Raw genomic sequence first — 488,891 nt, 5'->3', positions numbered from 1 at the left:
AACCCTAACCCTAACCCTAACCCTAACCCTAACCCTAACCCTAACCCTAACCCTAACCCTAACCCTAACCCTAACCCTAACCCTAACCCTAACCCTAACCCTAACCCTAACCCTAACCCTAACCCTAACCCTAACCCTAACCCTAACCCTAACCCTAACCCTAACCCTAACCCTAACCCTAACCCTAACCCTAACCCTAACCCTAACCCTAACCCTAACCCTAACCCTAACCCTAACCCTAACCCTAACCCTAACCCTAACCCTAACCCTAACCCTAACCCTAACCCTAACCCTAACCCTAACCCTAACCCTAACCCTAACCCTAACCCTAACCCTAACCCTAACCCTAACCCTAACCCTAACCCTAACCCTAACCCTAACCCTAACCCTAACCCTAACCCTAACCCTAACCCTAACCCTAACCCTAACCCTAACCCTAACCCTAACCCTAACCCTAACCCTAACCCTAACCCTAACCCTAACCCTAACCCTAACCCTAACCCTAACCCTAACCCTAACCCTAACCCTAACCCTAACCCTAACCCTAACCCTAACCCTAACCCTAACCCTAACCCTAACCCTAACCCTAACCCTAACCCTAACCCTAACCCTAACCCTAACCCTAACCCTAACCCTAACCCTAACCCTAACCCTAACCCTAACCCTAACCCTAACCCTAACCCTAACCCTAACCCTAACCCTAACCCTAACCCTAACCCTAACCCTAACCCTAACCCTAACCCTAACCCTAACCCTAACCCTAACCCTAACCCTAACCCTAACCCTAACCCTAACCCTAACCCTAACCCTAACCCTAACCCTAACCCTAACCCTAACCCTAACCCTAACCCTAACCCTAACCCTAACCCTAACCCTAACCCTAACCCTAACCCTAACCCTAACCCTAACCCTAACCCTAACCCTAACCCTAACCCTAACCCTAACCCTAACCCTAACCCTAACCCTAACCCTAACCCTAACCCTAACCCTAACCCTAACCCTAACCCTAACCCTAACCCTAACCCTAACCCTAACCCTAACCCTAACCCTAACCCTAACCCTAACCCTAACCCTAACCCTAACCCTAACCCTAACCCTAACCCTAACCCTAACCCTAACCCTAACCCTAACCCTAACCCTAACCCTAACCCTAACCCTAACCCTAACCCTAACCCTAACCCTAACCCTAACCCTAACCCTAACCCTAACCCTAACCCTAACCCTAACCCTAACCCTAACCCTAACCCTAACCCTAACCCTAAACCCTAACCCTAACCCTAACCCTAAACCCTAACCCTAACCCTAAACCCTAACCCTAACCCTAACCCTAACCCTAACCCTAACCCTAAACCCTAACCCTAACCCTAACCCTAACCCTAACCCTAACCCTAACCCTAACCCTAACCCTAACCCTAACCCTAACCCTAACCCTAACCCTAACCCTAACCCTAACCCTAACCCTAACCCTAACCCCAGGGTTAGTGTTATTTAGTGGTGCTTTTTAAATATGCTATTCCCCCAGGCCTCCCCCCCCAAAAGCCAACCATCCCCTGCCACACTCTCTGAAACTTCTTCCAGCCACACAGAGAACCCCTTTGGAATCCCAGAGCACTCCATGTGTGTAAAATGTATAACAGCCTTCTCTTCAGGGTTGGCTTTTAGCATGAAAGATCCAAAATTAATAATTTTTGTTATTTTAATAAACCCATACTTGTACACTGAGTGTAGAGGGAAGAAATGCAGAGGTGCTTTTATATATGCACTCCCTCGAGCCCCTCACCCCCGAAAAAACCCCTACCATGACCTGACACGCTCTTTGAAACTTCCTCCAGCCACACAAAGAGCCGCTTTGGAGTACCAGAGCACTTTCATCATGCCATGTTTGGATACTGAGTGTAGAGAGAAGTGCAGAGGTCCTTTTTTACATGCACTCCCCTGAGCCCCCCCCAAAACCCTACAATCCCCTGACACACGCTCAGAGACTTCTTCCAGCCACACAGAGAACCCCTTTAGAGTCCCAGAGCACTCCCTATGTGTAAAACTGTACAACAGCCCGCTCTGCAGGGCTGGCTCTTAGCATCAAAGATCCAAAATTAATTCATTTAATTATTTTAATGAAGCCATGGTTGGATACTGAGTGTAGAGGGAAGAAATGCAGAGGAGCTTTTGTACATGAAATCCCACAAGCCCCCCCCCACCAAAAAAAGCCCCTTCGATCACCTCCATACTCTCTGAGACTTCTTCCAGAGAAACAGAGAACACCTTTGGAGTCCTAGAGCATGCCCTACGTGTAAAACTGTACAATAGCCAACTCTGCAGGGCTGGCTTTTAGCATCAAAGATCCAAAATTAATTCATTTTATTATTTAATCAAGCCATGTAGGATACTGAGTGTAGAGATGAAATGCAGAGGTCCTTTTTTACATGCACTCCCCCGAGCCCCTCAAAACAACCCCCTTACTGTCCCCTACCATCTCTCTGAAATATCTTCCAGCCACACCGAGAACTCCTTTGGAGTCCCAGAGCCCTCCCTATGTTTAAAAGTATACAAATTCATAAATGCAGAGGTCCTTTTTACATGCACTCCACCGACCCCCCCTAAAAAAACCACCACCATCCTGTGACACACTCTTTGAAATTTCTTCCATCCACACAGAGAACCCCTTTAGAGTCCCAGATACTGAGTGTAGAGGGAAGAAATGAAGAGGTGCTTTTTTACATGAATTCCCCCGAGGCCCACCCAGAGAGAACTCTACCGTCCCCTTCAGATTATCTGAGACTACTTCCAGCCACACAAAGAACCCCTTTGATGTCCCAGAGCTGACCCTAGGAAAGAAAGATAAGCCCTTTCCTCACATACAGTGCCACTCCTCCACATCTTTGATCTATTCTGTTTTTTCTGAACAGTTCATATCCATCCACTATTACATTCCAGTCATGAGAATCATTCCACTAAGTTTCTGTGATGCCCACTAGATCATACCTTTCCATCAGCATGAGAAGTTACAGCTCTTCCTTCTTATTGCCCATGCTTCGGGCGTTAGTATAAAGGCATCTGAATCCTTTTACTTTTGGTTCCCTATGAGCTGACCTTCCTGGTTGGGCCACCCCTGATTGGTCTTCTTCCTTACACTCCCTATGCTGAACGTCTCCTTCCCTTGTGGCTTCAGTTAAAAGCTCTCCTGATGAATCTCCCCAGGTTCCTGCCAAACACATTCTTCCCCAACTTGGATAAGTGCAGTCCATCAGGTGCTAGTAGGCCTTCCTCAAGAAAGCCTATCCCATGGTCCCAGAAACCAAATCTCTCCTGCCGGCACCAACTACGCAACCACTGGTTCACCTCCATTATCTTCCTCTCCCGACGCATTCCTCTTCCCTTGACAGGCAAGATTGAAGAGAATACCACTTGTGCCCCCATTTGCTTGAGCTTCCTCCCTAGATCTTGATAGTCTGTTTTAATAGGAGCGATGGTATTCATGGACATGTCATTCGTACCCACATGGACCATCACAAATATACAGCATCCCGCTCTGCACGGCTGGCATTTAGCATCAAAAATCCAAAATTAATTCATTTTGTTATTTTAATAAACCCATGGTTGGACACTGTGTGTAGAGGTAAGAAATGCAGAGATGCTTTTTTACATGCACTCCCCCGAGCCCCCCCCAGAAAACCCCTACCATCCCCTGACACACTCTTTGAAACTCCTTTCAGCCACATAGAGAGCCCCTTTAGAGTCCCAGAGCACTCCCTAAGAGTAAAAGTGGTACAGCAGCCCGCTCTGTAGGGCTGGCATTTAGCATCAAAGGTCCAAAATTAATTCATTCTGTTATTTTAAGAAACCCACAGTTGGACAATGAGTGTAGAGTGAAGAAATGCAGAGGTCCTTTTTTACACTTATTCCCCCGAGCCCCCCCCAAAACCCCTACCATGCCCTTCACATTCTCTGAGACTACTTCCAGTGACACAGAGAACACCTTTGGAGTCCCAGAGCACTCCCTATGTTTAAAACTGTACGACAGCCCGCTTTGTATTTTAATATGAAAGGCTTTTAATATGAAAGATCCAAAATTAATTCATTTTGTTATTTTAATCAACCTATGGTTGGGTACTGAGTGTAGAGGGAAGAAATTCAGAGGTGCTTTTTTCATGCACTCCCCTGAGCCCTCCCCATGCCCCATCAGTCCCCTGATACCCTCTAAGAAACTTCTTCCAGCCACAAAGAGAACCCCTTTGGAGTCCCAGAGCACTCCCTAGTGTAGAGGGAAGAATCATAGAATCATAGAATCATAGAATCATAGAGTTGGAAGGGGCCATACAGGCCATCTAGTCCAACCCCCTGCTCAACGCAGGATCAGCCCTAAGCATCCTAAAGCATCCCCAAAAGTGTGTATCCAACCTTTGCTTGAAGACTGCCAGTGAAATGCAGAGGTGCTTTCTTACATGCACTCCCCCGAGTCCCCCGCAAAAGAAAAACCTTAACATCCCCTTCACACTCTTTGAGACTACTTCCAGAGACACAGAGAACCCCTTTGGAGTCCTTGAGCACTCCCTAAGTGTAAAACTGTACAACAGCCTGTTCTGCTGGGCTGGCATTTAGCATCAAAGATCCAAAATTAATTCATTTATTATTTTAATCAACCCTTGGTTGGATACTGAGTGTAGAGGGAAGAAATGCAGAGGTGCTTTTTCACATGTCCTCCCCCGAGCCCCCCCTTCCGAAACCCCTACCATCCCTTGACACACTATTTGAAACTTCTTCCAGCCACACAGAGAACCGCTTTGGAGTCCCAGAGCACTCCATATGTGTAAAACTGTACAACAGCCTGCTCTGCCGGGCTGGCTTTTAGCATGAAAGATCCAAAATTAATAATTTTTGTTTCTTTAATAAACCCATGCTTGGACACTGAGTGTCGAGGGAAGAAATGCAGAGGTACTTTTTATATGCACTCCCTCGAGCCCCCCACCCCCAAAAAACCCCTACCATGCCCTGACACCCTCTTTGAAACTTCCTCCAGACACACAAAGAGCCGCTTTGGAGTCCCAGAGCACTTTAATCATGCCATGTTTGGATACTGAGTGTAGAGAGAAGAAGTGCAGAGGTCCTTTTTTACATGCACTTCCCCGAGGCCCCCCCCAAACCCCTACAATCCCATGACACACGCTCAGAGACTTCTTCTAGCCACACAGAGAACCTCTTGAGAGTCCCAGAGCACTCCCTATGTGTAAAACTGTAAAACAGCCCGGTCTGCAGGGCTGGCTTTTAGCATTAAAATCCAAAATCAATTCATTTAATTATTTTAATCAAGCCATTTTTGGATACTCAATGTAGAGGGAATATATGAAGAGATGCTTTTTTACATGCACTCCCCCGAGTCCCCCCCCCAAAAAAACCCTACCGTCCCCTTCACATTCTCTGAGACTACTTACAGCCACACAGAGAACCCCTTTGAAGTCCCAGAGCAGATCCTATGTGTAAAACTGTACAACAGCCCACTTGGCAGGACTGGCTTTTAGCATCAAAGATCCAAAATTAATTCATTTTGTTATTTTAATCAATCCATGGCTGGATACTGAGTGTAGAGGAAAGGAATGCAGAGGTGCTTTTTTACATGAATTCCCCCAAGGCCCACCCAGAAAGAACTCTACCGTCCCCTTCAGATTCTCTGAGACTACTTCCAGCCACACAAAGAACCCCTTTGATGTCCCAGAGCAGACCCTATGTGTAAAACTGTTCAACAGCCTGCTCTGCAGGGCTGGCTTCTAGCATCAAAGATCCAAAATTAATAATTGTTGTTATTTTAATCAAGCCATGGTGGGATACTGTGTATAGAGGGAAGAAATACAGAGGTGCTTTTTTACATGCACTACCCTGATCCCCCCCAAAACAACCCCCAACCATCCCCTGCCAAACTCTATGAAAGTTCTTCCAGCCACACAGAGAACCCCATGGAAGTCCCAGAGCAGACCCTATGTGTAAAACTGTTCAACAGCCTGCTCTGCAGGGCTGGGTTTTAGCATCAAAGATCCCAAATAAATTCATTTTGTTATTTTAATCAAGCCATAGTTGGATTCTGAGAGTAGAGGGAATAAATGCAGAGGAGCTTTTGTACATGCACTCCCCCGAGCCCCCCCAAAACAACCGCCGAACCATCCCCTGCCACACTCTCTGAATGTTCTTCCAGCCACACAGAGAACCCCTTTGGAGTCCCAGAGCACTCCATATGTATAAAACTGTACAACAGCCCGCTCTGCAGGGATGGCTCTTAGCATCAAAAATCCAAAATTAATTCATTTTATTATTTAATCAAGCCATAGTTGGATACTGAGTGTAGAGGAAAGGAATGCAGAGGTGCTTTTTTAGATGCACTCCCCCGAGTCCCCCAAAACAACCCCCCTTCCGTCCCCTGCCATCTCTCTGAAATTTCTTCCAGCCACACAGAGAACTCCTTTGGAGTCCCAGAGCCCTCCCTAAGTTTAAAAGTATACAAAAGCCCACTCTGTAGGCCTGGCTTTTTGAATCAAAGATCCAAAATTACTTCATTTTGTCATTTTAAGCCAGCCACGGTTGAATACTGTGTGTAGAGGGAAGATATGCAGAGGTGCTTTCTTACATGCACTCCCCCTAGCCCCCGGAAAACAACCACCCTACCATCCCCTGCCATCTCTCTGAAACTCTGCAGAGCTGGCTTTTAGCATCAAAGATCCAAAATTAATTCATTTTGTCATTTTAATAAACCCATGGTTGGACACTGAGTGTAGGGGTCAGAAATGCAGAGGTGCTTTTTGACATGCACTCCCCCAAGCCACCCCCCTAAAAAAACCCTACCATTCCCTGAAACACTCTTTGAAACTTCTTACAGCCACACAGAGAGCCTCTTTAGAGTCCCAGAGCACTCCGTAAGAGCAAAAGTGGTACAACAGCCAGCTCCGCAAGGCTGGCATTTAGTATCAAAAACCCAAAATTAATTCATTCTGTTGTTTTAATCAAGCCATGGTTGTATACTGAGTGTAGAGGGAAGAAATGCCTGACAATTGAACTGAGGCTCATGGAGTGGGGTAGTCTTTTGTCAAGGGATGTCACTGCCGCCTGAGCTCCTGGTCCTCTTGCTTTCCCACTGGCGCCCCTGACTTACCTCCACCTGCTGGGGAGCGCTGCCAGTAGCAGCTGCGCAGTGCCATGCTGAGGGGGAGCCACAGCCATGGTGGCCGCTGGATAGTACCAAAGGCAAACAAACCGGGCCGTCCTAGAGGAGATCAGCCCTGACTGCTCCTTAGAAGGCCAGATCTTGAAGATGAAACTCAAATACTTTGGCCACCTCATGAGAAGGAAGGACTCCCTGGGAAGAGCCTAATGCTGGGAGCGATTGAGGGCAAAAAAAGAAGGGGACAAAAGAGAATGAGGTGGCTGGATGGAGTCACTGAAGCAGTAGGTGCAAACTTAAATGGACTCTCGGGAACGGTAGAGGACAGGAAGGCATGGAGTATCATTGTCCATGGGGTCACGATGGGTCGGACACAACTTCGCACCTAACAACAACAACAGGTTGAAAGCAGCAAAGACTTAAAGGGGACCTCCAGGGTCATTTAATCCTACCCTGGTTTCATGAAGGGGTCTAGGTTGGAAGTGTTAAACCTTGAAGGGGTTACCCCAAGGTCATCTAGTCCTACCCCGGCTTCGGGAAGCGGTCTAGGTTGGAAGCAGAAAAGAGTTGAAGGGATTCCCATGGTCATCAAGTCCAACCCCGACTTCAATATGCAGTCTGGTTGGAAGTAGCAAAGAGCTGAAGCTGACTACCAGGGTCATTGTCCAACTCCGGCTTCCATATGTGGTCTTGGTCGGAAGTAGCAAAGAGTTTACGGTTCACAGCCAGGGTCATCTAGTCGAACCCTGGCTTCAGGAAGCGGTCTAGATCAGAAGTACCAAAGAGTTTATGGTTACCCTCAGGGTCATCTACTCCAACCCCGGTTTCAGAAAGAGATCTAGGTTGAAAGTAGGAAAGACTTAGGTGGTTATGCCCCGGGTCATCTAGTCTAACCCGATGCAGTAAGTGGTCAAGGTTGGAAGTAGCAAAGAGTTAAATGGGCACACGCAGGGTCATCTAGTCCAACCCCTGTTTCAGGAAATGGTCTAGGTTGGAAGCAGCAAAGAATTGAACGGGACACAAAGGGTCAATTTTATCCATTTTATCCACATCCTTGAAATGAGGCCTCCAGAATTGCACACAGTACTCCAGGTGTGGTCTCACCAGTGCCGTATACAATGGGACTATGACATCTTGTGATTTTGATGTGATGCCCCTGATGATACAGCCCAAAATGGCATTCACCTTTTTACTGCTGCATCACGCTGCCTGCTCCTGTTTGGCTTACAATCCACAAGTACCCCAAGGTCTCGTTCACACACATTGTTACCTAGAAACGTATCCCCCATCCAGGAGGCATGTTTTTCATTTTTCTGACCCAGATGTAGAACTTTACACTTGTCTTTATTAAAGATAAAGCATCTTGTTCTAATTTGCCCATATTTCCATTGTGTTCAGATCTCGTTGAACTCTGTCTCTATCTTCCGGAGTATTTGCCAGTCCTCCCAATTTGGTGTCATCACCAAACTTAACGAGCAGTCCCTCCACCCCATTATGTAGATCAGTGGTCCCCAACCTTCTTGTAGTTGCGGACCGCCTCTGAGGGTGGGAGAGAGCCGGCGGCCTGGCTGCTGCAGCTGCATGTAAATGCACACACTCAGTTGCTGCGCATGCACGTTTTTGCCACTAGGTGGCGCTAAAGCGAGTGCGCAGAGCTGGCGTGCGTGCACGTTTTCGGTAGCAGGGGGCGTAAACACGCATGCGCAGCAGCTCCGCGCGTGTGCGTTTGCATCGCTGGTGTGCCGGCAGCTGTGCCTGCCTCTTCCCCCCCTCTCGCTGCGGCCCGGCACCATGGCCTTTGAGGCCCGGTGCCGGGCCGCGGACCGGGGGTTGAGGACCCCTGATGTAGATCATTAATAAATATGTTAAAAAGTACCAGACCGAGCACCGAGCCCTGAGGTACCCCGCTACTCACCTCCCTCCAGTCTGATGAAACACCATTGACTGTGATTCTCTAACCAATTCCATATCCTAACTATCTGAAAATCCAGATTGCAATCCTTCAATTTATCCATCAGAACATCATGAGGAACCTTATCAAAAGCTTTATTAAAATCCAAGTATCCCTCTTGCTCCAGACTTTTAAATAACATTTTGTCACGTTATTCCATCCCAGATGACCTGTTAAACTCTTCAGGAGATAATAACCAACTCAGAGACTGGGTATTTATCTCAGATGCCTTGATTGATAGATCATCAATCCTGCCATCTAAAAGTTCACCCTGGTACAAATTATTCAAAGCAAACCATTTGAGATCTTCCTATCTAGTCTATCTTTCAACTCATAGTCTCAGAGTAGCTTTTACCTCCATGCGATTTCAAACAATGCCAACAACTGTACTGAGTGGACGATACCATAAAACACCAAAAGATCAATGCTTCTGTATTTGTGGAGCTTTAGTCCTGGAGGATCTCCCACATTACATTCTCACTTGCCCATTGTATACAGATCCTAGGGCCAAATTTCTAGCTGGCCTACTAGATGGGCTAAATGATAAATCTGACCAGGAAAAACTTGTGTTTTTGTTAGCGGATACTAATTCATTTGTTTCTAAAAAATGTCATTATTTGCCCTTGCAGCAAAGAAAATAAGGGCCAGAGTGGTGCTGCAGAGAGCAAGTACCTAGAGGAGCTTTAGGATAGGTGGACATATGTAGTCTGGAAATGTTTTTATGATGTTAAGTGATTGTTGTCTGAGATTGCACATTGTTTTTATTACTGATTTGAAATGTTTTAAATCTTGTTATATTTTCCTTTTGTATTGTAATGGCCTATGGCACTGGTCTGTAGTTTCCCGGATAATCTTCCTCCCTTTTTTGAAGATCGGAATAACGTTTGCTCTCTTCCAGTCCTCCGAGACATCGCCAGTCCTTAAAGAGGTCCCGAAGATGATTTTTTTTTGATTGCTTCCCCCTTCTTCCCCTCTGCGCTTCCTTGCCTTACTAAGGCGCTCTGCTAACTTTCAGGATATTAAGTCTTTACCATGAGTCAACCCATACTTGGGGGGGGGGGGGAGAACAATTGCCCTGAGAGCTTGGCCAACCAACCGGTGTCATACACACTTAAGAATGATGTCGAGACCCATGGGAATATGTGAATTCCCAAACACTGTGATGCCATTGTGCTCAGAGGCACCCTCTTCTCAGTTCACGGCTTGAAATCAGTGGGAGGTCACGCTGCTTAGGGCAGCATTACTGAGTGCTTATTCTTTTTTAAAAAACCTGGTGTCTACAACACCAAGGTTTAAATGAGGGAATCTAAGGGGACCCTCTACCTCCACCTTGTTGGATGGCTTGGAGATTGGAAAGAGAGCAAACACTACAGATCTCTCTCCACAGACCCTCTCCCAAATAACCCTGAATCTCTCCAATGACATCAGAACCCTCAAACATCATCCAGTGTCCAAAGCATCAATTTTCCTCAAGGGAACTGATGTCTTAGACTGGAAAGAGACGGTCATCCCAGGAGATCCCCAGGTCTCACCTGGGGGCTAGGAATACTACTCAGGAGGGGCCTGGAACTCTCCTGGGATCAGCCATATATCTGTGTCTCTACTGTTCCATAGTAGAAAACCAAAGTGGAAGTAGGGACAGTCGGGATCTCCATTCAAGCCTGAAGGAGTCCCAAGTCTGGAGGAAAAAATTCTGAGGGAAGCAATGCTTCACGGAATCAAAACTCCCCAGAAGAAGCAACATCTGTCACTTTAAGAAGAAGAAGAAGAAAAGAACATTTGGTCCTTATATGCTGTTTTTCTCCAGCAGAGGGAATTTCAAAGTGGCTTACATTCGCCTTCCCTTTCCTCTCCCCACCACAGACACCCTGTGAGGGAGGTGAGGCTGAGAGAACCCTGAGGTCATTGAAGAAGAAGAGTTGGTTCTTATATGCCGCTTTTCTCTACCCAAAGGCGTTTCAAAGTGGCTTACAATCGCCTTCCCTTTCCTCTCCACACCACAGACACCCTCAGTGCTGTGACGAGCCCAAGGTCACCCCGCTGGCTGCATGTGGGGGAGCGCGGGATAGAACTCGGCTCGCCAGATGAGAAGTCCGTGCTTCTAACCCCTCCCCCAACCCCTGAATTCCGTGGCGGTTGAGGGTCACTTGGCAACCCCAGCAGAACTCGCAGACGTTCTCAGCCTTGATGGAGGCAGGACTAGACTGGGGGGCTGAAACAGCCCCCAAAGGGCCCTGGTTCATTGATGCCCTGATGCAGGAGGCCTCACCAAGGAAAGTCCCAGGAGCCACTTCTGGAGATGCACCCCTGAGAGGACCAGACCTGACTTTGCAGAGGGGGCTCAAGCCTAGGCCAAGAGAGGCACACAGCGGGCACCTGCCTGGAGGTGGTGACCACAAGGCCACCGAGGGAGACCTTTTGTGGGGAGACCATGCAGGAGAGAACAGCAGGGGGGAAAGCTAAAGACAGGGGACCCCCGAAAGGTAAGTTGGATGGTGAATAGGAAGGAGAAAAGGGTTGAGGTTGTGACATTCCTAGGTTTGACAATGGCTTTTTAAAGTGTGTTTTGAGAAAGGTGAGGTTATATTCCTGGTCAAGGGATTCCTGGCCCACTAGAGGCCTTTTCGGTCCTGGCCCCGACTTGGTGGAACAAGCTCCCAGAACAGCTGAGGGCGATGCAGGACCAGTAAAAAGGATTTTTTCCCCCAGGTCTTCTGTTGTGGCCTGGGCATGGAAGATCGTGGGGCCCCTCCACAGCTAAGAACTATCTTTAACTTGTCAACTTCTGGAGTCACCCTGCAGTAATGATATACAGGGCTTGAGCGCTCCTCTGTCTGGACGGACAGGGCTTGCGAGCCCATCCGTTCGCAGGGACACAGTTTGATTGCCGGTCCACACAGATGAACGGAGCACAGTCCCCGACCCTTCAGATGGCCGGACAGAACCTGTGTGTGTGTTTTTTTTGTCCCGTGCCGCTGTTTTACGCGGCCTCCCCGGGGACACTTTTTATATTTTCGTTTTGTATTGTAATGGCCTATGGCTACATGCAATAAAATCTGACTTGACTTGACTAAAATCCAAGTAAACGACATCAACCGAATTTCCACGATCTAGCAAACCTGTTACTTGGTAAAAAAAGGAAACCAGGTTGGTCTGATAGGACCTGTTGGAGACAAATCCATGCTGACTTCCGTGGATCACCAAATTGTCCTCCAGATGTTTGCAGATTGCTCCCTTTAATATCTGCTCCATTATCCTCCCCACAACAGAGGTCAGACTCACTGGTCTGTAGTTTCCTGGATAATCTTCCTCCCTTTTTTGAAGATCGGAATAACGTTTGCTCTCTTCCAGTCCTCCGGGACATCTCCAGTCCTTAAAGAGGTCCTGAAGATGATGGACAAGGGTTCTGCAAGTTCTCCGGAAACTTCTTTAAGCACTCTCGGGTGCATTTCATATGGCCCAGGGGATTTGAACTCATACAGTACAGCTAAATGCCTCTCGACAACCTCTCTGTCCATGTCAACCTGCCACCCAGATGCTATCCCTTGGCTACTGCCAACTCTGGATGTGCCTAAACCTTTTGTCTTGCGGGAAAAAACAGATTTCCCTCCCCCGCTCTTGCTCCGAACTTCCGGAGAAGCGATCACCATTTTTTTCCCTTAGACCTGCGAAAGCAACCAACGAGCGAGGCTTCACTGGCTAAAGTCCTTCTACAGAAGTGATTTAAAGTAAAATAAAGCTCCCTAAGTTCCCAAGCACAACACAGCCCCCTGTTCGGCATTGCTTGTAATTTTGGCCACAAATCGCACCTGTGGGGGGGGGATTTTTGTTTCTACTTGAGGAGCGTGGAAACGATTAATCGCCAGCTCCTACGCCAGCAAAAAGGTCTTTCCGATGCAACGATTGAACGCATATTCGTTGCAACGGGTGTGTTTGGTAAAAAAAAAAAACGGTTCTTAAAGGGAAAGTTTCCTTTTGGGAGCATGAACACAATAGCCCATTGGCTGTTCTGTTGGATTGAAGGCCAGGGGCGGGAAGAAGCGCAGAAAAAAAACGCTTCCTTTGTTGCGATTTCAGCGAGACCGGAAACCTGTGGGGAATGAATGAAACACTACTGGGACTTCTATATTCCACTAAAAAAAAAGGTATGCGGAATGACGAAATTCCACTATTTAATATAGCGTTTCTGCATTCTGTGAACAATTGGCAACATTGGTCCTTGTGCAGAATGGCCCCAAGTTTTCACCTTTCAGTTACGACACATCAATTGCTCAACAATGTTCTATACAGCAGTGGGAACATGCACACATGTGGGCCAATTCCTTAAAAGCCAGGGGATGTTGTGGGCTGGGGATCAAGATGCAGAGCTGATTTTTACTACTCCGCTTTTGACTACGTGGTTGGCCTTGCTGAAGCAAACTCCTCTGTGACTTCAATGCCAGCGTTGTGGGTGTGCTGTTATTTGTTTGTTTGCTTCCCCCTTCTTCCCCTCTGCGCTTCCTTGCCTTACTAAGGCGCTCTGCTAACTTTCAGGATATTAAGGGCCATTTCGCACAGAGCTCAAAGTTGCTATTTGGTTGCCGTTTGTGAAATCGCTACTTTAACTAGCGAAATGTAACTAGCTGTGCCCGTAACGCACAGCTGCGGTTTTTGCGGAATTTGGCACTTTCACTTCTCGCCACTTTCGTAACCCACAGGCTTCCGGTCTCCGTCTTATCGCCACAAAGGAGGTCCCTTTTTAGCGCTTCTGGTCTCCCGTTGCCGTCAATCAAACTGCAGGGACACCTTTGACCTCGACCCTAAAGCCGAAATTGTTGGGGCTCCCTTTTTTTAAAAAAAACCCAGGAAACCCCGTAGCAACGCGTCATCGTCAAATCATTGGCGCCGTTGGAACGGGTTTTCTATTGTTTTCTATGAACCAGAGGTTGATGCATTGATATGTTTGATTGGTTAATCCCCGCCCACAGTACATGCCCACAGGTTACCTGCTTATATGCACCTAGGCAGATACGTGGTCGGCCTCACTCTTTTGTTTGCGTAGCCTACTGCCCGCAGCACAGGTTAACGTTGCAATGGAGAGGATTATTTTTCAATTGTTGGCTCAGATGCTTGCGGTAGTCCAGCGTATCCATACCACCGTGTCGCGTAGGAGGGCTGCTATCGAGGACTACCGACAACGTATGGCCGGAACGATGACCACCAGCAGAAGACGTTCTCTAAGGGCAACCATGGCGGCTAAGAAACGCTGGCAAGCTCTGGCAGAGGTCCGGTTCCCCAGACAGTTCTGGGTGGATGAAAGATCCTCTGACTGGTGGGAAAATTTTGTGTGGTCTCGCTGGGATGATGACCACTGGATTGCCAACTTCAGGATGTCGAGGGGGACATTTTTTGAACTCGTGGAGGCTCTACGTGGCCGCATGGAAAGGCAAGTCACTGGCATGCGGCGCCCCGTTCCAGTTGAAAAAAGGGTGGCAGCCGCATTGTGGTACTTGGCCACCCCTCAGTACTTCCGGACAGTAGCCCAGCAATTCGGACTCGGAGTCACAACGGTTGGCGATATCCTTCAGGAGTTCTGCCTCGCCATGGAGGCGGAATTGTACAGCAAAGTGGTGTGCCTCGGAGACCGGCTTGGAGCGGTGAGTGTCATTCTATCCCCTTTTCCCTTTAAATTTTTTTTTCTTGTTTGACAGGTGAGCAACGAATACGCGATGCACCCCACGCTAACATGCCATGGTTTCTATTCTTTTTTTTCAGAGTATGGACGGGTTTGCCAGGCTAGGATTTCCGCACTGTTTCGCAGCCGTCGATGGAAGCCACATCCCTATCCGTGCACCCGGGGGAAGCATAAAGGAGTACGGGAACAGGAAGGACTTTTGTTCTGTTCTCCTGCAAGGAACTGTGGACTTCTCCGGATGGTTTATAGATGCCGAGGTGGGGTGGAGCGGGAGGAGGCATGATGCCCTTGTTTTCAGGGAATCTAACCTCAGGAAAGCCATGGACGAAGGGGTCTTTGTTCCAGGAAACCCCACCGTCACCATTGAGGGCGTGCGTGTGCCGGCGTTGGTGCTCGGGGACGGAGCCTACCCATTACGCCGCTGGCTCATGACTCCCTATAAGCGGCCAAGGACAGACGTGCAGAGCCACTACAACCTCAGTCACTCCCGGGCAAGGAATGTAGTGGAGCGTGCCTTTGGACGTTTGAAGTCTCGGTTCCGTTGCTTGATGTCACGACTCCATGTGCATATAGACAATGTGACTCCGTTGATCATCGCATGTGTCATTTTGCACAACATCTGCGAGGACAAGGGACATAACATCCCCTTCCCTGTGGCTGAACCTGAACCTGTAGTCCTTCAGGATACACAAGACATCCCTGAAGCCAGGAGAAAAAGGATCTATGCGGAGGGGTGCAAGGTTCGGGACGCTATAGCCACTCACCTCTACAGAAATAGGAGGCGTGTTTGATTGTTTTTTTCTACTCTGTTGTAAAATAAAGGTTTATGTTCTTTGTTTAACCTTGTCTTGTGCGGTTTGTCTATTTAGCCAGCCAAAAAACGGGGAATCTCTGGTCCAAAAGCACTTTGACAGACCTTAATGCTAACTCCACGCTGAAGTTGACAAACACAGTACGGAAGCGCTGAACAGGGAAAGGTTGGGGAGGCGGGTAGCCAGGAAGTATTGGCGACCCCTGTCAAACTGGAGGATAAAACCACTGATGTTCCAAGGAATAATTTTATTGGTGGGCAGCTTTGATACATTTAAAATTGGGGTGGTTGATCGGAGCAACGCATTTTCGTTGCCTAACCGTCATTCCGAAGATGCCGAAGCCACGGAAGGGCTCCTTCTGGCAGCGCGCCGAGGCTGAGGCACTTCTGGAGCTGGTTCTCCAGTCCAAAAGCGTTGGCCGCCTTATGGCCAGCACCCACTGCCACACCAAGGGTGCTTACCTGGTGTTGGCATCCAAGCTGAGGGAGAGGGGCTACGTCCGGACCTGGGAGCAGGTCCGGACGAAATTTAAGCGGATTAAGCTGGACTTCCTCAATAGTCTAGAACAGTGGGGGGGGGGGTTCCGCAGCCAAGTGGAAGAACAGTCTTCCACGATCTGATGGTCCAGATATGGGAGAAGGCTGGGAAGCCCCCCCTGGACATGAGGAGGCATATGGGTGAGTGCTGCCCTCGTTATGTTTTACCCTAAAGCATGCATGGACTGTCTAGATGCCTCTTTCCCCAACTGTCTCCATGATATTTGAGAAAGCATTAAGATGCTGTCAACTCCTTCTGACATCGCCAGCCAGTACTGTCAAACCACTTTGGTAATGCACTTTGGCTCTGATTGTGGTGTGGCCATCAGCTGTGTTTTATCTTTGGTTTGTGTGCTTTTACTTATGAATTCTCTTTTTCTTCGCCCAGCCACACAATCACCAACAAAACTTGCCCTGGCCAAATTACCTGAGCGTGAGGAAGGGGAGGAAGAGGGGCCTTCCACCTCAGCACAGGCTGCAGGTGAGAGTTTTATTTCTTTGAGGGAGACCCATGTGTGTGTGCCCCCATGAAGCCATAAGGGAGCCTGCTGTGACGCTTCCATTAGAACTGTGATTGAATTCTTTTTATTTGATTTCTATAGCAGAAACAATGGAGGCCAGGATGCGTGCCATGGAGGCCAGGCTGGCATCCTTGGAGGGGCTCGTAGAGCAGCAGCAAAGGGACTGTGAGTACTGCACCTGTGCTTGGGTGTGGGTTTTGTCGCTTTAGCCTACATATATGGCTTACCATTTGTTTTTAACCCATTTGCAGGGCAGGCAGAAGTGGCTGACCTGAGAGGGGAGCTGGAGAGGCAGAGGCAGCAGAGGGAGGCGGAAGAACGTAGGTTATGTTCCCCACCGCCCAACTCTCCGCATACTGTGGCTAAGGCCACTAAAAACTGTATCCATGTAAACTCCAGATTAAAAAATATCTGTGGCGCTAATGTGTACCTGTTTTTCCTCCCCACACAGTGAAGAAGAAGGAGGAGGAAGACCTCTTCAAGCGAAAAGTCAGGGGCACAGTGACCCGGTTGAGCAAAAGGCTGAGGGAGATGACAGAGGGCGGAGGGAAAGGGGCTGGTGAGGGGAGCAGTGGGACTTGAGTTTTGTTTTCTGTGTGTGTTTTGGGGTGGGGGGTGGTGGGGGGGTCCAAGTTACATTCCCTAATGTTTTTCCCCTGTTAAATATATACATTTGTTTAAAAAAAATTGGTTTTCCAGGGGGGTGGGGGGTGGGGGTGCTGGTGGGGCTCCAAGTTACATTCCCTAATGTTTTTCCCCTGTTAAAATGTTTTTGAAAATAAAATGTTATTGCAAATTTTCTTAAAAGACTCCAGTGTGACTCCTTACACTCGCACACCTTTCACCCCACACTCTTAAAACTCCTTGAACTGACACCCCTCCAACCTCCAACCCACACAACAGTACCAGAATATACACAATCACTAGAGAGGCCGCTTTCGGCCTTCCTGATTCTACAGTAGGGTATACAGAGACAGAGTCAAAAATATAAACTTTATTTAACAAACAACAACAAACACAGATAAAATTAAATAGAAAAACTGGCCCAAACTAGGAGGGGGAGTACTTGTCCGCTGGTTTTATTATTCTCTTCCCGAGAATAGTCCTCCTTCTTGTTTGGGTGGCGGCATTCTGAGACGGGGTCGGTGGGGTGGGTGCTGGAGGTGGTGGTGTTGGTGTGGGTGGGGGGGGGACGTGGACGGTGATTTGTGGAGGGTTGGCCGTTTCCATTACCACGACCACCCTCTCCATCAGTCTCCTTATCAGTCGCACCTCCTCCAGGCTTTCGCGTAGGATTTGGTTCGACTCCCTAAGGATTGCCCTCAATTCTTTCCCCTCCTGGGCAATGAGGGTGAGCATGGCTTGGTCGGCGGCTGCAGCACGCCGTGTCTCCTCCTGGCAGTGTTCAAGGAGCCTCTCTCCCACGTTGGTCAAGAGGGAGACGCGCCTCAGCCTGCCGCGTTCCCTCATAAGCCTCTCCTCTGCTGGGAGCGCACCTCTAGGTGGTGGGCTGGCTGGACCCAGGGGTGGTTCCTCCTCATCTGAAAGAACCTCTGTTGGCAAAAAATGAGAAACAGAACTGTTAGTACCATCGATACAATCAAAACCTACCATGGTGCCCATGGTGGGCTTTTTTGTTTCCCTGTTTTCACACCAAGACTCTGAACAATGCCCGGGGAGCACATGGTTAGTGTTTGTTTGCCCATGGTGGGCTTTTTCGTTTGCCTACTTTCACAGCAAGACTCACAACAATGAAAAGGGAGCACATGGTTAGTGGCTTGCGACATTGTCCTGCAGCTATGGCTCGAAAGGAACAGTTCATGCACGCTCACCATCTTGAATCTGTATCCGCCTGCGCTGGGCAGGAGGTCCAGGCACCCCACGCTGTTCCTCCTCCTGTGTTCCGGGTATGAAATCTGCAAAAAAGAAAAAAACAGATCTAGGACCGAAGGGTGGCAAAGCAAGCTTCAAAGGCTACACCAGCAACGTAGAGGGACTCTCTTCTTTCTCTTAGCAGTGCTGCTGCCCCCTGCACAAACAGAAAAGCACAAAGCAGTTAAAACAGCACCCCCCCATTATTGTAACTAATACTTACCAATGTTTGTTGATGCCCCCGAATCGCTATCCACGTCCACCGCTGCTGGAGACTCGAGGGGCCCCGTCCCTGGCATCTGTGTCTCTGTGGACAACAGCAGACAATAGTGAAAAAGGAGCAAGCATACAACCTGAACCACACAGCATGCTCCCAAAGTAGTGAACCAAAGTACTGCAGAAGGCCTATAGCTGAGGCATGCTGCAAATCTTTTGGGGTTGTTGGTTAAACATAACCGTTTCAAATAGTAACCACAGCAAGCAGTCCACAAACAGCCTAGCATATTATGCGTTGCAACGAATACACGAGAAAACGATTCCCAAACGTCAGAACACACATTTGCACAAAATTAAATATAAAATTAAAATAAAAGTGCTTACCGGAGGCAAGGGGCGTCTGCTGCGCATTGTCCTCTGGCTCCCCAGGAACGATGGCAAGTAGGTCCAGCGTGATGAGGTCCGCACCGCCTTGCTGGACATGGGGTGGAGGCTGGACGGTCGACGAGGTGCCCTCTCCGGGATCCTCCGCAGCGGGTGGTTCCTCCACTGGGGCAGCCGGCCTACGGATGACCTTCAGGCTCCTCCCGACGCGCTTTGGCCGGCCGTCTCCGTCCTCCTCGCCGTACAGTGCCCGCTGCTCCTCGAAATACGGGCAGGTTACTTTAGCGTTGCCGGAACCCTTATTGTGGTTCATGGCCTGCATGTACTCTGCCCGCATAGTTTTTGTTTTGGACCGGCATTCAAGGCCGGTCCTTTGGTGGCCCAGGGCGCGCATCCGAATCGCCACCTGTTCGAACACCTCCCGGTTCCGATGTGAGGATCGGAAGGCGTCCTGTATTTTCTCCTCTGTGAAAATCGCCATGGGGTCCCTTATCTCGGCGTCCCTCCATGTTGGCCCCCTGCCGGTTGCCTGGACGGACGACGACTGTGAACCGGAGTCCATACTGCCTTCGCGAGTAGCTAAGCAAAATGGAGGTGCGAGGTGCAGGGTGCAACAGAAAGACAAAGGGACTAGCCAGCTCCTGATTGGTGGTGGGCAGTAGGGGACACGCACATTCGCCACACGAGGTCACATGTCACGTTCAAAACTCCTCGCGCGGGAACAGGATCTGCCCCTAATGGCCAGATTGGCGCTCTTGTTGTTTGACTTCTCGCATGCGCTGATTCGTTTACACGCAAGAAGAGCAGTATGGACATGCGGCAGGAGCCATTTTACTGAAATGTCCGTCATTACACAAACGCATGCCGGTGTTCAACCGAGAGCAAGTGCAGCAGTACTCGACAGTTCCCCAATAATATTCACCAGCCACAGCATAAATCAACCAAACATGACATGTTACTGGCGAACTTTCGTTGGCACGCTCAGAGGAAAGTTTTTTAAAATGAACGGGGAACGGCGACTCCGCTAGCCGGAGGTCTAGCCGCCGATGGAAGGGGTTGTCCGCACCAAAGCACAACCACACACCCGGAACCACACAAAGACCCACTACACATAAACCGCCCCTCATGATATCACATCGCATCATATCTATTGAACCGCTCTAAGCTAAGCAGGAGACTGCGAGCGGCGAACGTTCGTTGGCACGCTCAGAGGAAAGTTTTTTAAAATGCTCCCTGTACGTTGACTCCGCTAGGACTGGCCGATGGTAGACAGGGTTTTAAGCTTTGGGCATATTTTGGGACCGTGACGGTGTGTGCTACTGTGCTTTTGAAATACTATTGTGGTGTTCGGGCACAATTTCCGATAGCGATCGTGCTAGAAACCCAGTCGCTGTCTCGTTGCCTCGTTGATCTGAGCTCGGTCCGAGAAAAAAAAATGGCGAACAGTTCGCCGGAAGTTTGGAGGACAGGCTCAGGAGGAGGGACTTTGAAGAAACCGCAACAATGGTAACGCACAGGTCTTTATCGCTAGTGTTGCAGATTGGTTGCAGGAGTGTATCGCTTTCCGGAGGGTGAATCCACTTTTTGGGATTTCCCTAAAAGCGCTACAACGAAGCGCTTTTTGCGGGTCGGTTTCAGGAGTGTTGCAGATTGTCTACGACGTCGTGCGTTATTCAAAATTAGTAGCGTTTTCAATTAGCAACCATTGTGCTATTTTGAAGCCGTGCGAAATGGCCCTAAGTCTTTACCATGAGTCAACCCATACTTGGGAGGGGGGGAGAACAATTGCCCTGAGAGCTTGGCCAACCAACCGGTGTCATACACACTTAAGAATGATGTCGAGACCCATGGGAATATGTGAATTGCAAAGTTATAAGAAAGGAAAGTTATTGAAAATCTTTGCCAGCTGGGATAGAGATCTGCATTTCAGCCCTGTTGCTGTGCTGTCCCCATATTGGCAAATATATTTTATTTCTGCTTCCCCTGGGACTCTTGTCTGTTTCATTTGGAGTTTTGGGTTTTGCTGACTCTCACACCCGCAACTAGGTTTCTCAGTCCTGTGATGTCCTCTTCACCATCGGAACCTTCTCAGCTGTCCGGTGAGAACAAATTACACGCATTGCCATGATCCAAGGCTGAGCAAGTCTCTTCTGGGGAAGCGGGTTCAGATCCTTTCTTCCGAAACTGGCTGAGTAGCCTTGGGCCAGCTGCTCTCGCTCTCTTTCTCTCTCTCAGCCTAATACAAGGGGTTTTTGATGGGGGAAGGTGGAAGCACATATCCTGTTTCTGAGATCCTGGGAGGCAGGGGGAGATAGAACTGTGCGACCTGTTAAGGCAGCCTCTCTCCCCTTTTTTAATCCTGAGAAACCCCAGAAACCTTCTTCAGGCTTCGAGACACCCCAGCAGTGACACAGTCGTGCAGAAGATGGTTGGGAAGCAGAGCTGTGGACATGCCCTAGGGCGGCTCCCCTCCCATATATGGTCATATCACCTGGTCAATGTTTAACAGATTTTAAAATGCATATTCCCCCTTCAAGGATCACTGCCTTGCCATGGCAAGGGGACTTGCGTAGCTCAGTGAAGCTATGAGCTATGCTGTGCAGGGCTACCCAAGTTGGACAGGTCATAGCTGAGAGCTCTGAGAAAAGGTGATCCACTGGAGAAGGAAATGGCAAACCACTCCAGTATCCTTGCCATGAAAACCCAAAGGACAGTTCCAAAAGGCAAAATGATATGACGCCGGAAGATGAGCCCCTCAGGTCGGAAGGTGTCCACTATGCTACTGGGGATGAGCAGACGGCTAGTACGAGTAGTGCCAGAATGAATGAAGCGGCTGGGCCAAAGCTGAAAGGATGCTTGGTTGTGGAGGCAACTGGAGGCGAAAAGACAGTCCGATGCTGTAAAGATTTTTATTCCATAGGAACCTGGAATGTCAGATCCATGAATCAAGGCAACCTGGACATGGTTAGACAAGAGATGACAAGACTGAACATCAACATTTTAGGAATCAGTGAACTAAAATGGACAGGAATGGGTGAATTTAATTCAGATGACCATCAGGTATTCTACTGTGGACCAGAATCTTGCAGAAGAAATGGAATAGCCTTCATAATCAATAAGAGAGTAGGAAAAGCAGTCTTGGGATACAATCCCTAAAATGACAGAATGATCTCAGTTCGAATCCAAGGCAAACCATTCAACATCACAGTAATCCAGGTCTATGCCCCAACCACTGCTGCTGAAGAGGATGAAGTTGACCAGTTCTATGAAGCCCTACAACACCTTCTAGAAGCAATGCCAAAAAATGATGTGCTTATCATCATGGGGGATTGGGATGCTAAAATAGGAAGCCAAAAGAAAACCGGGATAATAGGCAAGTTTGGCCTTGGAGTACAAAATGAAGCAGGGCACAGGCTGGTAGAATTTTGTCAAGAGAATACAATGGTCATAGCATACAAAAATACATATTAAAAATTAATGAACTCCCACCCCTTTGGGAAACCCTTTGTGGGCCATCAAGAAACCCATGTATGAAGGGATGGATTTACTTTCTTTGCTTTTATGTATGTAACGCTGACATGTCCACCTTTCCCCTGAGCATCAGTTTTCTAGAGCCCGTTATATTATTATTATTGTTGTTATTTGTTGCTAGCAATATAATGAAACAATAACGCCAGGGAAAATTTGAAGGCTGCAGGAAAAGAGGTGAGGAGACTCAAGGAAGGAAGCTACGACCCTCTGTTTGCAGGACCGGAGCAAGGCGGTTCAGGACTGGACGTTTTGGAGGATATTGATTCATTGGGTCACCCTAAGTCAGAAAGAATGGCTCTCATCCATACACACCTTTTATTATAAGGAGGAGGTCCCAAGTTCTCTTCTAAGTGTGATTCTACAAGGCACAACAGCTGGGAATCCTGCCCTTTGCATCCAGGTTGGCTGCTCCTCTGAGCAAGGGATGCAATCCGGAGTTGGCCGTCAATCCATTTCAGAGAATGGGGCAAATAAAGACATTATTTGCCTCGTGGGATAAACATTTTTAAATTAGTTCTGTCACTTCAGACCATGGGTTATTGACAGGCAAAAATCCCTGAAGGTCAAAGGTGGTTTAAAAGCTGTGGGGGGAAAACAGGAATCTAGGCAGAACAGCACTGCCTTCTCAGAGGAAGTCGGGCCCTCCTTGTGGCCTTCCTGGCAGAAGCTAGGTTTTGTGTGACCCAGAGGGTTGGACTGGATGGGCCATTGGCCTGACCCAACATGGCTTCTCTTGTGTCTATATCTGGGGCAGTGGCAATCTGTGTTTTTGGTGCTTGTGAAGCAACAACAGGAAGACTCCTGGAATTCTAGCTACTTCCTCTTCTCTGGGTTTTGGCCACGGTGTGACGCAATGTGTTGGTCTGCATAGGCCTACAGTGGGACTGCTTCTGGAGCTCTGGCCCTGCGGTGAACCTCCTGATGGCCCCTTGGTTTTGGCCATTGTGCGAGACAGAGTGTTGGACTGGATGGGCCATTGGCCTGATGCTTTTAACTCTCGGTCATGCCTGCCAGATATAGAATCATAGAATCATAGAATCATAGAGTTGGAAGGGGCCATACAGGCCATCTAGTCCAACCCCCTGCTCAACAGAGGATCAGCCCTAAGCATCCTAAAGCATCCAAGAAAATTGTGTATTCAACCTTTGCTTGAAGACTGCCAGTGAGGGGCAGCTCACCACCTCCTTAGGCAGCCTATTCCACTGCTGAACTACTCTGACTGTGAAATTTTTTTTCCTGATATCTAGCCTATATCGTTGTACTTGAAGTTTAAACCCATTACTGCGTGTCCTCTCCTCTGCAGCCAACATAAACAGCATCCTGCCCTCCTCCAAGTGACAACCTTTCAAATACTTAAAGAGGACTATCATTTACCCTCTCAACCTCCTTTTCTCCAGGCTGAACATTCCCCAGTCCCTCAACCTATCTTCATAGGGCTTGGTCCCTTGGCCCCAGATCATCTTCGTCGCTCTCCTCTGTACCCTTTCAATTTTTTTTTGTTGTACAGGCAACAAACACTGTGGTGCCATTGTGCTCAGAGGCACCCTCTTCTCAGTTCACGGCTTGAAATCAGTGGCCTTAGGAGGTCACGCTGCTTAGGGCAGCATTACTGAGTGCTTATTCTTTTTTAAAAAACCTGGTGTCTACAATACCAAGGTTTAAATGAGGGAATCTAAGGGGACCCTCTACCTCCACCTTGTTGGATGGCTTGGAGATTGGAAAGAGAGCAAACACTACAGATCTCTCTCCACAGACCCTCTCCCAAATATCCCTGAATCTCTCCAATGACATCAGAACCCACAAACATCATCCAGTGTCCAAAGCATCAATTTTCCTCAAGGGAACTGATGTCTTAGACTGGAAAGAGACGGTCATCCCAGGAGATCCCCAGGTCTCACCTGGGGGCTAGGAATACTACTCAGGAGGGGCCTGGAATTCTCCTGGGATCAGCAATATATCCGTGTCTCTACTGTTCCATAGTAGAAAACCAAAGTGGAAGTAGGGACAGTCGGGATCTCCATTCAAGCCTGAAGGAGTCCCAAGTCTGGAGGAAAAAATTCTGAGGGAAGCAATGCTTCACGGAATCAAAACTCCCCAGAAGAAGCAACATCTGTCGCTTGAAGAAGAAGAAGAAAAGAACATTTGGTCCTTATATGCTGTTTTTCTCCAGCAGAGGGAATTTCAAAGTGGCTTACATTCGCCTTCCCTTTCCACTCCCCACCACAGACACCCTGTGAGGGAGGTGAGGCTGAGAGAACCCTGAGATCACTGAAGAAGAAGAGTTGGTTCGTATATGCTGCTTTTCTCTACCCAAAGGCGTTTCAAAGTGGCTTACAATCGCCTTCCCTTTCCTCTCTGCACCGCAGACAGTGCTGTGGCGAGCCCAAGGTCGCCCCACTGGCTGCATGTGGGGGAACGCGGGATCGAACCCGGCTCGCCAGATGAAAAGTCCGTGCTTCTAACCCCTCCCCCAACCCCTGAATTCCGTGGCGGTTGAGGGTCACTTGGCAACCCCAGCAGAACTCGCAGACGTTCTCAGCCTTGATGGAGGCAGGACTAGACTGGGGGGCTGAAACAGCCCCCAAAGGGCCCTGGTTCATTGATGCCCTGATGCAGGAGGCCTCACCAAGGAAAGTCCCAGGAGCCACTTCTGGAGATGCACCCCTGAGAGGACCAGACCTGACTTTGCAGAGGGGGCTCAAGCCTAGGCCAAGAGAGGCACACAGCGGGCACCTGCCTGGAGGTGGTGACCACAAGGCCACCGAGGGAGACCTTTTGTGGGGAGACCATGCAGGAGAGAACAGCAGGGGGGAAAGCTAAAGACAGGGGACCCCCGAAAGGTAAGTTGGATGGTGAATAGGAAGGAGAAAAGGGTTGAGGTTGTGACATTCCTAGGTTTGACAATGGCTTTTTAAAGTGTGTTTTGAGAAAGGTGAGGTTATATTCCTGGTCAAGGGATTCCTGGCCCACTAGAGGCCTTTTCGGTCCTGGCCCCGACTTGGTGGAACAAGCTCCCAGAACAGCTGAGGGCGATGCAGGACCAGTAAAAAGGATTTTTTCCCCCAGGTCTTCTGTTGTGGCCTGGGCATGGAAGATCGTGGGGCCCCTCCACAGCTAAGAACTATCTTTAAGATCAATCAGACAAAAGACCTAGAGGTATCTGGAAAAGTCAGCACCTCTCGGAGTTTGTGCTGGAGTATGGTGATTTTTAATGTCTTAATGTATGTGGGGTTTTTATCTTTTAAGGTAACTCGCCATGAGATGGCTTCTGAGAATGGAGGGTAAAAAAATCTAAATGCAGACGAACATACATAGATACATAAAATATAATAAGCTGCCTTGAGTTCCACGAGGCAAAAAGATGGCTTACAAATGTGTTCAATAAATTGAAAAATCAAACAGGGGCAGTTCTATAATGCGAATAAGGAAATGGCAGGGAAGGGGAGGGGCTAATTGGCAAAGGAGATGAGCAGGGAGATCTCAGCCAGCCCATGAATGTCGAAGGACAGAAATGACAAAAGATGTATGAGTAAAATATCACCATGTTTTTTTAACAAGCGTCATGAGAAATTGAGGCCTTCCCTGGTGGGGAAGAGGGAGAAAACACTGAGGTTCATGCCTGGCACAAAACAGTCTGTGAGGGGGGGATCCTTGAGTCCTGGTCCCTTCAGATGGAAGGACCATCCGAGGGTGGGAGAGTGAGTGAGTAAGTAAGTGAGTGGGACCGTGTGTGCCCGTACATTCCTACGGACAGGGCTTGCGTTCCCATCCGTTCCCAATGGACAGGGCTTTTCTGCACTTCCGTTCCAGTGGACAGGGCTTGTGAACCCATTAGTTCGCAGGGAAACACTTTGAGTTACGGTCCCTTCAAAAGAATGGAGGACGGGAGTGGAGTGAGCTGACGGGTATGAGTGGGGTCTGTGTGTGATTGTGTGTGGGAGGAGGAGCTTCTTCTGGTACTTCTCCCTAATGCCATAGATGACAGACTGCTTCTCCTCTGCCCAGTCTTAAAGAGCCAGTCCGACATTTGGGAACGGGAGCGGATTCCCAGCATTGGCCGATAGGAGTTTTTGCCATTCCTGCTCTACCTTGGGAAGCAGCAAGCTACCTAAAAAGCATCTTATCCCCGTTTTCTGTTAACATCTGACATTCAGTGTCCCCACAATGACTCCCCCTGGGCCAGGCTTCTCTTTTTTCCAAGGCTTCAAGCCCATTGTGGCACGCAGTCTTTAACTTGTCAACTTCTGGGGTCACCTTGCAATAACGATATATTTTGAATGTCCCGCTAGCAAATGAGCATAAGCAGGCGTCCTACAGTCACTGGTTATTCCCTTGTAGAGCCTGCTGGAGAGTAAATTAGCCAAGCTACAGTCTTCCCTTCAGCCTTAATAATTTGCCGTTCCTTCCCCTCTCCAAAATTACACTGTCTCATTCTGTTTTTTTTCTTTTGAAGTTTGCGTATCGAAGGCATTGGCCAAAGCGATGGGCTTGGTCTCTTTTGACACTGAAACGATATGTTTAGCAAGCAGCCTCAAGCTTTACTCTTGATCTTTCCTCTGGATCATTCTCAGCAGTTTTTTTTTTTTTAAATCCTCAGTCCTTATGAATGGCTTCCTTAGGGTCCATTCTCTCTGTTTTCACACTGCTTCCTTCCTTGAGGGTCCGGAATCCAGTCCGTACTCTCAACCGGTGCTGCCGCTGGTTTGTAGGACTTCATATGCGAAGCTGCAAGGCAACTCCTAGTCCTCTTCGGCCCCTTATTTCTCCTCCCGATGCACCGTTCGGATTGCGGTTCCATTCCTAGTTCATCCAGGAACCTAACCGCATATCCCTGGTTGGTGCCCATGCCTAGGGGATGGTTTGAGTGGGGCAGGGAGTGGTGTGAATGGAGTGGTGTGTGTGTGTGTGTGTGTGTGTGTGTGAGGAGGGGCTCCCTTAGTTAAGGTATGAAGGGGAAGTAGTGCACAGGTTGAAATAGATGTACTCGGGCTTGCAGCTGCCAGTTGATGCTGGCCAACCGAAGGCAGTGAAGGAGCCTGGAGGAGGCCGGTGGAGGGAAGGGCAGGATTCGTCCGTGCTTACAACTGAGGTTCATGACGATTTTTAGCCTGCCGTCACAAACTTCCATGAACTTTTTAAGAATTGGTGGCGGTTCGTGTTTTGAGCAGAGAGGAGGGCTTTAAAGACACTCAGGACCGTCCCCTTAAACCTCTGCTTTCTTTTTTTGTCCCGTGCTGCTGTTTTTCGCGGCCTCCCCGGGGACGGGAACGCAGGGGCCGAAAGGGACTCCGAGCCCTTTTCTTTTTTTACTAGACCGTTTTGGTTCAGTAAAGAGAGAAATGCTACAGCTTGCATATTATAGGACTACTATTCCAAGATAAGGAAAAAACAAAAAAACACACACACATCAGGCTGCCATTTCCCTATGCTTCTGTTCTTCTTGTACATCTCCCTAACGCCGTAGATGACATACTGATGCTTCTTCCCCCCAAGCTTACATAGCCAGTTTGAAAGTCGAGGATTTCTCTCCACCTCCTTCCCCCCCGCCCCAATCTGATCTCCTATGGCAGTGGTCCCCAACCTTTGTGAGGTTGGGGACCGGCAGGGCATCGGGGCGCGGCCCATGGCCCGCGCGGGCCATGCCCACAAATTGGCCGCGCCCGCGCATCGGGCCGCACCCGCGGGCCGCGCCCACGCATCGGACCACACCCGCGGGCTGCGCCGACGTGCCGCGCCCACGCATCGGGCTGCACCCACGGGCCGCACCTGCGCATCGGGCCGCGCCAGCACGGGCACGGCCGGCCAAGATTCCCTGTCCCCGTCCTCCCGCAGTAAGAAACTTCCCGGCTTAGGAAGTTTTTTACTGCGGGGGGGCGGGGGGCGGGGAGAGGGAGCCGCGGCCCGGCGCCATGGCCTTCACGGCCCGGCACCGGGCCGCGGCCCGCATGTTGGGGACCACTGTCCTATGGGACTCCGCTTTCTTCTGGATTGCAAAGTTCTTGCATTTTGCTTCAAGAACGCAAGTGTTGCTGGTGTCCCATATTCCAACGCTTTGTCTAATCAGTCAGTAGTAGCTGGTCAGGATTCTGTTTTCCATCTTGTTGCATGAAGGATCCTAGCAGCTGCTTTTGCCATGAATTGAACAAAGTAGCTAGACGTGTGGGGGAGTTTTCTTGTTCTGTTTCCTTACGTCCAAATTGTATACTGTGCTAATTGCCCTTTCAATCTCTTTTGCCTCTCCTCATGAATCATATTCCAGCATTCCCAGGCTTTCTAGCAAGTCCTCCAGATGCGAAAAAACCATGCATCTGTCTCCTGCTGTTCCCAGCATTGGCTGATAGGAGTTCTTGCCATTCCTGCTCTACCTTGGGAAGCAGCAAGCTACCTAAAAAGCATCTTATCCCCCTTTTCTGTTAACATCTGACATTCAGTGTCCCCACAATGACTCCCACTGGGCCAGGCTTCTCTTCTTTCCAAGGCTTCAAGCCCATTGTGGCGCGCAGTCTTTAACTTGTCAACTTCTGGAGTCACCCTGCAATAACGATATGTTTTGAATGGCCCGCTAGCAAATGAGAATAAGCAGGCCTCCTACAGTCACTGGTTATTCCCTTGTAGAGCCTGCTGGAGGTTAAATTAGCAAAGCTACAGTCTTCCCTTCAGCCTTAATAATTTGCCGTTCCTTCCCCTCTCCAAAATTACACTGTCTCATTCTGTTTTTTTTCTTTTGAAGTTTGCGTATCGAAGGCATTGGCCAAAGCGATGGGCTTGGTCTCTTTTGACACTGAAATGATATGTTTAGCAAGCAGCCTCAAGCTTTACTCTTGATCTTTCCTCTGGATCATTCTCAGCAGTTTTTTTTTTTTTAAATCCTCAGTCCTTATGAATGGCTTCCTTAGGGTCCATTCTCTCTGTTTTCACACTGCTTCCTTCCTTGAGGGTCCGGAATCCAGTCCGTACTCTCAACCGGTGCTGCCGCTGGTTTGTAGGACTTCATATGCGAAGCTGCAAGGCAACTCCTAGTCCTCTTCGGCCCCTTATTTCTCCTCCCGACGCACCGTTCGGATTGCGGTTCCGTCCCTAGTTCAGCCAGGAACCTAACCGCATATCCCTGGTTGGTGCCCATGCCTAGGGGATGGTTTGAGTGGGGCAGGGAGTGGTGTGAATGGAGTGGTGTGTGTGTGTGTGTGTGTGTTTGTGAGGAGGGGCTCCCTTAGTTAAGGTATGAAGGGGAGGTAGTGCACAGGTTGAAATAGATGTACTCGGGCTTGCAGCCGCCAGTTGATGCTGGCCAACCGAAGGCAGTGGAGGAGCCTGGAGGATGCCGGTGGAGGGAAGGGCAGGAGCCGTCCCTGCTTACCACGGGTTTTCCTTGTAGGGATACCCCGGGGGAGTTTTGATGAGGTTCTCCTGCAAGCCCTCAAGGGAGTCGTGGCCACTGAAAGAGGTGAGCGATGTTCCCCAACTCCTTCGCTTGCCTCTCTGCCCCTCCTGGTCCCCAGTGGGTGGGTTGGGCAAGGAGGGCTTGTGACCTGTATGCCAGCAACGGGGAAGGCAGTGTCTGGGAGAGCTAAACCTTTCGGCTCACTGTGTGCTCTTTCGGGAAGTGGGAAGGGGAGCGGGCTGAGGTGGAAGGGGCCCTGAGTTCTCAGACTGGCCTTGTAGACTTGTTGTCTGTTTCTTCAGCAGACTGAGGAAGCTTGCAGATCGAGGCCATCCAAAGAGGAGGAGAGCTGACCGGGAGAGGAGGGCCACGTGCGAAGAGACGGGGGAGCATCCAGAAGGCAAGTTCTTCCGCGGAAGCGGAAGGGCTTGCTAAGCAGGGGGCACCAGGCGACCCGAAGCCTGGCGTGATGCCACGCCTGAAGCTCCTGATGACGTTGGCTGGCAGAAGCTGGCGGCAGTCGGCCGGGGGGTGGGGGTGGGCATCAGTGGCAGGTAGCTGGGGGGAGGGGGTTGCGTAGGGATGCAGAGTGAGAGTGTGAGTGAGCGAGTGAGTGAGTGCAACCCTGCGTGCCCATCCGTTCCGACGGACAGGGACCAAACGCCCATTCGTTTCGACGGACAGGGCTTGAGTGCCCATCTGCTGCGGCGGACAGGGCTTGAGCGCTCCTCTGTCTGGACGGACAGGGCTTGCGAGCCCATCCGTTCGCAGGGACAGAGTTTGAGTGCCAGTCCACACAGATGAACGGAGCACAGTGCCCGACCCTTCAGATGGCCGGAGCACGGGTGCACGTCCCCTGAAGTGGACGCAGCTGGGGTGCCCGTCCCTTCGCAGGGACGGAGCCGGGGGCCTCGTCCCTTCGTGTGGACTGAGGTGGGGTGCCCGTTCTTTCTGGTGGACAGAACGTGTGTGTGTGTGTGTGTCAGTGTGTGTGTGTGTGTGGACGGAGAGTGAATGCGAGGGGTAGGCATGGGCACCAAGCGGCTCACCAACTGAAGTTCATGACGATTTTTAGCCTGCCGTCACAAACTTCCATGAACTTTTCAAGAATTGGTGGCGGTTCGTGTTTTGAGCAGAGAGCAGGGCTTTAAAGGCACTCAGGGCCGTCCCCTTAAACCTCTGCTTTCTTTTTTTGTCCCGTGCCGCTGTTTTTCGCGGCCTCCCCGGGGACGGGAACGCAGGGGCCGAAAGGGACTCCGAGCCCTTTTCTTTTTTTACTGGACCGTTTTGGTTCAGTAAAGAGAGAAATGCTACAGCTTGCATATTACAGGACTACTATTCCAAGATAGGGAAAAAACAACAAAACACACACACATCAGGCTGCCATTTCCCTATGCTTCTCTTCTTCTTGTACATCTCCCTAACGCCGTAGATGACATACTGATGCTTCTTCCCCCCAGGCTTACATAGCCAGTCTGAAAGTCCAGGATTTCTCTCCACCTCCTTCCCCCCCGCCCCAATCTGATCTCCTATGGGACTCCGCTTTCTTCTGGATTGCAAAGTTCTTGCCTTTTGCTTCAAGAACGCAAGTGTTGCTGGTGTCCCGTATTCTAACGCTTTGTCTAATCAGTCAGTAGTAGCTGGTCAGGATTCTGTTTTCCATCTTGTTGCATGAAGGATCCTAGCAGCTGCTTTTGCCATGGATTGAACAAAGTAGCTAGACGTGTGGAGGAGTTTTCTTGTTCTGTTTCCTTACGTCCAAATTGTATACTGTGCTAATTGCCCTTTCAATCTCTTTTGCCTCTCCTCATGAATCATATTCCAGCATTCCCAGGCTTTCTAGCAAGTCCTCCAGGTGCGAAAAAACCATGCATCTGTCTCCTGCTGTTCCCAGCATTGGCTGATAGGAGTTCTTGCCATTCCTGCTCTACCTTGGGAAGCAGCAAGCTACCTAAAAAGCATCTTATCCCCGTTTTCTGTTAACATCTGACATTCAGTGTCCCCACAATGACTCCCACTGGGCCAGGCTTCTCTTCTTTCCAAGGCTTCAAGCCCATTGTGGCGCGCAGTCTTTAACTTGTCAACTTCTGGAGTCACCCTGCAATAACGATATGTTTTGAATGGCCCGCTAGCAAATGAGAATAAGCAGGCCTCCTACAGTCACTGGTTATTCCCTTGTAGAGCCTGCTGGAGGTTAAATTAGCCAAGCTACAGTCTTCCCTTCAGCCTTAATAATTTGCCGTTCCTTCCCCTCTCCAAAATTACACTGTCTCATTCTGTTTTTTTTCTTTTGAAGTTTGCGTATCGAAGGCATTGGCCAAAGCGATGGGCTTGGTCTCTTTTGACACTGAAACGATATGTTTAGCAAGCAGCCTCAAGCTTTACTCTTGATCTTTCCTCTGGATCATTCTCAGCAGTTTTTTTTTTAAATCCTCAGTCCTTATGAATGGCTTCCTTAGGGTCCATTCTCTCTGTTTTCACACTGCTTCCTTCCTTGAGGGTCCGGAATCCAGTCCGTACTCTCAACCGGTGCTGCCGCTGGTTTGTAGGACTTCATATGCGAAGCTGCAAGGCAACTCCTAGTCCTCTTCGGCCCCTTATTTCTCCTCCCGACGCACCGTTCGGATTGCGGTTCCGTCCCTAGTTCAGCCAGGAACCTAACCGCATATCCCTGGTTGGTGCCCATGCCTAGGGGATGGTTTGAGTGGGGCAGGGAGTGGTGTGAATGGAGTGGTGTGTGTGTGTGTGTGTGTGTGTGTGAGGAGGGGCTCCCTTAGTTAAGGTATGAAGGGGAGGTAGTGCACAGGTTGAAATAGATGTACTCGGGCTTGCAGCCGCCAGTTGATGCTGGCCAACCGAAGGCAGTGGAGGAGCCTGGAGGATGCCGGTGGAGGGTAGGGCAGGAGCCGTCCCTGCTTACCACGGGTTTTCCTTGTAGGGATACCCCGGGGGAGTTTTGATGAGGTTCTCCTGCAAGCCCTCAAGGGAGTCGTGGCCACTGAAAGAGGTGAGCGATGTTCCCCAACTCCTTCGCTTGCCTCTCTGCCCCTCCTGGTCCCCAGTGGGTGGGTTGGGCAAGGAGGGCTTGTGACCTGTATGCCAGCAACGGGGAAGGCAGTGTCTGGGAGAGCTAAACCTTTCGGCTCACTGTGTGCTCTTTCGGGAAGTGGGAAGGGGAGCGGGCTGAGGTGGAAGGGGCCCTGAGTTCTCAGACTGGCCTTGTAGACTTGTTGTCTGTTTCTTCAGCAGACTGAGGAAGCTTGCAGATCGAGGCCATCCAAAGAGGAGGAGAGCTGACCGGGAGAGGAGGGCCACGTGCGAAGAGACGGGGGAGCATCCAGAAGGCAAGTTCTTCCGCGGAAGCGGAAGGGCTTGCTAAGCAGGGGGCACCAGGCGACCCGAAGCCTGGCGTGATGCCACGCCTGAAGCTCCTGATGACGTTGGCTGGCAGAAGCTGGCGGCAGTCGGCCGGGGGGTGGGGGTGGGCATCAGTGGCAGGTAGCTGGGGGGAGGGGGTTGCGTAGGGATGCAGAGTGAGAGTGTGAGTGAGCGAGTGAGTGAGTGCAACCCTGCGTGCCCATCCGTTCCGACGGACAGGGACCAAACGCCCATTCGTTTCGACGGACAGGGCTTGAGTGCCCATCTGCTGCGGCGGACAGGGCTTGAGCGCTCCTCTGTCTGGACGGACAGGGCTTGCGAGCCCATCCGTTCGCAGGGACAGAGTTTGAGTGCCAGTCCACACAGATGAACGGAGCACAGTGCCCGACCCTTCAGATGGCCGGAGCACGGGTGCACGTCCCCTGAAGTGGACGCAGCTGGGGTGCCCGTCCCTTCGCAGGGACGGAGCCGGGGGCCTCGTCCCTTCGTGTGGACTGAGGTGGGGTGCCCGTTCTTTCTGGTGGACAGAACGTGTGTGTGTGTGTGTGTCAGTGTGTGTGTGTGTGTGGACGGAGAGTGAATGCGAGGGGTAGGCATGGGCACCAAGCGGCTCACCAACTGAAGTTCATGACGATTTTTAGCCTGCCGTCACAAACTTCCATGAACTTTTCAAGAATTGGTGGCGGTTCGTGTTTTGAGCAGAGAGCAGGGCTTTAAAGGCACTCAGGGCCGTCCCCTTAAACCTCTGCTTTCTTTTTTTGTCCCGTGCCGCTGTTTTTCGCGGCCTCCCCGGGGACGGGAACGCAGGGGCCGAAAGGGACTCCGAGCCCTTTTCTTTTTTTACTGGACCGTTTTGGTTCAGTAAAGAGAGAAATGCTACAGCTTGCATATTACAGGACTACTATTCCAAGATAGGGAAAAAACAACAAAACACACACACATCAGGCTGCCATTTCCCTATGCTTCTCTTCTTCTTGTACATCTCCCTAACGCCGTAGATGACATACTGATGCTTCTTCCCCCCAGGCTTACATAGCCAGTCTGAAAGTCCAGGATTTCTCTCCACCTCCTTCCCCCCCGCCCCAATCTGATCTCCTATGGGACTCCGCTTTCTTCTGGATTGCAAAGTTCTTGCCTTTTGCTTCAAGAACGCAAGTGTTGCTGGTGTCCCGTATTCTAACGCTTTGTCTAATCAGTCAGTAGTAGCTGGTCAGGATTCTGTTTTCCATCTTGTTGCATGAAGGATCCTAGCAGCTGCTTTTGCCATGGATTGAACAAAGTAGCTAGACGTGTGGAGGAGTTTTCTTGTTCTGTTTCCTTACGTCCAAATTGTATACTGTGCTAATTGCCCTTTCAATCTCTTTTGCCTCTCCTCATGAATCATATTCCAGCATTCCCAGGCTTTCTAGCAAGTCCTCCAGGTGCGAAAAAACCATGCATCTGTCTCCTGCTGTTCCCAGCATTGGCTGATAGGAGTTCTTGCCATTCCTGCTCTACCTTGGGAAGCAGCAAGCTACCTAAAAAGCATCTTATCCCCGTTTTCTGTTAACATCTGACATTCAGTGTCCCCACAATGACTCCCACTGGGCCAGGCTTCTCTTCTTTCCAAGGCTTCAAGCCCATTGTGGCGCGCAGTCTTTAACTTGTCAACTTCTGGAGTCACCCTGCAATAACGATATGTTTTGAATGGCCCGCTAGCAAATGAGAATAAGCAGGCCTCCTACAGTCACTGGTTATTCCCTTGTAGAGCCTGCTGGAGGTTAAATTAGCCAAGCTACAGTCTTCCCTTCAGCCTTAATAATTTGCCGTTCCTTCCCCTCTCCAAAATTACACTGTCTCATTCTGTTTTTTTTCTTTTGAAGTTTGCGTATCGAAGGCATTGGCCAAAGCGATGGGCTTGGTCTCTTTTGACACTGAAACGATATGTTTAGCAAGCAGCCTCAAGCTTTACTCTTGATCTTTCCTCTGGATCATTCTCAGCAGTTTTTTTTTTAAATCCTCAGTCCTTATGAATGGCTTCCTTAGGGTCCATTCTCTCTGTTTTCACACTGCTTCCTTCCTTGAGGGTCCGGAATCCAGTCCGTACTCTCAACCGGTGCTGCCGCTGGTTTGTAGGACTTCATATGCGAAGCTGCAAGGCAACTCCTAGTCCTCTTCGGCCCCTTATTTCTCCTCCCGACGCACCGTTCGGATTGCGGTTCCGTCCCTAGTTCAGCCAGGAACCTAACCGCATATCCCTGGTTGGTGCCCATGCCTAGGGGATGGTTTGAGTGGGGCAGGGAGTGGTGTGAATGGAGTGGTGTGTGTGTGTGTGTGTGTGTGTGTGAGGAGGGGCTCCCTTAGTTAAGGTATGAAGGGGAGGTAGTGCACAGGTTGAAATAGATGTACTCGGGCTTGCAGCCGCCAGTTGATGCTGGCCAACCGAAGGCAGTGGAGGAGCCTGGAGGATGCCGGTGGAGGGTAGGGCAGGAGCCGTCCCTGCTTACCACGGGTTTTCCTTGTAGGGATACCCCGGGGGAGTTTTGATGAGGTTCTCCTGCAAGCCCTCAAGGGAGTCGTGGCCACTGAAAGAGGTGAGCGATGTTCCCCAACTCCTTCGCTTGCCTCTCTGCCCCTCCTGGTCCCCAGTGGGTGGGTTGGGCAAGGAGGGCTTGTGACCTGTATGCCAGCAACGGGGAAGGCAGTGTCTGGGAGAGCTAAACCTTTCGGCTCACTGTGTGCTCTTTCGGGAAGTGGGAAGGGGAGCGGGCTGAGGTGGAAGGGGCCCTGAGTTCTCAGACTGGCCTTGTAGACTTGTTGTCTGTTTCTTCAGCAGACTGAGGAAGCTTGCAGATCGAGGCCATCCAAAGAGGAGGAGAGCTGACCGGGAGAGGAGGGCCACGTGCGAAGAGACGGGGGAGCATCCAGAAGGCAAGTTCTTCCGCGGAAGCGGAAGGGCTTGCTAAGCAGGGGGCACCAGGCGACCCGAAGCCTGGCGTGATGCCACGCCTGAAGCTCCTGATGACGTTGGCTGGCAGAAGCTGGCGGCAGTCGGCCGGGGGGTGGGGGTGGGCATCAGTGGCAGGTAGCTGGGGGGAGGGGGTTGCGTAGGGATGCAGAGTGAGAGTGTGAGTGAGCGAGTGAGTGAGTGCAACCCTGCGTGCCCATCCGTTCCGACGGACAGGGACCAAACGCCCATTCGTTTCGACGGACAGGGCTTGAGTGCCCATCTGCTGCGGCGGACAGGGCTTGAGCGCTCCTCTGTCTGGACGGACAGGGCTTGCGAGCCCATCCGTTCGCAGGGACAGAGTTTGAGTGCCAGTCCACACAGATGAACGGAGCACAGTGCCCGACCCTTCAGATGGCCGGAGCACGGGTGCACGTCCCCTGAAGTGGACGCAGCTGGGGTGCCCGTCCCTTCGCAGGGACGGAGCCGGGGGCCTCGTCCCTTCGTGTGGACTGAGGTGGGGTGCCCGTTCTTTCTGGTGGACAGAACGTGTGTGTGTGTGTGTGTCAGTGTGTGTGTGTGTGTGGACGGAGAGTGAATGCGAGGGGTAGGCATGGGCACCAAGCGGCTCACCAACTGAAGTTCATGACGATTTTTAGCCTGCCGTCACAAACTTCCATGAACTTTTCAAGAATTGGTGGCGGTTCGTGTTTTGAGCAGAGAGCAGGGCTTTAAAGGCACTCAGGGCCGTCCCCTTAAACCTCTGCTTTCTTTTTTTGTCCCGTGCCGCTGTTTTTCGCGGCCTCCCCGGGGACGGGAACGCAGGGGCCGAAAGGGACTCCGAGCCCTTTTCTTTTTTTACTGGACCGTTTTGGTTCAGTAAAGAGAGAAATGCTACAGCTTGCATATTACAGGACTACTATTCCAAGATAGGGAAAAAACAACAAAACACACACACATCAGGCTGCCATTTCCCTATGCTTCTCTTCTTCTTGTACATCTCCCTAACGCCGTAGATGACATACTGATGCTTCTTCCCCCCAGGCTTACATAGCCAGTCTGAAAGTCCAGGATTTCTCTCCACCTCCTTCCCCCCCGCCCCAATCTGATCTCCTATGGGACTCCGCTTTCTTCTGGATTGCAAAGTTCTTGCCTTTTGCTTCAAGAACGCAAGTGTTGCTGGTGTCCCGTATTCTAACGCTTTGTCTAATCAGTCAGTAGTAGCTGGTCAGGATTCTGTTTTCCATCTTGTTGCATGAAGGATCCTAGCAGCTGCTTTTGCCATGGATTGAACAAAGTAGCTAGACGTGTGGAGGAGTTTTCTTGTTCTGTTTCCTTACGTCCAAATTGTATACTGTGCTAATTGCCCTTTCAATCTCTTTTGCCTCTCCTCATGAATCATATTCCAGCATTCCCAGGCTTTCTAGCAAGTCCTCCAGGTGCGAAAAAACCATGCATCTGTCTCCTGCTGTTCCCAGCATTGGCTGATAGGAGTTCTTGCCATTCCTGCTCTACCTTGGGAAGCAGCAAGCTACCTAAAAAGCATCTTATCCCCGTTTTCTGTTAACATCTGACATTCAGTGTCCCCACAATGACTCCCACTGGGCCAGGCTTCTCTTCTTTCCAAGGCTTCAAGCCCATTGTGGCGCGCAGTCTTTAACTTGTCAACTTCTGGAGTCACCCTGCAATAACGATATGTTTTGAATGGCCCGCTAGCAAATGAGAATAAGCAGGCCTCCTACAGTCACTGGTTATTCCCTTGTAGAGCCTGCTGGAGGTTAAATTAGCCAAGCTACAGTCTTCCCTTCAGCCTTAATAATTTGCCGTTCCTTCCCCTCTCCAAAATTACACTGTCTCATTCTGTTTTTTTTCTTTTGAAGTTTGCGTATCGAAGGCATTGGCCAAAGCGATGGGCTTGGTCTCTTTTGACACTGAAACGATATGTTTAGCAAGCAGCCTCAAGCTTTACTCTTGATCTTTCCTCTGGATCATTCTCAGCAGTTTTTTTTTTAAATCCTCAGTCCTTATGAATGGCTTCCTTAGGGTCCATTCTCTCTGTTTTCACACTGCTTCCTTCCTTGAGGGTCCGGAATCCAGTCCGTACTCTCAACCGGTGCTGCCGCTGGTTTGTAGGACTTCATATGCGAAGCTGCAAGGCAACTCCTAGTCCTCTTCGGCCCCTTATTTCTCCTCCCGACGCACCGTTCGGATTGCGGTTCCGTCCCTAGTTCAGCCAGGAACCTAACCGCATATCCCTGGTTGGTGCCCATGCCTAGGGGATGGTTTGAGTGGGGCAGGGAGTGGTGTGAATGGAGTGGTGTGTGTGTGTGTGTGTGAGGAGGGGCTCCCTTAGTTAAGGTATGAAGGGGAGGTAGTGCACAGGTTGAAATAGATGTACTCGGGCTTGCAGCCGCCAGTTGATGCTGGCCAACCGAAGGCAGTGGAGGAGCCTGGAGGATGCCGGTGGAGGGTAGGGCAGGAGCCGTCCCTGCTTACCACGGGTTTTCCTTGTAGGGATACCCCGGGGGAGTTTTGATGAGGTTCTCCTGCAAGCCCTCAAGGGAGTCGTGGCCACTGAAAGAGGTGAGCGATGTTCCCCAACTCCTTCGCTTGCCTCTCTGCCCCTCCTGGTCCCCAGTGGGTGGGTTGGGCAAGGAGGGCTTGTGACCTGTATGCCAGCAACGGGGAAGGCAGTGTCTGGGAGAGCTAAACCTTTCGGCTCACTGTGTGCTCTTTCGGGAAGTGGGAAGGGGAGCGGGCTGAGGTGGAAGGGGCCCTGAGTTCTCAGACTGGCCTTGTAGACTTGTTGTCTGTTTCTTCAGCAGACTGAGGAAGCTTGCAGATCGAGGCCATCCAAAGAGGAGGAGAGCTGACCGGGAGAGGAGGGCCACGTGCGAAGAGACGGGGGAGCATCCAGAAGGCAAGTTCTTCCGCGGAAGCGGAAGGGCTTGCTAAGCAGGGGGCACCAGGCGACCCGAAGCCTGGCGTGATGCCACGCCTGAAGCTCCTGATGACGTTGGCTGGCAGAAGCTGGCGGCAGTCGGCCGGGGGGTGGGGGTGGGCATCAGTGGCAGGTAGCTGGGGGGAGGGGGTTGCGTAGGGATGCAGAGTGAGAGTGTGAGTGAGCGAGTGAGTGAGTGCAACCCTGCGTGCCCATCCGTTCCGACGGACAGGGACCAAACGCCCATTCGTTTCGACGGACAGGGCTTGAGTGCCCATCTGCTGCGGCGGACAGGGCTTGAGCGCTCCTCTGTCTGGACGGACAGGGCTTGCGAGCCCATCCGTTCGCAGGGACAGAGTTTGAGTGCCAGTCCACACAGATGAACGGAGCACAGTGCCCGACCCTTCAGATGGCCGGAGCACGGGTGCACGTCCCCTGAAGTGGACGCAGCTGGGGTGCCCGTCCCTTCGCAGGGACGGAGCCGGGGGCCTCGTCCCTTCGTGTGGACTGAGGTGGGGTGCCCGTTCTTTCTGGTGGACAGAACGTGTGTGTGTGTGTGTGTCAGTGTGTGTGTGTGTGTGGACGGAGAGTGAATGCGAGGGGTAGGCATGGGCACCAAGCGGCTCACCAACTGAAGTTCATGACGATTTTTAGCCTGCCGTCACAAACTTCCATGAACTTTTCAAGAATTGGTGGCGGTTCGTGTTTTGAGCAGAGAGCAGGGCTTTAAAGGCACTCAGGGCCGTCCCCTTAAACCTCTGCTTTCTTTTTTTGTCCCGTGCCGCTGTTTTTCGCGGCCTCCCCGGGGACGGGAACGCAGGGGCCGAAAGGGACTCCGAGCCCTTTTCTTTTTTTACTGGACCGTTTTGGTTCAGTAAAGAGAGAAATGCTACAGCTTGCATATTACAGGACTACTATTCCAAGATAGGGAAAAAACAACAAAACACACACACATCAGGCTGCCATTTCCCTATGCTTCTCTTCTTCTTGTACATCTCCCTAACGCCGTAGATGACATACTGATGCTTCTTCCCCCCAGGCTTACATAGCCAGTCTGAAAGTCCAGGATTTCTCTCCACCTCCTTCCCCCCCGCCCCAATCTGATCTCCTATGGGACTCCGCTTTCTTCTGGATTGCAAAGTTCTTGCCTTTTGCTTCAAGAACGCAAGTGTTGCTGGTGTCCCGTATTCTAACGCTTTGTCTAATCAGTCAGTAGTAGCTGGTCAGGATTCTGTTTTCCATCTTGTTGCATGAAGGATCCTAGCAGCTGCTTTTGCCATGGATTGAACAAAGTAGCTAGACGTGTGGAGGAGTTTTCTTGTTCTGTTTCCTTACGTCCAAATTGTATACTGTGCTAATTGCCCTTTCAATCTCTTTTGCCTCTCCTCATGAATCATATTCCAGCATTCCCAGGCTTTCTAGCAAGTCCTCCAGATGCGAAAAAACCATGCATCTGTCTCCTGCCGTTCCCAGCATTGGCTGATAGGAGTTCTTGCCATTCCTGCTCTACCTTGGGAAGCAGCAAGCTACCTAAAAAGCATCTTATCCCCGTTTTCTGTTAACATCTGACATTCAGTGTCCCCACAATGACTCCCACTGGGCCAGGCTTCTCTTCTTTCCAAGGCTTCAAGCCCATTGTGGCGCGCAGTCTTTAACTTGTCAACTTCTGGAGTCACCCTGCAATAACGATATGTTTTGAATGGCCCGCTAGCAAATGAGAATAAGCAGGCCTCCTACAGTCACTGGTTATTCCCTTGTAGAGCCTGCTGGAGGTTAAATTAGCCAAGCTACAGTCTTCCCTTCAGCCTTAATAATTTGCCGTTCCTTCCCCTCTCCAAAATTACACTGTCTCATTCTGTTTTTTTTCTTTTGAAGTTTGCGTATCGAAGGCATTGGCCAAAGCGATGGGCTTGGTCTCTTTTGACACTGAAACGATATGTTTAGCAAGCAGCCTCAAGCTTTACTCTTGATCTTTCCTCTGGATCATTCTCAGCAGTTTTTTTTTTTAAATCCTCAGTCCTTATGAATGGCTTCCTTAGGGTCCATTCTCTCTGTTTTCACACTGCTTCCTTCCTTGAGGGTCCGGAATCCAGTCCGTACTCTCAACCGGTGCTGCCGCTGGTTTGTAGGACTTCATATGCGAAGCTGCAAGGCAACTCCTAGTCCTCTTCGGCCCCTTATTTCTCCTCCCGACGCACCGTTCGGATTGCGGTTCCGTCCCTAGTTCAGCCAGGAACCTAACCGCATATCCCTGGTTGGTGCCCATGCCTAGGGGATGGTTTGAGTGGGGCAGGGAGTGGTGTGAATGGAGTGGTGTGTGTGTGTGTGTGTGTGTGTGTGAGGAGGGGCTCCCTTAGTTAAGGTATGAAGGGGAGGTAGTGCACAGGTTGAAATAGATGTACTCGGGCTTGCAGCCGCCAGTTGATGCTGGCCAACCGAAGGCAGTGGAGGAGCCTGGAGGATGCCGGTGGAGGGTAGGGCAGGAGCCGTCCCTGCTTACCACGGGTTTTCCTTGTAGGGATACCCCGGGGGAGTTTTGATGAGGTTCTCCTGCAAGCCCTCAAGGGAGTCGTGGCCACTGAAAGAGGTGAGCGATGTTCCCCAACTCCTTCGCTTGCCTCTCTGCCCCTCCTGGTCCCCAGTGGGTGGGTTGGGCAAGGAGGGCTTGTGACCTGTATGCCAGCAACGGGGAAGGCAGTGTCTGGGAGAGCTAAACCTTTCGGCTCACTGTGTGCTCTTTCGGGAAGTGGGAAGGGGAGCGGGCTGAGGTGGAAGGGGCCCTGAGTTCTCAGACTGGCCTTGTAGACTTGTTGTCTGTTTCTTCAGCAGACTGAGGAAGCTTGCAGATCGAGGCCATCCAAAGAGGAGGAGAGCTGACCGGGAGAGGAGGGCCACGTGCGAAGAGACGGGGGAGCATCCAGAAGGCAAGTTCTTCCGCGGAAGCGGAAGGGCTTGCTAAGCAGGGGGCACCAGGCGACCCGAAGCCTGGCGTGATGCCACGCCTGAAGCTCCTGATGACGTTGGCTGGCAGAAGCTGGCGGCAGTCGGCCGGGGGGTGGGGGTGGGCATCAGTGGCAGGTAGCTGGGGGGAGGGGGTTGCGTAGGGATGCAGAGTGAGAGTGTGAGTGAGCGAGTGAGTGAGTGCAACCCTGCGTGCCCATCCGTTCCGACGGACAGGGACCAAACGCCCATTCGTTTCGACGGACAGGGCTTGAGTGCCCATCTGCTGCGGCGGACAGGGCTTGAGCGCTCCTCTGTCTGGACGGACAGGGCTTGCGAGCCCATCCGTTCGCAGGGACAGAGTTTGAGTGCCAGTCCACACAGATGAACGGAGCACAGTGCCCGACCCTTCAGATGGCCGGAGCACGGGTGCACGTCCCCTGAAGTGGACGCAGCTGGGGTGCCCGTCCCTTCGCAGGGACGGAGCCGGGGGCCTCGTCCCTTCGTGTGGACTGAGGTGGGGTGCCCGTTCTTTCTGGTGGACAGAACGTGTGTGTGTGTGTGTGTCAGTGTGTGTGTGTGTGTGGACGGAGAGTGAATGCGAGGGGTAGGCATGGGCACCAAGCGGCTCACCAACTGAAGTTCATGACGATTTTTAGCCTGCCGTCACAAACTTCCATGAACTTTTCAAGAATTGGTGGCGGTTCGTGTTTTGAGCAGAGAGCAGGGCTTTAAAGGCACTCAGGGCCGTCCCCTTAAACCTCTGCTTTCTTTTTTTGTCCCGTGCCGCTGTTTTTCGCGGCCTCCCCGGGGACGGGAACGCAGGGGCCGAAAGGGACTCCGAGCCCTTTTCTTTTTTTACTGGACCGTTTTGGTTCAGTAAAGAGAGAAATGCTACAGCTTGCATATTACAGGACTACTATTCCAAGATAGGGAAAAAACAACAAAACACACACACATCAGGCTGCCATTTCCCTATGCTTCTCTTCTTCTTGTACATCTCCCTAACGCCGTAGATGACATACTGATGCTTCTTCCCCCCAGGCTTACATAGCCAGTCTGAAAGTCCAGGATTTCTCTCCACCTCCTTCCCCCCCCGCCCCAATCTGATCTCCTATGGGACTCCGCTTTCTTCTGGATTGCAAAGTTCTTGCCTTTTGCTTCAAGAACGCAAGTGTTGCTGGTGTCCCGTATTCTAACGCTTTGTCTAATCAGTCAGTAGTAGCTGGTCAGGATTCTGTTTTCCATCTTGTTGCATGAAGGATCCTAGCAGCTGCTTTTGCCATGGATTGAACAAAGTAGCTAGACGTGTGGAGGAGTTTTCTTGTTCTGTTTCCTTACGTCCAAATTGTATACTGTGCTAATTGCCCTTTCAATCTCTTTTGCCTCTCCTCATGAATCATATTCCAGCATTCCCAGGCTTTCTAGCAAGTCCTCCAGATGCGAAAAAACCATGCATCTGTCTCCTGCTGTTCCCAGCATTGGCTGATAGGAGTTCTTGCCATTCCTGCTCTACCTTGGGAAGCAGCAAGCTACCTAAAAAGCATCTTATCCCCGTTTTCTGTTAACATCTGACATTCAGTGTCCCCACAATGACTCCCACTGGGCCAGGCTTCTCTTCTTTCCAAGGCTTCAAGCCCATTGTGGCGCGCAGTCTTTAACTTGTCAACTTCTGGAGTCACCCTGCAATAACGATATGTTTTGAATGGCCCGCTAGCAAATGGGAATAAGCAGGCCTCCTACAGTCACTGGTTATTCCCTTGTAGAGCCTGCTGGAGGTTAAATTAGCCAAGCTACAGTCTTCCCTTCAGCCTTAATAATTTGCCGTTCCTTCCCCTCTCCAAAATTACACTGTCTCATTCTGTTTTTTTTCTTTTGAAGTTTGCGTATCGAAGGCATTGGCCAAAGCGATGGGCTTGGTCTCTTTTGACACTGAAACGATATGTTTAGCAAGCAGCCTCAAGCTTTACTCTTGATCTTTCCTCTGGATCATTCTCAGCAGTTTTTTTTTTTAAATCCTCAGTCCTTATGAATGGCTTCCTTAGGGTCCATTCTCTCTGTTTTCACACTGCTTCCTTCCTTGAGGGTCCGGAATCCAGTCCGTACTCTCAACCGGTGCTGCCGCTGGTTTGTAGGACTTCATATGCGAAGCTGCAAGGCAACTCCTAGTCCTCTTCGGCCCCTTATTTCTCCTCCCGACGCACCGTTCGGATTGCGGTTCCGTCCCTAGTTCAGCCAGGAACCTAACCGCATATCCCTGGTTGGTGCCCATGCCTAGGGGATGGTTTGAGTGGGGCAGGGAGTGGTGTGAATGGAGTGGTGTGTGTGTGTGTGTGTGTGTGTGTGAGGAGGGGCTCCCTTAGTTAAGGTATGAAGGGGAGGTAGTGCACAGGTTGAAATAGATGTACTCGGGCTTGCAGCCGCCAGTTGATGCTGGCCAACCGAAGGCAGTGGAGGAGCCTGGAGGATGCCGGTGGAGGGTAGGGCAGGAGCCGTCCCTGCTTACCACGGGTTTTCCTTGTAGGGATACCCCGGGGGAGTTTTGATGAGGTTCTCCTGCAAGCCCTCAAGGGAGTCGTGGCCACTGAAAGAGGTGAGCGATGTTCCCCAACTCCTTCGCTTGCCTCTCTGCCCCTCCTGGTCCCCAGTGGGTGGGTTGGGCAAGGAGGGCTTGTGACCTGTATGCCAGCAACGGGGAAGGCAGTGTCTGGGAGAGCTAAACCTTTCGGCTCACTGTGTGCTCTTTCGGGAAGTGGGAAGGGGAGCGGGCTGAGGTGGAAGGGGCCCTGAGTTCTCAGACTGGCCTTGTAGACTTGTTGTCTGTTTCTTCAGCAGACTGAGGAAGCTTGCAGATCGAGGCCATCCAAAGAGGAGGAGAGCTGACCGGGAGAGGAGGGCCACGTGCGAAGAGACGGGGGAGCATCCAGAAGGCAAGTTCTTCCGCGGAAGCGGAAGGGCTTGCTAAGCAGGGGGCACCAGGCGACCCGAAGCCTGGCGTGATGCCACGCCTGAAGCTCCTGATGACGTTGGCTGGCAGAAGCTGGCGGCAGTCGGCCGGGGGGTGGGGGTGGGCATCAGTGGCAGGTAGCTGGGGGGAGGGGGTTGCGTAGGGATGCAGAGTGAGAGTGTGAGTGAGCGAGTGAGTGAGTGCAACCCTGCGTGCCCATCCGTTCCGACGGACAGGGACCAAACGCCCATTCGTTTCGACGGACAGGGCTTGAGTGCCCATCTGCTGCGGCGGACAGGGCTTGAGCGCTCCTCTGTCTGGACGGACAGGGCTTGCGAGCCCATCCGTTCGCAGGGACAGAGTTTGAGTGCCAGTCCACACAGATGAACGGAGCACAGTGCCCGACCCTTCAGATGGCCGGAGCACGGGTGCACGTCCCCTGAAGTGGACGCAGCTGGGGTGCCCGTCCCTTCGCAGGGACGGAGCCGGGGGCCTCGTCCCTTCGTGTGGACTGAGGTGGGGTGCCCGTTCTTTCTGGTGGACAGAACGTGTGTGTGTGTGTGTGTCAGTGTGTGTGTGTGTGTGGACGGAGAGTGAATGCGAGGGGTAGGCATGGGCACCAAGCGGCTCACCAACTGAAGTTCATGACGATTTTTAGCCTGCCGTCACAAACTTCCATGAACTTTTCAAGAATTGGTGGCGGTTCGTGTTTTGAGCAGAGAGCAGGGCTTTAAAGGCACTCAGGGCCGTCCCCTTAAACCTCTGCTTTCTTTTTTTGTCCCGTGCCGCTGTTTTTCGCGGCCTCCCCGGGGACGGGAACGCAGGGGCCGAAAGGGACTCCGAGCCCTTTTCTTTTTTTACTGGACCGTTTTGGTTCAGTAAAGAGAGAAATGCTACAGCTTGCATATTACAGGACTACTATTCCAAGATAGGGAAAAAACAACAAAACACACACACATCAGGCTGCCATTTCCCTATGCTTCTCTTCTTCTTGTACATCTCCCTAACGCCGTAGATGACATACTGATGCTTCTTCCCCCCAGGCTTACATAGCCAGTCTGAAAGTCCAGGATTTCTCTCCACCTCCTTCCCCCCCGCCCCAATCTGATCTCCTATGGGACTCCGCTTTCTTCTGGATTGCAAAGTTCTTGCCTTTTGCTTCAAGAACGCAAGTGTTGCTGGTGTCCCGTATTCTAACGCTTTGTCTAATCAGTCAGTAGTAGCTGGTCAGGATTCTGTTTTCCATCTTGTTGCATGAAGGATCCTAGCAGCTGCTTTTGCCATGGATTGAACAAAGTAGCTAGACGTGTGGAGGAGTTTTCTTGTTCTGTTTCCTTACGTCCAAATTGTATACTGTGCTAATTGCCCTTTCAATCTCTTTTGCCTCTCCTCATGAATCATATTCCAGCATTCCCAGGCTTTCTAGCAAGTCCTCCAGATGCGAAAAAACCATGCATCTGTCTCCTGCCGTTCCCAGCATTGGCTGATAGGAGTTCTTGCCATTCCTGCTCTACCTTGGGAAGCAGCAAGCTACCTAAAAAGCATCTTATCCCCGTTTTCTGTTAACATCTGACATTCAGTGTCCCCACAATGACTCCCACTGGGCCAGGCTTCTCTTCTTTCCAAGGCTTCAAGCCCATTGTGGCGCGCAGTCTTTAACTTGTCAACTTCTGGAGTCACCCTGCAATAACGATATGTTTTGAATGGCCCGCTAGCAAATGAGAATAAGCAGGCCTCCTACAGTCACTGGTTATTCCCTTGTAGAGCCTGCTGGAGGTTAAATTAGCCAAGCTACAGTCTTCCCTTCAGCCTTAATAATTTGCCGTTCCTTCCCCTCTCCAAAATTACACTGTCTCATTCTGTTTTTTTTCTTTTGAAGTTTGCGTATCGAAGGCATTGGCCAAAGCGATGGGCTTGGTCTCTTTTGACACTGAAACGATATGTTTAGCAAGCAGCCTCAAGCTTTACTCTTGATCTTTCCTCTGGATCATTCTCAGCAGTTTTTTTTTTTAAATCCTCAGTCCTTATGAATGGCTTCCTTAGGGTCCATTCTCTCTGTTTTCACACTGCTTCCTTCCTTGAGGGTCCGGAATCCAGTCCGTACTCTCAACCGGTGCTGCCGCTGGTTTGTAGGACTTCATATGCGAAGCTGCAAGGCAACTCCTAGTCCTCTTCGGCCCCTTATTTCTCCTCCCGACGCACCGTTCGGATTGCGGTTCCGTCCCTAGTTCAGCCAGGAACCTAACCGCATATCCCTGGTTGGTGCCCATGCCTAGGGGATGGTTTGAGTGGGGCAGGGAGTGGTGTGAATGGAGTGGTGTGTGTGTGTGTGTGTGTGTGTGTGAGGAGGGGCTCCCTTAGTTAAGGTATGAAGGGGAGGTAGTGCACAGGTTGAAATAGATGTACTCGGGCTTGCAGCCGCCAGTTGATGCTGGCCAACCGAAGGCAGTGGAGGAGCCTGGAGGATGCCGGTGGAGGGTAGGGCAGGAGCCGTCCCTGCTTACCACGGGTTTTCCTTGTAGGGATACCCCGGGGGAGTTTTGATGAGGTTCTCCTGCAAGCCCTCAAGGGAGTCGTGGCCACTGAAAGAGGTGAGCGATGTTCCCCAACTCCTTCGCTTGCCTCTCTGCCCCTCCTGGTCCCCAGTGGGTGGGTTGGGCAAGGAGGGCTTGTGACCTGTATGCCAGCAACGGGGAAGGCAGTGTCTGGGAGAGCTAAACCTTTCGGCTCACTGTGTGCTCTTTCGGGAAGTGGGAAGGGGAGCGGGCTGAGGTGGAAGGGGCCCTGAGTTCTCAGACTGGCCTTGTAGACTTGTTGTCTGTTTCTTCAGCAGACTGAGGAAGCTTGCAGATCGAGGCCATCCAAAGAGGAGGAGAGCTGACCGGGAGAGGAGGGCCACGTGCGAAGAGACGGGGGAGCATCCAGAAGGCAAGTTCTTCCGCGGAAGCGGAAGGGCTTGCTAAGCAGGGGGCACCAGGCGACCCGAAGCCTGGCGTGATGCCACGCCTGAAGCTCCTGATGACGTTGGCTGGCAGAAGCTGGCGGCAGTCGGCCGGGGGGTGGGGGTGGGCATCAGTGGCAGGTAGCTGGGGGGAGGGGGTTGCGTAGGGATGCAGAGTGAGAGTGTGAGTGAGCGAGTGAGTGAGTGCAACCCTGCGTGCCCATCCGTTCCGACGGACAGGGACCAAACGCCCATTCGTTTCGACGGACAGGGCTTGAGTGCCCATCTGCTGCGGCGGACAGGGCTTGAGCGCTCCTCTGTCTGGACGGACAGGGCTTGCGAGCCCATCCGTTCGCAGGGACAGAGTTTGAGTGCCAGTCCACACAGATGAACGGAGCACAGTGCCCGACCCTTCAGATGGCCGGAGCACGGGTGCACGTCCCCTGAAGTGGACGCAGCTGGGGTGCCCGTCCCTTCGCAGGGACGGAGCCGGGGGCCTCGTCCCTTCGTGTGGACTGAGGTGGGGTGCCCGTTCTTTCTGGTGGACAGAACGTGTGTGTGTGTGTGTGTCAGTGTGTGTGTGTGTGTGGACAGAGAGTGAATGCGAGGGGTAGGCATGGGCACCAAGCGGCTCACCAACTGAAGTTCATGACGATTTTTAGCCTGCCGTCACAAACTTCCATGAACTTTTCAAGAATTGGTGGCGGTTCGTGTTTTGAGCAGAGAGCAGGGCTTTAAAGGCACTCAGGGCCGTCCCCTTAAACCTCTGCTTTCTTTTTTTGTCCCGTGCCGCTGTTTTTCGCGGCCTCCCCGGGGACGGGAACGCAGGGGCCGAAAGGGACTCCGAGCCCTTTTCTTTTTTTACTGGACCGTTTTGGTTCAGTAAAGAGAGAAATGCTACAGCTTGCATATTACAGGACTACTATTCCAAGATAGGGAAAAAACAACAAAACACACACACATCAGGCTGCCATTTCCCTATGCTTCTCTTCTTCTTGTACATCTCCCTAACGCCGTAGATGACATACTGATGCTTCTTCCCCCCAGGCTTACATAGCCAGTCTGAAAGTCCAGGATTTCTCTCCACCTCCTTCCCCCCCGCCCCAATCTGATCTCCTATGGGACTCCGCTTTCTTCTGGATTGCAAAGTTCTTGCCTTTTGCTTCAAGAACGCAAGTGTTGCTGGTGTCCCGTATTCTAACGCTTTGTCTAATCAGTCAGTAGTAGCTGGTCAGGATTCTGTTTTCCATCTTGTTGCATGAAGGATCCTAGCAGCTGCTTTTGCCATGGATTGAACAAAGTAGCTAGACGTGTGGAGGAGTTTTCTTGTTCTGTTTCCTTACGTCCAAATTGTATACTGTGCTAATTGCCCTTTCAATCTCTTTTGCCTCTCCTCATGAATCATATTCCAGCATTCCCAGGCTTTCTAGCAAGTCCTCCAGATGCGAAAAAACCATGCATCTGTCTCCTGCTGTTCCCAGCATTGGCTGATAGGAGTTCTTGCCATTCCTGCTCTACCTTGGGAAGCAGCAAGCTACCTAAAAAGCATCTTATCCCCGTTTTCTGTTAACATCTGACATTCAGTGTCCCCACAATGACTCCCACTGGGCCAGGCTTCTCTTCTTTCCAAGGCTTCAAGCCCATTGTGGCGCGCAGTCTTTAACTTGTCAACTTCTGGAGTCACCCTGCAATAACGATATGTTTTGAATGGCCCGCTAGCAAATGAGAATAAGCAGGCCTCCTACAGTCACTGGTTATTCCCTTGTAGAGCCTGCTGGAGGTTAAATTAGCCAAGCTACAGTCTTCCCTTCAGCCTTAATAATTTGCCGTTCCTTCCCCTCTCCAAAATTACACTGTCTCATTCTGTTTTTTTTCTTTTGAAGTTTGCGTATCGAAGGCATTGGCCAAAGCGATGGGCTTGGTCTCTTTTGACACTGAAACGATATGTTTAGCAAGCAGCCTCAAGCTTTACTCTTGATCTTTCCTCTGGATCATTCTCAGCAGTTTTTTTTTTTAAATCCTCAGTCCTTATGAATGGCTTCCTTAGGGTCCATTCTCTCTGTTTTCACACTGCTTCCTTCCTTGAGGGTCCGGAATCCAGTCCATACTCTCAACCGGTGCTGCCGCTGGTTTGTAGGACTTCATATGCGAAGCTGCAAGGCAACTCCTAGTCCTCTTCGGCCCCTTATTTCTCCTCCCGACGCACCGTTCGGATTGCGGTTCCGTCCCTAGTTCAGCCAGGAACCTAACCGCATATCCCTGGTTGGTGCCCATGCCTAGGGGATGGTTTGAGTGGGGCAGGGAGTGGTGTGAATGGAGTGGTGTGTGTGTGTGTGTGTGTGTGTGTGAGGAGGGGCTCCCTTAGTTAAGGTATGAAGGGGAGGTAGTGCACAGGTTGAAATAGATGTACTCGGGCTTGCAGCCGCCAGTTGATGCTGGCCAACCGAAGGCAGTGGAGGAGCCTGGAGGATGCCGGTGGAGGGTAGGGCAGGAGCCGTCCCTGCTTACCACGGGTTTTCCTTGTAGGGATACCCCGGGGGAGTTTTGATGAGGTTCTCCTGCAAGCCCTCAAGGGAGTCGTGGCCACTGAAAGAGGTGAGCGATGTTCCCCAACTCCTTCGCTTGCCTCTCTGCCCCTCCTGGTCCCCAGTGGGTGGGTTGGGCAAGGAGGGCTTGTGACCTGTATGCCAGCAACGGGGAAGGCAGTGTCTGGGAGAGCTAAACCTTTCGGCTCACTGTGTGCTCTTTCGGGAAGTGGGAAGGGGAGCGGGCTGAGGTGGAAGGGGCCCTGAGTTCTCAGACTGGCCTTGTAGACTTGTTGTCTGTTTCTTCAGCAGACTGAGGAAGCTTGCAGATCGAGGCCATCCAAAGAGGAGGAGAGCTGACCGGGAGAGGAGGGCCACGTGCGAAGAGACGGGGGAGCATCCAGAAGGCAAGTTCTTCCGCGGAAGCGGAAGGGCTTGCTAAGCAGGGGGCACCAGGCGACCCGAAGCCTGGCGTGATGCCACGCCTGAAGCTCCTGATGACGTTGGCTGGCAGAAGCTGGCGGCAGTCGGCCGGGGGGTGGGGGTGGGCATCAGTGGCAGGTAGCTGGGGGGAGGGGGTTGCGTAGGGATGCAGAGTGAGAGTGTGAGTGAGCGAGTGAGTGAGTGCAACCCTGCGTGCCCATCCGTTCCGACGGACAGGGACCAAACGCCCATTCGTTTCGACGGACAGGGCTTGAGTGCCCATCTGCTGCGGCGGACAGGGCTTGAGCGCTCCTCTGTCTGGACGGACAGGGCTTGCGAGCCCATCCGTTCGCAGGGACAGAGTTTGAGTGCCAGTCCACACAGATGAACGGAGCACAGTGCCCGACCCTTCAGATGGCCGGAGCACGGGTGCACGTCCCCTGAAGTGGACGCAGCTGGGGTGCCCGTCCCTTCGCAGGGACGGAGCCGGGGGCCTCGTCCCTTCGTGTGGACTGAGGTGGGGTGCCCGTTCTTTCTGGTGGACAGAACGTGTGTGTGTGTGTGTGTCAGTGTGTGTGTGTGTGTGGACGGAGAGTGAATGCGAGGGGTAGGCATGGGCACCAAGCGGCTCACCAACTGAAGTTCATGACGATTTTTAGCCTGCCGTCACAAACTTCCATGAACTTTTCAAGAATTGGTGGCGGTTCGTGTTTTGAGCAGAGAGCAGGGCTTTAAAGGCACTCAGGGCCGTCCCCTTAAACCTCTGCTTTCTTTTTTTGTCCCGTGCCGCTGTTTTTCGCGGCCTCCCCGGGGACGGGAACGCAGGGGCCGAAAGGGACTCCGAGCCCTTTTCTTTTTTTACTGGACCGTTTTGGTTCAGTAAAGAGAGAAATGCTACAGCTTGCATATTACAGGACTACTATTCCAAGATAGGGAAAAAACAACAAAACACACACACATCAGGCTGCCATTTCCCTATGCTTCTCTTCTTCTTGTACATCTCCCTAACGCCGTAGATGACATACTGATGCTTCTTCCCCCCAGGCTTACATAGCCAGTCTGAAAGTCCAGGATTTCTCTCCACCTCCTTCCCCCCCGCCCCAATCTGATCTCCTATGGGACTCCGCTTTCTTCTGGATTGCAAAGTTCTTGCCTTTTGCTTCAAGAACGCAAGTGTTGCTGGTGTCCCGTATTCTAACGCTTTGTCTAATCAGTCAGTAGTAGCTGGTCAGGATTCTGTTTTCCATCTTGTTGCATGAAGGATCCTAGCAGCTGCTTTTGCCATGGATTGAACAAAGTAGCTAGACGTGTGGAGGAGTTTTCTTGTTCTGTTTCCTTATGTCCATATTGTATACTGTGCTAATTGCCCTTTCAATCTCTTTTGCCTCTCCTCATGAATCATATTCCAGCATTCCCAGGCTTTCTAGCAAGTCCTCCAGATGCGAAAAAACCATGCATCTGTCTCCTGCCGTTCCCAGCATTGGCTGATAGGAGTTTTTGCCATTCCTGCTCTACCTTGGGAAGCAGCAAGCTACCTAAAAAGCATCTTATCCCCGTTTTCTGTTAACATCTGACATTCAGTGTCCCCACAATGACTCCCACTGGGCCAGGCTTCTCTTCTTTCCAAGGCTTCAAGCCCATTGTGGCGCGCAGTCTTTAACTTGTCAACTTCTGGAGTCACCCTGCAATAACGATATGTTTTGAATGGCCCGCTAGCAAATGAGAATAAGCAGGCCTCCTACAGTCACTGGTTATTCCCTTGTAGAGCCTGCTGGAGGTTAAATTAGCCAAGCTACAGTCTTCCCTTCAGCCTTAATAATTTGCCGTTCCTTCCCCTCTCCAAAATTACACTGTCTCATTCTGTTTTTTTTCTTTTGAAGTTTGCGTATCGAAGGCATTGGCCAAAGCGATGGGCTTGGTCTCTTTTGACACTGAAACGATATGTTTAGCAAGCAGTCTCAAGCTTTACTCTTGATCTTTCCTCTGGATCATTCTCAGCAGTTTTTTTTTTTAAATCCTCAGTCCTTATGAATGGCTTCCTTAGGGTCCATTCTCTCTGTTTTCACACTGCTTCCTTCCTTGAGGGTCCGGAATCCAGTCCGTACTCTCAACCGGTGCTGCCGCTGGTTTGTAGGACTTCATATGCGAAGCTGCAAGGCAACTCCTAGTCCTCTTCGGCCCCTTATTTCTCCTCCCGACGCACCGTTCGGATTGCGGTTCCGTCCCTAGTTCAGCCAGGAACCTAACCGCATATCCCTGGTTGGTGCCCATGCCTAGGGGATGGTTTGAGTGGGGCAGGGAGTGGTGTGAATGGAGTGGTGTGTGTGTGTGTGTGTGTGTGTGAGGAGGGGCTCCCTTAGTTAAGGTATGAAGGGGAGGTAGTGCACAGGTTGAAATAGATGTACTCGGGCTTGCAGCCGCCAGTTGATGCTGGCCAACCGAAGGCAGTGGAGGAGCCTGGAGGATGCCGGTGGAGGGTAGGGCAGGAGCCGTCCCTGCTTACCACGGGTTTTCCTTGTAGGGATACCCCGGGGGAGTTTTGATGAGGTTCTCCTGCAAGCCCTCAAGGGAGTCGTGGCCACTGAAAGAGGTGAGCGATGTTCCCCAACTCCTTCGCTTGCCTCTCTGCCCCTCCTGGTTCCCAGTGGGTGGGTTGGGCAAGGAGGGCTTGTGACCTGTGTGCCAGCAACGGGGAAGGCAGTGTCTGGGAGAGCTAAACCTTTTGGCTCACTGTGTGCTCTTTCGGGAAGTGGGAAGGGGAGCGGGCTGAGGTGGAAGGGGCCCTGAGTTCTCAGACTGGCCTTGTAGACTTGTTGTCTGTTTCTTCAGCAGACTGAGGAAGCTTGCAGATCGAGGCCATCCAAAGAGGAGGAGAGCTGACCGGGAGAGGAGGGCCACGTGCGAAGAGACGGGGGAGCATCCAGAAGGCAAGTTCTTCCGCGGAAGCGGAAGGGCTTGCTAAGCAGGGGGCACCAGGCGACCCGAAGCCTGGCGTGATGCCACGCCTGAAGCTCCTGATGACGTTGGCTGGCAGAAGCTGGCGGCAGTCGGCCGGGGGGTGGGGGTGGGCATCAGTGGCAGGTAGCTGGGGGGAGGGGGTTGCGTAGGGATGCAGAGTGAGAGTGTGAGTGAGCGAGTGAGTGAGTGCAACCCTGCGTGCCCATCCGTTCCGACGGACAGGGACCAAACGCCCATTCGTTTCGACGGACAGGGCTTGAGTGCCCATCTGCTGCGGCGGACAGGGCTTGAGCGCTCCTCTGTCTGGACGGACAGGGCTTGCGAGCCCATCCGTTCGCAGGGACAGAGTTTGAGTGCCAGTCCACACAGATGAACGGAGCACAGTGCCCGACCCTTCAGATGGCCGGAGCACGGGTGCACGTCCCCTGAAGTGGACGCAGCTGAGGTGCCCGTCCCTTCGCAGGGACGGAGCCGGGGGCCTCGTCCCTTCGTGTGGACTGAGGTGGGGTGCCCGTTCTTTCTGGTGGACAGAACGTGTGTGTGTGTGTGTGTCAGTGTGTGTGTGTGTGTGGACGGAGAGTGAATGCGAGGGGTAGGCATGGGCACCAAGCGGCTCACCAACTGAAGTTCATGACGATTTTTAGCCTGCCGTCACAAACTTCCATGAACTTTTCAAGAATTGGTGGCGGTTCGTGTTTTGAGCAGAGAGCAGGGCTTTAAAGGCACTCAGGGCCGTCCCCTTAAACCTCTGCTTTCTTTTTTTGTCCCGTGCCGCTGTTTTTCGCGGCCTCCCCGGGGACGGGAACGCAGGGGCCGAAAGGGACTCCGAGCCCTTTTCTTTTTTTACTGGACCGTTTTGGTTCAGTAAAGAGAGAAATGCTACAGCTTGCATATTACAGGACTACTATTCCAAGATAGGGAAAAAACAACAAAACACACACACATCAGGCTGCCATTTCCCTATGCTTCTCTTCTTCTTGTACATCTCCCTAACGCCGTAGATGACATACTGATGCTTCTTCCCCCCAGGCTTACATAGCCAGTCTGAAAGTCCAGGATTTCTCTCCACCTCCTTCCCCCCCGCCCCAATCTGATCTCCTATGGGACTCCGCTTTCTTCTGGATTGCAAAGTTCTTGCCTTTTGCTTCAAGAACGCAAGTGTTCCTGGTGTCCCGTATTCTAACGCTTTGTCTAATCAGTCAGTAGTAGCTGGTCAGGATTCTGTTTTCCATCTTGTTGCATGAAGGATCCTAGCAGCTGCTTTTGCCATGGATTGAACAAAGTAGCTAGACGTGTGGAGGAGTTTTCTTGTTCTGTTTCCTTATGTCCATATTGTATACTGTGCTAATTGCCCTTTCAATCTCTTTTGCCTCTCCTCATGAATCATATTCCAGCATTCCCAGGCTTTCTAGCAAGTCCTCCAGATGCGAAAAAACCATGCATCTGTCTCCTGCCGTTCCCAGCATTGGCTGATAGGAGTTTTTGCCATTCCTGCTCTACCTTGGGAAGCAGCAAGCTACCTAAAAAGCATCTTATCCCCGTTTTCTGTTAACATCTGACATTCAGTGTCCCCACAATGACTCCCACTGGGCCAGGCTTCTCTTCTTTCCAAGGCTTCAAGCCCATTGTGGCGCGCAGTCTTTAACTTGTCAACTTCTGGAGTCACCCTGCAATAACGATATGTTTTGAATGGCCCGCTAGCAAATGAGAATAAGCAGGCCTCCTACAGTCACTGGTTATTCCCTTGTAGAGCCTGCTGGAGGTTAAATTAGCCAAGCTACAGTCTTCCCTTCAGCCTTAATAATTTGCCGTTCCTTCCCCTCTCCAAAATTACACTGTCTCATTCTGTTTTTTTTCTTTTGAAGTTTGCGTATCGAAGGCATTGGCCAAAGCGATGGGCTTGGTCTCTTTTGACACTGAAACGATATGTTTAGCAAGCAGTCTCAAGCTTTACTCTTGATCTTTCCTCTGGATCATTCTCAGCAGTTTTTTTTTAAAAATCCTCAGTCCTTATGAATGGCTTCCTTAGGGTCCATTCTCTCTGTTTTCACACTGCTTCCTTCCTTGAGGGTCCGGAATCCAGTCCGTACTCTCAACCGGTGCTGCCGCTGGTTTGTAGGACTTCATATGCGAAGCTGCAAGGCAACTCCTAGTCCTCTTCGGCCCCTTATTTCTCCTCCCGACGCACCGTTCGGATTGCGGTTCCGTCCCTAGTTCAGCCAGGAACCTAACCGCATATCCCTGGTTGGTGCCCATGCCTAGGGGATGGTTTGAGTGGGGCAGGGAGTGGTGTGAATGGAGTGGTGTGTGTGTGTGTGTGTGTGTGTGTGTGTGTGTGAGGAGGGGCTCCCTTAGTTAAGGTATGAAGGGGAGGTAGTGCACAGGTTGAAATAGATGTACTCGGGCTTGCAGCCGCCAGTTGATGCTGGCCAACCGAAGGCAGTGGAGGAGCCTGGAGGATGCCGGTGGAGGGTAGGGCAGGAGCCGTCCCTGCTTACCACGGGTTTTCCTTGTAGGGATACCCCGGGGGAGTTTTGATGAGGTTCTCCTGCAAGCCCTCAAGGGAGTCGTGGCCACTGAAAGAGGTGAGCGATGTTCCCCAACTCCTTCGCTTGCCTCTCTGCCCCTCCTGGTTCCCAGTGGGTGGGTTGGGCAAGGAGGGCTTGTGACCTGTATGCCAGCAACGGGGAAGGCAGTGTCTGGGAGAGCTAAACTTTTTGGCTCACTGTGTGCTCTTTCGGGAAGTGGGAAGGGGAGCGGGCTGAGGTGGAAGGGGCCCTGAGTTCTCAGACTGGCCTTGTAGACTTGTTGTCTGTTTCTTCAGCAGACTGAGGAAGCTTGCAGATCGAGGCCATCCAAAGAGGAGGAGAGCTGACCGGGAGAGGAGGGCCACGTGCGAAGAGACGGGGGAGCATCCAGAAGGCAAGTTCTTCCACGGAAGCGGAAGGGCTTGCTAAGCAGGGGGCACCAGGCGACCCGAAGCCTGGCGTGATGCCACGCCTGAAGCTCCTGATGACGTTGGCTGGCAGAAGCTGGCGGCAGTCGGCCGGGGGTGGGGGTGGGCATCAGTGGCAGGTAGCTGGGGGGAGGGGGTTGCGTAGGGATGCAGAGTGAGAGTGTGAGTGAGCGAGTGAGTGAGTGCAGCCCTGCGTGCCCATCCGTTCCGACGGACAGGGACCAAACGCCCATTCGTTTCGACGGACAGGGCTTGAGTGCCCATCTGCTGCGGCGGACAGGGCTTGAGCGCTCCTCTGTCTGGACGGACAGGGCTTGCGAGCCCATCCGTTCGCAGGGACAGAGTTTGAGTGCCAGTCCACACAGATGAACGGAGCACAGTGCCCGACCCTTCAGATGGCCGGAGCACGGGTGCACGTCCCCTGAAGTGGACGCAGCTGGGGTGCCCGTCCCTTCGCAGGGACGGAGCCGGGGGCCTCGTCCCTTCGTGTGGACTGAGGTGGGGTGCCCGTTCTTTCTGGTGGACAGAACGTGTGTGTGTGTGTGTGTCAGTGTGTGTGTGTGTGTGGACGGAGAGTGAATGCGAGGGGTAGGCATGGGCACCAAGCGGCTCACCAACTGAAGTTCATGACGATTTTTAGCCTGCCGTCACAAACTTCCATGAACTTTTCAAGAATTGGTGGCGGTTCGTGTTTTGAGCAGAGAGCAGGGCTTTAAAGGCACTCAGGGCCGTCCCCTTAAACCTCTGCTTTCTTTTTTTGTCCCGTGCCGCTGTTTTTCGCGGCCTCCCCGGGGACGGGAACGCAGGGGCCGAAAGGGACTCCGAGCCCTTTTCTTTTTTTACTGGACCGTTTTGGTTCAGTAAAGAGAGAAATGCTACAGCTTGCATATTACAGGACTACTATTCCAAGATAGGGAAAAAACAACAAAACACACACACATCAGGCTGCCATTTCCCTATGCTTCTCTTCTTCTTGTACATCTCCCTAACGCCGTAGATGACATACTGATGCTTCTTCCCCCCAGGCTTACATAGCCAGTCTGAAAGTCCAGGATTTCTCTCCACCTCCTTCCCCCCCGCCCCAATCTGATCTCCTATGGGACTCCGCTTTCTTCTGGATTGCAAAGTTCTTGCCTTTTGCTTCAAGAACGCAAGTGTTCCTGGTGTCCCGTATTCTAACGCTTTGTCTAATCAGTCAGTAGTAGCTGGTCAGGATTCTGTTTTCCATCTTGTTGCATGAAGGATCCTAGCAGCTGCTTTTGCCATGGATTGAACAAAGTAGCTAGACGTGAGGAGGAGTTTTCTTGTTCTGTTTCCTTATGTCCATATTGTATACTGTGCTAATTGCCCTTTCAATCTCTTTTGCCTCTCCTCATGAATCATATTCCAGCATTCCCAGGCTTTCTAGCAAGTCCTCCAGATGCGAAAAAACCATGCATCTGTCTCCTGCCGTTCCCAGCATTGGCTGATAGGAGTTTTTGCCATTCCTGCTCTACCTTGGGAAGCAGCAAGCTACCTAAAAAGCATCTTATCCCCGTTTTCTGTTAACATCTGACATTCAGTGTCCCCACAATGACTCCCACTGGGCCAGGCTTCTCTTCTTTCCAAGGCTTCAAGCCCATTGTGGCGCGCAGTCTTTAACTTGTCAACTTCTGGAGTCACCCTGCAATAACGATATGTTTTGAATGGCCCGCTAGCAAATGAGAATAAGCAGGCCTCCTACAGTCACTGGTTATTCCCTTGTAGAGCCTGCTGGAGGTTAAATTAGCCAAGCTACAGTCTTCCCTTCAGCCTTAATAATTTGCCGTTCCTTCCCCTCTCCAAAATTACACTGTCTCATTCTGTTTTTTTTCTTTTGAAGTTTGCGTATCGAAGGCATTGGCCAAAGCGATGGGCTTGGTCTCTTTTGACACTGAAACGATATGTTTAGCAAGCAGTCTCAAGCTTTACTCTTGATCTTTCCTCTGGATCATTCTCAGCAGTTTTTTTTTTTAAAATCCTCAGTCCTTATGAATGGCTTCCTTAGGGTCCATTCTCTCTGTTTTCACACTGCTTCCTTCCTTGAGGGTCCGGAAACCAGTCCGTACTCTCAACCGGTGCTGCCGCTGGTTTGTAGGACTTCATATGCGAAGCTGCAAGGCAACTCCTAGTCCTCTTCGGCCCCTTATTTCTCCTCCCGACGCACCGTTCGGATTGCGGTTCCGTCCCTAGTTCAGCCAGGAACCTAACCGCATATCCCTGGTTGGTGCCCATGCCTAGGGGATGGTTTGAGTGGGGCAGGGAGTGGTGTGAATGGAGTGGTGTGTGTGTGTGTGTGTGTGTGTGTGTGTGTGAGGAGGGGCTCCCTTAGTTAAGGTATGAAGGGGAGGTAGTGCACAGGTTGAAATAGATGTACTCGGGCTTGCAGCCGCCAGTTGATGCTGGCCAACCGAAGGCAGTGGAGGAGCCTGGAGGATGCCGGTGGAGGGTAGGGCAGGAGCCGTCCCTGCTTACCACGGGTTTTCCTTGTAGGGATACCCCGGGGGAGTTTTGATGAGGTTCTCCTGCAAGCCCTCAAGGGAGTCGTGGCCACTGAAAGAGGTGAGCGATGTTCCCCAACTCCTTCGCTTGCCTCTCTGCCCCTCCTGGTTCCCAGTGGGTGGGTTGGGCAAGGAGGGCTTGTGACCTGTATGCCAGCAACGGGGAAGGCAGTGTCTGGGAGAGCTAAACCTTTTGGCTCACTGTGTGCTCTTTCAGGAAGTGGGAAGGGGAGCGGGCTGAGGTGGAAGGGGCCCTGAGTTCTCAGACTGGCCTTGTAGACTTGTTGTCTGTTTCTTCAGCAGACTGAGGAAGCTTGCAGATCGAGGCCATCCAAAGAGGAGGAGAGCTGACCGGGAGAGGAGGGCCACGTGCGAAGAGACGGGGGAGCATCCAGAAGGCAAGTTCTTCCGCGGAAGCGGAAGGGCTTGCTAAGCAGGGGGCACCAGGCGACCCGAAGCCTGGCGTGATGCCACGCCTGAAGCTCCTGATGACGTTGGCTGGCAGAAGCTGGCGGCAGTCGGCCGGGGGGTGGGGGTGGGCATCAGTGGCAGGTAGCTGGGGGGAGGGGGTTGCGTAGGGATGCAGAGTGAGAGTGTGAGTGAGCGAGTGAGTGAGTGCAACCCTGCGTGCCCATCCGTTCCGACGGACAGGGACCAAACGCCCATTCGTTTCGACGGACAGGGCTTGAGTGCCCATCTGCTGCGACGGACAGGGCTTGAGCGCTCCTCTGTCTGGACGGACAGGGCTTGCGAGCCCATCCGTTCGCAGGGACAGAGTTTGAGTGCCAGTCCACACAGATGAACGGAGCACAGTGCCCGACCCTTCAGATGGCCGGAGCACGGGTGCACGTCCCCTGAAGTGGACGCAGCTGGGGTGCCCGTCCCTTCGCAGGGACGGAGCCGGGGGCCTCGTCCCTTCGTGTGGACTGAGGTGGGGTGCCCGTTCTTTCTGGTGGACAGAACGTGTGTGTGTGTGTGTGTCAGTGTGTGTGTGTGTGTGGACGGAGAGTGAATGCGAGGGGTAGGCATGGGCACCAAGCGGCTCACCAACTGAAGTTCATGACGATTTTTAGCCTGCCGTCACAAACTTCCATGAACTTTTCAAGAATTGGTGGCGGTTCGTGTTTTGAGCAGAGAGCAGGGCTTTAAAGGCACTCAGGGCCGTCCCCTTAAACCTCTGCTTTCTTTTTTTGTCCCGTGCCGCTGTATTTCGCGGCCTCCCCGGGGACGGGAACGCAGGGGCCGAAAGGGACTCCGAGCCCTTTTCTTTTTTTACTGGACCGTTTTGGTTCAGTAAAGAGAGAAATGCTACAGCTTGCATATTACAGGACTACTATTCCAAGATAGGGAAAAAACAACAAAACACACACACATCAGGCTGCCATTTCCCTATGCTTCTCTTCTTCTTGTACATCTCCCTAACGCCGTAGATGACATACTGATGCTTCTTCCCCCCAGGCTTACATAGCCAGTCTGAAAGTCCAGGATTTCTCTCCACCTCCTTCCCCCCCGCCCCAATCTGATCTCCTATGGGACTCCGCTTTCTTCTGGATTGCAAAGTTCTTGCCTTTTGCTTCAAGAACGCAAGTGTTCCTGGTGTCCCGTATTCTAACGCTTTGTCTAATCAGTCAGTAGTAGCTGGTCAGGATTCTGTTTTCCATCTTGTTGCATGAAGGATCCTAGCAGCTGCTTTTGCCATGGATTGAACAAAGTAGCTAGACGTGTGGAGGAGTTTTCTTGTTCTGTTTCCTTATGTCCATATTGTATACTGTGCTAATTGCCCTTTCAATCTCTTTTGCCTCTCCTCATGAATCATATTCCAGCATTCCCAGGCTTTCTAGCAAGTCCTCCAGGTGCGAAAAAACCATGCATCTGTCTCCTGCCGTTCCCAGCATTGGCTGATAGGAGTTTTTGCCATTCCTGCTCTACCTTGGGAAGCAGCAAGCTACCTAAAAAGCATCTTATCCCCGTTTTCTGTTAACATCTGACATTCAGTGTCCCCACAATGACTCCCACTGGGCCAGGCTTCTCTTCTTTCCAAGGCTTCAAGCCACTTGTGGCGCGCAGTCTTTAACTTGTCAACTTCTGGAGTCACCCTGCAATAACGATATGTTTTGAATGGCCCGCTAGCAAATGAGAATAAGCAGGCCTCCTACAGTCACTGGTTATTCCCTTGTAGAGCCTGCTGGAGGTTAAATTAGCCAAGCTACAGTCTTCCCTTCAGCCTTAATAATTTGCCGTTCCTTCCCCTCTCCAAAATTACACTGTCTCATTCTGTTTTTTTTCTTTTGAAGTTTGCGTATCGAAGGCATTGGCCAAAGCGATGGGCTTGGTCTCTTTTGACACTGAAACGATATGTTTAGCAAGCAGTCTCAAGCTTTACTCTTGATCTTTCCTCTGGATCATTCTCAGCAGTTTTTTTTTTTAAATCCTCAGTCCTTATGAATGGCTTCCATAGGGTCCATTCTCTCTGTTTTCACACTGCTTCCTTCCTTGAGGGTCCGGAATCCAGTCCGTACTCTCAACCGGTGCTGCCGCTGGTTTGTAGGACTTCATATGCGAAGCTGCAAGGCAACTCCTAGTCCTCTTCGGCCCCTTATTTCTCCTCCCGACGCACCGTTCGGATTGCGGTTCCGTCCCTAGTTCAGCCAGGAACCTAACCGCATATCCCTGGTTGGTGCCCATGCCTAGGGGATGGTTTGAGTGGGGCAGGGAGTGGTGTGAATGGAGTGGTGTGTGTGTGTGTGTGTGTGTGTGCGTGTGTGAGGAGGGGCTCCCTTAGTTAAGGTATGAAGGGGAGGTAGTGCACAGGTTGAAATAGATGTACTCGGGCTTGCAGCCGCCAGTTGATGCTGGCCAACCGAAGGCAGTGGAGGAGCCTGGAGGATGCCGGTGGAGGGTAGGGCAGGAGCCGTCCCTGCTTACCACGGGTTTTCCTTGTAGGGATACCCCGGGGGAGTTTTGATGAGGTTCTCCTGCAAGCCCTCAAGGGAGTCGTGGCCACTGAAAGAGGTGAGCGATGTTCCCCAACTCCTTCGCTTGCCTCTCTGCCCCTCCTGGTTCCCAGTGGGTGGGTTGGGCAAGGAGGGCTTGTGACCTGTATGCCAGCAACGGGGAAGGCAGTGTCTGGGAGAGCTAAACCTTTTGGCTCACTGTGTGCTCTTTCGGGAAGTGGGAAGGGGAGCGGGCTGAGGTGGAAGGGGCCCTGAGTTCTCAGACTGGCCTTGTAGACTTGTTGTCTGTTTCTTTAGCAGACTGAGGAAGCTTGCAGATCGAGGCCATCCAAAGAGGAGGAGAGCTGACCGGGAGAGGAGGGCCACGTGCGAAGAGACGGGGGAGCATCCAGAAGGCAAGTTCTTCCGCGGAAGCGGAAGGGCTTGCTAAGCAGGGGGCACCAGGCGACCCGAAGCCTGGCGTGATGCCACGCCTGAAGCTCCTGATGACGTTGGCTGGCAGAAGCTGGCGGCAGTCGGCCGGGGGGTGGGGGTGGGCATCAGTGGCAGGTAGCTGGGGGGAGGGGGTTGCGTAGGGATGCAGAGTGAGAGTGTGAGTGAGCGAGTGAGTGAGTGCAACCCTGCGTGCCCATCCGTTCCGACGGACAGGGACCAAACGCCCATTCGTTTCGACGGACAGGGCTTGAGTGCCCATCTGCTGCGGCGGACAGGGCTTGAGCGCTCCTCTGTCTGGACGGACAGGGCTTGCGAGCCCATCCGTTCGCAGGGACAGAGTTTGAGTGCCAGTCCACACAGATGAACGGAGCACAGTGCCCGACCCTTCAGATGGCCGGAGCACGGGTGCACGTCCCCTGAAGTGGACGCAGCTGGGGTGCCCGTCCCTTCGCAGGGACGGAGCCGGGGGCCTCGTCCCTTCGTGTGGACTGAGGTGGGGTGCCCGTTCTTTCTGGTGGACAGAACGTGTGTGTGTGTGTGTGTCAGTGTGTGTGTGTGTGTGGACGGAGAGTGAATGCGAGGGGTAGGCATGGGCACCAAGCGGCTCACCAACTGAAGTTCATGACGATTTTTAGCCTGCCGTCACAAACTTCCATGAACTTTTCAAGAATTGGTGGCGGTTCGTGTTTTGAGCAGAGAGCAGGGCTTTAAAGGCACTCAGGGCCGTCCCCTTAAACCTCTGCTTTCTTTTTTTGTCCCGTGCCGCTGTTTTTCGCGGCCTCCCCGGGGACGGGAACGCAGGGGCCGAAAGGGACTCCGAGCCCTTTTCTTTTTTTACTGGACCGTTTTGGTTCAGTAAAGAGAGAAATGCTACAGCTTGCATATTACAGGACTACTATTCCAAGATAGGGAAAAAACAACAAAACACACACACATCAGGCTGCCATTTCCCTATGCTTCTCTTCTTCTTGTACATCTCCCTAACGCCGTAGATGACATACTGATGCTTCTTCCCCCCAGGCTTACATAGCCAGTCTGAAAGTCCAGGATTTCTCTCCACCTCCTTCCCCCCCGCCCCAATCTGATCTCCTATGGGACTCCGCTTTCTTCTGGATTGCAAAGTTCTTGCCTTTTGCTTCAAGAACGCAAGTGTTCCTGGTGTCCCGTATTCTAACGCTTTGTCTAATCAGTCAGTAGTAGCTGGTCAGGATTCTGTTTTCCATCTTGTTGCATGAAGGATCCTAGCAGCTGCTTTTGCCATGGATTGAACAAAGTAGCTAGACGTGAGGAGGAGTTTTCTTGTTCTGTTTCCTTATGTCCATATTGTATACTGTGCTAATTGCCCTTTCAATCTCTTTTGCCTCTCCTCATGAATCATATTCCAGCATTCCCAGGCTTTCTAGCAAGTCCTCCAGATGCGAAAAAACCATGCATCTGTCTCCTGCCGTTCCCAGCATTGGCTGATAGGAGTTTTTGCCATTCCTGCTCTACCTTGGGAAGCAGCAAGCTACCTAAAAAGCATCTTATCCCCGTTTTCTGTTAACATCTGACATTCAGTGTCCCCACAATGACTCCCACTGGGCCAGGCTTCTCTTCTTTCCAAGGCTTCAAGCCCATTGTGGCGCGCAGTCTTTAACTTGTCAACTTCTGGAGTCACCCTGCAATAACGATATGTTTTGAATGGCCCGCTAGCAAATGAGAATAAGCAGGCCTCCTACAGTCACTGGTTATTCCCTTGTAGAGCCTGCTGGAGGTTAAATTAGCCAAGCTACAGTCTTCCCTTCAGCCTTAATAATTTGCCGTTCCTTCCCCTCTCCAAAATTACACTGTCTCATTCTGTTTTTTTTCTTTTGAAGTTTGCGTATCGAAGGCATTGGCCAAAGCGATGGGCTTGGTCTCTTTTGACACTGAAACGATATGTTTAGCAAGCAGTCTCAAGCTTTACTCTTGATCTTTCCTCTGGATCATTCTCAGCAGTTTTTTTTTTTAAAATCCTCAGTCCTTATGAATGGCTTCCTTAGGGTCCATTCTCTCTGTTTTCACACTGCTTCCTTCCTTGAGGGTCCGGAAACCAGTCCGTACTCTCAACCGGTGCTGCCGCTGGTTTGTAGGACTTCATATGCGAAGCTGCAAGGCAACTCCTAGTCCTCTTCGGCCCCTTATTTCTCCTCCCGACGCACCGTTCGGATTGCGGTTCCGTCCCTAGTTCAGCCAGGAACCTAACCGCATATCCCTGGTTGGTGCCCATGCCTAGGGGATGGTTTGAGTGGGGCAGGGAGTGGTGTGAATGGAGTGGTGTGTGTGTGTGTGTGTGTGTGTGTGTGTGTGTGAGGAGGGGCTCCCTTAGTTAAGGTATGAAGGGGAGGTAGTGCACAGGTTGAAATAGATGTACTCGGGCTTGCAGCCGCCAGTTGATGCTGGCCAACCGAAGGCAGTGGAGGAGCCTGGAGGATGCCGGTGGAGGGTAGGGCAGGAGCCGTCCCTGCTTACCACGGGTTTTCCTTGTAGGGATACCCCGGGGGAGTTTTGATGAGGTTCTCCTGCAAGCCCTCAAGGGAGTCGTGGCCACTGAAAGAGGTGAGCGATGTTCCCCAACTCCTTCGCTTGCCTCTCTGCCCCTCCTGGTTCCCAGTGGGTGGGTTGGGCAAGGAGGGCTTGTGACCTGTATGCCAGCAACGGGGAAGGCAGTGTCTGGGAGAGCTAAACCTTTTGGCTCACTGTGTGCTCTTTCAGGAAGTGGGAAGGGGAGCGGGCTGAGGTGGAAGGGGCCCTGAGTTCTCAGACTGGCCTTGTAGACTTGTTGTCTGTTTCTTCAGCAGACTGAGGAAGCTTGCAGATCGAGGCCATCCAAAGAGGAGGAGAGCTGACCGGGAGAGGAGGGCCACGTGCGAAGAGACGGGGGAGCATCCAGAAGGCAAGTTCTTCCGCGGAAGCGGAAGGGCTTGCTAAGCAGGGGGCACCAGGCGACCCGAAGCCTGGCGTGATGCCACGCCTGAAGCTCCTGATGACGTTGGCTGGCAGAAGCTGGCGGCAGTCGGCCGGGGGGTGGGGGTGGGCATCAGTGGCAGGTAGCTGGGGGGAGGGGGTTGCGTAGGGATGCAGAGTGAGAGTGTGAGTGAGCGAGTGAGTGAGTGCAACCCTGCGTGCCCATCCGTTCCGACGGACAGGGACCAAACGCCCATTCGTTTCGACGGACAGGGCTTGAGTGCCCATCTGCTGCGGCGGACAGGGCTTGAGCGCTCCTCTGTCTGGACGGACAGGGCTTGCGAGCCCATCCGTTCGCAGGGACAGAGTTTGAGTGCCAGTCCACACAGATGAACGGAGCACAGTGCCCGACCCTTCAGATGGCCGGAGCACGGGTGCACGTCCCCTGAAGTGGACGCAGCTGGGGTGCCCGTCCCTTCGCAGGGACGGAGCCGGGGGCCTCGTCCCTTCGTGTGGACTGAGGTGGGGTGCCCGTTCTTTCTGGTGGACAGAACGTGTGTGTGTGTGTGTGTCAGTGTGTGTGTGTGTGTGGACGGAGAGTGAATGCGAGGGGTAGGCATGGGCACCAAGCGGCTCACCAACTGAAGTTCATGACGATTTTTAGCCTGCCGTCACAAACTTCCATGAACTTTTCAAGAATTGGTGGCGGTTCGTGTTTTGAGCAGAGAGCAGGGCTTTAAAGGCACTCAGGGCCGTCCCCTTAAACCTCTGCTTTCTTTTTTTGTCCCGTGCCGCTGTTTTTCGCGGCCTCCCCGGGGACGGGAACGCAGGGGCCGAAAGGGACTCCGAGCCCTTTTCTTTTTTTACTGGACCGTTTTGGTTCAGTAAAGAGAGAAATGCTACAGCTTGCATATTACAGGACTACTATTCCAAGATAGGGAAAAAACAACAAAACACACACACATCAGGCTGCCATTTCCCTATGCTTCTCTTCTTCTTGTACATCTCCCTAACGCCGTAGATGACATACTGATGCTTCTTCCCCCCAGGCTTACATAGCCAGTCTGAAAGTCCAGGATTTCTCTCCACCTCCTTCCCCCCCGCCCCAATCTGATCTCCTATGGGACTCCGCTTTCTTCTGGATTGCAAAGTTCTTGCCTTTTGCTTCAAGAACGCAAGTGTTCCTGGTGTCCCGTATTCTAACGCTTTGTCTAATCAGTCAGTAGTAGCTGGTCAGGATTCTGTTTTCCATCTTGTTGCATGAAGGATCCTAGCAGCTGCTTTTGCCATGGATTGAACAAAGTAGCTAGACGTGAGGAGGAGTTTTCTTGTTCTGTTTCCTTATGTCCATATTGTATACTGTGCTAATTGCCCTTTCAATCTCTTTTGCCTCTCCTCATGAATCATATTCCAGCATTCCCAGGCTTTCTAGCAAGTCCTCCAGATGCGAAAAAACCATGCATCTGTCTCCTGCCGTTCCCAGCATTGGCTGATAGGAGTTTTTGCCATTCCTGCTCTACCTTGGGAAGCAGCAAGCTACCTAAAAAGCATCTTATCCCCGTTTTCTGTTAACATCTGACATTCAGTGTCCCCACAATGACTCCCACTGGGCCAGGCTTCTCTTCTTTCCAAGGCTTCAAGCCCATTGTGGCGCGCAGTCTTTAACTTGTCAACTTCTGGAGTCACCCTGCAATAACGATATGTTTTGAATGGCCCGCTAGCAAATGAGAATAAGCAGGCCTCCTACAGTCACTGGTTATTCCCTTGTAGAGCCTGCTGGAGGTTAAATTAGCCAAGCTACAGTCTTCCCTTCAGCCTTAATAATTTGCCGTTCCTTCCCCTCTCCAAAATTACACTGTCTCATTCTGTTTTTTTTCTTTTGAAGTTTGCGTATCGAAGGCATTGGCCAAAGCGATGGGCTTGGTCTCTTTTGACACTGAAACGATATGTTTAGCAAGCAGTCTCAAGCTTTACTCTTGATCTTTCCTCTGGATCATTCTCAGCAGTTTTTTTTTTTAAAATCCTCAGTCCTTATGAATGGCTTCCTTAGGGTCCATTCTCTCTGTTTTCACACTGCTTCCTTCCTTGAGGGTCCGGAAACCAGTCCGTACTCTCAACCGGTGCTGCCGCTGGTTTGTAGGACTTCATATGCGAAGCTGCAAGGCAACTCCTAGTCCTCTTCGGCCCCTTATTTCTCCTCCCGACGCACCGTTCGGATTGCGGTTCCGTCCCTAGTTCAGCCAGGAACCTAACCGCATATCCCTGGTTGGTGCCCATGCCTAGGGGATGGTTTGAGTGGGGCAGGGAGTGGTGTGAATGGAGTGGTGTGTGTGTGTGTGTGTGTGTGTGTGTGTGTGTGAGGAGGGGCTCCCTTAGTTAAGGTATGAAGGGGAGGTAGTGCACAGGTTGAAATAGATGTACTCGGGCTTGCAGCCGCCAGTTGATGCTGGCCAACCGAAGGCAGTGGAGGAGCCTGGAGGATGCCGGTGGAGGGTAGGGCAGGAGCCGTCCCTGCTTACCACGGGTTTTCCTTGTAGGGATACCCCGGGGGAGTTTTGATGAGGTTCTCCTGCAAGCCCTCAAGGGAGTCGTGGCCACTGAAAGAGGTGAGCGATGTTCCCCAACTCCTTCGCTTGCCTCTCTGCCCCTCCTGGTTCCCAGTGGGTGGGTTGGGCAAGGAGGGCTTGTGACCTGTATGCCAGCAACGGGGAAGGCAGTGTCTGGGAGAGCTAAACCTTTTGGCTCACTGTGTGCTCTTTCAGGAAGTGGGAAGGGGAGCGGGCTGAAGTGGAAGGGGCCCTGAGTTCTCAGACTGGCCTTGTAGACTTGTTGTCTGTTTCTTCAGCAGACTGAGGAAGCTTGCAGATCGAGGCCATCCAAAGAGGAGGAGAGCTGACCGGGAGAGGAGGGCCACGTGCGAAGAGACGGGGGAGCATCCAGAAGGCAAGTTCTTCCGCGGAAGCGGAAGGGCTTGCTAAGCAGGGGGCACCAGGCGACCCGAAGCCTGGCGTGATGCCACGCCTGAAGCTCCTGATGACGTTGGCTGGCAGAAGCTGGCGGCAGTCGGCCGGGGGGTGGGGGTGGGCATCAGTGGCAGGTAGCTGGGGGGAGGGGGTTGCGTAGGGATGCAGAGTGAGAGTGTGAGTGAGCGAGTGAGTGAGTGCAACCCTGCGTGCCCATCCGTTCCGACGGACAGGGACCAAACGCCCATTCGTTTCGACGGACAGGGCTTGAGTGCCCATCTGCTGCGACGGACAGGGCTTGAGCGCTCCTCTGTCTGGACGGACAGGGCTTGCGAGCCCATCCGTTCGCAGGGACAGAGTTTGAGTGCCAGTCCACACAGATGAACGGAGCACAGTGCCCGACCCTTCAGATGGCCGGAGCACGGGTGCACGTCCCCTGAAGTGGACGCAGCTGGGGTGCCCGTCCCTTCGCAGGGACGGAGCCGGGGGCCTCGTCCCTTCGTGTGGACTGAGGTGGGGTGCCCGTTCTTTCTGGTGGACAGAACGTGTGTGTGTGTGTGTGTCAGTGTGTGTGTGTGTGTGGACGGAGAGTGAATGCGAGGGGTAGGCATGGGCACCAAGCGGCTCACCAACTGAAGTTCATGACGATTTTTAGCCTGCCGTCACAAACTTCCATGAACTTTTCAAGAATTGGTGGCGGTTCGTGTTTTGAGCAGAGAGCAGGGCTTTAAAGGCACTCAGGGCCGTCCCCTTAAACCTCTGCTTTCTTTTTTTGTCCCGTGCCGCTGTATTTCGCGGCCTCCCCGGGGACGGGAACGCAGGGGCCGAAAGGGACTCCGAGCCCTTTTCTTTTTTTACTGGACCGTTTTGGTTCAGTAAAGAGAGAAATGCTACAGCTTGCATATTACAGGACTACTATTCCAAGATAGGGAAAAAACAACAAAACACACACACATCAGGCTGCCATTTCCCTATGCTTCTCTTCTTCTTGTACATCTCCCTAACGCCGTAGATGACATACTGATGCTTCTTCCCCCCAGGCTTACATAGCCAGTCTGAAAGTCCAGGATTTCTCTCCACCTCCTTCCCCCCCGCCCCAATCTGATCTCCTATGGGACTCCGCTTTCTTCTGGATTGCAAAGTTCTTGCCTTTTGCTTCAAGAACGCAAGTGTTGCTGGTGTCCCGTATTCTAACGCTTTGTCTAATCAGTCAGTAGTAGCTGGTCAGGATTCTGTTTTCCATCTTGTTGCATGAAGGATCCTAGCAGCTGCTTTTGCCATGGATTGAACAAAGTAGCTAGACGTGTGGAGGAGTTTTCTTGTTCTGTTTCCTTATGTCCATATTGTATACTGTGCTAATTGCCCTTTCAATCTCTTTTGCCTCTCCTCATGAATCATATTCCAGCATTCCCAGGCTTTCTAGCAAGTCCTCCAGATGCGAAAAAACCATGCATCTGTCTCCTGCCGTTCCCAGCATTGGCTGATAGGAGTTTTTGCCATTCCTGCTCTACCTTGGGAAGCAGCAAGCTACCTAAAAAGCATCTTATCCCCGTTTTCTGTTAACATCTGACATTCAGTGTCCCCACAATGACTCCCACTGGGCCAGGCTTCTCTTCTTTCCAAGGCTTCAAGCCCATTGTGGCGCGCAGTCTTTAACTTGTCAACTTCTGGAGTCACCCTGCAATAACGATATGTTTTGAATGGCCCGCTAGCAAATGAGAATAAGCAGGCCTCCTACAGTCACTGGTTATTCCCTTGTAGAGCCTGCTGGAGGTTAAATTAGCCAAGCTACAGTCTTCCCTTCAGCCTTAATAATTTGCCGTTCCTTCCCCTCTCCAAAATTACACTGTCTCATTCTGTTTTTTTTCTTTTGAAGTTTGCGTATCGAAGGCATTGGCCAAAGCGATGGGCTTGGTCTCTTTTGACACTGAAACGATATGTTTAGCAAGCAGTCTCAAGCTTTACTCTTGATCTTTCCTCTGGATCATTCTCAGCAGTTTTTTTTTTTAAATCCTCAGTCCTTATGAATGGCTTCCTTAGGGTCCATTCTCTCTGTTTTCACACTGCTTCCTTCCTTGAGGGTCCGGAATCCAGTCCGTACTCTCAACCGGTGCTGCCGCTGGTTTGTAGGACTTCATATGCGAAGCTGCAAGGCAACTCCTAGTCCTCTTCGGCCCCTTATTTCTCCTCCCGACGCACCGTTCGGATTGCGGTTCCGTCCCTAGTTCAGCCAGGAACCTAACCGCATATCCCTGGTTGGTGCCCATGCCTAGGGGATGGTTTGAGTGGGGCAGGGAGTGGTGTGAATGGAGTGGTGTGTGTGTGTGTGTGTGTGTGTGCGTGTGTGAGGAGGGGCTCCCTTAGTTAAGGTATGAAGGGGAGGTAGTGCACAGGTTGAAATAGATGTACTCGGGCTTGCAGCCGCCAGTTGATGCTGGCCAACCGAAGGCAGTGGAGGAGCCTGGAGGATGCCGGTGGAGGGTAGGGCAGGAGCCGTCCCTGCTTACCACGGGTTTTCCTTGTAGGGATACCCCGGGGGAGTTTTGATGAGGTTCTCCTGCAAGCCCTCAAGGGAGTCGTGGCCACTGAAAGAGGTGAGCGATGTTCCCCAACTCCTTCGCTTGCCTCTCTGCCCCTCCTGGTTCCCAGTGGGTGGGTTGGGCAAGGAGGGCTTGTGACCTGTATGCCAGCAACGGGGAAGGCAGTGTCTGGGAGAGCTAAACCTTTTGGCTCACTGTGTGCTCTTTCGGGAAGTGGGAAGGGGAGCGGGCTGAGGTGGAAGGGGCCCTGAGTTCTCAGACTGGCCTTGTAGACTTGTTGTCTGTTTCTTTAGCAGACTGAGGAAGCTTGCAGATCGAGGCCATCCAAAGAGGAGGAGAGCTGACCGGGAGAGGAGGGCCACGTGCGAAGAGACGGGGGAGCATCCAGAAGGCAAGTTCTTCCGCGGAAGCGGAAGGGCTTGCTAAGCAGGGGGCACCAGGCGACCCGAAGCCTGGCGTGATGCCACGCCTGAAGCTCCTGATGACGTTGGCTGGCAGAAGCTGGCGGCAGTCGGCCGGGGGGTGGGGGTGGGCATCAGTGGCAGGTAGCTGGGGGGAGGGGGTTGCGTAGGGATGCAGAGTGAGAGTGTGAGTGAGCGAGTGAGTGAGTGCAACCCTGCGTGCCCATCCGTTCCGACGGACAGGGACCAAACGCCCATTCGTTTCGACGGACAGGGCTTGAGTGCCCATCTGCTGCGGCGGACAGGGCTTGAGCGCTCCTCTGTCTGGACGGACAGGGCTTGCGAGCCCATCCGTTCGCAGGGACAGAGTTTGAGTGCCAGTCCACACAGATGAACGGAGCACAGTGCCCGACCCTTCAGATGGCCGGAGCACGGGTGCACGTCCCCTGAAGTGGACGCAGCTGGGGTGCCCGTCCCTTCGCAGGGACGGAGCCGGGGGCCTCGTCCCTTCGTGTGGACTGAGGTGGGGTGCCCGTTCTTTCTGGTGGACAGAACGTGTGTGTGTGTGTGTGTCAGTGTGTGTGTGTGTGTGGACGGAGAGTGAATGCGAGGGGTAGGCATGGGCACCAAGCGGCTCACCAACTGAAGTTCATGACGATTTTTAGCCTGCCGTCACAAACTTCCATGAACTTTTCAAGAATTGGTGGCGGTTCGTGTTTTGAGCAGAGAGCAGGGCTTTAAAGGCACTCAGGGCCGTCCCCTTAAACCTCTGCTTTCTTTTTTTGTCCCGTGCCGCTGTTTTTCGCGGCCTCCCCGGGGACGGGAACGCAGGGGCCGAAAGGGACTCCGAGCCCTTTTCTTTTTTTACTGGACCGTTTTGGTTCAGTAAAGAGAGAAATGCTACAGCTTGCATATTACAGGACTACTATTCCAAGATAGGGAAAAAACAACAAAACACACACACATCAGGCTGCCATTTCCCTATGCTTCTCTTCTTCTTGTACATCTCCCTAACGCCGTAGATGACATACTGATGCTTCTTCCCCCCAGGCTTACATAGCCAGTCTGAAAGTCCAGGATTTCTCTCCACCTCCTTCCCCCCCGCCCCAATCTGATCTCCTATGGGACTCCGCTTTCTTCTGGATTGCAAAGTTCTTGCCTTTTGCTTCAAGAACGCAAGTGTTCCTGGTGTCCCGTATTCTAACGCTTTGTCTAATCAGTCAGTAGTAGCTGGTCAGGATTCTGTTTTCCATCTTGTTGCATGAAGGATCCTAGCAGCTGCTTTTGCCATGGATTGAACAAAGTAGCTAGACGTGAGGAGGAGTTTTCTTGTTCTGTTTCCTTATGTCCATATTGTATACTGTGCTAATTGCCCTTTCAATCTCTTTTGCCTCTCCTCATGAATCATATTCCAGCATTCCCAGGCTTTCTAGCAAGTCCTCCAGATGCGAAAAAACCATGCATCTGTCTCCTGCCGTTCCCAGCATTGGCTGATAGGAGTTTTTGCCATTCCTGCTCTACCTTGGGAAGCAGCAAGCTACCTAAAAAGCATCTTATCCCCGTTTTCTGTTAACATCTGACATTCAGTGTCCCCACAATGACTCCCACTGGGCCAGGCTTCTCTTCTTTCCAAGGCTTCAAGCCCATTGTGGCGCGCAGTCTTTAACTTGTCAACTTCTGGAGTCACCCTGCAATAACGATATGTTTTGAATGGCCCGCTAGCAAATGAGAATAAGCAGGCCTCCTACAGTCACTGGTTATTCCCTTGTAGAGCCTGCTGGAGGTTAAATTAGCCAAGCTACAGTCTTCCCTTCAGCCTTAATAATTTGCCGTTCCTTCCCCTCTCCAAAATTACACTGTCTCATTCTGTTTTTTTTCTTTTGAAGTTTGCGTATCGAAGGCATTGGCCAAAGCGATGGGCTTGGTCTCTTTTGACACTGAAACGATATGTTTAGCAAGCAGTCTCAAGCTTTACTCTTGATCTTTCCTCTGGATCATTCTCAGCAGTTTTTTTTTTTAAAATCCTCAGTCCTTATGAATGGCTTCCTTAGGGTCCATTCTCTCTGTTTTCACACTGCTTCCTTCCTTGAGGGTCCGGAAACCAGTCCGTACTCTCAACCGGTGCTGCCGCTGGTTTGTAGGACTTCATATGCGAAGCTGCAAGGCAACTCCTAGTCCTCTTCGGCCCCTTATTTCTCCTCCCGACGCACCGTTCGGATTGCGGTTCCGTCCCTAGTTCAGCCAGGAACCTAACCGCATATCCCTGGTTGGTGCCCATGCCTAGGGGATGGTTTGAGTGGGGCAGGGAGTGGTGTGAATGGAGTGGTGTGTGTGTGTGTGTGTGTGTGTGTGTGTGTGTGAGGAGGGGCTCCCTTAGTTAAGGTATGAAGGGGAGGTAGTGCACAGGTTGAAATAGATGTACTCGGGCTTGCAGCCGCCAGTTGATGCTGGCCAACCGAAGGCAGTGGAGGAGCCTGGAGGATGCCGGTGGAGGGTAGGGCAGGAGCCGTCCCTGCTTACCACGGGTTTTCCTTGTAGGGATACCCCGGGGGAGTTTTGATGAGGTTCTCCTGCAAGCCCTCAAGGGAGTCGTGGCCACTGAAAGAGGTGAGCGATGTTCCCCAACTCCTTCGCTTGCCTCTCTGCCCCTCCTGGTTCCCAGTGGGTGGGTTGGGCAAGGAGGGCTTGTGACCTGTATGCCAGCAACGGGGAAGGCAGTGTCTGGGAGAGCTAAACCTTTTGGCTCACTGTGTGCTCTTTCAGGAAGTGGGAAGGGGAGCGGGCTGAGGTGGAAGGGGCCCTGAGTTCTCAGACTGGCCTTGTAGACTTGTTGTCTGTTTCTTCAGCAGACTGAGGAAGCTTGCAGATCGAGGCCATCCAAAGAGGAGGAGAGCTGACCGGGAGAGGAGGGCCACGTGCGAAGAGACGGGGGAGCATCCAGAAGGCAAGTTCTTCCGCGGAAGCGGAAGGGCTTGCTAAGCAGGGGGCACCAGGCGACCCGAAGCCTGGCGTGATGCCACGCCTGAAGCTCCTGATGACGTTGGCTGGCAGAAGCTGGCGGCAGTCGGCCGGGGGGTGGGGGTGGGCATCAGTGGCAGGTAGCTGGGGGGAGGGGGTTGCGTAGGGATGCAGAGTGAGAGTGTGAGTGAGCGAGTGAGTGAGTGCAACCCTGCGTGCCCATCCGTTCCGACGGACAGGGACCAAACGCCCATTCGTTTCGACGGACAGGGCTTGAGTGCCCATCTGCTGCGACGGACAGGGCTTGAGCGCTCCTCTGTCTGGACGGACAGGGCTTGCGAGCCCATCCGTTCGCAGGGACAGAGTTTGAGTGCCAGTCCACACAGATGAACGGAGCACAGTGCCCGACCCTTCAGATGGCCGGAGCACGGGTGCACGTCCCCTGAAGTGGACGCAGCTGGGGTGCCCGTCCCTTCACAGGGACGGAGCCGGGGGCCTCGTCCCTTCGTGTGGACTGAGGTGGGGTGCCCGTTCTTTCTGGTGGACAGAACGTGTGTGTGTGTGTGTGTCAGTGTGTGTGTGTGTGTGGACGGAGAGTGAATGCGAGGGGTAGGCATGGGCACCAAGCGGCTCACCAACTGAAGTTCATGACGATTTTTAGCCTGCCGTCACAAACTTCCATGAACTTTTCAAGAATTGGTGGCGGTTCGTGTTTTGAGCAGAGAGCAGGGCTTTAAAGGCACTCAGGGCCGTCCCCTTAAACCTCTGCTTTCTTTTTTTGTCCCGTGCCGCTGTATTTCGCGGCCTCCCCGGGGACGGGAACGCAGGGGCCGAAAGGGACTCCGAGCCCTTTTCTTTTTTTACTGGACCGTTTTGGTTCAGTAAAGAGAGAAATGCTACAGCTTGCATATTACAGGACTACTATTCCAAGATAGGGAAAAAACAACAAAACACACACACATCAGGCTGCCATTTCCCTATGCTTCTCTTCTTCTTGTACATCTCCCTAACGCCGTAGATGACATACTGATGCTTCTTCCCCCCAGGCTTACATAGCCAGTCTGAAAGTCCAGGATTTCTCTCCACCTCCTTCCCCCCCGCCCCAATCTGATCTCCTATGGGACTCCGCTTTCTTCTGGATTGCAAAGTTCTTGCCTTTTGCTTCAAGAACGCAAGTGTTCCTGGTGTCCCGTATTCTAACGCTTTGTCTAATCAGTCAGTAGTAGCTGGTCAGGATTCTGTTTTCCATCTTGTTGCATGAAGGATCCTAGCAGCTGCTTTTGCCATGGATTGAACAAAGTAGCTAGACGTGTGGAGGAGTTTTCTTGTTCTGTTTCCTTATGTCCATATTGTATACTGTGCTAATTGCCCTTTCAATCTCTTTTGCCTCTCCTCATGAATCATATTCCAGCATTCCCAGGCTTTCTAGCAAGTCCTCCAGGTGCGAAAAAACCATGCATCTGTCTCCTGCCGTTCCCAGCATTGGCTGATAGGAGTTTTTGCCATTCCTGCTCTACCTTGGGAAGCAGCAAGCTACCTAAAAAGCATCTTATCCCCGTTTTCTGTTAACATCTGACATTCAGTGTCCCCACAATGACTCCCACTGGGCCAGGCTTCTCTTCTTTCCAAGGCTTCAAGCCACTTGTGGCGCGCAGTCTTTAACTTGTCAACTTCTGGAGTCACCCTGCAATAACGATATGTTTTGAATGGCCCGCTAGCAAATGAGAATAAGCAGGCCTCCTACAGTCACTGGTTATTCCCTTGTAGAGCCTGCTGGAGGTTAAATTAGCCAAGCTACAGTCTTCCCTTCAGCCTTAATAATTTGCCGTTCCTTCCCCTCTCCAAAATTACACTGTCTCATTCTGTTTTTTTTCTTTTGAAGTTTGCGTATCGAAGGCATTGGCCAAAGCGATGGGCTTGGTCTCTTTTGACACTGAAACGATATGTTTAGCAAGCAGTCTCAAGCTTTACTCTTGATCTTTCCTCTGGATCATTCTCAGCAGTTTTTTTTTTAAAATCCTCAGTCCTTATGAATGGCTTCCTTAGGGTCCATTCTCTCTGTTTTCACACTGCTTCCTTCCTTGAGGGTCCGGAATCCAGTCCGTACTCTCAACCGGTGCTGCCGCTGGTTTGTAGGACTTCATATGCGAAGCTGCAAGGCAACTCCTAGTCCTCTTCGGCCCCTTATTTCTCCTCCCGACGCACCGTTCGGATTGCGGTTCCGTCCCTAGTTCAGCCAGGAACCTAACCGCATATCCCTGGTTGGTGCCCATGCCTAGGGGATGGTTTGAGTGGGGCAGGGAGTGGTGTGAATGGAGTGGTGTGTGTGTGTGTGTGTGTGTGTGCGTGTGTGAGGAGGGGCTCCCTTAGTTAAGGTATGAAGGGGAGGTAGTGCACAGGTTGAAATAGATGTACTCGGGCTTGCAGCCGCCAGTTGATGCTGGCCAACCGAAGGCAGTGGAGGAGCCTGGAGGATGCCGGTGGAGGGTAGGGCAGGAGCCGTCCCTGCTTACCACGGGTTTTCCTTGTAGGGATACCCCGGGGGAGTTTTGATGAGGTTCTCCTGCAAGCCCTCAAGGGAGTCGTGGCCACTGAAAGAGGTGAGCGATGTTCCCCAACTCCTTCGCTTGCCTCTCTGCCCCTCCTGGTTCCCAGTGGGTGGGTTGGGCAAGGAGGGCTTGTGACCTGTATGCCAGCAACGGGGAAGGCAGTGTCTGGGAGAGCTAAACCTTTTGGCTCACTGTGTGCTCTTTCGGGAAGTGGGAAGGGGAGCGGGCTGAGGTGGAAGGGGCCCTGAGTTCTCAGACTGGCCTTGTAGACTTGTTGTCTGTTTCTTTAGCAGACTGAGGAAGCTTGCAGATCGAGGCCATCCAAAGAGGAGGAGAGCTGACCGGGAGAGGAGGGCCACGTGCGAAGAGACGGGGGAGCATCCAGAAGGCAAGTTCTTCCGCGGAAGCGGAAGGGCTTGCTAAGCAGGGGGCACCAGGCGACCCGAAGCCTGGCGTGATGCCACGCCTGAAGCTCCTGATGACGTTGGCTGGCAGAAGCTGGCGGCAGTCGGCCGGGGGGTGGGGGTGGGCATCAGTGGCAGGTAGCTGGGGGGAGGGGGTTGCGTAGGGATGCAGAGTGAGAGTGTGAGTGAGCGAGTGAGTGAGTGCAACCCTGCGTGCCCATCCGTTCCGACGGACAGGGACCAAACGCCCATTCGTTTCGACGGACAGGGCTTGAGTGCCCATCTGCTGCGGCGGACAGGGCTTGAGCGCTCCTCTGTCTGGACGGACAGGGCTTGCGAGCCCATCCGTTCGCAGGGACAGAGTTTGAGTGCCAGTCCACACAGATGAACGGAGCACAGTGCCCGACCCTTCAGATGGCCGGAGCACGGGTGCACGTCCCCTGAAGTGGACGCAGCTGGGGTGCCCGTCCCTTTGCAGGGACGGAGCCGGGGGCCTCGTCCCTTCGTGTGGACTGAGGTGGGGTGCCCGTTCTTTCTGGTGGACAGAACGTGTGTGTGTGTGTGTGTCAGTGTGTGTGTGTGTGTGGACGGAGAGTGAATGCGAGGGGTAGGCATGGGCACCAAGCGGCTCACCAACTAAAGTTCATGACGATTTTTAGCCTGCCGTCACAAACTTCCATGAACTTTTCAAGAATTGGTGGCGGTTCGTGTTTTGAGCAGAGAGCAGGGCTTTAAAGGCACTCAGGGCCGTCCCCTTAAACCTCTGCTTTCTTTTTTTGTCCCGTGCCGCTGTTTTTCGCGGCCTCCCCGGGGACGGGAACGCAGGGGCCGAAAGGGACTCCGAGCCCTTTTCTTTTTTTACTGGACCGTTTTGGTTCAGTAAAGAGAGAAATGCTACAGCTTGCATATTACAGGACTACTATTCCAAGATAGGGAAAAAACAACAAAACACACACACATCAGGCTGCCATTTCCCTATGCTTCTCTTCTTCTTGTACATCTCCCTAACGCCGTAGATGACATACTGATGCTTCTTCCCCCCAGGCTTACATAGCCAGTCTGAAAGTCCAGGATTTCTCTCCACCTCCTTCCCCCCCGCCCCAATCTGATCTCCTATGGGACTCCGCTTTCTTCTGGATTGCAAAGTTCTTGCCTTTTGCTTCAAGAACGCAAGTGTTCCTGGTGTCCCGTATTCTAACGCTTTGTCTAATCAGTCAGTAGTAGCTGGTCAGGATTCTGTTTTCCATCTTGTTGCATGAAGGATCCTAGCAGCTGCTTTTGCCATGGATTGAACAAAGTAGCTAGACGTGAGGAGGAGTTTTCTTGTTCTGTTTCCTTATGTCCATATTGTATACTGTGCTAATTGCCCTTTCAATCTCTTTTGCCTCTCCTCATGAATCATATTCCAGCATTCCCAGGCTTTCTAGCAAGTCCTCCAGATGCGAAAAAACCATGCATCTGTCTCCTGCCGTTCCCAGCATTGGCTGATAGGAGTTTTTGCCATTCCTGCTCTACCTTGGGAAGCAGCAAGCTACCTAAAAAGCATCTTATCCCCGTTTTCTGTTAACATCTGACATTCAGTGTCCCCACAATGACTCCCACTGGGCCAGGCTTCTCTTCTTTCCAAGGCTTCAAGCCCATTGTGGCGCGCAGTCTTTAACTTGTCAACTTCTGGAGTCACCCTGCAATAACGATATGTTTTGAATGGCCCGCTAGCAAATGAGAATAAGCAGGCCTCCTACAGTCACTGGTTATTCCCTTGTAGAGCCTGCTGGAGGTTAAATTAGCCAAGCTACAGTCTTCCCTTCAGCCTTAATAATTTGCCGTTCCTTCCCCTCTCCAAAATTACACTGTCTCATTCTGTTTTTTTTCTTTTGAAGTTTGCGTATCGAAGGCATTGGCCAAAGCGATGGGCTTGGTCTCTTTTGACACTGAAACGATATGTTTAGCAAGCAGTCTCAAGCTTTACTCTTGATCTTTCCTCTGGATCATTCTCAGCAGTTTTTTTTTTTAAAATCCTCAGTCCTTATGAATGGCTTCCTTAGGGTCCATTCTCTCTGTTTTCACACTGCTTCCTTCCTTGAGGGTCCGGAAACCAGTCCGTACTCTCAACCGGTGCTGCCGCTGGTTTGTAGGACTTCATATGCGAAGCTGCAAGGCAACTCCTAGTCCTCTTCGGCCCCTTATTTCTCCTCCCGACGCACCGTTCGGATTGCGGTTCCGTCCCTAGTTCAGCCAGGAACCTAACCGCATATCCCTGGTTGGTGCCCATGCCTAGGGGATGGTTTGAGTGGGGCAGGGAGTGGTGTGAATGGAGTGGTGTGTGTGTGTGTGTGTGTGTGTGTGTGTGTGTGAGGAGGGGCTCCCTTAGTTAAGGTATGAAGGGGAGGTAGTGCACAGGTTGAAATAGATGTACTCGGGCTTGCAGCCGCCAGTTGATGCTGGCCAACCGAAGGCAGTGGAGGAGCCTGGAGGATGCCGGTGGAGGGTAGGGCAGGAGCCGTCCCTGCTTACCACGGGTTTTCCTTGTAGGGATACCCCGGGGGAGTTTTGATGAGGTTCTCCTGCAAGCCCTCAAGGGAGTCGTGGCCACTGAAAGAGGTGAGCGATGTTCCCCAACTCCTTCGCTTGCCTCTCTGCCCCTCCTGGTTCCCAGTGGGTGGGTTGGGCAAGGAGGGCTTGTGACCTGTATGCCAGCAACGGGGAAGGCAGTGTCTGGGAGAGCTAAACCTTTTGGCTCACTGTGTGCTCTTTCAGGAAGTGGGAAGGGGAGCGGGCTGAGGTGGAAGGGGCCCTGAGTTCTCAGACTGGCCTTGTAGACTTGTTGTCTGTTTCTTCAGCAGACTGAGGAAGCTTGCAGATCGAGGCCATCCAAAGAGGAGGAGAGCTGACCGGGAGAGGAGGGCCACGTGCGAAGAGACGGGGGAGCATCCAGAAGGCAAGTTCTTCCGCGGAAGCGGAAGGGCTTGCTAAGCAGGGGGCACCAGGCGACCCGAAGCCTGGCGTGATGCCACGCCTGAAGCTCCTGATGACGTTGGCTGGCAGAAGCTGGCGGCAGTCGGCCGGGGGGTGGGGGTGGGCATCAGTGGCAGGTAGCTGGGGGGAGGGGGTTGCGTAGGGATGCAGAGTGAGAGTGTGAGTGAGCGAGTGAGTGAGTGCAACCCTGCGTGCCCATCCGTTCCGACGGACAGGGACCAAACGCCCATTCGTTTCGACGGACAGGGCTTGAGTGCCCATCTGCTGCGACGGACAGGGCTTGAGCGCTCCTCTGTCTGGACGGACAGGGCTTGCGAGCCCATCCGTTCGCAGGGACAGAGTTTGAGTGCCAGTCCACACAGATGAACGGAGCACAGTGCCCGACCCTTCAGATGGCCGGAGCACGGGTGCACGTCCCTGAAGTGGACGCAGCTGGGGTGCCCGTCCCTTCACAGGGACGGAGCCGGGGGCCTCGTCCCTTCGTGTGGACTGAGGTGGGGTGCCCGTTCTTTCTGGTGGACAGAACGTGTGTGTGTGTGTGTGTCAGTGTGTGTGTGTGTGTGGACGGAGAGTGAATGCGAGGGGTAGGCATGGGCACCAAGCGGCTCACCAACTGAAGTTCATGACGATTTTTAGCCTGCCGTCACAAACTTCCATGAACTTTTCAAGAATTGGTGGCGGTTCGTGTTTTGAGCAGAGAGCAGGGCTTTAAAGGCACTCAGGGCCGTCCCCTTAAACCTCTGCTTTCTTTTTTTGTCCCGTGCCGCTGTATTTCGCGGCCTCCCCGGGGACGGGAACGCAGGGGCCGAAAGGGACTCCGAGCCCTTTTCTTTTTTTACTGGACCGTTTTGGTTCAGTAAAGAGAGAAATGCTACAGCTTGCATATTACAGGACTACTATTCCAAGATAGGGAAAAAACAACAAAACACACACACATCAGGCTGCCATTTCCCTATGCTTCTCTTCTTCTTGTACATCTCCCTAACGCCGTAGATGACATACTGATGCTTCTTCCCCCCAGGCTTACATAGCCAGTCTGAAAGTCCAGGATTTCTCTCCACCTCCTTCCCCCCCGCCCCAATCTGATCTCCTATGGGACTCCGCTTTCTTCTGGATTGCAAAGTTCTTGCCTTTTGCTTCAAGAACGCAAGTGTTCCTGGTGTCCCGTATTCTAACGCTTTGTCTAATCAGTCAGTAGTAGCTGGTCAGGATTCTGTTTTCCATCTTGTTGCATGAAGGATCCTAGCAGCTGCTTTTGCCATGGATTGAACAAAGTAGCTAGACGTGTGGAGGAGTTTTCTTGTTCTGTTTCCTTATGTCCATATTGTATACTGTGCTAATTGCCCTTTCAATCTCTTTTGCCTCTCCTCATGAATCATATTCCAGCATTCCCAGGCTTTCTAGCAAGTCCTCCAGGTGCGAAAAAACCATGCATCTGTCTCCTGCCGTTCCCAGCATTGGCTGATAGGAGTTTTTGCCATTCCTGCTCTACCTTGGGAAGCAGCAAGCTACCTAAAAAGCATCTTATCCCCGTTTTCTGTTAACATCTGACATTCAGTGTCCCCACAATGACTCCCACTGGGCCAGGCTTCTCTTCTTTCCAAGGCTTCAAGCCACTTGTGGCGCGCAGTCTTTAACTTGTCAACTTCTGGAGTCACCCTGCAATAACGATATGTTTTGAATGGCCCGCTAGCAAATGAGAATAAGCAGGCCTCCTACAGTCACTGGTTATTCCCTTGTAGAGCCTGCTGGAGGTTAAATTAGCCAAGCTACAGTCTTCCCTTCAGCCTTAATAATTTGCCGTTCCTTCCCCTCTCCAAAATTACACTGTCTCATTCTGTTTTTTTTCTTTTGAAGTTTGCGTATCGAAGGCATTGGCCAAAGCGATGGGCTTGGTCTCTTTTGACACTGAAACGATATGTTTAGCAAGCAGTCTCAAGCTTTACTCTTGATCTTTCCTCTGGATCATTCTCAGCAGTTTTTTTTTTAAAATCCTCAGTCCTTATGAATGGCTTCCTTAGGGTCCATTCTCTCTGTTTTCACACTGCTTCCTTCCTTGAGGGTCCGGAATCCAGTCCGTACTCTCAACCGGTGCTGCCGCTGGTTTGTAGGACTTCATATGCGAAGCTGCAAGGCAACTCCTAGTCCTCTTCGGCCCCTTATTTCTCCTCCCGACGCACCGTTCGGATTGCGGTTCCGTCCCTAGTTCAGCCAGGAACCTAACCGCATATCCCTGGTTGGTGCCCATGCCTAGGGGATGGTTTGAGTGGGGCAGGGAGTGGTGTGAATGGAGTGGTGTGTGTGTGTGTGTGTGTGTGTGCGTGTGTGAGGAGGGGCTCCCTTAGTTAAGGTATGAAGGGGAGGTAGTGCACAGGTTGAAATAGATGTACTCGGGCTTGCAGCCGCCAGTTGATGCTGGCCAACCGAAGGCAGTGGAGGAGCCTGGAGGATGCCGGTGGAGGGTAGGGCAGGAGCCGTCCCTGCTTACCACGGGTTTTCCTTGTAGGGATACCCCGGGGGAGTTTTGATGAGGTTCTCCTGCAAGCCCTCAAGGGAGTCGTGGCCACTGAAAGAGGTGAGCGATGTTCCCCAACTCCTTCGCTTGCCTCTCTGCCCCTCCTGGTTCCCAGTGGGTGGGTTGGGCAAGGAGGGCTTGTGACCTGTATGCCAGCAACGGGGAAGGCAGTGTCTGGGAGAGCTAAACCTTTTGGCTCACTGTGTGCTCTTTCGGGAAGTGGGAAGGGGAGCGGGCTGAGGTGGAAGGGGCCCTGAGTTCTCAGACTGGCCTTGTAGACTTGTTGTCTGTTTCTTTAGCAGACTGAGGAAGCTTGCAGATCGAGGCCATCCAAAGAGGAGGAGAGCTGACCGGGAGAGGAGGGCCACGTGCGAAGAGACGGGGGAGCATCCAGAAGGCAAGTTCTTCCGCGGAAGCGGAAGGGCTTGCTAAGCAGGGGGCACCAGGCGACCCGAAGCCTGGCGTGATGCCACGCCTGAAGCTCCTGATGACGTTGGCTGGCAGAAGCTGGCGGCAGTCGGCCGGGGGGTGGGGGTGGGCATCAGTGGCAGGTAGCTGGGGGGAGGGGGTTGCGTAGGGATGCAGAGTGAGAGTGTGAGTGAGCGAGTGAGTGAGTGCAACCCTGCGTGCCCATCCGTTCCGACGGACAGGGACCAAACGCCCATTCGTTTCGACGGACAGGGCTTGAGTGCCCATCTGCTGCGGCGGACAGGGCTTGAGCGCTCCTCTGTCTGGACGGACAGGGCTTGCGAGCCCATCCGTTCGCAGGGACAGAGTTTGAGTGCCAGTCCACACAGATGAACGGAGCACAGTGCCCGACCCTTCAGATGGCCGGAGCACGGGTGCACGTCCCCTGAAGTGGACGCAGCTGGGGTGCCCGTCCCTTCGCAGGGACGGAGCCGGGGGCCTCGTCCCTTCGTGTGGACTGAGGTGGGGTGCCCGTTCTTTCTGGTGGACAGAACGTGTGTGTGTGTGTGTGTCAGTGTGTGTGTGTGTGTGGACGGAGAGTGAATGCGAGGGGTAGGCATGGGCACCAAGCGGCTCACCAACTGAAGTTCATGACGATTTTTAGCCTGCCGTCACAAACTTCCATGAACTTTTCAAGAATTGGTGGCGGTTCGTGTTTTGAGCAGAGAGCAGGGCTTTAAAGGCACTCAGGGCCGTCCCCTTAAACCTCTGCTTTCTTTTTTTGTCCCGTGCCGCTGTTTTTCGCGGCCTCCCCGGGGACGGGAACGCAGGGGCCGAAAGGGACTCCGAGCCCTTTTCTTTTTTTACTGGACCGTTTTGGTTCAGTAAAGAGAGAAATGCTACAGCTTGCATATTACAGGACTACTATTCCAAGATAGGGAAAAAACAACAAAACACACACACATCAGGCTGCCATTTCCCTATGCTTCTCTTCTTCTTGTACATCTCCCTAACACCGTAGATGACATACTGATGCTTCTTCCCCCCAGGCTTACATAGCCAGTCTGAAAGTCCAGGATTTCTCTCCACCTCCTTCCCCCCCGCCCCAATCTGATCTCCTATGGTTCTCCGCTTTCTTCTGGATTGCAAAGTTCTTGCCTTTTGCTTCAAGAACGCAAGTGTTCCTGGTGTCCCGTATTCTAACGCTTTGTCTAATCAGTCAGTAGTAGCTGGTCAGGATTCTGTTTTCCATCTTGTTGCATGAAGGATCCTAGCAGCTGCTTTTGCCATGGATTGAACAAAGTAGCTAGACGTGTGGAGGAGTTTTCTTGTTCTGTTTCCTTATGTCCATATTGTATACTGTGCTAATTGCCCTTTCAATCTCTTTTGCCTCTCCTCATGAATCATATTCCAGCATTCCCAGGCTTTCTAGCAAGTCCTCCAGGTGCGAAAAAACCATGCATCTGTCTCCTGCCGTTCCCAGCATTGGCTGATAGGAGTTTTTGCCATTCCTGCTCTACCTTGGGAAGCAGCAAGCTACCTAAAAAGCATCTTATCCCCGTTTTCTGTTAACATCTGACATTCAGTGTCCCCACAATGACTCCCACTGGGCCAGGCTTCTCTTCTTTCCAAGGCTTCAAGCCACTTGTGGCGCGCAGTCTTTAACTTGTCAACTTCTGGAGTCACCCTGCAATAACGATATGTTTTGAATGGCCCGCTAGCAAATGAGAATAAGCAGGCCTCCTACAGTCACTGGTTATTCCCTTGTAGAGCCTGCTGGAGGTTAAATTAGCCAAGCTACAGTCTTCCCTTCAGCCTTAATAATTTGCCGTTCCTTCCCCTCTCCAAAATTACACTGTCTCATTCTGTTTTTTTTCTTTTGAAGTTTGCGTATCGAAGGCATTGGCCAAAGCGATGGGCTTGGTCTCTTTTGACACTGAAACGATATGTTTAGCAAGCAGTCTCAAGCTTTACTCTTGATCTTTCCTCTGGATCATTCTCAGCAGTTTTTTTTTTAAAATCCTCAGTCCTTATGAATGGCTTCCTTAGGGTCCATTCTCTCTGTTTTCACACTGCTTCCTTCCTTGAGGGTCCGGAATCCAGTCCGTACTCTCAACCGGTGCTGCCGCTGGTTTGTAGGACTTCATATGCGAAGCTGCAAGGCAACTCCTAGTCCTCTTCGGCCCCTTATTTCTCCTCCCGACGCACCGTTCGGATTGCGGTTCCGTCCCTAGTTCAGCCAGGAACCTAACCGCATATCCCTGGTTGGTGCCCATGCCTAGGGGATGGTTTGAGTGGGGCAGGGAGTGGTGTGAATGGAGTGGTGTGTGTGTGTGTGTGTGTGTGTGCGTGTGTGAGGAGGGGCTCCCTTAGTTAAGGTATGAAGGGGAGGTAGTGCACAGGTTGAAATAGATGTACTCGGGCTTGCAGCCGCCAGTTGATGCTGGCCAACCGAAGGCAGTGGAGGAGCCTGGAGGATGCCGGTGGAGGGTAGGGCAGGAGCCGTCCCTGCTTACCACGGGTTTTCCTTGTAGGGATACCCCGGGGGAGTTTTGATGAGGTTCTCCTGCAAGCCCTCAAGGGAGTCGTGGCCACTGAAAGAGGTGAGCGATGTTCCCCAACTCCTTCGCTTGCCTCTCTGCCCCTCCTGGTTCCCAGTGGGTGGGTTGGGCAAGGAGGGCTTGTGACCTGTATGCCAGCAACGGGGAAGGCAGTGTCTGGGAGAGCTAAACCTTTTGGCTCACTGTGTGCTCTTTCGGGAAGTGGGAAGGGGAGCGGGCTGAGGTGGAAGGGGCCCTGAGTTCTCAGACTGGCCTTGTAGACTTGTTGTCTGTTTCTTTAGCAGACTGAGGAAGCTTGCAGATCGAGGCCATCCAAAGAGGAGGAGAGCTGACCGGGAGAGGAGGGCCACGTGCGAAGAGACGGGGGAGCATCCAGAAGGCAAGTTCTTCCGCGGAAGCGGAAGGGCTTGCTAAGCAGGGGGCACCAGGCGACCCGAAGCCTGGCGTGATGCCACGCCTGAAGCTCCTGATGACGTTGGCTGGCAGAAGCTGGCGGCAGTCGGCCGGGGGGTGGGGGTGGGCATCAGTGGCAGGTAGCTGGGGGGAGGGGGTTGCGTAGGGATGCAGAGTGAGAGTGTGAGTGAGCGAGTGAGTGAGTGCAACCCTGCGTGCCCATCCGTTCCGACGGACAGGGACCAAACGCCCATTCGTTTCGACGGACAGGGCTTGAGTGCCCATCTGCTGCGGCGGACAGGGCTTGAGCGCTCCTCTGTCTGGACGGACAGGGCTTGCGAGCCCATCCGTTCGCAGGGACAGAGTTTGAGTGCCAGTCCACACAGATGAACGGAGCACAGTGCCCGACCCTTCAGATGGCCGGAGCACGGGTGCACGTCCCCTGAAGTGGACGCAGCTGGGGTGCCCGTCCCTTCGCAGGGACGGAGCCGGGGGCCTCGTCCCTTCGTGTGGACTGAGGTGGGGTGCCCGTTCTTTCTGGTGGACAGAACGTGTGTGTGTGTGTGTGTCAGTGTGTGTGTGTGTGTGGACGGAGAGTGAATGCGAGGGGTAGGCATGGGCACCAAGCGGCTCACCAACTGAAGTTCATGACGATTTTTAGCCTGCCGTCACAAACTTCCATGAACTTTTCAAGAATTGGTGGCGGTTCGTGTTTTGAGCAGAGAGCAGGGCTTTAAAGGCACTCAGGGCCGTCCCCTTAAACCTCTGCTTTCTTTTTTTGTCCCGTGCCGCTGTTTTTCGCGGCCTCCCCGGGGACGGGAACGCAGGGGCCGAAAGGGACTCCGAGCCCTTTTCTTTTTTTACTGGACCGTTTTGGTTCAGTAAAGAGAGAAATGCTACAGCTTGCATATTACAGGACTACTATTCCAAGATAGGGAAAAAACAACAAAACACACACACATCAGGCTGCCATTTCCCTATGCTTCTCTTCTTCTTGTACATCTCCCTAACACCGTAGATGACATACTGATGCTTCTTCCCCCCAGGCTTACATAGCCAGTCTGAAAGTCCAGGATTTCTCTCCACCTCCTTCCCCCCCGCCCCAATCTGATCTCCTATGGTTCTCCGCTTTCTTCTGGATTGCAAAGTTCTTGCCTTTTGCTTCAAGAACGCAAGTGTTGCTGGTGTCCCGTATTCTAACGCTTTGTCTAATCAGTCAGTAGTAGCTGGTCAGGATTCTGTTTTCCATCTTGTTGCATGAAGGATCCTAGCAGCTGCTTTTGCCATGGATTGAACAAAGTAGCTAGACGTGTGGAGGAGTTTTCTTGTTCTGTTTCCTTATGTCCATATTGTATACTGTGCAAATTGCCCTTTCAATCTCTTTTGCCTCTCCTCATGAATCATATTCCAGCATTCCCAGGCTTTCTAGCAAGTCCTCCAGATGCGAAAAAACCATGCATCTGTCTCCTGCCGTTCCCAGCATTGGCTGATAGGAGTTTTTGCCATTCCTGCTCTACCTTGGGAAGCAGCAAGCTACCTAAAAAGCATCTTATCCCCCTTTTCTGTTAACATCTGACATTCAGTGTCCCCACAATGACTCCCACTGGGCCAGGCTTCTCTTCTTTCCAAGGCTTCAAGCCCATTGTGGCGCGCAGTCTTTAACTTGTCAACTTCTGGAGTCACCCTGCAATAACGATATGTTTTGAATGGCCCGCTAGCAAATGAGAATAAGCAGGCCTCCTACAGTCACTGGTTATTCCCTTGTAGAGCCTGCTGGAGGTTAAATTAGCCAAGCTACAGTCTTCCCTTCAGCCTTAATAATTTGCCGTTCCTTCCCCTCTCCAAAATTACACTGTCTCATTCTGTTTTTTTTCTTTTGAAGTTTGCGTATCGAAGGCATTGGCCAAAGCGATGGGCTTGGTCTCTTTTGACACTGAAACGATATGTTTAGCAAGCAGTCTCAAGCTTTACTCTTGATCTTTCCTCTGGATCATTCTCAGCAGTTTTTTTTTTAAAATCCTCAGTCCTTATGAATGGCTTCCTTAGGGTCCATTCTCTCTGTTTTCACACTGCTTCCTTCCTTGAGGGTCCGGAATCCAGTCCGTACTCTCAACCGGTGCTGCCGCTGGTTTGTAGGACTTCATATGCGAAGCTGCAAGGCAACTCCTAGTCCTCTTCGGCCCCTTATTTCTCCTCCCGACGCACCGTTCGGATTGCGGTTCCGTCCCTAGTTCAGCCAGGAACCTAACCGCATATCCCTGGTTGGTGCCCATGCCTAGGGGATGGTTTGAGTGGGGCAGGGAGTGGTGTGAATGGAGTGGTGTGTGTGTGTGTGTGTGTGTGTGTGAGGAGGGGCTCCCTTAGTTAAGGTATGAAGGGGAGGTAGTGCACAGGTTGAAATAGATGTACTCGGGCTTGCAGCCGCCAGTTGATGCTGGCCAACCGAAGGCAGTGGAGGAGCCTGGAGGATGCCGGTGGAGGGTAGGGCAGGAGCCGTCCCTGCTTACCATGGGTTTTCCTTGTAGGGATACCCCGGGGGAGTTTTGATGAGGTTCTCCTGCAAGCCCTCAAGGGAGTCGTGGCCACTGAAAGAGGTGAGCGATGTTCCCCAACTCCTTCGCTTGCCTCTCTGCCCCTCCTGGTTCCCAGTGGGTGGGTTGGGCAAGGAGGGCTTGTGACCTGTATGCCAGCAACGGGGAAGGCAGTGTCTGGGAGAGCTAAACCTTTTGGCTCACTGTGTGCTCTTTCGGGAAGTGGGAAGGGGAGCGGGCTGAGGTGGAAGGGGCCCTGAGTTCTCAGACTGGCCTTGTAGACTTGTTGTCTGTTTCTTCAGCAGACTGAGGAAGCTTGCAGATCGAGGCCATCCAAAGAGGAGGAGAGCTGACCGGGAGAGGAGGGCCACGTGCGAAGAGACGGGGGAGCATCCAGAAGGCAAGTTCTTCCGCGGAAGCGGAAGGGCTTGCTAAGCAGGGGGCACCAGGCGACCCGAAGCCTGGCGTGATGCCACGCCTGAAGCTCCTGATGACGTTGGCTGGCAGAAGCTGGCGGCAGTCGGCCGGGGGGTGGGGGTGGGCATCAGTGGCAGGTAGCTGGGGGGAGGGGGTTGCGTAGGGATGCAGAGTGAGAGTGTGAGTGAGCGAGTGAGTGAGTGCAACCCTGCGTGCCCATCCGTTCCGACGGACAGGGACCAAACGCCCATTCGTTTCGACGGACAGGGCTTGAGTGCCCATCTGCTGCGGCGGACAGGGCTTGAGCGCTCCTCTGTCTGGACGGACAGGGCTTGCGAGCCCATCCGTTCGCAGGGACAGAGTTTGAGTGCCAGTCCACACAGATGAACGGAGCACAGTGCCCGACCCTTCAGATGGCCGGAGCACGGGTGCACGTCCCCTGAAGTGGACGCAGCTGGGGTGCCCGTCCCTTCGCAGGGACGGAGCCGGGGGCCTCGTCCCTTCGTGTGGACTGAGGTGGGGTGCCCGTTCTTTCTGGTGGACAGAACGTGTGTGTGTGTGTGTGTCAGTGTGTGTGTGTGTGTGGACGGAGAGTGAATGCGAGGGGTAGGCATGGGCACCAAGCGGCTCACCAACTGAAGTTCATGACGATTTTTAGCCTGCCGTCACAAACTTCCATGAACTTTTCAAGAATTGGTGGCGGTTCGTGTTTTGAGCAGAGAGCAGGGCTTTAAAGGCACTCAGGGCCGTCCCCTTAAACCTCTGCTTTCTTTTTTTGTCCCGTGCCGCTGTTTTTCGCGGCCTCCCCGGGGACGGGAACGCAGGGGCCGAAAGGGACTCCGAGCCCTTTTCTTTTTTTACTGGACCGTTTTGGTTCAGTAAAGAGAGAAATGCTACAGCTTGCATATTACAGGACTACTATTCCAAGATAGGGAAAAAACAACAAAACACACACACATCAGGCTGCCATTTCCCTATGCTTCTCTTCTTCTTGTACATCTCCCTAACACCGTAGATGACATACTGATGCTTCTTCCCCCCAGGCTTACATAGCCAGTCTGAAAGTCCAGGATTTCTCTCCACCTCCTTCCCCCCCGCCCCAATCTGATCTCCTATGGGACTCCGCTTTCTTCTGGATTGCAAAGTTCTTGCCTTTTGCTTCAAGAACGCAAGTGTTGCTGGTGTCCCGTATTCTAACGCTTTGTCTAATCAGTCAGTAGTAGCTGGTCAGGATTCTGTTTTCCATCTTGTTGCATGAAGGATCCTAGCAGCTGCTTTTGCCATGGATTGAACAAAGTAGCTAGACGTGTGGAGGAGTTTTCTTGTTCTGTTTCCTTATGTCCATATTGTATACTGTGCTAATTGCCCTTTCAATCTCTTTTGCCTCTCCTCATGAATCATATTCCAGCATTCCCAGGCTTTCTAGCAAGTCCTCCAGATGCGAAAAAGCCATGCATCTGTCTCCTGCCGTTCCCAGCATTGGCTGATAGGAGTTTTTGCCATTCCTGCTCTACCTTGGGAAGCAGCAAGCTACCTAAAAAGCATCTTATCCCCCTTTTCTGTTAACATCTGACATTCAGTGTCCCCACAATGACTCCCACTGGGCCAGGCTTCTCTTCTTTCCAAGGCTTCAAGCCCATTGTGGCGCGCAGTCTTTAACTTGTCAACTTCTGGAGTCACCCTGCAATAACGATATGTTTTGAATGGCCCGCTAGCAAATGAGAATAAGCAGGCCTCCTACAGTCACTGGTTATTCCCTTGTAGAGCCTGCTGGAGGTTAAATTAGCCAAGCTACAGTCTTCCCTTCAGCCTTAATAATTTGCCGTTCCTTCCCCTCTCCAAAATTACACTGTCTCATTCTGTTTTTTTTCTTTTGAAGTTTGCGTATCGAAGGCATTGGCCAAAGCGATGGGCTTGGTCTCTTTTGACACTGAAACGATATGTTTAGCAAGCAGTCTCAAGCTTTACTCTTGATCTTTCCTCTGGATCATTCTCAGCAGTTTTTTTTTTAAAATCCTCAGTCCTTATGAATGGCTTCCTTAGGGTCCTTTCTCTCTGTTTTCACACTGCTTCCTTCCTTGAGGGTCCGGAATCCAGTCCGTACTCTCAACCGGTGCTGCCGCTGGTTTGTAGGACTTCATATGCGAAGCTGCAAGGCAACTCCTAGTCCTCTTCGGCCCCTTATTTCTCCTCCCGACGCACCGTTCGGATTGCGGTTCCGTCCCTAGTTCAGCCAGGAACCTAACCGCATATCCCTGGTTGGTGCCCATGCCTAGGGGATGGTTTGAGTGGGGCAGGGAGTGGTGTGAATGGAGTGGTGTGTGTGTGTGTGTGTGTGTGTGTGAGGAGGGGCTCCCTTAGTTAAGGTATGAAGGGGAGGTAGTGCACAGGTTGAAATAGATGTACTCGGGCTTGCAGCCGCCAGTTGATGCTGGCCAACCGAAGGCAGTGGAGGAGCCTGGAGGATGCCGGTGGAGGGTAGGGCAGGAGCCGTCCCTGCTTACCATGGGTTTTCCTTGTAGGGATACCCCGGGGGAGTTTTGATGAGGTTCTCCTGCAAGCCCTCAAGGGAGTCGTGGCCACTGAAAGAGGTGAGCGATGTTCCCCAACTCCTTCGCTTGCCTCTCTGCCCCTCCTGGTTCCCAGTGGGTGGGTTGGGCAAGGAGGGCTTGTGACCTGTATGCCAGCAACGGGGAAGGCAGTGTCTGGGAGAGCTAAACCTTTTGGCTCACTGTGTGCTCTTTCGGGAAGTGGGAAGGGGAGCGGGCTGAGGTGGAAGGGGCCCTGAGTTCTCAGACTGGCCTTGTAGACTTGTTGTCTGTTTCTTCAGCAGACTGAGGAAGCTTGCAGATCGAGGCCATCCAAAGAGGAGGAGAGCTGACCGGGAGAGGAGGGCCACGTGCGAAGAGACGGGGGAGCATCCAGAAGGCAAGTTCTTCCGCGGAAGCGGAAGGGCTTGCTAAGCAGGGGGCACCAGGCGACCCGAAGCCTGGCGTGATGCCACGCCTGAAGCTCCTGATGACGTTGGCTGGCAGAAGCTGGCGGCAGTCGGCCGGGGGGTGGGGGTGGGCATCAGTGGCAGGTAGCTGGGGGGAGGGGGTTGCGTAGGGATGCAGAGTGAGAGTGTGAGTGAGCGAGTGAGTGAGTGCAACCCTGCGTGCCCATCCGTTCCGACGGACAGGGACCAAACGCCCATTCGTTTCGACGGACAGGGCTTGAGTGCCCATCTGCTGCGGCGGACAGGGCTTGAGCGCTCCTCTGTCTGGACGGACAGGGCTTGCGAGCCCATCCGTTCGCAGGGACAGAGTTTGAGTGCCAGTCCACACAGATGAACGGAGCACAGTGCCCGACCCTTCAGATGGCCGGAGCACGGGTGCACGTCCCCTGAAGTGGACGCAGCTGGGGTGCCCGTCCCTTCGCAGGGACGGAGCCGGGGGCCTCGTCCCTTCGTGTGGACTGAGGTGGGGTGCCCGTTCTTTCTGGTGGACAGAACGTGTGTGTGTGTGTGTGTCAGTGTGTGTGTGTGTGTGGACGGAGAGTGAATGCGAGGGGTAGGCATGGGCACCAAGCGGCTCACCAACTGAAGTTCATGACGATTTTTAGCCTGCCGTCACAAACTTCCATGAACTTTTCAAGAATTGGTGGCGGTTCGTGTTTTGAGCAGAGAGCAGGGCTTTAAAGGCACTCAGGGCCGTCCCCTTAAACCTCTGCTTTCTTTTTTTGTCCCGTGCCGCTGTTTTTCGCGGCCTCCCCGGGGACGGGAACGCAGGGGCCGAAAGGGACTCCGAGCCCTTTTCTTTTTTTACTGGACCGTTTTGGTTCAGTAAAGAGAGAAATGCTACAGCTTGCATATTACAGGACTACTATTCCAAGATAGGGAAAAAACAACAAAACACACACACATCAGGCTGCCATTTCCCTATGCTTCTCTTCTTCTTGTACATCTCCCTAACGCCGTAGATGACATACTGATGCTTCTTCCCCCCAGGCTTACATAGCCAGTCTGAAAGTCCAGGATTTCTCTCCACCTCCTTCCCCCCCGCCCCAATCTGATCTCCTATGGGACTCCGCTTTCTTCTGGATTGCAAAGTTCTTGCCTTTTGCTTCAAGAACGCAAGTGTTCCTGGTGTCCCGTATTCTAACGCTTTGTCTAATCAGTCAGTAGTAGCTGGTCAGGATTCTGTTTTCCATCTTGTTGCATGAAGGATCCTAGCAGCTGCTTTTGCCATGGATTGAACAAAGTAGCTAGACGTGTGGAGGAGTTTTCTTGTTCTGTTTCCTTATGTCCATATTGTATACTGTGCTAATTGCCCTTTCAATCTCTTTTGCCTCTCCTCATGAATCATATTCCAGCATTCCCAGGCTTTCTAGCAAGTCCTCCAGGTGCGAAAAAACCATGCATCTGTCTCCTGCCGTTCCCAGCATTGGCTGATAGGAGTTTTTGCCATTCCTGCTCTACCTTGGGAAGCAGCAAGCTACCTAAAAAGCATCTTATCCCCGTTTTCTGTTAACATCTGACATTCAGTGTCCCCACAATGACTCCCACTGGGCCAGGCTTCTCTTCTTTCCAAGGCTTCAAGCCACTTGTGGCGCGCAGTCTTTAACTTGTCAACTTCTGGAGTCACCCTGCAATAACGATATGTTTTGAATGGCCCGCTAGCAAATGAGAATAAGCAGGCCTCCTACAGTCACTGGTTATTCCCTTGTAGAGCCTGCTGGAGGTTAAATTAGCCAAGCTACAGTCTTCCCTTCAGCCTTAATAATTTGCCGTTCCTTCCCCTCTCCAAAATTACACTGTCTCATTCTGTTTTTTTTCTTTTGAAGTTTGCGTATCGAAGGCATTGGCCAAAGCGATGGGCTTGGTCTCTTTTGACACTGAAACGATATGTTTAGCAAGCAGTCTCAAGCTTTACTCTTGATCTTTCCTCTGGATCATTCTCAGCAGTTTTTTTTTTAAAATCCTCAGTCCTTATGAATGGCTTCCTTAGGGTCCATTCTCTCTGTTTTCACACTGCTTCCTTCCTTGAGGGTCCGGAATCCAGTCCGTACTCTCAACCGGTGCTGCCGCTGGTTTGTAGGACTTCATATGCGAAGCTGCAAGGCAACTCCTAGTCCTCTTCGGCCCCTTATTTCTCCTCCCGACGCACCGTTCGGATTGCGGTTCCGTCCCTAGTTCAGCCAGGAACCTAACCGCATATCCCTGGTTGGTGCCCATGCCTAGGGGATGGTTTGAGTGGGGCAGGGAGTGGTGTGAATGGAGTGGTGTGTGTGTGTGTGTGTGTGTGTGTGTGTGTGAGGAGGGGCTCCCTTAGTTAAGGTATGAAGGGGAGGTAGTGCACAGGTTGAAATAGATGTACTCGGGCTTGCAGCCGCCAGTTGATGCTGGCCAACCGAAGGCAGTGGAGGAGCCTGGAGGATGCCGGTGGAGGGTAGGGCAGGAGCCGTCCCTGCTTACCATGGGTTTTCCTTGTAGGGATACCCCGGGGGAGTTTTGATGAGGTTCTCCTGCAAGCCCTCAAGGGAGTCGTGGCCACTGAAAGAGGTGAGCGATGTTCCCCAACTCCTTCGCTTGCCTCTCTGCCCCTCCTGGTTCCCAGTGGGTGGGTTGGGCAAGGAGGGCTTGTGACCTGTATGCCAGCAACGGGGAAGGCAGTGTCTGGGAGAGCTAAACCTTTTGGCTCACTGTGTGCTCTTTCGGGAAGTGGGAAGGGGAGCGGGCTGAGGTGGAAGGGGCCCTGAGTTCTCAGACTGGCCTTGTAGACTTGTTGTCTGTTTCTTCAGCAGACTGAGGAAGCTTGCAGATCGAGGCCATCCAAAGAGGAGGAGAGCTGACCGGGAGAGGAGGGCCACGTGCGAACAGACGGGGGAGCATCCAGAAGGCAAGTTCTTCCGCGGAAGCGGAAGGGCTTGCTAAGCAGGGGGCACCAGGCGACCCGAAGCCTGGCGTGATGCCACGCCTGAAGCTCCTGATGACGTTGGCTGGCAGAAGCTGGCGGCAGTCGGCCGGGGGGTGGGGGTGGGCATCAGTGGCAGGTAGCTGGGGGGAGGGGGTTGCGTAGGGATGCAGAGTGAGAGTGTGAGTGAGCGAGTGAGTGAGTGCAACCCTGCGTGCCCATCCGTTCCGACGGACAGGGACCAAACGCCCATTCGTTTCGACGGACAGGGCTTGAGTGCCCATCTGCTGCGGCGGACAGGGCTTGAGCGCTCCTCTGTCTGGACGGACAGGGCTTGCGAGCCCATCCGTTCGCAGGGACAGAGTTTGAGTGCCAGTCCACACAGATGAACGGAGCACAGTGCCCGACCCTTCAGATGGCCGGAGCACGGGTGCACGTCCCCTGAAGTGGACGCAGCTGGGGTGCCCGTCCCTTCGCAGGGACGGAGCCAGGGGCCTCGTCCCTTCGTGTGGACTGAGGTGGGGTGCCCGTTCTTTCTGGTGGACAGAACGTGTGTGTGTGTCAGTGTGTGTGTGTGTGTGGACGGAGAGTGAATGCGAGGGGTAGGCATGGGCACCAAGCGGCTCACCAACTGAAGTTCATGACGATTTTTAGCCTGCCGTCACAAACTTCCATGAACTTTTCAAGAATTGGTGGCGGTTCGTGTTTTGAGCAGAGAGCAGGGCTTTAAAGGCACTCAGGGCCGTCCCCTTAAACCTCTGCTTTCTTTTTTTGTCCCGTGCCGCTGTTTTTCGCGGCCTCCCCGGGGACGGGAACGCAGGGGCCGAAAGGGACTCCGAGCCCTTTTCTTTTTTTACTGGACCGTTTTGGTTCAGTAAAGAGAGAAATGCTACAGCTTGCATATTACAGGACTACTATTCCAAGATAGGGAAAAAACAACAAAACACACACACATCAGGCTGCCATTTCCCTATGCTTCTCTTCTTCTTGTACATCTCCCTAACGCCGTAGATGACATACTGATGCTTCTTCCCCCCAGGCTTACATAGCCAGTCTGAAAGTCCAGGATTTCTCTCCACCTCCTTCCCCCCCGCCCCAATCTGATCTCCTATGGGACTCCGCTTTCTTCTGGATTGCAAAGTTCTTGCCTTTTGCTTCAAGAACGCAAGTGTTCCTGGTGTCCCGTATTCTAACGCTTTGTCTAATCAGTCAGTAGTAGCTGGTCAGGATTCTGTTTTCCATCTTGTTGCATGAAGGATCCTAGCAGCTGCTTTTGCCATGGATTGAACAAAGTAGCTAGACGTGTGGAGGAGTTTTCTTGTTCTGTTTCCTTATGTCCATATTGTATACTGTGCTAATTGCCCTTTCAATCTCTTTTGCCTCTCCTCATGAATCATATTCCAGCATTCCCAGGCTTTCTAGCAAGTCCTCCAGGTGCGAAAAAACCATGCATCTGTCTCCTGCCGTTCCCAGCATTGGCTGATAGGAGTTTTTGCCATTCCTGCTCTACCTTGGGAAGCAGCAAGCTACCTAAAAAGCATCTTATCCCCGTTTTCTGTTAACATCTGACATTCAGTGTCCCCACAATGACTCCCACTGGGCCAGGCTTCTCTTCTTTCCAAGGCTTCAAGCCACTTGTGGCGCGCAGTCTTTAACTTGTCAACTTCTGGAGTCACCCTGCAATAACGATATGTTTTGAATGGCCCGCTAGCAAATGAGAATAAGCAGGCCTCCTACAGTCACTGGTTATTCCCTTGTAGAGCCTGCTGGAGGTTAAATTAGCCAAGCTACAGTCTTCCCTTCAGCCTTAATAATTTGCCGTTCCTTCCCCTCTCCAAAATTACACTGTCTCATTCTGTTTTTTTTCTTTTGAAGTTTGCGTATCGAAGGCATTGGCCAAAGCGATGGGCTTGGTCTCTTTTGACACTGAAACGATATGTTTAGCAAGCAGTCTCAAGCTTTACTCTTGATCTTTCCTCTGGATCATTCTCAGCAGTTTTTTTTTTTAAATCCTCAGTCCTTATGAATGGCTTCCTTAGGGTCCATTCTCTCTGTTTTCACACTGCTTCCTTCCTTGAGGGTCCGGAATCCAGTCCGTACTCTCAACCGGTGCTGCCGCTGGTTTGTAGGACTTCATATGCGAAGCTGCAAGGCAACTCCTAGTCCTCTTCGGCCCCTTATTTCTCCTCCCGACGCACCGTTCGGATTGCGGTTCCGTCCCTAGTTCAGCCAGGAACCTAACCGCATATCCCTGGTTGGTGCCCATGCCTAGGGGATGGTTTGAGTGGGGCAGGGAGCGGTGTGAATGGAGTGGTGTGTGTGTGTGTGTGTGTGTGTGCGTGTGTGAGGAGGGGCTCCCTTAGTTAAGGTATGAAGGGGAGGTAGTGCACAGGTTGAAATAGATGTACTCGGGCTTGCAGCCGCCAGTTGATGCTGGCCAACCGAAGGCAGTGGAGGAGCCTGGAGGATGCCGGTGGAGGGTAGGGCAGGAGCCGTCCCTGCTTACCACGGGTTTTCCTTGTAGGGATACCCCGGGGGAGTTTTGATGAGGTTCTCCTGCAAGCCCTCAAGGGAGTCGTGGCCACTGAAAGAGGTGAGCGATGTTCCCCAACTCCTTCGCTTGCCTCTCTGCCCCTCCTGGTCCCCAGTGGGTGGGTTGGGCAAGGAGGGCTTGTGACCTGTATGCCAGCAACGGGGAAGGCAGTGTCTGGGAGAGCTAAACCTTTTGGCTCACTGTGTGCTCTTTCGGGAAGTGGGAACGGGAGCGGGCTGAGGTGGAAGGGGCCCTGAGTTCTCAGACTGGCCTTGTAGACTTGTTGTCTGTTTCTTCAGCAGACTGAGGAAGCTTGCAGATCGAGGCCATCCAAAGAGGAGGAGAGCTGACCGGGAGAGGAGGGCCACGTGCGAAGAGACGGGGGAGCATCCAGAAGGCAAGTTCTTCTGCGGAAGCGGAAGGGCTTGCTAAGCAGGGGGCACCAGGCGACCCGAAGCCTGGCGTGATGCCACGCCTGAAGCTCCTGATGACGTTGGCTGGCAGAAGCTGGCGGCAGTCGGCCGGGGGGTGGGGGTGGGCATCAGTGGCAGGTAGCTGGGGGGAGGGGGTTGCGTAGGGATGCAGAGTGAGAGTGTGAGTGAGCGAGTGAGTGAGTGCAACCCTGCGTGCCCATCCGTTCCGACGGACAGGGACCAAACGCCCATTCGTTTCGACGGACAGGGCTTGAGTGCCCATCTGCTGCGGCGGACAGGGCTTGAGCGCTCCTCTGTCTGGACGGACAGGGCTTGCGAGCCCATCCGTTCGCAGGGACAGAGTTTGAGTGCCAGTCCACACAGATGAACGGAGCACAGTGCCCGACCCTTCAGATGGCCGGAGCACGGGTGCACGGCCCCTGAAGTGGACGCAGCTGGGGTGCCCGTCCCTTCGCAGGGACGGAGCCGGGGGCCTCGTCCCTTCGTGTGGACTGAGGTGGGGTGCCCGTTCTTTCTGGTGGACAGAACGTGTGTGTGTGTGTGTGTCAGTGTGTGTGTGTGTGTGGACGGAGAGTGAATGCGAGGGGTAGGCATGGGCACCAAGCGGCTCACCAACTGAAGTTCATGACGATTTTTAGCCTGCCGTCACAAACTTCCATGAACTTTTCAAGAATTGGTGGCGGTTCGTGTTTTGAGCAGAGAGCAGGGCTTTAAAGGCACTCAGGGCCGTCCCCTTAAACCTCTGCTTTCTTTTTTTGTCCCGTGCCGCTGTTTTTCGCGGCCTCCCCGGGGACGGGAACGCAGGGGCCGAAAGGGACTCCGAGCCCTTTTCTTTTTTTACTGGACCGTTTTGGTTCAGTAAAGAGAGAAATGCTACAGCTTGCATATTACAGGACTACTATTCCAAGATAGGGAAAAAACAACAAAACACACACACATCAGGCTGCCATTTCCCTATGCTTCTCTTCTTCTTGTACATCTCCCTAACGCCGTAGATGACATACTGATGCTTCTTCCCCCCAGGCTTACATAGCCAGTCTGAAAGTCCAGGATTTCTCTCCACCTCCTTCCCCCCCGCCCCAATCTGATCTCCTATGGGACTCCGCTTTCTTCTGGATTGCAAAGTTCTTGCCTTTTGCTTCAAGAACGCAAGTGTTGCTGGTGTCCCGTATTCTAACGCTTTGTCTAATCAGTCAGTAGTAGCTGGTCAGGATTCTGTTTTCCATCTTGTTGCATGAAGGATCCTAGCAGCTGCTTTTGCCATGGATTGAACAAAGTAGCTAGACGTGTGGAGGAGTTTTCTTGTTCTGTTTCCTTATGTCCATATTGTATACTGTGCTAATTGCCCTTTCAATCTCTTTTGCCTCTCCTCATGAATCATATTCCAGCATTCCCAGGCTTTCTAGCAAGTCCTCCAGATGCGAAAAAACCATGCATCTGTCTCCTGCCGTTCCCAGCATTGGCTGATAGGAGTTTTTGCCATTCCTGCTCTACCTTGGGAAGCAGCAAGCTACCTAAAAAGCATCTTATCCCCGTTTTCTGTTAACATCTGACATTCAGTGTCCCCACAATGACTCCCACTGGGCCAGGCTTCTCTTCTTTCCAAGGCTTCAAGCCCATTGTGGCGCGCAGTCTTTAACTTGTCAACTTCTGGAGTCACCCTGCAATAACGATATGTTTTGAATGGCCCGCTAGCAAATGAGAATAAGCAGGCCTCCTACAGTCACTGGTTATTCCCTTGTAGAGCCTGCTGGAGGTTAAATTAGCCAAGCTACAGTCTTCCCTTCAGCCTTAATAATTTGCCGTTCCTTCCCCTCTCCAAAATTACACTGTCTCATTCTGTTTTTTTTCTTTTGAAGTTTGCGTATCGAAGGCATTGGCCAAAGCGATGGGCTTGGTCTCTTTTGACACTGAAACGATATGTTTAGCAAGCAGTCTCAAGCTTTACTCTTGATCTTTCCTCTGGATCATTCTCAGCAGTTTTTTTTTTTAAATCCTCAGTCCTTATGAATGGCTTCCTTAGGGTCCATTCTCTCTGTTTTCACACTGCTTCCTTCCTTGAGGGTCCGGAATGCAGTCCGTACTCTCAAGCGGTGCTGTCGCTGGTTTGTAGGACTTCATATGCGAAGCTGCAAGGCAACTCCTAGTCCTCTTCGGCCCCTTATTTCTCCTCCCGACGCACCGTTCGGATTGCGGTTCCGTCCCTAGTTCAGCCAGGAACCTAACCGCATATCCCTGGTTGGTGCCCATGCCTAGGGGATGGTTTGAGTGGGGCAGGGAGTGGTGTGAATGGAGTGGTGTGTGTGTGTGTGTGTGTGTGTGTGTGTGTGTCAGGAGGGGCTCCCTTAGTTAAGGTATGAAGGGGAGGTAGTGCACAGGTTGAAATAGATGTACTCGGGCTTGCAGCCGCCAGTTGATGCTGGCCAACCGAAGGCAGTGGAGGAGCCTGGAGGATGCCGGTGGAGGGTAGGGCAGGAGCCGTCCCTGCTTACCACGGGTTTTCCTTGTAGGGATACCCCGGGGGAGTTTTGATGAGGTTCTCCTGCAAGCCCTCAAGGGAGTCGTGGCCACTGAAAGAGGTGAGCGATGTTCCCCAACTCCTTCGCTTGCCTCTCTGCCCCTCCTGGTCCCCAGTGGGTGGGTTGGGCAAGGAGGGCTTGTGACCTGTATGCCAGCAACGGGGAAGGCAGTGTCTGGGAGAGCTAAACCTTTTGGCTCACTGTGTGCTCTTTCGGGAAGTGGGAAGGGGAGCGGGCTGAGGTGGAAGGGGCCCTGAGTTCTCAGACTGGCCTTGTAGACTTGTTGTCTGTTTCTTCAGCAGACTGAGGAAGCTTGCAGATCGAGGCCATCCAAAGAGGAGGAGAGCTGACCGGGAGAGGAGGGCCACGTGCGAAGAGACGGGGGAGCATCCAGAAGGCAAGTTCTTCTGCGGAAGCGGAAGGGCTTGCTAAGCAGGGGGCACCAGGCGACCCGAAGCCTGGCGTGATGCCACGCCTGAAGCTCCTGATGACGTTGGCTGGCAGAAGCTGGCGGCAGTCGGCCGGGGGGTGGGGGTGGGCATCAGTGGCAGGTAGCTGGGGGGAGGGGGTTGCGTAGGGATGCAGAGTGAGAGTGTGAGTGAGCGAGTGAGTGAGTGCAACCCTGCGTGCCCATCCGTTCCGACGGACAGGGACCAAACGCCCATTCGTTTCGACGGACAGGGCTTGAGTGCCCATCTGCTGCGGCGGACAGGGCTTGAGCGCTCCTCTGTCTGGACGGACAGGGCTTGCGAGCCCATCCGTTCGCAGGGACAGAGTTTGAGTGCCAGTCCACACAGATGAACGGAGCACAGTGCCCGACCCTTCAGATGGCCGGAGCACGGGTGCACGTCCCCTGAAGTGGACGCAGCTGGGGTGCCCGTCCCTTCGCAGGGACGGAGCCGGGGGCCTCGTCCCTTCGTGTGGACTGAGGTGGGGTGCCCGTTCTTTCTGGTGGACAGAACGTGTGTGTGTGTGTGTGTCAGTGTGTGTGTGTGTGTGGACGGAGAGTGAATGCGAGGGGTAGGCATGGGCACCAAGCGGCTCACCAACTGAAGTTCATGACGATTTTTAGCCTGCCGTCACAAACTTCCATGAACTTTTCAAGAATTGGTGGCGGTTCGTGTTTTGAGCAGAGAGCAGGGCTTTAAAGGCACTCAGGGCCGTCCCCTTAAACCTCTGCTTTCTTTTTTTGTCCCGTGCCGCTGTTTTTCGCGGCCTCCCCGGGGACGGGAACGCAGGGGCCGAAAGGGACTCCGAGCCCTTTTCTTTTTTTACTGGACCGTTTTGGTTCAGTAAAGAGAGAAATGCTACAGCTTGCATATTACAGGACTACTATTCCAAGATAGGGAAAAAACAACAAAACACACACACATCAGGCTGCCATTTCCCTATGCTTCTCTTCTTCTTGTACATCTCCCTAACGCCGTAGATGACATACTGATGCTTCTTCCCCCCAGGCTTACATAGCCAGTCTGAAAGTCCAGGATTTCTCTCCACCTCCTTCCCCCCCGCCCCAATCTGATCTCCTATGGGACTCCGCTTTCTTCTGGATTGCAAAGTTCTTGCCTTTTGCTTCAAGAACGCAAGTGTTGCTGGTGTCCCGTATTCTAACGCTTTGTCTAATCAGTCAGTAGTAGCTGGTCAGGATTCTGTTTTCCATCTTGTTGCATGAAGGATCCTAGCAGCTGCTTTTGCCATGGATTGAACAAAGTAGCTAGACGTGTGGAGGAGTTTTCTTGTTCTGTTTCCTTATGTCCATATTGTATACTGTGCTAATTGCCCTTTCAATCTCTTTTGCCTCTCCTCATGAATCATATTCCAGCATTCCCAGGCTTTCTAGCAAGTCCTCCAGATGCGAAAAAACCATGCATCTGTCTCCTGCCGTTCCCAGCATTGGCTGATAGGAGTTTTTGCCATTCCTGCTCTACCTTGGGAAGCAGCAAGCTACCTAAAAAGCATCTTATCCCCGTTTTCTGTTAACATCTGACATTCAGTGTCCCCACAATGACTCCCACTGGGCCAGGCTTCTCTTCTTTCCAAGGCTTCAAGCCCATTGTGGCGCGCAGTCTTTAACTTGTCAACTTCTGGAGTCACCCTGCAATAACGATATGTTTTGAATGTCCCGCTAGCAAATGAGAATAAGCAGGCCTCCTACAGTCACTGGTTATTCCCTTGTAGAGCCTGCTGGAGGTTAAATTAGCCAAGCTACAGTCTTCCCTTCAGCCTTAATAATTTGCCGTTCCTTCCCCTCTCCAAAATTACACTGTCTCATTCTGTTTTTTTTCTTTTGAAGTTTGCGTATCGAAGGCATTGGCCAAAGCGATGGGCTTGGTCTCTTTTGACACTGAAACGATATGTTTAGCAAGCAGTCTCAAGCTTTACTCTTGATCTTTCCTCTGGATCATTCTCAGCAGTTTTTTTTTTTAAATCCTCAGTCCTTATGAATGGCTTCCTTAGGGTCCATTCTCTCTGTTTTCACACTGCTTCCTTCCTTGAGGGTCCGGAATCCAGTCCGTACTCTCAAGCGGTGCTGTCGCTGGTTTGTAGGACTTCATATGCGAAGCTGCAAGGCAACTCCTAGTCCTCTTCGGCCCCTTATTTCTCCTCCCGACGCACCGTTCGGATTGCGGTTCCGTCCCTAGTTCAGCCAGGAACCTAACCGCATATCCCTGGTTGGTGCCCATGCCTAGGGGATGGTTTGAGTGGGGCAGGGAGTGGTGTGAATGGAGTGGTGTGTGTGTGTGTGTGTGTGTGTGTGTGTGTGTCAGGAGGGGCTCCCTTAGTTAAGGTATGAAGGGGAGGTAGTGCACAGGTTGAAATAGATGTACTCGGGCTTGCAGCCGCCAGTTGATGCTGGCCAACCGAAGGCAGTGGAGGAGCCTGGAGGATGCCGGTGGAGGGTAGGGCAGGAGCCGTCCCTGCTTACCACGGGTTTTCCTTGTAGGGATACCCCGGGGGAGTTTTGATGAGGTTCTCCTGCAAGCCCTCAAGGGAGTCGTGGCCACTGAAAGAGGTGAGCGATGTTCCCCAACTCCTTCGCTTGCCTCTCTGCCCCTCCTGGTCCCCAGTGGGTGGGTTGGGCAAGGAGGGCTTGTGACCTGTATGCCAGCAACGGGGAAGGCAGTGTCTGGGAGAGCTAAACCTTTTGGCTCACTGTGTGCTCTTTCGGGAAGTGGGAAGGGGAGCGGGCTGAGGTGGAAGGGGCCCTGAGTTCTCAGACTGGCCTTGTAGACTTGTTGTCTGTTTCTTCAGCAGACTGAGGAAGCTTGCAGATCGAGGCCATCCAAAGAGGAGGAGAGCTGACCGGGAGAGGAGGGCCACGTGCGAAGAGACGGGGGAGCATCCAGAAGGCAAGTTCTTCTGCGGAAGCGGAAGGGCTTGCTAAGCAGGGGGCACCAGGCGACCCGAAGCCTGGCGTGATGCCACGCCTGAAGCTCCTGATGACGTTGGCTGGCAGAAGCTGGCGGCAGTCGGCCGGGGGGTGGGGGTGGGCATCAGTGGCAGGTAGCTGGGGGGAGGGGGTTGCGTAGGGATGCAGAGTGAGAGTGTGAGTGAGCGAGTGAGTGAGTGCAACCCTGCGTGCCCATCCGTTCCGACGGACAGGGACCAAACGCCCATTCGTTTCGACGGACAGGGCTTGAGTGCCCATCTGCTGCGGCGGACAGGGCTTGAGCGCTCCTCTGTCTGGACGGACAGGGCTTGCGAGCCCATCCGTTCGCAGGGACAGAGTTTGAGTGCCAGTCCACACAGATGAACGGAGCACAGTGCCCGACCCTTCAGATGGCCGGAGCACGGGTGCACGTCCCCTGAAGTGGACGCAGCTGGGGTGCCCGTCCCTTCGCAGGGACGGAGCCGGGGGCCTCGTCCCTTCGTGTGGACTGAGGTGGGGTGCCCGTTCTTTCTGGTGGACAGAACGTGTGTGTGTGTGTGTGTCAGTGTGTGTGTGTGTGTGGACGGAGAGTGAATGCGAGGGGTAGGCATGGGCACCAAGCGGCTCACCAACTGAAGTTCATGACGATTTTTAGCCTGCCGTCACAAACTTCCATGAACTTTTCAAGAATTGGTGGCGGTTCGTGTTTTGAGCAGAGAGCAGGGCTTTAAAGGCACTCAGGGCCGTCCCCTTAAACCTCTGCTTTCTTTTTTTGTCCCGTGCCGCTGTTTTTCGCGGCCTCCCCGGGGACGGGAACGCAGGGGCCGAAAGGGACTCCGAGCCCTTTTCTTTTTTTACTGGACCGTTTTGGTTCAGTAAAGAGAGAAATGCTACAGCTTGCATATTACAGGACTACTATTCCAAGATAGGGAAAAAACAACAAAACACACACACATCAGGCTGCCATTTCCCTATGCTTCTCTTCTTCTTGTACATCTCCCTAACGCCGTAGATGACATACTGATGCTTCTTCCCCCCAGGCTTACATAGCCAGTCTGAAAGTCCAGGATTTCTCTCCACCTCCTTCCCCCCCGCCCCAATCTGATCTCCTATGGGACTCCGCTTTCTTCTGGATTGCAAAGTTCTTGCCTTTTGCTTCAAGAACGCAAGTGTTGCTGGTGTCCCGTATTCTAACGCTTTGTCTAATCAGTCAGTAGTAGCTGGTCAGGATTCTGTTTTCCATCTTGTTGCATGAAGGATCCTAGCAGCTGCTTTTGCCATGGATTGAACAAAGTAGCTAGACGTGTGGAGGAGTTTTCTTGTTCTGTTTCCTTATGTCCATATTGTATACTGTGCTAATTGCCCTTTCAATCTCTTTTGCCTCTCCTCATGAATCATATTCCAGCATTCCCAGGCTTTCTAGCAAGTCCTCCAGATGCGAAAAAACCATGCATCTGTCTCCTGCCGTTCCCAGCATTGGCTGATAGGAGTTTTTGCCATTCCTGCTCTACCTTGGGAAGCAGCAAGCTACCTAAAAAGCATCTTATCCCCGTTTTCTGTTAACATCTGACATTCAGTGTCCCCACAATGACTCCCACTGGGCCAGGCTTCTCTTCTTTCCAAGGCTTCAAGCCCATTGTGGCGCGCAGTCTTTAACTTGTCAACTTCTGGAGTCACCCTGCAATAACGATATGTTTTGAATGTCCCGCTAGCAAATGAGAATAAGCAGGCCTCCTACAGTCACTGGTTATTCCCTTGTAGAGCCTGCTGGAGGTTAAATTAGCCAAGCTACAGTCTTCCCTTCAGCCTTAATAATTTGCCGTTCCTTCCCCTCTCCAAAATTACACTGTCTCATTCTGTTTTTTTTCTTTTGAAGTTTGCGTATCGAAGGCATTGGCCAAAGCGATGGGCTTGGTCTCTTTTGACACTGAAACGATATGTTTAGCAAGCAGTCTCAAGCTTTACTCTTGATCTTTCCTCTGGATCATTCTCAGCAGTTTTTTTTTTTAAATCCTCAGTCCTTATGAATGGCTTCCTTAGGGTCCATTCTCTCTGTTTTCACACTGCTTCCTTCCTTGAGGGTCCGGAATCCAGTCCGTACTCTCAAGCGGTGCTGTCGCTGGTTTGTAGGACTTCATATGCGAAGCTGCAAGGCAACTCCTAGTCCTCTTCGGCCCCTTATTTCTCCTCCCGACGCACCGTTCGGATTGCGGTTCCGTCCCTAGTTCAGCCAGGAACCTAACCGCATATCCCTGGTTGGTGCCCATGCCTAGGGGATGGTTTGAGTGGGGCAGGGAGTGGTGTGAATGGAGTGGTGTGTGTGTGTGTGTGTGTGTGTGTGTGTGTGTCAGGAGGGGCTCCCTTAGTTAAGGTATGAAGGGGAGGTAGTGCACAGGTTGAAATAGATGTACTCGGGCTTGCAGCCGCCAGTTGATGCTGGCCAACCGAAGGCAGTGGAGGAGCCTGGAGGATGCCGGTGGAGGGTAGGGCAGGAGCCGTCCCTGCTTACCACGGGTTTTCCTTGTAGGGATACCCCGGGGGAGTTTTGATGAGGTTCTCCTGCAAGCCCTCAAGGGAGTCGTGGCCACTGAAAGAGGTGAGCGATGTTCCCCAACTCCTTCGCTTGCCTCTCTGCCCCTCCTGGTCCCCAGTGGGTGGGTTGGGCAAGGAGGGCTTGTGACCTGTATGCCAGCAACGGGGAAGGCAGTGTCTGGGAGAGCTAAACCTTTTGGCTCACTGTGTGCTCTTTCGGGAAGTGGGAAGGGGAGCGGGCTGAGGTGGAAGGGGCCCTGAGTTCTCAGACTGGCCTTGTAGACTTGTTGTCTGTTTCTTCAGCAGACTGAGGAAGCTTGCAGATCGAGGCCATCCAAAGAGGAGGAGAGCTGACCGGGAGAGGAGGGCCACGTGCGAAGAGACGGGGGAGCATCCAGAAGGCAAGTTCTTCTGCGGAAGCGGAAGGGCTTGCTAAGCAGGGGGCACCAGGCGACCCGAAGCCTGGCGTGATGCCACGCCTGAAGCTCCTGATGACGTTGGCTGGCAGAAGCTGGCGGCAGTCGGCCGGGGGGTGGGGGTGGGCATCAGTGGCAGGTAGCTGGGGGGAGGGGGTTGCGTAGGGATGCAGAGTGAGAGTGTGAGTGAGCGAGTGAGTGAGTGCAACCCTGCGTGCCCATCCGTTCCGACGGACAGGGACCAAACGCCCATTCGTTTCGACGGACAGGGCTTGAGTGCCCATCTGCTGCGGCGGACAGGGCTTGAGCGCTCCTCTGTCTGGACGGACAGGGCTTGCGAGCCCATCCGTTCGCAGGGACAGAGTTTGAGTGCCAGTCCACACAGATGAACGGAGCACAGTGCCCGACCCTTCAGATGGCCGGAGCACGGGTGCACGTCCCCTGAAGTGGACGCAGCTGGGGTGCCCGTCCCTTCGCAGGGACGGAGCCGGGGGCCTCGTCCCTTCGTGTGGACTGAGGTGGGGTGCCCGTTCTTTCTGGTGGACAGAACGTGTGTGTGTGTGTGTGTCAGTGTGTGTGTGTGTGTGGACGGAGAGTGAATGCGAGGGGTAGGCATGGGCACCAAGCGGCTCACCAACTGAAGTTCATGACGATTTTTAGCCTGCCGTCACAAACTTCCATGAACTTTTCAAGAATTGGTGGCGGTTCGTGTTTTGAGCAGAGAGCAGGGCTTTAAAGGCACTCAGGGCCGTCCCCTTAAACCTCTGCTTTCTTTTTTTGTCCCGTGCCGCTGTTTTTCGCGGCCTCCCCGGGGACGGGAACGCAGGGGCCGAAAGGGACTCCGAGCCCTTTTCTTTTTTTACTGGACCGTTTTGGTTCAGTAAAGAGAGAAATGCTACAGCTTGCATATTACAGGACTACTATTCCAAGATAGGGAAAAAACAACAAAACACACACACATCAGGCTGCCATTTCCCTATGCTTCTCTTCTTCTTGTACATCTCCCTAACGCCGTAGATGACATACTGATGCTTCTTCCCCCCAGGCTTACATAGCCAGTCTGAAAGTCCAGGATTTCTCTCCACCTCCTTCCCCCCCGCCCCAATCTGATCTCCTATGGGACTCCGCTTTCTTCTGGATTGCAAAGTTCTTGCCTTTTGCTTCAAGAACGCAAGTGTTGCTGGTGTCCCGTATTCTAACGCTTTGTCTAATCAGTCAGTAGTAGCTGGTCAGGATTCTGTTTTCCATCTTGTTGCATGAAGGATCCTAGCAGCTGCTTTTGCCATGGATTGAACAAAGTAGCTAGACGTGTGGAGGAGTTTTCTTGTTCTGTTTCCTTATGTCCATATTGTATACTGTGCTAATTGCCCTTTCAATCTCTTTTGCCTCTCCTCATGAATCATATTCCAGCATTCCCAGGCTTTCTAGCAAGTCCTCCAGATGCGAAAAAGCCATGCATCTGTCTCCTGCCGTTCCCAGCATTGGCTGATAGGAGTTTTTGCCATTCCTGCTCTACCTTGGGAAGCAGCAAGCTACCTAAAAAGCATCTTATCCCCGTTTTCTGTTAACATCTGACATTCAGTGTCCCCACAATGACTCCCACTGGGCCAGGCTTCTCTTCTTTCCAAGGCTTCAAGCCCATTGTGGCGCGCAGTCTTTAACTTGTCAACTTCTGGAGTCACCCTGCAATAACGATATGTTTTGAATGGCCCGCTAGCAAATGAGAATAAGCAGGCCTCCTACAGTCACTGGTTATTCCCCTGTAGAGCCTGCTGGAGGTTAAATTAGCCAAGCTACAGTCTTCCCTTCAGCCTTAATAATTTGCCGTTCCTTCCCCTCTCCAAAATTACACTGTCTCATTCTGTTTTTTTTCTTTTGAAGTTTGCGTATCGAAGGCATTGGCCAAAGCGATGGGCTTGGTCTCTTTTGACACTGAAACGATATGTTTAGCAAGCAGTCTCAAGCTTTACTCTTGATCTTTCCTCTGGATCATTCTCAGCAGTTTTTTTTTTAAAATCCTCAGTCCTTATGAATGGCTTCCTTAGGGTCCATTCTCTCTGTTTTCACACTGCTTCCTTCCTTGAGGGTCCGGAATCCAGTCCGTACTCTCAACCGGTGCTGCCGCTGGTTTGTAGGACTTCATATGCGAAGCTGCAAGGCAACTCCTAGTCCTCTTCGGCCCCTTATTTCTCCTCCCGACGCACCGTTCGGATTGCGGTCCCGTCCCTAGTTCAGCCAGGAACCTAACCGCATATCCCTGGTTGGTGCCCATGCCTAGGGGATGGTTTGAGTGGGGCAGGGAGTGGTGTGAATGGAGTGGTGTGTGTGTGTGTGTGTGTGTGTGTGTCAGGAGGGGCTCCCTTAGTTAAGGTATGAAGGGGAGGTAGTGCACAGGTTGAAATAGATGTACTCGGGCTTGCAGCCGCCAGTTGATGCTGGCCAACCGAAGGCAGTGGAGGAGCCTGGAGGATGCCGGTGGAGGGTAGGGCAGGAGCCGTCCCTGCTTACCACGGGTTTTCCTTGTAGGGATACCCCGGGGGTGTTTTGATGAGGTTCTCCTGCAAGCCCTCAAGGGAGTCGTGGCCACTGAAAGAGGTGAGCGATGTTCCCCAACTCCTTCGCTTGCCTCTCTGCCCCTCCTGGTCCCCAGTGGGTGGGTTGGGCAAGGAGGGCTTGTGACCTGTATGCCAGCAACGGGGAAGGCAGTGTCTGGGAGAGCTAAACCTTTTGGCTCACTGTGTGCTCTTTCGGGAAGTGGGAAGGGGAGCGGGCTGAGGTGGAAGGGGCCCTGAGTTCTCAGACTGGCCTTGTAGACTTGTTGTCTGTTTCTTCAGCAGACTGAGGAAGCTTGCAGATCGAGGCCATCCAAATAGGAGGAGAGCTGACCGGGAGAGGAGGGCCACGTGCGAAGAGACGGGGGAGCATCCAGAAGGCAAGTTCTTCTGCGGAAGCGGAAGGGCTTGCTAAGCAGGGGGCACCAGGCGACCCGAAGCCTGGCGTGATGCCACGCCTGAAGCTCCTGATGACGTTGGCTGGCAGAAGCTGGCGGCAGTCGGCCGGGGGGTGGGGGTGGGCATCAGTGGCAGGTAGCTGGGGGGAGGGGGTTGCGTAGGGATGCAGAGTGAGAGTGTGAGTGAGCGAGTGAGTGAGTGCAACCCTGCGTGCCCATCCGTTCCGACGGACAGGGACCAAACGCCCATTCGTTTCGACGGACAGGACTTGAGTGCCCATCTGCTGCGGCGGACAGGGCTTGAGCGCTCCTCTGTCTGGACGGACAGGGCTTGCGAGCCCATCCGTTCGCAGGGACAGAGTTTGAGTGCCAGTCCACACAGATGAACGGAGCACAGTGCCCGACCCTTCAGATGGCCGGAGCACGGGTGCACGTCCCCTGAAGTGGACGCAGCTGGGGTGCCCGTCCCTTCGCAGGGACGGAGCCGGGGGCCTCGTCCCTTCGTGTGGACTGAGGTGGGGTGCCCGTTCTTTCTGGTGGACAGAACGTGTGTGTGTGTGTGTGTCAGTGTGTGTGTGTGTGTGGACGGAGAGTGAATGCGAGGGGTAGGCATGGGCACCAAGCGGCTCACCAACTGAAGTTCATGACGATTTTTAGCCTGCCGTCACAAACTTCCATGAACTTTTCAAGAATTGGTGGCGGTTCGTGTTTTGAGCAGAGAGCAGGGCTTTAAAGGCACTCAGGGCCGTCCCCTTAAACCTCTGCTTTCTTTTTTTGTCCCGTGCCGCTGTTTTTCGCGGCCTCCCCGGGGACGGGAACGCAGGGGCCGAAAGGGACTCCGAGCCCTTTTCTTTTTTTACTGGACCGTTTTGGTTCAGTAAAGAGAGAAATGCTACAGCTTGCATATTACAGGACTACTATTCCAAGATAGGGAAAAAACAACAAAACACACACACATCAGGCTGCCATTTCCCTATGCTTCTCTTCTTCTTGTACATCTCCCTAACGCCGTAGATGACATACTGATGCTTCTTCCCCCCAGGCTTACATAGCCAGTCTGAAAGTCCAGGATTTCTCTCCACCTCCTTCCCCCCCGCCCCAATCTGATCTCCTATGGGACTCCGCTTTCTTCTGGATTGCAAAGTTCTTGCCTTTTGCTTCAAGAACGCAAGTGTTGCTGGTGTCCCGTATTCTAACGCTTTGTCTAATCAGTCAGTAGTAGCTGGTCAGGATTCTGTTTTCCATCTTGTTGCATGAAGGATCCTAGCAGCTGCTTTTGCCATGGATTGAACAAAGTAGCTAGACGTGTGGAGGAGTTTTCTTGTTCTGTTTCCTTATGTCCATATTGTATACTGTGCTAATTGCCCTTTCAATCTCTTTTGCCTCTCCTCATGAATCATATTCCAGCATTCCCAGGCTTTCTAGCAAGTCCTCCAGATGCGAAAAAACCATGCATCTGTCTCCTGCCGTTCCCAGCATTGGCTGATAGGAGTTTTTGCCATTCCTGCTCTACCTTGGGAAGCAGCAAGCTACCTAAAAAGCATCTTATCCCCCTTTTCTGTTAACATCTGACATTCAGTGTCCCCACAATGACTCCCACTGGGCCAGGCTTCTCTTCTTTCCAAGGCTTCAAGCCACTTGTGGCGCGCAGTCTTTAACTTGTCAACTTCTGGAGTCACCCTGCAATAACGATATGTTTTGAATGGCCCGCTAGCAAATGAGAATAAGCAGGCCTCCTACAGTCACTGGTTATTCCCTTGTAGAGCCTGCTGGAGGTTAAATTAGCCAAGCTACAGTCTTCCCTTCAGCCTTAATAATTTGCCGTTCCTTCCCCTCTCCAAAATTACACTGTCTCATTCTGTTTTTTTTCTTTTGAAGTTTGCGTATCGAAGGCATTGGCCAAAGCGATTGGCTTGGTTTTTTTTTTACACTGAAACGATATGTTTAGCAAGCAGTCTCAAGCTTTACTCTTGATCTTTCCTCTGGATCATTCTCAGCAGTTTTTTTTTTAAAATCCTCAGTCCTTATGAATGGCTTCCTTAGGGTCCATTCTCTCTGTTTTCACACTGCTTCCTTCCTTGAGGGTCCGGAATCCAGTCCGTACTCTCAACCGGTGCTGCCGCTGGTTTGTAGGACTTCATATGCGAAGCTGCAAGGCAACTCCTAGTCCTCTTCGGCCCCTTATTTCTCCTCCCGACGCACCGTTCGGATTGCGGTTCCGTCCCTAGTTCAGCCAGGAACCTAACCGCATATCCCTGGTTGGTGCCCATGCCTAGGGGATGGTTTGAGTGGGGCAGGGAGTGGTGTGAATGGAGTGGTGTGTGTGTGTGTGTGTGAGGAGGGGCTCCCTTAGTTAAGGTATGAAGGGGAGGTAGTGCACAGGTTGAAATAGATGTACTCGGGCTTGCAGCCGCCAGTTGATGCTGGCCAACCGAAGGCAGTGGAGGAGCCTGGAGGATGCCGGTGGAGGGAAGGGCAGGAGCCGTCCCTGCTTACCACGGGTTTTCCTTGTAGGGATACCCCGGGGGAGTTTTGATGAGGTTCTCCTGCAAGCCCTCAAGGGAGTCGTGGCCACTGAAAGAGATGAGCGATGTTCCCCAACTCCTTCGCTTGCCTCTCTGCCCCTCCTGGTCCCCAGTGGGTGGGTTGGGCAAGGAGGGCTTGTGACCTGTATGCCAGCAACAGGGAAGGCAGTGTCTGGGAGAGCTAAACCTTTCGGCTCACTGTGTGCTCTTTCGGGAAGTGGGAAGGGGAGTGGGCTGAGGTGGAAGGGGCCCTGAGTTCTCAGACTGGCCTTGTAGACTTGTTGTCTGTTTCTTCAGCAGACTGAGGAAGCTTGCAGATCGAGGCCATCCAAAGAGGAGGAGAGCTGATCGGGAGAGGATGGCCACGTGCGAAGAGACGGGGGAGCATCCAGAAGGCAAGTTCTTCCGCGGAAGCGGAAGGGCTTGCTAAGCAGGGGGCACCAGGCGACCCGAAGCCTGGCGTGATGCCACGCCTGAAGCTCCTGATGACGTTGGCTGGCAGAAGCTGGCGGCAGTCGGCCGGGGGGTGGGGGTGGGCATCAGTGGCAGGTAGCTGGGGGGAGGGGGTTGCGTAGGGATGCAGAGTGAGAGTGTGAGTGAGCGAGTGAGTGAGTGCAACCCTGCGTGCCCATCCGTTCCGACGGACAGGGACCAAACGCCCATTCGTTTCGACGGACAGGGCTTGAGTGCCCATCTGCTGCGGCGGACAGGGCTTGAGCGCTCCTCTGTCTGGACGGACAGGGCTTGCGAGCCCATCCGTTCGCAGGGACAGAGTTTGAGTGCCAGTCCACACAGATGAACGGAGCACAGTGCCCGACCCTTCAGATGGCCGGAGCACGGGTGCACGTCCCCTGAAGTGGACGCAGCTGGGGTGCCCGTCCCTTCGCAGGGACGGAGCCGGGGGCCTCGTCCCTTCGTGTGGACTGAGGTGGGGTGCCCGTTCTTTCTGGTGGACAGAACGTGTGTGTGTGTGTGTGTCAGTGTGTGTGTGTGTGTGGACGGAGAGTGAATGCGAGGGGTAGGCATGGGCACCAAGCGGCTCACCAACTGAAGTTCATGACGATTTTTAGCCTGCCGTCACAAACTTCCATGAACTTTTCAAGAATTGGTGGCGGTTCGTGTTTTGAGCAGAGAGCAGGGCTTTAAAGGCACTCAGGGCCGTCCCCTTAAACCTCTGCTTTCTCTTTTTGTCCCGTGCCGCTGTTTTTCGCGGCCTCCCCGGGGACGGGAACGCAGGGGCCGAAAGGGACTCCGAGCCCTTTTCTTTTTTTACTGGACCGTTTTGGTTCAGTAAAGAGAGAAATGCTACAGCTTGCATATTACAGGACTACTATTCCAAGATAGGGAAAAAACAACAAAACACACACACATCAGGCTGCCATTTCCCTATGCTTCTCTTCTTCTTGTACATCTCCCTAACGCCGTAGATGACATACTGATGCTTCTTCCCCCCAGGCTTACATAGCCAGTCTGAAAGTCCAGGATTTCTCTCCACCTCCTTCCCCCCCGCCCCAATCTGATCTCCTATGGGACTCCGCTTTCTTCTGGATTGCAAAGTTCTTGCCTTTTGCTTCAAGAACGCAAGTGTTGCTGGTGTCCCGTATTCTAACGCTTTGTCTAATCAGTCAGTAGTAGCTGGTCAGGATTCTGTTTTCCATCTTGTTGCATGAAGGATCCTAGCAGCTGCTTTTGCCATGGATTGAACAAAGTAGCTAGACGTGTGGAGGAGTTTTCTTGTTCTGTTTCCTTATGTCCATATTGTATACTGTGCTAATTGCCCTTTCAATCTCTTTTGCCTCTCCTCATGAATCATATTCCAGCATTCCCAGGCTTTCTAGCAAGTCCTCCAGATGCGAAAAAACCATGCATCTGTCTCCTGCCTTTCCCAGCATTGGCTGATAGGAGTTTTTGCCATTCCTGCTCTACCTTGGGAAGCAGCAAGCTACCTAAAAAGCATCTTATCCCCGTTTTCTGTTAACATCTGACATTCAGTGTCCCCACAATGACTCCCACTGGGCCAGGCTTCTCTTCTTTCCAAGGCTTCAAGCCCATTGTGGCGCGCAGTCTTTAACTTGTCAACTTCTGGAGTCACCCTGCAATAACGATATGTTTTGAATGGCCTGCTAGCAAATGAGAATAAGCAGGCCTCCTACAGTCACTGGTTATTCCCTTGTAGAGCCTGCTGGAGGTTAAATTAGCCAAGCTACAGTCTTCCCTTCAGCCTTAATAATTTGCCGTTCCTTCCCCTCTCCAAAATTACACTGTCTCATTCTGTTTTTTTTCTTTTGAAGTTTGCGTATCGAAGGCATTGGCCAAAGCGATGGGCTTGGTCTCTTTTGACACTGAAACGATATGTTTAGCAAGCAGTCTCAAGCTTTACTCTTGATCTTTCCTCTGGATCATTCTCAGCAGTTTTTTTTTTAAATCCTCAGTCCTTATGAATGGCTTCCTTAGGGTCCATTCTCTCTGTTTTCACACTGCTTCCTTCCTTGAGGGTCCGGAATCCAGTCCGTACTCTCAACCGGTGCTGCCGCTGGTTTGTAGGACTTCATATGCGAAGCTGCAAGGCAACTCCTAGTCCTCTTCGGCCCCTTATTTCTCCTCCCGACGCACCGTTCGGATTGCGGTTCCGTCCCTAGTTCAGCCAGGAACCTAACCGCATATCCCTGGTTGGTGCCCATGCCTAGGGGATGGTTTGAGTGGGGCAGGGAGTGGTGTGAATGGAGTGGTGTGTGTGTGTGTGTGTGTGTGTGTGAGGAGGGGCTCCCTTAGTTAAGGTATGAAGGGGAGGTAGTGCACAGGTTGAAATAGATGTACTCGGGCTTGCAGCCGCCAGTTGATGCTGGCCAACCGAAGGCAGTGGAGGAGCCTGGAGGATGCCGGTGGAGGGTAGGGCAGGAGCCGTCCCTGCTTACCACGGGTTTTCCTTGTAGGGATACCCCGGGGGAGTTTTGATGAGGTTCTCCTGCAAGCCCTCAAGGGAGTCGTGGCCACTGAAAGAGGTGAGCGATGTTCCCCAACTCCTTCGCTTGCCTCTCTGCCCCTCCTGGTCCCCAGTGGGTGGGTTGGGCAAGGAGGGCTTGTGACCTGTATGCCAGCAACGGGGAAGGCAGTGTCTGGGAGAGCTAAACCTTTTGGCTCACTGTGTGCTCTTTCGGGAAGTGGGAAGGGGAGCGGGCTGAGGTGGAAGGGGCCCTGAGTTCTCAGACTGGCCTTGTAGACTTGTTGTCTGTTTCTTCAGCAGACTGAGGAAGCTTGCAGATCGAGGCCATCCAAAGAGGAGGAGAGCTGACCGGGAGAGGAGGGCCACGTGCGAAGAGACGGGGGAGCATCCAGAAGGCAAGTTCTTCTGCGGAAGCGGAAGGGCTTGCTAAGCAGGGGGCACCAGGCGACCCGAAGCCTGGCGTGATGCCACGCCTGAAGCTCCTGATGACGTTGGCTGGCAGAAGCTGGCGGCAGTCGGCCGGGGGGTGGGGATGGGCATCAGTGGCAGGTAGCTGGGGGAGGGGGTTGCGTAGGGATGCAGAGTGAGAGTGTGAGTGAGCGAGTGAGTGAGTGCAACCCTGCGTGCCCATCCGTTCCGATGGACAGGGACCAAACGCCCATTCGTTTCGACGGACAGGGCTTGAGTGCGCATCTGCTGCGGCGGACAGGGCTTGAGCGCTCCTCTGTCTGGACGGACAGGGCTTGCGAGCCCATCCGTTCGCAGGGACAGAGTTTGAGTGCCAGTCCACACAGATGAACGGAGCACAGTGCCCGACCCTTCAGATGGCCGGAGCACGGGTGCACGTCCCCTGAAGTGGACTCAGCTGGGGTGCCCGTCCCTTCGCAGGGACGGAGCCGGGGGCCTCGTCCCTTCGTGTGGACTGAGGTGTGGTGCCCGTTCTTTCTGGTGGACAGAACGTGTGTGTGTGTGTGTGTCAGTGTGTGTGTGTGTGTGTGGACGGAGAGTGAATGCGAGGGGTAGGCATGGGCACCAAGCGGCTCACCAACTGAAGTTCATGACGATTTTTAGCCTGCCGTCACAAACTTCCATGAACTTTTCAAGAATTGGTGGCGGTTCGTGTTTTGAGCAGAGAGCAGGGCTTTAAAGGCACTCAGGGCCGTCCCCTTAAACCTCTGTTTTCTTTTTTTGTCCCGTGCCGCTGTTTTTCGCGGCCTCCCCGGGGACGGGAACGCAGGGGCCGAAAGGGACTCCGAGCCCTTTTCTTTTTTTACTGGACCGTTTTGGTTCAGTAAAGAGAGAAATGCTACAGCTTGCATATTACAGGACTACTATTCCAAGATAGGGAAAAAACAACAAAACACACACACATCAGGCTGCCATTTCCCTATGCTTCTCTTCTTCTTGTACATCTCCCTAACGCCGTAGATGACATACTGATGCTTCTTCCCCCCAGGCTTACATAGCCAGTCTGAAAGTCCAGGATTTCTCTCCACCTCCTTCCCCCCCACCCCAATCTGATCTCCTATGGGACTCCGCTTTCTTCTGGATTGCAAAGTTCTTGCCTTTTGCTTCAAGAACGCAAGTGTTGCTGGTGTCCCGTATTCTAACGCTTTGTCTAATCAGTCAGTAGTAGCTGGTCAGGATTCTGTTTTCCATCTTGTTGCATGAAGGATCCTAGCAGCTGCTTTTGCCATGGATTGAACAAAGTAGCTAGACGTGTGGAGGAGTTTTCTTGTTCTGTTTCCTTATGTCCATATTGTATACTGTGCTAATTGCCCTTTCAATCTCTTTTGCCTCTCCTCATGAATCATATTCCAGCATTCCCAGGCTTTCTAGCAAGTCCTCCAGATGCGAAAAAACCATGCATCTGTCTCCTGCCGTTCCCAGCATTGGCTGATAGGAGTTTTTGCCATTCCTGCTCTACCTTGGGAAGCAGCAAGCTACCTAAAAAGCATCTTATCCCCGTTTTCTGTTAACATCTGACATTCAGTGTCCACACAATGACTCCCACTGGGCCAGGCTTCTCTTCTTTCCAAGGCTTCAAGCCCATTGTGGCGCGCAGTCTTTAACTTGTCAACTTCTGGAGTCACCCTGCAATAACGATATGTTTTGAATGGCCTGCTAGCAAATGAGAATAAGCAGGCCTCCTACAGTCACTGGTTATTCCCTTGTAGAGCCTGCTGGAGGTTAAATTAGCCAAGCTACAGTCTTCCCTTCAGCCTTAATAATTTGCCGTTCCTTCCCCTCTCCAAAATTACACTGTCTCATTCTGTTTTTTTTCTTTTGAAGTTTGCGTATCGAAGGCATTGGCCAAAGCGATGGGCTTGGTCTCTTTTGACACTGAAACGATATGTTTAGCAAGCAGTCTCAAGCTTTACTCTTGATCTTTCCTCTGGATCATTCTCAGCAGTTTTTTTTTTTAAATCCTCAGTCCTTATGAATGGCTTCCTTAGGGTCCATTCTCTCTGTTTTCACACTGCTTCCTTCCTTGAGGGTCCGGAATCCAGTCCGTACTCTCAACCGGTGCTGCCGCTGGTTTGTAGGACTTCATATGCGAAGCTGCAAGGCAACTCCTAGTCCTCTTCGGCCCCTTATTTCTCCTCCCGACGCACCGTTCGGATTGCGGTTCCGTCCCTAGTTCAGCCAGGAACCTAACGGCATATCCCTGGTTGGTGCCCATGCCTAGGGGATGGTTTGAGTGGGGCAGGGAGTGGTGTGAATGGAGTGGTGTGTGTGTGTGTGTGTGTGTGTGTGAGGAGGGGCTCCCTTAGTTAAGGTATGAAGGGGAGGTAGTGCACAGGTTGAAATAGATGTACTCGGGCTTGCAGCCGCCAGTTGATGCTGGCCAACCGAAGGCAGTGGAGGAGCCTGGAGGATGCCGGTGGAGGGTAGGGCAGGAGCCGTCCCTGCTTACCACGGGTTTTCCTTGTAGGGATACCCCGGGGGAGTTTTGATGAGGTTCTCCTGCAAGCCCTCAAGGGAGTCGTGGCCACTGAAAGAGGTGAGCGATGTTCCCCAACTCCTTCGCTTGCCTCTCTGCCCCTCCTGGTCCCCAGTGGGTGGGTTGGGCAAGGAGGGCTTGTGACCTGTATGCCAGCAACGGGGAAGGCAGTGTCTGGGAGAGCTAAACCTTTTGGCTCACTGTGTGCTCTTTCGGGAAGTGGGAAGGGGAGCGGGCTGAGGTGGAAGGGGCCCTGAGTTCTCAGACTGGCCTTGTAGACTTGTTGTCTGTTTCTTCAGCAGACTGAGGAAGCTTGCAGATCGAGGCCATCCAAAGAGGAGGAGAGCTGACCGGGAGAGGAGGGCCACGTGCGAAGAGACGGGGGAGCATCCAGAAGGCAAGTTCTTCTGCGGAAGCGGAAGGGCTTGCTAAGCAGGGGGCACCAGGCGACCCGAAGCCTGGCGTGATGCCACGCCTGAAGCTCCTGATGACGTTGGCTGGCAGAAGCTGGCGGCAGTCGGCCGGGGGGTGGGGATGGGCATCAGTGGCAGGTAGCTGGGGGAGGGGTTGCGTAGGGATGCAGAGTGAGAGTGTGAGTGAGCGAGTGAGTGAGTGCAACCCTGCGTGCCCATCCGTTCCGATGGACAGGGACCAAACGCCCATTCGTTTCGACGGACAGGGCTTGAGTGCGCATCTGCTGCGGCGGACAGGGCTTGAGCGCTCCTCTGTCTGGACGGACAGGGCTTGCGAGCCCATCCGTTCGCAGGGACAGAGTTTGAGTGCCAGTCCACACAGATGAACGGAGCACAGTGCCCGACCCTTCAGATGGCCGGAGCACGGGTGCACGTCCCCTGAAGTGGACTCAGCTGGGGTGCCCGTCCCTTCGCAGGGACGGAGCCGGGGGCCTCGTCCCTTCGTGTGGACTGAGGTGTGGTGCCCGTTCTTTCTGGTGGACAGAACGTGTGTGTGTGTGTGTGTCAGTGTGTGTGTGTGTGTGTGGACGGAGAGTGAATGCGAGGGGTAGGCATGGGCACCAAGCGGCTCACCAACTGAAGTTCATGACGATTTTTAGCCTGCCGTCACAAACTTCCATGAACTTTTCAAGAATTGGTGGCGGTTCGTGTTTTGAGCAGAGAGCAGGGCTTTAAAGGCACTCAGGGCCGTCCCCTTAAACCTCTGTTTTCTTTTTTTGTCCCGTGCCGCTGTTTTTCGCGGCCTCCCCGGGGACGGGAACGCAGGGGCCGAAAGGGACTCCGAGCCCTTTTCTTTTTTTACTGGACCGTTTTGGTTCAGTAAAGAGAGAAATGCTACAGCTTGCATATTACAGGACTACTATTCCAAGATAGGGAAAAAACAACAAAACACATACACATCAGGCTGCCATTTCCCTATGCTTCTCTTCTTCTTGTACATCTCCCTAACGCCGTAGATGACATACTGATGCTTCTTCCCCCCAGGCTTACATAGCCAGTCTGAAAGTCCAGGATTTCTCTCCACCTCCTTCCCCCCCGCCCCAATCTGATCTCCTATGGGACTCCGCTTTCTTCTGGATTGCAAAGTTCTTGCCTTTTGCTTCAAGAACGCAAGTGTTGCTGGTGTCCCGTATTCTAACGCTTTGTCTAATCAGTCAGTAGTAGCTGGTCAGGATTCTGTTTTCCATCTTGTTGCATGAAGGATCCTAGCAGCTGCTTTTGCCATGGATTGAACAAAGTAGCTAGACGTGTGGAGGAGTTTTCTTGTTCTGTTTCCTTATGTCCATATTGTATACTGTGCTAATTGCCCTTTCAATCTCTTTTGCCTCTCCTCATGAATCATATTCCAGCATTCCCAGGCTTTCTAGCAAGTCCTCCAGATGCGAAAAAACCATGCATCTGTCTCCTGCCGTTCCCAGCATTGGCTGATAGGAGTTTTTGCCATTCCTGCTCTACCTTGGGAAGCAGCAAGCTACCTAAAAAGCATCTTATCCCCCTTTTCTGTTAACATCTGACATTCAGTGTCCCCACAATGACTCCCACTGGGCCAGGCTTCTCTTCTTTCCAAGGCTTCAAGCCCATTGTGGCGCGCAGTCTTTAACTTGTCAACTTCTGGAGTCACCCTGCAATAACGATATGTTTTGAATGGCCCGCTAGCAAATGAGAATAAGCAGGCCTCCTACAGTCACTGGTTATTCCCTTGTAGAGCCTGCTGGAGGTTAAATTAGCCAAGCTACAGTCTTCCCTTCAGCCTTAATAATTTGCCGTTCCTTCCCCTCTCCAAAATTACACTGTCTCATTCTGTTTTTTTTCTTTTGAAGTTTGCGTATCGAAGGCATTGGCCAAAGCGATGGGCTTGGTCTCTTTTGACACTGAAACGATATGTTTAGCAAGCAGTCTCAAGCTTTACTCTTGATCTTTCCTCTGGATCATTCTCAGCAGTTTTTTTTTTTAAATCCTCAGTCCTTATGAATGGCTTCCTTAGGGTCCATTCTCTCTGTTTTCACACTGCTTCCTTCCTTGAGGGTCCGGAATCCAGTCCGTACTCTCAACCGGTGCTGCCGCTGGTTTGTAGGACTTCATATGCGAAGCTGCAAGGCAACTCCTAGTCCTCTTCGGCCCCTTATTTCTCCTCCCGACGCACCGTTCGGATTGCGGTTCCGTCCCTAGTTCAGCCAGGAACCTAACCGCATATCCCTGGTTGGTGCCCATGCCTAGGGGATGGTTTGAGTGGGGCAGGGAGTGGTGTGAATGGAGTGGTGTGTGTGTGTGTGTGTGTGTGTGTGTGAGGAGGGGCTCCCTTAGTTAAGGTATGAAGGGGAGGTAGTGCACAGGTTGAAATAGATGTACTCGGGCTTGCAGCCGCCAGTTGATGCTGGCCAACCGAAGGCAGTGGAGGAGCCTGGAGGATGCCGGTGGAGGGTAGGGCAGGAGCCGTCCCTGCTTACCACGGGTTTTCCTTGTAGGGATACCCCGGGGGCGTTTTGATGAGGTTCTCCTGCAAGCCCTCAAGGGAGTCGTGGCCACTGAAAGAGGTGAGCGATGTTCCCCAACTCCTTCGCTTGCCTCTCTGCCCCTCCTGGTCCCCAGTGGGTGGGTTGGGCAAGGAGGGCTTGTGACCTGTATGCCAGCAACGGGGAAGGCAGTGTCTGGGAGAGCTAAACCTTTTGGCTCACTGTGTGCTCTTTCGGGAAGTGGGAAGGGGAGCGGGCTGAGGTGGAAGGGGCCCTGAGTTCTCAGACTGGCCTTGTAGACTTGTTGTCTGTTTCTTCAGCAGACTGAGGAAGCTTGCAGATCGAGGCCATCCAAAGAGGAGGAGAGCTGACCGGGAGAGGAGGGCCACGTGCGAAGAGACGGGGGAGCATCCAGAAGGCAAGTTCTTCCGCGGAAGCGGAAGGGCTTGCTAAGCAGGGGGCACCCGGAGACCCGAAGCCTGGCGTGATGCCACGCCTGAAGCTCCTGATGACGTTGGCTGGCAGAAGCTGGCGGCAGTCGGCCGGGGGGTGGGGGTGGGCATCAGTGGCAGGTAGCTGGGGGGAGGGGGTTGCGTAGGGATGCAGAGTGAGAGTGTGAGTGAGCGAGTGAGTGAGTGCAACCCTGCGTGCCCATCCGTTCCGATGGACAGGGACCAAACGCCCATTCGTTTCGACGGACAGGGCTTGAGTGCCCATCTGCTGCGGCGGACAGGGCTTGAGCGCTCCTCTGTCTGGACGGACAGGGCTTGCGAGCCCATCCGTTCGCAGGGACAGAGTTTGAGTGCCAGTCCACACAGATGAACGGAGCACAGTGCCCGACCCTTCAGATGGCCGGAGCACGGGTGCACGTCCCCTGAAGTGGACGCAGCTGGGGTGCCCGTCCCTTCGCAGGGACGGAGCCGGGGGCCTCGTCCCTTCGTGTGGACTGAGGTGGGGTGCCCGTTCTTTCTGGTGGACAGAACGTGTGTGTGTGTGTCAGTGTGTGTGTGTGTGTGTGTGTGGACGGAGAGTGAATGCGAGGGGTAGGCATGGGCACCAAGCGGCTCACCAACTGAAGTTCATGACGATTTTTAGCCTGCCGTCACAAACTTCCATGAACTTTTCAAGAATTGGTGGCGGTTCGTGTTTTGAGCAGAGAGCAGAGCTTTAAAGGCACTCAGGGCCGTCCCCTTAAACCTCTGCTTTCTTTTTTTGTCCCGTGCCGCTGTTTTTCGCGGCCTCCCCGGGGACGGGAACGCAGGGGCCGAAAGGGACTCCGAGCCCTTTTCTTTTTTTACTGGACCGTTTTGGTTCAGTAAAGAGAGAAATGCTACAGCTTGCATATTACAGGACTACTATTCCAAGATAGGGAAAAAACAACAAAACACACACACATCAGGCTGCCATTTCCCTATGCTTCTCTTCTTCTTGTACATCTCCCTAACGCCGTAGATGACATACTGATGCTTCTTCCCCCCAGGCTTACATAGCCAGTCTGAAAGTCCAGGATTTCTCTCCACCTCCTTCCCCCCCGCCCCAATCTGATCTCCTATGGGACTCCGCTTTCTTCTGGATTGCAAAGTTCTTGCCTTTTGCTTCAAGAACGCAAGTGTTGCTGGTGTCCCGTATTCTAACGCTTTGTCTAATCAGTCAGTAGTAGCTGGTCAGGATTCTGTTTTCCATCTTGTTGCATGAAGGATCCTAGCAGCTGCTTTTGCCATGGATTGAACAAAGTAGCTAGACGTGTGGAGGAGTTTTCTTGTTCTGTTTCCTTATGTCCATATTGTATACTGTGCTAATTGCCCTTTCAATCTCTTTTGCCTCTCCTCATGAATCATATTCCAGCATTCCCAGGCTTTCTAGCAAGTCCTCCAGATGCGAAAAAACCATGCATCTGTCTCCTGCCGTTCCCAGCATTGGCTGATAGGAGTTTTTGCCATTCCTGCTCTACCTTGGGAAGCAGCAAGCTACCTAAAAAGCATCTTATCCCCGTTTTCTGTTAACATCTGACATTCAGTGTCCCCACAATGACTCCCACTGGGCCAGGCTTCTCTTCTTTCCAAGGCTTCAAGCCCATTGTGGCGCGCAGTCTTTAACTTGTCAACTTCTGGAGTCACCCTGCAATAACGATATGTTTTGAATGGCCCGCTAGCAAATGAGAATAAGCAGGCCTCCTACAGTCACTGGTTATTCCCTTGTAGAGCCTGCTGGAGGTTAAATTAGCCAAGCTACAGTCTTCCCTTCAGCCTTAATAATTTGCCGTTCCTTCCCCTCTCCAAAATTACACTGTCTCATTCTGTTTTTTTTCTTTTGAAGTTTGCGTATCGAAGGCATTGGCCAAAGCGATGGGCTTGGTCTCTTTTGACACTGAAACGATATGTTTAGCAAGCAGTCTCAAGCTTTACTCTTGATCTTTCCTCTGGATCATTCTCAGCAGTTTTTTTTTTTAAATCCTCAGTCCTTATGAATGGCTTCCTTAGGGTCCATTCTCTCTGTTTTCACACTGCTTCCTTCCTTGAGGGTCCGGAATCCAGTCCGTACTCTCAACCGGTGCTGCCGCTGGTTTGTAGGACTTCATATGCGAAGCTGCAAGGCAACTCCTAGTCCTCTTCGGCCCCTTATTTCTCCTCCCGACGCACCGTTCGGATTGCGGTTCCGTCCCTAGTTCAGCCAGGAACCTAACCGCATATCCCTGGTTGGTGCCCATGCCTAGGGGATGGTTTGAGTGGGGCAGGGAGTGGTGTGAATGGAGTGGTGTGTGTGTGTGTGTGTGTGAGGAGGGGCTCCCTTAGTTAAGGTATGAAGGGGAGGTAGTGCACAGGTTGAAATAGATGTACTCGGGCTTGCAGCCGCCAGTTGATGCTGGCCAACCGAAGGCAGTGGAGGAGCCTGGAGGATGCCGGTGGAGGGTAGGGCAGGAGCCGTCCCTGCTTACCACGGGTTTTCCTTGTAGGGATACCCCGGGGGCGTTTTGATGAGGTTCTCCTGCAAGCCCTCAAGGGAGTCGTGGCCACTGAAAGAGGTGAGCGATGTTCCCCAACTCCTTCGCTTGCCTCTCTGCCCCTCCTGGTCCCCAGTGGGTGGGTTGGGCAAGGAGGGCTTGTGACCTGTATGCCAGCAACGGGGAAGGCAGTGTCTGGGAGAGCTAAACCTTTTGGCTCACTGTGTGCTCTTTCGGGAAGTGGGAAGGGGAGCGGGCTGAGGTGGAAGGGGCCCTGAGTTCTCAGACTGGCCTTGTAGACTTGTTGTCTGTTTCTTCAGCAGACTGAGGAAGCTTGCAGATCGAGGCCATCCAAAGAGGAGGAGAGCTGACCGGGAGAGGAGGGCCACGTGCGAAGAGACGGGGGAGCATCCAGAAGGCAAGTTCTTCCGCGGAAGCGGAAGGGCTTGCTAAGCAGGGGGCACCCGGAGACCCGAAGCCTGGCGTGATGCCACGCCTGAAGCTCCTGATGACGTTGGCTGGCAGAAGCTGGCGGCAGTCGGCCGGGGGGTGGGGGTGGGCATCAGTGGCAGGTAGCTGGGGGGAGGGGGTTGCGTAGGGATGCAGAGTGAGAGTGTGAGTGAGCGAGTGAGTGAGTGCAACCCTGCGTGCCCATCCGTTCCGATGGACAGGGACCAAACGCCCATTCGTTTCGACGGACAGGGCTTGAGTGCCCATCTGCTGCGGCGGACAGGGCTTGAGCGCTCCTCTGTCTGGACGGACAGGGCTTGCGAGCCCATCCGTTCGCAGGGACAGAGTTTGAGTGCCAGTCCACACAGATGAACGGAGCACAGTGCCCGACCCTTCAGATGGCCGGAGCACGGGTGCACGTCCCCTGAAGTGGACGCAGCTGGGGTGCCCGTCCCTTCGCAGGGACGGAGCCGGGGGCCTCGTCCCTTCGTGTGGACTGAGGTGGGGTGCCCGTTCTTTCTGGTGGACAGAACGTGTGTGTGTGTGTCAGTGTGTGTGTGTGTGTGGACGGAGAGTGAATGCGAGGGGTAGGCATGGGCATCAAGCGGCTCACCAACTGAAGTTCATGACGATTTTTAGCCTGCCGTCACAAACTTCCATGAACTTTTCAAGAATTGGTGGCGGTTCGTGTTTTGAGCAGAGAGCAGGGCTTTAAAGGCACTCAGGGCCGTCCCCTTAAACCTCTGCTTTCTTTTTTTGTCCCGTGCCGCTGTTTTTCGCGGCCTCCCCGGGGACGGGAACGCAGGGGCCGAAAGGGACTCCGAGCCCTTTTCTTTTTTTACTGGACCGTTTTGGTTCAGTAAAGAGAGAAATGCTACAGCTTGCATATTACAGGACTACTATTCCAAGATAGGGAAAAAACAACAAAACACACACACATCAGGCTGCCATTTCCCTATGCTTCTCTTCTTCTTGTACATCTCCCTAACGCCGTAGATGACATACTGATGCTTCTTCCCCCCAGGCTTACATAGCCAGTCTGAAAGTCCAGGATTTCTCTCCACCTCCTTCCCCCCCGCCCCAATCTGATCTCCTATGGGACTCCGCTTTCTTCTGGATTGCAAAGTTCTTGCCTTTTGCTTCAAGAACGCAAGTGTTGCTGGTGTCCCGTATTTTAACGCTTTGTCTAATCAGTCAGTAGTAGCTGGTCAGGATTCTGTTTTCCATCTTGTTGCATGAAGGATCCTAGCAGCTGCTTTTGCCATGGATTGAACAAAGTAGCTAGACGTGTGGAGGAGTTTTCTTGTTCTGTTTCCTTATGTCCATATTGTATACTGTGCTAATTGCCCTTTCAATCTCTTTTGCCTCTCCTCATGAATCATATTCCAGCATTCCCAGGCTTTTTCGCAAGTCCTCCAGATGCGAAAAAACCATGCATCTGTCTCCTGCCGTTCCCAGCATTGGCTGATAGGAGTTTTTGCCATTCCTGCTCTACCTTAGGAAGCAGCAAGCTACCTAAAAAGCATCTTATCCCCGTTTTCTGTTAACATCTGACATTCAGTGTCCCCACAATGACTCCCACTGGGCCAGGCTTTTCTATTTTCCAAGGCTTCAAGCCCATTGTGGCGCGCAGTCTTTAACTTGTCAACTTCTGGAGTCACCCTGCAATAACGATATGTTTTGAATGGCCCGCTAGCAAATGAGAATAAGCAGGCCTCCTACAGTCACTGGTTATTCCCTTGTAGAGCCTGCTGGAGGTTAAATTAGCCAAGCTACAGTCTTCCCTTCAGCCTTAATAATTTGCCGTTCCTTCCCCTCTCCAAAATTACACTGTCTCATTCTGTTTTTTTTCTTTTGAAGTTTGCGTATCGAAGGCATTGGCCAAAGCGATGGGCTTGGTCTCTTTTGACACTGAAACGATATGTTTAGCAAGCAGTCTCAAGCTTTACTCTTGATCTTTCCTCTGGATCATTCTCAGCAGTTTTTTTTTTAAAATCCTCAGTCCTTATGAATGGCTTCCTTAGGGTCCATTCTCTCTGTTTTCACACTGCTTCCTTCCTTGAGGGTCCGGAATCCAGTCCGTAATCTCAACCGGTGCTGCCGCTGGTTTGTAGGACTTCATATGCGAAGCTGCAAGGCAACTCCTAGTCCTTTTCGGCCCCTTATTTCTCCTCCCGACGCACCGTTCGGATTGCGGTTCCGTCCCTAGTTCAGCCAGGAACCTAACCGCATATCCCTGGTTGGTGCCCATGCCTAGGGGATGGTTTGAGTGGGGCAGGGAGTGGTGTGAATGGAGTGGTGTGTGTGTGTGTGTGTGTGTGAGGAGGGGCTCCCTTAGTTAAGGTATGAAGGGGAGGTAGTGCACAGGTTGAAATAGATGTACTCGGGCTTGCAGCCGCCAGTTGATGCTGGCCAACCGAAGGCAGTGGAGGAGCCTGGAGGATGCCGGCGGAGGGTAGGGCAGGAGCCGTCCCTGCTTACCACGGGTTTTCCTTGTAGGGATACCCCGGGGGAGTTTTGATGAGGTTCTCCTGCAAGCCCTCAAGGGAGTCGTGGCCACTGAAAGAGGTGAGCGATGTTCCCTAACTCCTTCGCTTGCCTCTCTGCCCCTCCTGGTCCCCAGTGGGTGGGTTGGGCAAGGAGGGCTTGTGACCTGTATGCCAGCAACGGGGAAGGCAGTGTCTGGGAGAGCTAAACCTTTTGGCTCATTGTGTGCTCTTTCGGGAAGTGGGAAGGGGAGCGGGCTGAGGTGGAAGGGGCCCTGAGTTCTCAGACTGGCCTTGTAGACTTGTTGTCTGTTTCTTCAGCAGACTGAGGAAGCTTGCAGATCGAGGCCATCCAAAGAGGAGGAGAGCTGACCGGGAGAGGAGGGCCACGTGCGAAGAGACGGGGGAGCATCCAGAAGGCAAGTTCTTCCGCGGAAGCGGAAGGGCTTGCTAAGCAGGGGGCACCAGGCGACCCGAAGCCTGGCGTGATGCCACGCCTGAAGCTCCTGATGACGTTGGCTGGCAGAAGCTGGCGGCAGTCGGCCGGGGGGTGGGGGTGGGCATCAGTGGCAGGTAGCTGGGGGGAGGGGGTTGCGTAGGGATGCAGAGTGAGAGTGTGAGTGAGCGAGTGAGTGAGTGCAACCCTGCGTGCCCATCCGTTCCGACGGACAGGGACCAAACGCCCATTCGTTTCGACGGACAGGGCTTGAGTGCCCATCTGCTGCGGCGGACAGGGCTTGAGCGCTCCTCTGTCTGGACGGACAGGGCTTGCGAGCCCATCCGTTCGCAGGGACAGAGTTTGAGTGCCAGTCCACACAGATGAACGGAGCACAGTGCCCGACCCTTCAGATGGCCGGAGCACGGGTGCACGTCCCCTGAAGTGGACGCAGCTGGGGTGCCCGTCCCTTCGCAGGGACGGAGCCGGGGGCCTCGTCCCTTCGTGTGGACTGAGGTGGGGTGCCCGTTCTTTCTGGTGGACAGAACGTGTGTGTGTGTGTGTGTCAGTGTGTGTGTGTGTGTGGACGGAGAGTGAATGCGAGGGGTAGGCATGGGCACCAAGCGGCTCACCAACTGAAGTTCTTGACGATTTTTAGCCTGCCGTCACAAACTTCCATGAACTTTTCAAGAATTGGTGGCGGTTCGTGTTTTGAGCAGAGAGCAGGGCTTTAAAGGCACTCAGGGCCGTCCCCTTAAACCTCTGCTTTCTCTTTTTGTCCCGTGCCGCTGTTTTTCGCGGCCTCCCCGGGGACGGGAACGCAGGGGCCGAAAGGGACTCCGAGCCCTTTTCTTTTTTTACTGGACCGTTTTGGTTCAGTAAAGAGAGAAATGCTACAGCTTGCATATTACAGGACTACTATTCCAAGATAGGGAAAAAACAACAAAACACACACACATCAGGCTGCCATTTCCCTATGCTTCTCTTCTTCTTGTACATCTCCCTAACGCCGTAGATGACATACTGATGCTTCTTCCCCCCAGGCTTACATAGCCAGTCTGAAAGTCCAGGATTTCTCTCCACCTCCTTCCCCCCCGCCCCAATCTGATCTCCTATGGGACTCCGCTTTCTTCTGGATTGCAAAGTTCTTGCCTTTTGCTTCAAGAACGCAAGTGTTGCTGGTGTCCCGTATTCTAACGCTTTGTCTAATCAGTCAGTAGTAGCTGGTCAGGATTCTGTTTTCCATCTTGTTGCATGAAGGATCCTAGCAGCTGCTTTTGCCATGGATTGAACAAAGTAGCTAGACGCGTGGAGGAGTTTTCTTGTTCTGTTTCCTTATGTCCATATTGTATACTGTGCTAATTGCCCTTTCAATCTCTTTTGCCTCTCCTCATGAATCATATTCCAGCATTCCCAGGCTTTCTAGCAAGTCCTCCAGATGCGAAAAAACCATGCATCTGTCTCCTGCCGTTCCCAGCATTGGCTGATAGGAGTTTTTGCCATTCCTGCTCTACCTTGGGAAGCAGCAAGCTACCTAAAAAGCATCTTATCCCCGTTTTCTGTTAACATCTGACATTCAGTGTCCCCACAATGACTCCCACTGGGCCAGGCTTCTCTTCTTTCCAAGGCTTCAAGCCCATTGTGGCGCGCAGTCTTTAACTTGTCAACTTCTGGAGACACCCTGCAATAACGATATGTTTTGAATGGCCCGCTAGCAAATGAGAATAAGCAGGCCTCCTACAGTCACTGGTTATTCCCTTGTAGAGCCTGCTGGAGGTTAAATTAGCCAAGCTACAGTCTTCCCTTCAGCCTTAATAATTTGCCGTTCCTTCCCCTCTCCAAAATTACACTGTCTCATTCTGTTTTTTTTCTTTTGAAGTTTGCGTATCGAAGGCATTGGCCAAAGCGATGGGCTTGGTCTCTTTTGACACTGAAACGATATGTTTAGCAAGCAGTCTCAAGCTTTACTCTTGATCTTTCCTCTGGATCATTCTCAGCAGTTTTTTTTTTTAATCCTCAGTCCTTATGAATGGCTTCCTTAGGGTCCATTCTCTCTGTTTTCACACTGCTTCCTTCCTTGAGGGTCCGGAATCCAGTCCGTACTCTCAACCGGTGCGGCCGCTGGTTTGTAGGACTTCATATGCGAAGCTGCAAGGCAACTCCTAGTCCTCTTCGGCCCCTTATTTCTCCTCCCGACGCACCGTTCGGATTGCGGTTCCGTCCCTAGTTCAGCCAGGAACCTAACCGCATATCCCTGGTTGGTGCCCATGCCTAGGGGATGATTTGAGTGGGGCAGGGAGTGGTGTGAATGGAGTGGTGTGTGTGTGTGTGTGTGTGTGTGTGTGTGTGTGTGTGTGTGTGAGGAGGGGCTCCCTTAGTTAAGGTATGAAGGGGAGGTAGTGCACAGGTTGAAATAGATGTACTCGGGCTTGCAGCCGCCAGTTGATGCTGGCCAACCGAAGGCAGTGGAGGAGCCTGGAGGATGCCGGCGGAGGGTAGGGCAGGAGCCGTCCCTGCTTACCACGGGTTTTCCTTGTAGGGATACCCCGGGGGAGTTTTGATGAGGTTCTCCTGCAAGCCCTCAAGGGAGTCATGGCCACTGAAAGAGGTGAGCGATGTTCCCTAACTCCTTCGCTTGCCTCTCTGCCCCTCCTGGTCCCCAGTGGGTGGGTTGGGCAAGGAGGGCTTGTGACCTGTATGCCAGCAACGGGGAAGGCAGTGTCTGGGAGAGCTAAACCTTTTGGCTCATTGTGTGCTCTTTCGGGAAGTGGGAAGGGGAGCGGGCTGAGGTGGAAGGGGCCCTGAGTTCTCAGACTGGCCTTGTAGACTTGTTGTCTGTTTCTTCAGCAGACTGAGGAAGCTTGCAGATCGAGGCCATCCAAAGAGGAGGAGAGCTGACCGGGAGAGGAGGGCCACGTGCGAAGAGACGGGGGAGCATCCAGAAGGCAAGTTCTTCCGCGGAAGCGGAAGGGCTTGCTAAGCAGGGGGCACCAGGCGACCCGAAGCCTGGCGTGATGCCACGCCTGAAGCTCCTGATGACGTTGGCTGGCAGAAGCTGGCGGCAGTCGGCCGGGGGGTGGGGGTGGGCATCAGTGGCAGGTAGCTGGGGGGAGGGGGTTGCGTAGGGATGCAGAGTGAGAGTGTGAGTGAGCGAGTGAGTGAGTGCAACCCTGCGTGCCCATCCGTTCCGACGGACAGGGACCAAACGCCCATTCGTTTCGACGGACAGGGCTTGAGTGCCCATCTGCTGCGGCGGACAGGGCTTGAGCGCTCCTCTGTCTGGACGGACAGGGCTTGCGAGCCCATCCGTTCGCAGGGACAGAGTTTGAGTGCCAGTCCACACAGATGAACGGAGCACAGTGCCCGACCCTTCAGATGGCCGGAGCACGGGTGCACGTCCCCTGAAGTGGACGCAGCTGGGGTGCCCGTCCCTTCGCAGGGACGGAGCCGGGGGCCTTGTCCCTTCGTGTGGACTGAGGTGGGGTGCCCGTTCTTTCTGGTGGACAGAACGTGTGTGTGTATGTGTGTCAGTGTGTGTGTGTGTGTGGACGGAGAGTGAATGCGAGGGGTAGGCATGGGCACCAAGCGGCTCACCAACTGAAGTTCATGACGATTTTTAGCCTGCCGTCACAAACTTCCATGAACTTTTCAAGAATTGGTGGCGGTTCGTGTTTTGCGCAGAGAGCAGGGCTTTAAAGGCACTCAGGGCCGTCCCCTTAAACCTCTGCTTTCTTTTTTTGTCCCGTGCCGCTGTTTTTCGCGGCCTCCCCGGGGACGGGAACGCAGGGGCCGAAAGGGACTCCGAGCCCTTTTCTTTTTTTACTGGACCGTTTTGGTTCAGTAAAGAGAGAAATGCTACAGCTTGCATATTACAGGACTACTATTCCAAGATAGGGAAAAAACAACAAAACACACACACATCAGGCTGCCATTTCCCTATGCTTCTCTTCTTCTTGTACACCTCCCTAACGCCGTAGATGACATACTGATGCTTCTTCCCCCCAGGCTTACATAGCCAGTCTGAAAGTCCAGGATTTCTCTCCACCTCCTTCCCCCCCGCCCCAATCTGATCTCCTATGGGACTCCGCTTTCTTCTGGATTGCAAAGTTCTTGCCTTTTGCTTCAAGAACGCAAGTGTTGCTGGTGTCCCGTATTCTAACGCTTTGTCTAATCAGTCAGTAGTAGCTGGTCAGGATTCTGTTTTCCATCTTGTTGCATGAAGGATCCTAGCAGCTGCTTTTGCCATGGATTGACCAAAGTAGCTAGACGCGTGGAGGAGTTTTCTTGTTCTGTTTCCTTATGTCCATATTGTATACTGTGCTAATTGCCCTTTCAATCCCTTTTGCCTCTCCTCATGAATCATATTCCAGCATTCCCAGGCTTTCTAGCAAGTCCTCCAGATGCGAAAAAACCATGCATCTGTCTCCTGCCGTTCCCAGCATTGGCTGATAGGAGTTTTTGCCATTCCTGCTCTACCTTGGGAAGCAGCAAGCTACCTAAAAAGCATCTTATCCCCGTTTTCTGTTAACATCTGACATTCAGTGTCCCCACAATGACTCCCACTGGGCCAGGCTTCTCTTCTTTCCAAGGCTTCAAGCCCATTGTGGCGCGCAGTCTTTAACTTGTCAACTTCTGGAGTCACCCTGCAATAACGATATGTTTTGAATGGCCCGCTAGCAAATGAGAATAAGCAGGCCTCCTACAGTCACTGGTAATTCCCTTGTAGAGCCTGCTGGAGGTTAAATTAGCCAAGCTACAGTCTTCCCTTCAGCCTTAATAATTTGCCGTTCCTTCCCCTCTCCAAAATTGATGTCAGACGCACAGGAAACTCACAACAAAACTTATTCAAAAGAAAATAGTGAGCCCACAACAAGATAAGGTTGCCCTGTGAGCCCACAACAAGATAAGGTTAGAATAACATCACTATTCTATTTTATTGCTTACAAACTACAAGGACGGGGCTAGCAGGCGCCAGGTCCCATTAAACAATATAACTGACATGGAGGAACTCAGGCTAAATTTATGACAGAGATTCTACAATCCTGACATCCCTCCGCATTAAAACTAACTTCACTCCTCCATCTAGCCGGCATCTACCGGGCGAGGACAATCAGGAAATGCTCGATGGAAAGCCCGGAGAAGGCGGGGTGCCTTCACATTCCCTGCCTCCACCCACTCTTTGTCCCCGGAGGGGAAATCTTTCCACTCAATCAGATATTGAAGGCGACCCTTGTGCAAACGAGAGTCTAAAATCTGGTTGACTTCATAGTGGGTGTCTTTGTCGATGTAAATTGGCACAGGCTGGTCTGGAGGAGGGTGCCACTCGTCTGGGACCGGAGCTCTTCGCAGCAGGCTGGAATGAAAAACCGGATGCACATTCCTATAAGTCTTTGGTAAAGCTAGCTCAACAGTCACAGGATTAATCAGTTTTATCACTTTAAATGGCCCCACATATTTAGGGCCAAGTTTCTTAGATTTCTGCTGGCACCTCAGGTTCTTAGTAGACAAATAGGCCAGGTCTCCCACTTTCCAATCAGGTGCAGGTACTCTTTTCTTATCTGCTTGAGCTTTATAGGCCTGTTTCGCCGCTTTGAGGCTAGCAACAATTTCTGGCCAACCTGTACTGATGGTCGATGCCCATTTATTTATGTCAGGAGTCTCCGTGGAGCTGAGTTCCCAGGTGGGGGTTGTTGCCAAATCAGTCCCATATACTACTTTAAAGGGCGATACCCCTGTTGAGGCATGAACCCCATTGTTGTAGGCAAATTCAGCCAGCGGCAATAAGGCGACCCAATTGTCCTGCTGGTGATTGATAAAACACCGCAAATACTGTTCCAGGATTTGGTTTACCCTCTCGGTCTGGCCATTAGATTCAGGATGGTAACCCGAAGTGAGGGCTTGCTCCACCCCCATTTGCAGTTGCCTCCTGGTGCGGGGAGGTTCCCAGGCTAGCAAGTCGCGCACCTTGCCAGGATCCATCTCAATCCCAGCCTGGGAGACACGGAACCCCAAAAACTCCACCGCATCGCGGTGGAACTCACATTTAGACAGTTTAGCAAACAACTGGTGCTTCCGCAAGCGGTTGAGCACTTCGCGGACCAGATCAGCATGACTCTCAACGTTCTCAGAGTACACAAGAATATCGTCAATATAAACCAACACCCCCTGGTACAATAAATCATGCATAATTTCATTAATCATATTCATGAACACGCCCGGAGCGCCGGCGAGGCCGAACGGCATTACGGTGTACTCAAACTGCCCCAGGGGGGTATTAAAGGCCGTTAAATATTCGTGCCCCTTTTTGATCCGAACTCGGTAATAGGCTTCCCTCAAATCCAATTTCGTAAAAATCCGTGCCTTCCCCAAGTGGCCCAACAAGTCTTTGATCAGGGGGAGTGGGTAGGCATTGCAGGTAGAGACCGCGTTCAACCCACGGTAGTCAGTACACAAACGTAGCGAACCGTCCTTCTTTTTTACAAAAAGGACCGGAGCCGCCAATGAGGACGTGGCCGGTCTAATAAAACCCCTCGCCAGGTTCTTGTCCAGAAAATCCCTAAGCTCCGCCATTTCCCGGGGGCTCATGGAATAAAGTTTGGCTTTGGGGAGTGGCTCCCCTTTCTTCAATTCGATGGCACAGTCAGTTTTACGGTGGGGCGGAAGTTGGTTGCACTCAACCTCCGCGAACACATCCGCAAAGTCCCGATACTGAGGAGGGAGCGCAGCCCCCCCCGATCCCAAAGCGGCCACAATCCCCGTACTTGGGGGATCCCGCGGTCGGGAGTGCTGTTCGCAGGCGGGAGAAGTAAAGTCCACAGTCCCTTCTTTCCACTTCACTAGGGGGTCATGCTCCTTCAACCAATCCAACCCCAACACACAAGGGAAGGCGGAATGAGGGGCTACCAAAGGCTGGATTTGCTCCCAATGTTTTTTTATGTCCAAGTCCATTGGGCGCGTTTTCGCTGTGGCCTCCCCTCCGGGAGCACATTTCCCGTCTAATTGGGTGATTGGCAAGGGTTCCCTCAGCGGCACCTTTCCCACCCCCAAAGTCTCGGCCAGTGCCGGGCTCACCAGGGATTGGGTGCACCCCGAGTCCACGATACACCGGACTCCCACTGTTTTCCCCGACTTAGGGTTGGAGAGCTTGGCAGGCAGGAGTAGCAAGGGGGAATCACTCACCACGCATTTGCCCCTGTTGGCGGCCTGCTGGCGGGGCGCCTTTACAGCAGACCGTCCTCGTTTCCCGACTGCTCCTCGGCTTGATCTTCGTCCTCCAGCCCGCTTCCCGCATCCGAGTCATCCGCTGCTGGCACGGTAGCCACTGGCACCAGGAGGGACTTGGCACTTTTCTTTGGGGCGGTTTTCTTGGCCGGCTGGGCTTTCGGTGGGGCGCTGCTCACGGCCCTCGGGGTCGCTGTCGCTTTTGTCGGGCAGTGTGCGAGAAAGTGCCCCGCTTGGCCGCAACCCAGGCACAGCCCCTTTTCCATGCGCCGGGTGCGCTCAGACGGCTCCAACTTGGCTCGGGGCTTGGTTTTCGCCGGGGTGGAAGTTTTCGCCGCGGTCTTGCCTGCCAGGACCTGCACCATCGAAGCTCGCTCCAATCGATTTTCCATCTCCCCAGCCAATTGGACCCACCCTTCGACTGTAAGCGGGTCTTCCAGGAGGAGACATTTGTCTGCCAGGGTAGGGTTGAGGCCTCCCACAAACGACAGCACGCGTTGGGGTTCCGTCCAGTCCGGCACCGAGGAAGCCAGCTCCTTAAACTCCCTGGCGTACTCGACCACTGACAACTTCCCTTGCCGGTGAGCCCTGAGTTTTTTCTCCGCGGTCTCTCGCTCGAACGGTTCCACGTACATCTGGCGCAGGGCTCTCATAAAGTGGTTGTAGTCACGGATGGCTTGGGGGTGATAACGGTACAAGTCCACGAACCACTTGGCTGCTTTGCCTTCTAGGGCTTGACCCACGAAACGCACTTTCTCAGCGTCGTCCTGGAAAGTGAACCCCATTTCCATCATGTAAGCCTGGAGGTGCACCAGGAACGTGGGGAAGTCGGAGGGGTCTCCGGAAAACTTAGCCTTGAATTTATAGGTGCTCCGCATCTCCACACCCCGGAGGTGGGCCGGTAGGCGCCCCGGGCCCCAATCTGCCGGTGCAGGGGCCGGCGCTGGGGGTCTTGCACCACGGCCGATGCCTCGTCCTCTCCCCGCCGCCGCTCTTGCTCGCTCCGCTGCCCGTGCCGCCTCTGCTGCTCGCGCTGCCGCTCGCGCCGCTTCGCGCGCCGCTGCTGCCGCCGCCGCCTCGGCTCCCGCAACGTCCGCCGCCGCCGCTGCTGCTGCCGCCGCCGCTGCATCCTCGCCTCCGTCCGCGCCGTCCCCTCCGGCTCCGGCGCCGCCCGCGCCGCCTTCGTCCTCTCGCTCCTCGTCCTCGCCTTCTTGTTCACGCTGGGCTCTCGCTCGAGCCTCTGCCTCCGCCTCGATTTCCAGCTGCGCCCTGGCCCTGGCCAACGCCTCAGCATCCGCTGCCGCTTGCGCGTCCGCCATGCCGTGCTCCCGCAGTGCGAGCCCTCCACTCACTCTTCGCAGGCTGGTATCGTGCGTACCACCACCGAGCACCTCCTTCAGCAGGCGTTGTGTTCGGCGCTTCTCCTCCGGATCCAACCGACCCGAAAGATCCTGCAGCCAGTTAGTCACCCTGTCCAGCTTGTACTGCAAGTCCTGTGTCTCACCCACAGGCTCCAGCGCGTAGCTAGGCAGTCCCAGGTGCTCCGGCCACTTCTCATCCCCAGTAGGGCGGTCGTATTTAGACAATCGCCTGCGTTGGGTGACGTGTCGTTCCAAAAATTCTTCGGGCCCCGGGGTTGTCCCCGAGATTGCCCGCATCATGCCCGAGCTGTGCGGGCCGGCACTCGCGCCGTCGCCCTGGGAGAGGTCCCAATCCAGGCCCTCTCCCTGCTCAGAAAAAGTATGTCCCTCGCCCTGCATTTTGCAGGTGAAAGGAGTTGTGAGATTTGCCTTGATGTCAGACGCACAGGAAACTCACAACAAAACTTATTCAAAAGAAAATAGTTTTATTGATTAGCACTATACGCATTGGACTGAAAGTCAAATCTGACTCGAAGCCAGATTTGCCTCAGCTTATCAATACATTTCTCCCGCCCAAAACTTGACAGTTCCCAAGGAGGGGGGTTAGTGAAGAAAGACATATGTGAAACAAAAACAGGATTCCAAACTCCCATCCTTGAGAGAGGTACAAACAGCCCTGTGAGCCCACAACAAGATAAGGTTAGAATAACATCACTATTCTATTTTATTGCTTACAAACTACAAGGACGGGGCTAGCAGGCGCCAGGTCCCATTAAACAATATAACTGACATGGAGGAACTCAGGCTAAATTTATGACAGAGATTCTACAATCCTGACAATTACACTGTCTCATTCTGTTTTTTTTCTTTTGAAGTTTGCGTATCGAAGGCATTGGCCAAAGCGATGGGCTTGGTCTCTTTTGACACTGAAACGATATGTTTAGCAAGCAGTCTCAAGCTTTACTCTTGATCTTTCCTCTGGATCATTCTCAGCAGTTTTTTTTTTTAATCCTCAGTCCTTATGAATGGCTTCCTTAGGGTCCATTCTCTCTGTTTTCACACTGCTTCCTTCCTTGAGGGTCCGGAATCCAGTCCGTACTCTCAACCGGTGCGGCCGCTGGTTTGTAGGACTTCATATGCGAAGCTGCAAGGCAACTCCTAGTCCTCTTCGGCCCCTTATTTCTCCTCCCGACGCACCGTTCGGATTGCGGTTCCGTCCCTAGTTCAGCCAGGAACCTAACCGCATATCCCTGGTTGGTGCCCATGCCTAGGGGATGGTTTGAGTGGGGCAGGGAGTGGTGTGAATGGAGTGGTGTGTGTGTGTGTGTGTGTGTGTGTGTGAGGAGGGGCTCCCTTAGTTAAGGTATGAAGGGGAGGTAGTGCACAGGTTGAAATAGATGTACTCGGGCTTGCAGCCGCCAGTTGATGCTGGCCAACCGAAGGCAGTGGAGGAGCCTGGAGGATGCCGGTGGAGGGTAGGGCAGGAGCCGTCCCTGCTTACCACGGGTTTTCCTTGTAGGGATACCCCGGGGGAGTTTTGATGAGGTTCTCCTGCAAGCCCTCAAGGGAGTCGTGGCCACTGAAAGAGGTGAGCGATGTTCCCCAACTCCTTCGCTTGCCTCTCTGCCCCTCCTGGTCCCCAGTGGGTGGGTTGGGCAAGGAGGGCTTGTGACCTGTATGCCAGCAACGGGGAAGGCAGTGTCTGGGAGAGCTAAACCTTTCGGCTCACTGTGTGCTCTTTCGGGAAGTGGGAAGGGGAGCGGGCTGAGGTGGAAGGGGCCCTGAGTTCTCAGACTGGCCTTGTAGACTTGTTGTCTGTTTCTTCAGCAGACTGAGGAAGCTTGCAGATCGAGGCCATCCAAAGAGGAGGAGAGCTGACCGGGAGAGGAGGGCCATGTGCGAAGAGACGGGGGAGCATCCAGAAGGCAAGTTCTTCCGCGGAAGCGGAAGGGCTTGCTAAGCAGGGGGCACCAGGCGACCCGAAGCCTGGCGTGATGCCACGCCTGAAGCTCCTGATGACGTTGGCTGGCAGAAGCTGGCGGCAGTCGGCCGGGGGGTGGGGGTGGGCATCAGTGGCAGGTAGCTGGGGGGAGGGGGTTGCGTAGGGATGCAGAGTGAGAGTGTGAGTGAGCGAGTGAGTGAGTGCAACCCTGCGTGCCCATCCGTTCCGACGGACAGGGACCAAACGCCCATTCGTTTCGACGGACAGGGCTTGAGTGCCCATCTGCTGCGGCGGACAGGGCTTGAGCGCTCCTCTGTCTGGACGGACAGGGCTTGCGAGCCCATCCGTTCGCAGGGACAGAGTTTGAGTGCCAGTCCACACAGATGAACGGAGCACAGTGCCCGACCCTTCAGATGGCCGGAGCACGGGTGCACGTCCCCTGAAGTGGACGCAGCTGGGGTGCCCGTCCCTTCGCAGGGACGGAGCCGGGGGCCTCGTCCCTTCGTGTGGACTGAGGTGGGGTGCCCGTTCTTTCTGGTGGACAGAACGTGTGTGTGTGTGTGTGTCAGTGTGTGTGTGTGTGTGGACGGAGAGTGAATGCGAGGGGTAGGCATGGGCACCAAGCGGCTCACCAACTGAAGTTCATGACGATTTTTAGCCTGCCGTCACAAACTTCCATGAACTTTTCAAGAATTGGTGGCGGTTCGTGTTTTGCGCAGAGAGCAGGGCTTTAAAGGCACTCAGGGCCGTCCCCTTAAACCTCTGCTTTCTTTTTTTGTCCCGTGCCGCTGCTTTTCGCGGCCTCCCCGGGGACGGGAACGCAGGGGCCGAAAGGGACTCCGAGCCCTTTTCTTTTTTTACTGGACCGTTTTGGTTCAGTAAAGAGAGAAATGCTACAGCTTGCATATTACAGGACTACTATTCCAAGATAGGGAAAAAACAACAAAACACACACACATCAGGCTGCCATTTCCCTATGCTTCTCTTCTTCTTGTACATCTCCCTAACGCCGTAGATGACATACTGATGCTTCTTCCCCCCAGGCTTACATAGCCAGTCTGAAAGTCCAGGATTTCTCTCCACCTCCTTCCCCCCCGCCCCAATCTGATCTCCTATGGGACTCCGCTTTCTTCTGGATTGCAAAGTTCTTGCCTTTTGCTTCAAGAACACAAGTGTTGCTGGTGTCCCGTATTCTAACGCTTTGTCTAATCAGTCAGTAGTAGCTGGTCAGGATTCTGTTTTCCATCTTGTTGCATGAAGGATCCTAGCAGCTGCTTTTGCCATGGATTGACCAAAGTAGCTAGACGTGTGGAGGAGTTTTCTTGTTCTGTTTCCTTATGTCCATATTGTATACTGTGCTAATTGCCCTTTCAATCTCTTTTGCCTCTCCTCATGAATCATATTCCAGCATTCCCAGGCTTTCTAGCAAGTCCTCCAGATGCGAAAAAACCATGCATCTGTCTCCTGCCGTTCCCAGCATTGGCTGATAGGAGTTTTTGCCATTCCTGCTCTACCTTGGGAAGCAGCAAGCTACCTAAAAAGCATCTTATCCCCGTTTTCTGTTAACATCTGACATTCAGTGTCCCCACAATGACTCCCACTGGGCCAGGCTTCTCTTCTTTCCAAGGCTTCAAGCCCATTGTGGCGCGCAGTCTTTAACTTGTCAACTTCTGGAGTCACCCTGCTATAACGATATGTTTTGAATGGCCCGCTAGCAAATGAGAATAAGCAGGCCTCCTACAGTCACTGGTAATTCCCTTGTAGAGCCTGCTGGAGGTTAAATTAGCCAAGCTACAGTCTTCCCTTCAGCCTTAATAATTTGCCGTTCCTTCCCCTCTCCAAAATTACACTGTCTCATTCTGTTTTTTTTCTTTTGAAGTTTGCGTATCGAAGGCATTGGCCAAAGCGATGGGCTTGGTCTCTTTTGACACTGAAACGATATGTTTAGCAAGCAGTCTCAAGCTTTACTCTTGATCTTTCCTCTGGATCATTCTCAGCAGTTTTTTTTTTTTTAATCCTCAGTCCTTATGAATGGCTTCCTTAGGGTCCATTCTCTCTGTTTTCACACTGCTTCCTTCCTTGAGGGTCCGGAATCCAGTCCGTACTCTCAACCGGTGCGGCCGCTGGTTTGTAGGACTTCATATGCGAAGCTCCAAGGCAACTCCTAGTCCTCTTCGGCCCCTTATTTCTCCTCCCGACGCACCGTTCGGATTGCGGTTCCGTCCCTAGTTCAGCCAGGAACCTAACCGCATATCCCTGGTTGGTGCCCATGCCTAGGGGATGGTTTGAGTGGGGCAGGGAGTGGTGTGAATGGAGTGGTGTGTGTGTGTGTGTGTGTGTGTGTGTGAGGAGGGGCTCCCTTAATTAAGGTATGAAGGGGAGGTAGTGCACAGGTTGAAATAGATGTACTCGGGCTTGCAGCCGCCAGTTGATGCTGGCCAACCGAAGGCAGTGGAGGAGCCTGGAGGATGCCGGTGGAGGGTAGGGCAGGAGCCGTCCCTGCTTACCACGGGTTTTCCTTGTAGGGATACCCCGGGGGAGTTTTGATGAGGTTCTCCTGCAAGCCCTCAAGGGAGTCGTGGCCACTGAAAGAGGTGAACGATGTTCCCCAACTCCTTCGCTTGCCTCTCTGCCCCTCCTGGTCCCCAGTGGGTGGGTTGGGCAAGGAGGGCTTGTGACCTGTATGCCAGCAACGGGGAAGGCAGTGTCTGGGAGAGCTAAACCTTTCAGCTCACTGTGTGCTCTTTCGGGAAGTGGGAAGGGGAGCGGGCTGAGGTGGAAGGGGCCCTGAGTTCTCAGACTGGCCTTGTAGACTTGTTGTCTGTTTCTTCAGCAGACTGAGGAAGCTTGCAGATCGAGGCCATCCAAAGAGGAGGAGAGCTGACCGGGAGAGGAGGGCCACGTGCGAAGAGACGGGGGAGCATCCAGAAGGCAAGTTCTTCCGCGGAAGCGGAAGGGCTTGCTAAGCAGGGGGCACCAGGCGACCCGAAGCCTGGCGTGATGCCATGCCTGAAGCTCCTGATGACGTTGGCTGGCAGAAGCTGGCGGCAGTCGGCCGGGGGGGTGGGGGTGGGCATCAGTGGCAGGTAGCTGGGGGGAGGGGGTTGCGTAGGGATGCAGAGTGAGAGTGTGAGTGAGCGAGTGAGTGAGTGCAACCCTGCGTGCCCATCCGTTCCGATGGACAGGGACCAAACGCCCATTCGTTTCGACGGACAGGGCTTGAGTGCCCATCTGCTGCGGCGGACAGGGCTTGAGCGCTCCTCTGTCTGGACGGACAGGGCTTGCGAGCCCATCCGTTTGCAGGGACAGAGTTTGAGTGCCAGTCCACACAGATGAACGGAGCACAGTGCCCGACCCTTCAGATGGCCGGAGCACGGGTGCACGTCCCCTGAAGTGGACGCAGCTGGGGTGCCCGTCCCTTCGCAGGGACGGAGCCGGGGGCCTCGTCCCTTCGTGTGGACTGAGGTGGGGTGCCCGTTCTTTCTGGTGGACAGAACGTGTGTGTGTGTGTGTGTCAGTGTGTGTGTGTGTGTGGACGGAGAGTGAATGCGAGGGGTAGGCATGGGCACCAAGCGGCTCACCAACTGAAGTTCATGACGATTTTTAGCCTGCCGTCACAAACTTCCATGAACTTTTCAAGAATTGGTGGCGGTTCGTGTTTTGAGCAGAGAGCAGGGCTTTAAAGGCACTCAGGGCCGTCCCCTTAAACCTCTGCTTTCTTTTTTTGTCCCGTGCCGCTGTTTTTCGCGGCCTCCCCGGGGACGGGAACGCAGGGGCCGAAAGGGACTCCGAGCCCTTTTCTTTTTTTACTGAACCGTTTTGGTTCAGTAAAGAGAGAAATGCTACAGCTTGCATATTACAGGACTACTATTCCAAGATAGGGAAAAAACAACAAAACACACACACATCAGGCTGCCATTTCCCTATGCTTCTCTTCTTCTTGTACATCTCCCTAACGCCGTAGATGACATACTGATGCTTCTTCCCCCCAGGCTTACATAGCCAGTCTGAAAGTCCAGGATTTCTCTCCACCTCCTTCCCCCCCGCACCAATCTGATCTCCTATGGGACTCCGCTTTCTTCTGGATTGCAAAGTTCTTGCCTTTTGCTTCAAGAACGCAAGTGTTGCTGGTGTCCCGTATTCTAACGCTTTGTCTAATCAGTCAGTAGTAGCTGGTCAGGATTCTGTTTTCCATCTTGTTGCATGAAGGATCCTAGCAGCTGCTTTTGCCATGGATTGAACAAAGTAGCTAGACGTGTGGAGGAGTTTTCTTGTTCTGTTTCCTTATGTCCATATTGTATACTGTGCTAATTGCCCTTTCAATCTCTTTTGCCTCTCCTCATGAATCATATTCCAGCATTCCCAGGCTTTCTAGCAAGTCCTCCAGATGCGAAAAAACCATGCATCTGTCTCCTGCCGTTCCCAGCATTGGCTGATAGGAGTTTTTGCCATTCCTGCTCTACCTTGGGAAGCAGCAAGCTACCTAAAAAGCATCTTATCCCCGTTTTCTGTTAACATCTGACATTCAGTGTCCCCACAATGACTCCCACTGGGCCAGGCTTCTCTTCTTTCCAAGGCTTCAAGCCCATTGTGGCGCGCAGTCTTTAACTTGTCAACTTCTGGAGTCACCCTGCAATAACGATATGATTTGAATGGCCCGCTAGCAAATGAGAATAAGCAGGCCTCCTACAGTCACTGGTTATTCCCTTGTAGAGCCTGCTGGAGGTTAAATTAGCCAAGCTACAGTCTTCCCTTCAGCCTTAATAATTTGCCGTTCCTTCCCCTCTCCAAAATTACACTGTCTCATTCTGTTTTTTTTCTTTTGAAGTTTGCGTATCGAAGGCATTGGCCAAAGCGATGGGCTTGGTCTCTTTTGACACTAAAACGATATGTTTAGCAAGCAGTCTCAAGCTTTACTCTTGATCTTTCCTCTGGATCATTCTCAGCAGTTTTTTTTTTTTAAATCCTCAGTCTTTATGAATGGCTTCCTTAGGGTCCATTCTCTCTGTTTTCACACTGCTTCCTTCCTTGAGGGTCCGGAATCCAGTCCGTACTCTCAACCGGTGCTGCCGCTGGTTTGTAGGACTTCATATGCGAAGCTGCAAGGCAACTCCTAGTCCTCTTCGGCCCCTTATTTCTCCTCCCGACGCGCCGTTCGGATTGCGGTTCCGTCCCTAGTTCAGCCAGGAACCTAACCGCATATCCCTGGTTGGTGCCCATGCCTAGGGGATGGTTTGAGTGGGGCAGGGAGTGGTGTGAATGGAGTGGTGTGTGTGTGTGTGTGTGTGTGTGTGAGGAGGGGCTCCCTTAGTTAAGTTATGAAGGGGAGGTAGTGCACAGGTTGAAATAGATGTACTCGGGCTTGCAGCCGCCAGTTGATGCTGGCCAACCGAAGGCAGTGGAGGAGCCTGGAGGATGCCGGTGGAGGGAAGGGCAGGAGCCGTCCCTGCTTACCACGGGTTTTCCTTGTAGGGATACCCCGGGGGAGTTTTGATGAGGTTCTCCTGCAAGCCCTCAAGGGAGTCGTGGCCACTGAAAGAGGTGAGCGATGTTCCCCAACTCCTTCGCTTGCCTCTCTGCCCCTCCTGGTCCCCAGTGGGTGGGTTGGGCAAGGAGGGCTTGTGACCTGTATGCCAGCAACGGGGAAGGCAGTGTCTGGGAGAACTAAACCTTTCGGCTCACTGTGTGCTCTTTCGGGAAGTGGGAAGGGGAGCGGGCTGAGGTGGAAGGGGCCCTGAGTTCTCAGACTGGCCTTGTAGACTTGTTGTCTGTTTCTTCAGCAGACTGAGGAAGCTTGCAGATCGAGGCCATCCAAAGAGGAGGAGAGCTGACCGGGAGAGGAGGGCCACGTGCGAAGAGACGGGGGAGCATCCAGAAGGCAAGTTCTTCCGCGGAAGCGGAAGGGCTTGCTAAGCAGGGGGCACCAGGCGACCCGAAGCCTGGCGTGATGCCACGCCTGAAGCTCCTGATGACGTTGGCTGGCAGAAGCTGGCGGCAGTCGGCCGGGGGGTGGGGGTGGGCATCAGTGGCAGGTAGCTGGGGGGAGGGGGTTGCGTAGGGATGCAGAGTGAGAGTGTGAGTGAGCGAGTGAGTGAGTGCAACCCTGCGTGCCCATCCGTTCCGATGGACAGGGACCAAACGCCCATTCGTTTCGACGGACAGGGCTTGAGTGCCCATCTGCTGCGGCGGACAGGGCTTGAGCGCTCCTCTGTCTGGACGGACAGGGCTTGCGAGCCCATCCGTTTGCAGGGACAGAGTTTGAGTGCCAGTCCACACAGATGAACGGAGCACAGTGCCCGACCCTTCAGATGGCCGGAGCACGGGTGCACGTCCCCTGAAGTGGACGCAGCTGGGGTGCCCGTCCCTTCGCAGGGACGGAGCCGGGGGCCTCGTCCCTTCGTGTGGACTGAGGTGGGGTGCCCGTTCTTTCTGGTGGACAGAACGTGTGTGTGTGTGTGTGTCAGTGTGTGTGTGTGTGTGGACGGAGAGTGAATGCGAGGGGTAGGCATGGGCACCAAGCGGCTCACCAACTGAAGTTCATGACGATTTTTAGCCTGCCGTCACAAACTTCCATGAACTTTTCAAGAATTGGTGGCGGTTCGTGTTTTGAGCAGAGAGCAGGGCTTTAAAGGCACTCAGGGCCGTCCCCTTAAACCTCTGCTTTCTTTTTTTGTCCCGTGCCGCTGTTTTTCGCGGCCTCCCCGGGGACGGGAACGCAGGGGCCGAAAGGGACTCCGAGCCCTTTTCTTTTTTTACTGAACCGTTTTGGTTCAGTAAAGAGAGAAATGCTACAGCTTGCATATTACAGGACTACTATTCCAAGATAGGGAAAAAACAACAAAACACACACACATCAGGCTGCCATTTCCCTATGCTTCTCTTCTTCTTGTACATCTCCCTAACGCCGTAGATGACATACTGATGCTTCTTCCCCCCAGGCTTACATAGCCAGTCTGAAAGTCCAGGATTTCTCTCCACCTCCTTCCCCCCCCGCACCAATCTGATCTCCTATGGGACTCCGCTTTCTTCTGGATTGCAAAGTTCTTGCCTTTTGCTTCAAGAACGCAAGTGTTGCTGGTGTCCCGTATTCTAACGCTTTGTCTAATCAGTCAGTAGTAGCTGGTCAGGATTCTGTTTTCCATCTTGTTGCATGAAGGATCCTAGCAGCTGCTTTTGCCATGGATTGAACAAAGTAGCTAGACGTGTGGAGGAGTTTTCTTGTTCTGTTTCCTTATGTCCATATTGTATACTGTGCTAATTGCCCTTTCAATCTCTTTTGCCTCTCCTCATGAATCATATTCCAGCATTCCCAGGCTTTCTAGCAAGTCCTCCAGATGCGAAAAAACCATGCATCTGTCTCCTGCCGTTCCCAGCATTGGCTGATAGGAGTTTTTGCCATTCCTGCTCTACCTTGGGAAGCAGCAAGCTACCTAAAAAGCATCTTATCCCCGTTTTCTGTTAACATCTGACATTCAGTGTCCCCACAATGACTCCCACTGGGCCAGGCTTCTCTTCTTTCCAAGGCTTCAAGCCCATTGTGGCGCGCAGTCTTTAACTTGTCAACTTCTGGAGTCACCCTGCAATAACCATATGATTTGAATGGCCCGCTAGCAAATGAGAATAAGCAGGCCTCCTACAGTCACTGGTTATTCCCTTGTAGAGCCTGCTGGAGGTTAAATTAGCCAAGCTACAGTCTTCCCTTCAGCCTTAATAATTTGCCGTTCCTTCCCCTCTCCAAAATTACACTGTCTCATTCTGTTTTTTTTCTTTTGAAGTTTGCGTATCGAAGGCATTGGCCAAAGCGATGGGCTTGGTCTCTTTTGACACTAAAACGATATGTTTAGCAAGCAGTCTCAAGCTTTACTCTTGATCTTTCCTCTGGATCATTCTCAGCAGTTTTTTTTTTTAAATCCTCAGTCTTTATGAATGGCTTCCTTAGGGTCCATTCTCTCTGTTTTCACACTGCTTCCTTCCTTGAGGGTCCGGAATCCAGTCCGTACTCTCAACCGGTGCTGCCGCTGGTTTGTAGGGCTTCATATGCGAAGCTGCAAGGCAACTCCTAGTCCTCTTCGGCCCCTTATTTCTCCTCCCGACGCGCCGTTCGGATTGCGGTTCCGTCCCTAGTTCAGCCAGGAACCTAACCGCATATCCCTGGTTGGTGCCCATGCCTAGGGGATGGTTTGAGTGGGGCAGGGAGTGGTGTGAATGGAGTGGTGTGTGTGTGTGTGTGTGTGTGTGTGAGGAGGGGCTCCCTTAGTTAAGTTATGAAGGGGAGGTAGTGCACAGGTTGAAATAGATGTACTCGGGCTTGCAGCCGCCAATTGATGCTGGCCAACCGAAGGCAGTGGAGGAGCCTGGAGGATGCCGGTGGAGGGAAGGGCAGGAGCCGTCCCTGCTTACCACGGGTTTTCCTTGTAGGGATACCCCGGGGGAGTTTTGATGAGGTTCTCCTGCAAGCCCTCAAGGGAGTCGTGGCCACTGAAAGAGGTGAGCGATGTTCCCCAACTCCTTCGCTTGCCTCTCTGCCCCTCCTGGTCCCCAGTGGGTGGGTTGGGCAAGGAGGGCTTGTGACCTGTATGCCAGCAACGGGGAAGGCAGTGTCTGGGAGAGCTAAACCTTTCGGCTCACTGTGTGCTCTTTCGGGAAGTGGGAAGGGGAGCGGGCTGAGGTGGAAGGGGCCCTGAGTTCTCAGACTGGCCTTGTAGACTTGTTGTCTGTTTCTTCAGCAGACTGAGGAAGCTTGCAGATCGAGGCCATCCAAAGAGGAGGAGAGCTGACCGGGAGAGGAGGGCCACGTGCGAAGAGACGGGGGAGCATCCAGAAGGCAAGTTCTTCCGCGGAAGCGGAAGGGCTTGCTAAGCAGGGGGCACCAGGCAACCCGAAGCCTGGCGTGATGCCACGCCTGAAGCTCCTGATGACGTTGGCTGGCAGAAGCTGGCGGCAGTCGGCCGGGGGGTGGGGGTGGGCATCAGTGGCAGGTAGCTGGGGGGAGGGGGTTGCGTAGGGATGCAGAGTGAGAGTGTGAGTGAGCGAGTGAGTGAGTGCAACCCTGCGTGCCCATCCGTTCCGACGGACAGGGACCAAACGCCCATTCGTTTCGACGGACAGGGCTTGAGTGCCCATCTGCTGCGGCGGACAGGGCTTGAGCGCTCCTCTGTCTGGACGGACAGGGCTTGCGAGCCCATCCGTTCGCAGGGACAGAGTTTGAGTGCCAGTCCACACAGATGAACGGAGCACAGTGCCCGACCCTTCAGATGGCCGGAGCACGGGTGCACGTCCCCTGAAGTGGACGCAGCTGGGGTGCCCGTCCCTTCGCAGGGACGGAGCCGGGGGCCTCGTCCCTTCGTGTGGACTGAGGTGGGGTGCCCGTTCTTTCTGGTGGACAGAACGTGTGTGTGTGTGTGTGTCAGTGTGTGTGTGTGTGTGGACGGAGAGTGAATGCGAGGGGTAGGCATGGGCACCAAGCGGCTCACCAACTGAAGTTCTTGACGATTTTTAGCCTGCCGTCACAAACTTCCATGAACTTTTCAAGAATTGGTGGCGGTTCGTGTTTTGAGCAGAGAGCAGGGCTTTAAAGGCACTCAGGGCCGTCCCCTTAAACCTCTGCTTTCTCTTTTTGTCCCGTGCCGCTGTTTTTCGCGGCCTCCCCGGGGACGGGAACGCAGGGGCCGAAAGGGACTCCGAGCCCTTTTCTTTTTTTACTGGACCGTTTTGGTTCAGTAAAGAGAGAAATGCTACAGCTTGCATATTACAGGACTACTATTCCAAGATAGGGAAAAAACAACAAAACACACACACATCAGGCTGCCATTTCCCTAGGCTTCTCTTCTTCTTGTACATCTCCCTAACGCCGTAGATGACATACTGATGCTTCTTCCCCCCAGGCTTACATAGCCAGTCTGAAAGTCCAGGATTTCTCTCCACCTCCTTCCCCCCCCGCACCAATCTGATCTCCTATGGGACTCCGCTTTCTTCTGGATTGCAAAGTTCTTGCCTTTTGCTTCAAGAACGCAAGTGTTGCTGGTGTCCCGTATTCTAACGCTTTGTCTAATCAGTCAGTAGTAGCTGGTCAGGATTCTGTTTTCCATCTTGTTGCATGAAGGATCCTAGCAGCTGCTTTTGCCATGGATTGAACAAAGTAGCTAGACGTGTGGAGGAGTTTTCTTGTTCTGTTTCCTTATGTCCATATTGTATACTGTGCTAATTGCCCTTTCAATCTCTTTTGCCTCTCCTCATGAATCATATTCCAGCATTCCCAGGCTTTCTAGCAAGTCCTCCAGATGCGAAAAAACCATGCATCTGTCTCCTGCCGTTCCCAGCATTGGCTGATAGGAGTTTTTGCCATTCCTGCTCTACCTTGGGAAGCAGCAAGCTACCTAAAAAGCATCTTATCCCCGTTTTCTGTTAACATCTGACATTCAGTGTCCCCACAATGACTCCCACTGGGCCAGGCTTCTCTTCTTTCCAAGGCTTCAAGCCCATTGTGGCGCGCAGTCTTTAACTTGTCAACTTCTGGAGTCACCCTGCAATAACGATATGATTTGAATGGCCCGCTAGCAAATGAGAATAAGCAGGCCTCCTACAGTCACTGGTTATTCCCTTGTAGAGCCTGCTGGAGGTTAAATTAGCCAAGCTACAGTCTTCCCTTCAGCCTTAATAATTTGCCGTTCCTTCCCCTCTCCAAAATTACACTGTCTCATTCTGTTTTTTTTCTTTTGAAGTTTGCGTATCGAAGGCATTGGCCAAAGCGATGGGCTTGGTCTCTTTTGACACTAAAACGATATGTTTAGCAAGCAGTCTCAAGCTTTACTCTTGATCTTTCCTCTGGATCATTCTCAGCAGTTTTTTTTTTTAAATCCTCAGTCTTTATGAATGGCTTCCTTAGGGTCCATTCTCTCTGTTTTCACACTGCTTCCTTCCTTGAGGGTCCGGAATCCAGTCCGTACTCTCAACCGGTGCTGCCGCTGGTTTGTAGGACTTCATATGCGAAGCTGCAAGGCAACTCCTAGTCCTCTTCGGCCCCTTATTTCTCCTCCCGACGCGCCGTTCGGATTGCGGTTCCGTCCCTAGTTCAGCCAGGAACCTAACCGCATATCCCTGGTTGGTGCCCATGCCTAGGGGATGGTTTGAGTGGGGCAGGGAGTGGTGTGAATGGAGTGGTGTGTGTGTGTGTGTGTGTGTGTGTGAGGAGGGGCTCCCTTAGTTAAGTTATGAAGGGGAGGTAGTGCACAGGTTGAAATAGATGTACTCGGGCTTGCAGCCGCCAATTGATGCTGGCCAACCGAAGGCAGTGGAGGAGCCTGGAGGATGCCGGTGGAGGGAAGGGCAGGAGCCGTCCCTGCTTACCACGGGTTTTCCTTGTAGGGATACCCCGGGGGAGTTTTGATGAGGTTCTCCTGCAAGCCCTCAAGGGAGTCGTGGCCACTGAAAGAGGTGAGCGATGTTCCCCAACTCCTTCGCTTGCCTCTCTGCCCCTCCTGGTCCCCAGTGGGTGGGTTGGGCAAGGAGGGCTTGTGACCTGTATGCCAGCAACGGGGAAGGCAGTGTCTGGGAGAGCTAAACCTTTCGGCTCACTGTGTGCTCTTTCGGGAAGTGGGAAGGGGAGCGGGCTGAGGTGGAAGGGGCCCTGAGTTCTCAGACTGGCCTTGTAGACTTGTTGTCTGTTTCTTCAGCAGACTGAGGAAGCTTGCAGATCGAGGCCATCCAAAGAGGAGGAGAGCTGACCGGGAGAGGAGGGCCACGTGCGAAGAGACGGGGGAGCATCCAGAAGGCAAGTTCTTCCGCGGAAGCGGAAGGGCTTGCTAAGCAGGGGGCACCAGGCAACCCGAAGCCTGGCGTGATGCCACGCCTGAAGCTCCTGATGACGTTGGCTGGCAGAAGCTGGCGGCAGTCGGCCGGGGGGTGGGGGTGGGCATCAGTGGCAGGTAGCTGGGGGGAGGGGGTTGCGTAGGGATGCAGAGTGAGAGTGTGAGTGAGCGAGTGAGTGAGTGCAACCCTGCGTGCCCATCCGTTCCGACGGACAGGGACCAAACGCCCATTCGTTTCGACGGACAGGGCTTGAGTGCCCATCTGCTACGGCGGACAGGGCTTGAGCGCTCCTCTGTCTGGACGGACAGGGCTTGCGAGCCCATCCGTTCGCAGGGACAGAGTTTGAGTGCCAGTCCACACAGATGAACGGAGCACAGTGCCCGACCCTTCAGATGGCCGGAGCACGGGTGCACGTCCCCTGAAGTGGACGCAGCTGGGGTGCCCGTCCCTTCGCAGGGACGGAGCCGGGGGCCTCGTCCCTTCGTGTGGACTGAGGTGGGGTGCCCGTTCTTTCTGGTGGACAGAACGTGTGTGTGTGTGTGTGTCAGTGTGTGTGTGTGTGTGGACGGAGAGTGAATGCGAGGGGTAGGCATGGGCACCAAGCGGCTCACCAACTGAAGTTCATGACGATTTTTAGCCTGCCGTCACAAACTTCCATGAACTTTTCAAGAATTGGTGGCGGTTCGTGTTTTGAGCAGAGAGCAGGGCTTTAAAGGCACTCAGGGCCGTCCCCTTAAACCTCTGCTTTCTTTTTTTGTCCCGTGCCGCTGTTTTTCGCGGCCTCCCCGGGGACGGGAACGCAGGGGCCGAAAGGGACTCCGAGCCCTTTTCTTTTTTTACTGGACCGTTTTGGTTCAGTAAAGAGAGAAATGCTACAGCTTGCATATTACAGGACTACTATTCCAAGATAGGGAAAAAACAACAAAACACACACACATCAGGCTGCCATTTCCCTATGCTTCTCTTCTTCTTGTACATCTCCCTAACGCCGTAGATGACATACTGATGCTTCTTCCCCCCAGGCTTACATAGCCAGTCTGAAAGTCCAGGATTTCTCTCCCCCTCCTTCCCCCCCGCCCCAATCTGATCTCCTATGGGACTCCGCTTTCTTCTGGATTGCAAAGTTCTTGCCTTTTGCTTCAAGAACGCAAGTGTTGCTGGTGTCCCGTATTCTAACGCTTTGTCTAATCAGTCAGTAGTAGCTGGTCAGGATTCTGTTTTCCATCTTGTTGCATGAAGGATCCTAGCAGCTGCTTTTGCCATGGATTGAACAAAGTAGCTAGACGTGTGGAGGAGTTTTCTTGTTCTGTTTCCTTATGTCCATATTGTATACTGTGCTAATTGCCCTTTCAATCTCTTTTGCCTCTCCTCATGAATCATATGCCAGCATTCCCAGGCTTTCTAGCAAGTCCTCCAGATGCGAAAAAACCATGCATCTGTCTCCTGCCGTTCCCAGCATTGGCTGATAGGAGTTTTTGCCATTCCTGCTCTACTTTGGGAAGCAGCAAGCTACCTAAAAAGCATCTTATCCCCGTTTTCTGTTAACATCTGACATTCAGTGTCCCCACAATGACTCCCACTGGGCCAGGCTTCTCTTCTTTCCAAGGCTTCAAGCCCATTGTGGCGTGCAGTCTTTAACTTGTCAACTTCTGGAGTCACCCTGCAATAACGATATGATTTGAATGGCCCGCTAGCAAATGAGAATAAGCAGGCCTCCTACAGTCACTGGTTATTCCCTTGTAGAGCCTGCTGGAGGTTAAATTAGCCAAGCTACAGTCTTCCCTTCAGCCTTAATAATTTGCCGTTCCTTCCCCTCTCCAAAATTACACTGTCTCATTCTGTTTTTTTTCTTTTGAAGTTTGCGTATCGAAGGCATTGGCCAAAGCGATGGGCTTGGTCTCTTTTGACACTAAAACGATATGTTTAGCAAGCAGTCTCAAGCTTTACTCTTGATCTTTCCTCTGGATCATTCTCAGCAGTTTTTTTTTTTAAATCCTCAGTCCTTATGAATGGCTTCCTTAGGGTCCATTCTCTCTGTTTTCACACTGCTTCCTTCCTTGAGGGTCCGGAATCCAGTCCGTACTCTCAACCGGTGCTGCCGCTGGTTTGTAGGACTTCATATGCGAAGCTGCAAGGCAACTCCTAGTCCTCTTCGGCCCCTTATTTCTCCTCCCGACGCGCCGTTCGGATTGCGGTTCCGTCCCTAGTTCAGCCAGGAACCTAACCGCATATCCCTGGTTGGTGCCCATGCCTAGGGGATGGTTTGAGTGGGGCAGGGAGTGGTGTGAATGGAGTGGTGTGTGTGTGTGTGTGTGTGTGTGAGGAGGGGCTCCCTTAGTTAAGTTATGAAGGGGAGGTAGTGCACAGGTTGAAATAGATGTACTCGGGCTTGCAGCCGCCAATTGATGCTGGCCAACCGAAGGCAGTGGAGGAGCCTGGAGGATGCCGGTGGAGGGAAGGGCAGGAGCCGTCCCTGCTTACCACGGGTTTTCCTTGTAGGGATACCCCGGGGGAGTTTTGATGAGGTTCTCCTGCAAGCCCTCAAGGGAGTCGTGGCCACTGAAAGAGGTGAGCGATGTTCCCCAACTCCTTCGCTTGCCTCTCTGCCCCTCCTGGTCCCCAGTGGGTGGGTTGGGCAAGGAGGGCTTGTGACCTGTATGCCAGCAACGGGGAAGGCAGTGTCTGGGAGAGCTAAACCTTTCGGCTCACTGTGTGCTCTTTCGGGAAGTGGGAAGGGGAGCGGGCTGAGGTGGAAGGGGCCCTGAGTTCTCAGACTGGCCTTGTAGACTTGTTGTCTGTTTCTTCAGCAGACTGAGGAAGCTTGCAGATCGAGGCCATCCAAAGAGGAGGAGAGCTGACCGGGAGAGGAGGGCCACGTGCGAAGAGACGGGGGAGCATCCAGAAGGCAAGTTCTTCCGCGGAAGCGGAAGGGCTTGCTAAGCAGGGGGCACCAGGCGACCCGAAGCCTGGCGTGATGCCACGCCTGAAGCTCCTGATGACTTTGGCTGGCAGAAGCTGGCGGCAGTCGGCCGGGGGGTGGGGGTGGGCATCAGTGGCAGGTAGCTGGGGGGAGGGGGTTGCGTAGGGATGCAGAGTGAGAGTGTGAGTGAGCGAGTGAGTGAGTGCAACCCTGCGTGCCCATCCGTTCCGACGGACAGGGACCAAACGCCCATTCGTTTCGACGGACAGGGCTTGAGTGCCCATCTGCTGCGGCGGACAGGGCTTGAGCGCTCCTCTGTCTGGACGGACAGGGCTTGCGAGCCCATCCGTTCGCAGGGACAGAGTTTGAGTGCCAGTCCACACAGATGAACGGAGCACAGTGCCCGACCCTTCAGATGGCCGGAGCACGGGTGCACGTCCCCTGAAGTGGACGCAGCTGGGGTGCCCGTCCCTTCGCAGGGACGGAGCCGGGGGCCTCGTCCCTTCGTGTGGACTGAGGTGGGGTGCCCGTTCTTTCTGGTGGACAGAACGTGTGTGTGTGTGTGTGTCAGTGTGTGTGTGTGTGTGGACGGAGAGTGAATGCGAGGGGTAGGCATGGGCACCAAGCGGCTCACCAACTGAAGTTCATGACGATTTTTAGCCTGCCGTCACAAACTTCCATGAACTTTTCAAGAATTGGTGGCGGTTCGTGTTTTGAGCAGAGAGCAGGGCTTTAAAGGCACTCAGGGCCGTCCCCTTAAACCTCTGCTTTCTTTTTTTGTCCCGTGCCGCTGTTTTTCGCGGCCTCCCCGGGGACGGGAACGCAGGGGCCGAAAGGGACTCCGAGCCCTTTTCTTTATTTACTGGACCGTTTTGGTTCAGTAAAGAGAGAAATGCTACAGCTTGCATATTACAGGACTACTATTCCAAGATAGGGAAAAAACAACAAAACACACACACATCAGGCTGCCATTTCCCTATGCTTCTCTTCTTCTTGTACATCTCCCTAACGCCGTAGATGACATACTGATGCTTCTTCCCCCCAGGCTTACATAGCCAGTCTGAAAGTCCAGGATTTCTCTCCACCTCCTTCCCCCCCGCCCCAATCTGATCTCCTATGGGACTCCGCTTTCTTCTGGATTGCAAAGTTCTTGCCTTTTGCTTCAAGAACGCAAGTGTTGCTGGTGTCCCGTATTCTAACGCTTTGTCTAATCAGTCAGTAGTAGCTGGTCAGGATTCTGTTTTCCATCTTGTTGCATGAAGGATCCTAGCAGCTGCTTTTGCCATGGATTGAACAAAGTAGCTAGACGTGTGGAGGAGTTTTCTTGTTCTGTTTCCTTATGTCCATATTGTATACTGTGCTAATTGCCCTTTCAATCTCTTTTGCCTCTCCTCATGAATCATATTCCAGCATTCCCAGGCTTTCTAGCAAGTCCTCCAGATGCGAAAAAACCATGCATCTGTCTCCTGCCGTTCCCAGCATTGGCTGATAGGAGTTTTTGCCATTCCTGCTCTACCTTGGGAAGCAGCAAGCTACCTAAAAAGCATCTTATCCCCGTTTTATGTTAACATCTGACATTCAGTGTCCCCACAATGACTCCCACTGGGCCAGGCTTCTCTTCTTTCCAAGGCTTCAAGCCCATTGTGGCGCGCAGTCTTTAACTTGTCAACTTCTGGAGTCACCCTGCAATAACGATATGTTTTGAATGGCCCGCTAGCAAATGAGAATAAGCAGGCCTCCTACAGTCACTGGTAATTCCCTTGTAGAGCCTGCTGGAGGTTAAATTAGCCAAGCTACAGTCTTCCCTTCAGCCTTAATAATTTGCCGTTCCTTCCCCTCTCCAAAATTACACTGTCTCATTCTGTTTTTTTTCTTTTGAAGTTTGCGTATCGAAGGCATTGGCCAAAGCGATGGGCTTGGTCTCTTTTGACACTGAAACGATATGTTTAGCAAGCAGTCTCAAGCTTTACTCTTGATCTTTCCTCTGGATCATTCTCAGCAGTTTTTTTTTTTTAATCCTCAGTCCTTATGAATGGCTTCCTTAGGGTCCATTCTCTCTGTTTTCACACTGCTTCCTTCCTTGAGGGTCCGGAATCCAGTCCGTACTCTCAACCGGTGCTGCCGCTGGTTTGTAGGACTTCATATGCGAAGCTGCAAGGCAACTCCTAGTCCTCTTCGGCCCCTTATTTCTCCTCCCGACGCACCGTTCGGATTGCGGTTCCGTCCCTAGTTCAGCCAGGAACCTAACCGCATATCCCTGGTTGGTGCCCATGCCTAGGGGATGGTTTGAGTGGGGCAGGGAGTGGTGTGAATGGAGTGGTGTGTGTGTGTGTGTGTGTGTGTGAGGAGGGGCTCCCTTAGTTAAGTTATGAAGGGGAGGTAGTGCACAGGTTGAAATAGATGTACTCGGGCTTGCAGCCGCCAATTGATGCTGGCCAACCGAAGGCAGTGGAGGAGCCTGGAGGATGCCGGTGGAGGGAAGGGCAGGAGCCGTCCCTGCTTACCACGGGTTTTCCTTGTAGGGATACCCCGGGGGAGTTTTGATGAGGTTCTCCTGCAAGCCCTCAAGGGAGTCGTGGCCACTGAAAGAGGTGAGCGATGTTCCCCAACTCCTTCGCTTGCCTCTCTGCCCCTCCTGGTCCCCAGTGGGTGGGTTGGGCAAGGAGGGCTTGTGACCTGTATGCCAGCAACGGGGAAGGCAGTGTCTGGGAGAGCTAAACCTTTCGGCTCACTGTGTGCTCTTTCGGGAAGTGGGAAGGGGAGCGGGCTGAGGTGGAAGGGGCCCTGAGTTCTCAGACTGGCCTTGTAGACTTGTTGTCTGTTTCTTCAGCAGACTGAGGAAGCTTGCAGATCGAGGCCATCCAAAGAGGAGGAGAGCTGACCGGGAGAGGAGGGCCACGTGCGAAGAGACGGGGGAGCATCCAGAAGGCAAGTTCTTCCGCGGAAGCGGAAGGGCTTGCTAAGCAGGGGGCACCAGGCGACCCGAAGCCTGGCGTGATGCCACGCCTGAAGCTCCTGATGACTTTGGCTGGCAGAAGCTGGCGGCAGTCGGCCGGGGGGTGGGGGTGGGCATCAGTGGCAGGTAGCTGGGGGGAGGGGGTTGCGTAGGGATGCAGAGTGAGAGTGTGAGTGAGCGAGTGAGTGAGTGCAACCCTGCGTGCCCATCCGTTCCGACGGACAGGGACCAAACGCCCATTCGTTTCGACGGACAGGGCTTGAGTGCCCATCTGCTGCGGCGGACAGGGCTTGAGCGCTCCTCTGTCTGGACGGACAGGGCTTGCGAGCCCATCCGTTCGCAGGGACAGAGTTTGAGTGCCAGTCCACACAGATGAACGGAGCACAGTGCCCGACCCTTCAGATGGCCGGAGCACGGGTGCACGTCCCCTGAAGTGGACGCAGCTGGGGTGCCCGTCCCTTCGCAGGGACGGAGCCGGGGGCCTCGTCCCTTCGTGTGGACTGAGGTGGGGTGCCCGTTCTTTCTGGTGGACAGAACGTGTGTGTGTGTGTGTGTCAGTGTGTGTGTGTGTGTGGACGGAGAGTGAATGCGAGGGGTAGGCATGGGCACCAAGCGGCTCACCAACTGAAGTTCATGACGATTTTTAGCCTGCCGTCACAAACTTCCATGAACTTTTCAAGAATTGGTGGCGGTTCGTGTTTTGAGCAGAGAGCAGGGCTTTAAAGGCACTCAGGGCCGTCCCCTTAAACCTCTGCTTTCTTTTTTTGTCCCGTGCCGCTGTTTTTCGCGGCCTCCCCGGGGACGGGAACGCAGGGGCCGAAAGGGACTCCGAGCCCTTTTCTTTATTTACTGGACCGTTTTGGTTCAGTAAAGAGAGAAATGCTACAGCTTGCATATTACAGGACTACTATTCCAAGATAGGGAAAAAACAACAAAACACACACACATCAGGCTGCCATTTCCCTATGCTTCTCTTCTTCTTGTACATCTCCCTAACGCCGTAGATGACATACTGATGCTTCTTCCCCCCAGGCTTACATAGCCAGTCTGAAAGTCCAGGATTTCTCTCCACCTCCTTCCCCCCCGCCCCAATCTGATCTCCTATGGGACTCCGCTTTCTTCTGGATTGCAAAGTTCTTGCCTTTTGCTTCAAGAACGCAAGTGTTGCTGGTGTCCCGTATTCTAACGCTTTGTCTAATCAGTCAGTAGTAGCTGGTCAGGATTCTGTTTTCCATCTTGTTGCATGAAGGATCCTAGCAGCTGCTTTTGCCATGGATTGAACAAAGTAGCTAGACGTGTGGAGGAGTTTTCTTGTTCTGTTTCCTTATGTCCATATTGTATACTGTGCTAATTGCCCTTTCAATCTCTTTTGCCTCTCCTCATGAATCATATTCCAGCATTCCCAGGCTTTCTAGCAAGTCCTCCAGATGCGAAAAAACCATGCATCTGTCTCCTGCCGTTCCCAGCATTGGCTGATAGGAGTTTTTGCCATTCCTGCTCTACCTTGGGAAGCAGCAAGCTACCTAAAAAGCATCTTATCCCCGTTTTCTGTTAACATCTGACATTCAGTGTCCCCACAATGACTCCCACTGGGCCAGGCTTCTCTTCTTTCCAAGGCTTCAAGCCCATTGTGGCGCGCAGTCTTTAACTTGTCAACTTCTGGAGTCACCCTGCAATAACGATATGTTTTGAATGGCCCGCTAGCAAATGAGAATAAGCAGGCCTCCTACAGTCACTGGTTATTCCCTTGTAGAGCCTGCTGGAGGTTAAATTAGCCAAGCTACAGTCTTCCCTTCAGCCTTAATAATTTGCCGTTCCTTCCCCTCTCCAAAATTACACTGTCTCATTCTGTTTTTTTTCTTTTGAAGTTTGCGTATCGAAGGCATTGGCCAAAGCGATGGGCTTGGTCTCTTTTGACACTGAAACGATATGTTTAGCAAGCAGTCTCAAGCTTTACTCTTGATCTTTCCTCTGGATCATTCTCAGCAGTTTTTTTTTTAAATCCTCAGTCCTTATGAATGGCTTCCTTAGGGTCCATTCTCTCTGTTTTCACACTGCTTCCTTCCTTGAGGGTCCGGAATCCAGTCCGTACTCTCAACCGGTGCTGCCGCTGGTTTGTAGGACTTCATATGCGAAGCTGCAAGGCAACTCCTAGTCCTCTTCGGCCCCTTATTTCTCCTCCCGACGCACCGTTCGGATTGCGGTTCCGTCCCTAGTTCAGCCAGGAACCTAACCGCATATCCCTGGTTGGTGCCCATGCCTAGGGGATGTTTTGAGTGGGGCAGGGAGTGGTGTGAATGGAGTGGTGTGTGTGTGTGTGTGTGTGTGAGGAGGGGCTCCCTTAGTTAAGGTATGAAGGGGAGGTAGTGCACAGGTTGAAATAGATGTACTCGGGCTTGCAGCCGCCAGTTGATGCTGGCCAACCGAAGGCAGTGGAGGAGCCTGGAGGATGCCGGTGGAGGGAAGGGCAGGAGCCGTCCCTGCTTACCACGGGTTTTCCTTGTAGGGATACCCCGGGGGAGTTTTGATGAGGTTCTCCTGCAAGCCCTCAAGGGAGTCGTGGCCACTGAAAGAGGTGAGCGATGTTCCCCAACTCCTTCGCTTGCCTCTCTGCCCCTCCTGGTCCCCAGTGGGTGGGTTGGGCAAGGAGGGCTTGTGACCTGTATGCCAGCAACGGGGAAGGCAGTGTCTGGGAGAGCTAAACCTTTCGGCTCACTGTGTGCTCTTTCGGGAAGTGGGAAGGGGAGTGGGCTGAGGTGGAAGGGGCCCTGAGTTCTCAGACTGGCCTTGTAGACTTGTTGTCTGTTTCTTCAGCAGACTGAGGAAGCTTGCAGATCGAGGGCATCCAAAGAGGAGGAGAGCTGATCGGGAGAGGATGGCCACGTGCGAAGAGACGGGGGAGCATCCAGAAGGCAAGTTCTTCCGCGGAAGCGGAAGGGCTTGCTAAGCAGGAGGCACCAGGCGACCCGAAGCCTGGCGTGATGCCACGCCTGAAGCTCCTGATGACGTTGGCTGGCAGAAGCTGGCGGCAGTCGGCCGGGGGGTGGGGGTGGGCATCAGTGGCAGGTAGCTGGGGGGGAGGGGTTGCGTAGGGATGCAGAGTGAGAGTGTGAGTGAGCGAGTGAGTGAGTGCAACCCTGCGTGCCCATCCGTTCCGACGGACAGGGACCAAACGCCCATTCGTTTCGACGGACAGGGCTTGAGTGCCCATCTGCTGCGGCGGACATGGCTTGAGCGCTCCTCTGTCTGGACGGACAAGGCTTGCGAACCCATCCGTTCGCAGGGACAGAGTTTGAGTGCCAGTCCACACAGATGAACGGAGCACAGTGCCCGACCCTTCAGATGGCCGGAGCACGGGTGCACGTCCCCTGAAGTGGACGCAGCTGGGGTGCCCGTCCCTTCGCAGGGACGGAGCCGGGGGCCTCGTCCCTTCGTGTGGACTGAGGTGGGGTGCCCGTTCTTTCTGGTGGACAGAACGTGTGTGTGTGTGTGTGTGTCAGTGTGTGTGTGTGTGTGGACGGAGAGTGAATGCGAGGGGTAGGCATGGGCACCAAGCGGCTCACCAACTGAAGTTCATGACGATTTTTATCCTGCCGTCACAAACTTCCATGAACTTTTCAAGAATTGGTGGCGGTTCGTGTTTTGAGCAGAGAGCAGGGCTTTAAAGGCACTCAGGGCCGTCCCCTTAAACCTCTGCTTTCTTTTTTTGTCCCGTGCCGCTGTTTTTCGCGGCCTCCCCGGGGACGGGAACGCAGGGGCCGAAAGGGACTCCGAGCCCTTTTCTTTTTTTACTGGACCGTTTTGGTTCAGTAAAGAGAGAAATGCTACAGCTTGCATATTACAGGACTACTATTCCAAGATAGGGAAAAAACAACAAAACACACACACATCAGGCTGCCATTTCCCTATGCTTCTCTTCTTCTTGTACATCTCCGTAACGCCGTAGATGACATACTGATGCTTCTTCCCCCCAGGCTTACATAGCCAGTCTGAAAGTCCAGGATTTCTCTCCACCTCCTTCCCCCCCGCCCCAATCTGATCTCCTATGGGACTCCGCTTTCTTCTGGATTGCAAAGTTCTTGCCTTTTGCTTCAAGAACGCAAGTGTTGCTGGTGTCCCGTATTCTAACGCTTTGTCTAATCAGTCAGTAGTAGCTGGTCAGGATTCTGTTTTCCATCTTGTTGCATGAAGGATCCTAGCAGCTGCTTTTGCCATGGATTGAACAAAGTAGCTAGACGTGTGGAGGAGTTTTCTTGTTCTGTTTCCTTATGTCCATATTGTATACTGTGCTAATTGCCCTTTCAATCTCTTTTGCCTCTCCTCATGAATCATATTCCAGCATTCCCAGGCTTTCTAGCAAGTCCTCCAGATGCGAAAAAACCATGCATCTGTCTCCTGCCGTTCCCAGCATTGGCTGATAGGAGTTTTTGCCATTCCTGCTCTACCTTGGGAAGCAGCAAGCTACCTAAAAAGCATCTTATCCCCGTTTTCTGTTAACATCTGACATTCAGTGTCCCCACAATGACTCCCACTGGGCCAGGCTTCTCTTCTTTCCAAGGCTTCAAGCCCATTGTGGCGCGCAGTCTTTAACTTGTCAACTTCTGGAGTCATCCTGCAATAAAGATATGTTTTGAATGGCCCGCTAGCATATGAGAATAAGCAGGCCTCCTACAGTCACTGGTTATTCCCTTGTAGAGCCTGCTGGAGGTTAAATTAGCCAAGCTACAGTCTTCCCTTCAGCCTTAATAATTTGCCGTTCCTTCCCCTCTCCAAAATTACACTGTCTCATTCTGTTTTTTTTCTTTTGAAGTTTGCGTATCGAAGGCATTGGCCAAAGCGATGGGCTTGGTCTCTTTTGACACTGAAACGATATGTTTAGCAAGCAGTCTCAAGCTTTACTCTTGATCTTTCCTCTGGATCATTCTCAGCAGTTTTTTTTTTAAAATCCTCAGTCCTTATGAATGGCTTCCTTAGGGTCCATTCTCTCTGTTTTCACACTGCTTCCTTCCTTGAGGGTCCGGAATCCAGTCCGTACTCTCAACCGGTGCTGCCGCTGGTTTGTAGGACTTCATATGCGAAGCTGCAAGGCAACTCCTAGTCCTCTTCGGCCCCTTATTTCTCCTCCCGACGCACCGTTCGGATTGCGGTTCCGTCCCTAGTTCAGCCAGGAACCTAACCGCATATCCCTGGTTGGTGCCCATGCCTAGGGGATGGTTTGAGTGGGGCAGGGAGTGGTGTGAATGGAGTGGTGTGTGTGTGTGTGTGTGTGTGTGAGGAGGGGCTCCCTTAGTTAAGGTATGAAGGGGAGGTAGTGCACAGGTTGAAATAGATGTACTCGGGCTTGCAGCCGCCAGTTGATGCTGGCCAACCGAAGGCAGTGGAGGAGCCTGGAGGATGCCGGTGGAGGGTAGGGCAGGAGCCGTCCCTGCTTACCACGGGTTTTCCTTGTAGGGATACCCCGGGGGAGTTTTGATGAGGTTCTCCTGCAAGCCCTCAAGGGAGTCGTGGCCACTGAAAGAGGTGAGCGATGTTCCCCAACTCCTTCGCTTGCCTCTCTGCCCCTCCTGGTTCCTAGTGGGTGGGTTGGGCAAGGAGGGCTTGTGACCTGTATGCCAGCAACGGGGAAGGCAGTGTCTGGGAGAGCTAAACCTTTCGGCTCACTGTGTGCTCTTTCGGGAAGTGGGAAGGGGAGTGGGCTGAGGTGGAAGGGGCCCTGAGTTCTCAGACTGGCCTTGTAGACTTGTTGTCTGTTTCTTCAGCAGACTGAGGAAGCTTGCAGATCGAGGCCATCCAAAGAGGAGGAGAGCTGACCGGGAGAGGAGGGCCACGTGCGAAGAGACGGGGGAGCATCCAGAAGGCAAGTTCTTCCGCGGAAGCGGAAGGGCTTGCTAAGCAGGGGGCACCAGGCGACCCGAAGCCTGGCGTGATGCCACGCCTGAAGCTCCTGATGACGTTGGCTGGCAGAAGCTGGCGGCAGTCGGCCGGGGGGTGGGGGTGGGCATCAGTGGCAGGTAGCTGGGGGGAGGGGGTTGCGTAGGGATGCAGAGTGAGAGTGTGAGTGAGCGAGTGAGTGAGTGCAACCCTGCGTGCCCATCCGTTCCGACGGACAGGGACCAAACGCCCATTCGTTTCGACGGACAGGGCTTGAGTGCCCATCTGCTGCGGCGGACAGGGCTTGAGCGCTCCTCTGTCTGGACGGACAGGGCTTGCGAGCCCATCCGTTCGCAGGGACAGAGTTTGAGTGCCAGTCCACACAGATGAACGGAGCACAGTGCCCGACCCTTCAGATGGCCGGAGCACGGGTGCACGTCCCCTGAAGTGGACGCAGCTGGGGTGCCCGTCCCTTCGCAGGGACGGAGCCGGGGGCCTCGTCCCTTCGTGTGGACTGAGGTGGGGTGCCCGTTCTTTCTGGTGGACAGAACGTGTGTGTGTGTGTGTGTCAGTGTGTGTGTGTGTGTGGACGGAGAGTGAATGCGAGGGGTAGGCATGGGCACCAAGCGGCTCACCAACTGAAGTTCATGACGATTTTTATCCTGCCGTCACAAACTTCCATGAACTTTTCAAGAATTGGTGGCGGTTCGTGTTTTGAGCAGAGAGCAGGGCTTTAAAGGCACTCAGGGCCGTCCCCTTAAACCTCTGCTTTCTTTTTTTGTCCCGTGCCGCTGTTTTTCGCGGCCTCCCCGGGGACGGGAACGCAGGGGCCGAAAGGGACTCCGAGCCCTTTTCTTTATTTACTGGACCGTTTTGGTTCAGTAAAGAGAGAAATGCTACAGCTTGCATATTACAGGACTACTATTCCAAGATAGGGAAAAAACAACAAAACACACACACATCAGGCTGCCATTTCCCTATGCTTCTCTTCTTCTTGTACATCTCCCTAACGCCGTAGATGACATACTGATGCTTCTTCCCCCCAGGCTTACATAGCCAGTCTGAAAGTCCAGGATTTCTCTCCACCTCCTTCCCCCCCGCCCCAATCTGATCTCCTATGGGACTCCGCTTTCTTCTGGATTGCAAAGTTCTTGCCTTTTGCTTCAAGAACGCAAGTGTTGCTGGTGTCCCGTATTCTAACGCTTTGTCTAATCAGTCAGTAGTAGCTGGTCAGGATTCTGTTTTCCATCTTGTTGCATGAAGGATCCTAGCAGCTGCTTTTGCCATGGATTGAACAAAGTAGCTAGACGTGTGGAGGAGTTTTCTTGTTCTGTTTCCTTATGTCCATATTGTATACTGTGCTAATTGCCCTTTCAATCTCTTTTGCCTCTCCTCATGAATCATATTCCAGCATTCCCAGGCTTTCTAGCAAGTCCTCCAGATGCGAAAAAACCATGCATCTGTCTCCTGCCGTTCCCAGCATTGGCTGATAGGAGTTTTTGCCATTCCTGCTCTACCTTGGGAAGCAGCAAGCTACCTAAAAAGCATCTTATCCCCGTTTTCTGTTAACATCTGACATTCAGTGTCCCCACAATGACTCCCACTGGGCCAGGCTTCTCTTCTTTCCAAGGCTTCAAGCCCATTGTGGCGCGCAGTCTTTAACTTGTCAACTTCTGGAGTCATCCTGCAATAAAGATATGTTTTGAATGGCCCGCTAGCATATGAGAATAAGCAGGCCTCCTACAGTCACTGGTTATTCCCTTGTAGAGCCTGCTGGAGGTTAAATTAGCCAAGCTACAGTCTTCCCTTCAGCCTTAATAATTTGCCGTTCCTTCCCCTATCCAAAATTACACTGTCTCATTCTGTTTTTTTTCTTTTGAAGTTTGCGTATCGAAGGCATTGGCCAAAGCGATGGGCTTGGTCTCTTTTGACACTGAAACGATATGTTTAGCAAGCAGTCTCAAGCTTTACTCTTGATCTTTCCTCTGGATCATTCTCAGCAGTTTTTTTTTTAAAATCCTCAGTCCTTATGAATGGCTTCCTTAGGGTCCATTCTCTCTGTTTTCACACTGCTTCCTTCCTTGAGGGTCCGGAATCCAGTCCGTACTCTCAACCGGTGCTGCCGCTGGTTTGTAGGACTTCATATGCGAAGCTGCAAGGCAACTCCTAGTCCTCTTCGGCCCCTTATTTCTCCTCCCGACGCACCGTTCGGATTGCGGTTCCGTCCCTAGTTCAGCCAGGAACCTAACCGCATATCCCTGGTTGGTGCCCATGCCTAGGGGATGGTTTGAGTGGGGCAGGGAGTGGTGTGAATGGAGTGGTGTGTGTGTGTGTGTGTGTGTGTGAGGAGGGGCTCCCTTAGTTAAGGTATGAAGGGGAGGTAGTGCACAGGTTGAAATAGATGTACTCGGGCTTGCAGCCGCCAGTTGATGCTGGCCAACCGAAGGCAGTGGAGGAGCCTGGAGGATGCCGGTGGAGGGTAGGGCAGGAGCCGTCCCTGCTTACCACGGGTTTTCCTTGTAGGGATACCCCGGGGGAGTTTTGATGAGGTTCTCCTGCAAGCCCTCAAGGGAGTCGTGGCCACTGAAAGAGGTGAGCGATGTTCCCCAACTCCTTCGCTTGCCTCTCTGCCCCTCCTGGTTCCCAGTGGGTGGGTTGGGCAAGGAGGGCTTGTGACCTGTATGCCAGCAACGGGGAAGGCAGTGTCTGGGAGAGCTAAACCTTTCGGCTCACTGTGTGCTCTTTCGGGAAGTGGGAAGGGGAGTGGGCTGAGGTGGAAGGGGCCCTGAGTTCTCAGACTGGCCTTGTAGACTTGTTGTCTGTTTCTTCAGCAGACTGAGGAAGCTTGCAGATCGAGGCCATCCAAAGAGGAGGAGAGCTGACCGGGAGAGGAGGGCCACGTGCGAAGAGACGGGGGAGCATCCAGAAGGCAAGTTCTTCCGCGGAAGCGGAAGGGCTTGCTAAGCAGGGGGCACCAGGCGACCCGAAGCCTGGCGTGATGCCACGCATGAAGCTCCTGATGACGTTGGCTGGCAGAAGCTGGCGGCAGTCGGCCGGGGGGTGGGGGTGGGCATCAGTGGCAGGTAGCTGGGGGGAGGGGGTTGCGTAGGGATGCAGAGTGAGAGTGTGAGTGAGCGAGTGAGTGAGTGCAACCCTGCGTGCCCATCCGTTCCGACGGACAGGGACCAAACGCCCATTCGTTTCGACGGACAGGGCTTGAGTGCCCATCTGCTGCGGCGGACAGGGCTTGAGCGCTCCTCTGTCTGGACGGACAGGGCTTGCGAGCCCATCCGTTCGCAGGGACAGAGTTTGAGTGCCAGTCCACACAGATGAACGGAGCACAGTGCCCGACCCTTCAGATGGCCGGAGCACGGGTGCACGTCCCCTGAATTGGACGCAGCTGGGGTGCCCGTCCCTTCGCAGGGACGGAGCCGGGGGCCTCGTCCCTTCGTGTGGACTGAGGTGGGGTGCCCGTTCTTTCTGGTGGACAGAACGTGTGTGTGTGTGTGTGTGTGTCAGTGTGTGTGTGTGTGGACGGAGAGTGAATGCGAGGGGTAGGCATGGGCACCAAGCGGCTCACCAACTGAAGTTCATGACGATTTTTAGCCTGCCGTCACAAACTTCCATGAACTTTTCAAGAATTGGTGGCGGTTCGTGTTTTGAGCAGAGAGCAGGGCTTTAAAGGCACTCAGGGCCGTCCCCTTAAACCTCTGCTTTCTTTTTTTGTCCCGTGCCGCTGTTTTTCGCGGCCTCCCCGGGGACGGGAACGCAGGGGCCGAAAGGGACTCCGAGCCCTTTTCTTTATTTACTGGACCGTTTTGGTTCAGTAAAGAGAGAAATGCTACAGCTTGCATATTACAGGACTACTATTCCAAGATAGGGAAAAAACAACAAAACACACACACATCAGGCTGCCATTTCCCTATGCTTCTCTTCTTCTTGTACATCTCCCTAACGCCGTAGATGACATACTGATGCTTCTTCCCCCCAGGCTTACATAGCCAGTCTGAAAGTCCAGGATTTCTCTCCACCTCCTTCCCCCCCGCCCCAATCTGATCTCCTATGGGACTCCGCTTTCTTCTGGATTGCAAAGTTCTTGCCTTTTGCTTCAAGAACGCAAGTGTTGCTGGTGTCCCGTATTCTAACGCTTTGTCTAATCAGTCAGTAGTAGCTGGTCAGGATTCTGTTTTCCATCTTGTTGCATGAAGGATCCTAGCAGCTGCTTTTGCCATGGATTGAACAAAGTAGCTAGACGTGTGGAGGAGTTTTCTTGTTCTGTTTCCTTATTTCCATATTGTATACTGTGCTAATTGCCCTTTCAATCTCTTTTGCCTCTCCTCATGAATCATATTCCAGCATTCCCAGGCTTTCTAGCAAGTCCTCCAGATGCGAAAAAACCATGCATCTGTGTCCTGCCGTTCCCAGCATTGGCTGATAGGAGTTTTTGCCATTCCTGCTCTACCTTGGGAAGCAGCAAGCTACCTAAAAAGCATCTTATCCCCGTTTTCTGTTAACATCTGACATTCAGTGTCCCCACAATGACTCCCACTGGGCCAGGCTTCTCTTCTTTCCAAGGCTTCAAGCCCATTGTGGCGCGCAGTCTTTAACTTGTCAACTTCTGGAGTCATCCTGCAATAAAGATATGTTTTGAATGGCCCGCTAGCATATGAGAATAAGCAGGCCTCCTACAGTCACTGGTTATTCCCTTGTAGAGCCTGCTGGAGGTTAAATTAGCCAAGCTACAGTCTTCCCTTCAGCCTTAATAATTTGCCGTTCCTTCCCCTCTCCAAAATTACACTGTCTCATTCTGTTTTTTTTCTTTTGAAGTTTGCGTATCCAAGGCATTGGCCAAAGCGATGGGCTTGGTCTCTTTTGACACTGAAACGATATGTTTAGCAAGCAGTCTCAAGCTTTACTCTTGATCTTTCCTCTGGATCATTCTCAGCAGTTTTTTTTTTTAAATCCTCAGTCCTTATGAATGGCTTCCTTAGGGTCCATTCTCTCTGTTTTCACACTGCTTCCTTCCTTGAGGGTCCGGAATCCAGTCCGTACTCTCAACCGGTGCTGCCGCTGGTTTGTAGGACTTCATATGCGAAGCTGCAAGGCAACTCCTAGTCCTCTTCGGCCCCTTATTTCTCCTCCCGACGCGCCGTTCGGATTGCGGTTCCGTCCCTAGTTCAGCCAGGAACCTAACCGCATATCCCTGGTTGGTGCCCATGCCTAGGGGATGGTTTGAGTGGGGCAGGGAGTGGTGTGAATGGAGTGGTGTGTGTGTGTGTGTGTGAGGAGGGGCTCCCTTAGTTAAGGTATGAAGGGGAGGTAGTGCACAGGTTGAAATAGATGTACTCGGGCTTGCAGCCGCAAGTTGATGCTGGCCAACCGAAGGCAGTGGAGGAGCCTGGAGGATGCCGGTGGAGGGAAGGGCAGGAGCCGTCCCTGCTTACCACGGGTTTTCCTTGTAGGGATACCCCGGGGGAGTTTTGATGAGGTTCTCCTGCAAGCCCTCAAGGGAGTCGTGGCCACTGAAAGAGGTGAGCGATGTTCCCCAACTCCTTCGCTTGCCTCTCTGCCCCTCCTGGTCCCCAGTGGGTGGGTTGGGCAAGGAGGGCTTGTGACCTGTATGCCAGCAACGGGGAAGGCAGTGTCTGGGAGAGCTAAACCTTTCGGCTCACTGTGTGCTCTTTCGGGAAGTGGGAAGGGGAGTGGGCTGAGGTGGAAGGGGCCCTGAGTTCTCAGACTGGCCTTGTAGACTTGTTGTCTGTTTCTTCAGCAGACTGAGGAAGCTTGCAGATCGAGGGCATCCAAAGAGGAGGAGAGCTGATCGGGAGAGGATGGCCACGTGCGAAGAGACGGGGGAGCATCCAGAAGGCAAGTTCTTCCGCGGAAGCGGAAGGGCTTGCTAAGCAGGGGGCACCAGGCGACCCGAAGCCTGGCGTGATGCCACGCCTGAAGCTCCTGATGACGTTGGCTGGCAGAAGCTGGCGGCAGTCGGCCGGGGGGTGGGGGTGGGCATCAGTGGCAGGTAGCTGGGGGGGAGGGGTTGCGTAGGGATGCAGAGTGAGAGTGTGAGTGAGCGAGTGAGTGAGTGCAACCCTGCGTGCCCATCCGTTCCGACGGACAGGGACCAAACGCCCATTCGTTTCGACGGACAGGGCTTGAGTGCCCATCTGCTGCGGCGGACAGGGCTTGAGCGCTCCTCTGTCTGGACGGACAGGGCTTGCGAGCCCATCCGTTCGCAGGGACAGAGTTTGAGTGCCAGTCCACACAGATGAACGGAGCACAGTGCCCGACCCTTCAGATGGCCGGAGCACGGGTGCACGTCCCCTGAAGTGGACGCAGCTGGGGTGCCCGTCCCTTCGCAGGGACGGAGCCGGGGGCCTCGTCCCTTCGTGTGGACTGAGGTGGGGTGCCCGTTCTTTCTGGTGGACAGAACGTGTGTGTGTGTGTGTGTCAGTGTGTGTGTGTGTGTGGACGGAGAGTGAATGCGAGGGGTAGGCATGGGCACCAAGCGGCTCACCAACTGAAGTTCATGACGATTTTTATCCTGCCGTCACAAACTTCCATGAACTTTTCAAGAATTGGTGGCGGTTCGTGTTTTGAGCAGAGAGCAGGGCTTTAAAGGCACTCAGGGCCGTCCCCTTAAACCTCTGCTTTCTTTTTTTGTCCCGTGCCGCTGTTTTTCGCGGCCTCCCCGGGGACGGGAACGCAGGGGCCGAAAGGGACTCCGAGCCCTTTTCTTTTTTTACTGGACCGTTTTGGTTCAGTAAAGAGAGAAATGCTACAGCTTGCATATTACAGGACTACTATTCCAAGATAGGGAAAAAACAACAAAACACACACACATCAGGCTGCCATTTCCCTATGCTTCTCTTCTTCTTGTACATCTCCGTAACGCCGTAGATGACATACTGATGCTTCTTCCCCCCAGGCTTACATAGCCAGTCTGAAAGTCCAGGATTTCTCTCCACCTCCTTCCCCCCCGCCCCAATCTGATCTCCTATGGGACTCCGCTTTCTTCTGGATTGCAAAGTTCTTGCCTTTTGCTTCAAGAACGCAAGTGTTGCTGGTGTCCCGTATTCTAACGCTTTGTCTAATCAGTCAGTAGTAGCTGGTCAGGATTCTGTTTTCCATCTTGTTGCATGAAGGATCCTAGCAGCTGCTTTTGCCATGGATTGAACAAAGTAGCTAGACGTGTGGAGGAGTTTTCTTGTTCTGTTTCCTTATGTCCATATTGTATACTGTGCTAATTGCCCTTTCAATCTCTTTTGCCTCTCCTCATGAATCATATTCCAGCATTCCCAGGCTTTCTAGCAAGTCCTCCAGATGCGAAAAAACCATGCATCTGTCTCCTGCCGTTCCCAGCATTGGCTGATAGGAGTTTTTGCCATTCCTGCTCTACCTTGGGAAGCAGCAAGCTACCTAAAAAGCATCTTATCCCCGTTTTCTGTTAACATCTGACATTCAGTGTCCCCACAATGACTCCCACTGGGCCAGGCTTCTCTTCTTTCCAAGGCTTCAAGCCCATTGTGGCGCGCAGTCTTTAACTTGTCAACTTCTGGAGTCACCCTGCAATAACGATATGTTTTGAATGGCCCGCTAGCAAATGAGAATAAGCAGGCCTCCTACAGTCACTGGTTATTCCCTTGTAGAGCCTGCTGGAGGTTAAATTAGCCAAGCTACAGTCTTCCCTTCAGCCTTAATAATTTGCCGTTCCTGCCCCTCTCCAAAATTACACCGTCTCATTCTGTTTTTTTTCTTTTGAAGTTTGCGTATCCAAGGCATTGGCCAAAGCGATGGGCTTGGTCTCTTTTGACACTGAAACGATATGTTTAGCAAGCAGTCTCAAGCTTTACTCTTGATCTTTCCTCTGGATCATTCTCAGCAGTTTTTTTTTTTTAAATCCTCAGTCCTTATGAATGGCTTCCTTAGGGTCCATTCTCTCTGTTTTCACACTGCTTCCTTCCTTGAGGGTCCGGAATCCAGTCCGTACTCTCAACCGGTGCTGCCGCTGGTTTGTAGGACTTCATATGCGAAGCTGCAAGGCAACTCCTAGTCCTCTTCGGCCCCTTATTTCTCCTCCCGACGCACCGTTCGGATTGCGGTTCCGTCCCTAGTTCAGCCAGGAACCTAACCGCATATCCCTGGTTGGTGCCCATGCCTAGGGGATGGTTTGAGTGGGGCAGGGAGTGGTGTGAATGGAGTGGTGTGTGTGTGTGTGTGTGAGGAGGGGCTCCCTTAGTTAAGGTATGAAGGGGAGGTAGTGCACAGGTTGAAATAGATGTACTCGGGCTTGCAGCCGCCAGTTGATGCTGGCCAACCGAAGGCAGTGGAGGAGCCTGGAGGATGCCGGTGGAGGGAAGGGCAGGAGCCGTCCCTGCTTACCACGGGTTTTCCTTGTAGGGATACCCCGGGGGAGTTTTGATGAGGTTGTCCTGCAAGCCCTCAAGGGAGTCGTGGCCACTGAAAGAGGTGAGCGATGTTCCCCAACTCCTTCGCTTGCCTCTCTGCCCCTCCTGGTCCCCAGTGGGTGGGTTGGGCAAGGAGGTTTGACCTGTATGCCAGCAACGGGGAAGGCAGTGTCTGGGAGAGCTAAACCTTTCGGCTCACTGTGTGCTCTTTCGGGAAGTGGGAAGGGGAGCGGGCTGAGGTGGAAGGGGCCCTGAGTTCTCAGACTGGCCTTGTAGACTTGTTGTCTGTTTCTTCAGCAGACTGAGGAAGCTTGCAGATCGAGGCCATCCAAAGAGGAGGAGAGCTGACCGGGAGAGGAGGGCCACGTGCGAAGAGACGGGGGAGCATCCAGAAGGCAAGTTCTTCCGCGGAAGCGGAAGGGCTTGCTAAGCAGGGGGCACCAGGCGACCCGAAGCCTGGCGTGATGCCACGCCTGAAGCTCCTGATGACGTTGGCTGGCAGAAGCTGGCGGCAGTCGGCCGGGGGGTGGGGGTGGGCATCAGTGGCAGGTAGCTGGGGGGAGGGGGTTGCGTAGGGATGCAGAGTGAGAGTGTGAGTGAGCGAGTGAGTGAGTGCAACCCTGCGTGCCCATCCGTTCCGACGGACAGGGACCAAACGCCCATTCGTTTCGACGGACAGGGCTTGAGTGCCCATCTGCTGCGGCGGACAGGGCTTGAGCGCTCCTCTGTCTGGACGGACAGGGCTTGCGAGCCCATCCGTTCGCAGGGACAGAGTTTGAGTGCCAGTCCACACAGATGAACGGAGCACAGTGCCCGACCCTTCAGATGGCCGGAGCACGGGTGCACGTCCCCTGAAGTGGACGCAGCTGGGGTGCCCGTCCCTTCGCAGGGACGGAGCCGGGGGCCTCGTCCCTTCGTGTGGACTGAGGTGGGGTGCCCGTTCTTTCTGGTGGACAGAACGTGTGTGTGTGTGTGTGTCAGTGTGTGTGTGTGTGTGGACGGAGAGTGAATGCGAGGGGTAGGCATGGGCACCAAGCGGCTCACCAACTGAAGTTCATGACGATTTTTAGCCTGCCGTCACAAACTTCCATGAACTTTTCAAGAATTGGTGGCGGTTCGTGTTTTGAGCAGAGAGCAGGGCTTTAAAGGCACTCAGGGCCGTCCCCTTAAACCTCTGCTTTCTTTTTTTGTCCCGTGCCGCTGTTTTTCGCGGCCTCCCCGGGGACGGGAACGCAGGGGCCGAAAGGGACTCCGAGCCCTTTTCTTTTTTTACTGGACCGTTTTGGTTCAGTAAAGAGAGAAATGCTACAGCTTGCATATTACAGGACTACTATTCCAAGATAGGGAAAAAACAACAAAACACACACACATCAGGCTGCCATTTCCCTATGCTTCTCTTCTTCTTGTACATCTCCGTAACGCCGTAGATGACATACTGATGCTTCTTCCCCCCAGGCTTACATAGCCAGTCTGAAAGTCCAGGATTTCTCTCCACCTCCTTCCCCCCCGCCCCAATCTGATCTCCTATGGGACTCCGCTTTCTTCTGGATTGCAAAGTTCTTGCCTTTTGCTTCAAGAACGCAAGTGTTGCTGGTGTCCCGTATTCTAACGCTTTGTCTAATCAGTCAGTAGTAGCTGGTCAGGATTCTGTTTTCCATCTTGTTGCATGAAGGATCCTAGCAGCTGCTTTTGCCATGGATTGAACAAAGTAGCTAGACGTGTGGAGGAGTTTTCTTGTTCTGTTTCCTTATGTCCATATTGTATACTGTGCTAATTGCCCTTTCAATCTCTTTTGCCTCTCCTCATGAATCATATTCCAGCATTCCCAGGCTTTCTAGCAAGTCCTCCAGATGCGAAAAAACCATGCATCTGTCTCCTGCCGTTCCCAGCATTGGCTGATAGGAGTTTTTGCCATTCCTGCTCTACCTTGGGAAGCAGCAAGCTACCTAAAAAGCATCTTATCCCCGTTTTCTGTTAACATCTGACATTCAGTGTCCCCACAATGACTCCCACTGGGCCAGGCTTCTCTTCTTTCCAAGGCTTCAAGCCCATTGTGGCGCGCAGTCTTTAACTTGTCAACTTCTGGAGTCACCCTGCAATAACGATATGTTTTGAATGGCCCGCTAGCAAATGAGAATAAGCAGGCCTCCTACAGTCACTGGTTATTCCCTTGTAGAGCCTGCTGGAGGTTAAATTAGCCAAGCTACAGTCTTCCCTTCAGCCTTAATAATTTGCCGTTCCTGCCCCTCTCCAAAATTACACTGTCTCATTCTGTTTTTTTTCTTTTGAAGTTTGCGTATCGAAGGCATTGTCCAAAGCGATGGGTTTGGTCTCTTTTGACACTAAAACGATATGTTTAGCAAGCAGTCTCAAGCTTTACTCTTGATCTTTCCTCTGGATCATTCTCAGCAGTTTTTTTTTTAAATCCTCAGTCCTTATGAATGGCTTCCTTAGGGTCCATTCTCTCTGTTTTCACACTGCTTCCTTCCTTGAGGGTCCGGAATCCAGTCCGTACTCTCAACCGGTGCTGCCGCTGGTTTGTAGGACTTCATATGCGAAGCTGCAAGGCAACTCCTAGTCCTCTTCGGCCCCTTATTTCTCCTCCCGACGCACCGTTCGGATTGCGGTTCCGTCCCTAGTTCAGCCAGGAACCTAACCGCATATCCCTGGTTGGTGCCCATGCCTAGGGGATGGTTTGAGTGGGGCAGGGAGTGGTGTGAATGGAGTGGTGTGTGTGTGTGTGTGTGTGTGTGTGTGTGTGTGTGAGGAGGGGCTCCCTTAGTTAAGGTATGAAGGGGAGGTAGTGCACAGGTTGAAATAGATGTACTCGGGCTTGCAGCCGCCAGTTGATGTTGGCCAACCGAAGGCAGTGGAGGAGCCTGGAGGATGCCGGTGGAGGGTAGGGCAGGAGCCGTCCCTGCTTACCACGGGTTTTCCTTGTAGGGATACCCCGGGGGAGTTTTGATGAGGTTCTCCTGCAAGCCCTCAAGGGAGTCGTGGCCACTGAAAGAGGTGAGCGATGTTCCCCAACTCCTTCGCTTGCCTCTCTGCCCCTCCTGGTCCCCAGTGGGTGGGTTGGGCAAGGAGGGCTTGGGACCTGTATGCCAGCAACGGGGAAGGCAGTGTCTGGGAGAGCTAAACCTTTTGGCTCACTGTGTGCTCTTTCGGGAAGTGGGAAGGGGAGCGGGCTGAGGTGGAAGGGGCCCTGAGTTCTCAGACTGGCCTTGTAGACTTGTTGTCTGTTTCTTCAGCAGACTGAGGAAGCTTGCAGATCGAGGCCATCCAAAGAGGAGGAGAGCTGACCGGGAGAGGAGGGCCACGTGCGAAGAGACGGGGGAGCATCCAGAAGGCAAGTTCTTCCGCGGAAGCGGAAGGGCTTGCTAAGCAGGGGGCACCAGGCGACCCGAAGCCTGGCGTGATGCCACGCCTGAACCTCCTGATGACTTTGGCTGGCAGAAGCTGGCGGCAGTCGGCCGGGGGGTGGGGGTGGGCATCAGTGGCAGGTAGCTGGGGGGAGGGGTTGCGTAGGGATGCAGAGTGAGAGTGTGAGTGAGCGAGTGAGTGAGTGCAACCCTGCGTGCCCATCCGTTCCGACGGACAGGGACCAAACGCCCATTCGTTTCGACGGACAGGGCTTGAGTGCCCATCTGCTGCGGCGGACAGGGCTTGAGCGCTCCTCTGTCTGGACGGACAGGGCTTGCGAGCCCATCCGTTCGCAGGGACAGAGTTTGAGTGCCAGTCCACACAGATGAACGGAGCACAGTGCCCGACCCTTCAGATGGCCGGAGCACGGGTGCACGTCCCCTGAAGTGGACGCAGCTGGGGTGCCCGTCCCTTCGCAGGGACGGAGCCGGGGGCCTCGTCCCTTCGTGTGGACTGAGGTGGGGTGCCCGTTCTTTCTGGTGGACAGAACGTGTGTGTGTGTGTGTGTCAGTGTGTGTGTGTGTGTGGACGGAGAGTGAATGCGAGGTGTAGGCATGGGCACCAAGCGGCTCACCAACTGAAGTTCATGACGATTTTTAGCCTGCCGTCACAAACTTCCATGAACTTTTCAAGAATTGGTGGCGGTTTGTGTTTTGCGCAGAGAGCAGGGCTTTAAAGGCACTCAGGGCCGTCCCCTTAAACCTCTGCTTTCTTTTTTTGTCCCGTGCCGCTGTTTTTCGCGGCCTCCCCGGGGACGGGAACGCAGGGGCCGAAAGGGACTCTGAGCCCTTTTCTTTTTTTACTGGACCGTTTTGGTTCAGTAAAGAGAGAAATGCTACAGCTTGCATATTACAGGACTACTATTCCAAGATAGGGAAAAAACAACAAAACACACACACATCAGGCTGCCATTTCCCTATGCTTCTTTTCTTCTTGTACATCTCCCTAACGCCGTAGATGACATACTGATGCTTCTTCCCCCCAGGCTTACATAGCCAGTCTGAAAGTCCAGGATTTCTCTCCACCTCCTTCCCCCCCGCCCCAATCTGATCTCCTATGGGACTCCGCTTTCTTCTGGATTGCAAAGTTCTTGCCTTTTGCTTCAAGAACGCAAGTGTTGCTGGTGTCCCGTATTCTAACGCTTTGTCTAATCAGTCAGTAGTAGCTGGTCAGGATTCTGTTTTCCATCTTGTTGCATGAAGGATCCTAGCAGCTGCTTTTGCCATGGATTGAACAAAGTAGCTAGAGGTGTGGAGGAGTTTTCTTGTTCTGTTTCCTTATGTCCATATTGTATACTGTGCTAATTGCCCTTTCAATCTCTTTTGCCTCTCCTCATGAATCATATTCCAGCATTCCCAGGCTTTCTAGCAAGTCCTCCAGATGCGAAAAAACCATGCATCTGTCTCCTGCCGTTCCCAGCATTGGCTGATAGGAGTTTTTGCCATTCCTGCTCTACCTTGGGAAGCAGCAAGCTACCTAAAAAGCATCTTATCCCCGTTTTCTGTTAACATCTGACATTCAGTGTCCCCACAATGACTCCCACTTGGCCAGGCTTCTCTTCTTTCCAAGGCTTCAAGCCCATTGTGGCGCGCAGTCTTTAACTTGTCAACTTCTGGAGTCACCCTGAAATAACGATATGTTTTGAATGGCCCGCTAGCAAATGAGAATAAGCAGGCCTCCTACAGTCACTGGTAATTCCCTTGTAGAGCCTGCTGGAGGTTAAATTAGCCAAGCTACAGTCTTCCCTTCAGCCTTAATAATTTGCCGTTCCTTCCCCTCTCCAAAATTACACTGTCTCATTCTGTTTTTTTTCTTTTGAAGTTTGCGTATCGAAGGCATTGGCCAAAGCGATGGGCTTGGTCTCTTTTGACACTGAAACGATATGTTTAGCAAGCAGTCTCAAGCTTTACTCTTGATCTTTCCTCTGGATCATTCTCAGCAGTTTTTTTTTTTTAATCCTCAGTCCTTATGAATGGCTTCCTTAGGGTCCATTCTCTCTGTTTTCACACTGCTTCCTTCCTTGAGGGTCCGGAATCCAGTCCGTACTCTCAACCGGTGCGGCCGCTGGTTTGTAGGACTTCATATGCGAAGCTGCAAGTCAACTCCTAGTCCTCTTCGGCCCCTTATTTCTCCTCCCGACGCACCGTTCGGATTGCGGTTCCGTCCCTAGTTCAGCCAGGAACCTAACCGCATATCCCTGGTTGGTGCCCATGGCTAGGGGATGGTTTGAGTGGGGCAGGGAGTGGTGTGAATGGAGTGGTGTGTGTGTGTGTGTGTGTGTGTGTGTGAGGAGGGGCTCCCTTAGTTAAGGTATGAAGGGGAGATAGTGCACAGGTTGAAATAGATGTACTCGGGCTTGCAGCCGCCAGTTGATGCTGGCCAACCGAAGGCAGTGGAGGAGCCTGGAGGATGCCGGTGGAGGGAAGGGCAGGAGCCGTCCCTGCTTACCACGGGTTTTCCTTGTAGGGATACCCCGGGGGAGTTTTGATGAGGTTCTCCTGCAAGCCCTCAAGGGAGTCGTGGCCACTGAAAGAGGTGAGCGATGTTCCCCAACACCTTCGCTTGCCTCTCTGCCCCTCCTGGTCCCCAGTGGGTGGGTTGGGCAAGGAGGGCTTGGGACCTGTATGCCAGCAACGGGGAAGGCAGTGTCTGGGAGAGCTAAACCTTTCGGCTCACTGTGTGCTCTTTCGGGAAGTGGGAAGGGGAGCGGGCTGAGGTGGAAGGGGCCCTGAGTTCTCAGACTGGCCTTGTAGACTTGTTGTCTGTTTCTTCAGCAGACTGAGGAAGCTTGCAGATCGAGGCCATCCAAAGAGGAGGAGAGCTGACCGGGAGAGGAGGGCCACGTGCGAAGAGACGGGGGAGCATCCAGAAGGCAAGTTCTTCCGCGGAAGCGGAAGGGCTTGCTAAGCAGGGGGCACCAGGCGACCCGAAGCCTGGCGTGATGCCACGCCTGAAGCTCCTGATGACGTTGGCTGGCAGAAGCTGGCGGCAGTCGGCCGGGGGGTGGGGGTGGGCATCAGTGGCAGGTAGCTGGGGGGAGGGGGTTGCGTAGGGATGCAGAGTGAGAGTGTGAGTGAGCGAGTGAGTGAGTGCAACCCTGCGTGCCCATCCGTTCTGACGGACAGGGACCAAACGCCCTTTCGTTTCGACGGACAGGGCTTGAGTGCCCATCTGCTGCGGCGGACAGGGCTTGAGCGCTCCTCTGTCTGGACGGACAGGGCTTGCGAGCCCATCCGTTCGCAGGGACAGAGTTTGAGTGCCAGTCCACACAGATGAACGGAGCACAGTGCCCGACCCTTCAGATGGCCGGAGCACGGGTGCACGTCCCCTGAAGTGGACGCAGCTGGGGTGCCCGTCCCTTCGCAGGGACGGAGCCGGGGGCCTCGTCCCTTCGTGTGGACTGAGGTGGGGTGCCCGTTCTTTCTGGTGGACAGAACGTGTGTGTGTGTGTGTGTGTCAGTGTGTGTGTGTGTGTGGACGGAGAGTGAATGCGAGGGGTAGGCATGGGCACCAAGCGGCTCACCAACTGAAGTTCATGACGATTTTTAGCCTGCCGTCACAAACTTCCATGAACTTTTCAAGAATTGGTGGCGGTTCGTGTTTTGAGCAGAGAGCAGGGCTTTAAAGGCACTCAGGGCCGTCCCCTTAAACCTCTGCTTTCTTTTTTTGTCCCGTGCCGCTGTTTTTCGCGGCCTCCCCGGGGACGGGAACGCAGGGGCCGAAAGGGACTCCGAGCCCTTTTCTTTTTTTACTGGACCGTTTTGGTTCAGTAAAGAGAGAAATGCTACAGCTTGCATATTACAGGACTACTATTCCAAGATAGGGAAAAAACAACAAAACACACACACATCAGGCTGCCATTTCCCTATGCTTCTCTTCTTCTTGTACATCTCCCTAACGCCGTAGATGACATACTGATGCTTCTTCCCCCCAGGCTTACATAGCCAGTCTGAAAGTCCAGGATTTCTCTCCACCTCCTTCCCCCCCGCCCCAATCTGATCTCCTATGGGACTCCGCTTTCTTCTGGATTGCAAAGTTCTTGCCTTTTGCTTCAAGAACGCAAGTGTTGCTGGTGTCCCGTATTCTAACGCTTTGTCTAATCAGTCAGTAGTAGCTGGTCAGGATTCTGTTTTCCATCTTGTTGCATGAAGGATCCTAGCAGCTGCTTTTGCCATGGATTGAACAAAGTAGCTAGACGTGTGGAGGAGTTTTCTTGTTCTGTTTCCTTATGTCCATATTGTATACTGTGCTAATTGCCCTTTCAATCTCTTTTGCCTCTCCTCATGAATCATATTCCAGCATTCCCAGGCTTTCTAGCAAGTCCTCCAGATGCGAAAAAACCATGCATCTGTCTCCTGCCGTTCCCAGCATTGGCTGATAGGAGTTTTTGCCATTCCTGCTCTACCTTGGGAAGCAGCAAGCTACCTAAAAAGCATCTTATCCCCGTTTTCTGTTAACATCTGACATTCAGTGTCCCCACAATGACTCCCACTGGGCCAGGCTTCTCTTCTTTCCAAGGCTTCAAGCCCATTGTGGCGCGCAGTCTTTAACTTGTCAGCTTCTGGAGTCACCCTGCAATAACGACATGTTTTGAATGGCCCGCTAGCAAATGAGAATAAGCAGGCCTCCTACAGTCACTTGTTATTCCCTTGTAGAGCCTGCTGGAGGTTAAATTAGCCAAGCTACAGTCTTCCCTTCAGCCTTAATAATTTGCCGTTCCTTCCCCTCTCCAAAATTACACTGTCTCATTCTGTTTTTTTTCTTTTGAAGTTTGCGTATCGAAGGCATTGGCCAAAGCGATGGGCTTGGTCTCTTTTGACACTGAAACGATATGTTTAGCAAGCAGTCTCAAGCTTTACTCTTGATCTTTCCTCTGGATCATTCTCAGCAGTTTTTTTTTTAAATCCTCAGTCCTTATGAATGGCTTCCTTAGGGTCCATTCTCTCTGTTTTCACACTGCTTCCTTCCTTGAGGGTCCGGAATCCAGTCCATACTCTCAACCGGTGCTGCCGCTGGTTTGTAGGACTTCATATGCGAAGCTGCAAGGCAACTCCTAGTCCTCTTCGGCCCCTTATTTCTCCTCCCGACGCACCGTTCGGATTGCGGTTCCGTCCCTAGTTCAGCCAGGAACCTAACCGCATATCCCTGGTTGGTGCCCATGCCTAGGGGATGGTTTGAGTGGGGCAGGGAGTGGTGTGAATGGAGTGGTGTGTGTGTGTGTGTGTGTGTGTGTGTGTGTGTGTGTGTGAGGAGGGGCTCCCTTAGTTAAGGTATGAAGGGGAGGTAGTGCACAGGTTGAAATAGATGTACTCGGGCTTGCAGCCGCCAGTTGATGCTGGCCAACCGAAGGCAGTGGAGGAGCCTGGAGGATGCCGGTGGAGGGAAGGGCAGGAGCCGTCCCTGCTTACCACGGGTTTTCCTTGTAGGGATACCCCGGGGGAGTTTTGATGAGGTTCTCCTGCAAGCCCTCAAGGGAGTCGTGGCCACTGAAAGAGGTGAGCGATGTTCCCCAACACCTTCGCTTGCCTCTCTGCCCCTCCTGGTCCCCAGTGGGTGGGTTGGGCAAGGAGGGCTTGTGACCTGTATGCCAGCAACGGGGAAGGCAGTGTCTGGGAGAGCTAAACCTTTCGGCTCACTGTGTGCTCTTTCGGGAAGTGGGAAGGGGAGCGGGCTGAGGTGGAAGGGGCCCTGAGTTCTCAGACTGGCCTTGTAGACTTGTTGTCTGTTTCTTCAGCAGACTGAGGAAGCTTGTAGATCGAGGCCATCCAAAGAGGAGGAGAGCTGACCGGGAGAGGAGGGCCACGTGCGAAGAGACGGGGGAGCATCCAGAAGGCAAGTTCTTCCGCGGAAGCGGAAGGGCTTGCTAAGCAGGGGGCACCAGGCGACCCGAAGCCTGGCGTGATGCCACGCCTGAAGCTCCTGATGACGTTGGCTGGCAGAAGCTGGCGGCAGTCGGCCGGGGGGTGGGGGTGGGCATCAGTGGCAGGTAGCTTGGGGGAGGGGGTTGCGTAGGGATGCAGAGTGAGAGTGTGAGTGAGCGAGTGAGTGAGTGCAACCCTGCGTGCCCATCCGTTCCGATGGACAGGGACCAAACGCCCATTCGTTTCGACGGACAGGGCTTGAGTGCCCATCTGCTGCGGCGGACAGGGCTTGAGCGCTCCTCTGTCTGGACGGACAGGGCTTGCGAGCCCATCCGTTCGCAGGGACAGAGTTTGAGTGCCAGTCCACACAGATGAACGGAGCACAGTGCCCGACCCTTCAGATGGCCGGAGCACGGGTGCACGTCCCCTGAAGTGGACGCAGCTGGGGTGCCCGTCCCTTCGCAGGGACGGAGCTGGGGGCCTCGTCCCTTCGTGTGGACTGAGGTGGGGTGCCCGTTCTTTCTGGTGGACAGAACGTGTGTGTGTGTGTGTGTCAGTGTGTGTGTGTGTGTGGACGGAGAGTGAATGCGAGGGGTAGGCATGGGCACCAAGCGGCTCACCAACTGAAGTTCATGACGATTTTTAGCCTGCCGTCACAAACTTCCATGAACTTTTCAAGAATTGGTGGCGGTTCGTGTTTTGAGCAGAGAGCAGGGCTTTAAAGGCACTCAGGGCCGTCCCCTTAAACCTCTGCTTTCTTTTTTTGTCCCGTGCCGCTGTTTTTCGCGGCCTCCCCGGGGACGGGAACGCAGGGGCCGAAAGGGACTCCGAGCCCTTTTCTTTTTTTACTAGATCGTTTTGGTTCAGTAAAGAGAGAAATGCTACAGCTTGCATATTACAGGACTACTATTCCAAGATAGGGAAAAAACAACAAAACACACACACATCAGGCTGCCATTTCCCTATGCTTCTCTTATTCTTGTACATCTCCCTAACGCCGTAGATGACATACTGATGCTTCTTCCCCCCAGGCTTACATAGCCAGTCTGAAAGTCCAGGATTTCTCTCCACCTCCTTCCCCCCCGCCCCAATCTGATCTCCTATGGGACTCCGCTTTCTTCTGGATTGCAAAGTTCTTGCCTTTTGCTTCAAGAACGCAAGTGTTGCTGGTGTCCCGTATTCTAACGCTTTGTCTAATCAGTCAGTAGTAGCTGGTCAGGATTCTGTTTTCCATCTTGTTGCATGAAGGATCCTAGCAGCTGCTTTTGCCATGCATTGAACAAAGTAGCTAGACGTGTGGAGGAGTTTTCTTGTTCTGTTTCCTTACGTCCATATTGTATACTGTGCTAATTGCCCTTTCAATCTCTTTTGCCTCTCCTCATGAATCATATTCCAGCATTCCCAGGCTTTCTAGCAAGTCCTCCAGATGCGAAAAAACCATGCATCTGTCTCCTGCCGTTCCCAGCATTGGCTGATAGGAGTTTTTGCCATTCCTGCTCTACCTTGGGAAGCAGCAAGCTACCTAAAAAGCATCTTATCCCCGTTTTCTGTTAACATCTGACATTCAGTGTCCCCACAATGACTCCCACTGGGCCAGGCTTCTCTTCTTTCCAAGGCTTCAAGCCCATTGTGGCGCGCAGTCTTTAACTTGTCAACTTCTGGAGTCACCCTGCAATAACGATATGTTTTGAATGGCCCGCTAGCAAATGAGAATAAGCAGGCCTCCTACAGTCACTGGTTATTCCCTTGTAGAGCCTGCTGGAGGTTAAATTAGCCAAGCTACAGTCTTCCCTTCAGCCTTAATAATGTGCCGTTCCTTCCCCTCTCCAAAATTACACTGTCTCATTCTGTTTTTTTTCTTTTGAAGTTTGCGTATCGAAGGCATTGGCCAAAGCGATGGGCTTGGTCTCTTTTGACACTGAAACGATATGTTTAGCAAGCAGTCTCAAGCTTTACTCTTGATCTTTCCTCTGGATCATTCTCAGCAGTTTTTTTTTTAAATCCTCAGTCCTTATGAATGGCTTCCTTAGGGTCCATTCTCTCTGTTTTCACACTGCTTCCTTCCTTGAGGGTCCGGAATCCAGTCCATACTCTCAACCGGTGCTGCCGCTGGTTTGTAGGACTTCATATGCGAAGCTGCAAGGCAACTCCTAGTCCTCTTCGGCCCCTTATTTCTCCTCCCGACGCGCCGTTCGGATTGCGGTTCCGTCCCTAGTTCAGCCAGGAACCTAACCGCATATCCCTGGTTGGTGCCCATGCCTAGGGGATGGTTTGAGTGGGGCAGGGAGTGGTGTGAATGGAGTGGTGTGTGTGTGTGTGTGTGTGTGGATGGAGAGTGAATGCGAGGGATAGGCATGGGCACCAAGCGGCTCACCAACTGAAGTTCATGACGAGTTTGAGCCTGCTGTCACCTATTTAAAGGTATTCAAGCTGAAGCATTTCTCACCGGTTGCAGGAGCCGTCCCTGCTTACCACATGTTTTCCTTGTAGGGATCTCCCGGGGGAGTTTTGATGAAGTGAGCCCACAAGTCCTCAAGGGAGTCTTGACCGTGAAAAGAGGTGAGCGGCGTTCCCCCAACTTTTGTGCTTGCATCTCTGCCGCTTCTGATCCCCCTTGGGTTGGTTGGCCAAGGAGGGCTTGTGACCTGCGAGCTCTGCATCCCAGGCACGGGGAAGGAAGTTATCTGGGATAGCCACACATTGGGCTCACTGTGTGCTCTTTCGGGCAGTTTGAAGGGAAGTGGTCCAGGGTGGAGTTCTCAGACTGGCCTTTTGCACTTTTTCTCTGTTTTTTCAGCAGACTGAGGAACCTTGCCAACCCAGTGGAGGAGCCTGGGCGATGCCGGTGGAGGGCAGGGTAGGGGCCGTCCCTGCTTATGGCCAGTTTTCCTTGCAGAGATTTCCTGGGGTGCGTTTTGATGAAGTGCACCTGCAAGTCTTCGAGGGAGTCGTGACCGTGAAAAGAGGACAAGGCTTGATTGCTCCTCTGCGACTTCCATGAACTTTCCAGGAATTGGTGGTGGTTCATATTTATAGCAGAGAGCAGAGGTTGAAAGGCACTCAGGGACGTCCTCTTAAACCTCGGCTTTGTTTTTTGCCCTGTTCCACTGCTTACAGAGCCAGTCTGTCATTTGAGCATTTCTCTCTACCTTCTCCCCCCCTAACACGGCCCATCTGATTTCCTGTTGGAATCCACTTCCTGATTGCTAAATTGTTATATTTGGCTTCACGTATGCGAGTGTTTCCAGCGTCCCATATTCCAATACTTTGTCTAACCCATCAGAATTACCTGGCCAGGCTTCTGTTTTCCATCTTGTTGCATGAAGGACCCTAGAATAGATGCTTTTGAATTATGGTGGTGGAGACGAATGCTGCAACTACCATGGACAGCCAAAGTCTCCAACAAGGTCGTTTTGGAGAGGAGCAGGTCAACTGTGTCCTTGGAAGGGAACATATTATGGTTATATCTCACTTACTTTGGACACCTCATGCGATCAGAGTCGCTGGAAAAATCACTAATGCTCGGCATGTGCGGGTGGCAAAAGGAAATGTGGTCGCCAAAGGATCTTCTGGTTCGACACGATCAAAGCCGATACAGGGATGACCATGAACCAATTAAAAGAAGCAGTCAGTGACAGGGACGCATGGCGAAGACTTTCCTATAGAATTGCCGAGGGTCGGGCACCACTGAACAGATAACATCATCATCATCATCATCATCATCATCATCATCATCATGTTTGTATTTTAACTATCATGAGGTCTTATTAACTGGCAGGCCGGAACTTACTGGACCGCGCGGAGCAACCCATTGAATGACACAAGGCAGTATATTTATTTGGCAATAACGTGGCCACAGCTTTATTAAAATGTGAGCGGAGGCATACCAAGGAGGGGATCCGGGGCAGGAATGGCTCGTACCCCCATTTAAAGCCAGACCGCCCGCTACGCGCTAAACTCCGGCAGGCCAATCCTTTTCCAACCAGGCCTGCTGAGTCCCACGGGAGGGTGATGTTGGTGGGGGCCCTACGGATGTTAATCTCTCTTAAGGCACCCACCTTCACCCGCACAGCGATGCCGTTCCCCTTCCCCTTTAAGGGGATGCTGTTTCGCGTGCACCCAGCCTCTTACGGAGGCTCCCGATAACCTCAGAGTCCGGCACGTAGGCGCAGACTCCCCAAATCTAGGATCCGCCCCATCCAAAAACCTCCACTGAGCGGAACTGCTGCTTGATAAAGCAGCCCGCTCCCGCCAACGCTCACTAGCCAGAAAGGTCCAACAGGGCCTGGCGGATGTCATCCAGCCAAATGTCCATGCCCCACTCCGACAGATGTACACCGTCCTCCCTGTACAGTGCTGGCAGCCAAAATGCAATGTCTGGATGAGTGATAATCCCGCAGCAACTGGATACGCAATTCCTGGCGACTGCCCTACACAGCTTCCTCCTTGCCAGGTCGACTTTACGTGGGTTCTGCGCCCCCTTCCACGACCTGCGCTCCAGCAGCTCAGCCCATAAAATGTGCGCTCCTGGGCACCTCTGTTGAACGATGAGCAGGTCGCGCTGAATGGCAGTTGCTAACTCCAAGGCTGCAATCCCTGGCAGATCATTGCCACCTAGCTGAATCATGAGTACCGAAGTGTCCCGTGTACTCGCACCAGGCTGAAGAAGGTCTTTAACATCGATTCCCAGCACATGCCGCGCTGCCCGGCCCAAACTATGGAGAATGCATTGCCAATGCCGAGGTCAGGACCCCATCCAGAAGAGGCTGCATACCGTGCTGACCAGTGGACGATGCTATGACCCAAAATGAAAACAGTGCGGCAGGGGGCCAGCCAACCTAGGAACAAGGAAATCAGGCAGACAAGTCAGTGCGTACGTAGGACCTATGACCGCCAGTGACCTACTGCCATGATGGCCTCGGGCCCCGCCCCATCGGCCGCCGCCTGTGTGGCTGCCCCGATTCGGAATGAATGAATGCTGTAGCTCTTCGCTGGTAGCCCTATCCCTTCCAAGCAGGCGCGAAGAACTGCCGTAAAGTGGTACCGAGACAGACAACTGCCATCCTGGTGGATCAAAAAAGGCCCGGGTAATGGGGGCCTTGCTGCCAAATAGCCAGTTATACACTTCACCGGGCATGGCCCTGTTCCCGCTGAAGGGGTGAATGCGATGTGAGTCCCCTTTCCACGCTGCTCTGTCTTAGAACGTGTCAACATGACCTGCACCCGTGTCCCTTCCACATGAATGTCCCGTATTCCCAGGGGCCTGCCGGACTGGTTGCTCCGGGATGCAGCTAAGAACTCTCCCCCCTAAAGGCCCCAAAGAACGCCATTGCGAAAGCAGCCTGAAAGAGAAGGAACTCAAAATCAGAGGAGCACACCACCCGTAGCTGGGCCATCAATCCTTGTAGCGTGGCTCTAGAAATAGGGCGCCTGTGATCTGGCCCGCGTGGGCTGCTCCTACACCATCCCTAGAGGACCCTGTGTGCCAGGAACGATGAACCAGGGTCCCACCAGCCGCGCAGTTTGCAGTAGGCCGATAATCCTGCCAGATGCACGGACAGCGTCCGTGCTGTGAGGCCCTCTAAGTGAGCCTTGGCCAAGTACCGCAAGACTAACTCTTCCATAAGGGGCAACGGTTTTGCGCATCCGCAGGCTTCACAGGCTGTTAGGTAGCGATCCATTACTCCTTCGTATGTCCGCAGTGTCGCAGGGGCCCAGGAGCTTAGCAAGCCTTCGTGTATGTGTTGCTGCCAAGGTTCCACAGGTCCTCCGGAAAGTTCTCCGGGCGCTGGTTCGCCGGTGGGGCGAGAGCCCTGAACCGATCCATGAGGCCCCGGGACAAAGCATCTGCGACCGTGTTGTCGACCCCTGGAATGTGCTTGGCAACAAAGGAGATGTTAGAAACTAGGCATGTAAGTACCATCTTTCGCACTAGACGCATGACCCACTCGGAACGCGAAGACTGCCGGTTGATAATCCTGACCACGGCCATTTTGTCACACCAAAAGGTGACCTTCTTGTCCCTGAAGATGTCCTGCCACATAAATACGGCTACCACGATGGGAAATAGCTCGAGAAAGGTGAGATCCCTGATCACCGGGCTCCCCTACCAGGCCTTTTCGCACCAGCGGTCCCCATAAATCAAACCGAAACCCCAACTGCCCACCGCGTCAGAATATACTTGTAAATCGCCCGCCACCAATAAAGGGGATTGCCAAATGGCCACCCCATTAAACCCCTGGAGGAAGTCTTGCCATACCCCGAGATCGGCCTTGACTCCCCGGGTCAGCCGAATATGATGGTGGAGGGCGAGCCCTTTTCCCACCAGGGAGCGTGCCATGCGAGCGCAGAAAGCCCTCCCTGGCTTCACCGCTTTGCACGCAAAGTTGAGGTGCCCCAATACCACCTGCATGTCTCTCAAAGTGCATTTTGCCCGTGTTTGCATGTGCCTAATGAGTTCCAATAGTGCCCGAACTTTGCTCAGCGTCAACCTGGAAAGGCCAGCCGCCGAATCAAGTTGGATGCCCAAATAAGTCAGGCAAACCGTGGGCCCCTCTGTTTTTTCCGGAGCCAGGGGAACCCCAAATTCCCCCATCAACCCCTGAAATGTGGCCAACCGGTCCTGACAAGCAGAGGATCCCGCAGCGCCCACAAAGAAAAAATCATCGAGATAGTGCGATATACACGGGGAGCCGCTCCGACCCTTTGCCACCCATTCCAGAAAGGTACTAAAAGTCTCAAACGCCGAACAGGCTATGGAGCAGCCCATAGGCATAGCCCTGTCGACGTACCACCATCCCTGAAACTTGAAACCTAAGAGGCAAAAATCATCAGGGTGTACTGGTAGGAGCCGGAATGCCGAGCGGACGTCGCACTTTGCCATCAATGCCTCCCTACTGCAGACCCGGACTAGCGCCACCGTGTGATCCAGTGTGGCATATGTGACCGAGCACAACTCGGGTGCAATGCCGTCATTCACCGACGACCCTTTCGGGTATGATAAGTGGTGGATAAGACGGTACTGGCCTGGGTCCTTCTTACGAATGACTCCCAAGGGAGAGACCCTGAGATTTTCTAAAGGGGGTGCCGGGAAGGGGCCCAAAACCCTCCCCGCCTCAAGTTCTTTGCGCAGCTTCTCCCACACCACCTCTGGCAGTGCAAGTGCCGATTTAAGATTGGCGCACTCCGTGGCAACTCGGGGGCCACGGTAAGGGATACGAAAGCCTGAACGAAAACCTTCTTGTAAATAAACTGCAGCAAGCCTGTCCGGGTAAACTGATAAATAAGGCAACATAGCATGCAAGCGAACTGGGGTTGGCGCCATTGAAAAAAGGCCATTATTGGCTGGGTTGGGCGAGACCCTCCCAAGAGCTGTTTCCTGACCCCGATCCACCTCCCCTCTTGGAGGTGGACCGGCCTTTCCGAAAGGGCGTCTGTGTCCCGGCTGGTCTGGAACATTCTGACCTGGGGTGACCCCCCCACAGGCCTCACACCAATGCTCATACCTGCACCTGCGTCGTGAGCAGCCGCCCTGGTTAAAATCCCAACAAATCCCCCGGGAATCCTTGCGGGCCACGAAACGAGGTCTGCTGTTGGCGCCCGAGAAACGCGAGCGTGTACCCACCTTTACCATCCATACATCTGGGTTTTTCCGATCCCAGCAAGCAGACACATTGTTAGACGCCCGTTTCCTAAAGGCACTGTCGTAGGCCAAGGCCGCAGCGTCCCCCATCAGGGAGTGGGCCTCCAGAACATTAGTTTGGTGCCGGACCAGGTGCCAGGCCCGTTCTGGATACGTACCGCGTATCAGGCACAAGTACTCCGACCACCCCGCATCCAATTTTCAAAGGACCGGTCCCCTTGCCCATTTTCCTTGGATTTTTTGGCCCCCCGAGAGCCGGTGCGAGGTGCCTCCTCGTCTGGTTTGACTAATTTTAAAACGTCGACGTACAAGCCGTCCAATGCCCTCTCCCTAAGCTTCTGTGGGAGGTGTGATCCGGGGGGCTCATCCTTATCGGCAAAGCCAATGGGAGGTTCTGTCGGGGTCCCAGCCCCCTCCCCTTTCCGGAAGAATTCTCTCGCATCCCCCTGCCTTTTTGCCATCCAGTCTGGCACCCCTGGTGTGTGCATCCCCCGCAACCAATAAGTCTTATCCTGGACCCCCACTTCTGATTCGTCCTCAGAAGAAGAAAACTCAACCACCAAGAGATCCCCTGCCTGCTGAGAAGGTGCGCGCGCTCGCTTTTTCCCGCGCGGCTGGCGCGATGCATATTCGACGAGTTGTCTAAGGCCTTCCACCGCAGCCTCCACACCCGACGGTTGTCTCTCTCCACGAGCCACCTGGCTCTCCTCTGATGCCGCCACTGAGCTTGCTGTTCCCGCGTCCAGAGCCGCCACTGCAGTATCGGGAAGATTCACCTGGCCCGCCTGTGCCAGCCCAGCCAGCAGAGCCGCCCCGGCCACCGGGGTCGGTTCGGCAGCCGCAGAGCTCCCCAATGGAGGGCGGCCTGAGCCCCCGGACCCTCCCGGGTCACTAGCGGGGGGCAGCGACATGAAGGGGTGCCCCCCCGAGCGTGAGAGCAGACTGTCTGCCAACTGCCCTGCCAGCCGCTGGACCCTCCAGCCCAGCCGCCGGGCACCCATACGATGGTGCACCCACTGACTGACCGAAGGGGCCCACCGGGCCGGTGAATGGGAAAGCAGCAGTGGACTCCCCATACCCTGCGGCCCATCCGCTGCTGCCACACACTGGGCCCCCCCCTGTGGAACCCCTGTACTGCCCCGTTCATGAGCCCCATGGGTGCTCCCTGGAACTGATAAGCCATGGCCGGGGGCATATGCACCCCCCCGTAAGGGGAAAATGCTCCTGTAAATAGCGCCGGCGAGGGCCAGTAAGCATTACCTTGCCCTGGCCATGTGGCGAACTGCTGTGGTCTCCGCCTCAACTACGGGAGGGGGGTGACACTCTCTACGGCCAGTTTGTGAGGGGGGGCTGATCTTCTTACCACCCGGCCTCAACTATAAGCCTGGCGGAAGAGCTCCGTCTTGCAGGCCCTGTGGAATGATGACAATTCTCACAGGGCCCTCAGCTCTTCCAGGAGCTCATTCCACCAGGTTGGGGCCAGGACCGAGAAGGCCCTGGCCCTGGTCGAGGCCAGGCGGGCTTCCTTGGGGCCGGGAACGACCAATAGGTTAGCCCCCGCAGAGAGTAAAGCCCTGCTGGGGGCGTAGGGCGATAGGCGGTCCCTCATATATGCTGGGCCTAAACCACGGATGGCCTTGAAGGTCAAAACCAAAACCTTGAACCTGATCCGGAAGGCGACCGGTAACCAGTGCAGCTGCCTCAGAACTGGCTGGATATGAGCCCTCCACGGTGTAGCTGTGAGGACCCTAGCAGCCGCATTTTGGACGAGTTGCAGTTTCCGGATCAAGCCCAGAGGCAGGCCAGTGTAGAGTGAGTTACAGAAATCTAGTCCGGAGGTGACAAACAAATACAAACAAATACAAATATATATAAATATATACAAATACACACAAATAAATATAAGTATAAAATAAATAAATATTTAAAAATAAATAAAAAGAATAAATAACTAACTAAATAATTAATTAATAAAATAAAGAAATTAAAGAAATGGATACATTTAAATAAGAACGAAATAAACTATAAACAAACAAAAAACATATTTTTCCGCAATCTTTCTTCAGCCTCCACAACACTCCTCCAAGGCTCCTCCAACAACCAACCAAGCCCCCTCCGGGGAGCTGCAGCCCAGGGCACCAGCAGGGGGTGACATCACAAAGGAGACCTTGTCCCCACCTGCCCCCCAGGTCACAATGGTCCCCACCCTCAGGTCAGGGTCCACACCCTCTGATGCCCTGGAGGAGAGACGGCAGGGAAGAAGAGCAGATGAAGGAAAACATTTTTCGCTCTTGAAAAGCTCATGTTTTTAAAGCCGCTGCACCATATTTTCAAAACAGCAAAAAATGTTAAATGGGCATGGCCAATTTTGTGAGCAAAAAAGTCACCATCCAGAGCAAGACGAGAACCCACCGATCCAAATCCAAATCATTTCTTGGCATATGAAAACTGTGTTACAGGTGGAAGTGGAATAAATGGACAGAAAAGCAAAATTAAGTAAAAGACACAGTGAATACATAAAGCCCTCCTAGGAATTGATAAGAATACAATAAAATTGTCTTGAAAAGCAGTCGGGATGGAGTTTAATGGCGCCTCGCAAAAATCTGGCGTTATTCCTCTGATGATGTTCTACAGAAGGAGAGAAAACTTTAGATGGCCGGGAGGTCCTTGCTTATGGGTCAAATTGGGCTCAAACATTTTCTATGAAGCTGCAACTATGTCCTCTCTTTCCAGACCCAAATATGGTTGAAGGGGCAGGGAGCGAAGAAACACAACTTTGACTTTTTCAAAAATAGAACTTTATTAACAACGAGGTTCTTCTTAAATAAAAGGGGATTCAATGGCTTGTTGTGAGGCAGACATTCATTCATTCATTCATTCATTCATTCATTCATTCATTCATTCATTCATTCATTCATTCATTCATTCATTCATTCATTCATTCATTTATCTATCGCCCTCCCTGGGGGCTCAGGGCAGTTTACATAATAACATAAGAACAATACATGGAACAGTCTATAAAACATTTGGGTAACTGTGCAATAATAACTGATAATTGTAAACATATCTGTAAACCGCCCGTGGCGCCGCGGGCGCCACGGACTAAATAAGACAGTAAGAGGTTCTGGGGCGGGATGTGTCCGGGATGAGGAAGGGTCCAGATTGGACCCTTCCTCATGACAGACAATCAGAGGGACCAATCGGCAGGCGCTTCGTCCCTCTGATTCCCGCCACCAGCAACTACGAGCCGCGCGCAGCGCGGCTCGCAGTTGCTCCTTTGCCGATGGCCTGAAGCAGCGTCAGGCCGGGGAAAGGCTCCAGAGAGCCTCCGGTGGGGGGGGGCCGGGCCTGCCTTTCCCCGGACGCAGGAGCGGCTTCGCAGCGTCGCAGACGCTGCGAAGCCGTTCCTGCGGCTGGGGAAAGGCTCCAGAGAGCCTCCGGTGGGGGGGGGGGCGGGCCTGCCTTTCCCCGGACGCAGGAGCGGCTTCGCAGCGTCGCAGACGCTGCGAAGCCGTTCCTGCGGCTGGGGAAAGGCTCCAGAGAGCCTCCGGTGGGGGGGGGGGCGGGCCTGCCTTTCCCCGGACGCAGGAGCGGCTTCGCAGCGTCGCAGACGCTGCGAAGCCGTTCCTGCGGCTGGGGAAAGGCTCTAGAGAGCCTCCGGTGGGGGGGGGCGGGCCTGCCTTTCCCCGGACGCAGGAGCGATTGGTCGCTCTGATTCCCGCCGCCAGCAACTGCGAGCCGCGCGCAGCGCGGCTCGCAGTTGCTCCTTTGCCGATGGCCTGAAGCAGCGTCAGGCCGGGGAAAGGCTCCAGAGAGCCTCCGGTGGGGGGGGGCCGGGCCTGCCTTTCCCCGGACGCAGGAGCGGCTTCGCAGCGTCGCAGACGCTGCGAAGCCGTTCCTGCGGCTGGGGAAAGGCTCCAGAGAGCCTCCGGTGGGGGGGGGGCGGGCCTGCCTTTCCCCGGACGCAGGAGCGGCTTCGCAGCGTCGCAGACGCTGCGAAGCCGTTCCTGCGGCTGGGGAAAGGCTCCAGAGAGCCTCCGGTGGGGGGGGGGCGGGCCTGCCTTTCCCCGGACGCAGGAGCGGCTTCGCAGCGTCGCAGACGCTGCGAAGCCGTTCCTGCGGCTGGGGAAAGGCTCCAGAGAGCCTCCGGTGGGGGGGGGGGCGGGCCTGCCTTTCCCCGGACGCAGGAGCGGCTTCGCAGCGTCGCAGACGCTGCGAAGCCGTTCCTGCGGCTGGGGAAAGGCTCCAGAGAGCCTCCGGTGGGGGGGGGCGGGCCTGCCTTTCCCCGGACGCAGGAGCGGCTTCGCAGCGTCGTAGACGCTGCGAAGCCGTTCCTGCGGCTGGGGAAATGCTCCAGAGAGCCTCCGGTGGGGGGGGGCGGGCCTGCCTTTCCCCGGACGCAGGAGCGGCTTCGCAGCGTCGCAGACGCTGCGAAGCCGTTCCTGCGGCTGGGGAAAGGCTCCAGAGAGCCTCCGGTGGGGGGGGGCGGGCCTGCCTTTCCCCGGACGCAGGAGCGGCTTCGCAGCGTCGCAGACGCTGCGAAGCCGTTCCTGCGGCTGGGGAAAGGCTCCAGAGAGCCTCCGGTGGGTGGGGGGCCGGGCCCGCCTTCTCCGGGGAACTGCGATGGCCGAAGACCAGCAGACAGCAACCAGGACCAGCGCAAGGGCGGTAAGTGGACCTGGGGTTCTGACTGGCCTTGGGAGGGAGCACCGCGGCGCTGCTTCTCGGGGGGGGGGGGGTTCTGAGAGAGGGGGTGGGTGGGTGGCTGAGAGTGTGTCCCTTACCCTGCCCCCTTCTCCCCTTTCAAACCCCCTCCAAAGACTGCAGGTATTCCCCCCCCCCCAAACCCACACTCACTGCTAGCGCCCATTGCATTTACAACTGCAATGGGCTTGATTACTAGTAACATTATAATTGTATAACCAATAAACAGTACAACGTTGCAACATACAAACAGGTCCAGAGTGTATAGGTGGCGTCCTGAGGGGGGGTGGGGAGCAGGGGCCCTTTGGTCGCTGTTGGTTATATATATATGGTCTCAACCGAATGCCTGGCAGAAGAGCTCCTCCTTGCAGGCCCTGCAGAACTGTTTAAGGGCCCTGATCTCCCCTGGGAGCTCGTTCCACCAGGTGGGGGCCAGAACAGAGAATGCTCTGGCCCTGGTTGAGACCAGGCGGACTTCTTTAGGGCCAGAGACCTTTAGCTGGTTGGTAGCAGTGGACCTCAGGGCTCTTTTGGGGGCGTAGGCAGGGAGGCGAACCCTCAGGTACACTGGGCCTGACTGCGTATGGCCTTGAAGGTAATTACCAGAATCTTTAGTCTGATCCGGAATTCAACTGACAACCATTGCAGTTGTTGGAGAATGGGCCGGATGTGGGACCTCCACGGTGATGCAGTGAGGATCCTGGCCGCTGCATTTTGAACCAGCTGGGTCAAGACTAAGGGCAGGCTTGCGGAGAGTGAGTTACAAAAGTCCAGTCTAGAGGTGACCGTCGCATGGATCACTGTGGCTAGGTGTTCTGGGGCCAGGTAGGGCACTAGTAGCTTGGCTTGGCGGAGGTGGTAGAAAGCCAGCCGCGCTACCTTTGTGATCTGGGCTTCCATTGTGAGGGAAGTATCCAGAATCACACCTAGGTTCCTGGCGGAGTCAGCCATAGAGAGATGCACACCATCCAGGGCAGGCAGGCGTGCTTCCTCGCATGGTCCCTTCCTACCCAGCCACAGGACCTCCGTCTTTGAAGGATTGAGCTTCAGACGACTCTGCTTGAGCCATCTCGTCACTGCTTCTAGACAGCTGGCTAATGCTTCTGGGGGAAGTATTTCCACACAGAACGTCGTCCTTTTTCCTCTGGGAAAGCCTCACAGCCTTGATCTGGAGGAGAAAAATAGGAGGAATAAGAAATGTGCAGTTTTTAGTTGGGAGACCTCTAAGGATTTGGGGACGAGTTCCTCCAAAATGCATCAGGGGGTCAGGACACAGAGGCAGACAATGGCAAATGGCCGCCCAAGGCCCCTGCCTGGCTGCCAGACCATCTCAGTTTCTTGGAACCAAAGGAGGGCCAACCTTTGTATGGGAGACCTCCAAAGACCTGGGTGTGAGTTCCTCCCAAATGCATCAGGGGGTCAGGACACGGAGGCAGACAATGGCAAATGGCTGCCCAAGGACCCTTGCCTGGCTGCCAGACAATATGAGTATCTTAGAAGCCAATCACGACCAACCCTGGTGTGCATTTCGACAGTAGACCTCCAAGGATTTGGGTGCGAGTTCCTCCCACATACGGTATCATGAATTGGAGGCAGACAATGGCAAATCACTGCTCAAGGTCCCTTGCCTGCCTGCCAGAAAGCCTCACAGCCTTGATCTGGAGGAGGAAAATGGGAGGAAGAAATGTGCAGAATGCAGAAACAGGATGCAAACTGGAGGGGCTTCAGTTCAGTGATAACCAGAATCAGAAGAGGCCTCAGTCGTTCAAAAGCAGTGGAGAAAAATGTGGTGAATCAGGAGTGTCTGCAGAAGAGCCCCATCAGGCTTATCGCAAGAAGGCGGGGCACCTCCTGAGGGTGTCCGACTGGACGGGCCAAAGGGGGGCAACAGTGGGAGGGCTCTGGGCCTCCTGATGGCCCCTGGGTTTTGGCCACTCTAGGACACAGAGAGGCTGGCATCCCACATGGAGGTTGGCATCCCTCCTCAGAAGAGCCCTAGAAGTCTCCTGGGGCCAGACAGAGAGCTGGGTCTCACTCTGCCGTCGCAGAACCGCAAACTTGCAGGGGGAAAATATGAGGGAAGGAATATGTCATGGAATCCAAACTCCCGAAAGAACAGAAACACACCTGTCACGTTAAGGAGGCCACTGGATTCTGTGGCTGTTGGGGTGTCCCTTGGGAACCACAGCGATACTCCCAAACTTTCGAGGCCTTGATTTGTGGAAAGCTGTGGGAGGGAGGGAGGGAGGGAGGGAGGGAGGGAGGGAGGGAGGGAGGGCAGACGTGGACTGGGGGGGGGGCAAGCCAGTGTTATGGACCATGCAGTGTAAAATTTACAAGACCACAACAAAGACAGCTAAGCAGCAAGAGGATTTATTTAGGATACATGTTTGCAAGCATGGAGAGAAAGCTAATTGGTGCATTCTCTGAAGTCTGCATCAGTGCAGCTCATTTTTAAGACCTTGATACGTCATCATGAGGTATCCTGACGCTCACTCCCTCACTGTCCCTTTGACCAATCAGGTCAACGACGAAGGGCGTACAATCTGACCTATCACGGATGGCTATATATCTTATTACAATTTTCTCGCTCTTTGTTCCAAAGAATACATTCCTTTATATGGAGGGATGCTACTTTCAGGAGCTATCTGCTTTTGACAAACTCAAGGTTACTTTGAGAGACAAAGAAATAACTATACACATAGTGCCACAATGAACTCAAGATACATTCTGACTGACCTAAAAATAAACCATAGACAGACTGTGTCTAAAGTGTGTTCCACAAATCTGTATTTGTGTTCTCAATTGTGTTCCACAAATCTATATAACCTATATCACCAGCCCCAAAAGGCCCCTCCCTCCCTTTAATCCCCCGAAAAAGGAGGACCATGCAACGAAATGCCCAGGAGCCACTTCTGGAGAACCACGAGCAAGACTATTGAGCGTGACTTAGCTGCGGTGGCTATGGAGCCTTAGGCCTCAGCTGGTGGCAGCAGCAGCAGCCACCCCCTACCGGGACCTGTCAGGACCTGGTGACAACATGCAACAGCGCCAGACTTTTCACGGGGAGAGCACGAGAGAGAGAGGGAAGGGGGGAAGCTCAAGACAGACAAACAGGGCAAGGAAGGCAGGCTAGGAGTGGGAAGAAGGAGAAAAAGAAAGGGGTGAGGGCACAATCTGAAACATTTTTAGGCTTTATTACGTTGCTAATGTTCTCTTTTGATAATATTCTGTTTACATTGGAAGCTTCCTTGAGTTCCCTGAGGCAGAAAGGTGGCTCACAAATGTTTTAAATCCTTATCCATGTTTCCTCTATATATTTGTGAAACAGCCTGGGAGGTGGAAAGTGTCCAGCAGTCCGAGTTGGAATATGGCCAATCAGGGTGCAGCCAGCAATGCATGCTCCACCCTGACTGGCCCTGTCCCTACAGCTCTTGGCCTCCCTCCCTGGACGCTAGCCACGTTCCTCTCAGCTGCGCCACAGACAGAGACAGACATACAGAGCCCTGCCAGACCGAACATGAGCCAGCCCTGCTTCTCTCCTAAGCATGAGCCCTGATTACCTGCAGTGAGAGGGAGAGAGAGACACAGGGCCGTTCCACACTCGTCCAAAATAGCACAATGGTTACAAATTGAAATCGCTACAGTTTTGCCATTATGCACAACGTCGTTGACAATCTGCAACACTCCTGAAAACAATCCGCAAAAAGCGCTTCGTTGTAGTGATCTCAGGGAAATCCCAAAAAGTGGATTCACCCTCCGGAAAGCACTACACTCCTGCAACCAATCTGCAACACTAGCGGGAAAGTTCTGTGCGTTACCATTGTTGCGGTTTCTGCAAAGTCCCTCCCCCTGGCTCTCTCCTCTGATCTTCCGGCGAAGCGATCGCCATTTTTTTTCTCTGAGCGAGCTGAGATCAACGCACCGGCAAGCCTTCGTTTACCCAGCGAGGCTTCCCCGGCTGCAGTCCCTCTGTTTAAAGTCACCAAGCACAAGCAACAGAGGCCCGTTTGCTGGTTTATTTTCCCTTTATTTTTCACACTATTTTCGGCCGAAAATTGCGCCCGTGAGGGGGGGTATTTTTTTTTCACTCGGGGGGTGAGTGGCAATGATGAAATGGCAGCTCAAACACCACCTGCTAGCTGGATGGGTCTCTGTTGCAACGAATCAACGCAGATTCGTTGCAACATGTGTGTGTTTTTTTTTAAACCTTCCTTAAAGGGAAAGGGGCTGTTTGGGAGCATGATAACGGCCGCCCATTGGCTGCTTGACGGCCAGGGGTGGGACACAGCTCGGCAATATCTCTTCCTGGCTAGCGATTTTTGCCGAGACCGGAAACCTGTGGGAAACGATAGAAACGCAATTGGATTCCACTACAAAGGCAGGCATGCATAATGACGAATTCCACTATTTACAGTAGCGATTTTTCATTCCGCAAACAATTTGCAACATGGATTCCGGTGCGAAATGGCCCACAGAAAGAGGTCTGCACCTCCCGGTGCCCCCTGGGTCCTAGCACCCTTTGCATTCCTGGTTGAAATGGCCGTTCTTGCTAGTCAAATAATGAAATGGGGGCAGTCCAGGATCCATAGAGTGGAAGCAGCAGGGAAGGAGGATACAGTGTCAAACGGGAGGATGGGGTTGCATCTGTGTCAAAACCTGAAAGTTGAAGCCCAGGAAGTTCAGCTCATCTCCAGGCTGTTGAGCTAAAGGGAAAGCTCTTCCCCCTCATAAGGAATACAGGCAGCCAGAGATACCCCTCTGCTAGCATGGTGGTGTCTGCATTTCTGAGGCCAGAGGTCTGCTGCTGGTGACTGAAGTCCCTGTTGTTGTCTGCAAGGCCAAGTCATTGCCTCATAAAAGTGGATCTCCTAGTTCCCCCTGAAGTCTCACTACCTACTCTCCTGTAATGATAACTGTACTTGAAATTCTGGGCCACTTATGCCTTTGATTTGGTAGGATCTTCCTGGAAAATCCTGATTTTTATTTACCAGGCCAAGCTTGAGAAAAGTCACTTCAGTTCCTATGTCTCTCCAGCCATTTACGTTTCACCTTTGACAGTTTCAGAATGTAAATATTCTTTACTTAGATCTCCCTGCACTTTCCAGACTCGCAGGAACCATGCTGCTTTGTCTGTCTTTCTGTCCATGCCCCAAAATACAAACAGCTGCTGGGAAGGGCTGGCCAAAGCCCATAACCCAGGCGGGACCCACCCGCATCACTCCGCCTGCAAACCTCTACCATTGTCTCTACTCTCGCTGCTCATCTCCAGATGATAATGATCAGCTCGGCAGGCAAAAATGGCTACTTGGGAGGGTGGATTCTGAGGCATCGTACCATTTTAAGGCCCTCCTCCAAACCTCTAGGAATATTTCCAATCCAGGGGTAGCTAACCTCCAGGTGAGGCCTAGAGAGCTCCTGGAATTGCTGCTCATCTCCAGATGATAAAGATCAGATTCCCAGATATAAATGGCTGCTTGGGTGGGCGGACAGGGTTGTTGTGCAGAAGAAACATCTAAGGACTCCCACACAGGTTGTTGTGGAGATGAAACCCTTGAGGCCTACTGCACAGGGTTGTTGTGCAGATGAAACAGGAGGGGAAAGAACATCTGCAACAGCATCCCGTTTCATCTGCACAACAATCTTGCACAGAGAGTTGTGGAGAAGAGACATGCACGGCTTGGCTGCATCTGCCCTTGCGCGTCGAGGGTGGCCACAGCAGTATTTTAAGTGAGAAGGAGCTTTTCTGTGGCCTCCCTGTCAGCCATCGGTTAGGCAGGAGGGGAAAGCTTTTGCCCCTCAAAGCCAGTTCTCTAGAGGCTGCCGCTGTTACCCACGACACCATGCTGGCTGTGCAGGACCCCAGCTGACAGAGTGGGAAATGCCAGCCTTAAATCCCCTGTGTAGCTTATGAGTTTCGAAAAAGCAGGATGGGAAGAGATGAGGTTTTTGGGGAAACCAACAGTATCTCCCTGCTTCTTCTTCAACCTTGCACTTGAGAGCCAGCTTGGTGTCGTGGTTAGGAGTGCGGACTTCTAGTCTGGCAAGCCGGCTTTGATTCCCTGCTCCCTCCCAAGCGACCAGCTGGGTGACCTTGGGATTGCCACAGCACTGATAAGGCTTTTCTGACCAAGCAGGAATATCCGGGCTCTCTCAGCCTCACCCTCCTCACAGGGTGTCTGTTGTGGAGAGAGGAAAGGGAAGGCGACTGGAAGCCGCTGTGAGACTCCTTTGGGTAGAGAAAAGCGGCATCTAAGAATCAAGTCTTCTTCTTCTTCAGTAATCTCAGGGCTCTCTCATCCTCACCAGGCACGAACTGGGGTGATAAGACCAGGCTGCTCCTCCCCCTCAAATGGCTGCTCCCCCTCTGTTCTTGACAATCTTTTGACATTCCTCTGTCATTTATGAGGTCTATGTCAGCAGCGCTTTTATGCAGTGTTCTTATGAGATCAAGGCTCAGTGGATGTCATCAGATAGTATTTGCACCGCCATTGGATTCAAATCTTTATTATTAGAATGTTTTTCTTGAATTTATATGTATGGTTTTTAAATCTTTGGCCTTAAAGTAGCCCACCTAGCCTCAACCAGGGCCAGAGCCTTCTTGGTCGTGGCTCCCACCTGGTGGAATGAGCTCCCGGAGGAGTTCAGGGCCCTGACAGAGCTAAAACAGTTCCGCAGGGCCTGCAAAAGGGTGCTGTTCCTCCAGGCATTTTGTTGAGACCAGGCGTAACCAACAACATCTGCAGGGGCCCTGCTCCCTCCCTCCCTCCTAAATAGTCCACCCACGCGTTCTGCTCTGGACCTGTCCACATTGTTATAGTTTGCACCTGTGTTACAGTTTAATGTTCGTATTATTACTGTTGTACATAAGTTGTTATGAAAACTATGGTCTCTGTACCGTTTCTATGTTTTATGTAAACCGCCCTGAGCCTCAGGGGAGGGCGGTATATAAATATAAATAAATAGAATTAAATAAACCACCACAACCCAGTATTTCTGGGAGTAACGGTATATGTGATTATAAATAAATACTAATAATACTACTACTAATAAACACAGGCAGGGAGACGCCGGCGAAATGGGGAACAAGTTAGTCCTTTGTTGCTGCAGCCTAGTTCTTGCCTAGCAAAGAGGTAGAGACCTTTCTGGTGAGTCGAGGCGTTCCAAGAACCTCGGACCCTCTCCATTGGAGCATGATAAGCACCTGATCCCCATGGCTTGCACACTTCACCAGAGCATTGAACGTCCTCAAGGCAGACCTGCGCCAAAAGCCAAACCTTCTGTTCACGAGACCCTTGGGTGTGTTGCAGGGAGCTGCAGGGGCTTCACCAGTGTGCTGCAGGGAGATACAGGGGCCAAGCATTCTGCCAGGGGATGAAGGCCTGAAAGTTCTGCTCTATTGCACACATCAGCATAGGATGCTGAGTCTGGTGAGGGATAATTGGGGAAACGCCCCATGAGAGATGCTAGAAACCTTAGAAACTGGAGGGGAAGAGACACTGAAGAGAAGACGGCATTTGGGAACCTTTATACAGAATCAGTTCAACTCCTGGAAGGGGCAGAGAAGGCAGGGCAAATAAAGGAAGAGGCAGGGAGGGCAGGGCAAGTAATGGAAGAGGCAGAGGAGGCAGTGAGGGGTGGGTTGCCTGGAAGGGAAGAGCTCGAGGCCCGCTCTGAGCACTTGAATGGGACCAAAATCGCCCAAAATCCAAACGGAAATCGCATTCTGTGTAGAGGGCAGGGAGTGAATCGATCTGGGGTTGGAATAAAAGCTCCGTGCAGTTTACACCTAGGTGGTCCACAGCACCAGCCCCTTGGTTATATGGAAAACTCAAGTTTCTTGAGCTATTTACAACCAGACAGATCAATGCACACTCCCTCCAGCCCACCCCGTGGACTCCAGCCACAGCAGGAACTTAAAGGGACGAGTCAACTCTCTCCCTCCACTGCCTGCTGAAGAGGGCAGAGGCTCCTGGGGACCCCTGCCTGCCTGCCTGCCTGCCTGCCAGGCTCCCTGCCCACCGGCTTGGTGGCTGCTTCTCCTGGGGTCAGGCCAGGCCTTGTCCCTCTGCCCTCTCTGCAGAGCAGATCTGCCCCCTTCTCCCTTGGGGACCCTGTAGAGACTGCCCCCCCCCTCCCAGGAGGTCTGGAGCCTAAATACCCGCAGGCTCCTCCCCCTGGTGGAGCCTGACTCCTCCCTTCCCATTGGGGCATGTGACCCTCTCCCTTCCCTGAGGCTCCTGGGAAGTGTAGGCAATCACAGCCTATCTCTCCCCCCCCCCCCCCGCCCAGCACCCTTTTGAACCAGCAGGCCCAGGGCAGCCATTTCAGAGCACCCATCCCCCTCCAGGCCTCCTTTGGCCCAATGGTGCTTCCTTTAGGAAGAGCGCCTGCACTGCAAAGCCCACCCCTGCAAGGAAGCCTTGCTGGTCTTCCAGGGGCCTGATGGGACTCCATTGTGCCCAGCATGGTGGCTGTTATGCAGCAGACCCACGTTGGGGCCTTCTGTGTGAGACGGAAGGAAAGGCGTTTCTTATTAATGCTTCTCGGGAGCCAGACTGCCCACTTCTCTCCCGGGAGTCTCCTGCCTTGTCCCGTCTCAGCCTCTCTGCCCTATGGCTGGCCATGCAGAGGAACTGGCTGGCCCCTGTAGAAGGGGAAACTGGACTGGAGGAACCCTCCCTGGCCTACCCAGCAGGGCTCTTCTGATACTCTTATGAAGGCCTTGGCCTCTCTGCCCTGTGGCTGGCCATGCAGAGGAACTGGCTGGCCCCTGTAGAAGGGGAAACTGGACTGGAGGAACCCTCCCTGGCCTACCCAGCAGGGCTCTTCTGATACTCTTATGAAGGCCTTGGCCTCTCTACCCTGTGGCTGGCCCTGCAGAGGAACTGGCTGGCCCCTGGGTGACACGGGAGGCTGGACTGGATGGACCCTCCCTGGCCTACCCAGCAGGGCTCTTCTGATACTCTTATGAAGGCCTCGGCCTCTCTGCCCTGTGGCTGGCCCAGCAGAGGAACTGGCTGGCCCCTGTAGAAGGGGAAACTGGACTGGAGGAACCCTCCCTGGCCTACCCAGCAGGGCTCTTCTGATACTCTTATGAAGGCCTCGGCCTCTCTGCCCTGTGGCTGGCCCTGCAGAGGAACTGGCTGGCCCCTGTAGAATGGGAAACTGGACTGGAGGAACCCTCCCTGGCCTACCCAGCAGGGCTCTTCTGATATGAAGGCCTTAGCCTCTCTGCCCTGTGGCTGGCCCAGCAGAGGAACTGGCTGTCCCCTGGGTGAGACGGGAGGCTGGACTGGAGGGACCCTCCCTGGTCTGACCCAGCAGGGCTCTTCTGAGGGTCTTCTCAGGGGAAGGCCTCGGCCTCTCTGCCCTGTGGCTGGCCCCTGTAGAAGGGTAGGCTGGACTGGAGGAACCCTCCCTGGCCTACCCAGCAGGGCTGATACTCTTATGAAGGCCTTGGCCTCACAGCCCTGTGGCTGGCCCTGCAGAGGAACTGTCTGGCCCTGTAGAAGGGGAAACTGGACTGGAGGGACCCTCCCTGGTCTACCCAGCAGGGCTCTTCTGAGGGTCTTCTCAGGGGAAGGCCTCAGCCTCTCTGCCCTGTGGCTGGCCCTGCAGAGGATCTGGCTGGCCCCTGGGTGGAGGGACCCTCCCTGGTCTGGAGGGACCCTCCCTGGACTGGAGGCTGGACTGGAGGGACCCTCCCTGGTCTGACCCAGCAGGGCTCTTCTGAGGGTCTTCTCAGGGGAAGGCCTCGGCCTCTCTGCCCTGTGGCTGGCCCCTGTAGAAGGGTAGGCTGGACTGGAGGGACCCTCCCTGGCCTACCCAGCAGGGCTGATACTCTTATGAAGGCCTTAGCCTCACAGCCCTGTGGCTGGCCCTGCAGAGGAACTGGCTGGCCCCAGTAGAAGGGGAAACTGGACTGGAGGGACCCTCCCTGGCCTACCCAGCAGGGCTCTTCTGATACTCTTATGAAGGCCTTGGAACCTCCCTGGTCTGACCCAGCAGGGCTCTTCTGAGGGTCTTTTCAGGGGAAGGCCTCAGCCTCTCTGCCCCATGGCTGGCCCTGAAGAGGAACTGGCTGGCCCCTGGGTGAGACGAGAGGCTGGACTGGAGGGACCCAGTCAGGGGAAGATGCAGAGAAAGCAGAAAGGCTTAGTGCCTCTTTTTCATCTGGTTTTTTCCCACAGGTCAAAGGGTTTAGGCACATCTAGAGATGGCAGTAGCCAACGGATAGTATCTGGGTGGCAGGTTAACATGGATAGAGAGGTTGTCGAGAGGCATTTAGCTGCACTGGATGAGTTCAAATCCCCTGGGCCGGATGAAATGCACGCGAGAGTGCTCAAAAAACTTTCCAGAGAACTTACAGACCCCTTGTATATCATCTTCGGGACCTCTTTAAGGACTGGAGATGTCCCGGAGGACTGGAAGAGAGCAAACGTTATTCCGATCTCCAAAAAAGGGAGGAAGGATGACCCGGGAAACTACAGACCAGTGAGTCTGACCTCTGTTGTGGGGAAGATAATGGAGCAGATATTAAAGATAGCGATCTGCAAACATCTGGAGGACAATTTGGTGATCCAAGGAAGTCAGCATGGATTTGTCTCCAAAGGGTCCTGCCAGACCAACCTGGTTTCCTTTTTTGAACAAGTAACAGGTTTGCTGGATCATGGAAATTCGGTTGATGTAATTGACTTGGATTTTAGTAAAGCTTTTGACAAGGTTCCCCATGATGTTCTGATGGATAAGTTGAAGGACTGTAATCTGGATTTTCAGATAGTTAGGTGGATATGGAATTGGTTAGAGAACCGCACTCAAAGAGTTGTTGTCAATGGTGTTTCATCAGACTGGAGAGAGGTGAGTAGCGGGGTACCTCAAGGCTCGGTGCTCGGCCCAGTACTTTTTAACATATTTATTAATGATCTAGATGAGGGGGTAGAGGGACTACTCATCATGTTTGCAGATGACACCAAATTGGGAAGACTGGCAAATACTCCGGAAGATAGAGACAGAGTTCAACGAGATCTGAACATAATGGAAAAATGGGCAAATGAGAACAAGATGCAATTTAATAAAGGTAAGTGTAAAGTTCTGCATCTGGGTCAGAAAAATGAAAAGTATGCCTACTGGATGGGGGATACGCTTCTAGGTAACACTGTGTGTGAACGAGACCTTAGGGTACTTGTGGATTGTATACTAAACATGAGCAGGCAGTGTGATGCAGCGGTAAAAAAGGCAAATGCCATTTTGGGCTGTATCAACAGGGGTATCACATCAAAATCACAAGATGTCATAGTCCCATTGTATACGGCACTGGTCAGACCACACCTGGAGTACTGTGTGCAGTTCTGGAGGCCTCACTTCAAGAAGGACGTAGATAAAATTGAAAGGGTACAAAGGAGAGCGACGAAGATGATCTGGGGCCAAGGGACTAAGCCCTATGAAGATAGGTTGAGGGACTTGGGAATGTTCAGCCTGGAGAAAAGGAGGCTGAGAGGGGACATGATAGCCCTCTTTAAGTATTTGAAAGGTTGTCACTTGGTGGAGGGCAGGATGCTGTTTCTGTTGGCTGCAGAGGAGAGGACACGCAGTAATGGGTTTAAACTTCAAGTAGAACGATATAGGCTAGATATCAGGAAAAAAATGTCACAGTCAGAGTAGTTCAGCAGTGGAATAGGCTGCGTAAGGAGGTAGTGAGCTCCCCCTCACTGGAAGTCTTCAAGCAAAGGTTGGATACACACTTTTCTTGGATGCTTTAGGATGCTTAGGGCTGATCCTACGTTGAGCAGGGGGTTGGACTAGATGGCCTGTGTGGCCCCTTCCAACTCTATGATTCTATGATTCTACGACCCTCCCTGGCCTGACCCAGCAGTGCTCTTCTAGGATCCTTATCAGGGGAAGGCCTCAGCCTCTCTGCCCTGTGGCTGGCCCTGAGGAGGAACTGGTTGTCCCCTGTGTGAGACGAGAGGCTGGACTGGAGGGACCCTCCCTGGCCTGACCCAGCAGGGCTGTCCTTATGAAGGCCTCAGCCTCTCTGCCCTGTGGCTGGCCCTGCAGAGGAACTGGCTGACCCCTGTGGGAGGGGAGGCTGGAGTGGATGGACCCTCCCTGGTCTGACCCAGCAGGGCTCTCCTGAGGTCCTTAAAAAGTCCTCGGCCTCTCTGCCCTGTGGCTGGCCCTGAGGAGGAACTGGCTGGCCCCTGTGGGAGGGGAGGCTGGACTGGAGGGACTCTTTTCTTGCCTGACCCAGCAGGGCTCTCCTGAGGTCCTTCTCAGGGGAAGTCCTCTATCCCTTTGTAACAAAATCACGTCCTCCTTTCCTGCTTTCCAGGAGTGCCAGGATCTAAGCATCCTTTTCCACCTGTTCACTGGGGCCGCCAAAAATGTCTTGCCCCCCTTTGTGGCCAGGCATGGAATTGGCCAGGTAGTGACCGATTTTGCCCCTCTCCGTGTTCCCAGGCAGTGGCCGCACGATGTCCGCGAGAGGCTCCCGACAGATGTGCCGTTGGTTCGGGTAGGAGAAGGAGGACAAGAAAACCTGTGTTTTCATACCGTGGCTTTCTCTACCCGAAGGAGTCTCAGAGCGGCTTGCAAGCCCCTTCCCCTGCCTCTCCCTGCAATAGACACCTTGTGAGGGAGGTGGGGCTGAGAACAGTGCCTAGCCCAGCTCGCTGCAGAACAGAACTGGTGCAGTGGGATTGCCACTGTATGAACATTTTGTCAAATTGTTTGTCTTGCCACCCGTTGTTCACTGCTGTGCATATATCACCTGACGTGTCCACTCTGTGCTTCATGCATCTCAAGATTCCCGTAAGACTCGCTACCACATTAAATATTCTAGCGTGGGATGTGTTTGGTAGCACCACGGACACAGCGGCATTAAAGAGGAAGCTGTGTGCACAAAAAGCCAAGCTCTAGAGCCGTAAAACATCAAAGCTTGGGAATGATTGCAGGAGGCGATGAAAACGGCTTCCCTTGGTGCCTAAAACGCCAAGGAACAGCTGCCAAGTGAGCCTGCAGCTGATGAGCCCCCCCCCCCCCCCGAAGGAGGTCCTGGCTGTTTCAGCCGCCCTTCTTGCCTTTGAAGAGGAGGCACACCAAGGGAAGGATCGGATGTCGGTTTGCACACTTGGAATGGGCCATGTAGGCAAAGCTGATTTTGGGGGTCTTGAGGAGTCACGTTTAGCCATTCGGAATCGCAGGTGTCTGAGGAAGTGAGCCGTGACTCACAGAAGGTCTTCCCTGCCACAGTTCTGGTTAGCCTGCAAGGGGGTTGCTGGAGTCGTGTTTTCTGCTGACTCATACTTAACGCAGTGACATATTTTTTTTTTAAAAAAAGCTTGATATGGGGAAGGTGGGGGGCAGTTCAGCAGCCTTCCTTCCTTCCTTCCTTCCTTCCTTCCTTCCTTCCTTCCTTCCTTCCTTCCTTCCTTCCTTCCTTCCTTCCTTCCTTCCTCCCTCCCTCCCTCCCTCCCTCCCTCCCTCCCTCCCTCCCTCCTTCCTTCCTTCCTTCCTTCCTTCCTTCCTTCCTTCCTTCCTTCCTTCCTTCCTTCCTTCCACTCCCGAAAAGGCTCGTGGCGGATTACAATATACATAAAATCCCCAATAAAATTAACGCCTAAAACTATAAAATGCACCGCAATCCAACACAAATCCCCCCAAAAAAGGCGGTGAAAAAATCGACTGAAAGCCCCCCCGCTATCCCCTCCGGGGGTGGACAAAGGGGGTTATTGATCTTGCTCCGCCAACAGAGTGACTGAGGAGCTGACTCAGAGCTGTGCCCTTGAAACCTTCCAGAGAAGGTCACGGGATCTGTCTCCCATTCCCCTTCCCAGGTTGACGCGCACAACATTGTCCCTTGCTGGGTGGCGTCTGACAAGCAGGAGCATGGCGCCCGGCGTGTTTGGCGGAAGATTCATGACCAGCTGGCGGAGTTTCTGACCGAATTCCCACCAGTCGTGAAGCACCCTTACCCCGGCCCCGTCCAGGGAGAGGTAACCGTCCCCTCTGGGTCTGGGAAACGGGTGGGTTGTGTGCGATTGCTGCTGTCATGGCCAACTCATGCCGACCCTGCAGGGTTTGCATGGCACGAAATGAACCGAGGGGGCTGGCCCTTGTCTGCCACTGGACTTCCTTGGTAGTCTCCCTCCCAAGTGGTGCTGATCCTGTGGACTCAGGCAGATGGTGAGTGGGTGGGCAGAAGGGATTGTGTCTGAGCTTGGCTCTCGTGGCCCTTTCTTGCATCCCCAGGGAAATGCTGATCGCCACTTTGGGGTCGAGAGGTGGATTTCCTCTGGGCCAGACTGGCCAAGGAATTCTGTTTTTTGGCTGGGGAGTGGGGGGCCTATCATGTAATTGGGGTCATTGAGGGTGGGCAGGTGGTTGTGAGTTCCCTGCAATCTGCAGGGGGTTGTACTAGATGACCCAGGAGGTACCTTCCAGCTCCATACTGCTACTAACCAGGGGCAATCCTAGTATGCAGAGGGGCGTTTGGCCTAATAGTAGCGTGCTGCCAAGTCAGAGCAGGCTGACGGCACAGTCCTGTTCGTTTCAGAGGCCAGTGATTTTCAGAGGTGGCTTGCCATCGCTGGCCTCTGCTGAGCAGCTCCCATGGTGGTCTCCCTCCCAAAAACTTTCCCTCTCTTTCCTATTTTTCTCTTTTTCCCCTCCCTCTTCTCCCTCTCCCTCCCTCCTCTTTTCCAAAGTTTTGTGCCTTTGGATTTCTGTGTGTGTGTGTGTGGGGGGGGGGGGTTGGGGAATTGTGTTTGCTGTTGTTATTGTGTTTAAAGTGTTGTTTGGTTTTCTTTAAAAGTATTTTTGGGTGGGGGTTGGGTCTTGTATTTTGAAGTTGTACTGTTTCTGGTTGTTTTTTTGGGGGTTGTTTGATTGTTTTTGTTTTTTATACCCAGGTTTTCTCAGTTGCCACCTTTGGGCTTGGTGCCCTGGGTGGCTGCTGGTTGTTTGGTGGGGGGCAAGTTTCAGTTTGGGGGGGGGGCTGTGTTTGTTCTTAGGTTGGTTTAGCTGTTAGGGCCTTGCAGGACCAGTTTTTCTGGATTGCCAGGCACCTTTGGGGGAGTGCCCTGGGTGGCAGCTGGTAAGGTTGTTTGTTTGTTGAAGCTGTTTCTTTGGTTAGCCTAGGTAGAGTTAGCTTGTTTGGTTAGCTGTTAGGGCCTTGCTGGGCAGGTTTTTCTTGGTAGCCACCTTTGGGGGAGTGCCCTGGGTGGCTGCTGGTTGTTTGTTTGTTTAAGCTGTTTCTTTGGTTGGCCTAGGTAGAGTTAGCTTGTTTGGTTTGGCAGTTTGGGCCTTGCAGGGCCAGTTTTTCTCAGTTGCCACCTTTGGGGGAGTGCCCTGGGTGGCTGGCAGCTGGTTGGTGTTTTATAGATTGTTTCCTGGGGGGGAATTGCTGCGTTCTTCTTGGGGTGCCCAATTAGTGACCCTTTAAATAGGAAGTAAAATCCATAGTTTCAGGAAAAATTTTAAAGTGCTACTAATTTTTTAGAATAGATAGTTTCTTTCCTAAGTAGCTAGATAGGACTGCATTATAATAAGATAAAAGTGATTTGGGATCTAGGCTAAAAAGAACTTTCTTAGTAGTTTAAAAAAATTTAAACCAGCAGGGGCTATGCCTTATTGAAGGCCGGCTTTCTTGGTAGAGACAGGAATTGATTTAGAGGCCAACAGATTTAGGGGTTCTTCTTAGCATATCAGGTGGGGGCTTGGTGCACAAATCTGCTCCAGCCTTCCTTCTAGCTAGTTACACTCAGGTAGCTTAAAACACTTTAAAAGTGTAAAAAGGTTTTTATCTAATTTTTCCCTGCTGTAGGTTAGGTAGGGCCAGTTAAACTTAGCTAGGACCAGACAGGTTCCTTAAGTTTAAAGAGAGAGAGAGAGAGAGAGAGAGAGAGAGAGAGAGAGAGAGAACAGGGAAAACTCCATAGAAGTCAGGTCAGCTTTTTTGTTGTTGTTAGGTGCGAAGTCGTGTCCGACCCATCGCGACCCCATGGACAATGATCCTCCAGGCCTTCCTGTCCTCTACCATTCCCTGGAGTCCATTCAAGTTAGCACCTACTGCTTCAGGGACTCCATCCAGCCACCTCATTCTCTGTTGTCCCCTTCTTCTTTTGCCCTCAATCGCTCCTAGCATTAGGCTCTTCTCCAGGGAGTCCTTCCTTCTCATGAGGTAGCCAAAGTATTTGAGTTTCATCTTCAGGATCTGGCCTTCTAAGGAGCAGTCCGGGCTCATCTCCTCTAGGAATGACCAGTTTGTTCGCCTTGCAGTCCAAGGGACTCGCAAGAGTCTTCTCCAGCACCAGAGTTCAAAAGCCTCAATTCTTTGACGCTCGGCCTTCCTTATGGTCCAACTTTCGCAGCCATATATTGCAACTGGGAATACCATAGCCTTGACTCAACACACTTTTGTTGGCAGGGTGATTTTTAGGATGCTGTCTAGATTTGCCATAGCTTTCCTCCCCAGGAGCAAGCGTCTTTTAATTTCTATGCTGCAGTCCCCATCTGCAGTGATCTTGGAGCCCAGGAAAATAAAGTCTGTCACTATCAACATTTCTTCCCCATCGATTTGCCAGGAGTTGAGAGGGCCTGATGCCATGATCTTTGTTTTCTTGATGTTGAGTTTCAAGCCAACTTTTGCACTCTCCTCCTTTACCCGCATCAACAGACTCTTTAGTTCCTCTTCACTTTCTGCCATTAGAGTGGTATCATCTGCATATCTGAGGCTGTTGATATTTCTCCCTGCAATCTTGATCCCAATCTGTGACTCCTCTAATCCCGCCTTTCTCATGATGTGCTCCGCATACAAGTTAAATAGGCAAGGCAACAGTATACAGCCTTGCCGAACTCCTTTCGCAATTTTGAACCGATCAGTGATTCCATGTTCAGTTCTCACTGTTGCTTCTTAACTTGCATATAAGTTTCTCAAGAGACAAATAAGATGCTCTGGTATTCCCATCTCTTTAAGAACTGGCCACAATTTGTTGTGCTCCACACAATCAAAGGCTTTAGCATAGTCAATGAAGCAGAAGTAGATGTTCTTCTGGAACTCCCAAGCTTTCTCCATGATCCAGCTTATGTTGGCAATTTGATCTCTAGTTCCTCTGCCTCTTCGAAATCCTGCCTGCACTTCTGGAAGTTCTCGGTCCACATATTGCTGGAGCCTAGCTTGTAGGATTTTGATCATAACTTTGCTACCATGAGAAATGAGTGCAATGGTGCGGTAGTTTGAACATTCTTTGGCATTGCCCTTCTTTTGGATTGGAATGTAAATGGACTTTTTCCAATCCTGTGGCCATTGTTGAGTTTTCCAAATGTGCTGGCATATTGAGTGTAGCACTTTTACTGCATCGTCTTTTAAGATTTTGAATAGTTCAACTGGAATGCTGTCACCACCACTAGCTTTATTGTTGCTCAGACTTCCTAAGGGCCATTTGAATTCACATTGCAGGATGTCTGGCTCCAGGTCAGTAACTACCCCATTGTGGTTATCATGGATTTTAAGCTTGTTCTTGTATAGTTCTTCTGTATAATTTTGCCACCTTTTTAAAATCTCTTCTGCTTCTGTGAGGTCCCTACAATTTTGGTCCGTTATCATACCCATCTTTGCATGAAACGTTCTCTTCATATCTCCAATTTTCTTGAAAAGATCTCTGGTCCTCCCCATTCCATTGTTTTCTATTTGTTTGCACTGTTCATTTAAGAAGGCATTCTTATCTCTTCTAGCTATTCTCTGGAATTCTGCATTCAATTGGGTATATCTTTCTCTTTCTCCCTTGCCTTTCACTTCCCTTCTCTCCTTAGCTATTTGTAAAGCTTCCTCAGACAGCCATTTTGATATCTTGCATTTCTTTTTCTTTGGGTTGGTTTTAGTTGCTACCTCTTGTACAATGTTGCGAACCTCTGTCCATAGTTCTTCCGGCACTCTGTCTATCGGATCTAATTCCTTAAATCTGTTTGTCACCTCTACTGTATATTCGTTGGGGATATGATTTAGTTCATACCTGAGTGGCCTAGTGCTTTTCCCTACTTTCTTCAATTTAAGCCTAAATTTTGCAACAAGAAGCTGATGATCTGAACCACAATCAGCTCCTGGTCTTGTTTTTACTGACTGTATAGAACTTCTCCATCTTTGGCTGCAGAGCACATAGTCAATCTGATTTCTGTGTTGACTGTCTGGTGATGTCCATGTGTAGAGTCATCTCTTGGGTTGTTGGAAAAGAGTGTTTGCTATGACCATTGTATTCTCTTGACAAAATTCTACCAAACTGTGCCCTGCTTCATTTTGTACTCCAAGGCCAAACTTGCCTGTTATCCCAGTTAGAATCGTAGAGTTAGAAGGGGCCATACAGGCCATCTAGTCCAACCCCCTGCTCAACGCAGGATCAGCCCTAAGCATCCTAAAGTCCCTCAACCTCTCTTCATAGGGCTTGGTCCCTTGGCCCCAGATCATCTTTGTCGCTCTCCTCTGTACCCTTTCGATTTTATCTACGTCCTTCTTGAAATGTGGCTTCCAGAACTGCACACAGTACTCCAGGTGTGGTCTGACCAGTGCTGTATACAATGGGACTATGACATTATCTTTTGGCTTCCTACTTTAGCCTTCCAATCCCCTTGATAAGCACATCATTTTTTGGCGTTGCTTCTAGAAGGTGTTGTAGGGCTTCATAGAACTGGTCAACTTCATCCTCTTCAGCAGCAGTGGTTGGGGCATAGACCTGGATTACTGTGATGTTGAATGTTTTGCCTTGGATTCGAACTGAGATCATTCTGTCATTTTGGGGTTTGTATCCCAAGACTGCTTTTCCTACTCTCTTATTGATTATGAAGGCTACTCCATTTCTTCTGCGAGATTCTTGTCCACAGTAGTATACCTGATGGTCATCTGAATTAAATTCACCCATTCCTGTCCATTTTAGTTCACTGATTCCTAAAATGTCGATGTTCAGTCTTGTCATCTCTTGTTTAACCACGTCCAGCTTGCCTTGATTCATGGATCTGATGTTCCAGGTTCCTATGGAATAAAAATTTTTACAGCATCGGACTGTCTTTTCGCCACCAGTTACTTCCATAACTGAGCGTCCTTTCGGCTTTGGCCCAGTCGCTTCATTCATTCTGGCGCTACTCGTACTAGCCCTCTGCTCATCCCCAGTAGCATAGTGGACACCTTCCGACCTGAGGGGCTCCTCTTCCGGCGTCATATCCTTTTGCCTTTTGGAACTGTCCTTTGGGTTTTCATGGCAAGGATACTGGAGTGGTTTGCCATTTCCTTCTCCAGTGGATCACCTTTTGTCAGAGCTCTCCACTATGATCTGTCCGTTTTGGGTGGCCCTGCACGGCATAGCTCATAGCTTCACTGAGCTACGCAAGCCCCCTTGCCATGACAAGGCAGCGATCCTTGAAGGGGGCAGGTCAGCTTAGGGTCAGGTCAGCTTAGGGTTTATCTAAAAAAAAAAACAGGTTGCTGGTGGGGGGTTTTATAAGTTGCAATGTTTCCTTAGAAACAGGTGTTAGGGCAGTTAGTGGTAGGGCCTCAAATGTCCTTGTCTCTTAGATTAGAAGAAACAGTTTGTCCAAGGGAACATGAGTGGCAAGAGGGAAGGTCAAGCTAGGGGCCCTGGGGGAAAGGCCCAACGGAAAACTAGAGGGGTGGAGGGGACTGAGAGCGTCCTTCCCCCCGCCTGAGAAGAGGCCTGTCTTGGGTCGAGCTTCCACCATTCCGACCTCTGGCTGACCCAAGACCTCTGGCCGGAGTGGTGCAATAAAGAGTGTCCACAAGGGTCTCTTTATTGAGGCGGCTGCCGGGGCACCCCCTTCTAAGGTGCATCAGACAGGGGTCTTTGCTGGCACTTCTGCAGGGCCTGCTGATCAGGCAGCCCCTCATGTCGCTCCTTATGCTAGTGAGGCATTGGGGCATCAGGAGGAGTTACCTGATCTCTCCCTTGGGGTGAGCCTTGGGGACATGAGTGGCTTGTCCTTCATGTTCCCAAGCATCACCTCAGGGGTGCAGAGAGCCAGTCTACTCCCCTTTCTCCTCCAGGATCCAGCAGGCTTCAATTGGGGGGGGGGGAACAGGAGCAGGTGGTAGAGGTGGTGCAAGAGGGAGAGATGGAGGTGGCACCCCCTGCCCCGCTATCTTGACCCCTTTCCCCTCTCTCACCTCCTTCTGTCCCCACCTCAGGACACGGTGTGTCCGGCCCAAGCTCCTCACAGGAGGCAGCTCAGAGGACTTCGCAGGCTGCGAGCCAGCCTGCATCATCCAAAGGCTCCAAAGTCTGGAATTACTTCCAGACAGTGGAGGGAACCCACCTAGCAGAGTGCCAGCTCTGCAGGCAGAGGGTTAGTTGTGGAAGGCTGGAGCGCCACTACACGACTAGCGGCCTCATGAACCACCTGAAGAGGCACCACCAGGCTGTCCTGCTTCAGGGGGAGAGACAGGCTGGCAGTGGGTTGCCTACGCAGGCACAACCTACCAGCACGGGGCTGGAGAGTCTCCCTGGGACCTCCACCTCGAGAGCTCTCCCTAAGAGTTCTGCTCAGGGGGCGGGTGGAGTTAGAGGGAGGCAAGTGACCATGGTGGTGCTGTGCTCATGCCTAGCTGTGCTCATGGCCGTGGCTGGGTACCCCTTTCGTCTGGCTGACGATGTGTACCTCCGCCGACTATGCTGTCGTATATCCACCTGGTACACGCCTCCTAGTCGTACCACGATTAGCAGGACAGTGTTGCCCTCTCTTTATAGGGCAGCCAGGTACCACGTGGAGGTAGAGATGTCCCGAGCTTCAGGGACTGTACACTTCACGTCGGACATATGGACGTCATGTCATGCGCAGGATGCGTACATCTCGCTGACTGCGCACTGGTGGGATATACGGGAGGTGCTGGGTGGGGTTGAGCCTGTTGGGCAGGGTGAGGTCTGCCGGGCAGGCTATCGCCATGCCTTGCTGCACGTCGAGCCCTTCGATGTGCGGCACACGGCAGACAACATCGAGGGCACCATCCTTAGAATGGTAGATGGCTGGGTAGGCAGTGGGACGGGGGTCACCAAGGGCTTCTTGGTGACAGATGGTGCCCTCAACATGACCAAGACGGTCAAGGACATGGGCTTGAAGCACATCTCCCGTGTTTCCCACCTTCTCCACCTCGTGGTTAAGGATGCCCTTGGGATCGGCTCCAAGGGAACCAGTTCATCCGCCAAAGCCATTGACTTCCGGCATCTCATCGAGAAGTGCCGGAAGATCGTGGCGCATTTCTCTCACAGCTCATACGACGTCTCGAGGCTGGAGAGAAAGCAGGTCCTGATGGGCATGCCGCAGCACTGCCTTATCAGAGACGTCAGCACGCGCTGGAACTCCACCCGCGCCATGCTTGAGCGCTTGGTGGAGCAGAGGAGAGCCTTAGACGCCCTTGTCCAGGAGACGAGGATGTTTATGCCTGGGGAGTGGCTCACCCACCGAGAGTGGGAGATCATTTCTCAGAACGTGGAAGTGCTTGGGCCCTTCAAGACTTTCACGGAGATGCTCTCGTCTGACACAGCAAGTTTGGGTCTGGTCGTGCCCATGGTCCACAAGGCCCGTGTGGTGCTGGCCCCCTTCCTGGACCCGGCTCTAGGAAGTGCAGACGCTGTTCCAGCCGTGCGCGCGCTTGCGAGGAGGCTTCTGAGAGGGCTTGACAGCCACTTTGAGCCCCTCTGCAAGTCTGTGACATACAGGCTCGCCACCATGTGTGATCCACGCATCAAGGGCAGCATAGCAGAGAGGGAGCGGAGCCTTCCTGAATGGCGCGAGCTGCTCATTCAAAGGCTTGCCTGCTGGACGTCCAAGGAGGCTGAGGTGTCAGGCCAGGCAGGGGAGGAAGGAGCCAGCACGTCCGCTGCTCCTCCCCCTCCCAGCCTCTGCTGGCACATCAGCCACTGCGGGCCACCCCAGCGAGAAGACTGAGCAGGGCAACTTCTTGCTGGGGTTCCTCCAGCCCACTCCTACTCTTGAGGGCAGCGGGCGCCCGAGGGAGGACAGTGCATCTGGGATGATGAGGGCTTACCTCGGTGAGCCCCAGGAGTCCGAGAACGCCTGTCCCTTGAGATACTGGGCCAGGATGGAGGCGGTCTGGCCGGCCCTCTCCCGTCTGGCCCGTGTCTACCTTTCATGCCCGCCAACGAGCGTCCAGAGCGAGCGGGCATTTTCTCATGTGAGCAGCACCGTCTGCGAGTATCGCTCCTGCCTGGCGCCCGAAAGAGTCCAGCAATTGGTCTTCCTCAAGGTCAACTTGCCGGCTCTTGGCCATCCAGAACTATTCTTGGAGGAGGTGAGCATAGAATTGCTGTGACTGCATGCCCTCTGAGTCTGTTCTGGGTGGCGGGGATGAAAAACGCTCGCCCAAGGTAAAAATTCAGACAGGACCAGTGCCCTGGCCAATCTAAATTGCCCCCCACCCCCCACACAGAAATTCTGCAAACACCAGAGGGCCAGAGATCAAATCTGGGTCCCTCAGTCATGCCACCCATTTGGAAAACTTTTCCCAGTCCCAAAGTGAGCCTTAGAGCTCATCTTAAACCCAAGAAGTAACTGAGCATTTCTCAGAGGGTGCCCAGGAGGAGTTTGTTGTTGTGCGTGCACTGATTTGTCTTTTTGCTGCTGCCAGGGCTGTGGTGGTTTGAGGCGGTGGCCTGTTGATGTTAAGTTGTAGGATTCCCCACCAGTGTTCACTGGGCCGTGTGTGGTCATCTGGGGGGGGGGTGTATGTGTCTTTTTGGATTAGAGGTGGTTTAAGGCGGTGGCCTGTTGCTGTTAGGGGTCCAATCCTAGGGGCTCCCACAGAGGGTGCCCCTATCCACTCATTTGGATACAATAGAGTGTCAGGTTCTTTAGTTTGAATATGTTTCCCCATAGAATTCTATGGGGAATGTTCCTTGGGAGCCCCTAGGATGGGACCCATCCTAAGGGCTCCCAAAAGCGTGAGGAAAAAATTATTTCAGCAGGTAAATTGGCAATTTCCTTGTTCTGAAATCATTTTTCCCCCACGCATTTGGGAACCCCTAGGATGGGACCCCTTGGTCCAATCCTGTTGAAACTTGCAGGGGAGCTCAGGGAGGGTCTTCCCTGAGTCCCATGCAAGTTTCAGGGAGATTGCATCCGGGGGTCCCATCCTGAGGGCTCCCAAGGAACATTCCCCATAGAAGTCTATGGGGAAACATGTTCTAACTAAAGAACCTGACACTCCATTCTATCCAATGGAACGGATAGGGGCACCCTCTTTGCGAGCCCCTTGGTCCAATCTTCTTGTAACTTTCAGGGGACTCAGGGAAGACCCTCCCTGAGCTCCCCAAGATGTTTCGGGGGTGCAACTTACACCCCCCCAGCCCCCGTGGAAGGTGGGGGAAGGATTTCCAATGCAAGTCAATGGCCTCCATTGGCCCCGAATCGACTCGGACCGCTCTGAATCTATTTGGGAGGCTTTCCAATGCAAGTCAATGGCCTCCATTGGCCCCGAATCGACTCGGACAGCTCTGAATCTATTTGGGAGGCTTTCCAATGCAAGTCAATGGCCTGCATTGGCCCCGAATCGACTCGGACTGCTCTGAATCTACTTGGGAGGCTTTCCAATGCAAGTCAATGGCCTCCATTGGCCCCGAATCGACTCGGACCGCTCTGAATCTATTTGGGAGGCTTTCCAATGCAAGTCAATGGCCTCCATTGGCCCCGAATTGACTCGGACCGCTCTGAATCTATGTGGGAGGCTTTCCAATGCAAGCCAATGGCCTCCATTGGCCCCGAATCGACTCGGACCGCTCTGAATCTATTTGGGAGGCTTTCCAATGCAAGTCAATGGCCTCCATTGGCCCCGAGTCGAATCGGGCCGCTCTGAATCTATTTGGGTGGCTTTCCAATGCAAGTCAATGGCCTCCATTGGCCCCGAATCGACTCGGACCGCTCTGAATCTATTTGGGAGGCTTTCCGATGCAATTCAATGGCTTCCGTTGACTTACATTTGCCCGGAATTGATTCGGACAGCTCCGGATCGGTCGATTCGGATCCGAATCGGCCCGAATCATTTGGGGCCTCCGTGCACAACCCTAATAATGGCTGGATTAAATTAACAAAATGAATTAATTTTGGATCTTTGAGGCTGAAAGCCAGCCCTGCAGAGTGGGCTGTTGTACAGTTTTACACATAGGGAGTGCTCTGGGACTCCAAAGGGGTTCCCTGTGTGGCTGGAAGAAGTTTCAGAGAGTGTGGCAGGGGATGGTCGGGTTTCCTGGGGGGGGAGGGCTCGGGGGAGTGCATGAAAAAAAGGACCTCTGCATTTCTTCCCTCTACACTCAGTGTCCAACCATGGCTTGATTAAAATAACAAAATGAATTACTTTTGGATATTTGATGGTAAAAGCCAATCCTGCAGAGCGGGCTGTTGTACCCCTGGGGTAGGAGTGGAGGCGAGAAAATCTGATGGAATCATTCTGCTAATGAATTTCCTTCACCTTGGGAGGCATGAAAGGGAAAAACTGGGGCAACAGGGCTTTTTATAAAACCAGACATACAGCAAACAAAAAACAAACTGAGCCATGAGGAGAGCTAAATCCATGCAGAAACAAAATGAAAGCCCAATCTACCTGCCAAATAAGTCGTCATGCAAAAGAGAAAAATACAACTAGGGGAATGCAAAGTAAGACTCAAGGGAAACACCACTGCATAGAAGCCTAGCATCTGAGGAAAGCTCTTTAATTTTTACTTTTGTATAAAGGTAAATTCACTTATATGTGACCCCATATACTGTCTGAAAATGACAATCAAGAAACAAGTTTATTCTTTCAATATTTATTTAGAATTTTTATTTATTATTTATTTATTTCAGACTTTTAGCCTGGGATCTCAGAGTGGGTGACAAAAAGTGGAAATACAGGCAAATATTTAAAAACTCAACATTAAATTACTTATAAAACAATATTGCAATCTTTAAATAGGACAGGGTCCTATTAAATAAAAGAGTACGGCCACCTGGGGAGGAGTTAGGGCGGGCCCTGTCCGGGATAAAAACTCAGAGGGCCCAATCAGGAGCCGCGAAGCAGCTCCTGATTGGGCCCTCCGAGTGTCCATCCAGGGCCAAGCAGCCAATGGGGAGGCACGCAAAGTGCCTTCCTATTGGCCCCTCACCAGGACAGACCAAAATTCCATTCACCCAGCCCAGTCTGGCTGCCAGTCTGCTCCTGACCACCGCAGGGAGAGGAGGACAGTAGGGCTGCCAAGGGGGGTGAGAACAGAGGCTGCACCAGCCCTTTCCGCCCCAAGGCTGTCCTGTCATGTCCAACTGCAAATTACCTCAGAGCCCTGACAGAGCTGGCAGGAGGCTGCAGAGTGCGCTCCCTCCCCTCCCTCCCTCCCTTCAGGCCTGCTGCGAAGGAGCCTCTGACAGGCCCTGACTGAGGGGAGGAGGCCTTTCCAAGAGCAACGAAGGGGAGCCTTAGGGGCCTTCCTTTTGAGGGGGGGGGACTTTCCCCTTCTGCCAAACAGTTGGCTGACAGGGAGGCCACAGAGAAGCCCCTTCTCACATAAAATAATGCTCTGGCCGGGGGTTAGACACAGCCAAGCCATGTGTCATCCTTCTTTGCAACTCTCTGCAGATTTGAGGCCACTGCACAGCGTTATTCTGCAGAGGAAGCTGGCTCTTTTGTCTCCTGTTTCATCTGCACAACAACCCTGTGCAGTAGGCCTCAAGTCTTTCAATTCAACAACAACCTGTGTGGGAAGCCTTAAATGTTTCTTCTCTACCACAACCCTGTCCAAAGTAGCCCTTTCTACCTGGGGAACTGATCTTTATACTCTGCAGGTGAGCTGTAATTCCAGGAGCTCTCCCAGCCCCACCTGGAGTTTGGCTACCCCTGGGTTGGAAATATTCCTGGAGGTTTGGAGGTGGGACTTCAAAATCGTACAATGCCACAGAGTCCACCCTTCAAATGAGCCATTTTTGCCTGCAGTTGGTAGGGAGTGGTGCAGGAGTGTCCCTCCTGGCCTATGGGTTATGGCCAGCCCTTACCAGCAATTGTTTGTATTCTGGGGCGCAGACAGGCAGACCAGCATCAGTCCTGTGAGTCTGGAAAGTGCAGGAAGATCTAAATATTTTCAGCCTGAAACTAAATAGAGAACAAGTAAATGTCTGGAGACACATCGTAACTAAAATAGTAACTGGCAAATAACCTTGGCCTGGCGAATTAAAAAACAGTATTAAAAACCTTACTAAGGTCAAGACTGCTGTGCACAGACAGTCTTCCTCTTAGGGTTGCCAGCTTCCCTGTGAGGCTCGCTACCCCAACTCCCTCATGGGGAGTCTGCTATGGGGAGAGAAGGGGAAGACAATTGGAAAATGCTTTGAGACACCTGAGGCCTGCTGGGTCACTGCGGCCCATTCCCAGTTCTCTCAGATCTCTCACAACCCTACATACCTCACAGGTTGAGTATTGTGGAGAGACAAATGGAAAAGGTGTGAGACTCCTTTGGGTTGTAAGCAATAGGGTACAAAAATCCGTTCTTCTAAGGAGCAACCATGAAAGAAGCATGTGGGCACATAACATTTTACCAACAGTGAAAATATGGGAGAGAAGGAACTGGGTGGACACCTGTGTACTGTGACTACCCCATGTGTATTAGGGCAGACGGGCATTTTGGTGAATGTGGCCTAATTCACACAAGAAGGGAAATGACGCAGAACTGGGGGGAATTGGTTGCCATGTAATCTTCCCCTAAGAAGAGTCTCCAGTCTGATTTTCCCTTCACATATCTGAGGACATGGCTCTGGAAAGCTCATCTGTAACCACTATGCCACAATTCCCAAAGGTCAGTCCTCTCCCACAATCAACGAACATTCCACACCACAGGTTCTTGACACCCATATCTCCACACCCATACCCTCATTTGCCACCATGCCACCACAACCTCCCACACAACACACATGACAACCCCATGCCCTTACAGACTGGACAGCTCCTCCCCTTCCTCTTCCCACTGCCAAGCTCTAGCACCCGTTGTTTTCTTGGAGACAACGGGCTTTGCCCCTAGTATATATATATTGCCTTTGTATCTTCCAAGACCTTTGTTCAATGGGTCTTGGCGCCCATTCGTATTTTGTACGGTCTGTTTAATAAAGCTACTCTTTGGATTTTCAGCTGCCTTGGAATCCTGGAGGTCTCTTTATCACGGACTCTACTAACTAGCGGGGCTTGGCTGATCCCTGACAAGCACAACCTGTGGCTGAACTGGCTGGTATCAACATCCCACGGGCGGGGTCTCGGCCTCCAGTCCCCACAGGTTCCCACCCGCCTCTCCCCTTCCTTAGGCAGAGCCAGTCGCATTGGGGCTGGAGGAGACCCAGCGTGTCAGAGCACTGGTGAGCCTGGGCCATGGCTAACCCTCACAGGGCGCCAGTCTTCTTCTTGGCATCTTCTGCCTGGCTGGGGTACGAGGGGTGCCAATGAGTTTCGGGCTCAGCCTGGAGTGTGGCTACTCACCGACGGGTGGTGGGAATTGATGCTGGGCTGGTCCCGCAGCAGGATTAGGGAAGGGCCAGGGCCCTGCGAGCCGCCAAGGGACAGCGTATCCATTCATGGCCAGGCCTGTGCGGTCCCATTCTGGCCCAGGGGAGGCTGGAGCACAGGGCGCAGGTTCCCGCCATGGCAGCTGACACGTCTGTGGGCACAAGGATGGGCTGAGGACACAGTGGCCTTCAACATGACAGTTTTGGGGGTTTGTTGTTGTGTTTTAGAGGTAGCATGATCTCCCCCTCCCCCCCCCACAGCTGTCCAGCTGACAGGAAGGGTTCACTGTGCTTGGCTGGCATGGGCATATTATGGGATTCTAACACTGATCAAATGGGGCAAAGTTTGATTCCTCTGCCTTGGTCCACACGTGATATCCAGGGGAACCTTGTGAGTCCTCTACTTCCTTCCCGCTTTGCAGCTGCCTCCTGAAGGTAGTGAGGGTGCTTCCGTCAGCAGACCAGAGGTTCTGGGGCTGAGGTTTTATGGCCTACAGAAAGGAAAGGGAGTCCAATTTCTGTGTCTGCATTCTGAATTATTCCAAGGGCTGCCAGTGCTAGTTGTGGGGATTGTGCATGAGAAAAGCTGGGTATGCTGCAAGCTAAGGCTGTGATGTCCATCGGGATCTCAGGAACCACAATTGAATCATCTGGCTGGACGTCACGGCAAGGCATGGCTTGCATTCCAAGGTACCACAATGGTGCGTGATCAGACACTCTGGGATTTGGGTCGTCCATAGGAGATGGCATGTAAAAGAACATGGGGTACCTGATGGGTGTCAGAACCCCCCCCCCCCAGTTTTCTGCCTTGATTGCTGGATCCTTGATGCTTGAGATCTGAGGCTTCCCAGATGGCCGCATCTGTTGTATGGTTTATGACTCCTAGCTTTGTCACAGCTTTTACCTACTCCCTCTTTGTCCCATCCCCACACCCCCACACCCCCCCGTGTACTCCCAGCTTCGCCTTTTGTAGGGTAGGTTTTCTGGAATGTTGTGACTGTCTTTGAAATGCACTTGGCCCCATTCCTAGGGGTGGGAGGGGGAAGGGGCTTCAGTGTGTTATATACGCTGTCCATGGGCAAAGAACCTCAGTTCTGTCTTTGCCAGTGTCCTGGATGTCTTCTTTCCTTAATAAAGAGACTTCCTTAAACAGAAGTGTTGCTTATTGGGAAATGGAGCCCTCTGACAGCAGGGAGGCCAGAGGTTTGTTTGCCAGGTGGCCTGGGTCAGCCCGTGGAGGTTTGCACCCCTTTGGCTCCCCCACATAGGTCTCTTCCCTTAGCGGTGGATTTCAGCAGGCAGGGAAATGGTGTGGATCCCCAGGGCACGCCTAGCCTCGACCAGGGCCAGGGCCTTTTCGGTCCTGGCCCCCACCTGGAGGAATGAGCTCCCAGGAGAGCTGCGCGCCCTGTGGGACCTTTCAACGTTCCGCAGGGCCTGCAAGACGGAGCTCTTCCGCCAGGTCTATGGTTGAGGCTGGGGCTGCTGGGGTACATCGACTGCTCTCCCCCAGGCTTCTTCTTGAATATCGTTGACCTCCTTCTCCTCCACCCCCCCTTTTTTTTAGGTAGGGGGGGTAAGTGAGGGGCTTTTATTATTGTACCGCTATGCTGTGATATTTTAAAGTCTTTTAATGGGAGCTCCGCGCGACTGCCGGGGGCTGCCTGCCCTAGTGCCCGCTGCATTAGTCGCAGCGGGCTTGATTACTAGTTTGGAATAATATGTACAGTTCTGGACACGGCACCTCAAAAAGTCCATACTCTCTGTTCAGGCAGACAGTGGTTCTGCAGGGCTTTCACATCACCTGCTGCCTGGTCCTGTTAAACGGAGATGCTGCAGACCCAGTTGGCCTTTAAGGAACTGTTCAGAAAGTATCAAAGCAGGCAGAGCCAGCTTGGTGGAGTGGTTAGGAGGGCGGACGTCTTATCTGGTGAGCTGGTTTGATTCTCCACTCCTCCTCCAAATGCAGCCAGCTGGGAGACCTTGGGCTCGCCACAAAGCTGTTCTGACCAAGCAGGAATATCAGGGATCTTTCAGCCTCACCCACCTCACAGGATGTCTGTGGTGCAGAGAGGAAAGGGAAGGCAAATGTAAACCTCTTTGAGACACTTTGGGTAGATAAAAGCGGCATCTAAGAACCAACTCTTCTTCTTCTTCTTCTTCTTCTTCTTCTGTAATCTCAGGGCTCTTTCAGCCTCACCCACCTCACAGGGGGTCTATTGTGGGGAGAGGAAAGGGCAGGGTAGAGAAAAGTGGCATATAAGAACCAACCTGCGTAGAGAAAAGTGGCACATAAGAACCAACTCTTGTTCTTCTTCAGTAATCTCAGGGCTCTCTCAGCCTCCCCTCCCTCACAGGGTGTCTGTTGTGGGGAGAGGAAAGGGAAGGCGAATGTAAGCCGCTTTGAGTTTCCTTCGGGTAGAGAAAAGTGGCATCTAAGAACCAACTCTTTCTTCTTCTACTGCCCTTCAGTGGAGGAGCTCAGGGTGGTCCTAGTGCTCTCTCCATGCTCCCTTTATCCTAGAACTGTACGCTAAATACAGCGGGCCCTAGGAGCCTCTCCCCCCATCCCCCTCACAGTCGTGTGCCTGGGCTCACCTGTTGGGCTGCTGCCGATAGAGCAGGAAGCATGCACAGAGGAGGAGGAGGAGGAGGAGTCGCGGCAGGGACTGCTGCGGGAAACCCTCAGCAGGCGGCTTCGCGAAAGCTGGATAAGGTCGATGGGGCGTGCAGGCAACCTAGGGCCGGGCTCCTGGGCTGCAGACAACATGGCTGGGTGCTTCCTCCGCCCTGCTCATCCCCCCCACCTCTCCCTGTTCCCGGCATGCATTGCACGGGGACGCAATGCATGCTGGGGCTGGTAGTCCAGCCAGCGCCGGAGCGCAGCAGGCGCTTGTGGAAAGCTGTGGCGAGCACTCGCAGTCCCGATGGAGGAGCTTGAGTTGGCGTTCCTCCAGGTTCCTATTGCGGCGGCTGCTTGCTGGTTGGGGGGTGGTGGAGTGTTGGCGGCAGCGGGGCGTGCAGGCAACCTAGGGCCGGGCTCCCGGTCTGCAGACAACATGGCTGGGTCCTTCCTCCCCCCTGCTCGTCCCCCCCCACACCTCCCTGTTTCCGGCATGCACTGTTTCCGGGGACGCAATGCATGCTGGGAACTTCGGGCAGCCTGGAAGCTATCCCAGCCGCACCAGCCTTGCGGCCGACTCACTGGCTTCAGGCTGGGTGCAGGAGCTGGGCCACTGTGTATGTGACGCAGCAGCAAGGCTCTTCTGGCGACCCTGAAGCATCTCGCAGTCCCGATGGAGGAGCTTGAGGCCAGGTTCCTATTGCGGCGGCTGCATGCTGGTTGGGGGGCGGAGCGGAGTGTTGGCAGTAGCGGTAGGTGGCGGCCAGACGTGCCGGGAGGCTCTTCGCGCCTCCCGGCGCGCCAGGCCTCCGTGGAGGGAGGACCCGCCAGCCACGCTAGGCGCGGCTGGCGGATGCTCCTTTGGTGGCAGCCTGATGCGCCCCAGAACGCCTTACTGATTTATTTAGTCCATGGCGCCCGCGGCGCCACAGGCAGTGTACAGATGCTAGAATGCTAGAATGCTAGAATCAGAGTTGGAAGGGGCCATACAGGCCATCTAGTCCAACCCCCTGCTCAATGCAGCCCAAAAGCTTGAAGACTGCCAGTGAGGGGAAGTTCACCACTTCCTTAGGCAGCCTATTCCACTGCTGAATTACTCTCACTGTGAAATTTCCCCCCCTGATATCTAGCCTATATCGTTGTACTTGAAGTTTAAACCCATTACTGCGTGTCCTCTCCTCTGCAGCCAACAGGAACAGCATCCTGCCCTCCTCCAAGTGACAACCTTTCAAATACTTAAAGAGGGCTATCATGTCCCCTCTCCACCTCCTTTTCTCCAGGCTGGATATTCCCAAGTCCCTCAACCTATCTTCATTGGCTCTCCCATCCAGCCTCCGCCCCCCCCCCCCAAGAAATGCAGAAAAGTCAAGAGGAGGACTAGCTGCTCGTTTTTGAACCCTGCTTTTCCCTACTGAAAGGAGACTCAAAGCAGTTTACAATCACCTTTCCTTTCCTCTCCTTGTGGCAGACACCATGAGAGAACTCTGACAGAACTGCTCTGTGACAGAACTGCTCAGGCAGGAGTTACAAAAAGCCTCCCAGATTGAACGTTGGGGCGGGGAAATCCAACCTGGCCCTACAGGCCACAGGGCGCTGCCTTTCCCCACTTCAGCAAGCGCTCATCAGTCCAGCACTGTCTCCATCACTGCTGGGCCCTAGACTGCGCCACGCGTGGGAAACCCCTGGCCCCCCCTGAGAACGGATGGTTGCTCTCTGGGTGTCCCTTGAGCTCTAAGGCTCACGGTCGACTGGGGAGAAGTTCTCCGATTAGTGGGTGGCTCCTGGAGACTGAAGGGCCGAGATTTGATCTCTGAGGCCTTCTGGTCTTCCGTCTGCTGGGAGACATTTCCAGGCGGGAGGGGGGATCTTTCTTGGGGGGGGGGTGGAGAAGCCAATCGAGAAGGGCAGTGATGGCCCTGCCGCTTCTCTGTATAGGATTTCTAACCTGGGGAGAGCGTTTTTCAGCCCCGCCACCCAGGACAGACTCACAGAGGATGCGGCCACAGCAGTTCTGAGCTCACCTCAGTCTTCTCCCAAGAATGTTTCTGGGTAGCCAAGAGCCGGCAAGTTGACCTTCAGGAAGACCAATTTCCGGACTCTTTTGGGTGCCAGGCGGGAGCGATACTCGCAGACAGTGCTGCTAGCATGTGGAAATGCCCGCTCTGGACGCTTGTGGGCGGGCACGAAAGTCAGACATGGGCCAGGCGGGAGACCCCAAAAGCATCATCTTTCCCCACCTTCAATGGAATGTTATAAGTCTCATGCGATCCTTATTCTACACACAGTTTTGGGAACTGCCCCTGTGTCTATATTTCTGCTGCAGTAAAAATATTAAAAAGGTTTTTTCTCTCCGTGTGATTAATTGGGATGGGCAAACCCTGATTTGGCTCTTTGGCCATCAGTCCCAGATGTTTGTAGCATACATATGCCGTGGGGCACAGTAGTCACACGTTCTTTGTTGCAGGCCTTCTCTGGTAGCCCTAATTCATGGGCACAATATTGTATCCTGGGCAGGAAATGACACTTCTGCCTGAGGCTGTCATCTGGGCCTGGAGGATCACTGGGACAACGTGGCCATCATGGTTGGATGTCGTTGTGGCTGACGTCCATGATGCGGAGGATCTGGGTGTGCTGATTGGACACCCTGGTGAAAATGACCTGCCAGGACCTCTGGTTTGCATTTGGTGAACATGATCATGAATGATTGGAACGTTCTCAGGCAGAGATTGTCCAGAGCCAGCCTCATGTGGTCTGACCTCCTGGACAGAAGGATGTAGAGGGATGCAGTGCGCCTGGAATGGGTCAATAGGGCAAAGCAGAAGGTCAGTCCGGAGCCTTGGAAGGTTGTTCTGAGCCTGGGAGGCGAGGGGGTCAGTCACGAATCGGGGGTTTGTGTGCATGTGTTTATTTTGCTCTGAGATATTTATGCCAAAAGGCAAGACATTGGCTTGGGAAATTGTAAACAGATGTCACTGCGATCATTCTGAGGAAAGATACAGGGAAAGGAAGCCCCTAAGAATGAGCACAGAAGGTAGTTCTTTCAAGAGCGTATAATTAATAATCAATTATTAATTGGACAAGAGAAAGCAGAAAGGCTTAGTGCCTATTTTACATCAGTTTTTTCCCACAGGTCGAAGTGTTTAGGCACATCTAGAGATGGCTGTAGCCAAAGGATAGTGTCTGGGTGGCAGGTTAACATGGATAGAGAGGTTGTCAAGAGGCATTTAGCTGCACTGGATGAGTTCAAATCCCCTGGTCCAGATGAAATGCACCCGAGAGTACTCAAAAAACTTTCCAGAGAACTTGCACAGCCCTTGTCCATCATCTTCGGAACCTCTTTAAGGACTGGAGATGTCCCGGAGGACTGGAAAAGAGCAAACGTTATTCCGATCTTCAAAAAAGGGAGGAAGGATGACCCGGGAAACTACAGACCAGTGAGTCTGACCTCTGTTGTGGGGAAGATAATGGAGCAGATATTAAAGGGAGCGATCTGCAAACATCTGGAGGACAATTTGGTGATCCAAGGAAGTCAGCATGGATTTGTCTCCAACAGGTCCTGCCAGACCAACCTAGTTTCCTTTTTTGACCAAGTAACAGGTTTGCTGGATCGGGGAAATTTGGTTGATGTCATTTACTTGGATTTTAGTAAAGCTTTTGACAAGGTTCCCCATGATATTCTGATGGATAGGTTGAAGGACTGCAATCTGGATTTTCAGATAGTTAGGTGGATAGGGAATTGGTTAGAGAACCGCACTCAAAGAGTTGTTGTCAATGGTGTTTCATCAGACTGGAGAGAGGTGAGTAGCGGGGTACCTCAGGGCTCGGTGCTCGGCCCGGTACTTTTTAACATATTTATTAATGATCAAGATGAGGGGGTGGAGGGACTACTCATCAAGTTTGCAGATGACACCAAATTGGGAGGACTGGCAAATACTCCGGAAGATAGAGACAGAGTTCAACGAGATCTCAACACAATGGAAAAATGGGCAAATGAGAACAAGATGCAATTTAATAAAGGTAAGTGTAAAGTTCTGCATCTGGGTCAGAAAAATGAAAAGCATGCCTAATGGATGGGGGATACGCTTCTAGGTAGCACTGTGTGTGAACGAGACCTTGGGGTACTTGTGGATTGTAAACTAAACTCAAGGGGGTTAGTGTTTGATGGCTTCAGGCGGCTCTCTGTAACCGAAGTGGACAAGTTACTGGGTTCAGTGAGGACGACCACTTGCCCCTTGGATCCCTGTCCGTCCTGGTTGCTCAAATCGGGCGACCAGCGGATAGGAGGCCCCTTGAGGGAGATTGTCAACCTCTCCTTAACATCTGGAGAGTTTCCCAAGGGGCTTAAGGAAGCAGTGGTACGCCCCTTACTGAAAAAGCCATCATTGGACCCGCGGAACCCCGCCAGTTACCGCCCAGTTTCGCATTTGGCGTTTCTGGGTAAGGTGATAGAGCGGGCCGCAGCGGACCAACTCCTAGGTTTCTTGGATGAAACTTCGGCCCTCGACCCATACCAGTCTGGCTTCCGCCCTGGCCACGGGGTGGAGACCGTGCTGGTCGCCCTCATGGATGATATCCGGCGCCAGCTGGATCGGGGCGGCTCCGCCATTCTCGTGCTTCTAGACCTGTCAGCCGCATTTGATGTGGTCGACCACGAGTTATTGGTACACCGCCTCGCCGGAGCTGGAATAAGGGGGACTGCGCTTCAAAGGCTGGTCTCCTTCCTCCAGAACCGGACACAGAGGGTTGCGATGGGGGAGATTTTGTCGAGCCCTTGTGAGCTCCCTTGTGGGGTTCCGCAGGGGGCGATACTCTCTCCCACACTTTTTAACATCTATATGCGCCCTCTAGCCCAGCTGGTCCGGGGCTATGGGCTGGGTTGCCACCAATATGCGGATGACACCCAGCTCTACTTCCTAATGGACGGCCGGCCGGACTCCACCCCGGATACATTTGCCAGCTGTTTGGAAGCGGTAGCTGGATGGCTCAGGCAGAATCGCCTGAAACTCAACCCCTCCAAGACGGAGGTCCTGTGGCTGGGCAGAAGAGGGCAGGACCAGGAAGCGCGCCTCCCATGCCTGAACGGGGTGCAATTAACACCTGCATCAGTTGCCAGGAATTTGGGAGTGACATTTGATGCCTCCCTTTCTATGGAGGCTCAGGTCACCAATGTAGCTCGGACAGCATTTTTCCATCTTTGCCAAGCCCGGCTACTAGCGCCCTACCTGTCCTCGGAACACCTGGCCACAGTGATCCATGCAACGGTCACTTCCAGATTAGACTTCTGTAACTCGCTCTACGCGGGCCTTCCCTTGTCTTTGACTCGGAAGTTACAGCTGGTCCAAAATGCGGCTGCCAGGGTCCTCACTAGAACACCTTTGAGGGCCCACATTCAGCCGGTGCTTCGTCATCTGCACTGGTTACCAGTCTGTTTCCGAATCAGATTCAAGGTATTGGTATTGACCTTTAAGGATATACGCGGTCTGGGTCCCATCTACCTGCGGGACCGCTTGGTTGCTTATGCCCCCCGCAGGGCACTCCGCTCTACGGGTATGAATTTACTGGTTGTCCCGGGCCCACGGGATGTGCGCCTGGCCTCGACCCGGGCCAGGGCCTTTTCAGTCCTGGCCCCAACCTGGTGGAACGAGCTCCCAGAAGAGCTAAGGGCCCTGCAGGATCTACCAGCTTTCCGCAGGGCCTGTAAGACGGAGCTCTTCCGCCAGGCATATGGTTGAGGCCAGGGCAGCTCTCCCACTAACCCATCAGAGGATCCCCTCCAATATTGAGATCTCTAACACCGAGATCATGGTTAGATCTATTGTATTGGTGCCACCCTCTTCTGAACATTATTCTCTCCACCAGGCTGAACTAAGATCAGAATTGTGACCACCGCCGCTATATGTTATGTGATATGTTATATGTAACTTTTAATTGGGGTTTTTATGGGGATTTTATTGTGTTTTAACTATTTATGTTGTAAACTGCCCTGAGACCTATTGGGAGAAGGGCGGTCTAGAAATTAAATAATAATAATAATAATAATAATAATAATAATAATAATAATAATAATAATAATAATAATAATAATAATAATAATAATAAAAAACATGAGCAGGCAGTGTGATGCAGCGGTAAAAAAGGCAAATGCCATTTTGGGCTGTATCAACAGAGGCATCACATCAAAATCACAAGATGTCATAGTCCCATTGTATACGGCACTGGTCAGACCACACCTGGAGTACTGTGTGCAGTTCTGGAGGCCTCACTTCAAGAAGGACGTAGATAAAATTGAAAGGGTACAGAGGAGAGCGACGAAGATGATCTGGGGCCAAGGGACCAAGCCCTATGAAGATAGGTTGAGGGACTTGGGAATGTTCAGCCTGGAGAAAAGGAGGTTGAGAGGGGACATGATAGCCCTCTTTAAGTATTTGAAAGGTTGTCACTTGGAGGGCAGGATGCTGTTTCTGCTGGCTGCAGAGGACAGGACACGCAGTAATGGGTTTAAACTTCAAGTACAACGATATAGGCTAGATATCAGGAAAAAGTTTTTCACAGTCAGAGTAGTTCAGCAGTGGAATAGGCTGCCTAAGGAGGTGGTGAGCTCCCCCTCACTGGAAGTCTTCAAGCAAAGGTTGGATACACACTTTTCTTGGATGCTTTAGGATGCTTAGGGCTAATCCTGCGTTGAGCAGGGGGTTGGACTAGATGGCCTGTATGGCCCCTTCCAACTCTATGATTCTATGATTCTATGATTCTATTATTGTAACACCATTGCTGTGTACATATTCCTTCCCCTGAAGCAACCAACCCAGATGACTGCATGCCCAACAGGAGCACTTCCTCCTGATGGATGGCCACCCTGACTCTCCCCCTGAAACATTAGCCAGCTGCCTGGAAGCAGTGACGAGATGGCTCAAGCAGAGTTGTCTGAAGCTCAACCCTTCAAAGATGGAGGTCCTGTGGCTGGGCAGGAAAGGTCCAAGCGAGGAAGCACACCTACCCAATCTGGATGGAGTGCAGCTAATAGTGGGCCACTCCGCCAGGAACCTGGGAGTGATACTTGATGCCTCCCTCTCCATGGAGGCTCAGATCACGATGGTAGCACAGCTGGCATTTTACTACCTCCGCCAAGCCAAACTACTAGCGCCCTACTTGGCCCCGGAACACCTGGCCACAGTGATCCATGCAACGGTCACCTCTAGACTGGTCTTCTGTAACTAGCTCTACGCTGGTCTGCCCTTATCCTTCATCTGGAAACTGCAATTGGTCCAGAATGCAGCTGCCAGGGTCCTCACAGCAACACCTCGGAGGTCCCGCATCCAGCCCATCCTCCAGCAGCTGTGCTTGCTTCCAATTGAATTCCGGATCAGGCTTAAGGTGTTGGTTATCACCATCAAGGCCATATGCGGTCTGGGCCCAGTATACCTGAGGGATCGTCTCTCCGCCTACACCCCTGAAAGAACCTTGTGCTCTACCTCCTCCGACCTCCTGGTGGTCCCTGGCCCCAAGGAAGCCCACTTGACCTCAACCAGGGCCAGAGCCTTTTCCATTCTGGCCCCCACCTGGTGGAATGAGCTCCCAGAGGAGATCAGTGCCCTGAGAGAACTAAAGCAGTTCCACAGAGCCTGCAAAAGGGAGCTCCTCCACCGGGCATTTGGCTGAGGTCGACCTATCCATCACTTCCCAATGGCCCTACAAGCCCACGCCTCCTACCATGACTGTTAACAAATCCACCCAACCCCTGGGTCTCAGTATGAGGTGACCTAAAGCTCTTTGCAGTTTCACCATCCTTTAATTGTTATTATTGTTATTGCTATTATGTTAATGTTATTCTTGTTACCACCTTACTGTTACCAGAATTATGTTACCTGAACTATTTTGTTGTTTCATGTAAACTGCCCTGAGCCTTCGGTAAACTGTCCTAAAGCCAGTTTGGTGTAGTGTTTAGGAGTGCTGACTTCTAATCTGGCATGCCAGGTTCGATTCTGCACTCCCCCACATGCCCCCAGCTGGGTGACCTTGGGCTCACCACAGCACTGATCAAGCTGTTCTGACCGAGCAGTAATACCAGGGCTCTCTCAGCCTCACCCACCCCACAGGGTGTCTGTTGTGGGGAGAGGAAGGGGAAGGTGACTGCAAGCCGCTTTGAGCCTCCTTCGGGTATGGAAAAGCGGCATATAAGAACCAACTCTTCTTCTATATAAATACAATAAATAAACAAACAAATAATTAAGTAAATAAATAAATAAGTTCCCTTTTGTATCTGGCTGGAAGAGAACCTGGGAGTGATAAGGGAGAGGAGGCTTTCTCAACCAGGGTCTCTTGGAGGCCCTGGATGGGCTTCCCAAATGGGTGGGGGTTTTAAAATATATATTTCAAATTGTTAATCCTTAATTTGGTGATATGAGCATCAATGGCCATGTCAACCTGCCCCCTCCCCAAATGGCCATTGATGCCCTCGGGGGGGGGGGGAGAGGGGCCCCGGGTGGTTGTAGACCCAACTATGCTTCCCAACCCCATTCTGCGTCATTAGTGCCACCAAAGGCCTCCTGAAGCCTGAAAAATGTTTCAGGGGTTTCTCAATGGTAAAAAAGTTGAGACAGGCTGAATTAGAGGTTACGGGGTTTCTTTTCCATTGCACCTTTGAACTGCTTCCCTATTCCAGTCCGTGGGGTTCTCTGATTGGTGGAGGTCAATTCAAATCATCGCAAGGCCTGGCATGGGGGACCAGGAGTGCTTTAAGCAGCTCCTCCCCCCTCAGCGGTCAGTTGGCCGGACATTCAACCTGCTCACTCTCTCAACTGCCCCTCCCCCACCCCCCACCCCCCCAGAGCTTGCCGAGCAGCCTCAAGAGAGGCAGCCAAATGGGCAGGCTCAGAGCCTTCCTGGAAAGGCTACGCAAGACCGTCTGCTGCTGCTGCTGCTGCTGCTGCTCAGCACGCTCCTTGGTACGTGTCCTTGGGATTTAAGTAAAAAGGCATGAAATGGGCTTGGGGAACAGTAAGGGGACGTCCCCAGGATCATTCCGCGTAAAGGTTGAGATGCCACAGTAGAGTTAGCTGTCACAAGCTGTTGATGGGCACTAGCTTAGATGCGTGTGTGTTTTTTTAAACCGCAAACTAGGGAAGGATAGATGTGTCTGGCTAACTGGAAGCTGTATATTCAGCAGCCAGACAGTCTGCCTCTGTCTTCTCCCACTGAGTCCGGAGGACATCTTGGTGGGCGGTTCCCACCTCTCTCCCAGGAAGGCAGGACCTGCCCGGAGCAGCAGCAGCAGCAGCGTGGCCCCCAGGGCTGTCAGCACCGCAGCAAGGGAGGGGCCTGGCCCAGCCCATCACAGCTCCTCAGTGTCCCAGGCAGGGGCGAGGCAGAGGCGGGAGGCAGGCAGGGAGGGAGGGAGGTGCTCTGCACAGGCTGGGTCTGCAGCAGCAGCAGCAGCAGCAGCAGAAAGTCACTCAGGCCCATTCCATACAGCCGCAGCTTCTCTGGACTGCCGGCAGTCCAGGGTTGCAGAGCATAAAGGTCCACCGTTTACTGTGTCCCCATGGGGGGCACTTTCATCACCAGATACACTCCGGCACTGAAATGTGTCCCCCCGAGGAAACAAAGTAGTCTCAGAATAGTTCTGCCTCATGGGGGTCAGCTGTGCAGTCTTTCTTAAAGGGGAGTGCAATGGAGCCCTTCCTGTTGGATACAGATACATCTAGATGTCTGTAATGACGAATAGGGCCCCATTGCCACAGGAAAGCATTCTTTGCAGCGCACAACTAATTCCAAGTGAAGCCATCGACATGTCAGAAATGACAAAGAACTTCCTCGTGTAATTTACTTAAGAAACAGTTCTCCTTCAGTGGGGGAAGTCCTCCACACTGGTTAGGTCACGCCTCCAACTGCTCCTTGCAGGGTAATGCAAATTAGCAAGCCTTCTGGGATCCTGGTAGGCTGACCCCTCCAGTCCTGTTGCCCTGCAAGCTCCGAGCAGGATCTTAGAAGCTGAGCTCCTTGATCTGCAAAACAGAAAGCAAACAGAATATGCAAAATTCCTTCACTAAGAGGAAAATAGCCTCGGGGGCAGAATCTAGAAGGAAGGAAAGGTCAAATCAATTGGAGGTGAAAGAGGCTGCAGAAGCCCAGAAACGGTCGGCTATGCTGAATTCAGGGAAGCAGCTGAATTCAGGGAAGCAGCTTTCATCTTCTCCAGCTCCGTCTGCAGGCTTGCAGCCGGAGAATTCCCTCACCCCCGTTCTGGCTGAGCGGGGATTGGAAGAAATGGCCCGGTTGGAGGCGACCGCGTCTCCTCTGCCTGAGAGACGCGAGGCCCCCGGGCAGAATACAGCCGCACCCGGGACCAGCACTGAGAGATTACAAGAGCAGGCTGGTAATGTGTTTGTAACAGGAACTGTGGCTGGGCTGGGAGGTGGGGCAGTGGGGCCCCTCTTTCTACAAACCTCCCTTGCTAGAGCAGAAAATGTGATGGCTGCAGATAACACCAGCACGCCGGTTTTCCCCGCCTTTTTAGTACCCTCACTGGCAGAGTGGGGGGGGGGGGGGAAACAATGGCAGACTTTGTGGATTCCACAGTCATTAGCTGCTCCTCCACAAGCCCAGACTGCAGCCAGGGTGCAAGAAAAGTCCCTCCCACCCTCCCAAAATAGACGGAGGGAGGGAGCAGGGGATCCAGAAAGAGAAAAAGATCCTCTTTAAGATCTAGGAGAACAGCCTCTTCCTCTAGCAGGAGACCAAAGAGGCAGAAAGGGAGGATCTTCAGTCAGCAGCTACATCAGTTACAGTGGCTTCAGACAAGGAGGATGGGGAATGGTCAGGGACAGATTCTGACTGCAAAGAAGTCTCCTCCAGACTTTTTCAAGCAGAACATTTTCAAAGACTTTTGAAAAAGGTCACTAAAAGTCTCAATTATGAGGAGGAGACTGTGACCAGTTCTGCTTCAGGAAAGACCAGGAGATCAGCTAACTTGGATACAAGAGGTTTCAAGAAACCCCCCAATAAGCTGACAGTATACTCATTTGCTGATGACTTTGAAGATGTCATGAGAGCTGAATGGGCAATTCCTGGTAGTGGGATATCCTTGCATTCTGTAGCCAAAAGATGTTATATACTTCCAGATGAAACCATACAGGATCTAAAAATAGCACTGGTCGATGCTCCTGTAGTGGCTATGTTATCAGGAGCAGTACTAACCAAAGATGGAGATAACATCCTAAAGGATCCTGTAGACAGAAAGAATGAGACTGTGTTAAAGAAAGCTCATGAAGCCAACTCCTTAGCTATCAGGGCAGATGCAGTTCTGTCTAATTTTGCCAGAGCAGCAGTAGTCTGGACTGATGACTTGTTGCAAGATCCAGAGCCAGACCCTCTAAGGTTGAGAAGATCTCTTTTAAAGATCAAAAGAGCCTGCCAGTTTGCTGCAGATGCCTCACAAGATGCAGTGCAGTTCTCAGCCAGGGCACAGGGAGCCAATATAGTAGCCAGGCGTAATCTCTGGCTTAAACACTGGAAAGTGGATACCCTATCAAAATGTAATCTGGCAACGGAGAAATTTTCAGGCAGACCTCTTTTGGGGAAAGGTGCGCTAGACAAAGTCTTAGTAGAGACCAAAGAGAAGAAAAAAGCAATGCCATCAACTTCTCAGAAGGATAAGGAATTAAAAAAGAAATCCTTTCAGTCCTTTCGTTCGTACAAGTCTCAAAGTACCCAGAGATATAGTTTCAGAGGAAGACATTCCTTCCCATACCAGTCTAGATACCAGAGACCCCAGTATCAACCCAACAAACAAAGGGATGGACATACAGCATCCAAAAAAGAGGGGAAAAAAATCTACAGCACGACGCCAGAATAGGAGGCCGGCTTCAGAATTTTCTTCCTGCATGGCAGCAGTCCACTTCAGACAAGTGGGTCCTGTCAGTTGTGGAGCACGGCTACAAGATACAGTTTGTTCAGACACCTCCCCACAAATTTGTGTCGTCCCCTATACCGAAAGAGGAAATGAAAGCTTCTTTAGTACAGAAAGCTATTCAACATTTACTGGACATTGGGCCGATAGAGGAAGTTCCAACATCTCAGAGGGGCAAGGGCGTATATTCTATACTGTTGATTGTGCCCAAGAAGTCAGGAGAATGGAGGGCAATTCTGAACTTAAAGGAACTAAACCTATTTGTCAGAAAATAGAAGTTCAGAATGGAGTCCCTTCGTTCCATTCTACAGGCACTTCAGGTCAACGATTTCATGGCTTCTTTAGACTTGAAAGAAGCCTACCTACACATTCCAATACATCAAACTTCCAGACAATTCCTCAGATTTGCCTTCAGGAACAAGCATTACCAATACAAGGCCCCTTTGGCCTCTTTTCCTCTCCAAGAGTTTTTACCAAGGTGATGGTGACTTTGGTTGCAGTTCTTCGACAAAGAGCTGTTCACATTTATCCGTATTTGGGCAACGTTTTGCTGAGGGGGGAGAGCCTCAGGGAAACCCAGAAGAGTGTAGAGGTTACAGTACGCGCACTTCAAGAACATGGGTTCTTGATCAATTTTCAGAAGAGCAATCTGACACCATTCAGAGAGCTGATTCACTTAGGCACTCTGATCAACACCAAACAAGCCAGGGTATTCCTGACTCCAGACAGGGTGAGGAAGGTGAAGGATATGGTGTCAAAGGTTTGCAAGACAAAAAAAAAAAAAAAAAAAAGTGGACTTGATGCTCTTGGCACAACTGCTAGGCCTCTTGATAGCAACCATAGAAACATTTCCCTGGGCAAGGTTACACCTCAGACCACTGCAATGGACATTACTGCCATTTCAACGTCAGATCATCAAAAAAAAAAAAGACACAAAATGATCTTCATCTCAGAGAGACTGAGAAAGGATTTAAACTGGTGGCGCTCGAAGGCAAACCTGACAAAGGGCCATCAGATTGGCGCTGGTAGCTTTTCAGGATCTACTCCAGGACCAGTATGTCCTAGTCAAAACAGACAACGTGACAGCCAAGGCACATGTGAACCGACAAGGGGGCACAAGAGCGTTGATGCTACACAAGGAGGCAGTGATGATATGCCAGTGGGCAGAAAGCCATGTCCAAGGAGTGAAGGCTCAGCATCTTCAAGGCACCCAGAATGTGATGGCGGATTGGCTGAGCCGCAAGGATGTGGATCCGACAGAGTGGTCAATCAACAAATGTTCCAGCAGATCATCCTTCGCTTTGGAAATCCAATAGTGGATCTGTTTGCCACAGCAAAAAACAAAAAAAACAAAAAACAAAACAGGAAAGTGAACAGATTCATGTCCAGGTTTCCGGAAAAAGGGTCAGAAGGCATAGATGCTCTTCTCCAGAACTGGCCGAAGGGGCTTCTCTATATGTTTCCCCCAACTCGACTGTTGAACAAAGGGTTGAACAAAATCAGAGAGGATCAGGCAACTGTAATACTATTGGCACCCTGGTGGCCAAGGAGACCATGGTTCTCGGACTTAATACAACTATCAGTAGAGAACCCATGGACCTTGCGCCAGTGACTCCAGATCTGTTAAGCCAGGGGCCACTTTGGCACCCAGATCCTCAGTGGTTAAAAATGACGGCATGGAAATTGGTAGGGAAGCACTAGTAGAGTCTGGCATTCCCAAAGAGATTGCGGATGTAATGTTTCATGCGAGGCGTCCAGCAACCAGGAGAATATATAATTATACCTGGCTGGCCTTTAAAAAATGGGCACGGAACCGCAATTTGGACCCGATGAAGCCGTCTCATAAAGATATCTTGGCATTCTTACATGAAGGTAGAAGTAAAGGGTGAAGGCCTAATACGCTGCGACGTCAGGTGTCAGCCTTAGCAGCGGTGTTGGAGTTCAAAGGTCTAAAAGGCCTTGCAAACAGTAAACTGATCAAAAAATATCTCAAGGGGGCAGCTCAATTAGCAACACCTGTCCAACATAGGTTTCCGACATGGAACCTCTCAAGGGTGCTTCAGGCGCTTACATTTGAACCCCTAAAATCGATAGAATTAAAGTACTTGTCTTGGAAAGTGGCCTTTTTGATTGCAGTTACAACAGCAAGAAGGGTGTCTGAACTGGGTGCCCTATCAATTGCCAAAGATCTATGTATATTCCGTAAACGGTCTGTTTTGTTATGTACAGATCCTTCTTTTGTACCAAAAGTCAATTCAGGGTTTCATTTGAACCAACAAATAGTGATTCCGTCATTTTTTCCAAACCCTTCAGGGGAAACTGAAAAGAACTGGCACAAATTAGAGGTCAGAAGGGCACTGAGATGTTATATCAAAAGGACTCAGGCCTTTAGATTAACAGAGGCCTTATTTGTGGCTTACGGCACAACAAACATAGGTAATAAGGTATCAAGTCTACAGTGAGCAATTGGATAAGACTGTGTCTCAAGCAGGCTTATGATTCACAAGGGTTGAGTTGTCCAAAGAATATCACGGCGCACTCAACCAGAGCTGCAGCCACCTCGGCAGCCTTTAGAACCAGAGCCTCGATTGAGGAGATTTGTAGGACAGCTACATGGTCCTCCTTTACTACTTTTGTGAGGCATTACAAAATTGAGGCTCAGGAGGAGGAATTGGTAACTTTTGGCAGACGAGTCTTGAAACAGGTGGCAGGTTGAATCTGTAAGACGTATATACATAAGCCCACCCTATTTAGCTTGGTTACATAACCAGTGTGGAGGACTTCCCCCACTGAAGGAGAACGAAACATTGGCCTACCTGAAGGTTTCTTCTCTTCAGTGGGGCGAAGTCCTCCAATATATTTACCCTCCTCAATAGGTTGTGTTGCAAAACTGGTGAAAAGCAGATATGTTATGAAAAGTTGGTTTTCATGTTAATATTGCTGTTCATGTTTAAGTTCAATAATTAAGGAAGTTAAATGATTCATAAAGTTGGTTGGATAAGAACATTATTGGTTGGAGCTTGGCTATTCCAGGCCTGGAGGGGTCAGCCTACCACGATCCCAGAAGGCTTGCTAATTTGCATTACCCTGCAAGGAGCAGTTGGAGGCGTGACCTAACCAGTGTGGAGGACTTCGCCCCACTGAAGAGAAGAAACCTTCAGGTAGGCCAATGTTTCGTTCTGTGCACAATTTTATTTTTGGAGGGGGGGTAGAGGAGGTGGTGGTTGTTATGTGCGAAGTTGTGTCCGACCCATCGCAACCCCATGGACAATGATCCTCCAGGCCTTCCTGTCCTCTACCATTCCCCGGAGTCCATTTAAGTTTGCACCTACTGCTTCAGTGACTCCATCCAGCCACCTCATTCTTTGTCGTCCCCTTCTTCTTTTGCCCTCGATCACTCCCAGCATTAGGCTCTTCTCCAGGGAGTCCTTCCTTCTCATGAGGTGGCCAAAGTATTTGAGTTTCATCTTCAGGATCTGGCCTTCTAAAGAGCAGTCAGGGTTGATCTCCTCTAGGACTGACCGGTTTGTTCGCCTGGCAGTCCAAGGGACTCACAATAGTCTTCTCCAGCACCAGAGTTCAAAAGCCTCAATTCTTTGACGCTCAGCCTTCCTTATGGTCCAACTTTCGCAGCCATACATTGCAACTGGGAAGACCATAGCCTTGACTAAACGCACTTTTGTTGGCAGGGTGATGTCTCTGCTTTTTAGGATGCTGTCTAGATTTGCCATAGCTTTCCTCCCCAGGAGCAAGCATCTTTTAATTTCTTTGCTGCAGTCCCCATCTGCAGTGATCTTGGAGCCCAGGAAAATAAAATCTGTCACTATCTCCATTTCTTCCCCATCTATTTGCCAGGAATTGAGAGGGCCGGATGCCATGATCTTTGTTTTCTTGATGTTGAGTTTCAAGCCAACTTTTGCACTCTCCTCCTTCACCCGCATCAACAGGCTCTTTAGTTCCTCTTCACTTTCTGCCATTAGAGTGGTATCATCTGCATATCTGAGTTTGTTGATATTTCTTCCTGCAATCTTGATCCCAATTTGTGACTCCTCTAATCCCGCATTTCTCATGATGTGCTCTGCATACAAGTTAAATAGGCAAGGCGACAGTATACAGCCTTGCCGAACTCCTTTCTCAATTTTGAACCAGTCAGTGATTCCATATTCAGTTCTCACTGTTGCTTCTTGACCTGCATATAAATTTCTCAAGAGACAAATAAGATGCTCTGGTATTCCCATCTCTTTAAGAACTTGCCACAATTTGTTGTGCTTCACACAATCAAAGGCTTTAGCATAGTCAATGAAGCAGAAGTAGACGTTCTTCTGATACTCCCTAGCTTTCTCCATGATCCAGCGTATGTTGGCAATTTGATCTCTAGTTCCTCTGCCTCTTCGAAATCCTGCCTGTACTTCTGGAAGTTCTCGGTCCACATATTGCTGGAGCGTAGCTTGTAGGATTTTGAGCATAACTTTGCTAGCATGAGAAATTAGTGCAATGGTGCGGTAGTTTGAACATTCTTTGGCATTGCCCTTCTTTGGGATTGGAATGTAAACTGACCTTTTCCAATCCTGTGGCCATTGTTGAGTTTTCCAAATTTGCTGGCATATTGAGTGTAGCACTTTTACTGCATCGTCCTTTAAGATTTTGAATAGTTCAACTGGAATGCTGTCACCACCACTAGCTTTATTGTTGCTCAGACTTCCTAAGGCCCATTTGACTTCACATTCCAGGACGTCTGGCTCCAGGTCAGTAACTACCCCACTGTGGTCATCAGGGATGTTAAGCTCGCTCTTGTATAGTTCTGTATAATTTTGCCACCTTTGTTTAATCTCTTCTGCTTCTGTGAGGTCCCTACCATTTTGGTCCCTTATCATACCCAACTTTGCATGAAACGTTCTCTTCATATCTCCAATTTTCTTGAAAAGATCTCTGGTCCTTCCCATTCTATTGTTTTCTTCTATTTGTTTGCACTGTTCATTTAAGAAGGCAATCTTATCTCTTCTAGCTTTTCTCTGGAATTCTGCATTCAATTGGGTGTATCTTTCTCTTTCTCCCTTGCCTTTCACTTCCCTTCTCTCCTTAGCTATTTGTAAAGCTTCCTCAGATAGCCATTTTGATTTCTTGCATTTCTTTTTCTTTGGGATGGTTTTAGTTGCTACCTCTTGTACAATGTTGCGAACCTCCGTCCATAGTTCTTCAGGCACTCTGTCTCTCAGATCTAATTCCTTAAATCTATTTGTCACCTCTACTGTGTATTCGTCGGGGATATGATTTAGTTCATACCTGAGTGGCCTAGTGCTTTTCCCTACTTTCTTCAATTTAAGCCTAAATTTTGCAACAAGAAGCTCATGATCTGAACCACAGTCAGCTCCTGGTCTAATTTTTATTGACTGGATAGAACTTTTCCATCTTTGGCTGCAGAGCACATAGTCAATCTGATTTCTGTGTTGACTGTCTGGTGATGTCCATGTGTAGAGTCGTCTCTTGGGTTGTTGGAAAAGAGTGTTTGCTATGACCATTGTATTCTCTTGACAAAATTCTACCAGCCTGTGCCCTGCTTCATTTTGTACTCCAAGGCCAAACTTGCCTATCTATCCCGGTTATCTTTTGGCCTCCTACTTTAGCATTCCAATCCCCCATGATGATAAGCACATCATTTTTTGGCGTTGCATCTAGAAGGTGTTGTAGGGCTTCATAGAACTGATCAACTTCATCCTCTTCAGCAGCAGTGGTTGGGGCATAGACCTGGAACACTGTGATGTTGAATGGCAGTCTTCAAGCAAAGGTTGGATACACACTTTTCTTGGATGCTTTAGGATGCTTAGGGCTAATCCTGCGTTGAGCAGGGGGTTGGACTAGATGGCCTGTATGGCCCCTTCCAACTCTATGATTCTATGATTCTAATAGTTTGCCTTGGATTCGAACTGAGATCATTCTGTCATTTTGGGGATTGTATCCCAAGACTGCTTTTCCTACTCTCTTATTGATTATGAAGGCTACTCCATTTCTTCTGCGAGATTCTTGTCCACAGTAGTATACCTGATGGTCATCTGAATTAAATTCACCCATTCCTGTCCATTTTAGTTCACTGATTCCTAAAATGTCGATGTTCAGTCTTGTCATTTCTTGTTTGACCACGTCCAGCTTGCCTTGATTCATGGATCTGACGTTCCAGGTTCCTATGGAATAAAAATCTTTACAGCATCGGACTGTCTTTTCGCCACCAGTTACTTCCACAACTGAGCGTCCTTTCGGCTTTGGCCCAGTCGCTTCATTCATTCTGGCGCTACTCGTACTAGCCGTCTGCTCATCCCCAGTAGCATGTTGGACACCTTCCGACCTGAGGGGCTCATCTTCTGGCGTCATATCGTTTTGCCTTTTGAACTTGTCCATTGGGTTTTCATGGCAAAGATACTGGAGTGGTTTGCCATTTCCTTCTCCAGTGGATCACCTTTTGTCAGAGCTCTCAGCTATGACCTGTCTGTCTTGGGTGGCCCTGCACGGCATAGCTCATAGTTTCACTGAACTACGCAAGCCCCCTTGCCACAACAAGGCAGCGATCCTTGAAGGGGGGAGGTGGTGGTAGGGTTTTGCAAAAACAATGGCTCACGTTGTTTGCTTAAAACCAAAATTTGTTGCAGACAATAAACACTTATAAATACAAAAGGCTGGATGAAGCATGAGCAACATACTGAAATTAGCTAATTACTACTGTTGCATTTATAGACCAGAACTGCAACATTGCCTCTAGAAATGCATCTACTAAGCTTCCGAAGGTGCTGGATCAGACTGGGGTCCTTCTAGCGCAACCACCTGTTTCTCACCCGGCCAGCTTGTCATCCTGTGGGGCCAACTAACAAGGATAGAGGCAAAGGTTTTCCCTTCATGCTACCTCTCTAGCACTGGTATTCAGGAGCTTACTTCCTCTGAACATGGTATATCTTAAGCATTATACTGAACCTAAATTAGATGTCCATTTGAACAAGAAACAGCAGAAGACTTCACGATCCTTAGTTCTGGTTTTCCTAGCTATCACACAGGTCACATTTTGATCCAAATCATCTTTCACACAGACCTGAAATAATCACTTTTTATTTATTTACTTCATTTGTACTATGTGTTTCTCTCCAGCCATCATAAGGACTTGGCAAATCTTAGATGCCCTGTCGCCCTGGCTCTGAGAAACTTCATTGTGGTGCCTGGTTTTGGGGTTCAATTTCTTTTTTTCAGAGGAAGGAATAATTAGAAAATATGGCTATACACAACAAATGCTGAAATATGAATCTGGCTTTAGAATCATAAAATCATAGAATCATAGAGTGGGAAGGAACCTCATGGGTCATCTAGTCCAACCCCCTGCACTATGCAGGACACTCACATCCCAATTGCTCATCTACTGTCACCTGCCACCCCTTTGCCTTCACAGAATCCGCCTCTCCGTCAGATGGCTCTCTAGCCTCTGTTTAAAGAGAGAGGAAATAGTGAGGGAAATAGTGATCAATATGAGGGAAATAGTGATCAATGTAGCAAAAATGTAATACAACACAGGGGACGGGAATGGTGGCCTAGGATCACTGTTGGAGCAGTCCACAAACACCTAGTTTCTTTAAATGAAACAAAGTCTTCTGGGCCAGATGAACTGCATTCAAGGGTACTAAAAGAACTTACAGATGTCATCTCTGATCCTCTGTCCATTATTTTTGACACTTCTTGGAGAACGGGTGAGGTGCCAGACGATTGGAGGCAGGCCAATGTTGTCCCCATCTTCAAGAAAGGGAAAAAGGAGGATCCTGGTACCGTATTTGCCGGCGTATAAGACGACTGGGCTTATAAGACGACCCCCCAACATTTCCACTCAAAATATAGAGTTTGTTACATTACATTACAGTACTATGGGCCACTATGTGCAGCTATATCTATCCCAACTGAAGTACACCCGGCGTATAGGACGACCCCACCCCCCCACTTGGAGGCATGTTTTTCAGGGGAGAAAAGTAGTCTTATATGCCAGCAAATACTGTAATTATTGACCCGTCAGCCTGATATCTGTAGCTGACAAATCATCAAACACTCAGTCCTTGAGCAGCTTGAACTGAGAGCTGTGATTTCTAAGACTCAGCACAGGTTTCACAAGAACAAATCATGTCAGACCAAACATCTCTTTTTTCGAGAAAGTGACTACCTTGCTGGACCAGGGGAATGCCATGGACATAGTTTATCTGGATTTCAGTAAAGCTTTTGATAAAGTTCCATGTGATATTCTTGTTCACAAGTTGGTAAAATGCGGTATGGATCCTAATTCTGCCAGGTGGATCAATAACTGATTGAGAGATCGTACCCAGAGGGTACTTGTTAATGGTTCAGCATCTTCTTGGAAAATAGTGACAAGTGGAGTACCCCAAGGATCTGTCCTGGGGCCTGTGTTGTTCAACCTATTTATAAATGATTGGGATGAGGGATTAGAGGGGATACTTATTAAATTTGCAGATGATACTAAACTGGGAGGGGTAGCAAACACAACTGAAGACAGCAACAGAATACAGGATGATCTTGATAGGCTCGAGAAGTCGGCTAAACTGAATAAAATGAAGTTCAATAGGGACAAATGTAAAGTTTTGCATTTAGGTAGGAAAAACCAAATACACCAATATAAGATTGGGGGAGACTTGTCTTGGCAGTAGCATGTGGGATGTGAGCGATTGGGATGTGAGTGTCCTGCATAGTACAGGTGTATACACACACACACACACACACACACACACACACCTTGCTTTTCACTGCCTGGAGGAATCTGAAAGCAATTTACAAGCACCTTTCTTTTCCCTTCCCTATCACAGACCCCTGTAGGGAAGATGGGGCTGAGAGAACTCTAACAGAACTGCTCTGTGAAGTACAGCCCAAAGTGTGACTAGCTCAAAGTGACCCAGGTGGCTGCATGCAGAGGAGTGGGAAATCAAACCCAGTTCTCCAGATTTGAATCTCCTGTTCTTAATCCCTCCACAGCTCTAGCTGTCTTTGAAATTTTGGGGTGGGCTCTAGAGCCAAAGAACAATTGCTTGGTTTACATTGTTCTCTTTATTTAATTCTGACAACAGCAACCCTGTGAGGTAGGCTAGAGTGAGAGTGTGACTGGTCCAGGGTGAGTGTGATTCAGCCAGCTTCAATGGTCGATCTGGGACTTGAGTCTCCCAGATTTTGGCCCAGCAGTCTGTCCACTATAACACATTGGTCAGTTGTTTGGAATTCCAGTATAAAGGGCAGTAAGTTAAATTCTCAGTTGTCCCGTCGTTGCATCCACTGGGATTTGCGTCTGTCATGGATGCATGTTATGGACAAACACTGTGGCAAAGGTAACATTAATAATATTCTGGGGGTTGGAATATACTGTCACTGACATAATTCAGTGGCCTTACGGTAATTACATTTTGATATGAATGACCTTCTAAATATGCTTGTGGCTTTGATGCTGTCCAGGAAGCTTTGCTTGTAAAACCAGTAATTGGTTAAAGTATATATTTAAATGGTGTATGATTTCGAACCCTTACAATTGGGAGCAGATTGAGAGGCCAGCATGTTCCACTGCTGCTTCTGTATACGGTCCCAGCGCCACAAGCAGATCTAAATAAATATTAAACGGCTATGGTAATTGTAAAGATGCTTACAAATAAATGTAAATAGTGAACTGGAACACCAATAGCTGCAGTAAAGTATGATATTTAGAATAGCTGCTTCTTTCTTTCATAATTTAGTTTTCTCTGTTAATTGATCCATTGTTAAAGATTTAATTAGCCTTATCCATGGTTCCTCTATATATTTCTGAAACAGCCTGGGGGGTGGAACGTGTCCGGCTGTCCAAGTTGGAATAGGGCCAATCAAGGTGCAGCCAGCTTTGCCCTGATTGGCCCCGCCCCTGCATCCCCCGCCCTCTGTCTCTGGACTCTAGCCTCTTTGCTCTCAGATGCACCTCAATGCCTAGAGCCAGCAGCAGGTAAGGGGAGAGGGCCCTGGGCAAAGGGTCTTGGTGGAGGGCCTGCTGACTGTCTGCTAAGGAGCTCTGTCCCAGGCCTGCTAACGAGCTGGCCAGCCCCCACCCGCCCCACTTGATCCAGCTGCCAGCTGCAGCCCAAAGCCACCTTAAGCTGCCTGGCAGGGAACCAGGGGAGGCCTGTTCCAAGGAATGGGCTTTGAAGATAGTAACTATTTAAAAACTAATGAAAATACCTTTGGTACTTGCAAATCAGGTCATTTTGCTACTGCCTAAGCACCTCTTGGCCAGCATGGAATGAATTGTTGTGAAAAGCTAGGCCACAGAATCTTTGATAAGGTTCTTTCTTCCAGGATGAAGTTATTGGATTTGTTTTGTTTTTGTTTTGCAGGATGAAGAGAATGAAAATAATACCGGTATGTTCTGTATAATTCTTGTATTTTTAAAGAATAAGTTAAGTCATAATTTCTGTAATGAATCTAGGCCATAAAGCAGTCAATTTTTCTGTTTTTATGCATTTAGAGGAATTATGTTTTAAATATTAGAATTTATTATGTATATTTTATATGAAATGTGTCTTGCAAGTTTCTTAATCTGTATATTTGAACCACCCTGAGCCATACGGAAGGGCAGTATAGAAATCAAATGAGTAAATAAGTAAATAAATAAGAAAGATGTATAGCTTGGATGAAAGGGAGCAAACCAATACATGTATATATTTTATAAAATACTGTTGTCTATTCAATTTTCTACTTCATGTATATCTCAAGCATCATGTTTTTATCCTTCTATCCTTTATATGTTTTTACTTCATGTATAGATCTTTTGAAAGATTTAAAAAATGTCCTATCATGGCCATCAAAAATTCTTTGCAACGTATCTTTACAAATATTAACGTATTTTGAATGAAAGATAATACACTCTCATTTTAAAATATGAGCAAGATGCTTACAGAAGGGGTGAAGCCCTTGTGTGTCCAGGAATACAAGGGGCGCTAGAGTTTGGGGGTGGGAAGAGGAAGGGGACGGTTGTCCTGCATGCAAGGGCATGGGGAGGAAGGGGTGTTTTGTGGGGCGGGGGCTGTGGTGGTGGGGTGGCAAATGTGGTCCTGGTAGTGGGGACATGGGCATGAAGAAACTATAGTGGGGAAGGTTGGATGGGAATGGTTGCTGGCTTCGAGGGGGCTGGGTGGCAGAGGGTGGTGGGGAGGGCTTTTGCAGAGAGGGGGACGGCAGGGCAGGGCAGCGAGTAGCTCCCCAGATGCCCATCTTGGAGACCATGGAAGCATTTTGTTGGAGAAAGGTTTCTGGGGCCTGTTTTTTTTTGGGGGGGGGATTCAAGTGGGTTGGTTTCTGGAGGGGGGGAAGGCGTTATTCTCCCCATAAGAGAACCCTGTGAGGGAGGTGGGGTTGAGAGCTCACCAGTTTAGATGCCACCATTCCTTAACTGTTGGCAGGGCTGGCGGGGGCTCATGGGAATTATAGTCCATGGAGCCACAGTTTGGCCATCCCTGCCCTAGAACAATCAGGAGGATACTTGGGCAATAATGCACCCCCAAAGAATCTTGGGACAGACTTCAACCTCATTTACCACTAAGCCATGGGTCATTCCCCACATGATGCCAACAAGTTCCCAAGGGAAGGATAGGAAGCGCTGTTCTCTTTCCTCTATAATGGAAGGAAATTGGGCAGAACAGCCTGCAGGAAGGGCTGGGTCTCCAGGGGTGTTCTGGGCATCATGGAGCAAAAATCCTAGCCAAAGTTTTCACCCTTGCAAACATCCATTTTCTCTAGGGGAACATATCCCTTTAGTCTGGAGCTGTAATTCTAGGGGATCCCCAGGTCCCACCTGGAGGCTGGCATCCCCAATTACAGTACCAGAGAGTTGACCCTTGCAAACATCCATTTTCTCTAGGGGAACATATCCCTTTAGTCTGGAGCTGTAATGCTAGGGGATCCCCAGGTCCCACCTGGAGGCTGGCATCCCCAATTACAGTACCAGAGAGTTCACCCTTCCAAACATCCATTTTCTCTAGGGGAACATATCCCTTTAGTCTGGAGCTGTGATTCTAGGGGATCCCCAGGTCCCACCTGGAGGCTGGCATCCCCAATTACAGTACCAGAGAGTTCACCCTTCCAAACATACATTTTCCTTTTGTTGGGGGGGGTGGGGGGGAGGTGCTGGGGGGCAGTGCATGCAACCCTGTTAGCTCACTCCCCGTGGGACAGGCACCTGAGCGGCCAGGGGCTTCGATGAAGCAGCAGAACTGTGGAGAGACAGGGGCGGGAGTTTGGGTTAGGCTGCCACAGGGTTCCCTTGCTGTGGGCCTTTGGAGGCCCAAATGTGGGACAGGCTGGTGGAGACATCATGCTAAGCGGGGATTCGCCCCACTGCCATGCCACTGCCCGCTCAGCCTTTCCTCCCCGTGCATAATCGGTCATATGCATACAAGTAAAACTGAACTGAGTGCAAGGGGATCTCAGGAAATAAGAAAACCAGATCCCAAGTCTGTTGGCTGAGTGAACAATGTGGAGAGGAAAATAAAACCGGGATCTCAGATGCCGCGAACTCTGGGGGCGCTGCATGACTTCTCGGACTTCTGGATCTTGCTGAGATGATGTCAGTGAGCTCATTTGGAAAAGTAAAAATGACAAAGATGCTACCTTCCTGCTTCCTGCTTCCTTGTCCTATTTGAGTCAGCCTTCCAAGTGAAGTAAACAGTCTATATGCTTTCTTCCTAGAGGACCGAATAATAATAATAGATATTCTTCAGAACTGGTAAGCTATAAGTTCTGCAATTTTGAATACTATATGGTTCATAAGTTATATTTTGTGCAATGGTAATCTGGATGTACAAAGCCATCAAGGACTCTCAGATGTGATCAACCTTTAATCCAGTCTCTAGTGGCCTAGACCCCTTTCAGACTGGACTGATGGATGGAGATGGTGCTGATGGCCCTAGTAAATGATCCCTGTCTAAATAGACGGAAGGCTGTGCCTGTCTGCTGGTCGTAGTAGACTTCATCAGCAGCCTTCAACACAGTGGGCCATGCCATCTAGTTGAGCAGAAACAGGTCCTAGGGGAGGCCTTTCCGGTTCCATTGTTTCTTGTGGGCAGAAGGTTGTTCTTGAGGCCAAGCTTTTGCAGTCTGGGGCCTGCTTTGTGGGGTTCCATACGGTTCAGTCTTGACCCCCATGTTATTTAATCTCTACATGAAGACATTGAGATGCTTTAGGATGCTTTGGGCTGATCCTGCGTTGAGCAGGGGGTTGGACTAAATGGCCTGTATGGCCCCTTCCAACTCTATGATTCTATGAAATCACTCATGATTTTGGAATAGGGTGCCTTCAATATAATGACGATTCCTGCTGTGCATTTCATAATCCAAATTGCCTCTGACCTACCACCTCTTTGTTTAGCTGAATGGCTATGGTTAAACAAGCTCACATTGAATCATGGCAAGGTGGAGGTCAGAGTGCCTGGGAAGGCTGGGGACCTGGGTGGGGCTCCTCACTTTTCATAGGCCTCAGTTGTCTCTTGCTGACTCAGTTAAGAGCCTATGGATGGCTGCAGCTTTATTTCGGGAGAAACAAGTGGATACAGCTGAAAAAGAGCATTCTAGACACGCTCCATTTCAGAAGATGCCCCCCTCCTTTGAACTGGCTCATCTTGCCCTATGAATCCATGTTATAGTGACCTAAAAGAGAGGTGAGTAGCGGGGTACCTCAGGGCTCGGTGCTCGGCCCGGTACTTTTTAACATATTTATTAATGATCTAGATGAGGGGGTGGAGGGACTACTCATCAAGTTTGCAGATGACACCAAATTGGGAGGACTGGCAAATACTCTGGAAGATAGAGACAGAGTTCAACGAGATCTGAACGCAATGGAAAAATGGGCAAATGAGAACAAGATGCAATTTAATAAAGATAAGTGTAAAGTTCTGCATCTGGGTCAGAAAAATGCAAAGCATGCCTACTGGATGGGGGATACGCTTCTAGGTAACACTGTGTGTGAACGAGACGTTGGAGTACTTGTGGATTGTAAACTAAACATGAGCAGGCAGTGTGATGCAGCGGTAAAAAAGGCGAATGCCATTTTGGGCTGTATCAACAGGGGCATCACATCAAAATCACAAGATGTCATAGTCCCATTGTATACGGCACTGGTCAGACCACACCTGGAGTACTGTGTGCAGTTCTGGAGCCTCACTTCAAGAAGGACTTAGATAAAATTGAAAGGGTACAGAGGAGAGCGACGAAGATGATCTGGGGCCAAGGGACCAAGCCCTATGAAGACAGGTTGAGGGACTTGGGAATGTTCAGCCTGGAGAAAAGGAGGTTGAGAGGGGACATGAAAGCCCTCTTTAAGTATTTGAAAGGTTGTCACTTGGAGGAGGGCAGGATGCTGTTTCTGCTCGCTGCAGAGGAGAGGACACGCAGTAATGGGTTTAAACTTCAAGTACAACGATATAGGCTAGATATCAGGAAAAAGTTTTTCACAGTCAGAGTAGTTCAGCAGTGGAATAGGCTGCCTAAGGAGGTGGTGAGCTCCCCTCACTGGAAGTCTTCAAGCAAAGGTTGGATACACACTTTTCTTGGATGCTTTAGGATGCTTAGGGCTAATCCTGCGTTGAGCAGGGGGTTGGACTAGATGGCCTGTATGGCCCCTTCCAACTCTATGATTCTATGATTCTAAAACTAGACTGTTATAATGCACTATATGAATGGGTCTGCTCTTACAGACAATTCAAAAAATGAAATTGATATGCAACACTTCTATTGGGTGCAAACTAGAATCTGCAGATACCCCAGTGGTTCCCAGGAAGTTATTGGGCTCCATTCAAGCTGTTGTCTCTCAGCCACAAAGCCCTTCAAGGCCTTGGACCCACCTATTTGAAGGTGCCACACTGCAAACAGGGGCATTATAAGCCCCCATTCAGTCTTGCTAGAAACAGGGTTCAGTTTTTGCTTTTGAAAACCTCATGTTTCAAAAATGTCTGTAACAGGTTTTCAAACTATAAACTCAAAATATAAACTGAATTGGCAAGGCTAGATCTGAACTCGTGAACTTCTGATCATCAGAAGTCTATGTGAGTCATACAACCTAGACTGGAGTCCAAAGTAGATAAATAACATTTGAAGATTTTTTAAAAACCTTAAAAAAAAAAAAAACAGCAATGCAATGCCTTGCTAGAATCATTTAAAAGAAAACAACCAGGAATCTGACCGTACCAAGTTCCTTTAATTAAAAAGAAATTGTCAAAATAAGAAGAGAAGAGTGAGAAGGGCAAACAGCAAACCTTCAAAGCAGTGGTCCCCAACCTTTTTATCACTGGGGACCAGTCAACGCTTGACTATTTTACTGAGGCCCGGGGTGGGGGGGAGGCTTTTGCTGAGGGACGTCACCACCTGAGCCCCAGCTCTGCTTGCTTTCCCGCCAGTGCCCCTGACTTCCTCCCGCCCACTAGGGAGTGCTGCCAGCAGCAGCTGCGGCGCCACACCGAGGGGGAGCCCCAGCCATGGCTTCCGCCAGAGAGCACCAAAGGTCAGCTGGCAGCAGAGTGGCAGGGCTGCCCCCGAGGCAGCAGCCAGGGAGGAGGATGAGGAGGAGCCGCGGCCTAGTATCAACTGATCAACGGACCAGTACCGGATATTGGGGACAGCTGCTTCAAAGCACTTCTAAAAAAAACAACAAATCCCATGTAATGTACATGTCAGGAGGAAGAAGGGGAGAGTGCCTGGAGGGGATTAAAATGAAAGGTTTATCTGTAGTTCTTATACTAACATTGAACCCTGATTCTCACAAGATTTAAGGGGGACATAAAAATTAAATGCTTAAACAGTACTGAACCTTAGAAAAGATGACCCAGTTTTAAGAATCTCACAATTTTAAAAGGCACCCGTTGCCTCAAACTGACCAATACATAGAGATTGCAGTGCAATGTCAGTGGTGGAGGCATGTGCTCCTGCGGTGGGAGTGGAGGCGAGAAAATCTGATGGAATTATTCCGCTAGTGAATTTCCTTCACCTTGACCGTTTACGCTCTGGGAACTTCATTGTCCCAGCTCCCGTGCAGGAATACAAATCAGGAGTGGATGAGGTACACCTAGCCAAATGTGTGGGGCAAGAAGTGTGGGTGCAAGAAGAGGTGGGGCAACCTGCCACGAATAAAATAGCAGCCTGGCATGAAACCTCCAGTGCGTAAATTCCATGCCCAGGATTTTGAGCACAACTTTGCTAGCATGAGAAATGAGTGCAATGGTGCGGTAGTTTGAACATTCTTTGGCATTGCCCTTCTTTGGGATTGGAATGTAAACTGACCTTTTCCAATCCTGTGGCCATTGTTGAGTTTTACAACATGCTGGGATGTTAATGCTGGATTTGACTGTTTTTTTATTTTATATATTTCAAAGCCGCAATATAAAATAATAAAACTTTAAAAAACAGTCAAATCCAGCATTAACATCCCAGCATAAAAACCCAGACCATACAAACTGAGCTTAGTTCCCAGACTAAAATAGTATTAACCCCTAGCTTTCTTGAAGGAAAAGTCAGCACTGGACCCATACCAGTCGGGCTTCCATCCTGGCCATGGGGAGGAATCAGTGCTGGTTGCCTTGAAGGAGGATCTCCTGTGCCAGCTGGATAAGGGCGGTTTGGCTATTGCCCAATTCTGTGGCCACTGTTGAGTTTTCCAACAACTAATAAAGGTAGTTAAAGATTGGGGGCAGATAAGAGTTAGTTGCTGGATGGGAAAGCGAAAAGAAAGCAAGGAATGTTGATGATAAAGGCTTCCTGTGCTAATCAGCCCACATATCCCTCCTTCATAAGTAGGCTTGCTATTTTCCTAAGTGGGACTACATAGAAGCCACAAGAATAAATACAGGATTGCGCTTATCTTTAACTGTTGTTCATCAAGTGATCTTCTATGCATGCACACATCCCTCCCTCCTTTTCCTGCTTTGGGCTGCTCTGCTATGGTCTCTAGCATTTCACAGCAGCAAAGGGAGAACTGAGTGAAGAGTTCTCCACATCTCTACACATGATGCTTTGGGTGGGAACGTGGACACACTGGAAATGGGGGGGGGCAATCTTAGGCCCTAGAAAAATCTTAGAAAAAGCTTGGTAGCTCTCTCTGTACCTGGTCTGCAACTGCATAGTCCCATGTTTGTATACACAGAAGAACACTCGATGAACAACAGTTACATATAAGTGTAACACCATTTTTATTTCTTTTTATTAAAGAGTTATATGCAAGTATTTTTGTATTCATATAAAAAGTCTGTAATAAAACTCCTGGTGGATATTCTCATTTTTGCATTCTAGTGAAATATTTGTCCAGGGATATTTTTCAACTAAGGATTTCCACATCAACTACTCCAGATCTCATCGAAATAGGGATGAAGCTTCAGGAATTCTTTATTCAGCAGTTCAATACCAGCAAGAGTGCTTTATCTACCCGGGGACCTGTTCCATATTTCCCCAAAAAAACTGTGGTCAATATAGTAGAAGAAAGTTCACATCAGCACTGTATGTATTAAAGTGATTTTCTTAACTCAGTTAAAACCTACATTTTAGACTTAGCCCTGAACCTTGTTAATTTTACTGTAGATACACCAAACATGTACATTTTAACATTAATATTAAAGATTCATGTATACCTTGGAAATTTGTTATAGAACTTCACAACATCAAGGCATAATTGTTTTGAGGCAAATATTCCTTTTCTACTGGCTAAAAAGAAGAAGTCTAGAAAGCTCCTGAATCAGCCTATATGTGCATCTGCATTACAGGGCACAGAGGATGTATGGGCTCTTCACAGTTCTTAAAACGAACTCACTTCTCCACCAGAGTCCGCCTGTCCTTAAGTTCTAATGAGTTGGATCCAGCAATCCGTATGTAGTCAATGTTCCCTTGTTACCTGTCTGATTCCAGGGATGTGGGACACAGGAACAGCGCCATGCAGTCAGGGAGGCTGCACAGATGAGAGAGGAAGAGCAAAAATTGCCCCTCTTAATTCTTCTGTCATTGAGGAGTGAGGAGAGGGCAAGTTTGTCTTCAGTACAACTTCCCTGGCCTGTCTGAGTCAACGTTCCTGGTTCAGAAAAGACAGCAAGCAGGAGAGAAACAAGGGGAAGATCCACAGCCCTGGTTCTTAAGGAACCCACTCAGTGCGTTGTATCGTTGTTTCCAAGCTGATAAGAAACGTAACTTCATCTGCCTGGTTGGTTGAAGTCCTTGAACAGTTAAATAGGGCTGATTGCCACAAAAAGGAGTTCCTGATACTGCTACTTCACTCTTTCTGCCCAAAGCTGACCTGTAGCAATGATGGATGCCTATCAGTGAAATTCCTTCTCTACTTTCTGAATTGGCATACAAGTTTTAGACTGAAGCATCTTGTTGGGTTCTCTAAATTTCATACCATTGTTGTTTCTTTTGTAGTGCTGGATGCAAGACCTCATCATCAGTGGCCAGGGGGTTTCAAGGTGGTATCTATGAGCTTGCACGGAAATCACATGAAGTTGGCATGTTTCCACAGACCTAATTTTCACTCTCAATCATGGGCTTCATTTCACCTTGACAAACCGAACACTGCCTTTTGGACAGAAGCACAGAACATTTGGCAAGAAGGTATCTAAATGTTTCTGTAACTCTGCAAAGGGTATTTTGCCTCTGTAATTGTAATTGAGTTTTTACTTAATAAAATGGTGCCTGTGAATGTTTTAAATCTTTTTTAAAAGTGCCTTTCCTTAGCTATCTGTCAGAACATTTTTCTCTCACTCCAGGCAATAGATGTTGTTCCCCCTTCCTCCATTTTATCCTCAAATAGTCCTGTGCAGAGCAGGTGGGATAACAGATCATGGCTGGCCCAGGGAAACCCAGCACGTTTCATGATATTCAGTATTTTCACACACACACAATAATGCACTTTCAATCCCGTTTTAGTGCACTTTGCAACTGGATTTTGCCATGTGGATTGGCACAATCCGCTTGCTATGGGGTGCTAAAGTGGATTGAAACCACATTATTTTGCATGTGTGAAAGCATCCAGAGTGACTCCCTGGTCTTAGCCTGACTCAGCGTGCCAGCTAAAGTGAGGACTGTATGTCAGGCCGAGTGTTGTTTCCTTGGTATTAATACAGGGTTTGGATCCACTGTTTTTAAACTAATTGTATCTAACATAATGATGAAGTATTCTGTGATCCATTAACCAGGTTTCTAAACTTCCCTCCCCACAGGTTCTCGTGAGCATTCCACCTCTATGGTGCAAATGCTGGACTTCCCAAGGGTCACCAATCTTGGTGGAGCTCCAGGAAGCCCAATGGCAACCACCCCGAAGGGAACAAGGAGGCGTCTTGGAAACCCGCCCCATGGAGGGGCCAGTGGGAAAGTAGGGTGCCATGATGTTGTAGCTATTAGGAATGAAGGTGAGACCAACACGCCCACCAGATTTCCACTTGCTGACCAATGACAGAGATTCATAGCCTTTCCAGATTCAACTCTTGAGAAGTGGTTAACAACACGCATTTGGCAAAATACAGAAATGCGATTGCTGGAAATGTGGACAGTGTTTCCAGGAAGTAGTTTTTCCCTTGGACTGTCTAATTCAGGGATGGAAAACCATAAAGCCATATTGTGCCCATTGGTGCATGTCGTTACTGGGGAGGAGTTGTATAACAGAATTAAAGCTTTGCATCTCTAACAGAGTGTCCGAGGCTGGCAGCAGAAAATAAGTAGCTGAAAAGTGACTTTCAAAAACCACGCTAAAAACACCCAAGACAGGGTTCAACATGCAATTCAAAAATAAAATTGCTTGCTTTCACGGAGTAAATTCACTATCCTGTGCAGAGATCTGAAAAGAAACGTTTTTAGCGAGTTTCCACCAACTTTCCCATCATGCGGAATACCCCCTGGTTGGCCTCCCTAGCTTACCTCCCGTCAACCAGCACCCTTGAGCACTGACCTTCTCTCTAGGGCAGTGAGGAGTCCCCTGTGCGCAGGCATGCCTGGACTTCTTTCATCTGGAGCATAATGACTGAGCTTCTCCCCTAAGTGCAGGCACTGAGTGCGGCGGGTCAAGGGCACTCTGCCTTATTCTTCATGGCCTTTCACGCCACCCCCCGCAGCCCATCCTGATATTTGCTTCTCTGATTTCATGGTGAGAGGGAGCATTCACCCATTTGCACAAAATGAAAGGGGAAGAATAAGAGGAGTTGGCTGATATCTGGAAGGGAGACTGATGAGTATTTTGTATAGGCAAGCCCCCTTGACCACTGATCGCCTATCTCAAGGGCAACAATGAGTGAGCTATCTGAAGGCAAGCTTGGACTTCTTTCAGTGTCAGGAAGATCATTGCCCCGCAATATCAGCTAGACAATTCATCAGGGTTTTGGACTAACTACCCTTTTCTCCACCCCCAGGGCTAAATATCAGGAAGGAGGAAGACGATGAGTCTGGCACAGAAGACCAACAGTGACAAGGAGGGCACAGTTCTTCTAAAAATGTTTTTAATGGATTTAATGTGTTTAATGTTTTTCATGCTTTTAATGTGTTTAATGTTTTAATGGATTTAATGTGTTTACTGTTTTTAATGTTTTTCATGCTTTTAATGTGTTTAATGTTTTAATATTTTAATGTTTTAATGTTTGTTTACACTTGTTTAATAAATTGTTTAATAAATAATAAGTTTATATTGTATTGTTATTAAAACCTCTCCGTATTTCTTGAGTAAATGCTAACATAGTACTTGAGTGTACATGGGTACATAGGTGGGGAGAAACAAATCTCCCCAGGGCCTGCACTATCACCAACTCAAGAACACATGAAGGGTTATGGTTTTTGGTTTATAATATTATAAACAAATGGTTACCCAAAATTATTTAAAGGTGATGGAGGTAAAACCCGGGTCTGTTCCAGTGAGAGACAGCTCTCACAGTCAGGAACTTCTTCCTGATGTCCAGACAGAATTTCTTTAGAATTAATTTCATCCCATTGGTTCTGGTCCGTCCCTCTGAGGCAAGAGAGAATGCTCCTTCCTCCATATGGCACCCTTTTAAATACTTGAAGATGGTTATCAGATGCCCTCTCAGTCGTCTCCTCTCCAGGCTAAACAGACCAAGCTCCCCCAGCCTTTCTTCATACGTCTTGGTCTCCAAACCCCTCACCAGCTTTGTTGCCCTCCTCTGGACACGCTCCAGCTTGTCTACATTCCTCTTCAACTGGGGCTGTTTGGGTAGGTGGGTACCCAAAGTTTCTGCAGGGGTTCCATGCGCCATGCAACTTCTCTGGGTTATAAGAAGCAGGGTTTAAACAAACAGCTCTTCTTTTGCCAAGAGCTTCCCCATCACTCCTTCGAGGCAGTGGAGGAGTGTTGGGGGCTGCAGCAAAAGCATCTCTTCATCCGGAGGAGGAGGAGGAGGAGGAGGAGGTCCAGCTGTTCTGCCGGGACTTGGGCAAGAGGAGTCAGGAGCCGAGAAGTAGAGCCCCCGTAAACTCACTCCCACGACATCACTCTCGGGCTTCGAATCGGAACTCTAAGGAAAAGTCGTGTATTGAAGGAGTTGGCCTTCAGAGCCCACCAACACGGTTTTTGACAGAGAGACCGAGAGACCGAGAAGGGGCTGGGCTTTCACACAGGATTGCGAAAATCATTGATACACTTTGATCGAAGGAAGGTGCAAAGATGCTTTCCCCTCAGCCTCACTTCAACCTGGCTGGCAGGAGCATCCCGAGAGAGTGTTTGAAATGCATAGCTAGATGTAAGGGCTCCGGGGCAGAGTGAGCCTTGGAAATCCATGGCTGAGGACAAGGGGGGGGGGCTGCAAGTGCCGCTGAGCGGGAGGGTGCAGGAGAGGTCAGGACCCCCCTCTGTGAGGCTACAGGGGATTAGAGGTGTAATGAGAAGGGTGTGTGGGGCAGGAAATAGGGGTTCATTACAAGATGGGCCTGGTTCTAGGCCTCGTCTTTCCTGCTAGCCCTTCCTGCTTCCCTTAAGGCTCTGCAGCAGCCTCCCCTGTCACTACTGCCAGGAAAACAGTTCAGATGAGGCCATAGTTTGGAAAGCCAAAATTGGTTCATCTATGCTGCTTTTCTCTACCCGAAGGAGTCTCAAAGCGGCTTACAGTTGCCCTCCCTTTCCTCTCCCCACAACAGACACCCTGTGAGGGAGGAGAGGCTGAGAGAGCCCTGATATTCCTGCTCGGTCTGAGCCGCTTTATCAGTGCTGTTGCGAGCCCAAGGTCCCCCAGCAGGCTGCATGTGTGGAAACATGGAATCTAATCCAGCTCACCAGATTAGAAGAGCTGAGGGCCCTGCCGGAGTTACCAGCTTTCCGCAGGGCCTGCAAGACGGAGCTCTTCCGCCAGGCATACGGTTGAGGCCAGGGCAGGGTCCAGGATTTCCAACTTGGATCCCAGGGTCTATCGGACCAGCTCCCCCTCTCACTGGAGGGATGGTCGGGCCTCAGGCTGAACACGATGGGATTAGAATTGATTATAGAGGATGGCCACTGCTGCCTGTTGTAATTTTTAATTGTTATTTGGGTAAATTATGGGGTTTTATTGTATTTTTAATATTTTATCATGTAAACCACCATGAGAACAGCTGGGGAGTGGCAGTATATAAATCTAAAAATAAATAAATAAATGCATACATACAAGTCCAATCTCCTAAGCAATACACAACAATACAATACAATGCAATACAAAACCTTTAATGGCATCCACAATACAAAACAAAAATCAGTTCTACAAGTCAACAAAGCTGTAAGGAAAAGTGCAGCAGGCAGGGGAGCAGCAAACAGAGAAGAGCAAAACCAGTGACGTCCACCTCTTTAACCTGTGGGTCATCTCTGCAGACAAGAACCTGGCTCCCCGCTCAGTGGTCTCCGGGCAACCATCAGCAAGCAGCAGCTCAAGAGCCCTGCCCTCCGAGACATCCGGGGAAGGTCAAAGGGGGGAGATCAAGTCAGAACGTTGGTTGTTATACAACTCACATCGCAGAATGATGTGGCAAATTGAGTCTGGTTCTGTATGGCAATACCTGCAAATTCTTTCATTGCGGGGAATTCTCCTGTACCTGCCTTTAGACATTGCAGAAGGAAACACACTTAGTCCGGCTAACATAAATTCAACTCTTTATTAACCATGGCCTGGTGTAAAGAAGCAACAATTAACTTTCGCCATGAACAGGGGGAGGGAGAGGTGGCTTGGGCCTGCCGGGAGGAGAAAGTGCTCCAGTCATGGGTCACCCAGGTTTCCTCTGCTTTGACCCTCAGTGGCAGGGGGGGGAGTGTTCCCATGTGATCCCCCCCACCTCGCTTCCTTTTCCCTGCGCCTTTTGTCACTGTCATATCTTCCTCCACTCGAAAAGAAAAGATCCATGTCTCTCTTTTGAAAAACCATCTGCCTGACAGATCCTTCTGCAGCAGAACCTTAAGCTTTTATGTCCCTCCAAACCCCTGATGACAGAACGTGCAGCAGGGAGAACAACAGTCATATGTAATAAAAGCATTTTCCTCTCCACCAAAAAGAAATCACCCCATCAGACTGGAACCCACGAGCCATTATGCTCCAATGAGTTACTCTAAGCGCCACTCTATCAGTTTACTTTGCTGTCTGACAAAGAGGTTGTTATACATCCATGCCCAGATTTGTGCTTGAAAAAGGAAGAAATCCATCCCACCCACAGGCGGCAGAACGTGCTGCAGGAAGCACAATAGAAAGGGAAAGGATACAACCAACATACTTTTGTGTCTTTGAAATTCTTGTATCAAAGTTGCATACCAGTCAAGGCCCTACGGCCTGGGGTTACTGTGTGGCTGGGAAAGGCAACTGGAGCGAGGGAGCCCCCTGGTGGCCGTGTTCCAGAAATGCAGGTTACGAAATGAATCCGCGTACTGGATCAGCCAAGCCACTAGGAACACTAGTAGTGCAGGGATGCCAACCTCCAGGGGAGACCTAGAGATCCCCCTAAAAAACCCTCAGAACGTGGGAAACTTCACAGCAGCAAGGAAAGCCTCAGAAAGCAAATGGAGGAGCTCAAAGGAGAATCTGGGTGCTCCATCCATGTTGTAGACCCATCACTGACTCTCCCATCCAGCCTCCCCCACCCTCTAACAAATATGGAACAAGAGGAAGACTTGCTTTTCACAGGTGTCTCAAAGCAGCTTCCAGTCACCTGAAAAATGATAAGTTGATTCTTGGGTTTAAGATGAGCTCTAAGGGTCACTTGGGACTGAGAAAAGTTTTCAAAATGGGTGCCATGACTGAGGGACCCAGATTTGATCTCGGCAGCAGGGGGGGGGAAGCAAGCGGAGTGGGGGCTCAGGTGACAGCGACGTCCCTTGGCAAAAGACTAACCTCAGTAAAATTGTCAAGCGTTGACCGGTCCCTGATAAAAAGGTTGGGGACCACTGTCTTAAGGGACAGCCGTTCTCGGACTCCTGGGGCTCACCGAGGTAAGCCCTCACCATCCCAGAGGCACTGTCCTCCCTCGGGCACCCACTGCCCTCAGGGGAAGGAGTGGGATCGAGTGGGATGGAGGAACCCCAGCAAGAAGTGGCCTTCTCAGCCTTCTTGTAGAGGCTGGGGGGGGGGGGGAGAAGCGGACTTGCTGGCTCCTTCCTCCCCTGCTTGGCCTGACACATCAGCCTCCTTGGACTTCTCCCAGACAAGCCTCTGAATAAGCAACTCGTGCCATTCAGTAAGGCTCCTCTCCCTCTCAGCTATGCTGCCCTTAATCCGCGGATCACACAGGGCCACCACCCTGTCTGTCACTGACTTGCAGTGGGGCTCAAAGTGGCTCTCGAGCCCTCTCAGAAGCCTCCTTGCAAGCACGGCTGGAACGATGTCTGCATGTCCTCGAGCCAGGGCCAGGAAGGGGGCCAGCACCACACGGGCCGTGTGGACCATGGGCAAGACCAGACCCAAACTCTCTGTGTCAGCCGAGAGCATTTCCGTGAAAGTCTTGAAGGGCCCAAGAACTTCCACAATCTGAGAAATGGTCTCCCATTCGGTGGGTGAGCCACTCCCCAGGCATAAACATCCTCGTCTCCTGGACAAGGGCGTCTAAGGGTCTCCTCCGCTCCACCAAGCACTCAAGCATGGTACGGGTGGAGTTCCAGCGCGTGCTGACGTCTCTGATAAGGCAGTGCTGCGGCACGCCCATCAGGACCTGCTTTCTCCCCAGCCTCAAGACATTGTACAAGCTGTGGGAGAAATGCGCCACGATCTTCCGGCACTTCTCGATGAGATGCCTGAAGTCAATGGCTTCGGCAGATGAACCGGTTCCCTTGGAACCAATCCCAAGGGCATCCTTCACCACAAGATGGAGAAGATGGGCCGCACAGGAGATGTGCTTCAGGCCCATGCTCTTGACCTCCTTGGTCATGTTTAGGGCACCATCAGTCACCAAGAAGCCCTTGGTGAGCCCTGTCCCACTACCTACTCACCCATTCTACCATTCTACAGATTCTAAGGATGGTGCCCTAAATATTGTCTTCCATGTGCCGCACATCGAAGGGCTCGATGTGCAGCAATGCATGGTGATAGCCTGCCGGGCAGCTCTCACCCTGCCTAACAGGCTCGACCCCACCCAGCACCTCCCGTACGTCCCACCAATGTGCAGTCAGCGAGATGTACGCATCCTGCGCATGACATGATGTCCATATGTCCGACGTCAAATGTAAGGTCCCTGAAGCTCGGGACATCTCTACCTCCACGCGGCACCTGGCTGCCCTATAAAGAGAGGGAAACACTGTCCTGTTAATCGTGGTATGACTAGGAGGCGTGTACCAGGTCGATATGCGACGGCATAGTCGGCGGAAGTACACGTCATCAGCCAGACGAAAGGGGTACCCAGCCATGGCCATGAGCGCAGCTAGGTCATGGTTTGCGGCCCTACACCCAGCCTCAACCCCCCCCCCTTTTGGCATGCTGCTGCCAGCCCGGGCAAGCATCTCCACCATGGTCGCTTGCCTCCCTCTAACTCCACCCGCCCCCTGAGCAGAACTCTTAGGGAGAGCTCTCGAGGTGGAGGTCCCAGGGAGACTCTCCAGCCCCGTGCTGGTAGGTTGTGCCTGCGCAGGCACCCCACTGCCAGCCTGTCTCTCCCCCTGAAGCAGGACAGTCTGGTGGTGCCTCTTCAGGTGGTTCATGAGGCCACTAGTCATGTAGTGACGCTCTTGCCTTCCACAACTAACCCTCTGCCTGCAGAGCTGGCACTCTGCTAGGTGGGTTCCCTCTACTGTCTGGAAGTAATTCCAGACTTTGGAGCCTTTGGATGATGCAGGCTGGCTCGCAGCCTGCGAAGTCCTCTGAGCTGCCTCCTGTGAGGAGCTCGGGCCGGACACACCGTGTCCTGAGGTGGGGACAGAAGGAGGTGAGAGAGGGGGAAGGGGTTGAGATGGCGGGGCAGGGGGTGCCACCTCCATCTCTCCCTCTTGCACCACCTCTTCCATCTCCTCCTGTCCCCCCCCCCCCCAACTGAAGCCTGCTGGATCCTGGAGGAGAAGGGGAGTAGACTGGTGGGCCAGTCCCTCACCCATCTCATCCAGGGCTCTCTGCACCCCCGAGGTGATGCCTGGGGACATGAAGGACAAGCCACTCAGGTCCCTAAGGCTCACCCTGAGGGAGAGATCAGGCAACTCCTCCTGACACCCCCATGCCTCACTAGCAAAAGGAGCGACACGAGGGGCTGCCTGATCAGCAGGCCCCGCGGAAGTGCCAGCAAAGACCCCTGCCTGAGGCTTAATCTTGCCCTTGTTATCAAGGTTCCCTGGATTTACAGATGATCATCTAATTAACATCTTGCTTGCAGATGGAGATAATTCTGTTTCTTACATGGTGGCGAAGTTTTGCTACATTGCCAGCAGAGTGTAGAAATCTTTGGTTACTGTTGATGCTGAGTGACCTGACTGTCAAAATGCTGTATTAATGTTTTGTGCCTTTGATGACTCCCTGATGCCGAGTGTCCTGTTAAAACGCTGTAATAATGTATGTGGTCTGTAGATACTTTGATGCTGGTCAATGACCGTAACAAATAATCAATCAATCACCCCCTGATCTGGCTGCTTGCCAACTCCAGGAGGGTGGCAAAATGAACCCTCTGGGTAACTGCTGCTACCCCCTGCCTAAAGCATGGGGTTGCAGCTGGGGGAGCCAGGACCCCTAGCTGCCCCTTACACACCTGAGGCCTCGCCTCTGTGCTCTCCCACAGCCCCAGCTCCTGAGCACTGTGGGGGATGAGATACTACAAGGGTCCCCCCCTCTCTGGGTCTTCCTTTTGCACTTCCATTAGGGTTTCCGAGGTGCGGGAACACTATGTGCATCAGAGAACCATGGCCCACTTCCAATTTATATAAGATTTATGAATTGGTTTTAAAAGCAAATCTTTAGCACAGCACAGAATTAAGCAAGAGAGGCCAACTGGATGAACTGCAGTCTTTCTGTCCCTCTGCAAAACATACCCTCTCTGGTGTTAAATGCAGGGCAGGCACCTTTGCTTAAAGAGGTCCCAAAGACTCTCCTTGCCTTGCTCACATGTCCAAGAGGGCTGCTTATATCTTCTCCCAATAGCAGGCTCCTTCCCTGACAACCAGCAGGCGAAGACCACCCGCCAAAAGCCCCCAAGCCCCCTCCTTCCTGTGCTCAGGGTCAGATATCCTCTCCTGTCCCCTTCCACAGGAAGCCCTTCACCTAGGAATCCTGGGAAGAAGCTCTCCCTCCCCCCATTCCAGGTACCTGCTTCTTGGCCAGGTCAATTCACATGAGAAAGGGAAGGTGAACAGAGGCTTAGCAGTCACTCCCCCCCAGCCTGTCCTTTTGAAATCGCAACGGAGGCATTTCATCACACCCCTTTCAGCAGGCATGGCATGGGCTCAATGATGCTCGTGGGCCTCCTCTGCCCCAACACCACCAGGTTTCGACTTCATGCTCTAAACAAGTCAGCTGATCTCCAGGGACCAGTCAGGGAAAGTCTGCACTCAAAGAGGAAACGACACCAGAGGGAGAAAAGTGGGTTCGATTGTCACTTTAATCTTTGCAACCAACACATGCACCATAAACAGGATGATCAGCAGAGGCCGGGATCTTTAACCACATTTATTGTCATTTTTAAAAACTTTAATATAAAAAAGTAACGGGTTTTGAAGTGTTTCTGCAGGTAGGTGCTGCTACCAGGAGCGGGCTTGTTATAAATACACAATGCACAGTTGGAAGAGTCTCCTTGGCAAAACCACGAAAGTCAATCTAGGGTCACTTGAAAGGTCCATGAAGCTGTTCCCAAATGACCAGCTGTACAGATTCCCAGATCTAACACTTCCCTACCCCATCACTGCCTTTGGTTTTCCTTGTCATCTAAACTCCAGCTGCAGGAATGACCATACTAGCAACCCATTAAGCACACAGATAATAAAAGTGAGACAAATTAAAAGCAGTGAATTTTCTCAGCAAATCCAACTTTGATGTGCAGTTTGGCCTATGATGCATGTCTTTTCCCCTGCTTTCACCATGCATGCCCATTGGGTTTTCTTTGTAGCTCTGCACTGATATTCTTCCCTTCAGCACCCAGCTCACTTTCCCCAGGTTTTCCGGGAGTGCTTTTATGCTCCTTTCCTCCTTAATTTGCATTCAAGCTGAAGATAATTCAGAAGCATACAGATTCCCTTGGACTTTTCCCTCTGCCATTCTGTCACCCCTCGAAGGTCCACTCTGTATCTTCTGCCATCCGGCCCCCTTCATCGGTGTCCATGTTCCATTTTCCCCTCATTTTAAAATGGTTAATTTTTAAAAATAAGCAGCATGAGTAAAACAGTAAGAGAGTATCGCTAGTCCCATATTGCTGAATTAAAAATAAAATAAAATGCTGGGGGGGGGGGGCAATGTTTAAAAGGAGCTGACTGAGATCTAGTTCCCTGTTGGTATTGACTTGAAAGGGGGGTCGGAGAGGAGACAAATAGCAATGTCCCCAATGCAAAAAAGAAAGGATTTCAGTGCTGCATGCAAACAAAATAAAGGGGGAGAGATCATCAGCATGGCATGAAATAGACATGAGATGTAAAGAGAGAAAAGCTCTGAAAACATTTTCTCCTTTAGTGGTTAAGTGAACAAAGTTTTGGAGGCGGGTTAACCATTCTGGCAGTCTCTGAAGGCCTATCACTAAAATAACGGCAGAGTCACATGACCCTTCTACAAACCACTGAACTTATGAATCGTTTGGGTTCGATCAATTTGGAGACTAGAATGCAATTGGCAGACGAGAGATTTAAAAAAAACTGCCAAGATCACAACCAGTCCGCAGGATCAAATTAGAGACACACACAAAGAAGATCACACAAATTTGCCAAGGGCAGGACATTAGCATTCCTTTGTGGTTGCACTAGGGCATCGGTGAAAATACACTTCTTTTCCAGAGGTTTTCTCCCCCATACAAATTGCAGCGGTGTGCAAAGTGCAGTTGACTTTGTGCAGGTACGTGTGCACACACAGCCTGCAATGCCCGTGTCGGTGGGTTCTACTGTGCATTCTGCACATGTTCCCATTTTTCACAGTAACCAATCACATCAGGAAAACCCTGGTACTGGGCAATATGGAAACTGGGGCCTCCCGGCTGTTTCTCAGTTCTTTTTAAAAAGCCTTGTCAGTCCCGTCCTCCCCCCCCCCCCCCTTTGCCTGAGTTGCTTTCTGTTCCCTTTCATTCTATATACTAACGCTACAATGTGAAAAACTTGAAGGGCAAGGATTTCACTGGGAAACTCTTGCTGGATGCCACTGCACAGCTGCAACAGGGGACCCGCGCAGGTAAATAAGAAAGATCTTTGGATGCCATCCCCCACAACACAAATGACCGATTCTACCCCGATTGGGAAAAATGGTTTTTTTAAACTGTGCAGCTGCAGAATAAATACACTGGAGGAAAGAGAATAGTGTGTGAGGCAGTCACAGAATCCAAAGTCCAGCTTAAAGGCAAAACGATGTGGGTGCGTACTGGGCCTGACTCTCCGTCTAGTTCAGGTCAGCAATTAGCCTCCAGCCACCACCTCCATTTGGAACTGAGCAGGGACTGCAGGCGGGGTGATTGCATTGGCTCTGCCCTGAGGAAGCAAACTTTGGGCAAAGGACTTCCTCCAACCTCTTTTTCTTCAGAGTTGTTCAAGAAGAGTTTTTCCCTAACAAACCTCAATTGGTTGTTCCCATTTAAAGAGCAGCTGTTTTTTTTTTTTTGTACACAGCTTTTTAATTCCCAAAGGAGTCTCAAAGCAGCTTACAATTGCTTTCTCTTCCTCTCCCCACATCAGACACCTTGTGGGGGAGGGGAGGCTGACAGAGTTCTGAGAGATAACCCAGCTGGCTGTATCTGGAGGAGTAAGGAATCACACCTGGTTGGTCTGTAAGGTCCTCTTGGACTCGAACTTGGCTCTTTGTTTTCTAATGTTTCCTTACCAATCCCCGAAAATGGGTGAGAATGTGCCACCAAAATGCAGACTGTTGACCACCAAATGCAGACCACCAAAATGCAGACTGCAGCTTCCTTACAGCCTCACATACAAAACTGCCTCCTACTGAGTCAGACCCTTGACCAGAGAAGGACAGTCTTGTCTACTCTGGCTGGCAGCTGCTTTCTAAGATTCTCCCCATCATCTGATCTTTCAAGAATGGCCATGAGGGACTGTGCATGGGACCTTACTAATCCCAAGGGGATGCTCTGCCCACAGAGCTGCAGCCACACCTCCACCTCACGCCTCCCCTGGAATTGCAAAAGTGGTTCCTTAAAGAATGGAGGGACGCCAACCAAGAGATCCGAAAAACCCAAGTGGGCACACAAAAGGCCCGTATTGCCTGCTGTTTTGAGAAATAACCATAGTGCCTAAGGCAGGGTTTCCCAACCATGGTACGGAGGTACCATAAGTTACTGCGAAAGCCCCTTCATGGTACCATGGCGTGGGGATTTTCAGAATGGTGGCCATTTAAACCTTTTCCATCTGAAGGCTCCTTTAACTTCTGGGGCCCAGCAGGGAAATGTGACCAGCCGACAGCACTTCCTGGTTCCTCAAACCCTGGAAAAAATCTCAGCGCTACTTCCATTTAAAAGGCAGGCCTAAGAAGTCATCAGGTGGGCAGAATTCCCTGGCTGGAGGGCCGAAGTACAAGATTTGCCGCTCATCTTTTCCATACTTCCTCTTTCCAGTTTACTTTTACTAGGAAGAGCCAGGACAGGGGTGGGGAAGGGAGCAGTGGGAGCCCCAAATTGCTTATGCTTATCAGGCAACAAAGCAGAGAAGAAAGCATAAATAACAGCCACTCCCTCTTCTTGGATAAAGAAGCTCAAGCACGAAGAGAAGCCTTTCTCTGCTTCTCTCTAAACTGTCCTCTTCCAAAGGCCGTTGGCATGAAGGGTGGTAAAAACCACGGCGTGTTTTACGGGAAAGAACGTCACGCCCAGGTTCTTGCAAAGGTGGTCTGCAGGGAGAAACAGTCCTCTAATTCATTACTCACACCAGTCTGGCCTCCAAACCTTGACAGGTAGGGGCAGGACCACTGGATCCCTCCTTTCAGCAGCTTCCTCACCCAGAGCACATGGGCCGCATTCCTACCCTGCTTTTATACCACCTGCTGCGGCTTGAGTCCTGAGCGCAACAGAAAGCGGTGAACTCCTCCCACTAAAGGGCTTGTTTTGCAAATGGCAGGCTTCCCAAGACCAGCTGGCATGAGTGCTGAGAAGTGGCCAAGCTGACAGGCAGGTTGGGCCTGTGCAGAATCCGGCCATGCTGGGGAGGGGCATGCCAGCCTCTTTCCTTGCCATGATAGGCTCGGAGCCTTCTGAAGCTCATTCGTACAAGAGGTGGCTGAACAAGAGGAGGGCACACATGACCCCCCTGCGCTAGAGGCTCAACCTGCTCTTGTGAGCTTCCAGCTAATTTCAAGGAGATATTGGGCCCGGTCCTTGATCTCTTGCCATAGCCAAATGGCCTGGAGGGCCCACAAGTGTGTGTGCAGGAGCTGCTTCCTGTATTTGCCCCCCCCCCCCCCGCCCGCCCGCAAAACAAGCATTCAGAGGAATATAGCTCTAAACATGGAGGCTCCATTTTGCCTCCATCCAGGCTAATTTGTCTAAACCCCTTTTAAAGCCTTCTAAACTTGAGGCCATCACTGCCATCTTGTGGCAAGGCGTCTCATGGACTGATCCCTCGTTCTGTGAGGGGCCTCTAGTTTGTCATTTCTGGTCGATTGACTCCCAGACTTGGAAGGCCTTTGGATTTTCCACTCCTGCCCTGGGGGCAGGGGATTTAAAAGTCCCCATTCAATTTCTGCCCAGAATTCCTAGTGGTGGATTTTTAAAGTCTTCTGTTGACATCTGACTGCCTCTGCCACACAAGCCTCCCTTCTCCTGATCCTGTGGGAGGCGGTTTTACACAGTGATGGTCCACCCTCCCCCCCCCAGCTTTAAGTTTCCTATAAAAACCCAGTGGCAATTCAGACATGCATCCAAATAAAATTAACCATGGCATCTAGAGATTTATATTTACAGTCTTGTATACTACATATTTACTGTTACAGAGAGTACCATCATTAAAATGTACACTTCCCACGCACAGAGTGAGGAGGGGGGGGGTCCAGAATCTTGGCTATTCTGGATTCCCAAGACAAGAGCAGAGATTGAAATGTTGGTGGTGATCTGGCGATCCTGGGGGATCTGGGGGGAGGGGGGGAGCACTATGCTGAGAATGGCTCTACCCGGTCCTTTCCCACCCCAGCAGTCAGGAGCAATCGATTAAATATCCCTGTAAACTCACACACACACACACACACACACGCACACACACGCACACACACACGCGCTGGGGAGGGGGACTGCAATATCTTGTGGCCTCCCGACTCCCCAGGGCTCTTGGTGTGGAGGTGCAATTGGAGATAGCGCTCCTCAGGGACACGGTGGAGGACACATCCTTGACCGCGACTGCGTTCACCTACTGCACAGGCGCTTGTGCAAGCAGCTCATGGCCCGAGGCGAGGGGTCTCCGCGTGGGTTTTCTTCCCTCATTCCTTTGCACGAGGGGACAGAGGCAGAGGCTCTCCCTCTCTCTGGCATGAGACAGACTTCCAACCTGGCCAAGTGGGAACAAGGTGCTGCTGCTTTCCCTTCCCACGATGCTCTCTTTCTGCACTGAAAGCCGATCGACGGCACTGAGCACCGAGCACTGCCGGAAGGAGGGTGGAAGGTCTTGGTGGCCCTCTCCCCTCCCCCCCCTGACTGGAAGCAGGGTGCACACCAATGACGGCAGCCTCCCTGCCAACTCCCCAACCTCTGGAGCTGGCTGAGGGGGGGGGCACGGAGTCAGGGCCAGGTCTGACAGCTTCCATCCACATGTGCGCCCTGCGACCCTTTAGGCCCAAGGCCTCTCTCTGCCCACCTCTGCTTAGGTCTTCTCCTCCCTGTCTGTCTTTCGCCTCGTTATGTTCCGAGGCTTGATTTTGAGCGAGAGTTCCCACAGGGCCTCCTCGGCCAGATGGTCGCTGAAGTCATTGAAGAATGAGATGATGTCATCATTCCGCTTGATCTCATAATGCCTGCAGAGAAAGAAGGCAGTCTATAAGACGGAGGTTTATAAAATTACGCGGGGGGTGAAGAGAGCTGGCAAAAAACTGATGGGCAGTAGGTTCATGGTGTAAATGGTCTCCTTGAGCTTTGTAAGGAGGAGAGGAAAGGCAGCCACAAAGGTTTCAGGTAAGCAAATAAGAAGGCAAGGCAATCGGAACTGCAGAACCGAAAGAAGCAGGGAGGTTTGGTGCGCTTTTTCCTGGGGGTTCCTCAATTTTCCTAATTGGGGTGTTCTCCTGTGTGCCTGGGGGGGGGGCTTCTGGAGTTATATTGATCAATGCATTGCTTATCAATTCAGTTAGAATCATAGAATCATAGAATCATAGAGTTGGAAGGAGCCATACAGGCCATCTAGTCCAACCCGCTGCTCAACGCAGGATTAGCCCTAAGCATCCTAAAGCATCCAAGAAAAGTCTGTATCCGACCTTTGCTTGAAGACTGCCAGTGAGGGGGAGCTCACCACCTCCTTAGGCAGCCTATTCCACTGCTGAACTACTCTGACTGAAAAACTTTTTACTGATATCTAGCCTATATCGTTGTACTTGAAGTTTAAACCCATTACTGCGTGTCCTCTCCTCTGCAGCCAACAGAAACAGCATCCTGCCCTCCTCCAAGTGACAACCTTTCAAATACTTAAAGAGGGCTATCATGTCCCCTCTAAACCTCCTTTTCTCCAGGCTGAACATTCCCAAGTCCCTCAACCTATCTTCATAGGGCTTGGTCCCTTGGCCCCAGATCATCTTCGTCGCTCTCCTCTGTACCTTTTCAATTTTATCTACGTCCTTCTTGAAGTGAGGCCTCCAGAACTGCACACAGTACTCCAAGTGTGGTCTGACCAGTGCAGTATACAATGGGACTATGACATCTTGTGATTTTGATGTGATGCCTCTGTTGATACAGCCCAAAATGGCATTTGCCTTTTTTACCGCTGCATCACACTGCCTGCTCATGTTTAGTTTACAATCCACAAGTACCCCAAGGTCTCGTTCACACACAGTGTTACCTAGAAGCGTATCCCCCATCCAGTAGGCATGCTTTTCATTTTTCTGACCCAGATGCAGAACTTTACACTTATCTTTATTAAATTGCATCTTGTTCTCATTTTCCCATTTTTCCATTGTGTTCAGATCTCGTTGAACTCTGTCTCTATCTTCCGGAGTATTTGCCAGTCCTCCCAATTTGGTGTCGTCTGCAAACTTGATGAGTAGTCCCTCCACCCCCTCATCTAGATCATTAATAAATATGTTAAAAAGTACTGGGCCAAGCACCGAGCCCTGAGGTACCCCGCTACTCACCTCTCTCCAGTCTGATGAAACACCATTGACAACAACTCTTTGAGTGTGGTTCTCTAACCAATTCCCTATCCACCTGACTATCTGAAAATCCAGATTGCAGTCCTTCAATTTATCCATCAGAACATCATGGGGAACCTTGTCAAAAGCTTTACTAAAATCCAAGTAAATGACATCAACTGAATTTCCCCGATCCAGCAAACCTGTTACTTGGTCAAAAAAGGAAACCAGGTTGGTCTGGCAGGACCTGTTGGAGACAAATCCATGCTGACTTCCTTGGATCACCAAATTGTCCTCCAGATGTTTGCAGATCGCTCCCTTTAACATCTGCTCCATTATCTTCCCCACAACAGAGGCCAGACTCACTGGTCTGTAGTTTCCCGGGTCATCCTTCCTCCCTTTTTTGAAGATCGGAATAACATTTGCTCTCTTCCAGTCCTCCGGGACATCTCCAGTCCTTAAAGAGGTTCCGAAGATGATGGACAAGGGCTGTGCAAGTTCTCTGGAAAGTTCTTTGAGTACTCTCGGGTGCATTTCATCTGGACCAGGGGATTTGAACTCATCCAGTGCAGCTAAATGCCTCTCGACAACCTCTCTATCCATGTTAACCTGCCACCCAGAAACTGTCCTTTGGCTATGGCCATCTCTAGATGTGCCTAAACACTTTGACCTGTGGGAAAAAACAGATGTAAAATAGGCACTAAGCCTTTCTGCTTTCTCTGCATCTTCCGTTAGAGTTTGTCCATCCGCACCCAACAGTGGGCCTATTGCCTCCTTTACTTTACGTTTGCTCCTCACATAACTGAAAAATCTTTTCTTGTTACAATGGGCTTCCCTGGCCAATCTTAGCTCACTCTCAGCTTTGGCCTTTCTGATGATTGATCTACAGTGCCTAGTAACCTGTAGGTACTCTTCTTTAGAGCTCTGTCCTTCCCTCCATTTCCTGAACATTTTCCTTTTCTTTCTTAGTTCCTCTTGAAGTTCTCTGTTCATCCAAATAGGCTTCTTAGAGCTCCTGCAGTGTTTTCGTCTTTCTGGGATAGTCATTGATTCAGCAGGCAATAGCTCCTGTTTCAGTAGCGCCCACCCTTCACATGCTCCCTTCCCTTCCAGCATTCTCGTCCATGGTATGACAGTCATCATGTCTCTGAGTTTATTAAAGTTTGCCCTACGAAAATCCAACATCCGCGTCTGGCTACAAGCTTCCTTGGCTCCCCATCTCAAAAGGAATTCTATGAGGACATGGTCACTTCCCCCTAGGGTCCCCACCTCCTTCACCTCATCCACCAACTCTTGCCTGTTGGTCAGTATTAAGTCCAGTATGGCTGAACCTCTTGTGGGTTCATCTACCATTTGATAAATGAAATTGTCAGCCAGGCAGGTCAGAAAGTTGCATGACTGAGGACGCTTCGCAGAGTTTGTTTCCCAGCACACATCTGGGAAATTGAAGTCACCCATGATGACAAGGTCCTGCCGCTTGGATATTTTCTCAAGCTGCTCACAAAGTGCAGCATCCACATCCTCTCGTTGGTCAGGCGGTCGGTAGCAGACACCAACCACCACACTGTTTGTTTTCTCCTCGCTTATTTTCACCCAGATGCTTTCCACTGTAGATATGCTCTCCTCCACTAGAATTTCCTGACAGGTAAGCCCTTTCCTCACATACAGTGCCACTCCTCCACCTCTTCGATCTATTCTGTTTTTTCTGAACAGTTCATATCCATCCACCATTACATTCCAGTCATGAGACTCATTCCACCAAGTTTCTGTGATGCCTACTAGATCATACCTTTCCAGCATGAGAAGTTCCAGCTCTTCCTTTTTATTGCCCATGCTTCGGGCGTTAGTATAAAGACATCTGAATCCTTTTACTTTCGGTTCCCTATGAGCTGGCCTTGCCGGTTGGGCTGCCTCCGATCGTTTTCCTTCCATACACTCCCTATGTTGATCGTCTCCTTCCCCTAGTGGCTTTAGTTTAAAGCTCTCCTGATGAATCTCCCCAGGTTCCTGCCAAACACATTCTTCCCCAGTTTCGATAAGTGCAGTCCATCAGGTGCTAGTAGGCCTTCCTCAAGAAAGCCTATCCCATGGTCCCAGAAACCAAATCTCTCCTGCCGGCACCAACTACGCAGCCAGTGATTCACCTCCATTATCTTCCTCTCCCGACGCATTCCTCTTCCCTTGACAGGCAAGATTGAAGAGAATACCACTTGTGCCCCCATTTGCTTGAGCTTCCTCCCCAGATCTTGATAGTCTTTTTTAATAGGAGCGATGGTATTCAGGGACATGTCATTCGTTCCCACATGGACCATCACAAATGGGTAGCGATCCGTAGATTTGAGGAGTTTGGGCAGCCGTTCTGAAACATCTTTAATTTTCGCCCCTGGCAAGCAACACACCTCTCGGGTTAGGGGGTCGGGCCCAGCCACATGGCGATCCATTCCTCTTAGCAGGGAGTCTCCAATTACCAGTACTCTCCTTTTTTTTTTCTTCTCAACTCCATTTCCTTCTGTCCCCGTGGCCTCTTCCCTTTGTCTTGGACTTTGTTTTGGGACGTCTTCCCTCGTTGACCCTTACACCTCCTCTGCAAGGGCCTGAAATCTATTCTGGAGCTCCAAAGGCCCTGAGAACTGTCTCGCTCTTCGCCGTTGAGTCTTTTTCCGAACTGTCTGCAGAGGCTCCCTATCGTGGTCAATCTCCTTATCCTCTTCAGGACTAGTTGTATTGTCTTTATTCCGAGTTGCAGGGCTCTGGTCTATGAACTCCTCCCCTTCCTTACTTTGGGTCAGAGTAATAATTCTGTTTTCTAATCCCCTAATCTTTTCCTCCAAAAGTCTTACCAGCTTACACTTGGGGCAGCTGTAGTCCATCTTGTCTTCTGGGAGGAAGGCAATCATGTCACACTCATTGCAGATGATGGGATGAGTGTCCTGGAGTTCCATTGTAATGTCTAGGCAGTGCAAGTACTAGGGAAATATAATCAACTGATTCTAATTGCTCAGCCAAGAACCCCAAGCTAAGAGCCACAGGCCAAAAGCCCTTTGTCTCTCGCCCTTCGGCTCACGCCAAAGGCTCGCGCCTCTGGCGAGGAGCAGCCCTTTTTAAGCCTCCCAACAATTACCCAGCAATCACCTCACCCAGGCAGCACAATAGCCTCACCTGGTCAGCAGCAACTCTCCCCAGTAGCTCTCTCCACTTGTTCTCAGTTGTCTGAGCTCTGTCTCTGGCGAGGAGCAGCCCTTTTTAAGCCTCCCAACAATTACCCAGCAATCACCTCACCCAGGCAGCACAATAGCCTCACCTGGTCAGCAGAAACTCTCCCCAGTAGCTCTCTCCACGTGCTCTCAGTTGTCTGAGCTCTGCCTCTGGCGAGGAGCAGTCCTTTTTAAGCCTCCCAACAATTACCCAGCAATCACCTCACCCAGGCAGCACAATAGCCTCACCTGGTCAGCAGTAACTCTCCCCAGTAGCTCTCTCCACGTGCTCTCAGTTGTCTGAGCTCTGCCTCTGGCGAGGAGCAGCCTTTTTTAAGCCTCCCAACAATTACCCAGCAATTTTTAGTTTTAGTTTTAGCAAGAATAATTACGAGCTTCCTTTCGCTATCACAATAGCAGATACAATAGGAGTACTGTTTGCAAACTTCTTTTGCTTCCAATGCCATGTATGTTCCTGGAGAAAATCAACAGGGATCTGACCTAGGTAAGCCCTTCATCCTCTGGGTTTGCGTGCAGCAAAGGCAGCTGGGATCACTTACGCTTGCTGGAAGCGCCTCATGCTATCCAGGATGTTGAACTGTTGCCAACGCTTGGAAAAATTCACTTTGCCATCAATGTAATCAGGGTTCCCCAGGTGGACGAAGGTCAAGTCCTGCAGGATGAGGCCTCTGGAGAGAAGAGACAAAAGTCCAAAGAAGGCTCTTCAGTTATCACTTCAGCTCACTATCTGCACAATGCCTCATGCATCTCTCTGAGACACAAAGACTAAGATGCGCCAAACACATAACTGCAAAACAGAAGAAGGGCCGCCAATGGAACTCCCCACCCACCATGATGCAAGTACTCACAAGTAGGGTATGCAAGGTGGTTCCACCTCTGAGAGAGCCGCTCGATATGCCCGGAAGGAGGAAGAGCTGTCAATTAGTGTGCAATACTCGGCCAGGCCCTGGCAGAATACAAAACACAGAAGGTGACATTAAGTGTTCGTTTTCTTTATTTTTAAAAAGGGCCTGTGTTGGGATCCTCAGAAACCTGAATTATTTCCTAACTAGGGATAAAGCCCCTTTCTAAAAATGGGCAGAGGTTGGGCGGAGGGAGAAGTGGGAGGGAGGAGGCGGCGTAGTATCGGGCGGCAGCTCTTAGGTGAAAGCGAGGAAGCGGCGCAGCGTGGGCTGGGGGGTGGGGCGAGCAACGGGAGGGGGAGGACGCATACTTGGGAATCCGGGCATACGTGCAGCAGCACGGGGGCGGGGTGCTTGGGCCGCGGCAGCGCGTTGGGCTCGGCAATCAGGCATGCACGTGACTCTGAGCATGCCTGGTTCATTCCAGGGCCGGTGGAGCAGCCGGGCAGGGGCCGGCGCAGGTGAAAAGGGAAGGAAGGGCCAGGGCTGCGGAGGACCGGGGTAAGGTGAGCGTCGTGTCGGTGAGGCTGGATCGGCCGAGGAAAGGGGTGGTGGGGAAGGGCGGGGACGGGGGGCTGGGCGAGAGGCGGCGGCTGGTTGTTGGGGCTTCGTGTCGGGGTGGGAAGGGGTCTGGGGAGGGTGGGGGGGTGATCGGTTGGCGGCTGGGCAGGTGACTGTGTGGTTGGGGGGGTTGCTGGAAGCGTGGGAAGCGTTGGCGGGGTGGGGAGGGGGCTGGGGAGGGTGGGGGGTGATCGGATGGTGTGCGTGCGGGTGAGTGTGTGTGTGTGCTCGAAGTGTGGGAAGTGGCGGCGGGGCGTGGGGAGGGTGGGGGGTTTTAGCGGGCGGCGGGCGGATGCGTATGTGTGTGTGTGGGGGGGTTGTTTTAAGGGAGGGGATCGGCGGGGGTGCGGGAAGGGGTGTGGGGGTGGAGGGGGGCAGTTTTCGTTTTGTGGGCACGTGGTGTGGCTGGGGGGTGGGTGATGGGAAGGTAGGAGGACTCCCCGTGGGCGAAGGCAGTGTGTCCCCTGGCGGGCGAGGCCGGGGCAAGTGGCCACTGGGCCCTTGAGTGGCACTCGGAGGGGCGAATCAGGAGCCGCTTTGCAGCTCCTGATTCGTCCCCCCCCCCACCCCCGAGTTTTTGTCTCCGCCCTAACTCCTCCCCAATAGCCCTTAAGGCTTTATTTAATCCACTCCGCAGGAGCGGTTAAAGATTAATCCACTCCGCAGGAGCGGTTAAAGATGCTGTATCTGGGGGTTATTCTGACATCTAATGGAATCAAGGCACGTACATAACTCCACCCGTCCTCAAGGGGCTTCTATGAAGATGACAAAGAGCACAGCCTTTTCAGCAGAATAACCTCCTAAGAGAGATTCAGTTTTATCTCCTAGTTCTCTCCAGGTGACTATGCAAAAGGTGGAATAATTCACGGCTTTGGGGGCTGTGAGAATTGCAAAGTCATTACGACAGGTGGGAACATAAGAATAACCCTGGTGGGTTGGACCAACGGTCTTGGTGGTTCAGCATTTTTGAGTCCATTTGGGATAGGGAATTCAGTGTGAATCAGGCGAAAAGACACGAATCAATGCTGATTCGTGTGCTTTGTGGCCGTTTGCGAGCTGAATCACCCATCCCTGCACTTTCAATGGTCCAAATCACAATTTGGTGATCTGGATGTGATTTGGATGCCCCGTTACAGCCTATGTGGCCACTAAAGTCTGTGGGAAGTTTTGCCTTTTTGTCTATTCCATGGTCCGCGGGGGGTAGGGGCTTGAGGTAGAGGCACCCAATTTGCACTGCAGTTGTGCGAACCTCTCTTCAAAAGAACCATCATCATGGGCTCCCACACAAGGTGGCTTCAGGCCACTTGAACCCCATTTTGTAAGATTGGATGAACCTGGATGGTCGATGTGTTCATTATAAGAGGAGGATTGAAAATACAGAAAGGAATGCATGTTTGAGAGACAACTGCAATTGAGTCACTGAGGAAGACGTTTAAAGTTGCAAACAAGTTTCAAAGACCCAGGGCTCATTCTGGCTCTGGTTTATTGAATAAACATTTTGGGAAGACTATTTTGCCATGGGCAGCTTATCCCTCAATGCCTTTTTGCTACTTAGGGGTCTCTTTTCGTGTGTGGAGCGTAGCCAGGAGATTCTACGATTACAGGGTTTTGCAGGTCAGGGCTGGAACTCAAAACCTCCATGTGGCACAGGGAACTGTGGCCCTGGGTCACATCCATGGTCTCAGCCGCCTTCAGGTCTCCTCACTGGCTAGCTCCTGAGAAGGGTGCCATCAACCTACCCAGACTTAAGAGGTGGAGGGGCAGAGCTGAGAATGGAGGCTTATAAGACAGGGCTGGTCACAGCAGAGCCAGGAGGCTGGAATGTGGCCCTTTTTGGAAGTGGAACAGACTCTCCCAGGACCCAAGGCATGAAGACTGGCTGCCCCAAGCAAAGTAGTAGTAGTCAAAGAAGAACTGCACCCCACTTCCCACTTCCCAAAGGAGTCTCAAAGTGGCACACAAACAACAAGCACTCTGGGGTCTGACTCCTTGGCAACATGTCTGTGGCTAATTCCCCTCTAAATCCCGGGCCAAGCCTGACTGGCCCTGGTCCCCCTGCAGACCCGATGCCGCGTCACAGGAATGCCTCGGGACCAGCGGCTGTCATCCAGCCTTAGAAAGGGGGCTCGTTCTAGGTTCCTTCTTGCCTCTCTTGGGTCAACAGGTTGTCAACTCTCAGGGTGACCTGGTAGCGGCAGCTGGCAGGTGAGTTGGGGGGAGGTCTCTTGCTGTGGCTCCAGTCCACCACGGAGGGTTTTGTGGACTTTGGAGCAGGTTTTGTTACGTTTCTTTACAAAGAGCTCACCTCGGATGTTTGTTTCTGCCACTCAAGCCGGCGGATGGGTGCGGAATCCAGCGCGGAGAGAATGGCCAAGTAGGAGTTGAAGTTGTTGAGCTTCCGCAGGTGCTGGAGCCAAGAGTGGAGGAGAGAGAGCGGAGGCATTTCAGAGGCATTTCCGGGGAGAACGCTGGAACTGCTGCTGCTTCAGCAGAGTGCTCCTCCCCCACTCAAACCTGGGCCCATGGTCCCTTCTCCAAAACAAGCGTCCATAAGGCTCAGCTTAGACACGAGCACAGGCAGGCAGCAGCCGGCTGAGGCAAACCGGCTAGACTCCTCACGTCTATCCTGGGCCCGGCCGACCCAGAGGCTTCCTACCACCTCTTCTAATCACAGGGCCCAACTCCACACACCCTGTTCCTGTGAAGAGGGCTCAGAGGGGATGCAGTCCAGGGGCGGCCCTCTCAGGCTGGACCCTCAGTGCCCTGGGCACCCACCCCGCTACCTTCCTCTCATCACTGTGGAGCTGCTTTTAGGTTCACGCACCGCAGGCACCAACAGCTGGCAGAGCTCACCTTCATGATTTTTATAAATTTGAGCAGCAGCCTCTCTCGGTCTTGTGCTTTCTCCTGCAGCATAACGATCGAACGGACCCTGTGAGTGTGGAGAGACAGACACACACACACACACACAGAGCATCACTGCAGCAGTCAGGCCTCCCCAGCCAAGAGGATCCGTGGAGCTGCTAATGAGTGGCCACCAGCCACGCTGGGAAGCTGGCCTGTTTGCCATGCTGGGTTTGATGGCTCTTTGGAGGAAGCAAATGTCCAGGAATCTGTGTTCCTGCTGCACAGAGGAAGCGCTGAGATGCCTGGACTGAAACTGATCATTCTTCGAAGATCGGAAAGAGGGTCCACCAGCTCCAGAAACTCTCCAGCCGGCTTAGTGGATTACACATTCCTAAAAGAGGCGAGGCCTGTGCTACTGGGAAGGCTCCATGTCATGAAGGGAAAGTAGCTACTTCAAGTCCCTTGACTGGACCGGGGGTCTGTTAGGATTTATTTTTGTTTTCAATTCATCAGTCATGTTTCCAAAATAATCCAAAGAAGCATAGAAATGCATACAGAAGGGGTGGCCAAACTGTGACTCTTTAAATGTCCATGGACTACATGATGCTGGCAAGGGCTCATGGTAATTGTAGTCCATGGACATCTGGCAAGCCAGTTTGGCCACCCTTGGCATACTGCAACTTGACTGCAAGCTGAACAGTCACTAAGGCCCAGGAGAAACATGGCTGAATGGGGCAGCTGCCACTGAAAACAATCCTCTCCCCCTTGGAACTTCGACAGCCTGTCCCTCTTCCTGGGTCTGAAGCTCTACATTTCCCTGCTTCCTCTGGTAGCTATTAATACAGGAGGGCTAGAAACATCAAATAAAGACTCCTTGAAATGCAGAGGGGCTGCAACGAGAGCTTGGAGACGGCCAGGAGGCCAAAATTAGTAACTACTGGTCATGTCTTTGTTATGCCCTTGAGGCCCATCTTCATGTGTTTTGGGGGCCTTGTCTATGACTTCTCTGGCACGGCCCCAACGCACGCTGCACCCTACCAAATGCTGCCCCGTGTTTGCACACTGAGAAATAAACTGCACTTGGCCACCCTCAGAAAGACTTCTCCACTCCAGCTGGCCTGTTCTGCATCTGGTGTGCTCTCAGGGGCTCCTCCCGGCCCACGTGGCACAACAAGGCCAAGATTTTCAACCAGGACGTTACCAGGGTGCGGGGGGAGGGGGGACGAGCAGTTTCGAGACCCCCTACTTGCCACCCCACTCTCTCTCTTACCAGTAGGACATGTTATTAAAGTGCTCCGTGAACTGGGTCAAGTTGGGGCTCTTTTCTTCATTCTGCTCTTTGGCCCACAGCAAGACTTCAGGGATCTGAAAGAGGCAGAAATGGGAGACCGAGATGGCTTCAGAGGGTAGCTGGGTTGGTTTGCGGGAGAAGTCCAGCGGGACCTCAGAGACCGACAAAATGTTCTGAGGTATCCAAGGGAAACTTAAAGAATAAGAAAAACTAGGTTTATTATGCTCCACCTTTCACTACCCGAAGGAGTCTCAAAGTGGCCTACAATAGCTTACTCTTCCTCTCTCCACAACAGACACCCTGTGAGGAAGGTGGGGCTGATAGAACTCTGAGAGAACTGTTCTATGTGAACAGCTCTAACATGACTGTGACTGGCCCAAGGTCACCCAGCTGGCTGCACGGGGAGGAGGAGTGGGGAATCAAACCCAGTTCTCCAAGTTAGAGGCCACTCCTCTTAACCACTATAACAAGCTGGCTCTCTGCGACTGGCCACCTTAAGTCTCTAAGGTGCACGGAGAATACAGAAATAGCATCTTTTGACGCCCAGAAATCACAGCACTTAACCAATATGAGCACCATTAGAGATATCCCAGCCAGACCACTACTGAACATTACTCTCTCTCTCTCTCTCTCTCTCTCTCTCTCTCTCTTTCTCTCTCTCTCTCCTGGGGCAGATCTTGTGGATCCCTTTGGCTATTGGTGGAGTTTTCCACTGATGCAAAGAGCCATGTGATGAACAATGACTCAATAATGATAGATATTTTTGAATCCTAAATAATCACAAGACCTACTTCATTTTTATAACTTACCCTTCCCAGCTGGCTCAAAGCAGGAAACAGCAATAAATATGCAAGTAATTAATTTACATGAATAAAACAGTTATATTCTTTAACTTAAAGTATATTATTTAAAAGCACCTCCTTAAAAAAATTATGGGGGGAGGGTGGGCTAATGTCAATAGGGAGGGGTGATGTTTTGTTTTCTGGGGAAAAATAAAATGTTAACATTGTAGACTGATGTGAAACTACTGCATTTTATTTGGGGGGCAGGAGGGAGTAGCATGCTGTTACTTTTCAAGAAGATCCCAAAAAGGTACCACTTCATAATTCTAGATGTGCTGTCTTGGCAGCAATGCTCCCACCTCAAGGACAGAGTTAGGACCACCAAGGGTTTCTTCCCCTCCCCCAAAGATAATATTTGTGAAGGGATTTTAAGAAAAGCACAACAGAAATACAAAGTCATTATGATTATTCTTGAACCAAACAGCTGCACAGCAGGTGATTAATCAGCAAAAAATAACTTTGAATTAATTGATAGATCCTACTTCCCACGTTTATTTATTAAAACATTTCTATCTCACCTTCCTTTGCGATTCAAGGCAGCTTACATATTAGTTAAAAACATCTCCCTGTTTAAAAGCGAAGATAATCCAACCCCTAAATCTCTTACCCCCAAACCCTTAAAAGATGCTTGGCCATTCATAGAATCGTAGAGCTGGAAGGGATCTCCTGGGTCATCTAGTCCAACCCCCACACTATATAGGACACGCACAACCCTATTGCTCATCTTTAATCGCTCCTGTGGAGCGGATTAAATGAAACGGTAAGGGCTGTCGGGGAGGAGTTAGGGCGGGACCTGTCCGGGATAAAAACTCAAAGGGCCCAATCAGGAGGCGGGAAGCGGCTCCTGATTGGGCCCTCTGAGTGTCCATCCAGGGCCAAGCTGCCAATCGGGAGCCGCGCGAAGGCAGCTTGGCCCGGCCAGGACTCGTCACGCTGACAGAAAAGGCAGGCCACGCAGTGACTCTTCTGGCCCGGCCTCTCCTCCCCTCACCAGGCCCTCACCAGGGAGAGCCCTGCCGGGTGGTTGGGGGCACCGCGCACTTCTCCCATCACCGGGAGAAGCCCGAAGGACGCTCCTGGCAGGCTGCGGGGAGCTGCGGAACGCCCAGGAATACTGCCGGATGGGGGGGAGCCGCGCCTTCTTCGATGCCGTTCTAAGCGACCCGCGCGCACCCCCCTTACACTTCCCTTTCCTCCACGCTGCCAACTGCTGCCCGGCTGCGGGAGCCCTCGCCCAGGCCAGACGGCAATTCCCCTTTGCCCGCCCCGCCACCACAGCAAAGAAGCACAACGCTACGCGCCGCCCGTGCTCTGTGCCCTTCAATGAAGCCTCCACCGCACCCACGAACCTTGCAACGAGCCTCGGAGCCGGCCGGAGACAGAAGGCTTCAGGGATGCCTGCAGAGCTCCTTGTCCTTCTCTCAAGCCTGCAACATGCCCAGACCACGGCCGTGTCCCAAAGCCTACGGAGCACTGCGCCTCTGCTCCTTTGCCTTCCCTGCAGCCTCAGACGCCGCCTCCCCATGCCAGCCTTACATCCTTTACAGCCGCCTGCCCCGTGTACCCCCTTGCGCACCTCCTCCTCCTCCCTGCACCCCTCCTTCTCTTTCTGCTGCCATCCAACAGGTAACGTGCGGAACCAGGCCCCCCGGGGGCCGGGGCCACAGGCTGCTAGCGCCCGCTGCATTTTGCCTACAGCGGGCTTATCTTCTCGTCTACTATAAACTGCCACCCCTTTGCCTTCACAGAATCTGCCCTTCCGTCAGATGGCTCTCCAGCCACTCTTTAAAAAATTCCAAAGATGGAGAACCCACCACCTCCCAAGGAAGCCTGTTCCACTGAGAAACCGCTCTGAGAAAACTTCTTCCGGATGTTTAGACAGAATTTCCTTTGGAATAATTTCATCCCACTGGTTCTGGTCTGTCCCCCTGGGGCAAGAGAGAACAACTCTGCTTATCCTCTGTATGGCAGCCTTTTAAATGATTGAAGATGGTTATCAGATCCCCTCTCAGTCGTCTCCTCTCTAGGCTAAACAGACCAAGCTCCCCCAACCTTTCCTCAAACGTCTTGGTCTCCAAATCATTTATAAATATGTTGAACAATGTTTAGACAGAATTTTAGACAATGTTCAGACAACGTTTAAACAGATCCCTGGGGCCCTCCACTTGACCCTCTTCTCCAAGAGGATGCCGAACCATTAACAAGCACCCTTTGGGTACGAACTGTCAGCCAGTTCTCGATCCAGTTCTCAAAGCCCCTTGAAAGCCTTGCTGCATCTCCTGAGGTTCTCTAAGGAGGCAGCCCTCCTAGGGTTGCTAGTACACAGGTGGGGCCTATGGAGCCCTTAGAATTACAGCTCATCTCCAGTCTTAAAAGATCCGTTCCCCTACTTTGGAGGGGGGATTCCATAGCATTATACTCCACTGAGGTTCCCTCCCTGTCCTAAATCCCACCAACTCTCGATGCTCAATGTGGAAAAAATGTAACAGGGGAGACGGGAAATGTGGCCTAGGATCACTGTTGGGGTAGTCCACAAACACCTAGTTTCTTTAACTGTAACGAAGTCTTCTGGGCCAGATGAACGGCCTCCAAGGGTACTGAACCTCTGTCCATTTTCTTTGACAGGAGAACAGGTGAGGTGCCAGACGATTGGAGGTGAGCTAATGTTGTCCCCATCTTCAAGAAAGGGAAAAAGGAGGATCCAGGTAATTATCAACCTGTCAGCTTGACATCTGCAGTTGGCAAAATTTTGGAACAAATAATCAAACAGTTGGTCCTTGAGCAGCTGGATCTGAGAGCTGTGATTTCTAAGACTCAGCACAGGTTTCGCAAGAACAAATCATGTTAGACCAACCGTATCTCTTTTTTTGAGAAAGTGACTACCTTCCTGGATCAGGGGAATGCTGTGGACATTGCTGATCTGGATTTCAGTAAAACTTTTGAGAATGTTCCATGTGATATTCTTGTTGACAAGTTGATAAAATGCGGTATGGATCCTAATTCTGTCAGGTGGAGTGATAAATGGTTGACAAATGGTATCCAGAGGATACTTGTTAATTGTTCAATATCCTCTTGGAAAAGAGTGACATGTGGAGTACCCCAAGGATCTGTCCTGGGGCCTGTGTTGTTCAACATATTTATAAATGATTTGGATGTGGGTTTAGAGGGAAAACGTATTAAATCTGCATACGATACTGAACTGGGAGGGGTAGCAAACACAACTGAAGAGAGCAACAGAATACAGAATGATCTTGATAGGCTCGAGAAGTGGGCTAAACTGAATAAAATGAAGTTCAATTGGGGCAAATGTAAAGTTCTGCCTTTAGGTAGGAAAAACCAAATACACCAATATAAGATGGGGGAGACTTGTCTTGGCAGTAGCATGTGCGAAAAGGATCTAGGAGTTTTAGTAGGCCATACATTGAACATGAGTCAGCAGTGTGACTCGGTGGCTAAAAAGACAACTGGGGTTTAGGGCTATATCAAACGAAATACAGTGTCCAGATCACGGGAGGTGATGGTACCGCTTTACTCTGCTCTGCTTTGGCCTCACTTGGAGTCCTGTGTTCAGTTTTGGGCACCCCAGTTAAAGAGGGATGTAGACAAACTGGAACGTGCCCAGAGGAGGGCAACAAAGATGGTGAGGGGTTTGGAGACCAAGACATATGAAGAAAGGTTGGGGAAGCTTGGTTTGTTTAGCCTGGAGACGAGACGACTGAGATGGGATCTGATAACCATCTTCAAGTATTTAAAAGGGTGCCATATGGAGGATGGAGCAGAGTTGTTCTCTCTTGCCCCGGAGGGATAGACCAGAACCAATGGGATGAAATTAATTCAAAATAAATTCTGTCAAAATAAGTTCCTGACAGTGAGAGTGATTTCTCAGTGGAACAGGCTTACTTGAGAGATGGTGGGTTTTCCATCTTTGGAAATTTTTAAACAGAGGCTAGATAGCCATCTGACAGAGAGGCTGATTCATTGAAGGCTTAAATGGGTGGCAGGTGACAGTGGATGAGTGATAGGGTTGTGTGTGTCCTACATAGAGCAGAGGGTTGGACTAGATGACCCATGAGGTGCCTTCCAACTCTATTTTTCTATGGTTCTATTTTTATGATTCTATGGTTCTACAGTCAAAGTCTTCAAGGTATTTCCCAACTCAGAAGGGGCATCCCTAAGGCCCCCCCCCCCACTTCAGACAGCCTATTTGACAGAGCTGAAGCCCCCGTGGAAATGGTCCGGGCTCTGGTCAGTGCTAAACAGGCCATCCCGAGTTGGTGGGGGGGGGGGGGGGGATAGCCACTGCCTCATTGCCTGAGGGCTTCAGTTGGCAAACGAGGCTACTGACTGAGACCGTTTCTTGGGCCATTCCGCCATCAAGCTGAGACCAGAACACTGTTTGCTCTCAGGGTATTTAAAACGAAAACAGAGGAGGGGGGATTTTGAGGAGTCCAAGTAGAGGGGACCAGCCTCACACAGCCAAGTGCTCTCAGCCGGGGAAAAATATTTTGTCCAAAGCCTGTAGATTTAGAAAAGTGTTTCTCAGCTCCTGGCAGGCAAGGGCATGTTTTTTCCTCCCCAGTGAAGAACTGGAGATGTACTTCCCATTTCGACTTTAAACAAAAGTTTTCATTTTTAGATCATGCCCACCTACAGGATTCCCCACCTCATTTTTTTTTTGCACAAATCATAATCTGGAGCAAGACTCTTTAGTAAGAGGCATGTTACGATGTGGCTCAGGCAGAGGCCCAATAGGCAGTGTCGCTGGAGGCTGGCCAATGATGGGCAGTTAATACTCCACCCAGCTTGCTGGGGGGCAAACAGTAATGACTGGGGAAGGCACTGGCAAACTACCCCGTATTGAGTCTGCCATGAAAACGCTGGAGGGCGTCACCCCAAGGGTCAGACATGACCCGGTGCTCGCACAGGGGATACCTTTACCTTGACCTTACACAGCTGACTGAAGAGGTGGCAAGGTCATCCACTCTTGGTGGGGTCTGGATGGGACCTGGAAGTCAGAAAAGCACCAACCAGCCTCCTGTGTGGGTGGGTGTTTCAGGTTTTCAAAAGCCTTTAACTGGTGATTTAGTGACTGGGGAACTGAGGCGAACCTCCACATTCAGACTCACTCATCTTTGAATCCTAGAGCCAGGATGTAACATCAAGGGAAGGCCTTGCCCTCTACGCCCTGTTGCTGGTCATCCAGAGGAACTGGTTGGCAACTGTGTGAGTAGCTGGAGTAGCTGGACCAGAGGTCTGATCCAGGAGGGCTTTTCTGATGTTCTTATGGAGGACTCAGCCTCCCTGCCCTGTTGCTGTCCATCCAGAGGAGATGGCTGGCCACTGTATGAGGCAGGAGGCTGGACCAGATGGACTACTAGTCTGATCTAGAAGGGCCCTACTTATGTTAGACAGATAGATTCACAAAGGATGTCTATCAAAGGTTACTAGCCTTGACTGAGGGGATCCTCAACATTTAGAGGCACTAATCTGAACCGGAGCCAGGAGGCAATTTCAGGGGAAGGCCTTGTCCTTTCTGCCCTCTAGCTGGCCATCCACAGGAACTGGTTGTCATTGTATGAGGCAGGATGCTGGACTAGATGGACCAGCAGGGCTCTTCTGAGGTCCTTATGGAGGACCTACTGCAGTAAACAGCAGCTGGGTGGTACTGACTCAGGACCAGTTTGGCTGGTTGCAATCATACCTCTATCTTGTAGAACAGTTCTGCATCGAGGAGGGTCAGCTGCTCTGCTATCTCGTGGCTATGGAAATCATGGAGGGTTCCAGGTCTGGAAGAAACAGAAGCCCAGGCCATTAAGCAGGATCGCAAGGGTTCTCCAAAAAAGGGGGAAAGGGCACAAGCTGACTTTGTCCTCTCAACATCGAGGGCCTCACCATCCTGGACTGCAAAGACAGGCTTGGGAACGCTCTGGCAAAAGAGGCCTTGCAAAGCTGAAGGAGTGCCTGCTGCTCCTGGTGAAGGGATCGGTCTTCAGGACCCCCCCCCCCCCCCACATCACAAGCTGCATAGCAGGCAAAGCCTTTCCTGGATTCCTGCAGATTGCAGCTTTTGAGGGGCACGTAAGTGAAGAAATGGGGGGTTTTATACCCCACTTTGCACTACCCCAAGGAGTTCCAAAGTGGCTTACCAACCACAGAGCAGACGCTCTGTGAGGGAGGTGGGGCTGGGAGAGCTCTAAGAGAACTTCTCTGTGGGAATAGCTCTGAGAACTGTGACTGGCCCAAGGTCACCCAGCTGGAGGAATGGGGAATCAAACCCAGTTTTTCAGATGAGTGGCTTTTAACCATGACACCCTCCTGGCTCAGTGGGGTTGGCCTGGCACTGAAGGGAGGCCCACAGCCACTTTCCAGGCAGAAGTTCCCAGGCTCCCCCCCCCCCCCTCCCGTGCCCTCACTGTCAGGTCACAAACTGCAGGAGCCAAGCCTGGAGCTCCAGAATAGGTAGTCCTGGGCATGACTCTGGCCAAACACGTCTGAGCTGCTTGCAGAGAAGGGGCCATGGCTCAGCCGTCGAACTTGTTCCAAGAATGTCCCACCCAGGCCCACCCTCCACCTTCTGCAGCTTCTGGACCTCGGGAAGGGAGGGAGGGCTGGAGAAGACCCTCCTCTGCTGGAATCCCTGGCGAGCAGCAGCCAGGTATGGGGATCAAGGGAGCAATGGGGACAGGGCTCCATATAAACAAAAAACGTCTTTAAAAATGCTGAATCTGTGGAACCCTGTCCTTATTCCACCGGAAAATTCACCATCAATAAGAGGCCATGATATATGGAGATATTATTCTAAATTTAAAAAAAATGCTAACGGATCAATGTCAACATTTTTGTACTAATGATCATCTGTCCATATTCAAATTGTTTGTGTTTGGTCATCGGTACAAACACTTTGACATTATCAGCACACTGTCAGCATTTATCAGTATTTATCTCAATTTAGAATAATAACAACATATTTTGGATTCATGCATGGTGAATTTTTGTTTGGGTTTTGTGTACTGGAGATTGTGTACCATTGTTGAGTTAGTGCAGCCTTTCTCAACCAGAGTTTTGTGAAATGCTTGAGTTTCTTGAAAGCCCTAGAAGGGTTTCCCGAATGGATGAGAATTAATTATTAATATGTCTTTAAAATTTGTTAAACATTTATTGGGTGATATGACCATATATGGTCATGTCAACCCACCCATCCTTCCCAAAATGGCCAGTAATGGGCCTGAAGGGGGTAGGAAGGGGAGGTGGGCGTGTCCACAGCTCTGCTTCCCAACCATAATCTGCCCGATCGTGCCACTTCTGTGGTTTCTCGAAGCCTGAAGAAGGTTTCAGGGGTTTCTCAATGGTAAAAAAGTTGAGGAAGGCTGAGTCAGTGACTGGAAAACTGGCAACAGGTAAGGGCAGCTGAAATGATCAGTCTCTCTTAAACAAATACTGCATCCTTTTCTGTCAAATGGCTCCTTGTAATGAATAGGGACAAAAGCACCACATTTAAAAAAGAGATCACTGCTGAAGGGGTAAAATAAATTCAGTCTCAAAAACTCAGAAATCAGGTTATGGCAGGGCACAAGGAAACTCCCAGGACATTTTAGGGGCCCCCACTGGACAGGGCTTGAACTTTGTTACAGCAATGATATACCCCGCAGACAGCTCTAAGCACCTGAAGGTCATTCAAAGAGTAACTCTAACTTATTATCTTCCGGTGCTGCATTCTCTTCTTCCACTTAGATCAGGGGTTCCCAACCTGGGACCCCCTGGGGTCTGTGGGAGCTCTGAAGTGCTGTGGTGGGGGGGGGGGGTCCAGGGTCCCCCTTTCAGCTCCCACTCTTTATTCCGGCCTACATGAGGCAGAGCTGCCATAGTAGTAGTAGAGGAAGGGGGAGGGAGCAAAAGGAGGGCTAACGGTGTGGGTAGTTTATTTATTTATTTTATTTATTTATTTAGATTTATATACCGCCCTCCCCGAAGGCTCAGTGATGTCACTTCCAGGGCGTGGCAGGGGTGTGGCTAGCTGATATCACTTCCATCACTCCTCAGTCTAAAAAATTATTTCAGGGGCTCCTCCACCGTCAAAAGGTTGAAAAAGGCTGTCTTAGATAGCTGCAAAAACAAACCAAAGAATTCTAGATGCCAGGAAGGATATTATTCTTCCAGTGGTTATTTGGGATCCTTGGTGGAAAACCCTGTTCTCTCCCCCCACCCGTTCTGGCCTTCTTTACCTGGCTGCCACCCCCCGGGCCGAGAGGGGCTTGATTGAGTTGGTGTATCGCAGAATTTTTTTCTGATCAACTTTGTCGAGGATGTTTTTACGTAAGACCCGGGCAAGGCTGAGCTCCCCATTGCAGACCAAGCGGAAGACAAGGTCCATCAGCAGCTTCAGGATCTCCTCTGTCAACTCAACCAAACTGAGGAGAGAAGAAAGGGAAGATTGCGAAATCCAGAGCTTTGGTCCCTGAAAGCTACCTGTTGAAAAGCACTGAATTAAGGTTAATGACTAAGCAGCTGAATGTGGTCCATGCAAGCATGGAATTTGTAATTTGGCAAAGAATTCTGCTCCCTGGGAATCTGAGCTTCTGTGGATTAAAAAAAGAAAAGTTGCTAGCCCTCAAAATGACCGAGGATGGATTGAAGGCCTCGTCCCCTGCTCCCTTTCTCTGTACTGGGAAGCAGATGAATGGCATGTGACTTACAACTCACAAAAGGGCGAGTACCGTTGAGTTCATGCACAATAACTGCAATTAAGTTAGAGGTTGGTGTATATATAGTAAAAGAACCCCCACAACAGAAGAAGAGTTGGTTCTTATATGCCAAAGAAGTCTCAGAGCAGCTTACAACTGCCTTCCCTTCCTCTCCCCACACCAGATAGCCTGTGAGGGAGGTGAGGCTGAGAGAGCTCTGAGAGAACTAACTGTCCCAAGGTCACTCAGCTAGCTGCATGTGTCTCAAAGCAACTTACCTTTGCTCTCCCCACAACAGATACCCTGTGAGGCAAGTGGGGCTGAGAGAGCTCTGAGAGAACTATTCTATCTGAACAGCCCTAAGAGGGCTGGGATTGGCCCAAGGTCACTCAACTGGCTGCATGTGGAGAAGGAATGGGGGAATCTAACCTAATTCCCCAGATTAGAAGCCACCACTCTTAACTATGACACCCCGCTGTCTCTCTCTCTCTCACATGGATCCATTTACTGCAAAAAGAAAAACCAAGGCCAGCTGCTGGCTCTTGGTTACACTCCACAGTGATGGAAGCATGGAGCCTGGGTAAAGGGCAAGGGGGGAGATGTGAGCGAGTCAAGTGGCCCCCGCTGAATGAAGCAGGCAGCAACCACTAAGGCAAGGGCAATCCTGCAGCCAAGTCCTGCACATTTACAAGCCTGCAGCAGTGTCTTACAAGCCAGTTTCCCTGTATGTGGATATGTGAGTGACTTGTGGTGCAGAAAGAAGAAAGCCACCTCTGTACACTTTGGGCCATCCCCCCGCTGGCCATTTGGTCTTGCCTCAGGAGCACAGGGAGGTAGTTACTTGCCTAGAATGGGAGGGCTTCCTTTGGAGTCATTCTGGCCCCTGCTGGGCGGGACCCTGTGCTGCAGGGCTAGGGAGCCCTCCCTCTCTGGATTGTCCCAGTCTCTACTGGGCTGGCTCGAAGCCTCCAAACACAAGTGTTGGGGGGGGGGGCGAGGCGACAGCCACTCACCAGAGCTCATCCACCACTCGGACCAGAACGAAGAAAGTGTTCTTGCTGACCCGCTTCTTGAACGTGTCCGGACAGTGGCAGAACTTCTCGTACGTGGGGATCAAGTTAAAGGACTAACGGGGCAATGGTGTGCTGCACAGTCAAGTCAACGGCAAACAGATGGGAAGCCCGCAAACACAAACACAAACCCTGAGTTTGGACCCAGGCAAAAATGCAAACCCTGATAGTTATTCCAGCTTTGCTAAGATGCCAACACCCCAAACTCCAGACCATGCTGATTTTGCTCTGGCTGCAGCACCCCCCTCACTCATACCGCAGTGCAGTAACCACACCACACCTGCGTCACACCTCAGTCTCTTTCTTCCATTGGGAGGAGGATTACCTGGGAGATCAACATAGATCTCCCCTAAGATGCTGAGTTGGAGACACCTGAGGCTAGAAATGTCGCTCCAGACCCTGCTTGAGGATGCGGAGAGAAAGCTAGGCAGCTTGCTTTATTCTTCTGGATGTTATTTATTTATTTATTTATACATCCATAAATACCAAGGCATCCTTTTGAGTCGAGGGTGGAGAGGATGTCTAGGAGCAATCTCGTCAATGGCGGCTGTTAGGCAGGACTGCCAGTCCTCAACCAGACCCGCCAGCGAGACACCAGGAGGCATCGGGTCCTGCAGAATGCAGAGCATTCAGGAAACCAAGTGGATCCATAAGTATCCGCAGGCCACTACACCCACTGTCCAACTGGGGAAGGGGTGGTATCTTAATCCGGGACCGTAGGGCATAGTGGTCTGACCATGGTACGGGCAAAGCTGCATCCAGAACCACATCTATCCCAGCACTGAATATCAAGTCGAGGGTGTAGCCTGATGGGTAGGCCCAGCAACAAATTGCAAGAATCCAAGTATCTCCATGGAAGAAATTAGGTCCGAGCCAAGTACCAAAGAAGGCATATCCTGATGGGCATTGAAGTCCCTCAATATCAAAAGCCTGGGAAACTGCAAAGCCCAGGCAGCCACCCCTCCAGCAGGCTCAGCAGGAAATCTGGCGCCCTGTTGGGCAGAGGTATACCAACCAGATGGCCAAGCTCTCAACTGAGTCCCAACCGATGGCGACCACACCACTGATCCCTGGTGATGGGAGAGCCCTGTAGGAGAAAGCCTCCCAGACTACGATTGCCACCCCCCTCCCCTACTAGAGTTCCGAGATTGGTGCAGGACCAAGAACCCAGGGGGGGGGGGGAGTTCTTTCAAGGCGACCGTTTCGCTGTCCCAAACCCAGGTCTTGGTCACGCAAGCAAGGTCAGCCCCAGACTCTGCAAAAAACTGTTGCAGAGTTGAGGCCTTGTTGTTGATTGACCTTGCATTGCACAGGATCAAGGTTGGATCCATCCTAGCCTCCACCCTCGTATATCTGGGGATGGGATGGAGGTTAGAAGGGCAGTAAGCATGCCCCGGGCGTCTGTCATGTCTCCACAACTTGAACCAAGGACCGACACCAGTGCTCCCTGTCCTTCTCTTGTCCAACCCCCTCCCCCAACCATAACACCCCTGGCCCACTATGGTCGGTATCTCAGCCCCCTCCTAGCCCCCCCAAAGCAGTGGTCTCTCTCCCTCCATACTCATGCAGGGAGGCATACCCCACTAACTACCCTACCGATACGCCCACGGCTAATTCCCACCCAGCTACAATTCCCTCCAACCTAGCCCTCCCAACCCCTATCCCACCTAAGAACCCACCCAACCCAAAAACCACCCCAACACCCTAACCAACCTACTAGCCAGTGGTACTTTGTTGGGCAGGAAGATGTGGCCAGATCCCGACTCAATGAGGAGTTCTCACGGCCCTGTATCTTGCCAACTCTGAATAGCTGCTGGTGACTAAAACTAACGAATACCCTCCTCCCTGCGGTGGCACTGTTCCCTCTGCCTAGCTCAACACACTGACCAGACCTAACTGAAATAGAAAGAAAAAAAGATAATCTTCGTCCAGTTCCGCCCTCTGCCACAAGGAGAGCAGAGGGGACAAAATAGCAGCTCCTGCAGATCTTAGTTAGCCAGCTGCCAGTAGGTAGCATTGGGAACTCATGGTGTGCGGCCCACCAACTGAAACAACAAACGAAAAATAAGGAATAGCTTGTGGCGGCTAACAAAGTCATAACCTATATTAAATGATTAATTTTTCAAACATGTATTTAGAAGCAACGCCACTGATGAAATTGTGTGCGTTGGAAATGAGTGTAACTGCACACCTCTTTCTAGCTGTGCTCCCTTTAGAATTAAGAATCTGAGACTCCAGCATTGCAGTTTATTACAGAGTTGTTTGCCGTTCCATAATTTTCACTTGTCTCTTTGTGGGAATGGCTGGCCTTTGTTGCTTGGTTTCACCCACTGAAGCAGCCAGCTGATCCCAATGGGAACCGCCTGGCGTTCAAAGTGCCCAGTCTTGGTCACAGTACTGGTCTTGCCCACCAGCCTCCTCTGCACACCTCTCTTCTTTAGGGTCTCTCTGATCTCCCTGCCAGCCTTCCCAGCCCTGCTTCTGCCTGCTGCACGGGGTGCCACTGTTGGCCCCATCCCATCTCTTGTATTACTGCTTTCCCGCTTTCTGAGCTGCCTGTGCCCCGGACCGAGCTGGGGTAGTGAGGGCTGGGATGCAATCATGCAAGGCAATGGAGAAACAAAAGCAACATCTTCTTCTTCTAAAACCCACTTTCACAATGAGGAGCACTGAGGAATGCTGCCCCCATCTCCCCCTGTGCAGGAGGAAGGGCAATGGGCTGCTCCTGCAGCAGACCAGCCCCCAGCACAGGAAGTAGACGGACCGATTGGCAACTGCAGGTGTCTCTCCTGAGCTGCAGGGGGCAGTGCTGAGCCAGGCCAAGGGCAGCGGGCTGCAATCCAACAGGCCTTTACCTGTTTTGAGAGTGTCGTGGGCAGCTTGAAAATATATTGCCTCAGGGCAATGGGAGCTAAAGCTCTCCAGGAAGGGCCTGTGGAAGCAGCTGCTCTCTGTCCCTTTGCAGTGGGATGTCTTTGCCTAGACATGATCCCTGTTGAGGAGGGATCTGAATATAATCGCAAGACAGAAGAGGGTGCCTGCTGATGTTGGAAGAAGAGTTGGTTTCTAATACACCACGTTTCACTATCTGAAGGAGTAGTCCCAAAGTAGCTCACATTCACTTTCCCTTCCTCTCCCCACAAGAGATACCCTGTGAGGTAGGTGAGGCTCAGAGAATGTGAACAGCCCATTAGCTGCCTACATGTGGAGGAAGAATGGAGAATCAAGCCCAGTTCTCCAAATTAGAGGCTGCAGCTCTTAACCACCACCCTATGCTAGACAGCACTGTGTTGAGGGCACAGGGGGGCCAGAGGAAGGAGCTGGGGGAGGAGCTGTGAGCAGCAGGGGGACAATGGAGAAAGGGGGAGTGCCGTGGTGGGGGGGGGTGAGGAAAAAAGGGGGGTGGCGAGAAAGAGGAGGCACAGTGGGGGTGAGTGGCAAGAAAGGGGAAATGCAGTGGGACTGAATGGTGAGAAACGAGACTTCTACGCCGCAGAAATCGCGTCTGCAAGCTCTCGCCCAGCACAATTATTTAAGGTAATTAGATCACTTACCGCCCTCAAAGAAGGGCGACAAACGATAAGGGAATTGGAATTGAGCTGTGTGGCATTATCGAGCTATTTTGCGGACAAAGTCCTGTCGCTCCGACCTACCTGCCACGATTGATACAGTTAGTGAACTGGAAGCTCCGTGGCCGTCAAGGGGGTTAGTGTTTGATGGCTTCAGGCGGCTCTCTGTAACCGAAGTGGACAAGTTACTGGGTTCAGTGAGGGCGACCACGTGCCCCTTGGATCCCTGTCAGTCCTGGTTGCTCAAATCGGGCGACCAGCGGATAGGAGGCCCCTTGAGGGAGATTGTCAACCTCTCCTTAACATCTGGAGAGTTTCCCAAGGGGCTTAAGGAAGCAGTGGTACGCACCTTACTGAAAAAGCCATCATTGGACCCGCGGAACCCCGCCAGTAACCGCCCAGTTTCGCACTTGCCGTTTCTGGGTAAGGTGATAGAGCGGGCCGCAGCGGACCAACTCCTAGGTTTCTTGGATGAAACTTCGGCCCTCGACCCATACCAGTCTGGCTTCCGCCCTGGCCACGGGGTGGAGACCGTGCTGGTCGCCCTCATGGATGATATCCGGCGCCAGCTGGATCGGGGCGGCTCCGCCATTCTCGTGCTTCTAGACCTGTCGGCCGCATTTGATGTGGTCAACCACGAGTTATTGGTACACCGCCTCGCCGGAGCTGGAATAAGGGGGACTGCGCTTCAATGGCTGGTCTCCTTCCTCCAGAATCGGACGCAGAGGGTTGCGATGGGGGAGAGTATGTCGAGCCCTTGTGAGCTCCCTTGTGGGGTTCCGCAGGGGGCGATACTCTCTCCCACACTTTTTAACATCTATATGCGCCCTCTAGCCCAGTTGGTCCGGGGCTATGGGCTGGGTTGCCACCAATATGCGGATGACGCCCAGCTCTACTTCCTAATGGACGGCCGGCCGGACTCCACCCCGGATACATTTGCCAGCTGTTTGGAAGCGGTAGCTGGATGGCTCAGGCAGAGTCGCCTGAAACTCAACCCCTCCAAGACGGAGGTCCTGTGGCTGGGCAGAAGAGGGCAGGACCAGGAAGCGCGCCTCCCATGCCTGAACGGGGTGCAATTAACACCTGCACCAGTTGCCAGGAATTTGGGAGTAACATTTGATGCCTCCTCTCTATGGAGGCTCAGGTCACCAATGTAGCTCGGACGGCATTTTTCCATCTTCGCCAAGCCCGGCTACTAGCGCCCTACCTGTCCTCGGAACACCTGGCCACAGTGATCCATGCAACGGTCACTTCCAGATTAGACTTCTGTAACTCGCTCTACGCGGGCCTTCCTTTGTCTTTGACTCGGAAGTTACAGCTGGTCCAAAATGCGGCTGCCAGGGTCCTCACTAGAACACCTTTGAGGGCCCACATTCAGCCGGTGCTTCGTCATCTGCACTGGTTACCAGTCTGTTTCCGAATCAGATTCAAGGTATTGGTATTGACCTTTAAGGCTATACGCGGCCTGGGTCCCGTTTACCTGCGGGACTGCTTGGTTGCTTACGCCCCCCCGCAGGGCACTCCGCTCTGCGGGTATGAATTTACTGGTTGTCCCGGGCCCACGGGATGTTCGGCTGGCCTCGACCCGGGCCAGGGCCTTTTCAGTCCTGGCCCCAACCTGGTGGAATGAGCTCCCAGAAGAGCTAAGGGCCCTGCGGGATCTACCAGCTTTCCGCAGGGCCTGCAAGACGGAGCTCTTCCGCCAGGCATATGGTTGAGGCCAGGGCAGCTCTCCCACTAATCCATCAGAGGATCCCCTCCAATATTGAGATCTCTAACATCGAGATCATTGTTAAATCTATTGTATTGGTGCCACCCTCTTCTGAATATTGTTCTCCCCACCAGGCTGAACTTGGAGGGAAGTCGGGTAACTAAGATCAGAATTGTGACCACCGTCACTTATAGGTTATATGTAACTTGTTGTTGATGTTAATTGGGGTTTTTATGGGGATTTTATGGTGTTTTAACTGTTTATGTTGTAAATCGCCCTGAGACCTATTTGGAGAAGGGCAGTTTAAAAATTAAATAATAATAATAATAATAATAATAATAATAATAATAATAATAATAATAATAATAATAATAATAATAATAATAATAATAATAATAAAGAGGAAGCATTTGGGGTGAGTGGGGAGAAAGGGGGAGTGCATGGGGGGTGAATGGGGGAACAGGAGAAGGAAAGGGTTCAGCTATGTGAGCTGTAAAGCTTACTAGACAATCTACTTTAGAGAGCTATTGTAAGGATAAAACGGCACATCAATGTGATAGAAAAACACAAAGGCAAGTGATTTTGCTGAAGGGTGCAGCATAAAGTTGGAGTTCTCCTCCTCTTCACCAGAAGCATACATTTTCTTGGGAAGCGAAAATCCCACCCTTTGCTTGTCTCTTTGCACTGCCCATGACACGCTGCCATGGCAGAAAGGGAGGCAGGGAAGGAAGGCCCTGCACCTCCTGCTCTACCCATAATGCCCCAGCGCCCTCACAAGCTAGCCAATCTGGTGGTGAGCACAGGCAAGGTGCTCCTAGCCCAGAAGCCAATCTTCTGCGAGTTGCCCGCAGGCTTTGCTCTCCTGAACGCTCCTCCAGGGCCGGAAAGGACTGGGCATTTTGAAAGGATATCTGTACTGCAGCTTCTTGATGAGCTCTTCGGGGGAGATGAAGGTTCGGTAAGTTGTCAGGAAGGCCTCACAATACAGCACCAAATCTAAGCGGGGAAGAGAAAAAGAACAGAGGCCTGTTAGTCAAGCGGAGTTTCTGGAGACGAAGCTAGCAACTTAGAAATGAATGGCACTAAAGCTCTGTTTCCCTCATGTGTTTAAGAACACGTCCTGGTTTCATTTTTGTACGCTGATTGTTTTCTAAGCTTCTTAGCATCAGCAGGCATAACCCCGCAGAAATCTGTTGTCCATTTGAAGCCTACTGCTGGCCTGAATGCCGCTGACACCAAAGAGGTCTGGAGTGAACCTGGGGAGAGGGACTGAGGCCCTCTGGGCCCGTTCTGCCCACTGGTTTCCAGCCAGCACGCTCAGTGGGACTCCTCTGAAACAACTTCATGGCAAGTCAGAGCGCCTGTCCACCAGGCCTGGGCTGTCCACTGGGACTGCCAGTTGCTCTCCTGAACTGGAGATGTCGGGGACTGACTGGCCGGTGCTCTGCCACAGCCCCTACCAAGCAAGGGGTGAAGCTGCCTTCTGCAGAGGCCACTCAGGGCACCCCCAAGAGCAGACTTCTCCGCTTCGAGAGGCAGCCGCTCTCCCCAACTTTCCCACTGCGCAGCCACAGCCCCCTCACCTCGATTCCCCTCAAACCCTGAATGAGGAGCACTTGGGGTGGGGAGCCCAGTGTGAATGCAAAGGGACTGACATCTCCATCCCCATCTGCCCCAGAAGGCAGCTGACTTTCCCTCTAGCCTTTGGACTTGCCAAGAAGGGAGGGAGAAACATCCACTGATGGCTGATTTATGAGCCTGCCTGGCACTCTTCATATCAGGGGCTTAATTCATTAACCCTCAGCAGATCTCCGATGCTGGGGCAACAGCACACAAATTCTTCTGCGCCCATCCATATCAGGCCAAGTGGGCCAGGAAATTCACATATAAACTGGGCATCCTTATTATTTCCTCCATGCTTTGTAGTGTCTTGGTTTAAGCCAGGCTTTCTCAACCGGGTTTCATGAAACCCTGGGGTTTCTTGACAGCCCTGGAAGGGTTTCCTGAATGGGTGGGAGTTAATTAATGACCATACATGATCATGCTGACCTGCCCCTTCCGTTGCTCCCCCCCCCCGATGGCCAATGACAGGCCTGGAGGGGGTGGGGCGGGCAGGGGCCCTGAGTGGGCATGGGTACAGACCTGCTTCCCAACCATATTCTGCCTGATGGTGCCACTTCTGGGTTTTCTTGAAACCTTAAGAATGTTTCAGGGATTTCTCAATGGTAAAAAAGTTGAGAAAGCCTGGTTTAAGCAAACATTGTTACAGAGCTAGCCAGACAGAAGTACACAGCTCTCTCAGTACTCCTCCTAGCTCTTAAATCAGGGTTTCCCAACCACTGTACCATATGCCCCTTGATAGTACCATGGCGTGGATTTCCCCTGCCAAAGTGGCAGCTGGGGAGAGTCCTCCCATCCTCTGCCTACTATTCCCAGCTCTTATTTGGGAAGGCTGGCCCACCTCCTCCCAAAGTAGCCAAGATGGGTCTGGAAGGGAGGGGCTTTGGCCATTTAAACCTTTGCAGGCCAAGGCTCCTCTCACTTGGGGGAGGGGGGGCGTGGCATGGAGGTACTTTGAATCCTGAAAATGATTTCAGTGGTACCTTTGTAGTCAACAGATTGAAAAAGGCTGCCTTACACAGTCTCAACTCTCATTAAGGAAAGGAAACAGTGTCATCTTAAAGACTAATGAATTCAAGAAGGCATAATCCAGGAAAGGCAAGTGTTATTGGATACTTAGGGCTAATCCTGCGTTGAGCAGGGGGTTGGACTAGATGGCCTGTATGGCCCCTTCTAACTCTATGATTCTATGATTCCATACTGGTGATAAAGACTCTGCTGATTGGCTGAACTGCCCTGATGTAAGAGGGGAAGGGAAGAGAGAATGGTTCCTTGCTGATCACCAGGTGGAGTGGAATGGTCTATGGGTGGGATTACAGAAGTGGCTGGCAAAGCAGGGAGGCAGGGAGAGGAATGACTGAGGCCCTGAAGCAGCAGAGAGCCAAGAGGAAGAAAGCAAGCAGTCCTCACAAATGGGGAGTTGGAAGAAAGAGTGGCTGGCCTCGGGACTGAAAGGGCCAAAGAAATGGCAAAGAGGCTGCTTGCTCATCCAAACCTTTGGCTGCAGGCCTTTCTTCAAGTTCCATCGGGCAAGACTTTCTCAAGAGGTTGCCTTTGACTTGAACGGGAGCTACGGTGACTTTGGCCTTGACTTGGATGGCCCCGGCCAGCCTGATCTCATCAGATCTCCAAAGCGAAGGAGGATCAGCTCTGGTTAGTCCTTGGCTGGGAGACCAATAAGGACGTCCAGACGTGCCTCGCCAGTCACCTCTGAGTGTCTCCTGCCTACGTGTGCTGGGGCTTGGCAGCTCTTCCCACCACCACCACGGCAGCTTGCCCCCATAAGCTAACTGCTGTGGGATTGTTTGCCCCCAGTGCTGCTTTCTTGTGATTCCTCTCCCTGCCTTCCTTTTGTGCTGAGTTTTGCTTTCTGATTCTAAACAGTCCCAGCAGCGACCTTTGTGTGCACCAGAGCTGTGTTTTAAGCCCTTAATAAATAAATAACAATTATAAAAATCAACCATGGATACCCGCATCCCTCCTCTTTCCTCCCAGGCACAGAAGAGTTAAACATTCAATCATGACTTCTCTGCAAGGAGCAGCTACAAGAGCTTATCCCAGCTTATCTCTTGTTTGACTGAAGCTAAGCAGAATCTCTGCCTGTGCCCCTCCCCCCAGCTGCCCCCCATCTAATCCAGCTTCGCCTGGATGGTCTGAGAATGTAATGTGACAAATTCCTCGTTAGGAGCTTGGTGCCTAGAGCGGTGATGTGCCACGGTCCTTCTGTGATACCTTTCCTGTCGGTCTCTGTTGCGTGGACCAGCAGAATATCCCCCGATCCCCCGCGTACGTCTGGCCCATCGTCGCCCTGCAATTGGAAAAACATGAAGTAGATGGGATGGCTTCCTTTGGGGGCACCCTCACTCCCCAGAGAAATACCGACTCTGGGCTCCACACCAGCTTTCCTTGTTTGCAGGGGATCACAGTGCAAGCCGGAACTTGGGCTGGAGTTAAAAAGTCCAGACTTGTCAAGTGCCAGAGACAGCCTTTCGCACAACCTGGGTTTTGTTGCATCAGACTCAAGAGGGCCTTGGTCTCTTGGGAGACAGATGAAAATTAATGACCTATGTTAATCACTGGGGTAGGGGATGTCTTGCAGGGGTCAGCATGAGCAGGCTGAGTGTAGGGAGAGCCAAGGAACACCCCAAATTCAAGCCAACTCAGGCCCTGGTGCCAGCCTGGTGGAATGTTCTTCTGAGTGAGATCAGGGCATAAAACACAAAACAGTTTAGTGGGACCTGCAGGACAGAGCTGGCCCACTAGGCCTGTAATTGAGGCCCACAAATACCACCAATAGAATCAAAGAGTTGGAAAGGACCTCCAGGGTCATCTAGTCCAACCCCCTGCCAAATGCAGGAAATTCACAACTGTCTGCCCACCCACAGTGACCCCAATTCCAGGCGCAGATGATGACCCCCCACCAAAAAAAAATCCCAGAATGCCTGGTCAGTCTGCCCTGGAAGAAAGAAACTGGCCTCCTGAAACAAACCAATATCATACAGGGAAACAAAACACCCAACCCGGAAAACAGGTGAAAACCACAAAGTATGATGAAAATACGTCAAGTCTGAACTTGTTGGCATCAGTGGTGTATGCATGGAGATGCTTTAATGTGTGACCAAGAGATAAGGTATTCTTTTTGTGGTTTTTAAACATTTTGAGCTCTAATAATAAAGTCTTTGTATTTTTCTAGATACGGTTTTATCCGTAACCTTTGGGGTTCTCCCTGCACAAACGACCAACATCTGCATGCCCACCCAGCATTTTAGCCACAAAGCACATTATCTCCCCCACTGAAGGGAAGGCGAAGAGGCCCCTGATGGGTTTCAAAGTAAATTATTAAGATTGTTTAAAGGTGTGTGTGTTTGTTTGTGTGTGTGTGTGTGTGTACGTATGTATATATGTTTGTGTGTTTATGCACACGCACACACAAACAAGTAGGCAAAGAAACCCTGTACATGGAAAGATGCATACGGTGTTCCCTGGTTGTGCTTGCTACACGTGGCTACAACTGCAGCAACAGCAGCCTATTTAAAAGTGCAGAGTCTTGAGGAAGGCCAAGGGGCTCCGTTCAAACCACGGCTGCTCACAAAGCCTAGTGGTTCTATGGTTCCAGAAGTCCCCCGCAGTTGCAACCTGACTCAGGGGGATTTTAATGAGTTCTAATCAAGGTATAGCTAAAAACGTTTAAAGCAGTTTCATTTCATTGAAAGAAACACCTGTGGCTTTGAAAAGCTGCAAGAGACTGAGATGTTCCAGACTCAATGTGATCTTTCTCAAGGGAAAAAATGTACATGTCACCAGCAAATTGGGTATTTTACTGTTCCAGCTACAAAACTGCCTGGAAAAGAGACCCAAACCCCCAAACTGGTCATCCCTGACTTGGCAAAAATTGGCACTCTACTTTAGGACATTGGTGCAGGTAAGCCAATGAGAAATCTGCATGGCCCGAGCCACCATGCCATCAGAGCACGTCAGCCATGGAGAGAAAGAGGAGGAGGAATGCATCAGAAGATGAGGCACGGGCACCGGACGCGGGTAGCACAGTAACACAGAGGCTCAGAAGCCTCTGAGAACATGATGTCCACAATGCAAGACTACAGGCATTCCTCTGGCAGGGCTCCTGGAATTCCACTGAAGCTAAGAGTAATCTCTTGTCACACCGGCTGGCAGACCTTGGCTGGCCAGAGCACCTCTCTCTTGCAGGAAGTGCTGGCGAATGACAGGCAGGGCCCTTGGAAAGCCCGTTGAAAGCTTCAAAGGCCCGCAGCCCAGAGGTCACAAAGTGAGCAGGGCTGCCTGGCAGGAGCCTTCTCTTTGGGCCCTGGCAGAGTTACCTTGTGCAGGAAGCTCCATCTGTCCTTCCCAAGCCACTCAGGAACGGAAATCAAGACAGCAAAGTACGCTCTACTTGGAAGCAAGCTGAAAAGGGGGCTTGGAGCATGAGGACCTCGGTGTCCCAGCCTTTGTGAGTCTGCAGGGACACTTGGAAATTAAAGAGGGGATGGCCAGAACGATCCCCAGATGGCTGCCACAGAGCAGAGTGGAACACCTTCCTCCTGCAGGGGAAATGGAACCCCACAGGCCAACACTTTCACTTCAAGAACAAGCCCTACCTCACAATGCCACCCCTCCCCTCTTTCCTGAAGAGTGTGGTGGGTGCCATGGGAAGTACTGTTGCTCCTTTGGCCCCAACTTGGGCAACTCAAGAAGAAGAAGAGGAAGAGGAGGAGGAGGAGGAGGGGGAGGGGGAATTGGTTCTTATCTGCCCCCTTTCTCTACCCAAAGCGGCTTCCAATCCCCTTCCTTTTCCTCTCCCCACAACAGACGCCTTGTGGGGTAGGTGAGGCTGAGAGAGCCCTGATATTCCTGCTCTGACAGAACAGCTATACCAGTGCTCTGACTGGCCCAAGGTCACCCAGCTGGCTGCATGTAGGGGAGCAAGGAATCAAACCCAGCTCGCCAGATTAGAAGTCCGCACTCCTAACCACAACACCAAGCTGGCTCTCAGGATCACATGAGAAGCTGCCTTTGGTCCAGCAAGGTCCGTATGAGCTGCTCTAACTGGCTGCAGGCCTCCAGTGTCTCAGCGTCGGTTCTTCCATATCTCCGACTACTCGATCTTTCTAATTGGAGACACGAGGGATGGAACCTTTTGTATGCCAAGCAGATGCTCTGCCACTGAGCCACAGCCGCTCCCATGCACAATGATGGCTCAAAATCTACAGCCCCTCCCAGTATTCCCGAAAGTCTGGCAGGTGAGGGCTGCATGTTTTCAATTTATTCATTTCTGTATTCGATTGACATACCCCTCCTCCTTGCAAAGCAGGCATGGAGCAGTTTACAATAAATAGTAAGTACAGAGAAAACCGGCACCTCTCCTTTCTTAGCAAGCCTAAGGACTGGAAACCTGCTTTAAAGCAAAACGAAGGCCAAGAGTCTCAGGATGCTTGAGAGAAATGGCCGACTCAGACCGTTTTACAGGCACATCCAGGCTCTCGCAAGCACAAACCTCATGGGCACAGAATCCACTGCAAGGGGGGGGGGGATCTTACCTCCTGCTTCAGCGTCAGCCTGGACATAATTTCATTGTGGTCAACCAGTGACAGTTCATCCACCTCCTCTTCCAGCTGGGAAGACTCCAAGGACTCTGGCGACTTTTGCTGCCTGTGTGAGGAACGAGAGGCCACACACACGTCAAGGAAAAGGGCAGACAGCCCATCAGATAACAGCCCCCCCCCCAGCGTAGAGAGGGGGTTTCCTAATCCTAACTATTACTGGCCAGGAGTAAGCCCCCCCCCCCCCATTCTCAGGCCCATGCTGGCGTGACCCAGGCGTCACCGGATGCTCACTGGGGAACCCACAGGGACAGCAACAGGGAAGCCCACCAGGACAGTGACAAGGAAGAAGGCTACGGCGGGAGCACAGCAGGGGCCCCACACCCACCAGCAGCCAGCTTGGTGTCGTGGCTAAAGAATGGTGGACTCTAATCTGGAAAACCAGGTTGGATTCCCTACTCCTCTTCCACAGGCAGCCAGTCACATTCCTTTTAGAGCTGTTCCCTCAGAGCAGTTCTTGTAGAGTTCTTTCCACCCCACCTCACAAGGTGTCTGTTGTGGGGAGAGGAAGGGAAAGGTGTTTGTTGTAACCTGCTTAGGGGCATCTTCCGGTAGTGAAAAGTGGAGTATAAAAAGCCTTCTTCTCTGCCTAGCTGCCCCCCCACAAATGGGCAGAATCTACCTTAAGCTCTCTGTGTGAGCTGCTCACCACAAGGGCCTGGCCCGGCCTTTCCCGTAGCCGCTTGGAATCGAGAAGCAGGAAAGCAGAGCAATCAGGCTAGAGCCCGGGAAACTCACGCTCCCCATGAAACTCCCCATCCACTCCCTCCGCCTGCCTCACCTCTCCCCCTGGCTGCTGGGATCAGAAAGCGAATGAAAGAGCCACATATGTTGTCCTGAAGGGGTGGGGCAAAAATATACTATCTGTTTATAGTATTTAGTATTAAAATATGTATTTATAGATAAGATACATTTATTTGTATATAGCCATAGGCCTTTACAAAATATAAAATACAAATTTACAAACAGTAAAATAGAATAAAAGGAACTGTATAAAAATATAAAATTTAAGACCAAAAAACTGAAACAGCATACAAAGTGCAAGAGTGTTAAGAGGCTGCCTTAGTGGTTGTAACATTGGCCCTTATTTTCCTTGCAGCCAAGGCAAATAGGGCGGTTTTATATGTTACATCATCAACCTGGTCAGATAAAAGATATCTGTTTATATCTCAGCAGCAGAACCTGCCAAAGTCTCCCAGCAAATGGCTGCCCTCAGCCCACTCCACTGCAGGAGCTTTGTGTGAGGGCGAAGACTGGGGTCAACACAGGAACCGTCAGGACACACATCACACAATCCCACCTTTTGCTTTCATCTTGGTTTTCCTTCCCTGGGGTGTTGCTGAGCAAGGCAGAGTCCTTGGGGTGACCTTCTCTGACCAGCGGGGAATCCTGGAAGGACGAAATAAGCCTTGGTTCATGAAATTGGCCCCTCTTGCTGCGCGGGGGGGGGGGGGGTCCCAACAGCAGCCCTTCTTTCTACGATTGCTTCCCACGGAGGACTCCCAGGGAGGGCATTATTGCCACACGCAACATGCGCAACTTGAAATCAGGCCAGGGAAGCCGAGAGAAGCCTTAAAAGCTTTCACGGAAGACTGGTCACCTGACCAGTCAAGTTCTGTCAATTCAGCGGACTGTCGGATCAACCATGGTCAGCTATGCTGTGAAGTCCACAATATCCTTGTGCACGCAACAGACTGCCTTTCCTGATCACCGTCAACCCCAGCCCCAGTCCAGCAGGCATCGGGGTTCCCAAGGACGTAATCCGCATCTAGGACTCCCCCTCTCCACGTGCTGAGCCTGAATTTCCAAGATTTTCATCCCTCCTTCCTCAAGATGAGAGCTGCTGGATAAGAACTTCTGCTCTTAGCTGTGTTCTGTGTCCATTAGGCCTCACCCCTGAACCATGGGGCATAGCCAGGATATTCCACCAGCTGGACAGGCACCATCTTCTGCTTCTGCTAGGCCTCACCCATTCCACCAGGCCCCACACGGTGACAAATGATGTTATCACCCATTGTCTCCCAGGTTCTGCCTGTGCATCTGAGCCTCAGCAGGGTGGCAAGCCATGCTACCTATGCACCACTGGACAGTTTCTGCTGTATGCCTGCCCACCTTGCTCTCAGCTGTAACTCCCCGCCCTCCAGAAACTGAGGAGAAAAATGGGCAGAAAATGACCTTTCCAGCAAAGTTCTAGCAATTTCCAGTATAGTCTTTAACACAGAGACTAAGGGAAATTCCTAAAGCATCACACGGAAATGATGTCACCCCCTCCCTGGTCCACCCTCTTCAGAGTCTACCTTCACAATCTTCTGCCATTTTCTGAGACTGTGCCAGCAACCTTAGTCTGCCACATCCCCTCCCAATTTGGTCACATGGCCTTCCTCCCCGTTCTGGACATGTGCTGCCAGAACCCACCCACTCTCCACTTATCCTCAGTGGCCCTGCTTTGGTTGTTCCTGCCCTCCGAGGCAGGTGACATCCTGAGAAAGTGCCTTCCCCGTTGTGGCGCCAAATCCTTCCAGTTTCCTCCCCAGGGAGATTAGTCTTTATTGCGGGCTTTCTTAGCTTCTTTTTTACCACTGAAAAACTCCTGAAACATTTCTTAGAATTACAGCAGTGGTGTCAGGGTTCTCCACTATAATTTAGCATTTGCAACCAATTTGATACTTTGAACAAATATATTTCAAAGGCTCTGTTTTATGCATTTGTGTTTCCTTTGTATTTTACTTTGAAATTTCACAGCATTATTTTCATGCCTTTTGAGAATCCTTATGGATACTGCACTGATAGGAACTGTGGCATTCCGTTTCAGACTGGAGGTATGTTGGGGTGGGACTCCCTTGTCTGTAATGCATTCATTCTGTAAATGCAGTTTGTACATTACAGTTAGGGTTAATTTTTCAATAATGTATTGAGGAGCAATGTGCAGAAGTCCGTGCAGAGTGGACATACCCCCCCAACTCATACAAGACTTGTCTTTTGTAGATATTATGTCTGAAACACACACACAATTAGATTGCAATAAATCTTTCACTCTACTCATTAATGCAGCATTCACTTATTCTCAGTTTCTCTTGACTAAGAGAGCAGAAGAATTTCTATTTAGAGCAATGGATTAATTATGCTTCTCTGATCAAATGTGAAAACTGAGAGGGCTGCCTGGACCTGGCCTGCCCTGGATGACCGTGGCTAGTCTTGCTTTATCAGATCTCTGAAGCTAAGCAGGATAAGCCCTGGCTGAGCCTTGGATGGGAGACCCCCAGGGAAGTCTGGGGCTGCAACATGGAGGCAGCCAAGGGCAAATCACCTCTCAATGGCTCTTGCCTTGATAACCCTGGGAGTGGGGTGCCGTGAATCAGCTGCAATATGATGACACTTTCTCTCACCACCTGGACATAGAACCAGTCAAGAATGCACACTGTATATAGAACAACTTAAGAATGCACAGCGCGCATAGATCCAGTTAAGAATGCACAGATGTCTCTGGATTTTTTAAAGAAAGTTAAGATGTTTTCATCTTTGCAATCTCTTTTTGGTGCCACGTGGGAGAACAGCATTCTGTCACTGAGGTGGGAGGGAGGTTAAGAACTGAACACACTCAAGCATGGCTCTCTGCACCTGTGCTTCTGTCAAAGTGATTCTGTTTTTTCCCACAGGTCAAAGGGTTAAGGCACATCTAGAGATGGCAGTAGCCAAGAGATTGTGAAATTGTGTCTGGGTGGCAGGCTGACATGGACAGAGAGGTTGTTGAGAGGCATTTAGCTGCACTGGATGAGTTCAAATCCCCTGGGCCGGATGAAATGCACCCGAGAGTGCTCAAAGAACTTTCCAGAGAACTTGCACAACCCTTGTCCATCATCTTTGGGACCTCTTTAAGAACTGGAGATGTCACGGAGGACTGGAAGAGAGCAAACGTTATTCCGATCTTCAAAAAAGGGAGGAAGGATGACCCAGGAAACTACAGACCATTGAGTCTGACCTCTGTTGTGGGGAAGATAATGGAGCAGATATTAAAGGGAGTGATCTGCAAACATCTGGAGGACAATTGGATGATCCAAGGAAGTCAGCATGGATTAGTCTCCAACAGGTCCTGTCAGACCAACCTGGTTTCCTTTTTTGACCAAGTGACAGCTTTGCTGGATCATGGAAATTTGGTTGATGTCATTTACTTGGATTTTAGTAAAGCTTTTGATAAGGTTCCCCATTATGTTCTGATGGGATAAATTGAAGGACTGCAATCTGGATTTTCAGATAGTTAGGTGGATAGGGAATTGGTTAGAGAACCGCACTCAAAGAGTTGTTGTCAATGATGTTTCATCAGACTGGAGGGAGGTGAGTAGCGGGGTACCTCAGGGCTCGGTGCTCGGTCTGGTGCTTTTTAACATATTTATTAATGATCTAGACTAGATGAGGGGGTGGAAGGACTACTCATCAAGTTTGCATATGACACCAAATTGGGAGGACTGGCAAATACTCCGGAAGACAGAGACAGAGTTCAACGAGATCTGAACACAATGGAAAAATGGGCAAATGAGAACAAGATGCAATTTAATAAAGATAAGTGTAAAGTTCTGCATCTGGGTCAGAAAAATGAAAAGCATGCCTACTGGATCGGGGATACGCTTCTAGGTAACACTGTGTGTGAACGAGACCTTGGGGTACTTGTGGATTGTAAACTAAACATGAGTAGGCAGTGTGATGCAGCGGTAAAAAAGGCGAATGCCATTTTGGGCTGTATCAACAGGCGCATCACATCAAAATCACAAGATGTCATAGTCCCATTGTATACAGCACTGGTCAGACCACGCCTGGAGTACTGTATGCAGTTCTGGAGGCCTCACTTCAAGAAGGACATAGATAAAATTGAAAGGGTACAGAGGAGAGCCACGAGGTATCAGGAAAAAACTTTTCACAGTCAGAGTAGTTCAGCAGTGGAATAGGCTGCCTAAGGAGGTGGTGAGCTCCCCCTCACTGGCAGTCTTCAAGCAAAGGTTGGATACACACTTTTCTTGGATGCTTTAGGATGCTTAGGGCTGATCCTGCGTTGAGCAGGGGGTTGGACTAGATGGTCTGTGTGGCCCCTTCCAACTCTATGATTCTATGATTCTATTATTCCAGCATCGACATGCTGTGAGCAATGTTCAATGACCATGGAGACGACTGTGTCTCTGTCCAGTTTGTGTGGCTTCTTTCTATCCCTTCAAGTTTTCCCATTTTCTGCATTTGGTTGTGAACAGAAAAATAGATTTCTTAATTTCTGAGCAATTTCCCCCTTACCCATGTCCTCAATGGGCTTAAGAAAGAGAGGCTGCCTTACACTTAATCAGACTGTTGGCTATCCGGGTCAACCCTGTCTCCTCAGACTGGCAGCAGCTGCCCAGGGTCTCAGACGGAGGTCTTTCCCATAACCTCCTGGCACATTTTTTAATTGGAGATGCTGGGGACAGAACCTGGGACCTTCTGCGTGTCAGGCAGATGTTCTGCCACTGAGCCATGGCCCCTCTCCAACCACCTAATGCTCCTTTGTTATGGCGTAAAGAAGAAATGACCTTGGGTCAAAATTCTATATCAGAATTACCTTAACGTTATGGAATTTTAAGAAACGAGAATCATGACTCAATGCTTTGATTTTGGTAAGTTTTGTAAGCAAATAGGAGAGCCTCTCCACCCCTCCCCCCCCAAAAAAAAAGTGGTTTTGAAACCCAGCAGGACAAAAAGCTAACATTTGAAAAATAAACATTGGAAAAATAAAAAAAATAAGCACCAGACATAAACTCCTCTGCCGGTGCAGTTTTTTTTTTTTTTAACATGAGAGTATAAATTAAACAAGCTTTTCAAGAAGGACATAGAGTTCTTCTGTGTGAAAACCAGCTTTCCTACCACAGAGAGGATTGTGGAAATGTGTAATAGATGCAAGGTATATATCTGACAGAGATTGAGGCAAAAGTTTCATTTCAAGACTGCAAAAATTCAAGAGTTAACTTTCATAAGGGATGGCTAGGTGAGCATCTGTTCCACTTAGATTGCCTGGTTTTCAGAACATACTAGGCTGTGAGGTGAAGGGCTTTCAGCTGCAGTGAGGTCATCTGCTTAAGGAAAAACAGTTCTGTGCACAGAACATTGTCTGGATCTGAAATGTCATTATTTGCAGTGGGAAAGTGGGAGAAACCAACACATTTCCCCCCCACTTTAGGCCACCACAAATTCCCTCTCAGGGGATGGGGGGAATCTGGGGGTTTTATTTGTTTATTATATTTGTATACCACCCTCCCCGAAGGCTCAGGACGGTTTGCTTGAAACGGAAACAATACAGATCACTCAGTTTAACAATAATACAGTGATAATGGCAAGCAACATAGTAGAACAATAGAATAACAGGGAGAACATTAAATTAGTGCACAGTGATAGTCCAGTGGGCTGGGTGGAACTGCAGTGGGTGCCACAGGGGGAAGATCCAGGGGGAGAGCCCGTGGGAAGTGGCGGTTCTGGTTGGCCTCAACCAAATGCCTTTTTTAGCAGAATTCCCAAACTGCGCAGCAAGCAGGAAGCACATTCAGCACTGCACTTGAATCATGGGATTTCTTTGTGGAATGCTTGTAATTCCGCGGAGCATTGACAGCCATTACGCTGTTTTTTCCAGGTGTAGAAAGGATCATAATGAGAGCACTTTAAGGCTTACATTTTGACATTTGGGGTTTGATCTCCTGGCAAACAGGTCTATGTTTGGAAACCCACAAACTGGTGTGAGGTAATGATCCTGTCGAATCAGCTTGCAATCTCATCAGGGAGATGTGCCTAACTGAGCTACGACAACTACACTGTCTACTCCAGCAGTGAGGAGTGCCGCAAGTACTGCATGACCCCAATCCCAGCTTTGCGGTTTCAGCACAGAGGACCTGAGTGGTTGTTGCTTCCTAGATGTTCAAGAAATATGTCATAGTGATGTTATCTTTTACATACACAATAGATTTGTCTTTTCCCCACACATGAAAATCCAAATAGTATACTTCATTGCCATGAACTCCAACCCTTTTACATCAAAGGTTTTCCCCACTGAAGATGGTATGCTTCTTGCTGAGTCTCTGGCACACTTTGTGCCCCATCCAAGGAAGAAAGCATCTGTGATCAGAGTGAAGGAATGGCATTAGATCCGGGCAGGATTATCCACCAGTTTAGATACCTGGTTAAAGCTCTGCAAAAATTCAGTTTGATTGGATGTCAGGGAGGTGCATGCATGCCCTTGCAGACTGGATTACTTTATTATATTTATTCCCCACCACTCCTGAAGCTGGCTCGTGGTGGGTTACACAAGTCCAAAAAAACAAATTAACCCCCCCTATTAAAAGGACATAAAAATTCCATTACAATCATAGCAAAATCTTTAACCGCTCCTGCGGTTAAATAAAAGGGTAAGGCCACCTGGGGAGGAGTTGGGGCGGACCCTGTCCAGGATAAAAACTCAGAGGGCCCAATCAGGAGCCGCAAACGGCTCCTGATTGGGCCCTCCGAGTGTCCATCCAGGGCCAAGCAGCCAATGGGGAGGTGCGCAAAGCGCCTTCCTATTGGCCCCTCACCAGGACAGACCAAAATTCCATTCACCCAGCCCAGTCTGGCTGCCAGTCTGATCCTGACCACCGCAGGGAGAGGAGGTCAGCAGGGCTGCCGAGGGGGATGAGAACAGAGGCTGCACCACCCCTTTCCGCCCCAAGGCTGTCCTCACTGTCATGTCCAACTGCAAATTGCCTCAGAACCCTGACAGAGCTGGCTGGAGGCTGCAGAGTGCGCTCCCTCCCTCCCTTCAGGCCTGCTGCGAAGGAGCCTCTGACAGGCCCTGACTGAGGGGAGGGGACCTTTCTAAGAAAAACACAGGGGAGCCTGAGGGCCTTCCTTTTGAGGGGGGGGGGACTTTCCCCTTCTGCCAAACAGTTGCCTGACAGGGAGGCCACAGAAAAGCCCCTTCTCACTTAAAATACTGCTCTGCCCGGAAGTTAGACACAGACAAGCCATGTGTCTGTCTCCTTTGCAACTCTCTGCAGATTTGAGGCCACTGCACAGCGTTATTCTGCAGAGGAAACTGGCTCTTTTGTCTCCTGTTTCATCTGCACAACAACCCTGTGCAGTAGGCCTCAAGTCTTTCAATTCAACAACAACCTGTGTGGGAAGCCTTAAATGTTTCTTCTCTACCACAACCCTGTCCAAAGTAGCACTTTCTGCCTCGGGAGCTGAACTTTATACTCTGCAGGTGAGCTGTAATTCCAGTAGGTCTCCAGGCCACCCCTGTAGGTTGGCTACCCCTGGGATGGAAATATTCCTGGAGGTTTGGAGGTGGGACTTCAAAATCGTACAATGACTCAGAGTCTAGCCTTCAAAGGAGCCATTTTTGCCTGTAGCTGGGAGGGAGTGGTGCAGGTGTGTCCCTCCTGGCCTATGGGTTATGGCCAGCCCTTGCCAGCAACTGTTTGTATTTTGGGGCGCAGAAAGGCAGACCAGCATCAAAATATCCCATTTGCCTATTTACTCTGACTGTGAAATTTTTTTTCCTGATATCTAGCCTATACCGTTATACTTGTAGTTTAAACCCATTATTGCATGTCCTTTGCAGCCAATGGGAACAGCATCCTGCCCTCCTCCAAATGACAACCTTTCAAATACTTAAAGAGGGCTATCATGTCCCCTCTCAACCTCCTTTTCTCCAGGCTGAACATTCCCAAGTCCCTCAACCTATCTTCATAGGGCTTGGTCCCTTGGCCCCAGATCATCCTCATCGCTCTCCTCTGTACCCTTTAAATTTTATCCACGTCCTTCTTGAAGTGAGGCCTCCAGAACTGCACACAGTACTCCAGGTGTGGTCTGACCAGTGCCGTATACTTGTAATTTTGTGATGTGATGCCCCTGTTGATACAGCCCAAAATGGCATTTGCCTTTTTTACCGCTGCATCACGGTAAATGCATGCTCATGTTTAGTTTACAATCCACAAGTACTCCAAGGTCTTGTTCACACACAGTGTTACCTAGAAGCGTACCCCAAGGTCTCATTCACACACAGTGTTACCTAGAAGCGTATCCCCCATCCAGTAGCTATGCTTTTCATTTTTCTGACCCAGATGCAGAACTTTACACTTTATTAAACTGCATCTTGTTCTCATTTGCCCATTTTTCCATTGTGTTCAGATCTCGTTGAACTCTGTCTCTATCTTCCGGAGTATTTGCCAGTCATCCCAATTTGGTGTCAGCTGCAAACTTGATGAGTAGTCCTTCCACCCCTTCATCTAGATTGGGGGTCCTCAACCCCCGGTCCGTGGCCCGGTACTGGGCCGTGAAGGCCATAGTACCGGGCCGCAAGCGGCCGCACCTGCCTCCCCCCCCCGCAGTGAGAGGGGGGAAAAGAGGCAGGCGCGGCCGCAGGCATGCCAGCGACGCAAACGCGCATGCGCGGAGTTGCCGCACATGCATGTTTGCACCCCCTCCTGGCGAAAACGCGCAAGTGCGGCAGCTCTGTGCATACCCGAAAACACGCATGCGCTGCAACTGCGTGTGTGCATTTACGTGCAGCTGCGGCGGCCAGGCCTCCGGCTCTCTCCCACCCTCGGAGGCTGTCCCCAACTACAAGAAGGTTGGGGACCGCTAATCTATAATATTAATAAATATGTTAAAAAGTACCGGGCCGAGCACCGAGCCCTGAGGTACCCTGCTACTCACCTCCCTCCAGTCTGATGAAACACCATTGACAACAACTCTTTGAGTGCGGTTCTCTAACCAATTCCCTATCCACCTAACTATCTGAAAATCCAGATTGCAGTCCTTCAACTTATCCATCAGAACATCATGGGGAAACTTGTCAAAAGCTTTACTAAAATCCAAGTAAATGACATCAACCGAATTTCCCTGATCCAGCAAACCTGTTACTTGGTCAAAAAAGGAAACCAGGTTGGTCTGATAGGACCTGTTGGAGACAAATCCATGCTGACTTCCTTGGATCACCAAATTGTCCTCCAGATGTTTGCAGATTGCTCCCTTTAATATCTGCTCCATTATCTTCCCCACAACAGAGGTCAGACTCACTGGTCTGTAGTTTCCCAGGTCATCCTTCCTCCCTTTTTTGAAGATTGGAATAACATTTGCTCTCTTCCAGTCCTCCGGGACATCTCCAGTCCTGAAAGAGGGCCCAAAGATGATGGACAAGGATTGTGCAAGTTCTCCAGAAAGTTCTTTGAGCACTCTCGGGTGCATTTCATCCAGCCCAGGGGATTTGAACTCATCCAGTGCAGCTAAATGCCTCTCGACAACCTCTGTCCATGTCAACCTACCACCCAGACTATCCCTTGGCTACTGCCATCTCTAGATGTGCCTAAACCCTTTGACCTGTGGAAAAAACAGATGTAAAATAGGCACTGAGCCTTTCTGCTTTCTCTGCATCCTCCGTTAGAATTTGTCCATCTGCACCCAACAGTGGGCCTATTGCCTCCTTTACTTTACGTTTGCTCCTCACGTAACTGAAAAATCTTTTCTTGTTACAGTGGGCTTCCCTGGCCAATCTTAGCTCATTCTCAGCTTTGGCCTTTCTGATGATTGATCTACAGTGCCTAGTAACCTGTAGGTACTCTTCTTTAGAGCTCTGTCCTTCCCTCCATTTCCTGAACATTTCCCTTTTCTTTCTTTGTTCCTCGTGAAGTTCTCTGTTCATCCAAATAGGCTTCTTAAAGCTCCTGCAGTGTTTTCGTCTTTTTGGGACAGTAATTGATTGAGCATGCAATAGCTCTTGTTTGAGTAGCGCCCACCCTTCACATGCTCCCTTCCCTTCCAGCATTCTCGTCCATGGTATGACACTCATCATGTCTCTGAGTTTATTAAAGTTTGCCCTATGAAAATACAACATCCGTGTCTGGCTACAAGCTTCCTTGGCTCCCCATCTCAAATGGAATTCTATGAGGACATGGTCAGTTCCCCCTAGGGTCCCCACCTCCTTCACCTCATCCACCAACTCTTGCCTGTTGATCAGTATTAAGTCCAGTATGGCTGAACCTCTTGTGGGTTCATCTACCATTTGATAAATGAAATTGTCAGGGAGGCAGGTCAGAAAGCTGCATGACTGAGGACGCTTCGCAGAGTGTGTTTCCCAGCACACATCTGGGAAATTGAAGTCGCCCATGATGACAAGGTCCTGCCGCTTCGATATTTTCCCAAGCTGCTCACAAAGTGCAGCATCCACATCCTCTCTTTGGTCAGACACCAACCACCACACTGTTTGTTTTCCCCTCGCTTATTTTCACCCAGATGCTTTCCACTGTAGATATACTCTCCTGCAGTAGAATTTCTTGACAGGTAAGCCCTTTCTTCACATACAGTGCCACTCCTCCACCTCCTCGATCTGTTCTGTTTTTTCTGAACAGTTCATATCCATCCACCATTACATTCCAGTCATGAGTTACGTTCCAGTCAAGAAGTTTCTGACAGAGCGGTTTCTCAGTGGAACAGGCTTCCTCGGGAGGTGGTGGGTTCTCCATCTTTGGAAATTTTTACACAGAGGCTAGATAGCCATCTGACGAAGAGGCTGATTCTATGAAGGTTCAAGGGGGTGGCAGGTGACAGTAGATGAGCGATTGGGATGTGAGTGTCCTGCATAGTGCAGGGGGTTGGACTAGATGACCCATGAGGTGCTTCCAACTCTATGATTCTATGATTCTAAATGGTTCTGGGGGGGGGGAGTCTGGGAGTCCATGAGGAGATAGAGATGGGTGTCATCTGCATATTGATGACAGCCCAGCCTAAAGCTCTGTACCAGCTATGTCAGAGGGCACATAAAGATGCTAAATAACGTGGAGGTGAGGACTGTGCCCTGTGGAACCCCACAAAGGAGTCTATAAGAATGCGAGAACTCTTCCCCCATGGCAACCCTTTGGGTCTGGTTATGGAGGAAGGAGCATATCCAGCTAAGAGCTGTGCCCTGTTTCCTTGTCCCAGTGAGGCGGTGGACCAACAATTTGTGCTCAACGATGACAAAAGTGGCCGACCAATCTAAAAGAACCAGCACGGCCAATCCATCCCGATCCAGCTGATGACAAGGATCATCCATCTGGGCAACGAACACTGTCTCTAGCCTGGGGCCAGGACGGAAGCCAGACAGATATGGATCAAGAGCTGAAGTATCCTCCAAGAATGCTAGGAGCTGGTCCACTGCGGCCCTTTCAACTACCTTACCCCGGAACGCTAAATGCGAAACCGGGCGGTAGCTGGCCGGGTCCTGTGATGCTTTTTTGGGGAGAGATCGAACCACTGCCCCCTTCAGTTGCTCAGGGAATTCTCCAGTACTCAAGGAGAGGTTGACAATGTCCCTAAGCTGTTCACCTATCTGCTGACCACCTCCTTTGAGGAGCCAAGACAGGCAGGGATCAAGGAGGCACGTGGTCACCCTAACCGACCCAAGCAACTGGTCAACTTGGGTTAAAGAAAGCCATCAAATGTCACCTTCAAAGGCGGCCAATAAGCCTCCAGTTCATTTATTGCATTAACCGTGGCCAGAAGTTCGTGACGGAGTAACAAGACATTATCCGCAAAATAGCTCGCCAGGGCCTCACAGCCAAGTTCCAATTGACTACAATTTTGGCGCCCCTCCTTGAGGGTGGTAAGAAACTGAACTGGGCTGGGCGAGAACTTGTGGACGCAATTTCCGTGACAAAAAACTCACGTTTTGTCACTTTCACCACCATCTCAAACGCCCTCACAAGCGAGATTTCCGCCACACACGCATTAGTTGTTTTCCTTCCCTGTAGTAATGGAAGCTATCCGTTCTTTTAGTTTCTGCATGACGTGGATGAACTGAATGTAAACAGAGTCTCTGTACTAAGGGTAGGATGTCTCTAATCATTTCCAGCGGTGGGAAAAGCTGTGCTTTGTACTGAGTCCAAAATTACTCCGATATATAGGATCTTTCATTTTATTTATTTTATTTATTATATTTATATACCGCCCTTCCCGGAGGCTTGGATGCGTGGATATAAATCTGGTTTTCTCCTAATTTAATTTATCTGGAGATTCAAACTCTAGGTAAGTGATAGATTTCTGGGAATTTAAGCCATGCGATTGCTGAGGTGGGCCAAGGATCCCATGGCCCTCCAGGGACTCTCCACAACCACCCCATTCCCCAGGAGACAATCCCCGGACCACTTCCTGTGGGTGGCCCCCCCTGCAGTTCACATCCGTCATCAGCCCCCCCCCCCAGGGGCACGGAAGATGGACTGGAGGGTCCAGTCAGCACAGCCTACCAAAGACTGCCCTGCGCAGAGAACGGGCACGCCAGCAGCAGCTGAGTTGGCACCTCATCTGCCTGGGGATGCGGCTGGGGACACAGGAAGGGGCAAGGCACAGGGTTCCTTGGGATGGGGGCTAGGGAAGATGCCCCTGGTTGAGCCTCTGTTTAGCTGCCTGGCTGGGAAGCAGGGGGAGACTGAGATGCATAGACGCTGGGCCAGAGGGTGGGGTTAATGTAACTTCAGAGGGAGGAGGAGCTGGCTGGGAGGGGATAAAAGAAGACAGGAACAGGAAAGATGGAAGGAGGTGAGAAGATAAAAAGGCTGGAGAGAGCGAGCAGGGAAGGGGAGGAGGCCTTGGGAGATGGCCTCCCTAAGCGATCTTCACCCATCCTTTGCAATGTACCCAGGGAGAGTGGTGATTGGATAGTGTAGGGGGAGAGCAAGTTGTGCTCTGGCAGCACTGCAAATTCTGTGCCATGGAAGTCCAGGGCTTGATATACCGAAAGAGTTGGGGCATGAGTGATACGATCTAGGAGAAACCAGATCAAGACCCCAAGACTGTCACCAGTGGAAGGACCAGGCTGATCACATTCCACTCCTGATCTGACACTGGTTTTCACCAGAAACTCCTCCACTTTCGGAATCCACACATCTTTTTAAGAACTCCCATTGCAAGGATTCTATACAGATTTGCTCCTAAAAGACTTCCAAAAGCCAGCGTGGCGTTGTGGTTAAGAGCGGCGGTCTCTAATCAGGAGAACCGAATTTGATTCCTCACTCCTTTTCCACGTGCAGCCAGATGGGTGGCCTTGGGGTAGTCACAGTTCTCTTAGAGCTGTTCTCACAGATCAGTTCACAAAGATGTCCAAGGCAAATTGTGATGTTGGCACCTATCTAGTTCAACATTCCATTTCCTACAGTGGCTGACCAACACACATGGTACAAAAGGGGCAGCGGCCCCACATTATGAAACCTGTTGCAACACACGTATCCTTTGCATATGGAGGGCAAGAGGCCACCCTCTGACCATCCTCTCCTTCTCCGTTATTCCCTCCAATTCATCCTAAGATGCGACCATCAGCACAGGTTTTACTTAGCATGTATATGGAGTGAAAACAGCCATATATGGAAGAGACGGATTCCAGGGAGAGATCTTGGGATCTAAGACACGAAAGAAGGCAAAGGCAAAGGCAGGGAAGGTCCTTAGGGAGGGCTGGCCCACAACCCACTTGCAGAAGCTTCATCACCCACTTCTGGGAAACACTGGTCTCATGCATGATTCTTTCTCAGGGAACTCTGTTAAGTATGTTCGGCCGGGGTCTTTATCCTTCTGCTAGAGATTTTCCCATGGATTGACTTCATAATCTTAGTAATGTGAAGGGTGAACTCTCTGAGTACAGATCACTAGAATAGCCTATCCTAACATTCACTTGGGAATGCAATCTTTTATTAAGGGAGTAAAAAACCAATGAAGTAAAAACAGAAGCAGCAGGGTATGGTACTGGCAAGTTCTACACCAGAAGCAAAGTACTGCAAAAGCACACCGGGGGTGGAGTGGGGAGGTGAAAACAAGATCCATGTTTAAAATGCACTTAAGGAAAACCTGAGAACTTCTCACAGCCATGCACAAAGCAGCAAAAGCACTGGGAAGGGAAGGAGACAGGCCACTTTGGCCAACCTCTGAAGAGTGTGGCAGGGTGAGGGGAGAAGGCTTGGCGGGCTGTGTTTTGAATTGCCTGGCTCAAGCATGGCCCACATGCAGCTTGCCCCAAAGGGCTGCCCCCCCCCCAATGCAGTTTTACTTACTCCTTCAGAGTGAGGGAGTTCTCCATTGCTTTGCCCGGAGGAATACAGATTGACGTATTCACCCTCCCCAGCTTCCTCACCGGCGTTTTCACTCTACAGGAGACAGGATGAAAGGAAATGGGTGATGGTGCTTTGTGACCCAAGCACTGAACGCCTGGAAAATCTCGTGCAGCGAGGGGCCCCGTGGCCACCTGGGTCCCCCAACTTGGAGCAGGCAGACAGAAGGCTACTGGCATTCTTTCAACTCTGGGGTCTTGCAAGGCAGTTCATTTCTACCTTTTGGTTTAAAGAGGAAAAAGACATCTGCAATGCTTCTAAATGCGCTCAAGCTGCACAGATGGGCCAAACAGGATCAGAAGAAATCTCTTGAAATCCAAGAGACCAATCAGTGTGAAACCTGACACCAGAACCATCTTGCATATCATCCTTCCTGCATTTCTTATAGCTCAGCTGTTCTCATCCCCCCGAATTACGACTGGAGGAACAACTGCGCCCCCCACATTTTTATGTTTAATGTGAGAGTAGTTGAAATCGGCTGCTTTCTAAAAAGGCTTCCTTACTCTTCTTTTTGCATGGCCCAGTCTGTTTCTCATTGGACGATGAGAATTTGGGCCTCCTCATGGACGCGTCTTCTCAGATACTTCTGCCACATATTTACTTTGGGACAGCAGAATGATCCAACTGCTCCCGATGCACACTTTTAGCAGAACTACGTGCCTGACAGCAGAGCCTGGTTGGGGGGACATAAGGACAGTGCAGTGACTCATGCAGAGACGTAGCAGCAGCTTCCTCTGTGGCACAGCCCTCTTCTCCCACCGGGATCGCCCTGTCACATGCTGCTCAAGATCAAGGAGCTGAACATATAAACGGAAAGGAAATATTCTGAGCCCCCTTTGGGGTCGGAAGGGGGAACGTTTCTCCCCAGAACTTGGATGCTATTGGTGGCCGTGAGCACAGAGACGGGGAGTCAGCAGATGAGCTCCGCTGATCCTTAACTGTAGATCCTTAACTGCAGATGCTGTCCTCCGCTGCGGTATATGGGCCTTTTCCCTCCCTTACTTGAAGAATATTGAGAGTCAGTTTGGTAGTTTAAGAGTTGTGGCCTCTAATCTGGAAAACCAGGTTTGATTTGCCCTTTTTCCACCGGCAGCCAGCTGGGTGACCTGGGGCTAATCAGTCCTCTTAGAGCTGTTCTCTAGGTCCCTCCTACCTCCCAGGGAAAAGTGTGGAACAAAATCCACAGCTCTTCTTATGGCACTCCCATTCGACAATCTGAAACCCACTGCTCATGGCCTACTTGCACCAAGATAGCCCAAACTCTTCCTCTAGTGCTCGCAGGTTGCCAGGGGACCTAAACAGGGCCTTGGGTCGAGTACCTTTTCCAAGACACACACACACACACACACACGCACACAAGCCTGATCAAGAGCTCTCACCGAAGACATCTGGAGGGAACCAGTGAAAGAGGTTTCAGAAGGAAGGCAGACAGAAGCAGTCCCATTAAAGCTGCTCTCCTGGGGAGAGGAGGTGGCCCCGTCCGCGGTGCTGATTGGCTGCCTGCCCGCGGCTGGTGCGGCCGCCGGGTCAGAGTTCGGAGGCTGGTGCATGGGCGGGAAAGGCAGAGGCGGAGAGGAGATGGCGGCAGTAGATGAGAGAAAAGGAGGGACGGAAACTTGGTTGCGAGGCACAAAGTCTTGGGAGTAAGACCTGAACACCGATTTATACTGAGAGGGAGGGATGGCACCAGTGGAAGGAATGAACCAAACCAACATAAGGGGCAGGGTGGGGAGGGGGAGGGGAAGAAAGAGACAGAGAAAAAGAAAAATAAATTAGAGCAACTGTGGTGGTGGGCAGCACATGGCCAGCCCGTGCAAGGAACTTCTTTGCTGAGCTGCAATTCCCAGCCTGATCTTGTCTGACCTCGGAAGCCAAGCAGGGTCGGCCCTGGTCAGGATTGGGAGGGGAGACCGCCGTGGAGGACCACGGCAAACCACCTCGGAATGTCTCCTGCCCCGAAAATCCTGTGGGTCACTGAGCATTTATTGCGGAGGCTTGGCTCATACATGGCTATCACGGTATCATGGCTGCTGGAACAAACAAAAGGGTAAAAAGGGGCCATTTTTCAGGCTATGGCCACTCACCCATCTACAGAGAAAAAGCTGAATGCTGTGACCTGTATAATTTAAGGGCTCTTACATACTTCCTAATGTTATACTGAGTTAGGTCTAGAGCTGCCCGCTCCGGGTTGGACTATCCCTGGAGATTTGGGGGTAGAGCTTGGGGAGGGCAGTGGAAGGACTGTCAGAAGGGCATAATGTGACAAGAGTCTGCCGCCTTCCACAGCAGCCAACTGAACTGGGTCATCTGGAGAACAGCTATAATTCTGGAGGGGTCTCCAGGTCCCACCTGGAGACTGGCAACTCCAACAGCTCCAGAGGGCCTGTAGAACAGAGCTGCTCTGTCATGCCTATGGCCGAGGCCACGAAATAAGATCAAATAGATGCTGCCCTCCCTGCCTGAAAATACAGCCTTCGACATTGTTTACCTTTTCAGGACACAAATTTAATCTAGGAGTGAGCAGCTTTTAAAGATTTTAAGAATCTAATGTCTTGAATGTATTATGATTGTTTTTATATAAACCTGTTTTGACTGTTTTTAAAGCCTGTTGTTACCCGCTCTGACCCATCCAAGGACAGGGGAGGGGTCTAAAAATAAAATCATTATTATTATTAATTGGGTCCCACAGCTTCTTTCTGCTGACCATGGAATTTCCATCCAGTGCAAGGAGCCTTTCGGAAGAGCCTCAGTCCAGACAGCGGCTCCTTCCACTGGAGGAAACCAGTGCCTGCAGCAGAGCAGACCCAGCCTGTGATCCGCGTCTGCCATTTTGGGCTGATCTGCAGAGCTGAGCTTGGTTTTACAAGCCTCCAGGGAATCAGAAACGGACTCCTCAGGGTCGTAGAGCCCCAGCTTCTTGGCCACAGGAATTCTCGTTCCGCTCCCCCTCTGCTCCGGTCTGTTGCAGATCTTTCCCAACACATCTTGGCAGCCACAACAGAGCTAGAAAGCTGATTGCCTCGAGATAAAGAAAAGAGCAAGATTCTCTGGTAATGGTACATTTGACACGCGGCCTTTCTGCTGGGCTCTCGTGGAACTGCAGGTGCCCTCAGTAGGGGCATTTACTGTAGATACGCCATGCGAGCCAAGAGTTTGCCACTGGCTGCAGAATTCAGCCTCCTGATCCTCGCCATTCCCATTGAAAGATGAGACCATTCCAGCAGCTGTGCTGGAGACCTTGAGTCTGAGGCCATCAGCAGAGGGAGCTTGAGCTCTCAAAAGTTTGTACCCTGAAAATGTTTTAGGTCTCTGGGATCCTGTTAGAAAGAGTTGCTGCTCCACGAGGCTGCATGGAAAAGATCACAGGCAGTGCCCAGCCAACATCACTAAAGCTGGAATGGATGCACAGTGGGGGGAGGGAGGCAGGGAGGGAGGGAGGGGAGAGGAGAAGCCGGTTCTGCAGAAGTCTGAGGTCAGGGTTTCCTTGTCTGGTTTGTTCCTTGACATAAACAGCAGAGGAAGCATTATGCAAAACACAGGAAGTACGCACGCTTCAAATAGAATCATAGAATCATAGAGTTGGAAGGGGCCATACAGGCCATCTAGTCCAACCCCCTGCTCAACGCAGGATCAGCCCAGAGCATCCTAAAGCATCCAAGAAAAGTGTGTATCCAACCTTTGCTTGAAGACTGCCAGTGAGGGGGAGCTCACCACCTCCTTAGGCAGCCTATTCCACCGCTGAACTACTCTGACTGTGAAATTTTTTTTCCTGATATCTAGCCTATATCGTTGTACTTGAAGTTTAAACCCATTACTGCGTGTCCTCTCCTTTGCAGCCAGCAGAAACAGCATCCTGCCCTCCTCCAAGTGACAACCTTTCAAATACTTAAAGAGGGCTATCATGTCCCCTCTCAGCCTCCTTTTCTCCAGGCTGAACATTCCCAAGTCCCTCAACCTATCTTCATAGGGCTTGGTCTCTTGGCCCCAGATCATCTTCGTCGCTCTCCTCTGTCCCCTTTCAATTTTATCTACGTCCTTCTTGAAGTGAGGCCTCCAGAACTGCACACAGAACTCCAGGTGTGGTCTGACCAATGCCATATACAATGGGACTATGACATCTTGTGACACATGCTGGTCACAGGCATGTACTACGGGCTCTTTTGGCCAATATGATTTCATACATGCTGGGCAGGAACCCTGGAAGAGGACACCTGACTGACGATGGGAATGGCTGAACTAGGGTGCATCACCTTCCCCCTGCCAAAGCACCCAAAATGAAGGTCGTCCCGGGTTTGATCCCCAGCATTTTCGGCGAAGGGGATCCTGCAGGAGGCAACATGAAAGACCTCTATGCCTGAGACCCTGGGGACTGGCTGCTGGTCAGAGTAGACAACACCGACCTTCCTTAGCAGATGTTTCTGTGATGCCACAGAATCACCAACACCGAGACGCAGGAATCTGCTTACTGAGGAGAGCATCAGGATGAAATAAGCACTGGCCACCACCAACATACACAGGTGAGGAACGACAGGTATGGAAACCTGACGGAAGAACTGGACAGAGATGCGATGGAACCGGCGGATGAGGAGACACCCCCGTGGGCAACTCGCTCGGTGTTTCCGTTTCTACTTTTATTTCAGGTCAATTAAATTTTCTCAAAGGCTAACTGTGGTTAATTGGCAACATCTTTGTTTAATGGGAAGACTCCTTGAACATCTCTGGACCACTCAGCGATTGCTCTCCCTCTGACTAATCTGCCCCGAAGGTGTGTTTGAAGGCTCAATTCTGAAGAAGCCAGCCCTTCATGAGAGCCTGCAATACAGTGGAGGCATAGAATGGCTTTGCCCCTGTCACAGACGTTAAGGGAGATGCAAAGCCTCTTTTTTTTTGGCCCCTCCAAACATTAGTTCTTTAGGACTCTGCTACTGTGAAGAGGTGATGTTGAAGCAGAAATAGACCACCCAGGTGAGTAAGTGGAAATGTCAACGGAAGGCAGATGGCTGCAGATGGCGAAGGGACACTTCCTCTTGGATGTCACTGTGACAGGCCTATGTTCACAGACCTCGTGCACCTGCTCTCCACCCCACCGTACCCCTCAGACAGACAGTAAATGGGCAGATGGCAACCTCAGGGCATTAAAAATTATCAAGCTTCAGGTCTTCAAGTCCACAAAGACATGTGGCTTTTGGGCCACATCAGTTGGTGCCCTGGAAACCAACAAAGCTGTTTTCAGGGGATGTGCCGTTAGCGGTAGGGCCCTTCAGTGCCACGGACAGGTTCTTTACATCAAAATAAACTATGCAAATATATTATGGACATGAGTTGCCTAATGTTATATAATTCATACTGGAGGCAAGAGACCTTTTGGGGGGAGAAGAGATGGTGGTGCAGAAAGGAAAGTACTCTGGCCAGATTAGAGCAACTAGGAATCTTTGTTGCTTACATTCCAGTCCCATCCTTCCCTCTCCAATCCATGTTTCATCTCACTCCTGTTTATTAGGAGCATTCATTCAAACCAGCTCAGCGGCATTGACCTTAAAAAACGCACACCTCTTCAGAGGGGCCAGGGACTCGAAAGACGCAACCGAGTGCAGCTCTACTCTTCCAGGCTTGCCAAAAGAGGCTGCGGGAATTCAGAAAGGGGGATGAGAAGCCAGGCTGGCCCTGAAGCCCCTCCCGCACCAGCACAGAATCTGCTATTTAATTTGCCTTAATTTGCAGCAGAAGGTGAGCTCTAAAGTCCAGATTTTAAAATTTAATGGAGTAAAAACAACCCAACTAGACTCTTCGGCAGAAATGAACCCTTCAAAAACCCTCCTGTCCAGAGCCCAAGCCTCACCAGTCCCCTCTTGACATCCCTCCCCACATTCCCTCTAAGGCAGGAACGGTCATGCCGGAGGCATCTCCCTTCTCATCCAAAGCTCACCGTTCCTGGGATCTCTGGAGTCCTTTTTGCTCACCCACCCCTCCGAGTAGAATCTCCCACCAAGAGCCTGCTTCTCCCCCTGGTTACTCCAGCCTTGCCTTTTGCCACCACTCGCACCACAAGCTCCCAAAATGTCAGCCTCTACAGTCCCACATTCAGGGATGGCATGATGTAAACCTGTTCGAAATTTAAGAACGAAAGGAGAGACATCGAAGGTTAAACACAAGCAAAAATTCTCTTGCAAAAACAAGACTGGAGACCCCGTGCAAAGTGATTCCAGGCAGAAGGCACTGATCTGAATGTTCTGGGGTGGGTGGAGCTTCTGCAGAATAAGGCCCCGTTCGTCAGCCAGAAGTAGGACTGCATTTTTCGGCAACAGAACAGATGGATTTGAGCCTCTAAGAAACCAACAAGACTTCGGGGAGGTGTGGGGGGGGGGGGGGGGCTGCGGTGCTTTCAGGATTCTGGTGAAAAAAGCTTCTGGTTCTCGAAAGTTCATCTTCCCCGAAATCTGTTGGCCTCCAAAATGCTGCTGAACTCAAATCTAGCTGAGCCCCAGGGAAGCTCCTGCCATAGTAAGCCTGCTCTCTTCTGGGTGCTGCTGCCTTTCTCTTCTTTTGCAGCAGAACTAATCTGGGTGGCCTCCTCGCATTCCTCAGGGGTCCATCAAAGACGGGCAGGTAAAATTCACACGAGACCCCACCCCTCAGGGCTGGAGACTGGAGAGAGAGGAGTGAGACCTTCAGCCCAGAGGACCGGGCAGCTCTGTGTTTATCTCCCGACATTTCATTGGTGGAGCAGAGCTTGCCTCTCGTGATCCCGACGCGGCCTGTGCAGGTCCAAGACCCAGCCCAAGGGCCTGCCGTCACATTGCATGGAGAAGGAACGGAGGAAGGGGGCTCTCATGGGAGAGGAAATGGAAAAGACAAAAAGTCTCTCCGCGCTGCCTGGACAGATGGAGATCATGGGCTCAGCAGAGGCTCTTCTCCTGTCACGTTGGTTTCTTTACACCTGAGCGGAGCTGGCTGGGGAGAGAGATCAGCTTTGAACGCGGCCTCAGTCACCCTGACAGCTATAAGCTGTGTGTTGACTGTGCCGAGGCAGACTGTGCTCCAAATGGCTCTCGCTGGCCGGGCCCAAACCGTTAAATCCCCAGTTCAGACTCCCAACCTAGGTCTCAGCCTAGGTCAGCCTATCTTTTCTGACAGATGTGTGCGCTATGAAAGTTTCATCGCTGAGATGCAGGCAGGCTGGAGGCGAGGAGGCTGCCAGGGAGGTGGCAAGAGCCACCAGCTGAGTTTCCGGGCTCGGAGCTGCAGATGGAAGCCTCCTCCGGAATTGAGTCTAGTGCAGGGACGTCAGAGAAGGCAATGAGCAAGAGGCAGGCCTAACTCTTAAGGAGAAAAGGATGAGAAGCTATCTTCTCATTGTAGAGCTCTGAGGGTGGGGTTGGACCTTGTCTTTGGACTGACAGGCGGCTGCCCGTGTGGGGTAGCATGCAGAGTTCTGGATTTGGCTGCAAAGGGACCAGCGTTCCAAGAAGAAGGTACCCATATATGTGGCCCCCAAACACTCCCAGTCCATAAACTAGGCCCTTCATTTTGTTTCTTTTAAAAAATTCTTCTCTGCTTCTACTGCTTTCAAACCAGGTTCCAATAATCAGAAAAAGAGTTGGTTTTTATACCCTGCTTTTCAATACCCAATGAAGTCTCAAAGCGTAAGTGGGGCTGAGAGAGCTCTGACAAATTTGTGGGAACAGCTCTAACAGGACTGTGACTAGCTCAAGGTCACCCAGCTGGCTGCATGTGGTGAAGGAGTGGGGAATCCAACCCAGCTCTCCACATGAGAAGCTGCCGCTCTTAAGCACTACACCAAGCTGGTAATAAAATCCATGCAACAGCAATTAAGAAATTCACAGAAACTCAGCCCAAACAAGAACTATATTGCTTCTGTTTGTCCCCCAGCCCCAAAGCCATCAGAAATACCATCTAGAAAGAAAAAAAATCCCTGTTAAAATCAGTCCATCAAAAATAAATAAATACAAATGTCAGACAGAAACTGCACAGAACAGGGAATGTTCTTAAGGGAGGGGTGCTTCTCAGCTATCAGGCCCTCCCAAGAAAAGTCTGAAATCTCCAAAAACAGTGGGTTGCTTGGGTAGGAACCCCAAAAGAAACCACCAAAATTGTTACACGAACCAAAAAACATGACACCAGCTGAGAATCTATGACTTCCCTGATCCTGCATTAAGTCTGTGTGGCCCCTGCCACTGAAGACCACTGAACGGGTAGCCACGTTTTTATCTATAGTAATGACCCACAGGGCAAAGAAGTAAAGGTCACTGGTTTTATCTTTTTGCATTTGCTGCTCCTTTGCCTGTTGTAATTTTTCTTACAACTTTATAGATCGGCATTTACAGAACTATCATAGAATCCTAGAGTTGGAAGGGGCCATAGAGGCCATCTAGTCCAACCCCCTGCTCAACGCAGGATTAGCCCTAAGCATCCTAAAGCATCCAAGAAAAGTGTGTATCCAACCTTTGCTTGAAGACTGCCAGTGAGGGGGAGCTCACCACCTCCTTAGGCAGCCTATTCCACTGCTGAACTACTCTGACTGTGAAATTTTTTTTCCTGATATCTAGCCTATATCGTTGTACTTGAAGTTTAAACCCATTACTGCGTGTCTTTTCCTCTGCAGCCAATGGGAACAGCATCCTGCCCTCCTCCAAATGACAACCTTTCAAATACTTAAAGAGGGCTATCATGTCCCCTCTCAACCTCCTTTTCTCCAGGCTGAACATTCCCAAGTCCCTCAACCTATCTTCATAGGGCTTGGTCCCTTGGCCCCAGATCATCTTGTTCGCTCTCCTCTGTACCCTTTCAATTTTATCTACGTCCTTCTTGAAGTGAGGCCTCCAGAACTGCACACAGAACTCCAGGTGTGGTATTACCAGTGCCGTATACAATGGGACTATGACATCTTGTGATTTTGTAACAGTTTACAACTGTTTTGTAAACTTATTATGGATGCCATTAAAGGTTTTTGAATTACATTGTATTGTTGACTTCCCTGACGAAACAGGAACACATCCAGAAACTGGGACATCTCAAGGCTGCAGTGAGAGTAAGACCTGCAGTAAGGGCTTTAAACCATGTGGAGAACAGGACCGGCTATATATCGGGGGGGGGGGGGGGGTCACAGCCAGAGTAGTTCAGCAGTACACTCAGCTGCCTCAGGAGTCTCCCCTTCCCTGGCGGTCTGCAAGCAGTGGCTGGACAGATACTTTTCTGTCCAGCTCTAGGCTGATCCTGTATTAAGCCTGTGTGGCCCCTTCCAACTCTAGTATTCTGTGATGTGCCAGGACACGCAGCTGAACAAGGTCATGGTATGATTCGTTGCCCTCCTCCCATAGCTCCCTGCCCCTCTTTTATGAATGAGGGATGCAAAATAGGAAAACACAGGCTGAATTATGCAACTGATGGATGCAGCTTGTACAAGACAGAGAAACCGGACTGCTTGGGTGCAGCATCATTTACATAAGCAGGCGTTTTACAATCCTGGGCACTCTTGGGTTAAGGGGTCTCCTTCCCTCTGCAGCTACGGAAGTCTGGCAGCAGCTGGGGAATCCAAAGCATGCAGTCATGCTGAGACAAGAGACAAATATTTCAAAGGAGGGGAGGCTGGAGAGAGAAGGGAGAAGACCACCCTCTTTCTGAGATCATCCCCACATGGCCTCTTCAGTACTTTCCCCCCTCAGTGCACAAAGCCAAGAAGTACAGTCAATCCCCCCCCCCCTTTGGGGAAAGAGGAGGAGGAAGGGCCCCCTTCAATATTCAAGCCTGCCAACTGCAACTGAGGCTTTACACTTGGAAGTCGGCGGGCGCCTACGTTCCCCACTTCCGCCTCACTCCAGCAGGGCCATAGGGGGTAAGACAGCAGCTGACACAGCCCCGAAGCCCCCACCAATGGCCTACCAGACAAGCAAAGGAAACAGTGCCTAGGAGCAGACCGACAAAGAGAAGGATTTCAAAAGCTGGTTCATGACACCCAGCCTGCAAACCAGCCAAGAGACAAAGGCCACCCTAATGGGGCCTCTAGGGGACACCACCAGCATTAGATCACTGCAGGGTCAATCCTAATGCAGGGGGGGGGGCTCCCTTGGTCCCGCAGTGGACACCCCTCTTCCAAGGAGCAAGCCAAGCATAACAGGAGTCAGGCAATTACACAATTTTCAAAAAAGGGGGAAACAGTGGTCATGGGTGACTTCAATTACCCAGATATCTGTTGGAAGACCAACTCTGCTAAAAATGCAAACTCCGTTAAATTCTTAACTTGTCTTGCTGACAGCTTCATTTCCCAGAAAGCAGAGAGGGGAATCAGGGGTCTGCTATTTTAGACTTGATTCTCATCAATAGGGATGAACTGGTAGATGAGGTGGAAGTAGTGGGCACACTTGGTAGCAGTGACCATGTGCTTTTGGAATTCTCAATTGTGGGAAAGAGAAAACTTTTACGTAGTCAGACATATAGACTGGACTTCAGGAAAGCTGACTTTCACAGACTTAAAGGTATGTTGCGTAGAGTCTCATGGGCAGAAAGACTTCAAGAGATGGGAGTCCAAGAGGGCTGGGAGTTTCTTAAAAGTGAAATCATGAAGTCTCAATCACAAACAATTCCCTCCAGAAGAAAAGATGGAAGGAGCCTAAGGAAGCCAACTTGGCCCCATAAGCAGTTGTCAAAAGATTTGAGGAATAAAAAAGAGTCATTTAGGAAATGGAAGGAAGGCCTTATTTCCAAGGATGAGTATAAACAAATAGCCAATAATTGTAGGGGGAGTGTTAGAAAAGCTAAAGTTCAATATGAACTTAGGCTAGCAAGAAATGCTAAACATAACAAAAAAGGCTTCTTTAGTTATATTTCAAGCAAGAAAAAGAGTAGGGACTCCATAGGACCACTTCGAGGACAAGAAAGTGAAATTATATCAGATGATAAAGAGAGGGCTGAACTGCTTAACTCCTATTTCTCCTCGGTCTTCTCTTGTGAGGGAAATAGTGATCAATATGTCAAAAACATAACACAACGTGGGGGATGGGAATGGTGGCCTAGGATCACTGTTGGAACGGTCCACAAACACCTAGTTTCTTTAAATGAAACAAAGTCTTCTGGGCCAGATGAACTGCCACCAAGGGTACTAAAAGAACTTGCAGATGTCATCTCTGAACCACTGTCCATTATTTTTGACACTTCTTGGAGAACAGGTGAGGTGCCAGACGATTGAAGGCAGGCCAATGTTGTCTCCATCTTCAAGAAAGGGAAAAAGGAAGATCCGGGTAATTATTGACCCGTCAGCTTGACATCTGTAGCTGGCAAAATTTTGGAACAAATAATCAAACTCTCAGTCCTTGAGCAGCTGGAACGGAGAGCTGTGATTTCTAAGACTCAGCACAGGTTTTGCAAGAACAAATCATGTCAGACCAAACTTATTTCTTTTTTTGAGAAAGTGACTACCTTGCTGGATCAGGGGAATGCTGTGGACATAGTTTATCTGGATTTCAGAAAAGCTTTTGATAAGGTTCCACATGATATTCTTGTTCACAAGTTGGTAAAATGCGGTATGGATCCTAATTCTGTCAGGTGGATCAATAACTGGTTGACAAATTGTACCCAGAGGGTACTTGTTAATGGTTCAGCATCTTCTTGGAAAATAGTGACAAGTGGAGTACCCCAAGGATCAGTCCTGGGGCCTGTGTTGTTCAACATATTTATAAATGATTTGGATGAGGGATTAAAGGGGATACTTATTAAATTTACAGATTATACTAAACTGGGAGGGGTAGCAAAAACAACTGAGGACAGCAACAGAATATAGGATCATCTTGATAGGATTGAGAAGTGGGCTAAACAGAATAAAATGAAGTTCAATAGGGACAAATGTAAAGTTCTGCATTTCGGTAGGAAAAACCAAATACACCAATACAGGATGGGGGAGACTTGTCTTGGCAGTAGCATGTGCGAAAAGGATCTAGGAGTCTTAGTAGACTAGACCCGCCTCGAGCCTCTGGGGGGAGGCGGGATAATAATAATAATAATAATAATAATAATAATAATAATAATAATAATAATAATAATAATAATAATAATAATACTAACAACAACAATAACAACAATAATAGACCATACATTGAACACGAGTCAGCAGTGTGACTCAGTGGCTAAAAAGGCAAATGGGATTTTGGGCTGTATCAAACGGAGTATCGTGTCCAGATCACGGGAGGTGATACTACCGCTGTACTCTGCTCTGGTTTGGCCTCACTTGGAGTCCTGTGTTCAGCTTTGGGCACCCCAGTTGAAGAGGGATGTTGACAAACTATAACGTGTCCAGAGGAGGGCAACAAAGATGGAGAGGGGTTTGCAGACCAACACGTATGGAGAAAGGTTGGGGAACTTGGTCTGTTTAGCCTAGCTGTGAGAGCCAGTTTGGTGTAGTGGTTAGGAGTGCGGACTTCTAATCTGGCATGCCGGGTTCGATTCTGCACTCCCCCACATGCAGCCAGCTGGGTGACCTTGGGCTCGCCACGGCACTGATAAAACTGTTCTGACCTAGCAGTGATATCAGGGCTCTCTCAGCCTCACCCACCCCACAGGGTGTCTGTTGTGGGGAGAGGAATGGGAAGGCGACCGTAAGCCGCTTTGAGCCTCCTTCCGGTAGGGAAAAGCGGCATATAAGAACCAACTCTTCTTCTTCTTCTTCTTCTTCTAAAGAGGAGACGACTGAGAGGGGATCTGATAACCATCAAGTATTTAAAATGCTGCTGTATGGAGGATGGGGCAGAATTGTTCTCTCTTGCCCCAGAGGGACAGACCAGAACCAATGGGATGAAATTAATTCAAAAGAAAATCCATCTAAACATCCGGAAGAAGTTCCTGACAGAGCGATTTCTCAGTGGAACAGGCTTCCTCGGGAGGTGATGGGTTCTCCATCTTTGGAAATTTTTAAACAGAGGCTAGATACAGAGCAGACGGAGAGGCTGACTCTGTGAAGGCTCAAGGGGGTTGCAGGTTACATTAGATGAGCGATTGAGATGTGAGTGTCCTGCATAGTGCAGGGGCTTGATGACCCATGAGGTCCCTTCCAATTCTATTATGCTATGATTCTAATCAGCTGTGACTCTAGGAGACCTCCAGGCCTAACGTGAAGGGTGGCAACCCTGTCCAGAGACAAAGCTCACTTCCTTGGGTGCCAGGGAGCAAGTGAACCCAATCATTTCTCTCTTCTGCTCTGTGGGCTGGCTACCCACAGAAAGGCTCAGGGGGTTGGTGCTGGATGTGGGCTCCATATCCCTTCGAGGGGGCAGCCCTCTCTGAGCGACTGGCACCTTCCAGCTGTAATGGGACAGGCAATATACTGAGACATACGCCTCCAGGCAGCCCAGCGCCACTGACCTCAAGAGGCTCGAGGCACATCAATGATGTGATATTAACAGAGCAGAAAACCTGAATTGTTAAAAGGTGGACCGAGTTTTGCAGGAGGAGTTGCTCACATGGGCCCAATATGCACAGGGGGAATAACGCACATTTGGGGTGGAATGGCGGCGACTAAAATCACCGATAGCGCACGGTGCTGGCTGCAACCGGCCGCAGCTTCGGTGCATGCCGCCAAAAAAGCCGTGTTAGCGAAACGAGGAAGAAAGCGCAGCTTCCGGGTGACCGGGGCGCAACCAGAAGCGGCGCCGGGATCGCCGCGTGCATAATCGGTTACTCTGGGTTTTGCTGCCGTCACGCCCCGTCCCGTGCATAACCGGTGTGTTTCGCATCTTCCCCCTCCGCGTTTTCCATGTGACCTGAAATCGCCATTTCAGCGGCCGTGCATAATGGGCCATGGTGGGGAGCCCATCCCCTTGCTGATTACATAGTCAAAACTGGGGGGGGGGCGGGGGAGAGGTATGGCGCAAAGGCAGAGTATCTGCTTTGCATTAAGGAGGAGGTGGATTTTTAAACAGAGGCTTTTCAATACCCAATGAAGTCTCAAAGCGGCTTCCCATCACCTTCCCTTCCTCTCCCCACAACAGACACCCTATGAGGTAAGTGGGGCTGAGAGAGCTCTGACAAATTTGTGGGAACAGCTCTAACAGGACTGTGACTAGCTCAAGGTCACCCAGCTGGCTGCATGTGGTGAAGGAGTGGGGAATCCAACCCAGCTCTCCACATGAGAAGCTGCCGCTCTTAAGCACTACACCAAGCTGGTAATAAAATCCATGCAAAGCAATTAAGAAATTCACAGAAACTCAGCCCAAACAAGAACTATATTGCTTCTGTTTGTCCCCCAGGAGGTGGATTTTTAAAAATTTTTGAGGAGGTAGATTTTTAAACAGAGGCTGGAGAGCCATCTGACGTAGAGGCTGATTCTGTGAAGGTTCAAGGAGATGGCAGGTGACAGTGGAGGAGCGAGAGGGTTGTGAGTGTCCTGCACAGTGCAGGGGGTTGGACTAGATGACCCAGGGAGTCCCTTACAACTCTAGGATTCTATGATACTAGTGGGTTCAGAAATTTTAGTCCGTCGAAGAATCTCACGGAGGAGGTGCTGGGAAAGGCCTTTCTCTGCCAGTCAGCCGTTCCAGCCTGAGCGATGACACTGATGAGGAGCCATGGCCAGCCAACAACAAGGCTGGTTCATGTTGCCTTGGCACACGTATAGCCACATGCCCCTGGTCCACAACGGGATTGACTGGTGCTAGCAATGGTCACAAGGAGGTCCAGATTCAGGCTCCTCAAGAGAGCATCTGCCAGGATTAACGGTCCAGCTCTGGCAGAGGTGTACACCAGGTTCCCCGAGCACGTGTACACATCATGTCTGCAGCCCCCAGCCCCCCCACTTCATCCGCAGAATCTTTAAACAGCCCCGTGGCGCGGAGCGCCACGGACTGAATAAAGCAGTAAGGGCTGTGTGGGAGGAGTTAGGGCGGGCCCTGTCCAGGATAAAAACTTGGAGGGGTCCATCCTGCCCCAAGCAGCCAATGGGGAGCCGCACAAAACACGGCTCCCCATTGGCTGCTTCACCCGCCCAGGGAATCTGCCTGGCTGCTCCAGACAGCCACGGGCGAGTGGTGGGCTGCGCTGCCTTCTCCTGGCCGGCGAGGATGTTCCCCCGGCGGGGAGAAGGCTTGAGAGAGCCTCGGGTGGGGGGTGGGCCGGGCAGCCTTCTGCCAGAGAGCCACGGGTGGGGAGAAGGCTCCAGAGAGCCACGGGTGGGGGGTAGGCCTTCTCCCAGGCCATCTAGCGCCCATTTCATTTGCATGTGAAATGGGCTTTAAATCTAGTCTCCCTATAGAAGAGTTGTTTTTTATACCCCGCTTCTCACTAACTGAAAGAGTCTCAGAGTGGCTTACAATCTTTCAGAGTCTTTCAGAGTGGCTTCCAGTCGCCTTCCCTTCCTCTCCCCACCACAGAGACCCAGTAAGGGAGGTGGGGCTGAGAGAGCCAACAGAACTGCTCTGAGAACAGCTCTACTGGGACTGGGACTGGCTCAAGGTCACCCAGCTGGCTGCACCTGGAGGAACAGAGAATCACACTCAGCTCGCCAGATTAAAGGCCGCCACTCTTAACCACGACACCACACTCCCTCTCAACCTGCTCTGGCACCAACACATGTTTATAGGTTATAGTGCGCTTGTACATACAGGCTGAAACTCATTTGGACCTCTTTTCACGTGGCTCAAGGTTATCCACCTAAATATACTGAATTACTGGTCCCGTTTTGTTGGTGCAAGGTTTTTCACCCAGAAACGTATCAGGCTATATAGATTCAGGACTTTTTAGTTCAAATATTCATCACTTGAAGGGCGGATTGTGACAATGTTTTCAAAGTATGGTCTTAGGGCCCTTCATAATAAGTTCATCTATTTTGGTTTAATTACTTTCTAAAAAACGTTTTTTTCTCTCACTCAACCTTCGGATAATCAATTCAGATCCCCACTCTGCCCTGGAAGCCCAGCCACATGATCAGCAAAGCCTACCTCACTGGGTTGTTGTGCAAATAAAACGGAGCAGAGGAGAATGCTCTAAGCTGCTTTGGGTCCAACTGGGGATAACGGGGGGTGGGGGTTATCAAGGATGATGGAAATACATAAGTCATGCCACGAATCTCTTGGGGCTCAAAGTTCATCTGCCCTGCTCATAACAAGCCAGGTTGGTTCATATGCATCGAGGGACAGAATCAGAGGAGGCAACGTTGTGACGCTGCTGGGCAGACAGAGCGTGGGATTCCAACAGTCCTCTCTTTCAACTCAGGCTAAGGCTCACGTGTGGACGACGGCAAACTTGCGAGTCTCATGGGTAAGGATGTCTGCACACAGCGATTGTGTTCAAATGCAGAGGCCTCCTCAGGAGCAGGAGGATAAATCACACGAAGGATTAAAATGCAGAATTAAACCCACTGCCGAAGTACAAGCATTCATTACGAGTTGGTGTCTAGCTTTCATAATATGCAGATCACGTAACCTACAATCAGGTTTCTTGGAGCAGAATTTAAATGTTTGTGCGTGTGTGTGTTTCAGAGGAGGGGAGCAAAGTCCCCATAATACTAAACATGGTGGGGAGGTCTTTAAATTATTTGGGCATGGAGAAGTTGGATTCTACCTGCTGCAGAGTGCTACCTTTACCTTGCTTTCTTCTTCATCGTCCCTCCTATTGATTTAAGAGGCTTGGGTACCCACAGAGAAGGGATTTCTTCAGGAGGGCATATCGTTTTAAAGGGTTGTGATCCTTAGACCCTTGCTGCTTAATCTCTTAACAGGTTTATCTTGGGCTGTTTAAAAAGGCTGGCTGCTATGACTAGGTGGAGGGGAGAAGAGGCCACATCATTGGCAGAAGACTTTCAGGTAAGTAAGAAATTCAGAGGAATTGGGGTTTCTAAAAGGAGGTTCTAATTTCTCCAAATTTTTCAACCCATGAAAGTTTGGAAAAGAAGGGCCTGACCAAAGCTCTCCAAAAACACCGCCTCACTGTCTTTTCATCCGCTCCCTGTCCATAATGGGGTTCTCCTATCTTACAGTCTGTCTGTCTGTACTGACTGGACTGGCTCAGGCTGCTGATGTGATCTTGCTAGCCCCAGTTAGGACTTGGACAGGAGACCAGCAGGGACGTGCAGGGTTGCCGCACAGAGGCAGGCAGTGGCCAACCTCCTTCCTTCGTCTATTGCCTTGGAAGCCCTGCAGGGCTGTCATAAATCAACTGCAAACTGATGATCTTAAACATACACACCCACGTCTATCTTTCTGGCTGGTAAACCTCTTCTCTTTTCAATCAGAAGCAAGAAGTAACTCTTTCACCCCGGGTTCTGACATCCCATTTTCAAAAATCTCCTTGTGGCTCAAAACTAGGCAAAGAAGAACAGAGATGACAAGACCCAGATTGTCCAGAGGAACAGCGACTCTAGAGCAGAGGCGGTAAACTCATTTGAGGGCCTGATCTGATATAAATGTCACTTTGTCAGGCTGGGCCACGCATGCCAGAAAATGCAATGCCAGGTACCAGAGATATAAACTTTATACAGGATGCAGGCAACCCCAGGTAACACACCATTTTTTACTCAAAATATAAACATGCATAAAATGTGAACTGTTATAGTATTTCCTTGCAGCGTCTCCCTGACGCCCACCCTCCGACTTTCCACCTCCCCTTTCGCATTAGTTCTTAGACAGTAGACAGTTAACCAGTTGCTCACGGGCTGGATAAGAGCCCTGGATGGGCTGCTTCCAGGCCACTGGCCGTACGCTTGACAACCCTGCTCCAGAGAGCCTTCCAGTGGACACTGGAAGATTACAGAAAGCCTGAGGCAATGGGCAGACTGCACAAGCTGAACTTGTGATGTTTTAGACCATATGAGGTATGCCTATGCTCAGACACGGATTCCTTCAAAGAGTCCCAGGCATTCATTTCCTGCTCACAGCTGGGCGGCATCCTAGGGAGAGGGAACGGCAGCTAAACCAGCTCACATCTGTAATAGAGATGGAAAGCCAATGTCCTGGATGAATCCCCTACAATGGTCATCTAAATTATAATTTCAAAATTTGACTCATTGTTGAATTCAACACAGTTTCAGACATGAATTCCACAAGTCCAAAAGATAATGCCTGGTTTGACGAAGCCGGGCGGGGGGGGGGGGGCCACGATGACCCCCTCCACCACCATGGAAATGATGGTTTGGGAAGCTCATTTGGCATATCTGGAACAGCATCCTTCTTGTGGCTGCATCCTAAATGGAAACCTGACAGAACTTGTCTGGTGCATGAATTCCTTCCCTTCCTTCTCCCCTCACTCAGAGACACAAAGACTGCAGATGTCCTGCTAAGGGAGATCTTGGCTCCAGCTGGAACTGACTGTGTTGTCTGAATTCTGGTGCTGCAACAAACTGGGGTGCCTCTCTAGCCCAGCAATTATGATTTCAAACCGCGGTTGAAAGCATCCAAGTTTGGGTATCAAAACAAATTGTGGTGCAACTGAGGACTTCTTGCACCAAGCGGTCTTCCATCTCTGCCCCGCACCCAACAGCAGGCAAGAGGCTGAGCATCCCAAGGGGCTTCCGCCACAAAGAAACTGATGATGCTCAGATATGCTGTGGGAGCTCCAAAGTCATCATCTTGTTAACTGTCTGTTCCTGGCTTTGAAGGCTGTGATGATTGTATCAGACTTGTAAAACTTATCCATGACTGGTCTATGACTGTAATAGTAATAAAAAACGGAATTATTTTGCAGATTTAAATTTTGAAGCTCTCACTGTAGCATTTTAGGGGATTCAGCTAAGACCTCAACATGATGTAAAGAGAATGATAAAAGAATGTTTACATTTTACTTTGGAGTTTGACCTGTTTTGATTTCTTCAGACAAGAGACTTTAAACCCAAACTTTACATATCATCAGTTTGTATGTTGTGGCTGATGCATTTTGCTGATTGATGTTGCAGGTTCATATCTACCTTTCCTTATTTTGGCTTTATTTCCAAAGACCTACACCACCCATACTCAATTCCCTTGCTAGGATGCTCTGCATCTGAGCTTTGCCATCCTGAAGACAAGTTCCTTGGCAGTTAAACTTTGCACTGGGAGGGAAATGGAAAAGACAGTGCCTCCCCACACCCCACCCCTCCCCTCCCCGGCCTGGAAGCCCTCCCAGCAGAGGGAGCCAGAGCAAGAGGGAGAGGGAGAAGCGTCTCTGGTTAATCACTCACCGAGTGCACAGGGAAGGAGCTGTGCTGGTGGAGGAAGGAGTTAGAGACAGACATACTGAGGCCCTGAGCAGGGCCACCGTCTTCGGGGCCGAAGGGCACTTGAGGAGGCTGGACACAGAAGGAGACAGAAGAGAAGGAGGAGGCAGCAAAAGAGGCCTGCTGAAGGAAGAGAGAGAAAGTGCAAGGGAGACAAAGAAAGAGAGGGCAAAACAAGGCCAGCCCCGCAAAGGTTCAAATCAAAGAGCATTTCTGGAAGGTGTGTGTTATTCCCTTCACTGCCCTTCCCTGCATAGGCAGAATAAATTACACTAACATATGTATTAATTGCATTAGAATATGTATTAAAAATGGCAACTGTATTTGAAGAAAATGCAAGTGAAAAACACACGTTCTACCTTTAGAATACAAAAAGGTGGGCATGGAGCATGGGGTATGGATACATGAGAAGTGGAGCACATCAGACAAGCCAGAATCCAAGGGGTCTGCCTGCCTGTCTATCCGCCGGACAAGTTGCAAAGCCAAAGTCACCTTCTAGAGCAGGGGTAGTCAACCTGTGGTCCTCCAGATGTTCATGAACTACAATTCCCATGAGCCCTTGCCAGCATTTGCTGGCAGGGTCTCATGGGAATTGTAGTCCATGAACATCTGGAGGACCACAGGTTGAAGACTCCTGTTCCAGAGGACAAGCTGACCTGGATACCCTTTAATCCCACCCCAGAGCTCTTGACTTAGGTCCAACAGAGGTCCGGAAGACACAAAGCGTCAGGCTGCCAAAAGCCAGGATGGGGCTCGTCTGCCTCGCGTGCAAGACCAACCAGTCTAAAATGGCCCCCTCTCGGGGGGGGGGCAATGACAGGGGACTCACCAGCTGCCGCTGCTTTGGAGGAAGAGCCGGGGGCGGGGCCAGATCCTGGCCAGAGTCTGCGCTGCTGAAGGAGTCATTGAACCCATACACCTCCATCAGGTACTTGTTCTTCTGCTGATAGATGTGTTCGTTTTGTGGCGTCTGGTAGAACATGGAAGGCTGCGGCTCGGAGTAATCTTCTACAAACTGCATGTAGGCCATCACTGGAACACAAAAGGCACACAAGGGGTCACTTGCTGCTCCCTGAACCTCGACCAGTGATGGCACTTCCGGCACGGGACTGGCCTGAGCTGCCCTGCCATTTCAGCGGGCCTGATGGACCTTACCGTCAAGAGCACATTGTGGGTCTTTCTGCACTTCTGCACATCAATGACTAGAGAAGAAGTGTGATCTTGCTGCAGGGCTGGAACTCTAATCCACTGACCCATCTGACTGCTGCCAAACATCCTGTAAGGCCAGGCTCCGACTATCCCTTGCTACTACCACAGGCTGTTTCAAACATGACCAGCAACACAAAAGAGCAATTGGTGTTCCTGAGCTTCAGACTCCCCAACCCAACCACTCCTTGCTTGTTTCAGGAACCAAGGATTTTCCTCCCCATCTTACTCTACTTTTTCAGCCAATCAAGTAATCAGCATGACCCCGATCTGCAGACCAAGACCAGGCACAGACTTGGGAGATTCTTCTTCAGACCTGAAGGGGGGCCCCTCTCCAAGTTATAGAATATGAATGCTTAAAAGTATGGCTGGAGGGTGTTATTCCCTCCGCAACAGAGGGATATACACCTAGAGAGAGCCAGTTCGGTGTCGTGGTTAGGAGTGCGGACTTCTAATCTGGCATGCCGGGTTCGATTCTGCGCTCCCCCACATGCGACCAGCTGGGTGACCTTGGGCTCGCCACGGCACTGATAAAACTGTTCTGACCAAGCAGTGATATCAGGGCTCTCTCAGCCTCACCCACCCCACAGGGTGTCTGTTGTGGGGAGAGGAATGGGAAGGCGACTGTAAGCCGCTTTGAGCCTCCTTTGGGTAGGGAAAAGCGGCATATAAGAACCAACTCTTCTTCTTCTTCTTCTTCTTCTTCTTCTTCTTCTTCTTCTTCTTCTTCTTCTTCTTCTTCTTCTTCTTCTTCTTCTTCTTCTTCTTCTTCTTCTTCTTCTTCTTCTTCTTCTTCTTCTTCTTCTTCTTCTTCTTCTTCTTCTTCTTCTTCTTCTTCTTCTTCTTCTTCTTCTTCTTCTTCTTCTTCTTCTTCTTCTTCTTCTACTACTACTGGGGAGGAGGCCGATCCAGTTGAGCTCATGAGGTTGCATATCCACTCCCAATGGCAGCTCTATCACTACCACTTCTCTACAAAATGGTGGATGGTAAGGGCTCAAGAGCTGCTGGGAATACCCCCCCACACACACACACACACTTGAACCAGATGGGCAAGGGTGCTGCTGTTCTTCCCCTTTGCTGCCAAGGCAGTGGTGCTGTGGGTAGGACTGGTGGATCTAGAGTCTCTGCAACATCAACACCCCCCCCCCCCCGCCATCACTATGTAAACCAGGTCTGTGCTGCAGCTGGGCAGGCTGGCCAGCCTGCTGTCAGGGGGGAGATGGCTGGCAAGAAAGGGAGCAAGTGTAGAAGAAGAATAGGAACTGATTTTTTTTTGTACTGTTTTACAACCCAAAGGAGTCTCGAAGTCACCTACCCTTCCTCTCCCCTTTTCACAACCTCAGGCGGATCTGCTGGGGAGACATTTAAATAACCCAACAAGCTGCTGATCCTCAGTTTTGTCAGGCTCTGTACTGGGGGAAGGTGGCATTTAAATGGACCCCAGGGCATCTCCCCTCACAGTGCAGAGTCCAACAAACTGCTGAGGGTCCTGTGCACTGTGGCTGGAGGCATTTAAATGCCCCAAACAGATGATCTACAGAGAGACTTATAAGGATTAGCTGTTTTTCAGACTGCAGCCAAATGGATTCAGCTGTACTTGAATCACTCGAATCCGAATCCTTGTACTGATAATGGGATTTGGGTCTGCCCGAATTGATTCTGTCCGAATTGAAACAGTACTGAATTTTTTTGGGTGCACCTCCCTAGTAGCAGCCTTGGACTTCCTTGGGAATCTTTCATCCAAATATTAACCAGGGCTGATCCTGCTTAACTTCTGAGATCAATGACAGCAATCTATATCATGAAGAAATATGGGAAGTGGGAGAAGAAAGGAAACCTCTGAGCCAGGCTTCAGTGTGGTCAGGCACTTCCTTAAAAGCCTGGGTCCCCACTTCTCTGCACTTTGAAAGGGGAGGTCTCATGTTTCTCCTCCTTTACCCCATGATTATGATGTCCTGGACCAAATGTAGGAATGAACCAGGGCTAGGGATTGTGAAAAACCAGCTTTTGGGAATGGGCAGGTTGGAAATAAAATTTTATTAGTGTTGCTGCTGCTGCTGCTGCAGCTGCAGCTCCTTCTCCTCAGGACTAGCAGGGACTCTCCCTGGTCTTGGGCAGAGTTTTTTTTATATCACCTTGACCTTTTCTGCACCTAGAATTTGGCTCAGCCCAGCACTTGTCCAGTGGCGGGGTGAATTCCCACTTCTAGATGACGTTGGTGCCGATCCAGGACAGCCTGAAGCCTGGTGCAAGGGAACACGGACCTACCATCAGGTCACTTTAATTGAAGGTGCTGGAGATTGACTCCTGGTCCCTCTGCATGCTGAACAGGTGCTCTACCACAGAGCCATGGCACCTCTCAGTACATCCAGCCACGGGCAAGATGTCCAGCGGATGAAGGGCTTCAGTTGGAAACTAGCTAAGTGATCAGAGGCAGGCTATGTTTACAACCCCAGATTCTTTGGCCCCAATGATGTGTCATGAAATGTCCGAGGCAGACAGAAACCTGGCTAGGGAAAAGCTTCCCTGGCCCTTGACGAGGCAACGTAATCCACTTCCCCAGACCTCCAGAAAGATTACAAAGCTCTGAACAAAGCCAAAGCCAAGGAAGTGGGAAACGGAAGGCTGCTCAAAGAATCCATGCCTCGCAATGACCTCCAAGGAGATGCAAGTCTTGGTGGAGAATATAACCATCTTAATTTTTAGGCTAACCACCGTCTGCTCACTGCTCTAGGGCAGAGGTGGGCAAATCATAGCTGGTGAGGGGGAGGGGATGCATCCAGCCTGCAGGGTCTTCTGGCAGCCTTCAAGCAAAGGAGCCTGCTGGTCTGCAATGGCAGCTGCCAATCCAAGGCTTCTGAAAAGGAAGCAAATATTCGGACAAATGAGGGTGTTTTGTTGCTTTTTTTAAAAGGGGAGAGGGGGAATTCAACTCACACCAATTTGAAGGCAAGGGACCACATTCTTTGCTCAGAACCACAAAACAATCTTTCCTGTGATTTTCAACAGACCCCTTATGAAGGCGGCAGGATGTGGTGATTTCTGGCACGGGAAGGAAGGGAGATCTCAGCCCTTTCCCAGGGATTGCCACACAGTTGTGCTGACACAGGGAAGACTCCTTCCTTCCTGGTCAGACTGCTGGACTCTCATCTGACCTGCATGGAACCTTCACTTACTACATACTGAAATCTCCACCCCCAAGCAAAGATTGAAGCAGGTAAGTAAAAACTCAATCCCTTATTGCGTGGACGACTTGTTAGCCGCTCCAGAGTTTGAAGGCCAGGTGAAAATCTGGCCCTGGCCAGGACGTTGCCTAGAAGGGACATGGCAGTCTTTTGGGACAAGGCAGGGATTCTGAAGAGACCATTTTCACCCCAGTGCGCCAGTATGACCACTGAGTTTGCAAAGAAAATGGACATACCATGAAAAGAATTTACCGAGTGCATGACATTTGATCAACAAAAGGCATGCAAAGAGGTCTTCCCAAGGACTCTCCCTGAGGTTTAGAGCCTTCTTTCCAGGTCAAAGTTTGAGCAAGTGGCATCAGACACCTCTCCTCTGGACCACGTGGACAGAGTACAACTTGCAAGTCTAGATCTTGGGAACACAACAATCTACGTGTCCAGGAACTGAAAGCAGACCCCATGGCAGAAGGCTTGCCTGGGTCTGGCAGATCCTTGCCAGCAGGGGGCGTCTATGGATCCCTTCACCCTTGTTCTGCAGCTCTCTTAACCCTCCTCCTTTCAGCCCCCGTGCCTCTGTCCTCCTGGCAAGTCCTGGGGCCCGTCCCTTTGGAGGCTCCATCCCTGTGAAATGCCTACAGGATCTGAGCAATTCCTGTGGGAAGCTGTTGCACTTTCCCATCTGCAGCTCATCTCATCTCCCCACCCTTGGCTCAAGACAGAGGACCGTGAAAGGGCCAGTCTCCGTCAACCAATGGAGTAGCAGTCTTTGCCACAATGGTGCCATCGGTGCTGCTGGCGCATGGATGACAGGGCGGGCCCCTGGCCCCTTCAGCACCTGCACCCCAACCCCCCAGCATCACCTCAGGACACCCAGAAACCCAAGACATGTCAGGAAAGGGAGGCCGTCTGTGTTGCATGATGCCGCATATGCTTCTGGCTAGAAGATGCAGGGGCAGAAGCGCCCAAAGCAGACACTGGGCTTACTGTGTTTGTTCTTCTTCTCCGGCAGAGGTGGCGGCTTCTCGGAGTCCCCCCCAGTGTCTGGAGCAGCAAAGTCAGTGAGGAATTCTACTGGGGCAGGTGAGTTCCCCGGCTGGAAGGGCAGCACGGTGGCAAAAGGGGTGAAGTGCACGGGTGGGATCAAAGCCAGGCTGTGCATCTCGTCCTCGGAGAGGTTATCGTATTGGGAGGGGTGCCGCTCGAACAAGAAAGTGTGGGCAGCAGCTGTGCCCCTCCTCTTCTTCTCTGGCAAAGCGGGAGGGATCGCTGCTGCGGTGGGGCTGCAGTGCTCCGGCAACTGGAAAGCCCGTCCGTGAAAAGGGGAGCCGGACTCTGCCAGGGACTCCGGCAAAGGGCTGAGGACGCCGGGGCCCTGCTGAGGTATTTGATCGGCACTGGAGAGGTCCTGCTGCAGGAACTCGTAGTCCGGGTCATAGTGATCTGCGGGGGATGAAAAAAGGGTCACAAGATCAAGAGGTAAAAAGACGCCCATCTCCATAGTTGAGGTCCCTGCTGTCCTGCCAAACAGAAAGACAGGCCTTCGTATGGAAACCTGCATGCGGCTGCCTTATGGAGCAAGCAGCGCTTTAATTTGCTAATGCACGGAAAGCCATGAAGGTCCAGGCTGATACATTCGTACATCGAGCCCCTGCTACAACAGAGCGACTGCTCCTGTCACAGCAAACAGGAGGACATGGTTCCTCCAACCCCTCCTTGAGGCACTCAGCTACTCAGGGGTGAATACCTCTCTGGTTTGAACCTGTACGGCTACTCTTGTGTTCCTCGGGTCATCAGAGGCAGTAAAAGTGCGTGTGTGAAGCTGCACAGCCCGCTCCCACTCCAGCATCCCTCTGCCTACCTAACGTTTCACAGCTTGTGTTGCGGGAGCACTGCCCACTGTCGCAATCCAGCGAGGAGAGCTGCTCGTCGGACTTGCTCAGCTTGCCCATGCTGTTGTACGGTGATAGGCGGGGCGACTCCCCTCCGTAGGACTGGCTGCCACCTGACAGCCGGCGCTGAGCATAGCAGTCAGCGTCAAAGTCCTGGAGATGGAAAACAGACATGAGAGGTACCAAGCGTGGAAGCCTTAAGGATTGGTGACTGATCTCTACTGTTAGGTATCCTACACAAATCCATTATCAGTGGGTCAGTCCTGAACTGGGTGCCAACCCATCACTAAACTATCTCTTATACACACACAAAAACATACCTGTCTTATACAATACTCAGACAACTGAGAGCACGTGGAGAGAGCTACTGGGGAGAGTTGCTGCTGACCAGGTGAGGCTATTGTTCTGCCTGGGTGAGGTGATTGCTGGGTAATTGTTGGGAGGCTTAAAAAGGGCTGCTCCTCGCCAGAGGCAGAGCTCAGACAACTGAGAGCACGTGGAGAGAGCTACTGGGGAGAGTTGCTGCTGACCAGGTGAGGCCATTGTTCTGCCTGGGTGAGGTGATTGCTGGGTAATTGTTGGGAGGCTTAAAAAGGGCTGCTCCTCGCCAGAGGCAGAGCTCAGACAACTGAGAGCACGTGGAGAGAGCTACTGGGGAGAGTTGCTGCTGACCAGGTGAGGCTATTGTTCTGCCTGGGTGAGGTGATTGCTGGGCAATTGTTGGGAGGATTAAAAAGGGCTACTCCTCACCAGAGGCGCGAGCCTTTGGCGCGAACCGAAGGGCGAGAGACAAAGGGCTCTTGGCCTGGGGCTCTTGGCCTGGGGTTCTTGGCCGAGCAATTAGAATCAGTAGATTATATTTCCCTAGTACTTCCACTGCCTAGACATTACAATGGACCTCCAGGACACTCATCCCATCATCTGCAGTGAGTGTGACATGATTGCCTTCCTCCCAGAAGACAAGATGGACTACAGCTGCCCCAAGTGTAAGCTGGTAAGACTTTTGGAGGAAAAGATTAGGGGATTAGAAAACAGAATTATTACTCTGACCCAAAGTAAGGAAGGGGAGGAGTTCATAGACGAGAGCCCTGCAACTCGGAATAAAGACAATACAACTAGTCCTGAAGAGGATAAGGAGATTGACCACAATAGGGAGCCTCTGCAGGCAGTTCGGAAAAAGACTGAACGGCGAAGGGCGAGACAGTTCTCGGGGCCTTTGGAGCTCCAGAATAGATTTCAGGCCCTTGCAGAGGAGGTGCAAGGGTCAACAAGGGAAGAGGTCCCAAAACAAACTCTAAGACAAAGGGAAGAGGCCACGGGGACAGTAGGAAATGGAGTTGAGAAGAAAAAAAAAAGGAGAGTACTGGTAATTGGAGACTCCCTGCTAAGAGGAATGGATCGCCATGTGGCTGGGCCCGACCCCCTAACCCGAGAGGTGTGTTGCTTGCCAGGGGCGAAAATTAAAGATGTTTCAGAAAGGCTGCCCAAACTCCTCAAATCTACGGATCGCTACCCATTTGTGATGGTCCATGTGGGAACGAATGACATGTCTCTGAATACCATCACTCCTATTAAAAAAGACTATCAAGATCTGGGGAGGAAGCTCAAGCAAATGGGGGCACAAGTGGTATTCTCTTCAATCTTGCCTGTCAAGGGAAGAGGAATGCGTCGGGAGAGGAAGATAATGGAGGTGAATCACTGGCTGCGTAGTTGGTGCCGGAAGGAGAGATTTGGTTTCTGGGACCATGGGATAGGCTTTCTTGAGGAAGGCCTACTAGCACCTGATGGACTGCACTTATCGAAACTGGGGAAGAATGTGTTTGGCAGCAACCTGGGGAGATTCATCAGGAGAGCTTTAAACTAAAGCCACTAGGGGAAGGAGACGATCAACATAGGGAGTGTATGGAAGGAAAACTATCGGAGGCAGCCCAACCGGCAAGGCCAGCTCATAGGGAACCAAAAGTAAAAGGATTCAGATGTCTTTATACTAACGCCCGAAGCATGGGCAATAAAAAGGAAGAGCTGGAACTTCTCATGCTGATGGAAAGGTATGATCTAGTAGGCATCACAGAAACTTGGTGGAATGATTCTCATGACTGGAATGTAATGGTGGATGGATATGAACTGTTCAGAAAAAACAGAATAGATCGAAGAGGTGGAGGAGTGGCACTGTATGTGAAGAAAGGGCTTACCTGTCAGGAAATTCTAGTGAAGGAGAGCATATCTACAATGGAAAGCATCTGGGTGAAAATAAGCGAGGGGAAAACAAACAGCGTGGTGGTTGGTGTCTGCTACCGACCGCCTGACCAACGAGAGGATGTGGATGCTGCACTTTGTGAGCAGCTTGAGAAAATATCCAAATGGCAGGACCTTGTCATCATGGGTGACTTCAATTTCCCAGATGTGTGCTGGGAAACAAACTCTGCGAAGCGTCCTCAGTCATGCAAGTTTCTGACCTGCCTGGCTGACAATTTCATTTATCAAATGGTAGATGAACCCACAAGAGGTTCAGCCATACTGGACTTAATACTGACCAACAGGCAAGAGTTGGTGGATGAGGTGAAGGAGGTGGGGACCCTAGGGGGAAGTGACCATGTCCTCATAGAATTCCTTTTGAGATGGGGAGCCAAGGAAGCTTGTAGCCAGACGCGGATGTTGGATTTTCGTAGGGCAAACTTTAATAAACTCAGAGACATGATGAGTGTCATACCATGGACGAGAATGCTGGAAGGGAAGGGAGCATGTGAAGGGTGGGCGCTACTCAAACAAGAGCTATTGCATGCTCAATCAATGACTATTCCAGAAATACGAAAACACTGCAGGAGCTCTAAGAAGCCTATTTGGATGAACAGAGAACTTCAAGAGGAACTAAGAAAGAAAAGGAAAATGTTCAGGAAATGGAGGGAAGGACAGAGCTCTAAAGAAGAGTACCTACAGGTTACTAGGCACTGTAGATCAATTATCAGAAAGGCCAAAGCTGAGAGTGAGCTAAGATTGGCCAGGGAAGCCCACTGTAACAAGAAAAGATTTTTCAGTTACGTGAGGAGCAAACGTAAAGTAAAGGAGGCAATAGGCCCGCTGTTGGGTGCGGATGGACAAACTCTAACGAAAGATGCAGAGAAAGCAGAAAGGCTTAGTGCCTATTTTACATATGTTTTTTCCCACAGGTCAAAGTGTTTAGGCACATCTAGAGATGGCTGTAGCCAAAGGATAGTGTCTGGGTGGCAGGTTAACATGGATAGAGAGGTTGTCGAGAGGCATTTAGCTGCACTGGATGAGTTCAAATCCCCTGGTCCGGATGAAATGCACCCGAGAGTACTCAAAGAACTTTCCAGAGAACTTGCACAGCCCTTGTCCATCATCTTCGGAACCTCTTTAAGGACTGGAGATGTCCCGGAGGACTGGAAAAGAGCAAACGTTATTCCGATCTTCAAAAAAGGGAGGAAGGATGACCCTGGAAACTACAGACCAGTGAGTCTGACCTCTGTTGTGGGGAAGATAATGGAGCAGATATTAAAGGGAGCGATCTGCAAACATCTGAAGGACAATTTGGTGATCCAAGGAAGTCAGCATGGATTTGTCTCCAACAGGTCCTGCCAGACCAACCTAGTTTCCTTTTTTGACCAAGTAACAGGTTTGCTGGATCGGGGAAATTTGGTTGATGTCATTTACTTGGATTTTAGTAAAGCTTTTGACAAGGTTCCCCATGATGTTCTGATGTATAAGTTGAAGGACTGCAATCTGGATTTTCAGATTGTTAGGTGGATAGGGAATTGGTTAGAGAACCGCACTCAAAGAGTTGTTGTCAATGGTGTTTCATCAGACTGGAGAGAGGTGAGTAGCGGGGTACCTCAGGGTTCGGTGCTCGGCCCGGTACTTTTTAACATATTTATTAATGATCTAGATGAGGGGGTGGAGGGACTACTCATCAAGTTTGCAGATGACACCAAATTGGGAGGACTGGCAAATACTCCGGAAGATAGAGACAGAGTTCAACGAGATCTGAACACAATGGAAAAATGGGCAAATGAGAACAAGATGCAATTTAATAAAGATAAGTGTAAAGTTCTGCATCTGGGTCAGAAAAATGAAAAGCATGCCTACTGGATGGGGGATACGCTTCTAGGTAGCACTGTGTGTGAACGAGACCTTGGGGTACTTGTGGATTGTAAACTAAACATGAGCAGGCAGTGTGATGCAGCAGTAAAAAAGGCAAATGCCATTTTGGGCTGTATCAACAGAGCCATCACATCAAAATCACAAGATGTCATAGTCCCATTGTATACGGCACTGGTCAGACCACACCTGGAGTACTGTGTGCAGTTCTGGAGGCCTCACTTCAAGAAGGACGTAGATAAAATTGAAAGGGTACAGAGGAGAGCGACGAAGATGATCTGGGGCCAAGGGACCAAGCCCTATGAAGATAGGTTGAGGGACTTGGGAATGTTCAGCCTGGAGAAAAGGAGGTTGAGAGGGGACATGATAGCCCTCTTTAAGTATTTGAAAGGTTGTCACTTGGAGGAGGGCAGGATGCTGTTTCTGCTGGCTGCAGAGGAAAGGACACGCAGTAATGGGTTTAAACTTCAAGTACAACGATATAGGCTAGATATCAGGAAAAAGTTTTTCACAGTCAGAGTAGTTCAGCAGTGGAATAGGCTGCCTAAGGAGGTGGTGAGCGCCCCCTCACTGGAAGTCTTCAAGCAAAGGTTGGATACACACTTTTCTTGGATGCTTTAGGATGCTTAGGGCTAATCCTGCATTGAGCAGGGGGTTGGACTAGATGGCCTGTATGGCCCCTTCCAACTCTATGATTCTATGATTCTATGAATACTCAGGTCGCTGAGGTAGAATCCCATGATTACATGCCGAGAGGTCATGGACAGAGGTCAACAATTCAAGTCAATGATATTTTGGGGCAGTTCTACCAACCCTCAGAGCACCCTTGGATGGTCAGCTTCCAGCTCTGCTCACAGGTCTCCTCCCTGCCGTGGACTGGAAGAGCGAGCAACCCCATGTGGCATTCTCCTGCTCGGGCAGCCTTGAGAACAGCCCCACGCCACTGTGGCTCCATGCTCACCATGTCTAAACCCTTGGACTAGGCGGCTTCAGTTAGTCTTGTCAAACTTTGTCCAATCCTCTAGTCAAGTTGCATGCAGTGCAAGCCCAAGCATGTATAATTGCAAGTAAATTCCTCAGATTTCCAAGCGACTTCCTCTGTCTCAGACTGGAAGGAAGCAGGCCGGGAAACGGGAATCACAGTGGTCCACGCTGCTATCTTCTGTCTCGGATAATGTGGACGACTGTGTTTCCCCTATCCTAGTCTGTCTCCTTCCCGACTTTGACTTTTCTTGCTGTTCTTAATTCTCCAGCATTCATGGAAGGAACTGTGGCTAAGTGGAAGAGTATCTACTTGGCATTCAGAACATCCCAGGTTCAATCCCCAGCAGCATATCCAGTTAAAAGGAACAAGCAGAAGGGGATGTGAAAGTTCACTGCTTGAGAGGCTTGAAAGCCACTGCCGGACTGAGTAGAGAATGCCGACTTTATTGAGCGATGATCTGATTCAGGATGAGGCAACTCCATGGGCATGCTTCCTCCAGTCCCCAAGAAAGCATGCGGTGTGGTGTTGCTAGTGGGTACCAACAGAGCCAGTATGGTCTGGTGGTTAGGAGTGCCACTCCACTTTGGCAAGTGGAGTTTGAGTCCCCGCTCCCCCAAGTGCAGCCAGCTGGGTGACCTTGGGCTTGCCACGGCACTGATAAAACTGTTCTGACGAAGCAGTAATATCAGGGCTCTCTCAGCCCCACCTCCCTCACAGGGTGTCTGTTGTGGGAAGAGGAAAGGGAAGGCGAATGGAAGCCCCTTTGAGACTCCTTCGGGTAGAGAAAAGCGGCATCTAATAACCAACTCTTCTTCTTCAGTAGTCTCAGGGCTCTCTCAGCCTCACCCACCTCACAGGGTGTCTGTTGTGGGAAGAGGAAAGGGACAGCGAATGGAAGCCCCTTTGAGACTCCTTCGGGTAGAGAAAAGCGGCATCTAAGAACCAACTCTTCTTCTTCAGTAGTCTCGGGGCTCTCTCAGCCTCACCCACCTCACAGGGTGTCTGTTGTCGGAAGAGGAAAGGGACAGCGAATGGAAGCCGCTTTGAGACTCCTTCGGGTAGAGAAAAGCGGCATCTAAGAACCAACTCTTCTTCTTCAGTAGTCTCAGGGCTCTCTCAGCCTCACCCACCTCACAGGGTGTCTGTTGTCGGAAGAGGAAAGGGACAGCGAATGGAAGCCGCTTTGAGACTCCTTCGGGTAGAGAAAAGCGGCATCTAAGAACCAACTCTTCTTCTTCAGTAGTCTCAGGGCTCTCTCAGCCTCACCCACATCACAGGGTGTGTGTGGTGGGGAGAGGAAAGGGAAGGCGATTGGAAGCTGCTTTGAGACTCCTTCGGGTACAGAGAAGCGGCATATAAGAACACTTCTTAATTAGGGAGTGGATTTACATCAGGACCACTAGTCAGTAAGGAGACACAGACTCCAAAATGTAAAGAAGAAGAAGAAGAAGAAGAAGAAGAAGAAGAAGAAGAGTTGGTTCTTATATGTTGCTTTCCCCTACCCGAAGGAGGCTCAAAGCGGCTTACAGTCACCTTCCCATTCCTCTCCCCACAACAGACACCCTGTGGGGTGGGTGAGGCTGAGAGAGCCCTGATATCACTGCTCAGTAACAACAGTTTTATCAGTGCTGTGGTGAGCCCAAGGTCATCCAGCTGGTTGCATGTGGGGGAGCGCAGAATCAAACCTGGCATACCAGATTAGAAGTCTGCACTCCTAACCACGACACCAAACTGCCACTACACCAAGCTGGTTTGCACTGACCCTTCCTACTCTGCACTGGCCTACCTTTCCCCAATGTACCCAATTTCAGCCTCCATAGAGGGCAGGTTCAGCAATGTAGCTCATGTAGCGGGCCCCACGCTACCAGGGGCCCCACATGTATCTTTCCTCCCTGCAATCAGGGTTGTAGCCTCTCTCCTCCCTCCCCTTTCCGTTTTTAAGGATACTTGAAATGACACCCCTTTCCACTGTGGTAGGAGCTGCCACAGTCTGGCAGCTCCTACCACAATTGTACTCGGCTAGGGCCTTGCTCCTCTTCAAGGATCGCTGCCTTGCTGTGGCAAAGGGGCTTGCGTAGCTCAGTGAAGCTATGAGCTATGCCGTGCAGGGCCACCCAAGACGGACAGGTCATAGCTGAGAGCTCTGACAAAAGGTGATCCACTGGAGAAGGAAATGGCAAACCACTCCAGCATCCAGTATCTCTGCCATGAAAACCCTATGGACAAGTTCAAAAGGCAAAACGATATGACGCCGGAAGAGGAGCCCCTCAGGTCGGAAAGTGTCCACTATGCTACTGGGGATGAGCAGATGGCTAGTGCGAGTAGCGCCAGAATGAATGAAGCGACTGGGCCAAAGCCGAAAGGATGCTCAGTTGTGGAAGTAACTGTTGGCGAAAAGACAGTTCGATGCTGTAAAGATTTTTATTCCATAGGAACCTGGAACGTCAGATCCATGAATCAAGGCAAGCTGGACGTGGTCAAACAAGAAATGACAAGACTGAACATCGACATTTTAGGAATCAGTGAACTAAAATGGACAGGAATGGGTGAATTTAATTCAGATGACCATCAGGTATACTACTGTGCACAAGAATCTCGCAGAAGAAATGGAGTAGCCTTCATAATCAATAAGAGAGTAGGAAAAGCAGTCTTGGGATACAATCCCCAAAATGACAGAATGATCTCAGTTCGAATCCAAGGCAAACCATTCAACATCACAGTGATCCAGGTCTATGCCCCAACCACTGCTGATGAAGAGGATGAAGTTGACCAGTTCTATGAAGCCCTACAACACCTTCTAGAAGCAACGCCAAAAAATGATGTGCTTATCATCATGGGGGATTGGAATGCTAAAGTAGGAAGCCAAAAGATAATCGGGATAACAGGCAAGTTTGGCCTTGGAGTACAAAATGAAGCAGGGCACAGGCTGGTAGAATTTTGTCAAGAGAATACAATGGTCATAGCAAACACTCTTTTCCAACAACCCAAGAGACGACTCTACACATGGACATCACCAGACAGTCAACACAGAAATCAGATTGACTATGTGCTCTGCAGCCAAAGATGGAGAAGTTCTATACAGTCAGTAAAAACAAGTCCAGGAGCCGATTGTGGTTCAGATCATCAGCTTCTTGTTGCAAAATTTAGGTTTAAATTGAAGGAAGTAGGGGAAAGCACTAGACCACTCAGGTATGAACTAAATCACATCCCTGACGAATACACAGTAGAGGTGACAAATAGATTTAAGGAATTAGATCTAATAGACAGAGTGCTTGAAATACTATGGACAGAAGTTCGCAACATTGTACAAGAGGTAGCAACTAAAACCATCCCAAAGAAAAAGAAATGCAAGAAATCAAAATGGCTGTCTGAGGGAGCTTTAGAAATAGCTAAGGAGAGAAGGGAAGTGAAAGGCAAGGGAGAAAGAAAAAGATACACCCAACTGAATGCAGAATTCCAGAGAAAAGCTAGAAGAGATAAGAATGCCTTCTTAAATGAACAGTGCAAACAAATAGAAAACAATAGAATAGGGAGGACCAGAGATCTCTTTAAGAAAATTGGAGATATGAAGAGAACGTTTCATGCAAAGATGGGTATGATAAAGGACCAAAATAGTAGGGACCTAACAGAAGCAGAAGAAACTTTAAAAAGGTGGCAAAATTGTACAGCAGAACTATACAAGTGTGGGCTTAACATCCCTGACAACTATGATGGGGTAGTTACTGACCTGGTGCCAGACATCCTGGAATGTGAAGTCAAATGGGCCTTAGGAGGTCTGAGCAACAATAAAGCTAGTGGAGGTGACAGCATTCCAGTTGCACTATTCAAAATCTTTAAAGAGGATGCAGTAAAAGTGCTACACTCAATATGCCAGCAAATCTGGAAAACTCAACACTGGCCACAGGATTGGAAAAGGTCAGTTAGGCTCCAGCAATATGTGGGCCGAGAACTTCCAGAAGCACAGGCAGGATTTCGAAGAGGCAGAGGAACTAGAGATCATATTGCCAACATACGCTGGATCATGGAGAAAGCTAGGGAGTTCCAAAAAACATCTACTTCTGCTTCATTGACTATGCTAAAGCCTTTGATTGTGTGGAGCACAACAAATTGTGGCAAGTTCTTAAAGAGATGGTAATACCAAAGCATCTTATCTGTCTCTTGAGAAACCGATATGCAGGTCAAGAAGCAACAGTGAGAACTGGTCATGAAATCACTGATTGGTTCAAAATTGAGAAAGAAGTTTGGCAAAGCTGTATATTGTCGCCTTGCCTATTTAATTTGTATGCGGAGCACATCATGAGAAAGGCGGGGTTAGATGAGTCACAAATTGGGATCAAGATTGCAGGGAGAAATATCAACAACCTCAGATATGCAGATGATACCACTCTAATGGCAGAAAGCGAAGAGGAACTAAAGAGCCTGTTGATGCGGGTGAAGGAAGACAGTGCAAAAGTTGGCTTGAAGCTCAACATCAAGAAAACGAAGATCATGGCATCCGGCCCTCTCAATTCTTGGCAAATAAATGGGTAAGAAATGGAGGTAGTGACAGATTTTATTTTCCTGGGCTCCAAGATCAATGCAGATGGGGACTGCAGCAAAAAAAATTAAAAGATGCTTGCTCCTGGGGAGGAAAGCTATGGCAAATCTAGACAGCATCCTAAAAAGCAGAGACATCACCCTGCCAACTAAAGTACGTATAGTCAAGGCTATTGTTTTCCCAGTTGCAATGTATGGCTGTGAAAGTTGGATCATAAAGAAGGTCGAGCGTCAAAGAATTGAGGCTTTTGAACTCTGGTGCTGGAGAAGACTCTTGCGAGTCCCTTGGACTGCAAGGCGAACAAAAGAGTCAGTCCTTGAGGAGATCAGACCTGACTGCTCCTTAGAAGGCCAGATCCTGAAGATGAAACTTAAGGACTCCCTGGAGAAGAGCCTAATGCTTGGGAGCGATTGAAGGCAAAAGAAGAAGGGGACGACAGAGAATGAGGTGGCTGGATGGAGCCACTGAAGCCATCGGTGCGATCTTAAATGGACTCCGGGGAGTGGTAGAGGACAGGAAGGCCTGGAGGATCATTGTTCATGCGGTCGTGATAGGTCAGACACGACTTCGCACCTAACAACATCGACAGGGCCTTGTTACAGGCCCCACAAATCCTTAAAGCACTCCTGCCTCCATGTGCTGTCATTCTTAAGCCTCTCTTGCTCTGCCATCTCTCCTCAGTTCTCACGGAGGGACCTTTGGGGCAGCTCAAGGGCCATTGGCATCTGGCTAGTCTCTACTTTTTCTGTCCCCACCCCCCACCTCTGAGCTGATGATCCTCCCCTCTAACACATCCTTCTTCTTTTGCTGCATTTAAGCAGCACAGGAAAGCCCACCTGTTCAAAACTGTCTTTCCAAGTTCAGATTATGTAGCTTTCTTCAGAGATCAGGTCTACCATGTCTTATTTACAGTATTCCCCTCTCCCCACATGTTTAGCCAGGTCTTCCCTTTGAAAATAATGGACCTTTCATGTTTAAAATGGCAATCGTTCACTCATAGGCAGGAATCTTTGCAAAATCATAATTTTGTATGAGAAATTGGGAAGGACAATATTGGGAGTATTGCTCTGGTATTTTTAGAATGATGATGATACTCCTAACCATTAACTAAAATGATAGTAATTCCCTTCCCAGCTTTCTCGTATGGGATTCAAATGAACATTTTTGCAACTGCCCCTGCACCAGACCACTCCAAATGCTTCAGGAGAAGCCCCATTCTTACCTGTCTGTTGATCCCGATTGGTAAACTGGAGCCACTGGTGGTCCGGCTCATGGGTGCCACAATGGCCACCCTTGTAGGAGAGGGAGCTGACTGGCGTTTCTTTGGTGGCAGCGCTGGAGGAGGACTGTGTGAAGATTTTTTAAAAACTAATATGAGCATCAAAATCTTTTTCTATCAAGAAATGAGATGCCACAAATTTCTCCTGCATCCCCAGTGCGAGCAACACTTTGCGGTCTAATCAGCTTTGCTTTTTCACTCTCTCCTTTAGAAAGAAGAGCTACAGGACATTCTGTTCACAAGGTAAACACGGATAACCCACTGACCCCAAAGGGGTACAAAAATATCTGCAAAATTTCTCCTCCACCAACCCATGAAATATTCTCCTGCAACAGCTGCCTCATGCAAGTGTAATAATTAACTGCAGAGTAAGTGGTTTATTTATTCAATTAAATCATTTATTAGCCACCTTTCTTGTTCAGGAGCTCAAAATTTAGGTAGAATACGTACAAAATCATAAAACCCAAAATTTAAAATCACAACGGAGTGAACTTAACCAAGTGCCGGCCAAAATGAAACTGTCTTCAGCCGCTTCGTAAAGATCGGAAGGGAGGAGGCCAAAGACCCCTCCCTGGGAAGGCTGTTCCAGAACGGTGGGGCTCCCACTGAAAAGCTCCTGTCTGTCAGAACCCACTGATCCCTGCCATGACTGGAGATGCCCGAGCCTCTGTGGAGCCATTTTCCCTGCCTGCAGCTGTTCAGTAGTGCCCCAAGTGCTGCTGTCGTCCAAGGCCAATGCTGGAGATGCTTTCCCGGACAGCACCTGCCCCTGAGAGCCTATTTAGTCTGAGTGTGCGTGTGAACATCTTTGCACGGGAAAGCTGGGGATAAGAACTGCATTTTGACTTGAATCGTCCTGGATAGAACTGCTTAGAAAGAAACGCTTGCTTTAATAAAGAAGTAGTTGTTTTCTAGTCTGTCCTCCTGACACTGTCATGTGACGGCCAGAGGGAACGATCTGATTGATGGCACGCTCCCTGTGGTCCTCATTCCCACTCAGGAACTTATGGGGAAAGACAGTCCTTACCTGAGTCGGAGATGAGCAACTTGAAGTCATGAAGTGTTACTATCAGCAAGGTAAAACTCAGAGGATGGTGTTAGTCTGGTTTGCATCTGTTGGGATTGCTCATGGTACTAGACATCATGCATGAATTTGAATTTTGCATAGCAATATCACAGAGTAGCCTGCTTCTTGTATGTCATGGACCCCCCCCCCCAACTCATACGGATCTTTCAGCATCTGATTAAATGGGCTGTAGTCTGCAAACGGGGCCTCCGCACAACATCTCTGCCTTTGGTTTGTTGCTGCAGTGAGCCAACATGAATACCTCGCGAGAGTCAGTCTCCCCATTTCTACAGAAGCCCTGCTTGCAAGGAGTGCCTTCTTCCATTTGTTCATGCTGGGAACTAAGATCACAGGGAGGGGCTCTCCTGGCTGCCCCATCAATCAAAGCTCACTGGGTGGGTACACAAAACAAGGCCTTTTCAGTGGAAGCCCCCCAGTTATAGAACCTCCTCCCCAGGAAAGTGTTATTTAGGATTGCATTTGATTAAGTTACCAGCACTCCTAAACTGTGATTTAAAATTGTGTCTTTCCTGTATTCCAATTTGTGTATTTTATTTATTTATTTATTCATTCCATTTTTATACTACCACTCCCAGCATAGCTGGCTCATGGTGGCTTACATTCAATAAAACATGATAAAATACATCCATAAGACACCATAAAAACATCATATCCCAAAAACACAAAGTGAAGAGCAATACTGGTTAAAACATATAGCTCCTCCCTAATGTTTCAAATGTTCTGGCCTCAGTATAGGATACAATCAGGATTCCCAGTGATGTAACCAAGGGGAGGTAGATCACCCTGTGGTTCCAGGCAGGGTCTAGCACCTAGCCCAGGAACCCAGGGGAGGCTCAATCTTATAACCCTGGGATAACCACCCAGCCTCAACCAAATGCCTGGTGGAAGAAAGCTCCATTAGGGCCTGCAGCTCTTCTGGGAGCTCATTCCACCAGATAGGGGCCAGGTCTAAAAAAGCCATGGTCCTGGTCGAGGCCAGGTGCACCTCCCAGGGCCCCAAGATGATCAGCAAATTCATACCCACAGAGAAAAGTGCCATAAGCAGGTAAGCAGTCTCACAGGTAGGTGGGACCCAAGTTGCATCTAACCTTAAAGGTCAAAACCAATACCTTGAACTTGATCCAGAAGCAAACTGGCAACCAGTGCAGTTGTCTCAGCAGCGGCTGAACATGAGTCCTCCAAGATGACCCAGTGAGGACCCATACAGCTGCATTCTGTACCAATTGCCATTTTTGGGTCAAAGACAAGGTCAGGTCTGCATTGAGTGAGTTGCAGAAGTATTATAAGCTGCCTCAAGCCCTGTAAGGAAGGCCACCAAACCCAAACTTGGACAGCCAAGGCCAGCTCAGTCTCCTTAGTTCCTGGAAGCTAAGCAGGGTTGGCTCAAGGAAGTCCAGGGTCACAACACAGAGGCAGGCAACGGCAAACCACCTACTGCCTTGAACACCCTGCAGGATTGTCACAGGTCAGCTATGACTTGATGGCACTTTCCACCACCACATGAAGGAAAATCCCAGTCTTCCCAGTTCTATGAGGTGCCTTCTGTGACAAAGAAGGGCTTTTCGAGTGGCAGCTTGGTGTAGTGGACAGGAGTGCTGTCTTCCAGTCTTGGTATGGCCTCTAACCTTAACAGAGAGCCAGCTTGGTGTGGTGGTTAAGAGTGGTGGCCTTTAATCTGGAGAACTGGGTTTGATTCCCTAGTCTTCCACATACATCCAGCTGGGTGACCTTGGGTCAGTCACGGTTCTCTCAGAGCTCTCTCAACCCCACCTGCCTCACAGGATTTCTGTTGTGGGGAGAGGAAAGAAGGTGATTATAAGCTGCTTTGACACATGAGGCCAGCTGGGTGACCTTAGGCCAGTCACAGTTCTCTCTGAGCTCTCTCAGTCCCACTAGCCTCACAGGGTGTCTGTTGTAGGGAGAGGAAGGTGATTGAACACTGCTTTGGGTAGTGAGATGTGGGGCTTTCTTCTTTTTAGGCCAGAGCAGTCCTGATTTCTGTATCAGAGACAGCCCTTCTAGGCAGGCTAACTTGGGAAATCCATTTTACAGTCTTGGTTCTACCTCAGAAATTGATTTCAGAGAAGCTTCTGAGAATCGGCAGAGGGCATCATAAGACTTTTGTACCAGAAGCTCGCAGGATGAGGCGTCATTTCACTTCAGTCCCTACTGAAAATTCCAAGTTTGTCAATTCAAGCTGAGGCAGGGAGGAAAGGCAAAAGAACAATCTCTCTAGAACATGCGATGCATTGTTGGGGGAAGTTGTTGGGCAAACCATCTGCCAAACCGCATAATGTTCATCTTGTTGCCGATTCTTAAAAATCTCTAAAACTTTGGGGAGGGAGAGGATCTACCTTTGAAAACAATATTCAGGAGCTTTTGAGTGTCTACTGCTAAAAAGGGGAAGGAAAATACGAAAGTGAAGAAATAAGGGAATTAAAAATGGACTTTTTATTTATTTTCACGTTCTTCCTCCTATGTGGGTTTGCTTCCTTATGAAACCTGAGCACACAAATAGACACCCTGGGAACCATGATCGTCAAAGTGCATGATGCACACAACTGTTTACTAGCGGGAACAATGGCCAGATGTGGAATGTCCTTTCCTCATCAGCCCCGTGTTCTGAGCACTGGGAGGGTAAAAGCACAATGGCGGTGGCGTCTTGTTCTTCCTCTGTGTGGTGGCCAGGGGCATTTCCTGGCTAACTGTCCGTCCAAGAAGACCAAGAAGGGAAGAGGCGAGGGATAAATCCAAAAAATAAATAAAAATAAATAAAGGAGCCATTTTTGCCTGCAGAGCTGAGTATTATACTCTATTATACTCTAGATACTATGGGAGGGGCTTGCAGGCTGCAGTTGGAAGGGAGTGGTGCAGGCGTGTCCCTCCTGGGCTATGGGCGTGTCCCTCCTGGGCTTGGGGCGCAGACAGACAGACCAGCATCAGTCCTGTGAGTCTAGAAAGTGCAGGAAGATCTAAATAAAGAATATTTACAGCCTGAAACTGTAAATTGTGAACAAGTAAATGGCTGGAAAGACATGTGAACTTAAGTGACTTTTTCAACCTTGGCCTGGCAAATAAAAAACCAGTATAAAAAACCTTACTAAGGTCAAGACTGCTGTGCACAGAGAGACGTCCTCTTAGGGTTACCAGCTTCAATGTGAGGCTCTCTACCCCACCTCCCTCATGGGGAGTCTGCGATGGGGAGAGGAAGGGAAGACCATTGGAAACTGCTTTGAGACACCTGAGGGCTGCTGGGGGTAACTGCGGCCCATTCCCAGTTCTCTCAGACCTCTCACAGCCCGACATCCCTCACAGGTTTTCTATTGTGGGTAGACGAAGGGAAAAGGTGTTTGTAAACCGCTTTGAGACTCCTTTGGGTAGTAAACAACAGGGTTCTTCTAAGGAGCAACCATGAAAGAAACATAAGGGCACATAACATTTTATCAACAGTGAAAAAATGGAGACATAAGGAGCAGGGTGGACACCTGTGTACTGTGACTACCCCATGTGTATTAGGGCAGGGGGATATTTCGGTGTCTGTGGACGAATTTATACAAAAAGGGAAATGACGCAGAACTGGGAGGAATTTGTTGCCATGTAATCTTCCCCTAAGAAGAGTATTCAGTCTGATTTCCCCTTCACATATCTGAGGACATGGCTCTGGAAAGCTCATCTGTAACCACTATGCCACAATTCCCAAAAATCAGTCCTCTCCCATACTCAACGAACATTCCCAAACCACAGGATATTGACACCCATCTCTCCACACCCACGCCCTCATTTGCCACCATGCCACCACAACCTCCCACACAAGACACACAATCAACCCCACGCCCTTACAGACTGGACAACTCCTCCCCTTCCTCTTCCCATTGCCAATCTCTAGCTTGCCCCTAGTATAACAATATAACATCAACACTAAAACAAGATGGCAAACCATAAAACATCAAACCCCCCCCTCCCCCCGTTCAGCATGGTCAATGAATGAACTGGGGCTCATACATCCCTCACTCCCCTGGACACAGGAATCTAAGCACTTTGTCAAGCATAGCTGTGACTCACCTGTCCGATTTACATGCGGGCAAAATGAGTTTGACTGGACTTGTGGGAGAGGGGTATTCTTGCTTCTCAGCCATGAGCATGACCAGTTCAGCATGTTCAAGAACCTGGGAGCGAGGATCCTAGCTAATCTCCGTTGGTTTCAGGTAGAGATCTCAGATGGTAACACCAGGGACACCGCCCTGGCCTCAACTATATGCCTGGCGAAAGAGCTCTTTCTTGCAGGCCTTACAGAAAGCTGACAACTACGACAGGGCCCTTGGCTGTTCCGGGAGCTCATTCTACCACGTTGGGGCCAGGGCTGAGAAAGCCCTGGCCCAGGTCAACCTGTGAAATAGGTGGTACTAAGAGAGCTCAGACAGAACTGTTTTGCAAGAACAGCTCTGAGAGAACCTGGCCCACTTTGAGACTCCTTCTGTTAGAGAAAAGTGGCAGATAAAAACCAACTCTTCTTTTTCTTCTCAAAGCGGCTTACAATTGCCTTCCCTTCCTCTCCCCACAACAGGCACCCTGTGAAGTAGGTGGGACTGAGAGAGCTCAGAGAGATCTGCTTTGCAAGAACAACTCTGTGAGAACCGGACCTGGCCCAAGGTCAGCCAGTCAGCTGCAATTACACCCAGCTCTTCAGATTAGAGGCTGCCGCTCCTAACCACAATACCACGCTAGCTCTCTGGTTTGACGGGCTTGTAGCTCCGCCCTCCGACCTGCAGAGCAGGGATGTCAGGTGCTGCCATCTGATCTTTGTGGCTCACTGTTGCCCAACGCTGCATCCTGCTTTCCAAATGCTCCTTTTTCATTTGCAGCTCAAATGACTGGGCAGCCTGCTGCTTTGCTTCAAAACACCTGGCACCAAATGTGCTTATTTATAGTTGTGTTATACACCAACCCTCCCTGTGGGGCAGGCTTGGGGCAGTTTGCAATATAACGTATAAACATATAAAATCACAGTTAAAATCATAACAGTTCAATGCCCTGGTTTCGACTGGCAACTCTATTCAACACGTGGGGGCCATGGCCATAAAGGACCTGGCTGAGGCCAGACGAACATCCCTTGGGCAGGAACCACCAGCATTATAATGCTGGATTACCTTAAGGCAGTGATCCCCAACCCCTGGTCTGGGGACCGGTACCGGTCCGTGGATCAGTCAGGCCGCGGCTCCTCCTCGTCCTCCTCCCCGGCTGCTGCCTCGGGGGCTGCCCTGCCACTCTGCCGCTGGCCCACCCTTGGTGCTCTCGGGCGGCCGCCATGGCTGGGGCTCCCTCTCGGTGTGGCACTGTGCAGCTGCTGCTGGCAGCGCCCCCCAGCGGACGGCGGGAAGTCAGGGGCGCCGGTGGGAAAGCAAGCAGAGCAGGGGCTCAGGCGGCGGCAGTGACATCCCTCGGCAAAATACTCCCCCCCCCCCGGGCCTCAGTAAAATTGCCAAGCATTGACTGGTCCCCGGTGGGAAGAAGGTTGGGGACCACTGGTCTAAAGTAAGGGTGCTGGTATTTAACAGTATGGTTGGAAGGGATATCTGCTGGATATCTATAGATCTTAGAAGTTGTTAAAATATTTTGTTTGTTACACTGTGTCTTATATTTCTTCCTAGTTTCAAAGATGAGGGCAACTGAGAGTTATCTTAACTTTAACTATGCTAGTTAAAAGAATAAAAAGTGCAGGACAAGCACAAAATGATTGTACAACCTGATCCCATGCAGAGTTAAGCATGCATTACTCCACTGAAACCAGTGGGTTTGGACAGGGCTTAACTCTGAAGTTCTTTCCAACTCAAAATACTGTAAAATATACTACACTAGCAGTGGGTTTTTTTTAAAGAGACCCATATTATTATTTCTTCAAGAAAAAACACTTAATTTTTTAAAAGTAGAGTATTCAGAGGCAAGTGCACTTGTATGGTGGTGTTAAATCTATTTAGGCTTTAGGTCTGCAACTGGGAATACGATAGCCCTGACTAGACGCACTTTTGTTGGCAGGGTGATGTCTCTGCTTTTTAGGATGCTGACTAGATTTGCCATAGCTTTCCTTCCCAGAAGCAAGCGTCTTTTAATTTCTTTGCTGCAGATGTTGATATATAACGTTAAATGAGGCATATGCCAAGTTTATGAGGAAAGACAGGCTGTCTGATACAAGATCAGACATTAAATTATTTTGGCTTTTTAATGATGTAAAGAAAATATAGTGAGAAATAGGGGTATTAGTATCAGTACTACAAAACCTAATAAGCTATACTTGAATTCTAAATTGATGGAATATACGTTGTTTAACAGAAGGTTATTACTAGTACTGGTGATCCTTGCCTTTGAAAATGTGCCTGTCTCCCTCCAGTAGGGAACTCTCAGGTCTCTGTGCCTAGAATAATTGCATGGGGGAGATGTATAGAGAACAGATTAAAATCCTCATGAAATAGTACAACTGTTTGTGGGATGAAGAGCTTTATTTCCCCCAAAAGGTGGTTCCCGTAAACAGTGACCCTTGACAGATAAGTTTTTACTCTTGGCAGGTATCCTCAATCTTTGTAGGTAAAATCAAGATTCATAAAGAATGGCAACTTCCTTTACCAAGTTGAAGCAATCCCTCATCTTGACGGCAAGCCTGCTTGTCCCTGATCTTTCATATGCAATCTCAGCTTTGAAGAACTGTCACCATTTTCCTGAAAAGGGCTCTGTGACTTTTACTAAAATTCAGCTGCTAAAGATTTTCTCATCATCATCTCTGTGGTGCAGAAAAGTGTACCTGTTTACTTTCTGCACGTCTCACACAATTAAAGTTGGGAAATTATTAAAGTTGAAATTATATCCCTTGACTTTAACTTACTCACTGTACCTTAGAAAGGAAGTCTGTAGTAAAAAAAACCCATCTTTTAACTGCAGTGTTTTCATGCCAGAATGTCATAACAGTTGGAATATTTTGGGCCAATCATAGTGCCATTAGGACACCACTAGTGAGGCAGTGCTTGCGTGTTTGAAAATAGCATACCCAATGGTAATCCCTAATGGGACCGTGAATTTTCATGCTAGTGGCGTATATTTCTGTTGCTGACTGGCAAGGAAAGGAGCTACACAGCTGGATACAGTTACTCTGTAAGCCATTCCTGTCTACCAGTGGAAATGCATCCTTGCCCTGAAGATTGCTGAAGTATAAAAGGGGAACCCCATAAATGATGGTCCCACCCATATTCCTCCCTTAGAGCCAAATTTCCCCTCTGTTTTTTCCCTACTGGGCCACACTGGTTGTCTGTTTTCTTCCTTCCTGAAGGACGATGTCTGTTCCAGCCAGTCACAGTATAATATTTTGGCTGTTTGCTCAATCCAGCAACCTGAGAGACGGAATGGGGGCCCCTTCTAACTTATATTCCAAATTAACAAAATATGTTATTCAACATAGAGGGAAAAGGTCAGGTGAAAGCAGGGGTAAAATTTCTATGGTAACACAGTATCGATAACTCTGAGGTGAAATCAGTACATGAACAGACTTTAGTTCTTATGTTATATAATGAGAGGTTCTTATGTTGCACAGTAACCTAAATCTTTATCTTGAGAGGCTTTTGTTCCAGGGTTTTCCCCAAACACTTCAGTACACTGACTCTTTTGGTTTCCAGAAGGCTGGCACACTCTTTGCAATACCCAAACCTCTTAAAACACCAGGACTCATCTTGAGTGTTTAAATGACTCTTAAGGACTCAAAAGGCAATTTTCTAACCCCGGCAGGCCAGGAATCACTGCACTCCAGAGCTAACCCCCTGCTTGACTGAGTGGGGAATTTTCTTCTCTCTCTAGAAGACCTATCTCTTTTCTTTAGCCAAAATGGGGGTCTCCATTGCCAACGTTCCCAGGTTCTCCTATCGTGTGAAACTGTTCTCAGTCAGGGCTGAAATCAGGTTGTCAGTACACAACTCAGTCAAGGCATAAGTCTGACTGAATCTCCTCAGCATCCAGTTCAGAAGTCTCTGCTGAGTTGATGCTAACCAATCAGATTGCTTGGAGCAGACTGTCACTCAAGGCTCTTTGGATTTGTAAAGAATTAACCCTTTACAGATCTTTATCTGTTTCTACAGCATATCTAGGATTCTCAAAAGTGCAGTCTTCTATAGCAGCTGTCCCCAAACCCCGGTCCAGAGACTGGTACCAATTCGTAGATCGGCACTGGACCACGCTCCTCCGTGTCCTCCTCCCCGGGTGCTGCCTCGGGGGCTGCCCTGCCACTCTGCCGCTGGCCCATCCTTGGTGCTCTCAGGCGGCTGCCATGGCTGGGGCTCCCCCTCGGCATGGCACGGCGCAGCTGCTGCTGGCAACACCCCCCAGTGGGCAGCGGGAAGTCAGGGGTGCCGGTGGGAAAGCAAGTGGAGCAGGGGCTCAGGTGGCGGCGACGTCCCTCAGCAAAAGACTACTCCTCCAGGCCTCAGTAAAATTGTCAAGCGTTGACCGGTCCCCGGTGATAGAAAGGTTGGGGACCACTGCCTTAAGGTACTTCTGGGGGCCTACTGGGTGAGGCAGTTCCTTGGACAGGCAGGGCTCAGACCGCATCAAATAAATATATTACACACAATATTTTTATTGCATTCACCAGTGAATGTACTCAGCCAATGATTCCACCAATTGTTTTTGAGAGCATGTCTCGGGGAACCTTGGCGCCCTCGTGGATCAACCTCCCTGGCAAACATATTGGGTTTGATTCAGGCTTGACTTTCCAGGGGCAGAATGGAAGTTTCCTGCCTCGCCCTCTGCAGTTTGCCAGTGTCAATGCAACGCTGCTCCTGGAGAATTGGGGCCATTGGGGAGTTTGAAATGGGGGCAGGTCAGCAGCAGGCAGGGGGAACTGGCGCAAACCGCCCATTTTGTTCATCTCCAACCCTTTGCCTGGTTATGTGACTTTCCCCAGCCCAACAGGGGACCCAATAGTGGGAGGCTGGATCTATTTTAGGGCACACTCTAAGTTTGGAAGGGGACACGCCAGGCTTGCCAACTCTGTGTCTTCAAACACCCCCTGGAACCCTCTGTAACATTCCAGGGCCTTGCAGAAGACGGGCGGGGATCCCAACGCTGGGAATCTGCAAACCATTCAGTCGCAGACTTCATTGAGGCTGAGGCATCACTTTCCAGTTACCTGTTTTCAGCTACCCGGATGCAAGGAAGGGGGGGCTTGGGAGGGGCAACCTCTTCATCTGTGGAATCTGCTGTCACCTCTGGAGTCATCCCCGTCGTCTTGTTGAGAATCTCCATCTCCCGATCTGTCAGGGGAAGCTCTGAGGGGCTGAGGAGGGTCAAAAGAGCAAAGCTTGAGTAAGTGTTAGTAGCATTTTACACCCCTAAGGGGATAGCAAGAAAACATAGAGATACTCTGTCGAATTCAGCCTCTCCTGCTCTTCGAGAACTGACTTGCCTACTGTCACGTGGCCTTTCTAATTCACTGCAGTCTATTAATCCAGTGACTCTCTTCCTTCGTCATCTTCTTGCATTCAGGAGGGCAAGCCTACAGGCCGCTTCCGTTGAAAGGACTGGGGAATTCAGGAAGGGGGAACACAAGCAACCACTGAGAATATCTCCTGCACGCACACACATGCACGCAAGAGACCAGGGAATGGCGAACTGTAGGGATTCAGCAACTGTCTAACTCCTTATGCTCCTCGCAGAGCTCTTTGCTGTGCAAATCTGATTAGGCTGACAAATCCTGGCCCACAGGGAGTGTGCCTGGCCTCAACCAGGGCCAAGGCCTTTCAGGTCAGCCCCTACCTGGTAGAACGAGGTCCCGGAAGAGCTAAGGGGCTGGTTGGAACTGACACAGTTCCACACAGCCTGCAGGACAAAGCTCTTCCACCAGGCACTTGACTGAGGCCAGAGCAAGAACGATCTGGGTCCCTCTTCTGAACAACGTGCCCCCCCCCCCCCCGGCACTGGGTCGAATGGGCCATCGGGTTTTTTGGGGTGTGGGAGTCTTGATCTGTGGAAGTTTTATGGGTGCTGTGGAGATTTTATTGTATTTTATGGCTAATGTTGTAAACTACTGCAAGCAGGCTGGACCATGAACAGCTGCATCAACAAACTGAATGAATGAATGAATGAATGAATGAATGAATGAATGAATGAATGAATGAATGAATGAATGAATGAAATATCCACCCCCTGAGGAAACCTCCCTGCTTACAAGGACTTTCTTTCTGCTGTGGCTCATACATCCCTCACTCTCCTGGAAACAGGAAGCTGTGACTCACCTGTCCGATTTACATGCGGGCAAAATGGGGTTGACTGGGCTTGTGGGGGAGGGGTGTTCTTGCTTCTCAACCATAAGCTTGACCAGTTCCTAATAACAATATCAATAACACACACACACATATATTAAAAGAACAAAACTCGGCAAAATTCAAGACAACATTCTGTCCACATTGGGGGAGGGGGGAGGGGGAGAGAGAGAGCATATGGTTGAATGGCTTGTGTGCCTACCTAGGACCTGGTCATGGAGCTCATTTTGTTATTTTGGGCCGCACAGCCAAAACATTCAGGAAAGATTAATTTTAAAGGTCTGTGGCAATCCCATCCAATTTCAGTAGCTCTGTTTTCAGAAGAGTTGTGTTTTGGTACCCCACTTTTCACTACCTGAAGTGGTTTACAATCACCTTTTCTTCCTTTCCTCACAACAGGCACCATGTGAGGGAGGTGGGGGATGAGAGAGCTCTGAAAGAACTGCTCTGTGAGAGCAGTTCTAATAGGGGTGTGACTGGCCTAAGGTCACCCAGCCACCTGCGCATGGACGAGTGGGGAATTAAACCCAGGCTCTCCAGAACAGAGGCCACAGCTCTTCACCACCACACCAGGGCTGGCTCCCTTTATCGTCTTGGCTTTCCCATCCGTAATTTTTTTCGATATTCCGGAGCCAAAAGACACACCAAGCCATTCCCCAAATACTCCCCCAGCACGCAGTCCTGCTAACGTCAGATGCTGCTGCCTATGCACGCTCCTTGTTCTGTAAATAAAAGCTCAGTTACTCTCAAAGGTGCCGCTAGATTATTCTTTTGGGGCTCTTGGAGAGAAAGCTGTGCCCAAAATCAGCAACATTCCCTATGAGCTAACAATGAGAACAAAATGCATAGCAGGGTCCCAATCTGTGTAGCGAGATGATGTTTACCCACAATGCTCTCCCCATCTACTCATTTTCACAGGAACATCTTGTGGGACTGATATGCAGCCATTGCTGAAACAGCTGCAATGGTTGCTGGGGGTATCCCGGATCAAGTTCAGGGTTTTGGCATTGACCTTCAAGGCCATTCACGGCCGGGGCCCACGTATCTGAGGGACCCTCTATCTCCTTAGGCCTCCTGTAGAGCACTTGGCTCTCTGGGAATGAATGAATGAGTTGGTGCTCCCTGGTCTACACGAAGTGTGTCTAGCCTCGACCGGGGCCAGGGCCTTTTGGGTCTTGGCCACTGCTGGGTGGAATGAGCTCCCAGAAGAGCGAAGGGGCTTGTTGGAACTGACACAGGACACAGGAGCTCCTCTACCAGGAGTTTGGTTGAGGCCAGAGCAAGGAAGACTCTTGGGTCCCTCCCCCTGATACTTTACACATTTTTCTATGCCTCGAGGCATGGGGTCAGGTGGAGAGGGGGGGGTTCATCAAGTTGGGTATAGAATTTCGTTGGGGGGTGAGTTGTTACAGTATTCTACCACCTTTTATTTTATTGTACTTAAATGTATTTTATTGTATTTAATGGCTTTTTTTGTCTGTAGACCGCTGCGAGCCAGCTAGCCTGAGAGCAGTGGTTAACAAGGTGAATAAATTCATTTTCAGGCAGCTTCTAGGGGGTGCCTGTCCTGTGCGAATCAGCCCCTCTTCTACAGCCTTCTTCCCATCATGCTCTCCACCCCACAAAAGAAAATTATTGCTGTTGTTATTTGTATTTACTATCCAACTCTCGGAGGACTCAGAGCAGATTACAGCAAGAGTAAAACCATATAATACCAAAATATATATTTAAAATAAATACATTAGGGATTCCCAATGAGAGGTCCACAGGTCCCTGGGGGTCCATGAGAGCTCTGGAGAGGGTCCGCAGCCTTTCCTCTCCTGACTTAATGAACTCAATCACAAGCTAGGTTACTGGAAACCTCCGTTGTCCCAAGTGTGAGTCAGTTCTCCCATGGTTTCTGTGTATTATGGCTTAATTAACAAGTTATAATACTGCTTCTATTGTCAATTTACACCTCTTAGTTTTATATGAATTGTTCCAAGCTTCTTGTTGTAATCTGCCCCAAGGCTGCGAGTCACGAGGGAGCAGGACAGAAACCTCGGAGCAAAGAGGTTCCTCCTCAGGGGATTCTGACAGGGAGGCCAACGGATCCAAAAGGCTGACCTCCTAGAATCATCACAGAAGAGCTGGAAGGGGCCATCCAGGCCATCTAGACTTGAAGAACTCGTGTTTTTAATTTGCTGTGAAGTCACAGCGGACTGCTGGGACCCCTTGGGGCTTTCTAGGCAAGAGACGCAGAGCTGGTGGGCCATAGTCAGCCTCCACATCACAGCCGGGGCTTCCTTGGTGGTCTCCCATCCGAAAACTAACCGGAGCTGCCCAAGGATGACAGCTTTCAAGATCTGACGCGATCAGGCTATCCAGGTTACGAGCGAAGAACCTTACTTGGCCATACATTTATTTATTTATTGTATTTATATACCGCCCTCTAACTAAAATACTAAAGGTTGGCAGGAGAAAACCCCAGTCTGGCATTACACACAACCCTCCCATGCCATGAGATGCAGCAAAGGCAGACGCAGCCTCCGGAACACAGAACTGAAAGGCTTCTGCTAGCCTCTCAAAAACAGCTGGAGGACCACAGAAAGGTACTGGGCTGGGACAGGGCCTACTACATTGCAGTACATATCTTCTGCCCCTGCCGCAGGCTCATGGTGACTGTAGTTAATGGACACTGGACAGCTACAGTTTGGCCACCCTTGTACAAACAGAGCTGCAAGGCCAAAATAAAGGTTTCATGGTAATTGAGACATAGCTTCGTACTTTTCTGGGCTGGGCTGTAACCAATGAGTTTGTTTTACACTGGGAAAATTTCTCTGTGTACAGGTTGTGGAAGGGGGCATAAAGGGTATTGAAAGGTCTTCAGCATGGGTAGAGGGAAATATTATTACTATTACTATTACTATTACTATTACTATTACTATTACTATTACTATTACTATTATTATTATTATTATTATTATTATTTGGATTTATAGCCCACCACTCCCCTAAGGCTCGTGGCGGGTAGCAGCCTATAACCCCCCCCCCGATAAAAACCCCTAATACATAAAAACCATGCTAATACATAAACACATCAACCAACCCAACACGGCAACATTACCAAGGAGGAGACTAGAGATAGCTTGAAAGGACTGCAGAAGAGGGGGAGCCAATCTCCCCAGGCGAGAATAAGCTTCCACCCCAGGAACGAACTTGCTTATGCCAGGACAGTAACACTGAGGGCCATTCCGCATCGGGATCCATGTTGCAAATTGTTTGCGGAACGAAAAATCGCCATTTTAAATAGTGGAATTCGTCGTTATGCATACCTGCCTTTGTAGTGGAATCCAGTTGCGTTTCTATCGTTTCCAAAAGGGTTCCGGACTCGGCAAAAATTGCTAGCCAGGAAGCAATATTGCTGAGCTGTGTCCCGCCCCTGGCCGTCAAGCAGCCAATGGGTGGCCGTTTTCATGCTCCCAAACAGCCCTTTTCCCTTTAAGGAAGGTTTTAAAAAAAAACACAAACACGTTGCAACGAATATGCGTTGATTTGTTGCAATGGAAAGACCCATCCAGCTAGCAGGTGGTGTTCGAGCTGCCGTTTCATCGTTGCCACGCTCCCCCCGAGTGGAACCCCCCCCCCCTCATGGGCGCGATTTTTGGCCAAAAACACTGTGAAAAATAAAGGGAAAATAAACCAGAAAATGGGCCTCTTTGTTGCTTGTGCTTGGTGACTTTAAACAGAGGGACTGCAGCAGGGGAAGCCTTGCTGGGTAAACGAAGGCTTGCCGGTGCGTTGATCTCCGCTCGCTCGGAGAAAAAACAATGGCAATCGCTTCGCCGGAAGATCAGAGGAGAGAGCTAGGGGGAGGGACTTTGCAGAAACCGCAACAATGGTAACGCACAGAACATTCCCGCTAGTGTTGCAGATTGGTTGCAGGAGTGTAGCGCTTTCCGGAGGGTGAATCCACTTTTTGGGATTTCCCTGAAAGCGCTACAACGAAGCGCTTTTTGCGGATCGGTTTCAGGAGTGTTGCAGATTGTCAACGACGTTGTGCATAACGGCAAAACTGTAGCGATTTCAATTAGTAACCATTGTGCTATTTTGGACGAATGCGGAACGGCCCTGAGAACACCGAGCATGTGATTTTTGATTGCTGTATTTATAATCAATTGCATCAAGAATTACTGTTTTCCATCTTTACTGACTTAAGAGCTACTTCAAGACAAGGCAAATTAAAGGAACTCCTTTCGGATAAAAATAAGAATTTATCCCATATTATTGCCAAATATGCAAGACTAGCAATTAAATGTAGACGTGCCTGGCTAAATATGTATAAGAGTTAGAACGGATTTATTGAATACATGATGAAGTATTTTGGAACTTTTAATCAATCCTACATAGTGATTTACTGTTTTGTATTTTGTACTGGTCGTTGTCCGAGATAAATGTATCTGTATCTGGGTATTGAAAAGAATCAAGAAATGGAGTTACCAGGTGGAAGTTTTGCCCGAAGAGGAGAAAAACTCCATCCTCCCCTCTCTATCCATTTCAGCTGATCATTGGGCCATTCAAATATTACCACCAAAATGTGTCTACTGCATTTTGAGCCACTGAAATCAATTTTTATCTCTGATTTGTTGTTCAGACTTAAAGATCTTTGCTTAAGCTTTATTGCATTTGAACAACCACCATTTCTTCCAGGCAACAGAGCTTCAAAAAACCAGTGGGTTACAACAAAGAAACAAATCAATGTGATTGCTGTAACTATCTAGAGCAGTGGTCCCCAACCTTTTTGAGGCTGGGGACTGGCAGGGCAACTGCCCGCCCGCGCATGCCGTGCATGCGCGGCCGAAATCGCACATGCATGCAAGTGCCTCGCATGCGCGATTTCGGCCGCGCATGCACAATGCGTGGGCGCGGCCCTGATTCCTTCTCCCCCCTCCCGCAGTAAGAAGCTTCCCAGGCCGCAAGCTTGCAGCCTGGGAAGTTTTTTACTGCGGGGGGGGCCGGGACAGGGAGCCGCGGCCCGGCGTCAAGGCCTTCGCGGCCTGGCACCGGGCTGCGGCCTGCGGGTTGGGGACCACTGATCTAGAGTGAATGGCAAACAAGGCAGAACGACTGCTTCCCCAAGCGTTGGCGCTGTGCAGCCGCACAAGCAGGTTTCACTCCTGCACCAGGATGCTGCCATCAGAAATGCTTCTCTAACCCCAACCATGGCGGCTTGCAAAGAGATGCTTGTGCCAGATTCACAGGAGTGGGGGACATGAGCGGGCTATGGAAAGCCCCGGGAATAAGCAGGCAGGGCCAGCCCATTCCCTCAATGTCCAACAATGCTTTTCAGTATCTCTCCACTATGATGGGGGAGGGAGCTGAAACCAGCTGTGCACCCACTGGGAGGGTGGGTGGGAAGTCAGGGGTCTTCCTGTCACACTAGTCCCACGCCGACCCCCCCCACGTGACTAACTGCAGGGAACCCTCTTTCCAAACAAACGAGCAAACAAATAAGGAAGCCTCTCTCAAGTATTGTCTTGTCATCTGTAGCATTAAGCTTGTGCTACAAAAAGAAAGGTCCGGAGTTCCAGTTGAAAAGCCCAGACAGTCCGCGATGTGTAAGAGCTCTGCCTGAGAAGCTGGAGAGCTGCTGCCAGTCCGAGCAAACAATAAGCCCCTGGATGGGCTGATTCTGTTTAAGGTCGCTCCATGCACGTTCCGTGAGTGTGTCTGTGTGTCTGCAGAAAATGCTATTTATCCAGAGCATGGCCAGATCAAAGCAAATCTAGTAGGCCACTGCCAGTCTCTTTTTTGCTTTGCCCTTCTGGGCCATCTGCATTCACAAGTCAGTGCTGGAGAGAGACAGGTGGTCCTCCTAGACCGTCCTGAGTGGCACCCCTAGTAGCCTTTCAGGGATCACCCACAGAGCTCGCAAAGGAGCCCCACCAAGACTCCACGGTGTGCTGAACTGCTCTATATGAACGGGATCAGCCAGATCCCGTTGAATGGCCCAGAAAAAAAGAAAAGTGACCCAGAAATCTCCCCAGGCAAATCAGCACTTTTAAAAAATTAACCAAATGCTCAAAAGTATTGATTCGGGCAGCTTGCCAGCGGTTGAGGGAGACCTCATTTCAAAGAGCTACCCTGAACATCTGAAGGCATCCACCAGAGGAGACTAACTTCACAATGGTTATTATCCGTGTTGAGATTAGTATGCACTCAAGATGGAAGGGGAGTTTGGTGCTTTAACCCAGTGGTCCCCAACCCCAGGTCCGGGGACCGGTCGCGGTCCATGGATTCGTTGGTACTGGGTTGCGGCTCCTCCTTGTCCTCCTCCCCGGATGCTGCCTCGGGGGCTGCCCTGCCACTCTGCCCCCGGCTCACCTTTGGTGCTTTCCAGCGGCCGCCATGGCACTGCACACTGCACAGCTGCTGCTGGCAGGGCCCCCCAGTGGGCGGCGGGAAGTCAGGGGTGCCAGCAGGAAAGCAAGCGGAGCAGGGGCTCAGGTGGCAACAATGTCCTTCGGCAAAAGACTACGCCCCCCCCCCCCAGGCCTCAGTAAAATTGTCAAGTGTTGACCGGTCCCCGGTGATAAAAGGGTTGGGGACCACTGCTTTAACCCATTTCTTAAAAACTGTCACCTTTAACAGGAAAACCTTTCCCCAGAGGGGGTAAAAGGACATGAACCACAAAGCACACCGTACCTTGACTCCGTCTAGCACGGCCTTGATGACCCCTTTTACGGTATTCACCACCTCTTTGTCTTCGGAGTTCACGCCTTCTAGCATCACCTGATCAGACCAACGGACCAGATTGGCCAGACTCTGGTAGACGCGGCTGTAGCAGGAGGAGATGGCGGAACTGGAGGGAAAAAACCATGACAATGATCACACACACAGCTCTCCGTAAACGAACTACTGCCAAGCTCTGTATCACTCAGTGATGTACAAGTTACACTCCAACCCATTAACTACCCTAAACCCTCCCAAAACAATTAATTCTACCAATTAACCAACTAAATCCTAACACGAACTACCCAACCCCACCCCAAAACAATCAATTCTACCAACAATCAATTTTACCAACTAATTGAACTACCCAACTACTGCCTGAACCACCCAAACCCACCCAAATCAATCAACTGAACCACCCAAACCAATCCCGGGGGACCCGGGACCCGGGACCTGGGATTGAGATTGGGGATTAGTACCATCAGTATCCCCTCTCCACCTGCTTGTAGTAGGAGGGGGAGGTTGATTAGCCTATCTTGCCAGGTTAGCTTGCTAACCGATAATGTTATATTGTAATTGTTGTTGAGGGATTTTAATGGATTTTATTGGGGTTTTTAAAATGTTGTAACCCGCCACGAGCCGTAAGGGAGTGGTGGGCAATAAATCGAAAGATAATAATAATAATAATAATAATAATAATAATAATAATAATAATAATAACAACAACAACAACAACAACAACAACAACTCCACCAACTAATTGAACTACCCAACCACCAACCGAACCACCAAACCCACCCCAAAACAATCAATTCCAACAACTAATTCAGACTATACCTAACAACTCACCCCCACTTGCCAAACAACGCTAATTGTCCAACCCAATCCCACCCAACGCACAAACATTCAATTCCAAACCACAACATATACCACACACACCACACACCCTGGACTGGCCAACCCTGAGGTGCTGCACCAGGCGATCGGGGCTACCCCTCCAGATATACACAACAACTCACACCCTACACATAACATAAATGGTAGATGAACCCACAAGAGGTTCAGCCATACTGGACTTAATACTGACCAACAGGCAAGAGTTGGTGAAGGAGGTGGGGACCCTAGGGGGAAGTGACCATGTCCTCATAGAATTCCTTTTGAGATGGGGAGCCAAGGAAGCTTGTAGCCAGACGCGGATGTTAGATTTTCGTAGGGCAAACTTTAATAAACTCAGAGACATGATGACTGTCATACCATGGACGAGAATGCTGGAAGGGAAGGGAGCATGTGAAGGGTGGGCGCTACTCAAACAAGAGCTATTGCATGCTCAATCAATGACTATCCCAGAAAGACGAAAACACTGCAGGAGCTCTAAGAAGCCTATTTGGATGAACAGAGAACTTCAAGAGGAACTAAGAAAGAAAAGGAAAATGTTCAGGAAATGGAGGGAAGGACAGAGCTCTAAAGAAGAGTACCTACAGGTTACCAGGCACTGTAGATCATTCATCAGAAAGGCCAAAGCTGAGAGTGAGCTAAGATTGGCCAGGGAAGCCCATTGTAACAAGAAAAGATTTTTCAGTTATGTGAGGAGCAAATGTAAAGTAAAGGAGGCAATAGGCCCACTGTTGGGTGCGGATGGACAAACTCTAACAGAGGATGCAGAGAAAGCAGAAAGGCTTAGTGCCTATTTTACATCTGTTTTTTCCCACAGGTCAAAGTGTTTAGGCACATCTAGAGATGGCCGTAGCCAAAGGATAGTGTCTGGATGGCAGGTTAACATGGATAGAGAGGTTGTCGAGAGGCATTTAGCTGCACTGGATGAGTTCAAATCCCCTGGTCCAGATGAAATGCATCCGAGAGTACTCAAAGAACTTTCCAGAGAACTTGCACATCGGCATATTGATGACAACCCAGCCCAAACCTCCGTACTAGTTGTGCAAGAGGGTGCATAAAGATGTTGAATAGGATAGGAGAGAGGACCGCTGCTTGTGGGACTCCACAAGTAAGTTGTCGGCGGTCTGATGTTTTCTCTCCTATTGCAACCCCCTGTCCAAGATCCCGGAGGAAGGAGATCAGCCATTGGAGGGCATCGATGAGGTGGCGAGCTAGAAGCTCATGATCGACTGTGTCGAATGCTGCTGAGAGGTCTAGTAATATCAGCAGTGCCGACCCGCCTCGGTCCAACTGGCGGCGGAGGTCGTCCGTCACGGTGACGAGCGCTGTCTCTACCCCATGGCCAGGCCGGAAGCCTGACTGGGATGGGTCTAGGACCGAAGCTTCTTCCAGGTACTCTGTTAGTTGGTTTGCGACAGCCCTTTCTATCATCTTCCCCAGAAACGCTAAATGCGAGACGGGTCGATAATTGTTGGGCTCTCGTGGGTCTAAGGATGTTTTTTTCAGCAGTGGGTATACCACAGCCTCTTTCAGTCCCTCCAGGAATTCTCCCGTTGTGAGAGATTGATTGATTATCTCCCGGAGGGGGCCCTTTATCCTTATGTCAGCTGTTCTTAAGAGCCAGGATGGGCAAGGGTCTAGTGGGCATGTGGTTGGCCTCGCTGTTGCTAGTATCCTGTCCACTTCGGTCAGCGTGAGTCGTCTGAAGTTACTCAGGGTTTTCTCCAAAGACAGCCAAGGGGCCTCTAGTTCACTTTCTGTATCTAAGGTTGGAGGGAGGTCATGGCGGAGTGTCGAGATTTTATCTGCAAAGTGACTCGCAAATGCCTCACAGCTGATATCCAATTTGCTAGTGTTTTGTTGCCCTTCAGCCAGGACAGTGAGAGACTGAACTACCTTAAACAATTGAGCCAGGCGTGAGTCTGCAGATGCGATGGTAGCTGAGTAAAAATTGCGTTTTACTGACTTCACCGCCATCTCATAGGCCTTCATCTGCATTCTATAAGATGTTCTCGAGGCTTCGTCACGAATCTTCCTCCAAACTCGCTCTAGCCGTCTCAATTCCCGTTTCTTATTGCGAAGCTCCTAGGTGTACCAGGGCGCCTGCTTGAGACGGGGCCGGAGAGGGCATCGGGGAGCTATCTCATCAATGGCAGTCAGCAGTCTGTCATGCCAGTCACTGACCAGGCCATTGAGAGAAGTGCCAGGAGGCATTGGATCCCGCAGAGCGTTCAGGAATCCAATCGGATCCATAAGTCTCCACGGGCGAGCTGAAATTTGCTCGGCGCCCAACTGAGGTGGGAGTGGTACCCATAGCTGAGCCTTCAGGGCATAGTGGTCTGACCATGGCACGGCAGTTGCCGTGACCAGATCCACATTCAGACCTACGCCGAAAATAAGATCCAGGGTGTGACCTGCTTGGTGGGTGGGGCCAACAACAAACTGCGAGAGCCCTAGTGTTGCCATGGTTGACACTAGGTCCTGCCCAGTTCTAGAGGACGGCAGCTCAGCATGGACGTTAAAGTCCCCCAGGACTAATAGACTGGGAAACTTTAGCGTCCAGGCCGCCACCGCCTCTAGCTGGGCAGGCAGGGCATCTGGTGGTGCATTGGGCGCACGGTACACTAACCAGATGGCCACGCTCTCTGTTAATCCCCATCCGAGGCCGACACATTCAATGCCTGGTATTGACGGCGCAGGAAGGGCCCTGAAGGAGAAAGCCTCTCGGGTTACGATTGCCACCCCTCCTCCCCGCCTCGCTGTCCGGGACTGGTGAAGGACAGAGAACCCGGCAGGGGCTAGGTCTTTGAAGGCGACTGTTTCGCCTTCCCTGGTCCAGGTTTCTGTCACACACGCCAGGTCGACTCTTTGCTCTGCAAAATGGTTTTGCAGGGTAGAGGTTTTGTTGTTTGTTGACCTGGCGTTGCACAGCACCAGTGTCACAGGCGGGATATTTACCTTTGCCTCCACCCTAGTGTCACGAGGGATGGGCTGGAGTCTGGAGGGGGCCCGTATATGGTTGATTTCCGGGCCCTTTGGTCTCCGCCAACCGCTGTCTCTGCCTCTGCCCCTTATTATGGGATCCCTTACCCTTTCAGGGCCCTCGCTTTCTCCCCTCCCTCCATTTTTTCAAATATGATGGGCTCCAAGGACACTGTTGGTTTTAGTTCTTAGTTCTGCGGTTTCGCTAGGGTTCTTTACGGCCCTGGTTCTGTGCTTATTGCTGGTTTCTAATGTGTGTGTGTGTGTGTGGGGGGGGGTTGTGTGTCTGTGGAAGGTTGGTCCTGATCGCTATTTATAGCATCTCGGGACTTCCCAGTTCCAATTGTGAACCGTTATAGAATCAAAGAATCATAGAATCATAGAGTTGGAAGGGGCCATACAGGCCATCTAGTCCAACCCCCTGCTCAACGCAGGATTAGCCCTAAGTATCCAATAACACTTGCCTTTCCTGGATTATGCCTTCTTAGAATCATAGAATCATAGAGTTGGAAGGGGCCATACAGGCCATCTAGTCCAACCCCCTGCTCAACGCAGGACTAGCCCTAAGCATCCTAAAGCATCCAAGAAAAGTGTGTATCCAACCTTTGCTTGAAGACTTCCAGTGAGGGGGAGCTCACCACCTCCTTAGGCAGCCTATTCCACTGCTGAACTACTCTGACTGTGAAAAACTTTTTACTGATATCTAGCCTATATCGTTGTACTTGAAGTTTAAACCCATTACTACGTGCCCTCTCCTCTGCAGCCAGCAGAAACAGCATCCTGCCCTCCTCCAAGTGACAACCTATCAAATACTTAAAGAGGGCTATCATGTCCCCTCTCAACCTCCTTTTCTCCAGGCTGAACATTCCTAAGTCCCTCAACCTATCTTCATAGGGTCCCCTGGCCCCAGATCATCTTCGTCGCTCTCCTCTGTACCCTTTCAATTTTATCGATGTCCTTCTTGAAGTGAGGCCTCCAGAACTGCACACAGTACTCCAGGTGTGGTCTGACCAGTGCCGTATACAATGGGACTATGACATCTTGTGATTTTGATGTGATGCCCCTATTGATACAGCCCAAAATGGCATTTGCCTTTTTTACCGCTGCATCACACTGCCTTCTCATGTTTAGTTTACAGTCCACAAGTACCCCAAGGTCTCGTTCACACACAGTGCTACCTAGAAGCGTATCCCCCATCCAGTAGGCATGCTTTGCATTTTTCTGACCCAGATGCAGAACTTTACACTTCTCTTTATTAAATTGCATCTTGTTCTCATTTGCCCATTTTTCCATTGTGTTCAGATCTCGTTGAACTCTGTCTCTATCTTCCGGAGTATTTGCCAGTCCTCCCAATTTGGTGTCATCTGCAAACTTGATGAGTAGTCCCTCCACCACCTCATCTAGATCATTAATAAATATGTTAAAAAGTACCGGGCCGAGCACCGAGCCCTGAGGTACCCCGCTACTCACCTCTCTCCAGTCTGATAAAACAGTGGTCCCCAACCTGCGGGCCGCGGCCCGGCGCCGGGCCGCAAAGGCCATGGCGCCGGGCCGCGGCTCCCTCTCCCCGCCCCCCCCCCCGCAGTAAAAAACTTCCCAGGCCGCAAGCTTGCGGCCCGGGAAGCTTCTTACTGCGGGGAAGGCGGGGAGAGGGAATCAGGGCCGGGCCACTCCCGCGCGGCCCGAGGGTGCGGCCCGATCCACGGGTGCGGCCCGCGGGCGCGGCCGGGCGCGGCTCGCGGGTGCGGCCCGATTCGCGGGCGCGGCCGGGCGCGGCTCGCGGGCGCGACCCGATTCGTGGGCGCGGCCGGGCGCGGCTCGCGGGCGTGGCCCGATTCGCGGGCGCGGCCGGCCGCGGCTCGTGGGCGTGGCCCGCGCGGTCCCTGCGGGCGCGGCCCAATGCCCTGCCGGTCCCCAGCCTAATAAAGGTTGGGGACCACTGTGATAAAACACTATTGACAACAACTCTTTGAGTGCGGTTCTCTAACCAATTCCCTATCCACCTAACTATCTGAAAATCCAGATTGCAGTCCTTCAACTTATCCATCAGAACATCATGGGGAAACTTGTCAAAAGCTTTACTAAAATCCAAGTAAATGACATCAACCGAATTTCCCCGATCCAGCAAACCTGTTACTTGGTCAAAAAAGGAAACCAGGTTGGTCTGGCAGGACCTGTTGGAGACAAATCCATGCTGACTTCCTTGGATCACCAAATTGTCCTCCAGATGTTTGCAGATCACTCCCTTTAATATCTGCTCCATTATCTTCCCCACAACAGAGGTCAGACTCACTGGTCTGTAGTTTCCCGGGTCATCCTTCCTCCCTTTTTTGAAGATCGGAATAACATTTGCTCTCTTCCAGTCCTCCGGGACATCTCCAGTCCTTAAAGAGGTTCCGAAGATGATGGACAAGGGCTGTGCGTTCTCTGGAAAGTTCTTTGAGTACTCTCAGGTGCATTTCATCCGGACCAGGGGATTTGAACTCATCCAGTGCAACTAAATGCCTCTCGACAACCTCTCTATCCATGTTAACCTGCCACCCAGACAATGTCCTTTGGCTATGGCCATCTCTAGATGTGCCTAAACACTTTGACCTGTGGGAAAAAACTGATGTAAAATAGGCACTAAGCCTTTCTGCTTTCTCTGCATCTTCCGTTAGAGTTTGTCCATCCCCACCCAACAGTGGGCCTATTGCCTCCTTCACTTTACGTTTGCTCCTCACATAGCTGAAAAATCTCAAAGGGAATTCTATGAGGACATGGTCACTTCCCCCTAGGGTCCCCACCTCCTTCACCTCATCCACCAACTCTTGCCTGTTGGTCAATATTAAGTCCAGTATGGCTGAACCTCTTGTGGGTTCGTCTACCATTTGATAAATGAAATTGTCAGCCAGGCAGGTCAGAAAGTTACATTACTGAGGACGCTTTGCATGCTGGGCTCGATTCTGTACTCTCCCACATGCAGCCAGCTGGGTGACCTTGGGCTCGCCACGGCACTGTGAAAGCTGTTCTGACCAAGCAGTGATATCAGGGCTCTCTCAGCCTCACCCACCTCACAGGGTGTCTGTTGTGGGGAGAGGAAAGGAAAGGAGACTGTAAGCCACTTTGAACTTCCTTTGGGTAGAGAAAAGCAGCATATAAGAACCAACTTGTCTTCCTCCTCCTCCTCCTCCTCCTCCTCCTCCTCCTCCTCCTCCTCCTCCTCCTCCTCCTCCTCTTCTTCTTCTTCTTCTTCTTCTTCTTCTTCTTCTTCTTCTTCTTCTTCTTCTTCTTCTTCTTCTTCTTCTTCTTCTTCTTCTTCTTCTTCTTCTTCATTACCTTCAAGATTCAAAAACCCTGGCTGTATATCTAGCAGGCAGTTCAAAATAAGCATATGTCTTGTGGGTTATTTGTGCCAGGTGTGGAATACATACGGTGTGTGAAAGCCCACCAGCTGGATGGCAAGAACATAGGAATGGGGTTGCTTGTGGTGGCCAGCTAAGAAGCATGTCACAGACGGTTTCTCTTCTGGGTCAAATGATGGATCTGTACAGGTGGTGTCCTAAGCAGAGACCAAATTCCAGGGCACAAACCCAAAGTAAACAGGTTTAGCTGCTGAAATAGGGCTGTTTTTTTGTGACCCACTTTTTACTTCCTGAACGAATCTCAAAGTGGCTTACGATTGCCTACCCTTCCTCTCCCCACACCGTGTGAGGTAGGTGAGTCTGAGAGAACTCTGAGAGAACTGTGACTGGCCCAAGGTCACCCAGCTGGCTGCATGTGGAGGAGTGGGGGAAGCTAACCTGTTTCTCCAGATTAGCCACGACACCAAGCTGTTTTCCTATCCCCATTTAATTCTCACAACCACCCTGTAAAGTGGGTTAGACTAGTCCAAGAAAATAAGTGAAACTGCACCCTCAGAACAGCTTTACCAGTGCTGTGGTGAGCCCAAGGTCACCCTGCTGACTGCAATCAAACTTGGTTGGCCACATTAGAAGTTGGCACTCCGAACCACCACACCGAGCTGGCTCTAGGACACTACACCAAGCTCCTGAATACTCTTCAGGTGTGCCCACTGTGCACTTTAGTACTGTGATCTGTTCTCAAGATTACAAAGGCTGAGTGGCAATTTGCCAGATTTAAATGCTTCCACTGAGATGATTAATTTTCATCCTAGCGCACGTTCCATGGATTTGTTGGGCTTGCTCCACCCCTCATCTCCCTAGTTCAGAAAACAGCGCACTGTGGTTGCCGTTCATGGGGAAAAGTGGAACTGAACAACTTCCTTGTTACAGTTCTGTTTCCATGGTTGCCGGTTCAAAACACGCTGGGGGTTGAATGGACTGACATGCTTGCCTAAATAGAAAGACGACAGAAAGCAAAGTGCTGCTACAGTTATAAAAGGGAAATATTTGTGGCCAGCAGATTTGCTATTCTCAGGTGAAAGGCTGGGAAAAGACAGAGTTAGCTTCCACTCTAAAACTATGAAAAGAGAAGAAGAGCTGGTTCTTAGATGCCACTGTTCTCTACCCGAAGGAGGCTCAAAGCGGCTTACATTCGCCTTCCCATTCCTCTCCCCACAACAGACACCCTGTGAGGGAGGTGGGGCTGAGAGAGCCCTGAGATTACTGACAAGTAGAAGAGTTGGTTCTTATATGCCGCTTTTCTCTACCCGAAGGAGTCTCAAAGCGGCTTCCAATCTCCTTCCCTTTCCTCTCCCCACAACAGACACCCTGTGAGGTAACTGAGGCTGGGAGAGCCCTGTTATTACTGCTCAGTCAGAAGAGCTTTCTTAGTGCTGTGGTGAGCCCAGGGTCATCCAGCTGCTGCGTGTGGAAGAGCAGGGAAACAAACTCAGCTGGCCAGATTAGAAACCACCACTCTTAACCACTAAACCAAGATGGCTCTCATTCCCTCATTGTGTCCTGCAGAAACTAGGCAATTTGCATCTATTAGCTTATTTTGGATAATTATTCTGCCTTGCCCAGAGCCCAAAAAGAAAAGCCCTGAAAACTGGTACAGAACGTGAATATATGCCCCCTGCCACAATTCTCCAAGCCAGCCTGGTTAAGAGCAGAGGTCTCTAGTTTGGAATTCTGGGTTGGATTCCCTCCTCCTCCTCCACATGCAGGCAGCTGGGTGAACTTGGACTGTTCTCTCAGAGCTCTCTCAGCTCCACCTACCTCACAGACTGTCTGTTGTGGGGAGAGGAAGGAAAGTTCAAGCTGCTTGGCAATTTCTTGTGAGGCCACTGGGCCACACAACTGTGGCATCAGTTAGTGGGCTCTCCCAAAAAAGGGCCCAGTGACCTTTGGGGGGGGATAACTTTTGAGTAGCTCATAATAGGGGGAACTGAGGATCGAGAGCCAGTTTGGTGCAGTGGGTAGGAGTGCGGACTTCTAATCTGGCATGCCAGGTTTGATTCCCTGCTCCTCCCTCACATGCAACCAGCTGGGTGACTTTGGGCTCGCTATGGCACTGATAAAACTGTTTTGACCCAGCAGGGATCTCAGGGCTCTCTCAGCCTCACCCACCTCACAGGGTGTCTGTTGTGGGGAAAGGAAAGGCGACTGTAAGCCGCTTTGAGACTCCTTCGGGTAGAGAAAAGTGGCATATGCGGCATATAAGTACCAACTCTTCTTGTTCTTGTTCTTCTTGTTCTTCTTGATAGGGCACAGATATGCAAAGAGAGAGGTCCATTCCGCCCCCTGCCACAATTCCGCACAGATTCTTTGTAGCAGGAGTGTGGCAAATTGAAATCGCGACGAAAATGCGGTTATGCACAACGTCGTAGACAATCTGCCACACTCCTGAAACCGATCCGCAAAAAGCGCTTCGTTGTAGCACTTTCAGGGAAATCCCAAAAATTGGATTCATCCTCCGGAAAGCGCTACACTCTTGCAACCAATCTGCAACACTAACGGAAAAGTTCTGTGCATTACCATTGTTGCGGTTTCTGCAAAGTCCCTCCCCCTGGCTCTCTCCTCTGATCTTCCGGCGAAGCGATTGGCATTCTTTTTCCTCGGAGCGAGCGGAGATCAATAAACTTGCGAGCCTTCGTTTACCCAGTGAGGCTTCCCCCGGCTGCAGTCCCTCCCCGGAGCTGTTTTAAGTCACCAAGCACCACACAGCCCTGTTTGCTTGTTTATTTTCCCTTTATTTTCCCCTTTATTTTCAGCCGAAAATCGCACCCGTGCGGGGGGGGGGGTGGATTTTTATTCACTTGGGGGGAGCGTGGCAACGATGAAACGGCAGCTCACACGCCACCTACTAGCTAGATTGGTCTCTCCGTTGCAACGAATCAACGCAGATTCATTGCAACGTGTTTTTTTTTAAACCTGCCTTAAAGGGAAAGGGGCTTTTTGGGAGCATGATAATGGCCGCCCATTGGCTGCTCATTTGATTGACGGCCAGGGGCGGGGAAAAAGCTTGGCAAATATTGCTTCCTGGATATCGATTTTTGTCGAAACCAGAAACCTGTGGGAAACGATAGAAATGCAACTGGATTCCACTACAACGGCAGGTATGCATAACAACGAATTCCACTATTTAAAATGGCGTTTTTTCATTCCGAAACCAATTTGCAACATAGATCCTGGTGCGGAATCATCCTGGCAGTCACCGTTCCTGCCACTGGAGTGGCTAGTGGTGGACAGGCTGCGTTTACTTCACTCTTCTATACATGGGAGGGCAAGAAAAATGTTTCCCAGAAGGCCAGTCACACTCTTCCAGCCTGTCCTACCTCAGAGGCTTGTTGTGAGGATTAAAATGGAGAAGAAGAGAAATTATGTAACCTACTTTGGTGAGAAAGGTGGAGGTACAAATGAAGTAAGTAAACAAACCATTTCTTGGGAGCTCAAAGCATCCCGGAGAGGTAACATTTTGTGGGAGCGATTTGGCGCACTCCTCAACATTCCTTGCAGGCCCCCATGCCGAGGTCCGTACTGCAAAGAGAATGGCCACCTAGTTTTTAAGCGGAGGAATCACAAGTGGATTTGAAATAGCCAAAGAGACACTTCTCATTCAGCACCTGCAAGCACAACCACTGTCCTTCTTCCCCATTGCCTACCCAGTCCCCTCTCACCTCTGTTGGATCCGGGGATCTGTCTGGACCAGGGGTACGATGGCTTCCAGCACTTTAGTCGCCGACCCCGGCAGCATCTCCAGCACCTTCTTGTCAATGGCCATTTTGTCCACGATAGTCTTGAAATAGCGTAGGGCGCTTACAACTTCCTTCTCTTTCTCCTCCAGCCAAATGAGGTTCTGAACTCAGGGAAAAGAAGAAGAGAAAGGAGAAAAGATGGCCCGGCAGGCATGAGGACTGCCAACAGTACCCAACCGTCTTCGAGCTCTAGCCCAGCATGCCTCCCTGCTTGTTTGCCGCTAAACCTGCCATCCAGTAGTGAGAGGCTGGCCTTCTCTCCAATTAAAAACAAGCAGAATAGACAAGACGATTATGATACTCCCTCAATTTATGGAGGGTCAAAGTGGCTTTCAAAAGCATATACTAAAAATAGCGGAAGCACAGCACAAATGCAACAGACAAATGAAAAGCACCCCCCCCCCCTCCTTCCCAGGCAATTCTCACCGACTCTCAAAAAGAACCAACAGACATGGAAGTCAACACTGAGCTAAAAAAAAAATGGTCTATGCATTTAAAATGCTAGTAAATTTACACTCAACATTCTCAAAGTTCCACCAGCATAATTCAGCAGTATACAAACGCTGCCCAAGACAATAACCCCACATTCTGCAGGCCCTCCTGAAAATGCTGGAGGCCAGATGGGAGCTTGGTTTGGAAGGCCTCTGCAAAGAGGGAAGAATCCCAGTTCCAGCCGTGAGAGGAGATGGGAAGCAGCGTATCTAAGAGAAGCACTGCAGACTGAAGAGGACAAGTGAAGGGATGCAGGCAAGGGATGCATGGCAGCAGGTGGTGGGAAGGAGCATCGAGGTCTTCACGTCCTTATTTCGGGATGGGAAACAATGGCTCATTTTTAGAACTCCTGAATTTCCTCCGGCCAGCAGCTGAAAAATGAGAGCTTTGTTCTCTTAAGCGTGTGAAGTTTGCCTATTCCATTCCTCCCAACAAAATAAGACAGAAAGGGACAGGAAAAGGAAACCAGGGTGGTTAAAATACACATCCAGACAAATCAGCAATTGTTCATAAGGTTCTTAGCCTTGTTAATATTATATATAGGACTGTCTATGAACCACACCCAAAAAATCCCAATTTTTAAAATTCTGCATCTTAAAACAGCTAAATTTGGGTGCCAAGGAAGGCCACATTTTACAGTTTCTATAAAGTGTGGAACTTATTATTTTCTTTTTCTTCCTTTTTTCTTTCTTAAATATAATTTTCAATAATACTTAATTTTCAATTTTCAATAATCTGTCCCCCATTTTTATTTTCTTCATTTTTCCCTGTCCCCTCCTTTCCCATTTCCTCTTCCCAATTCTCTTTTCCCTTATTTCTTTCCCTTTCGCTTCCATCCTAAATTTACATTTTAACAAAAGATATAAATATTTTGATTATAAAATGGTGATTAGGAAATAAGCAACATTTTTCATTTCTTTTACTGACATTTATAAAGATTTAAGATAACATCTCTCCATGTTATAACAGATATTCACTATAGTTGTGTTATTTTAACAACATAAATATGTTGTAAACTCCTATATCTGCATAGTTCAGCAGTGGAATAGGCTACCTAAGGAGGTGGTGAGCTCCCCCTCCCTGGCAGTCTTCAAGCAAAGGTTGGATACACACTTTTCTTGGATGCTTTAGGATGCTTTGGGCTGATCCTGCATTGAGCAGGGGGTTGGACTAGATGGCCTGTATGGCCCCTTCCAACTCTTTGATTCGATGATTCTAAACAAGCATATAGAAACAGCATATGGAGAATGTGTATATTCTGAGAATCAAAAAGACAAGTAGAATAATGGCAGTGGAACACATCAAAAAGACAAGGAAAGTAGAAAAAACTGATGCAGACCAAAATAACAAAGAATTGCTGGAAAAGCTATCATGAATGTTGGTGAATCAAATGCAACAATTTGAGTAAAGAACATTCAGAATATCCAGAGGAACTTTCAAAAATCTGAGGGAAGAACATAGAAGCATGTTCCAGAAGCATGTCATGAACTATTGCCTGGACTGTAAAGGATTAATGCAAAACAACCAGACCAACACCAGAATTATAAAGAAGAGAAAATTATATGTATCTAGAAAGATAAGATTCCCAGTCTGTGAAGACAGAACAAAGAATTAAAATCTTAGAAGCCTAATCCTGACCTAATAACCTGTGTTTTAGAGATATACCAAAAGATTTTGGGAGGCAAACCGTGGAAGAGAGATTTCAGGAACTGCTCCAAGGTTATCTCAAGTTTCAAGGAGAATTTTCTGACTATGAGTGAGGAAACTGTCCAGTTTTGTCAACAAGGTGCCTTTAATCTGAACAGGCCTGTAACCAATGACCTCTCTTCCCTTGCACCACAAAGTAATGATGATAAATGTGATGCCTCTTTTTCCAGGCCAACTAAGGCAGCTAGAAAAAGGGAGAGGGCCAGGCTTTTGATAGAAACGGAGAAATCATCAGATAATGATAATAATAGAAAGAAGGAGACTGAATTTCTTTTAGATGAGGAAGAAGAAGGCACAACTGACATGCTAGAAAAGCCCCTTAGGTTTTTTAAAGCAAAGAGTTTTCAGTACTTTCCAAATACTTGGCAGCCTTAGATCTCAAGGAGCCTCCTGGGTCAGACTGGATCTGAGCCCGAGGACAGACTCAAAGGCTTTTCCTACCTTAAGTACTGGCTCTTAGGATTTTCCTGTACCCATTTTTGAAAGGTAGATCAAGGCTGAATGGGCATGACCATTGTCCAATAACATTTTCCAGGATTTATTAAAAACTGGGACTCACTGCTGTCCTATGCAGAGGATATCTGGCAGGTACCATGGGTGGCTACACTAGTTGCAGCACTGCAGTCCTCTGGGCTTCTATCCAAAAGGGTGCAGACAATAAGAGGGCTGATTTCACACTGAGAAAGGATCATGAAACCACTGCCCTGGCTATAACAGCACCTACCGCCACTTCTCTTGTTTCTAGGACAGCAATAGCTTGAGATCACCCCTGATAACAATCACAGGCTAACAGAGGGTGCTAATCGAATTTTAAGACAATGATTCGGATGAGGATCTTTCTTTGTGGATGGACTCATTGATATTCTTGCGGAAGGTGGACTATCACAAAAAAGGCTACTGTAGTAGCATACCCCCTTCAGGGAGATGAACTCTTCATGGATTCAACAAAATCTTAATTGCAATGAGAGACAAGAAGGGAGTTCTCCTCAGAAGTCCGCAACACGGTGACTGGCAACCCGTGGGGTCATATCTTTGTAATGCCCCAAACACACTGTGGCAATTCAAAGGGGACTACAGGTGAAATTCATGGAACAAGCCTCACCCCAACCATAATAACAGGTCAGGCAGAGACAATAAGAACAACAAAGCATGACTTAGCCAAGATTCCAAGGGGAGGTCATCTCTTATTTTTCAAGGACATTTGGTACAATCATCAAGCAGACATCTGGGCAACAGACGTCTCAAATGGCGATAGCACAGAGTTCTTGCAACTTCTGCTGGAAACAGTTTCTAATGTCTTCCCTACCCAAAAATCTTTCGAAGAGGCAGAGGAACTAGAGATCAAATTGCCAACATACGCTGGATCATGGAGAAAGCTAGGGAGTACCAGAAGAACGTCTACTTCTGCTTCATTGACTATGCTAAAGCCTTTGATTGTGTGGAGCACAACAAATTGTGGCTAGTTCTTAAAGAGATGGGAATACCAGAGCATCTTATTTGTCTCTTGAGAAATTTATATGCAGGTCAAGAAGCAACAGTGAGAACTGAACATGGAATCACTGACTGGTTCAAAATTGAGAAAGGAGTTCGGCAAGGCTGTATACTGTCGCCTTGCCTATTTAACTTGTATGCAGAGCACATCATGAGAAATGCGGGATTAGAGGAGTCACAAATTGGGATCAAGATTGCAGGGAGAAATATCAACAACCTCAGATATGCAGATGATACCACTCTAATGGCAGAAAGTGAAGAGGAACTAAAGAGCCTGTTGATGCGGGTGAAGGAGGAGAGTGCCAAAGTTGGCTTGAAACTCAACATCAAGAAAACAAAGATCATGGCATCCGGCCCTCTCAATTCCTGGCAAATAGAAGGGGAAGAAATGGAGATAGTGACAGATTTTATTTTCCTGGGCTCCAAGATCACTGCAGATGGGGACTGCAGCAAAGAAATTAAAAGACGCTTGCTCCTGGGGAGGAAAGCTATGGCAAATCTAGACAGCATCCTAAAAAGCAGAGACATCACCCTGCCAACAAAAGTGCGTTTAGTCAAGGCTATGGTCTTCCCAGTTGCAATGTATGGCTGCGAAAGTTGGACCATAAGGAAGGCCGAGCGTCAAAGAATTGAGGCTTTTGAACTCTGGTGCTGGAGAAGACTCTTGCGAGTCCCTTGGACTGCAAGGCGAACAAACCAGTCAGTCCTAGAGGAGATCAGCCCTGACTGCTCTTTAGAAGGCCAGATCCTGAAGATGAAACTCAAATATTTTGGCCACCTCATGAGAAGGAAGGACTCCCTGGAGAACAGCCTAATGCTGGGAGAGATCGAGGGCAAAAGAAGAAGGGGACGACAGAGAATGAGGTGGATGGATGGAGTCACTGAAGCAGTAGGTGCAAACTTAAATGGACTCCGGGGAATGGTAGAGGACAGGAAGGCCTGGAGGATCATTGTCCATGGGGTCGCGATGGGTCGGACACGACTTCGCACATAACAACAACAACAAAAACCCAAAAATCAGCAAAAACCACCAAAGCAATCCATCACCTTCTTAAAATCCATGTTATGGGGACTAGAGCTAATCTACACCTGAAGTTTCTGAACAAATTTGTAAAACTAGGACATTTCTGGATGGAAACCTTGAGACATTTCAGAGGCTCTTCAACTGGCCACAGAAGCCTACCAGCACATACCTATCTTCCAAAGGCACTGAAGATTTTTGTCTTGGCAATAGCATGTGCAAAAAGGATCTAGGAGTCTTAGTAGACCATACATTGAACATGAGTCAGCAATGTGACTCAGTGGCCAAGAAGGTAAATGGGATTTGGGGCTGTATCAAACGGAGTATCGTGTCCAGATCACAGGAGGTGACGGTACTGCTTTACTCTGCTCTGTTTCGGCCTCACTTGGAGTCCTGTGTTCACTTTTGGGCACCCCAGTTGAAGAGGGATGTTGACAAACTGGAACGTGTCCAGAGGAGGGCAACAAGGATTGTGAGGGGTTTGGAGATCAAGACGTATGAAGAAAGGTTGGGGGAGCTTGGTCTGTTTAGCCTAGAGAGGAGACGACTGAGGGGGGATCTGATAACCATCTTCATGTATTTAAAAGGGTGCCATGTGGAGGATGGAGCAAAATTGTTCTCTCTTGCCCCAGAGGGACAGACAGAACAAATATGATGAAATTAATTCAAAAGAAATTCCATCTAAACATCTGGAAGAAGTTCCTGATAGAGTGGTTTCTCAGTGGAACAGGCTTCCTCGGGAGGTGGTGGGTTCTCCATCTTCGGAAATTTTTAAACAGAGGCTGGATAGCCATCTGACGAAGAGGCTGATTCTGTGAAGGCTCAAGAGGGTGGCAGGTGACAGGGGATGAGCGATTGAGATGTGAGATGTGAGTGTCCTGCACAGTGCAGGGGGTTGGACCAGATGACCCATGAGGTCCCTTCCAACTCTATTATGCTATGATTCTATGATTCTATGATTTCTGAGTTTCTGTGTGGACAACAGACACTTTGAATTCCAAGCTCTTCCCTTCAGACTCTCCTCAGCACCAAGGGTATTCTCAAAGTTGCCTGTCAATCCCATCTTGGCCCTGAGACAGCAGGGCCTTCACCATCCCTTACTGGATGATGCATTAATCAAATCCAGTACAAGACAATTATCAATGATAGATATGGACCAGATCATCCAATGCCTTTGGAACCACAGTTTCCTGATGAATCTCCAGAGGAGCTCACTCAATCCTTCTCCATGACTAGAACTCCTGGGAATTCTGATAATTACCAGCTTGAATTACTTTTTTCTCACAGACCAAAGGGTTCAAAGGATCAAGAGACTAGCAACATTCATAATAAAAAGGTCATGTTCTGTGATGACCCTTTCCAGCCTCATGTATCTAATGATTTCAAATATGGATGTTCTTCAGTGCAGCAGACTACATTCAAGACTCTTCCAGAACCACATCACAATGAAGAGAGATGTATCAATTTGGGTTCCACTAGCCGTGAAGAGAAATCGAGGGCAAAAGAAGAAGGGGACGACAGAGAATGAGGTGGCTGGATGGAGCCACTGAAGCAGTCGGTGCAAACTTAAATGGACTCCGGGGAATGGTAGAGGACAGGAAGGCCTGGAGGATCATTGCCCATGGGGTCGCGATGGGTCGGACATGACTTCGCACCTAACAACAACAAACCGTGAAGAAAAGCCCCACACGGTGGACCAATATAGCCAGCCTCAAATAAGGAAAGATTTAGATGCTGGGTAGTCCAGTAATTATGAAATTAATAACATAGTTTCAAAACAGACTAGTTATGATTTGAAATTTAAAATGGTTGAATTGAAGACTATTGTATTCTATAGAAAACGTCTTAAACATTATAATGAAGGGGTTGCTCAGTGTACCCTGTAATGCAGGGGTTCCCAATCAGGGTTCCAGAGAACCTTGGGGTTATGCAAGAGCTCCCAGGGGTTATGTGGCCTTTCCCAGAAGTTTGGATGGCCCCTGACTTCACTAGAGGTCACCGGAGGCCACTTCCCCTGCTGCTCCACAGGCTACATTTCCCCTGCGACTCTCTTTCTCCACAATGGAAATGATCAACAGATTTCTTGGCTGGCTCCCACATCTTACTCTAAAAAACTGAGAAAATATTTTCATCTGGCTTATCATTCTGTTGCAGACAAACAGAGAAGCTTCAAGGGGAAATAACAATGTGAAATTTCTGAACTCGAGCTCATTCATATATTCAGAACAATGGACCCACTTTCTTAATACCAAAGTCAAACTTTACTGCACTAGGGCCATAGGCCATCGCAACATCAGACACACAATAAAACTGTTCAAAACAAACACAGATCTATCACAGTTATCAACTAAACAGAGTGAACAATTACATTTAACCCATACATTTTGCTTGCTAGCTATTTAGAAAGCACACAGTATTCGCCACAAGGCCAGCTCTTGTGCAAAGATGGCCACCATTTGTGTCACAAAAGGATCTGTATCAAAAAGCAAATACCTTAATTTATCATGAGTTGAAGAAAATACCCCTGGAATAATTTTATTTAGAAATTTCCTTCTTGGACCTGTGGCAAGTGGACATTCCAAAAGATAAGTGTGGAAAATCCTCAACTACTAGGTTCCCACAGATACAAAGACGTTGTGAAAGAGAGATTTGAACATATATCCTGGTCAAAACAGAAGAGGACACTGACTGAAATCTCAGGGCCCAAAGCACTATCCTAAGCTCACTCACATTTATATTAACCAGATACAGAGCTCTGCTGCGATATTTTTTAAGGGTCTTAAACCACAGAACACACCTGGACTGCACAATTAGGCATCTGTCAATTTTTGCATCCTGGAGAAAAACCCATTCTCGTGGGTCTTTATTATTTCCTAGTTGCGCTAGTAAATCATCTGGGACTGTGCAAGATGACATAATACCACCTATGAAGGCAGAAAGCGGCCCCTTAACTTCTAGGGCAGAATTAAAGCACCAGGCTGAATATGGAAACAGGTTTCTTACTACAGATGCTAATCTTCTGCCCCCAAAACATTTCTTCAGTGCTCCAAGCAAACTGACTGCAAGGTGGATTGTATTTGTGTCCTGCATCCCCGCTCTGCAACACTCCTCCCACCTTTTTGACTTGGGAGGGAAGAGCGGAAGGTTCTCCATTCCAATGTACAGCTGCTGCTGCTGCTGCTGCTGATGTCATTCTATAGGAAAGCTTCCACCACACGTCTCTGTCAATGACCGCTACAGCCAACGAAGGGAGCTTGAAAGGCTTACACCCTAAAAATCTTGTTGGTCTTTCAGGAGCTAGTAGACTCGGAATCGGCTCTCTAGCAGAACAACACGGTTACCCTCTGAGAACATCATCATAAGCGACCCCTAACTGTGATCTCGAAGGCCTCCCAAGCTCTTCGTTGCCAGGGCCTCCGGCAGCAGCCAGCTGCCAACCGGCTGGGCACTGGCTTGGCACGTGAAGGAAGCGCTGCTGCTCAGGAGAGCTGCAAGGGACCTGCCACAGGCCCGAAGTGCTAAGCAGCCACTTTCCTTCACACGGAAAGGATGGGCGCACGTGCGTGCCCGCCTGCCCTCCAGCCATCATTAGGAAGCAAGTTGTGCATAAGGAACAGCTGGCCCCAAAGTGGCTCCTGCAAATGTAGGTCCCATTTTCAGAAATCTGATAGAAGGCGGGGGGGGGGGGGGTGTGAATACAGAATGCCTGAGAATACAAATTTTGCTTCGACATCTTGCCTTGCCCCTGGTTAGCCACACACGCTCCCACCAACCCCCAAATAAGTATCAACACGCACAGCCCCTTCTGCTCTAGAAAAACTAGTCTGGCTCAGCAGGTATCTCAGGGCGATGCTCTTGTCCCCCCTCAGTTAGAACCACCCTTCCCTCCCACATCAATCCTATCACTCGCCGCTTAGCCCACAGACCGTCCTTGAAATGCCTCGTGTGTGAACTCTTCTGCCGGTTGAGCGGCCAACATGCCTGCTTCAGAAGGAGGGCCTCGGTTGGTTTCCCTATTTTTACTGGGCATCTCACAGTCACTGGGGTGCCATTGGGCAGACCCCCTTGCTACCTTCTCCTGCACCTCTTTTCTCCTGCTCCCCCAGCTACCTTCCCTCCCAGCTGCCCCAAAGCCTCCTGATTTCTTAAATGCCTTTTTTCCTTCCTGCCCCATGCTTCTGAGTTCTCTTCTACAACACTGACGTAGTGCCCTCTCTGTCTTGTGCCCATGTCCTGCTGGGAAGCCCATGGCGCTGCCCTCAGCCCAAATGGAAGAGGGGTCTCTTGGCAGACCCAGTTTCTGTGCAGTTCACGGCATGGAAACACAAAAAAAACAACAACGACAAACCCAGGGTAAAGGGGAAGGTAGTCAGTGAAAAAAGCAGGTGTTTTATTTGCTCAGATAACAATATGGTGCAGGAGTGGCCAAACGGGAACTTTCTACATGGCCATGGACTACAGTTACGAGCAGGGGCTCATGGTAATTGTAGTCCATGAGCATCTGGAGACCCACCATTTGGCCACCCCCAGCACAAGTGTCACGTGACTGGCTCGGGCCTGTTGGCGTAAAGAAGCCTCCTTGAGCAGTGTGCATCTGCTCTCCGCGCGGGTCCTGTCCCCAGACTGCCCGGACTGAAAGCCAGACTCCCTTTGGCACTCTAGGCTGGCTGCTAGCCTGACCTGGTCCCTGGCCAGGTGTGGAGGCAGCTGGGGCCCCCTGCTCTTCCTCCCTCAGGCCCACCATGAAGCGGGAGGGAAGGAGGAGATGCCAGCAGCGTAGAGCTAGTGGCCACCTGCCATTCCCTCTGCCTCCTTTGTGAGGCAGGATGGAGAAGAGAAGGGAGCCAACGGGCACAGGGTTCCTGGGATCTGGTTACTACTCAGGGCTGCCACTTGCTGCCCTCAAGCTGCACTGGCGTTCTACAGTCACTCCTGGGCATCTGACTCTCTTGTCCCTTCTTGCACCTCCACTGCCCCAAATTGCATAGCCATGTTAACATCTCACAGGCCATTTTTGGGGAGATTTTACAAGAGAACCCGAAAGCTCCCCAGACAACTGTTGTGCAAATGTTCCACTGCAGATCCCTATGCCCGGGGAGTCTGTAACGGTGCCCGTGCCGGTTCTGCCATCTCTTCAAGCGGCTTACCTTGTTTCCTGCTTTTTCAGGCGTCTTCTCCACTAGGTCCGGCTGCTTCCCTTTCTTGGACGGTGTTCGCTTTATTTTGGGCGAATGGAACTTGTCCATAAACTTCATGGTAAGGGACGAGAGATGGGAGCGCTGAGAGTCTAGGAAGAAAGAGCACAGGAAGTTGCACCATCCATCCGGGAAGCAATTCTGCCTGTGGTGGCAGGGTCTGCTCCAAATGGGAGGCCTTCCACAGGGCCCGCGCCCTGCCCGCCTTAGCTGGAAAACTCTACACTCCCTTTGCACAAGTCCATCAAGGCAGAGCTACGTCTGGGGGCCACTACTCACACAAGCCCCCCCCACCCCCTGCTGATGCATTTAATTAAAAATCTCTGGTGCAGGAGTAGCCAAACTGTGGCTCTTCAGATGTCCAAGGACTACCATTTCCAGGATCATGCTGGCAGGGGATCATGGGGCTTGTAGTCTGTGGACATCTGGAGAGCCACAGTTGGCCACTTTTGGCACATACACTTCTGGTTGCCCCATTTCAAAAAGTGCACTGCTAAATTGGAAAGAAAGGGCGACCAACATCTTCAAGGGGTTGGTGCACTTTCCCAATGAGGAAAAAAGACTATGCATTTATTTAAAACATGGAGAGCCAGCTTGATGTAGCACTTAAGAGCAGTGGCCTCTAACCTAGAGAACTGGGTTTGATTTCACACTCCTCCAAATACAGCCAGCTTGGACCAGTCCAACAGTTCTGTCAGAGCTCTCTCAGCCCCTCCTATCTCACAGAGTGTCTGTCATGGGGAAAGGAAGGGAAAGGTGCTTGTAAGACACCTTTAGACTCCTCTGGGTAGTGAAACACGGAGTATAAAAAAAAAACTTTTCTTCTTTTGTCCCACTTTTTCCCTTCAGAGAGCTAACAATACAGCAACCAAGTTGCGAGGACACAAAATATACCAATTTGAGGTAAGAATTTGAAGAGTTTTTCCCTCCGTAGTTTAGAAAATGAAAAGCAGGGGGAGATTTGCTGTAGCTTTATAAAATTATGCACTGGGCAAGCAGAGAAAGCCAGTTTTCATGCAGGACCTGAACAGCTGTGGGATCCCAGAGGGGGCAACCAGCCGCCGGCTGAGACAGCTTTAGAGTGGACTAGAGCCACGCAGGGGAAGACGAGGGCTGTGGAGAGCAGCATGGAATGTGCCTGTCCAGAAGCTGTAGTCCAGCAGATGCCGGCAGGGCTACTGCCTTTGCGTCTTGCTGGGGAGTCTCCTTGCACCGCAGACGAGGAACAGGACTAGATGGCCCTTGGCGCTCTCCCTTTTAGAGCCTCAGTTCCTCTTGGCCAGAGATCACACATTCCCCCAATGCTTTGTGGGCATGACTCGGGGAACAGAACGGGGGGGGGGGGAGTAGGAGAGTGACTAGCAAGGAAGGGGGTGGTATCATGAAGCTATATTTAGAAGGGACAAGTCTTCAGACTCGGAGCTGAGAAGCAGATTTTTCTCACCAAAATCTGAACAGGCTAAGCCCAGGCCTGGACACAGGTCAGTTCCATGGAAGTGCAGCTAAGTGCTGTGCCAGGTGCAAAACTCAACTTTTCCAGAACACTTTGGTTGTCCCCCCAAGTTTCTAGACCCCATGTCTGTGAAGATCAGCTTGAAAGTGTGTGGCGGAAGCTTGCTGAAGCCCAGAGGACTGGATGGATAGATGTTCCGAGGTTTCCATGCCTTGCATGGGGTCTGCAACATCGGCCGACACCCTTCTTGGCACTAGGGCTGGCAGGTACCCCCTGGCCACCAGCAAGGAATCAGGGGGCACAGTTGCCAGAGCCAAGTTGGGTTGGAGCCTGGGGAGGACAGGGCCCTCCCTCAGGGAGGTACGGTGCCTCAGAGTCCCCCCTCCCAAGCAGCCCTATCCTCCAGTGGAACTGACCTCTGCCATTTGGAGATGAGCTACAGTTCTGTGTAGGATTCCCAGGCCCCACCTGGAGGCTAGCCTCCCTGCCAGGCATCCACAAAATGCTTTCAGAAAGTGGGTGAGATCAAAGGGAGCTTTAGCTTAGCAGGGCTTCCAGCTAGATTCCGTGAAGGCTCAAGGGGGTGGCAGGTGACAGTGGAGGAGCAAGAGGGTTGTGAGTGTCCTGCAGAGTGCAGCGGGTTGGACTCGATGACCCAGGAGGTCCCTTCCCACTCTATTCTTATAGGATTCTATGATTCTAGCCCTTGGAAATCTGCCTGCCTGTCACTGTCTCGTGAGGCAGCCATTCTGTGGCAGAGACCAGCACACTGCAGTCCCAAAACATTGGGGGGTCTCTGCTCATACTGTCTCCTGGTCCCTTCCTGGGCCTGATAAGACCAAGAATAAATCAAGAGAAATCTGCATAATTTGGAGGATCCCAGTTCCATTCTTCTTCAGAGGACAGACTAGTTCAAATTCTCACTCTGCCGGAAGACCTTGAGCCGACCATACCCCTCATCTTAGCCTGCCTCAGACGATTGTTGGGCTCCAGTGGAGAGGGGGAGAATGTTAGATGCTGGGGGGGGGGGCAAACTGTGGTTCTCCAGATGTCCATGGACTGTGCTGGCAGGGGCTCATGGGAATTGTAGTCCATGGGCATCTGGAGAATGACAGTTTGGCCTCCTGTTATATGCTATTGGAGACAAACATGGGCATTAGTAAAGTGAAGTAGAGACAAACATGGGCATTAGTAAACTAAATATAAACCTAATAATAACTGTGGGGGGGGGGAGAAGAGAAACTGTGTCTTGAGCATCCTTTGGGTGGGCCTGTATGCATAGGACAGGCCCAGTCCTTTATCTCAGGCTGACATGCGAGGAGAAGGACACATGCAGGATTGCCACCCTCCAGGTTGGGCCTGGAGACCTCCCGCAATTATGCCTGATGTCCAGGCAGCCGGGACTAGCTCCCATTGGGAAAAAACTCTATCCTGCAAACCCCCAGGATTGCCCCAGTTTCCCCCCACAGGAACGGGCGGGGGGGGGGGTCTGATGAAATAATATTTCAAGGAGTATGGTTAGATTAAAGAAAAAGCATAAGGATTTCTCCTCCCTGCCGCTCATTTCTGCATGCGCTATTTCAGTCTCTGCACATGTTTGCAAGCCCAGTGGTCTGTGGCCCGCACGCTGCGCATTTCAGCGCTGACAGATATTTTTAACTGGTTAGCTATGAATCTAAATAAATCTGCCTGTTTTCACGGCAAACAACTTTGCACAGGCTTTGAGCAAACGGTGCTGGAGGAGGCCAAGGGAGGGACGTGGCCAACGGAGGGCTCCTCTTCAAGGCAATGACCGGCAGAATGAAAACGTGTCTGCTGTGGGCGCCTGTGTGTGATGCTCATTCAAGGATGAGACAGCCGTGGTGATAAATAATGCCTGTACTTTTCTCTTTCCGCCTGCAATGATGCTTAGCCAGAAGAATTTACGCTGGCAAAGAGCAGGGCCCCCTAAGAATCCTGGGGTTCACTCTTTTCTGAGACAGTCCTATTTGTTCATGGCTGCTAGAGAGGAGGAAGAGAACAGCTGGGGTTTTGTACCCTGCTCTTTACTACCCAAAGGAATCTCGAAGTGGCTTCCCATTCCCTTCCCTTCCTCTCCTCACAACAGATAACCTGGGAGAGAGGTGGGGCTGAGAGAGCTCTGAGAGAACGGTGACTGACCCACGGATACCCAACAGGCCTCATGTGTCTCAAAGGGACATACATTTGCCTCCCCTTTGTCTCCCCACAACAGGCACCCTGTGAAGCAGGTGGGGCTGAGAGCGCTCTGAGAGAACTGGGACTGGCTCACGGTCTCCCAGCTGGCTGCATGTGGAGGGGGGGGCAACCAAACCTGATTCTCCGGATTAGAGGCCGCCACTCTTAACCGTGACACCAAGCTGGCTCTTTATCAAATAACAAATACAATCTGTTACCCAAAGCTTGAAATAATCTTTCTGGCAAGAAGGAAATTATTGTCTTGCTGGATCTGACTCAGGTTGCCCACCTAGCCTGGGATCCTGTTTTTCAAGGAGAGCTCTAGGCATGAAGGTGAGAGCCTGCCACTATTTGCTCACAGCTGCTGGTAGACTGCACTTGTACAAGGGAGACCCCATACTAACTACAGTTCAGTGGCTGAAGATAGTCTGTGAGCGTCGGAATCCCTGTCCGGGTCCAGCTCTCCCTTTAATCCACCCTGCAGTTGCCAAACACAATGTCCAGCTTCTGCCATACAAAAACACATCACTTCTGTGCACGGAAGGTCCATTTCGCTTTCTAGGACACCGGGGTTTAAAAATTTTTAGTTATTGTATTCATTTTCTAGATTCATAGTTTGCCTTTCTTCAATTAAAGATTTCAAGGCTTTTTTTTAACACCAGACCACAAGTCTATGCTTGCTATTTGTGGTATGCTGACAACTATGAGGGAGAACAAGGCAGCGAATGGGAACGTTTCCAGTTTACAGAAGAACATCTGCTGGGTTTCCAAACAGGCGTCCACGATGGCTTACCCACTTCTCCATCATCCTCACAACATTCATGTGAGGTTGGTTAAGACTGTAAGACTAGCCAGAGGTCACCCTGCAGCCCTCCATGGCCAAGTTGAGATTCGAACCTAGTTCTCCCAGACTCTAGTTTGACATTCTAACCCAAGGTTTCTCAACCCTCGAGTTTCTTGATGATCCTGGAAGGATTTTCCAACTGGGTGGAAGTTAATTAATTATTATATTTGTAAAAAAGCAGTTAAACATGTATTGGGTGATATGACCCCCCCCCTCCCAAATAGCCAATGTTGGGCCTGGTGGGAAGGGGAGGGGCCCTGGGTGGGCGTGGCCACAGCTCTGCTTCCCAACCATATTCTGCCTGATTGCGCCACTTCTGGGGCTTCTCAAGGCCTGAAGAATGTTTTAGGGGTCCCGTAATGGTAAAAAAAAGTAGAGAAAGGCTGCTCTAACCACTACACTATGCCAACTCTTATTCTTACTCACCACGAGTCAGTGACAATTGATAAGCCTGATTACTTTATCACAGCAAACAGCAAAACGTGTTTTTTCAGTTTCTCTCATCAGCTCCAGTTTAAGTAAGACCAGACATCCTCAGGGTGCTGAATTCCACATTGGTGCGGTAACCCTCTGCAACAAGCCAAAGCTGACTCCAGTGCGCAAGCTAAGACAGGTCATTAGCACACAGACAGCTGTCCAACTGAGTCACGCTGAAGTCTCAGCAGTCCGGCACTCAGAAATCACCAACCACAACCTTTTGCTCTATCCCTTATACCTTTAGTCTGCAGCTGGCTTCCATTTCAGGGGGGAGTTAGTAAGCCCCCATTCAGGAGTGCCCGCCGATTACTGTGGTCTTTGTGGGCATCCCCTGCTCCCCCCTCCCTCCCTGCCAATGCCACACTGAGTTTTACCCAAGGAGAATGCCTGAGGTGCATTTGCTATGGAATTGCTAGCCTGCTACATTGCTAAGATTTCAACGTGCACACCCAGGCATCACCTGGCATTACCGGGACAAGTGCCACGGGCAGTGCTCACCAAGGGGTGTGGGCGGTGTTCCCCTCTTCACCTGGGTCGTTAAAAAGAAAGGGAAGGTGACTCATCAAGTTAGTATTACTGAAGTTCACTGCTTCACCGGAAAGAAATGCAGTTAATTGGGGGTCCCTATCATCTGGGGGTCAGCAACTGTCGGTCCAGTTGCATCTTATTTAACAACAAAGACCAGGGAGGGGCTTTGGGCTAGCAATCTGCATTTGTTCCATATACCAAGGTTCATTTCCATGCATTGTCCAGCCCACCTTCTCCAGGGAGCAGCAACCAAAGATGTACATCCCTGGGCAGCCTCCCATCACATGACTGGAGGGACCAGCACAGTCTCCTCTGTACTTAAAAATCCTTAAACCCATGAAGAAATGTTCTAGAATCCTAAAAAACAGCTGCAACTTTTTCTCATGCAGAATGTAGCATGCAAGAGTGGTTGTAGCCTGTAATCTGGAGAACTGGGTTTGATTTCCCACTCCTCTACATGCAGGCCAGCTGAAGGACCTTGAGCTAGTTACAGTCCTCTTAGAGCTGTTCTATTAGAGCTCTCTCAACCCCACCTACCTCACAGGGTGTCTGTTGTGGGGAGAAGAAGGGAAAGGGTAAGTCACTTTAGGACTCCTTCTCGTAGTGCAAGCTGGTTATAAAAAGACAGCTCTCTTTAATTTAAACCAAAATATTTAAACAACATATTACAGAATATCAAGAGGGGGACACAAGTGAAAATCAATTTGACATCTAAAAGAGACATGTATTTGAAGTGCATATCTTAATGATCCTAACCATGAGAAGAATACATTAAAGCCCTGCCTTTTAGATCCATTCTATGTATTCGTTAAATGGCATAAAACATTAAGTTTTGCTCTTACTATTTCAGGTATTAAATAATAACAGTAACAACAAATACTACAATACTGCTAATAATAATGTCATCCCAAAAGTGATTCTCTGTTTCACTGTTTCTCTTATGTTCAGGAGTCCTAGCCTTTGAGGTCTTCTGGTCTTATCTCCATCTAAAACACTGCCTGCACAGAAGATGCCATGAATCACTTCTATAATTAGACTCCTGATTCAACCTGAACTGCCTCCAATTAGAAGCATTAATGAATGACTTCCAGTGCAGTGATCTTTGGCAAGGTAGAGAAATGGCCACAGCAAGAATGTACTTCCCCTTCATGTCTTGCTTGAGGCAGATCTGAATAGAGACAGAAACCCTGAATGTTGTTTGAACATTTATAGCCATGCTCTGCCCTGGTTAAAATTTTTACTCTTGCTCATAATTTGTAAGAGCTCCAAATTATGAAAAGCATAACTGCAAAGGTTCCTCAGTCATGCAAGTTTCTGACCTGCCTGGCTGACAATTTCATTTATCAAATGGTAGATGAACCCACAAGATGTTCAGCCATACTGGACTTAATACTGACCAACAGGCAAGAGTTGGTGGATGAGGTGAAGGAGGTGGGGACCCTTGGGGGAACTGACCATGTCCTCATAGAATTCCTTTTGAGATGGGGAGCCAAGGAAGCTTGTAGCCAGACGCGGATGTTGGATTTTCGTAGGGCAAACTTTAATAAACTCAGAGACATGATGAGTGTCATACCATGGACGACAATGCTGGAAGGGAAGGGAGCATGTGAAGGGTGGGCGCTAATCAAACAAGAGCTATTGCATGCTCAATCAATGACAATTCCAGAAATACGAAAACACTGCAGGAGCTCTAAGAAGCCTATTTGGATGAACAGAGAACTTCAAGAGGAACTAAGAAAGAAAAGGAAAATGTTCAGGAAATGGAGGGAAGGACAGAGCTCTAAAGAAGAGTACCTACAGGTTACTAGGCACTGTAGATCAATCATCAGAAAGGCCAAAGCTGAGAGTGAGCTAAGATTGGCCAGGGAAGCCCATTGTAACAAGAAAAGATTTTTCAGTTACGTGAGGAGTAAACGTAAAGTAAAGGAGGCAATAGGCCCGCTGTTGGGTGCGGATGGACAAACTCTAACGAAAGATGCAGAGAAAGCAGAAAGGCTTAGTGCCTGTTTTACATCTGTTTTTTCCCACAGGTCAAAGTGTTTAGGCACATCTAGAGATGGCCATAGCCAAAGGATAGTGTCTGGGTGGCAGGTTAACATGGATAGAGAGTTGGTCGAGAGGCATTTAGCTGCACTGGATGACTTCAAATCCCCTGGTCCAGATGAAATGCACCCGAGAGTACTCAAAGAACTTTCCAGAGAACTTGCACAGCCCTTGTCCATCATCTTCGGAACCTCTTTAAGGACTGGAGATGTCCCGGAGGACTGGAAAAGAGCAAACGTTATTCCGATCTTCAAAAAAGGGAGGAAGGATGACCCGGGAAACTACAGACCAGTGAGTCTGACCTCTGTTGTGGGGAAGATAATGGAGCAGATATTAAAGGGAGCGATCTGCAAACATCTGGAGGACAATTTGGTGATCCAAGGAAGTCAGCATGGATTTGTCTCCAACAGGTCCTGCCAGACCAACCTAGTTTCCTTTTTTGACCAAGTAACAGGTTTGCTGGATCGGGGAAATTTGGTTGATGTCATTTACTTGGATTTTAGTAAAGCTTTTGACAAGGTTCCCCATGATGTTCTGATGGATAAGTTGAAGGACTGCAATCTGGATTTTCAGATCGTTAGGTGGATAGGGAATTGGTTAGAGAACCGCACTCAAAGAGTTGTTGTCAATGGTGTTTCATCAGACTGGTGAGAGGTGAGTAGCGGGATACCTCAGGGTTCGGTGCTCGGCCCGGTACTTTTTAACATATTTATTAATGATCTAGATGAGGGGGTGGAGGGACTACTCATCAAGTTTGCAGATGACACCAAATTGGGAGGATTGGCAAATACTCCGGAAGATAGAGACAGAGTTCAATGAGATCTGAACACAATGGAAAAATGGGCAAATGAGAACAAGATGCAATTTAATAAAGATAAGTGTAAAGTTCTGCATCTGGGTCAGAAAAATGAAAAGCATGCCTACTGGATGGGGGATACGCTTCTAGGTAGCACTGTGTGTGAACGAGACCTTGGGGTACTTGTGGATTGTAAACTAAACATGAGCATGCAGTGTGACGCAGCGGTAAAAAAGGCAAATGCCATTTTGGGCTGTATCAACAGAGGCATCACATCAAAATCACAAGATGTCATAGTCCCATTGTATACGGCACTGGTCAGACCACACCTGGAGTACTGTGTGCAGTTCTGGAGGCCTCACTTCAAGAAGGACATCGATAAAATTGAAAGGGTACAGAGGAGAGCGACGAAGATGATCTGGGGCCAAGGGACCAAGCCCTATGAAGATAGGTTGAGGGACTTGGGAATGTTCAGCCTGGAGAAAAGGAGGTTGAGAGGGGACATGATAGCCCTCTTTAAGTATTTGAAAGGTTGTCACTTGGAGGAGGGCAGGATGCTGTTTCTGCTGGCTGCAGAGGAAAGGACACGCAGTAATCGGTTTAAACGTCAAGTACAACGATATAGGCTAGATATCAGTAAAAAGTTTTTCTCAGTCAGAATCGTTCAGCAGTGGAATAGGCTGCCTAAGGAGGTGGTGAGCTCCCCCTCACTGGCAGTCTTCAAGCAAAGGTTGGATACACACTTTTCTTGGATGCTTTAGGATGCTTAGGGCTAATCCTGCGTTGAGCAGGGGGTTGGACTAGATGGCCTGTATGGCCCCTTCCAACTCTATGATTCTATGATTCCAGTAAAATCTAGAGTAAGAAGGTAGTTAACAGTAAGTGTGAACTATGCTTTTTCTTGGTTGGGGGAGGGGGGTATGTTGTAAGGATTTCTAGTCAAGACAATATCTTTGCCAATTAAGTAAAGACCTTTTGATTGCCCCAAAGCTGGTGCCAATGAACTAGGCAGCAAACTTTTTATTTTTTATTTTTATGCAGAAACCATCATTCTGAGCGAAAATAACTGACTTTTCCTTTTTGGCAATGCTTGCTCCTCTTCCCATTGGTGCCATCTCAAGAGAGGCATCCCTCCTGTTGTGTCTGTTAGTAGTCGCCAAACTGTGGCTCTCTAGAGGTCCATGGACAACAATTCCTAGGAGCCCCTGGGAACTGTAGTCCATGGACATCTAGAGGGCCACAGTTTGGCCACCCCTGTGTTTGTGGATCTGCTGAGGATTGACCTTGAGGTCCATGGCAGGATCTAAACAGGCATGAAATTGACAGATGCACGGCTAGATCCCCTCTGCTGGATCCAATAAGTTCAAACCCGAAATTGACCTATAGGGCACACTGGCAGGAAGATCCATTGTCTGTCTTGTATACATATGTTGGGGTTTTCGGGGGGGGGGGTGATTGGTTGGTTCGTTTGGTTTTCATTTCTCTTGTACCATGCTAAGGTCTTAATAAAGAGCTGATTGAACTCCCGGTGTCCTGGCTCCCTCCGAACCCACAGATCTAACAGCTCCCAGAACGTACCATGCAATTGTAGAAGCAGCAGCAGCAGCAGCAGCATCTCTCACACCAGAAGGGAGGTCTCCTCCTCTTAAGGCAACACCTACTGACAACAGATTCAGGTGGGGAGCTGGGCTGGCCTGAAGTCTGAGTCCGGAGGCACCCTTAAGACCAACCAAGTTTCATTCTGAGTATAAGATTTTGTGTGCAGGCACGTTAAGTGTGCATGCTCACAAAAGCTCCTACCCAGAATGAAACTTGGTTGGTCTTAAACAAGGTCCACTGGTCTGAGACCTTCTGAAGTCACGTTAGCAGCAGCATCGAAAAACAAATTCACCTTTTCTTTTTACAATAATTGTTATTCATATGCAAACTCGATCAACCAAGTTTATTGGTTTACTGGTGGCCTAATCTCTGTTATTGCACTTGGAAGAGCAAACCGTCACCAGCCACGTCCTGTTGTGAAATGAGATTTAAGATGAGGTGGACAAAGTGCAAATACTCAGCATTCAGGCCTCAGCGTTACTGGAAAGGAAAGCCTGCCCCACACTACAAGCCCGCTGCCGAGTTTGGTCATCAAATAATTTGCAGCTTGTTTGCTGAACGGGAACTCACCCAGGCTTCCCAAGGGGAGAGTATACTGGTGGGGAAGTAACCCCTGTTGTCGTCTCTGCCAGAAAGGGAAATAAATAAACCAATCCCCCCCCCCCCCCAGCTTTGGTCCCTTTGTCTAGCAAATAATTTAGATCAGCGGTCCCCAACCCCCAGTCCAGGGACCGGGACTGGTCCGTGGAATAGTCGTTACCGGTCCGCGACTCTTCCTCGTCCTCCTCCCTGACTGCTGCCTCAGGGGCTGCCCTGCCCGTTTGCCGCCGGGTCACCTTTGGTGTTCTCGGGCGGCCGCCATGGGTGGGGCTTCCCCTAGGCGTGGCACTGCACAGCTGCTGCTGGCAGCGCCCCCCAGCGGACGGCAGGAAGTCAGGGGTGCCGGCGGGAAAGCAAGTGGAGCAGGGGCTCAGGCAGCGGCAACGTCCCTTGGCAAAAGACTACCCCCCCCCCCCGGGCCTCAGTAAAATTGTCAAGCATTGAGCGGTCCAGAGTTATAAAAAGGTTGGGGACCACTGATTTAGATAGCCAGCCTTCAGGGGAAAGAGCCTTTCCATTACCAGAAACATCATCCTACACTGTCAAGGGTGTAGTTCGCTATATGTAGGCTGGAGGAGAGATGTCCCCTCCAGCTACTGAAAAATAAAATGGCCAATTTTATAATTCTTATAATCCCACCCCCACCCCAGTACTGATTTATTGTGTGGCCTTATTTGGAAGTATGCAGTTCTTTTCATTGTATCTCAAGTATAGCAGAGCTGGAAAATTCAAAAGAGGGCAACTAAGATATATCAGGGTTGGAGGAGCAATTGCCCTATGAGGAAAGGCTGAAGAGTCTGTGACTTTTAAGATTAGAAAAGTGAATGTAAGATTCGTGGGGTGGGGAGCATTGACAAAGAGGACCTGTTTTCCTTCTCCCAAAATATTACAACTTGAGGGCCGCCATCCAATAAAGCTGATGAGCAGTAGATTCAGGACAGACAAAAGAAAGTTTTCTTTATTCAATAAGTGATTGAAATGTGGAATTCACTGCTAGTGGATGTAACAAAGGCCACAGAGATAGACACCTTTAAAAAGGGATTGGATAGATTATGTCTGGAGAAGAGCCTAATGCTGGGAGCGATCGAGGGCAGAAGAAGAAGGGGACGACAGAGAATGGAGTGGCTGAATGGAGTCACTGAAGCAGTCGGTGTGAACTTAAATGGACTCCGGGGAATGGTAGAGGACAGGAAGGCCTGGAGGATCACTGTCCATGGGGTTGCGATGGGTCAGACACGACTTCGCACCTAACAACCACAAAATTATGTCCTATCAGTGGCTACTAGCTATAGTAACTAAAGGGAGCCTCCATGTTCAGAGGCAGTCAACCTCTGAATCCGTCACAGGAACTGGTTGGCCACTGGATGAGACAAGATGCCGGACTAGATGAACCACTGGCCTGATCCAGCAGGGCTCTTCTTGTGAAGGCCTTGACCTCTCTGCCCTATTGTCAGCCCTCCAGAGGAACTGGCTAGCCCCTGTGTGACACCGGATGCTGGAGTAGCATCCCTGGTCTGATCCAGCAGGCCTCTTCTGATGTTCCTTTTTTCTTAGATCAAATTAATGTTGCATTACATGTCTTTCCTTGCTCTTTTGATTTTCCTACTGCTTTGCAACACAGAATACGTTCTTCTATCATAAGCTGAATACATAACCAACATTACATTACCAGCTCTCGCAGCCCTCTCATCTGAAAATGCTGTTCCTCTAATTATGCCGCTTATTATCTGCAGGTACTCAATCTGGAGGGCCTTTGATCATCCCTAATGCTTCTTGATGCTTTCATAACTATTTAAAGCTGATTATTCATTTAAACCAGATATTGTTGTCAAGCGCATTTGTTCCAGAAATCCAAGCAAGCTCACTGACCACTGGACCAGGAGCTGCAGCCTGGACCAGGAACCCATGATGGTGATTTAAGACGGGCTGATCCCTGACCTGGAAGACTCCAACTGGCCTAATCTCGTCAGATCTTAGAAGCAGGCCAGCCCCGATTACTACTTGGAGGGGAGGCCACCAAGGAAGTCCTGGGTTGCTTGGCAGAGGCAGGCCATGGCCAACCACGTCTGTTCCTCTCTCTGTGAAAACACTATAGAGTTGTCATTATGTTGGCTGTATCTTGATGGCTGCTCTTTGGTTGCTATACTCATGGTCTCCCTCCCACATTACCAGAATATAGTCCAGTTTTCTTGGCTCAGATTTTGATCTGGAATTTCACGACAGCAAAGCTTGAAGCCAGTTTTAGTTCATGATCAAAGGCTCCCAAATCTATTTCCAGATCCATTTCATAGTGCTGCTCGTCATTCTTCTATTGTTCATAATACTATAGTTATTATTGTATTATTATAAACTGATGATGATGATACAAATGGGTAGCCGCGTTGGTCTGAAGTAGCACAATAAAATCAGAGTCCAGTCAGGCACCTTTAAGACCAACAAAGATGTATTCAGGGCGTGAGCTTTCGAGGGCAAGCACTCTTCCTCAGACTGTGATCTTCTTACATGACAGGGAATATATAGCAAAAATCAGTTCTGTTACATCAGTAGACTGTGTGGCTGTATTTGGTTGTGACACAGTCTACTGATGTAACAGAATTGATTTTTGTTTTATATTCCCTGTCATGTAAGAAGATCACAGTCTGAGGAAGAGTGCTTGCACTCGAAAGCTCACGCCCTGAATAAATCTTTGTTGGTCTTGTATTGTTCCTGTTTGATGTAAACCGCCCTGAGCCTTCGGGGAGTGTGGTATATAACTACAAACAAACAAACAAACAAACCAATATTGGAAGCAACAACCGCTTGGGGTCTGGAGTCTTGAACGTCTACTTTGTGTGCGCCACGGCCATCAGAACTGTTGTGGCTGGCTACATCTGACAGGGCCTTTTCGGTGACAACACCAAGATTAATGGGAGAATTTGGGAATATTCCCTCTCACCTTTAGGACTGTGGTCAAGACGCTTCTCTTTTCTCAGGCTTTCAGTTAACTGAACTGGGCTGGCCTTTTGTCTGAGATTGGGTTGACTGGTTTTGGTTGGGTAGTTTACACTACCCCATTCTGTTTGGTGTCCCTGACCACTGGGTTGATACTTCATATGCTTGCTTAGATTAAAACAAACAAACAAGCTGCATTTTATAACTGAGGATTTTTCCAGCTATGACTGATTAAGGGCGTGTTTTATGATGCAGATATAAATAAATAAAATAAAATTAACATGTTGTTTATTTAATTATATGATGCTAACTTTTTTACAAGATTACTTTCACATTCCAGTATCCACAGAACAATTAAGCTTAACCACTGGCATCCCTACAGCTCCCCGACCCTTCTCATGTTGATTACAATTAATTTTACATATTTTTACCAACTGTTTTACAAGCATCGCAAAAGACCACGTGGAGAGAGATCACTTGTATCCAGAAGCTGAGACTGATTTTGCCTTCAGCCAGATAGAAGTAATGTACCTCTCTGGCCTCCTGTTTCTCAAGAAGAGATCTGTGATCTCATAACTTCGATGAAATCAGGTAAAGCACTGGGCCCTGACGGCATTCCTATAGACCTAATTAAAAACAACCAAGAATGGTGGTCTGAACCACTGGCTCATCTATTCACCTTAACTGATAAATTTGGGGTCCTACCCAATTCATGGCTGATCTCCATTATAGTCCCAATTTTCAAAAAAGGTAGCACTAACATTCCTAGCAACTATCGCCCCATAAGTCTATTATCTGTACTGGGGAAACTATATTCAAAACACTTATTGGGACATTTATTAGCCTGGATGACTATTAATAATCTACCAGGCAAAAAACAAGCAGGGTTCCGCTCTGGATGTACCTCACTTGACCATTGTCTTGTATTATCCTTTCTAGCAGAAAAGTACTCCTTACATCTAAAAGGCAAATTGTATGCAGCTTTCATTGATTTACGGGGAGCATTTGATTCCATCAATAGATCCCTATTATGGAATAAATTAGCTGCTCTGGGAATGGACAAGCGATTGCTTTTCCTAATTTGTAAATTACACACTTCAAACAGCTGTCAAGTGAGGTTTGACAGTAAGGGTTCCTTAACTGAAAAGATCCCGGTCACTAAAGGAGTGAAACAAGGACACTCTTGCAAACAATCTGCAACAGTGGCGAAAAAGACCTGTGCGTTCCCATTGTTGCGGTTCCAACAAAGTCCCTCCTCCTGGCTCTCTCCTCTGAACTTCCAGCGAAGCAATCGCCATTCTTTTCCTCAGAACGAGCAGGGAAAGCAACGAACCAGCGAGGCTTCATTCACCCAGCGAGGCTTCTCCGGCTACAGTCCCTCCCCAGAAGTGCTTCAAAGCTCCCCTAAGTCCCCAAGCACAACACAGCCACCTGTTTGCCAGTTCCCTTTAATATCTGGCAAAAATCGTGCCCGTGGGGGGGGGGGATTTTTCTTTTCACTCGGGGGGAGCGTGGTAACGATGAATCGCCAGCTCACACGCCAGCTGCCAGCTAGATGAAGAATCAAGGCATATTTGTTGCAACGTGTTTTTTTTTTAAACCTGTTCTTAAAGGGAAAGGGGCTTTCCCGGGGCATGATAACAACCGCCCATTGGCTGTATGTTTGATTGACGGCCAGAGGCGGGACAAAGCACAGAAAAAATCGCTTTCTATCTAGTTTGGCGTAGTGCATTGATTTAATTTATTTCTGTACTGTGCACTTATCGCCACTATGGAGGCAGTTCCTAGCTGGGGGGAGGGGGATTTCTGCATGCTGTCTGTAAAGCCTTGGGTGGGGAAGAGGGGGGAAACCAAGGAAGATGTCCTGAAGTTGTGCCTTCCCAGCCGCCGACCTCTCTTCTCTTCCCTGTCCCCCTGTGGACCACCTCCGCCCCTATTTCTCATTTTTCTAGTTCCTTTGACATTTGTCAAGGAGCTCCACATTCCTGGGAAATGCAATTGCAGGCCCGAGTAATTCACTCCGTTTTGATCCTTGCCCCTGAATAAGAGTTATCCTACTGGATCTGATACAGCCGGGCATGAGAGCAGGCAGGAGATGCAACATTTTCCAAGAGATACTTTGGGGAGGTTTGCATAGAGCAGGGGTGGCCAAATTGCTGCTCTCCAGATGTCTGTGGACTGCCATTCCTGTGAGCTCCTGGTAATTGTAGTTCACGGACATCTGGAAAGCCACAGTGTGGCCACCTCTGGCATAGAGGGTTGTGAAGAAGGCAACAGTCTCCTCCCAAAACAGAGCTGTGCTTTATTGTTCAGAAAGCTGAAACATCCTTGGATACCGAATAGCAAGTTCTGCAATCTTTTTCTGGTTCCGGAAATGCATGAGAACCCAGGATGCTGGAGCTTCAGCCAGAAGCCACTAATCTGATCAGCCAAGAAGGTCCCATTGGGGCTCCTCTAGCTAAAAAGAAACTGAGATGATGACCCCTCCGGTCCATGGAGCCCCACCTGTTGTGCAAGTGATAGGAGAGCCCAGCAGCCTCCTGGTGGGCAGCAGCAGAAAGCATCCTGTGCGGGGCTCTAATGGTGACACAGGGGGACGGTGGGGCGGGGCATGCAGCGCAAGCTCCCCTCTAGACAGCCAAGGAGAAGCAACATCAACCATTCTGTCTCCTTCCACTGGCACCTGTCCCTTCATATTACCTCTGCATGGATGGACACGTCCCTGCTTAGAAGATTAATATGGAATTAACTGAACCCCCGAGATCTTCTGGCCAGCCGTTTTGCCTTTCCTGGTCTCTAGCAGCAAACTACATAAACACACCCACACCCCACAAACAAATCCAAGGCTCATTTTCTTGCCAATTTAATCTGCGTGGCAAAGAGAAATCGGGCCAGCCAGGCTGAGTTTGAACACGCTCCAGTGCATGAGTCATGGCCGTGCAAGAGCTTTAAAGCTCATCTCACCACAGGCAGCACGCGCCCAGTGCTTCACTACACCCCCCCCCTCTCCTTCTGCAGAAGCGCCTCCCTTGAGGGCTTGCGCCAGGCCTTCCCATTCACCTCTGGCCTCCTACCCTGGGACCCCACTGGCTTGAGCAAACTGTCGGTTGGCCAACACTGGGCCCTGGAGCAGCACAAAGTGAGGCATGGCAGACATGGGCCTGCGCAGGATCCAAGCCAGAGTCAGAAACAAATGTTTTTTGTTTTTTTTAAGCTGACAGTCCTTATTTTGGAGGGGACCACAGGGTCATGCATCAGAATCACACAAGAGCTGGAAGAGACCACCAAGGGCCATCCAGTCCAGCCCCCATGCAACGGTCACCTCTAGACTGGACTTCTGCAACTCGCTTTATGCAGGCCTACCCTCATCCTTGATCCGGAAAATGCAATTGGTTCAGAATGCCACAACCAGGATCCTCATGAATACATCATGGAGATCCCACATCTGGCCGGCACTCTGGTTCTCAATTGAATTCCAGATCAGGCTTAAGGTTTTGGTACTTACCTTCAAGGCCATACGCGGTCTGGGCCCCGTGTACCTGAGAGACCGTCTCTCTGCCTATACCCCCAGAAGAGCACAATGCTCCAACTGGCTGGTGAAACCTGGCCCCAAAGAAGCATATAAGCCCTCAACCAAGGCCAGAGCCTTCTCGGTCCTGGCCCCCACCTGGTGGAATGAGCTCCCTTAAGAGATCAGGGCCCTACCTGAACTCCCACAATTCCGCAGGGCCTGCAAAAGGGATCTCCACCACCAGGCATTCCCCTGAGAGTGACCAACCCAATAACATCTACAGGTCCCCCCTCAGACACCTCCTCCATGGCCGACACCATTCTGACCTCCCTGGGGGAAGGGCTTATATTATTGTTGATCAAATTCATTGATATTATGGTAATTTAAACCAGTGGTCCCCAACCTTTCTGAGGCTGGGAACCGGCAGGGCATTGGGCCGCGCCCGCGTGGACCACGCCCGTGCATCGGTCCGCGCCCTGATTCCCTCTCCCCGCCCTCCCGCAGTAAGAAGCTTCCCGGGCCGCAAGCTTGCAGCCTGGGAAGTTTTTTACTGCGGGAGGGGGGCGGGGAGAGGGAGCCGCGGCCCGGTGCCATGGCCTTCGCGGCCCCTTACCGGGCCGCTGCCCGCAGGTTGGGGACCACTGATTTAAACCATGGTTGGATTATTGTTGATGTTATTTCTGGCTATGTTTTATGCTTAGGTCGTTCCATGTACTACCCTACAATGTTGTATGTAAACTGCCATGAGTTGTATGGGAGGGTGACATAAAAATCTAATAACTAAATAAAATGGGGGGGGGGGTCTAGCATTGCCTTCTTGGAATCTGGGTCCGGGCTGACATGGGGAGGAGCCACAGAGCGGAGGCTCCTCCCACACAGACTGAGGCTTCTCCAGAGTGGCACCACAGAGTGAACTGCAGGGGCTTCTGACAGAAGAAGGGCAAGTTGCAACCAGCTCAGGACACGTTATATTTTTCCACCGTCATTATTTCTACACCACAGATCAAGATTTATTATTTCCCCCCTCCAAGGCTGGTATGCATCTGGCATGTGCTGGCCGCTGCATTCATATGAACAATGAGCAAAATGCATGAATTCTAGATTGGGGGTAGAAAGTGTCATCTAGTCACAACAAGGAGAACCAGGAGGGGGAGGGGGAGGATCTTTTCCCCACAACAGACACCCTGTGAGATAAATGGGTCTGAGAGAGCTCTGAGAGAACTGTGGCTGGTCTAAGGTCACTCAGCTGGTTACTGTCAGGATTGTTAGAATCCCTGCCATAAATTAGCCTGAGTTCTTCCATGACAGTTATATTGCTTGGCGCCTGGTTGCTCCAGGTCCTGTAATCATGCTAACTAGTAGAAAGTGAAATATATGTTATTGTAACTCTTATCACTTGTTGGGGCCTCTCGGCTGGGCCTGGTTTCGCTATCAACCGTAGAGAACAGTCAAGGCCATGAGAATGTATCACTGTTTTTAATTGCATGTGTCTCTTCTCTCCTTCTCCCCTCCCTTGGGAACTTTCAAGTTTTGGGCGGGAGAATTGTATTGATAAGAAGAAGCAAATCTGCCCTCAAGTCAGATTTGACTTCGCCAGTCTTGATGTTTGTAGTGCTTCTCAATAAAGCTTTCTTATTATTAAGAAGCTAGTTGTGAGTTCTTTCAACGCCTGACAGTTATCTATGAAGGAGTGGGGAATCAAACTAGGTTCTCCCAATCAGCGACTGTCGCTCTTAACCATGACACCAAGTTGGCTCTCAAGAACACATTTGCCATTGTCTAACTCTCTGCAGCCATGACCAACTTCCTTGGTGGTCTCCCATCCAAGTCCTAACCAGGACCAATCCTGATTCACTTCCAAGATATAACAAAATTGGGCTAGGCTGGGCCATCCAAGCCAGCAGGTTAATTTTGTGCAGCTCTCAATATATGGAAATCAGCAGCTGTCCTTCAGAAATCAACAGAGACCAAGGCAGCGCCAGAGTGTCAGGAAAAGGCAGGCCTGAAGAGGCAAGAGGTCGGAGCTCAACCTGGACTGCACGCTAAAGGCAGCCTGCAGGAATTGAGGTGCTGGGGGGGGGGGAGTCTTCACAGGGCCGGCCAATGATCCACTGGTCACTCAGCAGATGCCACATCAGGGAGTTGCAGGCTCCCGGGATCTCTTTCTAGCCAGCAGCATCACCGACCATGGAAGCACGCAGAAGTGTTTCAGAATATACTTTTCCAAAGGTCAAACCTTGTACCGTGGAACTCTTGTTGGTGTCTGACATGCTTTTGACTCATAGAATCATAGAGTTGGAAGGGGCCGTGCAGGCCATCTAGTCCAACCCCCTGTTCTACGCAGGATCAGCCCAAAGCATCCCAATCGCTCATCCAATGTAACCTGCCACCCCTTTGTGCCTTCACACAATCAGCCTCTCCGTCAGATGGCTATCTAGCCTCAGTTAAAAAATTTCCAAAGATGGAGAACCCACCACCTCCCAAGGAAGCCTGTTCCACTGAGAAACCGCTCTAACTGTCAGGAACTTCTTCTAGATGTTTAGATGGAATTTCTTTTGAAATAATTTCATCCCATTCATTCTGGTCTGTCCCTCTGGGGCAAGAGAGAACAATTCTGCTCCATCCTCTACATCAGTGGTCCCCAACCTTTTTATCACCGGGGACCACTCAACGCTGGGGACCACTCACTGGGACCACTCAACGCCTTTTACTGAGGCCTGGTGTGGGGGTGGTAGTTTACTCCTCTACTCTCAACCACTGCCCTAGCGCTCTCTGATTGCTATTGGTAATGTTTAAACATCCCTTCAAATAAGATACAGACACGCCACAACAATGAAGTGTGTTGTAAAGGGCTGGGGGGATGAAGTAAGGGCCGGGGGGGATGAAGTAAAGGGCCGGGGAGGGGGGAGAAGGTGTCCTTCGGGGCCCACCTCCAATTAGTCGAAGACCACATGTGGTCCGCAGCTCACAGGTTGGGGATCATTACTCTACATGGCAGCCTTTTAAATTCTTGAAGATGGTTATCAGATCCCCTCTCAGTCGTCTTGTCTCCAGGCTAAAACAGACCAAGCTCCCCCAACCTTTCCTCATATGTCTTGGTCTCCAAACCCCTCACCATCTTTGTTGCCCTCCTCTGGACACGTTCAGTTTGTCAACATCCCTCTTCAATTGGGGTGCCCCAAAATCACTTCCGCAGAATGTGACACTGAGATGATGGATGGGTTATAAAGTTCTAAAGTAGGGATGGCCAAACTGCTCTCCAGAGGTCCATGGACTACAATTCCCATGAGCCCCCAGTTTGGCCACCCCTAGTCTAAAGAGATGGAAATGTATTAAATGAGATGACCAACACTGACCGCCTCTGCTGGGTTGCCTGCAAAAGGTCAGTCTTGCCCTGACGGCACAAAAACCGCTTCTTCATTCCAGCCATGGACTTCCCACTATTGGCCCCAAGTGGGTGCATCGTTAGGCCGAGAGACATCGCTGAGGAGAGCTGAAATGTTCCATATCCTCTGAAGGGGTCATAAGATGCTGTAAACCAGTCAAAACGCCACTGGCTCATTATGCCCAAGAGCCACAATGCTCCATGTTCTGAACCCTACGCTGGCTGGAGACCTAAGAAGCCAACACTCCTTTCTACAGAGCCAGAGGGACCGGAGGGGAAGCGCACATCCCCAAAGCCACGGGGGGGAGGGCAGGGACCTAATGAATCACAGCGAACGGCCTCTGGCCCAATTCCCAGAGAGTTCTCAGGCGCAGGAGTGGCTGACGTAACCTGTTAAACACGGCACTGGGCACCTCTCAGGCATCTGAAGAGCAGCAGAAGGACCTCGATTAACCCCAGGAAATGGCCATGCCAAGAGGACAGCAGGGGTTCTTCAATGAAAGGGGAGCTGGAAAATGACATTCGTAAGAGAAGCTCATAAGCCTGGTTTCTATTTCCGCTGTATATTAGTCCATTAATCAGCACAGCTCCCCTCAGCGCATGAGGCATTTTCACAGGGTCTTACTAGGCAAAAAGACAAAACAAACAAAAAAACCCCCACCCTTTTCAAATTCTTTTCAACAGGGGGGAGTCAACAAAGAGGAGCGAGGAGGGTAGTGAGGAGACCCACCAGGGTTGAGTTTCTTGTGCTGAAGAACAGACAATCATGGGCTGTGATAGACCCGGCAACAGGGAAGGAAGATGAAGAAAGCTGTTATTTTGTACCTTGCTTTTTGCTACCCAAAGGAGTCTCAAAGTGGCTTACAGCTGCCTACCCCTCCTCTCCCCACAACAGACACCCTGGGAGGGAGGGGAGCTGAGAGAGAGCCATGACTGGCCAAAGGTCACCGCTGATTGCCTGTGGAGGAGGAGTGCGGATCAGACCCCCTTCTCCAGAGTCAGAGGGCACCTCTCTGAATCACAACACCAAAGTGACAGAAGTCATTGAGATATTTCTGGGTAAAGACAAGCAGCTTGCTGTATTGTCTGAGGCAGTTGATGGGAAGCAAGATGGGTGAAAGTGTCTGGCACAGAACATTGGACAGCAGGAAGAGAGAAGAGAGGCAACACAGCCTGCAGGAGCTGGGCTTGTTCCACACCTTCTTGGGGAAGAAACCAGGCAGGGGAGAACTCAGCAAACATCCCACTTCAGTTTTTTCTAACAGAGCCCAGTTCCCCAAGGGGTCCTTAGACCTAGGAGAGGCTCCTGTCCCTGTCATCATGAGGACCGGCCTCTATACAAGTCTGCTTCCTATCAGCTTGCTGCATCATATTGCAGGATCATTTCCAACTCTGGCACCAACCTGGACAAGGGCCATCCTTCTGGCCCCATCGCTGTTCTTTTCCATTCCATTCTCTTTCCCTTGTCAGACTACCAGATGTGTGTGTGTGTGAATGTCAAGATGATAGAGACAGCATTACTAGAGGTGATCAGGTCACAATCTCTCCCTGCTCAAGCTTAAGACCAGTTGTTACGTGCACCTGAATAACCCTCCAAATATACTCAGGGGGAAGCTGCTTTGGTCTGAAGCTATAGAACGAAGTTGGGAGTCCAGAGGGGGAACTAATTAAGACCAAAGAATATGCTTGTACCCAAGTTTCTGACCTCCCTAGGGCCCTTGTTAAAGTTGTTCTATTGAAATCGTTCAATGAGTTAGTTAATCATGGTACCTAATAAACTTATATTTACTGGTGGAACTGTTATTATGGATATATTGTTGTTACTGTTATTAATGTATAATGTTCTATGCATCCCACAATGTTCCCGTGTAAGCCGTCCTGGGCCGTATGGGAGGGTGGTACAAAAATCTAAGCAAATAAATAAATATTAAACTTGGCAGGCCTTAAAGGAGCTACTGACACAAGCCTCATTCCCTAGAAAGTATCTAAGCCTGTTTAATGCTGTTGAAGTTGATGGTTTTTAACATCCAGGAAGTTGTCCCACCCTTGGGTGGAGCGGTTTGTGAGTTCTCCAGCACTTCCTCTAGGGAAGGACAGTGGGCAGGGTTCAGAGGGAGAAGGGAAATGGACAGAGGCAGGCCCCGCACAATCTGAACAGGGCAGCTGGAGGGATGGAGGGATGGAGGGATGGATGGAGAAACTTTTCTTCTGCTGTCGTGGTTCCTCTGCAAACAGCTGGCTCTTGGGAAGTGGAGAAGACTGAAGGCCCCTTTTGCTTCCCTGGCGACCGACCAGCGACTGAACATAACTTGGCAGGCATTAATGAAGGGCTGGGACAGCATCTGAAAGCTGCAGGGAAGGGGGGGGGCTCTCCCCAGTGGCAGCTGGAGCAACACTCAATGACTCACAGACTTCATTATCTCCGCGTGCCCATTGGGGTTGCCGGAACAAGCCAAACATTTTTATTTGCCACAGAGAACATTTGCAATTGGGGGGGCGTTCCCCCCTAACCCAGCAACAGCAAATGAGGCATTTCAGCTGCACGACCCATCCAGAGAGAGAGAGAGAGAGAGAGAGAGAGAGGGAGGGAGGGAGGGAGGGAGAGGGAGAAAGCGAGAGGAGAGAGAGAGAGGGAGAGGGAGAGGGAGAGGGAGAGGGAGAGGGAGGGAGAGAGAGAGAGAGAGAGAGAGAGAGAGGGAGAGGGAGAGGGAGAGAGAGAAGAGAGAGAGAGAGAGGGAGAGAGGCAGAGAGAGAGAGAGAGAGAGGAGGAGAGGGAGAGGGAGAGAGAGAGGGAGAGGAGGGAGAGGGAGAGGGAGAGAGAGAGAGAGAGAGGGAGAGGGAGAGAGAGAGGGAGGGAGAGAGAGAGAGCGACAGGAGAGGGGGAGAGAGAGAGAGAGAGCGAGGGAGAGAGAGAGAGAGAGAGAGGGAGGAGAGAGAGAGACAGCGAGAGGGAGAAAGAGAGAGGGAGAGGGGGAGAGAGAGGGAGAGACAGAGAGAGGGAGAGAGAGAGCCAGGAGAGGGAGAGAGAGAGAGGGAGAGGGGGAGCGAGAGGGAGAGGAGAGACAGGGAGAGGGAGAGAGAGAGACAGGGAGAGGAGAGAGAGAGAGGGAAGGAGAGAGAGGTGGCGAGGGGAGAGAGAGGGAGAGACAGGGAGAGGGAGAGAGAGAGAGGGAGAGACAGGGGGAGAGAGAGAGAGAGACAGGGAGAGGAGAGAGAGAGGACAGGGAGAGGGAGAAAGAGAGAGGGAGAGGGGAGAGAGAGGGAGAGGGAGAGAGACAGGGGAGAGGGAGAGGGAGAGGGAGAGAGAGAGACAGGGAGAGAGAGAGAGAGAGAGAGACAGGGAGAGAGAGAGAGGGAGAGGGAGACAGGGAGAGGGTGTTTGCATGATATTGAACGTAACGCGAGTGACCGTCAAGCTCAAGCTCTACACTGCAAGGAAAGCGTTAAGCTCTGATCCCCAAATTTGAAAGCCTGTTTAACATCAAGAGGGCTTACTTCTTCCCTTATAGATATTCTTGGGCCCATCAAAGTAAGAAATTATGATACACAGAGCACATTTGGTGTGTTGAAGGTGCTGTACAAAGTCATTCTTACAACAAGCTTGTAAATTATCTTTGCCAAATGTTTGTATTTGGGCTTGATTTACTAGGGTAGTCACAGTTAAATTGACTAGACTGTGATTTTTAAATTCTTATTTATTTGCTTCAGGGCTGAAGGTCAAACAAACATGACTGGTACCTTCTTAAAACCACGTGAGCTTTACTGGCTCCTTTAGCTTTTCTGAGTCCTGTCGAATTGTGTGCCTGTAATGCTGCTGAAGGGCAAGCTGGCAGCTCCCTTTGCATCCAAACTTGCCGTCTCCCCTCAGGCCCTGTGCGGTGGGGGTGCTGCAGCACAGCAGAGCATAAGCCAGTGCTTTTTTCCCCAGGGGGTACACAGAATCCAGCATTGCTCTGTTGCTATGTTCTCTGGCTCAAGACCTATCGGTCCCTTGCCGCCGGACTGACGAATCGGGAGGCGCAAAGCAGCCGACTGCCGCCATTTTCTTCCTCACACCCGAGATGGGAAGTTGCCGCCCGCCCGCCTGCTGACGATGAGCCGGTGCTGGCCCCAGCCGCGAGCGGGGCGCCTCACCACTGCCCCACGTGCCTGCCTACCACCCATGCCCGCCGCCCAGCCTCCAGCCACAGCCGCGACAGCACCTGACCGGGCGCCGCCTCCCCCACGCGGCAGTGGCTCTCCTGCCTTCGGCCACCCCGCCGCAGAGGATGAGACGTCGCCGCCGGCCCGCCAAGCCTCGAGCTGCTGCTGGCCACTGCCATGCCTGCATCGGTGGAGCCGCCCCCAATGTTGGCAGCCGCGCCAACGGCGCCGGCGGCGCATATGCTGGGAGTGGATGGCTGCGGAAGATGCCGCAACGCCGGCGCCAGCGACGGGGCGCGAACACCAACCCCTTCTACTCTGTCCCGCCGCTGGCCACGCTCAACACCGTTTCTGCCCTGCGACGACTCAGGTAGGGCCTGCGCTGCAGAGACACCTCCAGGAGCCGCCCGCCAATGCGCAGGGTCTCCGGCCGCCCCATCCATGGCCTACCGCCAGGCCGCACACCCGGCCCAACTCCATAGGCCCGGTAGTGCCCGCTGCATTTAAATTGCAGCGGGCTTGATTACTAGTATGGTCATATCACCTTCAGGGCCCAGGTTGAGAAACCTGCCATAGAAATCAGGGGAAATTCCTTGTGTATCTTGTGGAACTAATGTCAATCGTTAATGAATGAAACATACATACATACATACATACATACATGCATGCATGCATGCATGCATGCATGCATACATACATACATACATACATACATACATACATACATACATACATACTGCGATTTATTTCCTGACACTCCCCAAAGGCTCGCGGCAGGTTACAAGTGTCAGATAAAAACTCAAAAAATCCCCATTAAAATTCCTGACATAAACCCATAAAATACAACTTAAGACAGCAAGAGAATACAGGATGATCTTGATAGGCTCGAGAAGTGGGCTAAACTGAATAAAATGAATTTCAATAGGGACAAATTGTTGATCTGGATTTCAGTAAAGCTTTTGAGAATGTTCTACATGATGTTCTAGTTGACAAGTTGGTAAAATGCGGTATGGATCCTAATTCTGTCAGGTGGATCAATAACTGGTTGAGAAATCGTACCCAGAGGGTACTTGTTAATGGTTCAGCATCTTCTTGGAAAAGAGTGACAAGTGGAGTACCCCAAGGATCTGTCCTGGGGCCAGTGTTGTCCAATATATTTAAAAATGATTTGGATGAGGGATTAGAGGGGATACTTGTTAAATTTGCAGATGATACTAAACTGGGAGGGGTAACAAACACAACTGAAGTCAGCAACAGAATACAGGATGATCTTCATAAGCTCGAGAAGTGGGCTAAACTGAATAAAATGAAGTTCAATAGGGACAAAGGTAAAGTTCTGCATTTAGGTAGGAAAAACCAAATACACCAATATAAGATGGGGGAGACTTGTCTTGGCAGTAACATGTGCGAAAAGGATCTAGGAGTCTTAGTAGACCATACATTGAACATGAGTCTGCAGTGTGACTCAGTGGCTAAAAAGGCAAAGGGGATTTTGGGCTATATCAAATGAAGTATCATGTCCAGATCACGGGAGGTGATGGGACTGCTTTACTCTGCTCTGGTTCAGCCTCACTTGAAGTACTGTGTTCCGTTTTGGGCACACCAGTTGAGGAGGGATGTTGACAACCTGGAACGTGTCCAGAGGAGGGCAACAAAGATAGTGAGGGGTTTGGAGACCAAGACATATGAGGAAAGGTTGGGGGAGCTTGGTCTATTTAGCCTAGAGAGGAGACGACTGAGAGGGGATCTGATAACCATCTTCAAGTATTTAAAAGTGCGCCATATAGAGGATGGAGCAGAATTGTTCCCTTCCAACTCTATGATTCTATGATTCTATGATTCTAAGTTCTAAAATTCTCCTGGCTGATGTCACAGCTATTAAGAGTATGGTTTTCATCCTTAAGTGTTTTAAGACTTCATTATCGGCTTGAATGGTGACTTTGTCAGACCTGTCAGAATGTTATTTAGGTTCCAGGTGGGGAGCCTATGCTGTGATGGTCCCGCCTTCTGAGCTGCGCCTTTCACAAATCTGGTGACACAGCTCTCCACTTAAAGTTGGGCCATAATCCGTCTTGTAGAAATTGCAGGATGTCTCTAAGTTTTGGACGCATGTGATCTACTTTCTTCTGACTGCACTACCTAACAAACAATTTCCAAGTCGAGTTATAAATTCTATTTGTCAATTGCTGCCAATTTCTTAAGTGTGCCCTTTCTAGTTAGTTGTTTCTGTTCAATGTCCAGGCAGTCAGTTTCAGCCACTCTGTGTCCTGGTACCACACTGGGCCCTGATACAGCATGTTGGCCTGAACCAGAATCCTGATTGTGGGTTGTGACGACAATCTAACCAGTGTTGAAAACCACGGCTGTCTCAGCTATGCTGGGCTATTAGTATTGCCTCTGCTTTTAAGCTTCTTATTCTTGCCAGCACTCGAGCAAGAATTGGGAATGGTGGAAAAGCGTACACCAAGACTGTTGGCTATGGTGCCGCTAGTGCATCCGTGTTGGCAGCTACTGGATGAAAGATTCTTGACACAAACTTCTGGGCCTGTCAGTTGTCCAATGTCGCAAACAGATCTCTCTCTGATCTTCTGAAGTTACTTGTCACCTACTTGAAAAGCTCTGGTTTCAGCTGCCATTCTGAGGGCGAAATTGTTCTCCTGCTTAGCCAATCTGCCCAGATGTATTCCTTTCTGCGAACGTGTTCTGCCCTTAGTGACAGCAGGTACCTCTCCACCCAGTGAAGACCCTCAGTACTTCCTTGTGTGTGTTGGATGACTTGGAGCCTCCTTGGTTGTTTATATATGCCTTGGTGGCAATACTGTCTGTTTGAATTAGTATATGCTGAAGTGGGCAAAAGAGCCTCTTGTGGCGCAGAGTGGTAAGGCAGCCGTCTGAAAGCTTTGCCCATAAGGCTGGGAGTTCAATCCCAGCAGCCGGCTCAAGGTTGACTCAGCCTTCCATCCTTCCGAGGTCGGTAAAATGAGTACCCAGCTTGCTGGGGGGTAAACGGTCATGACTGGGGAAGGCACTGGCAAACCACCCCGTATTGAGTCTGCCATGAAAACGCTAGAGGGCGTCACCCCAAGGGTCAGACATGACTCGGTGCTTGCACAGGGGATACCTTTACCTTTTACTATGCTGAAGTGGATCAGGGCCAGATACACCGTCTGCACCTCCAGAACATTTATCAGCAGTCGAGATTCTTTGAGTGACCGCTTTCCCTGCACTGTTTTTCCTTCTAGGATGGCTCCCGAGTCTAACAGGCTGGCATCCGTGAACACCTGCTATTCCTTTAGGGGGAATGACCATCTTCCCTTGTCTTAGAGTCTCTTCTCTCGTCCACCAAGTGAGACTTTGCTTTACCTCCAGGGGAACAACAAGATTCTTATCCCTCTTGTATGTGACATTATTCTGGAAGGCTTTCAGAAAGTTCTGTAAAAGTCGAGAGTGAAGCTGACCCCATTCTACTGTGCTTAGGTGTGAAATCAATGTGCCCATCAAACATGCCAGTAGCATGAGAGATGAACTCTTGCTCTTGATCACCTGATTGGCCAAGGACTTGGTCTTCTAGATCTTTTGTCTGCCATGCAAAAATGGGTCTTGCTCATATCTATTCATACCCCAAGATGTTGCAGGGACTAACGGCGTCAGTGAGCTCTTCTGAATGCTGAGTAGGAACCCGTAACTTTGTAAGGTTTCCATGGCCGTGTTGGTGTGACCCATGGCTTGTTCTTTGGATTCTGCCTGCAGTAACAGGACGTCTAGTTACAGGTGAATGTGTACCCCCTGACTTCTAAACAGAGTCACTGGTGCAATAAGCATTCTTGAGAACACCCTTGGAGCTGTTGCGAGTCCAAAAGGTAATGCTCTGAACTGATAGTGACTTGTTCCTATGCATAAGCATAGGTATTTCTTATATGCTTCTAGAATTGGGAAATGGAGATACGCCTTCGTAAGGTCCATGGATGTTGGGTATTCTCCTTTGAGTAGGGCTTTGGAGACAGATTTTAACGTTTCCATATAGAGATGTTGTATTTTTACGTACCTGATGAGAAGTTTTAGGCCCATGACCACTCTCCAATCTCTGTTTGTTTTGGTTACTTTAAAGAAGATGGAGTAGACCCCCATCTTCTCCTCTGCTGGTGGCATGTGTTGTATTGTTTGAATCTCTAATCTCTTCTTTGCTTTGCATTTGATTTCGGATAAGGTGACAAAAAGCCGGAAAGAAGATGCAATCGGTTAACTTCTGACACCATCAACGTTGCTGAAAAACGAAGAGCGGCAAAAGCTGCCGGCATGAGAGATGAATTCAGGAGGCTAAAGGCAGATTTTCAGTGTGCTGCCAGAGAAAATAAGGAAGCATACTGGGCACAACGAAGCAAGCGGCTGGAAGAGGAATGTAGTAGAGGCCACACCAGAAGCCTCTTTGCTCAGGTGAAACAAGTCCGGAGCACCTTCACTGCTTGTAAAGTGACCATCAAAGACAGGAATGGAAAAGACTTGACTGACCAAACCAACATCAAGGATCGATGGTGACGAATTGCAGAAGAATTACTGTATGCAAACACCAAGGTGCCTCAGTCACCAGCCAAAAAAGCCTGACACGAATTCGAACTGCCTATAGTGGAAGCAGAAGTGATCTGGCCTCTGAAACAGCTCCCAAACAATAAGGCTCCTGGCACAGGTAACATCCCAGCGGAACTACTCAGATCTGTCCCACCAGCAGCAATCACAGCATTATGCCAAAAAGTCTGGGAAACTGGCACATGGCCCATAGACTGGAAAAGGTCCGTATTTATCCCATTATTCAAATAAGGTGATGCTCGCATCTGCTCAAAGTATCGAACTATAGCCCTGATCTCCCACGCAAGTAAAATCTTATTGGAGATCATGCAGAACCATCTCAAATCAACCATTGATGCTCAGCTAGCGGATGTCCAGGCTGGTTTTCAACAGGGTTGCGGCACCCAAGACCACATTGCAAATGTGTGCTAGATTCTTGAAAAAAACACATGAATATCCAAAGGCCATCCATCTATGCTTTATTGATTATTCTAAAGCGTTTGTGTTGATCACAAGAAGCTATGGGACGCCTTACCTGAATTGGGAGTGTCGTCCCACTTAACCCACCACATCAGTTCACTGTACACCAACCAGGAGGCCACAGTGCAAACAGTGCAAACCCTGTGCAAACCCTGATTGGATCAAGGTCAGCCAAGGAGTGAGACAAGGGTGTATATTATCACCCTTTCTTTTAACCTTTATGCAGAGGTAATTATGCGGAAACTTTAGCTGGAAGAATCTACGATCGGAGTCAAAATTGGAGGTCGTAACATCAATAATCTCTGCTATGCAGATGATACAACACTCCCTGCTGAATCGGAGCGTGATCTGAAGACCCTGATAAAGAGACTAAAAGAAGAAAGTGAAAAGATGGGAATATACCTAAATATCAAAAAGACCACGATCATGACAACTACTGGCAGTAGTGCCAAAGTCACGATCCACAATGACAACATTGAATGTCTTGATGATTTCATCTTTCTTGCCTCTATGATCAAAGTGGTAGATGCAGCCGTGAAATCAAACGGCAAACAACACTGGGCCAGAATGCAATGTTGGGCATGAACCAAATATGGAAGAGTAAGGCCACACCAGAAGCCTTACTCTAGTGCCGGCTAGTCAACGCCATTGTCTTCCCCATAACAACCTATGGATACAAAAGCAGGACCCTGAAGAAGAAAGACTGTCAGGATCAGTACCTGCTCGCTGCCATGAATTTCTATATTGGCCTGGGTTTCTCCATGTTTGCTTAGCCTGCATTTTACCTTTCGCTTTTGGGTCTCTATGTAACCTCGACCCTCTATATTTTTAGCTGTCTGCCTGAAATCGAAACCTGTCTGCTGTACCCTGCTATCATGATTTGCTGTGAACTATTTGTCTTTTCAACCGGCCAGCAAGGCCTGCTCTGTGTAACAAAAGCAGTTATCTTGTCAGTGGGCGCTGGGCAGCCCAAGGACATGCGAGAAGTAACACTCCCTGGTTATTGCACCTGGTGCTCCTCTCCCCCCTCCCTTGGGAACCTTCAAGTTTTGGGCGGGAGAATTCTCTTGAAAAGGGTCTGCAAATGTAACGGTAGGCAGAATTGACTTTGCTAGTTTAGGTGTCTGAAGTAACTTCTCAATAAAACGCTTTCTTTTCATAGAAGCTTGTTGTGAGTTCTTACTGCACTTGACATTAAGTCAATACTCACAACACCTTTCGCCTGAAACCATGCAGGATGAAGGTTCCCTTTATAGTGAGCAGGAGGACGAGGGGGAGATGTATGGGAGTGACACCCAAGATGATTTTGCGGCATCAGGATCCCTCGGCCTGAGCAGGGTCTCTGGGATGGCGAAGGCCCTGAGTGACTTTACCCCAGGATAGGCAGAGTTCTTGGAGCGGCACGTCACGGATCGCAAGCGGTTGTCCAAATACGACCGCCCAACGGGTGATGAACTGTGGCCCGAGAACCTGCCCGTGGGGGTACCAGACCGTGGGACGGCCACGGCGCTGGAAGTGCAAGATCTGCAGGCGCAGATGAACTGTGTGGGTGATTGGCTGCACTCGGTGTCTGGGGAATTGGGGCCGGATTCCCAGCGCGAGGCAAGGCGCCTCCTCCGGGATTTACAGGCAACAGCCAGACGACCTGGTGTGCGGCGATCCTCTGGGGCACACTCAACCCGCAGAGACCACATGGCGGCGGTTGCAGGTCCCTCGGCTGGAACAGGGGCCGGGATTGGGGCCCAAGGCACCGCAGCGGCGGCGCATCACTCCTCCTCGGAAGATGAGGGAGCAGCCGAACAGGGGGCAGCTGCAGCGGGTGGCGGCGAGGAGCCGCCAGCTGGCGCCCCCGACGGGGAAAATGACGGGGGAAATGGCAGCGGTGGCGGCAGCCACAGCAGGAGCAGGACTCGGAGAACGCCCGAGAGACAGGGGGACCAGACAGCCACGAGGGGTGGCTCAAGAATGGGCAAATGCCCCACCAGGCCGGTTGCCTCCTCAGCTCTGGGGCGCGGAAATTCACCGAGCCTACAGGTTTAAGTCTCGGTTCACCGGGGATCCCGTTGCCTTTCCGGGGTTCCTGGTGCACCTCCAAGCCTACATGATGGATGTAGGTTTCACCTTCCAAGATGATGCTGAACGCATTCGCTTCGTGGGCGACTGCATGGATGGGGAAGCAGCGAAGTGGTTCATCGATCTCTACCGCTACAACCCCAGGGCCGTGAGGAGCTACGACCGTTTCATGAGGGTGATGCGCCAAATGTACGTGGATCTGATCGAGCGCGAGATGGCGGAGAGCAAACACAAGGCAATCAAGCAAGGGTCACAGACAGTGGCTCAGTACTCCTGGGAGTTCCGGAAGCTGGCGGCGTCGGTGCCGGAGTGGACCGAGCCCCAATGCGTGCAAGTATTCCGGGAGGGGCTGTCAGAAAGCTTGGCTTAGAAGTGACTGCACCTGGACTACCCGAAGACCGTGATGGGCTGGGTACGTTTGGCGGGAGACGTAGAGCATCGCCTGCTTTTAGCCGCGGGTCTGGGCGGCGGAAAAGGAAAAGCGGCCCCGAAGACCTCCACTCCCAAGAAGCCAGCACCGAAAGGAAAAGTGGATGCTACAGAGCGGGCACATCGCCGAGAGAAGGGACTGTGCCTAGGTTGTGGCCAAGCCGGGCATTTCGGAGCGCAGTGCCCGCGAAAAAGGCTGTAGCGGCCGCGGGGGGAAACCGCCCTGAGGAAAGCACCACCACCCGCAGCATGGCTAGTTCCAAGAAACCTGCGCCCAAGAAAGTCGTTCGGGCTCTGTTGGCCCCGGCGAGCACCGCTCCGTCCACCCTGGACTCCAGCGACAGCAGCTCGGTGGGAGAATCGAATTTGAGTGAGCAGTCGGGAAATGAAGGCGACCTGCTGTAAGAGCGCCCCGCCAGCAGGTCCCGGTCAGGGGCAAATGTTCGGTGAGTGACTCTCCTTTAGTACTGCTGCCAGCCACCCTTACTGAACCAGGCTCGGGGAAGCGAGTGGGGGTGCAGTGCATAGTGGACTCAGGCTGCACCAAGACCCTGGTGAGCCCTTCGATAGCCGAGACTTTGGGGGTGGGTAGACAGCCTTTGGAGAAGCCTTTACGCATTGCCCAACTGGATGGGAAATGCGCCCCAGGGGGGGAGGGCACTGATAAAATGCTCCCCATAGAACTGGACATTGACAGACATTGGGAGCGAATCCAGCCATTGGTGGCTCCCCGCTCGGCTTTCCCATGTGTTTTGGGGCTGGATTGGCTATGGGAACATGACCCCACGGTAAAGTGGAAGACGGGATCAGTGAAATTCGCGGCTCCAGGTTGCAAACAGCATCGGCCGCCCGCACCGCCTGGCCCAGACTCCGTCACCGCGGCGGTGGCGGAAGTGGGGGATGGTGGGTTGCCAAAGGATGATCGGGACTTTGGGGACGTGTTTGCCGAAGCTGAGTGCAATCAGCTGCCCCACCATCGCAAGACTGATTATGCAATCGAGCTCAAGCCGGGGGAGCCGCTCCCTAAAGCCAAACTTTACTCCATGAGTCCCCGGGAGATGCGAGAGCTTAGGGATTTCCTTGATAAGAATTTGGTGCGAGGTTTCATCAGACCTGCCACCTCCCCGCTGGCCGCGCCGGTCCTTTTCCTGAAAAAGACAGCTCCTTGGGCCTTTGCACAGACTACCGGGGGTTGAATGCAGTTTCCACATGTAACGCCTACCCCTTGCCTCTCATCAAGGATTTATTGGGACATTTGGGGAGGGCAAAAATAGTCACCGTTGGACTTGCGGGAGGCCTATTACAGAGTGCGCATCAAGAAGGGGCATGAGTACTTGACTGCATTTAACACGCCCCTGGGACAGTTTGAGTACACCGTCATGCCATTCGGCCTCACCGGCGCTCCGGGCATGTTCATGAACATGATTAATGAAATTATGCATGATTTATTGTATCAAGGGGACCTGGTGTACATTGATGACATTTTGTTGTATTCTGACTACCTGGCTGAGCACGTGTCTCTGGTCCGGGAGGTGCTGCGTCGGCTCCGCAAGCACCAGCTGTTTGCTAAATTGTCCAAGTGTGAGTTCCACCGCCGCTCGGTGGAGTTCTTGGGATTCCGGGTTTCCAGTGAAGGGATTGAGATGGTCCCGGGAAAAGTAAAGGACTTGCTGACTTGGGAACCCCCTAAAACGCGCAAACAGCTCCAAAGTTTCCTGGGGTTCGCAAACCTTTATAAAACATTCATCCCCAACTTCGCTAAGGTGGCCCTCCCCCTAAATGACTTGCTAAAAACCAAAGATGGGGGGAAAGCGGCTGCGCGTCCTGGGGCCCCCCTGAAATGGACTCCACTTTGTCACGAGGCTTTTGACAAGTTGAAGGAGTTGTTTACCTCGGAGCCTGTTCTGGCCCACGCAGATCCAGCAAAGCAAATCACGGTCCAAGTAGACTCCTCGGATGTAGCCATGGGGGCCGTGGTCCTACAAGAGGGGGGGAGAGGGCAAGTTGCACCCCATTGCCTACCTGTCTAAAAAATTTTCGGGACCTGAACGGAATTGGGCAATTTGGGAAAAAGAGGCTGCGGCTGTAAAATTGGCGCTTGCCACCTGGAGGCAGAGCGTTCTGGGCATGACCCGCTTCTTGTCCCGTGTTTCTACCAGCACCTTCTCTTGGGACTCTCCAAAAAGTTTTGAGCCATGAAAGCTATAGGCTGTGACTATAGACTTAGCCTTCGTATCCACTTGTCAGGCGCGTAAGCACAGTGTTCCTCTGGCAGCTGCTGCTATTGCCATTTGCCTGGCATTGAAGATGGAGACTTCCAGTGAAGATCTGCTGTGAAGTGAGCAGCTTTCAACACTCTATTCATTCCTTCAGTACCCTATATACTCGCATATAAGCCTAATTTTTCAGTACCTTTTTCAAAACTGAAAAAGCCCACCTAGGCTTATATGCGGGTATATACGGTAATTGAAATAAAAGCCTGCTCCAGCCAGCCAATCGTTGTATTGCCTTTTTGCAATATTTTTCCATATTTTTTGGTTTCTGTGGGTGGGGTTGGGTGAGTTTTTGGGGGTGCTTTGGGATTTACTGTTTCTTTCTCTTAGTGTTTCTTCTTTTATCTGAGGGGCAGCTTTGTTTGCCTTTTTTTCTTGGAGTTGTGTTTCTTTTAAAAGTTGATTTTTACAGTTCTTTCAGTGTTCAATTTTAAAGTTCTTAATTTCAGAGTTTTGTTCTGGGGGGCCACTGCAGTTGTAGTTAGAGTTGTCCATTCTCCCAGTTTGGTAGCTGTTGTACTTGTTGTAGGTTGCCAGTTTCGGGTACTGTTGTTCTGCTCTGGTTTGCTGGCCTGGGGGGCACTGTTTGGTTCTCTTGCCAGAGCTGTTTTCACAAAGCAGTTCTTTCCGATCTCCCTCAGGGTGTCTGGCATCAAGAGAGGAAGGGAAGCCAATTGTAATCCACTTTGAGACTCCTTTGCTTAGTGAAAAGCGGGATATAAAAACCAGCAGCTATTCATCTTCTTGACTTTTCTGTATTTGTTGGTGTATTTGTTGGTGGGGATGGGAGGCTGGATGGGAGAGTCTGTGATGATGGAGCATTTCCCACCATCGGCTTATATGACAGTCAATAAGCTTGCCCAGATTCTGTGGAAAAACAGATGCCTCAGCTTATATGCAAGTATATACGGTAATTCTCTTGTCCGGGTCTGGAATTAATTGGATCAATTTTTTTTCACCAACATAATCATCGCTCTGGACATGATGGAAGAAATAGGTGAAGCTCTTACAGACATTGCTATCACTTTACGTGCTTTGCGTAAGGTAAAATCCGCCTTTCTGTCCATAACGTCTCTCACTGACCCCTCTCCATATTCATAGAGAAGTCCATATGTCTGTAGACCTACCACAGGTGCATCTACAACAGGTCTTTTCAATAGCTCCTCAGCATAATCTGGCATAGTATACAATTCACCCAACAAGATTTGAGTTATGAACAGGGGATCCTGCCCTATCCTTTATGGAACACGGAAGAACAAGGTACAGTTTCCATCTTTGGGACCGTGGTATTGGTCCTGGTTGGGATTAGCTAAATTGGATTGGGGGAAAAATATTGTTGAGTCTATACCGCCATCTTTATAATTGTTGATTTTTAATATTTTATTTTGTAAGCCAACTCGAGGCGATATTTATCAAGAAAGGCAGGATATAAATATGAAAATGAATAAATAAATAAAGATGTCCTCATTCCAGGGGTGAGTCCTCACTAGGGAGAAAAGGGCAGGGTTATCCATGAACTACATAAATACACTTTCTTTAAAAGGTTCTAGGTTAGGCCTGCTCAGCTGGGTAGGATACAGCTGACAACGAGATGGACTGGAGGAGGCAGCCCTTGATGAAGCCCAGCAAAACTCCTCCACATGTTTCCTGCCAAAAGGGCTTTTGGCACAGGGCAGGCATCCAATTTCAAGCCTTCTGCTCTCCTTCAGTCCTAGGAACATGGCAAAGACTGTCTAGCACCAAGGAGGCTAATAAGCCTATGACTCAGAGCCTGAAAAATGAAGCACCTTCCAGGCACCGAATATGCGGCACAAGCCGCTTGGGCCACACCCTCTGGAGAAGCAGCACACAAAAGGCCCTTGCTTCAAGGCACTGCATTCGCAGACCACCAGAAACAGAATTCTTCTTTTTTCCTCTCTCTGGAAAGATTGGACCTCTGCCCCTCCTGGAAAGAAAAAAACAGAACCCAAACCTTTGTCACTTAGGTTTGGATTTCAAGGCATAGGGCTCTCTGGCTGGAGGCTGGGATGTTAAGAAGGCGGCCCTGCCCCTGGCGGCTGTTTACCCGTCACCACGGTAACTGGGTGATGTCATCGCCTCTCTCCAGAATACTACTGATCTGCCTGGCTCACCAGGCTTTTGTTAACAAGATGCTACTCAGGAGTTCAAGATCTCAGATGCAAGATGCTCCAGAGAGATTTTTAATATTTTTACAGAAATCTGTCTTGATGTTTCATTTCTGTACAGTACAGATTCTGCCAAGGAACAACAACAAAATAATGTGGAATTGGCTCCACATAAAATGCACGTAACTTGCTGTGCCTTTTTTCAAACTGTTCATTTGTTCCAATTATTATTGCTACAGAGAGTAGCTGTGCTGGTCTATGGCCGAAGACATCGTTTGAGGTCCAGCAGCACCTTAAAGAACATCAAGACCACCCCTAGCCTATACCAGGGGTGGCCAAACTGGATTTCCAGATGTCCATGGACTACAATTCCCATGAGCCCCTACTAGCAAGCAGGGGACTATTGTTCAGGATTTGGCCACTTGATCCCCTTTTGTGAAAGACTATATGAACCTATAAGGTCCCAGTAATACTATTACAGTCATAGTCCCACTGTATACGGCACTGGTCAGACCATACCTGGAGTACTGTGTGCAGTTCTGGAGGCCTCACTTCAAGAAGGACGTAGATAAAATTGAAAGGGTACAGAAGAGAGCGACGAGGATGATCTGGGGCCAAAGGACCAAGCCCTATGAAGATAGGTTGAGGGACTTGGGAATGTTCAGCCTGGAGAAAAGGAGGTTGAGAGGGGACATGATAGCCCTCTTTAAGTATTTGAAAGATTGTCACTTGGAGGAGGGCAGGATGCTGTTTCTGTTGGCTGCAGAGGAGAGGACACGCAGTAATGTGTTTAAACTTCAAGTACAACAATATAGGCTAGATATCAGGAAAAAGTTTTTCACAGTCAGAGTAGTTCAGCAGTGGAATAGGCTGCCTAAGGAGGTGGTGAGCTCCCCCTCACTGGCAGTCTTCAAGCAAAGGTTGGATACACACTTTTCTTGGATGCTTTAGGATGCTTAGGGCTGATCCTGCGTTGAGCAGTGGATTGGACTAGATGGCCTGTATGGCCCCTTCCAACTCTATGATTCTACGATTCTATGATTCTATGATTCTATGATTCTATGATTCTATTAGACATACATTAGAAGAAATCACTTAGAACTGGTCTTATTAGAGTAAAGGAAATATAAGGGTCTCTGAGGAAGATTGTTTTGGTTGAAAATTAAGCATAGTTCCTGGCACTCGTTTTGACACTTTGGTGAAGAACCAATAAACTTTTGGCACATTGCCATTGTCAGCTTGTTTATATGGCTTGTCCACTTTGGTGGATGGATCTCTCTGGTTGCTACACCGGGGTGGCCAAACTGTGGCTCTCCAGATGTCCATGGACTACAATTTTCCTGAGCCCCTGCCAAAATGGGAATTGTACTCCATGGACATCTAGAGAGCCACAGTTTGGCAACTGCTAGCCTATATGTTTTGACTCTCGCTTGGCTATTTTATTGATCTTCAAGCAAAGAAAGTTTAGACTTCTGCAGCTCAATCTATGCAGGTCTACCGTTAACTCTGATCCAGAAACTGCAGTTGGTCCAGAATGCAGCAGCCAGGGTCCTCACAACAACACCATAGAGGTTCCACATCTGATCCGTTCTCCACCAACTGTGCTGGCTACCAGTTGAATTCCAAATCAGGCTTTAGGTCTTGGTAATTACCTTCAAGGTATATGTGGTCTGACCCCAGAGTTCCTGAAAGACCACCTCTATGCCTATGCCCCTCAAAGAGCTCTGCCACCACCAACCTGCTAAGAATCCCTGGCCCAAATGAAGTCTGCTTGACCTCAACCAAGGCCAGAGCCTTCTCTATCCTGGCTCCTACCTGGTGGAATGAGTTTCCAGAGGAGATCAGAGCCCTAACAGAACTAAAACAGTCCCACGGGCTTGCAAAAGGGTGCTCCTCCACCAGGCATTGAAGAAGAAGAAGAAGAAGAAGAAGAAGAAGAAGAAGAAGAAGAAGAAGAAGAAGAAGAAGAAGAAGAAGAAGAAGAAGAAGAAGAAGAAGAAGAAGAGTTGGTTCTTATATGCCGCTTTTCCCTACCCGAAGGAGGCTCAAAGTGGCTTACAGTTGGCTTCCCTTTCCTCTCCCCACAACAGTCACCCTGAGGGTTGGGTGAGGCTGAGAGAGTGCTGATATCACTGCTCGGTCAGAACAGTTTTATCAGTGCCTTGGCGAGCCCAAGGCCACCCAGCTAGTTGCATGTGGGGGAGCGCAGAATCGAACCTGGCATGCCAGATAAGAAGTCCACACTCCTAACCACTGCACCAAACTGCAATCAAACAAAACTGAATAGCATCTACTGGGCTCCAGAACCTCCCTCTCTTGAACCCATACAATGAATCTGACCAACCATGGATCTGTTAGATTGTTTACTATATTATATGGTTATTTTACGTTTATTGTTATTATTATTACTGTTCCCTTTCATTCCTTATGCCTTTGGAGGAGCTGGGAGAAGGAGAGTGTTATCTCAGGAGCTGATTCAGGGGCTGACTGCTAGCTCCTCCCTCTGCTGAGTAGGCCTTTGTGCTATAAAAGGCTCTTGCTTGCAATACCAAAAGAACCAAAGGACTCTTGGGTTCTTGATCAAATCAGAATAAGGAGCGGTAGGGCAAGAGCTAAAGGACTCTTGGCTTTAGACCCATTGCTGGAGGATCAAACCGAAGGATTCAGTGAAGTGTAGGGCTGTTTGAGAAGCATTTCAGATGAACCAAATTGGCATGAAGACTGAAGAAGGTCAGGTAGTGACATGTACCATCTGTGGAATGTTTGTCTTCTTACCTCGGGAAGACAATTTTTACAAATGCAACAAGTGTAAATTAGTGGCACTGCTAGATGAGAAAGTCTGGGGATTAGAGAAAAGATTGAATAAACCGCAGCAGGAGGGAAATCTACCAAATCAAAATCAGGAGCACTTAACACAGGAGGTTAATAAATGGAAGTATGTTACGCATAGGAGTAGAAGAATGATGAGAATATATGACCCACTGATGCTCAGTAATCAGTTTCAGGATCTGCCTGAAGAGGTTGATTCAGGAACACAGGAGCATGTGCAATCCCCCATGAAGACCAAGCCCCAATGAAGACCAGCAAAAAAGACATAGGCACCCATAGGTGAGAGATCTAGGTCTTCTCCCCTGACGAATCCAAGGAAGCCCAGTAAACACTTCACAGGCCCCCACAAGTGAGAGTTCTAGATCTGCTTCCAAGGGTATGAAGAAAATGGAGGGAAGGACAGAGCTCTAAAGAAGAGTACATACAGGTTACTAGGCACTGTAGATCAATCATCAGAAAGGCCAAAGCTGAGAGTGAGCTAAGATTGGCCAGGGAAGCCCATTGTAACAAGAAAAGATTTTTCAGTTATGTGAGGAGTAAACGTAAAGTAAAGGAGGCAATAGGCCCACTGTTGGGTGCGGATGGACAAACTCTAACAGAAGATGCAGAGAAAGCAGAAAGGCTTAGTGCCTATTTTACATCTGTTTTTTCCCCACAGGTCAAAGTGTTTAGGCACATCTAGAGATGGCAGTAGCGAAAGGATAGTGTCTGGGTGGCAGGTTAACATGGATAGAGAGGTTGTCGAGAGGCATTTAGCTGCACTAGATGAGTTCAAATCCCCTGGGCCGAATGAAATGCACCCAAGAGTGCTCAAAGAACTTTCCAGAGAATTTGCACAGCCCTTGTCCATCATCTTCGGGACCTCTGTAAGGACTGGAGATGTCCCGTAGGACTGGAAGAGAGCAAACGTTATTCCGATCTTCAAAAAAGGGATGAAGGATGACCCGGGAAACTACAGACCAGTGAGTCTGACCTCTGTTTTGGGTAAGATAATGGAGCAGATATTAAAGGGAGCGATCTGCAAACATCTGGAGGACAATTTGGTGATCCAAGGAAGTCAGCATGGATTTGTCTCCAACAGGTCTTGCCAGACCAACCTGGTTTCCTTTTTTGACCAAGTAACAAGTTTGCTGGATCGTGGAAATTCGGTTGATGTCATTTACTTGGATTTTAATAAAGCTTTTGACAAGGTTCCCCACGATGTTCTGATGGATGTTGAAGGACTGCAATCTGGATTTTCAGATAGGTGGAAATGGCATTGATTTGAGAACCGCACACAAAGAGTTGTTGTCAATGGTGTTTCATCAGACTGGAGAGAGGTGAGTAGTGGGGTACTTCAGGGCTCAGGGCTCGGCCCGGTACTTTTTAACGTACTTATTAATCATCTAGATGAGGGGTGGAAGGACTACTCATAAAGTTTGCAGATGACACCAAATTGGGAGGACTGGCAAATACTCCGGAAGATAGAGACAGAGTTCAACGAGATCTGAACACAATGGAAAAATGGGCAAATGATGCAATTTAATAAAGATAAGTGTAAAGTTCTGCATCTGGGTCAGAAAAATGAAAAGCATGCCTACTGGATGGGGGATACGCTTTTACGTAACGCTGTGTGTGAACGAGACCTTGGGATACTTGTGGATTGTAAACTAAACATGAGCAGGCGGTGTGATGCAGCGGTAAAAAAGGCGAATGCCATTTTGGGCTGTATCAACAGGGGCATCACATCAAAATCACAAGATGTCATAGTCCCATTGTATACGGCACTGGTCAGACCACACTTGGAGTACTGTGTGCAGTTCTGGAGGCCTCACTTCAAGAAGGACGTAGATAAAATTGAAAGGGTACCGAGGAGAGCAACGAAGATGATCTGGGTCCAAGGGACCAAGCCCTATGAAGATAGGTTGAGGGACTTGGGAATGTTCAGCCTGGAAAAAAGGAGGTTGAGAGGGGACATGATAGCCCTCTTTAAGTATTTGAAAGGTTGTCACTTGGAGGAGGGCAGGATGCTGTCTCTGTTGGCTGCAGAGGAGAGGACACGCAGTAATAGGTTTAAACTTCAAGTACAACGATATAGGCTAGATATCAGGAAAATAAATTTCACAGTCAGAGTAGTTCAGCAGTGGAATAGGCTGCGTAAGGAGGTGGTGAGCTCCCCCTCACTGGCAGTCTTCAAGCAAAGGCTGGATACACACTTTTCTTGGATGCTTTAGGATGCTCTGGGCTGATCCTGCGTTGAGCAGTGGGTTTAACTAGATGGCCTGTATGGCCCCTTCCCACTCTATGATTCTATGATTCTATGATTCTATGATTCTATGATTCTATGATTCTATGATTCTATGATTCTATGATTCTATGATTCTATGAAACGGGTACTGGTAATTGGGGATTCCCTGCTGAGAGGCGTAGAGGCCAAAGTGTGTAGACCAGACTTGCTGTCTCAAAAGGTCTGCTGCCTACCCGGTGCACGCGTAAAGGATGTTACAGAACGGATGGACAGACTCATCAAGCCCACAGATAATTATCCCTTCCTTCTCATCCATGCAGGAACAAATAATACTGCCAACAGAGTATGGAACTTATTACGAAAGACTTTATGGATCTGGGGGGAAAGATAAAGGACTTGGGAGTGCAGGCTGTATTTTCATCGGTGTTTCCTGTAAGTAGCCGTAGCTTAGGAAGAGGGAGAAAAATCATGCAGTTAAATGACTGGCTATGTCACTGGTGTCGTCGGGAAAGATTTGGATTTCTAGATCATGTTCTATGATGTCAATATGAGGGGCTACTATCAGGAGATGGAGTGCACCTCACAAGGGACGGGAAAAGTATTTTTGGGAGAACCCTTGCACACCTGGTGAAGAGGGCTTTAAACTAGATCCAAAGGAGGAATGAAATGTAAATTCAGAACTTGGTGTGATGGCAAGAACTCAAGATGAGAAGATTGCAAATCTGCAGGAAATGGCACATAAGCAGGGAACTACTAACTTGCAAGGAAGTTAAAAAAACAAAACCATGGGGTAAGAAATGGATTGCGTTGTCTCTACACTAATTCACAGTATGGGAAACAAGCAGGCGGAACTAGTAGTCCTAATAGAGGAAGGGGGCTATGACTTAATAGGAATCACAGAAACTTGGTGGGATAATACTCAAAATTGGAATACTAGAATCGAGGAATACAACCTATTCAAAAGGGACAGACAAGAACAGAAGGTGGGATGTAGCAATATATCTCCTTTCAAGGATCGCTGCCTTGCCGTAGCAAGGGGGCTTGTGTAGCTCAGTGAAGCTATGAGCTATGCCGTGCAGGGCCACCCATGACGGACAGGTCATACCTGAGAGCTCTGACAAAAGGTGATCCACTGGAGAAGGAAATGGCAAACCACTCCAGCATCTTTGCCATGAAAACCCAGTGGACAAGTTCAAAAGGCAAAACGATATGACGCCAGGAGATCAGCCCCTCAGGTCGGAAGGTGACCAATATGCTACCGGGGATGAGCAGACGGCTAGTACGAGTAGCGCCAGAATGAATGAAGCGACTGGGCCAAAGCCGAAAGGACGCTCAGTTGTGGAAGTAACTGGTGGCGAAAAGACAGTCCGATGCTGTAAAGATTTTTATTCCATAGGAACCTGGAACATCAGATCCATGAATCAAGGCAACCTGGACGTGGTTAAACAAGAAATGACAAGACTGAACATCGACATTTTAGGAATCGGTGAACTCAAATGGACAGGAATGGGTGAATTTAATTCAGGTGACCATCAAGTATACTACTGTGGATAAGAATTTCGCAGAACAAATGGACTAGCCTTCATAATCAATAAGACAGTAAGAAAAGCAGTCTTGGGATACAAACCCCAAAATGACAGAATGATCTCAGTTCGAATCCAAGGCAAACCATTCAACATCACAGTGATCCAGGTCTATGCCCCAACCACTGCTGCTGAAGAGGATGATGTTGACCAGTTCTATGAAGCCCTACAACACCTTCTAGAAGCAACGCCAAAAAATGATGTGCTTATCATCATGGGGGATTGGAATGCTAAAGTAGGAAGCCAAAAGATAACGGGGATAACAGGCATTTTGGAGTACAAAATGAAGCAGGGCACAGGCTGGTAGAATTTTGTCAAGAGAATAAAATAGTCATAGCAAACACTCTTTTCCAACAACCCAAGAGACGACTCTGCACATAGACATGACCAGACGGTCAACACAGAAATCAGATTGACTATGTGCTCTGCAGCCAAAGATGGAGAAGGTCTATACATTCAGTAAAAACAAGACCAGGAGCTGACTGTGGTTCAGATCATCAGCTTCTTGTTGCAAAATTTAGGCTTAAATTGAAGAAAGTAGGGAAAAGCACTAGGCCACTCAGGTATGAACTAAATCATATCCCTGACGAATATACAGTAGAGGTGACAAATAGATTTAAAGGATTAGATCTGATAGACAGAGTGCCTGAAGAACTATGGACGGAGGTTCGCAACATTGTACAAGAGGTGGCAACTAAAACCATCCCAAAGAAAAAGAAATGCAAGAAATCAAAATGGCTGTCTGAGGAAGCTTTACAAATAGCTGAGGAGAGAAGGGAAGTGAAAGGCAAGGGAGAAAGAGAAAGATACGCCCAACTGAATGCAAAATTCCAGAGAAAAGCTAGAAGAGATAAGAATGCCTTCTTAAATGCAAACAAATAGAAGAAAACAATAGAACGGGGAGGACCAGAGATCTTTTGAAGAAAATTGCAGATATTAAGAGAATGTTTCATGCAACGACGGATATGATAAGGCAGTGGTCGGCAACCTTCTGGCTGCCATGGACCACTGCGCCGGAGTGGGGGGAGAGGGCGGCCCGGGCCCCCGCACACACGCTGCAGCCCCATCGCAAACGCGCATGCGCGGACTGTCGTGCATGTGCATTTGCGTTTGCGCTGCCGCCATACCGGTGGCCGTGGCTCCCTCTGTCCGCCCCTCCGGGCCGCCAGCAAATGCGGCCCAGCAAGGTTCCCCCCCCCGAAACAGGAATCTCACCGGGCTGCAAACTAATCAGCCGCTTCGGCAGCCGATTTGATCGCAGCCTGGCGAGCTTCTCACTTCAGGGGGGGGCAGGAAGAGGGTGCCGGGACCGGCACCGAGGCCTTCGTGGCCCAGCACCAAGGCCTTCGTGGCCCGGCACCGGGCCAGGGCCCGCGGGTTGGGGACCACTGTGATAAGGGACCAAAATGCTAGGGACCTCACAGAAGAAGAAGAGATTTTTAAAAGGTGGCAAAATTATACAGAAGAACTATACAAGAGGGAGCTTAATATCCCTGATAACCACAATGGGGTAGTTACTAACCTGGAGGCAGACATCCTAGAATGTGAAGTCAAATGGGCCTTAGGAAGTCTGAGTAACAATAAAGGTAGTGGTGGTGACAGCATTATAGTTGAACTATTCAAAATCTTAAAAGACGATGCAGTAAAAGTGCTACACTCAATATGCCAGCAAATTTGGAAAACTCAACAATGGCCACAAGATTGGAAAAGGTCAGTTTACATTCCAATCCCAAAGAAGGGCAATGCCAAAGAATGTTCAAACTACCGCACCATTGCACTCATTTCTCATGCTAGCAAAATTATGCTCAAAATCCTGCAAGCTAGGCTCCAGCAATATGTGGACGGAGAACTTTCAGAAGTACAAGCAAGATTTCAAAGAGGCAGAGGAACTAGAGATTAAATTGTCAACATACGCTGGATCATGGAGGAAGCTAGGGAGTTCCAGAAAAACATCTACTTCTGCTTCATTGACTATGCTAAAGCCTTTGATTGTGTGGAGCACAACAAATTATGGCAAGTTCTTAAAGAGATGGGAATACCAAAGCATCTTATCTGTCTCCTGAGAAACCTGTATGCAGGTGAGAACTGAACATGGAATCACTGACTGGTTCAAAATTGAGAAAGGAGTTCGGCAAGGCTGTATACTGTCGCCTTGCCTATTTAAATTCTATGCGGAGCACATCATGAGAAAGGCGGTATTAGAGGAGTCACAGATTGGGGTCAAGATTGCAGGGAGAAATATCAACAACCTCAGATATGCAGATGATACCACTCCAATGGCAGAAAGTGAAGAGGAACTAAAGAGCCTGTTGATGCGGGTGAAGGAGGAGAGTGCAAAAGTTGGCTTGAAACTCAGCATCAAGAAAACAAAGATCATGGCAACCGGCCCTCTCAATTCCTGGCAAATAGATGGGGAAGAAATGGAGATAGTGACAGATTTTATTTTCCTGGGCTCAAAGATCACTGCAGATGGGGACTGCAGCAAAGAAATTAAAAGATGCTTGCTCCTGGGGAGGAAAGCTATGGCAAATCTAGGCAGCATCCTAAAAAGCAGAGACATCACCCTGCGAACAAAAGTGTGTTTAGTCAAGGCTATAGTCTTCCCAGTTGCAATGTATGGCTGTGAAAGTTGGACCATAAGGAAGGCCGAGCGTCAAAGAATTGAGGCTTTTGAACTCTGGTGCTGGAAAAGACCCTTGCGAGTCCCTTGGACTGCAAGGAGAACAAACCAGTCAGTCCTAGAGGAGACTAGCCCGGACTGCTCCTTAGAAGGCCAGATCCTGAAGATGACACTCAAATACTTTGGCCACCTCATGAGAAGGTAGGACTCCCTGGAGAAGAGCCTAATGCTGGGAGCGATCGAGGGCAAAAGAAGAAGGGGACGACAGAGAATAAGGTGGCTGAAGCAGTAGGTGCAAACTTAAATGGACTCCAGGTAATGGTGGAGGACAGGAAGGCCTGGAGGATCATTGTCCATGGGGTCGCGATGGGTCGGACACGACTTCGCACCTAACAACAACATGGTATTCCCAGTTCCAATGTATGGCTGTGAAGGTTGGACGATAAGGAAGGCTTTGCACCTAACAACAACAACAAAAGCAATATATATTAAGAATCTTTATACTTGTGAAGAAATACAGGTACCTGAGCATGAAAGTTCAGTTGAGTGTATTTGGTTGAATATAAAAGGAGTAGGAAATGAGAGTGGCATTATTGTGAGGGTCTGCTATAGACCACCAAGCCAGTCAGAGGATTGACAGGCCCAGCAGGGTTCTCTGGGCTGACCATCCTCTCATACAGCCTAAAAGCCAATTTTGGAGGATGTACAACTAAAGAAGGTCTCCCATTTGATTTCTGAACTGCTATTAACACACAACACTGAAGCCACACTATAAAGTCACATACAAACACCAAACTAGCACTCCATGCTGTCTGGGTTAAACGCAAATCCCAAATCATGTTGCAATCTTATCATGTAGACTGTCAAGGGCAGATCAATACTAATTTTAGCTAATGGCATGTTGAGTAATGCTTTCCTTGGAAACAGAATGGTCCATTACAAAAACAAAGAGAGATGAAACACAAAAGACTGCAAGTCCACACAGCTCACGGTTCCAGGAGGTCTTTGCTTGGCATTCTGAGATGTCAGAGGTCAAGAGAGGTCAGGTTAAAATACTTTTACATCTGGACAGCAATTCCATTCATGGCAGGTTTAGCCCAACAATCTGTCACACTTTAACTGCAATTAACTCGCTGCTTTTCAAAAACACCCAGCAGGTAAATCTGCTGCAGATGTTTAATTCGAAAGCAAGCATCGGCACCCAAAGGTGATTTTTCCACCCAGTCTTAGAATCATAGAGTTGGGACCTCATGGGTCATCTAGTCCAAACCCCTGCACTATGCAGGACACTCACATTCCAATTGCTCATCTACTGTAACCTGCCACCCCTTTGCCTTCACAGAATTAGCCTCTCCGTCAGATGGCTATCTAGCCTCTGTTTAGAAACCTCCAAAGATGGAGAACCCACCACCTCCCGAGGAAGCCTGTTCCACCGAGAAACCGCTCTGTCAGGAACTTCTTCCGGATGTTTAGATGGAATTTCTTTTGAAATTATTTCATCCCATTTGTTCTGGTCTGTCCCTCTGGGGCAAGAGAGAACAATTCTGCTCCATCCTCCATATGGCACCCTTTTAAATACTTCAAGACAGTTATCAGATCCCCTCTCAGTCGTCTCCTCTCTAGGCTAAACAGACCAAGCTCCACCAACATTTCTTCATATGTCTTGGTCTCCAAACCCCTCACCATCTTTGTTGCCCTCCTCTGGTCACGCTCCAGTTTGTCAACATCCCTCTTCAATTGGGGTGCCCAAAACTGAACACAGGTCTCCAAGTGAGGCCAAACCAGAGCAGAGTAAAGCGGTACCATCACCTCCCGTGATCTGGACACGATAATCTGTTTGATACAGCCCAAAATCCCATTTTTAGCCACTGAGTCACACTACTGAGTCACGTTCACTGTATGGTCTACGAAGACTCCTAGATCCTTTTCACACATGCTACTGCCAAGACAAGTCTCCCCCATCTTATATTGGTGTATTTGGTTTTTCCTACCTAAATGCAGAACTTTACATTTGTCCCTATTGAACTTCCTTTTATTCAGTTTAGCTCACTTCTCAAGCCTATCAAGATCATCCTGTATTCTGTTGCTGTCCTCAGTTGTGTTTGCTACCCCTCCCAGTTTAGTATCATCTGCAAATGTAATAAGTATCCCCTCTAATCCCTCATCCAAATCATTTATAAATATGTTGAACAACACAGGCCCCAGGACAGATCCTTGGGGAACTCCACTTGTCACTCTTTTCCAAGAAGATGCTGAACCATTAACAAGTACCCTCTGGGGACGATTTGTCAACCAGTTATTGATCCACCTGACAGAATTAGGATTCATACCGCATTTTACCAACTTGTGAACAAGAATATCATGTGGAACCTTATAAAAAGCTTTACTGAAATCCAGATAAACTTTGTCCACAGCATCTTCACTGTAACAAAGGTGAATATGCATTCCAACATCCCTCAAGTGTTATTGTCATTGTCCTCTTATCCATTTGGTGCCTATAAATAATTGTGAAACAGCCTTGGGGGACGAACAGTCCAGCCTCTCCAGGGCCAATCATGGTGCAGCCAGCTACACCCTGATTGGCCTTGCCCCTATAGCTCCCGCCCTCCCTTTTCGAATTGGAATAGGGCCAATCAGGGTGCAGCTGGCTCCTACAGCTCCCGCCCTCCCTCACTGAGCCCTGCAGGGAGGGGGGGAGACAGGGCGCTTTCCGGGCCAGGAGGACACTCTCCGCCAGTGTGCCCGATGGGGGAGGACCTGCTGTGTCCTCTTGGCCCAGGAAAGCCTTGAGCCCCATCACACACAAACGGTGCCATGCCTTCCGGGGCCAACGGGCCCTCTCCAGCATCCGACTGTCCTCCTGCGTGCCCAGGAGGGGGCCACTCTCCTCCCCCCTTGCGCCTACCCGCCAGTCTTAGCTGCCCAGGACCTCCGAAGATAAGCTTCAGTGTGGGGGGGGGCTTTCCCTTGCCCCTTCTCCCCTTTCAAAGCCCATTTTTTATCAATGGGCTTTGCTCCTAGTTTTCACCACTCCTAAAGGGCAGAGTGCCATTCCACACAGCGATCCAATGCATTGTCAGGCTCAGGTTTTAGCAAAACCACCAGCACCATCTTGATCCAAGTAAAGCATTACTGTGAAGATACAGATACAGAAGCATTTATTGACATAATGAACAATACAAGTAGGGAGATACAAAGTAAAAAAATTTAAAAATCAAACAGAGTTAATCAGTTTTGTTAAAAACAAGGAATTAATTCTAAAAAACCTTGTCTAAAAATGCTGCAATACGGGCAGTTTGGGCAGGATCCTTGCTACCAAGTAACTGTATGGTTCCTGATCTTCTTCCTCATATGGTTTTGTTTTGCCCCAAGTTTTCTTTATACCGCTATGTGATATCTGACATTCTATCCTCCCTTCAATTCCATTGTGATGAAACTGTAACAGTTACCCTGAACTGTTACTTCATCCTTCACGGCCCACCTCCAATTAGTAGACAAACCACATGTGGTCTGTGGCCCACAGGTTGGGGATCGCTAATTTAGGAAATGGATGGAAGGCCTTATTACCAAGGATTTGTATAAACAAATAACCAATAATTGTAGGTGGAGTGTTAGAAAAGCTGAAGCTCAATATTAGCTTAGGCTAGCAAGAAGTGTTAAACACTTCTTTAGTTATATTTCAAGCAAGAAAAAGTGTAGGGACTCTGTAGGACGACTGCGAGGACATGAAAATGAAATTATAACAGATGATAATGAAAAGAGGGATGAACTGCTTAACTCCTATTTCTCTTCAATCTTCTCTTGTGAGGGAAATAGTGCCCAATATGGAAAAACATAACACAACACGGGGGATGGGAATGGTGGCCTAGGGCAGTCCATAAACACTTTAAATGAAACAAAGTCTTCTGGGCCAGATGAACTGCATCCAAGGGTACTAAAAGAACTTGCAGATGTCATCTCTGAACCTCTCTCCATTCTTTTTGACACTTCCCCATGGGGCTGTCCCCATCTTCAAGAAAGGGAAAAAGGAGGATCCAGGTAATTATCGACCCATCAGCTTGACATCTGTAGCTGGCAAAATTTTGGATCAAATAATCAAACTCTCGGTCCTTGAGCAGCTGGAACTGAGAGCATTGATTTAGAATCATAGAGTTGGAAGGGGCCATACAGGCCATCTAGTCCAACCCCCTGCTCAATGCAGGAACAGCCCTAAGCATCCTAAAGCATCCAAGAAAAGTGTGTATCCAACCTTCGCTTGAAGACTGCCAGTGAGGGGGAGCTCACCACCTCCTTAGGCAGGATTATTGTCCATGGGGTCGCGATGGGTTGGACACGACTTTGCACCTAACAACAACAAATGAAATAGATTCCTTTACATGGCAACTGTGAATCAAAGAATCCACACTTCAGCGTATAGGATTTGAACCGGGGAGAATATAAAGCAGTGTCACTGATGTACCCTAGGAAGATGTAAGAAGCCGCAGGAGATAAATGATAAAGCAGGAGACTTTGGGGCAGCAAAAGAAGCAACGTGAGGGTGAGGATGTGATGGGGGGGGGGGAGCTAGACAGCTGCCTTGTCACTACAGAGAATTGCAGCTCAAATCAACACACCAATACAGCTCTGTCATGCAGCCCTGCGCAGCACTCAAGGAGTGCCTATCTCCCTATTTCCACTGCAGATATTGCGACAGTCTGCAAGAACTTGATTCCAATTGCAGATGCCACAGCAAATAATGCAATCTTAATAAGGTTATATAATTCCCCTTTGTAAGCTAAGAGATAACTAGCCTTCAGGGGTATAATGGACAAAACAATGGAAGGGCAGCATGATGCACCAAAGCAAGTGTTCGTCTGCTATAGTTCCCTTCTGATACACGCGGTCTCTAGCCTCCAAAAGCTTACTAGTGATGTTCAGAAGCAATTTGCCCTTTACTTCCTTGGTGGTCTTCTACCCAATTGCTAACCACAGCTATGCTTCTCAACCACATTCTGTATGATCACACTACTTCTGGCATTTCTCGAACCCTGAAGTGTTTCAGGAGTTTCTCAATAGTGAAAACAGTTCAGAAAAGCTGCATTAAACAGATCCCAGTGCCCACCCCTTGTTGATCTTAACGATGCAGTGTTGCCTCCACACCTATTTGCTCACATCTCTGCTCCTTAAGACCATCTGACTGTCCGAATCATCCATAGGAGGCCATTTGATTAAAGGCTGTTGAGGTTCCTGACCCAGTGGCAGCAATTTTCATTAGGAACCCAATTACCTACAAAAGGCAAAACAAAAAATAAAGGACTCTGACCTCATAGCTCTTTGGAAATGTAATCAGTGTTTACTGACTTCCACTTCCAGGGCAGATGCCAAAAAGGGGGCAGTTATAAAATTATTTGCTTCCTCTGCCATCTTCGTGAAAAACAAGAGTCTTGTTTCCCCAAGGAGGAGCCAATGCAATGTAGTAGGACCAAATGCAGAGAAGAGTGGTATTCCTGCACTGTTTAGCTGGGGTTGGGCCAAGAATTCTTCCTCAACTCAAGTGTTATGGGGACAGATCTGGTTATTCCCCCACCACACACACACACCCCGATTAAAGAATCCCCAGCGTCTGAGGGTTTTCTGGGCTGCGTGGCCGTGTTCTTGTAGTTTGAGTCCTCACCATTTTGAGGACATTTTCAGAGATAGGACACAGCAAGAGGGGAATCCCTCTGTGCCAAACATTTTGGCGGGTCCTGCCTTTGAAGATGCTAGCCAGAGTTACTGGCGAAACATCAGGGACTCAAAACTACCAGACCACGGCCACGCAGACCGGAAGGCCCACAACAGCCAGTTGACTCCGGCCATCGCTTTCAACGATTCATATCCTGGGTCCTCGGAGGAAGGGAAAGAACACTCTGTGCTGTAATGGAAACGAATTCAACTTCTAACACAAAACATCTACCAACCATGTGTGAGTGAGGCTACAAACTGTTTTCATACAAACATGTGAAGTTATCTTATTCCCACGCACAGCACTGTCTCTAGCCCAGGATGGTCTACTCTGAAACGCTGCAGGTCTCCAAAATTTCAGGCCGAGATTGTTCCCGTCCTGTCCATCCCAAGCTCCTTTTGCCCGAGAGCCTTTCTGGATTCAAGGCATGCCTTCTGTCTCCAATGAGGGGGAGCTCACCACCTCCTCAGGCAGCCTATTCCACTGCTGAACTAGATTCCCCATCCCCAACCTCAGCATAAATTTAACAATGTAATTGGAAAAATAAACTGGATGGTAGAGCCCTTGAAGGGCAAGCACTGAATCTGGGGTGGGCAATTCCCCCTACCCACCCATCAATCAGGGCCTCTCAGCATCATGAAGGGAGCCAACGGCTGGAGCGGCTACAGGGAGCCTGTGGATTTTGTGGGAAAGCACAGAAGCAAGCCTGCGTCTTTCTCATCAGCGCTGCCCATCTGCATAATTGTCAGAGGATGACAAGGAAGGAGCCGCACATTTCAAGAATGACCCTGTCATACCAGCGAGCTCCTAAGGCAAGAAGACAGCCCATCGGTTCTATCTACTCCTTTCCCCACATTTGCCTACGGCGCTTCCCAGCTGCTAGGGCCACGTGCATCTTCTTTCTTCTTCAAAGCTGACAGGGGCTGCACGAGTGGCCTGCAGTTCTCTCTCTTCTAGCCTTGAAGGGCTGCTTGCTAGAAGGCAGCACCGGGGCCGAGCACAGAGGCGCCACAGTGCAATGAGATGTTCTGCAATGCGCATGCATGGACCGCCCTGACACGCAGGCACCCGGGGAAAAGGCCTCCTTACAGAACAAATGCAATGTGTGAGTGCAGAGCAGGAATTCTCAACGAGGGTTTCATAAAACTCTGGGGTTTCTTGACAGCCCTGAATGGGTTTCCCAAATGGGTGGAAATTTGTTAAACATTTTTCAGGTCATATGACCATATATGGCCATGTCAACCCACCCACCTGCCTCTCAAAGTGACCAATGATGGGACTGGGTTGTGTGTAAAGGGCAGATTCCCAAGGTAGGCAAGGACACAGCTGTGCTTCCCAACCATATTCTGCACGATCGCACCACTTCTGAGCTTTCTTGAAGCCTGAGGGATATTTCAGGGGTACCTCAACAGTAAAAAAGTTGAGAAAGGCTGGTGTAGACTGTCCGTTGCCTTCTAGGAGCAAACTGCATGGCCGTTTACGACCATAAGCAGGTATAACAGCCTGTTCAATGCAATCGAGTTAGAAGATTACATCGAAATGGCCCAGACCAGGCGCAATGACACCAGCCCACTACCTGCCTCGTTTGTGCTGTTGCAACCTTGAGACAATTAATGAATTCATTATAGTTTGCTGCACTATCCTTTGACTGTTGACGTCAGGAATGATGTTAGCCCAAGGTGCTGGTATTTCTCAGAAAAGCCTCAAAGACCACTTTACCAAAGACAAGGTTACGATGCTGAAGTACATCTCTTTCCTACCACTACTGATGTTTTAATTCCTTTTATTTCCATGTGTTGAGGACAAGGGAAGGGAAATGCTATGGACTCCCCTTGCCTGACTCCGACAAGGTCCTTTCAAATCAGATCGAAAATGCTCCCGCTTTGCCCCCAGGGAGAACAGGCCATCTCTTCGCTCAGCACCCCGCCTCCCCCCCCCCCCCGCCTCCCTAATTAACAGGGAGTGGACAACAGCTGTCCGTTGCCCAGAGGCCTGAAAGCTATCAATGCAAAGAGAGGGGAAAAGGCTGGTATGCGCAGGGCACTGAAGTGCCTTTCCAATGCACGCGGAGCTGCTGACGCAACAGATCTGACGGCAGCGATGAAGTCGGCACAACAGAACCTCGATTTTGCACACCCATATCGAGCTGCGCTGAGAAAAGCCAAACAGGGGGCATTCGCTGAAGTGTCCCATAAGTTCTGAGATGACAAAACAACAGATCCTTTAGGCAGAACTACAGATTGCAGTCAATACAAAACTTCAACTAGAATCTGTGCTCCAAGAGCTGCACTGGTTACCAATTGGAACCCAGATCACCTTTAAGGCATGCACAGTCTGGGCCCAGCGTATGTGAGAGACCGCCTCTCTGTGCTCAGCCAATCCCAATCAGCTGGTGACCCCTGGCCCCATGAAAGGACATTTGGCCTAAACCAGGGCCAGGTCATTCTCTGTCCTGGCCCTCACTTGGTAGAATGACCTCCTGGAGCTAACAGGGCCTGAAAAGCAGCTCTTCCACTGTGTTTTCAGTTAGGGCCAGTGGCCTGATAACATCTGTTGGGCCCTCCAGAGCCGCTCTCCTATCAGACATGCCCACTGGATACACGGTGAGACAATCCTCAGTCTGACCAATCTGTGAAGGTACGGTTAAATGTGTAAATGGGTAATTAAATGTTTAATAATATTGATACAATTTACTGATGCTAATTCTTGGAGCATGTTGTACCTTATTTCATACTGGGGCATGTATATTGGTCCATTTTATAATTGTTATAATTTTATAATTGTTATAATGTTATTACTGTTATCCTGTTTCCTGTAATCCGCCCTGAGCCCTCGGGGAAGGCAGTATATAAATATATATAATAAATAAATAATTACAATTTGAGAACCACACTGAGCTGCAAGGGAGGGCAGCATAAAAATGTCAGGGGGGGGGGAAACAAAACCAACAGCAGGCCCCATTTCCTCTCTCTGGAGGTGACAGCAGGATACAGCCACCTGGCTGAAGCTAAGCAGGCAAGCAAGGTCAATTCCTGGACAAAGCTTGGATGGAAAATCTCCTGGGCCTTCTGCACAGAAGGAAGGCAGGGTACAGGCCCACTAATTTACATGCCTCACACATCATGTGACAGGACACTGTCATGCTCCAGGTTTCCCCAAGACCACCAAAAGCAATCAACGGGAGAAGTGTCTGGATGCTGTGCCACATGTTATAGATCAGGGGTGACCAAACCGTGGCTCTCCAGATATCCACACAACGATCATGAGCCCCTACCAGACTCATGGTCACTGTCCTGTTATCAAGAATGCCAAATGGAATGAGAAGGGGCTTTGTTCTACTGGCTACTTACTGCTGATTGAACCAACTAGAGGTCAATCATTCAAAAACAAAGATTATGGTTTTTGGTAACAAGCCTAAAACATATATATGATGTCTCAATTCATCACCCATAGAACAGGTCAGATTTTACAAATATCCGGGAGTATTATTCCAATCAAATGGCCGTAGAAACTCCCATATATATCATATATTTCCTCAAATGCCCAGAGATGCTCAGGTGCCATTCAGAAATTCTTCTGGCACAAAGCTGGCCGTAATGTTCCCGCAGCCCTTAAGCTGTTCAAGGCAAAACCTCTAGCACAGATGATGTATGGGGCCCCATTGTGTATAAATGCCAATATTTCCAGCCTAGAAAAGAACCAGGCTAAATTTTTAAGATCCCTGCTCCAAGTACCAACCAGCATTTCCAACGCTTCAATCCGGGTGGAAACAGGAATGCATTATGTCCACACCAGAATATGGATATGTACTGCTTTTTTTCCACAAAGGGTTTGCTTTATCTAATGATATCTGAATCACTGGTTGTGCCGTGGATATCCACTCTTGAGAAAAAACTTTGCTCATATGGTCTATCCAAACAGTTAATACTGTCTCTGGGTTTCAACTGAGCAAAGGAAATGATAAAACAAAGAATCTTGGATATCCATCGCCAACAGGATTTCAATCAAGTAAAAAATCCACTTTTTCCAATGCCCCCACTTAATAATTTGGAGCCATCACCTTATTAATCTAATCTTGTTTTCCCAGATCATAGGAGATCATTTACTCTCTTACGATATAACATGCTCCCATCCGCTTTTAGGGAAGGCTTGTTCAAAAAAATACCCATCTGTGATCGTTTATGCATCTGCCAGGATGGGAGCATTGAGACATCTGAACATGTATTACTTCAATGTAGGCTATACAAATTTGGAAAACTCAGCAATGGTCCTTGCTCATGGTCATTGACCATGGGGTTGTGATGGGTCGGATACAACTTCGCACCTAACAACAACAACAAGGCTATACGATCAGTTCAGGAGAGAACTTATACCATCCCTACAGAATAAGTCCAACTCAGAGGCGATCAAAGACATGTTGTCAGACAAAAGCACAAAAATAACTTCTGTTGTGGCCAGAGCTTGGAGAGCAGTCAAAACAAGAAAGAGCTGGGTTGATTCAGAGCAATTGCTTGAGATAATGCTTGTGAGTTTTAAAAATAGAATGTTGATTCTTATAGCCGGAATGTTTTCAAATCTTATACTATTTTAATTATCAATGATTCTTTTAAGTACTTTGTAAATGCCAGATGTTTTTATGTACTTTGTAATTTGATTATTGGTCTAGTACCGTAATAATAATAAATGAACTGTAGTCCATGGACATCTGGAGAGCCACAGTTTGGCCACCCCTGACCTATAGATGTTACAAAGCAAGAGGGAGACTTGGGGCCGGGGTTTATCGCGAGAGCACTTCCCCTGCTGGAACACCAAACTACCCCTTGTAGAAAGAGATCCAGCTGGGGGTAGTGGTTAAGCACAGCAGCTTCTAGTCTGGAGAGCCAGGTTTGATTCCCTGCTCCTGCACATGCAGTCAGCAGGGTGACCTTGGGCTAGTCACAGTTCTGTTAATGCAGTTCTCACAGAGCAGCCCTATAAGTGCTCTCTCAGTCTCACCAACCTCACAGGATGTCTGTTGCGGGGAGAGGAAAGGCAGGCAATTCTCAGCCATTTTGAGAGTCCTTCAGGTACGGAAAAGCAGGATATAAAAACCAACTCCCCCTCCCCCTCCCCTTCCTCTTCTTCTTCTTGTCCTTAGGCCACACTACCTCCCAGCCCATCCTACCTCAAAAGCCTCTAGATACAATTTGAGATTAAAAGTTGGGGGAGGCAAATTCTTTTTTTTAAAGTCCTGCAGCAGACAGATGGAAATGTGTTCCAAACTCATGTGACACATATATTACTCATTACAGTTTTCAGGATTCTTTGCCCAGACAGGCTGACTGGGTGCACTATAAGGACAGTGTTTTTAAACAGGTTCTAAATTCCCATTGTGAAGTGGCAGCAACCCAGGGACAGGGGGGAATCTTGAGTGACAAGAGCTCAACTCAAGGTCTTAAGCCAACATTGCTTCATGGCAAACCAGCCTCAAAGGATGGGGCGCACTTATGTAACCCCACTCACTTTAGTCGGCAAATCCAACCCACACTGCACAGTGGCCAATCCAGTGGTGCTGTGGGCAGAGCTACAAATGTGGTTGCTGCTCCAAACTTTTTGGCCCCGGAAGTGCCCAGAGCCCCACAACCACAAACCACTTTCCAAGAGTCCAAAACTTGGACAGAGATGTTAGCTCTATTTTCCATGTCTTGTTTCAAACTATAAATCGTTTCAACTGAGAGAACAAACAAAGAAAACTCTGTAAAAAAGAAAAGAAAAGAAAATTGTGGTGAATTTCTTAATCTTCAATAATTTCCCACTTTTACTCTCTGATTCGGAGAACAATCTGGAGAGCCAGGGACGCGGCTGTCACGTTCTGCTGCCCAGCAGCTGAGGCGGCAACCACTTCCTATTGATATTGTTTCCCGATATTTTCTTTCCTCTGTCATGTGGGCTTACTCATGAGGAACAGCTGCTTTGGAAATGGTCAGAATCGGCATGCAATTTCCTGGCTGAAATATAAACCAACGTGTTTCCGTGCCAAGGAGAATCAGGAAGTCAGTCCCCCCCTCCCCTCCCCGCTGTAACAGAATTCCATCCTACATCTTGGGGGTCTTGCAAAACTGGCTGCTCGCCATCGGAACTCCCTTCCAGTCATGGTTCCACCCTCTATACAACTGGAGAAAGAAACTGCTGAACGGGAAAATGGTTGAGATGTGTTTCCCAGGGTAAGATGACATCCGAAAGTTCCTGGCGCGGTTCTGATATTGTTTCCAGAATAATAATGATATTTTACCACCAACACCCCAAATACAAAGAGCTTCTTCCTCGCCACACAAAATTCACACGAGAAAATCCACCCACAAAAGACATTTGTGACAGCATCCTTCACTGGTTTGCTGGATAAAACCAGTTCAAAGCTATTGCTCATCTTTGCCGTGGCAGGTTTGTGAATAGCCACTTGCATGCGTAACTTGTGGCCACGTAGAACTGACTCCAAGCAAACAGGCAGAGAAGCTTGGGTAAGGGGGAACTGGCTCTGTTCTAGGACATGAGCGGGCGACAAATAAGCCCAGCATGGTCCACACGGGCCTGAAACCTGAGCTGGGTCTACAACTGAAACTTCTTCCGGGGTGCCGGCAGTTGATCTGCGACTTCAGATTTGATTAGACCCAGCAGGGCTACATTTATATTTTTAAAAGCTTCCAAGACTGGAGCCTGAATACCATGGCCTATAAAAGTACCAGCCACTATTTTGTTCCTTGAACACACTTGCCGTGGCCAACATCATGCAAATGCAAGCCACCTATAAATTAAATCACAGCTTTCCAGTTCGGGACGCAAATCCGTGGGCCCTTTGCTGAGCCCCCAACAAATAAAGTTCACATTCCCTTCCTTGCTGCGGACCCCAAGTCAGACTGCCTTGGCCCTGAAGGCCAACCGTCCACAGCCTGAGCGTCCAGTGGAGACCCATTGCACAGAGGCCTCTTTGTGGAACCGAGCCACTCACAAGGCAGCCCCGCCATCCGGAGCCATCAGGACAAACGTTATGGTGTTAAAAGGCATCTGTTGGATAAACTGCGCTGACAAGAGGAGCTTCTTAACAGCCAGACCCGTAAGTCAGCACTGGGAGACGGCAGCGAGGGCCGTCACGAGAGAGTCAGCCCATGCGGCACAAAGGCATCCTTAAGGCCACTCAGAGATGGCACTCAAAAGCTGCACTTGTGTGAAAAACACATCACCGTCACAATCCTTTCTGCAGTGTAAGGCACGGAGGAGAAAATTAATTCCTACCCTGGATGTTGAGGCACACTGGTGTGGCAGGAGGCTAAAAGCTAGTGAGCCCCAAGAGGATACATTAATTAAAAACCTCAGATTTTGTTCATGAAAGGTCTCCAAATAGTCTTTCTCCTGCTCTCTCCAAGTTTAACTTTCACCTACAGCAGCCATCCTCAACTTTTTTACCGTTGAAAAACCCCTGAAATGTTCTTCAGTCTTCAAGAAACCCCAGAAGTGGCACAACTGTGCAAAATAAAGTTGGGAAGTATAGCTGTGGAAATGCCCACCCAGGGCCCCTCCCCTTCCCACCTCCTCCAGGCCCATCAATGGCCATTGTGGGGGGGGGGGAGGCTGAAATGGTCATATATGTTCAAAGCACCCCATAAATGTTTAACAAATCATTAATTTCCACCCATTCAGGAAACCTCTCAATGGCCATCAAGAAACCCCAGGGTTTCATGAAACCCTGGTTGAGAAAGCCTGCCACAGAGGGTTGCTTTGAGGATAAAGTAGGGGAAACCCATACAGACATGCTTTCAACGAGGTCTGTGCACAAAGCATATTTTGGTTGGGCTGCTATTATTTACCCTTGCCCATCTTCCTTTCTTCATTAAACAATCCAGCGACTCAGTAGTCCTAGAGAGAACCAGTCTTACAAATGATGATGATCATGTTATCCATTCAGTCGTGTCCATCCCTTGGCAATTCTATAGGAAAGTCTTCGCCATGTGCCCCTGTCTCTGACGGCTTCTTTTAGTTAGTTCAGGGTCATCCCTGTATCGGCTTTGATCGTGTCGAGCCAGCAGATCCTTTGGCAACCACGTTTTCTTTTGCCGCTGACCATGCAGAGCATTAATGATTTTTCCAGTGAGTTTGATCGCATGATGTGTCCAAAGTAAGTGAGCTTTAGCTGTAATATCTTCCCTTCTAATGACAGCGTTGGTTTGCTCCTGTCTAAAGCTATCTTGTTGGTAACTTTGGCTGTCCAGGGTATTCGCAGCATTCATCTCCAACACCACAATCCAAAAGCCTCTATTCTCCTCCTGTCTCCCTTCTTCAGGGTTCAGCTTTCACATCCATGGGTTGTTATGGGGAAGACAACGGCGTTGACTAGCCGGCACATTGTATTAAGGCTGATATCCTTCCTCTTCCACATTCGGTTCATGCCTAACATTGCGTTCCGGCCCAGTGTTATTCACGGTTTGATTTCACGGCTGAATCCCATGACTTTGATTGATCATAGAGGCAAGAAAGATGATATCATCAATACATTCAATGTTCTCATTGTCAATCGTGACTTTGGTGCTACTGCCAGTAGTTGTCATGATCTTGGTCTTTTTGATATTTAGGTATAGTCCCATATTTTCACTTTCTTCTTTTAGTCTCTTTATCAGGGTCTTCAGATCATGCTCCGATTCAGCAAGGAGTGTTGTATCATCTGCATAGCAGAGATTATTGATGTTATTGATGTTATGACCTCCAATTTTGACTCCGATTGTAGATTCTTACAAATACCATCCCCTTTTTCTAACTACAGGCTGGATTTCTTGCCAGTGGATCTGCTAAAGACCTTTCCCAAGTGGAGGGTGCTGCTATCAGCAGCTTTGTTTACCTCAATGAGTGAGACAGCTGTAATTCCAGAGCCCTGCCATTTACAAGACAGGGTAGATTCAGGTGGGTAGCAGTGTTGCAGCAGAACAACATTTGACTTCAGTGGAACTTTAAAGACCAACAAAGTTTTATTTAAGGTGCAATGTGAAGTTTTGTGTGCATGCACTCCTTCAGAGATCAAGTGTTCATGCACATGAAAGTTCATACTTTGAATAAAGCTTTGTTGGCCTTTACAGATGTCACTGGAGTCATACTTTGTTCTACAAGAAAGGATGTAAGTCTGATCCATTCCATTACTGCCCATTAGCTTTTCTTCTTCCACTGTGAAACGTCATGCTTCTTATTTATAACTGAAACTGCTTTTGTGGTTGGAGGCGACGGTTGCTTTGTGGAGGCAGGAGGCAGGAGTCTGGAAGGGGCATTCAACACTGGATCATTGCTTGATTCTCCACCTGGAAGAGAACTGTGTGCTTTGTGTAGCTTTTATGGACTTAGACTCTAAACCTATAGAGCATTTGTGGGCCAAACTTCATGAATCTTCCACTGACGGCAGACGGCTGTACTTAGTTTCCACTTGGCGCCTCTGAAGCCCAATGCCAAGCCAGAGGAAGCCCAGGCTCAGGCACGCCTTGACTCACACATCGCCCGGAACAGCTCCAAATGCAGGGAGGCTCTTGCCGTGCATTTGGACCTTCTGCCTCCGGTGCAGAGTCTGCTACTGGCAATGAAGGGAAGGGAGGCTTGCCAGAGGCAGAAGGGCACTGCTGGGCAAGAGTCAGTTTGCCATTCCCAAAAATGTCTTATAAAACTTTAATTAGCAATAAAAGAAATGGCCACAATGACAATCAAACAGAGTACCTGAGAGCTGAGCTTTGGTGTAGGAGGTTAGCAGACAACAGGGGCAAGCCAATCCCCAACTGCTGGGATTTCTCAAATTACCATCCTGGCAATTCACGGGAACTTCGTTTCTCTTTCTTTAAATGGATGCAATGTAAGGGAAAGACACAAGGACACCTCTGGAAAAAGGACTTGGGAGGGGTAGTGGAAAGTGCCATCAAGTCACAACTGACTTCTGGTTACCCTGACAAAAAAAATTTTATATATATTTTTTATTTTCAAATTTATACAAGATAGAAAAAATACAAATGAAATAGTAACTTGGTCCCATTGCAGATTATACAAATGCAGCAATAAAACAAATCAACTTATGCAGGATACAAAAGTACCCATCCAGCTTAATAGAGTTAAAACTAGTGCTTATTATATAAACAAAGTATTATGTACTTGGGGCAAAGCCTGTTGTATCCACGAATACAAGGGGCGCTAGAGCTTGGCAGTGGGAAGAGGAAGAGGAGGACTTGTCCAGTCTGTAAGAGCATGGGGCTGAATTTGTGTGTTGTGTGGGAGGTTGTGGTGGCATGGAGACAAATGAGGACGTGGGTGTGGAGAGATGGGTGTCAAGATCCTGTGGTGTGGAATGTTCGTTGAGTGTGGGAGAGGACTGACCTTTGGGAATTGTGGCATAGTGGTTACAGATGAGCTTTCCAGAGCCATGTCCTCAGATATGCGAAGGGAAAATCAGACTGGAGACTCTTCTTAGGGGAAGATTAGATGGCAACCAATTCCTCCCAGTTCTGCGTCATTTCCCTTCTTGTGTGAATTAGGCCACATTCACCGAAATGCCCCTCTGCCCTAATACACATGGGGTAGTCACAGTACACAGGTGTTCACCCTGTTCCTTCTGCCTCCCATGTTTTCACTGTTGGTAAAATGTTATGTGCCCACATGCTTCTTTCATGGTTGCTCCTTAGAAGAACAGATTTTTGTACCCTATTGCTTACTACCCAACGGAGTCTCAAAGCGGTTCACAAACACCTTTTCCATTCATCTCTCCACAGTAGTCAACCTGTGAGGTATGTGGGGTTGTGAGAGATCTGAGAGAACTGGGAATGGGCCGCAGTGACCCAGCAGGCCTCAGGTGTCTCAAAGCATTTTCCAATCGTCCTCCCTTTCTCTCCCCATAGCAGACTTCCCATGAGGGAGGTGGGGTAGCGAGCCTCACAGGGAAGCTGGCAACTGTAAGAGGAAGACTCTCTGTGCACAGCAGTCTTGACCTTAGCAAGGTTTTTTATACTGTTTTTTTATTTGCCAGGCCAAGGTTATTTGTCAGGCCAATAAGTCATTCAGTTACTATGTGTCTCCAGACATTTACTTGTTCTCTATTTACAGTTTCAGGCTGTAAATATTTATTTAGATCTTCCTGCACTTTCCAGACTCACAGGACTGATACTGGTCTGCCTGTCTGCGCCCCAGAATACAAACAGTTGCTGGCAAGGGCTGGCCATAACCCATAGGCCAGGAGGGACACTCCTGCACCACTCCCTACCAACTGCAGGCAAAAATGGCTCATTTGAAGGCTGGACTCTGAGGCATTGTACAATTTTGAAGTCCCACCTCCAAACCTCCAGGAATATTTCCATCCCAGGGGTAGCCAACCTACAGGGGTGGCCTGGAGAGCTCCTGGAATTACAGCTCACCTGCAGAGTATAAAGATCAGCTCCCCAGGCAGAAAGGGCTACTTTGGACAGGGTTGTGGTAGAGAAGAAACATTTAAGGCTTCCCACGTAGGTTGTTGTTGAATTGAAAGATTTGAGGCCTACTGCACAGGGTTGTTGTGCAGATGAAGCAGAAGAATAACGCTGTGCAGTGGCCTCAAATCTGCAGAGAGTTGCAAAGAAGAAAGACACATGGCTGGGCTGTGTCTAACCCCTGGCCAGAGCAGTATTTAGAGAAGGAGCTTTTCTGTGGCTTCCCTGTCAGGCAACTGTTTGGCAGAAGGGGAAAGTCCCCCCCTTCAAAAGAAAGGCCCCTAAGGCTCCCCTTCGTTGCTCTTGGAAAGGCCTGTCAGAGGCTCCTTCGCAGCAGGCCTGAAAGGGGGGGGGGGATCATTCTGCAGCCTCCTGCCAGCTTTGTCAGGGTTCTGAGGTAATTTGCAGTTGGACATGACAGTGAGGACAGCCTTGGGGCGAAAAGGGCTGGTGCAGCCTCTGTTCTCACCCCCCTTGGCAGCCCTACTGTCCTCCTCTCCCTGCAGTGGTCAGGAGCAGACTGGCAGCCAGACTGGGCTGGGTGAATGGAATTTTGGTCTGTCCTGGTGAGGGGCCAATAGGAAGGCGCTTTGCGCGCCTCCCCATTGGCTGTTTGGCCCTGGATTCGCGGCTCCTGATTGGGCCCTCTGAGTTTTTATCCTGGACAGGCCCGCCCTAACTCCTCCCCAGGTGGCCTTACTCTTTTATTTAATAGGAGCGGTTAAAGATTATGTCACTATGTCATGCCCCCCCCACATTATAATATCTCATTTTAATTTATCTTCCTAAATAACTCAAATAAGGGCCCCATTGTTCTTGAAAAATGTCTTCTGTTTTTCTATTAACCAGCAATTTATCAAACTAGTCCTCTATTGAATGTAATTCTTGCAATTTCCATTTTCTGGCCAACACTAGTTTTGCTGCCATGGTCGCATAAAAGAAAAGACTTCTGGTTTGAACTGGAAGGCCCTGCAGTGGTATACTTAATAACATAGATTCAGGTTTTAAGGTGGATTTTGGGGTCTACATATGAACTGTGGCCCAAAATTTATAAATTCTTTCACATTTCCACCACATATGAAAAAAGGAACCCCGAAAAAATTTGAGTCCAATGGCACCTTTCAGGTATTGTCAGGCTCCCATAGCGGAGATTTTGGGGGCATCCTCCTGTCTTATAAAGTTCTGCCTTTCTGCCTTCAGCCTTTGGAACCTTTTCAGGCAAAGAAGGCATTACTTTTGGCAAGGCTAAATGTCTTTCCTTTGAGCACGACCCGTGGCAGGTATTGTCAGGTTCCCGTAGCGGAGAGACCTTGCTTGCGTGGTTGTGTTGCTACTGCCCCTTCCTCTTAGTATTCTGGCTTGTCCTGCTTTCTCTGGCCAACGTTTAACAAAATTTGAGTCCAATCAAGCACCTTTCAAACCAAAGATTTCTTCAAGATGCGAGCTTTTGTGTACAGGCACACTTCCTCAGATAACAGAACAGGGATTATAAGAATACAGAAGGAAAAAGTAAATTAGTAGAAATTAGTAATTAGAAATCCCAAGTGGAGAGCGACCACAGGGGCATCCACCAGGGGGACCTTGAGGTCTGCCATGGCCTCATCTGTCAAGGTGTGGAGCCTCTTGGCCACCTAGGAGAGCATTGCACCCCCTGCTGGCAGTGCCCATTCCGACTTGATGACCTCATCGAAGTTATCAGGAAAGGGGTACATTGTTTGCACCGGTATGGTCTTCTTGACATCTCTCCTCAGAGATGTGTGAAAAATATCCAAAATAAAAAATATCCAACAATGCCTTAAAGAGAAAGGCTGAAGAGCAGGGCTCAAATGCCTCCTACCTCAGCAGTAGGGCAATCCAGACTGGCTAGTCAAGTACAGGTCACTCAGGAAGGGAGCCCCTGAAAAAATTTACATTTGAATGCCATACCTTAGCAAGCAGAAGCAATGACCTAACCAGCCTGACTTCAGCCCCCCTGAAGGAGAATATGCATTTTTTCCTCCTGGCCTAGGAGCCATGATACATCAAGGCCTATGTTTGATCTTGGACCTATATATCAAGGCCTATGTTGATCTTGGAGAGAATTCAATTATACCAGGTCAAGTTTAATGGCTCACCAAGCATGTTAATTAATGAACTTCCAGGAGAGGACGAAAAATGAATTCAAAATTCCTGATGTAAAAATATTTCAAAGAAAACTTGGGATATACTTCAGCATTTGCAAATAAATGTAATGAGCTTTACTGAATTTAAATAGACCTAGGTTATTAGGGAAGAGCCTCTTGTGGCGCAGAGTGGTAAGGCAGCAGTCATGCAGCCTGAAAGCTCTGCCCATGAGGCTGGGAGTTCGATCCCAGCAGCCGGCTCAAGGTTGACTCAGCCTTCCATCCTTCCGAGGTCGGTAAAATGAGGACCCAGCTTGCTGAGGGGCAAACGGCAATGACTGGGGAAGGCACTGGCAAACCACCCCGTATTGAGTTTGCCATGAAAACGCTAGAAGGCATCACCCCAAGGGTCAGACATGACTCAGTGCTTGCACAGGGGATACATTTACCTTTACCTTTATGTTATTATGAAAAAATTAGATATTTATCCAGCATGTGAAGTTAAGAAACATGCTGTACCTGAGAGACCGTCTCTCTGCCTATACCCCCAAAAGAGCATTACGCTCTGCCACTGCCAACTGGCTGGTGATCCCACCTGGTGGAATGAGCACCGTGAAGAGAACAGGGCCCTGCCTAAACTCCCGCAGTTCTGCAGGGCCTGCAAAAAGGAGCTCCTCCACCAGGCATTTGCCTGAGTCCCCCTCCCTCACTCGGACACCCCCTCCATGGCCTGAAGCAGCCTGACCTCTCTAGGGAGTTTAGCTTGTTATGTTGTTATTGTTGGGACCACTGAAGTTGTTGTTTAGAACCTCTGTTGGGTTGTCATTGCTGTATATTGACTATGTTGTATGTTGACTCGTTCCATGTATCCCCTATGATGTTGTATGTAAACCACCCTGAGCCATATGGAAGGGGGGTATAGAAATCAAATCAAATCAATCAATAAAAATAAATGCTTAGTCAAAGACCAAAGTTTGAGGGTTATTAGAATCCCCCCATGAGGATATCCCTATTCCAAGTTTTCCTGAAATCGCACATTACTGGCAGAGGCGGTGCAAGGGGTTTTCAGAGACCCTTTGTCTATGTGCACAGTCTTAATTTTAACAGCAGCAGCACAGAAAAGCTACAGAGGTGGTACCCAGTGCAGAGTCCTCCTTTGTAGGAATTGTAAATGGTGCTTTCCAATGCAAGTTTCTAGTGCTTATGAGTGTCACAATCCCATCGGATTGTCATCTTGTTTAAGCGCAGCAACCCAGAGAGGGAGTGAGGAGATGGAATACATTCCTCAGAGGCTTGGGGGGCACAGCTGCCCTGCCATGACCTGCTTCTGATCTAGTAGCAAAATAAGAGAAAGGGTGCTCAGTTTGCATGATTTACAGAGGTCCCGGAATTCATCTGTCCTTCATCTTGTCTGGGGCATTTCATGGACATTCAGCTTTGCCTGACTCCATATGTCTCACCCCACGGTGATGCACTTATTGTCTAGGCATGGAGAACCCCTGCCGGGAGCCTGAATGTCTGTGGAGAGAGCTCCCTTCCAACATCTGACATGAAGAGTGAGTGCCAAGGAAGTGAGAGGTGGATAAAGAGAAAGCTTGGCGAATGGCCCCAGGGCTGCCCACCCAGATGGCAGTTTGTGTCGCTATTTGGCATTTGCCTTTGCAATGAAGAAGCCAGGAAGAGGCATGCCACCAAAAGAGCCCAACCCCTCAAATGCATTTCTCTGTAGGAGAGATGCACTCGTTTCAATGGCAGAAATCCCCTGAGAGAGCTCACTGTACTCTTGCACCACCACCAGATATATTGCTTGGGGGAGGGGGGGGGTGGAGCAGGCAGTAAGAATAATCCACCCTCAAACCTCAAGTTCCTGCAATCAGGGCCAAGGCAGTCAGGCCTCTAGGACTGTCTCCACAGCTGAAGAAATCATTGCAGAGCAGCAATTGATGCCAGGGCAACACTGACAGCCTCCTCAGGAAGCGGGCAGCTCTGTTGTGCTTCTGTATCAGCAATAACTGACTAGTCCAGTCACACCCCAGGCGGAGACAAGCACAAGGACGCACCACAAGCTAAGGCCAGCTGGGGAAAAGGGCTCTCAGGGTGCTAACCTGCAAAAAGACACAGAGAAGCCTCTTCTGTGGGGCCATATTCCGGGGTCCCTTCACTTCATTAAGAAATCTCTCATGGCACCGCAGCGTGTCCAAGTACACGGCTTGGGATCACTATTTCTGAGTGTTATTCCTTATTTGTTGGTTATTGGCTTTTAATAGCTGTTCTTCTCTAACGTCTTCAAGTATTTAAAAGGCTGCCATATAGAGTAGCGATCCCCAACCTGTGGGCCACGGACCCACATGTGGTCCTTCAACTAATTGGAGGTGGGCCCCGAAGGACGCCTTCTCCCTCCCCCCCCCCGGCCCTTTACTTCATCCCCCCCCCCAGCCCTTTACAACACACTTCGGGTATTTAAACATTACCATAGAGATCAGAGAGCGTTAGGGCAGTGGTTGAGAGTAGAGGAGTAAACTACCCCCCCACACACACACACACACACACACCGGGCCTCAGTAAAATTGTCAAGCGTTGAGAGGTCCCCGTTGATAAAAAAGGTTGGAGACCACTGTCTTAGCAGACCACATATTGAACATGAGTCAGCAGTGTGACTCGGTGGCTAAAAAGGCAAATGGGATTTTGGGGCGGATCAAACGGAGTATTGTGTCCAGATCATGGGAGGTGATAGTACCGCTTTACTCTGCTCTGGTTCGACTTGGAGTCCTGTGTTTTGGGCACCCCAGTTGAAGAGGGATGTAGACAAACTGGAGCATGTCCAGAGGAGAGCAACAAAGATGGTGAGGGGTTTGGAGACCAAGACGTATGAAGAAAGGTTGGGGGAGCTTGGTCTGTTTAGCCTGGAGACTAGATGACTGAGAGGTGATCTGATAACTATCTTCAAGTATTTAAAAGGCTGCCATATAGAGTAGCGATCCCCAACCTGTGGGCTGCGGACCGGGAGATGCAGGAGGAGGAGCACCCCTGCCGGAGGACTCACTGCGCGGTCTGCCAGTGCAGTCTGTGCGGTGAGTCGGCGGCCGGGCAAAGCAACCAATGGCCTCCTGATTGGCCCCTCCGAGTTTTTACCCCGGACAGGGCCCGCCCTAACTCCTCCCCAACAGCCCTTACCCTTTTATTTAATCCGCTCTGCAAGAGCGGTTTAAAGATTCTATGTAGCTGGCAGAGTTATTGAGAAAACTTAGTTCATCTGTCTAAGAACAATCTAACTGGCCAAAAGCCATTCTTGCTTCACTTTTGACAACGGTTTTAGTTCTAATTTTTTGTCATAATTTTGTCTACTAAACTTTTAATAATTTATATATGTGTGCGTGAGTTTGTAGTTGAGTATATGCTTTGGCAGCTGTATAGCGTCAGTAGTCGGATATCTTTTATGGCATTAAAAACACAATAGAATGTGTATACAATATTTTATTTCTTTTGCAGTGTTCTAGTGCAAACCTTAATAAATATACATAAACGATTCTATTTATTCACAACTTTGGCCAATTACTTTTTTATCTTCACCCGTTTTACCTTTCCAGATTCTGGAGTTCATTCCATTTGGGGTTTCTGCTGCTTTTTAAAATGTTTTCTGATGCTGCAAAGCACTTTAAAAATATTTTTACACTGATTCTCATATCCAGCCGGTACTCCAAGAACTCAGTTGGCTCCCAGTTGAATTCCAGATTAAGCTTAAGGTTTCGGTAATCACCTTTAAGGCCATACACGGTCTGGGCCCAGTGTATCTGAGAGACTGCCTCCCTGCCTCTACCCCCAGAAGAGTGCTATGCTCTGTCACTTCCAACAGGCTGTGGATCCCTGGCCCTAAAGAAGTACGTCGGTCCTCAACGAGGGCCAGGGCCTTTTCAGTCCTGGCCCCCACCTGGTGGAATGAGCTCCCCGAAGAGATCAGGGCCCTGCTGGAACTTCCACAATTCCACAGGGCCTGCAAAAAGGAGCTCTTCCACCAGGCATTTGGTGGGGCCGACTGACCCATAACATCTACAGGTCCCCCCTCAGACTGAGGGACTGAACCTACTGAGGGATTGTCAAAATTATTGTTAAAATACTGTTCTAGTTGGTATGTTATTATATTGTTATATTGATTTTGAGAGTGTTCTATGTAAATGTTTCAAAATGTTTTATGCAAATCGCCCAGAGCCATAGAGAAGGGCGGTATAAAAATCTAAATTAAATGAATAAATAACTAAATAAATAAATTTCAACAGTTGATTGCTACTGTTTTAGATAGCTTTTATCATTCTATGCTTTTTACTATGTTTTTCTTCTTGGTGTTGTTTTTATGGGGGGGGGGGGTTCAACCTGTTACAACATGCCTCAAGCAGTTTTCTAGAGAAATGATGGGAAAATAATCCCTTTTAAACAACCAAACAAATCAGTACCTTGCAATTGTAGGACAGTGTGATTAATACAGCCCTCTCCTTTTGCCCAGGCATTCAATGATCACAGATCAGTCTGCGCTTCCTGGGCTCGCTCAAGCCAGTCAGTTCAGGTGTGGGCTGCAGTAGATACTTATTTTGGAGGTGGCGGGGAATAAAATGCTGAGATGCAGGTACATCCAACAGGGCACCTTAAAAGTAAATTCCAGCCTCACTGGTAGTTCTAAACATGCAGTTTGGGGATGAAGGCTACATAGAAGGCCCCACACTTTCGTTTTGCAAACAGAACTCACAAAAGCAGGAATACACTCAACCCAGCCCTTCAGACAACACCAAACTTAACAATCATTTGGCTTCTCTATCTATCATCTGGTGGTAAATGCAGGCTCACTGAACCAATCCATATGAAAAGACTGAACTTGGTGTGTAGCTAGCAGCTACCAAACTGAAAGCCACCTCTGACTTTAGCTCTCGTAGCTCAACCCACTGCACAAGCGTAAACATCCAGGCCTTTGTGCAAGCAGTCAGAATTCGAACAGCCTACCAGATTCGGCTCAGGGTAAAGTAAGGACCCAGGAAGACTGCTCCAACCTCCTGCCCAGGCTGCCAAACCCCCATTAGTGCTTCCAGCCTACTTTGCAAGAGATGCTCTGCATTCATCACAGGAATCAGTTTCCAAGAGATTCCTGAGCCACTATAGGGTTGCATGCAAGTGAGTGCATGGCTTAATTGGTTCAATATATGCAGAAACAGATGTTTTACATTCCTTCCCATTTTTCCTTAAGTACCACTAACCATCTTACATGAAGTCTGATGAACAGACAGCTCTGCTTCTGAAACTGCAATGTCACTTTTTAGCATTTTATCAATGGGACACAAAGCAAGGACCGCCCAAGGCAAACAGAACCACCTCTGTAACTGGGGTAGGACAACACGAGAAGGTGGGGCTATTCAGTATCTGGTGTTTGTGTTCTGGAAGGACTTTTTCCACTCCTTTTGCTGTCAAGTTGCAGCAGACTTATGGTGACCTGCAGGGTTTCCGAGGCAAGAGACATTCAGGGGGGGGGGGTTGTCCATTGCCCACCTTCCTCGGAGGTCTCTCATCCAAATCCTGACCAGGGCAGACCTGGACTAGTTTCCAAGGGCTGGTGAGATTAGACTAGCCTGGGACAGGGTAAGGAGGAACATTTTCTTTAAAGGGGCGGATGGAGAAATCCAAGCCCTACTGTTAGTATAAATCATCATGTAGATCAATCATGCCGACATGCAAATACACAAATGCTTAATTTATTCTGCTTCTATCAGTTGCTAGTGGAAGATAAGCAACTCTGCAGGCTATCGGGGTATTTATTATTGTTCGACTGTTGTTTATGATTATCGATTTCTCTGTATTGTTCATGTTCCTATGTTTCAGGGGAACTGCCCTGAGCCTCCAAGGGGGGCAGTATATAAATGCAATCAATCAATCAATCAATCAATCAATCAGTGCACAAGCTCTCAAGATACGGCATTTTGTGTTTGGTAGCTAAATTCTAAGAGCGCTATGATGCACATTCTTCCTCCCTCTCACCCACAGCAGCAAAACTTTGACTGTGAGTGCATTGCTCTTCTGAACAGCCAACTTCTTAGCTTATTCTGTACCAAAAACAGCTGCACCATCCAAGTCCAACAAGATGTAAAGAGAATGATGTCATACACGGCTCTCCTTTAGACAGATGAGTGCTTTGCTAAACCAACATGTTTACAATGGTTTAATTTCCCCTGCTTCAGCAAGGAACCGTAGCCCCAAGAGACAATTACAGCTCAGGCCCACGCCCTCCTTGCTTCTTTCCAGAGAGAAAATATCACCAAGTTAAAGACAAAACATAGCACACGAGTCTAATATTCTGCTTAGAAGTTAGCCTACCCTCCATTTGTTATATCTAAATCAGGAAAGGCTATGGGTGCGAAGGCAGTGGGCTTCTTTATTGGCCCCTGCAGATCTTAAAACAGCTGTAGGGACAGAAAAGCTATGAGGGAATCAACTTAATGTTGGGGAAGGGGGATTAGAAATACAGCTCCCCCGCAACAATCCTTTCTCAACTTTTTTCCCATTGAGAAACCCCTGAAACTTTCTTCAGGCATCAAGAAACCCCCGAAGTGGGGCAATAATGCAGAATAAGGTTGGGAAGCACAGCTGTGGACACGCCCACCCAAGGCCCCTCCTCTTCCCACCCCCTCCAGGCCCATTACGGGTCATTCTGGGAGGGGGGGCAGGTCAACATGACCATATATGGTCATATCACCCAATAAATGTTTAACACATTTTAAAAAATATTTTAAAAATTAACTCCCATGCATTCAGGAAACCCTTCCAGGGCTCTCAAGAAACCCCAGCCTGCTATAATGGAAGGCAGATTAGGGGGGGGGGGGGGACGACATTGAGCCAGCCTAAAAACAGGAGCTTATGTAAAATAGAAAAGTCACTCCCAGAATGCATCTTTTGCCACAGACCTAGGCAACAACTTTGATCAACAATGTTCTCATCTCCTCTATTTTATCTTCTCAACTACCCTGCGAGGTAGGTTAGGTTAAAAGTATATGACTGGCCCAGGGTCACCCAGTGTGCTTTCATCATAAATGGGACTCTGAACCTGGACCTTCCAAATTGTAATTTGATACTCTAACCACTATACCACTCTGGCTCTCAAGGTATAATTTCCCAAATACCCCTTCCAGAAATATCTAAAATGCAGGCCAACCACAGAAGCCTGGCTTGCCTGTGTGTGTACAGTTTTATTACGGTCATAGACCAGCATAAGAAACATCCATTAAAACCAGGAATTAAAACATCTTAAAATATAACAATAGAAAATACAAAAGGTAGATAAACACAGCTGTCCAGATTCATTTAAAACAGACCATTCTATTACGAATTTTGATCGCTGCTGCGCAGAACTTGGCAACTCTATAAGTTGTGTTGTTTTCTATATCTGCAAGCAGCAGAGAAATGTAAAATTCTCCTGAGCGCCCTGGGAATCTGCCTAGCAATGGAAGAATTAGACTAGTTCGAATCTCATTATAGAATCGACATTGAAAGAGAACATGTTCCATGGTTTCTACATGCCCAGAGCCACAGGTGCATTTCCTTTCAGTATAGGGTATTTTCTTATATTTTCCTTCTAATACCGCTGAAGGGAAGGCATCACAGCGTGCCAAAGTGAAGGCCCTCCTATGACTAGGTACTTCAAGCTTGGCCAGATATGTCATAGGGTAAGATGAATATCTATTGGGTTCACTAATAATGAAAGATGGGTTATTCGCTAGGTCTTGTTGGTGTTCTATGTCGGTCAATCTCTGCTTAACAACTTCTTTGGCCTGATCATATCCCATACTCAGTAGGAACTCAGGAGAGAACCCCAAGAGTGTGATTTTAGTTCTGATGTTTCGTTGCCAAGATGATTGATAGCCATCCTCAGTTGTTAGTGGGGCAAGGCCACGAGGGAAAAAGGACAGTCTAAGCCAGTAATTTAAAGCAGTCAGCCATACTCTAGCCTCCATCTTCATGAAACCTGTCTCAAGTCTCAGAGTAACATTGGAGACACACTTTGGCACTTGAAGAGCAGATCTTAAAAATTTAGATTGAACCCTCTCTAAGGGGTCCAAGTTTGAGGGGGGGCCCAACTGTGTGCCACATAATAGTTGTGACACTGCCTTGGCTTCAAATAATTTGAGTGCTGCAGGTATATATTGTCCACCTTTTGATCGAAAAAACTTAAGAATGGCATTTGCACTTTTCTGTGCGTTGTTGGCCACAGAGTCCCCATGGGCTTTCCAGCTACCAGAGGTCTGAAAGACCACCCCTAAGTATTTGAAATGACAGACCTGTTCAATTCTGTGCCCATCAATGATCCAGGAATGTCTCTTAGGTTTTTTTGCAAATGACATAATTTTGGTTTTCTGGTAATTTAGTTCTAAATGGTCCATTTTACAGTATAATATGAAGGCTTTGAGGGCTCTTTTGAGTCCAACAGCTGTTTGGGATAAAATTACTGCATCATCTGCATAGAGCAGGGTTGAAAGATGTCTTCCAGCAATTTTTTGGGGGTAGAAATTAATGTTACAGAGGTGGCTCACCATATCATTAATATAGAAGTTAAAAAGAAGTGGGGCCAAGATGCATCCTTGTTTAACACCTTTTTGGGTTTTAATATCTCTGGAGAGATGACCTTCGGGGTTGCATCGTACTTTAAGGGAGGTTTCCTTATGCAGTGTGCGTATTAAGTAAAGGAGACAGCGATCAAGTGAGGAGTTCTCCATTTTTCCCCAAAGTTTGGTTCGTGAGATGGAGTCAAAAGCAGCTTTAAAGTCTATAAAAGCCGCATAAAGGGGAGAAATATTGCAGGAGAGATGTTTTTCGATAAGATGGTGCAATACCAGGCATTGGTCGATAGTAGATCCGCCCTCTCAGAAACCCGCTTGCTCCTCTGCAAGGATGTTTTCCTGTTCTAGCCAGTCTTGAAGTTTGGATTGCAGATGTCTTGCATATAATTTGCTGATAATATTGAGAAGGCTAATGGGTCTGTAATTTGCAGGATCATTTTTCTTCCCTTTTTTATATATTGGGACAATAATTGCAAGTCCCCAGTCCTTAGGAATAAGTCCGTGGGTATCAATGCAAGTAAAAAGCGAGGCCAAAATAGGAAGCCAAAAGTCCAGGTTGTTTTTTATAGCCTCTGCAGGAATTAGGTCTTCCCCTGCAGCTTTCCCTGATCTTAGCTGTGCTATTAGGCTCTTTATCTCTGCCTCAGTCACTGGTGCCCATGGTGGTAGATTTTCTATAGATTGATTAGGGCATCCTCTATCACCTGGCTTGCCTGTTGGGAAGAGGAAGATGCCCTCTAGGCGATCAGGATATGAAGCTTTAGTGCAGGGCTGGCCAAACTGTAGCTCTCCAAATGCCAATGGACTACATTCCCCTAAGCAGGGGCTCATGGGAATTGTAGTCCATGGACATCTGGAGAGCCACAGTTGAGTCACTCCTGCTTTAGTGGATAAGTCTTTCTTTCCATTCCATCAGAAAACTGAGAGCAGCTGTTTGCATGGAGTTGAGTCAGCTTATGTACCATGCTAGTCTACTGTCGTGCCCATCAGTCCCTGTGAAGGCAGCTAAGAGTAGCTGCCACAGAAACCTAGTTTTTAATGCTTGGTGGAAATCTATCACCTCCCCCCCCCCACCAGGGCCAACCTATTATGCACTGCTCCTTGGGGTGGTTCCTAAAAGCTTAAAAGAATCAAGAAGATGTCTGTAAACTGACTCCCAACCTTCAAGTGGGATTTGTTGTTTATTTTCAGTCATGCTTTCGGGTAAATATCATTAAGTGGCTGATCATTTAGTCATCGGTTCCCCAATTTCCATTTCTGACAGCTTTATTTTAAGATCCCAGAATATTTCCAAACAAGAATTGGGGGGGGGGGGGGGGGAAGAGTCAAACTGGGAAGTTTCCAAAGAAAATCACTTAACAGGATCCTGCTGCTCTAAGATTGTTTGTTTGTCCCACCGGAGGCCTGACGGTTGGGCTCCTTCAAAGCTTGCGTGAGGAATTTGGCTGCTGCAGAAGTCTCCCCTCCCCACACATGGCCCAAAACAAGAATTCCAAGAATTCTTCCAGCAGAAGACTTTTGCTTGCCTTTTCAAAAACAGGGGCTTTTAAAATGCAGGGGAGAGCGTAGACTCTTGTTTCAGAAAGCTACAGGTGAGAAAAAGGCTGCAGAGTTACTTTGAGGTATGCTACCTGGGACACCTGGAGGCACGGGGAATGGGGAGGGGACACAGACGGCTATCCACACATTTTGTGATTGGATAGCTGCACATTTGAATACAAAAAGCAGAATTAATCCTCAATCTCACAGTTGCAAGCAAGAGTTTAGAACTTCAGAATCTCCACACATGAACTTTGGGCAGCACATTTACTTGGAAGCCAGTCAAGATGAAATCACTGTGAGTCACTTCAGCCGAAACACGTTTATGATCTGCTGATCCAAATTCAATAGAATTCGTTTTTCCAGAGGTAGCCCTTCCCAATTCCAACTTGTAACCTGTCCGGGTCATCCAGAGCTAAAGCACCGGAGGTTACTGGCGCTTACAGCTTCAAGCCAGATGTTGCCCTCTGGGCCCGTGGGGACATGGCAGGAGAGCCACCACGCATGCACACACACTAACACTCCAGCCCTGCCACTCAAGTGTGGCTTTCCCAATTTTATTTTACTGTTGAGAAACATCCTTCAGGCTTCGACAAACTCCAGAAGTGGCGTGATCGTGCAGAGTATTGTTGGGAAGTATTGCTATGGACACGCCCACCCAGGCCCCTCCCCTTCCTACCTCCTCCAAGCTCATGACTGGCCGGGGGGGGGGGGGTTGACATCACTACGTATGGTCATATCACCTGAGAAATGCTTAACAAGTTTTGAAAGTATATAAGAAATTGACTCCCACCCATTTAGGAAACTTTTCCAGGGCTGTCAAGAAACCCCAGGGTTTCAGGAAACCCTGGCTGAGAAAGCCTGCCCTATGGGGTCACCAGTAACTGGCTGCCTCTTGAGGGCCCTTTTCCCCGCCAAAGCAGTCTCTGCAAAATAGGTGTGACAGCCGTGATCCACGTAGCTCGGTGCGGTAACTAGGCTGCGATGTTCTACTACCAACCGGAGTTCTTGAGTTGTCTTCAAGGGCAAATCCATACAGAGTGCATCACAGCAAACTAGGGGGAAGGGGAATTTCACCTGGGTAATTAGCTTTCTGAAGGCTTTCTTCATTCCTTCCTGTAACTCAACTGTTATTATTACTTTCCATGTTATAGTGTTTCTGCTTATTTATACCGGTCCCTGGACCAGTATATTTTACAGATGGTTTCCGGGTTCAAGAGACAACCTCTATGGACTGGGAAACTCCTGTACTGAGAAGCAGGTTGACCCCATGGCCGCCACCACTGAAGAGAGGAAGTCTGACATTGGGACCTGCCTCCTTTGACTCACGGGAATCCCCCATCTTAAGATTGCTCCCCACCTCAGTGTAGAAGAAAACCACACAGTAAGTTCCCGTGTGCCATTTCTTGCTGCGACCTTCGATTATCACTCACCCAAGATTTGCTACCTCCATGCTGATATGGACACCTCCTTTACAGCACATATTGTTCACAAGTTAAGAACCTAAACGGCAGAGATACACACTATATAAATATGCTCCACAAAATACAAAAAGAATGCTAACCAGTACAGTGGTGGAGGTTTGAACGCAATGACTACTCGCAACGTAAAGATGTGTCACTTGTGCTTCTGCGTGAAAAGGCTAAAAAATTCAGGACAAGCTATTTGAAGCCTGTCCACAGATTTCCCCTGCTGCTGGAAGTTACCATTTCAGATGAATAATTCACTTTACAGCTGCTCCTAATGTCACACAACTGGACATGCAGACTCCCACACATGCATCTTCAGAGCCAGAAAATAAAACGGCTGACAACATGCAACGGCGATTTGCGCTTATGTCATCTCTGCTCGATGAACCTTGCATGCAGTGGGAACTCCAGGGATGAGATCTGTAACACACTGCAGCTGCTCAAGACGAGATGTCAGGTGAGGTGATTTGGTACCTAAATGTTCCAGAAGGGCTTTAGAGGCAGACTTCTACCAAGGTTCCTCAGAACTAAACAGAAGGCACGACATGCAAATCCCAGCTTTCACTATATCATTACCCCACTTCTGGGTCCTTATGGCTGCAGATCTCAGCTTGGAAATAAAATCAAAACAACCCTGAATGTAAGTTATGAACCCGCCTTATACTGAATCAGACTCTGGGTTCATCAAGGTCGATCTTGTCTACCCAGACTGGCCGTGGCTCTCTGGGTACTCCGGCGGACGTCTTTCACCAGTCACCTCCTGTCAGATCCTCTTACCTGGAGATACCGGGGATTGAACCTGGGACCGCCTGTCTGACAAGCAGGGGCTCTTCCGCTGAGCCATAATAGACCCTCCCACATAAATTACAGGGCCACATAATTTTCTTCTAGCCCACCTGCCCACAACATTTTTACTCCTAATTGGTAACCAGGTAAGCAGCTATTCTGAATCAGAAGGATGGAAAATCAGGAAGCCAAAAGAGAAAGAAGCAAAACAATGAGGCAGTGTGGTGCAGAATGCCAAATGGAGAAACCTGGGTTCAAACCTGGGCACCAACACCTCTCAGACTAAAACAAAAACTTACAATGGAGAAGAGTAGTGCTAATGAGATACAAACAAGGAAATGCTTTGGACATAAATATGCTCTCCAAACAAGGGCTCCTTTGTGGTTAATGAATCAGTTCTTCCTTCACACTTAAATGTCAGCAATAATGAACAAGCTTTAAAGAGTCCACTAACTGCTGCTGCTGCATGGCACCCTCCCTGCCAGATTCATATATGCATGAATATGCAAATGCAGCCATCCAGCTAAACACATTTTCAATGGGATCCTCTGCATGGGGGGGGGGGGTGAACTGTGCTAGCCGTTTACTTCGACCCCAAGAAAAACATGCTTTGCTCCAGTTCTTGGGCCAGCCATTTGCGCCTGTGCCCACCACTCTGGGTCAGAAGGTTCAAAGAAGGTTTGACAGTGAAAAATTTGTAGGAAGGGATATTCATTCAATGAGACACGGCAGAGAACAACTAAACAACTAACAAAGGTGTAAGCAGAGAGAAGTGACACAGGTGTCTCTAGATTTAAAACCTTATCAGTTACCAGCTATGGCTCCACCCATTCCATTCATTGTTCATTTAATATCCAATGATAAACTGATTTTGGGGGGGATAACTATAAAAACATGCTGTGTAGAGAAACTGTCACTGCTAAATTTTATCTGTTGGTTACCCATTTTTTAATTTAAATTAATCTTAAATCCAGATTTTTAGTTGTTCACTTATTTTATCCACAATTTTGCACACTAAAATCACACTAAAATCAAATGAACAAATGAATGGCGATATGCTTTGTATATAAACTGGGGGGAATATTCAATACATTTTCTATAAATTTTTGAACTGAAGATCTTCTAACACCCTAACATCTGATGGAGCAAGCATGGGCTTTTATTTAGTAAGCATAACAACAACATATTACATTACTTTTGTGTGCTGTATGCTGATGCCATGCTTGCCATGTTTAGCTTTGCTTTTACCTCTGTCAACCCAAATTAATACTTTCCAATCTATGCAGTTCAAACAAAGGAAGCGAGAATCTGCCGTACAGGTATAAACTTTTACTTTACTTATAAGGCCGATGACATCAACGCTTTACACTGTAATCTGATGCAGATTTTGGCTTGCTTAAGCCTACACGCCACGGCACTGGGTATCCTGACCAGGTCAGTCCTCGGGAGCTAGATAGGGCTGGTCCTGGTTAGTCTTTGGGTGGGAGACCACAAGCATCGTCCAGGGCTGCTATGCAGATGGCACACGCTGAAGGTCTCTGCCTTGCAACTCCCAAAGGGTCGCCATAAGTTAGCGACAACTCGGCAGTGCTGTCCACTGCGGCCAACTACATGGGATGGCAGAGCAGGCCTTGATGTGGCTTTGAGCCAACTTGGTGCAGCAGTTAAGAGCGGTGGTTTGATTCCCCGCTCCTCCTAAGCATGCAGCCAGTTGGGTGACCTTGGGCTTGTCCCAGCCGGGTTCGCTCAGCCCCACCTCTGAGACTCCCTTGATCAGTGAAAAGTGGGGTACAAAAACCAACTCTTCTTCTTCTAAGAACCTAAGTTTCTATCTCGCAACCAATCTGGCAAATTCATAACTTCATTTTCAATATGGGTGATGTGTCCTCCTGGATTTAATTTACCCACCTTAAAAAGAGTTACCCCTTGCACATGGGAGACTGTGGGACAGACATATTTTAACACATCCGCATCCTAAGGATAAGGATTTATCTACAGAAAATGTAGCAGCAGGAGGTTTTCCAGGGAAGAACACAGTAGTAGAAGATATCCTCAAGAATTTTCCATTCTGGACAATTTGCCACAAAAAATTATCTCCCATATCACTGAAATCATGACTAAAATACTATCCAATAAGATCAGATTGCTGAATGGTTAAACTATGCCAAATGATCAGCTACGTGGAAGGATGAAGATAGATTCAGAATGTTAGTGCAGAGGAAGACCTTTCTGTTTTGCTACAAGACGGCTTGAAACAGAAGGTAGAGCTATCAATGCTCATTGAAAAGGATAAAAACCATGTCAGAGGTGGCAAAAAGGAAAGTAAGGTGTAAGGAGCAGGGTACACATCATGTCCACAGAAGAAAATTGAAAGAGAGAAACAGGGTGGTATATAAGGACAAAGGCTTCAGAAGTGGGTTGTAAGGCATAACAGGGGCAGACAAAGAGAAAGTACCAAAATATGGAGAAGAACTGTGAAGGTGAATATGTAGAGAAAAGGATTAATAGGTCATACATTTCAAAAACAAAGAGCTTAACTGAATCAAAGAAACCAAAAGCAGAAACTAGCAAAGAGAAGGAAAGAGTACAGAGTTGATAAGGAAAAAAGATGTTCCAGAGGACAGAATAATGCAGAAGAATGTGAAAGTGAAGAAGAGACAAAAGCAATCTTTCCCCCAAAATTAGCAAACTCTTCTTGGAAGAAAAAAAAAGATCAGAAGAGTGTGCTATAAAGAAACAGGCTGTAGTATAATGGCATAGTTCTGGCGGCCAATTTTATAAAGAGAGCAGGATTGCAGACTCTTATCCACTTCATGGTACGTGCCCCCTTGTTTTTTGCCCTGACTTCAAATTCTCCAAACGTTTTTGTCGACTGTTATGAGCAGGGGTAGTCAAACTGCGGCCCTCCAGATGTCCATGGACTACAATTCCCATGAGCCCCACTGACAGGGGCTCATGGGAATTGTAGTCCATGGACATCTGGAGGGCCGCAGTTTGACTACCCCTGGTTTTGAGTATGACATCTCTTAAGACTGTTCTTGTCTAAGCTGTCTTCTGATTTTGTAATCCCAGTTCCAGTGCATTGCTCAGTGGATGTCCTCTGTTTTCATACTCGGCAATCCTCAACTGTCAGCAAGAAAGGTGGGATAAAAATGAAATAAATTAAAAGGAAGAGGAGTGGACTGCAGGAGTAAGGCAAGAACAGAAAGGAGATAAAAAGTTCTACTAAGACAGAAAATAAAATTTTAAAAACATGAGCAAGAAAACAGTATAAACTTGTAAGGAGGAGAAAGAGGTTTCTGGCAGACTTTTTCTGCAATATGTGAGGAAAGATAAGCTACCACACTTACTGCCCCTTCAAGAATCGCTGCCTTGTTGTGGCAAGGGGGCTTGCGTAGCTCAGTGAAGCTATGAGCTATGCCGTGCAGGGCCACCCAAGACGGACAGGTCATACCTGAGAGCTCTGACAAAAGGTGATCCACTGGAGAAGGAAATGGCAAACCACTCCAGCATCTTTGCCATGAAAACCCAGTGGACAAGTTCAAAAGGCAAAACGATATGACGCCAGGAGATCAGCCCCTCAGGTCGGAAGGTGACCAATATGCTACCGGGGATAAGCAGACGGCTAGTTCAAGTAGCGCCAGAATGAATGAAGCAACTGGGCCAAAGCCGAAAGGACGCTCAGTTGTGGAAGTAACTGGTGGCGAAAAGACAGTCCGATGCTGTAAAGATTTTTATTCCATAGGAACCTGGAACATCAGATCCATGAATCAAGGCAACCTGGACGTGGTTAAACAAGAAATTACAAGACTGAACATCGACATTTTAGGAATCGGTGAACTAAAATGGACAGGAATGGGTGAATTTAATTCAGGTGACCATCAGGTATACTACTGTGGATAAGAATTTCGCAGAACAAATGGACTAGCCTTCATAATCAATGAGTAAGAAAAGCAGTCTTGGGATACAAACCCCAAAATGACAGAATGATCTCAGTTCGAATCCAAGGCAAACCATTCAACATCACAGTGATCCAGGTCTATGCCCCAACCACTGCTGCTGAAGAGGATGAAGTTGACCAGTTCTATGAAGCCCTACAACACCTTCTAGAAGCAACGCCAAAAAATGATGTGCTTATCATCATGGGGGATTGGAATGCTAAAGTAGGAAGCCAAAAGATAACGGGGATAACAGGCATTTTGGAGTACAAGATGAAGCAGGGCACAGGCTGGTAGAATTTTGTCAAGAGAATACAATGATCATAGCAAGCACTCTTTTCCAACAACCCAAAAGACGACTCTGCACATGGACATCACCAGGCGGTCAACACAGAAATCAGATTGACTATGTGCTCTGCAGCCAAAGATGGAGAAGGTCTATACAGTCAGTAAAAACTAGACCAGGAGCTGATTGTGGTTCAGATCATCAGCTTCTTGTAGCAAAATTTAGGCTTAAATTGAAGAAAGTAAGGAAAAGCACTAGGCCACTCAGGTACGAACTAAATCATATCCCCGAGGAATATACAGTAGAGGTGACAAATAGATTTAAGGAATTAGAGTGCCTGAAGAACTATTGACGGAGCTACACAACATTGTACAAGAGGTAGCAACTAAAACCATCCCAAAGAAAAAGAAATGCAAGAAAGGAAGCTTTACAAGCTTCTGAGGAAGCTTTACAAATAAATAAGGAGAGAAGGGAAGTGAAAGGCAAGGGAGAAAGAGAAAGATACGCCCAACTGAATGCAGAATTCCAGAGAAAAGCTAGAAGATATAAGAATGCCTTCTTAAATGAACAGTGCAAACAAATAGAAGAAAACAATAGAATGGGGAGGACCAGAGATCTTTTCAAGAAAATTGGACATATGAAGAGAATGTTTCATGCAAAGATGATAAGGGATCAAAATGGTAGGGATCTCACAGAAGCAGAAGAGATTTTAAAAAGTGGCAAAATTATACAGAAGAACTATACAAGAGCGAGCTTAACATCCCTAATAACCACAATGGGGTAGTTACTGACCTGGAGCCAGACATCCTGCAATGTGAAGTCAAATGGGCTTTGGAAGTCTGAACAGCAATAAAGCTGGTGGTGGTGACAGCGTTCCAGTTGAACAATTCAAAATCTTAAAAGACGATGAAGTAAAAGTGCTACACTCAATATGCCACAGGATTGGAAAAGGTCTGTTTACATCCCAATCCCAAAGAAGGGCAATGCCAAAGAATGTTCAAACTACCGCACCATTGCACTCATTTCTCATGCTAGCAAAGTTATGCTCAAAATTTTACAAGCTAGGCTCCAGCAATATGTGGACGGAGAACTTCCAGAAGCACAGGCAGGATTTCAAAGAGTCAGAGGAACTAGAGATCAAATTGCCAACATATCCTGGTTCATGGAGAAAGCTAGGGAGTTCCAGAAGAACATCTACTTCTGCTTCATTGACTATGCTGAAGCCTTTGATTGTGTGGAACACAACAAATTGTGGCAAGTTCTTAAAGAGATGGGAATACCAGAGTATCTTATTTGTCTCTTGAGAAACTTATATGCAAGTTAAGAAGCAACAGTGAGAACTGAACATGGAATCACTGATTGGTTCAAAATTGAGAAAGGAGTTCGGCAAGGCTGTATACTGTTGCCTTGCCTATTTAACTTGTATGCAGAGCACATCATGAGAAAGGCGGTATTAGAGGAGTCACAAATTGGGGTCAAGATTGTAGGGAGAAATATCAACAACCTCAGATATGCAGATGATACCAATCTAATGGCAGAAAGTGAAGAGGAACTAAAGAGCCTGTTGATGCGGGTGAAGGAGGAGAGTGCAAAAGTTGGCTTGAAACTCAACATCAAGAAAACAAAGATCATGGCATCCCGCCCTCTCAATTCCTGGCAAATAGATAGGGATAAAATGGAGATAGTGACAGATTTTTTTCCCCTGGGCTCCAAGATCACTGCAGATGGGGACTGCAGCAAAGAAATTAAAAGATGCTTGCTCCAGGGGAGGAAAGCTATGGCAAATCTAGACAGCATCCTAAAAAGCAGAGACATCACCCTGCCAACAAAAGTGTGTTTAGTCAAGGCTATGGTCTTCCCAGTTGCAATGTATGGCTGCGAAAGTTAGACCATAAGGAAGGCCAAGCATCAAAGAATTGAGGCTTTTGAACTCTGGTGCGGGAGAAGACTCTTGCAAGTCCCTTGGACTGCAAGGCAAACAAACCGGTCAGTCCTAGAGGAGATCAGCTCTGACTGCTCTTCGGAAGGCCAGATCCTGAAGATGAAACTCACTTTGGCCACCTCATGAGAAGGAAGGACTTCCTGGAGAAGAGCCTAATGCTGGGAGTGATTGAGGGCAAAAGAAGAAGGGGACGACAGAGAATTAGGTGGCTGGATGGAGTCACTGAAGCAGTAGGTGCAAACTTAAATGGACTCCGGGGTATGGTAGAGGACAGGAAGGCCTGAAGGATCATTGTCCATGGGGTCGCGATGGGTCGGACACGACTTCGCACCTAACAACAACATGGTATGCCAAGTTGCAATGTATGGCTGTGAAAGTTGGACTATAAGGAAGGCCGAGCATCAAATAATTGAGGCTTTTGAACTCTGGTGCTGGAGAAGACTCTTGCGAGTCCCTTGGACTGCAAGGCGAACAAACTGGTCAGTCCTAGAGGAGATGAGTCCAGACTGCTCCTTAGAAGGCCAGATCCTGAAGATGAAACTCAAATACTTTGGCCACCTCATGAGAAGGAAGGACTCTCTGGAGAAGAGCCTAATGCTGGGAGCGTTCGAGGGCAAAAGAAGAAGGGGACGACAGAGAATGAGGTGGCTGGATGGAGTCACTGAAGCAGTCAATGCAAACTTAAATGGACTCCGGGGAATGGTAGAGGACAGGGAGGCCTGGAGGATTATTGTCCATGGGGTCACGATAGGTCAGACATGACTTCGCACCTAACAACAACAACAACAACAACAACCACACTTGGTAAATCACTGCAGACTCTGCAGCACAGCAGAAATCTCCAGGCAGCTGCAATTTGGGGAAATATCTGTAAGAGAAACGAAGGCAAGATGCACAGCTAGGCATGGCACTAAGCAGCTTCCCCCATGGGAGTGACTTCTGAATGGGGGGGAGGGTTTGCTAATCCTGCCAACCTTCCTCTCAAGAATCAGATTTTCTCCCCCCCCCCAAACCCCCTCCCTCTGTTCCCTTTCTTATGGAGCCACCCAAGTAACATGCTTTTTTTATCAAGATGAATAAAGTGGACTGTCCCACCCTGTCTCTGAAAAAGAATCCCTGGTTCAATCCCTGGCATCTCCAGTTAAAAGGACCAGGCAGGGAGGGTGTGATCCACAGGGGCCAGGCCAATCAGTTTTAAGAGGCAGAATCAGTTGCCGAGAGGTCAGCAGGAATTCAATGTCTTGTTTCCATCCACAGCTCATCTTTCCCTCTCCCTGTCATTTATAGTAGTCACATGTCTCACAGCTGGGACACATCACTCAAGTGCGTGTGCCTTTCTCCTTGCTATCTAAACCAGGGATTCCCAACCAGGGGTTCATGGCCTTTCCCTTCCTGTCCTTGGCCACAAGCTAGGGAACCAACTGCTTCCACTGGTCCCCCTTCTTTTATGGTTTCTGTGCTTGGGAGGGGGTGGAGCCGACATGCCTACTGCTGCCTTAAACTGTCTCCCCCCCACCCCAATTTTCATGTCTGTTAATGTGGGTGGTGGTATCACTTCTGGTGACACTTTCAAGTGCATGGGGTATGTTATGTGTGTGACAGGGAGGTGTGGCCAGGTGACATCACTTCTGGGGCTCCTCCATACTCCAATGGTTTATCTAAACTGAGGTGTCTCGGAGCTGCTAACTGCACACTCTGCCTTCTCTCCATCATCTCATGCTGGACCCTCCTCTGCCTCTGCTCAAGGTGGCTAGTGGCCTGCGGTCTGCTTATGAGCCTAAACAACTGGCAGGGGAGCAGTAGCCTCTTGCAACAGACTGCCCGTCCATGTCTGTGACATAAGTCTTCCTTCTCCAGAGCCTTCTGCCTCTTCCCAGTCTGCTGTTCCTGGCTGATCCACAAGGGTCCTATTTAATCTACCAGGCAGCAAGAAACAGCTCAAAGAGAGAAACAGGGAGCAAGAGAGCATACACGACTGCTTTAGGAACTCCAAGGCTTGAACGCTGATATTCCCTTCTGTGGCTCTTTGACATGTCACCTGTAGTTGTTCTGAGCATCACTCCCCAACATAGCATTCATGCCGTGCTTCAAGCAAGTGGGCAAGCCTACTGTCTACTGGAGGGCATGGTTGGTTAGTGGTTTCCAGCTCTTGCAACACTGGAGTTCAACCTGAAGAGTACTTTTAAAATAAGAAAGCATCTATCTTTTAACATCCAGCGTAAGGAAGAGTTCTGGGGAATCGGAAACCTCACCTCCTATGTTTTGCACCATAAGTCTGACTGCAAGTCCTTTCCCCTCACTCCACATATCCCAGTCCTGGCCAAGGTTTAACAGTGGTAGGGAGAGACCCACCCTGGTAATTAAACAGCTCACCTGCTAGCGAATTAATTAAGCAGCTTAGCTATTATCAGGAGCTAGTCAAAGCATGCATATTACTCCCACTCTGCAGTAGCTTCTTGGGCTACCCATCAGTTACCAGCCTCAATTAAAGGTGCAGGTTTACATTTGCTAAGCCCTCCATGGCCTTGTTCCCTCATAGCTGTGGGACTGGCTCCCAAGAGCAGGGCATTCTGCGAGTGCCACCATGCAAATGGGCAAAATCAACATGCCTTCTCCATTTTGGCCCCCACCTCTTGGAATGGCCTACCTGGTGAGGTGAGGAGGGCGCCCAACCTGCGGGCTTTTTGCAACGAATGCAGAACTGAATTATTCAAGAGGCCTCTTAACATAGGAAAAATGGAAGAAAATGGTTCAGAAAGAAGTTTGAGGTAAAGGATTAGGGATTGTGGTCTACTCCACTGTAAACAGTTCATACAATCTCTCGCTATAAGTTGGTTCCATCTATGTAATTTTCACATCACTTAGACCGTTTATGCACTGGGAACTTCACTGCCCCACCCCCCTGTCAGGAGCACAGATTGGGGATGGATGAGGTGCACCAGGCCAAATGCTCCCCAATGTGGGTACAGGAAGAGGTGGGGCAACCTGTCACAACTAAAACTCCAGCCTGCAGCCCAGCATGAAACCTCCAGTGCATAAATGGTCTTTATGATTAATGTTAATACTTTATGCTTTGCTTCACCTGATATTTCTGGCTGGTTCCAGAGTTCCAAGTCAAAATCCTACTGAATATATTCCTACTGTCATGATGGTCAGTTCATAGTCTGACCAAGATTGCTTGCACTCGAAAGCTCACGTCTTGAATAAATCTTTGTTGGTCAAAGGTGCTGCTGGACTCTGATTTTATTATAAACTAAGGGCAAAGCCCGTAGTATCCAGGAATACAACGGGTGCTAGAGCCTAGCAGTGGGAAGAGGAAGGGGAGGAGTTGTCCAGTCTGTAAGGGCATGGGGTTGAATGTGTGTCTTTTGTGGGAGGTTGTAGTAAGGTTTTTTTATATTGGTTTATTATTTGCCAGGCCAAGGTTGAAAAAGTCACTTCAATTCCCATGTCTCTCCAGCCATTTACTTTTTCACAATTTACAGTTTCGGGCTGTAAATATTCTTTATTTAGATCTTCCTGCACTTTCCAGACTCACAGGACAGATGCTGGTCTGTACGTTTGCAACCCAGAATACAAACAGTTGCTGGTAAGGGCTGGCCATAGCCCATAGCCCAGGAGGGACACACCTGCACCACTCCCTCCCAACTGCAGGCAAAAATGGCTCCTTTGAAGGCTGGACTCTGAGGCATTGTACAATTTTGAAGTTCCAGCTCCAAACCTCCAGGAATATTTCCAACTCACGGGTAGCCAACCTCCAGGTGGGTCCTGGAGAGCTCCTGGAATTACAGCTCATCTGCAGAGTATAAAGATCAGCTCCCCAGGCAGAAAGGGCTACTTTGGACAGGGTTATGGTAGAGAAGAAACATTTAAGGCCTGTTGAATTGAAAGACTTGAGGTCTATTGCACAGGATTGTTTTGCAGATGAAACAGACAAAAGAACCTCCGCAACAGCATCCAGTTTCATCTGCAGAATAATGCTGTGCAGTAGGCCTCAAATCTGGAAAGAGCTGCGAAGAAATACACATGGCTTGTCTATGTCTAACCCCAGACCAGAGCAGTATTTTAAGTGAGAAAGGACTTTTCTGTGGCCTCCCTGTCAGGCAACTGTTTGGCAGAAGGGGAATGCTCCCCCTCTCAAAAGGAAGGTCCTCAGGCTCCCCTGCATTGCTCTTGGAAAAGCCTCTGTCCCTTCAGTCAGGGGCTGTCAGAGGCTCTTTCACAGCAGGCCTGAAGGGAAGGGGAGAGAGAGCACACTCACCAGCATCCTGCCAGCTCTGTCAATATTCTGAGGCAAAGTTACAGTTGGACATGACAGTTAGGACAGCCTTGGGGCATAAAGGGCTGACACAGCCCGTCCAAGCATCTGTTCTCATCCCCCCTGGCAGCCCTACTGACCTCCTCTCCGTTTGGTGGTCAGGGGCAGACTGGCAGCGATGTCTACAGATTGCCCGTGGCTGGGCGGGTGGGCCCTGTCAGAACTTTGGCTTCGCGTCTCCGGACTGGCTGGAACTCTGGTCTGTCCTGGTGAAGGCCCAATCAGAAGGCACTTTGCACCTTCCGATTGGTCCCTCATCTGTCTGGCTGCAGCTCATGTCCATCCGAGTGAGGGACCTTCCGATTGGCCCCTCACCCAGACCGGTCCCGCCCACACTGCCCTTAGTGAATTATGAAGGAGGAACGATAAGATAAAGTTACACATTTACTATTAATACTTATGTCCTACTGCAGAAGCGTGTTTGGAGGGGTGGTGCACAGAGCAGATAGTTGCCAAATGGCTCTTTGGGTTGATGGTAATTGTAAATGTGAGTCACAGCATGAGTACCACTCGGCCAGAAATATGCAGAACTGCATGCCAGATTCTTCTTCAGGCTCAAAAGAAAACATGGGGAATTCAGGCTGGCCCCTGAGATTTGTCAATCAGCATGAAGCCCTCTTTGTGTTAATGTTTTTATTTTAAAAAATGCAATATGAGGGACACAAAAGGAAAACAGTGACCATACAACAGACCAGCCTTTCTCAACTTTTTTCACCATTGAGAACCCCATGAAACATTCTTCAGGTTTCAAGAAACCCCAGAAGTGGCTGGATATGGTAGCGTAGCATAGCTTTGTACACACCCACCTCCTGGCCCTCCAGGCCCATCACTAGCCATTTGGGGAGGGGGAGCAGGTTGACATGACCACATATGGTCACATCACCTGATAAATCATTAACAATTTTTTAAAATTACAAATTAGCTCACACTCCTTTAGGAAACCCTTCCAGGGACATCAATAAACCCTGGTTGAGAAACCCTGGAGCAGACGATATATATTAGAAATAGAAATTATACATTACTAGGTGGTATGCAGCGGAAAATATTTCTCCCTGCCTTTATAATTTTCAGGACATTTTCTACACATTACTAAAATCCTTATTTCAAACATTTTAAAAATCAAATTATATAGCTGATGTATTTTACAATGACATTATTAATTTCATCATTACTCTACATTCCATGCTATATATTTCATCATTTCTGCATACCAGCCACAGCTTTTAATATACCTGAGTTTAAAAGAATATTATTATTATTATTATTATTATTATTATTATTATTATATTTATACCCCGCCTCCCCCCGAAGGCTCGAGGCGGCTTACATAACCCCATCCTCTAAAAACCATAAAATAACAATAAGTTCCAATAAATTTACAATAGTTGGTAACCATTTGGTCACAGTGGCAACAATGATGGCTTAATCTTACTCATTTAGTCTCCGCGTCCTCAACTACGGGAGGGGGGGTGACACTCTCTACCGCCAGTTTGTGAAGGGGGGGCTGATCTTCTTACCGCCAGGCCTCAACTATAAGCCTGGCGGAAGAGCTCTGCCTTGCAGGCCCTGCGGAATGCTGGCTCCTTTGACTAGCCAGGCCCAAGAAAAAGAGGAAGAGACTGGATTCTGATCTTCACTTGCTCAACACGGCAGCTCTTTTTGCTTGTGGCAGTTCAAGTTCCTGGTAAAGCCTCTGCTACAATTGAATTCAGGGTGCTGGAAGATGAGAAGAAATCTGGACTGGGGCACAGTCCCCAGGCTGGGCCCAGAGTAAGCAGGATTGCCGCAAAGAATCACAAAGATTGCACAGAATCACAACCAGACAAAGAAGCTCATGAAGTCTGATTCTGTGAAGGCTTAAGGGGGAGGGGGGCAGGTTACAGGGGATGAGTGATAGGGTTGTGAGTGCCCTGCATAGTACAGTGGGTTGGACTAGATGACCCACGAGGCCCCTTCGAACTCTTATTATTATATGATTCTTCTTCTTTAAAAGGGTGCCATATGGAGGATAGAGCAGAATTGTTCTCTCTTGCCCCGGAGGGACAGACCAGAACCAATGGGATGAAATTAATTAAAAAGAAATTCCATCTAAACATCCGAAAGAAGTTCCTGACATTTAGAGCGGTTTCTCAGCGGAACAGGCTTCCTCGGGAGGTGGTGGGTTCTCCATCTTTGGAAATTTTTAAGCAGAGGCTAGATAGCCATCTGACGGAGAGGCTGATTCTGGGAAGGTTCAAGGGGGTGGCAGGTTACAGTGGATGAGCAATAGGGTTGTGAGTGTCCTGCATAGTGCAGGGGTTGAACTAGATGATCCATGAGGTCCCTTCCAAATCTATAATTCTATGATTCTATGATTCTAAGTTTTGCAAATAATAGCAAGCAGCTTTGTCATTTGCCTCAGGCAGGCTAAACTCTGTGCCACTTACTTCAGCAGCAAAGGTCCTTCCTCGTGATTAATGTGGTTTGCACCACTGTTCTTTCAAAGATGAGGTATTTACCTCCAGAGAACAACAACACCTTAAGATAGCTTCGGGGTGGGAGGAGAAAATATGGGCACTGCACATCTTCCTGAGAGAGAGCAAAGGGAACCTTGGGGTGATTGTTTTCCCCTGTTACTTTACTCTGCCCTGGTTCAGCCTCACTTGGAGTCCTGTGTTCAGTTTTGGGCACCCCAGTTGAAGAGAGATGTTGACAAACTGGAATGTGTCCAGAGGAGGGCAACAAGGATGGTGAGGGGTTTGGAGACCAAGACATATGAAGAAAGGTTGGGGGAGCTTGGTCTGTTTAGCCTGGAGCGGAAACGACTGAGAGGGGATTTGATAACCATCTTCAAGTATCTAAAAGACTGCCATATAGAGCAGTGGTCCCCAACATTTTTATCACCGGGGACCGGTCAACATTTGACAAATTTATTGAGGCCCGAGGGGGGGGGGGGGATAGTGTTTTGCCAAAGGATGTTGCCATCGCCTGAGCCCCTGCTCTGCTTGCTTTCCCGCCGGTGCCCCTGACTTCCTGCCGCCTGCTGGGGGGCACTGCCTGCAGCAGCTGCACAGTGCCACACCTGCTTGCTAAACTCACCTGCTCTCTTCATCTCCCTTGTCAGAACACACCAATCCACTTAACGGACCATCTTATGACCCTCCCCCCTTTTTCTCCCCCATGACAGGAAAGAGGGCAATGGCTTAATAATTTGTTTTAATATTATAATTTTATGCATTTATGTAAATCTATATTTTGTACTATCTCCATTGTAACTCATCCTGAGTCTCGCAAGACAGGGATAAGGGAAGTGAGTATTGCTTATGGGTCAACTTTCCCCAAAATTTCTGCCCCCCCTCCCCCCCCCCAACACAGAAAAGTTTTTTCCCAGCCAAGGTTTCAAAATTTACAGAAACTTTATGTTTCTCCTGTGGTAGTGTTGGGCTCACAGCTAAATCCTATAAATTCAGTGGTCCTATAAATCTAATATATCTTTCAGCAGAAAGGGGAATAGAAGGCGGAATTCTGCAGTCTTCACAGCTCCACATGCCACTTCTCTGCTGATTTGGCAGCAGTGGCCAAGTAGAGGTAGAAAGTGCAGCGATTTCCTTTGTCCCAACCAGTGGCCTGCAGGCAAAAGGAGACTCCACTGCTCAAAACATTTCCATGCAGGATAGCAGCGCTAACATAAATTATGGGCACGGGTTCAAATTGCCTTGCTGGCACAGGACGGACTAGCCGGCCTCTCTTCTAGCCATGAAAAACAGCACCCAGTAATGCCACTTGCGCCCAATAGCGAGCAAACAGACGGAGTTTCAGAGAAAGAAGACTGTCCTGCCAGCCAGGTTGCACCAACAGATAATTTTAGACAGATCAAGTGCTCCTCCTCTTTCAGAGAGGGCCCAAAATGGACCATCCACACCCAGAAAATAAATTTAGAAATTGTTTCCAGTTTCTGCTTTTTGGTTATGCTGCGAGTCAGCTGTCTTGCATTCCAACAGACTCCAGCTGTCTCTCTTGGCCCCCCACCCCCAACCCAAAACCTCCATTCTCTCCTCACACCCTTCTAGGAATCTGCATATTGCTTCAGTAAGTCCACCGACAACACTTCTCCGCTCTAATGCTGCAAAATTAAAGCCATGCGGCTTTTGACACCTGTGAGGCCTCCTCCTCCCTCCCTCACGTACTGCCTGCCACTCAGTCTTCGGCCAGATATAACACACCCCCTCCCCACAAAGGCCCAACAAGCTCTTCATTTTCACACCTGCTGTTTGTCTCCGCATTCAAACAGAACCACACTTTTAATGAAAATCGCACCAAACACAACTGAGATCAGCCAAAGGGCAAGGCTCTTGCAAACTGTCAAAGCACCCAACTACAGAGGAGTCTGACCGCTATTTTTCTGCATGATTCACTGCTCTGGCTTGTCTTCTTTCACTGGAGTAGATAATTCCACCAAGAGTCTGCTGGACAACTGGAGCATTCAGAATGAAGGTGCGGAATTTCCTGCTCTCAAGGGAGGTTGCCAGCTGAAACTCTGCATGAGTCACTTCTCCTCCAATCAGAAGGCAGAATAAGAAGTTACAAGTTTTATAGCCGAAAACTATACTTCCAGAGCACATACAAATGACAGATGAGCATGTGTCAGCAGTGATCAGAAACATAGGAAGGGGTTTCCAACCCAGGAGGTCCCCAAGGGTTATGCAGCTTTTCTCAGACGTTTGGGTCGTTGCTGACATCACTAGGCCTCCCTGGAGTCCACTTCTCCTGTTGCTCTACAGGCCTAGCCTCTTTCTCCCAGTGGAAACAAAGAAAGTGTTACAAACTGAATAGGCTTACCAACTTCTGTCAATCTTTCCTACGTCGTCTCCTGGAGACAACTTCTTGTCATAGGCAACCTGGCAAGTAGCTATTTTACAAGGAGGCAAAATATGTTGCTACCTCACATGGCTTGTGTAAATCGTACTCATCCCCCACCCTCTCCCAGGACAACTGAGATCCTGTGTCTTTCTCTACACCTGGAGTTTTCTCTTCAACCCTGTGTGTTTGTGTGTGTGTGTGTGGGGGGGGGGTCCTGAATAGGGCAGCCCTACAGAACACTCTGATGTTGGCTTCACCAGCTCCATCTCTTTCCCCAGCTGATTAGGACATTCTCCCCAGAGATGATTCGGCAATTGATCTGAAACATTTCAGGAACAACATCTTCCATGATGCAATGCTCCCTTATTAGATGCAGGTAAAGGAGACATGACTGTGTAGCATACAAGAGTTCCAAGTCAAACGCTGTGCAATCCAAGTCATTTCTACGCCCCAGAGTCCCTTTCTAGAAGCACGTCACAGGAAAACAGATTCAGAGCTCCAAAGCCAACACCAGCCACGTCTGAAGTAATCCAACCCAGGCCCTCCCTGCCACGGAGACAGGCTAGCCATGGCAGGACTCAGCAGTGGAAAGGAGAACGCGTGGACCGCCAAGGATTCCATCCCCCCCCAAGAAGATCCCGTGTGAGTCCTGACACCACGAAACACAATGCAAAATTGATTTCTCCCTCCTAATTAAATGCTGCATAATGAAACCAGATAAATTCGCCATTTGATTTGCAAAATACTAATTGAATCTTTAAATATCACACCCCTGGTGCACCCAAACACAGCTGTAAACAGCAACAGGGAGTTCAGAGGATTGTTACTACATCCCAGTTACACATTTCAAACAGGGCAGCACCTTCCGAAACTCTCTTTTCAGGAAACAGGCAAGAAATTCCAGCCTAACCCAACATTTTGGGATATGTGGAGAGCACAAAGGAACACTAATTCTTTCTCTCTCAAAGAATTTGTATTTACGAATTAACCATCACATATAGGTGGCGTGGCACATGAACACCTTGGTTTTTAGTTATCAAAAGCATGTAGCATCGTTTCCAGAAACCAGTATGAATGTTTATCAGCCAGAGCTGGATAACTCCAATTACTTTTGGGATCCAGCATGCAAAAGATTGAGACTGAAAGCAAGTCTAAAGTGGGCAGGAAACGTCCCTCCTGTGCTGCTTGGGGTTTCCCCTACAAGTGATTGACTCCCATCTCCATCCAATATTTATTTGCTCTGCAGAGTCATCTCACACCTCCCACCTCCGTGGAAGAGAAACTCCCCACCCACGATCTAAGCCCTGATCTGACACATCCAGCATTACCTTCCAGTCCCCCCCCCCCCCACACTATCAGACTGAAGCTGTAAATAAGGAACAAAAACAGCCGTGGAAATTCCATCAGCTCTGTGCAAGGGCTTTTGTGGGGCTGAGGGGTGTGTCCGCACGCTTTTAAAAGGGGCTGGTGGTCAGTGGAGTTCTGGGCTTGCACATAAATGTGGAAGGCATCATTTCCTCTCTCCACACCACAAGGGCAGCTTTCCCAGGTGGGGGGGGGGGCTGTTCTCTGTGGCAGGAGACCTTTAGGGCTGGAGGGACGCAAAGGACCTGAATGTCACTCCTCTTTGACAGAGCCAGGTAACTGGCTGCAAGACAGGCACAGGATCTTCTAGGAGCTGGGACTCTGCTTACTCCTGGCCCTTGGGAGATCCCATGGAAGGGGAAAGCACGCTGGCCCTTCCGAGGGTGGGAAGCTATGCTGTGGGTCTGAAGGAGAAGAGAGGGCACCTGTGCGGCCTGGCTGGGACGGGCAAGGGGGAAGCCACTGCCTTTCCCCCGGGCTTCAGCCGGACCCGCGGGGCCCTCCTCGCGGCCCACTGCTGGCCTGGGAGAGAACGGGGCCCGTGAACGTTGGAGGCCCCATCCTTGGGAGGGCCAAGCCGAATCGTGGGCGAGGGCCCTGCGGGGCGTGGGAAAGAGGCCCTCTGCGGGCTCAGACGCCCCACGAGGTCAGTCCTCCTCCTCCTCCACCGGCAGCCTTGGGCCAGTCTCAGTTCTCCCTGAGCTCTCCCTCCCTCTCAGCCCCACCTACCTCACAGGGCTGCACCCCCCCCCCCGCAGCTCTTCTCGGCTCTCCGCGGACGACAATGGCCACCCCCCCCTCCGGGCACTGCAGTCCACGGACGCCGCCAGGGAAAGGGGCGCTCGACCCCCCCCCCCGCACTGCGCCTCAGGTCCGGGGGGGGAGGGGAGGGGAGGGGAGGGGAGGGTCCCGGGCGAGCCAAGCCGGATCAGGCTGCCCGAGGGGCCGGAAGCCCCCCCAAGCCCCCCCCACGGCGCAGGAGGGAGCGAGAGGCGGGGGGGGGAGTGGGCCCGGAGAGACCCCCCCACCCACCCCCCACCAGGCGCAGGCTGCCCCCCCGCCCCGGGGCTGCCCCCCCGCCCCCCCCCCCGCGCGCGGCCTTCCTTCCCGGGCCCACCTGCTTTCTCGATCTTGCCGGACATGTCGCGGCCGCGCCGGGGCTGGGCTCCGATCCCGCCCGCCCGCCCGCCCGCCCGGCAGCTCCTCCGGCGGCGGCTCCCAGGCCCGGAAGGGAGGGGGGAGGGAGGGAGGGAGGGAGGGAGCGACGCGCCGCCGCCGCCAGAGAGAGCGCGAGCCCGGCCGGACACGCGCGCCGCACGGGGAGGGAGGGAGGGAGGGAGGGAGGCGCCGCAGAGGCCCCGCCCCGCCCCCCTTCGCCCCGCCTCCCCCAAGAGGGAGGGAGGGAGGAGCCCGCCGCGCGCCCTGGCGGCGGGCCGGCGAAACGCAGCAAGGAGGGGCCCTGAGGGGGCGGGAGCCCGCGCAGAACTGCTCCGGGGGGACGGCTCTCCCCAGGGAGCCCAAGCGCCGGCCGGGCGCCAGGGGGAGGCCACCTGGGCCAGCTGCGGGGAGCTCCGTGAGGCCCGGCCCCAACCCGGCGCCTGTCCGAAGAGCCGCTGCCGCTGCCGCTTACCGGCCGTCCCCGCAGAGCTCGGCTGCCCGCGACGGGCCCCGGGGAGGACTTCTTCCCGCTGCGCCCCCGCCCGCACAGTGCGGCGCCTCTGCAGAAAGCGGGGACCTGCTTGGGGCGCCACCCGCCTCCGCCTCCCGGAATCCCCAGCCAGAGTTGGCACCCGCGCCCGGACCCCTCCCGGGGATGCCCACTGCCAAGGTCGCAGGAGACCAGCCAGCCGCCCGTCCACACAGCAATTTCTCAGGCCTTCCGCTGAACAGGCCTCCCCTGTCCGGCAGCGCACTTATGCTTCTTTGCAACATGGAGCGGGGGTGGCCCCACAGTGGCTCTCCAGATGTCCATCGGCCGAAGTCAACATGTGCTGGCAGAGGCTCATGGTAATTGTAGTCCATGGCCACCCCTGACCTATGTCAAGATTCCTTAGCAGCTGCAATTGGCAATGATTTCTGAATTATGATTCTTTTGTTCTTCACCACTGGCAAGGGCTCATGGTAATTGTAGTCCATGGAGATCTGGAGAGCCACAGCAACCTTTCTCCCCTTTTTATTACCGTTGAGAAACACCTGAAACGTCCTTCAGGTTTCCAGAAACCCTAGAAATGGCACAATCATGCGGGATACGGTTGGGAAGCAGAGCTGTGGACACGCCCACCCAGGGCCCCTCCCCTTCCCACCCCTCCAGGCCCACCATTGGCCATTTGGGGGGGGCAGGTGGACATGACCATATATGGTCATATCTCCTGATAAATGTAAAAAATATATAGAAAAACAATTAGCTCCCATCCATTTGAGAAACCCTTACAGGGCCGTCAAGGAACCCCCGGGCTTCCTAAATCCCTGGCTGAGAAAACCTGCCTTATAGGGGTGCCGTGAATTGGTTGCACCCTGAGCACTGCCTGCCTGCCTGCCTGCCTGCCTGCCAACAGCCATGTACTTGAATGGCTTAAGGATCAGACCCAAAGGGGAGAATTATTCCAGGGGGGTTAACATATGCCAGACAGGGATCTTCTGTTTTCCTCTACGCACACGCTTCACAAGCTGGTCTGCTTCCCTCTAAGTCCTGCTTAGCTCTTCTGAATGAGAAAGTAGCTAAGTGAGGTTAATAGATGTTAAAGTATATCATGACCGGGTCACTTCCGGAAGCAGTTCCCACAACCACACCTCTGACATGCTCATTTTCAGAAGATACAGACCTAGCTACATTCCCCTCCGGAGACACACTGGGAAGAGCACTCATGCCCCCTAGTGAAGCTATGGCAGAGTCTGTAAACATTTTAAAATTAAAAAGAGTTGAATAATCAAGTGTTAATGCTCATGTTTGTTGCTGTATCTGTAGTCCTGCTGAGGACCGAGCTTGAGGTCTGAGGCAGGATCGTAATCCTGCGCTGTAATCAGCCAGTGCACAGCTAGATCCCAACTGCTGGATCCAGTCTGTTAAACAGGAACTGACCAAACGGTGCACACTGGCAGGAAGATCTATTGTGCTGTAGTGTACAGAAGTTGGGGTTGTTGGAGGCAGTGGTCCCCAACCCCAGGTCTGCGGGCTGGTACCGGTCAGTGGATCAGTCGGTACCGGGCTGCGACTCCTCCTCGTCCTCCTCCCCAGCTGCTGCCTCGGGGGCTGCCCTGCCACTCTGCCGCCAGCCCACCTTTGGTGCTCTCGGGCAGCCGCCATGCCTGGGGCTCCCCCTCAGCATGGGACGGCGCAGCTGCTGCTGGCAGCGCCCCCCAACGGGTGAGGGGAAGTCAGGGGTGCCGGCGGGAAAGCAAGTGGAGCAGGGGCTCAGGCAGCGGTGGCCCTCAGCAAAGGATTATCCCCCCACACCCCCTCGGGCCTCAGTAAAATTGTCAAGCGTTGACCGGTCCCCAGTGCTAGAAAGGTTGGGGAACACTGGTTGGAGGGGTTCACTAGTTCAGTCTCAGTTCAGTTTTTGCCTCTCACACCATGATGCTAGGGTCCCAATAAATGAACGCCCAGTGCCTGGTCTCTGAGCCCGCGGATTTATCGTCTGCTTTGCAAAAT

At 50.4% G+C, this 488,891-nt stretch overlaps 2 protein-coding genes and 2 long non-coding RNA genes across 13 annotated transcripts; 2 read left to right on the top strand and 2 right to left on the bottom strand.

The window, feature by feature from the left end:
- The first annotated feature begins 16,249 nt into the window (after positions 1–16,249).
- LOC143821288 (uncharacterized) lies at positions 16,250–17,116 on the top strand. The gene is made up of 3 exons (XR_013225758.1): positions 16,250–16,598; positions 16,720–16,803; positions 16,890–17,116. It is a non-coding gene; the product is annotated as an uncharacterized LOC143821288 (long non-coding RNA).
- A 185,721-nt stretch (positions 17,117–202,837) lies between these two features.
- On the top strand, positions 202,838–254,544 carry LOC143821303 (bridge-like lipid transfer protein family member 1). Of its 4 annotated transcripts, none has more exons than XM_077305095.1 (7): positions 202,838–202,903; positions 205,662–205,820; positions 244,262–244,286; positions 251,199–251,402; positions 252,315–252,503; positions 253,112–253,300; positions 254,294–254,516. In XM_077305095.1, exons 1-7 carry the CDS (start codon positions 202,877–202,879, stop codon positions 254,347–254,349), a joined length of 849 nt encoding a protein of 282 aa, XP_077161210.1. In that variant the 5' UTR covers positions 202,838–202,876; the 3' UTR covers positions 254,350–254,516. The 4 variants fall into 4 exon arrangements, 2 of the variants coding, with proteins under 2 accessions (XP_077161210.1, XP_077161211.1); XR_013225763.1 differs by lacking the exons at positions 202,838–202,903; positions 205,662–205,820 and adding exons at positions 235,203–237,046; positions 246,612–246,648 and having other exon boundaries at positions 254,294–254,513; XM_077305096.1 differs by lacking the exon at positions 251,199–251,402 and having other exon boundaries at positions 254,294–254,517.
- LOC143821304 (uncharacterized) lies at positions 234,977–236,782 on the bottom strand. The gene is made up of 2 exons (XR_013225764.1): positions 236,702–236,782; positions 234,977–235,206 (listed from the first exon to the last, which is right to left on the bottom strand). It is a non-coding gene; the product is annotated as an uncharacterized LOC143821304 (long non-coding RNA).
- Positions 254,545–261,887: 7,343 nt separating the features above from the next.
- On the bottom strand, positions 261,888–486,505 carry RAPGEF1 (Rap guanine nucleotide exchange factor 1). Of its 7 annotated transcripts, none has more exons than XM_077305344.1 (26): positions 486,357–486,505; positions 391,154–391,293; positions 381,218–381,396; positions 370,252–370,408; positions 363,541–363,629; positions 362,436–362,582; positions 352,129–352,252; positions 341,238–341,421; positions 340,364–340,819; positions 335,818–336,020; positions 334,953–335,111; positions 317,182–317,469; positions 315,746–315,838; positions 301,990–302,078; positions 300,627–300,738; positions 297,304–297,379; positions 294,363–294,447; positions 288,115–288,207; positions 286,643–286,828; positions 284,122–284,206; positions 277,558–277,652; positions 276,294–276,372; positions 275,746–275,847; positions 272,826–272,923; positions 272,517–272,645; positions 261,888–267,439 (listed from the first exon to the last, which is right to left on the bottom strand). In XM_077305344.1, the coding sequence occupies exons 1-26, from the start codon at positions 486,379–486,381 to the stop codon at positions 267,289–267,291; spliced, it is 3,624 nt and encodes a 1,207-aa protein (XP_077161459.1). In that variant the 5' UTR covers positions 486,382–486,505; the 3' UTR covers positions 261,888–267,288. The 7 variants fall into 7 exon arrangements, with proteins under 7 accessions (XP_077161459.1, XP_077161460.1, XP_077161463.1 ...); XM_077305345.1 differs by having other exon boundaries at positions 334,953–335,108; XM_077305348.1 differs by lacking the exon at positions 317,182–317,469.
- Between the last annotated feature and the right edge of the window lie 2,386 nt (positions 486,506–488,891).

This window comes from Paroedura picta, chromosome 12, assembly GCF_049243985.1.
Source record: "Paroedura picta isolate Pp20150507F chromosome 12, Ppicta_v3.0, whole genome shotgun sequence".
NCBI lineage: Eukaryota > Metazoa > Chordata > Lepidosauria > Squamata > Gekkonidae > Paroedura > Paroedura picta.
This window is presented reverse-complemented; position numbering and strand designations above follow the sequence as displayed.

What these genes read in the sequence shown, in the direction of transcription:
- LOC143821303 (XM_077305095.1), top strand. Translation starts at nt 202,877, where the DNA reads ATGAGAACAAGATGCAATTTAATAAAG. An exon ending in CAAGATGCAATTTAATAAAG is followed by an intron (nt 202,904 to 205,661) that starts GTAAGTGTAAAG and finishes TCCCCTTCCCAG; the next exon opens with GTTGACGCGCACAACATTGT. An exon ending in TGTAGCTATTAGGAATGAAG is followed by an intron (nt 253,301 to 254,293) that starts GTGAGACCAACA and finishes CTCCACCCCCAG; the next exon opens with GGCTAAATATCAGGAAGGAG.
- RAPGEF1 (XM_077305344.1), bottom strand. Translation starts at nt 486,381, where the DNA reads ATGTCCGGCAAGATCGAGAAAGCAG. An exon ending in CCCGCATGTAAATCGGACAG is followed by an intron (nt 362,583 to 363,540) that starts GTGAGTCACAGC and finishes GACCCTCCTCAG; the next exon opens with CCCCTCAGAGCTTCCCCTGA. An exon ending in AATTTATAAAAATCATGAAG is followed by an intron (nt 275,848 to 276,293) that starts GTGAGCTCTGCC and finishes TCTTGGCTCCAG; the next exon opens with CACCTGCGGAAGCTCAACAA.